This window comes from Scyliorhinus canicula, chromosome 15 (assembly GCF_902713615.1).
Source record: "Scyliorhinus canicula chromosome 15, sScyCan1.1, whole genome shotgun sequence".
Taxonomy (NCBI): Eukaryota; Metazoa; Chordata; class Chondrichthyes; order Carcharhiniformes; family Scyliorhinidae; genus Scyliorhinus; species Scyliorhinus canicula.
Window position 1 is genome coordinate 24,494,596 of NC_052160.1, and position 547,957 is coordinate 25,042,552.

General features: G+C 46.5%; 8 protein-coding genes across 30 annotated transcripts; 3 read left to right on the forward strand and 5 right to left on the reverse strand.

The window, feature by feature from the left end:
- Positions 1 to 4,370: 4,370 nt before the first annotated feature.
- Positions 4,371 to 120,399, reverse strand: rsph10b (radial spoke head 10 homolog B). 4 transcript variants are annotated; one of them, XM_038820178.1, is made up of 20 exons: positions 120,082 to 120,399; positions 116,489 to 116,564; positions 105,930 to 105,998; positions 102,730 to 102,903; positions 94,162 to 94,247; positions 92,061 to 92,181; positions 82,266 to 82,442; positions 63,536 to 63,677; positions 62,568 to 62,692; positions 51,369 to 51,558; positions 48,919 to 49,030; positions 46,674 to 46,753; positions 45,331 to 45,479; positions 37,785 to 37,892; positions 37,282 to 37,449; positions 34,334 to 34,414; positions 29,347 to 29,410; positions 18,910 to 19,041; positions 6,622 to 6,925; positions 4,371 to 5,121 (listed from the first exon to the last, which is right to left on the reverse strand). In XM_038820178.1, exons 1-20 carry the CDS (start codon positions 120,363 to 120,365, stop codon positions 4,935 to 4,937), a joined length of 2,829 nt encoding a protein of 942 aa, XP_038676106.1. In that variant the 5' UTR covers positions 120,366 to 120,399; the 3' UTR covers positions 4,371 to 4,934. The 4 variants fall into 4 exon arrangements, with proteins under 4 accessions (XP_038676106.1, XP_038676108.1, XP_038676107.1 ...); XM_038820180.1 differs by lacking the exon at positions 37,282 to 37,449; XM_038820179.1 differs by lacking the exon at positions 18,910 to 19,041.
- Positions 120,400 to 139,835: 19,436 nt separating this feature from the next.
- Positions 139,836 to 176,958, reverse strand: pms2 (PMS1 homolog 2, mismatch repair system component). Of its 4 annotated transcripts, XM_038819906.1 has the most exons (15): positions 176,828 to 176,958; positions 173,424 to 173,563; positions 172,094 to 172,180; positions 170,591 to 170,693; positions 169,044 to 169,227; positions 168,222 to 168,389; positions 165,140 to 165,237; positions 158,743 to 158,842; positions 158,158 to 158,242; positions 157,781 to 157,933; positions 155,920 to 156,811; positions 148,406 to 148,573; positions 143,068 to 143,168; positions 142,643 to 142,812; positions 139,836 to 140,231 (listed from the first exon to the last, which is right to left on the reverse strand). In XM_038819906.1, the coding sequence occupies exons 1-15, from the start codon at positions 176,836 to 176,838 to the stop codon at positions 140,088 to 140,090; spliced, it is 2,604 nt and encodes an 867-aa protein (XP_038675834.1). In that variant the 5' UTR covers positions 176,839 to 176,958; the 3' UTR covers positions 139,836 to 140,087. The 4 variants fall into 4 exon arrangements, with proteins under 4 accessions (XP_038675834.1, XP_038675835.1, XP_038675836.1 ...); XM_038819907.1 differs by lacking the exon at positions 172,094 to 172,180; XM_038819908.1 differs by lacking the exons at positions 172,094 to 172,180; positions 173,424 to 173,563; positions 176,828 to 176,958 and adding an exon at positions 172,059 to 172,077.
- A 310-nt stretch (positions 176,959 to 177,268) lies between these two features.
- aimp2 (aminoacyl tRNA synthetase complex interacting multifunctional protein 2) lies at positions 177,269 to 188,154 on the forward strand. Of its 2 annotated transcripts, none has more exons than XM_038819801.1 (4): positions 177,269 to 177,495; positions 181,464 to 181,670; positions 186,146 to 186,377; positions 187,654 to 188,154. In XM_038819801.1, the coding sequence occupies exons 1-4, from the start codon at positions 177,394 to 177,396 to the stop codon at positions 188,034 to 188,036; spliced, it is 924 nt and encodes a 307-aa protein (XP_038675729.1). In that variant the 5' UTR covers positions 177,269 to 177,393; the 3' UTR covers positions 188,037 to 188,154. The 2 variants fall into 2 exon arrangements, with proteins under 2 accessions (XP_038675729.1, XP_038675730.1); XM_038819802.1 differs by having other exon boundaries at positions 177,294 to 177,402.
- A 1,525-nt stretch (positions 188,155 to 189,679) lies between these two features.
- eif2ak1 (eukaryotic translation initiation factor 2-alpha kinase 1) lies at positions 189,680 to 256,957 on the reverse strand. 5 transcript variants are annotated; one of them, XM_038819796.1, is made up of 15 exons: positions 256,766 to 256,957; positions 244,071 to 244,235; positions 241,699 to 241,835; positions 225,231 to 225,274; positions 224,145 to 224,244; positions 221,759 to 221,839; positions 219,513 to 219,612; positions 219,339 to 219,402; positions 214,081 to 214,564; positions 209,705 to 209,813; positions 209,155 to 209,261; positions 198,431 to 198,551; positions 194,393 to 194,472; positions 190,841 to 191,074; positions 189,680 to 189,979 (listed from the first exon to the last, which is right to left on the reverse strand). In XM_038819796.1, the coding sequence occupies exons 2-15, from the start codon at positions 244,222 to 244,224 to the stop codon at positions 189,827 to 189,829; spliced, it is 1,968 nt and encodes a 655-aa protein (XP_038675724.1). In that variant the 5' UTR covers positions 244,225 to 244,235; positions 256,766 to 256,957; the 3' UTR covers positions 189,680 to 189,826. The 5 variants fall into 5 exon arrangements, with proteins under 5 accessions (XP_038675724.1, XP_038675723.1, XP_038675725.1 ...); XM_038819795.1 differs by lacking the exon at positions 256,766 to 256,957 and adding an exon at positions 253,675 to 254,149; XM_038819797.1 differs by lacking the exon at positions 256,766 to 256,957 and adding an exon at positions 252,961 to 253,152.
- On the forward strand, positions 198,818 to 208,554 carry LOC119978288 (ankyrin repeat domain-containing protein 61-like). Its single transcript, XM_038819800.1, has 3 exons — positions 198,818 to 199,444; positions 203,141 to 203,235; positions 206,026 to 208,554. The coding sequence occupies exons 1-3, from the start codon at positions 199,280 to 199,282 to the stop codon at positions 207,053 to 207,055; spliced, it is 1,290 nt and encodes a 429-aa protein (XP_038675728.1). The 5' UTR covers positions 198,818 to 199,279; the 3' UTR covers positions 207,056 to 208,554.
- On the forward strand, positions 256,918 to 363,248 carry usp42 (ubiquitin specific peptidase 42). 9 transcript variants are annotated; one of them, XM_038819787.1, is made up of 21 exons: positions 256,944 to 256,971; positions 274,727 to 274,900; positions 278,082 to 278,346; positions 282,051 to 282,260; positions 286,323 to 286,433; positions 301,626 to 301,728; positions 302,330 to 302,397; positions 302,618 to 302,688; positions 303,957 to 304,039; positions 329,482 to 329,593; positions 330,565 to 330,705; positions 332,521 to 332,621; positions 332,713 to 332,854; positions 336,221 to 336,985; positions 339,763 to 339,857; positions 342,042 to 343,478; positions 344,414 to 344,742; positions 349,181 to 349,327; positions 352,804 to 352,907; positions 359,229 to 359,296; positions 361,907 to 363,248. In XM_038819787.1, exons 3-20 carry the CDS (start codon positions 278,088 to 278,090, stop codon positions 359,265 to 359,267), a joined length of 4,317 nt encoding a protein of 1,438 aa, XP_038675715.1. In that variant the 5' UTR covers positions 256,944 to 256,971; positions 274,727 to 274,900; positions 278,082 to 278,087; the 3' UTR covers positions 359,268 to 359,296; positions 361,907 to 363,248. The 9 variants fall into 9 exon arrangements, 8 of the variants coding, with proteins under 8 accessions (XP_038675714.1, XP_038675715.1, XP_038675716.1 ...); XM_038819786.1 differs by lacking the exon at positions 274,727 to 274,900 and having other exon boundaries at positions 256,918 to 256,971; XM_038819788.1 differs by lacking the exons at positions 256,944 to 256,971; positions 274,727 to 274,900 and adding an exon at positions 257,256 to 257,545.
- A 7,694-nt stretch (positions 363,249 to 370,942) lies between these two features.
- Positions 370,943 to 476,234, reverse strand: cyth3a (cytohesin 3a). Of its 4 annotated transcripts, none has more exons than XM_038819951.1 (13): positions 476,033 to 476,234; positions 410,033 to 410,115; positions 406,264 to 406,328; positions 402,411 to 402,477; positions 397,280 to 397,398; positions 393,389 to 393,469; positions 392,344 to 392,456; positions 386,458 to 386,606; positions 385,295 to 385,406; positions 380,650 to 380,726; positions 376,354 to 376,425; positions 375,386 to 375,540; positions 370,943 to 371,780 (listed from the first exon to the last, which is right to left on the reverse strand). In XM_038819951.1, the coding sequence occupies exons 1-13, from the start codon at positions 476,049 to 476,051 to the stop codon at positions 371,708 to 371,710; spliced, it is 1,185 nt and encodes a 394-aa protein (XP_038675879.1). In that variant the 5' UTR covers positions 476,052 to 476,234; the 3' UTR covers positions 370,943 to 371,707. The 4 variants fall into 4 exon arrangements, with proteins under 4 accessions (XP_038675879.1, XP_038675880.1, XP_038675881.1 ...); XM_038819952.1 differs by lacking the exon at positions 476,033 to 476,234 and adding an exon at positions 411,054 to 411,171 and having other exon boundaries at positions 380,650 to 380,728; positions 385,294 to 385,406; XM_038819953.1 differs by lacking the exon at positions 476,033 to 476,234 and adding an exon at positions 410,754 to 410,966 and having other exon boundaries at positions 380,650 to 380,728; positions 385,294 to 385,406.
- Positions 476,235 to 538,820: 62,586 nt separating this feature from the next.
- On the reverse strand, positions 538,821 to 547,193 carry LOC119978347 (small integral membrane protein 10-like protein 2A). Its single transcript, XM_038819920.1, has 3 exons — positions 546,997 to 547,193; positions 546,250 to 546,607; positions 538,821 to 545,304 (listed from the first exon to the last, which is right to left on the reverse strand). Exons 2-3 carry the CDS (start codon positions 546,427 to 546,429, stop codon positions 545,284 to 545,286), a joined length of 201 nt encoding a protein of 66 aa, XP_038675848.1. The 5' UTR covers positions 546,430 to 546,607; positions 546,997 to 547,193; the 3' UTR covers positions 538,821 to 545,283.
- Positions 547,194 to 547,957: the final 764 nt, after the last annotated feature.

Below are 547,957 nucleotides of genomic sequence, written 5' to 3' on the forward strand. Positions count from 1 at the left end.
CAGAGTGGGGATGTCTTAAACTCCTGTGCACCTCCTCATGGCTCACATCGCTTGCTTGATCCCTTACGCCCAGTTATAAGATACTAGTTCATAAAACATGCATTTGTGGGGGACAAATTGAGGCTGACTACTAATGTGAGTATAGCATGTCATGGCTCACAAGGTGGGCGGGGGGCTATGCCGTCAACTTGGATGGCGCGTACATGCAAAATAATGATTTTGGGGGCTGGGAGAAATGACGCCAAGTTAATTTATACATCGCAATTTGTGGTAATTTACAATGCCACACTTCCATCTTCTGCCACCACTGACCCCAGGTACTTGAAACGACTCACTTTCTCCAAGTTTCAGCCTTAATCTTTACACCTGCACTCTGATCTTTTCATTACTTCAAACTGACAGTCTACATAATGGATTTTTGGCAGCTTGATCTTCAGACCCATACCTTCCAGTGCTGTTCTCCAGATAAAATGTAATTTGCAAATATCATTGACCGTGGCACTTCCTCTTTCAGCTGCTGAGTTGGAATATCCATTGACAATCAGGAAGAGGGAGGGGGCTCAGTGCCAATTCTTGGTGAAATACAACATTTTCTAAATTCTCACTCTCCTCCACATGGCTTTTTACTCTTGTCTGATGCTCCTTGTACACGTCCTGTAATTGTTGTACCTACTTCTCAAGAGATTTTGAAATTCCATTCTACCTTCGTAGGCACCCAGTCACAAGCCTCTAGATCAGGGTTTTTCAAATTCAGGGTTGCAATCTGCGGGCGGGTGTCAGGAGGGTCGCTGAGTGATGGGCCGGGGAATTCCTGGTCGCGGGGGAAGTGCCCAAGGGCCATGACTGGCTATTTAGAATGCTGGCTGTTTGAGTGCTTTTAAGTTGAGAATGCTGGTCGTGACCGGCCTTTAAATGTGAATGCTGGAGTTTTCCTGCCAGAAGAAGCGGCAGAGAGCAGGTCACGCGCTCGGCATGTACAGTGACGTCACGTGCCCTGTAGGTCTGTACTTTGGGTGCGAAATCACGGAGGAATGATTCCTCCATTTTGTAGCTGTCAGCATGCAAGTAACAGGACTGTGTGAAGAACGGAAGATAGTTCATTTTGTAAGAAGGAAGAGAGGGCCAGAGACACAAACAGACCAGGACCTCACAACTGAATCTGCTGGAGAGAGCTTCTCAGGAGATTCCAGGGCAGGGCAAAGCAGTGCTGGTGTGAGCTGTTACCAGAGCTATAGGACCTCTGGTGAACAACTCATTAAGAAGAAACTGAAATCGGGAACAAAGCAGGATAAAGTTGATTTCTTGAGGTATGATATTGTTAATTTTGCCAATGCAAAGCCCCTGTGTGTTAAATGCAGGGAAGTACTGGCGAATGAAAGTTTAAAACCCTCAAAGGCGTTTGAAGACTAAGCATAGCAAGTCCAAGGACAAGCCTCTTGATTTGAGATGCTGTGAGAACTTAAATCGTCAGCTGAAGTCCTTAGCAGAAATGTAACAATGAATGACAAAGCAAGCAAGATAGGGAGGACCAAACAGGCTCACCTGTTGCATTAAAGGTAAACAAAATGGTGGGTTGCGAAGGTTAGCCGGCGTGGCATTCATGGATTTCCACTATTTTTATCCGTCGCTGGTCCATGACTCTTCCCACATCTTGAAGGGGTGCAGTTGGAGTTTAATTCAACCATGACTAATCTGTGATCTATTTCCACTGTGACTTTTCTTCAGATCCTTTTAATACCTTTGGTTAACAAAAATCTATAAATTTATTTTCAACTTGATGCAGCATCTGCACTGACAGGCCAAAAGAGCATTCGACCTTGACCCACTCCCCGCCCAACCTGCACTAACCCCAGAACCCAACCTGCATATCCCTGGACATTAAGAGGCAATTTAGCATGGCCAATCCATCTTTGGACTGTGGGAGGAAACCGGAGCACACGGAGGAAACCCACGCAGATGTGGGGAGAATGCACAGACTCCAGACAGTCACTCAAGGCCAGAAACAAACCCGGGTCCCTGGCACTGTGAGGGAGCAGTGCTAACCACTATGCCGCCATTGTGAATTAAGTGGAAGGTGAGTTAATTGTAGCTCAATCCCAAAACAGTATTTATTTTTTGACATCTAAGTACATAAGAACATAAGAACTAGGAGCAGGAGTAGGCCATCTGGCCCCTCAAGCCTGCTCTGCCATTCAATGAGATCATGGCTGATCTTTTGTGGACTCAGCTCCACTTTCCGGCCCGAACACCATAACCCTTAATCCCTTTATTCTTAAAAAAACTATCTACCTTTATCTTAAAAACATTTAATGAAGGAGCCTCTACTGCTTCACTGGGCAAGGAATTCCATAGACTCACAACCCTTTGGGTGAAGAAGTTCCTCTTAATCTCAGTCCTAAATCTACTTCCCCTTATTTTGAGGCTATGCCCCCTAGTTCTGCTTTCACCTGCCAGTGGAAACAACCTGCCCGCATCTATCCTATCTATTCCCTTCATAATTTTATATGTTTCTATAAGATCCCCCCTCCTCCTTTTAAATTCCAACGAGTACAGTCCCAGTCTACTCAACCTCTCCTCGTAATCCAACCCCTTCAGATCTGGGATTAACCTAGTGAATCTCCTCTGCACACCCTCCAGTACCAGTACGTCCTTTCTCAAGTAAGGAGACCAAAACTGAACACAATACTCCAGGTGTGGCCTCACTAACACCGTATACAATTGAAGCATAACCTCCCTAGTCTTAAACTCCATCCCTCTAGCAATGAAGGACAAAATTCCATTTGCCTTCTTAATCACCTGTTGCACCTGTAAACCAACATTTTGCGACTCATGCATTAGCACACCCAGGTCTCTCTGCACAGCAGCATGTTTTAATATTTTATCATTTAAATAATAATCCCGTTTGCTGTTATTCCTACCAAAATGGATAACCTCACATTTGTCAACATTGTATTCCATCTGCCAGACTCTAGCCCATTCACTTAACCTATCCAAATCCCTCTGCAGTCTTCCAGTATCCTCTGCACTTTTCGCTTTACCACTCATCTTAGTGTCGTCTTCAAACTTTGACACATTGCCCTTGGTCCCCAACTCCAAATCATCTATGTAAATTGTGAACAATTGTGGGCCCAACACTGATCCCTGAGGGACACCACTAGCTACTGATTGCCAACCAGAGAAACACCCATTAATCCCCACTCTTTGCTTTCTATTAATTAACCAATCCTCTATCCATGCTACTACTTTACCCTTAATGCCATGCATCTTTATCTTATGCAGCAACCTTTTGTGTGGCACCTTGTCAAAGGCTTTCTGGAAATCCAGATATACCACATCCATTGGCTCCCTGTTATCTACTGCACTGGTAATGTCCTCAAAAAATTCCACTAAATTAGTTAGGCACGACCTGCCCTTTATGAACCCATGCTGTGTCTGCCCAATGGGACAATTTCTATCCCGATGCCTTGCTATTTCTTCCTTGATGATAGATTCCAGCATCTTCCCTACTACCGAAGTTAAGCTCACTGGCCTATAATTACCTGCTCTCTGCCCTATAATTACCTGCTCTCTGCCTACCTCCTTTTTTAAACAGTGGTGTCACGTTTGCTTATTTCCAATCCGTAGTAGAGTGATCTCTTGTGTTCATTTTCTGTATTACAACTGTCTGGGCAGCATGCACGCATTAAATTGAATACCTGACGTAGTATAGAACTTAGTGAAATTAATTAATTGAAAGCAACGAGGAGCATTTTTTTAAAATCCCCACATTTGTTTAAACCTCCACCACATGAATAAATCTGAGCTTTATATGCCATCTTGAATAGATATTTAACATTATAGTATGCATGAGGTTAAAAGGCGGATCAGGGTATGTAGGGGGAAGAGGGTGTGTTTTCTGGTACTGGAAGGCCTAAGGGCTAATTGCGGTATGTGGGGAGTGCACTCCTGTTCTTCATGAACCATATGGATTCTAACAGAAGTAATTTTGAAAGACTAATCTGGGTTTCTGATGAGCAGTGGGCTCCTCCTGCTGTGGTTGTGCTTCTATGCTGCAGGTAGTGCAGTGATGTGAGGTTAGTATTACATTGCACTGCCAATAGCTTCTTCGTATTAAATACGCCCCTGCCTACATTATCAGGAGTCTATTGGACGTTAAGGGTCACTGTTATAAAACTTTCCTGGGTGTAGGAGCCGGGGGAGGGGAGAATTTTCAAATTTTAACACCTCCGAAGCCCAATTTGCTTTGGGAAAGTGGGGGACTGAGGGGAGATAGTGACAATTTCAGTCAATGAACTACTTTTAGTTTGACATTTCTGTCATTCTTGAAACATTTATTTTGCAATAAATGAACATTTCAATAAAGCCATCAATAACAACAAACAACTTTTATTTATATAACGCTTTTAAATATAAACAAAGTGTTATCAAACAAATTCACACAGAGTCAAATAAGGAGATGTTAAGATGGGTAACCAAAAGTTTGGTCAAAGAGGTATGTTTTAAGACGTATCTTACAGGAGACAGCAATAGAGACAGATGGATAGATTTATTGAGGGAGTTTCATAGCTTCCGGCCAAGACAGCTGAAGGCACCGCTTCCAATGGTGGAGAGATTAAAATCGGGGATGCCCAAGAAGATAGACTGTTGGAGCACTGATATCTATGAGGGTTGTAGGGCGGGATGAAGTTGTAGAAATGGAAAAAGATGAGGCCATGAAGAGATTTGAGAACAAATAGTTATTGATCACAACTCACTTTGCATAGAGATAGATTTATACTCAGAACTGCTGCAAAACAAATATAATTGTCATTCTCCTCCGCCCATCTGATTTTACATTTCTGTTAAAGTTAGAAAATTACCTGGTTCCATTTACTTGCTAAAATATAATCTCACTGACAAATAGAATCTGCCCAGTTGATACAAGAGGATCTTGTTTAAAGGGACTTTTTCTTCTTTTTGGTTCCACTGGATTTTTTGTTTGGCCCCAAATGGACATTTTCTGCGGCCACCTTTTGCATAGGATTAACAGATCTATCATCGTCTTCACTTTGTTCTCCAGGGGTAGATACAATCAGAGTCAATTCAGCCTCACGGTCACGTTTGATGATATCCTCCTTCAATCTGTAATCATATTAGAACACGTGATTGGTTTGGGTGTCATTCAGGCACTTTAGATAGCTTTGCAGACATCAAGGGCAGGATTCTCCAATAATGGGGCTGTGTCCCCACGCCCACGAGAAAACGGCCGTGAATCACTCTGGACTTTTTTCTAGAAAGTCTGGGGTGATTCTCGATTTTTAAGGGGGCTAGCAGGGCCCCATGGAGTAGTTCTTGCAGCTCCGGCTGCCGATACAGAGCCCTGCACTTCCGGCTGCGGGTCCGCGCATGCGCGTGGCGGCCGCGCCGGCCCGCGCGACATGGCGGACCACACAGCGGGCCGGTGCCAAAGAGGTAGCCCCCCGATCGTGGGCCTGACCGTCGTGGAGGCCTGCCTCCCCCCGCGACGGATCCCCCCAGCAGGATGGCCACCGCAGCCGTGACTCCGAGCACACGCTGGGTGGAGCCATACGTGAACCACTCCGGCGGGAACTCGGCCGGTCGTCCGTGCAGAATCGGCGTGGGGACCTCTTTCAACGGCCCCCGACCGGTGCCATGTCAACCACACGCGCGCAACTGCCGGCGATTCTCCGGTCGCCAGAGAATCGCAGGAAGGCGTTGCAGGTCCGACGTCCCATTCTCCGTCCCCACGTCGGGCGCGATTGCGGTGCGGAGGCTCTAATCCCGACCCTAATGTCCAAATGTCAATATGCAACATCTTAAACTTATTGACTTAATGAACCATCAGCAATGTTGTATGAGTAGAGGCCTTGAGTACAAAAAACCAGAGATAATGATAATTTGTACAGAGCATTGGTGAGACCATAATTAAAGGATTGTGCTCTGGTTCAGGCAGCCATATTATGAAAAGGACTTTTTTTAACATAAATTTAGAGTACCCCATTATTTTTTTCCAATTTAGGGGCAATTTAGCGTAGCCAATCCACCTAACCTGCACATCTTTGTGTTGTGAGGGTGATATCGACACAGACATGGGGAGAATGAGCAAACTCCACACAGACAGTGACCCGGGGCCGGGATCGAACCCGGGTCCTCAGCGCCGTAGGCAGCAATGCTAATCACTCCGCCACTGTGCTGCCCAAAAAGGACTTTAAAGCCAGAGAAAGCCTACAGTCCTGATCCATCATGATGAAACCAGGCATGAAAATCTATAGTGAAGAGGAGAAACTTGAAATACTGAGGCTATTCCCACCGGTGAGAGTGCATGTATGACACTGGAGTCACCTTGTAGGTCCAGGCCTAGGTAGGGCAGTAGGTTCCCTGAAGGACATCAGTCAACCAGCTGGGTTTTTACAAGAAACACCTTTTTGTGGTTATTTTTCTGGCACCAGCCCATAAGAATACAGATTTATTGAATTGAGTGGAATTCAAATCCCACCAAGGTAAATTGTGAATTTGGTTCACCTGATGAAGTAGCTGCGCTCTGAAAGCTAGTGATTCCAAATAAACCTGTTGGATTTAGGATTAATCAATGAATTTCCTAGTAAACTCAGTGATACAGACCTAGCTCTTGTTGCAGCCTTTATGAGAGCCTGGCGAGCCAGCTCATTCCGCCGCACCATGTCTCTCTTTGCCTCCACATTTAGAACTTGAGCATGTTCATAGGCTGGAAACAGCCTCTTCATGAAGAAATAATAAACTTGATTCAACCAGAATTCCAACGCAGCCTCCGACTTGACTGTAGCCTTTTCTGCTAAAACATTTTCTGACGGCACCTTTTCTGATGGCACCTTTTCTGACACCGCCTTTTCTGAGGGGACCTTTTCTGAGGGGACCTTTCCTGAGGGCACTTTTCCTGCCAATTTATCTTAATAAAAGAAAAAAAGAATAAAATAAAATACTTTTACAGCCAAGATCCAAAATGTATTTCTTTGATAAAAATGGGTGCCTGGGAGAACACTCTGTTAAAAGTTTCAAATGACAGAATCATGATAGAATATTTGATCAACAGGCATCGCTTCACCGTTGAGATTTGCTGATTCCTGGTATTGTTGTCATTTATAATATTTACAGTTTTAAACTTGCATGGAATAATGCTCTGATTCTGGTTGCTTTTGAGCTGGCAGCAGGTGCGTTATGTGTAATGTTGTTAGCAATCAAGAATTGTAAAGTTGCAAAGTCACTGCCGCAGGTTTATCATGAAATAAAAGAATAAAAGATTGGTTGATTCAATACAGTGATTTTGCATAATTTGTTGTTGGATTTTCTCCATTCCATTCACCTGCCGAAGGCACTCCAAACTCATTATTGGAGGTGGGGGAAACATAAAATACTTCCGAAAGACTAGTGAAAGTAGTAGTTCAATAGTCCTCAGAACTTAAGAGTATTGCTAAAAAGAGATGTACTATCAAAGCTTTTTGTCTTGCAGTCATCAGGACAGCATTGCAAGACAAACCAACAGTAAAGGGAACAACAATTTATTCTGCACAAGAAGAGAGTGCTGTTTGGCTGGCAAAGTCCATCTCCAACAAGAGAGAATCTAACCACCGCCTATAACGTTCAATGGCATTACCATTGCTGGATTGCCCGCTCTCAATATCTTTGGGGTTATCATTGACTAGAAATTGATCTGGACTAGCCATATAAATATTGTAGCTACAAGAGCAAGTCAGAGGTTAGGAATCCTGCAGCGAGTAACTCACTTCCTGACTCCTCAAACTTTATCCACCATCTGCAAGGCACACGTCAGAATTGTGACAAATACTCTTCACTTGCCTGGAGTGCAGCTCCAACAACACTCATGAAGCTCAACACCATCCAGAAAAGGCAGCCTGCTTGATTGGCACCCCTTCCACAAACATTCACGACCTCCACCATCGATGCACTGTGGCAGCAGTGTGTACCATCTACAAGATGCACTGCAGGAACTCACCAAGTCTTCTTAGCTAGCACCTTCCAAACCCATAATTGCTACCATCTGGAGAGGGAAGCAGACAAGGGAGCACCACCACCTGCAAGGTCTGCTCCAAGATCCCCTCATCATCCTGATATGGAAATATATCACTGTACCTTCACTGTCACTGGATCAAAATCTGAGAACTCCCTTTTTAAAAAAAAAAGTATTTTATTACAAACATGTATCAAAACAGGTTAAACAAATAAAAACCCCAGGAAACATACTTCCCAGCAATCAACTATACAGTCTGTACAAACCTTTTCCTCTTTTTCACCCCCCCGCGACGAACAGCTCCTCAAACACAGTCACAAACACCCCCCACCTTTTCTCAAACCCCTCTGCAGAACCCCTTAACTCATACTCTATCTTCTCCAACCGCAGGAAGTCGTACAAGTCACCCAACCAAGCCGCTACACTCGGTGGCGATGCTGACCGTCATTCCAGCAAAATTGGCCGCCGTGCAATCAGCGAGGCAAAGGCCACGAGATCGGCCTTCCTCCTCTCCATGAGCTCCGGCTTCTCTGAAACCCCAAACATAGCAACCAAAGGGTCCGGGTCCACCTTCTCCTCCACTTCCTGGCTAAGACCGCGAACACTTCTGCCCAGAATCTTCCCAATTTTCCGCAACCCCAAAACACGTGCGCGTGATTCACTGGCCCCCGCCCACACCTCTCACACTCATCTGCTAACCCCTGGAAGAACCCACTCATTCGTGCCCGAGTCACATGCATCCTGTGCATCACTTTAAACTGTATCGGACTCATCCTTGCACAGGAGGAGGTCCCGTTTACCCAAAGCAGGGCCATCCAATTGATCTCCCCTCCCAACTCCCCTTCCCATTTCTCCTTGATCTTCACCACCTGTTCGCCTCCTTGCTCCCCCAGCCACTTGTATATATCCCCAATTCTTCCCTTCCCTTCCACATCCGGAAGCAGCAGTCACTCCAGCAGGGTGTATCCCAGCAACGTAGAGAACTCTCTCCAGACTTTTCACGCAAAGTCCCTAACTTGCAGATACCTGAACTCACTATATGGAATGCAGCAGTTCAAGAAGGCAGCTCACCACCATCTTCTGAAGGTCAACCGGGGTGGACAATAACTGCTGACCTAGCCAATGATGCCACATCCCATGAATGAATAAAAGAAAGTGGATTCTGATTGGTAGAGGTATTACCATGGAGAATGCAGCAGAAAACTGCTTTTTAAAAATGTTTTTATTAAGTTTTTCACATTTTGTACAAAATTACCAAACATACAAACAAATAACATTAAAAAATAAAACTCAACTCTTCCCCTTTTATCCACGCATACATGCTGGACATACTGCCCTCCACCGATCCCCCACAGAAGAGAATCCTCTCCAATAAGGAAGATGGCTGCATCGCCGGAAAAGCCGAAAAAAACCTTTTGACAAAACTCTGCACCTGGAGGTACCTAAACATGTCCGAGTCCATCAGCCCAATCTTCTCCTTCAGTTCCTCCAGGCTGGCAAATCACCCCTTCAAAAATAGATCACCCGCACTCTCCAGCCCCCTCTCCTTTCATGCATAAAATGAGGCATCAAGCCATGCCGGTTCAAATAGGTGGTTAGCACAAATGGGAGCTAGCCTTAAAGATGCTCACCAAATTAAAATGCTGGCAGAGTTGCCTCCATAGGGCAGCATGGCAGCACAGTGGTTAGCACTGCTGCCTCATAGTGCCGGGACCCAGGTTTAATTCCGGCCGTAAGTGACTATCTGTGTGGAGTTTGCACTTTCTCCCCGTGTCTGCATAGGTTTCCTCCGGCTGCTCCGGTTTCCTCCCACAATCCAAAGATGTGCAGGTTTGGTGGATTGACAGTGCTAAATTGCCCTTAAGTGTCCAAAACGAAATGTAGGTTAGATTAAGGGGTTAATGGTACAGGGCGGGGGAGTGAGCTTGGGTGAAGTTATCTTTCAGAGGATCGGTGTAGACTCAATGGGCCGAATGGCCTCCTTCTGTACGGTAGGGATTCTATGATATTTTTAATCGGGCTACCGTCACTGGAGTTGTTGAGTACTTCGCCGACGCCAATGGAAGTGGAGCCGTTGCCAGTCCCCCCCAAATCTGTGCCCCTACATGCCTCCAACTCCATCTGAACACAGAGTGCCCCCAGGTCCCTGCACCACCCTAACACCTTCTCAGCATTAGCTGGCGAATAATAATACAGCAAATTTGGCAACGCCAAGCCTGCCTGTCTCTCCCTCTAAAGCACCCCCCTTCCGATTTTCAGGGCCTTACCCACCCAAATAAAACCTGAAATAAGCCACTGAAATTACTGAAATTAAAATAGAAATCTCGGCAAGATGTTGATCTTAACCGATTGGATCCAGCCCGCCAATGATTTTTTTTCTTAAATATTTTTATTCTCCTTTTTCACATTTTCTCCCAAATTTAAACCCAACAATCAACAATAATCAGTAACTAATGTAAGGTCAATCCCCATATCAATAACAACAATCCCAACCTCCCACCAAACCCCCAACCATTAGCCCGCATGTTAACATAAACAAATATCAAAAAGGAATCAGGAATCACCGATAGTCACCACTAACACATACAGTCCCCCAACTCTCCCAACACCCTTCCTTAATGTTCGATGTAATCCAATTCTTGAAAGTGCATAATGAATTACGCTTGTGAATTGTAGAACCCCTCCATCCTTCCCCTCAGTTCAAATTTGACCTTCTCAAAAGTCAAGAATTCCAGCAGATCCCCCCACCACACCAGGGCACAGGGTGGTGAGGTTGATCTCCATCCCAACAGGATCCGCCTTTGGACGATCAACAAGGCAAAGGCTACAACATCTGCCTCCGCACCCGTTTCCAATCCTGGCTGGTCCGACACCCCGAATATGGTCTCCTGAGGGCCCGGGTCCAGTTTCACATGCACCACTTTAGAGATTACCCTAAACACCTCTTTCCAGTAATCCTCCAGCTTTGGACAAGACCAAAACATATGAACGTAGTTTGCGCCCCCCCCCCTCGCAACGCTCACACACATCTTCTACCCCCTCAAAGAGCCGGCTCATCCTCGCCCTTGTGAGGTGTGCTCTATATATCACCTTCAGCTGTATCAGCCCCAACCTCGCACACGAGGTGGAGGCATTCACTCTCTGGAGCACCTCACACCAAAACCCCTCCTCCATACCCTCTCCCAACTCTTCTTCCCACTTTACCTTGATCCCTCCCAGCGGTGCCTTCTCCTCTTCCAAAATAGCACCGTAAACCGCCGATGCTACCCCCTTCTCCAGTCCCACTGTCGCCAGCACATCCTCCAATAATGTGCAAGCTCTGTATCTCCTTTCTGGCAAAGTCTCGAACTTGCACGTATCTAAATATTTCCCCCTGCTCCAGCCCATACTTTGCTCCCAGCTCCTTCAATCCTGCAAACCAACCCCCAAGAAACAAATCTTTTAGTGTCCTAATTCCTTTCTCCTCCCATCTCCGAAAATCTCCATCCCACTTCCCTGGCTCAAATCAATGGTTCCCCCTAATCGGCATTTGCGTTGATCCTGCCCCCAACCCGAAGTGCTGGCGAAACTGCCTCAAATTCTCAACTAAGCTATTACTACCGGTCTCTCTGAGTATCTCCCCAGGGCCATCGGGATCGGCGCTGTTGCTCGTGCCTTCAATCCCGACCCCCTACACAAACTCTCCTCCATTCTGACCCACTGGGTGTCAACCCCTCTGACCCAGCTCCATATCTTCGACACATTTGCCGCCCAGTAATAATACATCAGGTTCAGAACACCCAAACCCCCTGCCTGCCTTCCTCTCTGTAGTAGCACCTTTCTAATTCTGGCCACCTTCCCTCCCCATTAGAATGAGGTAATCATCCCTTCAATTTCTCTAAAAAATGCCTTTGGTAGGAAAATCGGCAGGCATTGGAAAATAAATAGAAATCGTGGTTGTACGTTCATTTTAACAGCCTTTAACATTCCTACCAGTGACAGAGGGAGACCATCACGCTCCCCAGTAAACTAGAAATGTACCTACGGAGCCCCCCCCAATCCCGAGCAACCTGGCAGCCCGCCAATGATAGTGGGAGACTAGCCCACCTCTGCAAGTCCGCCTTAACTTTACCTGCCAGGCTAATGTAGTTCAACCTCTGAAATTGACCCCAATTCCCCACCACCTGGACTCCGAGGTATCGTAAACTAGTCCCCACCAACCAGTGGCGTGCAGAGGTCTGGTGATGCCCGGGGCAAATCTTGATTGTATGCCCCAAAGACTCAAGTATAAGGCCTAATATACTGAGAAATAGTATGAGAAAGGAAAACATTTTGAATATAACTTCCCGTACCAGCCTCCTGAACAGGCGCCGGAATGTGGCGACTAGGGGCTTTTCACAGTAACTTCAGTGAAGCCTACTTGTGACAATAAGTGATTTTCATTTCAGTGTAGAAGATGTTCTAAACCTCTGTGTGCAGAGAGCAGTGAATGGTCTCTCCCCAGTGTGAACTCGCTGGTGTCTCAGCAGTTGGGATGAATGACTGAATCCCTTACCACACAGAGGGCAGGTCAATGGCTTCTCACCTGTATGAACTCACTGATGTCTCAGCAGGATGGATGGCTGAGTGAATCCCCTCCCATACACACTGCAGGTGAACGGCCTCTTCCCGGAGTGAACTCTCTGGTGTGTCAGCAGGTTGGTTAATTGAGAGAATCTCTTCCCACACACAGAGCAGGTGAACAGCCTCTCCCCAGAGTGAACTCACTGGTGTGTCAGCAGTTGGGGTGAATGACTGAATCCCTAATCACACTCAGAACTGAGGGAGTGCTGCACTGTCAGAACAGCCTTCTTTCAAATAAGGTGTTAAACTGAGGCTCTGTCTGTCCCTATTAGGTGGATGTTGAAGATCCCACAGCCACTATTTTGAAGAAGAGCAGGGGAGTTACCCCCGTGTCCTGGTCAATACTAGGGGCTTTTCACAGTAACTTCATTTGAAGCCTACTTATGAAATGAAAATCGCTTATTGTCACATTCCGCATTCGCCACATTCCAGCGCTTGTTTGGGGAGGCTGTTACAGGAATTGAATCGTGCTGCTGGCTTGCCTTGGTCTGCTTTCAAAGCCAGCAATGTAGCCCTGTGCTAAACAGCCCCTGACAATAAGCGATTTTCATTTCATTTCATGTGTCAAAACTGAGGGAGCAAAGGATGTCAATATTTTTAAGAGAGAGACCTGGGCCAAGCTTTCCAGAGTCTGAACCCTCCCTGGATTCACTTCCTTTCCCTTCAGTTGCTGCAAGTGACCAATTGATGGTCAGAATGAAAAAAGAAATGGAAAGGGGGAGAAAAGAAAGTGTTTTACTCACAGATGTTGGAGACAGGAGGAAGATTTCGTCGGTGTGAAAGCTCAATTATCACTCACACAAAGCCCGCGCTCTGATTGGCTGGCGAACCACAGTCCCTCCGGTCCTCAATCTTTTTTCATTGGTCAACATCTCAGCACGCAGATCAGGGGGCGGGGCCTTTCCCTGCATGTGAGGAGCTCCCCCTCCCTTGGACATGCGCAGTCCCAAGCCGCCCGCCCGCGGGGCGGATAGAGCGGTTTCCCCACCGCGGGGGAGTCTGGGAGCGCAGTCACCTCACCCTGACACAAGGTACATGTCGGTAGTCACTGGATTTGATTGTGACGCCCCCCCCCCCCCCCCCCCCCCTTAGCAAAACAATTTGTTAAATTCAGGTGGAAAAATTTAGGCATCTGGGTGACATTGGGGAGAGCAATAGCCTCTGATTGCATGCCCCTATCCAATGGATGCCTGGGGCCAACGCACCGTCGGCCCCCCCCTCTGCACGCCACTGCCGCCAACTGAAATGGCAACCCCCTAATCTGGCTCCCACCCTGATGCCTACTACCTTTCTTTTTTTTTCTTTTTCTCTTTTTTCTTTTAAAAAATAAATTTAGAGTACCCAATTCATTTTTACCAATTAAGGGGCAATTTAGTGTGGCCAATCCACCTACTCTGCACATCTTTTGGGTTGTGGGGGCAAACCCATGCAGACACAGGGAGAATGTGCAAACTCCACACGGACAGTGACTCAGAGCCGGGGTTCAGGCTTCCCGTCTTTAAGGGGGTGAAGCTTGGGATATTGTACCTGGCTCGCATCTGGGTGACCTTCCACAACCGAGAACATTATCTTGGAATGCCAGAGGAGGCAATGGAATTTTTGAGGGACAATGGACTGGCAGGAGATGGACACTGAACGATGGAGGAGATGCCAGGAGATGTTTGTTTTTCTTGTCTTCGCTTTTGATAGTTGTTGGAGAACTTTTCTCCTTTGAGTTATTTTGTTGTGTTTGGTGGTGGGCTGCCTGGGGACCGTCAATGGTGAATGCACTTTTTTCTGTTTCTTTGTTGTTTGTTCATGGGGGAATGCGAGTGGGGGTGGAGGGGAATCAATAGGAAGCTGACAGCCTAGCTGGGTGGGCTAGCTAATGGGAACACAGTGGGGAATGGTCAGATGGTTGGTGCAGGGAATGTGGATGGAGTTGTTATTTTATTTGGGGGAGGGAGTAGGGGGGGCTGCTGACAAAGGTATGGTTGCAAGAAAGGAAGTGATGGCGGTGAGCATCTGAGGGCTCGCCTGGAGGATCACGTGACATGGGCCGGGGGTTGGCCTAAAAAGGGATATGGTTGATCGGCAGGGGAGGAGGCCGGGTGCCCCCAACCAGGCTGGTCACGTGGAACATGAGTCGGCTTAATGGGCCGGTCAAATGGCCGTGTGTGTTCGCACACCTGAGGAGCTTGAAGGCAGAAATGGCTTTTTTTACAAGAGACGCATTTAAAGATAGGGGATCAAAGGGCAGCATGGTGGCACAGTGAGTTAGCCCTGCAGCCTCACGGCACCGAGGTCACAGGTTCAATCCCGGCTCTGGGTCACTGTCCATGTGGAGTTTGCACATTCTCCCCGTGTTTGTGTGGGTTTCACCCCCACAACCCAAAGATGTGCCGGCTAGGTGGATTGGCCACGCCAAATTGCCCCTTATTTGGAAAAAATGAATTGGGTACTTTAAATTTATTTTAAAAAAAGATAGGGGATCAGACAACGGCTGAGGAAAAATTTAGTATGACATGTCTTCATTCAGGATTGGACATGAAACATAGAAAAAAAACGACGAGGGGAGTGGCGACGTTGGTAAACAAGCGAGTGGCGATCGAGGTGGAGGTTTGTGGCGGTGAGTGGGAAGTTGGTTTTGGGATGCCGGTGGTTTTGGTAAATGTTTATGCCCCAAACTGGGATGACATGGAGTACATTAGGCGGATGTTGGGGAAGATCCCGTATCTGCACTCGCATCAGTTGATTATGGAAGGGGATTTTAAAACGGTGATTGAGCCAGGCTTGCACCGGTCGAGTCTGAGGGCAGGGACGGTGTCGGCAGGGACGGTGTCGGCAGTGGCGAAGGAGATAAAAGGGTTTATGGAACACATGGGGGGGGGGGGGGGGGGGTAGACCCTGGAGGTTTGGTAAGCTAAGACAGAAGGAGTTTTCGTTCCTTACCCATGTGCACTGGGTGTACTTCCAGATTGATTTCTTTGTGATGGACAAGACGTTGTTGGCGGGGGTGGTTGAATTGGGGTACTCGGCGGTCATGGCTTCAGACCATGCGACGCATTGGGTGGACTTGTGACCGGAAAGGGGGGGGGGGGGGGGTGCACCACCCGCAGTGGAGGCTGTATGTGGGGGTTATTAGTATATGAGGAGGTGTGTGAGCGGGTGAGGGCTGCCATCCGGGAGTATGTGGAACTTAACGATATGGGGGAGGTTATGGCCGCCATGCTCTGGGAGGCGCTCAATGCAGTGGTTAGGGGGGAGTTCATTTCGATCTGGGTGCACAGGGAAAAGAAGGAACAAGCAGAGATGGCAAGACTGGTGGACGTGATTTTGAGGGTGAACAGGAGGTTCTCGGAGGCCCAGGATTGTTGAAGGAGAGGCAGAGACTACCAATGGAGTTTGGGCTGGTGTCCACATGGAAAGCAGTAGGGCAGTTGTAGAGGGCCAGAATGGCAGGGTACGAGTATGGGGAGTAGGATGCTGGCCCACCAACTTAGGAAACAGGAGGCGGTGAGGGAGATTGAAAGAGCGAAGGACGGGGTGGGAAGGGTGGTACTGGACCCGGTGGGGGTGAATGGGATATTTGACGAGTTTCATAGGAAGCCATATGAATTGGAGCCCCCTGCCCCAGGGGGAAAGGGAGGAGGAATGGACAGTTTTTGGACAGTTGGAGTTTCCCAAGGTGGAGGAGGACCCGGTGGAGGGGCTGGAAGCCCCATTTGGTTGGTGGGGAAGTGATGGAGAGTATGGGGGCGATGCAGGCAGGGAAGGCCCCGGGTCCGGAAGGCTTCCTGGTGGATTTTTATATTTATTTTTATAAGAAGTGCAGCACGGTAGCATTGTGGATAGCATAATTGCTTCACAGCTCCAGGGTCCCAGGTTCGATTCCGGCTTGGGTCACTGTCTGTGCGGAGTCTGCACATCCTCCCCGTGTGTGCGTGGGTTTCCTCCGGGTGCTCCGGTTTCCTCCCACAGTCCAAAGATGTGCAGGTTAGGTAGATTGGCCATGATAAATTGCCCTTAGTGTCCAAAATTGCACTTAGTGTTGGGTGGGTTTACTGGGTTATGGGGATAGGGTGGAGGTGTTGACCTTGGGTAGGGTGCTCTTTCCAAGAGCCAGTGCAGACTTGATGGGCCGAATGGCCTCCTTCTGCACTGTAAATTCTATGATAAGTGTGGTGGGGACCTGGGGCCTCTGCTGGTGAGGACGTATAATGAGGCTAGGGAAAGAGGGGGGGAGCTCTCCCACACATCCGCGCTTTTGCCCTGCCCAACCCCGCCTCCTCTAGGGCAACTCCCATTGCCGGTCCCCACCACCAGCTCCCTGCACTCCAAGTTTACCTCCCTGCCCGAACCCGTCCACCAGACCCATACAAAAAGACATAAAGACATCGCCCCACCCACCCTAAAGCCAACACACATCCTGCATGAAACAGAGAACCCCCCCTCCAAAGAAAAAATTAGACACAGTTGCATTTACATACAAAACCCCCATCCCTGACCCTCAGTTTGAGTCCAATTTCTCGGCCTGCACAAAGGCCCACGCCTCCTCCGGGGACTCAAAATAATGGTGACGGTCCTTGTAGGTGACCCACAGACGCGCCGGCTGCAACATGCCAAACTTCACACTCTGTCTGTGGAGCACCGCCTTCGTCCGGTTGTACCCGGCCCTCCGCTTAGCCACCTCCGCACTTCAGTCCTGGAAGATCCGCACCACCGTGTTCTCCCACTTGCTGCTCCGCTCCTTCTTGGCCCACTGAAGCACGTACTCCCGGTCAACGAACCGGTGGAACCGCACCAGCACCGCCCGCGGCGGCTCATTCTGCTTGGGCCTCCTGGCCAGTATTCTGTGGGCCCCCTCCAGCTCCAGGGGCCCCTGGAAGGACTCAGCTCCCATCAGCGAGTTCAGCAAAACGACCACATAGGCCGCCAGGTCCGACCCCTCCAGCCCCTCCATGAGGCCCAGGATCCATAAATGTTTCCGCCTCGACCGGTTGTCCAGCTCCTCAAACCGCTCCTGCCACTTTTTATGGAGCGCCTCGTGCATCTCCACCTTCCCCGCGAGGGCCGCGGCCTCATCCTCCCTTTCGGAGGCCTGCTGCTGCAGCTCCCGGATTGCAGCCCCCTGGGCTGTCTGAGTCTCCAGCAGCTTACCGGTGGTAGCCTTCAGCGACTCCAGCAACTCCACCTTAAGCTCCTGGAAGCAGAGCCGAAGAGTCTCCTGCTGCTCCTGCGCCCACTGCCTCCACTCCTCGAGGGCTCTGCCGGCCGCCATTTTGTTTCCCTTCCCCCGCTTTTCCAGGGGCGCTGCCACCGCTTTTCTGCTCACCCCACTCCTGGTCCGGACCATAGAACCATGGGGATCTACTGCACACCCCTTCCCACGTCGGGAATCGTCGAAAATGCTCCGTTGGGGGCCCTGAAAAGAGCCCCAAAGTCCGTTTCTAGCGGGAGCTGCCGAACGTGCGGCTTAGCTCCGCATAGCCGCAACCGGAAGTGACCACTAACCTCTTATGAGGGACCTTATCAAAAGCCTTCCAGAAGTCAAAATACACCACATCACTTATCTATTCTATTTTCTTAAACCCATGCTGACTTTGTCCAATCCTGTTAATACATTCCAAATGTTCTGTATTCACATCCCTAATAGGCTGTAGCATATTGCCCACTACTGATGTCTGTTCTGTAATTACTGCTCTGTAATTCTCCTGCTCCCTTCTCTTGTGCCACAGAGTTCAATAAGGAATGCTGATGGCCTCAGTCACAACTGCACAAAGCTGATTGTTACACACTACCTTTAAACAAATGTGAACTGGGTGCTATAAGATTCTTGTGCGCTGCTCACTTTATCTTGAAGATTGGATGTAATTAAAAAAGCTTTGTACTATTCCTTATTCAAAGAATGAAAATGTATTACAAGTGGGAATCCATCACAGGACAGTATGATGCCCAACATGCCACAAACACACCACTGACTTAATCCGTGCATCTTGACCTGTTGTCAGGAAATCAACATTTTGGCTCCCACCTAATTCAGTTACCATGTATGTCATGATTCCTGCTCTTGCAGACTCCATAAATTCCCACCCCTTCCCTTGTATAGTCCTATAAGTATTCCTCATAACATTTGTGTCTATGTTTCTCACAGCTTTATCTTCTCACAGTGCACAGAGGCTTATTGAACAGGAGCTTTTGCCCCTTTGGCTTGGAATAGATACTTCAATTGCCAAAATTCTATCCCATTGGGGAATTTCTCTACTTTGAAAAGGTGTGTGTAACAAATAAAAAGAAAATAAAGTCAGTTACACTGAGTTCACCTATTTCATTCAGCGGGGCTTCAGACTGCACTTTACTATTATCCCTGGTATTTCCAGATGGTATAATTTTATGGCTTTGTTCCTCGTCTTTCAGAGTTGTCTTTGTAGAGGTTGTACCAGCTTTACCATGATCTGCGTAATCAATAACAGACAATTGTAAGCGCCTATAAAATTACTGGTGCAATGCCTACAAATCCACCAATATCATGAAAACATACAAGTATACAAAATAGTACGGAGGGACGCAGTAGCGTAGTGCTTTTATCGTAAGACTATAATCCAGAGAATCAGAGTAAAGCTCTGGGGAACCGGGTTAGAACTTGAATTCACCAAAAATCTGGAATTAGATCATCATCTAATGATGCCGATGAAACCATTGTCAATTGTTGCTGTTCTTTATGTTCACTAATGTCCTTTAGATAAATAAACCTACCTGTTCTGGCCTACATGTGATTGCATACCCACAGCAATGTGATTCACTCTTAAATGCCCTCTGAAATGGTTGAGCAAACCACTCAGTTGTATGAAGCTTACAAAAAGGAATGAAACCACCCAGCATCGACCTAGGCACCAGAAATTACAAAAGGCAAACCCAAACCCTGTCTGTCGACCCCACAAAGTCCTCATTACTAGCGCCCGGGTGCTCGTGTACCACAGGCTAGACAAGTAACAGCCTGACGTTGTTACCTTACAGACAATGCCTCAGACTAAACATGTGGAAATTGTGGAATTCTCTACAACAAAAGGCTGTGGTTCTCTACCAGCCTCACAAAACCTCCCACTGACCATCAAGATCCACAGTGAGCCCTTGGACAATGTGATCACTTCCCATACCTCAGGAGTCTCCTCTTGGTGCGAGCAGACATTGACGACGCCAGCATCGACTCCAATATGCCAGCGCAGTCTTTGGGTGCCTGAGGAACAGAGTGTTCAAAGACAGAGACCTCAAACCCAGCACCAAGTTCATGGTCTACAGAGCAGCTGTGGTCCCTGACCTCCTGCATGCATCAGAAACATGGACAGTGTATAACAGACACCTCAAATCCCTGGAGAGATATCACTAATGTTGCCTCCACAAAATCCTGCAAATCCATTGGCAGGATAGGCATACCAGCATGAGCGTCTTCTCTCAGGGCAATATCCCCAGTATCGAAGCACTGGTCATGCTCGACCAGTTGTGATGGGTGGGCCACATTGCCCGCATCCCTGATACAGGACTCCAGAAACAAGGCTTTATTCCAAGCTCTGCAATGGCAAGCGATCACTTGGATGGCAGAGGAAACAAGGACACTCTGAAAGCCTCCCTAAATAAATGCAACATCCCCATCGACATATGGGAATAATTTGCCTTTGAAAGCACAAACTGGAGAAAAAGTATCACAAGGGCGCCAATCACCTCAAGCTTGGTCGGGTGGAGACACGGCGGCCAAGCATAAACAGTGGAAGGACAGTGCAGAACCCATCCACCCATCTCATCGACACCACCTACCAAACCTGTGGCAGAGTCTGTGAATCCAGGATTGGACTATTCAACCACTGCAGAACCCACCTCTCCGTAGTGGAAGTAAGTCATCCTCGATGCCAAGGGACTGCTCAACAAGAAGAAGATGCTGACAAACAATGTTCCAGGCACTATCTCCACCATCCCTGGGTCTGTCCTGCCGCTGGGACAACAGAGGTGGTGTATACAGTCAGGCGGCAGTACTGATACAGTCAGTAGGTAGTACTGTTGCTTCACAGTTCTAGGGCCCCAGGTTCAATTCCTGCTGGGTCACTGCCTGTGCGGAGTCTGCACGTTCTCCCTGTGCCTGCATTAGTTTCCTCCGGGTGCTCCGGTTTCCTCCTACAAGTCCCGAAAGACATGCTGTTAGGTGAATTGGACATTCTGAATTCACTCTCAGTGTACCCGAACAGGCGCCGGAGTGTGGCGACTGGGGGATTTTCACAGTAACTACATTACAAGCCTACTTGCGACACTAATGAAGATTATTATTATTAATTTCATGGTCACACTTATCGATACTAGCTTTTCTTCCAGATTTATTTGTGAATTTAAATTCCCCAACTGGAATCCCATGGTGGAATGTGAAATCATGGGCAGTTTCTTGGTTCGGGAGACTAAATTCTCCAGCTGGAGTAGAATTGCTCCGGGTCTCTGTTGGCACTAGGAGTCGGGCCAGTATACAATTCCCTCTCCTTTGCAAAGCAAATTTATGCATGGTGTGGAGCTAGCAGACAGTCCCTCAGCAGCTACGTGCTTCCTGTTGTGATAAAGAGGAAGTCAAAGAACTTAGCTGCTTTTGATGTGGTGAGGAGCTGTCAATCATAGCAAGAGTGCTTATAAACATTGTGGTTAGCATCAAAGCAGGGTAATGGAGGTGCATTCAAGTGTGAAGGGAAAGATCAGTAAACAATTCACTAAATAGCTGCCTCTGGAGTAATAAAACTGTCAATCACTGACTAATGCAATGTCTTACTATGTGAAATTGAATGGAAGATCTGCATTTCAAAGGCTGTCAAGAGATTTCAAGTCTTCTGAAGTGTATTTGGCTTTCTAGGAACCGTTGACATTTATGAGAGCAGCTGCTTTGAACACTTCTATCTGAGGCAACAGAAATTAGAAAGGGATATGTGAAAATGTGATAATTTTTCAACCTACTGCCTAGACTACTCTTTAGCTTTCAGGCAGGGGCCTCTGAAGGGTAGGTGTGACGGAGGGCTCTCTGTTGTGGGGGTCTCTGTTGGAGGTCTGATTGGGGGGGGGGGGGGGTTTGGGGTCTGATGGCAGAATCTAACGGGGGGTCTGTTATGGATCTCTGTTGGGATGGTCTCTGTTTGGGGATTTGATGGGGGAGTTGGAAGGACAGGATTTGTATTTTGGGGGGGAGGGAGGCCTTCTGATGGACTTTAGGGGCACCTACGTTACACACTTACCCACTTCACAGGGTCCACCGCGCCAGGCCCCACTTATCACTGTGGTAATAGCAATGATGGGCTAGTAGTTCCAAACATTTCTGAACATTTGCTTCACTCATGTGAATGAATGACAAACATTTTGAAGGGAACTTCAAGAAACTGGCAGGGACGGACTACTCTCCTGTCATCAGCCTCAGACCAGAGAAGGTGGCTAGCAAGTTGAGTAGCTGATCATTCGTTCAAGATCCTGACAGGCTTTCAGTTCAGCTGCCTTCTTGCTGCTATCTGACCCCAACACTGCTCTGAGATTTAACTACAGCACACTGGTGTTATGGGCCAGGGTTTATAGAACACCAAAGTATATCATGGAGTTCACCTAACCCACAACATTTAATAGATTTTGGTTATGAGGAGCACAAGGGCTCACTTTCCAGGTGTGATGCAACAGAGATCATAAGTATTTTTTAAACAAAACAATGTTTATTCTTATGAACCCAGTTAACAGTTTATAAACACACAGTAAACATCTTATCAACTACCAACACTGATACCCCCCCAAGGTACAGTACTCTATAGGTAACCCTTAGTAACTTTCCTAACAACATCCATAAGACCAACACCCTTTTCTCCCACAAAAAACAATAGGTTTGCATTCCTTACAGAAACAGGTATTACTTTGAAATTATCAAGTGATCTGGAGACATTCTTTAACATGCAGAGAGAGACCAAAATACACTGTCTTGGCTTCAAAGCAGCTCCCCAACTGAAAACCGAAAGTAAAACTCATAGCCAAAACCAGCTTCCAGCTCAAAACAAAAGTAAAAAGCAGATCCACCCGGTTAGGTGGATTGGCCATGATAAATTTCCCTTAGTAACCAAAAAGGTTAGGAGGGGCTAATGGGTTACGGGGATAGGGTGGAAGTGAGGACTCGATGGGCCGAATGGCCTCCTTTTGCACTATGTTATGTTTTGTTTGTAAAGAGTTCAACTCCACCAACATACTGACATCACTGCAGCCACTTGAGAAGACAAACATTTCTTAAAGTGACATTCCCATGACACCTCTCCCTAAGAAAAAAAAATAAACCATCAACTTAAAGATGGTTTCATTTTTCACCTTTTCACTTTCTTTTGAACAACATTGACAGCAAATATACATTTTGGTTTAACAAAACAAAACATGCAAACATTTATAATAACATAGTACATTTTAGTTCTTCTTCCTACAACTGGAATCCCTCTTGATTGTCTCTTTGGACAAGGAGGTCTCTGCACGATCCATCCATTTCTCTACGCCTCGGCATTTCTCTTTAAGGTCAGATACTTTCATGTGCCGAAGGGCCGGCGTGATCTCGCGCATGCGCAGACCGGCTGGTGTATTTTGGCGCATTCATGGGAGGTTCTCTTCTCCGCGTCGGCCATGGCGGAGCTCTACATGGGGCCAGCACTGAAGGAAGAAGTGCCCCCATGGAACAGGCCCGCCCGCAGATCTGTGGGCCCCGATCGCGGGCGAAGTCCCCCGGGGTCGGATCCCCCACGCCACCTGAGGACCGCCCCTGCTTACTAACTTGCCAGGTCCCGCCGTGTGGGACCATGCGTAATCCACTAATCCACGCCAGCAGGACTGGCCAAAAATGGACGGCCGCTCGGCCCATCGGGGCCCGGAGAATTGCCGGGGGGTGGGCGCTGCCAACGGCCCCTGACCGGTGCGCCGTGAATCCTGCCCCCACCCGGAAAATGGCACAGGAGAATACGGCAGCCTGCGTCGGGGTGGCAGGACGGGAATCGCGCCGCCCCCCGAGGATTCTCTGACCTGGCGGGGGGTCGGAGAATCCTGCCCTTTAGTTCAATCCGATCACAGAGCCCCTTGTAATTCTCCAACACAGGAGCATTGGTTAACACAGCCTCCAGGCAGTCAACTACCTGTTGACACTCCACTGTCCACTGAAATTTGGCAAGTCCGTCAGTGGAGCGACCACACTGCTAAAACTTGGCACAAATTTCTGGTAAAATCCACTAATGCCAAGAAATCGCATTATTTCCCTTTGTTCGAGGGTATTGGAAACCTCCCAATAACTTTTGTTTTCACATCCCGTGGGACCATTCGACCCTGCCGAATTGTATAGCCAAGGAAAGTGACTTGGGCTTTTCCAAATTCACTTTTGGCGAGGTTTACCACTAAAGCCACCTCCTGAAGTCAATAGAATAACTCCATCAGGTGCTTCAAATGTTCTTTCCATGTCTGACTAAAAATTACCAGATCGTCCATGTATACCGCACCACTAGGTAATCCTGAAACAACTTTGTTAGTTAACGGTTGAAATGTGGCTGGGGCGTTTTTCATGCCAAATGGCATAACTCTGGTATATACCATCTGGAGTCACAAAAGCTGAAATCTCCTTCGCCCTTTCGGATAAAGGTACCTTCCAGTAACCTTTAAGTAAATCCAGTTTGGAAATAAAAGCTGATTGTTACACCTTCTCCATGCAATCCTCCAAGCGTGGGATAAGAGTCCGTTCTTGTAACTGCATTAACCTTTCTATAGTCCACACACAACCGTTGGGTACCGTCCGGTTTTGGTACCATCACTATGGGTGAGTTCCATTGGCTGCAACCCACTTCAATTATGCAATTTAAAAAAATATTTCTTTATTCTCCTCCTTTTTCACATCTTCTCCCAAATTTACAGCCAACAACAATAATCAGTAACAAATATGTCAATCCCCGTATCAATAACAACAATCCCATCCTCCCACCAAACCCCAAACATTCGCCCGCATGTTCACATAAACACATGACAAAAAGGAATCAGGATTCACCCATGGCCACTATTAACACACGCCGCCCCTCCCCCCAAGCCTCCCACCCACCCCCTCCCAACTAATGTTCGATGTTATCCAGTTCTTGAAAGTGCAGAATGAATAATGCCCATGAATTGTAGAACCCCTCTATCCTTCCTCTCAATTCAAACTTAACCTTCTCAAGAGTCAAGAATTCCAACAGGTCCCCCCGCCATGCCAGGGCACAGGGTGGAGAGACTGCTCTCCAACCCATCAGGATCCATCTTCGGGCGATCAACGAGGCAAAGGATACAATATCCGCCTCCGCACCCACTTCCAACCCTGGCTGGTCCGACACGTCGAATATGGCCTTCCGGAGGCCCGGGTCAGTTTCACATGCACCACTTCTGCCCACTTTTTATCCGCCTGCATATTTAAAAGGTCTCCATTTTCTCATCAAGATATCATTTTTACGTTAATAACATTCTGGTTTACACTCAGATTCCTCTTCTGTGTATGCTTTCTGATATATCAGTTTTTTTTCTATATCTTTCTGTTGTAACTCCACCAATTTTCCTGAACTAAACATATCCGCCTCATCCTCCACCTGTTCTTGTTCTTTTCCAACCATCTGATTAAAAATCGTTTCTGATAATTGAACTTCAACTTTATCTTCACTTTTTGATTTCTCCTCTTGTCTTAACCTGTGACTTTCCGACCTTGTTACTACACAATCCGGACAAATTCCAGGATATTCGTCCTTCAACACTTCAGTTGTCTGATTGTCTACTGGCTTATCAACCACAGTAGGCATCACTCCCACCTGCGATCCAGCTATATCATTACCCAAGATAAACTGTATTCCTGGACAAGATAGTTTCTCCACTACTTCTACTACCAATTCACCACTCTTCACTGGACTTTCCAACCTTTCCTTATATAATGGAACACTACTCTTCTCACCCTGAATTCCATGTATTACCACCATTTTTGGCAATATTCCTCCCAAACTACATAACTCCTTATCTCTTACCATTAAAGATTGACTAGCTCCCGTATCTCTTAAAATTACGACTTCTTTACCTCCTCCTCCTGGTACACCCAAGTAAACTTTACCCACACAAGTAAATTATTTAAAGAGATCTGGCACTTTCTTTTCAATCACCTCTTAATCAGGCTGTACAATCTTTTGCACTTCCTTCATTTCACTTGGGCTTTCCGTTATCACTTTAATAAACCCCACTGGCTTATCTTGTTTTACTACATCAGCCTTCCCAGTGCTTTTCTTCAACCACCAACACTGTGGCTTTTAATGGCCTAGTTTATTACAGTGAAAACATTTGAAACTTCTTATTTCTCTTCCACTCTCCTGGATTTCTTTTTTAATCTGAGGTACTTATTATCTCCCATCAGATCTCCTTTACCTCTACCACTTGAGCATATCTCTTTTCCTCAGTTTCTATCCCTCACAGGCTGAAACTGATGTCGCAAACCAAACTTTGATTAATGAACTAATTCATAATCATCTGTCATTTCTATTGCTAACCTCGCAGTTTTAACCCTCTGCTTTTCCACATGAGTTCTCACTACATCAGGAATTGAAATTTTTAACTCCTCCAAAAGTTTAATTTCTCTGAGAGCTTCATATGTTTGGTTTATTTTCAAAGCCCTTATCCACCTATCAAAATTACTCTGCTTGATCCTTTCAAACTCCATTTATGTTTGACCAAGTTGTTTCCTTAAATTTCTAAACCTTTGTGTATAAGCTCCAGGCACTAGTTCATACGCACCTAAGATGGATTTTTTCACCTCCTCAAACGTCCCTCCTCTGATAGTGATGCAAACTTCACTAGCTCTACTTACCAGCTTTGTTTGAATCAGTAATACCCACATGTTCTGTGGCCATTTCATTTGTTTAGCTACCTTCTCAAATGAAATGAAAAAGGCTTCTACCTCCTTTTCATCAAACCTTGGAAATGCTTGGATATATTTAATAGATCCCCACCAAGCCTTAGACTATGGCGCTCTTTCTCTTTAACCACATCACTATCCTCAAACTGTACGTTTCCCTTTACAGCTGCCAATTTTAACTGTCTGTCATGTTTCGTGGCCATTTTCTGAAGTTCAAGCTCTCTCTTTTTCCCTTTCCTCTCCCTCTTTTTCTTTTTCCACTGTCTCTTTTTCGTTTTCCCTGATCTGTACCTCCCTTTCTCTTTCTTGTTGTTCTGCTAGGGCTATTCTTTCTTTTCCCCTCATTTCATATTCAAGCTGCTTTAATTCGTTTTCATGTTCAAGTTGCTTAATCTGTAACTGAATTTTTGCCATTTCTAATGAGTTGCACTGTATCTCAGGCAATTTTAAATGCTCAGCTACCGCAGTAATTATCTCTTCTTTTCGTATGCTGTCAGGTAGCGTTAACTGTAATGTTTTGCCAAATCTAAAAGCCCTTTTTTAGTCTCTGTTCATAAGGTACTGCGTGTGACATTCTCCACTCCCAAAAACCTCCGAGCCTCTGAAAGAGCCATTGTCCACAACACACTCCCTATTAAACTGGAATACCACACCTGGAAAGCAAACACAAATATGCTCACCCCTCACTGTCTTTAAGTTTACTAAGCCAACCCAAACACGAGATATAGACTTTTATCCCACGTGCCCCCAATTTGTTATGGGCCAGAAAACACCAAAGTATATCATGGAGTTCACCTGACCCACAACGTTTAATAGATTTTGGTTATGAGGAGCACAAGGGCTCACTTTCCAGGTGTGATGAGATCATAAGTATTTTTAAACAAAACAGTGTTTATTCTACAAACCCAGTTAACAGTTTATAAACACACAGTAAACATCTTATCAACTACAAACACTGATACCCCCCCCCCCCCAAGGTACAGTACTCTATAGGTAACCCTTAGTAACTTTCCTAACAACATCCATAAGACAAGCACCCTTTTTTCCTACAAAAAACAGTAGGTTTGCACTGTTTTAAGAAACAGGTATTACTTTGGAATTATCAAGTGATCTGGAGACATTCTTTAGCATGCAGGGAGAGACCAAAATACATCTTCTTGGCTTGAAAGCAGCTCCCCAACTGAAAACCAAAACCAGCTTCCAGCTCAAAACGAAAGTAAAAAACAGAGCCAGAGCCCAACTCCCCCCACACAATTACACCACTGCAGTCACTTGCCAAGACAAACATTTCTTAAAATTACATTTCCATGACACTGGATAAATATTTAGCTGGGATACATTTTCAGGGTAACTGAAGAAAGAGGCAGGGGACTAATTGAATGGCTTTTTCACATTCTAGTGCAGTTCTGATTGGCTGAATGGCCTCTTTCTGTTTCGGATCATTCTAAAATCCTACCTGAAAACCTAGATGAGCTACAAGCCATATGGTACATGTGAGCATTCGGTGGAAATGTAAAGATTGTACCATAACACTCATGTGCGAAGCCTAAACAGGTCATTGACAGTCTCAGATCTGCAGCAGCACTCCTGCTACTCCATGCTTCCCAATAAAATGGTTCCTAAGCATTCGAACAGGGTTTAATGTATCAGTTCTATTTTTCTTTGTTTGTTTTTAAAAATTCATTTACAACAGCATGGTGGTGCTGCGGTTAGCACTGCTGCCTCAGAGAGCGAGGACCCGGGTTCGATCCCAGCCCCGGGTCAATGTCCATGTGGAATTTGCACATTCTCCACATGTCTGCTTGGGTCTCACCCCCACAACCCAAAGATGCGCAGGGTTGGTGGATTTTTCCCTTAATTGGGAAAAAAAATAATTAGGTACTCCAAATTTATACTAAACAAAATTCAATTCATTTACGGGATGTGGGAGTCGCTAGTTAGGCCAGCATTTATTGCCCATATGTTGTGATGTTCAATTTTTTTTTTATTTTTTTTTTTATAAATTTAGAGTACCCAATTATTTTTTCCAATTAAGGGGCAATTTAGCGTGGCCAATCCACCTACTCTGCACATTTTTGGGTTGTGGGGGCGAAACCCACGCAGACACGGGGAGAATGTGCAAACTCCACACGGACAGTGACCCAGAGCCGGGATCGAACCTGGGACCACAGCGCCGTGAGGCATCTGTGCTAACCACTAGGCCACCGTGCTGCCCTCTTGTGATGTTCAATTGATTATCAACATCTATACTGGAAATCAGCACTGCATTTTGCCAAAATCTGGGCAGACTTAGCTCTTCCAACTTACTGAAATGGCCTGTTCTACACCACAGGTAAATAACATCACTGAACCAGTTGTTTCCTTTTTATTAAATGAAAAGATTGTTTCAATGGGTGAATGTGCCTGTTTTTAAAATTTATTGCTTAATTACCTCTTTCAATTCTCCCCAGCTGTCCACCCCCTTTCCACGCCTTGGCCCCCCAAAACACTGACCCAATCAGACCTTTTTCCTCCTTATCACAGTGACAATCTGTACAATTGGGAGACCCCTTAACTATCAATACAGCTGAGATTAGCACTCTTAATGGTGACTGGCCACTAAACCTTGGACCTTAAGAATCAGTTACTCATTGACTTCACTGATTTAGCAGTGGAGGACTGAAGCCAATGCTGGGCTACTCCCCTGTACCGCAGCTATTCAATAGATTGTCTTGTACTGCGTAATTGAGACAGGCAGACCTACTTTGTTTGATTTTATAAAATGACTGATACCGAGATAAATGCATTTTGTATATTGAAATTGCTGTGTGCATTGATGCACTAAACTTACCATGATGGGCAGACAATTTTGTTGACTTCTCGGCTGATGAGGCAGCAGCCTTCACTTTCTTTCTCTGAAATAAACATAAAAGTTAATTTATGCCCGTGGCAGTCGTTGCAGTCCCCATCAGCTGAAATCAATGTGGGGCATCTTGATTTTGGGAAATAGTATACAACAGACATCACCTTTCCTCAATTTTAATTTACACTAAGATTTCTTCCCTTGCCCCGCCGCCCCCTTTTTTCTCCTCTATATGCTGCTGCCTGACAAGAGGTTAGTTACCAATCCACCCATCCCTCTGGCAACAGTTTGAGATTAAGCCAGTTTGTTTATAATCTTGCTGTCACATTTGACCCTGAGATGCGCTTCCGACCTTACACATGATCACTTAAGACTTCCTATTCCCACTTCTGTAATATCACCAGCCCTGAAACACCCTCTGTCTCATCTCATCTGTCCCTGAAACCCTAATTTATGCCTTTGTTGTCTCTACTTTTGATGATTCCAAAACACTTTTGGTTGGCCTCCCAGATTCTACCCTCTGTAAACTTGAGGTTATCCAAAACTCTGTTGCCCTTTTCTTGACTTGCACCAAGCCCTACTCATCTATCATCCCTGCAGCTGACCGACACTCCCAGTCAAACATCTCAACTTTAAAATTCTCATCCTGGTTCTGAAATTCCTCCCCGGCCTTAGCCCACTCTATCTCTGTAATTTCCTTTAGTTCCACAATCCGAAACAAAAATCTGTGCTCCTGTAATTCTGGTCTCTTGTGCATCCCAGATTAAATTGCTCCATGGTTGGTGACCGCAGCTTCAGTTGTTTAGGTTCCAAGCTCTGGAATGCCCTCCGTTCACCTCTCTACTATACTTCTCTTATTTAAGACACTCTTAAAATCTGTCCCGTTGACCACTAGCTTAATATCTCTTAATGTGGCTCAGTGTCATTTTTAATTTATCATGTTCCTGTAATGTGCCTTGGGACACTTTATTGTATTAAAGGTTTTACATAAATATCAATTGTTGCTGTTGTATCTTCCCCATATATGAGACAATACCTAGCTCTCCCTCGCCATCATCCTGTCCAGATGGGACAGGCAAATGGAGTTGAATCCACAATCAGATCAGCAATGATCTTATCAGATGGCAGAGCAGGTTAGAGAAGCCAAATATCCTACTCCTGTCCCTAATTCTTGTGTCTGTGTGTTCTATTGGCCTCTCCAATATCTTGGTCTGGCACCCAATCTTGGATACGTCATAGGGCATGATCCACCCAAATGGGAATAGAGTCTCATAGCGCAGTTAGCTGAGTGTTTCGCGCATTCGAAGTACCGAGAAACACTATGCTATCGAATGGCCATTTGGGTAGATCGCGGGTCTCAGCGGGGATTGCGCAACCAAGACCGCACTTAGTCTTGTTTTCTGCATTGAGGAGCTCTGCTCACTGGAATTCCTCAGTGCGGGGAGAGATCGGAGCGCCGTTTTTAAATGGTCTCCCGATCTCTTGACCCCCAATGCGACCCCGAACACACCCTCCCCTCAGGCCCAACTGACCTATAAGAGGTTCCACGCACCTGGTCGCCATATTCCGGCGCAAGTTCGGGGAGGCTGGTACGGGAATTGAACCCGCGCTGCTGGTCGTGTTCTGTATTACAAACCAGCTGTCTTAGCCCACTGTGCTAAACCAGCCCCTTTGCCAGGAAGTGATACCGCCCACAATGGACAGGATTCACATCGTGATGTCTTGTGAGATCGTGTTAGATCTTACGAGGCGTGATGAATCAGGTAGATCCCGGAAGAGGGATCTCCCAACATCTACTGCCCACGCTGCTTTTCAGGCGCAAGGTGGTCGGTAGACCTCGCTCAATATTTCTCCAGCTAAGGTGGTACGGCTGAAGCCATAGTGTGCAGATCCTGCCCAGCTCTGCATTCTTGCCACCAATTTAATCCTCACCCCTGCCACTTTTTCAGGTGGGAACCTCTATTTGACTCTTACCTGTTTCCAATTCAATTCCATATCCTTTCCATCATAAAGAGTTCTACCACTAAACCATTTCCATGCCTGCATCAACCATTACTGTTAAAACCCTCATTCATTCTTTTGCCACCTCCAGACTCAACTATTGATTGCAATGTTCTCCTGGCTGGCCTCTAGTCTTCCATTTGCCATAAATATCATCTGCTTATCCAAAGCATAAAGTTGGTTGACCCACCACCCTTGTCCTTGCCAACTTAAGCTAGATCCCAATCAACCCCTAAAATAAGAGCTCCAGTTTAAAATACTTTTATCAAAACCCTTCTTGGTCTTGCCCCTCACCACTGATATAACTTTTGCAACCCTACAACTCACATCTTAATTCCGCACTTCAAACTCACCAATCCTGTGACTGGCCTTTGCTTCACTATTGGCAGCCACACCTTTAGGGTCCACACTCTGGAATTTCCACCATCTGCTCCTCAGTCTCTCCTCCTTGAAGACCCACATCTTTCACTGACTTTATCCTTCTTTGGCTGTGTCCAATCACTCCATTATGCCCCCCTGAATCACCTTGGGATTTTATTTTTGTATTTGACAGGTGCTCTATCAATCCAAGTTGTTGCTATTGTTGTATATTGATATTCAGAAAAATAATTATTATTCAAATTTCATAGAATCCCTACAGTGCAGAAGGAGGCCATTCAGCCCATCCAGTCTGCACCAAGCATCTGAAATAGCACTCATCCCAGTAACCCCACCTAACCTTTCTGAACACTCAGGGACCATTTAGCATGGCCAATCTACTTAAACTGTACAACTTTGGACTATGGGAGGAAACCGGAGCACCTGGAGAAACCCCATGCAGAGACGGACAGAAACTCCAGGGCAACACAACATTTCCAGTTTGGTGGGGAGGGTGAAAGCTGATCTGGCAAGATGGGATGGTCTCCCTCTGTCACTGGCAGGTTGGGTACAGGCGGTTAAAATGAATGTGCTGCCGCGATTCCTATTTATTCTTCAATGTCTGCCCATTTTCGTGCCAAAGGAATTTTTTAGAGAGATTGAAGGGATGATTACCTCGTTCATATGGGGAGGGAAGGTGGCCAGAATTAAAAAGGTTCTACTACAAAGAGGAAGGCAGGCATGGGGGTTTGGGTCTGCCGAACATGATGTATTATTACTGGGCGGCGAATGTAGAGAAGGTATGGAGCTGGGTCAGAGGGGTTGAATCCCAGAATGGAGGAGAGTTTGGGTAGGGGGCCGGGATTGAAGGCGCCAGCAACAGCGCCACTCCTGACTGCCCCGGGGAAATACTCAGGGAGTCCGGTAGTAATAGCTTAGTTGAGAATTTGGAGGCAATTTCAACAGTACTTCTAGTTGGGGGCAGGGTCAAGGGAAATGCCGATTCGGGGGAACTAAAGATTTGAGCCAGGAAAGTGGGATAGAAATTTTCAGAGGTGGAAGGAGAAAGGAATTAGGACACTAAAAGATTTGTTTCTTGGGGGTCACTTTGCGGGATTGAAAGAGCTGGGAGTGAAGTATGGGCTGGAGCAGGGGGAAACATTTAGATACATGCAGGTTTGAGACTGCCAGAAAGGAGATACAGAGCGTCGCAGTAGAGCCGGCTTCCACATTGCTGGAGGAGGTGCTGACGACAGGGGGACTGGAGAAGGGGGTAGTATCGGCGGTTTCCGGGTCTATTTTGGAGGAGGAGAAGGCGCCACTAAAAGGGATCAAGGGAAAGTGGGAGGAAGAATTGGGGAAAGGGTATGGAGGAGGGGTTCTGGTGTGAGGTGCTGCGGAGGGTGAACGCCTTCCTCTTGTGTGTGAGTTTGGGTCTGATACAGCTGAAGGTGGTGTTTAGAGCACACCTTACAAGGGCAAGGATTCGGGGTGTCGGACCAGCCGGGGTTGGAAACGGGCAAGGAGGCAGATGTTGTAGCCTTCGCCTCGTTAATCGCCTGAAGGCGGTTCCTGTTAGGGTGGAGATCAACCTCTCCACCCTGTGCCCTGGCGTGGCGGGGGGACCTGCTGGAACTCTTTGACACTTGAAAAGGTCAATTCTGAACTGAGGGGAAGGATGGAGGGGTTCTACAATTCATGGGCTTTATTCATTATGCACTTTCGAGAATTGGATCACATCGAACATTAGCAAGGTTGGGGGCTGGGAGTTTTGGGGGGAGGGAGACTGTATGTGTTAATGGTGACTATGGGTGATTCCTGATTCCTCTTTGTCATTTGTTTATGTTAACATGTGGGCTAATGTTTGGGGGTTTGGTGGGAGGATGGGATCATTGTTATTGATATGGAAATTGACATTACATTCGTTATTGATTATTGTTTATTGTTGGTTGTAAATTTGGGAGAAAATGTGAAGAAGGAGGAGAATAAAAAAGTATTTTTTAAAAACTCCACGGCAACACGGTGGCGCAGTGGCTCGCAATGCTGCCTTACGGCGCAGAGGACCCGGGATCGATCCTGGCCCCAGGTCACTGTCAGTGTGGAGTTTGCACATTCTCCCAGTGTCTGTATGGGTCTCACTCCTACAACCCAAAGATATGCAGGGTAGGTGGATTGGTTGCGCTAAATTGCCCCTTAATTGGAAAAAAGAATTGCGTACTCTAAATTTATTTTTTTTAAAGTACATACAAACTCCAACTGTCACCCAGGCCGGAATTGAACCCAGGACCCTGGCGTTGTGAGGCAACGGTGCTAACCACTGTGCCACCATGACGTGCCCTGATGATTCCTATCCTGTGATCCTGCAACTGGAAAGCGCAATGAATGGGTGTCAAGTGAGATCAGGATCGACAGGATTAAACTCTGGGCTCATACATGCAATGCCAACTTTGGTTCCACTGCTCCTGTGGAAATGTACCCCGGCAATGAGCTACTACCTCCAGAGGAGAGATTGGCAAAGTGCATTTGAAAAAACACTTAATATTTTGCATATAAAATGGAATCCATTCTGCTTGTAATAAATAGAAATGTAAACTTCCGATTTCCTTCATGTACTTACAGTAGATTCTCCACGTTTCTTTGCAGTGGATTTTGTGCTTTGTTCGTTCACATCTGCAGTAAATGGTTCATGGGCAATGATCTGTTTGATTTTTAAAAATGGTTGTAAAGTTTTAACAAGGTTCTTGAACTAAAATATACAAATAGGTATTGAAAATCTATGATATATGGTATCGCTATTAAAGCATTTTGTCAAAATATTTACATTTGGTGCTGTGGTAAAAATTGGTCATTACTGTACCTAATTGAGATGATAGGGTCATACAGAATAGCTTTGATCTTCAACATTTTGGAATTTGTCATGTATAAAAAAAAACATTAGGGCAGCCAAAGCTTAAAATTTGCCTTTGAATATATTTTAAAGGGCATTTCACAATTTTCTTTTTACAGATGTTAATCTTTCATGGGATTTGAGGGTTGCTTGCAAGGTTGTCCATCCCTAATTGCCCGTGAGAAGATGGTGGTGAGCTTCTTTCTTGAACCACTGTAATCCATCTAGCATAGGTACACCCACAATGCTTTAAGCAGTACTGCCAGAACTGTGGGTTATACCTAAACCAAGTGGATGGCAGCAGTTCAAAAAGGTGGCTCACCGCCATCTTCTCAAGGGCAATTAGGGAGGGGCACCAAATTCTAGTCTTGCCATTCACACTCACATCCTATAAAAGAATAAAATAATTGATATATGTTAGGCAACTTTACTATCAAGCATTCATCCTGTTCCACCCAAGCTGGGCACCAGAAGGTGTTTGGAGCATTCTCAGACTTCCTCTTTACTGATATACTGAACTGGAACTCTTGTGTTACAACATGATAGGACAGCTTTGATTAACATCTCATCCTAAAGGCAATACCTGTAATAGAATCACAGAATCCCAACAGTGCAGACGGAGGCCATTCTGCCCATCAAGTCTGCACCAACCCTTCGAAAGAGCACTCCAGCCAAGCCCTCTCCCCCGCCTTGTTCCAGTAACCCTTGAAATAACCTACACATGTTTGGACACTAAGGAGCAATTTAGCATGGCCAATCCACCTAACCTGCGCATCATTCGACAGTGGGAGGAAACCGGAGCACCTGGAGAAAACCCATGCAGATACAGGGAGAATGATCAAACTCCACACAGTCACCCATGATCGGAATTGAAACAGGGTCACTAGTGCTGTGAGGCAGCAGTGCTAGCCACTGTGCCACAGGGCAGCATTCTCTCAGTACTGCACTGGGAAAGTCACTCTGGATGATGTGCTCGTGTTTCTGGAGTGCTACCTTTTTTTAAATTTAGGGTATCCAATCATTTTGTTTTCAATTAAGGGGCAATTTAGCATGGCCAATTCATCTACCCTGCACATCTTTGGGTTATGGGGGTGAGACTCACACAGACACGGGGAAAACGCGCAAACACCACACAGTCACCCAAGGCCGGGATCGAACCCAGGACCTCAGCGCTATAGGAAGCAGTGCTAACCACTGCACCACCGTGCTGTCCTTCTGGAGTGTTACTTGAGCCCTCTAACTTCTAAGTCTGAGACAAGAAACTATTCATACTGATTGAGAAGTCTAGGACTAGAGGACATAGTCTAAAAATTAGAGTCACCCTTTTCAGCAGTGAGATTTGAAACACTTCTGCGCAGAATTGGAACTCTCTTCTGCAAAGGTCAGTTGTTACTAGATCAGTTTGTAATTTTATCTGAGTGATAGATCTTGTAAACCAAAATGCATTGAGAGAAAGGTGGCAAAAGGTCAGTATATGGAGTTAGGTCACAGATCAACCATTATTTCTGTGAATGGCCGAACAATCTCTAATTGCTAAATGGCCTAATCCTATTCCTGTGTTCTTAAGAGTGCTCAATTGACCCTTGGATGGGTGGCACAGTGGTTAGTACTACTGCCTCTTGGTGCTGAGGATCCGGGTTTGATCCTGGCCCTGAGTCACTGTCCGTGTGGAGTTTGCACATTCTCCCCATGTCCGCATGGGTCTCACCCTCACAACCCAAAGATGTGCCTGAATTGGCCATGATAAAATTACCCCTGAAGTGGAAAAAAAATTGGGTATCTAAATTTATATTTTTATAAAATTGACCCTTGGCTATCACTAGATTAACAGATATTAGGTTGACAAATCATAATGGATGATTAATAAGACTTCAAAATATTTTGATCAATGAAGCACAGAAGCATTGAGAAAAACGGTTGGTAAGTAAAAGTCAGGTATCATAGAGAACATAGAACATAGAACAGTACAGCACAGAACAGGCCCTTCGGCCCTCAATGTTGTGCCGAGCCATGATCACCCTACTCAAACCCATGTATCCACCCTATACCCGTAACCCAACAACCCCCCCCCCTTAACCTTACTTTTATTAGGCCACTACGGGCAATTTAGCATGGCCAATCCACCTAACCCGCACATCTTTGGACTGTGGGAGGAAACCGGAGCACCCGGAGGAAACCCACGCACACAGGGGGAGGACGTGCAGATTCCACACAGACAGTGACCCAGCCGGAATCGAACCTGGGACCCTGGAGCTGTGAAGCATTTATGCTAACCACCATGCTACCCTGCATCGGCAATTAAGGAGAAACTCTTTGTTTACATGAATTATTAGGATCTGGAATTCATTACCTGAAAGAGTGCTGGAAACAGATTCAATCACACTTTCAAAAGGGAAATGGATAAATACTTAAAGGGGAAAGATTTGCAGGGTATGGGATGGGACAGGCAAATGGGACTGATTGAAGATATCGCACAAACACGATGAGCCAATAGCCTCTTTCTGTGTTGGATCATTCGATGATTCTCGGAATAAACTTATACAGATTTTAAAGAGCACTGAGGTGCAATCCATGGAGATTAAATGTATCTTCATGAGGATCTTCTTCTTAGTTAACTTGCTGTTAAACAGAATAGTTTGTATTTCAAAAGGTTGAAGAAATCAAAGCCATTTCATTACCTGCTCTGAAGGTTCTGGCATCACTTGCACGGACATATCACTTGCTAAGTGTATTACATTCACTTCAACCGAAGTTCTGGAGGATGCTTCTGAATTCTCGAACAATTTCTTAGTCACATACACTTCTGCACATGCAAGAAGTGCTTCCAGAAACTCCAAGAAAACCATCTGAATAAAAAGTTTTGCTGCTCACATCATCAAATAATAAACATTTATTAAGTTTGCAAAGAAGTTTCACAAGTTTGATTTAAATTTTTCACAGTGACTTAAAAATAAAGGTGAGAAATTGCAGAAGTTTCCAAAGCGCTTCACAACCAATTAAATTTGCTATGAAGTGGTTACTATTGTAACGTAGTCAAACACAGCTGTCAATTTGTCCACAGTAAAATGTGCTTTATATTGTATTTCAGTACGTTTTCCAAGTGTTAATTGGTTGCACTCTTCCCAGAGTCTGAAGGATATGGGGTAAAACCTCGAACTTTTTAAATGAAGACCCACTATACCTCTATGTTCATGTTATTGTAGGTTCCATCAGACACTGCAGGGTTGTCCTTAGACAAGATCTGTACGACATGGGTTGTTGTTAAGTCCTTGCTCAATAAATTTAGATCCTGCAATTACACAGTGAAATAAAAAACAGGATAAATGCAGAATTATTTTTCTTTCCAATTAAAGAGCGGCCAATTCACCTACCCTGCACATCTTTTTGTGTTGTGGGGATGAGACCCACATAGACACGGGGTGAATGTACAACCTCCACACAGACAGTGACCTGGGGCCGGGATCGAACCCATGTCCTCAGCGTCATGAGGCAGCAGTGCTAACCACTGGGTCACTATGTTGACCTTAAATGCACTTTTATAAACATGCAAAAAGCAAGATCATTCAGAATTTAACAAATTTTAATTGTAAGATATCACATTTTATCTACCATGAAACATCATCCGAGATTCTCCATTACGAGACCACCCCATTACTACTGCTAGCAAGGATAGAGAATTTGGCGCTCAGCTAAATCTCCCATTCATGGCAGTGGGACGGACAGAGAATCCCACTCATCCCCTCCCACAGGGAGGGGTTAAATGACTGGGGACCTGTGTAGTCACCACTGATGTATATATTGTATATAGAGGATGCCGGTGTAGGTGCTTTATGGTAAGGCCCTGTACTACAGGTACGGGGGGTAGTTCCCTGCCTGCTGGCTCCACCCAGTAGGCAGAGTATAAATATGTGCACTCCCCATACAGCAGCCATTTTGCCAGCTGCTGTAGGAGGCCACACATCTTAGTGTAATAAAGCCTCGATTGCATCCAACTCTCGTCTTTGTGTAATTGATCGTGCATCAATTTATTACACTAAGTTTTCAGAAGATGGACCTCCGTATCAAGCCGGATCCGCAAACAGACAACGCCAAAAAGGACTTTGAACATTGGCTAGCCTGTTTCGAAGTGTACATCGGGTCTGTGCCAGACTCAATCCTAGAAGCACAGAAGATCCAGATCTTTTACACGCGGCTGAGCTCCAACGTCTTTCCACTTATCCAGGACGCGCCGACCTACGCAGAAGCCATGGCGCTACTGAAGGAAAACTACACTCAGCGGCCTAACACACTCTACGCCAGGCATCTCCTCTCCACGTGTCCTCAACTTGCTGGTGAGTCAGTGGAAGATTTCTGGCATGCCCTGGTTCCCCTAGTTAGAGATTGTGACTGTCAGGCCGTTTCGGCCACGGAACACTCGAATCTGCTCATGAGAGACGCATTTGTTACGGGCATAGGGTCCGATTACATCTGCCAGAGCCTCTTAGAAGGGGCCACGCTCGACCTTGCGGAAACCAAAAAGCTAGCGCTCTAGCAGCCCACCCCCCCTGTGCATCGTGGACTCCGCAGACAGCCGCCCCATCGTGGACCCCATCAGCGACCACCCTCAGCCAACCCCACGCCTGTGCCGCGTGGCAGCCAACCAACCCCGGGGGACCCAAATGTTACTTCCGTGGGCAGTCCAAACACCCCCGACAGCGCTGCCTGGCCCGGAGCGCCCTCTGCAAGGCCTGTGGCAAGAAGGGACACTTCGCTGCGGTGTGCCAGGCCCGCACAGTCGCCGCTATTTTTCCGGCACCTCCCACGTGCGGCCTGTGTAGGCCGCCATCTTCCCCTCCTCGGACAACGTGCGGTCTGTGGGCGCCCCCATCTTGCTCGACTCGCAACGCGTGCGGCCTGTGGGCGCCGCCATCTTGTTCCCCCCAGAACCAACGGCCGCCGGAATCTTGTTTTCCCCCACGACACGTGCGGCCAGTGGGTGCTGCCATCTTATCCGGCCGCTTGTCGCCTGCAACCGCTGATGACCAGCCGCATCTCGCCTCGGTCACAATTGACCAGTCTCGTCCACACAACCTTGCAACTGCTTCAACCAAAGTGAAGGTTGATGGGCACGAGATCTCCTGCCTGCTGGACTCCGAGAGCTTCATTCACCCCGATATGGTAAGGTGCTGCTCCCTCGCGGTACACACCGCTAACCAGAGAATCTCCCTGGCCTCCGGGTCCCACTCCGTGGCGATCTGGGGGTATTGCATCACCACTCTCACTGTCCAAGGTGTGGAGTTCAGCGGCTTCCGCCTCTATATCCTTCTCAACCTCTGCGTTGCCCTGCTACTTGGTCTGGACTTCAGTGCAACCTCCAGAGCCTAACACTGAAATTCGGTGGGCCCCTACGACCCCTTAATGTGTGCGGCCTCCCGACCCTAAAGGTCGACCCACCTTCCCTATTTTCAAACCTAACCCTGAATTGCAAACCCGTCACCACCAGGAGCAGACAGTACAGCGCCCAGGACAGGACCTTCATCAGGTCCGAAGTCCAGTGACTGCTTTGGAAAGGCATAATCAATGCCAGCAACAGCCCCTGGAGAGCCCAAGTGGTTGCTGTGAAAACTGGGGAGAAATACAGGATGGTCATTGACTACAGTCAGACCATCAATCGGTACACGCAGCTCGACGCGTACCCCCTCCCACACATATCTGATATGGTCAATCAGATTGCACAGTCCCGGGTCTCCTCAACTGTGAACCTGAAATCTGCCTACCACCATCTGCCTACCATCCGCAAGGCGGATCGCCCATACACTGCCTTCGAGGCAGATGGCCGCCTTTACTACTTTCTCAGGGTTCCCTTTGGCGTCACCAACGGGATCTCGGTCTTCCAACGGGAGATGGACCGAATGGTTCACCGGTACGGACTGCGGGCCACTTTCCCGTACCTGGACAATGTCACCATCTGTGGCCATGATCAGCAGGACCATGACGCCAACCGTGCCAAATTTCTCCACACCGCCACTCTCGTCAACCTGACCTACAACAAGGAGAAGTGCATGTTCAGCACAGACCGATTAGCCATCCTCGGCTATGTGGTCCAGAACGGAGTTCTGGGGCCTGACCCCGATCACATGTGCTCCCTCATGGAACTCCCCCTTCCCCACTGTTCCAAGGCTCTTAAACGATGCCTGGGGTTCTTTTCTTATTACACCCAGTGGGTCCCAAACTACCCGGACAAGGCCCGCCCACTCATTCAAACCACTGTTTTTCCCCTGACGGCCGAGGCTCACCAGGCCTTCGACCGTTTGAAGGCCGACGTCGGCAAGGCCGCGATGCACGCGGTCGATGAGACGTTACAATTCCAAGTCGAGAGGGATGCATCAGACGTCGCTCTGGCCACCACCCTCAACCAGGCAGGCAGGCCCCTGGCACTCTTTTCCCGCACCATACATGCCTCTGAAATTCGGCATTCCTCTGTCAAAAAAGAGGCCCAAGCCATCGTTGAAGCTGTGCGGCATTGGAGGCATTACTTGGCTGGCAGGAGATTCACTCTCCTCACTGACCAACGGTCGGTTGCCTTCATGTTTAATAACACACAGCGGGGCAAGATCAAAAACGATAAAATCTTGAGGTGGAGGATCGAGCTCTCCACCTACAACTACAAGATTTTGTATCGCCCCGGTAAGCTCAACAACCCCCCCTGATGCCCTATCCCGAGGTACATGTGCTAGTGCACAGGTAGACCGACTCCAGACTCTGCACGACAACTTCTGTCACCTGGGGGTCACACGTTTTTACCATTTCATCAAGGCCCGCAACCTGCCCTACTCCATCGAGGAAGTTAGGGCAATCACCAGAGACTGCCAGGTCTGCGCGGAGTGTAAGCCATGCGCGCCTGGTGAAGGCCTCCCACCCCTTTGAACGCCTCAGCGTGAACTTCAAAGGGCCCCTCCCCTCCACCGACCGTAACACGTACTTTCTCAGTGTGGTCGATGAATACTCCAGATTCCCCTTCGCCATCTCATGACGTCTGCCACCGTCAGCAAAGCCCTCAACATCACCTTCGCTCTGTTCGGCTTCCCCGCCTACGTCCACAGCGACAGGGGATCCTCATTCATGAGCGATGAGCTGCGCCAGTTCCTGCTCAACAGGGGCATTGCCTCAAGCAGGACGACCAGCTACAACCCCAGAGGAAACGGGCAGGTGGAGCGGGAGAATGGGACGGTCTGGAAGGCCGTCCAACTGGCCCTATGGTCCAGAAATCTCCCGGACGCCTGCTGGTAGGAGGTCCTCCCTGATGCCCTTCACTTCATTCGGTCGCTCCTGTGCACCGCGACTAATGAAACACCCCATGAACGTCTCTTTGCCTTCCCTAGGAAGTCCACCTCCGGGGTTTCGCTCCCGACATGGCTAGCAGCGTCAGGACCCGTTCTTCTCCGTAGACACGTTCGACTCCACAAGGCGAATCCGTTGGTTGAGAGGGTACAGCTACTTCACGCCAACCCGCAGTACGCCTACGTAGCGTACCCCGACGGCCGCCAAGACAGTCTCCCTCAGGGACCTGGCACCAGCTGGTTCCACACACACACACACACACATCCAACCCGGCACCACCCTCCCCTCCCCGGCGCACCCCACCACAGCTCCCGCTCCAGGACAATCCGTCCTCCCGGGGATGAAGAGGATTCCGACATGCTCCCGGCGTCACCGAAAACCAAACCGACGCCAGAGGTGCCGCCAGAACTGCGGCGCTCTCAATGACAGATCAAGGCTCCGGACCGCCAGAATTTGTAATATTATCTGTATTTTGAAAACACATCTTTCTGTATATAGTTCTCCACCACCCCCGCCGGACTCAATTTTTTAACAGGGGATGAATGTGGTAGTCACCACTGATGTATATATTGTATATAGAGGATGTCGATGTAGGTGCTTTATGGTAAGGCCCTGTACTACAGGTACAGGGGTAGTTCCCTGCCTGCTGGCTCCACCCAGTAGGCGGAGTATAAATATGTGTGATCCCCATACAGCAGCTATTTCGCCAGCTGCTGTAGGAGACCACACATCTTAGTGTAATAAAGCTTTGATTGCATCCAACTCTTGTCTTTGTGTAATTGATCGTGCATCAGGACCAGCACTTGTTTGATTATCCAGCAGACCCTGATGTTAAATGCATTGAATTAGGCTAGAATCAGATGCAGTTGTTAAGCTGCATGCCAATGCTCACTGCCTCCGCTCACCAGTTGCTTGGATAAGATCTTAGAAGTCCAGACAAAAGGTAGCACACAAAAGGTATTAACACTTACAAAAAAGATGGGAGAAAATTGCACACCCTAATTTCCAGGTTTTCATTATTCTGACAGCAATTAATGCTGCAGCCCACGGATTTCCAATGACAAATAATATAACTCTGAACCAAATCCTTTTCAAAAGCAACAGCTACTTGTCTCCACCTGCTGGTTTTGATGCCTACACCTGAAACAAGAATGAGACTCCACTTATATTGCTCGCTTAAATAGGTCATTCGGCATGTCATTAATCCCTTTTCATATGTAGCACGTATAGAGAGGTGGTCATAAGCTAAGAATCCAGGCAGGGAATGGGTGACCACCAGGCAGAGTATGAAGACTAGGCAGGCAGTGCAGGAATCTCCTGCAACTATTACCCTGCAAAACGATATACCGCTTTGGATACTGTTGAGGGGAATGACCTCTCAGGGAAAGCAGTAACAGCCAAATTCATTTCACCACAGTTGGCTCTGCTACACAGGGGAGGAGTAAAAAGTGTGGGAATGCAATAGTTAGAGGGGATTAAATTATAAGGGGAATAGATAAGTGTTTATGTGGCCACAAAGAAGACTCCAGGATGATGTGTTGTCTCCCTGATGCCAGGGTCAACAATTGTTTCAGAGCGGCTACAGGATATTCTGAAAGGGAGGGTGAAAGCCAGTGGTTGTTGTACACATTGGTACAAATGACATAGGTAATAAAAAGGGATGAGGTCCTAAGAGCAGAATATAGGAGGTTAAGAAGTAATTTGAAAAGTAGGACTTCAAAAGTAGTGATCTGGGGTTCACCACCAATGCCACGTGCTAGGCAGGGTATAAATAGCAGGATATATCAGGTGAATGCATCGCTGAAGAGATGGGTGAGGGGGACAGTTTCAGATTCCTGGGACATTGGAATCAGTTCTGGGGGAGGTGGGACCAGTACAAACTAGATGGATTATACCTCGGACTGATGCCCTAGGGGGAGTATTTGTTAGAATGGTTGGAGAGGATTTAAACAAAAATGGCAGGGCGGCGAGAAGCAAGGAGTCAGAAGAGGGGGAATGTGCCTTTTTAAACCACTGCAGATCATGTGGTGTAAGTACACCCACAATGTTTACAGGACGGAAGTTCCAGGATTTTGACCCAAAAACATTAAGAAATTTAAGAAGTGCTTTCATAGAGTTAGATGTTACAGAGTACAGGGCACACCCCTAAACATAAAATGTTTGGACCACTTCTGGCAATGACTGGTTCCACCCAAGAAAATTCCCAAGGCAAGAGCCTAAATTTGTGATAATAATTGTCAGTTCCAGCCTTACAGACCCCAGAGTCCCAACATAAGTGAATTAACCAATAATTGTGTATTTTCCTGAGATACTTAACCCTTGATTGCTCCAATAAGTTACAGGCACCAGATTTATAAGTAAAACATTAACAAACTGTTTATTTATAACAAGAATAAAAGATGAACATATAATGGAAATAATAGAATGATGGTCTATTAGTCTACCTATTCCCAAAACCACATCCCACCCTCCACTCAGACACACAAAAGACAGACACATGGTGATGGGGTTGGAAAGGTTAAAAAATAACAGGGTTTAAGAGGTATGAGAGATTTGAGGATCTTCATTACTGGGATTAATGTTCTTGTAGGCGGTAATCCTGTCAGAATGCTAGATGTTTAACCATTGGTTAGTTTGGATCTTCAAGGTGGACCACTCAGGCAGTGGGATCACCTCTGCAGACACACACTAACTTTGTGTTGGGCTGAGCCTTGCCCACGGAAGATTTACTTCAGGTCTGCTCAGTTTCTGATGTGTGGTCAGCTTCAGCAGACTCACCAACAGCTCATCTCAGTTAAACAGAATATCAGAGCAGTAGTTTTCCCAAGGCCATCGAGTGGTCTGGTGCCTTTAATAGGAAAGGAATCCAGAAAGTTCCCCTTCCCCAGCTCTGTCTTCAGGCTTTGCGTATTCACAAATTGTTCTGTATACCTGAAGAGTGTTTCAGCTAAGATTTGCGAGAGAATTCCCCTCTTCTGGGAAAGAGACTCAAAAGGATTCTGTTTAGCTCTACAGGTCCCAAACAAAACTGAAAGCAAAAATAAGAGAGAGAGACCAGCAGGACATTCTGGAGTGATCTGCATTAATCTGCATCAAGTATTTGCCATGTCCCAGGAAATGAAAGTAGCCGAATGGCTGCCAGCCAACTTTGTCAAGACGTGTCACCGCTGATGTCAGCATATCCTACTACTACTTTTTAAAATTAAAGGTGTAAGCCTCAGCAATGCCCAGGTGCAGGAATCATAACAGCCAAAAGAACAGGAATTAAAGTGGAATCAAGAGTCCAACAAGGATTGATAGGAGGGTTCCTTACATAATATAACAATGTCAGTGACTAGTGATAATCCTTAACATAATATTCAATCACAAGATATATCATTGTTGCACAAAACAGACCAAGAATGTACCTTGAGTATCCACATGAAGTGCCTCATTGTCATAATGTTGGTGTTGGGTGGCCTTCGATTTTGTATGCAGTAGAATCTGTATATCTCCCAGCATTTATTTATATAGCCAAGTGCGATTACAACACATTGATTTTCTTGAAACAGATTTCCTGCATCAAAAGGGAATCCAACAGGACAGAGGACAACGGAGAAATAGCATGGTCGGCAACATTTATATTTTTACCTCAATTTCTCCTTTTAAATGTTACTTTCATCATGCCTCCCTTTGGGATACTAAACATAGCAATTTCATCAACTAGTCATAAACCAATAAGGTTTATATATTATTACAAAAATAGAAAAAAATAACAATAAAAAGTCTAACCTCTAAACTTAATTGACTATAAGGATGCTGAAAATTACATACACCAGTATATGTCTCACCATTTCCTCTTAACCAAAACAATTTTCAGCAGCAATTGTATATCCATGTTTTCTTATGGCAGTGAAGATGACTATTTAATAAATTCCTAAGTACCAAATAGTTTCGACCTGAAAACAGATTATGCAAACAAACAATCCAGATAGAATATCTATCTTGCCCAACATAATTGGCTATTTTGTGTAAATTCACAAGAAGTTCAACCTGCAGAAGCGTTGATGAACAATTTCATTCCAAGGTTGTTTTTTTTAATAAACAATTTTAATGAGGTATTTTGGCATCCCAAACGGGCGAACCCTAACAGTGACCCTCTCAAGGCGAACTTAATCTTCTCTACGCCGAGAAAGCTCGCCATGTCAGTTAGCCAGGTCTCCAACTTCGGGGGCTTTGAGTCCCCCCAAGCTAGCAGTATCCGTCTCCGGCAAGGTTGTTTTTTTTTAATACTACATGTGAAACCTTTGTTAGTAAACAATGAAGTTATATTTTCACTAGATGAATACCAGAGTTGTGTATGGAACTACTATCATGTCCAGCATCTGCAATGGGCACATACAAGTGTTGTCTTGTCTTGTGTTGTGTTGTCTTGACAGAAATTAGTTTGTTGATTATATGTGTAGTCTAGCAATTTGCAACAAATAACTACCCTCACCCTCATTGGAGGGTTATAATGCCATGTCTTATTTTAGCATTTAGAGCAGAGGAACAATTGACAAAATGATTCCCAGCAATGATCCTGTAACACTGCCCATAATTTACAAGTGACAAGGTCAGTACACCAATCGGGTCCACATCATTCCTACAAAATTCCAGAATATATCCTCACAATCTCATGTTCTATTCAGATTAAGCAAAGTAGAAGCACAGCAGATCACTGTGAGCTCAGTGGTTGGTTTATTACTTTGCGTATGTAAATTGTACATACCGTTAACATTGCAGGCGTAAGGAATAAGGTTGTTGGTCATTAGCTTAGATAAACAAGCAGCAAGTATTGAACCATGGCCTCTGAAATCAGAATATCATCAGTGAGACAAAGGGTATTGGTTCAGTTTAAGAACCCTTGACACTGCATTGTGTAAAATGTTACAATATATATTCTATCTCACCATACCTTGATCTATAAACAAAAAGAAAAATTGATTTTAACTTTAAACAAATCAAGAATACTCAGTACAGATAGTCTATTTACAGTAGTTACATCCTTGAGTACATTTCCTGGAGCAGTTGAGGCAAATGGTGTAGATGCATTTAGGAGGAAGTTAGATAAACACATGGATGAGAAGGGAATTGAAGGTTATGCTGATAGAGTTAGATGAGGGTGGAGGAAGTACAAATGGATTATAACTGCCATCATGGGTTGTTTGGGCCGAATCACCTGGTTCTGTACAGTATATTCCATATAATTCCAAATATTGTTCTCCTCAAGATATCAAAACAACAAAGATGTTTTTCATGCACCAACACTCAACATTGAATTGCTCATTCAAGCATCGTTTGAAGCTATACATTACTCAAAGCCCTTCATTAGATCCCCATTGTCTCAGACTGTCAGTTTCCTTCTCAGAAACAGAGCTCCAAATTTCTTTTCAAGATCCCAGAAAAACAGGCTTTGAAAGCAGGGCAGCACAGCAGCGCAGTGGTTAGCACTGCTGTCTCACAGCGCCGAGGTCCAGGTTCGATCCTGGCCCTGGGTCACTGTTCGTATGGAGTTTGCACTTTTTCCTGTTTGTGTGGGTTTCACCCCCACAACTCAAAGATGTGCAGGGTAGGTGGATTGGCCATGCTAAATTGTCCCTTAATTGGAAAAAATGAATTGGGTACTCTAAATTTATATATTAAAAAAAGGATTTGAAAGCAGGCATTTCTCATAATTACCTTGTAGTGACCAGACATTGAGAAGATTCAAACAATTTTGCCCCATACATGTAAAACTGCCAAATACGCATGCATTGTAAACATACTCGCCGAATGTTTGTGACTGAATGGAGTAACTTGTCTCATTTCTGGTGTGATGACTGGGAGATGTTAGGAAATTGGATCGAAGATGTAGTGGGCAATTCATTTAGAGGTTAACAGCCTGGGGGTAAAATTGCCACACTGAGAGGTATATGCCCACACCTGGCCTGAGTTACATTGTCCCACTCAGACTTCGTGAATGGCAATAAAAGAAAAATGTTTCATTAACCCATCTTGACCTCAGTTTGCTTAAAGGTTTCACGTAAAACAAGGGCCTCACTGGTTGTAAATGGGGGAATAGTTACATTGAATTAAACTTCAAGGATCGATAATTATCAAAAGCCAACACTGTTACATAATTGACATCAGTAAACAATGTACGTTTTTTATTGCATGTCATGAGATCCTCAAATAGTGTGATTCAAAACCAAAATGTATTATAAGTATTAACTGCAGAATGTATATTCCTGGATCCTGATCCGTTCATGGAGATGAAATGTGGGTTGAGAACCCAGAATACCAGTGGGTCCCTGAGGGGGATTTTGGCAAAGGCAAGCTCTTGCATCAAGGAAGCCACCCAGCAGTGAAAAATTGGCAGCCCACTATCAGAGGTTGGGACTGCTGAAGTGTATAGGGAGGTGCAAAGGTAACTCAATTCATGGTCCCAGCCACAAATGGAGGATGTAGGGAGGCCCAAAAGGGTTAGGGCCATCAGACATAGAGGAAAAGCTTTCCCAGTTAGGGACAATGCTGTGGTTGCAGCTGTCTATTACTGTGGTGCCTCCCCTCACTGAATGGCACCTCCAACTCCAACAGATACTCAGTTTGCAGCTGGGAGGCTGCCAATCTTTCATGGATGGCCTCCTGGTTTGGACAAGAACATCGTGGCTGGAACATCCAAGCCTGATTAGTAGAGTGTCCTTAATTAAGTCCTCAAGGGGCTTAATCGGCTATCTGCCGAGGCCGGTCAGGTAACCAGTCCCACTGTCAACTTGGCTCCTGCAGAATCCTGTAGGATTGTGGCATGGTCCTGGTGGAATTTCCCTGTCATTCATGGATCCCACCTCCAGATCCGCCTCTACAGACTCTTGAAAATGAAACCCTAAAATATAATTAATGCATTGATAATCAATTTAAAATGGATGGAAAGAAAATGGTTGGGTGATTTTCAGATTTTTCCTAAATAAGGCAGCAGCTAAACATTGGTCTCTTACTCGTGCTCCTTGTGGTAAATATGGTATGCCAGAATAATGACATTGTTCAGGAATTTCCCCAGCAGAAATGTATCAAACGGAGAGTGAGTTTCCTCCACTGTAGTAAATTTTCCTGCAACAGTCAGAAGATTTGTGGTTTAATATCTAGCTTTTCTGAAGAATAAATGTATAACATGGTCAAATTTGTTACACCACACAGTTCATGAATTTAGACTTTATGAATATAGCAAACTTGATTCCCAAAGAGTAACATAAAATATTAGAATGGGATATATCCTTAATAAATTAGCGGACTTTCATTTCAGACTTTAAATTTTACATAATTTTTTAATCATTCAAGGGATGTGGGCTTCACTGGTAAGACCAGCATTCATTGCCCATCCTTAATTGTCCTTGAGAAATTGGTAATGCGCTGCCTTTTTGAACCATTGCTGTCCATGTGGTGTACGTACACCCACAGTGCTGTTCAGGAGAGAGTTTCAGGATTTTGACTCAGTGACAGCGAAGGAACGGCAATATATTTCAAAGTCAGGATGGTGAGTGGTTTGGAGGGGAACCTCCAGCAGATGGTATTCCCATGTATCTGCTGCCCTTGTCCTTCTGGGTGGAAGTAGTTATGGGTTTGGAAGGTACTAATACACTAATGCAAGTTTACATTTTAACTGATTTCTTTATTTGAACACACAAAAAAGGAGCAGCAGTTGAGCCCCTTGAGCCTGCTCCGCCATTTAATAACATGGGGTAGGAGTCTCCATTTGGGAGACTATGTTCTCCTGCTGGAGGTGAATTGCAACTGGTTTATGAACCCCTTGGGAGCACAAACCAGCAAGCAATTCAGTATTCCTTGCCATGCAAATTTACATGGAGCTCCCCTGCACAAAACGGGGCTGCGTGTGGCTTCAGCCTCGTGTTTCCCGCTCAGGCTCCTTATTCAACACAACTTGCATAGGGAAACACACCGGCAGGAAACCCCCAGCAAAACCGACCACAACAAACTTAGAAATTTGTCCGTTAAATTCCGCCCAATGTTTCAGCTCATGACCTTTCATCAGAACTCTCATTAGGCATAAATGTCATAAAAGAAACTTGTTGCGTCCTGCTAATCAGCCTGTTACTTATCCATTTCTCAGTGTTTTTATGCAGAGCTATTTAGTGAACAACCTTTCCGTGTATTTAGTTACCTTCATTGTGCATTATTTCAAACTTAGATAACAGTTTTAGAATCGTACAGCACAGTAGGAGTGAGTCAACATTTTAAAATTAATATTTCTCCCCACACTCTGCTGAGAGTCCTAGAAAATTTCCTTTCGCTGAAGATATCCAATTTCCTTACAAAAGTTACCACTGAATCTGCATCCAGGATCTGCTTTCAGGCAGGACATTGCAGATCATAACAGTTTGCATGTAAAAATAATTCTACTCACCCCGCTGTCTATTACTGTGTCTTCCGATTATCAACTCGCCTACCAGTTTCTCCTCATTCACCCGAAGAAAGCCCACTCATAATTTTGAGCACGAAGGAATAATTTTTTTACAATTTTGAGTACCGAATTATTTGTTTTCCAATTAAGGGGCAATTTAGCGTGGCCAATTCAACTAACCTGCATATGTTTGGGTTGTGGGGGTGAAACCCATGCAACACAGGGAGAATCTGCAAACTCCACACGTACAGTGACCCAGGGCCGGGATTTGAACCCGGGTCCTCAGCGCTGCAGTCCCAGTGCTAACCACTGCGCAACGTGCCACTCCGGCTGAGCACAATTATGCGCAAATCGAGAAAAAAGTTTTAACCGTAGTCTTTGCTGTAAAGAAGTTTCATCAGTACGTGTATGGGTGTTATTTCATGGTGTTGACGGATCACAACCCACTGTTGGGACTCTTCAAAGAAGACAAGGCCATTCTGCCCATAGGGTCGGCCTGATTTCAGATGTGGGGCCTCTTAATGGTGACGTATTGGTACATGTTGTAGTATTGTTGGGGCTGCAGATCGTGAACATGGATGTATTCAGCCAACTCCCGCTGCTGACGAGACCACCAACATCCCAAAAGCCAACAAAGCTATAGCTGCGTGGCACTTCATGATACGTTGCCGGTTACGGTGACCCAAATACATGGGTGGTCGCAAGCAAACCGCTATTTGTCCAAGGTTCACCCTATAATACTGTACGGGAGCCAACATTGGAAATTACCCAGTAAGTTGAAAGCTTTCACCACCAAAATAGCCGGGATTCGAACCCGGGTCCTCAGTGCCGCAGTCCCTGTGCTAACCACTGTGCCACATGCCACTCTCCGAATGAAGCTTTTAACTCAAGTCTATCAAACAGTGCAACATTTCTTAAAGAGTAATTGGCTAGCAGAAAGTTATTTTCTGGCTACAGCGCATTATAATTATCATGCCGAAATACTAAATTACAGGATGTAGATTTATGATCCAAAGGAAATTTAATTACCTTGAAGGATCTTATCCATGTCAGCCAGACTCAGGGTGTAATGGTGAAATTTACAATCTTTTAGAAACCGCCAGAACTGGAGTTTGCTCAGTAAGAAAGTATTATCCAGTGTTTGCTGATGTCCCAGGCTACTGTAGAAACTGTACACTTTCTTCAGTTCTGCCAGATATCGGAGAGTAGTGTACTCTAACTGCACAAAAATAATTCAAAATCTAAAGTCACATAACATTGAATTTGTATAAAATAACTGTATAAAATGCATATGAATTGAAATCCTCAACCAAAGGTGAAATGAAGGTGTAGCATTGGGGCGAGGAGCAAGTGCAGAATAAGAAGAACAGAGGAAGGATATAGTTAGCTGCACAGTGGAGATGGGCTAAAAACACAGGAATCTTTCCTTGGTAGCTTAATGAGTGAGAATTAATTAACTGTCACATGATTTGCACAGATCAATCAGGTATGTAGGTCACGATGGAAAAAAATCTGTTTACAAACAAGTAAACTCTAATGCTGTGATTAATCATGAAACATCCAAGTTAATAACTTATACATAAGAACATAAGAAGAACATAAAAATATGGAGCAGGAGTAGGCCATCTGGCCCCTCCAGCCTGCTCCACCATTCAATGAGATCATGGCTGATCTTTTGTGGACTCAGCTCCACTTTCCGGCCCGAACACCATAACCCTTAATCCCTTTATTCTTCAAAAAACTATCTATCTTTATCTTAAAAACATTTAATGAAGGAGCCTCTACTGTTTCACTGGACAAGCAATCCATAGATTCACCACCCTTTGGGTGAAGAAGTTCCTCCTAAACTCAGTCCTAAATCTATTTCCCCTTATTTTGAGGCTATGCCCCCTGGGAAGCTATGCCCCCTAGTTCTACATCTGTCTACATCTACAGTATTTAAATTATCCCAGGGGCAGTACAGTGGCGCAGTGGTTAGCATTGCTGCCTCGCGGCGCTGAAGACTCGGGTTCGATCCCGGCCCTGGGTCACGGTCCGTCTGGAGTTTGCACATTCTCCCCGTGTCTGTGTGGGTCTCACCCCCACAACCCAAAGATGTGCAGGATAGGTGAATTGGCCACGCTAAATTGCCCCTTAATTTAAAAAAAAAGAATTGGGCACTCTAAATTTTTGTTTTACTTTAAATGATCCCAGGAAGTTCTGTATGCAAACACCCAATAAATATGTTAGTTTCTAATTACTTATAGGTTGCCATGATTCCAATATAACACACAGTTGTATAATTGTCCAATGGTAAATAAATCTAATATTTGAAACACAAACTGCCAGTAGGAAGTTTATTGCAACTTGTAAAGTGTGTTAAGTATGCGTCAGATTTATCAGTACTAGAAAGGTTTATCAATAGTTGGAAGGTTGATTAAGTTACGGCCAAATTCAATTAATATGAGTAAACTGAAGTAAAATAAAGTTAACATCAGTGAAGTAAATTTAAGACATGACAGGGCAGCACACCTTGCATGGAATGTGTGTCATCTGGTACATGGGAAGTAGTGGATGCTACTGTTGACCTAGACAACCATATATGCAGGAAGTGTCAGCAGCTGCAGAACTTTGAGCTCCATATTTTGGAGCAGCGGCAAGAGGCTCTGTGGCAAATCCATGAGGCTGGGAGCTATGTGAATAGCACATTCAGAGAAGTGGTCACACTGCAGGCTAGGAGCATGGAGGCAGAAAATGAATGGGTGACAGCCAGGCAGTCCAAGAGAACCAGGCAGGTAATGCAGAAAGTCCCCTGAGATCCCACGCAATAATTGGTTTTTCATATTGGATACTGGTTAGTTCCACAGAGGAATGTGGTCAGAACTACATTTGTGGCACCATGAGCACCTCAACTGTATAGGAGGGGAGGAAGAAGAGGGGAAGAGCAGTAGTGATAGGGGATTCATTGAGGAACAGACATGCGCTTCCGTGGCCGCAGACATGACTCCAGAATGGTATGTTGTCTCATTAGTGCCAGGGACAAGGGTGTCTGCAGGACGTTCTTCTGCAGGAGTGTGAACAACCAGAGGGAATGGTCCATGTCAGTATCGATAACTTAGGTCGGAAGAAGGATGTGGTCCTGAAAGTAGATTTCAGGGAGCTAGGGAGGAGATTAAAAAGCAGGATCTTTAAAACTCAGATTACTTCAAATCCCACATGCTAGTGAGTATAGAAATTGAACTGAGCTATTGAACATGTGTAGGCGAGAGGGCATCAGATTTTTAAAAAATCTTTTTATTCGCCATTTTTTCATCATTTTCACCATACAAACAGAAAAAAAACACAGGAAAACAACAAAACAGCCCCACCTAAAACAACCTAAGATATCGACTCGCTGGTTTAAAAATGAAAAACAAACAACAAATAAACCCCCTTCCCTCCCTCCACCCCCTTAAGCAAACCCCCTTCCCTCCCTCTACCCCCTTAAGCATTCAACGACACCAGGTTAAAGTCCAACAGGTTTGTTTGGAATCACCAGCTTTCGGAGCACAGCTCCTTCATCACCGAATCTTTGGAGCAGACGCATTATATTCCCCACTGATGTTGTCATGTGAGAGTAACTTTAAGAAATGGGTATTTATAAATGGGTGTGCATATAAATATCTGGTGAGAATACCTTTAAGAAATGGGTGTTTATTACTGCAGTGATGTCAGAGTGGGTGGAGCTGGGCTGTCTGTCAGCTTTTTACTATCGCTTTAGGCTTTTTTGCTGCAGGGTGGGTTTGGTTTCATTTTAGTTTTGGAGAAGCTGCAATCACAGCAGGATGTGTGTGAATCTCTGAAAGCTTATGAGTGTCCATTTGCTGATTTCAACATGGTAACTGTTGAAGTTAAGCCTGATGTCTTTCTGTTAAAAGGTGTTTTTAAGTCTTATGGATGTTAAAAGGAAAGCTTAAAGGATTACTTAGTGTTGTAGTCTTTGGGGGTTGTATTTTAATTAATGGTTGCTAAGATGTTCACTGTATGTTTTAAAAAGGTTAACTTGAGTTCATAGAATAAACATTGTTTTGTTTAAAAAAAATACTTTTCCATTTCTGCTGTACCACACCTGTATAGTGGGACGTGTGCTCCCCCATACCACAATCTATTAAAAGTTGTGGGTCAGATGAACTCCATGATACACTTTGGGGTTCTCTAAACGCTGGCAACAACGTGCTCGGCTCTGAGATGTACAGCAGCAAATCGTCAGCATTAAAGGATACCCTATGTTCCACCGCTCCTCACTATCCCCCTCCTCAATCCCAAGCTCCTTAGAGCGATGGCCAGAGGCTCTATAGCCAATGCAAACAGCAAGAGGGGCAGAGGATACTCCTGCCTAGTATCCCGGTGCAGAGCAAAATTCCCCAAATTCATATTATTAGTGCGAACACTCGTCATCGGTTCCCTATGCAGCAATCATACCCACGCCGTAAACCTCAACCCAATTCCAAATTTTCCCAATACGACCATCAAATAACCCCACTATACCCCAACAAAAGCCTTCTCTGCATCCAGTGCCACCACCACCTACGTCTCCTTTCCATCCGTTGGTGACATGATCACATTTAACAACCTTTTCACATTCAAGAACAGCTGCCTTCCCTTCACTAACCCTGCCTGATCCTCTCCTATTACCTTCAGGAGGCACCCCTCCAACCTTGCCGGCAGCACCTTCGCCAATATCGTGGCATCCACATTTAATTGGGATATGGGCCTGTATGATCCACACTCCACCGGGTCCTTATCCTTTTTTAACAGCAGGGAAATCGAAGCCTGACCCAACGTTTGCGGCAAAAACCCCCAACCTATCACATCCTCAATCAGTGGCACCAATTTGTCCTTAAACCTTTTACAATGGTCCACTGAGAACCATTCCAGTCCTGCCGCCTTCCCTGACTGCATCCTTCCGATTGCCTCTTTTACCTCCAGTTCCCCCACTGGCATCTCCATTCCTGCCCTAATTTCTTCCCCCAACCTTGGACGCTCCAACCTGTCCAGGAACTCCTTCATCTCTTGCTCGTCTCTCAGCACCTCCAACCTATACCTATAATCCTCAAAAAACCTCATTACTCTGTTCCGGGGCCACCATTAGCTTCCCTGTCTTATCCCGTCCCTCGCCGCCGCCTCCCTCTGGAGCTGGCTGGCCAACATACTCCCCACCTTCTCATCAAGCTCATCAAGCTCGAAGGATTTCCCCCCTCGACCGTTTCAATTGGCACACTGCCTTCCCTGTGGACAACCGATCAAACTTATCCTGAAGCTTCTTCCTCCTGTCCAGAAAGGCCAGGTCCTGGTCCCCTCCATACCTCCTATCCACCTCCAACATCTCCCCTATCAACTTTTGCCGCTCCTCCCTCTCTTCCTTGTCCACCTTAGCCTTAAACGAGATCACCTCCCCCTTCGCTACTGCCTTCAGAGCCTCCTAAACCACTGCCTGCGAAACTTCCCTGTGCAATTAAATTCCACAAATTCCTCAATCAGCTTCCCAATCTTATCATAAAAACTCCAGTCCCTCAACAATCCCACATCCATTCTCCACCCCGACCTCTGGGCCGCCCCCTTCTCCAAGACCACATCCACCCAATGCAGCGCATGGTCCAAAATCGCTATCGCTGAGTACGCTGACCCTTTGACCCCAGCCTTCCCCATCTCTATTCTCGAATACACTTTATGTACCAGGGAGAAAAATGAGTACTCCCGCTCCCTCGGGTGCAGGAACCTCTACGGGTCCACTCCTCCCAAGTCTCTCATGAGCCCAGTCAACGCCCTCACTCCCCCACACCCCAACCTGGCCAGCGAGTATGGCTGCGACCTGTCCATCCTTAGCTCTTGCACCATTTTCCACTCCCTTCTACTATTAACTCATGAGTGTTCAAGTCCAGGATGGCACCCAACACCTTCTTCACAAACCCTACAACATCCCAGTTGGGGCCATATACACTCGCCAGCGCCACCAACCTCCCGTCCAACACCCCCATCACAATCACATACCTGCCCCTCTAGTCCGCCACCACCTTCTCCATCTGGAACCTCACCCTCTTGCCCACCAATGCCGCTACCCCCGAGCCCTACTATCAAACCCAAAACGGAACACCTGACTCACCCAGCCCATCCTCAGCCTCACCTGATCCTTTACCCTCCGGTGGGCTCCTTCAACATCACTACATCAACCTTTAGGCTCTTTAAATGCGCAAACACCATCGACTTCTTCACCGGTCCACCCATTCCCATTGCGTTCCACGTTATTATTATGACTGGGGGTCTCTCACCACCCCCGCCCCTCCTATCCGTCATCATCGTAACCCTGGGCTCTGCCCACTGGACCTGACCCACTCCGTCCCTTTATTGCCGTCAAATTCCTCCCCCATCCCAGAATCCTTCCATCCACTTCCTCTGGAAAACACCTCTCCCAGAATTGATCCCATCCCCCACCTTTCACACCTCCCACGCCCATCGAAACCTGTTTGACCAGGTTCCAATTACCTCGGCCCCTACTCCCCCACATCCCGTTCACTCGCCAACCTACCCTGGCTAGTGTGGGAAGCACCTGCCCAGGCCCCCCTCCTCCCAATCCTCTCCCCCAAGCCCAGTCCCTAAAAACAAAAGACAAACAAGCGAAAAACCGCACCCCAGAAAACCACCATAACCCCAAAGTTCACTAATCCCCTCCCACTGTACCCCATACTGCAGGGTACATTACCCTTCCCCACCAACTAACCCAGAAATCAAACTCCCAATTGTTCCCCTCCCTCATATAAAACAAATAAGCATCCCCGTGTTTGCATGGGTTTCACCCCCACAACCCAAAGATGTGCAGGGTAGGTGGATTGCCCATGCTAAATTGCTCCTTAATTTTAAAAAAATTAATTGGGCACTTGAAACTTTTTAAAAAATGAAACTATATAAAGATTTTTAACCCCAGTCCCATCTCTAATTTCAACCCCAGTCCTTCAGTCTTCAACAACGCCTTTGTCACCTCCAAATAGAAGTCCTTCAAGTTATAAGTCACCCTCAGCTTCGCCGGATAGACCACGCCGAACCTCATGTCATTACTGCAGAGTGCCGCCTTTACTCGACCAAAGGCCGCCAGTCTTCTCGCCAGCTCCATGGTTATGTCCTGGTACAGACCAATACCAACTCCTTTCCACCTCACCTCACGCCTTTGTTTTGCCCAACTCAGGATTTTCTCCTTAACGTGGTATTTATGAAAACAAGTTATGATCGCTCACCGCCTCAGACAAGCCCACAATTCTTAGATTCTGCCGCCTCGACCTGTTCGCCAGGTCCTCCAACCTTGCCTCTCAGTCTTTCGTTGGCCTCCACAACCCTCCGCAGCTCCTCACCCATCGAGGTGAACTGCTCACTATGTTGCGACAGACCTTCCTCCACCCCCTTCAACTTCTCTCCTTACTCCCGTACCTCAGACGATGTCTTCAAAACCGCTGCCTTCACCGGGGTCATCTCCTCCTCCATCAGCTCCTTCATCTTTGCCATCATCTCTTCACGCATCACCTCCATATGTTTGGCAAACTGCTTTTCAAACGCTCCAGCCATTACCCTGGTCAAAATCTCTACTGTGAAGGACCAGCCCCATCCAGCGACTCAGCCTCTGCCATGTTTCCTGCAGCTGGGCTGACCCGTTCGTTCGACGGCGAACCTTCACGCACCCCCTTCTTCCCAACACTTTTTTCTGATTTTTCGACATTCCCTCCTTCCTTATGTCTTTGTGCACCAGCTCATCCAATAAACTGCCCCTGGAACCAGGCATTAAATTCCAAAAAACTGAGCCTCGAGCAGGACCCACCCAACGTGCTCCTTCTGCCTACATGCCACCACCAGACGTCCAGGGCATATGATTTATTTTTTAAAATATATTTTTTATCATCCTTTTTCAATTTTCTCCCAAATTTACATCCAACAATAAACAATAATCAGTAACGAATGTAATGTCAATCTCCATATGAATAACAACGGTGCCATCCTCCCACCAAACCCCAAACATTGGCCCGCATGTTCGATGTAATCCAATTCTCGGAAGTGCAAATGAATAGCGCCCATGAATTGTAGAACCCCTCCATCCTTCCCTTAAGTTCAGATTTGACCTCTTCAAGCATTACGAATTCCAGCAGGTCCCCCCGCCACGCCAGGGCACAGGGTGGAGAGGTTGATCTCCACTCTAACAGGATCCGTCTTCGGGCGATCAACGAGGTGAAGGCTACATCTACATCTTAGCAGGACCGGAACTAACATCCTTGTAGGGGGAATCATTAGTGCTGTTCTGGAGAGTTTAAACTAGATTGGCAGTGGAATGGGAATCTGAGGAGGTGCTCAGCTTCAATGGAAACAAAACTTTTGAAAGGAAGTAGAAATTGGAAGGCAAAAATAGAAGACAGGTGAAGCATAGGCAAGCATCAAATAGGATCAGGAGAGAATAATGTTTAAAAAACAGAATTGAAGGCACTCAATCTAAATGCATGTAGTATTTGCAAAACGGTTGATTATTTTAATGCACAAATTGAAGTAAATGAGTATGATTTAATTGCCATATGGAGACATGACTGCAGGGTGAGCAATATTGGGAACTTTAAGGATATGTGACATTTAGGAGGGATTTCAAAAAAAAGGAAAAGGAAGTGGGGTGGCACTCTGAATAAAGGAAAAGATCAATAACTAGTAAGATAGGATCTTACTAGTCAAAGGATCAAAATTAGAATCAGTATATGCAGAATTCAGAAACAGCAAGGTACAGCAAACATTGGTGGGAGTTGTTGAAAGGGCATCAACTTGTAGGGCTAATGTTGACCATGTAAAATATGGAAATCAGAGATTGATATAGCAGTAATAATAATAATAATAATAATAATAATCGCTTATTGTCACAAGTAGGCTTCAATGAAGTTACTGTGAAAAGCCCCTAGTCGCCACATTCTGCCGCCTGTTTGGGGAGGCCGGTACGGGAATTGAACCCATGCTGCCGGCATTGTTCTGCATTACAAGCCAGCTGTTTAGCCCACTGTAATAATGGACACCTTCAATTTACACATAGACAGGGTTAACCAAATCAACGCTAATGTTGTGGAGCAGGAATTCCTGAAGCGTGTATTATGTGGTTTTCTGGAGTAGTATGTTGAGGTGTCAACTAGGTAACGGGCTATTTAGATTTAATGTGTAATGAGAAAGGGTTCATTAATAACCCAATGGTAAAGGAAGCTTTGGGAAAAGGACCGTAATATGATAGAGTTTTGCAATAAGTTGCAATGCAATAAAGTTTATTCTGAAACTCGGGTCTGATGTGTCTGATGTGATGGGTTCGATGTGGACTGCACTTGATGCAGGGAAGTTAGAAACAGACGTCTAACACTGGAGAAGATCCAACACTGTTTTATTCAACTATAGAACTGCTATACATATTCAGCTGTGGGTCGACACTATACTGATCTGACTGGTGACCTTGTAGTAGCCTGATCAGACTTACTAGCTACCGCATGGTGTTTGCACTTGCTAGCTCGTGGACTCTGTCTCAGTAGCTGGGTCCCAAGAGAGCGGGAAACCAAGTGCCCTCTGGCTTTATAGTGGTAGTGTCCTGTCTGGTGATTGGCTTTACTGTGTTGTATGCTTACTGGTCATCTTGTGTGTCAATCACTGCCTGTCTGCATCTCATTACATACATGAGTGGATATTATGACAGGGTCTTAAATCTGAAGAAAGGAAATTATGAAGGTACAAGGGCAGGTTGGTTATGGTAGATTGTGAAAATACACACGGTAGACAGGCATTGTCTAGTATTTAAAGAAACACTACATGGTATACACAAATGTACATTCCTCTAAGGCATAAAACAGCCAAAGTGAAAGGTAAACCAACCGTGCTTAACAAAAGAAGTTGAAGATTGCATAAGATCAAAGGAAGTGGCATGTAAGGATGCCAGAAAAAGTGGCACTCATAAGGATTTGGAACAATGTAAATGCAACGAACAAGGAAAATAAAGGCGGACTGTAAAAGCTTCTTCAGGTATGTGAAAAGGAAAAGATCGGCTTGGATAAATGTGGGCCCATTATAGGTGGAGACAGGGAAATGGCAGAGAAACTAATCAATTACTTTGCATCTGTCTTAATGGAAGATACAGAATTCTTTATGGACGAAGTTACAGAAATCTCCCAGAATACTAGACGACCATGGAACTTGTGAAACGGAGGAACTAAAAAAAATTAGTATAAGTAAAGAGATAGCACTTGAAAAGTTAACTGGATTGAACAAAGAACAAATAAAAGTACAGCATAGGAACAGGCCCTTCGGCCCTCCAAGCCCGTGCCGACCATGCTGCCCGAATAAACTACAATCTTCTACAATTCCTGGGTCCGTATCCCTCTATTCCCATCCTATTCATGTATTTGTCAAGATGCCCCTTAAATGTCACTATCGTCCCTGTTTCCACCACCTCCTCCGGCAGCGAGTTCCAGGCACCCACTACCCTCTGTGTAAAAAACCTGGCGTGTACATCTACTCTAAACCTTGCCCCTCGCACCTTAAACCTATGCCCCCTAGTAATTGACCCCTCTACCCTGGGGAAAAGCCTCTGACTATCCACTCTGTCTATGCCCCTCATAGGTTGCTAAATTCCCTGGACCAGATGAGTTTCATCCCAGAGTGTTGATGGAGGTGACTAGAGGGATAGTGGATTCATTTGATATTATCTTTCAAAATTCTGTAGATTCTGGACAGGTCCCTGCACGTTAGAAAGTAGCAAATGTAACCCCACTATTTAAGGAGGAAAAGAGAGGGAGAATGGAGAACAACAGACTTGTTAGTTGGACGACAGTAGTAGGGAAAATGTTACAATCTATTTTGAAGGGTGTGATAACGGGGCATTTAGAAAATAATGGTAGAATTGAGCAGAGTCAACATGGATTTTTGAAAGGGAAATAATGTTTGACAAACGTATTGAGGTTTTTTGAGGGTATTACTTATAGCATTAATAAAGGAGAACCAGTGAATGTGAATTTGGATTTTCAGAAGGCTTTTGATAAGCTCTCATACAGGAGGTTAGTAAATAAAATTAAAGCACATGGTGAATTGAGAATTGCTTAACAGACAGACAGCAGAGAGCAGAAATAAACAAATAATTCTCAAGATGGCAGGTTGTTACTAGGGAGGTATCATAAGGATCAGTGTTGGGTCCATAGCTCACAATTTATATAAATAACTTTGTGGGAATTGTAATATTTCCAAATTTGCTGGGAACATAAGTTGTGAGGAGGGTGCAAGGAGGCTTCAAGAGGATTTGGGCAGGCTAAGTGAATGAGCTAGAACATGGCAGATAGAATACAATGTGAATAAGTGTGAAGTCACCTCCTTTGATCGAAAAAAATGGAAGACAGAATATTTCTTAAATGGAGTAAGGTTAGGAAGTGAGTGTCCAAAGGAACCTGGGTGTCCTTGTTGATGAGTCACTGAAAGTCAACGTGAAGCAATCAATTAGGAAGGCAAATAGTATGTTGGCCTTCATCGTAAAGGGATTTGAGTACAGGAGCAAATATATTTTGGTACAGTTGTATCGAACCTTGATGAGGCCTCACCTGGAGTATTGTATACAGTTTTGGTCCCCTTATTTAAGGAGGGATATATGTACCATAGAGGGAATGCAATGGAGGTTCACCAGATTAATCCCTGCAATGACAGGATTGTCTTATGAGGGGAGATTGAGGAGATTGGATCTTATTCTCTGCAGTTCCGAAGAATGAGGAATGATCTCACTGAAACTTACAAAATTCATACAGGGTGTGACAGAGTGGATGTAAATGTTTCTCTTGGCTGCTGAGTCTAAAACCAGGGGACATAATCTCAGCATAAGAGGTAGGCCATTTAAGACGCAGATGAGGAAGAAGCTCTTCACTCAAGGGTGACTAATCTTTGGAATTCTGTACCCCAGAGGCTGAGGAAGCTCAATCATTGAACTTGTTCAAGACAGAAATCATTAGATTTTTGGAGGTAATGACATCAGGGGATTTGGCAATAACATGGGAAAGTGGCATTGAGGTAGATCAAACATGATCTAATTGAATGGTGGAGAAGGCCAAAAAGGTTGAATGGCCTAATCTTGTACCTTTTTTCATATTGATGCTAATATTTATATGAAATTAATAAATGTTCTTTTAAGGCTAATAGTAGTTTAGGTTCTGTATTCTGCAACTTGCTTGAGTTTCCATTTACCTGTGTAAGCTCATTTTGTCTGTCTTTCTCTGAGATCATCTCCAAAAGTGAAGCAATATCAAGTCTCATGTTACGTTCCAGAACAGATTGAATGACACCCTTTGAATCACTTATTTTGATGTCATCTATCATAGAAAATAAAATGCAACTTTTATTTCCTTCCATTGATTTTCAAACCATTTATTAATGATATATAACTATGTACATATGTTAAAATATTTTATGTATTGTGGGGACTCCCCATGCTTACAATATGGTCACGTTACAGTATTTCCATTAATACCCGTGTTTCACATTAAAGGCTTCACTTGATGATGTAAGGCAGCTACCTTTATAATTAGACTTATATTTCAGCCATCCTGAAGCTAGTTGGAGATTTGGCACTATTCACACATTACACCTAATTTCTGTGCATGTGGGTAGTTTATGAATGGGTTAAAATCATGCCCATGATATTTAGCTCTCATGGATTGATTCTCCTTAGTGATGGGCCCTCAAAACATTTTTCAACCAGCAAGTAAATATTCTTTGGTTTCTTTTTCTTCTTCTGTCACTTGTTCAAATCTGACAGTTTCGCTCTGCTGCTGTCCCAAGCCTATTTGCTTCCTGACACACCCCATCCCAAGGCCCCTCCAGCTGCTGCAGAATTCAGCAACTCTGATGCTGCAAAATTCCCCACCCTGTCCCTCAGAACATGCACTCCCAAGCCAGCAACATCCTTCGCTGGTTTCTCAGCATGAAGTTGGTAAATGGCAAACACAATGCACATAATGGCATAAGTAATTCATGTAACTTAATAATAAGGACATATGCCTCAGATGGCACATGTTTATAAAAAAATTAAAGCCCAGGGTTTCATTTTTGAAGTACTCACCAACAGTATGGTGGGGAGAGAAGAAGGTATAGATGATGCTTATATAGTGGTTTGAAAACAAGTTGCAGGTTGGTCACTCGGCAAAATTTCTTACCAGTTTCAAGTGGCGATCGGGTGCGTATAGAACCAAGGTCCGGTGTGCTAATTCCGTCAATTGAAAAATTAGGAAACTCTACCATACGATCTTCAGAAAACTCTCCTTCAAATGTACGACCATTCTTAAACGTGAATGTTCCCTAATATCATGAAAGATGGAAGATCTGATTTAATTATTCAGACTAAACGAATCTGAAAATACCATATTGGTAAACTATACATCAATTGCCTAGAAGGACAACAATTAGGAGAAACCATGGCGTATTTTACCTGAATTATTGTCTGATTGAAATTTTTTTCCAGATGCAAGAAAGACATGGGGTGCGACTGCTAACCTGGTCAGACTGCTGCTGTGATGTACCATCAGTGACCACAAGGCGAAATGGTGAACTATTGAGGGTTTATTGCGCTAGATGTTAAGCCTCCTGCAGCTGGAACCAGAATGGAGGCACCGCAGGAGAGTGCACACTTTTATACAGCGTCTCCTGGGTGGAGCCAGCAGGCCGAGATCTATTGTATTGACTGTAGTACGATGGCAGTACCGTAATACACGTAGTGTATGACCAGTGGTGTTTACCACATGGTGAAGTCGCGAAAGGGGCTCAGAGGGTCAGCCACAGGTCAGCCAGTGCCACCTGGGAGGCAGTGGCAGCAGCCGTCAGCTCAGGGAGTGTGACAAGGAGGACCGCCACCCAGTGCTGCAAGAAACTCTATGTCCTCCACTGGGCTGCATGTGTGAATTGGCATCGGCGACCTGACACCGGTCTCGCCTGCCATTCCACCCCCCAGCACAAGACCATGCCTGTGCCCTGAGTCCCACCATCCCAACAAGATCCGTCTCCGGGCTACCAAAGAGACAAAGGCCAAAATGTCGGCCTCTCTCACCCCCTGGACTTCCGACACTCCAAAAATTGTCACTTCGGGACTCTGGATCACCTTTACCCTCAGCACCTTAGACATTACGTCAGCGAACCTCCGCCAAAATCCCTCCAGCTTCAGACAGGCCCAAAACATGTGGTCATGATTCGTGGTCCTGCCCTGTGCACTGCCCACACCTATCCTCCACTCCCTCAAAAAACCTGCTCATTCTGGCACCATAATATGCGCCCTGTGGACTACTTTAAATTGAATGAGGCCAAGCCGAGCACACAATGAGGATGCATTGACCCTTCTCAGCGCCTCCTCCCATAATCCAGCACCCTCCCCAGCTCTTCCTCCTGCTTCTGCTTAACTTCTTCATCAGGGCGCCCTACCAGTCCATTAATTCTTTTCAAATCTCCGACACCCTGCCCTCACCAATCCCTGCTTTCGACACCACTTTGTCCTGCAACCCTGGGTCCGGAAAGGACAGCACTTGTTTTCTCACGTAGTCCCGAACCGATTCTCCAGCCCGCGATGAGCCAAAATCCCGCCGCTGGGAGGCCTCTCCCGCCGCCGTGGTTTGAACCACCTCTGGTGGCAGCGGGATCGGCGGCGCGAGCGGGCCCCCGGGGTCCTGGCGGGGGCATGGGACGATCGGATCCCGGGGGGTGCCCCCACAGTGGCCAGGCCCGAGATCGGGGCCCACTGATCGGCCGGCGGGCCATTGCCGTGGGGGCACTCTTTTTCTTCCGCCGCCGCCACGGCCTCCACCATGGCGGAGGCGGAAGAGAATCCCCCAGCGCGCATGCGCCGGTGGTGACGTCAGCGCCAGCTGACGCACCGGCGCATGCGTGAACCGGCGAAGGCCTTTCGGCCAGCCCCGGGCGTCAAAGGCCATTGGAGCCGGTTTTGCCGCCAGTCGGCGTGGTGCCAACCACTCCGGCGCGGGCCTAGCCCCTCAATGTGAGGGCTTGGCCCCTAAAGGTGCGGAGAATGGGAGGCCCGATGTGGGAGTGGTTGGTGCCACTCCGCTACGCCGGGGGCCCCCGCCCCACCGGGTAGGGGAGAATCCCGCCCCTTAGGAGTACTGTCATCTTCACAGACTGCACCCGTCCCGCCAATGACAACAGGAGTACGTTCCACCTCTTAAAATCCCCCTTCATTTGCTCCGCCAACCGGGCCAAATTCAATTGATGCAATTTCTCCCATCCCCGCACCACCTGGATGCCCAGATACGTGAAACTCGCTCCCATTACCTTAAATGGTAGCTTGCCCAACCTCCTCTCCTGCCCCCTCGCCTGGATCAGAAAGACCTCACTCTTCCCCATGTTAACTTATACCCAGAGAACCAGCCGAATTCCACCAAAATGTCCATGATACCTCCAATACTTTCCAATGGGTCTGATATGTAGAATGACAGATCAGCCCCCACTGCACTCCAATTAACTAGCCCGCCCAGCTAGCCTGGCAGCAGCTGCCCAAGGTGCCCAAGCCTCCTACTCCCCTGCTGATTCCCCCCCCCACTCGCACACTTCACAAACAACAATGAAACATGAAAAAAGGTGCTCTCACCGTCAAACCCTCAATCGCAACAAAACAACTAAAAGGAGAAAAGTTCTCCACCAACCAACAAAAACAAAGATACAGGAAAAAACGGACAGAAAAAACACCCAACTCCTCACACCTCTTCCACAGTTCAATGTCCTCCTTCTCCTGCCAGTCGATTGTCTCTTAAAAAACTCCATCACCTCCTCTGGTATTCCAAAATAATGTTCTCGGCTATTAAAAGTCACCCAGAGGCGGGAAGGGCACAACATCCCAAACTTCACCCCAATTTTAAAGAGGGAAGTCTTCACTCAATTAAACCCGGCTCTCCTCTTCGCCAGGTCCGCGCCCAGGTCCTGGTACACCCGAAGCCCGCTCCCCTCCCAGGTGCATCATCCCGTCTGCCTTTCTTATTTCAGTATGTTCTCCTTGTCCAGGAACCGGTGAAGACACACGACCATCGCCCTTGGTGGCTCATTCGTCTGCGGCTTCCTCAATTAGCGCCCTGTGCACTCGGTCGACCTCCAGAGGCCAGTCAAAGGGCCCCTCCTCCATCAACTTCTCCAACATCTTGGCTACATATGAGCCAGCGTCCACTCCCTCAATGCCTTCAAGCATGATTCTTAGGTTCTGTTTCCGGAAGCGGTACTCCAGGTCCTCCACCTTCTCCTTTAACAGCTTCTGAGTCTCCCGCAGACCCAGCTGTGTCCCAGTCCGATGCCGAGCTTCTGGGCAAGGTTTTTCGGGTGTTGTTTCAGATGCTATGGTACAGCCGTGAGATTCAGATGGAGATGTTAGTGACACTCCAGCAGGAGTCCCAAAGGCTACAGGTGCAGGAGATGGTGCCAGCAATGCTCGACAGCATGCCCCAGTCACTGGAAGACGTGTTCCTGACGCAGATGGACCTTGCCGATGTGCTCCAGAGCATGTCCCAGTCGCTATGGACCTTGTCCCAGATGCAGGTGGACCTGGCTGAGGCACTGTGGAGCATGTCCCAGTCTCAGGTGGGCATTGACGAGTCGCTGCAGTGCATGTCCCAGTTGCTGAGGAATATGTCCCAGATGCAGGTGGACATTGGCGAGGCATTACAGAGCATAGCCCGGTCAAAGAGGAGGCTCGCTGAGGGTGCCAACACCATGGTGCAGACATTGGAGAGCCGCCAGGCCTGGTAGAGCCAGATGACGCAGGGGTCTCTGGTGTTCAGTCCAATCTCTCCTCTGTCCCAAGGTGACCCCCAGGACCTTATGGGCACTGACTGGGAGGAGGGAGCGCTGGAGGCCGACCCAGACCCTCCCTACAAGGAGACGACGGCTCTCCTGAGTCCCTCCCCTGACGACAGGAGGAACAGGGTGGCATCCTGGGGACACACAAAGATGTGCACAAAGCAGAGCACAGAGGGCGAAGCAGTTTGAGGATCGCTGAGGGGCCACTGGGGGGACGGCGGCTCCATTGGAAGCTAGGGACAGTTAGGGTCACAATTGTACACCACTATAACACATTACATCCAAAACATTTGAAGCGTCTGTCATGTTTTTCTGCACTGCAGGTCGGCCTGCACCCCCAACTCCCATTACCCTCCACCCTTCCCCGGCCCAGTGGTCAGACTATGGGGTAGATTGAGGAGCACCAGAGCTTAGCTCACAGCGGGCTATCATCACTCTCCTGACATGTATATTGAGGCGCTGACAGCCGGCACGGGTCCATCACCCTGCAGTGATGTAACCAAAGATACTGGGAAGGTGGAAAAGGGAGCCCCCAGAGCTGCAGTGACCTTGAAGGCCATCGGGAGCATGCATCCTCCCCTTCCTCATTGTGCCAAGTCCACAAGGACATGTCCCCTTGTTGAGGCACAGCCTCCTGCAACATATACTGTCCGACATCTCCTCGAAAAACCAGTGATGCTGTGCACCTTGGGCCAGCGCCTGCCTCCCTTCTAGGTCCCTGGCCTGAAGGGTGGCCGGGTTTTCAGGTGTGGGGCGGGGCCCTGCACATGGGGTTCAACCTCGAGTCTCTGGAGACTCTGTTGCCACTGCCTTCTCTGGCGTCTGGCCGCCTGGCCTGCCATCACCTCTGCGAGGGCAGCTGTTGCAGGATCCTCAACAACATCCAAAATATGATATCTGTAAGGAATTGGCGAGGGTGAGAGACCGACAATCAGTTATGGCTTCCACCCTGGGACTCGGGTCCCCCAAGCCTCCTCCCCTCCCCTTACAGTCCCCGCCATCTCTCAGGGTGCCATCCAATGAGGCGGTTGTGCTGGGACACCGCCCTGTGCACGTACCCTTGGCCATAGCAGTAGCCCCTGTGCAACGGACCCCGTACCCCAGCCGGGAACATTACTTGGACCGGGCAAAGGTTTCCTCCCAGATTCCCACACCCACCCTCTGGTCGCGGGGATATCCATAGTGTTGAGGCCCAGTTCTTGGGTGTTTGATTGTTGGCTGCTGCCTCTGTGGTGTTGACGCCTCCAGTATTCAGGCAAAGTGTCCAGGCCTCACAGTCTGATCAGGATGCTAGGTAATAACACTCTCGTGCTGCATGGCAAGTCTACCACGGGAATCCACTTGAGAGCTGTGAAGTGTTCATGTAACTAATAAGCCAAATCCCTATGCGCGATAGCCTTCAGCAGTGCTGCCAGAGGCCGACACGATCAGAGAGAGTTACAGTGACCTGCACCATATTACCACGGTCAGGGTTCTGTCCTTGTGGTGGACTATTAGACAGTCAGGCAGAAGCTGAAGTTGCCCATGATATGGGTATACACTATTGGGGGGGGGGGGGGGGGGGTTGTTGGACCCCTGGGCGCCGGGCCCCGAGCCGCCCCATGAGGACTGGGCCAATCGTCCCAGTGACCCCTGGCTGATTGCCCGATTTCAAAGATGGCTACTCATCTCCTCCGATCACCACAGCAGCCATTGAGATAAGAAATAGACATAATAGCTTATTATCACAAGTAGGCTTCAATGAAGTTACTGTCAAAAGCCCCTAGTTGCCACATTCTGGCGCCTGTTTCGGGGAGGCCAGATTGCGTTAGCTTCCCGTTTTTAAATAGGTGTGCTCAAGGGTGCCCATGCGACCGCTCACTGGGAAGATGGTTAGATCATAGGAGGCCATGAGATACAGGGTCCGTCCTGTTAACGATATGGAGAGTGACCTTAATTGGTGATTATTGATTTCTCATCACATCTAGGCGGGATCCAGATCTCGCCAACAGAAGCAGCCGGTTAGTTCGGAAACCGATTGGCACCCAGCACAAATGTGGATTTAGGTCTCTCCTGTGATGTAACTGGCTCACTCGGATCCGTGCCAGGCGCAACGCAGTCGTTCAGTGCCCATCAATTTGTGTGTCAATTCTATAATAGATGATTTGTATAATTTGTGAGGGAGCAGAATTGTTATCTAGATACAGAATACATTATTGAAATTGTGTCTTTTAAAAATGTCTTTCATGCAATGTGGGCTGTTGCCCATCCTCACTTGTCCTTGAGGTCAACTGCCTTCTTGATTGGCTGCAGTCCAAGTGGTGTAGGTCCATCCACAGTGCTGTTCGGAAAGGAGTTCCAAGATTTGATCCAAAGGGGTTTGAGAAAAGGTGGGGGGATGACCTATATCATGCGTGGCTTGGGGAGACTTGCAGGTGATAGTATTCACATGCATCTGCTGTACTTGCCCTTCAAGGTGGTAGAGGTTGCACATTTGGAAGGTCTGTCAAAGGACCCTTGGTAAGCTGCTACAGTGCACCTTGTATATAGTACCTGCTACTGCACTGTGGGGCGGGGCGGAATGTTCAGGTTGGTCAATGAGGTGCAAAGTAAACGGGCTGCTTTGTTCTGGATGGTGTTGAGATCTTCAAATGTTTATTGGAACTGCACTCATCAGGCAATCATCCAGGTGAGTATTCCATTACGTTGTACAATAGTAAATGCTGGAAAGGTTACTCGTCTCAGAATTCCCAGCTTCTGATTTGCTCTTGTAGCCACAATACTTATTTTGCTGATCTAGCTCAGTTTCTGGTCAATAATAACCCCCAGAATGTTGACAGAGGGAGATTCAGCAATTTTTTTTTTTAAATTTAGACTACCCTATTCATTTTTTCCAATTAAGGGGCAATTTTAGCGTGACTAATCCAATTACCCTGCACGTCTTTGGGTTGTGGGCTGCAACCCACGCAAACACGGGGAGAATGTGCAAACTCCACACGGACAGTGACCCAGGATCGGGGTCGAACCTGGGACCGTGGCGCCGTGAGACAAAAGTGCTAACCACTGCGCAACCGTGCTGCTGGAGATTCAGAAAATGGTAATGTCTTTGAATGACAAGGGAGATTGGTTAGATTCTCTCTAGTCAGAGATGTTCTTTGCTTGGCACTTGTGTGACGCAAATGTCATTCACCATTTATCAGCTCAAGGCTGCATGTTGTCCAGGTATTGCCGCACATAGAAACATAGAAAATAGGCGATGAGTAGGCCATTTGGCCCTTTGAGCCTGCACCACCATTCAATAGGGGCTGGTTTAGCACACTGGGCTAAATAGCTGGCTTTTAAAGCAGACCAAGGCAGGCCAGCAGCACGGTTCAATTCCCGTACCAGCCTCCCCGAACAGGCGCCGGAATGTGGCGACTCGGGGCTTTTCACAGTAACTTCATTTGAAGTCTACTTGTGGCAATAAGCGATTTTCATTTTCATTTCAATATGATCATGACTGATCATACAAATTCAGTATCTCTCCATACCCCTTGATCCCTTTAGCCGCAACGGCCACGTCCAGCTCCTTCTTGATTATATCAACAAACTGGCCCCAACAGCTTTCTGTGGTAGAGAATTCCACAAGTTCACAACTCTCTGAGAGAAGGAGTTCTTCCTCTTCTCAGTCCTGAATGTCTTACCCCTTATTCTTAGACTGTGACCCCTAGTTCTGGACATCCCTGACATTGGGAACATTCTTCCCACATCTAGCCTGTCCAGTCCCATCAGAATTTTATGGACTGCTTCAGTATCTGAGGAGTTGCAAATGGTGCTGAACATTGTGCAATCATCAGCAAACATTCCCCCATCTTAAAAATGTATTTTATTCCAAAAATGTATCAAAATAGGTTACAACAAATAAGCACCCTGGGAAACATACTTCCTAGCATTAACTATACAGTCTGTACAAATGTATTTTCCCCCTTTTCACCCCCCCCCCCCATCCTGCAACGAACAGCTCCTCAAACACGATCACAAACATCCCCCACCTTTTCTCAAACCCCTCTGCAGAGCCCTTTAACTCACATTTTATCTTTTCCAACCGCAGGAAGTCGAACAGGTCACCCAACCAAGCCGCTACCCCCAGTGGCGATGCCAACCACCACTCCAGTAAAATCCGCTGCCATGCAATCAGACAGACGAAGGCCACGACATCGTTTTTTTCTTCTCCATGAGCTCTGGCTTCTCTGAGACCCTAAATATTGCCACCAAAGGTTCCGGGCCCACCTCCTCCTCCACTATCCTGGCTAAGACCAGAATCATCCCAATTTTTCGCAACCCGAAAACACGTGTGCCTGATTTGCTGGCCCCAAACATTCCAATTCCCACTTCTGACCTTATGGTGGAAGAAAGGTCATTGATGAAGTAGCTGCAGATGGTTAGGCCTAGGACTACCTGAGGAACTCCTGCAGCAATGTCCTAAGATTGAGATGATTAGCCTCCAACAATCATAGCCATCTTCCTTTGTGCTAGACTCCAACCCGTTAAGAGTTTCCCCCTGATTCCAAGTACTGTAACTTCAATTTTGCGAGGACGCCTTGATAGCACACAAAATCAAATGTAGCCTTGATGTCAAGGGCAATCACTCTCAACTCACCTCTGGAATTCAGCCCTTTTGTCCATGTTTGGACCCAAGATGTATTGAGGTCAGGAACCAAGTGGCCCTGGTAGAATCCAAACTGAGCACGAGTGAGCAGGTTATGACTATGTAAATACCCCTTGATAGCACCGTCAATTACACCTTCAGCACTTTGTAGATTATTGAGAGGATGCTGAAGGGTTGGTAATTGGTCAGATTGGATCGTCCTGTATTATGTCCCAGAAAACTAATTTTTATATTTTAAAACTGACCACAAAATGCTGCAAAAAGATGGCTGCCCAAAGAACACCAGTCTTCTCGTGGATTGGAACCACTCCCCTGTCTCAAGAGGGAACAAATGAAGCTTTCAGACTGGTGCTGACTCAAAGTCCTTTCCTGAAATTAATTCAAAATTGAATGGGTCTTTCAATCATAAAGATACTAACTGTCTGAAACTCTCAAGGCGTGAAATCTACAACACAGGATGTATAATCAACTTAACCACCCAACTTATTTAGAAATGGTCTTTGAAATTGTGGACGTCATTTGACAAGGAAGCCATTTTGTTATCTACTTTAAAAATTAAAAAGATGCTTGCCGACGGAGTTCCACTGAAATCCTTTGAACCCAGTGCAAGTTATCCAGATAGCCAATGTATTTTTAAAAATAAATTTAGATATCCAATTATTTTTTTCCAATTAAGGGACAATTATTTTAGTATGGCCAATCCACCTAACATGCACATCTTTGGGTTGTGGGGGTGAAACCCACGCAGTCACAGGGAGAATGTGCAAACTCCACACAGACAGTGATCTGGGGCCGAGATCGAACCCGGGTCCTCAGCGTCGTAGGCAACAGTGCTAACCACTGTGCCTGCCCCAGATAGCCAATCTAATAAACAGTAATATCTTGAAAGTGAGAGAAGGATTCCCCCAACTTGTTCCAACTTTGAGTTCATCTGGGAACTAACCTTTTAAAATTCAACTACAAGAAGCTTCACAGCTTACAGAGAATTCTCTGCTGTACAAGACCTTTCACTTCAACTAAAGCATCAACTCACCTACGAAACTACAGATCTGCCACGAAAGTGACTGACATAACTAAATTGTAATATAATCTGTCTCTAATCTTGGAGTGTGTGATAGTGCATGTAAGTGGGGCAAAGTCCACAAAAAGATCAACCATGATCTTATTGAATGGCGGAGCGGAATTGTTTTTATGTTGGAATTATTTAATTGGAACAATCACTCTGAGGGTAAGAAAACACACCCCCCTTACATATAAAAATACTGTTCATGGGTAGTTAAAAAGGGATGCATCAATTTTGTCCTTGAGTCCCGGTGTTTGTGGACAGGACATACGTGCTAAATTTTCCATATTGCTGAGTAGGTGCCAGTGTTGTAGCTGTACTGGAACAGCTTGGCTAGAAGAGTGACTAGTTCTGGAGCAGATATCTTCAGTACTATTGCTGGAATGTTGTCAGGGCCCATTGTCTTTGCAGCATCCAATTCCTTCAGCCATTTCTTGATGTTATTTAGAGTGAGTCGAATTGGTTGAAGATTGGCATCTATGATGCTACACACCTCTGGAGGAGGCCAAAATGGATTATCCATTCAGCACATGATGATGGCTGCAAATGCCTTGGCTCTTGCACTAATGTGTTGGATTGCCCCATCATTGAGGATAGGGATATTTGTGGAACTTCCACCTCATGTTGGTTGTTTAACTGGATGTGGCAGGACTGCAAAGCTTTGGTTTGATCTATTGGTTGTGAAATTGCTCCGTATATGCATGCTGCTCCCGCTGTTTAATACAAGTGTCGTAGCTTCACCAGGCTAGCACTTGATTTTTAAACATGCCTGGTGCTGGACCTGGCATGTTCTCCTGCACTCTTAAGTTAACTAGGGATCATTTCATTAAGTACCTGATGGTTCGGAGTAGCACATTCTCCTGTATGTCAGAATGTCATCAGGGCTGATATTTCAAGGAATTCAGGGTGAAATTCCTTTTTGAATGAAGATCAGAGAAATGTTTTTTGGCCATAATTATCAAACTGATAATGAAAACCCATTCTCAGCAATCAAAAATTTCATACTTTCCCAGAATTTTGTCCCCAGTCTCTACCTTCAGAACAGAAAAAGAGGCATTATCCCATTTTTCGTTGAATTTCGTTTGATTTCCTTAATCTTTTTTAAAAAAATAAGCTGATAAGGCTTTCCACCCAAAGTCCGTTCTCAAAAATGACACCATTAAAATGGGAATACATAGCTTTATTTACAAGGCTTAGGAAGGTCTTTAAAAAAGCTAAATAATGCTTAATAAAAGCAGACTCATGGGCGGCATGGTGGCACAGTGGTTAGCACTGCTGCCTACAGCGCTGAGGACCTGTTCAATCCTGGCTCTGGGTCACTGTCTGTGTGGATTTTGCACATTCACCCATGTCTGCTTGGGTTTCACCCGCACAACCCAAAGATGTGCAGGTTAGGTGGATTGGGAACACTAAATTGCCCCTTTATTGAAAAAAAAATTATTTGATACGCTAAATTTGTAAACAAAATAAATAAAATAAAAGCAGACTCCCTAAGATGCTGGAAATCTGAAATAAAACTGAAAATGTTGGAAAAACTCAGCAGGTCTGGCAGCAGATGTGGAGAAAGAAATAGAGGGCACAATTCTCCCAAAAAATGACTAAGTATCATCTTGGGCAGGTTTGGTGTGGTGTTACCTGCTGGCTTTTTGGGTTAGATCCAGACCTGTATTCACCCACACTTAGTCATTTTTTGGGGGCTTGGGGAGGTTCTCACCGGTCAATCGCCCTAGAATTTTTTCCCGCAGTGGGGAATTAAACTCACCGGACAGATCAGGTCCTTAGAGATCAGGGTGCCATTTTGGAAGGGTTTCCCGATCTTGAAGTAATATCGAAGGTCCCCCCTTCCCCCCACCGAAGACAATGCAGACGTGGACAACACCTCCAAACCTTGACTCCCAAAGGGCAACATCACCCCACCCATCACGAAAAGTTATCGAGAGCCTCCTCCTTCCACCCAGGCATGAGCCTATGAAAGCTGGCAGAGCCACCTGGGCACCTTGGCAGTGCCAGGCTGGCACCCAGATGGCTTTGCCAGGTGGCATTGCTAGGATGCCACCTATGAAGGTGCAGATTTGCTGCTAGGGCAGCACAGTAGCATTGTGGATAGCACAATGGCTTCACAGCTCCAGGGTCCCAGGTTCGATTCCGGCTTGGGTCACTGTCTGTGCGGAGTCTGCACATCCTCCCCGTGTGTGCGTGGGTTTCCTCCGGGTTGTAGCCATGCTGGCCACGCAAAATGGACACTGAGCCAAACTAAAATGGAAGGCTGCTGAGAAACAGACAGTTCAGCCAGAACAGCAGTCTGCAAAGAGCAGTTTGCATTCTGCAGCAGCAGAAACCAGTTTGGGCTCAGGTAAAGAGACCTTAGCTAGGTGCAAATGGCAAAACGCTTTGCATGCTAATGAGGCCATCAGACTTGAACACCCACACAATAGATACATTTGGTTCTGAATGGACACATTCCAATCAAGACCCAGACATCGAGGCACCAGAAACCTCCGAACAAAAGGACATAAGAAACGCCCCCTCCATCACGGAGACCCCCTCGCATTGGGGAATTAATCCAGTATCGATAAGAAATTGATCCAATAGGTAGAGCCCGCCCGAGAAGAGGGAAGGACAACGGAACCCCTATAAAAGATAGGGACCTCGTGTTGTCCGGTCTGTTAAACCTGTGCTCCGGCCCCGACTGACACCTGGTATCCTGACTCCAGCCGTTGAGCACCAGCCGCCGAAACCGTAAGTTCAACGCTCGCTACGCGATCCAAGCCCACTAGACTCCCAAGTGCCAGAACGCTTGCTGAAGGCTGCAGACAAAACCAGGACGAAGGCCTCGTTCTCTGACCTTGCCTGTTCCTGTTAGATAAGTATTCTGTTTGCTTATGTTTAGTTGTAGCTTAGTCTCTTAGTGTGTGCATGAGTATTTATTATTAACTGTATAATAAATATTGATCGTTTGAACTTGACTAATCGGTGTATCGTCTTTATTACTTTGAATTTGACCTTGGAATACTTGTGACGTTGCCTATACGGCAGCTGGCGACTCCAGAGCTTAAATAATTACATAGAACAGAGCCTAGCAGTGTTAAGCACACGTCGAACTCGGAGGCGTGTTAATACACTCCAATAAACGCGTTTTACGCCCATAGTAAAACGTGCAACATTTAGTGGCGACATCCGCCGGGACCCTGTTGCAAGTGGAAACACCACAGTGTCCAGGACCCTGAAATTTGAATTAGAACTCCAAATTGCAGAGAAAGAAAGAGATCACAAGTATTCAAGGTGTTCAAAATAATAAGCGAAATTTGGAAGTGTGTTTTAGTGCATGCGTACTAACAGGGCTGTAAGGTAAAACTGAAAGCTTTTTGTTGCGACAAACTTTCGGTAGTTTTGTGATCGGAAAATAGCGTAAGCCGTACCCTTTTTACGAAACACCACCCCAGCAACCCCCTGTTCCAAATTATAAAAAGAGAGTCAGAGGAAATGGCCATGCAGGCAATGGAACGTCTGATGGATCCAGCAAAGTTTGTGGTCGCAGCGACCAGCAGCAGTAGCAGAGTAGGCCAGTGTCCCACGTGGGAGCTGGAACTCCGCAAATATCTGCAGGGAAAGGGATGGCCCCTTTGGAAAGAGTTTTGTGCAAATGAGGAGACAGGTCCCGGAAGTATAGGTCATACTTGGTGGGAGAACCTCTCTCAGATACACAAAAAGAGTTTAGGTAAAGCACGCAAGCCGATGGCGATTGTGTCCTGCTTGGCACAGTTGCGAGGCGCAGAGGAGGTCATCAGGACGCTCCGGACAGATTTAGAGGAAAGGAACCGAATGAGTAAGGTCGATGTCAGGGACATCGAGAAAGAAAACCTGGATCTTAAAGGGAAGTTGGCAGAGAAGGATAGAGAGGTGGATGATGCCAAGAGGGCTCACCAGTCTTGTCTAGCTCATCTGAACAGTTCCCAGACCCAGTATGAGAAAGCCTATCAGGACGTGCAACGTGCCGTTCTGATAAGACAGGAATCGGAAAAGCAGGTGGAGGCATTGCAGAGGCAATGTTCCGATCTCAAAGCAGCTTTGAGAGCACTCCACGCTGCAACGACCGAACAAAGACAAAGCACAGTTGACCACGCGAAATGCAGGAAACAGATTGCGGAACTGCAATCTCTGCTTTCGGTGCAGAATGGCTTCCAAAGCACCTTTGGAGCTCAGTTAGATGGGGAAAACGCCCCAGATTGGCAGGAATTAAGCGAGACAGCGCAGCGTTATGTTCAGGGAACATGTGCGCCCGCAGCTCAGCAGAAACGACAGGCACCCCAACCCCCCACAGCTCAGATCATAACCGCACCCATGAATCCCGTAACCACACAGAGGAAAGCCGAATCAGAAGGCGCCCCAGACATAACTTACACCACCCCTTTAACAGTAACCCAGCTAAGGGACGCTTGTGAAAAGATCACTCCGTTCCTCCCCACCGCAGACCCCCACCAGTTTTTCGCTAAAGTAAAGCAGCAGGCTACCATGTACGGCCTGGATGAGAGAGAGCAGGTTAAGCTCACCGTGTTGAGCTTAGACCAGAGTGTAGTGGCAGCCCTCCCCGACCCACAAAACGTGGCAGGAGGCAGCCTAGAGGAGATGCACACTGCCATTTTAGATGCCATCGGGTACAATAGAGGTGACCCCGTAGAAGGCTTGAATAAGTGCAGGCAGAAGAGATCCGAACACCCCACAGCATTCGCAGGAAGGCTGTGGATTCACTTCAGCGCAGTTTTCGGACAGCTAGATAGAGCGCATTTAACCCGCGAAAACATGGTTAAGTGGACGCGCACAATTATCTCACACGCAACAGAAGCAGGACAGAGCGCTTGCAATAATTACGACCCCTCAGAAGAGGCCCATAACGAAAAATGGGTCCTGAAAAGATTGTCCCGCGTTTGGCAGCAATCCGTCCACAATAAAACAGCATTTATAAATCCCGAAGAAGAGCAGGCAGATGCAGACATGAATCCAGTTAGAACATATCAAAACCCCGCATGTGTAAATGAGGGAAGGAACAGCCCACAGCAGATCAAGTCAAAGGAATGTTTTAACTGTGGCCAGTTAGGACATTACGCTCGAGAATGTCAAGCCCCCCCGAAACAGCAACAGAATCAGCCCACCAATGCCCCCCGAAGCAGCAATGAAACCAACAGCCCAGACCCCCCCTCTCAGGGAACAGTACACAAGGGAACAATGCACCAGAGTGCCTGCTCCGCCTTATGTGCCTCAGGGGTCATGTTACAACTGTAGGCAGCCAGGACACTTCTCCCGAGATTGCAGGAGACACCCAGCACCAGCTAGACCCGCCCCCAGATATGAAAGAGAACCCCACCCACAGCAGCCACAAGGTCCCAGCTTCCCCATGCAAACTATGAGTGCTTACCCACCACTTCTCATGGCAGGGATACCTCAGCAATGCCAGTTCATTTTTGTTTCTCTCCTTCCCCTCTTCTTCGGTCACACTGCACTGGCTCCATATGCTAGTTACACCCCCAGCCAAATGTAATTTACAGTATCCTTTGTTCTGATGGAACCTGTACGATATTCGTCGCATGTTTGTTTGTATGTGTTTGTTAAATGTTCAGTGTTTAAATTTAAACAGCTTTTCACAGCCCCACGCCACCACTGATGGAACCTGCACGTATGTTTGTCTTCGTTTTATGTTTGTTTGTCTCCGGATTGTACAATGTTTCAGTTGGAGGATGGACATCTTCTTTTCAGCTGAAAAGATTGTGACCACCTCACATACACGTTAGCTTGTCCGCAGATACTTCTGAGAACTTCGGTTTGATTGGAGATCTTTTCCAAAGTTGTAAGGCCACACGCCAAATAGTTTATCTGCAGATATCTCTGAGAACTTCAGTGATGTCCTCAGTTGGAGCATCTTGGCTCCCTTGGTTTTTTTAGGTGCCCCTCTATTCGGCGAAATAGAGGCTGCAAGTCATGGTAAACACATTCGTACCCGTTTCTTTCCAGGTTACTCAGGCAGTGGACAAACGGCACTGAGGACCCGCCCTGTCTGAGAACCAACCCTTGGTCAGCCAAGCTCGGGTATGGCACAGCACGCCCTACCCGGGGATCCCATCCAACTCATACCCGTAGCGGCCCATACGCAACTCATTCGGATGTTTCTTTCCAAATTTGTTTTCATTTTAGGTTAGGTAGCCCTTCGGCCGCCATCCCACATGCTATTTACATCCGGGAACATTCGGATGGTAAATCAGCAAAGCCTGCGAGACGGCTCGCAGAAGGAAGGATTGTTAGGTGTATGCTGGTCTTTAAATTCGCTTTTGAAAAAAAAATGAGGGGAGTCACAGGGTGTGACTTAGCCAGTCATTTTAAAGGGTCAATTGGGTTTTGAAAGACAGATGCACTAACAAGTAAAGGTCTTAAACTGTGTATTGACAGATACTGTGCTTGATCCCAAAGGTTTCAAAGGACGAGACAGAGGTCGAAGCCAGGATTGTCAATACCGGAGGAAGAAGGAAGAGAAAGAAGAAGAACAGCAAAATGATGGAAGCCCACTTATTACTATTTAATGTCATATGTATATGTGTGGAAACAAGACACGTTTCCCCCACAACCCCCACCGTAAATGTTTCTAGTACAGCAAACCCCCAGTGCTCAGCTCTGATCAGCGAGGTTCAGACCTGGTGTACTAAATTCATGACGTGGTACTCCATGTCCTACATAATCGAATCACTGTTGGTGATTGCGATCCTCACCATCCTAGTGCAGACCCTCAGGTTGAGGAAATGGAAGAGGAGAGCCTCTCGTTCCAGCACCTCACCCATCTATAGAGTGCAATCCCCCATCTTCGGATTCCACCAAACCCCTCAACCCCTCACTGATTACAACACTCTGTAAATAAAATTCAGCCATGTATTATATTGTTCCATACTCGACTGCCGAGTTGGGAAGTGTGATGTTGTGGTGTGAATGGTTAAGGTTTAGAGTGATTAAATGTTTAAGTTAAGGTTAAGGTTAATAGTGATAGGTAGAGGTTCCCAATTGTAGTAATGCATGTCCCTTTGACATAGGGCCAAGTAGAAATGTTAGTTAAATTTTTTTTTCTCTTCTTCCCATAGTTTAGAACAGAGTAGAACAGGAACTGGCAAGAGGTCAGAACACAAGGAGGCAAAGTACATAGGTGATCCTTCACAATAGTATGATTGTGAGGATCACAAGGAGGGAATGTAGCCATGCTGGCCACGCAAAATGGACACTGAGCCAAACTAAAATGGAAGGCTGCTGAGAAACAGACAGTTCAGCCAGAACAGCAGTCTGCAAAGAGCAGTTTGCATTCTGCAGCAGCAGAAACCAGTTTGGGCTCAGGTAAAGAGACCTTAGCTAGGTGCAAATGGCAAAACGCTTTGCATGCTAATGAGGCCATCAGACTTGAACACCCACACAATAGATACATTTGGTTCTGAATGGACACATTCCAATCAAGACCCAGACATCGAGGCACCAGAAACCTCCGAACAAAAGGACATAAGAAACGCCCCCTCCATCACGGAGACCCCCTCGCATTGGGGAATTAATCCAGTATCGATAAGAAATTGATCCAATAGGTAGAGCCCGCCCGAGAAGAGGGAAGGACAACGGAACCCCTATAAAAGATAGGGACCTCGTGTTGTCCGGTCTGTTAAACCTGTGCTCCGGCCCCGACTGACACCTGGTATCCTGACTCCAGCCGTTGAGCACCAGCCGCCGAAACCGTAAGTTCAACGCTCGCTACGCGATCCAAGCCCACTAGACTCCCAAGTGCCAGAACGCTTGCTGAAGGCTGCAGACAAAACCAGGACGAAGGCCTCGTTCTCTGACCTTGCCTGTTCCTGTTAGATAAGTATTCTGTTTGCTTATGTTTAGTTGTAGCTTAGTCTCTTAGTGTGTGCATGAGTATTTATTATTAACTGTATAATAAATATTGATCGTTTGAACTTGACTAATCGGTGTATCGTCTTTATTACTTTGAATTTGACCTTGGAATACTTGTGACGTTGCCTATACGGCAGCTGGCGACTCCAGAGCTTAAATAATTACATAGAACAGAGCCTAGCAGTGTTAAGCACACGTCGAACTCGGAGGCGTGTTAATACACTCCAATAAACGCGTTTTACGCCCATAGTAAAACGTGCAACAGGGTGCTCCGGTTTCCTCCCACAGTCCAAAGGTATGCAGGTTAGGTGGATTGGCCATGATAAATTGCCCTTAGTGTCCAAAATTGCCCTTAGTGTTGGGTGGGGTTACTGGGTTATTGGGATAGGGGAAGGTGTTGACCTTGGGTAGGGTGCTCTTTCCAAGAGCCGGTGCAGACTCGATGGGCCGAATGGCCTCCTTCTGCACTGTAAATTCTATGAAAAGATGTCCAGGTGGCATCTGCAGCGCGAGGCACCACCCTGCCCAAAGGTCATGCAGCTGGGTATCTCCGATCCCCAGGGAGACCCCCATGAATGTCATTCCATCTGGTCTCCATTTGTGGGGACCAGTGCTAAACAGCACTCGCCTCAGGTCCCCGAGGTGAATGGTATGAATCGAAAGGCCTCAGCTATTCGAGTATCTGCACATTAAAGTGAGATTAGCTGTCGTGCTCGAAGGTGCAGATTTGCCAAAAAGTGATGCTGCCCACAATGGGCTGGATTTACATCGCAACATCTCACAAAATCACGTTGGACCTCGTGAGGAGTTGCAAGCCGGGTAGATCCCGGGAGTGGGCCTTCCGGATTTTATCGGCCATGCTGCACCACAGCGAGCTGCTTTTTCGGCGCAGCGTAGCTATTAGATTGCGCCCATTAACTTTGTTTCTCTCTCCACAGATGCAGCCAGACCTCCTGAGTTTTACCATCATTTTCTCTTTTTATCGTGAACAATGTTTACCTCGGTACATACATAATAATAATCTTTATTGTCACAAGTAGGCTTACATTAACATTGCAATGAAGTTACTGTGAAAGTTACTGGTCGGCACATTCCGGCTACTGTTCGGGTACACAGAGGGAGAATTCAGAAAGTCAAAATTACCTAACAGCACGTCTTTCGGGACTTGTGGGAAGAAACCGGAGCACCCGGAGGAAACCCACACAGATACGGGGAGAACCTGCAGACTGCACACAGACAGTGACCCAAGCCAGGAATCGAACTTGGGACCCTGGCGCCGTAAAGCAACAGTGCAAACCACTGTGCTACTATGTTGCCCTCTGTGCTATAAAATCTGGAAATACTCAGCAAGTCAGGCTGTGGAGAGAGAAACAATGTTAGATGTTAAAAGGTCTGTGACCTTTTATCAGAGGATTTTGCTGCTGCATCCCAAAGGCTAATGATTACGCATTGAGAGAGATTACAGATAAAGAGCCAGGGATTATTGGAATAAACTTACCAAGCCATGCTTCTTATTAGCCACCCATTCTCCAGAGTACACGGCTCCATTAGCATAGAAGAACTTGCCTTGCCCTTGCCGGACTCCCATCACAAACTCCCCTATATATTGGTTCCTCTGTGGATACTGACTACCTGGCAGACGCTTCAGAAACCAAGTGTGGGTGCCAAATCCATGCTGAAACAAAAAGTAGTTTACTGGAAAAGCTTCAAATCAGCTCAGTTAAGAGAATTTAAAGTGTGCTTTCCAATGTATTAGGTCTAATCACTGAAAAAGTACACCTGTTAATTACTGACAGCATGGTAAATATTTGTTATTGGCTATTTATTACTGCCAGTTCCAAGCAATGTATGCCTGTTGCTTCTGACAACGCATGCCCAATAATTGTGTGCACCACCACATGTACACACCCTCACACTGAGAATAGCAATCATAGAGTCAGAGGTTTACAGCGTGAAAACAGGCCCTTCGGCCCAACTTGTCCATGCCGCCAAGTTATTACCTCTAAGCTAGTCCCATTTGCTCGCATTTGGCCCATTTCCCTCTATACCCAGCTTTCCCATATAATTGTTTAAATGCTTTTTAAATGGCAAAATTGTACCCGCCTCTACTACTGCCTATGGCAGCTCTGGTTCCAGACACTCATGACCGTCTGTGTGAAAGAATTGCCCCTCTGGACCCTTTTGTATCTCTCCTCTCTCACCTTAAACCGATGGCCTTTAGTTTTAGACTCTCCTACATTTGGGACAATATGTTGACTATCTATTTCCCTTATTTCTGCCCCTCAGTATTTTATATAATCTCTGAAACTCTCATCGAGTTCCGACTGAAAAACAAAACTTATAAGCGACATCCCTCCTGTGATTAGATTGGCTAATAGGGAGCTCTGCTAAATTTGAATATCCATTTAAATTACTGGTTAGAAATTGAATTGCGACTGAGGTAATAAGGAGAAATATAAAAAAAGTTTAAATAAAACAATTTTTAAAAAATTAAAAGCAAATGAAATAAAATAGAGATGGAGGGTCAGGTGATGTATTTTTCATGCATGATGTGGGAGCTGGTGGACCCCACTGTGGTTCCCAGTGAGCACGTCTGTAGTAAGTGTTGGTTGCTTGAGGAACTTTGGCTCAGAATTGCTAAGCTGGATGCTAAGATTCAGACGCTGTGACACATCAGGGACGGGGAGAGATACCTGGACACTGTGTTCCAGGAGGCAGTCACACCCCTTAGATTAAATACCTTGAAGTTGACCAGTGGTCAGGGACAGGAGGGTGATGCTTCTGCGAGCGAGGCAGGTAGAGGGATCCAGGAGGTAGGGTTGCAAGCGCCTCAGTCCCTGAACTTTTCCAACAGGTTCGGGATTCTTGCTCCCTGTATGCAGGAAGGATGAGCAAACTGATCACAGCACTGTAGTACCGGAATCCGTTCAAGTGGGGGGAGAGCAAAGAAATGTAGTCATAATTGGGGATAGTATAGTTAGGGGCATTGAAACTCTTCTCCGTGGCCAGGATCGAGACTCCCGAAGGTTGTGTTGCTTGCCTGGTGCTCGGGTTCAGGATATCTCATCTGAGCTGCAGACAAACTTGGAGTAGGAGGGTAAAGATCCAGTTGTCATGGTCCACGTAAGTACCAACGACGTAGGTAGAACAAGGAAAGATGTTCTGCTAAGGGAGTATGAACAGCTAGGAGTTAAATTAAAAAGCAGAACCAAAAAGTAATAATCTCCGCGTCACTACCTGAGCCACGAGGTAATTGGCACAGGGTCAATAGATTAAGGAGATAAATGCATGGCACAGAGATTGGTGTGGGAGGAATGGGTTTGAATTCATGGGACATTGGCACCAGTCATAGAGGGAGAATTAGTGGGAAGCCAGGGATTGGGAAGTCTTTAACAACGAGCAGAGGACAACTACTAAAAAAACAATAAGGGTGAAGATGAAATATAAGTGTAAGCTAGCTAGTAATTGTGATGAATGTGTAACTGGTAATTCACACTGTACCTTACTGTTGTCCCTGTGGGCCCCTTCTGTGAGCCACTCTGCGGCTCTGCCCACAGGGGGAGATGAGGAGCATGTACAGGGCTCCGCCCCCTTTAGGGAGTATAAGTGCTGCAGTCTTGTGAGACAGCCCTCAGTATCGTGCAGTCGCAGGCAGGCTCAGTTGTAAGCCGATTAAAGCCACAGTTTACTCCAACTCGTGTCTCAGAGTGAATTGATGGTCGCATCAGTAATATAAAAGAAGATAGGGAACTTCCGGTTGTGGCTATGCCTAGGTAGGTCGCACGGTCGGCAGCTCCCACCAATAACGGACTTTTGGGCCCTTTTACGGAGCTCCAGCGGCATTTGGACGACGATTCCCGATGTGGGAAGGAAACATTGAGGGTCCCCCAGCGCTGTATGGAGTAGACCAGGAGTGGGGCGATCAAAAAGCGGCTTTGGAGAAGAGAGGAGAACGGGCGTGAAAAAACAAGATGGCGGCCGGCGGAAATCAAGCAGCGTGGGCCCAGTGATCATGGGAGCAGCAGGAGTTTCTCAGAAGCTGCTTTGCCGAGTTAAAGGCGGAGATGTTGGTCCCTATGAAGGCTTCTATTGAAAGGTTGGTGGAGACCCAGAATATGCAGGGGACGGCGATCAAGGAGGTGCAGCAGAAGGCCTCTGATAACGAGGATGAGATGTTGGGCCTGGCGGTTGGAGTGGAGGCGCACGAGGCTCTGCATAAAAGATGGCAGGAGAGGCTGGAAGACCTTGAAAACAGGTCAAGGAGGCAGAACCTGCGGATTCTGGGTCTCCCTGAAGGCGTGGAGTGGTCGGATGATGGTGCGTATGTGACCACGATGCTGGGAACGCTGATGGGCGCGGGGGCTTTCCCGCGGCCCCTGGAGCTGGATGGGGTGCACAGAGTCCTGGCAAGGAGGTCTAGAGCGAACGAGCCACCGAGAGCTATGGTGGTAAGATTCCACCGCTTCACCGATAAGGCGCGTGTCCTGCGATGGGCGAAGAAGGAGCGAAGTAGCAGGTGGGAGAACTGTGGGATCCGTATTTACCAGGACTGGGGTGTAGAGCTGGCCAAGAGGCGTGCGGGATTCAACTGGGCCAAAGCGGTCCTCCACAGCAAAGGGGTGAAGTTCGGGCTGTTACAACCGGCGAGGCTGTAGGTTACATATCAGGACCGGCACCACTATTTCGATACGTCGGATGAGGCGTGGACTTTTATAAAGAACGAGAAGCTGGACTCAAACTAATGGGCTGCAGTATGTTGTTGGGGCAAGCTGGTGGGGGCTGGTGGGGGGGGGGGGGGGGGGGGGGGGGGGAGCGGTACTATGTTGGGTTTTCTCCCCGTGTTCTCTTTTGTTTTTATTGCCTCCCTCTGCCCTGGGCCCTCGGGGTTCTGGGTTGGGTCACAGTTGGGAAGAGCTGCGTCACAGGTGATGGGTTCGGGCCAGACAGTGAGAGCAGTTTATTCGCTCAACGTTGGGGGTAGCACCCGAAATTTGTTTGTTTGAGAGAGTTGTGTTTTATTTTCCTCTGTGCACACGGGATGTTGGGGGAGGACTCTCTTTACCTCACTTAGTTGAGGGGGGGAGAGGTTGGAGACCCGTAGAGGGAGCCAACAGGGGCATTGGAGGTAGAGGCGGGAGCGGCCAGGGTCAGCATGAGTCAGCTGACTTGCGGGAGTGCAATGGGGGGGGGGGGGGGGGAAGAGGGGTTAAGCGAACGCTTGACTAGGGTGGGGGGGTTGAGGGGGGGGGCTGGGATGCTGTTTTGCTGACTGGAGGGGAATCAATTTTGTGAGTAAAGGGGAGAGTTGGGACGGGGAGCCTCCGGCTGGGGGGCTGGAGCGTGCGGGAGGCGCGGGCACGTGGCCGGCCGAAAAAAGGAGATGGCTAGTCGGCAGGGGGAGGTGGGTAATTAACCCCCCGACCAGGCTATTCACGTGGAACGTGAAGGGCCTGAAGGGGCCAGTCAAGAGGGCCCGTGTGTTTTCGCACTTAAGGGGGTTAAAGGCAGACATAGCCATGCTACAAGAAACGCATCTGAAGGTCGCGGATCAAACCAGGCTGAGGAAGGGGTGGGGGGGCAGGTCTTCCACTCAGGGCTGGATGCGAAGACCAGGGGGGTTGCAATCTTGGTGAGCAAGCGGGTGGCATTTGAGGCGGGGGATATTGTGGCGGTTAAAGGGGGTAGATATATTATGGTGAGTGGCAAACTGCAGGGGGCCTGAGTGGTGTTAGTGAATGTGTATGCTCCGAACTGGGACGATGCAGGGTTCATGAAGTGGATGTTGAGTAGGATTCCGGATTTGGAGTCAAGCAGTCTGGTAATGGGGGGGGGGGGGGGGGGGGCACTTCAACACGGTCCTGGACCCGGCACTGGATCGATCTAGGTCTAGATCTGGTAAGAGGCCGGCTGCGGCCAAGGTCCTGAGGGGGTTCATGGACCAAATGGGGTGAGTGGACCCATGGAGTTTCGCTAGGCCAAGGACGAAGGAGGTTTCTTTCTTCTCCCATGTTCACAAGGCGTACTCGCGGATTGACTTTTTCGTGGTGAGTAGGGCGCTAATCCCGAGAATGGAGGGGGTAGAGTACTCAGCCATTGCAATTTCGGACCATGCCCCACACTGGCTGGAGTTGGGGCTGGGGGAGGAGAGAGGCCAACGCCCTCTGTGGAGACTGGATGTAGGACTGTTGGTGGATGAGGAGGTCTGTGGGCGGATTCGGAGGAGTATCCAAAGTTTTGTGGTGACCAACGATACTGGGGAGGTTTCAGTGAGTGTGGTCTGGGAGGCACTGAAGGCAGTTATCAGGGGGAAGCTAATTTCAGTCAGGGCCCACAGGGAGAAGAGGGATAGGATGGAGAGGGAGAAGTTGGTGGGGGAGATACTTAGGGTGGACAGGTGGTATGCGGATTTCCCCAAGGAGGGGATGTTAGAAGAGCGCCGGAGTCTGCAGGCGGAGTTTGACTTGCTTAACACAGGGAAGGCAGAGGCTCAGTGGAGGAAGGTACAGTAGGGGCTGGTTTAGCACACTGGGCTAAATCGCAGACCAAGGCAGGCCAAAATCACAGTTCAATTCCCGTACCAGACTCCCTGAACAGGCGCCAGAATGTGGCGACTAGGGGCTTTTCACAGTAATTTCATTGAAGCCTACTCGTGACAATAAGCGATTTTCATTTCATTTTTCATTTCAGGAGCGGTGTACGAGTATGGGGAAAAGGCAAGCAGGATGCTGGCGCACCAACTACGGAAGAGATAGGCGGCCAGGGAAATTGAGCGAATTAGGGACAGGGGGGTAACACGGTGCTGAGTTCGGCAAGGATCAATGAGGTCTTCAAGGACTTTTATGGTAAACTATATGAGTCAGAGGGGGGGGACATGAAGCGATTCTTGGACAACTGAGGTTCCCTAAGGTGGAGGAGGGGTGGGTAGAGGGATTGGGGGCCCCGATTGAGATGGAGGAATTGGTTAAGGGTTTGGAGGTGTTGCTCGTTTTGGTGAGTGTGCTTTACGCTCAATTGGCTCTGTTTTATTGCGCTAGAGTCGCCAGGTATCTTTATGATACCACCACGAGGTTCAAGTTCAAGTGCTGATCAATAACTCAATACACCAGTTAGTAAGGTTCAAATCAAAACACATTTATTATATACACAGTCAATCGCTACTCATGCATAAATACTACAGAACTAGACTACTTCTACCACTAAAGGCCAATACTTATCTTCTGGAAAAGATACCCACTGGGTCAGAGAACAATGGCCTCTTGTTCGGTCCTGAGACTGCAAGCTTCCAGCTGGTATGGACTAAGGTTTAGGAGCGCCTATCTCGTAGCATGCGTTGACTGGACACTTACTTGTTGGTGCAGCTGCTAGGCAGGTCTCTGTCAAGGGCTGTTTCGAGCTGCTGGGAGTCCCTGCCAAGAGGTCTATCGAGAGAAACTGCCAAGAGACCGAATTGAACTTGGGACCTGTCTTTCATAAGCCCCAGGGGCTTCGCGCCCTTTTGGGCGGACCCCGTGCCTGACCCCAATCGATTGGATCACGTACCAATCGATCGGTTTGAATTCCCCAATACTGGGGCTGTTTCCTGATCGCTGGGCGGTCCTTGGGTGCTCGTTAGCTTCTTTTGTCTTGGACTCCTGCTGGCGCCGAGGAGTCTGGCTTTACCTCGATTATCCTAACTGTTGCTATTGTGCCTGGGAATCGCTCATTAATATTCAGATTGCTGGTTTCAATGCTGTCTGCTTTCTGCAACTCGAATATACAGAAGAGCTCTGCAAACTGCTTGTTTTCTCATACTGTCCAATTTTCTCTGTGTTCATTGCGAAACTCCTATTATAAGTCGGGAAGTGGCCAACCCAGGTGGCTACAGAGGGTATGCAGTTGGGCAAACTCCGGGACCGGACGGATATCCCGTAGAATTTTACAGGAAATTCTCAGAGCTGTTGGGTCCGTTATTGTTGAGAACCTTCAATGAGGCTAAGGAGAAGGGAATCCTTCCCCCGACAATGTCGCACGCTCTGATCTCGCTCATCCTTAAGCAAGATAAGGACGCGTTGCAATGTGGCTCCTACAGGACGATATCGCTCCTTAATGTAGAATCCAAACTGTTGGCCAAGATCCTGGCCACCAGAATTGAGGACTGTGTCCCGGGAGTGATCAATGAGGATCAGACGGGGTTTGTGAAGGGCAGGCAGCTAAACACGAATGTGCGGAGGCGCCTGAATGTGATTATGATGCCCTCGGAAGGAGGGGATGCAGAAGTGGTGGCGGCAATTGACGCAGAAATAGCCTTCAATCGGGTGGAGTGGGAGTACCTGTGGGAAGTGTTCGGCAGATTTGGATTTGGCGAGGAATTTATAGGGTGGGTTAAATTGCTGTTTTCAGGCCCCTGTAGCGAGTGTGTCGACGAACCGGCTGGGGTCGGAATACTTTAGGCTACATCGAGGAACGAGGCAGGGGTGCCCCCTGTCCCTCCTGCTATTTGCCCTGGCAATTGAGCCGCTGGCCATGGCGCTGAGGGAGTCTAGAAACTGGAGGGGGCTGGTTCGCGCGGGGGGGGGGGGGGGGGGGGGGGGGGGGGGGGGCATGAGGTTTCACTGTATGCGGATGACCTGCTCCTGTACATTTCGGACCCGGTGGAGGGGATGGGGTAGGTCATGCAGATCCTTAAAGATTTTGGGGACTTTGCGGGGTATAAGTTGAATGTTGGGAAAAGCGAGCTTAATAGGGATAAGCAGGGATACTAGCCTGGGGGCATTGATAACGGCACCGCTGCCACTCCCGCCGACACGGTAGACCACGAGCCCGATGGTGATGGAGGATCTGGGGTCAGTGGAGACGATACAGGGGGGAGGTAGGGGCCTCAGTTTGGACCCCGATACGGAACAATCACAGGTTCGTTCCAGGTAGAATAGACGGTGGGTTCCTAAGCTGGCACAGAGCGGGTATTAAAAGGATGGGGGACTTGTTTATTGACGGGACTTTTGCTAGCCTGAGGGCGCTGGAAGAGAAATTTGGGTTGCCCCCAGGGAATACCTTTAGGTACCTGCAGGTCCGGGCTTTCGTGAGGAAGCAGGTGGGGGAATTTCCGCTGCTTCCGTCCCGGAGGATACAGGACAGGGTGGTCTCGGGCATGTGGGTAGGGGACGGAAAGGTATTAGACATATACCGGGAGCTGCAGGAGGCGGAGAAGGCCTCGGTGGAAGAGCTGAAGGGCAAGTGGGAGGAGGAGCTGGGGGAGGAGCTGGATGAGGGCCTGTAGGCAGACGCCCTGGGCAGGGTCAATTCCTGCTCATCTTGTGCCAGGCTTAGCCTGGTTCAGTTTAAGGTGGTGCACCGGGCGCATATGACAGGGGCGAGAATGAGCAAGTTCTTTGGGGTGGAGGACAGGTGTGTGAGGTGTTCAGGGAGCCCAGCAAACCATGTCCATATGTTTTGGGCATGCCTTGCATTTACAGAATTTTGGAGAGGATTTGCAAAGGCTATGTCCAAGGTCTTGGACACTCGGGTAAAGCCAAGCTGGGGGATAGCTATATTTAGGGTGTCAGAAGATCTGGGAGTGCAGGAGTCGAAAGCTGCCTCCTTAGTAGCCCTGAGACGGCTTTTGTTAATATGGAGGGATGTGAAACCCCCAAGTGTGGAGACTTGGGTCAGTGGCATGGCTGGGTTTCTAAGTTTGGAAAGGATAAAGTTTGCCTTAAGAGGGTCCATGCAGGGGTTCTCTAGGCAGTGGCAACCGTTCCTTGACTTTCTCGCAGAACGTTAAGTGGAGGTCAGCAGCAGCAGCAAACCGGAGGGAGGCAGTGCGGTATGGGCCATGGATTGATTTTACTTGTAAAGGGCAGATACCCCACCTTGCTTTGTTAAGTTGTTAATTTGTTTTTCTTTATTATTACTATTATGTTTTTTTTGTTGTTTTCTTTCTGTAGTGGTTTGTAAAATTTTGTAAAAATTTTGAATAAAAACAAATATTAAAAAATAAAAAATAAAAGAAGATAGGAAGAGTTTTTTTCAATATATAAAAGGTAAGAGAGAGGCAAAAATAGATAACCTTTTATATATTGAAAAAAACTTCCTATCTTCTTTTATTTTTTTTTTATTTGTTTTTATTAAAAATTTTTACATTGGACCACCAGAAAATGAAGCTGGAGAAGTAATAATGGAAACAGAGAAGTGGCAGAGGAACTGAATAGTTACTTTGCATCAGTCTTCACGGTGAAAGGTACCAGTGGGATGCTAGAGCTCCAGGAGAATCAGGGGGCAGATGTGAGTGCAGTGGCCATCACCAAGGAGAAGATTCTGGGGAAACTGAAAGGTCTGAAGGTGGATAAATCGCCTGGACCAGATGGACTACACCCCAGGGTTCTAAAAGAGATAACTGAGGAGATTGTGGAGGCATTTTTGGTGATCTTTCAGGAATCACTGGAGGCAGGAAGGGTCCCAGAAGACTGGAAAGTGGCTAATGTAATACCTCTGTTTAAGAAGGGAGGGAGGCAGAAGATGTTAAATTATAGGCCTAGTATGTGTTGTGTCTAAATTTGGGGTGTTTAATGGGGTAGTGTAGAGGGAGCTTTACTCTGTATCTAACTTGTGCTGCACCTGCCCCAGCAGTGTTTAATGGAACAATATACAGGGAAATGTACTCTGTCTGTCTGTGTTGTATCTGACTCGGGAGTAAGTTTATGTAGTGTAGCTCTCTGAATCTTATCCATATTCTTAAATAACTTAACTCCCACATAATATTTGCAGCAGATACAGCATCTTTTAATCAGATACAGAGTGGATTTTGATCAACTATTAGCTCTGACAGTCCTAAAGCCCCATAACCTCATATCTCTTTTCTACCACTACAAGAATTACAAAGATTCCACCAGGGTCGTTTCCCTTGGGAACCTGGCAGTGTCCAGCTGCTGATTCAAACACCACTCTTGCTCGGTGACTTCAGGATGGGAGACAGTTCAGATAAATTTAAATGATGGCCTGGAAAGTATAATGGCTCCGGTGCCATGCAGGTGAGCTGCTCCCAACCCACCTACACCTAACTCTCCTGGGTTATCATCAGTGCTGTGTACATTAGTTGCTCACCGCTTCCTGAACTTGCATGCTACAATTTCAGAAGTTGACTCTATTTTTATACAAAGTTGGAACTTGTGAAACCATGGGCCCAAGTTTTATTCTATTGCAAGTGAGTTTTGAGTGAGTTAAAATCTCACCCATGATTATGGAAACTATAGTATATTTATTATGTTGACAAAGTTAATCATCTCCAAAAGAAAGTTTAACAGGTCTGGTATCCTACCTGAATGCCATTTTCCCACTGGCCTGAGTATTCTTCATTAGTAGAAATCCAACTCATGGTGCCCTCCCCATGACGTTGAAAGTTTTTCCATTCCCCTTCATATATATTTCCGCTTTTATACCTACAGAATAATCAAATTACCAACGCATTGTAATACAAAATATTTGGACACTGCCTTTTATAAAATGTTCAGTTACATCCCAAACATGTAGGGAAATAAACTGTCTACTACTATTTACCCAAATAAAATAGTATTGCCTAGCAACAACCTTCCACCCCAACTTGTTCTCTGCTGATTCAATTTGACTGTGTTGGGAGCATTATAGTATCCTCCCTGGCACTGTACAAAGAGGGGTGGGTGGACGGGAGTTAATCAATTGTTGAAACATATTCAAACGGATATCAAGATAGGATAACGTTAGGCTCAGTTGTGACATTTTCCAGAGTCAAATATCTCTCATTCCAAATTCACACATCAATAATGGCACTTGGAGTAATATCTGCATGTGTATGAAAAAGTAGAAAACTTGGGCTTGACAGGAGGAGGGGTGGGGTAAGAGAGAAGGTTGAATTTGCTGCAGTAAGGCTGATGGAAGCTTGAGCTGATAATATTTGATAATTTCATGCAAAAATATTTTCTGGTAACAGAAATACATTAAATATATGAATGATGCAACAGAATAGGATGCACTATGACTCAGACATTCCCAGCACTAGAATTAATTGGATACAAGAACAACTTGCAAGCTGCACTTAAAACAAAAGCATTAAATCGGCTTCTTGAATCCAGAAATCTCCATGTAATAATTTTCAATTAATTCAACAGGAGGTAAAATTAGTTGATTCAGTGGAGTTGGTGTACGCTTCTTTCATCTCTTCACCATTTCTACCCAGTTCATAATAAGAATAACTTGTAGTTATTAAGCATCTTTAACATCCTAAAACATCCCCTGGCATTCTCATTCATTTTCACTCGTAATTAACGTCATTCTCACTATCGCTCATCAGAGTGAATGCTCTGTTCGCTAGTGTAGTGGTTATCATCATTTCACAATCAAAAGATCCTCAGTTCGAAACCAGGCAGAAACATCATCCAGACCTATTCTTTAAGTGTGAGGATAGGTTACAAAGAGTCACAAAAAAAAAGATTTTAATTCTTCAAAATTTTACATATTAATGTTATAGACAGTATAAACCTTCGTAATGTCTGTAGCGGGGAAAAATTGTACAGCTATTCGACTATAGTGTACTTCACCCTCATGCTGATGAGAAACCAGATGAAGACTCTTGGAGTTATAAACTAATCCTTTATTACAAGCTCCAGCTAGGGCTATTGACATTCCAAATTGGGACGCCAGAGAGCGCAGATTCAAGGATATTTCAGACAGTTGTACTTTGAAATTCAATTACAAGAAATTAGCATACACCAATCATTTGTTACTAGTTATCTATGTTCAATCATGACTATTGATTAAGGTTACATCATGCATAGTATATGAGAATAATTGACCAATCACATTAAAAGTCTGCATGCTTAATTAAACTATCCAATTATTACAAAGGCATGTATGATATATTGCAATTAGTGATATCGGTGGTCTGATTTCTGGGGTGTAGCTATTAATCACATTCCTCCCTGCTGTTTAACTGCTCCTCTTGAGGCATGGCTACTATTCATCAGCCCTCCTTGCCTATTGGCAGACATACTGGAGCCACAACAAATGGTACACTGCTACACATTGTAGAATATACTTTGAGGTCTAGTGCCTGCTGTTTCTATGCCTGGTAGCTGGCCCGCAAAGACAAATTTAAAACTGGTTGCAGTGCAGTATCTAATATCCAAGAATGCCCAAATTGCCCTCTTCAATGTATTTTTTTTAATGCACACATTTAGATCCTTTGGAATTGAAGATTGTTTACTTCTTTTAATTCAGTCACTAAATTGAGATTATCAATAATTAATTCAAGTTAAATATTAAGTTATTACTCTGCTGTGTTATTTGCAGTGTCTATTTCAAATTACTGCGTAATGTATGTTTTTTTTTACACAGGAAATAACCGAATTGCCAGCCAAAATAAATATCCTTGGAAATGTACTTGCCGCCTCATAGCCCAGCCTTCCCTGACATTGTTCACCCAGTCGCCTTGATACCATGAAGTCCCTTCTTTGTTGTAGTATATGGTGCCCTAGAAAGCAAGATTGCAACAATATGCAAATGTAAAATGTAAATCACAAATGCAACAAAACCTGACATTGTGTTCTCTTCTACTTAATTATACTCTTAACTGAAGAACACCCAATAGTTCTCTAATATAATTAAGTAAGGCCCTCATTTCAAAGTAAATAATTAGGCAAAACATCATGATGTAGCTTGGTTAGGTTTCTGTCTTTGGCCTGTCTCTGCCTCTGTCAAACATAAAGTGTATAAAAGCTCTTTGGGCAGAATTCTTCCAACAAGCATGGTGGCTGGTGTAGAAAATCTGCTGAGAGCCAAAAAGCCAGAAACCCAGCAGCATAAAATAACTTTGCAAATCTTCCAACTATGTGTCAGCCTTCCCAATAGTAGGTGGTATGGATTTGCATTGATTTGCATCTCAGGCATGCTCATTAAAATAGCTGCCCATCGGAATCCCATCAGCCTTCCAATCTTGTATCACGCCAGCGGGAAATCACATTGGCATCAAAGTCAATTGCAAAAGGGCCGCGTGCACAAGATGGTCCTCAGTTCACCACAGACTTCGAGGTGAATGCCACATGCAAGCCTACCTGCCACAGTGCTTTGGTGCCCCTGATGCGCTGTACACCAGCCTGCCAGGACACACTGGTATCTGCCCTCAATCTCCATGCCACGCTGGTCTTCATGGACAGTACCAAGCTGCTAACCCATAGACCCTCCTGTATCACCATCTCGGGTCAGTACTGTGCTTAGGCTACGGGAGTGCAGGAGTCTCTTTCCCCACTGTGTCACACATCGGTGTCTATCTGGACAGCACTATGCTGCGGACCCATGTAGCCACTGCAGCAGAGGCCCAAAGTTCAATCGGGGGTGGGTTGCGAGGCAAAAGCAGGGGTGGGGGTGGTCAAACAAAGACGGGGGGGGGGGGGGGGGGGCAATGTAGAAGGAGGGCTGTGCAAGGAGTGGGGTGGGGAAAGGGCAAATACAAGGGGGCAATGTGGAAGGAGAGCTGTGCAATGGGAAGGGAAATGCGGGCAGGACAAGGGCTCAAGATGGTAGGCAGAGAGGCAAGGAGGTAGATGAGATGAACTATGGCAGCCAGAGGGAAGACTGAGGAAGGAAAGCTGGACCCCAATAAGACAGCATGACATGCAACAAAAAAAGGGGGTCTAAGATCTAACATATGTATTACTGGAAGTGGATGCAGACAGACTAGATTATGGGGTAGGCACCTATTAGTGTGGCACATTAGGGATGGCTGGCACAAACACTAAACAGGTCAGGCTGCCGTGCTTTGTGAAGGTTACTGTTGTCCATAGTCTTCTTTGGAAATGGAAACTATGTCAAGACTCCTATTTAAGTTCAGGGACTGATAGAAGTCAGAGGCAGACATTCCTGTTGTGAAATGGAAAGGTCATGGATAATAGGCAGTCCAGGAGCTAGATGGACCTCAGTCTGAACTCAGAGAAAGGAAACAGGGTTGAACATCAGTGGTCAGGCAGCAGGAGAAATCATTGAAAGCATGGTTTACCCAGCTGCAGGGAGGGGTAAGGGTTGCCCGCTTCAAAGGAAAAATGTGCAGCTTGGTAGGTAGGATATCTTACAACTGCCGTCCTGGGCTAAGGCAGAGTGTGTAAATGTCCACCATCACAATGACAGGATCAGTATTAGTGGGAGAGGCTGGAGAACAACAGGTGACATCTTGGCAACACTACCTGCACATTGGACATCTGGTGGTGGCCATGAGGTTAACGGTTGCACATAAGGTGGCTCCTGCTTGGTGATTCAGCTTTTGGCCTTTTTTGCCTGTTTAACAGGTGCTGTTTAGGAAGAAAAGTGATGTAGTTTGAGAGTTTTGGTTCCTCCTCTGGCGTTTGATTGGAGGTTATAATATGAGGAACAAGTAAATAAGGCGTCCTCATTTGACTTGGAAGGCACTCGTGACACAGGAGGGGCGAAACTAGTGGAGGCTCCAGTGTCATCTCAGCCCTCTCAGAGGACAACTGAGAGGCAGGTGGAATTCCTAACGGAGGAGTTCAAGAAACAGACAAGTGGTTTCTGATGACCTGGTGAAGGTGATTGAGGTGGCAGTGGCACCCATTCATGCAACATTTTGGACAGGGTGGAATAATGACTTGAAGTGCAGGGTTTGACGATTCAGAAGGTACAGGAGACGGTCATGGATTACATTGATCGGATTGCTTCCTTGGAGACAGACGTGGCAATGTTGGCGGAGGGACAGAAGATATTGAAGGCTGACAACCTGGAGAATCACTCCAAACAACAAAATTTGAGAATCGTCGGGCTGCTGGAGGGCATAGAGGATGCAAGCGCCACAGATTATGTTAGGGAAGCTGGTGGGGAAGTGGGTATTCACGATCCTTCCTGAAATAGACTGGGACAACAGTCATTGCGACGGAAGCCCAGACCTGGTGAGCTGCGATCATAGTCCGGCTCCACAGGTATTTGGATGAGGAAAAAATCCTGAGGTGGGCGAAAGACACTCAAGAATGCTATCCTGTCAGACTATCAGGACGTTCGGGCAGTCCTAAGATGTGCAGGTTAGGTGGATTGCCCATACTTAATTGTCGTTAGTGTCCAAAAAGGTTAGGTGGGGTTACTGGGATAGGGTAGAATTGTGGGTTTAAGTGGGGTGCTCTTTCCAAGGGCCGGTGCAGACTCGATGAGCCGAATGGCCTCCTTCTGCACTGTAAATTCTATGAAAACTATGATAGTCAGTCAGGGAGGTTGGCACTACCTAATTTGTTGTATTGTTACTGTGCGGCAAACGCTAAGAAAGTGCGGGGGTGGTTTATGGATCTTAGAGTCGGTATGGGGACAGATGGAAGAGGCTTCTTGTATTGGTTCAAACTTGAGGGTTACTGCTCCTAAACACAATTTGTCGTTCTCTTTGGCTGGGTTCGCTTCAAGCACAGTGGTAACAGCCTCTCTAAGAATATGGAATCAATTCAGACAGCACTTTAAATTAGGGTCTATGTCTTTACTGGCATCGATCTGTGGGATCTATAGGTTTCTACCGGCTGGGATGGACTCAATGTTGGACTCAATGTACAAGATATGGAAGAGGGAGGAGGTTTGAGAGGTTTAGGATTTGTTCGTGGAGGGTAGGTTTGCTGTGGTGGAGGAGTTAGTGGATAAGTTTCAACTCCCGAGAGGGAATGTGTTTAGGTATTTTCAGGTGCAAAACATTTTTGAAAGGAGCTCACTTCATTTCCTGGGTTTCAAGCGCCTTCACTTATGGATAAGGTGTTGGCTCTTGACGAGATAGGGTAAGGGAAGATATCAGACATATATGGGCAGATGGTGGCGATGGAGAAGGCTTCACCGGAGGAAGCAAAGGGGAAATGGAGGAAGAGTCAGCTTTGGTTTTGGAGGATGAGGTGTGTAGAACGAGACTCCGCATAGGGTTAACTACACCTTCTTGTGTGTGAGGTAAACTTTAGTACAGTTTATAGTGGTGCATATGGCACACTTAACCAGAGCTCATATGAGGGGATTCTTCCCGGTTGTTCAAAGGGACCGGTGAACCACTCGCACTTGTTTTGGTCTTGCCCTAAGTTGGTTAAGTTCTGGGTTTCCTTTTGTGAAATAATGTCCGAGATTTTGGGAATTAGAGTGGAGCCATGCCCAATAGTGGTGATCTTTGGAGTACTGGACTTGCCGGGGCTAGAGGACGGGAGGAAGGCTGATGTCTTGGCTTTCGTCTCTATAATAGCTTGGAGGCGAGTCTTGCTTGGATGGAGGGCACCGGCACCACCGAAGGCATTGGCATGGTTGGGGGATTTGTGGAACTCCAGCATTTGGAAAAAACTAAGTGCGCTATTATGGCATCGGAGGAGGGGCTCTACTAAAGGTTGGATGCCATTCATTACCTTCTTTAAGGAGCTGGTTGCCGTCAGCAAATAAAGGGACGTGTGTAGGTTGGGGGGTGAGGGCGGGTGGTGAGGGGAGGGTTCTGGGTTAATCAAAGTTAGGTGGGGAATATTTTAATAAAAGTGGTATAAATTTGCGAGACTATTCTGTATGTGATAATAGAATATTTTTTCTGAATAAAACTGTATTTTTAAACAACTCTACCTGGGAATTGTGAGGCTCTAGGTAAATCAGAGGCACCGGGAGTGTGAAGATGGGAGGGTTGAACTCTGCCCTGTAATAAAAGGTGTTGGACCATCAGATAAAATGGTGTCTTCCAAAATCGAAAGTAAGATCAGTTCTGGGAAGGGTATGATTAAGTTCCTTCTTGGAATACATACTTACTTGTTGGTGCCATTAAAGTGGACAGGGTCCAGGTCAATTACACAGGACTCAGAGCCCATTGCCCAGGAAGCAAGGGCAGGCCAGGTTTCTAATGTAACTCTGAAAATGGATTGGCACAACTCAATAGGCTCACATCAAATTTGGAAAAGCTACATAGTGGAAGACAGTAATGCAGCCTTGGGAGTGAAGGCTATTGTCAAGGGGGGCACAGCTGCTTCAATTCTGCCATCCCATCAGTACTACTACTATTATCATATGCACTGATGAGCAGCTAGATGTCAAATTTGAACTTCTTCAGCCAGTTGGCAGCCTCTTCATCAGCCTGGTGTCGGGCAGTGAGAGCACCACTGAAGGCACTTGTCGATTATATGTACTTCGCCACAGTTGCACAGGGGTGAGTCATGGAAGTGGTTATTGCGACAGAGCTCCTGTGTAAAACCTGTTCAGTTTGACCCATTCTCCGCACGGGAAGTCGCAGCCTGCGATTTCTAACATGGGATCATCAACCAAGTGCTGATTCTGGGCTGTGTTGTTGCTGTTGTGCCACAGGTCCTTCCACATGTCTGCCTAGCTTGGGCAGGTTGCTCCAGATTGGCCACCTTGAGATGAGGTGTTTGTTGGGTGGGTGAAGTCTTCTACCAATGGCAGACCCAGATTTTTGTGCACTCTTTCTAGCAATCATGCTGTGTGAGCTACATGACAAATTATGGTGGCGCAATGTTGCTGAGCATAGATAGCCAATTTGTGTTTGTTGTCCAGATTAGTCCTGAGAGTCTCATTCATTTGGACATCTGCCAGTTTGCAGTGCGCAGTGTTCTTCCAGACAGAAGCAGAGTACTCAGCCATTGAGTAGCAGAGAGATTCATCAGTGAAAAGAGTCAAGGATTAACAATCAATGCCATTGGGCGGCACAGTGGCGCAGTGGTTGGCACTGCTGCCTCACGGCGCCAAGGACCCGGTGCCAAGGACCCGGTGCGATCCCAACTCTGGGTCACTGTCCATCTGGAGTTTGCACATTTTGCCATTGTCTACATGAGTCTCACCCCCACATCCCAAAAGATGTGCAGCGTTGGTGGATTGGCCATGCTAAATTGCCCCTTTAAAAATTGGGTACTGTAAATTTATTTTTTAAAAAACAATCAGTGACCAAAAGAATTCCATTCATTTACCAGGAGCAAATGAATGTTATGCCATGTTAGTGAGTGGAGTTCAGAGCCACATTGGCTCAATTATGTAATTTACAAGTTCTCACCTCCCCACAAGGCTCCAGATGTAACACCTATGGAATGCTGTTCACCTCTATATGTGTGCTAGAGTCCCAGGGGTAAGGTAGTATGAGGAACAATGCGGTCTATGGTGCCAAAGCTTAGTTGCCCACCTTCTCCCAGCACTCTCATTCACACCTTTGTACTCAGCACCCTTTACCCATTCTGGTTTTCAATTTCTCTTTTCAGAGAGGCGCCAAAAGAGAGAATGTATCCAGTGGTCCAGATGCCTTTCTATGAATCTTCATTCGAGGCAGGAGGCGAAGGAGGGAAAGGCAGCTCCAGCAGGAGGCACTACATGTGGGGCAAGGCCAGGGAGAGTGTGAACATCAAAATGAGGTTGAAAAGCAGAGACCCAGACTGCAGGGACAACTGGCAACACCAAGGATCTATTGTCCTCGAGTCTCCTTTCTACAAATGAGTGAGGGGCAGTGCAGGGCAAGGCTGCAACTGTCCAGAAATCTGATCCACTACATGCTCAGAGAAGACCTGACACCTCATGGGTTTGGAGGCCTCCCCTCGTCAGTGGCCCCGAAGGTGACGGCAGCGCTCAATGCCTTTGTCTCGTGCGGCACAGTATCGCAGTGGTTAGCACTGTTGCTCGCAGCATCAGGGATTCGGTTCGAATCCTCGCTTGGGGTCACTGTCTGTGTGGAGTCTGCACGTTCTCCCCATGTCTGCATGGGTTTCTACCAGGTGCTCCACTTTCCTCCCACAAGTCCCGAAAGGTGTGCTGTTAGATGAATTGGACATTCTGAAATTTCCCTCAGAGTACCCGAACAGGCGCCGGAGTGAGTGTGGCGACTAGGGGATTTTCACAGGAACTTCATTGCAGTGTTAATGTCAGCCTACTTGTGACACTAATAAAGATGATTCTTATTATTATCTATGTCTTTCCAGGGAGAAACTGGGGGCCTGTGCGGCATTTCACAGTCAGCAACACATTGGTGCACTCAGATGATCAATGCTCTTTACAGGATGGACCATCCTTATGTAAACTTTGCCCTGGATGAGGATAGCCAGGTTCAGAGATTTACAGGCATTGTCGTTTTCTCTTAGTTCCCAAGGGTGTAGGGAGCAATAAATTATATCCATGTGGCTATACGGGCTCACTGGCAGCAGCCCCTGAAGTTCATCAACTGTAAGGGCTTCCATTCCACAATTGGTATGTGACCATCAAAAGCACATCCTGCACGTTTGTACACGGTTTCCTGGGAGTAGCCATGACTCCTACATCCTGAGTCATTCCCAGGTGCTTAGGATTTTCAAGGGGCCAGAAGGTCTTCAGAGATGGTTGCTTGGAATAAGGGCTACCTACTTAAATAATGGCTCATGACTCCAATGTGCTACCCTCAGACTCTAGTTGAGGAAAGGTACAGTGCTGCTCATGCCACCACATGCTCCCTCACAGAACAGACCATAGGACTGCTGAAGATGTGATTCAGATGCCTGGATTGCTCGGGTGGCTTTCTGCAATGTGCACCAGAGAGGGTTTGCTGCATCATTGCAGTTTGCTTTGCCCTTCACAATCTGGCTAAGCAGAGAGGTGAAACCCTGCCAGAGGGTGAACTGGTGGAGGAGGAATCCTCCTCAGATTATGATGGTGAGGTGCAGGAGACCCAAGAGGATCATGGTGCCATGTGTCATGGAGGAGGGGAGACGTGGGAAGTGTGCCCGTGATGCCCTCATAGTTGAAAGGTTCCAAGAGGAGTAAAACATTAAGTCCGATCACCAGGAAACATCTCCTCTAGCACTCCAGGCCATTTTGTGAATTCTGAAGGAATAGCCAAACCATCCCTGAGAGGATGAGTCCTGTATTTACACTTGGGCTTTGAGTGCCAATGATTCACTAAGGCCAGATCTTAGCTTTAGTCATCGGTGTCCTTGTACTGTGCTCACTCTGTCAACTTAAAGTCCAGCCAGGAAGAACAGCAATGTGAGTTGAAGCTGTATGTTTCCCATACCATATAAGGGAGAAAACATTTCTGCAAAGGAAGTGCGGACGAACATTGGGCTCTCATCCTAAAGCGCATGTCTTGGTTTGAGACTCTATCAGATAGGAAATCCAGATACGCAAAGAGTCACATGTCTGATGAGCCCTAATCAGCCATTGTTGTCCTTTGAGGACTAATGATTGAGACCTGGCCCATCATACAATCCTGAATAAAGAATTATACACATCTCCCTGAAAACACACAAGGGTCTGGTACCAAGTTGCACTGAGGTTGGCATCATATGAATGATAAGAGAATTGCAAAGATCCAAAAAAGAATGCTTTCATCTGACCATTACATTTATATACCAATGGAATGGTTTTCAAAATGTGCAATTTATCCACAGTGCGAGAGCACCTGTGACCCTGAAGTGATCAATATTTTTTAACTTTCCTTACCCTACCACTACACATTGGTGCAGCCCTGTCATCTGCAGCAGGGGCTGAGGGAGCCTGCTGACTGCCACCTACTGATATCTGGTGACCTGAACCCTGGAGGTACCCAACCTCATTAGGCTCTCCTGCTCAGGGACAGAAGTACCTCAATCCGAAATACGATTGGTCCCATGGATTTCAGGTAATGTTTACTCGACCTGTAAAATGTTACACAATAAAATTATAGCTACGCTAAATGCCACAGCATTCAAAATAAAATACCTATCAGTTACGGCACTAATAATTTTAACCTAAAAACAGTTTACTGATTTTTGTGGACCCAAATGATTAATACATCGGAAAACAAAATAATAATAGAGTTAGAAATGATACGGCAACACATTTGCTTAGAGCTCCTGCACCTCAAAATTTGCCACTGCACCACTGGCTGATAATAGCATCCAGTCCTCTAATCATAATGACTTAAAAGTTCTTGATTACAGTAAGTCTGTAAACAAGTAAAATTAGCGGCAGCGCATCACTTAAAAGAAAAATAAAGATCAAAGAAAATGTGTTTTTACCTTCCCATGTCTCTTGGCTTTATTCCACTCTCCAGTGTAAGAAATGGATTGATCCGCACTTGTGAACATCCCCTGTCCATGGCGTATTCCATTTAGCACCTCGCCAACATATGTGCTGCCATCTTTCCATGTGTAGGTGCCATGGCCTGTCGGAGTATTCAACGAAAAATCTCCCTGTAGAAAAACATTTAAACCATATTTAAGGCATGAAGTCTTAATTATTCAGTACTGAGAGAATCATGGACTTAAAAGGACGCGATCATCTGGCCACGATGCACCAGAAAAGTTACTCGCCACAACACAGCGTGGCCAGTGAAAGCTAGGAGACTCCGCTCCCGGGATCCAGCCGGCTTGCAATGCCTCGCGAGATTCAACGGAATTTTGCGAGACGTTGCAAGGAAAATCTCACCCACAGTGCGCGGGATCAGTATTTGGCAAATCTGCATTTAAAGTGAGGCAGTTAGCCTTACTCTAAACTGCAAATTCCCAAGGTACCTGAAGCTTTGGAATTCAATCCCTTTGCCTAGAGGACATCGAGCGAGTGGCGTTTGGTATTAGTCCCCTCAAACAGGGACCAGACAGAACGGCACTCGGAGGCCCCCAGCTGCATGGCCTTTGGGCAGGGTGGTGCCCTGGCACTGCAGGTGCCACCTGGGCATCATGGCAGTGCAAGCTGGCAGAGGCACTGCCAGTTTGGCATTGCAAAGGTACCAAGCTGGCATTTTCTGCACACACGCGATTGGGCCGGAGTTGCACACTGTGGGTGTTGGGGGATGCAGGGACCCTCCCATGTTGCGTTTGGGCTGGGGGGGGAGATCTGGGATTTTGTTTTGTGGGCCTTGGCGATCAGGACGCGATTGAAAAATGATGTCCCGATCTCTCACTACAATAGGGGTTCCGGCGAGCGGAGAACCCCATTGTAAAATGGGGCTATGTGCAGCCTCAGCTGCGCGTAACACGTTTAGTCCCCTTATTCAATGCTACACTGCGAGTGCCGGGAAACACGCTCACTAAAGGACTTTGTTCCCTTTTGAGAAGATCGCACCCATAGAGTTAGACATATTTAATTATTTGGGATAAAGTGGTCCCAAACAGATTATCGTAAAGAAAGACTTGCATTTAAATAGCGCCTTTTATGACCTCAACTTCTCAAAGTGCTTTACAGCCAATGAAGTACATTTGTAGGGTAGTCAGTGTTGTATTTTTATTAAATACGGCAGCTGATTTACACATAGCACAGTCCCACAGACATCAATATGATTACCAGTATTGGGTTCCTTTGGCATGGAAAGAAACTCACCAATATATATTTTAAAACTTTATCCTTATTGCAATTTTTATTTTCAAACTGGACTTTTTCTGCTGATCAAAGAAAATTAAGATGGCTGCTACAAGTCACCTGATCATAACAGTTGACCTCCTGTCTGGGAGCTATCCCCATGAGTTTCAGGACAAAGTAATTTTTTTCTCAGTTTCTGGAATGTCACACCTCATTAAGTCTAGAGAGCCACTAACAGAATTACATCACATCAGACCAATTGCAATGAGTACTCCTGAAATTCCTTTTGCATTTGATAAGCCAATTTTTCTAGTGGAGTTTGTGGATCTACTGAGACAATGGCTTTCCAAATGCCAAACCCTCAACATAAATGGCATCCCTTTCAACAACTAATGATTGAAACATTATTAATCCTGAAAGCAAAGCCATTTCCAGATGCCGGATAAACATCCCTTTGAAATTATGGTGGAGAAGGAAGTTCACATGACCCAAGCTTCCGGACAGTTCAATATTGCATCCTTTCTTTTTACAGGCAATCTGCTGTTTAATATTCAACTACTAAGACACAAAGAAGCAGGCTCCTCCAGGTAGACAACCTACCCATTTAACCCGATTTTTCTGGAGGATTTTGTAACATTGCCTACAGAACTGACTCAATCTCTTGCCTATGGAACTGACTCAATCTCTGTGTGCCTACCTCATCTTCAGATACCAGCCCCATCTGAAAAGCAATTCTCCAATGCCGGTATTCAGCCAGTCGATCTCAAATGCTTAAGTGAAAGATTTCCTCATTGGACGCTGGAACTCACATGAACCAGTATTCATTTTTCTGTGGTTCTTGAACTGCAAAACACCATTTCTCTATCCCTCTCTTTACGTGTGAGTTTGCGGAGTGTGTCATTGCGGACTTTCCTTTTTACAGGTTTTGAAAGTGTAAATTAAACTAACCTTCTGAATTAATACTAGTTTGCGTTTGCTGTGGATTCACAAAACCAAAGAGGTTGGGAAAACATGCCACTAATTACTCTTTAAAAACAAATTCAAACACCTTCTGCTTAAGCACAGGTGGCAAAAGGAAATCAGTGCAATTTGAACTCTCTCCTGTTTGTAACACAAGATCATCTTTACTACTGATGTTGGTTGACGGATTAGTATTCACCGGAAGGACACGGAGGAGAACTTCCCTGCTCTTCTTTGATATAGCAATTATGGGGCCTTTTACATTCACTTGAGAGGGTTTAATGTCTCAACCGAAGGACAATGCAGGACTTTCTCAGTACTGCACCAGGAGTGTCAGCCTGGAGTGGGACTTGAGTCTCCAGAGACAAATATAATTTATTAGTTGAAACATCTTGGTCATGAAAAAATAAATGTCCATATTTCTTTAACAAAAGTTCAAGACTGGGCGGGATTTACCGATAATCTGCAACCTGCCGCGTGTTTTTCAGTGGCGGAGGTGGTTCGCCAGCGAGATTTTCTGGCCCCACTGTTGTCAACGGGATTTCTCGTTGACTGCACGTCTCATCGCCAGGAAACCTGTGCGCCATCGGTTTGAACGGAATATCCCATCAGCATGAACAGCTGGTAAATTCCGCCCACTGACTCTTGTGTTATTCCAAAAGGTTTGATCATGTCCGGGCAGCACCAACACCCAACACTAAGCTAAGAGCAATGCATGAATACATTAAACAAGATTCTGCAACAATTACAGTGTTGGATTGTATATCTTATCTACCATGCACAAGGCCTTCAGAAAACATGCCCTGTGGGAAAACATTAAAATAACAATCCTTACAACATTACAGAAAATGTTACGTATTCACCAACTTGCTAATCTCATTACATCTCTATTTCAGTAGGCATGTATTCCCAATCAGTCTGAAAAGCCTGAGAACACGGATGTGCCTTGGCATTTACTTACTTCATACTTTATTCCATTCTTCCATGTGTAAGTGCCTCTACCGTGCATAAGGCCTTCAGAAAACATACCCTGTGGGAAAATATTAAAGTAACAACCTTTACAACATTATAGAAAATAAAACAAAGTTTTAAAGCTTGTGGAACATAGGGATGGTGTTCGAGGGATGGCAACAGTGGGGCTCTGGGTGTGCCAGTAGTGGACAGTAATGCTTTTATGGAATGTTCCTCCCAGCTCCAAACGCAGGTCAGTAAAGTTACTTTCTTGATTGTAGACTATTAGGCCTTCTGTAGGCCTGGCAATCCTAAATGGAGCTGGCACCAGCTACATCAGGACAAACCAATATTACAGAGGGGGTTTCAAACAGGCAATAGGCCCTTTGCTTGCATATGATTTATTTGTTAAGGTTCAGTCTCGGGCTGCCAATGACTGTACTCACTCATCGATAACTGTACACTTCATAATTTGACTGATTTTAAGGGAGAACAAATTGTAGCTGCTGAAGTAAATATTTCAATTCTTGTTAATTAAAATAGTATTTTGTTTAATTTAATATGATAAATATTACAGTGATTCAGCCACTATGATGTTTGAATTTTATTACTTATCATTAGTATTTATCTCAATATTATAGCAAGTGAGCAGTAAATTTCAAAATCAGTTTCTCTGGTCTTCTTGACAGTAATATCCAAAGAACAAATGCAAACCACAAATGCAGCTTGTTCAAATGTTGAGCTCACAAGTTAATTACATTTAACAAATATCAATATAAAGTTCCACTGAACTTATCTGATTATTTCCTTTGGTCAACTGAAAAAAGCAGAGAATCTAATTTGGGTAGTTGAAGCAGACAGAAATAGAAAGACCGGCCATCATTCAGTTTGGCTGACAATATCATTAATGGGAGCATTTCCTAACCAGTGACAGAGGACCCGACCTAATGAGGGATGTTCTTTCCTTAAAGGGTGCTTCTGGGAATACCCTTTCTTGTGAGGTCCGATTACGCAGAATGGGCTTAGGGCAGAATTCTCCGTTTCTGAGACCAAATGTTGACGCCGATGTAGAATTTGTGGACTTTCACGACAGAAAAACCAGTGTAGGGGGCCGCACAGTCGAGCAGTGTTTAGCATTGCTGCCTCACGGCGCCGAGATCCCAGGTTCGATCCCGGCTCTAGGTCACTGACCGTGTGGCTTTTGCACATTCTCCCCGTGTTTGCGTGGGTTTCGTCCCCACAACCCAAAGATGTGCAGGGTGGGTGAATTGGCCACACTAAATTGCCCCTTAATTGGAAAAAATGAATTGGGTACTCTAAAACTAAAAAATAGAAAAATCGGTGTCACAACTGGACTGATTACGCCACTGTTAAGGGGCTAGCACTGGCGCCACGTGGAACACAATCGATTCTAATGAGAAATGGTGCCGGATTCGTCGGTTTTGTGATTTGCACTCAAAGGCTGACAAGCTTCAGCCGCATATACACACTTAACTCCCCACACATACCATCACAGCCAACAAGATGGCAGTAAGGAGAGTGGCACCAAGGTTTGCGGACGTAGAGCTCAAGACCCTATTGGGCGTCGTGGAGGAAAAGAGGATGACTCTACCCCGGTCCGGGAAGGAGGCTGCCAGCCGCTGCAGTTCGCTGTGCCTGGGCGAAGGTGTCAGAGGCCGTCAGCGCCATGGGCAACACCGTCCGTACACCAGGCCAGCAGTGCCGGAAAAAACTGCATAATCGCAGGGCGGCCAGGGTGAGTAGGCAGCACTGTGCCCCTGGCACTATTCTGCAACCCACACACCCGTAACCCGATACCCCACCACCAGGATGGTCCAAAGATGTGCAGGTTAGGTGGATTGGCCATGCTAAATTGTCCTTAGTGTGCAAAATTGCCCTTAGTGTTGGGTGGGGTTACTGGGTTATGGCGATAGGGTGGAGGTGTGGACCTTGGGTAGGGTGCTCTTTCCAAGAGCCGGTGCAGACTCGATGGTCCGAATGGCCTCCTTCTGCACTGTAAATTCTATGACAGGAGGATGGTCGAACCCTACCCTGCACCACATGTCAGTACCCATAACGACCGCCATGGCTATGTGCCGGGAGCGGGAGAAGACAAGAGGGTGACCGCCGGACCTGACATAGCGTTAGAGCCCATAAGGCCAAGTTAGACACTACTTAAATTGGCACGGATGCAGGACATAGTTTAGTTATAGGGGCTAGGACACAAATCTGTATATATGAATTCACATTAAACACCGCTACTGTTACAACCTGCCTCGGTGCTCTGTTAGAAGGATGTGAGGGTTGGGCTGGTCTGGGCTTGCCGGATGTGGGGGCAGGAAGAGAGAGAATGGGGGGGGGAGACCTTCCTGAGGGTGGCCAGGGCTCATCTGCCACCACTCCCGCCCAAACTGTTGCTACCACCGGCACCCCACAGATGCGATGGGACCATGTGATGAAATGGCCAGCTCACATGGAGGGATCATCCAGGTGGACGGGAGTCAGACGTTAGCATGCGATGAGGAGCACCAGAGGTCATCACGAAGCTGGTTGTCATCATCCTCCTTCCCATGGACCACACCCAATGTTGCTGCCAAACCAGGGCCCCCTCCCCATGGTGCGACTGGTCTGTACAATGGAGGGCATTGCAGGCATTGGGCAGGGTATAAGGGGTTGGGATGTGGTGTCCGTGCCCCTTCTGGCCAGTCCCCCCTCAGTCGGTGAAACTGGAGATGATCAGAGCACCCCTTGCACATTGGTCCTGGCGATATGTCGTGCAGCCTCCCATGCCTACCTGGGCTCTATGTCCTGCCCACCCTTGCTCTTCCCCACATCCACCTCGTCAGACAAGGCCTGCCTTTCCTTCACCTCCTCCAACACATCAGCCCTCTGCTGTCCAATGTTGTGGAGGACGCGGTAGGCCGCCACGATGCAGGCAACCCTCTCAGCATCATACTGGACGGCACCTCCAGAGCGGTCCAGGCACCTGAACCCCATGGACAGGAGGCCAATGCACTGCTCAATCACTCCCCGGGTCGCTCATTGGGCATCATTGTAGCAGGTCTCCGCGTCGGTCTGTGGCCTCCAGATAGGCATCATCAGCCATGACTGCAGTGGATAACCTATGTCACCCAGGAGCCAAACCCCCAGCTGGGAGGGGGGGACATGTCGCGAACATGTCAGGAATCGTCGAGTGTGTCAGGATGAAGGCGTCGTGCACACTGCCTGGGTACCGGGCACAAACCTGTATGATGCGCATCTGATGGTCACATATCAGCTGCACGTTCATCAAGTGGAACCCCTTTTGGTTTAAGAACAAAGAACAAAGAAAAATTACAGCACAGGAACAGGCCCTTCGGCCTTCCAAGCCTGCGCCGATCCAGATCCTCTATCTAAAACTGTCGCCTATTTTCTAAGGATCTGTATCCCTCTGCTCCCTGCCCATTCATGTATCTGTCCAGAGACATCTTAAATGACGCTATCCTGCCCGCCTCTAACGCCTCCGCCGGCAATGCGTTCCAGGCACCCACCACTCTCTGCGTAATGAACTTTCCACGCATATCTCCCTTAAACATTTCCCCTCTCACCTTGAACTCGTGACCCCTAGTAATTGAGTCCCCCATTCTGGGAAAAAGCTTCTTGCTGTCCACCTTGTCTATACCTCTCATGATTTTGTAGCTCTCAATGAGGTCCCCCCTCATCCTCCGTCTTTCTAATGAAAATAATCCTAATCTACTCCACCTCTCTTCATAGCTAGCGCCCTCCATACCAGGCAACATCCTGGTGAACCTCCTCTGCGCCTTCTCCATATCCTTTTGGTAATGTGGCGACCAGAACTGTATGTAGTATTCCAAATGTGGCCGAACCAAAGTCTTTTACAACTGTAACATGACCTGCCAACTCTTGTACGCAATACCCCTTCCGGTGAAGCATGCCGTATGCTTTCTTGACCACTCTATCGACGTGCGCAGCCACCTTCAGGGTACAATGGACCTGAACACCCAGATCTCTCTGTACATCAATTTTCCCCAGGGCTTTTTCATTTACCGTACAGTTCGCTCTTGAATTGGATCTTCCAAAATGCATCACCTCACATTTTCCCGGATTGAACTCCATCTGCCATTTCTCCGCCCAACTCTCCAACCTATCTATGTTCTGCTGTATTTTCTGACAGTCCCCTTCACTATCTGCTACTCCACCAATCTTAATGTCATCTGCAAACTTGCGAATCAGGCCACCTATACCTTCCTCCAGACCATTTATGTATATCACAAACAACAGTGGTCCCAGCACGGATCCCTTTGGAACAGCACTGGTCACAGTTCTCCATTTTGAGAAACTCCCTTCCACTACTACTCTCTGTCTCCTATTGCCCAGCCAGTTCTTTATCCATCTAGCTAGTACACCCTGGACCCCATGAGACTTCACTTTCTCCATCAGCCTACCATGGGGAACCTTATCAAATGCCTGACTGAAGTCCATGTATATGACATCTACAGCCCTTCCTCATCAATCTACTTTGTCACTTCCTCAAAGAATTCTATTAAATTGATAAGACATGACCTTCCCTGCACAAAACCATGTTGCCTATCACTGATTAGCCCATTTTCTTCCAAATGGGAATAGATCCTATCCCTCAGTATCTTCCCCAGCAGCTTCCCTACCACTGACGTCAGGCTCACCGGTCTTTAATTAACTGTATTATCTCTGTTACCCTTCTTAAACAAGGGGACAACATCAGCAATTCTCCAGTCCTCCGGTACCTCACCCGTGTTCAAGTATGCTGCAAAGATATCTGTTAAGACCCCAGCTATTTCCTCTCACTTCCCTCAGTAACCTGGGATAGATCCCATCCGGACCTGGGGACTTGTCCACCTTAATGCCTTTTAGAATACCCAACACATCCTCCCTCCTTATGCCGACTTGACCTGGAGTAATCAAACATCTATCCCTAACCTCAACATCGTCATGTCCCTCTCCTCGGTGAATACCAATGCAAAGTACTCGTTAAGAATCTCACCCATTTTCTCTGACTCCACGCATAACTTTCCACCTTTGTCCTTGAGTGGGCCAACCCTTTCTCTAGTTACCCTCTTGCTCCTTATATATGAATAAAAGTCTTTGGGATTTTCCTTAACCCTGTTTGCTAAAGATATTTCATGACCCCTTTTAGCCCTCTTGATTCCTCGTTTCAGATTGGTCTGACATTCCCGATATTCTTCCAAAGTTTCATCTGTCTTCAGTCGCCTAGGTCTTATGTATGCTTCCTTTTTCCTCTTAGCTAGCCTCACAATTTCACCTGTCATCCATGGTTCCCTAATCTTGCCATTTCTATCCCTCATTTTCACAGGGACATCTCTTTAAAAGCCTCCCACATATCAAATGTGGATTTACCTTCAAACAGCTGCTCCCAATCCACATTCCCCAGCTCCTGCCGAATTTTGGTATAGTTGGCCTTCCCCCAATTTAGCACTCTTCCTTTAGGACCACTCTCGTCTTTGTCCATGAGTATTCTAAAACCACGGAATTGTGATCACTATTCCCAAAGTAATCCCCAACTGAAACTTCAACCACCTGGCCGGGCTCATTTCCCAACACTAGGTCCAGTATTGCCCCTTCCCGAGTTGGACTATTTACATACTGTTCTTGAAAATACAGAAAAATGTGTCATTTGAAACATGGAAGTCTGGCAATATCTGGTTTGAGAGGGTACAGGGAAAGATCCCACAAAAGGTTAATAGCAGCTGCAAAGAGCAGGGTTATAAAATGCAGATTCTTGCTCACAAGCAGGCTAATCAAACACATAGGTCTCATGTGGTAAGCTAAAACAATGGCTCACACCTTCATGGAATGTAACTATCTCAGGAAGCATCTGAAAAAGCATGGATGAGAGTTTCAATTGCATTAAGTGATGAATGTTTAAAACAGGCAAGTCTTTCAAGTCATAACCAAGTTAAATTTTAGCATACAGCTAAAAGCAAAGTTTCACACCTTAATTGAAATAAACTCTCTTAGTAAACAGCTGGAAAGGATGGAAGATGCCCAGTCGAATTTGGTGTCAATTTTAAAGTGTAAAATTCTATGAACATCAGGACAATTAAAAGAAAATTGGAGACGACCTGTCTACGAGAAACATCATGTAAGTCAAAATCAAAGGCAAAGTTATGAGCTGGGGACAATTGGAAAATTAAACGATTTGAAATCACAGAATTAAAAGTAACACCTATTGAAACCAAAGCATTGTTTAATCAGATCTGAGAGGAGACGATATGCCCAAAATGAATAATTAGTTGTAGTAAGATGTTTACATCAAAGATAATTTTAAACTATCAAAGTGAAACAAGCCCATTTACAATAAAGTCGTTAAAACTTAATAACTCTTCGAAAGAGAATATAAACCACCGGAAGAAAGGGTAGAGCAGAGCCAGCTCTCACAGCTCGGTGCATGGGAAGAACAGGACACAGCAACCGAGTTCACCAGCGAATACAACTCAAGAAGACCAGATTTTAAGAAGATCGATTGCCAAGGTGGGCCTGAAGCAGCCAGAAGCAAGATCTTTTTTCCTTTCTGTAAAGAAAGTGTTTGCAGCTTTTAAAAGAAAAAATATAATAATAAAAATAACTTAACCTGAAAAAGTGGTTATTAGCTTACTTCACTTCCTTAATAACGCAGGACCCAGGAAATCAATGCTATTAAGGGGTAAGTAGGTAAAATTCTTCGGTGAAGGTATGGGTTATACCGGGGGATAACTTGAAAAGATAGTTTGACCTGAATGGCACCCACAGAAGCCTGCACTGGAGTCAGGGAGTGAGAATCCCTGTTCACCATTTAGAATATCAACCTTTTTTTTGGTATAGGGGGAATTCTAAGAATAGTGGTGAGTTTTAACTTCAATACTGCTCTAGAAAATCCTCCTGGATGCTCCTTACAAATTCTGCTCCATCTAGACCTCTGACACTAAGTGTGTCCCAGACAATGTTGGGAAAATTTAAATCTCCTATCACCACCACCCTGTTGCTCCTACATCTTTCCATAATCTGTTTACATATTTGTACCTCTATCTCATGCTCTCTGTTGGGAGGTCTGTGGTAAAGCCCCAATATTGTGACCGCACCCTTCCTATTTCTGAGCTCAGCCCATATTGCCTCACTGCTCGAGTCCTCCATAGTGTCCTCCTTCAGCACAGCTATGATATCCTCTCTGACCAGTAATGCAACTCCTCCACCCCTTTTACCTCCCTCTCTGTCCCGCCTGAAGCATCTATACCCTGGGATATTTAGTTGCCAATCATGCCCTTCCCTCAACCAAGTCTCAGTAATACCAATAACATCATACTCCCAGGTACTAATCCAAGCCCTAAGTTCATCTGCCTTACCTACTACATTTCTTGCATTAAAACAAATGCACCTCAGACCACCAGTCCCTTTGCGTTCATCATCTGCTCCCTGCCTACTCTTCCCCTTAGTCACTCTGACTTCATGATCTAGTTCCTTACAGGCTTTAGTTACTACCTCCTTACTGTCCACTAACCACCCCATTTGGTTCCCATCCCCCTGCCAGATTAGTTTAAACCCTCCCCAACAGCATTAGCAAAAGCACCCCCAAGGACATTGGCTCCAGTCCGGCCCAGGTGTAGACCGTCCAATTTGTAGTAGTCCCACCTCCCCCAGAACCAGTCCCAATGTCCCAAAAATCTGAACCCCTCCCTCCTGCACCATCTCTCAAGCCACGCATTCATCCTGCCTATTCTTTTATTTCTACTCTGACTACCAGGTGGCATTGGTAGCAATCCTGAGATTACTACCTCTGAGGTCCGGCTTTTTAACTTGGTTCCTAACTCCCTAAATTCTGCTTGTAGAATCTTGTCCCGTTTTTTACCTATATCATTGGTGCCTATATGCACTACGACAACTGGCTGTTCACCCTCCCCCTTCAGAATGTTCTGCAGCCGATCTGAGACATCCCTGACCTGTGCACCTGGGAGGCAACATACCATTCGGGAGTCTCGTTTTCGACCACAGAACTGCCTACGTACTCCCCTTACAATTGAATCCCCTATGACTATAGCCCTTCCACTCTTTTTCCCACCCTTCTGTACAGCAGAGCCAGCCACGGTGCCATGAAGCTGGCTACTGCTGCCTTCCCCTGGTGAGCCAACTCCCCCAACAGTATCCAAAATGGTATACCTGTTTTGGAGGGAGATGACAGCAGGGGACACCTGCACTGCCTTCCTGCTTTTTCTCTGCCATTTGGTCATCCATTCCCTTTCTCCCTCAGCAATCCTAATCTGTGGTGTGACCAATTTTCTAAACGTGCTATCCACGACCTCCTCAGCATCACGGATGCTCCAAAGTGAGTCCATCCGCAGCTCCAGAGCCGTCATGCGGTCTAACAAGAGCTGCAGCTGGACACACTTCCCGCGCGTGAAGGAGCTAGGGACATCAGCCACGTCCCTGAGCTCCCACGTTGAGCAAGAGGAGCATAACACGGGTCTGAGATCTCCTGCCATTTTAAATCTTAACTTAGTCCAACTATAATATCAAATAATAGATAAATGAAAAAGAAAAAAAAGAAAAATTGTTACCAATCACACGATAACTGTCACTTGACAACAGCTCCTCCACAAACCACCTTCTGAGTACAGTGACCACAATGCACTGATGCAAATTTTCCACCGCAACAGTCAATCAGCGGCTCCGCTCTACTACCCTCTGCTGGATGCTTTCCTTCACTTGAACACGGAGGGTGCCTTGCTCAGGTGCACCTTCTGGATACAGTGACCACAATGCACTAATGCAAATTTTCCCCGCAACAACCAATCAGTTGTCCGCTCTGCCACCTCTGCTGGATGCTTGCCTTCACTTGAACACGAAGGGTGTCTTGCTCAGGTACACCTTCTGGATACAGTGACCATAATGCACTGATGCAAATTTTCCTCGCAACAGCTAATCAGCGGCTCCGCTCTGCTGCCCTCTGCTGGATGCTTTCCTTCACCTGAACACAGTGTCTTGCTCAGGTACACCTTCTGGATACAGTGACCGCAATGCACTGATGCAAATTTTCCTTGAAACAGCCAATCAGCGGCTCCGCTCTGCTGCCCTCTGCTGAATGCTTGCCGTCACTTAAACACGGAGGGTGTCTTGCTCAGGTACACCTTCTGGATACAGTGACCGCAATGCACTGATTGGCACTACCTGCCCCGCTGCTCTCCGCTCCGCAGGTGTTGCCGTAGGTGGGCCGCCGGTGGGTGACGGCCGGGTTTGCGGTGGGGGGGGTTGCCCAAACGGTCAGTGTCACTCTGAAAAACCAGGGGCACGGGTGAGTGGTTAGTGGGTTTGTAGCAAGATGTCTGCCTTGCAGGCTGCGGTAATGGTGGTCCCTGACTGGACACGGCACCAGTCCATGGGCCACTCGGCCTGTTCCCCCGTCACCCCCACCCTGGTAGGGCCCCCTCTCCGTGTCCTACCTCCTCTCTCTCTTCTTCAGCAGCCACCAGACTGGTTTCATGATTGTTTTTTTTAAAGTCTTTTTATTAAGGTTTTGCAGAATTTTTCATAGCAAAACAGCAGTAACAATAATAACAAAACTACAGTGAACATTAACATAGTGCAAAAAGAGAATATATAATAACAATTAAATAGACATTACCCCACGTGACTCAGTCTTCCCACACCATCCCAATGAAGCACCCCCCCCCCCCTACGGATTGCTGCTGCTGACATTTTAGTTTTCCCCGAGAAAGTCGACGAACGGCTGCCACCTCAGAGAGAACCCTAGCGTAGACCCTCTTCAGGCAAACTTTATTTTCTCGAGGCTGAAAAACCCAGCAATGTGGTTAACCCTAACGCTACACTCAGGGCTTCGAGTCCCTCCACATTAATAAAATCCATCTCTGGGCTACGAGGGAGGCAAAGGCCAAGACGTCGGCCCCTTTTGCCCCCTGAACTCCCGGGTCTTCTGACACTCCAAAGATCGCTATCTCTGGACTCGGCACCACCCGTGTGTTAAGCACCTTGGACATTGCCCTCGCGAACCCTTGCCAGAACTCTCTAAGCCCTTATTCTCTGGAGTTTTGAAGAATCAGTGGTGATCTCATTGAAATACATTAAATTCTTAGAGAGCTTGATAGGTTAGATCCTGCGAGCCTCTTTCTCCCTGGCTGAAAAAACCAGAACTAAGGGTCAAATAATTTTCAACTATCGGTGAGGTCGGGATTAGGAGAACTTTCCTCCCCCAGAGGATTGTAAATCTTTGCAATTCAATATGCCAGAGAGTTTTGGATGCTAAGTAAATGAGTATAGTCAAGATTGAGATCAACAATTTTTGGGGCATGAAGGGAATCAAGGGATATGGGTGAGGAAAGTTTAGGTAGACGTCAGCCAATCTTATTGAATGGAGGAGTAGGCTCCAGGGAATGAAGCTGTATGGCCTACTCCTGCTTCCAATGACCACAGTTGATACAATGTTCTGTAAGAAAGTTCCTCAACAATAATCATCATAGAAATTCAAACTTCTGCTCTGAAGGTGAATGCTGAATGAAAAAGAATCGAAAGCAGAATTCCACTTACTTCATAAATGTGGCCTCCTTCAAAATGGGCAATCCCTACATCATCATAAAGGCCTCGTAAGGTCTCTCCCTCATAGCTTTAAAAGAAATGGTTTATTTTGATAATATAGAAATGTATTTTCTCAATTCACTGTAACATGTAACTTATCAACTCGGTTGTTTCACAACTCGGGGCAGCACGGTAGCACAGTGGATAGCATTGTGGCTTCACAGCACCAGGGTCCCAGGATCGATTCCCTCCTGGGTCACTGTCTGTGCGGAGTCTGCACGTTCTCCACGTGTCTGCGTGGGTTTCCTCCGGGCGCTCCGGTTTCCTCCCACAGTCCAAAGACGTGCAGGTTAGGTGGTTTGGCCGTGCTAAATTGCCCTTAGTGTCAAAAAGTTTAGGAGGGGTTATTGGGTTACGGGGATAGGATGGAACTGAGGGTTTAAGTGGGTCGGTGCAGATTTGATGGGCTGAATGGCCTCCTTCTGCACTGTATGTTCTATGTATCTATGTATGTAACTTCTTTGTGGATATAATTCTGTCATTTCTCACTAAATTACATCAGTTATAAATGGGGTCTTCAGTCCAGGGAATTTTCTAGCTTTGCTGAAGTCACATGACGGCTGGAGAAATGACTTTTCTCCCAAATTGTCTCATGCACTTTCTGAGCAACTGGCTCAAAGCATTGTTGATAGAAGTGTCTGAGTTGGTGTGTCTACTTACAGCTATTACGCAGAGTAGAGAAAGGTAAAAGGACTTAATCCAAAAGAAAATGTTTCAGTTATTTACTTGATTGGCAAAGTTTGGGTATTGTGTGCTCCTACTGTACTTGTTTAAAGTTTGAACACATGTTCATGCAAGTCCACAATACAATGCAGTAAATAAAAGCATAAAACCATTTTGAAGTTATGCAATAAAAGAGAAAATGCTGGAAATATTCAGCAAGTCTGGCAGTATGTGTGGAGATAGAAACAGAGTTAACATTTAGGGTTGATACTTTTCATCTGAATTGAAAGATGTTGGAGATGACGAGCATTTAAGCAAGTACAGAGCGAGGGAAAAGTGAGGGCGGGGCATGGGAAGAACAGAAAGGAAAGGTCTGCAATAGGATAATGATTGGAGTGAATAAATGATAAAAGTGCTCTGTACAATGAAATAATTTAGCGCAGGCAAGAAGATGTAATGTATACACACAACTGTTGATAAATAAGAGAAAAGCCAATAAAAATATATATTTTTTTAAATGATAAAAGTGATGATGGTGCAAAGCAAACAAGGTAATAATGGAACAAGCAGAGAGATTTTATACAGTTCTAAATGTTCCAAGCATTAGTGGTTAGTTTTTAATATTTTGAAGGGCAACCACCATCCCCTACCCTGCAAAATCAGTCTGTCTCATTTAAATTTATGTCAGGGGTGTCTAATAGTGTCATGTCACTAGTGTCAAGCTCTTACATCCTGAAAACACTCAGCAGATTCAGTCAACATTTATAAAGATACTCCCATGATTGTGGATATAGTAGGAACTAAAGGAAATGCTGGATTCTAGATGTAATATCACCATATATGCTCAGGTAAAATTGAATTTTTGAGTCAATATCTTAGGCCAGGTCATGGGGTGACTTTTACATGGCTATTATTTTCGAGAGGTTTTCATGTGGATTTAATTTGATCCCTTTGTTTTGTAGTTTAGTTTTCCATTAGTTCTTCCCTAAAAAGGGTCACTTTTGTTAGGATTATCATTTGATGACACTGGAGGTAACCCAGTGTCTCCTTGCGGGTTTATTTTTAAAAAGCCATCCCGTAGAGAGTACAGTTGAGTCCAAAGTTTTGCACTTGGGACTTTGTGTTTGAATTTCTCTGATAAAAGTTCCACTTATCTGTTCTCTCTGTGGATGCTACCTAATCTGTTGAATGTTCCCTGCATTTTACATCGAATTTACAGCACAGAAACAGACCATTCAGCCTGAATGGTCCAAGCTGGTCTATGTGTACCACAGGACCTTCCTTCCTTCCACCCCATCTCATCTCACAATATCCTTCCTCGTGTGCTTATCTTCAAATGCATCTGTGCTGAGGACTTCAACTACTCCTCAGGGTAGCAAGTTCCACACTGTAACCAGTACTTTCTGTTTTCGCCTCTGATTCCCAGCTTGCTTTTAATGCCTTTTGTTGCCACTCAGTAGGTCGGCAAGTCAAATGTTTAGCAACGTTGCTTTCCTCCAGGTGAACTGTAGAAGTAACAAGGTTATTAAATCCGATAAAAGGATTAATTAGTGAGAATGCAGGTGACCTGTATTACCAATAACAATGTATGTCTTAATAGTTAGGACACAGGTTAAGATTCAATTGGGTTAGCGGTCAAATTTAACAATAGTGATAAGGGACAAAGTTCAGGTTGAAGTTTGTGGTTAGGTTTAGATTTCGGGTTAAGATTTTTGTGGTTGGGGGCAGGCCACGATTTGGGTTAGTAACAGAGGTTAAGATTTGGGTCAGATTTAGAGTTCAGGTTAAGATTTTGAATTAGTGGGTTGGAGTCAAGGGTCAGATTAGTGGTCAGATTTAAAGTTAGGGTTCATTTGGGTTAGTGTCGGGGCTAAGGTCAAGGTTAGTGATGAGATTTAGAATTCAGGTTAAAGTTGGGATTAGCGATAGGTGCTGAGATTAGTCATTAGCATTTAAATTATGGTTAATTATGAGTTAACCGCTGGCTGCATTCTAAGTTTGGGTGAGCAGTAGAGTTAAGGTGAGTGGCAAAACTTAGTGCTCAGGGTTGGAATTCTCCTGCCATTGCGATTCACTTTTCCCACCAGCAGCACATCTCCACCTGTGGGTTTCCCAGCGACGCGCAGTGGCTTCAACAGGAAATCTCATTTACATGGGGAAGAACTTTTTTACACATAAGGTAATGGGTGTCTGGAATTCACTGCCTGAGTTTAAAAAAGTACTTGGACCTGCACCTATGGATTGGATGCAGGAAGGTGGAATTAGAAAGGGTGTCCTCGGGCTGGCATGGACAAGATCGGCCAAATGGCCTCCTTCTGTGCTGTAACTTTTCTATGAAAAGCGGCGGGAGTACAGAATCCCGCCGGAGGCTAACGGCCCGCACCGAGAAACATGCGGCTGGGGGATCAGAGAATCCAGCCCCAGGTTAGCAGGTGTTAGGTTCAGGTTAAGATCAGTAGTGAAGTAGGGCAGCACGGTGGCGCAGTGGTTAGCATTGCTGCCTCACGGCGCCATGGCTCCAGGTTCGATCCCTGCACTGGGTCACTGTCCGTGTGGAGTTTGCACATTCTCCCCATGTTTGCATGGGTTTTGCCCCCACAACCCAAAGATGTGCAGGGTAGGTGTATTGGCTATGCTAATTGGGAAAAAAATGAATTGGGTACTCTAAATTTATTTTTTAAAAAGTTTAGTAGTGAAGTTTACAGTTGGGGTGAAGATCAGAGTGAGTGGTCAGGTGCAGGGTAAAATTCGGATTAGAAGTTGGGGTTATGGTTCGTAGTTAGAGGTCAGCAACTCGTTAACCAGTGTCGAGGCGGGAGCTTGAATCTTATGCAGTGCCGGTCGAGCCCCTGGCTCCTGTCGAATACCGAACGGGGCCACACCTCGCGACAATCAGCTTGGTCAGCACGGGCTCCTCGTAATGCAGGACCAGGGCTGGGGCCTCCTGCGGCTGGCCGTGGCGCTCGGAGCCCTCGGACTGGACCTCCGGGCTGGCTTCGTCCTGATGCTCGTTCACCACCCGACATGTCAGATTCCCCTCCGAATGCACCATTTCGACCTCTGACACGGCCTCCTCCGTCAGCTCGCCAGACTTCCCCTTCGCCACCTTCTCTTTCTCCTTCTCCTCCTTGCCTTTCTTCTTCTTTTTGTCCGACGCTTTCACCATCTTGGCGTCGCTCCTGGTAACGTGGCCCCGCCGTTACCAGGGCAACCCCTCTGCGCGCACGCAGCCACCCCTGAACGGCGGGTCGCCGCAGGGCTCAGAACAAGCGCGCGTTTAGGATTCAAAACCTGTCCACCAGGTGCACTCTCGCCTGTTCCACACCCCCGCCCCCGTGCATCTCCTTATATCTGCAATCTCCCCCCCCCCCCCCCCACAATATCTCTGAGTAAAGGAGATTGAGAAGAGATTTGATAGAGGCACACAAAAATATACACGTGTTTGGATAAGGTAAAGTGGGAGGGGGACTGCTCCCGTTAGCTGATGGTACAAGAACTAGGGGACACATATTGAAGGTTTTTTGGGCAAGAGATGGAAGGGGAATGTGTGGAAGCACTTTATTACACAGCGAGTGCGCGTCTGGAACTCTGCCCCCTTGTGTGGTGTGGTGGAAGCAATCGCTGATTTCAAAAGGAGTTTGGACGGGCACCTGTAGGGCTACAGGGATAGAGCACAGTAAGAAGTCTTACAACGTCAGGTTAAAGTCCAACAGGTTTGTTTTTCGAATCACTAGCTTTCGGAACACAGCTCCTTCCTCAGGTGAATGAAGAGGTAGGTTCCAGAAACATATATATCGACAAAGTCAATGATAATTTGAATGCGGGTCTTTGCAGGTAATTAAGTCTTTACAGATCCAGAGAGGAGTAATCACAGGTTTAAGAGGTGTGAATTGTCTCAAGCCAGGACAGTTGGTAGGATTTCGCAAGCCCAGGCCAGATGGTGGGGGGTGAATGTAATGCGACATGAATCCAAGGTCCCGATTGAGGCCATGCTCATGTGTGCGGCACTTGGCTATAAGTTTCTGCTCGGCGATTCTGCGTTTTCGCGCGTCCTGAAGGCCGCCTTATAGAACACTTACCCTAAGATCAGAGACTGACTACCCTTGACTGCTGAAGTGTTGCCCCACTGGAAGGAAACATTTCTGCCTGGTGATTGTCGCGCAATGTCTGTTCATCCGTTGTCGCAGCGTCTGCATGGTCTCGACAATGTACCATCCTTCAGGACATCCTTTCCTGCAGTGTATGAGGTAGACGACATTGGCCGAGTCGCAGAGTATGTACCTCGTACCTGGTGGGTAGTGTTCTCACATGTAATGGTGGTACCCATGTCGATTATCTGGCACATCTTGCAGAGATTGCAATGGCAGGGTTGTGTCGTGTCGTGGTCGCTGTTGTGAAGGCTGGATAGTTTGCTGCAAACAATGGTTAGTTTGAGGTTGCGCGGTTGTTTGAAGGCAAGTCGTGGGGGTGTGGGGTTAGCCTTGGCAAGATGTTCGTCTTCATCGATGATGTGTTGAAGGCTGTGAAGAAGATGTCGTAGTTTCTCCACTCCAGGGAAGTACGGGACGACGAAGGGTACTCTGTCGGTTGTGTCCCGTGTTTGTCTTCTGAGGAGGTCTGTGCAGCTTTTTGCTGTGGCGTGTTGGAACTATCGAACGATGAATCGAGCGCCATGTCCCATTCGTACGAGCGCATCTTTCAGCGTCTGTTACGCTCCTCCTGAGCAGATCCATGTATATGGAGCGCTTGTCCATAGGGGATGGCTTCTTTAATGTGTTTAGGGTGGAAGCTGGGGAAGTGGAGCATCATGAGGTTATCCGTGGGCTTGCGGTAAAGCGAAGTGCTGAGGTGACCATCCTTGATGGAGATGAGTGTCTCCAAGAATGCAACCGATTCTGGAGAGTAGTCCATGGTGAGTCTGATGGTTGGATGGAACTTATTGATGTCGGTTCAAGGTCCTGTGCGGTGAGGAGGTCTTGTTCAAACTTGTGAATGAAGATGTTGGCATATTGAGGTGCGAATTTGGTGCCCATAGCTGTTCCATGTGTCTGGATGAAGACCTTGTCGAAGGTGAGGACGTTGTGATACAGAATGAAGTGGATGAGTTGCAGAATTGCGTCTGGAGATTGGGTGTTGTCGGTGTTGAGTACTGAGGCTGTTGCAGCAATGCCGTCGTCATGGGGGATGCTGGTGTAGAGTGCCGAGACATCCATTGTGACGAGGAATGTTCCTGGTTCAACTGGTCCATAGCTGCTGAGTTTCTGTAAGAATCGTCGTATCGCGACAGAAGCTGGGCGTTCCTTGTACAATGGGTTTCAAGGTGCCCTCGATGTAGCCAGAGAGGTTCTCACACAGGCTCCCATTGCCTGATACGATAGGACAGCCTGGTCTGTTGGTCTTGTGCATTTTTGGGAGGCATTAGAGATCTCCAACGCGGGGAGTACGTGGGATGAAAGCACGTAGGGTACTCTGAAGGTCTGTGTCCAAGGTCATGATCAGTCTGTTGAGTTGGCGGGTGTGTTCCTTGGTCGGATCTGCGGGTAACTGTCTGTAGTGTTCCTGGTTGTTGAATTGTCGGTACACTTCTTTGCAGTAATGTGTTCTGTTCAGTATGACGGTGGCCCCTCCTTTGTCTGCTGGTTTGATGACGATGTTGTGGTTGGTCGGAAGAGCGCAGATGGCGTTGCGTTGTGCTTGGGTGATGTTCGGGGCTGTCTTGTGAATGCGACTGATGAATCTGGCATTGATGTGGCTCCTGACGGCTTGAGCATACATGTCGAGTCTACGGCAGCTGTCTTCCGGGGGGGTCAAATTCGACTCTTTCCTCTTCGGTTGCCGCACCGCAAATGCTACCAACTGTCCTGGCTTGAGACAATTCACACCTCTTACACCTGCTCCATCTGGACCTGTAAAGACTTAATTACCTGCAAAGACTCACATTCAAAATATTGTCTTGCATTTTTGACTTTGCTTATATATATGTTTCTGGAACCTACCTCTTCATTCACCTGAGGAAGGAAGAGTGCTCCGAAAGCTGCTGATTCGAAACAAACCTTTTGGACTTTGACCTGGTGTTGTACAACTTCTTACTGTGCTCACCCCAGTCCATTCCCGGCATCTCCACATCGTGGTAATCTTGCAGGCATTCTTAGAAAAAAATCTGAGGACTGTTGCCTAAAAAGGTGTTGAGCTCGGAGTTTAACTGAGCAGAAATCTTCTGGGAAATGTGTGTATAACTATTTTTTTTTAAAATAATTTTTATTGAGATTTTCAAAAAATATGAAAAACAGAAAATAACAACAAGAAAATAGTATTATCAACAAAAAAAAAGAAAAACACAATAACCCCCAAAACCAACCCCCCCCTCCCCCCCCCCCAGTAACTACAAAAAGAATAGATAAGTCGGCATATTCAATAAACACATGTACATATTTCTCCCCTCCCCGAAACAAACCCCCCCCCCCCCCCCCCCCCCCGTGTTGTTGCTGCTGCCGGCCTATTTTTCCTACAGTTCTGCCAGGAAGTCAAGGGACGGCTGCCACTGCCTAAAGAACCCCTGTACTGAACCCCTCAGGGCAAATTTCAACCTCTCCAATTTGATGAACCCTGCCATAGCGTTGATCCAGGCCTCCACACTCGGAGGCCTTGCATCCTTCCACTGAAGAAGAATCCTCCGCCGGGCTACTAGGGACGCAAAGGCCAGAACACCGGCCTCTTTTGCCTCCTGCACTCCTGGCTCCATTGCAACCCCAAAAATTGCGAGTCCCCAGCCTGGCTTGAGCCTGGATCCTACCACCCTCGACACCGTCCTTGCTACCCCCTTCCAAAATTCCCCCAGCGCTGGGCATTCCCAGAACATATGGGCATGATTCGCTGGGCTCCCGAGCACCTAGCACACCTGTCTTTGCCCCCGAAATACCTACTCATCCTCGTCCCGGTCATGTGGGCCCTATGTAGCACCTTGAACTGTATGAGGCTAAGCCTCGCACAGGAAGAGGAGGAATTCACCCTTTCCAGGGCATCCACCCACGTCCCCTCCTCAATCTGCTCACCCAGCTCCTCTTACCATTTACCCTTCAGCTCCTCCATCGAGGCCTCATCCACCTCCTGCATGACGTGGTACACGTCTGAAATCCTCCCTCCTCCAACCCACACCCCCGAGAGCACCCTGTCCCGTACCTCACGTGGGGGCAGCAGAGGGAACTCCTCCAACTGCCGCCTGGCAAACGCCCTAACCTGCATGTACCTAAATATGTTCCCCGGGGTGAGCCCAAACTTCCCCTCTAACTCACCCAGGCTCGCAAACCTCCCATCCACAAACAGGTCCCTCAACCTCCTAATATCTACCCTGTGCCAGCCCAGAAACCCGCCATCGATGCTCCCTGGTACAAACCGGTGGTTCCTCCATATCGGGGACTCCATCGGGCCCCCCACCTCCCCCCTGTGCCGTCTCCACTGCCCCCAGATTTTGAGGGTAGCCGCCACCACCGGGCTTGTGGTATACCTCTTTGGAGGGAACGGCAACGGCACCGTCACCAGCGCCTCCAGGCTCGTGTCCACACAGGACGCCATCTCCATCCTCTTCCATGCTGCCCCTGCCCCGTCCATTACCCACTTATGCACCATCGCTGCGTTAGCCGCCCAATAGTACCCACAGAGGTTGGGCTATGCCAGCCCCCCCCCCCCCCCCCCATCCCTGCCCCGCTCCAAAAACACCCTTCTCACCCTCTGAGTCCCACGCGCCCATACAAATCCCGTAATACTCCTGATGACCCTCCTAAAAAAGGCCTTCGGGATAAGGATGGGGAGGCACTGGAACAGGAACAAAAACCTCGGGAGCACCGTCACCTTGACAGACTGCACCCTGCCCGCCAGCGGCAGCGGCAACATGTCCCATCTTTTAAACTCCTCCTCCATTGGCTCCACCAGCCTAGTGAGGTTAAGTTTGTGTAGGGCCCCCCAGCTCCTAGCCACCTGGACTCCCAGGTACCGAAAGCTCCTCCCTGCCCTTTTCAGCGGGAGCCTACCAATCCCCTCCTCTTGATCCCCCGGGTGCACGACGAACAGCTCACTCTTACCCAGGTTGAGCTTGTACCCTGAAAAGCCCCCAAATTCCCTAAGAATCTTCATCACCTCCGGCATTCCCCCCACTGGGTCCGCCACATATAGCAACAAGTCATCTGCGTATAATGACACTCGGTGCTCCTCCCCACCCTGCACCAGACCCCTCCAATTCCTCAACTCCCTCAACGTCATGGCCAGGGGCTCAATTGCCAACGCAAAGGGCAAAGGGGGACAGGGGACACCCCTGTCTCGTCACCCGGTACAACCAAAAGTACTCTGATCTCCTCCTACTCATGGCTAGGCTCGCCATCGGGGCCTCATATAACAGCCTCACCCAACTGACAAACCCCTCCCCGAACCCAAATCTTTCCAGCACCTCCCACAAGTACCCTCACTCAACCCTATCAAAGGCCTTCTCTGCATCTAATGCTACCACTGTCTCCACCTCCCCTTCTACCGCCAGCATCATTATAACATTCAGAAGCCTACGTATATTGGTGTTCAGCTGCCTTCCATTCACAAACCCCGTCTGGTCCTCATGAATGACCCCCGGCACAGAGTCCTCTATCCTTGTGGCCAAGATCTTCGCCAACAGCTTGGCATCCACATTTAACAGTGAGATCGGCCTATATGATCCACACTGCAGGGAATCCTTGTCCCGTTTAAGGATCAAGGAAATCAGCGCCCGTGACATAGTCGGGGGCAAAGCCCCCCCCCTTGCCTCGTTAAAGGTCCTAACCAACAGGGGCCCAGCAGGTCTGCGTACATTTTGTAAAATTCGACCGGGAACCCATCCGGCCCCGGCGCCTTCCACGACTGCATGCTGCCTATCCCTTTGACCAGCTCCTCCAGCTCAATCGGCGCCCCCAGCCCCTCCACCTGCCCCTCCTCCACCTTCGGAAATCTCAGCCTGTCCAAAAAGCGCCCCATCCCCCCTCCCTCTCCACCGGGGGCTCGGACCGGTACAATTCCCCATAAAAGTCCCTGAAGACCCCATTCATGTCCAACCCCCTTCGCACCACATTTCCTCCCCTATCCATTACTCCACCAATCTCCCTGGCCGCGTCCCGCTTACGGAGCTGATGCACCAGCATCCTACTCGCCTTCTTCCCATATTCGTACACCGCTCCCTGTGCCTTCCTCCACTGAGCTTCCGCCTTTCTGGTGGTCAGCAAGTCGAACTTGGCCTGAAGGTTACGCTGCTCCCTCAGCAGTCCCTCCTCCGGAGCCTCCGCGTATCTCCTGTCCACCCTCACCATCTCCCCCACCAACCTCTCACTCTCTCTTTGCTCTCCCCTCTCCCTATTCGCTCGGATGGAAATCAACTCCCCTCTAATCACCGCCTTCAATGCCTCCCAAACCGTCCCCACCTGAACCTCCCCATTATCATTGGCTTCTAAGTACCTCTTGATACACCCCCGAACCCGCCCGCCCACCTTCTCATCCGCCAGCAGTCCCACCTCCAGGCACCAGAGCGGGTGCTGGTCCCTCTCCTCCCCCAGCTCAAGGTCTACCCAGTGCGGGGCATGATCCGAAATGACTATGGCCGAATACTCGGCATCCTCCACCCTCAAAATCAGCACCCTGCTCAGAACAAAAAAATCAATCCGGGAATAGGCTTTATGCACGTGGGAGAAAAATGAATACTCCCTGGCCCTCGGCCTCGTAAACCTCCAAGGATCCACCCCTCCCATCTGATCCATAAACCCCCTCAACACCATAGCCGCCGCGGCTCTCCTGCCCGTCCTGGACATGGATTGATCCAATGGGGGATCCAGCACTTTATTAAAGACCTCCCCACAGTATCAGTCCACCCGTCTCTAGATCCGGAATGCGGCCCAACATGCGCCGCATAAAACCTGCATCGTCCCAGTTTGGGGCATAGACATTCACCAGCACCACCCGCTCCCCCTGCAACTTGTCGCTCACCATCACATACTCCCTCCACTGTCAGCCACCACCTTTGATGCCTCAAACGACACCCTTTTTCCCACCAGAATCGCCACCCCCCCCCCCCCCCCCCCCCCCCGATTTTTTGCATCCAGCCCCGAATGAAACACCTGGCCTACCCAGCCCTTCCTCAGTCTAACCTGGTCCGCCACCTTCAGGTGCGTCTCCTGGTGCATAGCCACATCCGCCTTCAGCCCCTTCAGGTGCGTAAACACCCGGGCCCGTTTGACCGGCCTATTCAGCCCCCTCACATTCCAAGTTATCAGCGGGATCAGAGGGCTCCCTGCCCCCCTCCCCTGCCGACTAGCAATAACCCGTCCCCTGCCCGCCCCAGGCCAGCGCCCCCTGCTCGGCCCGTTCCCCACGGCGGCAAACCCCCACCCCTGCCCCCCCTGCACCTTCCTGGCCATTTCAGCAGCAATCCGGTACCCCCCCCCCCCCCCCGGCTAGGACCCCTCCATAGCACTCCCGTGAGCCAGCTAACTTCTGCTGACCCCGGCGGCTCGCGGCTCGCGCCACACCTCCGACCCCTCCCTGGAGACTACTTCTCCTCCCCCAGACCCACCAGCAGACCCTCCTCCTCCCCCTCCCGCTCTCGCACGGGAAAAAAGCCCGCCGTTCTCAGCTCTGACCCCGCCCCATCCACCCTCAGTGCAGGAAACAGAAGAAAAGCCCGCGCTTTCCCCCGGCCCGGCCCCGCCCACGCAAAAAAGACAGCGCCCCACCCGCCCTAGAAACACACAACCAGCTTAAAACAGCATGAAACAGTATAAAACAGAGACCCTTCCCACCAAAAGTTAACACAGTTATTTACAAACCCCCAACCCTCAGTTAGAGTCCAGCTTCTCGGCCTGCACAAAGGCCCACGCCTCCTCCGGGGACTCAAAATAAAAGTGCCGGTCCTTGTAAGTGACCCACAGATGCGCCGGCTGTAACATGTCAAACTTCACACTCTTTCTGTGGAACACCGCCTTCGTCCGGTTGTACCCGGCCCTCCGCCTAGCCACCTCCGCACTCCAGTCCTGGTAGATCCGCACTACCGTGTTCTCCCACTTGCTACTCCGCTCCGTCTTGGCCCACCTAAGCACGCACTCTCGGTCAATGAACCGGTGGAACCGCGCCAGCACCGCCCGTGGCGGCTCATTTGCCTTGGGCCTCCTGGCCAGTATTCTGTGGGCCCCCTCCAGCTCCAGGGGCCCCTGGAAGGACCCAGCTCCCATCAGCGAGTTCAGCAAAACGACCACATAGGCCCCCAGGTCTGACCCCTCCAGCCCCTCCGTGAGGCCCAGGATCCGCAAATGTTTCCGCCTCGACCGGTTCTCCATCTCCTCGAACCGCTCCTGCCACTTCTTATGGAGCGCCTCATGCATCTCCACCTTTACCGCGAGGGCCGCGGCCTCATCCTCTCTTTCGGAGGCTTGTTGTCGGAGCTCCCGGATCTCCACCCCCTGGGCTGTCTGCGTTACCAGCAGCTTGTCCGTATTAGCCTTCAGCAAATCTAGCAGCTCCATCTTTAGCTCCCGAAAACAGCGCTGGAGAGTCTCCTGCTGCTCCTGCACCCACTGCCTCCATTCCTCGAGGCCTCCGCTGGCCGCCATCTTGATTTTCTTTCCCCGCTTTTTCTTAGGCACTGCCACCGCTATTTTGCTGGCCCCACTCCTGGTCAAGACCATAGACCACTGGGGATCCGCTGCAGACACCTTCCCACGTCGGGAACTGTCGAGCAAGTACCGCTGGGGGCCCTTAAAAGAGCCCAAAAGTCCGTTCCTGGCGGGAGCTGCCAAACGTACGGCTTAGCTCCGCATAGCCGCAACCGGAAGTCCGTGTGTATAACTATTAACTGTTTAAATGTGATGTGTTTTTTAAAAAAGTTTAATATTTAATAATTAAAGTCTCCAAAAGTGTTCTGATTTGTTTTACTTCTGACATCAGTGCAGGTACCTTCTCACAATAAAACTACAAACTGCAAATCATTGTGATAGCTGGTCCAAGTTTCCCTTTGGGGTTTGGGTAGCCTAGCAATTACCACCTGCCATATCATAACAAATGGATCCTGGGTCTCAAGATCACAGAAGGTTTATAGCACAGAAATACTTTGGCCTATATGTCTGCGCTGGCTGAAAACGAGCCACCCAGCCGAACCTCACTTTCCAACATTTGGTTATTTGCCCTGCGGGTTATGGCACTTGAGATGCATATCCATGGAACTGTACCTCAGCGAGGAGTCAAAACATCTTGGCACAAAATTGTGCTTTAATTAGTCAGAGATTAGCTTAAAACAAGTTTTGCAAATAGTTATATTTTAGAGCTTGAAGATATATAAGTGGGACTGTCAAGTTAACAAAACCATGGGCCATAACCTCTGGCGAGCAGCGGGAAGCCAGGAGCCACCAATTTAAAAAAAAAAATCTGCGCACTTAACCTCCACTCCGATGTTGCGACAAACCTTCCTTTCCCTGCGGTGGCCTCGGTTCTCTGGTCTGCTCAAGGCTCCAGCGTGGTGCAGGAGTGGAGCCCTGCCTCCTTGTGATGCAGCCAGCTTGGGAACGTCCATAGAGGCATTTCAACAATAAAATTACAGTGAAAACAACAGGCAGCTTTTTAAGCAAGTATTTTCAGGGTATATGGATGTTTTAAAAAGATTTATTTTGCTCTTTCTTTTAAACAGGAATTACTACTGTTGTTGCTTCGTTTAAAGTAATTTGAATTTTTATTGATGTGGAGATGCCGGCGTTGGACTGGGGTGAGCACAATAAGATGTCTTACAACACCAGGTTAAAGTCCAACATGTTTGTTTCAAACACTAGCTTTCAGAGCACTGCTCCTTCCTCAGGTGAATGCCTGATCACCTGATCATCAGATGATCACCTGAAGGAAGGAGCAGCATGGTAGAATAGTGGTTAGTACAATTGCTTCACAGCTCCAGGGTCTCAGGTTCGATTCCCGGCTGGGTCACTGTCTGTGCGGAGTCTGCACATTCTCCCAGTGTGTGCGTTGGTTTCCTCCGGGTGCTCCGGTTTCCTCCCAGTCCAAAGATGTGCGGGTTAGGTGCAGTGACCATGCTAAATTGCCCTTAGTGTCCAAAATTGCCCTTAGTGTTGGTTGAGTGGATTAACTGGGTTATGGGGACAGGGTGGTGTGGGCTTGGGTAGGGTGCTCTTTCCAAGAGCCGGTGCAGACTCGATGGGCCGAATGGCCTCCCGCTGCACTGTAAATTCTATAAACAAATGACAAAAAGGAATCAGGAATTACCCATAGTCACCATTAACACATACAGTCCCTCTCCCCACAACCCTCCCAGCTCCCCCAATGTTCGATGTTATCCAATTCTCAAAACTGCACAACGAATAACGCCCATGAATTGTAGAACACCTCCATCCTTCCCATCAGTTCAAATTTTCTACCCCCTCAAAGAGCCGGCTCATCCTCGCCCTTGTGAGGTGTGCTCTATACACCACCTTGAGCTGTATCAGCCCCAACCTCGCACACAAGGTGGAGGCGTTCACCCTCCGGAACACCTCACACCAGAACTCCTCCTCCATACACTCTCCCAACTCTTCCTCCCACTTTGCTTTGATCGCTTCTAGTGGCACCTTCTCCTCCTCCAAAATAGCCCCACAAACCACCGATACTACCCCCTTCTCCAGTCCCCCTGTCGTCAGCACCTCCTCCAGCAACATGGAGGCCGGCTCTACTGGGCTTATTTACTTATAAGTTAAAATAGGTTTGGTCGGGCGGCACAGTAGTTAGCACTGCTTCCTTACAGCGCTGAGAACCTGGGTCTCTGGGCAGCACAGCAGCATAGTGGTTAGCAGTATGGCTTCACAGCGCCCGGGTCCCAGGCTCAATTCCTGGCTTGAGTCACTGTGTGGAGTCTGCATGTTTTCCCTGTTTCTGCGTGAGTTTCCTCCCACAAGTCCCAAAAGACATGCTGTTAGGTAAATTGAACAGTCTAAATTCTCCGTCTGTGTACCTGAACAGGCGCCGGAATGTGGCGATTAGCGGCTTTTCACAGTAACTTAATTACATTGTTAATGTAAACCTACTTGTGACAATAAAGATTATTATATTATGATCCCAGCCCCGGGTCCATGTCCATGTGGAGTTTGCACGTTCTCCCCGTGTGTGTGGGTCTCACCCCCACAACCCAAAGAAAATGTGCAGGGCAGGTGAATTGGCCATGCTAAATTGCCCCTTAATTGGAAAAAAATAATTGGATACTCTAAATTTATTTTAAAATTAAAATAGGTTTGGTTATCAGCACTCTATAATTACATAACGTTACGTGTGGCATGGTTAAAATGTTCGTATGTTTTCATTTAGATTATGGTCATAAGATTTTAAAAGCATCCCTGGGCTTATTGCTGTCACTTTCTTTGTAACATGTACTATTTTTAATTAGTGTTTATAGAATCACTGCAGTGCAGAAAAAAGCCATTCAGCCCATCAAATGTGTACCGATTCTGGAAGAGCACCGTACCCAAGCCCAAGCCCTATCCCCACCTAATCTTTGACACTAAGGGAGCAATTTAGCAAGGCTAATCCACCTAACCTGCACATCTTTGGACTGTGGCAGGAAGCCCAAGCACCCAGATGAAACTGTGGCTGCACGGTGGTGAGCACTACTGCCTCACAGAGCCAGGGACGCGGGATCAATTCTGACCTTGGGTGACTATCTGTGTGGACTTTGTACATTCTCCCAGAGTCTGCGTGGGTTTCGTCTGGGTGCTCTGGTTTCCTCCCACAGTCCAAAGATGTGCAGGGTAGGTGGTTTGGCCATGTCAACTTGCCCTTTAATGTCCAGGGGTGTACAGGTTAGGTTCTGGAGATAGGGTGGGGGAGTGGACCCAGGTAGGGTACTCTTTCAGAGGGTCAGGGGTGACTTGATGGGCTGAATTGCCTCCTTCTGCAGTGTAGAAATTCTATGGTTCCAGGAAATCCATGCAGACACGAGGAGAATATACAAACACCACACAGTCACCCAAGGTTTGAATTGAACACAGGTCCCTGGTGTTGTGAGGCAGCAATGCTAACTGGTGTCCCACCGTGTCACTTGTGGTAAATATGTTTCTGCCTGTTTACTTCAATTATCTTTAAAAAATATATTTTTATTGTCATTTTCAATTATCCACAGTAACACTTTATGTTCAATATTTACAGCAAGTGTGGTTCTTATATATATTATTAACTTATTGCCACAAGTAGGCTTCAATGAAGTTACTGTGAAAAGCCCCTAGTCGCCTCATTCCGGTGCCTGTTCGGGGAGGCCGGTACGGGAATTGAACCCGTGCTGCTGCCTTGTACTGCATTACAAGCCAGCTGTTTAGCCCACTGTGCTAAACCAGCATATATTCAATTGTTCTTGGTACCCCCCCCAGTGTTGATTTGGAGATTCTTGGATTCTTCCATCACCCCCCCCCCCCCCCCCCCCCCCACACACACAAAAGCCACGATCATTTTGTCTATGTTGTGGAAGAAGGCCTTGGTGATCAAGATCGATATTAACAGGAAGAGTTCGGATTTTGATCGTCATCACCCTCCCCACCAGGGAAAGCTGGAGTGTGTCCCATCTCTGTAGGTCCTTTTTGACTTCCTCCACCAGGCTAGTCAGATTCCACTTCTGGATGCGTGTCCAGTCCCAGGCTATTTGGATTCCAGAATTTGTTTTGGGCTAATTTGAAAGGGATTCCTTCCAGCTCTGTCCCTCCCCTGTTTGGGTTCACCGGGAAAGCCTCGCTCTTGCCCAGGTTAAGTTTATAACCCAAGAAGGATCCAAACTGTTTCAGGAGCTGCATGATTGCTCTCAAGCCATCCTGCGATTCCGAGACATAGAGGAGCAAGTCATCAGCATAGAGTGAGACTCTGTGCTCTCTGCCTCCCCTTTCGATGCCCTTCCAGCCTTTTGTGCCTAGCAAAGCAATCGCCAGGGGTTCAACTGCTAGGGCAAACAGGAGGGGGAACAGTGGACATCCCTGCCATGTGCCTCTGTGCAGCTGGAAGTATTCAGAGCTGGTTGTGCTGATTCAAACGGTTGCCTTGGGGATGTTGTACAGGATTTTCCCCCAGGAGATGAATCCTGCCCCTAGCCCAAACCGCTACAGTACCTCAGGGAGGTATTTCCACTCGTCTCTGTCGAAGGCCCTTTCTGCACCAGGGAGACGATTCCCGCATCCCCGTCGAGTGGGTCGGAGGCGTACAGCCTCGGTAGAAAGTCTTGAATGCCCTGTTGACCTCTTCTGGTTCCATTGCTAGTCTGCCTCTGCTGTCTTTTATCTGTGCAATTTCCCTTGTGGCTACCTGCTTTCCCAGCTGGTGAGCTAGTAGGCGGCCAGCCTTTTCTCTGTGCTTATAGGTCTCCCATGTCTGGGGAGTTGGTATACTGCTTTCCTAGTGGATAGCAGTTTAAAGTCCATTTGTAGCTTTTTCCTCTCCACCACAGTCGGGGCCTTGGATTACTTTCTGTCGCCTTCCTGGATGGAGTCAATCAGGTGTTGCCTGGCCGCCCTCTCTTCCCTGTCTCTGCAAGCCTTGTAGGCCATAATTTCCCCCCTGATCACAGCCTTTAGTGCCTCTCAGAATGTGGAAGGTGAGACTTCCCCGTTCCGGTTGTTAGTCACATAATCGCCTCGGGCCTGTGATGTTTCCTGGTAGAAGGCCTTGTCGGCTAACAGGTCAGTGTCTAACCTCCATGTGGAGCATTGGGCATGGCCCGTCTCCACCTCACATCCATGTAAGGTGAAGTGTGGTCGGAGATGACTATCGCGGAGTATTCCGCTCCTACTATTCTTGGAAGCACCGATTTCCCCACTACAAAGAAGTCGATCTTGGTGTATACCTTGTAGTGCAGGAGCCTCCATGGATCCACAGCCCCCATCTGTTCCACGAATGTTCCCAGTTCTCTAGCCATGCCTGTCTTTTTCCCCGTTCTGGGGCTTGATCAATGGGACAACGGGTCTGGCACGCAGTTAAAGTCGCCCCCCCCCCCATAATCAGTCAGTGCGTGTTGATGTCGGGGATTTCTGCCATGGTCTTCTTTATAAAGTCTGTGCCGTCCCAGTTGGGCGCATACACATGTAACCGTCCTGGTCTCCATAAACCTCATCCTCTTGCTGATCCGCATGGCTACTCCCCGAGCCCTTGTCCCGTAGCACGAATGGTACGTCTGTCCCACCCAGCCCTTTCTTACCAGCAGTCTGTCCTTTTCCCTTAGGTGTCTCCTGCAGGAAGATTATATCGGCCTTCAGGTTTCTTAAGTGGGCGAAGACTCTGGATCTTTTCATTGGATCGTTAAGTTCCCTTACATTCCAGATGAGTATCCTGATGGGTGGCTTCTGTTCCCCCGTTTCTGCGGGATCAACTATACTTATCTGGTTGGCACGCCCCTGCACTCCAGGGTTTCCCTTTGTTAGGGTGACGTCCAAAATTACTGTGGTCACCATTCTCACCATAAGGTCGGGCCCCTGTGCTCCGGGGTTTCCTTTTGTCCAGCAGGCACCCAGCATGGCCACCAACTGTGTGCACACCACATGGGTGCACCCCTGCACTCTTGGGTTTCCCTTTGCTTAGGGACCCTCCAAAGTGGCTGCATGCAGCGCCATCTTGTTTCTTCGGCCTGCCCAAGCCAATCCATGTTCTGTACCTCACCCCCACCCCCCACCACTGTGTCTACCTCCCCCGGCCAGGCGCTCCCTCTCCGCTGAGAGGTGCGCCGCGGCCCCCTTTCTGCCCTGTTTTCCTGTGCTAGCCCTCCCTGCTAGTACGGTGGCTCCCTTCCCAAGGCTTGTCTAGCCCTTTGTCTGTGCTCTCTGACTGCCTCTCTTCTCTCTCCACCTTCTCAACTGTTTTCCCTATCCTCTTTTTCTCCTGCACCCGGTCTTTCTGTTCAGAACGAGGCAGTACAGCCCCACACAAACACATAGCCAAGACGACAAGTCTCGGGTTCTGTCTCTGTCTTTCAGCAATCTTCCTCTGACACGCCTTATTCACTGCCATGTCTGTCCAGGCCACTATTCCGCACAAAGTCATTTGCTTCTCTCGGGGTATCGAAATAATATCCTTTGCTCTGGTACATGACCCAGAGTCTGGCCGGGATTAACATATCACCCCACTCTTGTAGGATGTCGACTTTGCCTTGTTAAACTTGTCCCTTTTCTTTGCCAGGTCTGCCCCAATGTCTTGGTCGACCTGGATTCTGTGTCCTTCCCACGAGCTCGCCTTCGTTTGCCTGGCCCACCACAGGATCCTCTCCCGATCCTGGTACAATCGCTCTTGGCTGCTCCCCCGCCTTGGACTTCAGTCTGAGCGATCCGTGTGCCCTGTTGAATTCTGAGGGGTTGGGTAAACTGTCCCTCCCGACTAGGTTGCCCAATATTTGGCCGATATATTCTGTCGGGTCTCTACCCTCAATGCCTTCCGTCAGGCTCATAATTCGTATATTCTGCCGCCGGGACCTGTTCTCCCTGTCCTCGACCTTTCCTTTCAAACTCCCCCCCCCCCCCCCCCCCCCCCCCAAGGCCGCCACCAACCTTTTCACCTCTGTCCAGAGCGACAATCCTGTCGCCCTGGTCCATCGAGGCTCTCCTGAGGTCCTGGATAGTCCTATCCTGCGCCTCCACTTTCTTTCCCAGCCCATCGATTGTGTGTTGGAGGGAGACCATCGCTCTGGACAGAGGTGAAAAGGTTGGTGGCAGCCTGGGGGGAGTTTGAAGGGAAAGGCCGAGGACCAGGAGAACAGGTCCACTTTCACTGCCACCTGGTTCTCCTTTTAATCGCCACCTTCATGGCGGCCAGCTCCTTTTTAAGGAAGATCTGGTGGGGAGGAGCAGGCTGGTGCTGATGTCGGTGCTCGGGACGCCGGTCTTCCCCGCTATTGGACAGCCGGGGCTTCCACCTCGTCTCGTGGGTCCACCGACTCGTCCACCCGCTGATCATGGCCCTTTCTGCCATTTCTGCCCCTCGAGGTTCCATTCGCCGGCATCTTCTCCTACGTCGCTATTTCTTCACCATTAGGGTTATTTTCTTTCTTTTTTTAAATATAAATTTAAATTACCAAATTAATTTTGTCCAATGAAGGGGCAATTTAGCGAGGCCAATCCACCGACACAACACATCTTTTGGCTTGTGGGGCGAAATCCACGAAAACACGGAGAGCATGACGTGCAAACTCCACACGGACAGTGACCTGGAACCAGGATTGAACTAGTGATAACCACTGTGCCAGTGTGCTGTCCTTGTTAGGGTTAGTTTTGGTTGGTTTTTCAGGCCAAATTCTTCTAAAATTGACTTTTTTGGTTCTGGTTGGGAGGAGAGCCACCTGATGTGCGTCCCCTCAGCACATCACCGTCACCAGGAGTCTATTTCAATTATCTTATTCATTTTAATTATCTCAATTAAACATTGTGTTCTGATGTTTTAGTCAGACCTTTGTAGAAGCTTGTAAAGTTTAATGTAAAACATTTATTAACAAAAATAATTTTATAAATACAAAAGTTTGACTTAATATTTAACTTTATGAGCTGAATCATACAATGGCATAAAACGACCTCAACCGTTATAAATTTCTTACAAAATATATTTTTTCACTTAAACACAATGCCTCCGTCTATTTGTAAAGGGGAGGAAGGGGAATGAAATGAAATGAAATGAAAATCGCTTATTGTCACGAGTAGGCTTCAATGAAGTTACTGTGAAAAGGAGAGGAGAAGGAGTGAAGAGGAGGGTTTTGACATATCAGTTGTTAATTGACAAGCTCAACATCCAGAAGCAGCAGCAGCTGAAACGCAATGTCCCGGCACACATCTCCTCTGACATCATTTCAGGATGTCCTTTGGCAGTACACTCTTAGGGGTGGGTGATTGATTCGCTGCAATACCTGTCAGAGGGATAGTTCACATTAGCTTAAAGGTGGCTTGCATATATCAACTAATGCACTAAACTTTGTTAAAGCATTTGAAGTAATCACTGAGGCCTCTAAGGATGAACATTACATCAGGGAGACTCTTAAACAACTCAGCTTAAAATACAATGCAAAATCCAAATCTACTTTAGGTCGGAATCAGCTGAGAGGACAGGCGTGCTAACAATAGTGTCCTTGAAGGAGTCAACAGCACCAGTATCATCCAAAACCAACTACGCTAGACCGCCCAGATGCTGAGGATCTCAAGAGTCCCGACTGCCAAAGCAAATCTTCATCCACCTCAAGGAAGGTTTCTGAACAAGAGGAGGACAAAGGAAGATATTCAAAGACACCTTGTAGGCTTACCTCAGGAAATGGAACAGAGACGTCAATGCCTGGGAGACCTTTGCTCAGAAAAGACTTACTTGTAGGAACCTCCTGGTTGAAGGAACCTCCTGATTGAAGGGTCACAATTCTTTCAGGACACCCGATGGCAAGCGGAGGCCTGGAAAAGGAGCCTGAGAAAGGAATACCTGCGACTTAGTGTCCAAGGACCAATCCTACCTTTTGTAAACTCCTGCCAAGTGAGTTATTGAAGATGTGCTCTAGGATCGGACTCATCAGCCACATAATGACCCACCGAACCTGTGACCAATAACACTGAGTATCTTCGGTGAACAATCATACTCGTTAGCAAGTGATCACTGCATTCTATCCATTATAGTTCTTTTAATGGAATTAACGTCTTCATGACAAACCAAAGTTTCAAAAAAAAAAGAAAAATATATCTTCCTTTCATTGTATTTGCAGTCTAAACATATTTATAAACACTAATAATATAAAACATTAAACTATCTAAAAAATGTCTCCCAATGCCTTCTGCCTCTGGTACACCGAAAATTTTCAGTGTAAATAAAAAGGTGTAAAAACTCACCTCAAATCTGGGTAAGGGATCCAAGTTAGCGCTGTAGCTGGATTTTTCATTCAGCAGCTCCAGTGCAGCGCAGGGCTTCAAGAAGTCCAAAAAAAACATCCGGGAATTTGAACGCTGCGCGCTTCCAGTGCGCATGCCTGCGCTTCCGGGTCGTCGCGCCACACATGTGCGGTGTACTAGCCACTTGAGTCGCTGGCCAGACCGGAAGTTACAGGCTGATTTGTTCCTTGTTTGAACTTGGTTAACCATCTTTGAGCGTAGACAGGTATTTCCGAGAAATAATTTTCCTAAATAAGTATCAGGATATTTTGCCCAGGATGGCCACTGATTGTGAATGGAGAACAAATGGAGGTTATTGCCCTCACCCCCATGACAATATAGGAAATGCTCAAAGGATCTGTGAGACATCAAAAGATCATCTAAATAGAACATATATTTATAAAAATATCATTTGTGCTGTGTCTTTCACAACCTCAGGACATTCAAAAACATTTTACAGCCAATGAATCACAGTCATTTAATGTAGGAAACGTAACAGCCAATTTGCACACAGCAAGCTTCCACAGACAGCAATGTGATAGATCAGATAATCTGTTTTAATGATGTCGATAGAGGAATACATATTGGCCAAGACAATGGAAATAACTTCCCTGTACTTTAAAACAGTGCCATGGGATCTTTTGCAAAATATACGTCCATCAGAGAGTAGATGGGGCCTCACTTTAGTGTCTCATCCCAAAGACAGCACTTCTGATAGTGCAGGACTCCCTCTGTACCGTGATTTACCCAAATGGGAACAAAGTCCCTTAGTGAGCACGTTTAGCGACATGTTTCCCGGCGCTCGCAGTGCCGAGAAACACATGGCTTGTCAACGCAACTTGCATGGTATAAGGGGTCTCAACGGGGAATGTACGAGGCAGCACCTAGCCCCGTTTTGTACATTGTAGTGAGATCAGGACGCTATTCTTAAATGGAGTCTCGATTTCCGTGGCCCCTGAAGTGATCCCCGACCTCCCCTCCAGCCCGAACGCACTATGGGAGGGTTCCCGCACCCCCTCCCAAACACCCACACAAGGGCACCCCCGTCCAGTCACTCGTGCACCTTGGCAGTGCCCATGCCAGCTGGCAATGCCACCTGTGCCCCTTGGCAGTGCCAATGCCAGGCTGGCACCACCCTGTCCAAAGGGCATGCAGCTGGGGGGCCTCCGCTCCCCTGGGAGACCCCCCATGAGTAACGTTTCATCTGGTCCCTGTGGAGGCCATTGCTGAACGGCACTTGCCCGAGGTCTCTGAGGCAAAGGGGATGAATCCCAAAGTCTCTGATACCTCAGGAATCTGCACATTAGAGCGACGGTAGCTGTCTCGCTCTAATATGCAGATTTACCAAAAAGTGATTTACATCACAGCGTTGCGAGCCAGGTAGATCCCAGGAGTGGGATCTCCCGGCTTTTATTGGCCACACTGCACCGCGGCGAGCTGCGTTTCTGGCCATTGGATCACATCCATGGTGTTAGCCTAGACTTTTCTGCACAATTCTCTGCAGTGGACTTTGAACCCACAACCTCCACACCCAGATGATGAGGGCCACCAACTGACCCCAGTTAACAATTAATTATTGTAGCATGATGTTAAGCTTAAATTCTAGCATTACGTAGACTAGAACACATCTTAATTAGTTCAGAGTGGGCAATGAGCTTTGCCAGTCTATATTCTTCCAGAATGCAGGTTTTTAAGGAATGTAGGAATTTTTGGTATGCTGTGTTCAAACTCCCAAGCATGAATTTGACAGGCCATTTGTTTTGAAAACAGAGGTAGATAGCAGTAATTTAATAAAAAAATAGAAATGAAAACAAATTCACAGAAGTAATTTCCACAACTAATATTGATTAAAATTGCAGTTAGGCTTATACAGTATTCCAGAAAGAAGGCAATTCACTTCCTGCCCAACATGATGAGCTCTGGTGATTACATTTTAAAATTAAAGCTGTTCAAATATAACATTCAATGATTAACAGTTTAATATACAATGGCTGAACATAACCCATTTATTCCACCAATATCATGTCCAAGTTCGCTAAATGTCTCATGGTTGGACGCCCATGTGGGCAGTTCCAGGGATGCTCGATCTCACTCATGTGTGTAACCAACTTCTTCATCTCACTGATATTAAGCGCAGTCCCAATCATCACCTGGGAAAATAGAGTTACACAATTTATTTGATTTGATTTATTATTGTCACTTGTATTAGTATACAGTGAAAAGTATTGTTTCTTGCATGCTGTACAAACAATGCATGCCGTACATAGGGAAGGAAGGAGAGACTGCAGAATATAATGTTACAGTTATAGCAAGGTGTAACATTGTTAGAGAGTTTAAAAGAGTAAAAGAGTTAGAATGAAGTTTTAGAAGCATAAAACGAGAGTAAAAGGTAGAATTAGATCGTATGCTGGGCACAGCTTGCAAGAAGTCGCCTCGCAATTCGCCCTGAGAGGGTCGGTACAAGGGTTCTTTAGGCGGTGGCAACCTTTTCTCGACTTTCTGGCTCAACGATAGGGTACGGGGACAGTAGCAGCAGCAACCCGGGGTGGGGGGGAGAGGGGGGGCAGGGGGAGGGAAAAGGTGGGGGGGGGGGGGGGGGGGGGGCGGACGATGACTATATTTGTTTATTTAATTTAAATTTATTTTGAAGTTCTTTTGTTGTTCATTGGGGTTGGGGGGGTGGGGGATGGGATACATGTGTCGATACGGTCTGGGGGTGGTACGGTTATTATAGGTTATTTTGTTGCATTTCATTGTTTGTCGTTATGTTTTATATTTTCTGTAAAAAATTCCAATAAAAATATATTAAAAAAAAGAAGTCGCCTCGCTCCGGCGCCATCATTCTTTAAAGCACAATACTATTGCCTTCAACCTCCTTACTTCAGGTGTTGTTTATCTCAGTGGTCCCTTTGACAACTTGGCTTACTGCTTATTCTTCACTGGAAAGCCAAGGCAATGAGTAATTTTGGGACTATTCCGCTGCAGAGAGCATCACAGATTAGTCTGTTCCTATCTTCTTCACCCATAGCTTCCAGCTGGAATCATTAGTTGATTCTTCCCATGTCTAGTTAAAAGGCAATGATGTGGAGATGCCGGCGTTGGCCTGGGGTGGGCACAGTAAGTAGTCTTACCATAAGGCATAGGAGCAAAATTAGGCCACTTGGCCCATCGAATCTGCTCCGCCATTCAATCATGGCTGATATTTCTCTCATCCCCATTCTCCTGCCTTCTACCCATAACTCCTGATCCCCTTATTATTTTTTTTTATTTATAAATTTAGATTACCCAATTATTTTTTCTATTAAGGGGCAATTTAGTGTGGCCAATCCACCTACTCTGCACATTTTTGGGTTGTGGGGGCGAAACCCACGCAGACACGGGGAGAATGTGCAAACTCCACACGGACAGTGACCCAGAGCGGGATCGAACCTGGGACCTCAGCGCCATGAGGAGGTTGTGCTAACCACTAGGCCACCGTACTGCCCTCTGATCCCCTTATTGATCAAAAACCTACCTATCTCTGTTTTAAAGACACTCAGTGATTTGGCCTCCACAACCTTCTGCAGCAAAGAGTTCCACAGATTCACTACCGTTTGGCTGAAGAAATTTCTCATCTCTGTTTTAAAGGATCGTCCCTTTAGTCTGAGATTGTGTCCTCTGCTTCTAGTTTTTCCGACAAGTGTAAACATTCTCTCCACGTCCACTCTATCCAGGCCACGCAGTATCCTGTAAGTTTCAATAAGATCCCCCCTCATCCTTCTAAACTCCAACGAGTACAGACCCAGTGTCCTCAACCGTTCCTCATACAACAAGCTCTTCATTCCAGGGATCATTCTTGTGAACCTCCTCTGGACCCTTTCCAAGGCCAGCACATCCTTCCTTTGATACGGGGCCCAAAACACCAGGTTAAAGTCCAACAGGTTTGTTTGGAATCACTAGCTTTTGGAGCGCAGCTCCAGCATCAGGTGAGTGCTCATGAAGGAGCTACGCCCCGAAAGCTAATGATTCAAAACAAACCTGTTGGACTTTAACCTGGTGTTCTTACTGTAGTTAAAAGGCATTTAAGTCAGTTATAGCACATTAACTGACTCAGTGCAGATCAAAGCAGGGCCGTTTGTATGTCTCAGTGCAACAGCACATGGGACAGGCACGCAATAATCCATGGGGATTTAGGGGCATATATATAAGGGGGAAGCCAACATATCCCAAGCAAAGAAAATACTCAATTTCAGAGTATGGGAGAAAATGTAATGAGATAAACAGCTAATTTAATGATTCAAAACTTGAATCAAAACAGTGTGCCCTTTATAAAAGTGTGAACTCAGAAAACTGTTGGAGTTTGCAGTTGTATTATAGATGATGCCTATTAAGTAAGTTTGCTTTGTGAAAACAGCAGCATTACTCTGAAGGTTCAACGTCATTGCAAGGCAAGATTGTTGTTCAACAAGGGCACAAATATAATGATCTCTCAGATCCTCAGCTTCCAGTGTGATCATGCAATAGTTTAGTGAGCACTGTTAAATATGTATTTACTGGTTGGAACAGTTTGAGGAACACTTACCGATTTTCTACAAGCTCTGGAAGCAAACATCTGCCTGACTCTGGATGGCCGACACATGACCCCAGGGCTATCATTCAGCATGAAAATAAGTTCTTCAATATCCTGTGGACCAAATGTCCAGTTCTTGCTCATTGGCAGGGAAACCAGTTTCACTCTGTCAGTGGGAAGGGCTGCATGGAAAACCACCGAGAACAAAAAAAAGACCTTTGAAAAACACATGTTGAACAAAATGTGCAGCCGACCTCAAAAGGCCTTGGCTCAATGTTTCATCTGTTTCACAAATAACTCCCCTACTATTAGTAAGTAAACAATGTTTGAGAAGTGTTTCTCAAAGATGTTTAATACGTATATAACAAAAGAATAGATCTTTGAACAAGCCAAGCTCTGTCCTGTGTTTTAAATACAGTACAAGGAAACAAACCAACCTTGCTCGTTTATAATAAAATCAAAACCATTCTTTCTGAAAATGTCCATGTTTTCCACCAGTACTGTTTCATTCACTGCAGTTAAATGAAGACTCTGGGGCCTAGAAGTTGAAAACAATATTCAACTATATGAATGGAGAAGAATATATTTAAAAGATGCAAGATTAAATCTAACTTGCATTAGACGATGACAGGAATATTTATAGATTGCATATAACATACAACTACAAGCAATTAATCCCATATACCAAGCTTAAATATATGTATTCAATTATTCTTTTCACTTTTATGAAGTACAGCGGTAACAATTGGAGTACATTAAATCTAACACTGAAAATCATCCTACTACTAGGGACGGGAGGTGTGTGTCAATAAAACTGGTTTCTCACTGAGGATAAGTCAATCAACAAAGATTAGGAAGATAGGAACAGGAGGAGACCATTCAACTTCTCAAGCCTATTCCGCCATTCAATTATGATGTAGAGATGCCGGCATTGGACTGGGATGAGCACAGTAAGAAGTCTTAAAACACCAGGTTAAAGTCCAACAGGTTTGTTTCAAATCACAAGCTTTCGGAGCGCTGCTCCTTCCTCAGGTGAATGAAGAAGTAGGTTCCAGAAACATATATATAGACAAAGTCAAAGATGCAAGACAATGCTTTGAATGCGAGCATTTGCAGGTAATTAAGTCTTTACAGATCCAGAGAGAGGGGTAATCCCAGGTTGAAGAGGTGTGAATTGTCTCAAGCCAGGACAGTTGGTCGGATTTCGCAAGGCCAGGCCAGATGGTGGGGGTTGAATGTAATGCAACATGAAACCAAGGTCCGGGTGGCTGTACTCATGTGTGCGGAACTTGGCTATAAGTTTCTGTTCGGTGATTCTGAATTGTCGCACGTCCTGAAGGCCGCCTTGGAGAATGCTTACCCGGAGATCAGAGGCTGAATGCCCTTGACTGCTGAAGTGTTCCCCAACTGGAAGGGATCATTCCTGCCTGGTGATTGTCACGCAATGTCCGTTCATCCATTGTCACAGCGTCTGTGTCGTCTTGCCATGGGCCACGCTTCGGGACAAAGAACAAAGAAAAGTACAGCACAGGAACAAGCCCTTCGGCCCTCCAAGCCTGCACCGACAATGCTGCCCGTCTAAACTAAAATCTTCTACACTTACGGGGTCCGTATCCCTCTATTCCCATCCTATTCATGTATTTGTCAAGATGCCCCTTAAACGTCACCATCATCCCTGCTTCCACCACCTTCTCCGGCAGCGTGTTCCAGGCGCTCACTACCCTCTGTGTAAAAAACTTGCCTCGTACATCTCCTCTAAACTTTGCCCCTTGCACCTTAAACATATGCCCCTTAGTAATTTACCCCTCTACCCTGGGAAAAAGTCTCTGACTATCCACTCTGTCTATGCCCCTCATAATTTTGTAGACCTCTATCAGGTCGCCCCTCAACCTCCTTCGTTCCAGTGAGAACAAACAGAGTTTATTCAACCTCTCCTCATAGCTAATGCCCTCCATACCAGGCACCATCCTGGTAAATCTCTTCTGCACCCTCTCTAATGCCTCCACATCCTTCTGGTAGTGTGGTGACCAGAATTGAACACTATACTCCAAGTGTGGCCTAACTAAGGTTCTATACAGCTGCAACATGACTTGCCAATTTTTATACTCAATTCCCCGGCCAATGAAGGCAAGCATGCCGTATTCCTTCTTGACTACCTTCTCCACCTGTGTTGCCCCTCAGTGACCTGTGGACCTGTATACCTAGATCTCTCTGACTGTCAGTATTGACTTTCCTGCAGCGTATGAATAATGTTGGCCAAGTCGCACGAGTATGTACCGCGTACCTAGTGGGCGGTGTTCTCATGTGTAATGGTGGCACCCATGTCGATGATCTGGCACGTCTTGCAGAGATTGCCATGGCAGGGTTGTGTGGTATCGTAGTTGCTGTTCTGAAGGCTGGGTAATTTGCTGCAAACAATGGTTTGTTTGAGCGGTTGAGCTGCAAACAATGGTTTGCGCGGTTGTTTGAAGGCAAGTAGTGGGGGTGTGGGGATGACCTTGGCAAGATGTTCGTCTTCATCGATGACATTTTGAAGGTTGCGAGGAAGATGTCAAAGTTTCTCCGCTCCGGGAAAATACTGGACGATGAAGGGTTCTCTGTCGATTGTGTCCCATGTTTGTCTTCCGAGGAGGTCGGTGTGCTGTGGCGCGTTGGAACTGTTGATCGATGAGTCGAGCGCCATATCCCGTTTGTACGAGGTCATCTTTCAGCGCCTGTAAATGTCTGTTACGCTCCTCCTCATCTGAGCAGATTCTGTGCATACGGAGGGGTTATCCATAGGGGATGGCTTCAATGTGTTTAGGGTGGAAGCTGGAGAAGTGGAGCATCATGAGGTTATCTGTGGGCTTGCGGTAAAGCAAAGTGCTTTACTTAATGGAGATGAGTGTGTCCAAGAATGCAACCGATTTTGGAGAGTAGACCATGGTGAGTCTGATGGTGGGATGGAACTTATTGATGTCATCGTGGGGCAGCACGGTGGCGCAGTGGGTTAGCCCTGCTGCCTCACGACACTGAGGTCCCAGGTTCGATCCCGGCTCTGGGTCACTGTCCGTGTGGAGTTTGCACATTCTCCCCGTGTTTGCGAGGGTTTCACCCCCACAACCCAAATTTGTGCAGGGTAGGTGGATTGGCCACGCTAAATTGCCCCTTAATTGGAAAAAATGAATTGGGTACTCTAAAATTAAAAAAATAAAAATGTCATCGTGTAGTTGTTGCAGTGATTCTTCGCAGTGGGTCCAAAGGAGAAAAATGTCATTGATGTATCTGGTGTATAACGTTGGTTCAAGGTCCTGTGCGGTGAGGAGGTCTTGTTCAAACTTGTGCATGAAGATGTTGGCATATTGAGGTGCGAATGTAGTCCCCATGGCTGTTCTGTGTGTCTAGATGAAGAACATGTTGTCGAAGGTCAAGATGTTGTGATCCAGAAAGAAGCGGATGAGTTGCAGAATTGCATCTGGAAATTGGCAGTTGTCGGTGTTGAGTACTGAGGCTGTTGCAGCAATGCCGTCGTCATGGGGGATGCTGGTGTAGAGTGCGAGACGTCCATCGTGATGAGGAATATTGCTGGTTCAACTCGTCCATGGTGCTGAGTTTCTGTAAGAAGTCAGTCATGTTGCGACAGAAGCTGGCATTTCTTGTACGATGGGCTTCAAGATGCCCTCGATGTAGCCGGAGAGGTTCTGACACAGGGTCCCATTGCCTGATACGATAGGCTGGCCTGGTGTGTTGGCCTTTTGTACTTTCGGGAGGCAGTATAGATCTCCAACGCGAGGTGTCCCTGGGATGAGAGCACGTATGATGCTCTGAAGGTCTGGATCCAAAGTTTTGATCAGTCTGTTGAGTTGGCGGATCTGTTCCTTGGTTGGATCTGCGGGTAACTGTCTGTAGTGTTCCTGGTTGTTGAGTTGTTGGTACACTCCTTTGCAGTAGTCCGTTCTGTTCAGTATGACGGCGGCCCCTCCTTTTTCTGCTGGTTTGATGACGATGTTGCGGTTGGTCTCGAGAGCGCGGATGGCATTGCGTTGTGCTTGGCTGACGTTCGGGGCTGTCTTGTGAATGCGACTGATGAATCTGGCATTGACGCGTCTCCTGACAGCTTGAGCATATATGTTGAGTCTAGGGCAGCGGCCTTCCTGAGGGGTCCAATTCGACTCTTTCCTTTTCGGTTGCTGCACCACAGATCTCTCATGTTGTTTCAGTTCATGGGTTGTCTCATTAGGTTCGCTGTTGGCCTCTTGTGGTCTGTGGAAGAACTCCCAGAGCCTCATTCGCCTGATGAATTCCTCAGTGTCTGCTGCGAGACTGATGGGGTCCATTTTGGTGGTGATGCTGAAATTGAGCCCTCTGCCGAGGACTTCGATTTCGTCTGGTTGAAGTCTGACAAGTTGACAATAGATTTCCCTGTATTGTTTTCTACTGTGGTACTGGGGGAAGCTTGGTTGCTGCTGGTGGTGATGCCGAGTTTCTAAAGATTCCAGTTCTTGGTGTGCATGTATATGGCGTAGTATCGTTGTCTCATCTGTTTGGTGGTGTTCTGCAGCTGGTCTGCTGCGCCCTGAGCGCAAGTTGAGAATATGGCCTCTATCTTGGTTTCCAGGTTCTGCTGTAGAGCTGGCGTACGAGGTGATTGAGGAGTGTGAGAGAGGTACGACGGCAGAGTCTCTCAGCGTAGTCTGTGTTGGAAGTCGACTTGAGTGGGTTTGTGATCTGTAGCCCTTTCAGGATCTTGTCTGCTTTCTTGCATCTTTGTAGAAACGTAATGTCAGTGTCTATATGCGCAATCTTTTTGGAGATCCTCTCCAATTTGAGCCGGCAGTTTGCGGTGTCGATGGTAGCCATGATGTGGAGATGCCGGCGTTGGACTGGGGCGAGCACAGTAAGAAGTCTTACAGCACCAGGTTAAAGTCCAACAGCTTTGTTTCAAATCACTAGCTTTCGGAGAATAGCTCCTTCCTTAGGTGAATCCTGCAGGAAAGGATGTCCCGAAGCGTGGTACATTGGCGAGACCATGAAGACGCTTCGACAACGGATGAACGGACATCGCGCGACAATTGCCAGGCGGGAATGTTCCCTTCCAGTCGGGGAACACTTCAGCAGTCATGGGCATTCAGCCTCTGATCTCCGGGTAAGCGTTCTCCAAGGCGGCCTTCAGGACGCGCGACAACGCAGAATCACCAAACAAAAATTTATAGCCCAGTTCCGCACACATGAGTACGGCCTCAACCGGGACCTTGGATTCATGTCGCATTACTTTCAACCCCCACCATCTGGCCTAGCCTTGCGAAATCTGACCAACTGTCCTGGCTTGAGACAATTCATACTTCTTTAACCTAGGATTATCCCTCTCTCTGGATCTGTAAAGACTTAATTACCTGCAAATGCTCACATTCAAAGCATTGTCTTGCATCTTTGACCTTGTCTATATATATGTTTCTGGAACATACCTCTTCATTCATCTGAGGAAGGAGCAGTGCTCCGAAAGCTAGTGATTTGAAACAAACCTGTTGGACTTTAACCTGGTGTTGTAAGACTTCTTACTGTGATCATTCAATTAGATTATGGTTGATCTGTACCTCAACTCCATCTACCTCAGCTCCATATCCTAGGAAAAAATATTGATCTCAATCATGTCCAATTGTCCCAGACCCCTCAGCCCTTTGGGAAGAAAATTCCAACATTTTCTAGACTCTCAGGTTGAACAAAAATGCATTACAGGAAATAATCAAGAATTTATTCCAGATAACAGTGTGACAAGCAACAAAGAGAAAATCTTACACTATCAGCTTTTGGCCTTGAAGAACTGTGTGTTGCTGCAGCATTTCAAAGTTGTACTTCTCATCAGTGGCGTGTTGGTCCACAATGAACAGGTCTGAATCCAGCTTGGCGATGATAAACCCCAAGTTAAACTGGCCAATAATCTCCATGCTGGCAAATCTGTCTTTGCTGCAAACAGTACAAGACAAGTCCATTTAATATATAAATCTAGTGCAAAGTACTTCAGAAAAGTGAAAGGCTCCATTATTCCAATCAATAAATAAGATTTAATTTGAGATGCAGTAGAGCTACACTGTACATCCAACTGCACACGGTCAGAGATAGGTTACAGTGATCTCAAGTTGGGACTTATTTTCCTTCACAATAGATAAGTAATCAGATTTTTACTTAAACTTTGTTTTGAAAATATATTTTGTTAGTTCAGTCTGGCACTGAGTGCTTCCAACTACCATTCTTGAGCTGCATTAAGAGTGTGCTGATTTATTTACAGTGCTGCATTTTGGATGACATGTTAAACTGAGGTGCCATTGGTTGTTCAAGTGGCCTATAAAATAATGACCGGGAGATGGTTAAATGGTATTCAGGAAGAATGATAAATTCTATGAATCTATGACCAAAGTGCACTCTTCACTACTATATGTTTAAAAATAACATTAGCCAAGTAGCAATTATAGTGAATTAAGTGAAACCTAGGAGCTGCTTTGGTGGATCTGTACAACTAACAGCTGGAGCACTCATGGGCAAAACAACTTCTTAAAAAAAAGAGCTGGATAAATATCTGGTTTAGGAATCAGTATAGACTGACAGAAGGGATTATCCAAATCGATGGTTCCTGTGTTGTTGAAGCTGGGGAAGGGGGCAAATATGTTGTCTGTGGAAGCAGTTGATTTGGGTTGAACAGGGAATATAGGAGGGTGGATGACTGGAGCTTTACTGGACTAATTGTAAAGATCAAGGAGTACTGATATAAACTTCACCCCAGCAAAGTACACAAGATGGCACATATAGTCTACAGAAAAAACTAGCTTGAAGGGCCAAATGATCGTATTCTATGCTTTATGACCATGTTTATATATTTTTTAATATATAACTCATTTATGATTAAGTTACTGTTGTCATGGGAGTGTCCCTTTAAGAAATGTTTATACATAGAGTACTGTAGCTGTGTGGGGTATTTATGTTTGTAGTTGATAAAAATGCTTACTCTGTGTGTTTATAAAAATGTTAACTAAATTTATAGAATAAACTTTGTTTTTGATTATAAATGCTTGAGGCCTCAGTTGAATAATACCTGAAAGGTAGGCCCTTGTGCTCCTCATAACCAAAATTAATAAGCAGTTGTAGGTCAGGTGAACTCCATGATATACTTTGTGCACAATTAACAGCCAGTGTATGTTTTTGGTTTGTTTTCAATTCTTCAACTGTTATCAATAGCTGGGATAACTTAACCTTTAGCTTTGATTACTGCAATAGAATAATTTATATTTGTATTTCATAGAACATTCTATTTAAAAAAAAATTTTAATTCAAATTTTCACAAAATATAAATAACAGAAAATACCAAGAACAGAAACAACAACCCCCCCCCCCCCCCCCGTATACAAAAAAGAAGAAATTAACGCTCGACATTAGCAAAAAACAAATATACCGCTCCCTCCGCCTTATTTCTACCGTTATGCCAGGAAATCCAGGAATGGTTGCCACCTCCTGAAGAACCCCTGCACTGATCCCCTTAGGGCAAATTTCACCCTCTCCAATTTAATAAACCCCGCCATATCATTGACCCAGGCCTCCACGCTTGGGGGTCTCGCATCCTTCCACTGAAGAATCCTCCGCCAGGCTACTAGGGACGCAAAGGCCAGAATGCCGGCCTCTTCCGCCTCCTGCACTCCCAGCTCCTCTGCAACCCCAAATATTGCGAGCTCCCAGCCCGGTTTGACCCTGGATTCTACCACCCTCGACACCATCCTTGCTACGCCCTTCCAAAATTCCCCCAGCGCTGGGCACGCCCAGAACATATGGACATGGTTTGCTGGGCTCCCTGAGCACCTAATACACCTGTCCTCGCTCCCAAAGAACCGGCTCATCCTTGTCCCGGTCATGTGAGCCCTATGCAGCACGTTAAACTGTATGAGGCTAAGCCTCGCACAAGAAGAGGAGTTCACCCTTCCTAGGGCGTCCGCCCACATCCCCTCCTCAATCTCCTCATCCCATTTACCCTTCAGCTCCTCCACCGAGGACTCATCTACCTCCTGCATCACTTGGTACGTTACCAAGATCCTCCCCTCTCCAACCCAAACCCCCGAGAGCACCCTGTCCTGGACCCCACGCGGCGGCAACAGAGGGAACTCCGCCACCTGCCGCCTGACAAACGCCCTTACCTGCATGTACCTAAAGGTGTTCCCCGGGGGGAGCCCGAACTTCCCTTCCAGCTCACCCAGGCTCGCAAACTTCCCGTCTACAAACAGGTCCTTCAACCTCCTAACACCTGCCCTGTGCCAACTCAGGAACCCGTCATCAATTCTCCCCGGGACAAACCGGTGGTTCCCCCATATCGGGGACTCCATCAAGGCCCCCACCTCCCCCGTGCCGTCTCCATTGCCCCCAAATTTTGAGGGTAGCCGCCACCACCGGGCTCGTGGTATACCTCGTTGGAGGGGGCGGCAGCAGCGCCGTTACCAGCGCCTCCAGGCTCGTGCCCACACAGGACGCCATCTCCATCCTCTTCCATGCTGCCCCTTCCCCGTCCATTACCCACTTACGCACCTACGCTGCGTTGGCAGCCCAATAATACCCACAGAGGTTGGGCAGCGCCAGCCCCCCCCAACCCTGCCCCGCTCCAAGATCACCCTTCTCACCCTCGGGGTCCCGTGCGCCCACACAAACCCCGTAATGCTCCTGTTAACCCGCCTGAAAAAGGCCTTCGGGATAAGGATCGGGAGGCACTGGAACAGGAACAGAAATCTCGGGAGCACCGTCATCTTGACTGATTGCACCCTACCCGCCAGAGACAGCGGCAACATGTCCCATCTCTTGAACTCATCCTCCATCTGCTCCACCAGCCTTGTGAGGTTAAGCTTATGCAAGGCCCCCCAGCTCCTGGCCACCTGGACCCCCAAGTACCTGAAGCTACTCCCTGCCCTTTTTAGTGGGAGCCTACCAATCCCCCCCTCCTGGTCCCCCGGGTGTACAACGAACAGCTCGCTCTTCCCCAAGTTGAGCTTGTACCCAGAGAAATCTCCAAATTCCCGGAGAACCCTCATCACTTCCGGCATTCCCCCCACCGGTTCCGCCACATACAGCAATAGGTCATCCGCATAGAGCGACACTCGGTGCTCCTCCCCACCCCGCACCAGCCCCCTCCAGTTCCTCGACTCCCTCAGTGCCATGGCCAGGGGTTCAATTCCCAGCGCAAAAAGCAGGGGGGACAAGGGACACCCCTGCCTCGTCCCTCGGTATAACCAAAAATACTCCGACCTCCTCCTATTCGTGGCCACACTCGCCATCGGGGCCTCATATAACAGCCTCACCCACCTGACACACCACTCCCCAAACCTGAACCTTTCCAGCACCTCCCACAAGTACCCCCACTCAACCCTATCAAAGGCCTTCTCCGCATCCAACGCCACCACTATCTCTGCCTCCCCTTCTACCGCCGGCAACATTATAACATTCAAGAGCCTCTGTATGTTAGTGTTCAGCTGCCTCCCCTTCACAAACCCTGTTTGATCCTCGTGGATAACCTGCGGCACAGTCCTCTATCCTCATGGCTAAAATCTTCGCCAACAGCTTGGCGTCTACATTTAAGAGTGAGATCGGCCTGTATGACCCACACTGCAGGGGATCCTTGTCCCACTTAAGTATCAAGGAAATCAGTGCCCGAGACATCGTCGGAGGCAGAGCCCCCCCCCGTGCCTCGTTGAAGGTCCTAACCAACAGGGGGCCCAACAGGTCTGCATACATCTTATAGAATTCGACCAGGAACCCATCCGGCCCCGGCGCCTTCCCCGACTGCATGCTCCCTATCCCTTTGACCAGCTTCTCCAGCTCAACCGGCGCCCCCAGTCCCTCCACCTGTCCCTCCTCCACCCTCGGGAATCTCAGCCGGTCCAAAAAGCGCCCCATCCCGCCCTCCTCCGCTGGGGGTTCGGACCGATACAGTTCCTCATGAAAGTCCCTGAAGAACCCATTAATGTCTACCCCTCTGCGCACCACATTTCCTCCCCTATCCTTAACTCCACCAATCTCCCTGGCCGCATCCCGCTTACGGAGCTGGTGCGCCAGCATCCTGCTCGCCTTCTCCCCATATTCATACACCGCACCTTGTGCCTTCCTCCACCGAGCTTCCGCCTTTCTGGTGGTTAGCAAGTCAAACTCAGCCTGGAGACTACGCCGCTCCCTCAGCAATCCCTCCTCCGGAGCCTCCACGTATCTCCTGTCCACCCTCACCATCTCCCCCACCAGTCTCTTCCTCTCTCTCTGCTCTCTCCTCTCCCTGTGGGCTCGAATGGAGATCAGCTCCCCCCTAACCACCGCCTTCAGCGCCTCCCAGACCTTCCCCACTCGGACCTCCCCATTGTCATTGGCCTCCAGGTACCTCTTGATACATCCTCAAATCCACCCGCCCACCAGCAGCCCCACCTCCAAGCACCAAAGCGGGTGCTGGTCTCTCTCCTCCCCCAGCTCGAGATCCACCCAGTGCGGGGCGTGGTCAGAAATGACTATCGCCGAATACTCAGCATCCTCCACCCTCGCAATCAGCGCCCTATGCATAATGAAAAAATCAATCCGCGAATAGGCCTTATGCACATGGGAGAAGTATGAAAGTTCCTTGGCCCTCGGCCTCGCAAACCTCCATGGATCCACCCCTCCCATCAGGTCCATAAACCCCCCCTCAACACCTTAGCCGCCGCTGGCCTCCTACCCGTCCTGGACCTGGATCGATCCATTGGCGGATCCAGCACCGTGTTGAAATCCCCCCCCCCCATTATCAGGCCCCCCACCTCCAAATCTGGAATCCGGCCCAACATGTGCCGCATGAAACCCGCATCGTCCCAATTCGGGGCGTATACATTGACCAGCACCACCCGCTCCCCCTGCAGCTTGCCGCTTACCATCACATATCTCCCGCCGCTGTCTGCCACCACATTCGACGCCTCAAACGACACCCTCTTCCCCACCAGGATCGCCACCCCCCGATTTTTTGCATCCAGCCCCGAATGAACCACTTAGCCTACCCATCCCTTCCTCAATCTAACCTGATCCGCCACCTTCAGGTGCATCTCCTGAAGCATGGCCACATCCGCCTTCAGCCCCTTCAGGTGCACAAACACGTGGGCCCATTTGACCGGCCCATTCAGTCCCCTCACATTCCAGGTTATCAGCCGGATCAGGGGGCTACCTGCCCCCTCCCCCGTCGACTAGCCATTACCATTCTTCAGTCCGCCATGTGCTCGCGCCCCCCGCTGAGCCCGTTCCCCACGACGACAGACCCCCATCCCGACCCCCTCTACATGCTCCAGCTCCTTCTCGGCCATTCCAGCAGCAACCCGGTACCCCTCCCTCAAGCTAGCTGCGTAACCCCTTCCATTGTACTTCCGTAAGTCAGCCGATTCCTGCTGACCCCGGCTGCTCCCGCCACTCCAATGACCCTCCCCAGTGCAACACAACCTCGCGTCCCATCCCCCCCCCCCAGTGCCGGCCCCGCCCACTGCTCCTCCAGCACGGGAGAGAAGCCCGTGATTCCATCCCGAGCCCCCCCCCCCCCCCCCCCCCCCCCCCCCCCCGACCCAATACGTGGGAAAAGACGGGCACATGACCCAACAGGACCGCGAACCACTCCCAAACTCTCAACCAGTGAAAAAAAAAACAGACGTGACAAAACGCCCAAGTAAACAGATAACAGTCCCAAAAAAGCGAAAAAGCAGAACAGCAAAAAAAATCATCAAATAGAACTGATAAAAGCGGAAGGATACCAAGGTCCGGGCTGTGTACACCGTTCCCCAGCCCCCAGTTCAAGTCCAGCTTCTCTGCCCGGACGAAAGCCCAGGCCTCCTCCAGAGAGTCAAAGTAGAGCTGGCGGTCTTTATAAGTGACCCAGAGGCGTGCCGGCTGTAACAGGCCAAACTTGACCCCCTTCTTGTGGAGCACTGCCTTCGTCCGATTAAAACCAGCCCTTCCCTTTGGCACTCCAGTCCTGGTAGATCCTGACCTCCGCATTCTCCCACTTACTACTCCTCTCCTTCTTCGCCCATCCCAGCACACACTCACGGTCGACGAAGCGGTGAAAACGGACCAGCACCGCCCGTGGCGGCTCGTTTGGCTTGGGTTTCCTCAGCAGCACCCAGTGGGCACCCTCCAGCTCCAAGGGTCCCTGGAACGACCCCGCACCCATTAGCGGGTTCAGCATCATAGTCACATAGGCCCCCAAATCCAAACCTTCCAGCCTCTCTGGGAGGCCAAGAATCCGCAGGTTCTTTCGGCGGGAGTGATTCTCCATCTCCTCCATCCTCGCTGACCACTTCTTCTGGAGCGCCTCGTGCGACTCCACCTTCACTGCCAGGAGTTCGTCCTCGCTCTCCAAGGCCTTTTGCCGGAGCTCTCGGATCTCCGCACCCTGAGCCGTCTGGGTCGCCATGAGCTTGTCCAGGGAGGCCTTCAGCTCCCTGAAGGAGCGCTGAAGCAGCTCCTGTTGCTCCCGCACCCACTGCTGCCACGCTGCTGATTCCCCGCCCGCCGCCATCTTGCCTTTCCTGCCTCGCACCTTTCTCTGCTCCAAAGCCAATTTTTTGACCGCTCCGCTCCTGGTCCAGGCCATCCACCGACGGAGAATCTTAGAGGAAGTGTTCCCACACGGGGAAAAGTCCAACCAGTACCGCTGCGGGCCCTTAAAAGAGCCCAAAAGACCGAAAATAGCGGGAGCTACCGAACGTGCGGCTTCGGTCCGCATCACCGCAACCGGAAGTCTTCATAGAACATTCTAGATCATGCATTATTACATCATCTTTGCAATCAGGTAAACCTGTGGTGGTTTATAATGTATAAACCTATATTCAAAGCAACTATAAATGCATAATACTAAAGTATGAATTTAGAGATACAACAACAAGGTGATTATATTACTGGACTCGTAATTCCGACGGCTGTCTAAATCCGGTGGCACAAGTTCAAATCTCACCACGGCAATTTAAATTCAATTAATTAAATAAATGTGGAATGAAAAGCATCAGTAATTGGTGCGCATGAAACTACCAGACTGTATAAATGCCAGCTGGTTCATTGATGTACTTTAGAGAAGGAAATCTGCTGTTTTTACCTGTTCTTGCATACGTGTGATTCACGACCTAAAGTGATCTGCTTGACCTTTACTTTGAAATGCCCTGGTAAGCCAATCAGTTGTAATCAATGTGGTGGCGAGTTCTCAAGGGCAAAAACGAATGGGCAATAAATGCTGGCTTTAACAACAGTTGTAGCATTCTGTGAATGAATTTTAATAACGCTGACCATTTAATTACCTAATCTCTTTTCGGAGCTCAACTTCTGCTGCTTGATTATCTCCGGGAGTAATCTGGGCTCGAAATCGCCTGCATCTCTGCACCTCTTTTTGTTCTGCTTGCTGTTTACTGACCAACTTCATCCTTTCAGCAAGTCGGCCCATAGAAAAAGGGAGCTTCACAACCTTTTTATTCATTTCTACTGGCATATCGACTTCTGACGTTTGAAACATCCCAGGACCTGAAGACAGGCCATCGTCCAAACACAAGCTACCGGTCTTCATGCGTTTTACACCCTGGGTGACATAACCGTGCGAGCAAGAACCTGCCAATGGTTGGCTGCTACTTCCTGTTGAATCAACCTTCTCGGTTAGCACAGCAATGCTAGGTACCAAAACCTCACAGTCAGTCATTTCAGTTCTCAGTTCTTCATCTCCTTTCCCAGCTTCTGAAACATTCTGGAGTACATTGGGCAAGCTAGTCGCACCACCAGAGGCATCAGTAGATCTGGACAAAGTGTTAGCCTCTGGTGTGTTGCAGCCAAGTTCTGAGCTTTCTCTTGTGCTGCCTTTCCCAGAATCTGTATCACTTTCAGAGTTCATGGAGTCTTGTTCCGTTTGTCTGGGATTTTCAGATGCTGGGCAGTGGTCTGTCCTACATTCAGGCTGAGGGTTACTCAGCTTACAACTGGTGAAAAACTTGTGTAGTTTTCTTTGCACCGGAAAATCCTGTTGTTTGTTAGACCTGGGCCCACATAATGATGATTGGTGTAGGGAGAATTCCTCACGTAACCTGGCAATGCTTAGACTCTTCTCTTTCTCTGAATTTGATTGCACAGCTGCTGATTCCTGCCTGGTTGGAACAGAGGACTCTTGACTGATTGTCTGGGTAGCTTTTCCAGAAATTCCTAAAACTGGGAACAAAGCTTAACATTTAGAATCACAAAATGGTCTTATGCAATATTACAGTATATGCTACTTAGACCTTTATTGTTCAGTCAGTAGAATGGCACACCTGTCTGGGCAATTTCCAATCCGCTGGTTGCACAAGTTTTAAAATTTGTTCCTGCTTCATGGGTGTCACTGATTCAGCTGGGAGGGGGGGGGGGGGGGGGGGGGGTTGAATTAAAAATGCACTTATAATGGCATGTGAACAGTCAACAACAGATTTTGTTAGTATATGTATAAGAGATGCACGATAGTACAGTCTCTGAAATGACCAAATTTATCCATAATTAGTTGCAATTTAAAACACTCAGAAATTCAAAGCCCTTCACAAAGCGTAATGTCCTTTCAAGTACTACAGAAGTATATGTTACTTGCATAATTCCATTTCTAATTCACAGGATACCAGTTACACACTGAATTTGAAATATTTTAAACCATTCAATGTAGAACACGCAAGTCCATGTTAATGCTGGCTTTACCAGCGACATCCACGTACCATGTACAAATAAAAATAAAATAATTTAATAGAAACACATTAAGTGTCTGTTTTTAACTGTAGAAACAGGATTTCTACAGAATTGCGCTATAAAGTGTTTATATCAGAATGACTTGTTTGAAATACAGCTCACATATAGCAATATAATAATCTACAATGCAATTATAACTCACCGACCTACATTAACATCCAGTACTTGCAATTCACTGACAATCATACAATAACTAATAGCTACACTATAGGTTTTTATTTTCAATAGACTTTGATAGAATATTTGTCCTTCTATAGTTTGTTAAACCTATAATATGCCGCATGCTTGAACTAATAATAATAATCTTTATTGTCACAAGAAGTTAGTGTGAAAAGCAAGGTCAGCTATTTTATGCTCAGTTTCCTCAAGGCTTTTATTGTTGAGAATAACGGCTGCTATGTTCTTTACCTGGCATCTGAAGAAACCTCTGATTAATGTTGAGCTTGTTAACATTCGAATCGTACATTTGAATAAGGGATGTCTTTAGGGTTGCAAGAAGCAACTTTTCCTCCTGAAGAAGAATTTGTCTTTTGTCTGGTGTAACATTGAGGTCAACACATTCTAAAAATGGCAAAGCACATCTCGTAAATGAAGATAGCTGAATTTATCAGGAGAGTACATAATACCTAGGTTGAATAAATCATCAGAATAGACTACAATCAATACACAATTTATTTGCTTTTCCCACTTAAAAGAAACTGTTTAGTGCATTAGTTCATAATGTTTCTCGTTTAAATTATTTGCAAATACAAAAATTCCAAAACATATGTCTGACTGTGACTTACCAGAATCAACACAGATGTTAAGGGCAACAAATGGATATTGGTGTCTGTTGTACATGTGATATACTTCATTTACAAGTTTGGAAACCTAAAAATAATGTTAGACCACTTTAGTCATCATCAAATAAACAAACACAATGATAGATGGTCACTAGATACATCTAGTGAGACTACATATTTGACTTCTCCATTCATGTCAAATATTTAAATTTTTTACCATCACTCAAAACGAGTAGCCAGTATGCTGTCTGCCAGGACAAGCACAATAGTGATGTAAACTGATTCAACCATGGGTTTTTCCATTTATTCCTATGAGAAGGTTCATCGGTTCTCAACGGTCCAGCCGAGATCACAAACAAAACACAAGGAAGCATCAACAGTGATCAGGAACTGCTAGCAAAGAACCACTGGCACAGACCAGAAAATAAGCTGACCACAAAGAATCAAGGGCACAAACTATAATCAGAGACTGGACGCATTTAGTGATAACTGCATAACATACGGTCATCTGTAACCATAGCAATGACATGCATTGTCAAGTTACTCTAATTTAATAATTCACAAATTTTCATAGTTATTGTTCCCTACCTTTGTTGGATCACATGGTCGCTGATTGATAAAGAAAAACTGTCGATCGGTTGAACTCCTGCCAACGCCGTGATCGCTACGAGACACAAACCCTGTGATTCTTCAGTGTACCACAGAAAGGAAAGTTATTGTTGTTGCACACAAAATATTATTCATTAGTATGAGTTGCCAGATCAGCAGAATAGCTGTGCTGTTGTTGCATCTAAAACTGGTCCCAGAGGAGGAAGAGCTCCCCATCACTGATATTTAGATGCCTAGTAGTAATCCAGATCTGGCCAAAGACTCTCAAATGACAATTATGTGAACCCATTTACAGATTAGGAGGATGTGTGCGTGAATAAGCAGTTTAATGTTTTATTCAAAAGATGGCACCTCTCACAATACAGCACTTAATGTCAGCCTGGATTATGGGCTCCAGTCTCTGGAATGGTGATTTGAACCCACAACCTTCTGACTCAAGTGACCAAAACTACTACTCATTGAATCACAAATACACTTGCTAAGCCAGTTTAGACATCATAAGTGGCAACCATATTGTTGGAACTATAATTGTCTTGTATAGGACAGAAAGGGTATGGATAGCATGTTCACTTCCCTGAAGTGCATGAGTGAACAAGTTGGGTTAATTTTTCTAGTGACAGGCATCAAATTCCCATGTTAATTGAAATCAATTTCACAACATTTAATTTTACAGTGTAGCCAATCTAAATAACGCACTGGAGCTACTCGTCAAGTCGTCTTTGGCAAGACCTCCTGAACTCATGGCTTCCACAACATAGAAGGATAAAGGGCAGTAGGCACATGAGAACATGAGCACTGTAAGATTTGGAAAAATATTGTCGTTCCTTCATCGACGATAGGTCAAATTTCTGGAACTCCCACCCAAACAGCACCGTATGTGAATCTACACCACATGGAGTGCAGCAGTTTAAGGCAACAGCTAACCACCACATTTTCAAAGGGAACAAAGGATCAGCAATAAAGGCCTACCGTACATTGGTGTCCACATTTCATAAATGAATGAAAAGATCTTACTTTACAACTGTTCAAAATGTTAAAATCAGATACATTATGTAGCAGTAGAGCAATATTTAACCCTTCGAGTCTGTTCCGCTATTCAATGAAATCATGGCTGAGGACTTTCGGTTGCGGCTATGCAGAGCTAAGTCGTACGTTTGGCAGCTCCCGCTAGGAACGGACTTTTGGGCTCTTTTCAGGGCCCACAACGGCATTTTTACGACATTTCCCAGTGTGGGAAGGAGACTGCAACATTCCCCCGACATTGTATGGCTTGGATCAGGAGCGGGGGGACTAAAAAAGTGGTGGTGAAGCCAAAGAAAGTGCGAGGGAAGAAAAGCAAGATGGCCAGGCAGCGTGGATGCAGTGGGCGGAGGAGCAACAGGAGGGCCTCCAGCGCTGCTTTAGGGAGCTTAAAGCGGACCTGCTGGAGCTGATGAAGGCTTCTATTGACAAGCTGTTGGAGACCCAGGCGGCCCAGGGGATGGCGATCCGTGAGGTCCGGTAAAAGATCTCAGATAACGAGGATGAGATCTTGGGCCCAGCGGTAAAGGTGGAGGCGCGCACGAGGCACTCCACAAGAAATGGCAGGAACGGTTCGAGGAGATGGAGAATCGATCGAGGAGGAAGAATTTGCAGATCCTGGGCTTCCCGGAGGGACTGGAGGGGTCGGACGTGGGGGCCTATGTGGTCACCATGTTAAACTCTCTGATGGGAGCGGGGTCCTTCCAAGGCCCCTGAAGCTGGAAGGGGCCCATAGAGTGCTGGCGAGGAGGCCCAAGGTTAACGAGCCGCCGCGGGCGGTGCTGGTGCGGTTTCATTGATTCGTCAACCGGGAGTGTGTGCTCAGATGGGCCAAGAAAGAGAGGAGCAGCAGGTGGGAGAACGCGGAGGTTCGCATTTATCAGGACTGGAGCGCGGAGGTGGCGAAGAAGCTGTGCTGCACAGGAAGGGGGTGAAGTTTGGCATGCTGCAGCCGGCGCGTCTGTGGGTCACCTACAAGGACCGGCACCATTACTTTGAGTCCCCGGAGGAGGCGTGGGCCTTTGTTCAGGCCGAGAAGCTGGACACAAACTGAGAGTTGGGTCGAGGGGTCGTGGGTGGGGATGATTGGGATTGCCGTGGTTGTGTTACATTTTGAGGGGGGGGTTCTCTGTTCTTGTTTATTTTTGATTCGGGGTGGGCGGTTAAGGAGGGTTGGGCACTGATTTGGTTGGGTCTGTCGGGTGGGCTCTTGGAGGGGGGCAAGTAAGCAGAATGGGGGGTGGATGGCCGGAAGGGGGGATGGGGCCCCGCGGGGGTGAGTGAGGCCCGAGCCGGGGGTGAGGGGACTAGGCCTGTAAAAGGAGCTGCGCCAGAGGAGGCGGGGTCGGCCAGGTGGAAAGCGCAGGCTTTTTCCCGCGCTGAAGGCTGAAGTGGGTGGGGCCGGGGCCGGGAAGCACGGGCTTTTTCCCGCGCTCGGGATGGATGGGGGAGGAGGAGAGCCTGCTGGTGGGTAATGGAGGGTGGGGGGGTCCCACAATGGGAGGAGTCGAAGGAGAGGCGGGAGTGGCCGCGGTCAGGAGTCAGCTGACTTACGGGAGTGCAATGGGGGGGAGCAACGCAGCTAGGAGGGGTCCTAGCCGGGGGGGGGGGGGGGGGGGGGGGGGGGGGGGGGGCTGCTGCTGGTATGGTCAAGGGGGAGCTGGAGTGAGTAGAGGGGGTCGGGACGGGGGTGGGCGCATGGCTGGCCGAGGAGGGGTTATGGCTAGTCGGTGGGGGAGGGGGGCGGGCAGCCCCCTGATCCGGCTGATAACCTGGAACGCAAGTGGACTGAATGGGCCGATTAAATGGGCCCGGGTGTTCGCGCACCTGAAGGCGGATGTGGTAATGCTCCAGGAGACACACCTGAAGGTGGCGGACCAGGTAAGATTGAGGAAGGGGTGGGTAGGCCAGGTGTTCCATTCAGGGCTGGATGCCAAAAGTCGGGGGGTGGCGATCTTGGTGGGAAAGAGGGTGTCGTTCGAGGCGTCGAGCATTGTGACAGACAATGGCGGTAGGTACGTAATGGTGAGTGGTAAGCTGCTGGTCAACGTGTACGCCCCGAACTGGGACGATGCGGGCTTTATGCGGCGTATGTTGGGTCGGATCCCGGACTTGGAAGTGGAGGGCCTAATAATGGGGGGGATTTTAACACGGTGTTGGATCCGGCACTGGATCGCTCCAGGTCTAGGACGGGTAGGAGACCGGCGGCAGCTAAAGTGCTGAGGGGATTCATGGACCAGATGGGAGGGGTGGACCCTTGGAGATTTGCAAGGCCGGGGCTAGGGAATTTTCATTCTTCTCGCACGTTCATAAGGCCTATTCCCGGATCAACTTTTTTGTCATGAGTAGGACGCTGATTGCGAGAGTAGAGGATACAGAGTACTCAGCGATAGCCATTTCGGATCACGCCCCGCATTGGGTAGACTTAGAGCTGGGGGAGGAGAGGGACCAGCGCCTGTTGTGGCGCTTGGAGGTGGGGCTGTTGGCGGATGAGGAGGTGAGCGAGCGGGTCCAAGGAAGCATAGAATGATACCTGGAGGCCAACGATAACGGGGAGGTTCGAGTGGGGACGGTCTGGGAGGCGGTGGTTAGGGGAGAGCTGATCTCCATTAGGGCCCACAAGGAGAAGAGAGAACAGAGGGAGAGGGAGAGGCTGGTGGGGGAGATGGTGAGGGTAGACAGGAGATACGCGGAGGTGCTGGAGGAGGGATTGTTGAGGGAGAGGCGCAGCCTCCAGGACTAGTTCGACCTGTTGACCACCAGGAAGGTGGAGGCGCAGTGGAGGAAGGCCCAGGGGGCGATTTATGAATACGGGGAAAAGGCAAGCCGGATGCTGGTGCATCAGCTTTGGAAGCGGGACACAGCTAGGGAGGTCGGGGGAGTTAAGGATAGGGGACGGAATGTGGTGCAGAGTGGGGTTGGCATCAATGGGTCTTCAGAGACTTTTATGAGGAACTGTATCGGTCCGAGCCCCCGGTGGAGGAGGGAGGGATGGGCCGCTTTCTGGACCAACTGAGGTTCCGAGGGTGGAGGAGGGACTGGTGGTGGGATTAGGGGCCCCTATTGCGCTGGAGAAGCTGGTCAAAGGGATAGGGAGCATGCAGGCGGGGAAGGCGCCAGGGCCGGACGGTTTCCCAGTCGAGTTTTACAAAGAATATGTGGACCTGTTGGGCCCGTTGCTGGTTAGGACCTTCAATGAGGCAAGGGAGGGTGGGGTTTGCCCCCGACGATGTCCCGGGCACTGATCTCCTTGATCTTGAAGCGGGACAAAGATCCCCTGCAGTGTGGGTCATACAGGCCAATCTCGCTGTTAAATGTAGATGCCAAGGTGCGGGCGAAAGTCTTAGTCATGAGAATTGAGGATTGTGCGCTGCAGGTCATCCATGAGGACCAGACGGGGTTCGTGAAGGGGAGGCAGTTGAACGCGAATGTGCAGAGGCTCCTGAACGTTATTATGATGCCGGCGAGGGAGGGGGAGGCTGAAATAGTGGCGGCGATGGACGCTGAGAAGGCCTTCGATAGGGTAGAGTGGGGTACTTGTGGGAGGTGCTGAAGAGGTTCGGGTTTGGGGAGGGGTTCGTCAGGTGGGTTAGGCTGTTGTACGAGACCCCGATGGCGAGTGTGGCCACAAACAAGAGGAGGTCTGAGTACTTCCGGCTGCATCGAGGGACGAGGCAGGGGTGTCCCTTGTCCCCCCTGCTCTTTGCATTGGCGATTGAACCCCTGGCTATGGCACTGACGGAGTCGAGGAAATGGAGTGGGCTGGTGCGGGGTGGGGAGGAACATAAGGTGTAGCACTATGCAGACGACTTGCTGCTATAAGTGGCGGTTCCGGTGGAGGGGATGCCGGAGGTAATGAGGATCCTCAGGGAGTTTGGGGATTTCTCACGGTACAAGCTCAACATGGGGAAGAGCGAGCTGTTCGTGGTTCACCCAGGGACCAGGAGAGGGGGATTGGCGAGCTCCCACTAAAAAGGGTGGAGAGGAGCTTCAGATACTTGGGGGTCCAGATGGCCAGGAGCTGGAGGACCCTGCATAGACTTAATTTCACGAGGTTGGTGGAGCAGATGGAGGAGGAGTTTAAGAGGTGGGATGCGTTGCCGCTGTCCCTGGCGGGTAGGGTGCAGTCAGTCAAGATGACGTGCTCCCAAGGTTTTTGTTCCTGTTCCAGTGCCTCCCCATTCTTATCCCAAAGGCCTTCTTTGGGCGGGTCAACAGGAGCATTATGGGGTTTGTGTGGGCGCGAGGGACCCAGAGAGTGAGAAGGGTGTTCCTGGAGCGGAGCAGGGATTGGGGCCGGGGGGGGGCTGGCGCTGCCCAACCTCTGTGGGTACTACTGGGCCGCTAATGCGGCGATGGTGCGCAAGTGGGTGATGGAGGGGGCGGCATGGAAGAGGCTGGAGATGGCGTCTTGTGGGAGTACAAGTCTGGAGGCGCTGGCAACGGCGCCGCTGCCTCCAACGAGGTATACCACGAGCCCGGTGTGGCGGCTACCCTCAAAATTTGGGGGCAATGGAGGCGGCACGGGGTTGGGGGCCTCGGTTTGGAACCACTGGTTTGTCCCGGGGTGAATGGATGGAGGGTTTGCGGGGTGGCACAGGACAGGGATAAGAAGGCTGGGGGACCTGTTTGTAGATGAGAAGTTCGCGAGCCTGGGCGAGCTGGAGGAGAAGTACGGGCTCCCCCCAGGAAACACCTTTAGGTATCTACAGGTAAGGGCGTTTGCAGGTGGCAAGTGTTGGAATTCCCACTGCTGCCGCCATGCACGGTACAGGACAGGGTGCTCTCGGGGATATGGGTTGGAGAGGGGAAGATTTCGGCAACATACCAGGTGATGCAGGAGGAGGAGGAGGCCTCAGTGGAGGAGCTGAAAGGTAAGCGGGAGGAGAAGTTGGGGGAGGGGATCGAGGAGGGGACATGGGCAGAGGCCCTCAGGAGGGTGAACTCTTCCTCTTCGTGCGTGAGGCTCAGCCTCCTACAGTTTAAGGTGCTGCGTAGGGCACACATGACTGGGACCAGGATGAGTCGGTTTTTTGGGGGTGAGGATAGGCGTGTTAGGTGCTCAGGGAGCCCAGCAAATCATACCCATATGTTCTGGGCATGCCCAGCGCTGGGGGATCTGAGGGGGTGTACATATTTGCTATGTTTGCTGTGTGTTTTGACGGGTGTTAATTTATTATGTATGTGCAGCTGGGAGGGGGGGGGTACTGGGGTGTTTTGTTTTGTATTTAATTCTATGGGGTTCTTTTTCAATTCTGTTGTTGATATTTTGTGAAAACTTTAATATAAATTTTTTTTTTTTTAATGAAATCATGGCTGATTTAACTCCATATGTTAACTATTGATCATCACTCACCTGTAGAGCTTTACAGGAATTTCAGTGGGATGAATTCCATAATCTTCACAAATAGTCTCACTAGGGCTCAGTTGAACAAAAGAGACAAGATTCTGTAACTGGAAATCACAAAATTAATATACTACATAGAATATCATGCTGCTCTGAAAGCACAATGGAATTACCCATTTTTCTGGATTTTCTCCGCAGCCCTGAAAATTGTTTTCTCTTCAATTATTAATTCAATGTGCTTTTGAAAGTTGTTACTAAATATGCCTTCACTACCCTTTTAAGTAGAGCATCCCTCGTTTCTCTATTTCAATACGAGTTATACTGCAATGTTTAACATGTACATACAATCACATGGGCAGCAACATTAAACTTTCGCGGTAACGGTTGTGTTTTTGCAAGCTCCGCTCTGCTCATCATTTAATTCTAGTGCACATTTCATATTTGCATTTTCTTGATGTACATGGTCGCGAGAGGTGTTTGGCCGGTGTTTTCTACCTGAAAAGAGTAAAGATAAAATGCTTAATCCTGGTTTGTTTGTGGTGGCTGGAGTGGGTTGAGATGGGTACAGCTTTCAGTGGTGCAGTTGCTAATGAGGCGGCTCCCGGGTCCACAGCCTCAGACTGAAGGGACGATCCTTTAAAACGGAGATGAGGAGGAATTCCTTCAGCCAGAAGGTGGTGAATTTGTGGAACTCTTTGCTGCAGAGGTCTGTGGAGGCCAAATCACTGAGTGTCTTCAAGACAGAGATAGATAGGTTATTGATTAATAAGGGGATCAGGGATTATGGGAGAACACAGGAGAATGGGGATGAGAACCATATCAGCCATGATGGAATGGTGGAGTAGACACGATGGGCCAAATGGCATAATTCTCTCCTATGTCATATGGTTTCCCACCTTGGCACTAGGATTAAATGATGAGCAGAGCGGAGCTTGCAAAAACACAACCGTTACCGCGAAAGTTTAATGTTGCTGCCCATGTGATTGTATGTACATGTTAAACATTGCAGTACAACTCGTATTGAAATAGAGAAACGAGGGATGCTCTACTTAAAAGGGTAGTGAAGGTATATTTAGTGCTGTGTGCATCAACGGATGATGGCTGCTGGCGAAGATGTTGCTCTGGCTGAAAATCTTGGCTCTGCGGTACAGGGTTCAATTCTAAGAGTTGTGGGGTGCTTTTGTGGAAGCAATGGAGGCGCACAAGGAGGTTCTTGCAGTGGTGAGAGCCCTGGTGAGGGGCCGTGTCCATAGGGTCGGTTTCCTGCTTATTGTCCATCATGACGGATTCGGGAGTAAGAAGAGGTGCGGGAAGAATGCACCACTAGGCCCGGTCCTCAATGCGAGGTGGTGGAAAGCTCCCCAAGCAAGTTCGAGATTTGGCAACCATGTGTTGCCGATCTTGATTTGGATGAGGGGTTTATCGTATCAGATTTGATGGAGCACAATAAGGCTCAGGGCCAGTTTGGCCTGCCGACCACTGGTCATGTTTTGTTTTGTCCTGTTCCCGATGCTAGTCCTGAGGGTTTGAAGATGGTCGAGTTATCGCCCCCCCGCCCCCGAAAGAACCCCCTAAGAGGTAGGTTGGGACAGGTTTAAGATAATTGGCAAAAGAAGCAAGGGCGACGTGAGAAGAAGAAATCTTTTCACACAGCGAGTGGTTCGGATCCAGAATGTATTTCCTGAGTGTGATGAAGACAGAGTCAATTGAGGTTTACAAAAGGGATTTGGATCCTTATCTGAAAAAAGAAACATTTGCAAGCCTATAGGGAAAAGGCAGAGGATCGGCACTAGGTGAACTGCCCCTTCAGAGAACCAGCACTGACGCAATATGGCCTTGTTCTGTGCTATATCCATTCTATGATGAATGGCCAGTTACTCTGTTCCTTAGGGCTCTGGTTGAGAAACAGATGTTGGTCAGTACACTAGGAGAACTCCCTACTCTCTGAATAATGCCTTGGGATCCTTAAATTTCCACCTGAGCAGACACACATGACCTTGGCTTAAATGCCTCATATGTAGCTAGCACCAAGTGTCAGCCTAGATAGTGCTCACGTTGGTCAGTCTTTTAATAAGTAAGTTGTAAATTAATGCTATCCAGCAGGCAATTTGTTCAGTGTGTGCGAAGTGTACAATATATTCGGTGGGTATGAAAGCGCTTGGTGTTCAATTAATTTTTGTACTGCTTGTGGCTGCAGAACATGGCATTTCCCAGTTTCAGCACCAAGCTCTCCCAGCAAAGCTTCCCCAACATCCACATCCCTTTGTTGCACCTTTGTGGTATCTCTATTTTTTACACCATTGACACATAGATACAGCATGCATATGGCAAGGTAATACTACCTGCCCTGCCACATAGAAAATCCTTTCCTCCCAATCGTCCATCACATTATACAAATACATCAACCACAGAGAAGCTGACAACTTGGCCTGCTTTACACTGGAGCTAAAATTAGACTGCCTGCATATGGCAACAATGAGTGTGTGAAAGAAGCTAGAAGAGTGACAATCTCAGCTTGCAAACATGCTGAATATTTGCTGACTATGTTAACTCAGCTGTAATGAGAGGTCTGATAGGCCTAGGACAAGGAATCCTCCCAGCTTGCAGCTGATAATCAAGTAGCTGTTACAGTGGAATCTGCAATACCCCAAGTTCTCCCTCATGGAGGAGGCAGCATCAACATTATTGAAGTGGATACACAAGGTTCGAGCAGCTAAAGTTCTTTTGTACTGGGCAGCACGGTAGCATTGTGGATAGCACAATCGCTTCACAGCTCCAGGGTCCCAGGTTCGATTCCGGCTTGGGTCACTGTCTGTGCGGAGTCTGCACATCCTCCCCGTGTGTGCGTGGGTTTCCTCCGGGTGCTCCGGTTTCCTCCCACAGTCCAAAGATGTGCAGGTTAGGTGGATTGGACATGATAAATTGCCCTTAAGTGTCCAAAATTGCCCTTAGTGTTGGGTGGGGTTACTGGGTTATGGGGATAGGGTGGAGGTGTTAACCTTGGGTAGGGTGCTCTTTGCAGGAGCCAGTGCAGACTTGATGGGCCGAATGGCCTCCTTCTGCACTGTAAATTCTATGAAAAATATTTTACCTGCTTTGATCCGAATACTGTGCCGATGTTTTCCTTCAATGTGGTGGAACCATTAGTGCAAAACACAGGATTCCTCTTTCCTTGTCCAAGCTGATTTGTGCAATTTATCCGTGTACCTGTAGAAATTATGCAATATGCCTGCAGCACCTGTGCCATTTTACTGTATTCCTGTTTTAAACAAAATTAAAAGCAAGAGTGCAGCCTGAACATTAAACATTTTTTTTTCAAATGCAGGATGAATATTGCAATCAGGCTTGTTGGGAGAACTATGGGCCCAAATTTATATTATGAAAATGCACTGAAGATGAAGTTAGATAAACACACAAGGGGAAAAAGGATTAGAAGATTATTCTGAGATGAAGTTAAATGGGTGGAGGCTTGTGTGCAGCATAAACACCAGCTGAATGGTTTGTTTTGGTCTCATACATTCTATGTTAAAAACTGAAAGTGCTTGAAACTGAAATAAAAGTAAAAAGTGCAGGGAGATGCACAGTAAGTTTTCAGTATTTGTAAAAGAAAAGATGGGTTCTAGCAAAGAGTACACACCAAAATATTATTCCTTTTTAGGTGCTATATGTTTCCAGCTTTTATTGTTTTTGTGCCAATGTAGAAAACATTGTGCCAATGTAGAAATTCCAGCTACTACTGTTACTGGCAGTGAGTCAATGCAGAGCAGCATAGATAATAGAACTCCAGTTCCTGAGCCATCTCACCATCCTTATTGTATTCGAGACAGGTACCTACATTATTAGACCCAGAGAGCGATTGATTGAATTAAACGTACATGGTTTTTATGAAAAACTTAAAAAGACACAAACTCACCTTTTTAATATTGCGCTGAAACTCTTTGTGCCTGACTGGTAATGTACAAAACAACTGCTGAACACTAACTGTCATCCCTTGCTGTCGAGGATGTGGCACCTTTTCACGGATTCGCCCGTTATGGTCAAAAACCAGGCGGGTTCCAACCTTGGCGGTTTTGTGACATGTCACAACACTAAGGTTGCTGGTAAGAATGAAAGGACAACATTAAGAGCACATTCCCAGCACCTCCTGGTCCCATCCCTGCAGATTAAAATTAAAACAATGCAAGAGCAGTAGATTCAAATATGTATTTGTCAACAGCAGACTAGTTTACACACTGCTATTGTCTTATCACCGCATCATGCATTCTGAAAATACCCATTCTGCTCACTACCCAAACAAGATGTTTGTTAGCCTCCCATTAAAAAATAAAAAAGACTTGCAATTCTATAGTCTTTCGCATTTTAAACAAAATACTTTACAGCTAATGAAGTGATTTTGAAATGCTGTTATTGTTGTAACGTAGGAAATAAATTGAAGTCAGAGCCCTTGTCCTCATCTATAAATAGCCCCATGGACTTTCCCCTGTCCAAATCAACAACCCTCTACATTTCTTCTTGACTGTCCCACTTTTAACATTCTCTTTCAAATATTGTACGCGTATGATTCTGGCCTTCTGTGCTCTGAGGCAAAGCTTTCAGCTGCACTGGATCAGCTCTTTAAACTCTGCATCACCCTGTCCTTCTTTAAAATCCAGTTCATAACGCATTTCTTTGACACAGCTCACTCCTATTAACCCATCACTTCCTGTCTTGGTAACAATTATTCTTACCCTAGTTACAAAGACTGTTGGTACAATTCTTCTGTTAAAAGCAGTATGTACACACAGCTATTTACAAATAATCTTCGAAAGTGCAATGCCTACTGCACACTTGTGTCCAGTGCACGAGTGTGTTCCTCCCCATTATAATGGCGTGGCAGCACGGTAGCATTGTGGATAGCACAATTACTTCACAGCTCCAGAGTCCCAGGTTCGATTCCCGGCTTGGGTCACTGTCTGTGTGGAGTTTGTACATTCTCCCCATGTGTGCGTGGGTTTCCTCCGGGTGCTCCGGTTTTCTCCCACAGTCCAAAGATGTGCAGGTTAGGTGGATTGGCCATGCTAAATTTCCCTTAGTGTCCAAAATTTCCCTTAGTGTTTGGTGGGGTTACTGGGTTATGGGGATAGGGTGGGGGTGTGGACTTCCAAGAGCCGGTGCAGACTCGAGGGGCCGAATGGCCTCCTTCTGCACTGTAAATTCTATGATCCTGATTATATGGATTGGAGGAGCTCATAAAACTCCTCCTCCAAACAGGACTAACCTGTCCAATGGTTGGTATAAAGATGGTTGGAAGCAAAGAAGAAGTATTTACTTCAGAGCCTATCAATGTTAATCATTCAGCCTTCAACTACTTCACACAATTCTCCAAGGAAAGAATGTGAAAATACAAAAACAGTACTGCCAACTGCAGATTACATGTACATTGCAAATTAACTGTTGATATTGAAGGTGTTGTCATAATACCTCAGCGCACATAAGGAACTCAAAGCTTCCCCTCTAAATCCAAACGTCTCCACATGTAAGAGGTCGGAGAAATCTTGCAACTTGGAAGTGTAATGCTTCAGAGCTTTCAAATGAATAAACATAAATTTGTGACATGCAAAAACACTTATTTGTTAACACAAATGTGACTAAAGTAACTTCTAATTCAGGTTCACAATTAAATTCTGAACAAATTTCACACTTTACCAACAAATCTGTAGCAACTATTAAAGCTCTCAATTTTACATAAATCATCCCAGCCTTGGACTTATATTTAAGATTTTAAGCAAGTAGGTTGTTGTTAGCTTTTTCATTCAGGGTCAGTATGAAGTTCTCTCAGTTCATGAACAATATTAGACACAAACTAAAGCTTCACAAACCAAAGAAAAGCACACCAGTCGACTTTTAAACCTAATATTCAAATTATTCAGTGTCAAACTTTGGGCAATTTGCTTACTTAGACCAGCCTTCAGATTGCCCATACTCTCATTATTGAGGTTCCTTCCAGCCAGCAGTTGCAAGACTTTCAAAACAAGTCTAGGCTGACTTCAAACCCAAGTCAAAGTGTGGAAAGGTCAGTTTGATATCCTACAGTAACAAACATGTGCTTTATTATTTAGTACAGGATTGCATCACTAATTCCTACACGTGTATGCCTGCAGAATTCACTACGTTTTTTAAGACGTTACCACAAATGAAAGGGCAGCACGGTAGCATGGTGGTTAGCATAAATGCTTCACAGCTCCAGGGTCCCAGGTTCGATTACCGGCTGGGTCACTGTCTGTGCGGAGTCTGCACATCCTCCCCGTGTGTGCGTGGGTTTCCTCCGGGTGCTCCGGTTTCCTCCCACAGTCCAAAGATGTGCGGGTTAGGTGGATTGGCCATGTTAAATTGCCCGTAGTGTCCTAAAAAAAAGTAAGGTTAAGGGGGGGTTGTTGGGGTTACGGGTATAGGGTGGATACGTGGGTTTGAGTAGGGTGATCATTGCTCGGCACAACATCGTGGGCCGAAGGGCCTGTTCTGTGCTGTACTGTTCTAAAGGTACTAATCTATACACACATATACATTGAAATACTTGTGTTGAATGTACACTTCTTGTCCTCAAAACTGGCTTCCTGTTGTCACTGTAATATCCAGCACAGGGCCTATGTATCTTAATTCCATCCAGCGGTTTCGGGGGCAGGGGCAGAGAGGAGGAGGAGGAGAGCTTTTGCTGCAACCAACTAACTGAAACACTAATTGGGCTGGAATTTGAACTCCAGTGTCAATTCAATTTCATGGAGGCCAGGGGTTTATCAGATTTGCCCGAGACATCTGACCAAACAGTCAAACTGCCATTGGAGGGATTCTTTCTGACACATTTTAATCACCATCACCAAATTAAATTATGGAAGTGAATAGGAAATAACATTTAAAACATAAAAGACTGGATTGTTTTTCCATTTCTCACCCAGAAATTATAGCCATTTTAAAATTAAAACGTACTCAGTCCTTCAAAGTTTTTTTCTTCCACTCCATTCCCATTGTCCGATACTTCAATCAAATCTGCTCCAAATTCTTTCAACCTAATATCTGAAAAACATGCAGCCCAAGAGATAGGAATAAAAATTAAAATACTAGATATTTAATCGGGAGGAAATTTGTTGTTCTGGAAAGTTTAAGTACAATAGCTAAACTGGTTTGCATGTGACACCTACTGCAAGCTGCATTGGAAAACAGCCGTCTTTTATAGAAGGCAAATACAGTCTCCACCATTTAAATCACGCTTGTTTATATTGGACAAATACTGCAAAAACTTTTGCCATTACTATAATCAAGGTGCCCTTTATGTTGTGTGAAGGAAGCTACTTGGGCAGAACCAGGTATTCAGCGAACAAGCCACAGCTCTGATGAAATTACCATGAATACTTAATCAACGTGAAGTGCTGTTCATTACCAACCCAAGATTTTAAGGAGTTGGGTGGCATGGTAGCACAGTGGTTAGCACTATTGCATCACAGCTCCATGGTCCCGGGTTCGATTTCCCACTTCTCCCTGTGACTGCGTGGGTTTTCTCTGGGTGCTCCGGTTTCCTCCTACGGTCCAAAGATGTGCAGGTTCAGTGGATTGGCCCTGCTAAATTGCCCTTGGTATCCAAAAAAGGGTAGGTGGGGTCAATTGGGTTATGGGGATAGCGTGGAGGTGTTGGCTTAAGTGGGTGCCATTTCCAAAGGCCGGTGCAGACTCGATGGGCCGAATAGCCTCCTTTTGCACTGTAAATTCTATGATTCTAAACATCAACGATTGACGTTTATCAAGCCTCATTTGATTTTTAAAATATCAGGTGCTTAAGAGAATTTCAAATGCTAAGGTGGTAAGACGTGTTCACTTTCAGCTATCAGCATTTTACATTTCCCTTCCTAAAATTATTTGCCTTTTTACGTCTCCTATCACTTTCAATGGCCTCCACAAAACTTACCTGGGCTGCATCTTGATGACTTCTCATTTCTCTCCTGCCAAGCTCCTGCTCCATTCTGTAAAGTGCCTTGAGGAATTTCATTACAGTAAAGCTGCCTAGTGCAAGTTGACATTGGTATTTGCTACCAGCTGTTAATTGTTATGTAACTAATGCCCCAGGAGAATCTCTTCACAACAGCTGTCTGAAATACATGAAAGCACAACAACTTCCTTTATCATAGAATGATACAGCACTGAAGGAGGCCTTGCAGCCCCTTGTGGCCACCCTGTCTCTTGGAAAGAGCTACTTCCTGCTCAGTATATAAATGTAAACTGCTGGAAAGTAAAATTGATTTGGTTTAGTCATTTTTGTCCTCACCAATGTTAGTAGCTCCAGCATCAAGACTGTTTTCCACCAACTCTTTTACAGCAGTGCTGAGGCTTAACACAACTTGTCCTGAACAAATCTGGTGTACTGACTGCTGGTCAATTGGCTTGATACCTCTTGCAGGTGCTGAACTAAATCAACAGAAAATAGAACAAGACTGAAACAAAACCACACTATGCACACAAAAGTATGTTACTTCAATCCTGGTACAGTTAAGCAATGAAACTCACATACACACTATGCCAATCCACCTGGTTTAGATTGGAGAAATTGAATTTTTATAGATTGCTTAAATGTCCATTGCGTACAATCCTTATTGAGTAGGATCCTATCACTTGCATGGTTTGGTGGGGGGAGCATTTACAGCATCTATGGGAAAATCTTGTCAACTGAGATGGCCCCGCTAGACGATGTATGGGCAAAATGGGAGGGAGAACTGGGACCTATTTTAGATGGAGAAGTGTGGGGAGGCCCTTTGCAGGGTGAACTCCACATCCTCCTGCGCACGACTTAAGTCTAATTCAGCTCAAGGTAGTAAATAGGTCTCACCCAACTAAAGCTAGGATGAGCAGTTTCTTTTTGGGAATGGAGGATAGGTATGAGCGATGTTCTTCTCATAGAATTTACAGTGCAGAAGGAGGCCACTGGGCCCATCGAGTCTGCACCGGCTCTTGGAAAGAGCACCCGACATGAGGTCAACACCTCCACCCTATCCCCATAACTAAGGGCAATTTTGGACACTAAGGGCAATTTATCATGGCAAATCCACCTAACCTGCACATCTTTGGACTGTGGGAGGAAACCGGAGCACCCGGAGGAAACCCACGCACACACGGGGTGGATGTGAAATGAAAAAATGAAAATCGCTTATTGTCACGAGTAGGCTTCAATGAAGTTACTGTGAAAAGCCCCTAGTCGCCACATTCCGGCGCCTGTCCGGGGAGGCTGGTATGGGAATCGAACCGTGCTGCTGGCCTGCTTTAAAAGCCAGCGATTTAGTTGAGTGAGCTAAACCAGCCCCACTGCAGACTCCGCACAGACAGTGACCCAAGCCAGAATCGAACCTGGGACCCTGGAGCTGTTAAGCATTTGTGCTATCCACAATGCTACCATGCTGCCCTTCTTTGGGACCTACTAATCGCACCAACATGTTCTGGTCGTGTCCCAAGATGGCAAGCTTTTGGGTCTCCTTCTTTAACACCATGTCAGCGGTTCTTAACATTGATCTGGAGCCTTGTCCTTTGGTGACTATTTTTGGGGTATCGGACAGGGGTGAAGGCGAATGTTCTTGCCTTTATCTCACTAATAGTCCTGAAGCGAGTTCTGCTGGGATGGAGGTCTTCTGCTCCGCCTAGTGTCTTGTACTGGTTGGGTGACCTTATGGAATTTTTACATCTGGAAAAGATCAAGTACATCGTCAGGTGCGGTCGAGGGGATCTACCCGAGGTGGTGGCCATTCATTTCCTACTTAATTACCATTAGCTGTTGGGCAAGGGGGGGGAATTCTTATTGCTGAGGAAAGGGCATTTCTTTACTGGGTGGGCTTTGCATGGTCATGGTTGGTTCCGTTTTTTTCTAATACTGCATTTTGTAATATCATTTTTCCATGTTGTCATTGTGTATTTTGCTTGTTATAAATGAAAATTCTTTAATAAAAATATTGTACGTTGCATGTTATTATCAATAATCTGGCAGTTTACTTTTGTCCTTTGTTACAATGTCTCAGATCCAATAAATTGTTACAGGGACTTCACACCACAAGACAATTCAATACTGCAAGAGGGGACTTGTTTTTCTTTTACTTGGAGGGGCTTCATTTTCCATACTGACCGCATCCAACTCCTGACCTAACTCAGCCCTATAAAGTTTTCAGCAAAATATACAGGTAACATAAACAAAAACAAACTTGCATTAAATAGCACCTTTTGCATCAGCAAGCATCCCAGAGCACTTCAAAACCTTCACTGTATGGTCTGGAGGCAAATACAGAAGCAAGATAACATAAACTGTTCTTAGTAGTGTTGGTAGAGCATTAAATGGTAGCCAGGATGCTTTGAGAGACCTCATGCCCTTTTTTCCAAATATCACCAAAGGATCTTTGACAGCTACCTGAGAGCAGGCAAGGTATTGTTTTAACATCTTTTCAGAAAGCTGGTAGCTTTGACAATACAGCACTCCCTTTGACTGTGCGCTCAAGACTCTACAACAACAACTTCCATTTATATGGTGCCTTTAACATAGCAAAATTTAAAAAAATATAAATTTAGAGTGCCCAATTCATTTTTTCCAATTAAGGCACAATTTAGCGTGGCCAATCCACCTACCCTGCACATCTTTTTGGGTTGTGGGGTGAAACCCACGCAAACACGGGGAGAATGTGCAAACTCCACACAGTAGTGAGCCAGAGCCAGGATCGAACCTGGGATCTCGGCGCCGTGAGGCAGCAGTGCTAACCACGGCACCACCATGCTGCCCTATCCCAAGACCATTTATAAGCCAAAGAAAAATATTGATGTCAAAAAGCCTGACCAAGAGGTAAGCTTCAAGGAAGATCTTATACAGCCAACAATGGCAGAGCATAGGAAGTATGGTTGCATGGGGCCAGAATTGGAAGAATACATATCTCAGGGGATTAATAAGGGATCAAAGGTTATGGGAAGAAGGCAGGAGAATGGGGGTGAGAAAAATATCAGCCATGATTGAATGATGGAGTAGACTTGATGGGCTGAGTGGCCTAATTCTGCTCCTATGTCTTATGGGTTGCAGGGCTGCAAAGATTACAGAGATGGGTGAGGACATGGGGGATTTAAAAAGAAGAATGCAAATTTTTTAAAATGTTATCAGACCGAGAGCCAGTGTAGGGACAGGGACCACAGAGTGATGGGAGAATAGGACATGGTGCTAATCTGGATGAAGGGGAACACGAGTTTTGGATACTCAAGTTTATGGTGGGGAGAAGTATTGCATTTATGTAGCACCTTTCACGACCACTGGACATGTCATAGCACTTAATAACCAATGAGGTACTTTTGAAGTTCGCCAACTGTTGCAATGCAAAAAGTGCAGCATGTTCCCATAAGCCAGCAGGGATAATGAGCAGATAATATATTTTAGTGATGTTGATCCAAGAATAAATGTCGACACCTGAGGCAACTTTCTTTCTCTTCTTGTATGATCTGAAAGTTGGCAGCTCTGGCAGTGCAGCACTCCCTCAGTATTGCACTGCAGTGTCAGCCTGAATCTTGCCCCTGGAGTGAACCCAGAACTCTGACTCCGAAACCCACTGCACCATGGCTGACACTACCCCCCCGGGTCCCCTCTGCCAGGGGAGTTCTGAAGGGAACTGGGGCCACTCCAATCCCTCGGTCGACATGCATCGATTCTCTAGGACTCACCAGGCTTCCATCACTCCCCACACAACGCCAATGTGCTCGCTCGCGCCCAGCTCGTCACTTAACGGACACTGGGTAAACAGCGCACCGCCGCCGGTTGCGCCTGACGCGACCAGTCAGCGTCTGCGCTGATCCCTGTGGCGCGGCGGTCCCCCGAACGCGGATCCACTCTCTGGGAAATGTAGTTCATTCGCCAGCGTTCCCCTCGTGAACCCCGCGCCATTAAACTACAACACCCATAACACTGCGCGCCACCCAGAACCAGTTGTTCTCCCTTGTTTTCTTTTTACGGTAAAAGTTTTCGATACGGACGGACGAACTTAATTATAACAAGGAGTCGAATTTATCTTTTAATGTTCGATCATTTGAACCAAACCATGGGGGGGGGGTACTTGATTTGATTGACGTTCACGCTATCCAATCAGACACCGGAGGTGGACGTAAAGGGACCAATGGAATGAAGGCGGTTAGCTGGCCGACACGGCCTGCTGGGAGGTGTCCGGTCTCTATGGTGCTTTGGTCCGGGCGGTTGGTAAGGTGCGGCTGAGCAGGGCTTGACAGCTGTGAGGATGTACAAGGTAAATACGTATCACCAGGACGAGGGTGCCGTCGACCTGCCCACTTGCATGTACAAGTTGGCGAATGTTCATCGAAGCGCTGCGGACGTCCAGGTACGAGATGTCAAGGGGGTCGGTGGTGGGTTGTGGGTTGGACAGGCCTGCGCCTCCCACAGGCCGCAGAATCCCCACCGGCTTCTCACCATTTTTTTTTTTTGCAACTCCAGCAAACCGTTTGAAAATGTTAAAAACGTAGGTGAAGAAAATGGAAATACTCAGCGGGTCTGACAGCATCTGTGGAGAGGGAAACCGAATTGAGTCGAACATGGACCTTTCCCATCTTCGGGACATCCGCAGTGTTTTATGGCCAATCAATTACTTTAGAAATGTCACTTTTAGGGGCAGCCAGATTGCACACATCAAGCTCCTACAAATTTAATTTTTAAATTGTTGATTGAGGGATACCAGGGACAACTTATCTTCAAAGTGGAATGATGGAATCTTTTACATCCACCTGAGATGATAGGTGGAGCCCTGTTTACCTTCTCACCTCCGAGGAAGTGTATCTTGATGAGCTGCTGCTCTTGTTTGTTAATAGCCTTGAAATCGTATTCTTGGGAAGTCTGTATTTCAGAACAGCATTTGTGAAGATTTACAGCCCACTAGCATGAGGAATCAAACACTTTTACTGTTCTTCATTAAAAGGGGAACTTGGCCCTAAACCCTTCGTTTTTAAAGTTCTATCCCTCCAGAAATTAATTGGCTTATGTCACCACTTTTAGTGTGTTGTGTATTTTTATCCCTATATCTCTTGTTCCACTAACATTTAGTTTTCAAGGTGCATATGGCCTCTGTTTTCTTCCTACCAAATGCATTCAATCAATGTTTTATTTGTGAATTCCTCACCATTTTGTTTATTAATATCTTGTATTTTGTTAAAGTCTTTGCTAATATTGTCTATATTTTGCATGGTTCAGGTCTCTATTATAAAAAGGAGATAGAGGGACGGCATGGTGGTGCAGTGGTTTGTACTGCTGCCTCGGTGCCGAGGACCCAGTCCGATCCCAGCCCTGGGTCACTGTCTGTGAGGTTTGCACATTCTCTCTGTGTCTTTGTGGGTCTCGCCCCCACAGCCCCAAAGGATGTGTGGGGTAGGTGGATTGACCATGCTAAATTGCCCTTAATTGGAAAAAAAAAAATTGGGTACTCTAAATTTAAAAAAATAAAAAGGAGATAGAGACACTGGAAAAAAAGTCTGAAAGAATGATGCCAGAATTGGCAGATTATACCTATCAGTAAAGACTGAACATGTTTTTCTCTAGAAAAGGGAGGGTTGAGCAGTGATTTGATAAAGACCTTTAAAATTATGAAAGTGTTTAATAGAGGTAGGCACAGACTTGAAGGAGACCAGTGCTAAGAACCATAAATTATAAGAGTTGGTGATAAATCCAATTCAGAGTTCAGGAAAAACATCTTTACCAGAGAGCTGTGAAGGTGTGGAACAGGGTGTGGTTGGAATAAATGCCTCGGTGTACTTAAGGGAAAGCTGTATAAACATATGAAAGAGGATGCACCCTGCTAGAGCGACTGCTGTTTCTGGATGTGGAAGGGGAGGGAAGAATTGGGGATATATACAAGTGGCTAGGGCCGGGGTGGGCAGGGGGGTAGGGAGCAGGGAGGTGAGTGGATGGTGAAGATCAATGAAAAGTCAGAAGGGGAGTTGGGATGGGAGATCAATTGAGGAGTGAGGCATTGCGTAGGGTAAATAATACCTCCTCCTGTGCAAGGGTGAGCCTGTTGCAGTTTAAGGTGGTGCACAGGGTGTATATGATGGGTGAGAATGAGTGGGTTCTTTCAGAGGTTAGCAGATGAATGAAATGTGGGCGGGGGCCAGCGAAAATTGGGACGATTCTGGTCGGGAGGGTTCACGGTCTTAGCCAGGATAGTGGAGGAGGAGGTGGACCTTTGGTGGTGATATTTGGGGTTTCCGAAGCTCATGGAAGGAAGAAGGCTGATGTCGTGGCCTTCATCTCTCTGATTGCAGGGTGGTGAATTTTACTGGAGTGGTGGTCGGCATCGCCACCAGGGGTAGCGACTTGGTTGGGTGATCTGTACTACTACTTGCGGTTGGAGAAGATAAAATATGAGTTAAGGGGCTCTGCAGAGGGGTTTGAGAAAAGGTGGGGGATGTTTGTGACCGTGTTTGAGGGACTGTTCATTTTGGGGGGTGGGGTGGAAAGGGGAAAACATTTGTGCAGACTGTATAATTGATTGCTGGGAAGTATGTTTCCTGGGGTATTGATGTGTTGTAACCTGTTTTGATACATATTGGTAATAAGTTACATTAAAAAAAATATATGAAAGAGGAAGTAGGGATATGTTGATGGGGTTCGATTTAAGAGGGATCGGATGAAGGTTACTTGGAGCATAAACACCAACATCAGTTGAATGTTTCTGTGCTGTGAACATGACATAATTTGTAGTTACTGCCCTTATATTTATTTTGATGGTGACAGGACAATTTAAAGGTTTTTCTCTTTTATAAATGCATATGGGATCCTGCACTGTATAAATAGAGACCATAATCAAGGGCAGTGATACTAAATAAACCTTCATAGATCACAGTTAATAAGTTGTAAGTGTTTGGATATTTAAAATAATTCTTTCATGGGATGTGAATATTACTGGCTAGGCCAGTATCTGTTGCCCATCCCTAATTGCCCTTGAGATGGTGGTTGTGAGCCTCTTTCTCAAACCACTGTGGTGTATGTGATACAGAAACGGCCACAGCGCTTTTAGGGAGTTCCAGAATTTTGACCCAGTGACAGGTTAGGAACAACGATATTGTTCCAAGTCAAGATGTGTGATTTGGAGGTGATGCTGTCCCCATGCATCTGCCTGTGCCCTTCTAGGTGTTAGAGGTCAGAGGTTTAGAATATACACTCAAAGGCAGTTTTAAGAGTTTCTGGTGTACATCTTGTTTACCTCTGCATTGATGGCAGGGAGTGTACGTTTTTGAGGTGTCAATCAAGTGGACGGTATTGAGCTTCTTGAATGTTATTGGAGCTGCACTCATACTAGCAGGTGAAGAGTATTGCATCACACTCCTGGTCTGTGGCTTAAAGATTGTGGGCAGGCTTTGGAGAGTCAGGAGGTGAGTTACCCGCTGCTCAATTCCCAGCCTTTGACCTGCCCTTGCAGCTACAGTATTTATATGGCTGCCTCCGTTTCTGGTCAATGGTAACCCCTAGGATGTTGTTTAGTGGGTGATTCAGCAATGGTAATGCCAGGGGTGATGGCAAGTATTGCTTGTTGGAGATGTTCATTACCTGGCACGAAGGATAAATTGTTTCCATTGATGTGGGGTCAGAAACCAGAGGACACTGATTTAAGGTAACTGGCAAATTATTGAGTAAGGGAAAAATGGATACTTTATTTCTACTTGAGTGAGTAGTTGTGATTTGGAATGCAGTGTCTGAAAGGGTGGAAACATAATAGGGTAGCTCTTTTCAAAGAGCAGACACAGGCCCAATGGGCCAGATGATGCTGCACTTTTTTCTTTTCTAACTCTAACCTTCAATGATTCCTGTGATTATTTATTGTGTAAACTGGGTGTAGAAAGCCAAAGTACATTACAATTAGTAATTTTGTGTCTGTGTGAGATTCCTCTGGGTGCTACCGTTTCCTCCTCAGTCGAAAGATGTGCAAGTTGGGTAGATTGGCCATGTGAAGTTGCTTCTTTATGTCCCGATGCTTAGATGGGGTTGGGGAGGGGGTGGGCCTAGGTTAGGTGCTCTTGCGACAGGTCGTTGCCAACTCGATGGGCTGAATAGCCTCCTCTGCACCATAGGGATTCGATTCTATGATCCCTGACAGGCATTTCATCTCCCTGATTCTCATTCATAATACAAATAGAGAAAAGAATTTGCATTTGTTTAGCTTGTGTAGCTTTAAGAGTTGCAATATACTTCTATCGACTTTTGAATCCCAGTAACTGTTGAAATACAGCAGCCAATTTGCACACAGCAAGGTCTGACAAACAACGATGAGAAAAATGACTACTTATTTCATTGGTTTTTCAGGGTGCAGGCGAGTGTCCAGCACTCCAAAACTTGGAATCAAGGCAAACAGAAATTCTGAAACGTCTGTATGAGTTGAAGTCAGTTGTTGATGGGCTCTCGAAGACTGTCCTTACACCAGATGCTGACCTTGATGTTGCAGAAATCAACCACGCCTGTCTTCTGCCAACAATCCATACTGCAGCTAATTTAGAGTCCGTACTGGGAAAGGTAAGTTTGAATCTCAACTCTTTTCTTGTTGAACAAGCAAGTGCTTTAGGGATGAACTTAATGGAGAAAAAGAAATGTGGAATTTCTTCAGCATCCTTCATGGCCACTGGATGTCCCAAAGCTCAGAGATGGCTGAGGCACTGAACCAATATTTGCCTCTGTCTTCACGATAGAAAATAACAATTTCCCAAAAACTATAGTTAATGCAGAAGAACTTGGTGCAATAACTATCATGGAGGAGACAGTACTGAATTAACTGATGGGATTAAAGGCAGATAAGTCTCCAGGGCCTGATGACCTGCACCCTAGGGTATTAAGGGAGATGGCAACAGAGATAGTGGATACATTGGTTATGATATTTTAGAATTCCCTGGGTTCTGGAAGGATCCCGGTTAATTGGGAACATGCTAATGTGATGCCTCTATTCAAAAAGACTGAGGCAAAAAGTAGGAAACTATAGACCAGTTAACTTGACCTCCTGTGGTGGGGAATTAATCAGTCATTAAGGAGGATACCTTTGGAAAGACAAAACTGTCACCATTGTCAGCATGGTTTTATGAGGGGTAAGTCATGCTTGACAAACTTGCTTGAGTTCTTTGAGGACATAACTAGCAAGGTGGATAATGGGGAACCTGTGGATATGATATGTCAAAACCTCCAGCAGCATTTGATAAGGTGCCTCATAAAAGACTGATCCCAGAAGGTGAGATCTCGGGGGATTGGGGGTGGATTACCAGATTGGATTGAGGATTGACTGACCGAAAACAGAGGGTCGGGATGAATGGGTCTTTCTCTGGCAATTTTACAATTTATATAAATGATCTGCAAGCAGAGATAGAGTATAATGCAGCAAAATTTGCGGATGATACTAAAATAGGTGGGAAAGCAGGCAATGAAGAGGGGATAAAGATTTTACAAACGGATATGGATAAACTAGGAGATTGGGACAAAATTTGGTAGATTGAGTTTAATGTAGATCAGCATGAGGTTATCCATTTTGGCTGGAAAAATAAAGGCAAATTATTATCTAAATAGAAAGCAGATTCATATCTGGTGTCTTTGTTTATGAATCGCAGAAAGTTGGTATGCAGGTACAGCATGTAATATAAAAGACCAAAGGAATGTTAGTGTTTCTTGCAAAAGGACTGGAGTATAAAAATAGAGAAGTGTTAATTGCAATTGTATAGGATGTTGGTGAGACCACGTCCGGAATACTGTGCCAAGTTTTGGTCTCCTTATTTGAGGAACAATGTGGTAGCATTGGAAGCGGTTCAGAGGAGGTTCACCAGATTGATTCTGGGATGAAAGGAGATTAAACAGTTTGGGCTGGAGTTTGCCCAACTCCTACCAGCAATACTACTTGATGAACTTCTGCCCACTTTTCATTCGCCTGCATATGTAAAGGTCTCCATTTTCTCATCAAGACATCACTTTTACGGTAATAATACTCTGGTATACACTCAGATTCCTCTTCCGTATATGCTTTCTGATACATCTGTTTTATTTCTATATCTTTCTGTTTTAACTCCACCAATTTTCCTGAACTAAAAATATCTGCCTCATCCTCCACCTGTTCTTGTTCTTTTTCAACCATCTGATCAAAAAGTGTTTCTGATAATTGCACTTCAACGTCATCTTCACTCTTTTTGATTTCTCCTCGTCTTAACCTGTGACTTTGCAACCTTGTTACTACACCATCCGGAAAAACCCCAGGATATTCGTCCTTCAACACTTCAGTTATCTGATTTTCCACTGGCTTATCAACCAGAGTAGGCATCACTCCCACCTGCGATCCAGCTGTATCATGACCCAAGATAAACTGTATTCCTGGACAAGAGTTTCTCTATTACTCCTACTACCACATCACCACTCTTCACTGAACTTTCCAACTTTACCTTGTATAATGGAACACTACTCCTCTCACCCTGAATTCCACATATTACCACCTTTTCTGGCAATATTCTTCCCAGACTACATAACTCCTCATCTTTTACCATTAAAGATTGACTAGCTCCCGTATCTCTTAAAATTGTGACATCTTTACCTACTCCTCCTGATACACGAGTAAACTTTACCCACACAAGTAAATTCTTTAAAGAGATCTGGCACCTTCTTATCAATCACCTCTTGCTAAGGTTGTACAATCTTTTGCACCTCCTTCGCTTCACTTGGGCTTTCCTTTACTACTTTAACAAACCCCACTGTCTTATCCTGTTTTACCACATCAGCCTTCCCAGTGCTTCAACCACCAACACTGTGACTTTACATCGCCTAGTTTATTACAGTGAAAACATTTGAAACTTTGTCTTTTCCACCCTCCTGGATTTCTTTTTTAATCTGAGGTACACTCCTTATTATCTCCCATCAGCTCACCTTTACCTTTACCACTTGTATTTCTCACATCCCCAGTTTCTATCCCTCACAGGCTGAAACTGATGTCGGAAACCAAGCTTTGATTTATGAACTAATTCATAATCATCTGCCATTACTGCTAATCTCGCAGTTTTAACCCTCTGTTCTTCCACATGAGCTCTCACTACATCAGGAATTCAACTTTTAAACTCCTTCCAAAAGTATAGTTTCTCTGAGAGCTTCATACGTTTGATCTATTTTCAAAGCCCTTGTCCACCTATCAAAATTACTCTGATCCTTTCAAACTCCATGTATGTTTGACCAAATTCTTTCCTTAAATTTCTAAACCTTCATCTGTAAGCTTCAGGCACTAGTTCATATGCACCTAAGATGGATTTTTTTCACCTCCTCATATATGTCTCGGATACCTCCTCCGGTAGTGATGCAAACACTTCACTAGCCCTACCTGCCAGCTTTGTTTGAATCTGTAATACCCACATGTCTTGTGACCATTTCATTTGTTTAACCACCTTCTCAGATGAAATGAAAAAGGCTTCTACCTCCTTCTCGTCAAACCTTGGCAATGCTTGGACATATTTAAATAGATTCCCACCAAGCCTTCAACTTTGACGCTCTTTCTCACTATCCTCATCACCATCATCCAACTGTACGTCTCCCTTTACATCTGCCCATTTTAATTGACTGTCATGTTTCATGGCCATTTTCTGAAGTTCAAACTCTCTCTCTATCTTTTTCCTTGATCTGTGAGTCCCTTTCTCTTTCTTTTTGTTCTGCTCGGGCTAGTCTTTCTGTTTTCCTTTCTTCTCTCTTTTTCCTCTCTCGCTCTTTCATATTCAAGCTGCTTTAATTCTTATGTTCCATTTGTTTAATTTGTAACTGAATTTTTACCATTTCCAATGAGTCAAACTGTATCTCAGGTAACTTTAAATGCTTGGCTACCGCCATAATTACCTCATCTTTTCACATTTTGTCAGGTAAATTTGCCAAATCTAACAGTCTGCTTTTAGTCTCTGTCCGTAAGGTACTGTGTGTGACCGTCTCCACCCCCAAAAACTACAGAACCTTTTAAGAGCCATTGTCTACAACACACTCCCTACTTAAACTGAAACTGCACACTTGATAAGCACCCACAATATGCTCACCCCTCACGGTCTTTAAGTTCACAAAACCAATCCAACAGATAGACCTTTATCCCCCTCGAGTCCCCAATTGTTATGGGCAAGGGTTCAGAGAACCACAAAGTGTATCATGGAGTTCATCTGACCCACAACTTTTACTAGATTGTGGTACGGGGAGCACACAGCCCACTCGACAGGTGTGATATAGCAGAAATGGAAAAGTATTTTTTAAAAGCAAAACAATATTTATTCTATGAACTCAAGTTAACCTTTGTAAGACCATTTTTGCTGAACTGTTCATTCTAGAAAAGCATTTGGAGGGTTTGGATAGAGATTTGAAATTGGCAGGAGGGTAATCTTCCAAGTTGAGGCAGTGTAAGAAGTGCAGGCAATTGTGCTGATTCTTGCACAAGTTTTGATACCTTCACCCTCACCAACAGGATCATCGTGGCGATGGTGGTCTGTTAAGGAATTCTTCCTTCAAGTATTCACAGTTGCCTGGGTGAGAGGACATGCTGCAAATCCAGACATAACCATTTTTATTTTTGCAGAGTAGACTTGAAAGGTTGAATAATTCACTCCTGCTCCTAAGTCGTATGTTCCAGTACTTGGCATGTGACAAACTACCTGTTTGTTCCAGTGGCATGGCTATTGCTTTTCAATATGATTGATATTGTTTCTTAAAGGTACTCTCACTACAGATATTTATATAAACACCCATTTCTTAAAGGTACTCGCATGACACTATTCATGCCTGTGTCATTCGATATAATGGTAATCTTGGGTCCAGTTGAAATCTAATAAAGTAACTTTACTGGGTCAATTTTTGTTGTTATGTAAAGGTATCAAAGGGAATGGAGTTGGAATACAGACCAATCATAATATGTAATTAGGCTGGGAGTGAGGCGGGGGGAAGGTTGAATGGTCTCCTTCTGTTTGTCCATCTCTGCATTCACAATTGTCTTTAATTATATTTCATTTTAGAGTTCGGGTGTTCTCCGAGACATTGTCATCAATGCCAGCCCTTCTGAGGTGCCACTGTCTCTGTTAGTCCTGCATGGTTTGCTGTGTGAACAATACAAGGTGCTATCCACCGTGCACGTACACTCCTCAGCGCAAAATGTTCCCTCCAAACTCTGGAACTGTCTAGGTGAAGGAAACCATTGCCATTCACGAAGGGAATCTCAACTTGGCTTTACTCTTGTCTGGAAGGATGGTAAGTAAAAAATATTAGGGCGTATTTAAAACTTTCCTGAAAACAAACTTTATTGTTGGAGTTTGCAGGTGAGTAATTTTGTAAACCAAGTCAAGCTCTGCATTATGTACAGTAGAATTGAGACATTGCTGTAAAGATAATTAAACTGGGGACAATTTTGTTAGTTTTAGTAATGTAATCAGGAAGCATTCGTTAAAATAAGATTGTGCTTAGCTATTTAAAAGTAAATCTATAAATCTGTATTTGCAATTTTATACTGAAGCAAGCAGGCTGTTTTATAAATAGTTCAAAGGACAGAATATTGGCCTGGTATATTACACACAAGTGGGTGCAATAGCTAGTGACACTAACAAATGTGGAATAATCCAGTGAGCAGAGTCCAGAGTAAAATCTTGACATTTGGCAGATGTGCCATTTTTGCTGAATTGTTCATTCTAGAAAAGCATCTGGAGGGTTTGGATAGAGATTTGAAATTGGCAGGAGGGTAATCTTCCAAGTTGAGGCAGTGTATGAAGTGCAGGCAATTGTGCTGATTCTGGCACAAGCTTTGATAATACCCTCACCCTCATCATCGTGGCGATGGTGGTTAGTTAAGGAATTTTCCCTTCCAAGTATTCTCAAATCTGAGCCCCAGATGTCTGGGTGAGAGAGGACATGCTGCTAATTCAGACATAACCATTTTTATTTTTGCAGAGTAGACTTGAAGGGCTGAATAATTCACTCAAGTCTTATGTTCCAGTACTTGACATGTGATGCACTACCAGTTTGTTCCAGTGGCATGGCTATTGCTTCTCAATATATGATTGATATTATAATGGGCCTTCATGATGACACTTATCAGAGCAGCTGTTTGTTCACTAGTTGTTCATTGATCTGGGTCTGAGGACTGCCAAGCACTGATCCTGTCTGTCATGTGCTGGGAGGGTTAGCTGTCAGAACAGCCATTAGTGAACTGTAGAAATTCTACGGTGGCTCAGTGGGTTAGCCCTGTTGCCTCACGGCGCTGAGGTCCCAGGTTCGATCCCGGCTCTGGGTCACTGTCCGTGTGGAGTTTGCACATTCTCCCCGTGTTTGCGTGGGTTTCGCCCCCACAACCCAAAGATGTGCAGGGTAGGTGAATTGGCCACTCTAAATTGCCCCTTAATTGGAAAAAATGAATTGAGTACACTAAATTTATATTTAAAAAAAAAACTATAGAAATTCTGAATGTGCAAGTTTTGAAGTTTGCCTGTGTGTTTGTTAGACCTTTCATGTACAAACTCTTTTTTTTTGGCAGTGCACAAACCTCAGATGAAGTTCAGCATCCAAAGCATGTGTTCCATCGAAGGTGAGGGAAATGTTGCCCGCTTCCTTTTTGCCCTACTTGGCCGTAGATATGATGCAGTGACCTCAACACGGATCGACAACTGGGTGGATGTTGCCATCTTCCAGCTAAAAAAGGGCAGCAGCAAGGAGAAGGCAGCTGTGCTGCGTTCCTTGAACTCCGCACTCTGCAAGAACCCCTGGGTTGTGGGAGTTGATCTGACACTGGCTGATGTTGTGCTATACTGTGCCTTGAGGCAGGCGGAGATTGATGGTTTTCCAGCCAATGTCCAGAGATGGGTTAAATCCTGTGAGAATCTAGCATGCTTTAATCTAGCACTAAAGCTGCTGAAGTAAATCATTTATCATTGAAATTGTATTTTTAGCCCATTGCAGCTAATACATGTGCATTTAAATCTCAACTGCATATGAGAGTACCTATTTAAAGCATTTAATAAATATCTTTTTAAAGGTATTTTTTTTTTTTTTTACTGAAAAGCATCTTTTTTGATTGAAGTTGCACATTTTATTTCATCCGAATTTAACAGTTATTTCTGCCTCTGCAATAACAGCCAGACGTGCCACATTTCAGGCACATAGATGGGCCAGTTTACTGAACTGACTTCATGTGTAGGTTCAGTGATCTGAAATGCTGAGTGGTTTTGTCATTCTGTCAAACAGAAATTGTTGGGGAAACTAGCTACTTCGAGACGCTTCATAAAATCACATTAAAAAATTGATTTTCTCCTCTCTGAAAATTCCACTTTTTCTTTCACACCCAACCCTCAGAAACTGTTACATCTCAAATGCAACCACATTTAAATAAAACTGACTGCCCTGTCAAACAGTACAAGGATTAAAATAAAACCAACTTGCACTTTGGAGGAAATCGAGGTTATTACTGAACTTGAGGACAATCGTTTCTCGACACCGTAGGTGATTCTTGTAGTATGGACTGTAATCAAGGAGTAGTGTTTCCTGCAATACAATTCTATGGTAAAATAACCAAACACTGAATTGGTAACTGAAACAGCTTGATCCCATCTGTGCAGTCAAAGGGCAACAGTTAAAGGTTTATATGAATTGCTAAGCTGTCTGGAAGTATTTTAATATATTTTGCATCGGGTAAGATAGCATTTAGTGAAACCAGTAGTCACAGTACATGTAATGCAAACTTGAGCTACAGCTTTAGTTACAGAGGAGTAAATTAGTGATCAGATTAGTGAAAATGGCATTTACACCTTTTGTCTACTTTTAAAAAAAAATTTAGATTACCCAATTATTTTTTCCAATTAAGGGGCAATTTAGTGTGGCCAATCCACCTACTCTGCACATTTTTGTGTTGTGGGGGCGAAACCCATGCAGACACGGGGAGAATGTGCAAACTCCACACGGACAGTGACCCAGAGCCGGGATCGAACCTGGGACCTCGGCGCCGTGAGGCGGTTGTGCTAACCACTAGGCCACCATGCTGCCCACCTTTTGTCTACTTTAACATTATTCATCCTCAGAAGATGGGCATCAGATTTATTGTTCATCTTCACTTGCCCTTGAAGGTAAACATGAGCTAACCTCTTGAACCATTAGTAAGTTTGGTGAAGCTATGTACTTCCTTGCTGCCCTACAGATTCTTAAAATGGACTTGCAAAGTGCAGTTATGTGGAAAACACAGCTACTCTAGTCTTTGGTGTGGTCAAGAAGAAATATCCAAGACACAACTACCTGCTATTTATAAAATGAGAAAGGCTTTCATTTATATGGTGCATTAGGATGTCAAGCACTTGTTTGAATAAGCTGTTTTTTGTTACTGACGTTGTCTGAGGGATAGATCTTGTTCAGGACACCAAGGAAAACTCCCTTACGTGATTAGGGTCAAGTAATCTTTTATGCCCATCTGAGAACCAAAAAGTCTATTTAACAACACACCCTGAGTGGGGCTTGCACCTACAATCTTCTGACCTGAAGTGAGTCCCACCCACTGAGCCACAGCTAACAAAGCCTTGATAACCACTCCATAATTTAATGTTTGATCTTTCTCACCTTATAACTCATTAAATTAAACTTAACACACACATACATACATGAAACATTCAAAATGAGTGGGTGGAAAAGATGGAGAAAATTTCTTCCGGATATCATTAAGATCTCTAACTAGGTTCCCCCTCTCCAGACAGTAACTTGATCTTTTCTTTGAGGTTTTTGATTTCATCTTCTTGTTTGATCACTTTCCATTGTAGGATCTTAATTTCTTGCTCCTGGGTCACTAGTCTCTGCTCGAGATTGTCTTGAGGTGTAGTCACCTACATGTGAAATACCAGCCATTATCGGGGAAGAGATAAAGAAAATCAGTGAAGCATTAGATAAGACAGCACAAGGAGGTTATCAAACCCATCAGCTCTTTGCATAAACGATCCAAAACTAATCTATATTTCCCCTCGATTCTCATTGAAGGCCAAAGTTTGATCTAAATAAATCATGTGAAACTACATAGCCCTGTCGCCAAAGATGTACATTTTTATAGTGTCTTTGTGACCTCCGGACATCCCATAGTGCGTTACAGCTACTTCGTTACTTTAAGTTTAGTCACTGTTATAATGTAGGAAATGCAATAATTAATTTGCACACAGCAAGATCCCACAAGTAAATGAATGATCATTAATATGTTTTTAAGATGTTGGTTGTGGGATAAATGTTGACCAGAACACCAAGGAAAATTTTCCTATTCTTCCAATAGTGGCTGAAAAATCTATTACATCTACTTAAGGGCAGTTTAAAATTTCATTCAAAAAAAGGCATATCTGACAATGTAGTACTCTCCCAGCGCTGCACTGGGAGTGTTGTGCTGGAGTAGAGCTTGACCCCACAACCTTATTACAAAGAGATGGAGCTATCCACTAAACCCAAGCTGATTAAATGCAATATGTGAAATTGAATTGCTCCGATGAGAAACTGGATAATGCTCACTTCTCCAGATCAACTCATGGGCGTGCTAATAAAACTGCATTCTTAGAAATCACCTTTTTGTAAATCTCTTTCCCTCATTTGTCAATGGTTCTTACGGAGAAAAGCAAGAATGCTGACATGAAGTTTATTTGTGTTGGATAAGTTTCTAATCTTGCTGTCTAAAACCAACTTCAAAGAACTAAGCTTTTCACCCCTACCTCAGGTGAATTATGGAAGAGTTCACTGGCCAACATCTCATCTGCACTCGGTCTGCAGGCAGCAATTCCACTGGTTAGTCTCTTAACATATTTAGCATGTACAGGCCACCGTTGTGTAAAGTCTCCTGGAATGTGGCATTCTCGAAGCGCAGTGAGCGTCTTTATCTTTTCCATCACTGTTCTAAATGGCTGGAAGAGCTCCAGTAAGATGATACCGACACTGTACATATCTGACTAAAAGTGAAGATTGAAGCAAAGACATTACAGCATGAAGCATCCACACTAAACAGTCCTTTCTGGAGTTCACCCTCCACATGAGCAAATTACATCACTCACTTCCAGTATCCTTAATCTTTTTTCCTATGAATGCCTATTGAATCGCATCAAGAATGTTTCAACCACAGAGCTTAGTGTCCAGGCAACTGAAGGCACGGCTGAGAAACCTCTGATGCTGTCATGGGGAATCCCTTGTGCCAAGTGCATCAGGAAAACAGGGCTATCATTGCAGAAAATCAATAAAACATTTTTTTAAATCACTGCAGAAAACATTCTTATACACCAAGGGGACAATCTTCAGATACAGGTCTAAAGCTCATCAAAACACTGTTGTCTGTGTCCTAAGTCATATCAAGTCCTGTTCACCCACTGATTTAGACTAATTTATGGTCCGGCCATGCCTGGATTTAAAAATTATTACTATTGTTTTTAAATCCCTTGATAATCTCCAGCCCTACAACGCTTGAGATATTTGCATCGCTCTAATTCTGGCCTCTTGAGCATCCCCAATTATCGTTGCTCCAGCATTGGTGGCCTTATCTTCAGTTGCCTGGATCATAAGTTCTGGAATTCCCTTTCTAAACCTTGTGTTTACCCTTTCCCAGCTCCTTTAAAATGCTTCTTAAAACCTACTCTTTTGACCAAGCTTTTGGTGACCTGTCACTATTTTGTTTGATAATGCTCTTGTGATACACCTTGGGGATGCCTCACTACATTTAGGTGCTACATAAGTACTCATTGCTGTTGCAGGTTTGATGACCGTGAACACCACAGACTAATACAAAGTATTAGAAGCTCCAGGATGGATAGTTGTAAAGTATGGGGTGAAGATGTAACACACACATTCTCTCAATTTTACAAGAGCCTTATATTAATAGAGTCATTTCTACAGGTATAAGAAATGATTAAACCATTTTATGCCTCTATTTCCTGTGTATCATAGGCTGTACAGAAGGGGGCAATTCGGCCAATCGAGTCTTGGAAAGAGCACCCTACTTAAGTCCATCCCAGTAACCCCACCTAACTGTTGGACACTAAGGGGTAATTTAGCATAGCCAATACGCCTAACCTGCACATCTTTGGACTGTGGAAGGAAACTTGAGCACCCGGAGGAAACGCATGCCTGACACGCGGAGAAAGTGCAAACTCCACACAGACAGTCACCCGAATTGAACCTGGGATGCTGGAGGCAGCAGTGCTAACCACTGTCCCGCCCTATAAATAAAATCTTATTTCCAGTTGTCCAAATTTGTTACACTTTTCAGATATTAAATTATAAATTAATATTTCCATGTGTATAATCGTACCGGCTTCTGTCACACTGAAATTATCCTTTTCAACCAAAGGTGGTGCTGTTATTTTACATCTCACAAGCTCCTCCGCCTCCACTGCAGATACTCCCCTACAATCCCCCACATTTTGTTTTTTACATATAATGTAAAAATCAATATTTTATATAGAGATTAGGATAGGTTGTATATATACTATATTATGTCTGATCGCCCTACTTCAATTATCCTGCGGCCTCGAACACTTTCACAGAAGATGGCACTTGATATCCTGCGCGCAACACCACAGGAAATCAAATAATACAATGAAAAAACAAACGACCCAATATAATAAATCAGACTTGATAATCTAACAAAGGAAAATTTGTGGCTTCTTCTATTCAACTGATGAATGATCCATCTACTTGCCTTGATTCTGTAATCTTTAATACCTCACATAATCCCAACTGACCCCAGTCTCAAGAGGTTTTTTTTTAGGGAGGCAGAGGAAGAGTTCCAGACTCCCAATAATTTAATAAGTGATTAGATATTTTTACTTGTAACCCTTTTTTTTTTAAATAAACAATTTAATTGAGGTAGTTTTTGGCTTTATAAACAGTTACAGACATCATCAGAAAGAAAGCAAAAAAGGCAAAAGTGTGCAAACATCCACGTACTATCAATACTTCCATCGTAACATATTGCACAAGCCCGCTCCCCTCCCACCGGTACTACCCGCCATATTTTCCCTCCTACTCTACTCTACCCCCCCACCCCCCTGCTGACGCTCACTCTCCCGCAAAGAAGTCAATAAATGGTTGCCACCTCCGGGTGAACCCCTGCACAGATCCCCTCAAGGCGAACTTAATTTTTTCCATCCCCAGGAAACTCGACATGTCCGCAAGCCACCACTCAGTCTTCGGGGGCTTTGAGTCCCTCCTCGCCAATAATATTCGTCGCCGGGCTATCAGGGAAGCAAAGGCCAACACATCGGCCTCTTTCTCCCCCTGGACGCCCGGGTCTTCCGAAACCCCAAGAATTGCCACCCTGGACTCATCACCACTCTTGTTTTTAGCACCTGGGACATGACCCCCGCAAATCCCTCCCAGTACCCCCTCAGCTTAGGGCATGCCCAAAACATGTGAACATGGTTCGCTGGTCCTCCCGCGCACCTAGCGCATTTGTTCTCTATCCCGAAAAATTTGCTCATCCGAGCCACCGTCATGTGGGCCCGGTGAACGACCTTAAATTGGATCAGCCCGAGCCTAGCACATGTCGTTGTCGAATTTACCCTACTCAGGGCCTCTGCCCACAGCCCATCCTCCATTTCCCCGCCTAGCTCCTCCTCCCATTTAAGTTTCAGTTCCTCTGTCTGGGACCCTTCCTCCCTCATGAACACCTTATATATACCCGAGACTCTGCCCTCCCCTTCTTCCCTCCTAGAGACTATTCTGTCGAGGATCCCCATTGGCGGGAGGCACGGGAAAGACGGGACCTGTCTACGAACAAAGTCCCGCAACTGTAGGTATCTAAAATCATTTCCCCTTACCAACCCAAAGTTCTCCTCCAAGCTCCTCAAACTCGCGAAGCTCCCTTCCAGGAACATATCACCCACCCTTCCCGCCCCTGCTCGCCGCCATACTCGGAACCCCCCATCCATACTGCCGGGGGCAAACCGATGGTTGTCGCAGATTGCCGCCCAGACAGACGCCCCCATCTCCCCCACATGCCTCCTCCACTGGCCCCATATCCGCAGGGTCGCCACCACTACCGGGCTGGTGGTGTACTTGGCCGGCGGCAGCGGTAGAGGAGCCGTGACCAGGGCTTCCAAGCTGGAGCCCCTGCACGAAGCCGCCTCCACCCGCTCCCAAATAGACCCCGTACTTGTAACCCTTTTAATTACATCCTGAATTGTTTTTAATCAGCTGTAAATATCAATTAATTAACAAGGTCTGGAGAATACACATTTAGAAAATGGAAATTTAACATTTTTAAGAGATACCGGTACCTTGAAATCATAGGTAGAGCCTCTCAGTTGTTCAGGGGAAGCATATAGACAAGTTCCCACTCCTGTGGTATGCTTTGAATCTGGGAGTAAACAGAAAATAAGAAAAGTCAATAATGCCCTCGTGTACAAGAAAACTCAACAGAAATGAAGGTCAGTTTATCACTCATCACATAGCTTCACAAACTAGATAATTACTATCGCCATCCATCTTATTTTTGTATTTCCTCAATTTTTCTGATGGTTCCATTGTCAAAAGTGTGCTTGGCTTAGAAATGTAAGAAAGTGCACAGTGGCAGCCCAGATTAACACTCAGGGCTATTTCATTCGCACACATCTGAACGGCAGTGATGAAACAGGTTAAAATTATAATTCAAAATGCAAGATGCTTTTCCTCAATCAGCTAACCCATTTTCCTTCATCTATAATTAAGTTGGTAGCACTCTTGCTGCAGTTACAGGTTCAAGCCACACTCCAGCGATTTGAGCACAAACTTTCGGCTAATATTTCACTGAAGTGCTAACAGAATGCCAGTTTAGCTCAGCTGGTTCGTGATGCAGAGCGAGGCCAGCAGCCCGGGTTCAATTAACATACCAGGTGAGGTTATTCACGAAGGCCCTGCCTTTTCAACCTTTCCCCTCACCCGAGATGTGGTGACCCTCAGGTTAAATCACTACCAGTCACCTCTGCCTCTCAACGTGGAAAGCAGCCTATGGTCATCTGGGACAATGGCGACTTTACCTTTTACCTAATAAAATGCTGCACTGTTGGTGTGCTACACTGTCAGTAGTGCCATCTTTCAGATGTGATGCTAAATTGAGCTACGGAGGGGCGGCACATGGCACAGTGGTTAGCACTGGGACTATGGCACTGAGGACTCGGGTTCGAATTCCAGCCCTGGGTCACTGTCTGTGTGGAGTTTGCATATTTTTCCAGTGCCTGCGTGAGTTTCACACCCACAACCCAAAGATGTGCATGTTAGGTGGATTGGCTACGCTAAATTGCCCCTTAATTGGAAAAAAAAATAATTGGGTACTCTAAATTTAAAAACAAAAAATTGAGGTACGTACTGCCTAGACCCCAACAACTATTTGAAGAGTAAAAAGTTCTGGAGTGCACTGCCTAAAAAGGTGGTGGAAGTAGATCGAATAGTAACTTTCAAAGGGGAATTGGATATATACTTAAAAATGAATAAGGGGAAAGATTGGGTCTAGTTGGATAACTCTCAACGAGCTGGTCCAGGAAGCCAAATGTTGTAAGATTTTGTAAGATTCTATGATTCTCCTAGTATCCTGGTCAGCATTCTTTCCTCAATCGTTTCTACCAAAAACAGTTGTCTAGTTATTTATTCACTTGCTGTTTGTTGGGGCATTGCTTCCTACACATTATCTGCCCGGTGGGCTTACATAACAACAATAACAACACTTTGAAAATGTATTCATCAACTTGTGTGTGCGATAAGGCCCTCTATAAATATAAATTCTCTCAGTTTAAAAAAAAAAGAATATGATTCTTTCAGCGAAGATGTTTCATCTAGCCCAGAGACTGGAATCCCCTATAGTAATGAGGGAGTTCTTCACTGACAGAACTTCTGTATTTGGATAAGTAAATCAAGGCTCCTTCTGTCCTTTGAGATGGATTGAATAGATCCCATGTATGCCCCTATTCAAATAAGAACTGGGAGTTCGCCCCGATGTCCTGGCCAATATCTTTTCCACAATTACAGATTATCTGATCTTATCACACTGGCGTTTATGGGAATCTGTTGTGTGCAAATTTGGTGCCGCGTTTCCCACATTACAACTGTGAGTACACTTCAAAAGTACTTCAACGGCCAGGGTAGCACGGTTGCCTCACAGCGCCAAGGTCCCAGGTTCGATCCCAGCTCTGGGTCACTGTCCGTGTGGAGTTTGCACATTTTCCCCGTGTTTGCGTGGGTTTCGCCCCCCCCATAACCCAAAGATGTGCAGACTAGGTGGATTGGCCACACTAAATTGCCTCTTAATTGGAAATAAAAATTGGGTATTCTAAATTTTTTTTTTTTTTTAAAGTACTTCAATGGCCGAAAGGCACTTTGGGATGTCCTGAGGTTGGTTATCAGAAGTCAGATTTAAAGTCACTGCGCATAGATTGCAAGTGAGACCCTTGCTTGAGCTGGGGAGTCTGCAATCATGAGGTGTTGAAGGAGAATTGGCGAGTTGCCTAGCTGAGACTAGTGGAAGGATCCCAAGAAATCTCAAACCTCAGAAAATACCAGGAACACTGAGGAGAGTCAAAGTGAATCTCTGAGAGCTGTAGGCACACCTTGGTTTGGTCCAAAGAAAAGTGAAGGAATCTTCAGGATCCTGTAAGGTATATGGAAACTCTTGGGTGGAAATAAAAGTAGAAAAAAAGTGTTCTGTTGAGATTTTTGAGTGTAAAAGTACATATAGGTGCTTACAAAATAATGTTAACTTAGTAGTTCCGAAGATATTAGCGGTTTCCGAAGAACAGTCCTAATGGACTTGAAACGTTAACTCGGTTTCTCTCTCCAAAATGCTGCTAGACTTGCAAAGTTTTTACTATTAGTAGTAATGACTTTGTTTAACTCTTGTACAGCTAAAGGGTTTTATTCAAACTGTGAAATCTTGTGGCCTAATTCTTTCAATGAATAACCGAGAGCTCCAATTTCCCTTTAAAAGTTACCGGTCTCTTTCTAGATTGTAACAAAATGCATGTCTGTTTGTGAATTGGGATAAATTACCTGAAACATCAAAAAAAAATTGAAATCCACAGTTTACAAACTTGATATAGAGATCTCACGGTGGTGCAGTGGTTAGCACTGCTGCCTGAGGCGTTGAGGACCTGGGTTCAATCCCCACCCTGGGTCACTGTTCGTGTGGAGTTTGCACTTTCTCCCGTGTCTGCGTGGGTCTCACCCCCACAACCCAAAAAGATGTGCAAAGTAGGTGGATTTTTATTAAAACAGTAACCGTCAGATTTGTACAAGGCCAAATGGTACAAACACTAATTTTGCGTTGGAGAAATAGGGTACCCTCCCCTCTGTACCAACATATGGGAGGGGGGGGGGTAGGATACTCCGATTATTAAAACAGTTCACAACATAGTTGTGCAAAAAACAAACAGTACACGCACTACACTTTGTGCTGGAGAGACCAGATACCCTTGCCTTTGTACCAACAGAAAGGAAGGGGAAGGTGGTGGGGAGGGAGGGAGTTAGGGTGTTGGTGGAGGGGGTCCAATAGGGCACTGCCTGAACTATATGGAGGCAGAAAAACAAAAGAACCTTCAATTATGATGTGCAAGATTCCGGGAGTCCCCCAGAGGGGGTATGGGGCGACACAGTGTCATGCACGAGTTAGCCCTGCACCCCACTGCAGAGAGCCTCATGAGCACCTTCCCCCCCTGACACTGGGAGCTGACAGTCGAACAGTCGCGCTCTGGGCCCGGATCCTCCACCACACTGAGTGTGGCGGGCGACACGGGCCCACCAACAAACCCAGGGGCTGCCTTGATCCCCCCACCGGGATCATCGACAGGCGAGATCTCCTCAGGCTCCTCCTGGGGTCCCGGGCCAGCGGGAGGTGGTGGTGCAGATCCCTACTCCGTCCCCGCCGCCTGGCCACCGGTAGACCCTGAGGACAACTCCGGAAACAGCTGCGGGATGGTGGCAGAGGTGGCAGAAGACAGCAGTTGGGACAGAGGGTCTTCCAAACCATAACCCGCGAAGAACCCAAGAAGCAGGGGCTAATCGCTGTCCCCTTCTCTTCAGAAATTGTAGGTGGATTGGCGACGCTAAATTGCCCCTTAATTGGGAAAAATAGAACTGGGTACTTTAAATTTATTTTAAAAATAAAAATAACAACTTGATACAATTAAATTGCAACAGCAGTCACACATCAGAGAGTTGTAAAAGTGCTGTAAATGTTCAGTTGCAGGGAGAAAAACTTTGCTAAGAGCTTTAGGAGTTTACTCTCCACATGGAGGGGAAATGAAGAGTTTTTCACTCACCGAGATGTAGCTATGATCTGCAATACTCACCAGTTACTTTGGTTGGTGCTGGCCATTGATCAGAAGTCTCAGCGATTATGTCATTGCAGGCCAGTCCAAAATCCCCAATCCGAACATGGTAGTCAGAGCCATGGAGAAAAATGTTCCTTGGCTTTAAGAGAGAGCATTGTGAGTTAAGCTTACTTTGGCATGTCTTTATCATAAACTAAGTAGCTTTAATGGCTTGAATTGTAGAATGTTACAGCACCAGCGGAGAGCATCTGATCCAGCTTGTCTGTAGTAATTATTTTTCAGAGCTATTGGAATGTGCTCCCCTATGCTGTAAAATTCTATTGTATAACTACTACAACAAAATATTTCAATCATCAGAAGGTGATCAAATATACAGTAGCTCCCTTGTACTGCTTTCTTACCTGAAAAAATAATTTGTGGTATGCACTTGGTTGTACGGAGGGGCAGGGGACGAGCATATTTGGTATTTAAATGGGTATTTGCCATGACAAATTCAGTTGGCACGGTGTTACTTGATGAGATCAGTTAAATGGCATCAGGTCACTCTGTTAATTCCGAAAACCACCTTCGGAGTGTAACATTGCAATCTGAATTCCAAACGGAACACGAAGATTGTGATGTTACAATCTGTTACCATTGCGATGCTAAACAAATCAAAATTGTGCGGTTCCAACCGCTGCCTCCTAACAGGAAACCTTTCCCACACATCAAAGCAAGGAGGGAGTCTGCAAGACTCTCAATCTGATCACATCTAAGCGACAACAATCAGTTTTCCCACAGATCAGTTCCACGAAGAATGCATAAGGAGGGAATATTCTGATCCTGAAGTCATTTTGTACAAAATCCCTGCTTAAGAACCTTCCAAAAATGTGCGAATGCCAGGCTGAGTTTAACGATCTCCATGCCAAGCTTCACGATGCTATTATGCAAGGAGACAAAGAGAATATCAAAAGGTTGCTGAAGGTCCATCCAATCAATGATCCCATTACTATCTGGAAAAACTGTGCCTTATTCCCCATACTTCCAGCTCAGGTAACTCCAGCAATTAATTCAGATAATCATTCACTTTCTCTTAAGTGTATCAGAGATTTTACATAAAATCTATAACGGACGACTTTAAAATGATCTAATGATAGCATTTAGCCTTCCTCATTTTTTGAACTTGCATCCCAACTATCCATCCATCCAATTCACTTCCCCCACCTAGTGGTGCACTAAGGCAGACTTTTGTCTGTTTCCATAGCTAGTAATTCCAGGAATAGGCCACCAGTCTGTTGCCAGGGGCTTATTCACATGGCGGGGGGCTACTACACAGCATCCCAGCTATACCTGGGGATAATACTCCATGGAGTGTTGCAAGAATCATGGGATTCTTTCCAAATCCCTTGCCACATAAAAAACTTGTCAGTAGAAATCAGTAGAAACAAGCCTCCAGCTTCTATCAATAGAAGCAGAGCAATCCCTAAATCGTAGACTGATGCAGACAGAAGGGGGACAGGTCCACTGAGTTAGAGCTGGCCCTTTCGAAGAGCAAATGAATTAGTTCACTCCTCTGCTCTTTCCTCAAATTCCTGCACTTATTTTCTCCTTTCAGTACCTATTCAGTTCCATTTTGAAAGTTACTATTGAACGCTTCCACCATCCCATCAGGCAGTGCATTCCAAATTCTAACTACTCATTGCATAAAATTATTTTTGTTCATGTTGCCTCTGGTTCTTTTGACATTCACTTAAATCTGTGTCCTCTAGTTATCAACCTTTCTAGCATTTCTAAACAGTTTTACTTTATTTACTCAATCTAAATTCATCATTTTAAACACCTCTGTCAAACCTATACCTTTTTGATCAATTTGTCAAAATAAAAGAAGATTGTCCTCTGATCTCAAATAGATCCATATTTGCCAGGTCCCAAGTGTAAAGATGATCATTCCACTTTCCTCAAGTGAACACCAGCATAAATTTGATGGGCTGAATGGCCTCTGGTCCTGTTACCATTCTATGAGGTATTCGTCTGGATGGACTTCAAAAAGACATTTGATAGAGTTAGGGTAAAGGGCTGATACTCAGAATGTGACTAGGGGCATCTGTGTTGGGACCTCAGCTATTAATGATTTAAATGACGGGATAAAGATCCACATATCGAAATTTGCCAATGACACAAAGATAGGAGGTAACATTTAAATCAATCAAATGAATGGGCAAAACCGTGGCAAATTAATTTCAAAGTAAGTAAATATGAGGTCACTGACTGTAACTAACAGGGATGAAACAGGGTACTTTCTTTATAATGAAAAACTAGAAACAATGAGACTTGGGGGTCTGGGTACAGGCATTATAAAAAAGTCATGAGCACGTACAGAAAACAATCAAAATGGCTAAAGGAATTAGAGTCATAGAATTATACAGCACAGAAAAGGCCCTTTGGCCCATTGCATCTGCGCCAGTCAAAAATAACCACCTAACCATTCTAATCCCATTTTCCAGAACTAGGTCCATAGCCTTGTATGCCCTGGCATCACATCTAAATACTTCTTAAATGTTATGAGGGTCTCTGCCTCCACCACCTTTTCAGGCAACAAACTCCAACCACCCTTTGGGTAAAAATGCTTTTCCTCACGTCCCCTCTCAACCTCCTGCCCCTTACTGTAAATCTATGCCCCCTGGTCATTGACCCTTCCACCAAGGGGTAAAGTTTGTTCCTGTCTACTCTATCTATGCCCCTCATAATTTTATATATCTCAGTCTCCTCTGCTTCAAGGAAAACAATCCAAGTCTATCCAATCTCTCTCCATAACGAACACTCTCCAGCCCAGGCAACATCCGAGTAAATCTCCTCTGCTCCTTTTCCAGGGCTATCACGTCCCTCCTGTAATGTGGATTCCAGAACTGCACACAATACTCTAGCTGTGGCCTAACCAACATTTTATACAGTTTATAATACTGTATTTACTGTTAGCACGGTAGCACAGTGGGTAGCACTGTTGCTTCACAGCTCCAGGGTTCCAGGTTCGATTCCCGGCTTGGGTCACTGTCTGTGTGCAGTCTGCATGTTCTCCCCGTGTCTGCGTGGGTTTCCTCTGGGTGCTCCAGTTTCCTCCCACAAGCCCCGAAAGACGTGCTGTTAGGTGAATTGGACATTCTGAATTCTCCCTCAGTAGATCCAAACAGGTGCTGGAATGTGGCTTCTCGGGACTGTTCACAGTAACTTCATTGCAGTGTTAATGTAAGCCTACTTGTGACAATAAAGATTATTATTCTTATTACATACAATACTGGCCCTTATATCCAGAGCACCAGAATACACAGGGTAGAAGTTACGCTTCGACTGTATCAGATCCAGGTAAGACCACCCCAGCAACATTGTGGACAGTTCTGGGCACCACACCATAGGAAGGATATATTGGTCTTGGAGGGAGTGCAGCGTAGATTTCCCAGAATTACACCTAACCTCTAAGGACCAAATTATAAGGAGCGATTAAACAAACTAGGATTGTATTCTCGAGAATTTAAGAGTTTAAGGGGTGAATTGATTAATGTTTCAAGATATTAAGGAGAACAGATAGGGTAGATAGATACTGTTTCTGGTGGTTGGTGTGGACTAGGGAGCATAATCTAAAAATTAAAGGCAGAAGTTTCAGAAACTAAATTAGAAAACACTTCTACTCACAATGGGTGGTAGAAGTGTTTAACTCTTCTTCAAACAACAATTCGTGTTACATCAATTGTAAATTTAAAATGGAGATAGATTTTTGTTATCCGAAGGTATTAAGGGGCATGGCGCAAAAACCATATGGAGTTCAGTCACATCAGCCATAATCTCAATGAATGGTGGCACGGTAGCACAGTGGTTAGCACTGTGGCTTCACAGCTCCAGGGTCCCAGGTTCGATTCCCGGCTTGGGTCACCGTCTTTGTGGAGTTTGCACATCCTCCACGTGTCTGCGTGAGTTTCCTCTGGGTGCTCCGGTTTCCTCCCACAGTCCAAAAATGTGCAGGTTAGGTGGATTGGCCATGCTAAATTGCCCAGTGTCCAAAAATGTTAGGAGGGGTTACTGGGATAGGGTGGAAGTGTGGGCTTAAGTGATGTGGTCTTTCCAAGGGTCAGTGCAGACTCAATGGACCAAATGGCCTCCTTCTGCACTGTAAATTCTATGAATGGCAGAGCAGGCTCAAGGGGCTAAATAGCCTCCTCACATAAGCTATCTAATAAGGAAGTCTGCTGATTGGGCTCAAAGAGAAAAAGTTCCTTTAAATGGAGAATACTCCCAGATTAATTTTCTTAATCCCAAGAGTGAAGTTATGAGGTGTTCCATTTTAAATATGATAAAGGGGAAAGAAAACGCATTAAATAGTCAGCCAGAGTTCCTACTCCCAATCGTGACCCCTCCTGGTAAATTCAGGTATGCAGACAGCTAATGAGGGTGGAATCAGACTAAGTCCTGGTTCTCCCCCACCACAGTTGTACAGCGAGCTGTGACTGCTACTGTCTCAATTTCACTACAGGATTGACGAGACACACAGATCTGTAATCCATCACACGTCAAAGACAACAAGGAAAAAGCGGTTGCAATAATAAATGAGCGGTGATATTAAGGCGTAACATTCTCTATCTAACCTAAGCTGATAAATTTTAAGCAAATTCAATTATTTAAGACAATCTCCAAGAAGCAAATACTTTTCAAAACAGTGTTATGAGTCTAATATTTGTAATACATTTCTATCATCCTAAGGGATTAGCCATCCTTCCAATCCACTTGGCTGCAACATACAGAAAGGCAAAGAGTTTACAATGCTTACTTCAACTAAAGGCTGATATAGAGGCGAGGTAAGTGATCCAGTTAAGCATTCTGATCTGTTCTGGTAGTTCTTGAGAGGTGTGCGTGAGGCCTTTCTAGATGGGATGGGAGATGGGATGGGACAAGGGTCCTCGGTGGACCAGAACTAATATTCAATATTTAATCAAAATGATGATGGTGCCATGGTAGTAAAAGAAAGAACTTTGCACTTACAACCCCAGGACAGCCCAAAACACTTAACTTTACAGCCATTGATTATTTTGTTTAAAGTAACAATGCAGTTATGTTGGTTGAAGGATAAATATTGATCCCAGGACTTGGGGGGGAGAACTCTCCTGCTCTTCAAATTTCCACCTTAAGGGATCTCTGGTATCCATCTGAAGGGCATATGGCACCTCGGCAAGTCTGACAATGCAGCACTCCATACTGCAGTAGAGCATCACCCAGATGGCAGCACGGTAGCATGGTGGTTAGCATAAATGCTTCACAGCTCCAGGGTCCCAGGTTCGATTCCCGGCTGGGTCACTGTCTGTGCGGAGTCTGCACGTCCTCCCCGTGTGTGCGTGGGTTTCCTCCGGGTGCTCCGGTTTCCTCCCACAGTCCAAAGATGTGCGGGTTAGGTGGATTGGCCATGCTAAATTGCCCGTAGTGTCCTAAAATGTAAGGTTAAGGGGGGGTTGTTGGGTTACGGGTATAGGGTGGATACGTGGGTTTGAGTAGGGTGATTATTGCTCGGCACAACATCGAGGGCCGAAGGGCCTGTTCTGTGCTGTACTGTTCTATGTGGCTCACAAATATTTGGAGTGGAACTTGAACCCATGACCGTCCATAAAAATGCTGAAAAGATGCAGCTGAGAAAGAACCATCCTGTCTAATCACACTTTCCAGTAGTCTGTACGTAGGTTACTGCACTTTAAGTACACATCCAAGTACTTTTTTAATCTGATGAGGGATTCTGCCTCTCCTACTCTTTCAGACCCCCCAGCATCCCAATTCAAAACAAAAGGGTGCTTTGCACTGAGCCACGACTGACACCAAGTTATTGTTGCAAGTTATTGCCCAGAAACTGACATTTTCACAGAACTGTTACCGTGTAGATGGAGGCCATTTGGCCCATCTTATCAGCACCAGCTCTGCAAAAAAGCATCATGACTTAGTGACATTCCCCTGCCTTTTCCCTGTACCCGTGCACATTGTTCATCTCATGACCTCTTGAATGTCTCAATTGAATCTGCCTCCACCACACTTCCAGGCAGTGCATTCCAAACCCAAACCACTTGTGTGAGAAAGCCTTTTCTGACATCACATTTGCTTCTTTTGCAAATCACTTAAGATCTGTGCCCTCAACCCTTTTAAGATTAGGAACAGTTTCTCCCTATCTACTCTGTCCACCCCCCCTCATGATTTTGAACATCTCTATCAAATCTCCTCTTGGCTTTCTCTCCAAGGAGAACAGTCCCAACCTCTCCAGTGCATCCTCACAGCTGAAGTTTCTCATCCCTGGAACAATACTTGTAAACCTCTTCTGCACTCTCTCCAATGCATTCACACCCTTCCTATAGTTATGGAATCCAGAACTGTGCACTATATTCCAAACGGTGTCCAACATGTGTCTTGTATAGGTTCAGCATAACCTCCTTGCTCTTGCACTCTAAGTCCCTATTAATAAAGCCAAGAATATTATAGGCTTTATTAACTGCTCTCCCCACCTGTCCTGCCACCTTCATGATCTATGCACATAAACACCCAGGTCCCTCTGCTCCTCACCCCCTTAAGAATTTTACCTCTTATTTTGTATTGCCTCTCCATGTCCTTCTTATCAAACTGCATCACCTCACACATCTTTGCATTGAACTTCCTTCACCACGCTATCTGTCCACTCCTCCAACTTGTTTATTTCCTTTTGAATTTCTACACTGTCCTCTTCACAGTTTACAATATTTCCATGTTTTGTGTCATCTGCAAACTTTGAAATTGTCCCCTGCACATCATTAATATATATTAGGAACAGCATGGGTCCCAAAAAGGACTTTTGGGGAACATTTCTACAAACCGTCCTTCAGCCCGAGAAATATCCATTACTCTCTGCTTCCTTTTATTCAGACAATTTTGTATCCACATTGTTACTATCCCTATCATTCTATGAGCTGTAACTTTTCTCACAAGTCTGTTGTGTGGCACTGTATTGAATGCATTCTGCAAGTCCAAGTACACCACATCAACAGCATTACCCTCATCAGCCCTTTGTTACCTCCTTAAAACACTATTAGTTAAACACTATTTCCTGTTTAGAAATCCATGCTGTGTTATAGAAATTCACTTCCTGGGCTTCTTAAAAGCTACATAATGACTGTACTTAAGCTACAAATCACATTGCAGGCACAAAATGCATGTGATTTATTGAGATATGTGATATCTAATCATTTGCCTCTTCCGAGATAAAAGCACTCCAGAGCAGCACTGTCAAAGGTGCCATCTTTTAAATGAGACATTAAACTCAGGCAGGCCCTGTCTCCCCTCAGGTGGATCCTAAAACCTCTATTTCCAAGAGCAGAGGAGTTGTCCCTGGTGTCCTAGGTCAAATATTTATTCCTCAATCAACATGACAAAAAAAGTATCTGGTCATTATCACATTGCTATTGGTGGAAACTTGCTGTGTGCAAACTGGCTGCCTCGTGTCCTACATTCCAATTGACTACAATTTAAAAGTGCTTAAGTGGCTCTAAAATGCATTTGTCGTGAGGTTGTGAAAGGCACTATATAAATGTAAATCCCCACTATCAAAAATTCTCATGGGTTTTCTTTTCTCTTTGCCTTAGAGATGCCTTAGGCCGAACAGCACTGCACTTGATCATTGTGCACTGGCCCAACATCATCCAGGACTGGATCGTACCAAAGACCAAGTTCGAGAAAGCCATGGCGGGCATGCAGAGTCGGGCTGAATGCTGCCTGCGGCTACTATGTCAGCATGGGGCGCAGGTCAATGTGGCCACCCAGAGCAGGAGCCAGGACACAGCAATGCACCTGGCTGTGCGTCATGGGGCTTGGCCGGCAGTGGCTATCCTGGCGCGGTATTGTGGCAACCTAGAAACAGCAAATCAGCACGGTATGACCCCACTGCACATGGCCAGTGGGCTGCTGGACCGGCGAATGGTGGAGGAGCTGCTTGGCCGGGGGGCACGGCTGGACAGCAAGGTGGCGGGCAGCGGCAGCACACCGCTCCAGCTGGCTGTCTGTGCCGCCTCGGGCAAGGGCGCACAGCAGCTGGGGGCTGGCCTGGACTGTGTGCGGGTGCTCCTGGCAGCAGGCGCCAGTGTTGTTGCCCAAGACCAGCATGGGAGGGCAGCAGTTCACGAAGCCTGTTTCGGGGGCCGGGAGGAGCTCATTGACCTGTTGCTGGAGCATGATGCTGACCTGAGCCTGTGCACAGAGCTGGGCGAGTCACCCCTCTCCCTCTTCCTGGAACGTAAACCTAACCTCCGGTGCAGCCGCCTGCTGGCCAAACTGCTCAGCCTCTCCTGTCCTTTGCGGCTCGCCAGCAAGGAGGGGGGCCAGTTGCCTGGTGGACTGCTCGGCCCAGAATTCCGTCAGTACCGGGAGTTTCTGCTGGCCCTGAGCCAAGAACCACCAGCCCTTCAGGATCTCTGCCGGGTGGTAGTCAGGAAGGTCTACGGCCACCGGCAGAGGCAACGTCTCAAAGAGATCCTACCCACTTCAGTGTGGCAGTTTGTGTATGGTTACCAGGACTATGCAAAGAGACTGGCAGAGATCGCAGTCAAGCCAATAGAATGGCCAGACCGTGAGGGTCAAGGCGATCTTGACAACAGCCTGCTCCACATGCACCTCTGAGTGGGCGCAGACTTTTACCAGCAGGTATTTATTTATTTTTTGAAGCACTGATGGGAATTGGTGTTGGGTCCGAGTGGCTTTTAACATAACTCGGTGGTAATGGATAATTCTAACAATGGAGCAGTCAGAAAATAAAACAATTTTGAAAAGATTCCTCCATTTACACGGTGTTTACAGCACAAAAACAAGTTATTCAGCCCGTCTGGTTCTAAACCAGTCTTTATGCTCCACACGAGAACCCCCCCCCCCCCCCCCCCCCATCCCTTTCCATCACACTCTATCAGCATATCCTTCTATTCCTTTCTCCTCCACGTGTTTATCCAGCTTCCCCTCCAATGCATCTATGCTATTCGCCTCAACTACTCTTTTTGCAGTAGCAAGTTCCACATTCTCCCCACTCCCTGGGTCAAAGCCTTTCTCTGGAGTTCTCAAATGGATTTATTAATGACCAATTTATAATTATGGCTCCTAGTTCTGGTGTCCCCCACAAGTACAAACATCTTCTCAATGTCTCCTCTGTCAAACTCTTTCACAATATTAAAGCTCTCTATTCAGTCACCTTCCAGAGAATAGAGCCCCAGCCAGTTCAATCTTTCCTGATAGGCAAGACCTATCTTGGCATCATTCTCGTAAATCCTAAATTCTCCAGTGCCTCTATATTCTTTTTCTACTAGAACAGAATTATTGACTACTGAAAAATGAGGTCTAACCAAAATTCTGCAGAAGAAGCACAACTTTCCTGCTTTTCAATTCTCTACCCCTTGCTTTAAGTCTTATTAATCTGCGTTACTATTTTGACAATTTACCTCTATCCTCAGATCCCTCTGTCTCCCCTACACCATTTAAACACAAATTTCAAAGGAGTACCTTTTTACCAAAATGTACTATCTCATACTGATCTACATTGAAGGTTATTTGCTGATTACATCCACCCTGCAAGTTTATTCATGTATTCCTGCATTTTGTTTAATCCTCTGTAATAACCTCACCCATTAATTTGGTGTCATCCGCAAATTTTGAAATTTCACTTTTGATTCCAGAGTTCAAGTCGTTTCAGTAACTGGTGAATGGCAGTGTTCCCAGCAGGATTCTTTACGAAACATCACTTTCCAGCTTTTACCAGTCCAAGTAACTTACCTTTTCCCCCTACACTTAGTTTCCTACTTTGTAACCAACTTGCTATTCATTCTGCTACTTGTGCCATTATCACATGCTCTGATCTTGGTCACAAATCTACCCTGCAGTGCTTTATCAAAGGTAGCCTGTGAATCGTTTGATCGATTTGTTTCCTTATTGAAATGTTACGTGTGGAATTTTTGAGGTTTGGCTCTTGTGATACAAACGCAGGTCTACCAAAGAATGGTACTGTTGTGTCATTTGTTCCCACCTTGCATTTGACTAGATTTCAAGAATTTGTGAACCAAATCCAAATATTTTCCCGAAGTTTAAATGAAACACTGGGTTCATCTTTTAAAAAATAAAATATTGTTGTTATCTAACCGTGGTTCTTAATTTCACCATAAGTATCAGCAGGAAGGGGTTGTGGGTTATTCTAGAAAGAGTAACTAAGAAATCAAAGGTTCATGAGATTGCTCAGTGCAGACACAGTATTTATGAGAAATTTCATATCGGGTCACCTCCATCCTCTTATTAGATTACAGGCACTAGAACGTTCTCCTTCGAGCACAGAAAGACAAGGGGAGGTACGATTGGAGATGTTAAAAATTATGACGGGGTTTAATAGAATAAGTAAGAAGAAACTATTTGTGCTACCAGGAGGGTCAGTATCCAGAGATCACAGATTTAGGATGGCAAAGGAACCAGGGGGAGATGAGATGGCGAGTTCTTTCTTTACTCAGTGAGCTGCTGTGATCGGGATTGCGCTGCCTGAAAGAGTGGTGCAAGTAGATTCGACAATAACTTTCAAAAGTGAATTGGATAAATCCTTGAAACGAAAATATCTGCACAGCTATGGAGAGGAGTGGGAGTGGGACTAATCAGTAGAGTAGCTCTTTGAAATAGTAGGCATGAGCATGATAGGCTAAATAGCCCCTTTCGATACATCAAAGTCTTGCATGAACACAGTGATACGTACTCACCTTCAAGTCTCTATGCATAACACCCTTGGAGTGGATAAAACACACTCCCTCAAGCAGCTGGCGAAATATATGAATGGTGCAGTCAGGCTCCACTAAACTAAATGCACCTGAATAATATCAAAAAGGTACAAATTAAATTTTACAACTTGCTTTTTTTTAAACCAAAGAATTATTTTTTCGAAATGAGAGGGAACAAGGCAACTGAAATATTTAACAAAATAGAGAACATAGAACATAGAACAGTACAGCACAGAACAGGCCCTTCGGCCCTCGATGTTGTGCCGAGCAATGATCACCCTACTTAAACCCACGTAACCCGTATACCCGTAACCCAACAATCCCCCCATTAACCTTACACTACGGGCAATTTAGCATGGCCAATCCACCTAACCCGTGCCAACATTTATACATGATGGCCACCAGGGTGAATTACAGGATGGTAACTGACAGCCATGAAACTGCTTTCAGGAGAAAGGAGCAGCAAAAAACTGGCATAAACATTTGAGAAGAAATAAAGGATGAAAGGATGATAAAGAATTAAACAACTCACAAATAAGGGATGGGCCCTCTCCTGGTCTGGTATTCCGGTCCAATATCCAATCTTGAAGGGACCTCTCACACAACTGCATTTGTATATGCAGCATGAGGTGGAAATGGATCTAAGAAATAAGACGGTCAGCCTTTACATTTCTCCAATGCCTTTCACAACCTCTAGACATCTCAACCCATTCTACAGACAATTAAGTAATTTTTGATGTGTGATGGAAGTGCAGCAAACAAGGCAGCCAATTTGCACACAAGCGCCCTAACAGCAACATGGTAAGACAATCTGCTTCAGCATTTCTGAATAAATATTGGGTAGGACACTGGGGAGACGTCTCCTGTTCTTCTGTGAAATAGTGCCCTAGGATCATTCATTAATTTTTTTTTTAAAATGTTTTTTATTGGATTTTTGCACAAAGTATATTTTGCCATTATTTACACAGGATATGATATATCTATATATATGTAAGTAGGCATCCATTCATGCCGGCGAGGCACTTCTGGAGGGCAATCCTCGAGTGGGTTTGGTGCTGGTGTTGCCCCTCGCTTCCCCCGGTCGGATTTTGCCGCCGTTGTCTTCTCGTGCACGCTGCCACTTCATCCGGCCCTCCCGTCCTCCGCCTGTGTTCTCCTTTTTCTCTGTTCCTGTGGATGTCAGGCTGGTTAACCTTTCCCTGCCACCCCCCCCCCCCCCCCCCCCCCCCAATGGCTCTCCACTATTGTTCCCTTATCTCTTCCCTCCCTCCCCCGGGTTTCGCCTTTCCTTCCTCTTAGAATGAGTTGTCCCCCCCCCACTTCTATCTCCTCCTCTCATGCTTTGGCTGCTTTCCCCTGGTTCCTGGCTATTCTTCTTGTTTGTTGGCCACAAACAAGTCCCGGAACAATCAGGTGAATGGCTCCCACGTTCTTTGGAAGCCGTCGTCTGACCCTCGGAGGGTGAATTTGATTTTCTCCATTTGGAGAGATTCCGAGAGGTCGAACAGCCAGTCTGCAGCTCTGGGTGGTGCTGCTGACCGCCAGCCAAACAGGATTCTACGTCGGGCGATCAGGGAGGCAAAGGCAAGGGCGTCTGCCCTCCCCAGAAATAGATCTGGCTGGTCTGAAACCCCGAAGACTGCCACTTTCGGGCATGGCTCCACTCTCACCACCACCACTTTGGACATTGCCTCAAAGAAGGCTGTCCAGTACTCCACAAGTCTGGGGCAGGACCAGAACATGTGGGCGTGGTTGGCCGGGCCTCCTTGGCACCGTTCACATCGGTCCTCCACCTCCGGGGAGCACCTACTCATACGAGTTCTTGTTAAGTGGGCTCTATGTGCCACTTTTAGCTGCGTCAGGCTGAGCCTTGCGCACGTGGTGGTGGAGTTGACCCTATGCAGTGCTTCGCTCCAGAGTCCCCACCCTATCTCAATCCCCAGGTCCTCCTCCCATTTCATTCTTGTTGCATCCAGTATGGTGTCGGCCCCTTCTACCAGTCGGTTGTACATGTTACTACAGTTTCCTCTCTCTAATATGCTTGCTTCCAGTAACTCGTCCAGTAATGTCTGTTGTGGCGGTTGTGATAAGTCCTTGTCTCCTTTCGTAGAAAGTTTCTGAGCTGCAGGTACCTTAGCTCGTTCCCACTGGCCAGCTGGAATTTCTCCGTCAGTTCGTCCAGTGTTGCGACCCTGCCGTCGGTGTGTAGGTCCCTGACTGTCAGTGTCCCCTCGTCCTGTCTCCACCTTTTGAAGGTGGCGTCAGTCAGTGCTGGTGGGAACCTATGGTTGTTACAGATTGGAGCTTTGTCCGACATTTTGGTCAGGCCAAATTGCTGCCTTGGCTGGTTCCAGGACTGGAGCGTGGCTATCACCACTGGGCTGCTGGAGTGTTATTTGGATGGGGATGGGAGTGCTGCTGTGGCGAGGGCCCGGAGGGAGGTCCCCATGCAGGAGGCCTCCTCCGCGCGCACCCACTCGGCTTCTGGCTCCTTGATCCATCCCCTTACTGGCTCGGCCGTAGCCGCCCAGTGGTAGAATTGTAGGTTTGGGAGGGCTAGCCCCCCCATTGATTTTGTTTTTTGTAAGACCTTCTATGTGACCTTAGCATTCTTCCCCGCCCATACGAACGCCATGATTAGTTTGTCTAATGCTTTGAAAAAGGCCTTGGGGATGTAGATCAGGATGGATCTGAATAGGAAGAGGTACCTGGGCAGAATGTTCATTTTGATCGTCTGGACTCTCCCTGCGAGGGAGAGTGGGAGTGTGCTCCATCTTTGCAGGTCCTTTTTTACTTCCTCTGTCAGACTGGTGAGGTTCCATTTGTGGATCCCTTTCCAGTCGTGGGCCATTTGGATCCCCAGGTAGCGGAATTTGATTCGGGCTTGTTTAAACGGCAGCCCCTTTAGTGCTGCCCCCCCCCCCCCCCCCCCCCTTGCGGGTGTACCGGGAAGATCTCGCTTTTGCTCATGTTGAGTTTGTAGCCCGAGAAGGGCCAAACTCTTTCAGGAGCACGTTGATTCCGTCCATGCTGCTTTGTGGGTCCGAGATATAGAGGAGCAGGTCATCTGCATAGAGTGAGACTCTGTGCTCTCTGCCACCCCTTCGGATCCCCCTCCAGCTTTTTGCCGCTCTGAGCGCAATTGCTAGTGGCTCGATCGCTAGGGCGAACAGCAGCGGGGACAGTGGGCACACTTGTCTGGTGCCCCTGTGCAGCTGGAAGTATCGGGAGTTGGTATCGTTTGTCCGTACGCTCGCCATGGGAGCGTTGTCTACGAGTTTTACCAGGAGGTGAATCCTGTTCCAAGTCCGAAACGCTCCAGTACCTTTCCATTCGACTCTGTCGAAGGCCTTCACTGCATCTAGGGAGACGATCACCTCTGGTGTTCTCTCCCCGGAGGGGGTCATTATCACATTCAGCAGGCGCCTGATGTTGGAGGTAAGCTGTCTACCTTTGACAAAGCCCGTCTGGTCTTCTGCGACCACCTTTGGCACGGAGTCTTCTAGCCTTTTGGCTAGAACCTTGGCCAGTATTTTGGCATCTATGTTCAGCAGTGAGATGGGTCTGTATGACCCACATTCCGTTGGGTCTTTGTCTTTCTTGGGTATCAGCGAGATTGAGGCCTGTACTAGCGTGGGTGGCAGTGTGCCCTTGGCCAGCGAGTCTGTGGACATCTCCCGCAGGTGCGGGGCCAGTGCTGTCGCAAATTCTTTGTAGAAGTCTGCCGGGAATCCGTCCGGTCCCGGTGCCTTCCCCACCTACATGGAGCTTATTCTGTTCATTTTTTCATTTTCAGTGCTAGTGGTGCTTCCAGGTGTTTTCTGCCCTCCCCCACGACTGGTATGTCCAGTCCATCAAGGAACTGTTTCATCTCGGCCTCCGCCATTGGGGGCTCTGAGGTGTCCAGCCCTTGGTAGAAGGCCCTGAATGCCTTGTTGATCTTTTCTGGCTCTGTTTGTCATGCGCCTCCAGTATCCCTGATTTGCGCAATTTCTCTGGTGGCTGCCTGCTTTCTCAGCTGGTGTGCCAGCAGGCGGCTGGCTTTGTCTCCGTGTTCGTATAGGGTCCCACGTGCTTGGCAGAGTTGAAGCACTGCTTTCCTGGTGGAGAACAAATCAAAGTTCCTTTGTAACTCTTTCCTCTCCGCCAGGAGCTCTACGGTCGGGGCCTCGGAGTATTTAAGGTCTACTTCCAGTATGGAGTCAACCAGCTGCTGCTTAGCCGTCTTTTCTTCCCTATCTTTTCGCGCTTTGAAAGCGATGATTTCCCCTCTTAGTACGGCCTTTAGTGCTTCCCAGAACGTGGAGGGCTAGCCCTCCCAAACCTACAATTCTACCACTGGGCGGCGACGGATGAGCGAGTAAGGGGATGGATCAAGGAGCAAGAAGCCAAGTGGGTGCGCACGGAGGAGGCCTCCTGTAAGGGGACCTCCCTCCGGGCCCTCGCCAGCCCCACCCAAAAAAACACTCCAGCAGCCCAGTGGTGACAGCCACGCTCCAGTCCTGGGGACAGTGTAGAGGGAACTTTACTCTGTATCTAACCAGTGCTGTACCTGCCCTGGGAATGTTTAATGGGGACAGTGTAGAGGGAGCTTTAGTCTGTATCTAACCCCGTGCTGTACCTGCGCTGGGAGTGTTTGATCGGGACAGTGTAGAGGGAGCTTTACTCTGTATCTAACCAGTGCTGTGCCTGTGCTGGGAATGTTTAATGGGGACAGTGTAGATAGAGCTTTACTGTATCTAACACGTGCTGTACCTGCCTGGGAATGTTGAATGCTGATTCTGATTCTTATTGCATGAGGAAAGCTTTCTTATCTTCAGCAGTAACATCCCTTACATTGAATTTCAAACATAAATCTTAATGGATAAACTTGATGAAAATCATTCCCAAGGTGTACGGCTTCCTCACCTTGGACTCAGGGTGTACATCTGTGAATGATGAGCCATCCTCTGGACTTGAGTCATTGGTAGAGTAGGCAGATGAACCTGAAATCTCCTCTATGGTGTTGGTTACTCTTCCCTCATCCCTCTCGAGGTCTTCTGCCTCAGTCTCCATTACTTCAATCAGTGGGCCCAATTTGTTCCTTACTACTTGGGGCATTTGTGACTCGTAGCTTGGATTTTTTGAAAAAGAGAATGGAGAGTACACCTGGAGACTTTTCGTTCCTGGGAGTAAGGCTGGTGATTGACATCTGCCATTATTTAGATGGCTTGTTCCATGGTCTCCATCATGGAAGAAAATGTTGTTGTAATTTCCATTTGATATGTTCTTGCCCATCTCTTCCTCAACCAGGTTGCTGCTTGACAAAGTCTCTGCCACTCTTGAAACAGAACCAGTGTCCGCAAAAACAATACTTGAGCCACTAGTTTGCGTGTTCTGGACAAAAGAATCTCTGCAAGGGTACAATTTTGATAGCTTTAAAACTTGGAGATGGAAGTATCAAATTAATAAAAGTAACCTTAACTACATGCCTCCTCCTGTTCCTGATTCATATCTACATAAAAAATTTATTTAAATGCTTCCTAAGTGTACTTGGGCCATAAATCATCTCGGCTGAAGTTCTGAATTGTCACCTCCTGCTCCAATAACTTTTCCCTACCTATCACATTTTCTACATTACAACAGTGACTACACTTCAAAATTATGTCATTGGCTGGAAAGCACTTTGGAATATTCTGGGATATCATTAGCCCTGATTCCGTGGGTGACACTCTCCCCAAGACAGGAGTGTGCGGGATCAAGTACCACTTCAGAGACGAGCTCAAAGTCTAAGCTGATAGTCCAGTGAAGTACTGGAGGGAGGACTTCACTGTTGGATGTGCTGTCTTTTGGATGACACATTTATCGAGCCCCTATCTGCTCTCTTAGGGGGCCATGAAAGGTCCTCTGGCAGTCGTCAAAGAATTAAAAAAAAAAAATTTAGAGTACCCAATTCTTTTTCCCCCCCAATTAAGGGCAATTTAGCGTGGCCAATTCACCCACCCTGCAGATTTTTGGTTGTGGGGGTGAGACCAAGCAGACACAGGGAGAATGTGAAAACTCCACATGCAGTGACCCAGGTCCGGGATCGAACCCGGGTCCTCAGCGCCGTGAGGCAGCACTGCTAGTCACTGTGCCTCCGGCAGTATTAAAAGAAGAGCAGGGGGAGGTTCTCCCTGGTGTCCTGCCCAGTATTTATCCCTCATTCAACATCACAAAATCAGATCTGGTCATCATCACATTACTGTTTGTGGGAGTTTGTTGTGTATAAATTGTCTATTGTGTTTCCTACATTACAACAGTGGGGTCAGTCAGAAAGGGGCTTGGGTAATGGGTAATAAGGAGCAAGTTACTTTGTCAGTCTCATTACATTATTGTTGGACTTTTGTTGCGATATGTAGGTGGTAGGTCGCGCTTCTGGTCGCTTCAGCCAGGACCTCCACTTTATCGGCATTTTCGGCCATTTTGTCCGGGTGTTTTTCTCCAGGCAACGGTACAAATTGATTTGATAAGTTTCCCCGGCATTAAATCCTTGCTCCCCCCCCCTCAAAAGGAAAAGATCCCAGGAATCCATAAACAGACTCTCTCGGGTGCCTCATGGAACACTTCGGCAGTTAAGATGGCGTTTGGCAGAGCTGCAGTCATCGGCTGTCCCGACTACATTAGACATACTTTTAGACACCTTAGCAAAATAATTCAATAAACAATTCAGCTTACACTTCGAGTAGCAGTGGAGCTCATTTCCGACAAAATATGTAAGTCAATTGACAACATGTTAGACCCGGTCCGGGTGGAACTAGGTGTGGTGAATGTGATTCACACTATATATAGTTGCCAATATCACTCCATGTACATATGTTCGTTATCTACCCGTTGTAAGATCAATGCTGTATATAGTTGCCAACATAACTCCGTGTATATGTTCACTATCCACCATTGTAAGTGCAGTTGCACTATCCGACCACCAGGGGGAGTCACTCTGGGAGTACGCGAGAGTTTGTACTGGGCTCCTCCCTTGGCTCCGCCCAGGACTCCTCCCCCTGGGACCGATGTATAAAGATTAGTGCCTTAGAGCCACCCTGCAGTACATCTGAAGTTCAACGACGAATAGGCTGGCTCTGTTGTAAGTGTATTAAAGCCTCTGTTCAGATCCAACTACACGTGTTCGCTGAATTGATGGTTCCATCACTAGGTAAAGCGGTGGGGATGGCGAGAGAGCTTGGCGAGATCCTGAAAGGGGATGAGGAGGTGCTCACGAGACACAAGGACCAGGTTGCGTCGCTAGAGGCCGAGATGGCAATGATGGCCGATGAAAAGAAAAGATTGAAGGCTATGGTCGACGACATGGAAAATTGGTTGAGGAGACAAAACCTTCAGGCTGTGGGTTTGCCGGAGGGGGGTTGGAGGGCCTGAAACCCACATTGATCTGGAGCCTTGTCTATTGGTTGCCATTTTCAGGTGTTGGACGGGGCTGCAGACGGGGGCGAAGGCAGGTCCACTCACCTTTGCGCCAATAGCCCGAAGGCAGGTTCTGCTGGGATGGAGAGCGTCTGCTCCACCTAGTGTCTCGGTCTGGTTGGATAACCTTATGGACATTTTTTGTATTTTCTCAAGTACACCATTAGGGGATGGGTAGAGGGATTCTAACAGCCATTTATCTCATACTTCAAAGAGTTAATTACCATCAGCTGTTGGGGGTGGGGTGTGGTGGGGGGGTGGAGGTAGGGCTTATTTTGTTGGATTGGAGGGGATACGTGGGGGGGGGGACTTGGATGTAGCTTTTGTTGTGTGTTTTTCTATATCTCGGATTCCTTGTGTTAGTGTGACAACTGTACCATGTTTGAACAATTCTCAGAGTTGTTTTGTAGTTTAGATTGTGTTTGTTAATTATGAAACCTTTAACAAATTATTATTTTTAAAAAATATATTTTACTGTTAAATAATAAAAGGTTATTTGTCTTAAATCTACAAACATGGTGACTGCAGTTTATTGAGCTCAACCAAGGTCCTCAGGTATATTAAAACATCTAATTTCACTTTTATTGTGACTCCTGGTCAAATGGAGCTGGAATTGACCGTGCACTAGCCCTGAGGGTCATGATGTAATTTGGGGGATCTTTGGAATGGTAGACAGCAACGTTTGGGGTACAGAGAAAGAAGTCAAGACACAAATTACGAATTAAACATACTGCAAACCACGGCTCTGTTTACGCACGGACCTGCCTCAATATCCCCCTACTCTACTCTAGCCCCTCCCCCGCTGACGCTTACTCCTCTACGAAGAAGTCAATAAAGGGCTGGTTTAGCTCACTGGGCGAAATCGCTGGCTTTTAAAGCAGACCAAGCAGGCCAGCAGCACGGTTCGATTCCCGTACCAGCCTCCCCGGACAGGCGCCGGAATGTGGCGACCTAGGGGCTTTTCACAGTAACTTCATTGAAGCCTACTTGTGACAATAAGCGATTTAATTTCATTTAATTTTCAAATGGCTGCCACCTTCGGGCGAACCTCTCAAGGCAAACTTGACTTTCTCTAGACCAAGAAAGCTCGCCATGTCCGATAGCCATACCTCAGCCCCTGGGGGCTTTGAGTCCCTCCACGCTAACAGTATTCGTCGCCGGGACACCAGGGAAACAAAGGCCAGAACATCGGCCTCTCTCTCTTCCTGGACTCTCGGGTCCTCCGAAACTCCAAAGATTGCCACCGGCGGGCTCATTACCACCACAGTTTTCAATACCCGGGACATGACATCTGCGAATCCCTGCCAATACCCCCTGAGTTTAGGGCACGACCAGAACATGTGTTCATGGTTAGCCGGCCCTCCGGCGCATCTGGCACACTTGTCCTCCAGCCCGAAGAATCTGCTCATCTGGGCCACCGTCATGTGGGCCCAGTGCACGACCTTAAACTGGATCAGGCTGAGCCTGGCGCATGTTGCGGTCATGTTTACTCTGCTCAGGGATTCTGCCCAAATACCGTCCTCTAGCTCCCCCCCCCCCCCCCCCCCCCCCCCCCCACAAGCTCCTCCTCCCACTTAAGCTTCAGGTCCTCGGTCTGTGAATCCTCAGCTCCCATTAGTTCCTTGTAGACATCTGAAACTCTACCCTCTCCCACCTCTCCCCTAGAAACTACGCTGTCCTGCCTCCCCTTCGGCGGGAGACGTGGGAAGGACGGTACCAGTCTGCGTACAAAATCCCTCACCTGCAAGTATCTAAAGTCGTTCCCTCTCGTCAGCCCAAACTTCTCCTCCAGCGCCCTCATCCTCAGAAAGCTTGCTTCCAGGAACTGATCCCCCATCCTCACAATCCCCTCCCTCCTCCACAGTCGATGCCCTCCATCCATGTTCTCCGGGGCAAATCGGTGGTTGCCGCAGATTGGGGTCCACGCCGATGCTCTTACCTCCCCTACATGCCTCCTCCACTGGCCCCAGATCCGAAGAGCCGCCACCACTATCGGGCTGGTGGACTACCGTGCCTGCGGAAGCGGCAGAGGCGCTGTGACCAGGGCTGCACGAAGCAGCCTCCATCCGCTCCCAAACCGACCCCGCACCCACTAACCATTTCCTTATCATCGCTATGTTGGCCGCCCAGTAATATTTGCTGAAGTTCGGCAACGCCACCCCCCCTTCTCCTCTGCTCCTTTCGAGCATCACCCTCTTCACCCGCGGGGACTTCCCTGCCCATACAAATCCCAGAATAATTTTATTCAGCCTCTTAAAGAAGGACTGCGGGATAAAGATGGGGAGACACTGAAAAACAAACAAGAACCCCGGGAGAATCGTCATCTTAACAGTCTGCACCCTCCCCGCCAATGACAGCAGGAGCGCATCCCACCTCTGGACCTCCTCCCTCATTCGTTCCACCAGTTGGGACAGGCTGAGCTTATGGAACCTGCCCCAGTCCCGTGCCACCTGAATCCCCGAATATCGGAAACTCTCCCCCACTAGCCTGAACGGCAACCCCTTTAGCCTACTCTCCTGCCCCCCTCGCCTGAATTACAAGATTACCGACCCTCTTGAGAGTGAAACCCACTCGTCAAAACCCCTCATAATTTTTGAACATATCTATTCAATCTTCCTTCAATCTACTCTGCCTTAAGAAGAACAGTCCTAGCTAATCCTAAATTTACAGATGATGTTACGTTCCTTCTTCAGTATCTTCACAACGAATTTAAGAAAATAAATTCTTACCGACACTCTTCCTGACCAGAGGGACCCATTAACGCACATAAATTGCTGAGAGGCATTTGGTTATCTAAATGACAGAACCAGAGGAAAAATATATTGGTCAACGGTGCGTTAATGAAAGAAGACGCAGATGCCTATTTGTCTCGGTTTTTGTAAAGATTTGAGGTTTAACTATACTTTTCGGAGGTTGTTGCTGTACATGCTCCATCCAAGCAGTGTGATAGCCAACAATGTGGGTGTGCTGCAGGCCAGCTAAAACCTTAACCTCTCTCAGAACCTGAAACAAAAAAAAAACAGAAAGGGCTCCAGTCACACTTCAAAACCCAGAATTCTCACAAATAATCACCAAGAGCTAACTTAACTGAATATCACGCTTAAGTATGTCTTGAGGGGGTGAATAGATTGTATTCCTCTGAGCAAAGTGCTGATCCTCACGGAGTTAATGCTCCATGGGCCCCATAAGTCAGTCCTCTACCGAGTGCAGGTTCACAATGGGTAAACAACAGCTACATCCTGTCCTCACCCAAGGTTGGACACCTTTAGTTTTCAGTGTCACTGCAAATAGACCATGAAAAAGGTGATTTTCATAAAACGTAGGAGCAAAAGAAGGCCAGTCAGTCCATCGAATCTGCTCTGCCATTCAATGAGATCATGACTGATGTGATAATCCTCAACTCCACTTTCCCGCCTTAACCCCATAACCCTTGATTCTATTACTGATTAAAAATCTTCCTATCTCAGCCTTGAACATACTTAATGACCCACTCTTTGCAGCTCTATATGGTCAAGAATTCGACAGATTCACTACCCTCAGTGAAGAAACTCCTGCTCATCTCTGTCTTAAATGGACGACCTTGATTATGGCCTCTGGTCCTAGACTCTCCTACAAGAGGAAACATTCTCTCAGTATCTACCGTCAAGCCCCTGAAAATCCTATATATATCAATAAAGTAGCCTTAGCACTGCGGCTTCACGGCGCCAAGGTCCCAGGTTCGATCCCGGCTCTGGGTCACTGTCCGTGTGGAGTTTGCACATTCTCCCCGTGTTTGCGTGGGTTTCGCCCCCACAACCCAAAAAAATATGTGCAGGTTAGGTGGATTGGCCAGGCTAAATTGCCCCTTAATTGAAAAAAAAAAAACTGAATTGGGTACTCTTATTAAAAAAAAATAAGGTAGCCTCTCATCCTTCTAAACTCCGGTGTGCACAGGCCCAGCCTACTCAACCTCTCATCACAAGAAATACCTTCCGTCCCCGGGATCAATCTAGTGAACCTTCTCTAGATTGTCTCCAATACCAGTATATCTTTCCTTAGATAAGGAGACCAAAACTGTTCATAGTATTCCAGGTGTAGTGTAACTAGTGCCTTGTATAGTTTTAGCAGGACTTCCCTATTTTTATATTCCATTCCCTTTAAAATAAAGGCCAACATTCCATTTACCTTCCCAATTACCTGCTGAACTTGCATGCTAGCTTTTTGTGATTTATGCACCACGACCCCCAAATCCCTCTGTACTACAGCTTTCTGCATCCTTTCTCCATTTAAATATTATTCAGGTTCTTTATTCTTCTAAGCAAAGGGCATAACTTCACATTTTCCTACATTATATTCCACCTGCCAAGTTTTTGCTCACTCACCTAACCCTTCTGTTACCCTCTGTAGACTTTGTGTCATCCTCACCATTTGCCTTCCCACCAATTTTTGCGTCATCTGCAAACTTAGCAATAGTGTATTTACTTCCCTTATCTAAGTCATTAAGATATTTTGTAAATAATTGTGGCCACAGCATGGACACCTCCACTGGTTGTAGGTTGTAAACCTGAAAGTGCCCCTCTTACTCCAACTGTCTGTCTTCTATCTGTTATCCAATCCTCTATCTATGCTATTATATTACCCCCAACACCATGGGCTCTTATCTTATTAAGTAGCCTATTGTGTGGTAACTTATCAAACGCTTTTTGGAAATCCAAGTATATTACATTGACTGGTTCTCCTTCATCTACCCTGCTTGTTACCACCTAAAAGAATTCTAATAAAGGACCAGGTTCGAACCCGGCCCCGGGTCACTTTCTGCGTGGAGTTTGCACATTCTCCCCATGTCTGCGTGGGTTTCACCCCCACAACCCAAAGATGTGCAGGTTAGGTAGATTGGCCACACTAAACTGCCCCTTAATTGGGAAAAAATAATTGAGTACTGGGACCCAGGCATCTGAAAGCATGGCTGCCAAGGGTGCAGGAATAGAAATTGTGGTTGTGCCAGAGGCCCGAATTGGAGGAGCACAGGTACCTGGACAGAGAGTTGTAGGGCGTGAGGAGGTGACAGGGATAGTGAGTCCTACTTTCATCAACAAATAGGCAGCCATCTCAAACATACAACTGGCAACTTGCTACGCAAATATCAGCGCCACCACCATTAACTGGATACCTTCATGCAGTCATATCTTGTAATCTTCTTCATGAGAATCTTCTTTATAGCATATAGCTGGCGATCCAATTTATTTCTGACCTGGAATAAATAGAAATACAAGGGTACAATTACTGATGGATGAATTTTAATGCACGCGATTCATGTTCACGCTATCATTATGCCATCAAAGTACAAATAGAACTGTAATAATCCTCACGAGACCCACGGGGATGACCCTCTGATCTCTCCATGGCGCTCGTGGAATACGAGCTCCCGCCCCGCAAATAAATTGCATGCGTCGCCAAAAGTAGCCTCAATTAAGATAACCCTCCAAGTGAATGGCCATCCCTTGGATATGGAAATAGATACAGAGGTTGCCACTTTGATCATTGGACAACAGACATTCAGGAAAATTCCTTTAGGGATCCAGTACCTGGGCCTAAAGGACACTAAGGCAGGGCTGGCAACGAATGCCAGAGAACCATTAACAATTACTGGGACAACAATGACCCCGGTTTCCCAGGGACAACAATCAGTTCGATTGCCACTGACAGTGGTCAACAAGGCTTCCCGTTAGGACAGGTACCCCATGCCATGTGTGGAAGAGCTTTACGCATAGTTGGCTGGGGGCCATTCCTTCTTGGAAACTGGACATGTGCCATGCATATCTCCAGCTGGAGTTGGACAAGGCGGGAATGTGGAAAAGAAACAAGACCTCCAGAAGAGGTCTCATGACCACTGGAAGCAGGATTCAATCCAAAGGACAGTATATGTCCAGAATTTGGGGGATGGAGCCGGGTGGGACCATAGCGGAAAGACGTGACCAGTCTCCTATATAGTCAAAACCAGCGAATGGACGGTACGCAAGCATGTGGACCACCTCAAAGGTAGGGAGCCACCAGAGGTAGCCCCACTGAACAAATCAGTCCCCTGTCCCCCATATCTATCATCCGTTGACCAGGGAGCAGAACCCCCTCCCAGGGTCCAGGTCTGCATGAGACTCTGCATCAGACATTGATATGGAATCTTCAATGCCTTTGGAGGACAGTAGGATCAGAGACGGACTTCCGACAGGACTCCTCCGATGGTCAGCATGAAAATGAAGTTCCCCAACGCGTGATACTTCTTCTCCCTGCCCCAGCCATACAGCTATTGGAGGCAAAGCGGTGAAGGAAACCTCCACTGCATCCAGCAACAGAGAGACCTACAGATTCGGGTGGGGAGGTGCAACCCGCACGATTGATCTCCCCATGGGACTCCTGGAATACATGCTCCCCCGCTGATGGCGGAGGCCCGTCAGCTGTGGCTCTTCGAATCAACCCTTAAAAGCCAGCCTGGATTGGGACCGGCGTGATCAATTGTGCTGGTTGGAACCTATGTGCATTGCAGCCTTTTCTTTTGGTTGGAAATATCCCCCCCCCCCCAAAAAAACAAAATGTTGAGGCTGGAGTCATTCGAAAATTCGAACTTCGATTCATAGCGTTTTTTTTTTATTTTTAAATAATTTTTATTGAGAAATTTTGATTTTACACAACATTGACGCACCTTAGTAAAATACCGAAAATAACAATAATATTAACAATCATATACATTTGCCCCATCCCCATGAACAACCCAGCATTTTAACAACAACACAAATTAACACACTATAAAGTTACAGAATAAACACTACAATAATGCAGCTGCTATTGACCCAGTTACCTATCTCTGAGCCAGGAAGTCCAGAAAAGGCTGCCATCGTTTATAGAACCCTTGTATTGATCCTCTCAGGGCAAATTTGACCTTTTCCAATTTTATAAATCCCGCCATGTCACTGATCCAGGTCTCCACGCTTGGGGGCCTTGCATCCTTCCATTGTAACAGAATCCTTCGACGGGCTACTAGGGACGCAAAGGCCAGGACACCGGCCTCTTTCGCCTCCTGCACTCCCGGCTCTACCGCAACTCCAAAAATCGCGAGTCCCCACCCTGGTTTGACCCTGGATCCAACCACCCTCGACACTGTCCCCGCCACCCCCTTCCAGAATTCTTGATTCATAGCGTTTTGTTAGGCAACGGGCGTTAAGGGTTACGGAACCAAGATGGGTAAACGGAGTTAAGATACAGATCAGTCATGATCTAAAATGGATAGTGGAACAGGCTTGAGGGACCGAATGGCCTTACTTCTGTTCCAATTAATGAAGTTTTAATTTTTCCTCCTCTAGCCTTCTATCACTGAATGACAGTGCCATTCAGATACTCTGCACCTTCAGGTTCATGTCAGCTTCCATATGCTTCTAGGTAAGGGGAAGGATAACACGTTAGAAGAGGTTCCATATCTCTTACTGTTTCTCTAGCTCATACAGCTTTTATTTAGAGCAAAATCAGAATCCAGAATCAAAAATGAAAGATTTTTTGCCACAAACCTTGTAGACTTTCCCGTAACTACCTCTTCCCAGTCTTCCGATCTCTTCAAATTCACTGAGATAGCGCGATGTCTGTTCATGGAACAGGGTTTCCTTGGTTCTGAGCACAGATCAAAAAGTAACGCTTCAGTTTACAAACTTCTAGTTGATACATTCTGAATAATTAAGACTTTGGTAATGATGCTGCCTCACGGCGCCAAGGACCCGGGTTCAATCCCGGCTCTGGGTCACTGTCCGTGTGGAGTTTGCACATTTTCCCCGTGTCTGCGTGGGTTTCACCCCCACAACCCAAAGATGTGCAGGGTAGGTGGATTGGCCACACTAAATTGCCCCTTAATTGGAAAAAATAGAATAGGGTACTCTAAATTTATTTTTTAAAAAGACTTTGGTAATGTTGCTCACCCACAATTTTTTTTAAAATCAAGCTTGTGTGGGCACCACTGGCAAGGGCAGCATTTATAGTCCATTCCTGAGTTAGCTTCAATACAACTGAGAGATTGCTCGGCCTCATCAAAGGGCAGATAAGACTCCAGTTGGCGTTAAGTTGGTATGGGAGTAGAGTCACAAATACAGGCCCACCGGGTAAGACTGGGGGGTTTCCTTCCCAATAGAATTTTAGTGAACCAGTTGGGCTTTTAAACAATACTCCGAAAGCTTCATAGTCAGTTTACTGACAACAGAACATTATTCCCAGAATTTAAAGCATAACTGAATTCAGACATGGTGGCATGGTGGCGCAGTGGTTAGCACTGCTGCCTCACGGCACCGAGGTCCCAGGTTCAATCCTGGCCTCGGGTCACTGTCCGTGTGGGGTTTGCACATTCTCCCCATGTCTGCGTGGGTTTCATCCCCACAACCCAAATTTGTGCAGGTTAGGTGGACTGGCCACGCTAAATTGCCCCTTAATTGGAAACAAATAATTGGATACTCTAAATTCATTAAAAAAAACATTTTTTTAATGAAAATAAAAAGAATAACTGAATTCAAATTCTCAAATTACCTGCGGTGGGATTTGAACTCTCACCTCTGGATTATTAGTCCAGTAAAATACCCACTGCACCCACACTCAGTTCATTCACCACATACCTGCAGGAGACAGGGGCAGCTGCATCTCCATTTGTAGCAGGTCTCTAAAAAAACAGAAAGGCAATGTGAATGAGAAGCCAACCTCATTCACTGCAATCCAAACTGCCCAACGCTCAACACCTATGGCAACGTTACCCTCAGCTGGAGGCTTCCCAGTCTAGAGGCGGATTTACAATGAAACACACCATGCCTACGCACAGGGCCCTGACCAATTGGGGGGGGGGGGGGGGGGGGGGGGGGGGGAGCTGGGGTCTGTGGGTAGGAGAAATTGTTATATATTGCATATTTGTAAAAATAAGGACATGGGGAGTCCACACCAAGTAAAATAAGAAACAAAGTTCTATCTACTTGAACGATATGTACTCTACCCGGCAGATCCCTACCAGGTTCCTCTTGAGGTTGGTGCCTTACTGGCTGACCTTGTAAACATGAGTTAACTGAGATCCCTGCCCCGAGCAGAGAAGCTCGTACTCCATAAGGAGCACAGGGATGGCAAGCATTCAGACCCCGTACTCTGTGCGGGATATGACAATTTTATATTCTGCTGAAGTAATGTCATTAAAAACCCTGTGTTCAAATACATACAGGCAGTATGTCTGCTAAAGCTGTGATTAAGAAGTTGTACCGGTGAGGAATAATCACTGATTTTAACCATTTACTTGTTTTCGTAGAATTGGCTAATGGAACTGCTTTTATTGTTGGAGGTTCCCTTAGGTGTAGATAATGTATGAGGGGTTGTGTTGAGTCCTCGCTAAGCAGGTCATGGGACATCTTAGTGGGAGGAGGCAGGAGATTTTGGCCACAGATGGTGTAATTAATGGGAGGAGCCAGGCTTTGCTATAGTTTTGCAGTCTGTTAAAAGATTTTAAGTTGAACAGCAGTTTGTCAGAAGATTTGTGTCTGACAAGACAGAAGGATTTTCAGTTTGTTCCTGAGAGGGTCTCTCTCTCTCTCTCCAAAGATCTGCACAGATAAGCAAGTAACCCTGAGTGTTAATTCTTTTGAAATGGCATTTGAACTGTATTGGGTTGCTTAATCGGAATATACAGTGGCAGGTATAGATCGTAAGTTAGTTTTTTTTCTTTTAATTTTAACTGTCAATTGGAAAGCTATTACTGTGTTGCTAATGTGATTGATTCTTTGTTTAAAGTTGTTTTATCATAAAGATACCTATTAGTCAGTGTTATCACTCCTGTGGTTGGGCAGCACCGTGGCGCAGTGGTTAGCACTGCAGCCTACAGCACCGAGGACTCGGGTTCGATCCGATCCCCCCCCCCCCCCCCCCCCCCCCCCCCCCACCCCCCACCAAGCCACCCCCAGATGCATCCACGCTGAGGTCCCGCCGGGTAAGATCAGGTGTGAACGGTGCCGGCGGGATTCGGCTTTTATTGCGTGGCCGCTCGGCCCATCCCGGGCGCAGAATCGTCAGGGGGCCCCCGTAGAGCGGCCGCTGACCGGCACCGCGCCGGCGCCAATTCTCCACTCTCCGGAGAATCAGCAGACTGGCGTCGGGGTGGCGTGGCACGATTCGCGCCCGTCCCGGGATTCTCCAACCCGGCCCCGAGGTGAGAGAATCCCGCCTCCTTTGTTTTACTTTCGCGAAAAACTGAGGGCACACCAGCAAGGCACCAGTCAGGCACCGGGCAAAAGTCCCGACCAAGGTGAGCTAGCTGGTCAGCAGCTGTTGAGCAGCAAAAGGAGCAGGTAAGGGGCGAATCGACCCCCCGGGGCGGGGGGGTGGGGGGTTTGGCTGAGGAGGATAGGCAGGCCAGCCAGCAACAGCAAGGTGAGGGGCCAGGAAAAACCCACAATGTGGTGAGCCAGCCGGTCAAATCAGCAGGGTACGAGCAGAGAGTGGGGCAGGTAACCCACAGGCCACAATCGGTAAGGATAGGCAACAACACCACTTCCACGATCATCCTCAACACCAGTGTGCCCCACAAGGCTGTGTCCTCAGCCCCCTACTATACTCCTTATGCACCTATGACTGTGTGGCCAAATTCCCCTCCAACTCGATTTTCAAATTTGCTGATGACACCACCATAGTGGGTCGGATGTCAAACAATGACGAGGCAGAGTACAGGAATGAGATAAAGAATCTGGTGAACTGATGCAAAGACGATAATCTCTCCCTCAATGTCAACAAAACAAAGGAGATTGTCATCGACTTCAGGAAACGTAGTGGAGAGCATGCCCCTGTCTACATCAATGGGAACGAAGTAGAAAGTGTCGAGAGCTTCAAGTTTTTAGGTGTCCAGATCACCAACAACCTGTCCTGGTCCCCCCATGCCGACACTATAGTTAAGAAAGCCCACCAATCCGGTTGGCAATGAGTGAGTGAGCCGCACATTCGGGGGCTCTCACTCCGGTGGGACTTAAGGACCTGGTTCCCCGGTTTTGCAGGACTGTGGAGCGGTGAAAGGACGGCCACGGAGGTGCGGAGGAGCGGGCAGAACTGCATGGAACCGCGGGAGAGCAGGAAGCAGCGAAAACGGGAGAGGAAGGGACAAAGACAAGGTGCAGGGGAAGCTGACCCGGAACCCAAGATGGCGGACCTGCGGACCTCGGACCCAGCAATCCAGCAAGTGCTGGAAAATATGCTGCACGTTATTAAAAGCAGCTTTGAGTCATTGAAGCGGGATAACTTGGACCCACTTCAGAAGGCAGTGGATCAGCTGAACCAGAGGCTGGATGCCCAGGACAAAAAGGTTAAGGAGCTGGGAGAGGCGGTGGAGGAGCAGGCGGATGCGCAGACAATTGCGGCGTTAGAAGTCGACGGGTTGAAGGAGAGGCAGAGAAGACTGCTGGACAGAGTAGAGGAGTTGGAAAATAGAGCCCGAAGACAAAATCTGAGGATCATCGGCCTCCCGGAGGGGGCTGAGGGAGCTGATGCGGCAGCGTTTGTGGCAGACCTGTTGATGCAGCTGATGGGGGCTGAAGCCTTCCCGCTACCGCCGGAGCTGGAGGAGGCACACAGAATACAGGCGAGACAGGTGCGTCCGGGGGGTCCCCCCTGTCCGATGGTGATTAGGTTCCACAGGTTTGTGGAAAAGGAGCGGGTGCTGCGGTGGGCAAAGAGCGCCAAGAGCAGAACGTGGAACAACAGTGTTCTTCGCATTTACCAGGACCTAAGCCAGGAGGTGGCTCGGCGGCGAGCAGCCTTTAAATAAGTTAAGGAGGTGCTGTTCAAGAAGCACGTGAAGTTTGGTCTGCTCTTCCCGGCCTGTCTTTGGGTTACGCATCAGGGTCAACACCACTACTTCTCCGAGCCCGAAGAAGCGATGGACTTTGCGAGGGATCAGGGGCTGGTCCCGAAAAAAGAGGTCCCACGGACGCAAGCTAAGGTCCGAGAACTACCGTTTGAAGGGATGCTGACTGTGCCTGGACTGTTGGTCGACTGTTTATTGTGTTAAAGGTGCCATGTGGGGTATTTGTTTTGTGGGCAGTCTTTGCCTGTTTTTGTTGCTTTTATTTTCTTTTTCTGGGTCTTTCTGCTGTGGTGGGTACCTTTTGTTGGGCTCTCTGAGTACACCGGAGCCGGTATTGCAACAAAGGGGTGGCCGGTCTGCAATGGGGATTAAAGACGTGGGTTGGGGGCTTTAGTTTTATTTATGTTTATGGTTTGTTATGTCTGTTTCGGGTGGGTGTTGTATGGGTACTGGGGTATTGCGGGGTTATTTTATTAATGCTCGGAAAGGGATGTGGGTTAACTCTTTTCTGTGTACACGGCGGGAACTGTATTGCACCTGGAGCAGCCTCGCGGGGCTGTTTGAGGTTTACATCTTGTTTGTCCTTCCCGGGCTAGTGAGATTGCTCGTGGGTTGGAGAGGGGCAGGGTGCGCTGGGGAGTAGGGATGAGGTCGGGGAAACAATAGGAGTGGGACAAGTGGGCGCCGGAGTGATGAGTCACCGGGCCAGCAGATTGGCTAGTCAAGGGAGTCAGGTGGGGGGGGGGGGGGGTGGAGAGAGAATACAGCCAATGGATGGCAGGGGTGGGGTTACCAGGGGATGTTGCTGGGGGGGGGGGGGTTTCCGCTGACGTGGGGGGGGGATCTGAAGTAGGTAATAGAAAGGAGGTCAGGGGTGGAGGCGGCCATAAATGGCACGGCCGCACGGGCCGGGGGCGGGCCCGAGAAAGGTTATGGCTGACCGGCGTGGTGGGGGGGGGGGGGGGGGGGGGTTGTGCCCCCCAACCAGGCTGATCACCTGGAATGTCATGGGACTAAATGGGCCAGTTAAAAGGGCACGTGTCTTCGCGCATTTGCGGGCTCTAAAGGCGGACGTATTTATGTTGCAGGAGACACATCTGAAAGTGTCTGACCAGACTAGGCTAAGGAAGGGCTGGATTAGCCAGGTCTTCCACTCGGACTTGGATTCTAAGTCCAGGGGGGTAGCAATTATGATCAATAAGCGGGTTCAATTTGAGGCGGAAGGCATAGTCGCAGACAGGGGAGGGGGCAGATTCCTGATGGTAAGGGGAAAACTGGAGGGGAGAAGAGTGGTGCTGGTGAACATATACGCTCCGAACTGGGACGATGTGGACTTTATCAAAAGAGTGCTGGGGAAGATCCCGGACCTAGACTCACGTAGGTTGATAATGGGGGTGGGGGGGGGACTTTAATACGGTCCTTGACCCGGAGCTGGACCGGTCGTGTCCCAGAACAGGTAGGCTCCCAGCAATGGCAAGAGAGCTGAAAGGGTTCATGGAGCAAATGGGGCAGTGGACCCCTGGAGAGTCAGACAGCCGACGGGAAGGGGCTACTCGTTTTGCTCACATGTTCATGAAGTATATTCTAGGATTGATTTCTTTATCTTGAGCAGGGACTGTGTAGGGGAAGTAAAGAATACGGAATATTCGGCAATCACTATCTCGGACCATGCCACTGGGTGGACCTGCAGGTCGGGGGGGCGAATTACCAACGCCCGCAATGGAGGTTAGACGTAGGATTGTTGTCGGAGGAGGGGATACGTGAGAGACTTCAGAAGTGTATGCAAAACTACTTGCAGGTGAACGATACGGGGGAGGTTTCAGCAGCGACCCTGTGGGAGTCGTTAAAGGCAGTAGTGAGGGGGGAGCTGATCTCAAGTCGGGCTCACAGGGTCAGGGCGGACAGAGCAGAAATGGACAGATTGGTTAGGGAAATTTATTGGAAACACGAGGAGCATGCGGGGTCCCCTGGGGAGGACCTACTCAGGGAGAGACGGAGATTACAGGCGGAACTGGGGGTGCTATCCACGAGTAGGGCCGTGGAACAACTTAGGAAGGCGAGGGGAGTGGTGTATGAGCATGGGGAGAAGGCCAGCAGATTGCTAGCGCAGCAAATCAGGAAGAGGGAGGCGGCCAGGGAAATAAGTAGAGTGATCGATGGGGAAGGGAGCAGAGTGGAGGACCCGGCAGGACTGAATAAGGTATTCTGGGACTTCTATAGTAGGCTGTATACTTCAGAACCCCCGGAGGAGATGAAAAGGTTCCTGGATGGGTTAACATTCCCAAAAGTAGGTGGGGGACTAGTGGACGGGCTGGGGGCCCGGATTAGAGTGGAGGGGGTATTGGGGGGCCTAAAGACCATGCAGTCGGGGAAAGCCCCGGGGCAGGATGGATACCCAGTAGAGTTTTACAAGAAGTTCTCGGAGTTAGTGGGACCGGTCTTGATGAGGGTTTTTAATGAGGTAAGGGACAGAGGGACCCTGCCGCCGCCGATGTCGCAAGCCACCATCTCGCTTATACTGAAGCGGGACAAGGACCCGGAATCCTGCGGGTCATACAGGCCAATCTTCCTGATCAATGTGGATGCCAAGCTCCTGGCAAAGGTCCTGGCGATTAGAATTGAGGACTGCGTACCGGAAGTGATTTATCAGACAGGGTTTGTGAAAGGCAAGCAGCTGACAGCTAACTTGAGAAGATTGCTTAATGAGATCATGATGCCCCCGGCGGGCAAGGAGGCGGAGGTAGTGGTGGCAATGGACGCTGAGAAGGCCTTCGACCGGGTGGAGTGGGGCTATCTGTGGGAGGTGCTCAGACGGTTTGGGTTCGGGGAGGGACTGGTGAATTGGGTCAGACTACTGTACCAGGCCCCAAAAGCCAGCGTCAGGATGAACAGAGTAGTATCAGATTATTTCAGACTGCATCGCGGGACCAGACGGGATGCCCATTCTCCCTGTTGCTGTTCGCGCTAGCCATAGAGCCGTTGGCGATTGCGTTGAGAGCTGCGAAGGGATGGATGGGAATGACCAGGGGTGGGGTGGAACATAGGGTCTCTCTCTATACGGACGACCTGCTCCTGTACGTGTCGGACCCTCTACCCTTCTCTACTCACACACCTTCTTTACTCCTCTCTGTCACACACACACACTCCATATCCCCTGTCAAACACACTCTATCCCTCCCTCCTCTGTCACACACACAAACGTCTACCCCAACTAAGTACTTTTTTATAATAAACATTTTATTGAGGTATTTTTGGTATTGTAACAACAAAATAAACAATGTACATGAAACTATAAACATAGTGCAAAAGGCGTCTTACTTCCTTACAGGTCCCACCTTTATTAACCCCCTACTCTAAGCTAAGCCCCCCACGTTCTGCTGACGATTAATTTTCCGCGTAGAAGTCGACGAACGGTTGCCACCTCCGGGTGAATCCTAACAGTGACCCTCTCAAGGCGAACTTGATTTTCTCCAAACAGAGAAAGCTAGCCATGTCCGATAGCCAGGTCTCCGACTTCGGGAGCTTTGAGTCCCTCCAAGCTAATAGTATCCGTCTCCGGGCTACCAGGGAAGCAAAGGCCAGAACGTCTGCCTCTTTCTCCTCCTGGATTCCCAGGTCTTCTGACACCCCGAAAATTGCCACCTCTGGACTCAGCGCCACCCTTGTTTTTAACACCGTGGACATGACATCTGTAAACCCCTGCCAAAATCCCCTAAGCTTCGGACATGTCCAGAACATGTGGACATGGTTCATGGTCCTCCTGCACATTTTGCACACCTGTCTTCCACCCCAAAGAATCTGCTCATCCGGGCCACTGTCATGTGAGCCCAGTGAACGACCTTAAATTGTATCAGGCTGAGCCTGGCACATGTTGCGGACGCGTTGACTCTACTCAACGTGTCCGCCCATAGACCATCCTCTATCTCACCCTCAGCTCTTCCTCCCACTTGCGCCTCAGCTCCTCGGTCTGCGTCTTCTCTGACCCCATAGGTTCCTTGTAAATGTCAGAGATGCTCCCTTCTCCTACCCACCCTCTGGAAACTACCCTGTCCTGAATTCCCCTTAGCGGTAGGAGCAGGAAGGTTGATACATGTTTACGTAGGAAGTCCCGTACCTGCGATACCTGAATTTGTTTCCCCTCGCCAACCCAAACTTCTCCTCCAGCACCCTCATCCTCGGAAAGCTCCCTCTATAAACATAGCCCTCATCCTGTCAATCCCTGCTCTCCGCCATATCCCCGGAACCCCCCATCCATACTTCCCGTGGCAGACCGGTGATTACAGATTGGGGACCAGACGGATGCTCCCTCTGCTCCCACATCTCCTCCATTGCCCCCAGACTCTCAGAGCCGCCACCACCATGGGGCTGGTGGAGTACCGTGCCGGCGGGAATGGCAGAGGCACAGTTATAAATGCCCCCCGACTGGTGCCCTTGCATGAAGCCGCCTCCATACTCTCCCATGCCGACCCCTCCGCCACCACCCACTTCCTGATCATGGCTATATTCGCCGCCCAGTAATAGTTACTAAAATTTGGCAGCGCCAGCCCGCCCTCTCCCTGACTCTGTTCAAGCATTACCTTCCTTACCCGCGGGGGTCTTGCCCGCCCAAACGAAGCCAGTGATCACTTTGTTGACCCGTTTAAAAAAGGACCGCAGAATAAAGATGGGGAGACAGTGAAATACGAACAGGAATCTCGGGAGGACCGTCATCTTCACCGTCTGCAGCCTCCCAACCAGTGGCAGCGGAAACGCGACCCACCTCCAAAAATCGTCCTTCATTTGGTCGACTAGCCGGGCCAGATTTAATTTATGTAGCCGGTCCCATTCCCGTGCCACTTGAATGCTTAGGTACCTAAAGCTTCCCCCTACTAATCTTTTTTTTTCTTTTTTTAATTTGTATTAGGATTTATTGGAACATTTGACAGAGTTAGGAAATATACATTTCCAAGATAACAACGCAAATATTTGTGGGGGCCATGGTGAAATATTACATTTGTACTTGATTAGGCTATTCATCAACAAATTTTACATAGCAAACAAAATCAGGAAAGCGACCATTAAACAGAAGAGTCCCATAGCTTCAGACAAGGCAAATCCAAGTATAGCATACGAGATTAACTGCTGCTTCAGGGATGGATTTCTGGCGAAGCCAATAATAAGACTACCAAAAACGGTTCCAATTCCAGCCCCAGAAACTGCCACTCCGACTGTGGCAGCTCCAGCACCAATAAACTTTGCAGCAGTGTCAATATCCGCCCTTGTGACTTCTCTGGCTATAAGCTCAATGTGGGGAAGAGTGAGCTGTGTGTGGTGCATATGGGGGACCAGGAGAAAGAGATAGGGGAGCTCCTGCTGAAAAGGGCAGAGAGGAGCTTCAGATACCTGGGAGTCCAGATAACCAGGAGCTGGGGGGCCCTGCATAGGTTAAACTTCACGAGGCTGGTGGAGCAGATGGAGGAGGAGTTCAGGAGGTGGGATGTGTTGCCACTCTCCCTAGCCGGCAGGGTCCAGTCGGTTAAGATGACGGTGCTCCCAAGGTTTTTGTTTCTCTTCCAGTATTTACCCATTATGATTCCAAAGGCTTTCTTTAGGAGGGTTAACAGGAGCATTACGGGGTTTGTGTGGGCGCAGAAGGAGGGTATTCTTGGAGCGAGACAGGGAGGTGGGTGGATTGGCGCTGCCCAACCTGTGTGGGTATTACTGGGCTGCGAACGTGGCAATGATTCATAGGTGGGTGATGGAGGGGGAGGGAGCCGCATGGAAGAGGACAGAGGCGGCGTCCTTTGTGGGCACGAGTTTAGAGGCGCTGGTGACGGCCCCGTTGCCGCTCCCCCCGGCAAGGTACTCTTCGAGTCCGGTAGTGGTGGCTGCCCTCAAAATGTGGTGGAGGAGGCATAGGGGGGGAAGGCCTCGGTTTGGTCCTCGATACGGGGGAACCACCGGTTTGTACCAGGGAGGATAGATGAAGGGTTTTTGAGTTGGCACAGGGCAGGTATCAGGTGGATGGGGGACCTCTTCCTAGACGGGTAGTTTGCGACCTTAGAGGAGTTGGAGGGGAAGTGGGGTCTCCCCCCTGGGAATGCTTTCAGGTATATGCAGATTAGGGCGTTTGTTAGGCGGCAGGTAGCGGAATTTCCGCTATTGCCGCCAAGGGGGGTTCAGGACAGGGTGCTCTCGGGGACGTGGGTCAGCAAGGGTAGGATCTCTGCAATTTATCAGGTGATGCAGGAGGCCTCGGTGGAGGAGCTGAAAGCGAAGTGGGGGGAGGAGATTGTGAGGGGACGTGGGTGGACACCCTGGGGAGGGTGATTTCCTCCTCTTCTTGCGCACAGCTTAGTCTAATCCAGCTAAAGGTGCTGCAGAGGGCACATATGACTGGAATCAGGCTGAGCCGGTTCTTTGGGGGTGAGGACAGGTGTGGCAGGTGTTCGGGGAGCCCAGCGAATCACACCCACATGTTCTGGGCGTGTCCGGCGTTGGAGGGTTTCTGGATTGGGGTGGCGGGGACCTTGTCCAGGGTGGTTGGCTCCAGGGTGGAACCGGGCTGACGGCTCGTTATTTTTGGGGTAGCATCGGAGCCGGGAGTGCAGGAGGCAAGAGAGGCCGGTATTCTGGCCTTTGCGTCCCTAGTAGCCCGGCAAAGGATCCTTTTGCAGTGGAGAGACGCGAAGCCCCCGAGCCTGGAATCCTGGATCAGCGACATGGCTGGGTTCATTAAACCGGAGAGGGTCAAGTTTGCCCTTAGGGGGTCGGTACAAGGGTTCTTCCGGCGGTGGCAGCCTTTTCTTGATTTCCTGGCGGAGCATTAGAGGGTGGTCAACTTCAGCAGCAACCCGGGGCGGTGGGGGGGGGGGGGGGCGACTATGAGTTCATTATGGGGGTTTGTACTTATGGTTCTATGTTTATTACTCTTTCCTGTTGTTAATTTATTGTTTTTGTATTGGGGGGGGGGGGGTTATTGTTTTTCCCTTTTCGTTGTTGGGATAAAATTTGTTGTTGGAAAATTTGAATAAAAATTATTTTTTTTAAAAATATCCGCCCTTGTAGCACTTGTCTGAAGCTCTCTGAACACTTCTTGAATAAATGAATTCTTGCTCTGCGTCCTTCTCAAAAGTGTTGTGTTTCCTTTTTCAAACCGAGCCTCTGGTGTGAACATGACTGACATGGAAAGTGGTCTGTACAGAGCTCCAGATCCATAGCGTACCGCTGCTGCGGCCGGGGCCAGCTTGGTGGCGGTGAAACACTGCTGGGGCCGGGGCCAGCTTGGTGGCTGTGAAACGCTGCTGCGGCCGGGGCCAGCTTGGTGGCGGTGCTGCGGCCGGGGCCAGCTTGGGGGCGGTGCTGCGGCCGGGACCAGCTTGGGGGCGGTGCTGCGGCCGGGACCAGCTTGGTGGCGGTGCTGGGGCCGGAGCCAGCTTGGTGGCGGTGCTGCGGCCGGGACCAGCTTGGTGGCGGTGCTGCGGCCGGGACCAGCTTGGTGGCGGTGCTGGGGCCGGGACCAGCTTGGTGGCGGTGAAACGCTGCTGCGGCCGGGGCCAGCTTGGGGGCGGTGCTGGGGCCGGAGCCAGCTTGGTGGCGGTGCTGGGGCCGGGGCCAGCTTGGTGGCGGTGCTGGGGCCGGGGCCAGCTTGGTGGCGGTGCTGCGGCCGGGGCCAGCTTGGTGGCGGTGAAACGCTCCTGCGGCCGGGGCCAGCTTGGTGGCGGTGAAACGCTGCTGCGGCTGGGGCCAGCTTGGTGGCGGTGCTGGGGCCGGAGCCAGCTTGGTGGCGGTGCTGGGGCCGGGGCCAGCTTGGTGGCGGTGCTGGGGCCGGGGCCAGCTTGGTGGCGGTGCTGGGGCCGGGGCCAGCTTGGTGGCGGTGAAACGCTGCTGCGGCCGGGGCCAACTTGGGGGCGGTGCTGCGGCCGGGACCAGCTTGGTGGCGGTGAAACGCTGCTGCGGCCGGGGCCAGCTTGGGGGCGGTGCTGCGGCCGGGGCCAGCTTGGTGGCGGTGCTGCGGCCGGGACCAGCTTGGTGGCGGTGAAACGCTGCTGCGGCCGGGGCCAGCTTGGTGGCGGTGAAACGCTGCTGCGGCTGGAGCCAGCTTGGTGGCGGCGAAACGCTGCTGCGGCCGGGGCCAGCTTGGTGGCGGTGCTGGGGCCGGGGCCAGCTTGGTGGCGGTGCTGGGGCCAGCTTGGGGGCGGTGCTGCGGCCGGGACCAGCTTGGTGGCGGCAAAACGCTGCTGCGGCCGGGGCCAGCTTGGTGGCGGTGCTGTGGCCGGGGCCAGCTTGGTGGCGGTGCTGGGGCCGGGGCCAGCTTGGTGGCGGTGCTGGGGCCGGGGCCAGCTTGGGGGCGGTGCTGCGGCCGGGACCAGCTTGGTGGCGGTGAAACGCTGCTGCGGCCGGAGCCAGCTTGGTGGCGGTGCTGGGGCCGGGGCCAGCTTGGTGGGGGTGAAACGCTGCTGCGGCCGGGGCCAGCTTGGTGGCGGTGAACCACTGCTGCGGCCGGGGCCAGCTTGGTGGCGGTGCTGGGGCCGGGGCCAGCTTGGTGGCGGGTGAAACGCTGCTGCGGCCGGGGCCAGCTTGGGGGCGGTGCTGCGGCCGGGGCCAGCTTGGGGGCGGTGCTGCGGCCGGGACCAGCTTGGTGGCGGCAAAACGCTGCTGCGGCCGGGGCCAGCTTGGTGGCGGTGCTGCGGCTGGGGCCAGCTCGGTGGCGGTGAAACGCTGCTGCGGCCGGGGCCAGCTTGGTGGCGGTGCTGTGGCCGGGGCCAGCTTGGTGGCGGTGAAACGCTGCTGCGGCCGGGGCCAGCTTGGTGGCGGCGAAACGCTGCTGCGGCCGGGGCCAGCTTGGTGGCGGTGAAACGCTGCTGCGGCTGGAGCCAGCTTGGTGGCGGTGAAACGCTGCTGCGGCCGGGGCCAGCTTGGTGGCGGTGAACGTGGCAGCGGTGGAAAGGCTCAAATCCGGACGGTGCCCCCCCAGCAGAGACCAACAAAAAAAAAGCCCCCTACTAATCTAAACGGCAGCTCCTCCAATCGCCTCTCCTGTCCCCTCGCCTGGACCGCAAACATCTCACTTTTCCCCATATTTAGCTTATACCCCGAAAAACGGCCAAATTCCCCTAGAATCCTCATGATTTCTTCCATCCCCTCTATTGGGTCCGATACATACAGAAGCAGGTCGTCTGCATAGAGCAAGACTCTGTGCTCCAACGCCCCCGGACGAGCCCCTTCCAGCCCCTTGTGGCTCACAGAACAATTGCCAACGGCTCTATAGCTAGCGCGAACTACAGTGGGTAGAGGGGGCATCCCTGTCTCGTCCCCAGGTGCAGTCTAAAATAGTCCGATATTGTCCTATTCGTCTGTACGCTTGCCGCAGGAGCCTGATACAGCAACCTGACCCAGTCAATAAAGCCCCGCCCAAATCCGAACCGTCCCAGTACCTCCCACAGATAATCCCATTCTACCCGATCAAAAGCCTTTTCTGCATCCATTGTGATCACTACCTCCACCTCCCTACCTTCCGGGGGCATCATGATCACGTTTGACAAGCTTCTAACATTGGCCAATAACTGCCTACCCTTAACAAACCCCGTCTGGTCCTCCTCAATAACGTCTGGAACACAATCCTCAATTCTGGAGGAAAAAATTTTGACCAGCAATTTAGCATCCACATTCAAGAGGGACATCGGCCTGTAGGACCTACACAGCTCCGGGTTCTTGTGATGCTTCAGAATCAGCGAAATCATGGCCTGTGACATCATTGGGGGCAGCATCTCTCTTTCCCTTGCCTCATTGAACATCCTCATCGACACCGGCCCCAATATCCCAGAGAACTTTTTATAAAACTCCACTGGGTTCCCGTCCGACCCCAAGGCTTTACCCGACTGCATGGCCTTCAGACCCTCCACTATCTCTTCCAACTTGATCGGGGGCCCCAGCCCTTCTACCAGCTCCCCGTCCACCTTTGGGAAATTCAGCCCCTCCAAGAAGTGCCTCATCCCCTCCGGCCCCGTAGGGGGTTCCGACCTGTACAGCCTGCTGCAGAAATCCCTAAACGCCTTATTCACCCCTGCTGAATCCCCAACCAGGTTACCATCTCCGTCATTTACTTTCCCTCTCTCCCTGGCTGCCTCCCTCTTTCTAAGTTGCTGTGCAAGCAGTCTGCTGGCCTTCTCTCCATGCTCAGAGATCGCCCCCATCGCCTTTCTCAGCTGCACCAGCGACCTCCTTGTGGTTAACAAGCCGAACTCCGCCTGTAGCCTCCGCCGTTCCCTTAAAAGCCCTGCCTCTGGGGTCTCCGCATACCTCCTATCAATCTGTAGGATCTCCTTTACCAGTCGGTCCGTCTCTGCCCTGTCCACCTTTTCCCTATGGGCCCGTATCGAGATCAGCTCCCTTCTGACCACTGCCTTCAGTGCTTCCCACACCACCACTGCTGAAATTTCCCCCGTGTCGTTGACCTGCGGGTAGTTCTGAATACATTTCCTCAACCGCTCGCACACCCCTTTGTCAGCCAAAAGTCCCACAACTAACCTCCAGTGCGGGCACTGGTTACTGTCTTTACTAACCTGCAGGTCAACCCAGTGCGGAGCATGGTCTGAGATTGTGATTGACGAGTACTCCGTGTCCACCACCCCTGTCAGTAAGGCGCTGCTCAAAATAAAGAAATCAATCCGGGCGTACACTTTATGCACACGTGAGTAGAAGAAGAATTCCTTCACCCTCGGCTGCCCAAATCTCCATGGATCCACACCCCCCACCACCCCCGCATCTGCTCCATGAATCCTTTTAGCTCCTTTGCCATTGCTGGCACTCTGCCCGTTTTCGAGCTTGACCGATCCAAGCCAGGGTCCATAACTGTATTGAAGTCCCCTCCCATGACCAATCTGTGCGAGTCCAGGTCCTTCCCCAGCGTCCTCTTTATAAATTCCACATCATCCCAATTTGGCGCATACACATTTACTAATACCACCTGCACCCCCTCCAGTTTCCCACTGACCAGAATGTACCGACCTCCCACATCCGAGACTATTCTACCCGCCTCAAACACCACCCGCTTATTGATCAGGATCGCGACCCCTCTAGTCTTTGAGTCTCGTCCCGAGTGAAAGACCTGACTGACCCAGCCTTTCCTCAATCTAATCTGGTCAGTTACTCTAAGGTGCGTCTCCTGCGACATTATCACGTCCGCCTTCAGTCTCCGAAGATGCGCGAACACATGTACCTTCTTGACCGGCCCATTTAACCCTCGAACATTCCAGGTGATCAGCCTGGTTGGGAGCTCACTGCTTGCCCCCCCTCGCCGATCAGCCATCCCCTTTTTTGGGCCAGCCTCCAGCCCGTGCTCCGCGCCTCCACCGGCCCGTCCCCAGGCAGCCACGCCCCCAACCTCCTCTCTGTCCCTCAAACCAAGTCCCTCCCTCGTCAGCAGAACATTTACCCCCCTCTAGTAACAACACAATAAAACTCAAACCCTTTAATAAACTGAACATATGCATACCCCCACTACACCTCCGTGAGCTAGCCTGCCCAGCTAGCTTGGTGGCCCCCATCCCTGGCACCGGATAGTCTCCCACCTATTGTTCCCCCCCTCCCCGCTCATACAAACAAACTCCAACATCAAACAATCCCCACACAATTGCCCGACAGAAAAACACCAAAATCTAAACAAGCGCACCTCCATCCCCCAACAGTGCAAACGAAAACCTTAACTCACTCAGCTCTACCGCTGGTCCTAAATCAATGCAAAAGGCATTAGAAACAGCTTCCATCAAACAAAAATGAGAAACTTTTTTAAAAAGAAGAGAAAAACAGAAAAGAAACATGAACGTTGCAGCAAAGTTCAAAAGTTCTCAGTCCACCACCAGTCCTTTCCTCGAATTCCAGCATGTCCTCAGGCGACTCAAAATAAAAGTGCTGTTCCTCGTGCGTGACCCAGAGACAGGCCAGATACAATAGTCTGCTCTTCACCTTTTTCTTAAAAAGGATCGATCTAATTTGGTTGAAGCCTGCTCTTCTCCTGGCCACCTCCACACTCAGGTCTTGGTAAACCCACAGGATACGGTCCCACTGCAGGGGCTGTTTAGCACAGGGCTAAATCGCTGGCTTTGAAAGCAGACCGAGGCAGGCCAGCAGCACGGTTCAATTCCCGTATCAGCCTCCCCGAACAGGCGCCAGAATGTGGTGACTAGGGGCTTTTCACAGTAACTTCATTTGGAGCCTACTTGTGACAATAAGCGATTTTCATTTTCATTTCACTTGTCTGCTTGGCCCACTGTAGAATGCGCTCCTTATCCAAGTACCTGTGGAATCTCACCACCATTGCACTCAGGGGGGTCTCCCATTCGCGGCTTCCTCGCGAGCGCTCTGTGAGCCCTGTCCACCTCCAAGGGTCGGGAGACTGCCCCATCCCCCAGCAGCTTCTCAAACATGTCCGCCATGTATGCCCCAGCGTCCGCTCCTTCGGACCCCTCCGGGAGCCCAACGATTCTCAAGTTCTGCCGGCGGGACCTATTCTCTAGGTCCTCCACCTTCTTCAGGAGCTTCTTCTGCTGGTCCCTAAGCATCCCCACCTCCAACTCCACCGTAGTTTGATGTTCCTCCTGCTCAGCCAGCGCCTTCTCTACCTTCTGGATCGCCCGATCTTGGGCGTCCAACCCGAGCTCCAGCCGCTCAATTGACTCTTTTATCGGGTCCAAACAGTCCCGTTTCTGCTTAGCAAAGCCTTCCTGCATAACTTGCATCAGCTGCTCTGTTGACCGCTGGGTTGACAATCTAGTGGTCCAGTCCTCCGCTATGCTGTCTCCTGCTGCAGCTTCAGCCCAAGCCTTCTGTCTTTCTGTTTCTGCCTTTACGAGCACTTCTAGTCCTTCTCTCCATGCACCGATGTGGGAATCCAGTACATAATTGCCTCTGTCATCAGTTTTACAATTTAAGTCTGGTAGAAAATCGGGGGGGGAAAGGTCCAAAAGTCCAACGAGAGCAGGAGCCACCAAATGTGCGACTTACTCCTTCATAGCCGTCACCGGAACAACTAAGTACTTTTAAGTGCATCACCATATTTCAATTTTTTGTGATCCTTCAAACAATATTGCTAAACACATAATCTGGTCATTATCACACTGCTGTGTGTAGGGGGCTTGCCATGCACAAATTGGCCGCTGCATTACTTGCAATAAAAGTGACAAGAATTCAAAAATTACTTAGTTGGATATAAAGCACTTTGTGAGGTTCTGGGGTTTTGAAAAGTAGAGCTCGCCAACATCAGCTTGCATTGGACTCACCTGTCGATACAAGCCATTGCTTGCTGCCTGTAGCAGATTTGTGAAGGCCTGGTTGTGCTGCAGCCTCACGGTGCTGAACTCATCGCTGAAGGTGATTGGTGAAATCAAGTGCATTCCCGCTAGTTTTTGACACAGCACTGTGAAAGACAAGGTAGAGTTGTGTTTATAGAACTCCTATCATGATCTCTGCACATCCAGAAATACTTATAAATGTACGTGTTAGGAACAGCAGGAGGCCACTCAGCCCCTCGAACCTGATCCTCCATTCAATAAGATCATGGCTGATCTGACCGTAACCTCAACCCCACATTCCTGCCTACCCCTGATAACCTCTCTCCCCCTTGCTTACAAGAATCTATCGAGCAGCCTTTACAGCCAGTGGCATACCTTTTAAAAAAAATAAATTTAGAGTACCCAATTTTTTCCCCCCCAATTAAGAGCCAATTTAGCCTGGCCAATCTACCTACTCTGCAGATCTTTGGGTTGTGAGGGTGAGACCCATGCAGACACGGGGAGAACGTGCAAATTCCACACAGACAGAGACCCGGGGCCGGGATTGAACCTCGGCGCCGTGAGCCCGCAGTGCTAACCACTGCCCCACCGTGCCACCCAAGCCAGTGGCGTACCTGTGGAGTGTAGTCACTGTTCTGATGTAGGGAAAGTGGCAGCCAATTTATGCACCGCAAATTCCTGCAAACAGATGTAAAAATTACCAGATAATCATGTTTAATTTAGCGTTGGTAATTGAGGAATAAATATTGGCCAGGATTCTGGGGATAACCACCTAACCCTTCTTCGAATAGTGCCATGGAATCTTTCATACCTAGCTGACAGGACCGACATCTCATCCAAAACTCAGTGCCTCCAGCAGTGTAGCGCTCCCTCAGTGCAGCACCAGCAATTATCGGCCGAGATGACTGTACTCAACTCCCTGGTGTGGGACTGACCACATGACTCAGGGGTGAGAGTGCTACCGATTGAGCCAAACTGACTAAAAGGAAGAACGGTTTTGATGGCAGTATTGACTGATCTTGTTCAACACACGGTCAGATACACCTCCTAACTTCCTGTATAATGCCAACAGAAATCGACAACAACAATTTGTGCTTTTCATGAAGTCAGATAGCCCAAGATGTTAGACTGGAGTGTTATCAGACAAATATGACACATCTCCATATCGGGGATTGTAAGGCAAATAACCAAAAGCTTGGTCAAAAAGGTAGGTTTTAAGGAGTATCTTCACGGAGGAGAGAGAGGCAGTGAGCTTTGGGAAGGAAATTACAGAGCTAACGACCCAGGCAGCTGAAGGTACAGCCGCCAATGGAAGACAATCAGAACTGGGGATGCAGATGACCCCAGAATTAGAGGAGCATGCTGATCTTAGAAGAAAGATACCTGGGTAGTGCACACTTCACAACCACTGGATGGATGTCTCCATGTGCTTCACAAACAATGAGGTACTTTTTGAAGTGTTGTAATGTAGGAAACACAGCAGCCAATATGTGGTCTGCAAACTCAGAGCAATGTGATCATGGTCAAGCTGCTTTATGTGATATTGTTATATAACGTTTATAATGTCTCATTCTAAAGGTGGCAACAGTGCAACAATCCCTCGGTACTGTATCAAAGTGATTTTTGTATGCTCAAGCCCTGGAGTGGGGCTTGAACCCAGTATTGTGAGATTCAGAAGCGGGGGTGTTATCACCTGGGCCATGGCTGACAAACAAGGCTATAGGAGGTTACAGAGATAGGGCGGGGAAAGGCTGGAGAAGAATCTACACACACGAGTCAGAATTTCAAAATAAAGGCATTCCCAGACTGAAATCAAATGTAGATCAGCAAGCACAGGGGTGATGGACGAATGGGACTTAGGAGATAGGATACAAACAGTAGGGTTTTGGATGATCAAGATAAATATCAATTCTGGGTGTAAAAGCTTTTCTAAAATAAAATACTTCAGTTCTCTGAAATTACATAGAACCTCACTATGTAGAAACAGGCCATTTGGCTGGAATGTGTGGAAGAGCTGAAGGAGCACAGTGACACTACAGGATGGTGCGGCTAGAGGAGGTCTCCAAGATTTAAATGACAATGCCTGTGGTTTCATTTAACAACCCCCAGTACAAAATAGTTTTCAGAACTGCTTTACATTCATTAACGTTGATTCTTCTTCCCTGTAACTTGACTACATTTATTACATCACCCTGTGATTCTACCCCTTCATTGGCAGTGCTGTGGGAGCTCAGCTTCTTCAGTCTTCTCTTTCTACCGCACCCTACAGGCTCTTTAAAACGTCGTCTTGCGCACCGCTTTCTTTTCAGCCCTGTCCTCCAACTAAATTATGCGATGGTCCAATGCGCTTTGTGTCTTACACTTGAACAGGCTCATGGAGCGCTGAGGATTTTGCTCATAGACGAGGCAGAGATGTTCCAGGAGTGAGACTAACAATAGCTGGTTAGGAATGGCAACTGTGAAATCCATCAACGTTGGGACTGTTCGGTTACAATCCAAACCACACTCCTGCATCAAATCGGATTCTGCAATTGTAGGAAAAGAGGAAAAATATGATGAAAATAGAATTTTTTAAAAATGTTTTGAAAATTATATACCAGATTATACAAGAGCTGTATGCAAATTGGCTACCATGGTTACAACAGTAACTACGCTTCAAGAAAAAAGGTACTTCATTGGTGGTATTACAATCCTAGAACAAACCTCAGCATTTGCCAAGATACCGGGCAGAAACCCCAATATTTTATTTAATTTGTAAGTCTGTGATAAAAGGATACTTAGTTCCAAGAGTGATTCCACGCACAAAAAGGGACTGTGGTATATCGAAACAAACTTTACTACTCACACAGTATTACTAACTTTAACATCACAAAGAAAATAGGTTACAATTATCAATTAAACAGTGCTTAACAATCAAACACTAAATCCTAACTGCTGTATTTTATCCCCACTCAAGCAAAACCAAATCTTTGCGCAAGTGAAGGAGACACAGCCGGAGTGAGACACATCCAGAGTGGGAATTTGGAACTTGGTACAGTGAGGTAATTTGGTGCAGAGTGGGAGAAGGTACTTTTTCCCTACTGTTTTGTCCTCTCTCTTCTGGCCTGTAACTTTTAATCTGCAGGGAGAGAACCAGAGAGCATCTGAGAACCTGGGAAGGCAAGTAATTTTTATTCATTTTTATTTTTATTACCTTTTCAAATTGTGTGTGTGTGGTGGGGGGGGGGGGGTGAAGTGACATCACAGTAAAGCTCTGACCTGATTGGCTGGTTGGGAATCTACACTAAATTTAAAAATTAAGTATTGTTAAACTAATTAAACATAATTACTTAATTATAATTTAGAGGGGTATCTAAGCCAGAGATCGGAGAGTACTGTATTTAGCTTTCACATTTATAGTAGAAATCTAGTGCTAGAAAACATATAGTTAACAGTAACTATTAAAAAAAAATGTTTTTAAGTTAATTTACTAATTAATTGACACAATGTCAATTAGAGGGGTGCAGTACTCTGACTGTGAGGTATGGCAGGTCTGGGAGGCTTCCAGCGTCCCGGATGGCTTCATCTGCAGAAAGTACACCCAACTAGAGCTCCTCACAGACCGCATGGTTCGGTTGGAGCAGCAGTTGGATGCACCTAGGAGCATGCAGGTGGCGGAAAGCATCATAGATAGCAGTTATATAAATGTGGTCACACCTAAGGTGCAGGCAGAGAAATGGGTGACCACCAGAAGGGGCAGGCAGTCAGTGCAGGAATCCCCTGTGGTTGTCCCCCTCTCGAACAGGTATACCCCTTTGGATACTGTCGGGGGGATAGCCTATCAGGGGAAAACAGCAGCAGCCAGAGCAGTGGCACCACGGCTGGCTCTGATGTTCAGCAGGAAGGGTCAAACTGCAGAAGAGCAATAGTCATGGACTCTATAGTCAGGGGCACAGTTAGGCGCTTCGGTGGACGTGAAAGAAACTCCAGGATGGTATGTTGCCTCCCTGATGCCAGGGTCCAGGATGTCTCCGAATGGTTAGCGGGCATCCTGAAGGGGGAGGGCAAACAGGCAGAGGTTGTTGTACATATTGGTACTAATGACATAGGCAGGAAGGGACATGAAGTCCTGCATCAGGAGTTCAGGGAGCTAGGCAGAAAGTTAAAAGACAGGACCTCTAGGGTTGTAATCTTGGGATTACTCCCTGTGCCACGTGCCAGTGAGGCTAGAAATAGGAAGATAGAGCAAACACGTGGCTAAACGGCTGGTGTAGGAGGGAGGGTTTCCGTTATCTGGACCACTGGGAGCTCTTCCGGGGTAGGTGTGACCTGTATAAGGAGGACGGGTTGCAACTAACCTGGAGAGGCAGAAATATCCTGGCCGCGAGGTTTGCTAGTGTCACACGGGAGGGTTTAAACTAGTATGGCAGGGGGGGTGGATACCGGAGCAATAGGTCAGAAGGTGAAAGCATTGAGGGAGAACTAGGGAATAGGGCCAGTATGGCTCTGAGGAAGAGCAGACAGGGAGATGCTGCTGAAAACAGCAGGTCTGGTGGCCTGAAGTGCATATGTTTTAATGCAAGAAGTATTACGGGTAAGGCAGATGAACTTAGAGCTTGGATTAGTACTTGGAACTATGATGTTGTTGCCATTACGGAGACCTGGTTGAGGGAAGGACAGGATTGGCAGCTAAACGTTCCAGGATTTAGATGTTTCAGGCGAGATAGAGGGGGATGGCAGAGTTGCGCTACTGGTTAGGGAGAATATCACCGCTGTACTATGGGAGGACACCTCAGAGGGCAGCGAGGCTATATGGGTAGAGATCAGGAATGAGAAGGATGCAGTCACAATGTTGGGGGTTTAGTACTTGGAACTATGATGTTGTTTCCATTACAGAGTCCTGGTTGAGGGAAGGACAGGATTGGCAGCTAAACGTTCCAGGATTTAGATGTTTCAGGCGGGATGAGGGGGATGTAAAAGGGGTGGCGGAGTTGTGCTCCTGGTTAGGGAGACTATCACAGCTGTACTATGGGAGGACACCTCAGAGGGCAGCGAGGCTATATGGGTAGAGATCTGGAATAAGAAGGGTGCGGTCACAATGTTGGGGGTTTACTACAGCCCTCCCAATAGCCAGCGGGAGATAGAGGAGCAGATAGGTAGACAGATTTTGGAAACGAGTAAAAACAACAGGGTTGCTGTGATGGGAGACTTCTACTTCCCCAATATTGACTGGGACTCACTTAGTGCTAGGGGGGTGGGCAGGGCAGAGTTTGTAAGGAGCATCTGGGAGGGCTTCTTAAAACAATATGTAGACCGTCCAACTAGGGAAGGGGCTGTACTGGACCTGGTATTGGGGAATGAGGCCGGCCAGGTGGTAGAAATTTCAGTAGGGGAGCATTTCAGGAACAGTGACCACAATTCAGTAAGTTTTAAAGTGCTGGTGGACAAGGATGAGTGGTCCGAGGGTGAATGTGCTAAATTGGGGAAGGTTAATTATAACAATATTAGGCGGGAACTGAAGAACCTAGATTGGGGGAGGATGTTTGAGGGTAAATCAACATCTGACATGTGGGACTTTCAAATGTCAGTTGAAAGGAATTCAGGACCGGCATGTTTCTGTGCGGAAGAAGAATATATACGGCAAATTTCTGGAACCTTGGATAACGAGAGATATTGTAGGCCTCGTCAAAAAGAAAAAGGAGGCATTTGTCAGGGCTAGAAGGATAGGAACAGAGGAAGCCTGTGTGGAATATAAGGAAAGTAGGAAGGATCTTAAGCAAGGAGTCAGGAGGGCTAGAAGAGGTCACGAAAAGTCATTGGCAAATAGGGTTAAGGAAAATCCCAAGGCTTTTTACACATACATAAAAAGCAAGAGAGTAGCCAGGGAAAGGGTTGGCCCACTGAAGGATAGGCAAGGGAATCTATGTGTGGAGCCAGAAGAAATGGGCGAGGTACTAAATGAATACTTTGCATCAGTATTCACCAAAAGAGAAGGAATTGGTGGATGTTGAGTCTGGAGAAGGGTGTGTAGATACCCTGGGTCACATTGAGATCCATAAAGACGAGGTGTTGGGCGTCTTGAAAAATATTACGGTAGATAAGTCCCCAGGGCCGGATGGGATCTATCTTTGGATCCTCAATGTCTTCAGGTGATGTCCCGGAGAACTGGAGAATAGCCAATGTTGTTCCTTTGTTTAAGAAGGGTAGCAAAGATAATCCAGGGAACTACAGGCCGGTGAGCCTTACGTCAGTGGTAGGGAAATTACTGGAGAGAATTCTTTGAGACAGGATCTACTCCCATTTGGAAGCAAATGGACGTATTAGTGAGAGGCAGCATGGTTTTGTGAAGGGGAGGTCATGTCTCACTAACTTGATAGAGTTTTCGAAGAGATCACAAAGATGATTGATGCAGTAGGGCAGTGGATATTGTCTATCTGGACTTCAGTAAGGCCTTAGACAAGGTCCCTCATGGTAGACTGATACAAAAGGTGAAGTCAAACGGGATCGGGGGTGAGCTGGCAAGGTGGATACAGAACCGGCTAGGTCATAGAAGGCAGAGAGTAGCAATGGAAGGGTGCTTTTCTAATTGGAGAGCTGTGACTAGTGGTGTTCCACAGGAATCAGTGCTGGGACCGTTGCTGTTCGTAGTATATATAAATGATTTGGAGGAAAATGTAACTGGTCTGATGACTAAGTTTGCAGACGACACAAAGGTAGATGGAATTGCGGATAGCGATGAGGACTGTCAGAGGATACAGCAGGATTTAAATCGTTTGGAGACTTGGGTGGAGAGTTGGCAGATGTTGGAGTTTAATCCGGACAAATGTGAGGTAATGCATTTTGGAAGGTCTAATGCAGGTAGGGAATATACAGTGAATGGTAGAACCCTCAAGAGTATGGAAAGTCAGAGAGATCTAGGTGTACAGGTCCACACGTAACTGAAAGGGGCAACACAGGTGGAGAAGGTAGTCAAGAAGGCATACGGCATGCTTGCCTTCATTGGCCGGGGCATTGAGTATAAGAATTGGCAAGTCATCTTGCAGCTGTATAGAACCTTAGTTAGGCCACACTTGGAGTATAGTGTTCAATTCTGGTCGCCACACTACCAGAAGGATGTGGAAGCTTTAGAGAGGGTGCAGAAGAGATTTACCAGGATGTTGCCTGGTATGGAGGGCATTAGCTATGAGGAGCGGTTGAATAAACTCGGTTTGTGCTCACTGGAACGACGGAGGTTGAGGGGCGACCTGATAGAGGTCTACAAAATTATGAGGGGCATAGACAGAGTGGATAGTCAAGAGGTTTTTTCCCAGGGTAGAGGAGTCAATTACTAGGGGGCATAGGTTTAAGGTGCGAGGGGCAAGGTTTAGAGGAGATGTCCGAGGCAAGTTTTTTTGCACAGAGGGTAGTGGGTGCCTGGAACTTGCTTGCGGAGGAGGTGGTGGAAGCAGGGACGATAGTGACGTTTAAGGGGCATCTTGACAAATGCTTGAATAGGATGGGAATAGAGGGATACGGACCCAGGAAGTGTAGAAGATTTTAGTTTAGACGGGCAGCATGGTTGGCACAGGCTTGGAGGACCGAAGGGCCTGTTCCTGTGCTGTGCTTTTCTTTGTTCTTTGTATCTCAGGTCAAAATCCACTTTTAAACAGTTAGCCAACCCAGTTAAAGAGATGGTTTGGAGAATCCGCTTTGAGAAGAGATCCTTCAGGAACCAGCTTACAGATTCTTGCCTGAGTCAACTACGGTTTAACCTGCCAGCCCTTTCAGAAACTATCCACAGGCAAAATTATTTTAACTATTCTGCTTTCAGACAACTGCTGGTCAAACGTTCAACTGAACTGAAACTCAACACCTGACTCTTCAGCCCCTGACTCTAATTATTGACCCCCCAGGGAACCTTCTTTATATAAACAAAATCTGCCCAACTTCTGGTAAACAATATCCATGGCTGGAAAGAATTATGATCTGACTTTTACTTTTACGATGCTTCAATTATCCATATTGCAGCCACAAAGTCTAGCTGCTTTCCAACCAGGATTTTTAAAAACGATCACTGTAGCAGTCAGATACACACTGTAACCCAGGCTTTTAACCCTTACTGCACCAAATAATTTGTCTAAATCTCCTACATTCATCACAGTGGTAAAGCAGTTTAGGATATCCTGAAGTCATGATACGTATTACAGAAATGCAAGCTCTTTTTTCTAAGCAGCTCTTTAATCTTCAATAATCTTTATTGTCACAAGTAGGCTTACATTAACACTGCAATGAAGTTACTGTGAAAAGCCCGTAGTCACCACATTCCAGCGCCTGTTCGAGTACACAGAGGGAGAATTCAGAATGTCCAAATTACCGAACAGCACATCTTTCGGGACTTGTGGGAGGAAACCGGAGCACCCGGAGGAAACACACGTAGACACGGGGAGAACGTGCAGACTCCGCACAGACAGTGACCCCAAGCGGGAATCGAACCTAGTGGCAGAAGTAGCCAGCATTCAAAGGGCATGATGAGATGCGACTTTGCCAGTACCAAGATTAGTAGTCATTAAGACAGAATCAGGTATAAATTGTCCTATTAGTAGAAATAACTTACGTAGACAACTTAGAGATCAGTAGGTATTTGAGAGAGGCAGACAGCTAATTAGGTGGATTGGCCATGCTAAATTGCCCATAGTGTCCTAATAAAAAAGTAAGGTTAAGGGGGGGGGTTGTTGGGCTACGGGTATAGGGTGGATACGTGGGTTTGAGTAGGGTGATCATGGCTCGGCACAACATTGAGGGCCGAAGGGCCTGTTCTGTGCTGTACTGTTCTATGTTCTATAAATACACAGAATGTAGAATAAAAGAGGAAACATGGTATAATCACCAGCATCCTCACGCCAGTTTATATCTAACAGGCTAAAAGACCAATTTGCATGGCAGACTGGTACAAAAGGTGAGTCACACAGGATCAGAGGTAAGGTGGTAAGATGGATACAGAACTGGCTCGGTCACAGAAGGCAAAGGGTAGCAGTAGAAGAGTCTTTTTCTGAATGGAAGGTTGTGACTAGTGGTGTTCCACAGGGATCTGTGCTGGGGCCTTTGTTGTTTGTAGTAGACATAAACGATTTGGAGGAAATTGTAGCTGGTCTGATTAGTAAGTTCGCGGATGACACCAAGGTTGGCAGATAGTGCTAAGGCTTGTCAGAGGATACAACAGGAAATAGATAGGTTGGAGATTTGGGCAGAGAAATGGCAAATGAAGTTTAATCCAGACAAACGTGAGGTAATGCTTTTGGTCTAACATAGAGGAGAAATATACCGAAAATGGTAAAGCTCTTAGGAATATAGAAAGTCAGAGAAATCTGGGCGTGCAGGTCCACAGAGCTTTGAAAGTGTCAACAAGGTAGTCAAGAAAGCATATGGAATGTTTGCCTTCATTGGGTGGGGCATCGAGTATAAAAACTGACAAGTCATGCTACAGTTGTACAGAACCTTGGTAAGGCTGCACTTGGAATATTGCGCACAATTTTGGTTGCCTCACTACCAGAAGGATGTGGAGGTTTGGAGAGGGTGCAGAGGAGGTTTACCAGGATGTTGCTTGGTCTGGAGGGTGTTAGCTATGTGGAGAGGCTGAATAGACTCGGACTGTTTTCATTAGAAAGACGGAGGTTGAGGGGCGACCTGATAGAGGTCTACAAGATTATGAGGGGCATGGATAGAGTGGATGGGTAGGCACTCTTTCCCAGGGTGGAGGGGTCAGTCACCAGGGGGCACAGGGTTAAGATCCGTGTGGCAGGATATAGAGGAGAGGAGCGAGGCAGGTTTTTTACACAGTCTGGAACGCATTGCCTGGGGAGATTGTGGCAGCAGATACATTAACGACGTTCAAAAGGCATCTCGACAAAAACATGGATAGGATGGGTATAGAGCAGGGGTGGGCAAACTTTTCCGTGCAAGGGCCACATTCAGAAATTCACAATTTTAAAGGGCCGCATAGTATATTAATTAATAGTCCTGGTTGTAACCAATTAGCGTGCGGCATATACCTCAGCGCTTCCCCCGGCGGCATCCTGCCTTTAGCCCTCTTTTTCTCTACTTTTCAAAAATGGCGCTTCACCCGGCTATGATTCTGGGCGCCTCATATAGAACATAGAACAGTACAGCACAGAACAGGCCCTTCAGCCCTCGATGTTGTGCCGAGCAATGATCACCCTACTCAAGTCAACGTATCCACCCTATACCAGTAACCCAACAGCCCCCCCTTATAAAAAAAAAATTTTAAAAAAAAATAAAATTCTTTTTAAAAAAAAATTTTTTTTTTTATGACTTGATCTTGGTGGGCCGCATAAAGACCTTTGGCAGGCCGCATGCGGCCCGCGGGCCGTAGTTTGCCCATCCCTGGTATAGAGGGATACGACGCAAGGATGTGTTGAGGATTTTGGCCACGGGTGATATCATGACCGGTACAGGCTTGGAGGACCGAAGGGCCTGTTCCTATGCTGTATTGCCTGAGGTCAGTTTTACATCTAAGTCTTCGAGCCAAGGTCATGCAGAACCTTTGTAAAGGCAGTTTAAATATTTTTGCTGGACCAGGAAAAGACGTTTCCCAGACTTGATTATCAGCCTTGTATTGTGTGCTAACTATAAGCTGGATTTGATTAATAGATTTATTTAATTTGGATGCTGTTTGAGGAAAGGGAAGTCTTCAGTTCAGAGATCTTAGCTCTTTTTGGAACTAGGGTACGTTCTACATAAGCTGTGTGTGTGTTTTTAGTGGTTCATATACTTAATTGTCCTAGAGTATTGTAATCCTGTTTGTGTGCACTTGACTTTAATTTAATAAATAGTCTTTAATAATTGTTACACAATGACCGAGCTGGTTATTCTCACTGGGTTTCACCTGACTCCGCACACCATTCAGAATCAAAATTATGCACCCCCTCAAATCTGTGTTTCAAGTTGTGATACCCTCATAGATACCATCAGCGTGGTTTGTGACAGGAAAGTGTTGGGGGGTATGGAGAGAAGTGAGACACTTTGGGTAATTCAGAATCACAGAATGGTTGCTGCATAGATGCAGGCCATTCAGCCAATCCAGTCCATGCCTGTTTTTTGCAAGAGCACTTTAGTTAATACCATTCCCCCACCCTTTACTCATAACCCTGCACATCTTTCCCTTTAACTTCTTATCCAATTCCCTTTTCAAAGTCATAATTGCATCTGCCTCAGCTGTGAATTCTAGATCCTAATCAAAGTTCTCATGTTGACATTGGTTCTTTTGCCAATCACCTTATATCCTTGCGCTCTTGATTCTCGACCCTTCCACCAATGGGAATTGTTTCTCCTTATGTACTCTGTCCACACCCCCTCACGTTTTTGAATACTTCCATCAAATTTCCTCTCGATCCTCTCTTCTCGAAGGAGCACAGCCCCAGTTTCTCCAACCTATCCACGTAACTGAAGTCCCTCATCCTGGAACCATTGCTGTGAATCTTCTCTGCATCTTCTCTAATGCTTTCACATCCTTCCTAAAGTGTAATGAACAGAATTGGACACAATGGCTGGAATTTGCCCGCCTTTCACGCCAGCGAGATCTTCAGGTCCCAGCGAAGGCCTCACCCTTGCTACGGGTTCCCCAGTGGCGAGGGGCGCATTCAACGGGGAACCCCGTTGACAACAGCGGGACCAGAAGATCCCACTGTCGTCCAATGGCGGGATACCTCCTCGTCCTCCGCTGCCACCACCCCGTGAGGCATGGAGTAATCCAAACCAATATTCCAGACAAAGCTTAACCAGTGTGCTAGAATAGTTTACCATAGCTTTCTAAGAGGTGGCACAGTAATGTGGGCCGAATGGCCTCCTGTTACACTCTATCGTTCTGGGAATGCACTGCGTTATTCTACTACATGGATGGTCTCCGGGGGGGGGGGGGGGGGGGGTGAGGCTGAATTAGAGCCCGGATCCGGCACTTGGCTACAGGTTGCATCAGAAGCCGGCACTTACCATCGAAAGTCGCTGGAGCTTCCTGCGGGAAGCTGAAGGTCAGCTTGGCCCGGGGTTGCTGCAAATCATCGCTGGAGCTCGGCGGGGTGAAGACGCCGGAGCCCAAGTCGTGGGAGCGGCGGGTTATGTTCCCTCCGCTCTGCATCAGGGCGGCAGAGGCCCGGCCAGCACATCCACGGTGCAGCGAGGCCACTGGAGGATGGTTCCAGAACCGGAACTACAGCTCACAAGATAGAGTTACAGCTCACAGAGTAGAGAGAGAATTACTAGCAAGAGACAGAAGAGCTGTGCTCAGGGAATTATGCCATTCCAAACAGCAACTTTAACATCTGCAGGGTGCCCCAAAGCACTTTATAGCCCATCGAATACTTTTGAAGTGTAGTCACTGTTGCAATGTAGGAAATGCAGCAGGTAATTTCTGCACAAGCTCCCACAAACAACACAGTGATAATGGCCTTCGCTGTGGGCAGATCAAAATCTCTGATTCCTTCCCTAACAGCACTGTGGCCGTCCCTACACCACATGGGCTGCAGTGGTTGAAGAAGGCAGCTCACCACCACCTCAAGGGCAATTAGGGATGGGCAATAAATGCTGGCCTAGCCAGCAGCTCTCATCTTGTGAAATAATAATTAAAAGATCTGCCCTTGTGATTTTGGTTGACTAACAAATATTGACCAGGACACCAGGGAGAATCCCCCCCCCCCCCCTTCAAAATAGTACAATGAGATCTTTATTCACTCAAGAGGACTGATGGATTTAACGCTTATAGATTTCTTAATAGCCACAAGCCAATGCTAGGTTGTGGATTACCAAATGTAATGTTGCGAGCCCATGTCACGGCCTGGTCCTCAGATTAGGAACCCACCGTAAGTAAAGCCTTGCACTCCCAGTTGTGTTAAACCTCCAATTTCTGTTTTACAGTTCTGCAAACATTCCAGGCTTCCGCCTCACACAGATGACAAATTAACATTACACTGTTAAATTCCAGTAGCCCTATACATTTCAGGCCTATGTGTCATCAAAACCCACAATTATTGCCACGGCTACTAAAACAAAGAATATATAGAGTCCTTTTGTGTCACAACACCGTTTCTCGCCACTGTCCACATTGGCTCAAGAGTTAAAGACTTCAGGTCTTCAGGAATGTATGGCTCTGGTAGTAGAATGAATTCCTGGAGATGTTTCATTGATCGGGATGACTGTATAATCATGTCTGAGAGAATTTGTTTGACTGTATTCCCAATTCTGCATGAAGACCTTGCAGTGGTTGTCAGCAGTTCCAAAACAATTAAACACAGACAAGTAGGCCAAGTTTCACTGTCTCCTGGAAGGGATTCCTCTGGACAACTCGTGTGCCTTCATCTATAGATATCTTAACCAATCAGCAAGGCAGCAATCTGGGCACTGGACATTATGTAAGAAGCTACCCCTGAGCCTCTTTTTTACCCCATAAGGGAAAAAAACAGCGCAGTATTCTTATTTTTTCCATATTGGTGTTTGCAGGATTGAGGATAGGAAGCCACAGAGCTACTTCAGGTCCCACCGAAGGCACAAGAATGACGACTGGAAGATTTTTGGAATATTGGATTCTAAATATTGGGGCAATTTAAGAATTAAAAGCCTGGGGTTAGAGCAGGGGTGGGCAAACTACGGCCCGCGGCCCGCCAAAGGTCTTTATGCGGCCCACCAAGTCATTAAAAAAAAAACGTTTTGATTTTTTTTTTAAGGTTAATGGGGGGGGCTTATGGGGGGGTTACTTACTGGTATAGGGTGGGTACGTTGACTTGAGTAGGGTGATCATTGCTCGGCACAACATCGAGGGCCAAAGGGCCTGTTCTGTGCTGTACTGTTCTATGTTCTGTGTTCTATATGAGGCGCCCAGAATCATAACCGGGTGACGTAATTATTTTACTTAATATACTATGCGGCCCTTTAAAATTGTGAATTTCTGAATGTGGCCCTTGCACGGAAAAGTTTGCCCACCCCTGGGTTAGAGTGTGTTTGACTGCAATGGTCATTTTTTTTAAAATTCTGTTTTACAGGGCATCGGTGCTTTTAGGAGCCAGAAGGTGAAATTGACAGAGGAATATGTTTTTCAGTCTGGGCTAATGCACTGTAGTTTGACCGGGACAGTCCCTGGGGAGTAAAATGTGCTTTCAGTCCCTGGAGAGTTAATTTGTTTTTCAGCTTGAGGAGATGATGCCATTGTTGGGTTGCGCGAAGAGATTTGGAGAGAGATTTTTGAAACAAGCTTTTGGAGAGAAGAGTTGAAATCTGATCTGGCAACTCTTGTTTTTTTTCAGACCACAACTAAAGGCAGTTTTCTTTTCCAGTAGGATAGTTTTTAAAAAGAGTAATAATATTTTAAAGCAGAGCAGTCTCATTTGAAGACAAGGAAGAGATTGAAACAACCCAGTTGAAGCAGCTAATAATAATAATCTTTATTAGTGTCACAAATAGGCTTACATTAACACTGCAATTACGTTACTGTGAAAATCCCCTAGTCACCACATTCTGGCTCCTGTTTGGGTACACGGAAGAGGAATTCAGAACGTCCAAATTACCTAACAGCACGTCTTTCGGGACTTGTCGGAGGAAACCGGAGCACCTGCAGAAAACCCAGATATGGGGAGAAGTGCAGACTCCGCACAGATAACGACCCAAGGAGTGAATCGAACCTGGACCCTGGTTCATGTGAAGCAACTGCGCTAACCACTGTGCTACCATGCCACCTATGGGCTATATCATAGTTGGATGATGTGCGACCTCCAACCAGCAGGTGGTGGTACAGACGCACCATGTGGTGATATAAAGGGAGACACATCCAGCCATCTGGAGAAGATTGAGAGGGTAATAAGGTGTGCATGTGAATGGTCAGTCCGAGGTGCAAGTTCCAGAGGAGTAGTTTGCAAACTCCATGATAACATGTTATCTATCATATTGCTATCTTACCACACAGAACTCAATAAAAGATTCTGGGTTGGACAAGTCAAAGTGTTTGGTGAGTTCCTTCCTGAAGTACAAAGGACCAAACACAACAAGCACTACCTACTTAAGACCCAATATAGGGTTTCCTGCTGTGTCCTCCTACCTCTGTGAATTGCAGTATTCTCCTCCGAATAGTGGCGGCGCTGCCGCCGGCGGACCCCGCCCTCTACCACCTCCCCGCGGTGCGTTGTGGGGCGGGTCGTGGTGCCCGGATGTGCTGATTGTGAGCTCGCTCCGTGTCGTAATCGTTAGGGGGGGAGGGGTGGGTGTATCGCCGCGCGTGCCGTCGTCGTGATGGAAACACTCGGGGTATGTACCGGGGATGGGGGGGGTTTAGCTACGGCTCCCGCTCGGGCCTCGCATGTAACTTGCGGCGCCTCCACAGGGACTCCCAGAGCGCTTCCCCCCTCAGCCCGGCGATGCTCCCTCCCATGGTTACCGCTCCCCTTCCTTCCCCCCCAATTTACTCCCTCGTCCTGTTCCTCTTCCCTTTAAATGGCGGTGGCCAGCGGGCCTAGGCAGCCCCTGTGGTAATTCTCCCTCTCACTCCCATGAGTGATATATATCTATATAAGACACTACCAGCCGACGGTGCATTGTGCAGCCGCGGGGTTGTAGGCCCCGGAGCCGGCTTCCCCCCTCCTCGCTAAGGGGGGAGGGGAGGCGCGCACGTGTATATGTGCGCATGCGCGTGTCACCCTCCTGAGCAGTGCCTCCGCTTTGTTTCCTTTTTTGCAGAGAGGGTGTGGGGGGTCTTTTGCGATCAAAGGCACACCGAATCTGGGTAAGAGGGGCAATGGATACCCCTAGTCTTCTCCACTCCCATAAGAGGGGGAGCTTTCTGCTTCTACGAGCCGGAGGTGGAAAGTGAGCAAGTTTTAAGGTGCAACTCCATTCACGCACTTTCGCTGCTTGGGTTGGGTTTTTTTTTTGAATGAATTGTTTCACGAGTCACTGACAACCCAGTCACACATTTTACTAACCAATAGTACCTTAAAAGTCGTGATTTTAATCCGATAAGAAGTGTGGATTTTTCCTACAGACGTATGGAAAAAATAAAGTTTCAATTTCTATATGGAAACGTTTTTATTTAAGTTTATTTTTTATCAAAATAGTTTAAATTGTAAACTGCATATTCGCGAGATGCAATGATAAATTAATTTATTGGGTTGTCTGTCACCTTTTTGTTAATATATCTATCTTAGTTGGAAAATACAACAGCTTTTCTAGTTGTCAGATGTAACACTGCTGATTTCTCATCACTTGGCTTAATGGCATTTTTTGTATTTAAACACTAAAATCAAGAAATGCTTTGGAAAATAGATCATTACTGTTCATAAATGTCTCCATTCTAAATTGCTTATTCCAAATTTAGATCATTTGTCAACTATACATTTCCACTTGGGCTGTTATTTGCATCGTTAAATTAAATAACTATATTTAAGCTTTAATGTAAAAACATTAATTAATATTCCTATCCAGTGTGTATGGATCAGCAAACAATAATTTGTTCTTTTAGTGCCAAATGTGAGTACAAATTTTCATTGCATTATCTTTTAATGATGGAACACCCAGCATACAAATGTTCCCAAAGAGAGGAATTGATAAATCCCATTGGTAGAAGTGACCTAGAAGTTATTGGATTGACTTAAAAACATTTTTTTAGTAAAGGAAACCTACATTCCTTATTCCTATGATATATATGAGCGAGTCGTACCCCAATGTGGTTGACTCTTAACTGCCCCTGAAGTGGTCCAGCAAGCCACCACCCGTTATACCAAACTTTTACAAGGGTTTAGATCAACTCAGAATAGCAATACATTTCTGCTTTGCCAGTGTTGCCCACATCCCAAGCATGCTTTTTTAAAATGACTGGGTTTTACATATTTCCATAGACCATAGAACAGTACAGCACAGAACAGGCCCTTCGGCCCTCAATGTTGTGCCGAGCCATGATCACCCTACTCAAACCCACGTATCTACCCTATACCCGTAACCCAACAACGCCCCCCTTAGCCTTACTTTTATTAGGACACTACGGGCAATTTAGCATGGCCAATCCACCTAACCCGCACATCTTTGGACTGTGGGAGGAAACCGGAGCACCCGGAGGAAACCCACGCACACGGGGGGAGGACGTGCAGACTCCACACAGACAGTGACCCAGCCGGGAATCGAACCTGGAGCTGTGAAGCATGTATGCTAACCACCATGCTACCCTGCTGCCCCCTATATAGTTTATAGTTAACTATGTACCCTATCATTGCTGGAAAACAAAAGAATTTGCCTAGTTAAAAACAAGGAATTCACCAATTTTGAAAAAGTGTTTCTGTTTTACTTCCTGCTTGGTTTTTGTGTTGTATTCTACCTGCCTGTTTCGAAAGGATTTTTAAAATTTACTTTCCTTGGTTATGGTTCAGGTAAGTTTTTCATGGTTGATCGTCCATCAAACACCGTGAAGCTTTAAAGACTATTGTAGTGCTGGAGCCAAAGCAGTAAATAGTGTAATGTTCACTGGCCACAGTAGTGGTGGTCCCCGATGGACTGATCTCCTAGTTCCTCAGCTTGCAAAAGGTGGAAAGTAATTGACATCTTGTTAATACATGGAAATTTACAGCTCCGGTCGGTCATTTTAAGTTTGTAAACATGTACAAGAATAGGGCAAACATTAGAATGATATATTTTTATCCGTACCAATCATTTTGAATACCAGTAATATAAAAATTGCTTGTTAATATCAAGGGTGTATGGTAATTCCTAACTTGTGCATGTACTGCAGAGGGAAGCCAATGCAATTTAATACTTTTGTTCTTCCCTTTCAAGTGACTTCTTTGAGCTTTGGAGGTAAAGGATTTCACTTTTAAAATTCTAACCTATCAAAAGAACGATAAGCCACCTTGAGTTTGCTGCGGATGTGCTGTTAGTTTAACAAAGCCATTCCAAGTTTGACCATTCAATGTGAGAACTTTTTAGAATGTATCATGGCTTTTACATGGCCATTGAGGTTTAGAGTGATGTTGATTAATATGTTGGTGATAAGCCAGTTGTGACAAATTGGGAAGAAGGATGTGAGTAATTACATTTCTGATGAGTAAATAAAAATGAGTTATCTATTCTTGTATTCGGTCACACAGGATTGAACTTTAAACCTTTTTATGAGTTTGGTGAAATGATGTGATGAAAAGCAGAGTATGCAAGTGTTGTTTGATCATTGTAACTAGTTTACTTCCTTTGTTACTGAATTGTGGTGAGGCCAGTAAATGCACACCTGAAGTGAATTTTCCTATATTGTGTGAGGGTGTATAATATGTCCTCTACTAATGTAGCTAAAGCTGTCACTCTGGCATGTCAGCAATTTCTATTGGACAACCATGGTTTTGGAGACAAATTGTAACAGTGTAACCAATCAGTTTAATTTCATGTTTGGGCTCTTCAGTCTGAACAAGCATAACATTGCCATGAATTAAATATTTTAAATTACCGAAAGTGTAAATTGCTTGGATAGCAGTGGATTACGTGTTCAGTTGTAGTAGCAATTTTAGTACAGTGAGTGAAAATTCTGCAGAATACTGTTGGTGTTCGGTGGGGGAGCTTTGCAGCAAATATTTGAACCATTTAATTAAATATTGTATTTGTATTGCATTTGTATCAACATCTCAGAATTTTACATGACTTCTGGAATATTACTACTTTTGCTACGGTACACGTTTGCATCTACACAGCCACTTAATTTATCCATCCCTTGGTGATGGACTGAAGAATATATAATGTCAAGATGACAATCCCAGAAATGTATGCATTGTGGGGCAGGGAAGATGACTTTATAATCAAGGCTAATATCTGTTGACAAATGTCATGAGTGATACTCAGTTTATCCATACAATTTCTACAGTGCAGAAGAGGGCCATTCGGCCCATCGAGTCTGTACTGACTCTCTGAAAGGGCTCCCTACCAAGGCCCACTCCCTTGTCCTATCCCCATAACCCCACCTGACCAGTACATCCCTGGACATTGAGGAAATTTTATCATTGCCAATCCACCTAACCTCCAATTCTTTCGACTATGGGAGGAATTTGGAGGAAATACACGCAGGCACGGTGAGAGTGCAAGCTCCACACAGTCAGACACCCCAGGCCAGGATTGAACCTGGGTCTCTGGTGCTGTGAGGCAGCAGTGCCACCCAGTGAATTGGGAAACAGTTAGGGAATGTCAGGTTTAAGTTTGTTTTCCAGTCAGCATCAGCATTTGTAATTCGATAGTTATCTTAACTAAGTGTCAAACAACAAAGCACACTATGGGGCATAGATAGAACTCTATTGGATTGGATTTGTTTATTCTCACGTGTACTGAGGTACAGTGAAAAGTATTTTTCTGCAAGCAGCTCAACAGATCATTCAGTACATGGAAGAAAAGGGAATTAAACAAAATTCAAGAGAATACATAATAGGGCAACACAAGATATACAATGTAACTACATAAGCATTGGCATAATTGGTTTGGCATATCATTAATTGAATCATATATTTGACTGTTTCCGTGACCCATTAATAGCATTTTTTACGTTTTGATATCTTGTATAATGTTGTCTTCACAGTGATTTTCCCAATTTGAGCTGCAACTACCCCATGACTAACAAACTGGTTGATCATTAATCTTAATTGTCATTAGCATTCTTGTCTGTTGGGACTGGTTTTGGCAGCTTGGTGCTACAAAGCACTGTGCAGTGGAATTGGGGCATGTGTCTGCATTTGAGATTCCCCATGCAGCACAAGTCCCTGATGTTGAAGAGGTGCTGACATGTTCAAACAGTGTGTTAATTAGTATGCACTGTTGGCTACAGTAATTGCTAAGTTTACCCACTTTACTCAGAATTTCTTGCTTAAGAATTCAAGGAAGTAATCATGGAATGTCAAAGTTAATTGCAATTTACTTTTTTCTGAAACCACTGCTTTTTATTTAACAGCCAATGTTTTACTCCATTAAGGTGAGGTGATATCAGTGCTAAGAAATTGGTGCATTTCTACCTTAAGTATCAACATTCATCAGTCAAGAATAAGTCCATTGCAGAGAAGAACTTCCTCTGATGTACCCCAATAATGAGCCTGGATTGCCACCGTCAGTTGAGGATTTCGGTTTTGTGCATAGAGTCCTTACAGCACCGAAATAGGGCCTTTGGACCATTGTGTCCTTGCTGGCTGTCAATTACCTAATCATTCTAATCCCATTTTCCAGCTCTTGGTCCGTAGCCTTACATGCTATGGCATTTCAGGTGCTCATCTAAATACTTATGGTTGTGAGTGTTCCCGCCTCTACCCTTTCAGGCAGTGAGTTCTAGATTCCCACCACCCTCTTGGGTGAATTTTTTTCCCCTCACATCTATAAACGTCCTGTCCATTACCTTAAATCTATGCCCCCTGGTTATTGCTCCTCCGCTAAGGGGAAACGTTTCTTCCTATCTACCATATCTATGCCCCTCATAATTTTATACACCTCAATCTCAGCCTTTCCCAAGAAAAACAATCCCAGCCTAACCTGTCTCTTGATAGCTGAAACACTCCAGCCCAGGCAACATCCTGGTGAATCTCCTCTGCACCCTCTCCAGTGCAATCACATCCCTCCTCTAGTGTGACGACCAGTAACCAGCATTTCATATAGCTTCATCAATACCTCCCTGCTCTTATATTCTATGCCTCAGTTAATAAAGGCAAGTATCCTATGTGCCATCTTAACTGCCTTGTCTACCTGCATTGCTGTCTTCAGAGATCGATGGATACGCACACCAGGTCCCTCTGATTCTCTATTTCCTAGCGTCCTACCATTCATTGTATATTCCCTTGTCTTGTTAGTCCCAAAATGCATTACCTCACACTATTGAGGGTTAAATCCATCTGACCAGCCCTTCTATATGGTCCTGTTTGCAACTGTTGACCATTTAGGTTGTTAAACTGACTGCCAGTTTCGGGTTACAGGGAGTTTCGTAGTGCAGGTTTCTATCCATTAGGTGAATTGACATTGTTCAAGCATATTACCTCTGTTGCCTACAGAGAAAATATTCTTGCATTTTCGGCTGGATTTAAATCCAGCTATCAAATCGATGGGTAATGTGCCATTCCAGACTCATTATAGCTACAGGATCATTGGAATACAGTTATATGCAATATGTACTTAGGGCGGCACAATGGTTAGCACTGCTGCCTACAGCGCTGAGGGCCCGGGTTCGATCCCGGCCCTGGGTCAATGTCTGTGAGGAGTTTGCACATTCACCCCCACAACCCAAAGATATGCAGGTTAGTTGGATTGGCCATGCTAAATTGCCCCTCAATTGGAAAAAGATAATTGGATACTCTAAATTTATTTTTAAAAATATGCAGTAGGTACTTAACAGACAAATTGAGATGCAGTGTGACTTGCTTAAGACGCATGTAGCAGCTATATCATTATGGAATTTGAGGTAAAATAACATTTATTGGAGATGAAATAAGAAATGGTTGGCAATTTTCTATTACCAATGGTGAAACACAGTCTTGACTTCAGTTCACAATACACTTTTCATGAAAAATATCTGTCTACTGGGTATAGTAAAATGATCACCTTTTTATCAATTCAAAAAACATTGTAACTGTATATTTTGGTAATTATATATTTTTGGCAATTAACTGAAAATTTTGAAAAATCTGAAGTAGGGTTGGATCGCTTGCCTTTTACTGAATTGGTTGAGCTGTTATGTGGCAGATCTGGTCTGGTGCTGTCACCGTTCCATTTTTTTTAAAAGTAACTCCTGTATCTTCAACACTTAGGAAATCTGTGTGGAACAATATTTACTGCGCTGGAAATCTGTAAATTAAGAAACTTTGCAATCTGCAAACGAAAGGACTATTAATTCTGCACAAAGTAAACATCGTAATATTGAACAGAATAAATGACTAGCCTTTGGATATCCTAATATAGACTCTAATCTTTTATCCTTTCACTCCCACTCCAGCAAACTTTATTTCCTATTTTCTCCCTGTTTCTCTCAAAATAGCTGGGTTGACTTCAGTGCAATCTTTGGTGAGTGTTATTACGATCCCAGACTACATCAGACCCAACAATTGTTAAGATACCAGACAGAAACCCCAATGTTTTATTTAATTTGTAACACTGAGGAAAGGATACTTTGCTCCACGAGTGTTTTCACGCACAAGTAGGAATATGATATATTTAATCAAACTTTATTACAAATACAGTATTACTAACTTTAGCATCAAAAAGGCAATAGCTTTCAATTACCAATTAAACAATGCTAACATTGCTTAACAATCAATGAAACAATAACCATTAAGTGCTATCTTTATCGCCACTCAAACAAAACCCATCTCAGGCCACTCAAACAAAACCCATCTCGGGTCACCAGTCCACTTTCAAATACCGTTAGCAGACTCGGGAATACTTGCTGTAGAGAGATGTCTTGGATAAACCACTTTGAGAAAGAGAGATCCTTCAGGAACCAGCTGCAAAATCTTGCCGGTCTCCACTTATGCTTAAACTGTCAGCCTTTGAAATTGTTCCTCTCCTGTTCATAGGCAAATCTTTAACTCACTGTCTTGAGATCAGCTGCTTCTGCTCTGTCCCAGTCAAATCTTTAACTGAACTGTTTTGAAAGAAACTGCTAGTCTGTCCATACAGATCTAACCTCACTGTATTGAGAGCAGCTGCTTGTCTGGTCACATCCCAACCTAAAACTAAACTAAGAACCTCAACACCTGACTGCTTAGGTCCCTGGCTCCTCCCATTAACTACATCATCGTACCAAACTAAACACAATATCTCTAATTATCTACTCCCCAGGAAACCCTCTTAATCCATAGAAGCAGAAGGAGGCCATTCGGCCCTTTGAACCTGCTCCGCCATTCATTATGTTCATGGCTAATTATCAAGTTCAATACCCTGATCCCCTCCCCCCACCCTAATATCCCTTGATCCCTTTCCCAAGAGCTATATCTAATTCCTTCTACAAATTACACAATGATTTGGCCGCCTCTACCTTCTGTGATAGTGAATTCTACATGAGTGAAGAAATTTCTCCACACCTCAGTCCTAAAAGGTTTGCCCCTTATCCTCAATCTATGACCCCTAGTTCTGGACTCCCACCATCGGGAACATTCTTTCTGAATCTACCCTGTCTGATCCTGTTAGAATTTTGTAAGTTTCTATGCGATCCCCTTTCACTCTTCTAAACTCTAATGAATATAATCCTAACTGATTTAGTCTCTCCTCATATGTCAGTCCCGCCATCCCAGGAATCGAGTCCAGTAAACCTTTGTTGCACTCCTTCCATAGCGCACTCCTTCCATAGCAAGCACATCCTTTGATAAGGATATCTGGCTATGTGAAGCCTTGTTGAAAACCTTCTGAAAGTCCTAATAAACCACATCCACCGGTTCCCCCGGCAACTCTACTGTTACACCTTCAAAGAATTCTAGCAGATTTGTCCAGCATTGTTTCCCTTTTGTCAATCCATGCTGACTGTCTGATTAAACCACTGCTGCTTTCCAAATTATATGCAATGAAATCCTTGATATAGGACTCTAGCAACTTCCTTACTACCGATGTTAAACTCACTGGCCTGTATTCCCTGTTTTCTCTCTTTTTTTGAAAGTGGGGTTATATTAGCTAACCTCTAATCTGTAGGAACCATTCCAGAGTCCAAAGAATTTTGGAAAACGACTACCAATGGATCTACTGTTTCTAGGGCCACTTCCTTAAGTACTCTGGGATGAAGATTATCAGCCCCGGTGATTTGTCCACCTTCAATCCCATTAATTTCCCCAAAACCATTTATTTATTAATCTCCTCAGCTCCTCACTAAAAATTGTGTTTCTGGGCAGCACGGTGGCCTAGTGGTTAGCACAATCGCCTCACGGCGCTGAGGTCCCAGGTTCGATCCGGGCTCTGGGTCACTGTCCGTGTGGAGTTTGCACATTCTCCCCGTGTCTGCGTGGGTTTCGCCCCCACAACCCAAAAAGGTGCAGAGTAGGTGGATTGGCCACGCTAAATTGCCCCTTAATTGGAAAAAATAATTGGGTAATCTAAATTTAAACATTTTTTTAAAAAATTGTGTTTCTCAGAACTTCTGGTACGTTATTCATGTCTTTGTGAATTCAGAAGCAAAGTACCAATTTGGTTCTTCCGCCATTTGTTCTCTGTTATGAATTTATTCTGCTTCTGTCTATAAGGGGCCTATGATAGTTTCTATCAATCTTTTTCTTTTATAGTCAGTTTCCTATAGAAACTTTTATAGTCAGTTTATGTTCCCCGCTAGCTTACTTTCAAATTGTATTTTCCCTTAATCCCTTGGTCCACCTTTGCTGAATGTTAAACTGTTCCCAATCCTCCGATCTATTGCTTTTCTTGCTAATTTGTATGTCTCTTCTTTGAATCTAATACTATCTCTAATTTCCCTTGAATTTGGTTTATTGTCACGTGTACCGAGGTACAGTGAAAAGTATTTTTCTGCGAGCAGCTTAACAGATCATTAAGTACATGAAAATACATAATGGGGCAACACAACGTACATAATGTAACTACATTACACCAGCATCGGGTGAAGCATACAGGAGTGTAGTGATAATCAGGCCAGTCCATAAGCGGGTCGTTTAGGAGTCTGGTAACAGCAGGGAAGAAGCTGTTTTTGAGTCTGTTCGTACGTGTTCTAAGACTTTTGTAACTCCTGCCTGATGGAAGAAGTTGGAACAGTGAATAAGCTGGGTGAGAGGAGTCTTTGATTATGTTGCCTGCTTTCCCCAGGCAGCGGGAGGTGTAGATGGAGTCAGTGGATGGGAGGCAGGTTTGTGTGATGGACTGGGTTGTGTTCACGACTCTCTGTAGTTTCTTGCGGTCATGGGCCGAGCAGTTGCCATACCAGACTGTGATGCAGCCAGATAGGATGCTTTCTATGGTGCATCTGTAAAAGTTGGGAAAAGTTAATGTGGACATACCGAATTTCCTGAGGAAGTAGAGGTGCTGTTGTGCTTTTTTGGTGGAAGTGTTGACGTGGGTGGACCAGGACAGATTTTTGGAGATGTGTACCCCTAGGAATTTGAAGCTGCTAACCATCTCCTCCTCGGCCCGTTGATGCTGACATGGGTGTGTACAGTACTTTGCTTTCTGAAATCAATGACCAGCTCTTTAGTTTTGCTGGCATTGAGGGATAGATTGTTGTTGCTACACCACTCCACTAGGTTCTCTATCTCCCTCCTGTATTCTGATTCGGCGTTATTCGAGATCCGGCCCACTATGGTCGTATCGTCAGCAAACTTGGAGATGAAGTTGGAACCAAATTTTGCCAAGCGGTCGTCTGTGTACAGAGAGTATAGTAGGGGACTAAGTACGCAGCCTTGCGGGGCCCCAGTATTGAGAACTATTTTGGAGGAGGCGTTATTGTTTATCCTTTCTGATTGTGATCTTTGGGTCGGAAAGTCGAGGATCCAGTTGCAGAGTGAGGAGCCAAGTCCTAGGTTTTGGGGCTTTGATATGAGCTTGGCTGGGATTATGGCGTTGAAGGCGGAGCAGTAGTCAATAAATAGGAGTCTGTTGTAGGAGTCCTTATTGTCAAGATGCTCTAGGGATGAGTGTAGGGCCAGGGAGATGGCGTCTGCTGTGGACCAGTTGCGGCGGTATGCGAATTGCAGTGGATCAAGGCGTTCTGGGAGTATGGAGATGATGTGCTTCATGACCAACCTCTCGAAGCACTTCATTACGACTGAAGTCAGGGCTTCTGGACGGTAGTCATTGAGGTACATTGCCTGGTTCTTCTTTGGCAATGGTATGATGGTGGTCTTGAAGCAGGTGGGCACCTCTGAGCGGAGTAGGGACAGATTAAAGATGTTCGCAAACACATCTGCCAGCTGGTCCATGTATGCACGACCAGGGATCCCTTCTGGACCCGTCGCCTTACCGAGGGTTCACATTCAGGAAGGCCAATCTGACTTTGGAAGCTGTGATGGTAGGTATGGGTGAGTTATGGGCTGCTGAGGCACTCAACAGTGGATCGTTGGTTTCCTGCTCGAACCGAGCATAGAACACGTTGAGTTCATTGGGGAGGGGTGCGCTGCTGCTGGAGATACTGCTCGGCTTCGCTTTGTAGCCCATTATGTTGCTTAGGCCTTGCCACAACCGCTGAAAGTTTGGAACGCTAGTCTGTGACTTTAGCTTGGTCTGATATTCTCTCTTGGCATCTTGGATGGCTTTGCGGACGTCGTTGCTGGATTTCTTGTATAGGTCAAGGTCGCCTGACCTGAACGCCTCAGACCTGTCCTTCAGTAGGGTGTCAATCTTGCGAATGAGCCATGGTTTCTGGTTGGGGAACGTGTGTACTGCTTTCTTTGGCACACAAGTCGTCCACACATTTGCTGATGAAGTCTGTGACGGTGGTGGCATACTCATTTAAGTTGGTGACTTGAGTTCTTAAATATGGACCAGTCCACTGTCTCTAAGCAGTCTCGTAGGGGCTCTTCTGTTTCCTTGGACCAGCGCTGCACAACCTTCTTAGCTGGATTCTCCCGCTTGAGTTTCTGCTCGTATATCAGGAGAAGGAGCCCCATCTTATGGTCTGATTTTCCAAAGTGCGGTCGGGGGATGGAATAGTAGGCGCCCTTGACTTTATAAAAAGAAGAAAAACATATTTTATTGGCATTTTCAAAATTATATACATTGCCGTTTGTTTTTCTTGGGGTTTCTCTATTTCCTGTCTGTCGCCGTCTGGCTCAGCGTACAATCCTCCCTCTCTCTCTCTCTTTCCCCCCCCCCCCCCCAAACTCACCTCTCCCTGACCGCCCCCCCCCTTCACTGCTGCTCCCTATTTTTTTAATTGCTGGGCTCTGCTACCTGGCATTCTTCTCCCCTCCCTCGCTTTCCTCTTTCTATCTTGTTCTGGCTATTTCTCCCTCGCTACTGGCTATTTATTTATTTATTTACGTGTTGACCATAAACAGGTCTCGGAACAGTCGGGTGAATGGCTGCCATGTTTTGTGGAAACCCTCTTCCGATCCATGGATGGTAAATATGATTTTCTCCATTTGGAGAAATTCTGATAGGTCGGACAGCCAGTCTGCAGCTTTAGGTAGTGCTGCAGATCGCCAACTGAGCAGGATTCTACGGTGGGCAATCAGGGAGGCAAGGGCATCCGCCCTCCTCCCCATGAAGAGATCTGGCTGGTCTGATACCCCGAAGACCGCTACATTCGGGCATGGCTCCACCCTCATCCCCACCACTTTGGACATTGCCTCGAAGAAGGCTGTCCAGTACTCAGCAAGGCTGAGGCAAGACCAGAACACGTGGGCGTGGTTGGCCGGGCCTCCTTGGCACCGTTCACATCTATCCTCCACCTCCGGGAAGAACCTGCTCATTTGGGTTCTGGTCAAGTGGGCTCTATGTACCACTTTTAACTGCGTTAGGTTAAGCCTCGCGCATGTGGAGGTAGAGTTGGCCCTGTGCAGTGCTTCATTCCAGAATCCCTACCCTATTTCGAACCCCAAGTCTTACACTCATTTCCACCTTGACGTGTCCAGTTCGGTGTCTGCCCTCTCTGGCAGTCGTTCGTACATGTCACTACAGTTCACTCTGCCTAGGACGTCTGGATCCAGTAGCTCTTCTAATAGTGTCTGTCGTGGTAGTCGCGGATATGTCCTTGTCTCCTTCCGTAGGAATTTTTAAACTGCAGGTTTCTGAGTTTGTTGCCTTTAGTTAGTTGGCATCTCTGCGTCAGTTCTTCCAGTATTGTGACCCTACCGTCAGTGTATTGGTTGCGTCCTGTCTCCACCTTTTGAAGTGGCGTCGGTGAGTGCAGGTGTGTATCTGTGGTTATTGCAGATGGGGGCTCTGTCTGACATTTCGGTCAGTCCAAATTGCTGCCGTAGTTGGTTCCACGTCTGGAGGGTGGCTATTGCTGCTGGGGTGTTTGTTGGGTGGGGAAGGGAGTGCCATCGTGGCGAGGGCCCGGAGAGAGGTCCCCTTGCAGGAGGCCTCCTCTGCGCGCACCCACTCGGCCTCTGGCTCCTTTATCCATCCCATCACTCTTTCCGCTGTCGTTAGGTTTGGGCGGACTAGCCCTCCCCTGGATTTTGTTTTCTGTAGGACCGTCTTTGTGATCCCAGCATTCTTTCCTCCCCATGCAAACGCCATGATTAATTTGTCTAGTGAGTTGAAAAGGCCTTGGGGATATAGATCGGGATGGATCTTAGTCGAAAGAGGTATCTGAGCAGTTTTGATTGTCTGCACTCTCCCTGCCAGGAGAGTGGGAGTGTGTTCCATCTCTGCAGGTCCCTTTTGACTTCCTCTGACAGACTGGCCAGGTTCCATTTGTGGATCCCCGTCCAGTCATGAGCGATTTGGATCCCCACGTAGTGAAATTTGTGTTGGTCTTGTTTAAACGGCAGTCCCACCAGTGCTGCCCCTCCCCCTTGCAGGTTCACCGGGAAAATCTCACTTTTGCTCATGTTGAGTTTGTAGCCCGAGTAGGCACCAAACTGAGGAGCATGATGATTCCTTCCATGCTGCTCTTTCAGGAGTGTGATGATTCTTTCCATGCTGCTTTGTGGGTCCGAGATGTAGAGGGACTGGTCATCCACGTAGAGCGCGACTCTATTCTCTCTGCCTGCTCTTTGGATCCCCCTCCAGTTCTTTCTGTTCTGAGAGCTAATGGTTCAATCGCTAGGGCGAACAGCAGAGGTGACAGTGAGCATTCCTGCCTGGTGCCCCTGTGCAGCTGGAAGAACTGGGAGCTGGTGTTTGTCCGTACACTTGCCATGGTAGCATTGTACAAGTGTTTCACCCATGAGGTGAATCCTTTTCTGGGCCCGAACCACTCCAGCACACTTCTGTTAGGTACTTCCACTCTTCTCCGTCCAGGGAAACAATCACCTCAGGTGCTCTGTCCCCGGATGGGGTCATGATCATTTTTCAGCAGGCGCCTGTTGTTCGATGTTAGCTGTCTACCTTTGGCAAAACCAGTTTGATCCTCTCCAACCATCTCTGGTATGCAGTCTTCTAGGATCTTGGCCAATATTTTGGCGTCTACATTGAGTGGTGGGATGGGTCTGCATGTAACGCATTCAGTCGGGTCTTTGTCTTTCTTGGGTATTAGCAAGATTGAGGCTTGTCATAGCATAGGTGGCAGTGTGTCCCTTGCCAGCAAGTCTGTGAACATCTCCCGCAGGTGCGGGGCCAGTGCTGTCACAAATGTTTTGTAGAACTCTGCCGGGAACCCGTCTGGTCCCGGCCCCTTCTCCGCCTGCATGGAGTTTATACTTTCCATGATCTCTGAGTTCTAGCGGTGCTCCCAGGGTCTGTTTTCTGTCCTCCACCCCCCCCCCCCCCCCCCAAAACGACTGGCATGTCCAGTCCATCGAGGAACTGTTTCCCCAAATAACCTCATGGGGGCTCTTGAGGTGTACAGTCCCTGGTAAAACCCCTCGAAGTGGGTCCATTTATAGTGTGCCTCCGTTGTCCCTAATTTGCGCAATCCCTTTAGTGGCTGCCTGCTTTCTCAGCTGGTGCACCAACAGGCGGTTGGCTTTGTCCCCGTGTTCGCATAGAGTCTCCCGTGCCTTGCGGAGTTGGTGCTCTACTTTCCTCATGGAGAGCAGGTCAAAGTTCATTTGAAGATTTTCCTCTCCGCCAAGAGCTCTACGGTCCGGGTCTCAGGAGTATTTACGGTCTGCCTCCAGTATGGAGTTGACCAGCTGCTGCCTAGCCACGCTCTCTTCTCTATCCCTTTGCGCTTTGAAGGCAATAATTTCCCCTCTAATCACGGTCTTTAGCGCCTCCCAGAATGTGGGTGAGACCTCCCCATTTTTGGTTGTTTGTCATGTACTCCTCTATGGCCTCTGATACCCTCTCGCTAAAGCCCTTGTCTGGCAGTATCCAACCTCCATGTGGGGCATTGGACATGACCTGTCTCCAACCTCACACCCATATAATGTGGAGCATGGTCAGAGATTACGATTGCGGAGTGCTCTGCCTTGACCAGCACTGGGAGCACCGATTTTCCAACCAGCAAGAAGTCAATCCTCGAGTATACGTTGTGGACTGGGGAAAAGAAGGAGAACTTCTTCTCCCCTGGGTGGGTGGACCTCAATGGGCCCACTGCCCCCATCTGCCCCATGAAGCGACCAAGTTCCTTCATCATGTTCGAGGTCTTCACCGTTCTGGGATTCAACCTATCTGCCTGTGGGTCCTGTACACAGTTAAAGTCACCCCCCCCCCCCCCCCCATGAATTGTCGGTGCGTTGCTAAGTCGGGGATTTCCGCCATGCTCTTTTTAATGAATTTTGCGACGTCTCAGTTAGGAGCGTGCACGTTGACGAGCACTACCGGTGCTCCATCCAGTGCCCCGCTGACCAGGATGTACCGTCCTACTGGGTCCGTTACCATCTTCGTCGCCTTAAACATCGTCATCTTATTTAACAGAATCACTACCCCCCTGGCCCTCATCCCATAGCAGGAATGGTAAGTCTGTCCCACCCAGCCCTTCCTTACCCGCTGCCCTTGATTTTTGAGTAGCTGTAGTCAAGAGTGCTGTTACCCCTGGTGGGACAGGAGATGTGCTGATGGAATTTTGCAAGTACACTCTTGAGGTTGGCCTTGTTGGAAGTCCCCATCCACTATGAACAAGGCCTCCGGGTGTTCTGTTTTGCAGTTGTTTATAACTGTGTACAGTTCTTGTATAAACAAAATTCCATTAGCCCAACTTCAAACAATTACCCTGGCTGAAATGAATTCTGATGTTGCTTTTATGATGCTTTAATTGCACTTCTGACTCCAAAAAGTGGTTGCTTCTTTTCAAATAGGATTTTTAAAAACATAACTGTAACAATCACATACTATCCCAGGCTTTTAACCCTTACTGTACCAAATACATATAATACAATATGCCTACATTTGTTGCAGTGTAGCAGGCCATTATATAGGCCTCCCTCCTCTTCACATGCACAATTTTAACTGTGGTTTCTTGAAAGTGATCAGGATACAGACTCAATCCATTTTTTGTTCCCCTCGTTCTAGCCCAAGGCTATGTGGCTGGTTGCAGTCAGCTGAGATCAGCACAGACTGAGCACTGGCGCTGACACTTCCTTGGTTTGCACAGCTCAGCTACCTGGTGAATATTTGCCTTAAGTAATTAATTTTATGAAGAGATTTGATACTTTTTAACATGATAAACTCTTTTGGGGGAAAAAAAACAAGCCACCTAAGATCGAGGATTTGCTTGAGTGAAGCTAGACCAGAGATGAAGAAGTGACTCCATTCACAGCTAAGTCTTTGTGCCCTTTAGTGTATCACATTAATACAGTGTGGAGGTATCTGTAATTATGTTCTTTGAGCATAAACACTGCTTTTTTTTATACAACCCCTGTCCCTTACCTCCCATTCCTTCATGTACACCTTATTGCTGTCAGAATTGGCCTTTTTCCCGTACCGGCCTCCCAAACAGGCGGCGGAATGTGGTGACTAGGTGCTTTTCACAGTAACTTCATTGAATCCTACTTGTGACAATAAACGATTATTATTATTTTCTTTTTCCTCTTTTCATAATATAAGAAATAGGAGTAAGACATAGTCTGTAAAACCTGCTCTGCCATTCAATAGGATCATGTCTGATCCTCGGCCTCAACTCCACGTTTCTGCCAAATCCCCATATTCCTTGATTCTTTTCAAGAGACCAAAAGCAATCGATCTTAGCCTTGAATATGCTTTGAGAGTGTTCACAGCCCTTTGGGCAAGAGAATTCCAAAGAATCACCTCCTCTGTGCGTATTTGATGATTGATGAAAATGATGTTTATTAATGTCACAAGTGGACTTACATTAGCACTGCAATGAAGTAACTATGAAAATCCTCTAGTCGCCACACTACGGCACCTGCACTGAGGGAGAATTCAGAATGCCCAATTCACTTAACAAGCACGTCTTTCGGGATTTGTGGGAGGAAACCGGAGCACCCGGAGGAAACCCACGCAGACACGGAGAACGTGCAGAGTCCGCACAGACAGTGAGCCAACCCGGGTCCCTGGCGCTGTGAAGCAACAGTGCTAACCACTCTGCTACCATGCCGCCATGATTGGGGGGGCGGGGGGGGGGGAGAAGGCCGATTGAGAAAGGGAAGTGATATTGATTAGATAGCTGTTTCAAGAGCTGGCAGAGCCAAGACGGGCCAAATGATTCCCCTTTTATTACATCATTGTATGATTTTTTTCGAATCATAGAATTTACAGTGCAGAAGGAGGCCATTCGGCCCATCGGGTTTGCACCAGCCCTTGGAAAGAGCACTATACGTCTCCACCCTATCCAGTAACCCCACCTAACCTTTTTGGACACTAAGGGGCAATTTAGCATGACCAATCAACCTAACCTGCACATCTTTGGACTGTGGGAGGAAACCGGAGCACCCAGAGGAAACCCACGCAGACACTGCGAGAAAGTGGAAACTCCACAGACAGATTCTTACTGTAAAGTTGTGTCCCTTAACAATGACGTTACATGGAATTACGTCAGTATGCTATGGCCAATCCTAAATATTCTACATCATACATTTGTATGCTTTACTCTGAGAAACCTTTATCCCCATTGCATCTTTCCATTCTGCCTTGCATAGCAACTGTTGAGCATTAATTGCCAGCTGCTTCAAATAGAATAAATGGTGTGCTATTTTAAATTTTCGAAGCATTTCTACTCTTGTGTTTCATGAATACATATTGTAAGTTTCACCTATAAACTTTGTGCAAATTCAGCTTTTAAAGATCTGAATTCGGTTTGGGAGGGTCCTCTAGCAACTTTGATGTATAGTAGCTGGTGCTGCACTTGTGTCCTAAAGCCCTGTGCTGCATTCCAGGGAAGATTCAAGGTGATTTGAATTTGGAGTTGATCATCAGGCATAAATGGCATAGGTGATGAGAAATGATGTTTTCCACAAAAGGCCTTCAAGTGAGCCCAATTGTCTCTCTCTCTCTTCGCTTGTACTTTTTTGCCACATGTAGTGAAGATGGCTGCCCTGAATTGATACCTCGGTCTTCATTTTCATTCACGAACAAGGTCCCCAAGGAGTAAGACCATGGACATTAAGAAATACTGTTGGAGAGAGTGCCAATGTTTAAAGGTCCATGTCATCAGCCAAGTTGATTTCCTGTGGATATTCCAGATGTTTCATTACTTCCCGCATTCTCCAGCCTAGCTTTCATTCAATACTTCATTTGGTGTCCATTTAAGGTACTAGATTATTCTGCATGTACTTTGAGATTCTTGCTAGGTTTTGAATCTTACAATTGGAATATAGAAATTTACCCATGGGTATTAATAAAATAACAATCTTTATTGTCACAAGTAGGCATACAGTAACACTGCAATGACATTACTGTGAAAAGCCCCTAGTCGCCACATACGGCACCTGTTCGGGTACAGAGGGAGAGTTCAGATTGTCCAAATTGCCTAACAGCACGTCTTTCGGGACTTGTGGGTGGGAACTTGAGCACCCGGAGGAAACACACGCAGACACAAGGAAAACGTGCGGACTCCACACAGACAGTGGCCCAAGCCGGATTGGAACCTGTGGCCCTGGCGCTGTGAAGCAACAGTGCTACCACTGTGCTACCATGCCATCCTAATAATTCCAAAATTATTTGGAAAATGAGTTTCAGATCTTGCCCGTTGTGCCTCTGGACTTTTCTTCAGATTGATTGTAGGATGAATAATGACCAGGAATGGGGTAAAACATCTCTGGTCTGACAACATTTAAAAAATATATAAATTTAGAGTACCTAATTCTTTTTATCCAATTGAGGGCAGTTTAGCGTGGCTAACCACCTACCCTGCACATCTTTGGATTGTGGGGGTGAGACCCATGCAGACACTGGGAGAACGTGCAAACTCCACACGGACAGTGACTCGGGCCTGGGATCAAACCCGGGTCCTCGGTATCGTGAGGCTGCAGTGCTAACCACTGCCCCACCATGCTACCCTGTGGTCTGACAACATTGACTAGAAGATTATTTTGACTCATTTTGTGTACCCTACAATGCTCCTCATTATCTGTACGTGACCATGACAGGTGTGTGGACACAAAACACTGCTAGGTTCATATGTTTTAAAATAAATGGTTTATATCATCCTGTGAATTGTACTCCCAAGAATAAATCTAGTTATGGGAGGAATACTAAGTGTATTGATCAAATTAGAAGTACAAAGACATTCAATATTGCTATGGTGTTGTGATTTCAACTCCTATGACATAAAATTCTGTTTATGAAATGAAAATCTCTTAGTGTCACAAGTAGGCTTCAAATGAAGTTACTGTGAAAAGCCCCTAGTCGCCACATTCTGGCGCCTTTTCAGGGAAGCTGGTACGGGAATTGAACCGTGCTGCTGGCCTGCCTTGGTCTGCTTTAAAAGCCAGCTCTTTAGCCCTGTGCTAAACCAGCTCTGTTAGGTTGAAATTGTCAACCATTTCTGCCGGCAGAATAGCAAATCCTATAGACCAGTGCATCAGATGAGCTGAAATTTAACTCTGGATTTGCTGAATTTGTCTAAGATTATCATATGACCACGCGGACCAGAGTTGAGTCAGACCACATGAGTGCAAAGTCATGGCGCACTGGGCAAGTCATCGTTTGAGATTTAAATCTCCCTGTGAAAGAAGGTACAAAGCCTATGATTAATGCTAAACCTGTGAGAAAGTCAAGTGCTGTTGCTAGGGATAAAAGCAAAATTGACACAGCAAGTGGAAAACAATGGCATGAATGAATGGGAGATTCCACCAATTAGTTTGTCCACATTATGAAATACAAGGCAAACATCTTGGGACAGTTCGATAAGCAGGATCTCCAGTCCAATCCTACAGGAAAGTGGGGATGCCCTGGAAAAACTGGGCTATGTGGAATTCATCTGCAGTGACAGATGACTAGACTAGTAGCGGTAGCACATTGGTTAACACTGTTGCTTCTCCGCGCCAGGGTCCCGGGTTCGATTTCCGTTTGTGTCACTGTCTGTGAGGAGTCTGCACGTACTCCCCTGTGTCTGTGTGGGTTTCCTCTGTGTGCTCCGGTTTCCTCCCATAAGTCCCAAAAGACAACTTTAGATGATTGGGATATTCTGAATTCTCTCTTTGTATACCCGAACTGGCGCCGGAGTGTGGCGACTAGGGGATTTTCACAGTACTTCATTGCAGTGTTAATGTAAGCCTACTTGTGACACTAATAAAGATTATTATTATTATTGATTCAAGATCAGGCATGGCATCGTCTTCTGCACAGTAAATGGCGAGTGTATGGCAGTTACTCCAGTAAAAGCAGATGGTTGTTTTTAAAACGGTCTTGTTCACTTTCAGTGGTGTAATGTAGGGGGACATTTTTAGCAGGGATGAAACTAGACCTTGTTTTACCAGTCTCCTCTTTGACCACTCCTTGAAGTTTAAAGGTGGAACATCTAATGGTAAAAAGTGGAACAATGAATGCGTCACTGCTCTGGGCTTCGCCAACATGGATAGCCCCGAGAATCTGCTGCTTCTGTTCTTGGGTTAGGAAAGTCCAAGAAGTCATGTTGCTTTGTGAATGCCAAGACACTGCCTACGCCGTACTAACAAAACAGCCCGATTGAGCAGTGTGAGGGTGGGATGGCCCTCGGGGAGGGAGAGAAGGGGGGACGGTTCCCCACCCTGGGATTGACACATCTGGATTTGACTGTAGTTTTAAAGCATGCAGTAACCTCATCCACGAAAATGCATTATTATTTTTTGTAAATAAATTTAGAGTACCCAATTTGTTTTTTTCCAATTAAGGGGCAATTTAGCATGGCCAATCCACCTATCCTGCACATCTTTGGGTTGTGGGGGCGAAACCCACGCAAACATGGGGAGAATGTGCAAACTCCACATGGACAGTGACCCAGAACCGGGATTGAACCTGGGACCTCGGCGCCGTGAGGCAATAGGGCTAACCCACTGCGCCACCGTGCTGCACCATGAAACTGCATTCTGAGTAATTGTGACTTTCCTTGTGCTTGAGACAGCAAAATGTGTGAGAAAGCAGGAATAAACTGAGACCATTGTGTCCAGAGCATTGACATTTTTGCAGGCTCGTTTAAAAAAAAAAGTTAAATTCTGAACTTGGGCACAAATTTATCATTTGTATCTCTGCAGTGAACTGAATGATAAGAAAGTCATGATCATGCAGTGCTCTCATGGACAAAGCAAATGAGTCAAATTTTCCCCTTATAATTTGGTAGTTTGAAGCAATGTTTATATTATGGAGAGGAGAGCTTATTTTGAAGAATAGATGAATGCAAATCCAGTATAGAGTTTGGGATGGGTATAGAGCACATCAGTGAAGTTTTTTCATAGTTAATGGCTTTCCAGTGCTGTATCTAACTGGCTTTTATTTAATCCATGTTCTTACAGAAATGAATGATGACCATAGTTGACAAAGTAATAGAGGCCTCGAACACTGCAGCTTGCAAGAACCAACCCTGCAGCTCCGTGGCATCTTTCTCTGGAATTGTGAAAGAGAAGAACATGGAGTCAGGGGCAGCAAGTTGGGGTGCAACATCCCCAATTACGGAGGTACCAAAGAACAAACTCTTAGGACCTATGCCTGGAACTGCTTTGTACACCAATGCAGTGACTCTACAAGAGAAACCGAAGCAACCAGTGCAAAAAGATCAAAGTAAGTTCAGCATATAGTTTTTTTTTGTTGAATGAGTTAGCTCTACATTTGCTTGGTATCTGTTCCACTTGTTCTCCTCTGATCTTACTTGAGGCTGTTTAATTTAATCTATGTATCCAGACTATGTAGGTTCTGCACTCCCGGTTCAAATTAAACAGTTTTCATTGTCGTTCGATCCATGCTTCATTTTAAAGGACATTGGCATTCGCTCCAACCTTTGTGATGAATATCACTAATTTAGAGCCCAAGTTTGCAGAATAACCATTGTGGTCTCTGAATGAGCTTTCCGCAGTGCTTTCAGTGTCCAAAACTGTGCACACTACTCCAAATTGTCTTATTGATTTATAACAATGCTCTCAATAAATTATAGTATCAGTGGTACTACTTGATGAACAGTCTATTCCACAAGGTAGCGTCCATTCCTGACTCCAATATTATGCCACTCCACTCCTTTCTGATTGATTTACCCTCATTTATTTTAACAGGCAGAATCATGCCAAACAGAAGGGGCATGAAAAAGAGAGCAAAGAGATATAATTATTGAGTTTCCAACAAAATAATTCGAATTCAGGTTGATGCTTCACCTTTTAGTTGTAAATTTTCTGCACTGAATTTGTTGCAGTGTTTTATCATCTTGTTTCTGTACTCGCACTGTGGAAATTTGCTCCAGATGGATATCTTGATCAAAAAGTCCTTTAACCAAGAATCACGTTTACTAAACAAGTTTTCTATTGAGCAATTGTATTGAATTATTGTTGGTTCAAGATTGCAAAGAGTTGGCAACACTAATAGTTTATGCTGTGGGTGATGTAGTTATATTGTTCTGAACGGGCAGCACCGTGGTGCAGTGGTTAGCACTGCTACCTCACTGCACTGAGGTCCCAGGTTCGATCCCAGCTCTGGGTCACTGTCCCTGTGGAGTTTGCACATTCTGCCCTTGTTTGCGTGGGTTGCGCCCCCACAACCCAAAGATGTGCAGGGTAGGTGGATTAGCCACGCTAAATTGCCCCTCAATTGGAAAAAATTAATTGGGTACTCTAAATTTATTTATTTTTTAATTTTAATATTGGTCTGAGAGTGGAGAGATCAGAGGGAGGGTAACAACAGGCCGGCTGGTACTAAGTGTCTGTTGCTAGTTGTCTTCACCATTCTCATTCTTATTGTCAGCTTCCCAATGAATGAAACATTTCAATAAACATCCAATACCCAGCCCCAAACCTTTTCTTATGACTGTTCCCTGTATTGTGCGCAGGTGTTTCATGTCCTTCTACAATATTACCAAATTACCAAAGTGGGATTTTGCTTGCTTAATTGAATTCCACAAACAATTGGTCTTTCGCTCTCCTCCTCAAATAGTTATCTGTATTCAGCTTTATGAATCCAGATCAATTGGAACACTCTGAATCTACCTTACATTCATGGACAAATTTAATAATACAACAAATGATTTCTTCTTATTTATAAATATCTTTTAAGGTTCCAGAATTACGTGTCTGTGATACGCTATAAGTCACTCTTTCCATTTATCACTGGAACAATGTCCAGGCTTGGGCTGATAAGTGAAGAGTAGCATTTGTACCAAGCAATAACCATATCTAACGTGAGAATCTAACCACGCCCCCATGTCATTCAATAGGATTACCGTTGTCCGATTCCCCACCATTGACAACTTATTGGAATCTTACCTGGACCAGCCACGTAAATAATGTGGCAAGAGCAGATCCGAGGCTGGAAATTCTGCAGCATTGAGGTGTTATTACATGGAATGTACAGAACAAAAACAGTCCATTCATTGCAGTTGGTCTTTGTCTGTGTTTATGCTCCACAAAAGTCTTCTCCCAACCTATCTCATCTCATTCTATCAGCATCTGTTCTTTTCTCCCTTGTGTAGATTGTGCATTAACATGTTTGCAGGATGCCTTGAGCTACTTCACAATCACATCTAACATGTAATGAAACAAATGGAAGTGTTCAGGTATGCACAATGAGGCCCCACAATCTGCAGATGAGTAGTTGGTCTGTGTGTGGTGCATGGTTACTTATATATCTGTTCTTTAAAAAATGTATTGTGTGATTGCATGAATCCATTTGAACAGACACAGACCTTCAGTTTAGCATTGCTCTTGAAAGATACCATCTCCCAACAGTGCAGCACTCCCTTTAATGCACTGAGGAGTCAACTTGAATTATGATCAAGTTTTATAGTGGTGCGTTTTAACATGTCCCTAGTTCAAGAATGGCACTGGCTAAGCCAAGGTGATACTTGAATTAATTAAAATATTGCTGCTATCTGCAATCTACCCCTCCACTGTTCTCTTTGATCTTCCAATTATCCTAAACTGGCTTTTGTAGATCTATTATTCCCTTTGGGTGATTCCTTATGTTAAATCTTTGACTTGTATTTTTATACAATTCTGCCATAATATTTCATATAATTTTGACTTCTCCATGATATTCATTGCTAGGTTACCAATCTCCCCAGGTCCAAAAGAGCTATTCCAATTTTGTACTATTATTCTATTTTATTGATGCACTGCTCAGTATTTTCACTTACATTAGTGTGAATTCAATAATATATTCTCAAGCTGTTAGATCGATGTTTTTCACGGTAAATCATTGCAATTCATAAAGGTAAGATCAAGGTCTTGCACAGGCAAGTATTATCCATTCAAAACATTTCACAGAAATGGAACAAATTCCTGGTCTGTTCTGAAATGGATGCTTGGATTTTAGAGTAGAGGCCAGGGTAAGGGATCTGACCTGTGTTGCACCTGACTCTGGGGTGCTGGATGTTGACACTGAGTTATTTGGTATAGACTGTGCCTCATTCAAAGCAGTTAATATTGCTGTTAGCCTTGTACTAGTGCTGCACTTCAGACATACAACCTGGTGCAACTTTCAGATCAAGTGTAATTTTGGCTTATTTCCATTGTGGAGATGTATTGACCTTTAGTGAGCGCCCGACCCCTTGTGTGGCACAATCTTGAGTCCTAAGTAGGCTGCACACACAAACAATTTGAATAATCGAATTCCTGCAGCACAGAAGGAAGCCATTCAGCCCGTCAAGTTTGCACTGATCCGTTGAAAGACCACCCCACCTAGCCCCGATTGGATTGGATTTGTTTATTGTCACGTGTACCGAGGTGCAGTGAAAAGTATTTTTATGCGAGCAGCTCAATCCCCTGCTCTATCCCATAATCCCACCCAAATATTGGACACTAAGAGGCAATTTAGCATGGCTAATCCACCTAACCTGCACCTCTTTGGACTGTCGGAGGAAATCCACACAGACACGGGGAGAATGTGCAAACTTCACACAGTCACCTGAGGTCAGAATTGAACCTGGGTCCCTGGAGCTGTGAAGCAGCAGTGCTAACCACCATGCCACCCAAATTTGGATAGCCAAATTGTGTACTCAATATTCAAGCAATGTAAGAACTGAATGATCAAATTTATTTCAAGTGACTTGTTTTAGTTGCCGTGCAATTTAACACCCTAAAGTACACCATATAGACGGCTCAAAAATTGTTTCATCTTGATTCCCGAATAATTTTATACAGTTGTGCAAATGGTGTATACGATAACACTAATGATGTGGAGTCCATCTGTTTCAGTGTAAACAATTGGCCCTGACGAGTTTAGTTCAATGTTATGCTTTTTATAATAGTTGTTTTCGTCCATTAATTTTCCTTTTTTAATTTCAGATATACTTGGCAGTGGTGATGGAATAGCACCTCCACAGAAAATACTTTTTCCAGCAGAGAAAATCTCCTTGAAATGGCAACAGATGCACAAAATAGGAGCTGGCCTCCAAAACCTGGGCAACACCTGCTTTCTAAACTCTGCACTGCAGTGTTTGACCTATACGCCACCCCTTGCAAACTATATGCTTTCCCGGGAACATTCTAGAACATGTATGTACTTGCAATCATTTGTCCATAACTTAAGAGCTGCTCATTTTTTTTCACCCCACATCACATGGTATGCTCACTTCCAAGTCACTCAGAGGCGAGTTACCAATTCCCAGGGTTGCTGGGTAATGATGTGGTGACTCGGCCTTTGAATCTTTTATTGTCAGCTCCTTCATTTTCACCTCCTTAATGTCTCTCTCCTAGGTCTGCTAGCAAGAGACATCAAGATACCATTGAATGGGGTTCGTGCATATAAATCCACATGACATGGTTAGATGGATAGACAGATTCGTGTTAGACAGGGGAGTTGAGGGTTATGGGGTCAAGACAGGAAAGTGGAGCTGAGACCACAATCATATTAACCATGTTCTTAAATAGCGGGACAGGCTTTAAGGGCCGGTTGGTCTACTCCTATGCAAGGAAGCATTGAGGCAGATACATTTACAGTTACACCAAGTCAAATTTGTCCTGAAGAGCATTGTTCCCATAAAATTATTCATTGGAATAACTGATGGGCCTCAACATTTGGGGCAGCATATTCTGCCTGTCGTTTGGAGGAATGACTGGAACAGGTGACAGTGGATATCTTATATAGTGAAGGATGGGAATATGGGTATCATCATGGTCAAACAGCCCTAAATTATTGCCAAAAGCATTTTAAACATGACCGTATAACATTTGCTATCAATACCGTAGGTAATTTACACTGTTGACTCTTGTTAAGAATAGCTTAAATTAAATTTCCAAAATGCTGGAAGAGTTATTTTTGTTCTTATGGTGGATTTCTTGCAATCTAGCATGAGATATATCCAAATATATAGTAAGTATAAGATTATTTTTATATCTGCAGCTATTTTTTGGTTGGGTGTTCTTTGCACTGCAATCTCTTGTTCCCACTAACACTAAATTAGTGTAGATTGTATTTTGTATAATACAAGAGCTGGTTTTCAGTGCAACCACCGCTTGATTCATGGCAGTGGAGGCGGCCCGCCATTGGCTGGCGGCGGGATCGTCTGCTCCCGTCGTTGTCAACAGGGTTTCCCATTGAACGCGTCCTTCGCCGTCATGAAACCCACGGCGGGCTGCACCGCCGGGAGGACAAGATGATCCCATCGACATGACAGCCAGAAATTTCCAGCCAAGGTTTTTGAATAACTGTCTGAATAGATTGTTGCACATTATGGTTTAAAATTCTGTTTTTTGTGTAACCATTTGAAAATCTGTTTGCGGTGGGTATTTTAAATATGCATGTTAAAAGTAATGTGCTCATCCTGTGGAATGCAACAGCTTGCATTGATCTGATGTCTTTAACACAAAGTCGCACGGCACTTTTCAGGCAACATTTATAGAAAAAGACAGATGCTTACATGGGAGTGAGAGATTAGGAGGAGTACTAAAAGCTTGGTCCAAGAGATGGATTTAGCAAATTTTCTGAAAGGAAAATGAGAGTGGGAAGGGTGGCAAAGTTCATAAGAGACCAGAATAAAGAAATGAAGCATGTAGTATGGAATGCACTGGGGGAGATTGCGATAAAAGAGCTGTGTGAGGTTTTAAAAGGGAAAAAAAAAAAAAAATTATATTCTGCTTTTCGTGACCATCGGAAATCTGAAAGTGCTCGACAGCCAACCAAGTATTTTTGAAGTGCTGCGATTGTTGTAATGTAGGAAACGCAGCAACTAATGTGCATACATGAAACTCCCACAAATAACAATGAGACAGGTTAATCTATTTTTGAGGTGTTGATAGATTAATATAGATTAATATTGGCCAAGGAGAACTCCCCTGCTCCTCTTAAATAATGCAGTGAGGTTTTTTAGGAAGTTGATTCCTATGTCTGAAAATGATGGTACCGTGGGGCAACACACAGATGAGAGAACCAAAGTTAGATTCTTGGGGGACTGAAGGTGACTGCAAAAGAGGGAAAAGCAATTGCTAGCGATACAGTTTGGGCAGATGGGAGTTGAATCATGAAAGTGCAGTTCTATAGAGCTGGACAAGGAGAGCAGTTAAAGGAGGATGACATGATCAACAGTGCCAAATAAAACAAAAACATTTTTGTTGAAGTTTTCAAGTTTTTTTTTTTTACATTGGTCGTTTCAAAACAGAGGAGGGAAAAATGCCATGGGTATCAATGCAAAACAAGTACAGCACATAACAGAAGTCATTGTGTGCAAGGGAGTCCCCAACGTGTTCCTTAGCCCGATCACGGACCTACCATCCCATACTCAGGGCCACCCTTCTCCTCAGTAAAGTTCCGATAGCAACGAAAACAGTCACACTGCAATGAAGTTACTGTGAAAAGCCCCTAGTTGTCACATTCCAGCACCTGTTCGGGTACACGAGGAGAATTCAGAATGTCCAAATTACCTAACAGCATGTCTTTTGGGACTTGTGGGAGGAAACCGGAGCACCTGGAGAAAACGCACGCAGACTCCACACTGACAGTGTCCAAACTTGGGGGGGCCTTCCTCAATCATAGCGTGGACTAACTAACCCTACCAACCCCTGTCCCCCACCCCACTTCGGCTCTGCTCACCTTCCTTCTAGGCAAGACACCACAAGGAGTATCAGACCATGGAAGACTCAAATACATTTGGGATAAAGACTGTGCACAAATCCCGTATTCAACATTCGGCTAACCATGCTATGAACTTGTTAAATCAGGATGATCAGCGGTAGAGGCCATCACATCCAAGCCATTCTCTTCCTTGTAAATTGACGCCATCAAGGGTAACAGTGGAGATGCAGAAATGCAAGGTCATCCGCATGATAAAGTCGTCTACATGGCACACGAAAGCCAAAATCCAGGATGCAGGAGGATCAAAATCAACGAGCTCCCATCAGGGTCTCGCGAGGATTTTGACAACCGAAACACGAAGCACCATCGCTTCCATCATGTTGTCTCACCAGAATCCAGGCGGTCAACAACCTATGCTCTGGCTGGGGGTGTGGGTTGACTCGAGCAACTTAGCCGCCTCCAACCTCTCACTATTGACAATCCGGAACAGGACAGCACAAGACCAGCACCAACCCCAAGCCTAGAAGATGGGATTAAATGTGCCCCATCAAATATAATTTGCCCAGCTTCCAGATAGAGATTCCCAAAACATGGCAGCCAATTCTTGAACTCACCTTGGAACTTCTCCAACGCCTTGCCTTAACCAGACTGAAGCACTCCCTTCCTTTTCCCCTTCTCTCTCCCGACTCTCATCAGGCGAGACAATAGGCCATGAAACAGGAACTCAATCTTATGGCGGCAGGCTTCCACCAAGGGCAGTGCTCTCTCTATTGCAAGAACTCTCTTGTGCACCGCTATTATCCCCATAAAAACACCCTGGAATTTTCTGAATTGAGCTTTAACAACCTGTACCTCAGGGCGGGGATTTCCAGCTAGAAGAGCATCTTCGTTGGCTTACCTCATTTGTTGATTCACACGGCAGTCAGGGTGGGAGCCTGCTGAAAAGCCACTGCCTGCAAAAGCAGGGCCCCACCTCCTATTCCTTCCTGCCGCCACAAACAAGCGAGAATTTAAACATTCTAACTCTGCTCTGTGATGTGGAAACAACGACCAATAATTCTCTGAGCATATTTTATAATATGTAAACCAAAAAAAGACGACATGAAATGTGCACGAGGATGAAAAAACTGATTAAAAGGTGAGCAGGGCCGGAGATAATGAAAACGCAGCCACTCTTGCATCACGTGACCCCCAACAGTGCCACATTTAATGGAGTTAAATAGAGATAATGTGCCAAGATCACAGAGGGTATTGGAAATAATTTTGGTTTGGGCCTTTGCATTTTTGACGTTGAGAAGGTCAGAAGTTGGACTGGAGTTATTTCGACAGTGAGTTGTAGGAGAGGTTGGCACACCTGAAAGGGCAACACTTTCAAGTATCTTAGAGTGCAAAGCTAAGTAAATGAAGGAGGGTAATTGATAACGGTGGAAGGGACATTTGTATAACACTTTCACAACGTTGTTTTGCTAACTTCCCTATTCTGTAAAGCAATGTATTGCCTGATTTAGTTTGAGTAAAGAATAATTATCATTGCTTTTTCTTTGTAGGTAATGAACAAGGATTCTGTATGATGTGTATGATGCAGAATCATATCACCCAGGTCTTTTCCAGTTCTGGAAATGTTATCAAGCCTATGTCCGTCATTAACGACCTCAGACGTAAGAATTGTTTTTTTCCTTGCAGTAACTAACCTCAAACTGTCAAAATAAGAATACATTGGAACCTCTGTTATCTGTCCGAGTGTAGCACTCCATAATGTTGAAAATTGGTAGATGATGTTGTGCCCAAATTTTGGTTTCACATTTATGATTCAAGAAAACACTTCTTGAATACATGATACAAGAATGCACAGGATTGAAAACTAATTAATACAAGTAATATTAATTAAGTTCCTTTTTTCTCGTTCCAGAAGGTTAATTTGGACCAGGAAGAGATTGGTATTGGCTAGCTGTGCATTAAACGTTTTGCACAACAATTTTGTCTGTTAATTGGATAATGGATGTTCCACTGTATATGAGAATTTGAATACCTTAATGCTTTTCATGACATGAAACCACTGGTTTGTAATTTTTGTGGAAAAATGGGCGGACTTGCATAATACAATTTCTCCCAAAAATCATCTTCAAAAACTCCCAGTATCCCATGAAGCAATAATGCAATTTGATTTAACAGTCCCTCAAACAGTAGACCTGCTGATAAGGGAGGGTTTCTTAAAAATGCTGTGCCAGATGCAAGCTAAGTTTAAGGGCTAATATAAGGAGGTTTTGATGTACAGTTTTGGATTTTTTTACTAAAAGGAGCTTCATTGATATTGCATCTAAATAACCCGAGAACTCATGAGGACTTTCACAGAACTCGTGACTTCCTATCTTATCATCTCAAGGGTTCGTTTTGAAAATGGGCATGCTTGGTGTGCTGGTCTGTGCTTCTGTAGACCTTTATACATGAACACTAACTTATCACCTCAGTAACTTATCATTTTATCTGATTTTCACCAAACTTGATCAGTGATTTTTCTCTTCAGACTCGTGGTACCTTTTGATAAATCAGTAGGTGAACTGGATACAGCACCTAAGCACTGACTCGTGACCTCAGTAAGTTAGACTTTATTAGATTTTTACCAAACTTATAAGGAACTTCCTCTACACTTAATGCGTTCATTAAAAATGGGAGAAACTTTGCATTTGTGATTACTGATTTGATACCCTGATCGATGCACAAATTTGCAACATGCCAAAACAAACCCAAAATGCAAAATGACAGGCATATACAAAAGAAAGTGCCAAAGCACATTTTTCGCGAGCGCTGAATTGTTGAAAATCAGGCCCTTTTTAAATTTTAAGATAACCTTCTAATGACTATGTCCTTATTCTCTTGATACTCACCTATAAAAATGTTCTGCTCTCCTGACTCTTCCAATGTATAAAATATAATTCTGTGCTACAGAAGGATTGAAACTTTCTGAATCACTAATATAATTTTCTGCAGGCAAGCAAGAGTAGAATTTGTTTGTTTCTCTGCACCTTTAAAGGATTTTGGGATTGAAATAAATCATTCGTAATGATTTGCTTAAAGAAGAGATCCACTCCTTGTCATTAAAGCTCCTTGCATTATTGCAAATAGCTTCTTTATTTGGGATGATTTGGTGGAATGCAGCAAAAGCAGAGTATAGTTTCCAGGGCTCTGATTGGCACCTTTCCATAATGGTCTGGCTAGAGTTGGTGGTAAAGGGGGGGTTACACCACTGCCTCTATTCTGTGGTCCAATGTGTTACATTGATGCTTTCCGTGCATTCTTATAAATCATCTCTTTTCAGAAACCTTTTCCATAATTAATACTGTGCAGACCATGCAAAATGCAAACTCCTAGTAAGGAATTTTGAAATTGACTAGAAATACATTGAGGGCACGCAAACAAAAGTTTAAATGAAATAAAAAATGTATGCATACTTTCTCTTGATGGGTATAATCAATTCATTTGCTGATTGGTGCAATGATGGGGCAATTCATAAGCCAGAATTTGTGCGCTGAGATTGGACCTGCAGCCGACCCAAATTAGCACAAAATTGCACAAGAAAACGTTGGCCGGGTATCCCAATGTCATAGCGACATCACACCATATCATGGTCAGCAGCAGCCACCGCCAATTAAGTGCCAATTAAAGCCCCATTCGACTGGGATTTTTAGTGGCCTGTGCCCATCAGCAAGGCGGCCTTCATGTTTTTGCATCATTCTCTATCTCGAGCAGTATAAAATGCCCAGAAGATGTTTGAAGATTGAGGAGTTAGAAATATTGCTGTGAGTTTGTAGTTGCATTCAAGATAGTTTGTGGCATTTATTGTGTGTAAATATCCATTGAACAATACCATAGCTCCCTGAGGCAGCTCTGCAACAGTTGTCAGACTTCAGGGAGCTTGTTTCTAACTGTAGGACATCGCTGTAGGAGTTCCTCAGGATAGTGTCCTAGGCCTACTATCATCTACTTCATTAGTGTCCTTCCCTCCATCATAAGGTCAGATGTTGGGGATGTTCACTCATGATTGCACAATGCTCAGTGCCGTTTGCAACTCCTTAGAAACAAACTGAAGCAGCTCGTGTCCATCTGCAATAATACCTAGACAACATGCAGGCTTTGCCAGATAAGTGGCAAGTGGCATTAATGCCAGGCAATGACCATCTCTCAACAAAAGCGAATTCAACCATCTCCCTGTGACATTCGATGGCATCACCATCACTAAATTCCCCACTATCATTATCCTGGAGGGTTGCCATTGACCAGAAACTGAACTGGACCAGCTATATAAATACTGTGGCTACAGGAGCAGGCCAGAGGCTGGGAATTCTTCAACGAATAGCTCACTGACTGACTCCCCAAAGCCTGTCCACCAAGTACGAGGCCTAAGTCAGGAAGGGGATGGACTACTCTCTACTTCACTGGATGAGTGCAGCTCTAACGAGACTTAATATGCTTAAAACTATCTAGGACAAAGCAGTCTGCTTGATTGGCACCCCATCCACAAACCTAACATTCATTCCCTCAACCAACAGTGCACAGTGGCTGTAGTGTGTACTATATATAAGATGCAGCAATGCACCTAGGCTCCTTCAACAGCACCTTCCCATCCTACAACCTCCACCATCTAGAAGGATAAGGACCGCAGACAAGGGCTCGGAAAATATTTCTTGAGATTTCTGGGCAAATCTACATTTTTTTTTTTCAGGTGCTCCTTTTTTCAGTCTCACTAACTCCTTTATCATATGATGCAGTCACATGATAACATTAACTTCTGTTTTTGTGTTGATTATTTTTAGGGTTTCCTCTTTAGATAGATGAGGTGTCACGCACCAAAGACAGGGTAAAATGTTCATATATTTATAATTGTTTTTCTCCGTCAACCTTGGGGGTGATGGCCTGCGCCCAAGGTGTACACCAATTCTGTATTTAACATTGTCTGTTGAGGCTTCAGAGGCGGATTCATGAATGGGTCCCTTCCACAGCGGGCACAGATTAATAACTGGCCTGTGGTCGACTATTTTTTCATCCACAGGCGCTCTCTTCTGCCATCGGGTAATTTCTTTTGCCCTCTGCTTTTTCCATGCCTATCCTAACTGCTTGTCCCCAGGCACTCCAGCAGCAAGGACTTGCCATGTATCCATTCCGATCCTGATCAACTTGAAGTCTTGCTTGCAAGCTTCCTTGTATCGTGTATGTGGGCGACCTGTTGATCTTGTTTCAAGAGCAAGATTTCTGTAGTACACTGGGGATCCCTGCATGCTGCTATACTTCCATATTCGGCTTTGTCTTTCCAGGGGATGCTCAATATTCGCCTGACGCAGCGGAGGTTGAAGCTGTTAGCTGCTTTTGGCTTGCAGAAGTTGTCCATGCTTCACTACTGTAAAGGAGGGTGCTGAGAAAACAAGCCTAGTGTACACAACTTTGTTTTTGGTTAGTTTGCTGATGGTCCACGCTCAACATCTAATCTTTGACACGACAGCTGCAACCTTGGCAATCCTGGTGCTGATTTCTGCATCAAGGACAGGTTGCTGGTAATTGTTAATCCAAGGTACGTGAAATTGTCAGCGACATCCAGAATAAGATTGTCAGTAATAATAGAAGGTGGACTCTCTACAACCTGACACATGGCCCTGGTCTTTGAGACTTTTGAAAGCCTGCAAGAACCAATCCACAAAGCTGTTGCAAGTGAACTTCAGTATAGAATGCCAATGTCCTATCAGCAAACAGCAACTCTCAAACTAAGACATTACCCACATTGGTCTTGCTATACAGCCTTGCCAAGTTGAACAGCTTGCTGTTGGCTTCAGCATGCAGGTAGATGCCCTAATGTGAGCCCCCAAAAGCATACAGTAGCAAAATGGAGAAAAATATGCCAAAAGGAGTTGGTAATCCCTGTTCTACCCCGCAGCTGATCTTCAAAGTCTTCAATGATGCCCCATTGTAATTAACAAAGCTGAGTGTGTTCCTGTGAAAAGAAGAAATGGAGACCAGGCAGGCAGTGTACTTTCTATAACAGTTTAAAGAGTCCACTTCTGCTGACCAGGGCGAAGGCTTTGGTAATGTTTATATGAAGGCAACGTGGAATGGCCTGCACTGTTTGTGGCATTTCTCCTGAAACTGCCAAAGTGATAAAATCATAACTGCCAATGTGGCAGCTCAATACCACACTGAAACGTGATGCCAGAGTCTCCAATCTGGTCAGAGAAACGCAAGCCAAGACCTTCCTCACAATCGAGGAGATGCTTTGGTAATTTTTGTTGTGTTAAGAATCCTGTTGATATTACCTGAGAATGTCTCAACCTCCATGGACAACTTAAAACACATTCTTACTGATGTAAATTTGTTTGGAATAATGAGGAACAAACCAGTAAGGTACCAGTCCAGTCATTGTGTAAACAATTAATAAAGAATGTTTATTAAAGTGAAAGTAAAAAATACAACTAAAAATTAGTATACACTAGGTCAGGGATTTTCAAACTTTTTTTTCCTGGGACACACTTTTGCCACTGGCCGACCTTCGCAACCTACGCCATGTTTGCTTACCCAGATTGCTTATGGAATGTAGCATGGAATTGAGCCCCAGGTGCTTGATCCAACATCATTTGTGAAACATCAATATATTCCCAAATCAGGATTATATCTGGTGTTGAGGCAAATCAGCTGGATGTGGATTCCGCACCATACCCTCTTCTCTACCCCCCAGCAACACACTCACTCATACCGGAGTCTTCTATCCTTGATTTTAAAAACGGTTGATTTACCAGTTTGAAAGTTTTTGTTCCACTTTTGATGCCATATTTGTAGATGCCAGAATTTCATAGAATCCCATCAGTGCAAAAGGAGGCCATTCGGCTTACCGAGCCTGCACCGAACCTCTAAAAGAGCACCCTAGGCCCATTCCCCCGTCACCCCCACATCTTTGGACTGTGGGAGGAAACCGGAGCACCGGGAGAAAACTTCATGCAGACAGGAGAGAACATGCAAACTCTATACAGACAGTCACCCAAGACTTGAATTGAACCCTTGTCCCGAGTGCTGTGCTAACCACCGTGCCACCTGAAGTTAAATTCTATTAGCTGCTATAGTGGGGTTTGAATATGTTCCTCCAGACCATTTGCCTAGGCCTCCAGTTAGCTAGTCCAGTAACATTACAACTGCGCTGCAATCTTCGGATTTCCTTTCACTTTTCCCAAGAAATTGCATTGCACACTCATAACCTTGCCATTTCCGTGCATAAAAATGACGATTTACCCTTCAATATTTTATAAAAGCAAATAACTGCGGATGCTGGAATCTGAAACGAAAGAGAAAATGCTGGAAAATCTCAGCAGGTCTGGCAGCATCTGTAGGGAGAGAAAAGAGCTAACGTTTCGAGTCCAATGACTCTTTGTCAAAGCTAACAGACAGAGAAAGTGGGAAATATTTATACTGTAGAGTGAGAATGAAAGATGAGTCACAGCCACAGAAACCCAGGGAAACTGGGTGCTGATGGCCACAGAAACCAAGGGGAAAGAGTGCTAATGGCAGTCCCCAGAGAGAACAAAAGATGTGAAAGGTCAAACAGCAGGGAAACTAACATCAGAGAATGAACTGTAGATGGGGGAGGGGAAGGGGTAAGGAAAGGTGGATAAGATGGGGGGGGGGGTTAAAATATACATCAAGAAAGAAAGAAATGGTAAAAGACAGTTAAAATGAAATTGGGTGAAAACAAATGGGTCAAGGTGGGGTAGAGCTAATCATCTGAAGTTGTTGAATTAGACGTTGAGACCAGAAGGCTGTAGCGTGCCTAACCGGAGGATGAGATGATGTTCCTCCAGTTTGCCTTGAGCTTTACTGGAACATTGCAGCAGGCCAAGGACAGACATGTGGGCGTGGAAGCAAGGTCTTTTGTTAAAATGGCAAGCAACGGAAAGGTCAGGGTTCTGAATGCACACAGACTAAAGATGCTCAGCAAAGCGATCGCCCAATCTGTGTTTAGTCTCTCCGATATAGAGGAGGCCACATTGGGAGCAGCGAATGCAATAGACCAAATTGGAAGAGATGCAAGTGAAACGCTGCTTAACTTGGAATGAGTGTTTTGGGCCTGGGATGTTAAGCATGGAAGAGGTAAAGGGGCAGGCATGACACATTCTGCGATTCCATAGGAAGGTGCCATGGGTGATGGGAGAGGTACTGGGTATGGTGGAGGAGTGGACTAGATTATAGGGAACGGTCTCTGCGGAATGCTGACAGAGGGAGTGAAGGGAAGATGTGTTTGGTGGTGGCATCTCGCTGGAGTTAGTGAAAATGGCGGAGGATTATGCTTTGCATACGGAGGCTGGTGGGATGAAATGTGAGAACGAGGGGGACTCTATCCTTGTTCTGGGAGGGATGGGAGGGGCGAGGGTAGTGGCGTGAGAGATGGACGGCACACTGTTGAGGGCCGTCAACAACTGTAGCTGGGAAATCACAGTTGAGGAAGAAGAAACACATTTTCGAAGCACCAGTTTGGAAAGTGGCATCATCGGAACAAATGCAACTGAGGCGAAGGAATTGAGAGAAAGGGATGGAGTCCTTTACAGGGTGTAGGGTGCAAAGAGCTGTAGTCCAGATAGCTGTGGGGGTCAGTGGGCTTGTAGTGGATATTAGTAGATAGTCAATTGCTGGAAATGGAGACCGAAAGATCAAGGCAGGGAAGGGAAGTGTCTGAGATGGAGCAGGTGAAAGTGATGGAGGGGTGGAAAATGGAAGCGAAGTTGATCAATTTTGCCAGGTCCGGATGAGAGCATGAAGCGGCACCAAAATAGCCATCGATGTTTCGGTAAAGGAGTTGTGGGAGAGGACCCGGGTAGGCCTGGAACAAGGAATGTTCTACATACCCCATAAAAAGGCAAGCATAGCTAGGACCCATGCGGGTACCCATTGCTGCACCTTTAATTTGGAGAAAGTGGGATGAGTTAAAGGAGAAGTTTTTGAGAGATAGAACAAGTTCAGCCAGGCAGAGGGGAGTGGTGGTGGATGGGAATTGTCCGGGCCTCTTTTTGAGAAAGAAGTGAAGAGCTCTCCGGCTCTTCAATATTTTACTTGTATCCTGCTCAGTCTATCGAATTTCCAGACAACAAATCGAGAGGTTATTCAGTTTTCACAAGTAAATGCAGCAATTCATTTCAAATACTTAGCATGTCAATTATTGTAACTCCTGAATTGGTATGTAGACTCCTATTGAATGTCAAATATAATCGTTGATTAGCTCCTTCCAAGAAATGTGACCCATTGTGAGACTTGGAAAATAGTCCACCTGCCTCTCATCATATTTTTTTTTGAATAACTGCAGCACTTGACATGAGCAGACAACTTAACCTTGTAATAGACATGAAATGGTCACTTACTCTGATATTTCCGCCTACTGGAGAATTCTGGAGTTAATTGATGGCTATTTATTTATTTTTGCTGCTAAAATTGCCCTCAAAATTCCCTCCCGTGACTTGGAAGCCCGCTCTACATGTGCAAAACTGAGACACACCACTAAAATATAGAATGATTACACTGCCTTTGTGTACAAACTTGAAACTTTTAATCACTAAGATCCTCCATCTCTGAGGAAAGGTTTATCAAGGACCATACAGTTTGTGCAGCCATTGATAATTGTTACCTGGCTGGCTGCTGCAGATGAGAGTGCATTTTCATAAAATATAACACTTTTAAATAAGATTTTCAATGAAGCTATTTTGCTGATATAATTTCCTGATACATGGTTCTGCATTCAGTGCCAACTATGACTGGGAAGTGAATTGTTTTCTTTTGTCTTGACTGTAGCACATCAGTTGTGCTCCTTCACAGTGGTGTATTCAAACACTGATGCAGGAACATTAGTTACATCAAAGCAATAAATAGTTTGATTGTCACCATGACGATGCTGGGGGGCTGCTGCGCTGTTCCATGCACCATATTTTTGTGAAGACAAGGAACCAATGTTTCTGTCAGCCTTGCCAGGACACAGATGATAGCACGTTAATGCTTCCAAGTGCACAAAGACACTTGAATTCTACCCTCCACCCCCAGCCAATCATTCGCGACCCGTAGCTCCGCGATCCTTCTCGCGGCCTGCATTTTGAAACGCCCTGCACTAGGACACTTGAGTATATTGATAATTAAACCGTGTCTATGTTCTATTATCTGAAATTATCTCTTGTTTCCAAAATATCCCTGCATTCACAGAGTCACCCCTTTTCCCAAGCACCATCCAATTTTAGTAACTAGCGGACACTGGTTAAATCCAGATAATAGTTAAAATACCACTTAAGTGACAAAATCTGGGAAACGGTCTCTTCCTGGTTCAGCAAAGACACAAAACTGCATATTTTGGAGGAGAATATCTGTAATCCGCTGTGGCTCTAAATGTTGAATGCAACAGGACTCTGTGGTTCAGATCGTCGATGGAATGGCCTGTCTGACGGTTGGATCTTGTCTCCTCCCCTATGAGGTTGCTAGCAGTTATACTGATCAGTCTCTTTGATATCCCACCTTGTGGATTCGGCTGTCCACAACTCAAATTTGTTGCCTTTTGAAGTTATCATTTGTATATCCCCACTGATTTCTGGTAAACAAGATTGATGATAAAGCCATTCGCATCTCAGCATCTCTAGATGCCTGCTAACCTTGTTACATAGGGGAAAATACATCTCATTATTCCTCTAGACACCTGCTAGTCTTGTTTGTTATTTGATTTTCATCTCAAGTTCACTGTTAACCTCGTTAATTTCTTGAATTCCTAATCATCATCACTGCAATCTCCTTTGTGTCTGTGCACAGTGACTATTTTTCCATCATACATGTCTTAAGCCATAAATCTTTCATTGTACCCAAGACAAGTTCGTAGAGACGCTGCAGCGGTGCTGGTTTTCCAGATTTAATCATTTTCAGTGGCAAGCCATTATTTTCTGATGCTTTACCGCTGGCAAAGATGGTTGAGGCCTTGTTCAGCTCCATTATGGTGGGCTTACTGTCCAGCTGCCCCACAACCAAAAGGCCTGGAAAGGCGCTGAGAACTTCAATGGCAACATTCTCCTTTGCATAGCGTTTATGTTGGTGCTCCACCCATCTTTCCACCTGCTTGCTCGGTTCAGTGATGATTATTTCTGTATTTGTCTTCAAAGGGGCTGATTTGGTTGCTGCTGGGCCTGCTGCTTTCCTCATCTATTCTGGCATCCCTGGATTAGCAGCAGGTTATGTTCTGTTGCAGTTTCAGCCAGTATTGATTTGTGTAGTTATGAGCTGCCTGCTGAGACTTGATTTTGGCAGCTCAGAGATCATCTGGATTTTGTTTGCTGCGGGCTTGCTTATAAAATAGAATCTCAACAATGCAGGAAGCAGCCATTCGGCCCATACGAGTCTGCACCAACCCCCTGAAAGAGCACCGCACCCAGGTTCAGTCCCCCACCCACCCCACACCACTTGTTCCCTGTAACCTAACCTGCACATCCCTGGGCACTAAGGGACAGTCCACCTAACCTGCACATCTTTGAATTGTGGGGGATAAAATGGAGCACCAGGAGAAAACTCACGCAGACATGGAGAGAGCATGCAAACTCTACACAGACAGTCAGCCAAGGCTGGAATCAAACTTGGGAGTATTTTAACTCCCTCATGCTGTGAGGCAGCAGTGCTAATCACTGTGCCACCATGCTGCTCACAAAGGCTTGTCGAAGTAACTGGCTTTGTTGCAGTAACTGGCTGGCTCAATTTCAGTCCAGTAAGCCCCTGATCTCGGTCTCCGTATGCAGTGAGTGCAGAGTTATAGATGGTTTTGCGCAGATTATCTCACTTTGGCACCGCACCCTGGCCTTGGGTGTTGCCCAAAAGAGCCTGGTTGAGGAACCCCATGGTTTTTTTCTGGGTCAGTGGTATGGCAAGTATTGATTTGAGGATAATCTTCTTGGAGTGGTATAGTTTCCGTGGCTGCAGCCTGATCTAGCTACACACCAGGCAGTGGTCAGTGTTAGTCACTGCTGTGATAGCTAGGTGTGATGAGGACGCTGTTACGGGTGGTACATCTGGTGATGATGAGATCTAGTGGGTTTGGCAGTAAGATAGACTCTACTCTCAATGATGGAACACCACCATTCCACCCTCTGCCCAATCACAGAAGGCTCAGATGAACATCTTACACTTGGGTCATCAAAAGCAAGAGCCCAGTTAACCTCAGGTGTACCTATGCCCTAATACTCGCCCCCACCTCAGATGAGAGTCGCTGTTGAGGATGTTCATCACCACAGACATAATGCTTTAGAGGAGAGCCACAGAAAGCTTAGAAACCATAGAAAGGGAATCATTCACACACAACCGGAAACCGGCCCCTTGCACTGGCATTCTCAATTTAAAAGCCAGTCAAGGCCGTTGGGTGCTTCTCCCACGATCGGGAACACCCTGACCGATCGCTCTGACATCTGCCTGCGACCCATTCGTAGGTCGCGGTCCACAGTTTGAAAAACCTTGACCCATGGGACCCAACTCCATATTTTCTATTTTGGTGTATTCCCTTAGCCTTATTTTCTCCCAAGACACCCACAAATGCAGGGCATTTTACCCATAGTTGGTGGCCTGATTCATGGGCACCAGGGCGTAACTGCCTGCAGGTGGGCCTGTGTGCCAAGCATCCGGGAGCCAGACCGTTTCTACATCCCCTGTAGTTTAGCCTGGATCCGTAAAGTGTACCCAGTTTACACATACATAGGACTTGCTAGTGAAGAAACTGTGTATTGGTGAGAGAGGCTTATGTACTTGGCTCTCTTTTTGGCTTACTCATACTGCTAGCCAGTGGTGAAAGCTGAAATAAGAGATGACAAGCAGGCTGACCATGACACACCACCCAAATGACTTTACACTTGATGGATCGTATCAACCCGGGTTGTTTTCCTGAGCTGATCCCCACTCTGGGACTCTTATCTTGGGACCACTTCCCTGCCCTCTCTTTCTTTGGGACCTCACTATCCCCTGTACCCTGACCCTTGCCTGGGGCACTTGCCTTTTATGGCACTTTTTCTTACTTTTATTCTTCTGTGTTGGGCCCAAAGAATGTAAAGATGTTGATCTGTGCATGTGCAGCCCACTGCCAGTCCATCAGGAGCTGAAGTTCCTGCCCTCCACTCAACCTTAAGGTGAGTTTAACTTTCATATCTACACACACACGCGTATAACATATATATATTAAATCTTTTAACTTAGAATATATAAATAAGTTTAATTCTTCATTTATTAGAAATAAATCTCCCATACTCCATTTCCAAAATGAAAATTCTAGCTACTTGGCACAAGGCAACTTATTGGGAATGAGTCAAACATCAGCAAACCCTTTTTGAAAAAAACCCAATTGCAAACAGTTAGTACTCTTGCGCATACTTTGGTTTTGTTCTGCCCCTCCATATTTCTGTTTAATAGTGAGTGCTGACAAAAACATCAGGATACCAACTTCTGAAGATCAAACCATGCAACAAGGGAAATATACAAAAATTAATTCAGCAGCAAGCACCATCAGATAATGAATGGTTTAATTCCTATTCTTCACATTTCAGTGTTATTTTTCTAAGCTAATGCACCTCCTCGCATAATCATCCATGCTTTGATGAGACATTGATTGGAACTCCTTAGCTCAGAAGCACCCCGATTACATTAAAGACACATACCACTTTATAAATGTGGTTAACCTATTAACCGTACTCCCCAATGCCATATATTTTAAAATGGACATTGAAAGCCTGTACATAAATATAGAAAGAGACAGGTATGCTGGCTGTCCAAATTATGGAATGTTATGGCATACGAGGAGGCTATCCAGTGCCTGGTGCCTGTGCTGGCTCTTTTGAGTGTGAGGCTAAGTTTTACAATCTATTCAAGTAAAATACAAAACTGAAGCAAGAAAAATAAATTTGGGCGCAAAATTACTAGCAGCATTGTAGCCAACAGTCCCACCATTGATTCACCATAACTTCCTTGAGATTGTCTATAATTTGAACGACTCACCGCTACCATCCATTTGATGCAGAAAACCTTCCAAACGCCTCTGTTTCAAAATGGGCCTGTACTCCTGCACCATGCTGCAGACAGGGTCAAAATCAATTGCTCTCGAGTGTCTCTGGAGACCAAGATGTCTGTGTCTTAAAAGTATTTGAGAGCCAGACTATAGAATTCATACAGGTGGAGCCCCACCGTTTCTACATCTCCTTAGCTTGTGTCTGTCCCTTTCTGCTGCTTCTCTTCTCCCAGTGGCATTCCAAAACCTGAGCCAGGTCCAAGACCTAACGAGCATCACAGCCCATGATCTGGGGTGAGTGAATTGAATGAGGCCTCTGTACTTGTTGCTACCCTGCTGTCCCTTGTTTGGGTTCAGTGTAATGGCAGCAATAGGATCAGCCATAATAAATGCTCCAGCTCCTCCAATCACAGATTCCTTCTCTCCTGCCCTTCCTCCTCCAATCAATTTCCTCTTTTGAGGAGGAAAGCCTGTGATTGGAGGAGCTAGGGCAGTGGATATGGGAGGGGTAAAATTTGTGATTGGAGGAGCAGCTCCACATGGATTCTGTCTCTCCCTGATATGGGGGGTGACTTATCTTTAATTTGTCACCCATGTCATTGATTTGTTTTGGGGGGGGGGGGGGGGCTTTTAAGGGTGAATCCTCCCTTCCATTATTTTGAACCCCGCAGCAGAAGAATGGGAAGACTAACACTTCCCCTCCAAACTAGACACTGCCCTGACTTGGCACTCTCTCACTGTCATTTGACCAAAATGTGTGTAGGTACACACCGTGCTGGTAGCGGGAACTCCCTAACAACTGTATGTACCTACACAAGTGGGCTTCAGTTCAAGAAGGTGGCTTACGACTACCTTCCCGAGGGTTATTAGGTGTGGGCAACAAATACTGGATGCCCATATCCCATGAAAATATTTGTTTTAAAAATCCAATGACGCTTTTACATATTTGCGGAATTCTGTAGCTGGTGTGCAATTCAATTTTGTTTCCTGCTAGATGAATTAATATATATATTAAGCTATATTTATGGTATTGTAATTAGTGTAATTGTCCAGATGTTTAGTCATTTTGCATTGGACATTAATTGTGTATGATGCCAGTGGTCTGCAAATTTCTGGTTGACATAGATTGGTGTGTAAAGCAACAGAAGGATGTTATACAAATTGGTGAAAGGACCTGGAGAATGAGCTGCTGGAAAAGAAGACAAAAGGTTAACTTTCTTTAGCCACTAAGTAAAAATGTTGAATGAACCACCCAGGCAATTCTATAATAGCACTCACCTATAAATTAAGTAGACCAGCTTATCTGTGTTCGATCTAGTTAGACAGAAAGCTCTTGTTGGCATTTACACAGAGAAGTGTTTTTAATTGGTATTAAAAGGAGAGAGAAAATTGTTCTGTAACTATATCCTCAAGAGTATGTAGAGTGTTCTGAAATTGGTACATCGTATTTTGTACTTGCTGAAGTACTCGTGCCTCCAGCTTGTTTCCAATGAAGTTTAACAGATGGATTGTGCATCTGAAAACTCTCTTGAAAATTGTTTCTATTTGGTTATTGCATGAGAAAACCAATTATCTAAGTAATAAATCGGCAAAAACATTCATCTAATTTTGTACAGACAGTTTATTTCAAGAATTCAACTTCATAACTAGCTGATGCTGTATTTAATGCTGGTGCATCAGTGACACCCAAATTGCAATTTCCATTATTTGTCATTGTGCAGTGCAGTTCATGGATATTTATGCTTAATGAGTTTGTGTTAACTCAAGTTGGGTATTAAGCTGTTACCCATCAGAGTAGTTATTGTGATAATCTATGTAAAATGTGGTATTGAATATTTGATTTTTCTATTGCACTCTCCACACCTATAATAGTTATAATAGTCCATTGTTGACCCATATGGTGTGCTGTTGGCATGGCAGGTTTTGGGTTGGTTTAATTTGTGGATTGGACTCTTCTGCCCTTGTTTACTGATTTCTTTTTTTTATTGAGGAAATCCTTAAGTTTGCTGTTTTTATTATGCTGAAATGTAGAAACTGGAGTTGTCTAAAATCTTAATACTCATTGGGATCAGAGTATTGATATGTTGTGAGGCAATCTATATAATTCTGTGCAAGTGATATTTCTTCATGAATATGTTCATTTGTAAGCTTGAGCAAGATTGTTTGATTGTGGCATACTTTGCAGTTAATCCCAATCCTGAAGTCAAACATTTCTAAATTTTTCAGCAAGTGCCATTGGATAGCAATGAAGAGTGGGCTTTTGGCTGATTCCCATTCCCCGGACCCAGTATAATGTGCCTTCACTAACTCTGCACAGGGAAATGAAACCTATGACTTATATGGTAGCTGCATTCTTTCTTATGCCAACTGAGCAACTGGAAACACACTATCTCTCAATGAGGAATAAGCTCCATGAACTGGTTAAACCACCCCGCTGTATTTCAGATTTGTGATCAATGTGCTTGTGTCAACAAACTGTTAGAGCACACCGTACCAAAGCTTTATCCTGTCCTCAGTCACTTTTCAGCAGGAGTCATTTGTATAATGATCAGGAGTGGAAATCCTTGTTGATTTCTTTTTCCCACTCCCTTGCTCGTCCAGTGCACTGAGGATAATTGTGCCCATGGCTGCCCTGACTATGGTCAACCAATTCAGCACAAGTCATAGTTTCTCTTCCTTGTATGTTTTTCCCCTTCTAAACCTGTGGGAGAAACATTTGAAGTGACAAAAATCTCAATCTAATTTGGACTAAAAGTTTAATTTTTCAATAGCATTTTGATTCATACACCGTATCTGTATCCATTATTTTTAAATTTCATTATTTTAGGAATAGCAAAACATTTCCGATTTGGAAACCAGGAAGATGCACACGAATTCTTGCGTTACACTGTTGATGCTCTCCAGAAAGCATGCCTAAATGGAAGCAACAAGTGAGTACAAGTCTGAATGAATATTAAATTATTTAGAATGACTATTCTTTTCCTTCCAATGGCTATTAACATCTATGCAAAGACTAAGTTTATACGTACTGAGAAAAAGCCTACACAGCAAAATGTAAAGACTAAGTGTATATGCATTACGAGAAATATGCCTACACCGCAAAATACATCAAATAAATGATCATACTTTGATTTAGGCGAGCTTTAAAATACAAACAAGCTTCAAAAAATGAAGATCACTTACACATTTAGCAGAACAATATGCAAGATTGTTTATACAGATTTATATTTGGCAGAATTTTATTTCACATGAACATCATTGTGCAATACATTTGAATCAGATTTGTTGATGTTGCCAGAGTGGGTTTTCAAAGCACAAGAAACACATTAAAGTTACACCTTTTCAAATCGCTTTCTTCCACTCTTGCTTTCTCTTGCTGAAGATTGGGAGCTTGTGATTTGCCAAATCACGAGTAGCAGCATGCCATGCCACCACACTGCCTTGAAGTAAAGTGGTATTTAACTTTACGTTAACTGAAGATTGATTTGAGCATGAAAACAATACTAAATGTTCTTTCCAATGCTTCTGTAGATTGGATAGACAAACACAGGCAACCACAATGATATGTCAAATATTTGGAGGGTACCTGAGGTCAAGAGGTATGTTCTATTTACTTAAAGAAGTAGATTTTTTATGTATTTAATGATTTTAATAAAATAGATGCATACAGAAAGTAAAAACCATGCATTTTGCTTACTGGTCAATAGCCGATCATTAGATATCCATTGCATTAAATTGTTGAATGTTTTATAATGCTTCTATATGAATTTATATACTGTCTTACAGAACATTTTTCTAATGACTTTTTTTCTATTTTAGTAAAATGTTTAAACTGCAAAGGAGTGTCTGACACATATGATCCATACTTGGATATTGCTTTGGAAATAAAGGTATTACTATGCATTATTCTCTTGTAGCTGCTACAATTTACACTTTAAGATGCCATTTTGCCTCTCTAAATTTGTCCTGTATTTCCTCTGAGTGAATTTTATTCTGTACCATCCAGAAGAGCAAGTTCTTCAAGATCTCTTCCCTTGCAGAAGTGACACTTCTCAGCTGCTCCTAACTATGCCCTAGACTTTATGCTTGCATTTCCTGTTGTCTTCAAATAGTTGCATAGATAGGTCACAGTATTTGTATGGCTGTGGTCAGAATTGCTTTATGAAGAAGCCATTTAAAAAAATATACTTGGGGGATCCTTGGCTTTGTAAATAGAGACCGAGTACAAAGAAGTTGTGTTAAACCTTTATAGATCAGGCCTCAACCGCAGTATTGTGTCCAATTCTCAGCACCTCATTTAGGAAGGATGCCAAGACCTTGGCGAGGGCGTAGAAGAGATTTACAGGGATGAGGAGAAAAAATTTGCAGGGCTGTGGGGAAAGAGCAATGAAGTGGGACTAATTGGATAACTGTTTCAGAGAGCTGGCACAAGCACAATGGGCCAACTGACCTTTTTCTTTTATGCTGCATGATCCTATTTTGACACGCAACAAAATATTATATTATGTTACAGATAAGTAGCAAAGAATTTAGACACATTGACCAGAATTAAATATCATACCCAGCACATTCTATACACTGTGGCCTGCGAATGTCTGTAAATCTTCCATCAGGTGCCATAAGTCATCTTTGATTTCAGTCCAAACTAGAAAAGTTCATAATTGATGATGCAAGTTGAATTTACTTAGATTATATGTTACCAAAATGCTTGGAAACTAAAATCTTGTACAGGAATTGCAAATTGTACAGTATGTGTAAATCTGATCTGAAGTGGATGGGAAGGAGATACATCTTGCATTGAATATCCTTCACTGTCAAAACCCTGTGACCTGTATAACTAAAGGATGCGTGTTTGTGTTGCAAGGTAGAATCCAACGCATGATCTGATTTTATTTATGCTTCTTTAATTATAACTTGTTATATAAATGTGTGGATTGCTGGCCAGTTAAGTTACCAGTAACTTGCGAACTCTAATTCAGTGGTAGTTTGCACACGGTGGAATCCACGTTTTCTTGAAAGATTGGCCATAAATCCAAAATGATTAATATGTTTATTTTAAATTTAGGCGTAATTTAAAACAAACGTCCAAAAAAATAAAACTTGTTTGAAAACCTTTTTACTTTTGAATTATCTGTGAAAAATATGAAATATTTTATAGACTGCACCAAACATCACAAAAGCTCTGGAACAGTTTGTAAAGCCTGAGCAGCTGGATGGTGAAAATGCTTACAAATGCACCAAGTGAGTAAACATTCTCATTGCAAAAATAAAGATTTGTTAGTAAGTTGTTGAATACCTCTTCTGTATGTAACTACTAATTTCTTCATGACCATGGCAATGACCTTCTGTTTCTACTGAATCATTCTGTTCTTGATGCCATTGTACTGTTTGACCAATTGGTAACACAGCTTGCTATCTCAGCATTACCAAGTTCGTTAGTTTGCAACCTTATTTGTAGGTTGGTATCCTATTTTTTTCTGTAGAATAGACATGTTTAAAAAGTTATGTATCAAGTACAGGAAAAAAATTACTAACAAAACAATATTTAGCTAAACTAGGAAGTAAAGCAATGCATAATAATGAATTTCTTTGTGATCTATAAAGTCAATGCTTTTGTCTGCAGTTTTCAATTAGTATGTAAGCATGTTGATAAAGTACAAACTGCATACTGAATCACTCATTTTCAATACTAGCTCACTAGCTACCCTTTTGCCGAAATGAGACAATCCACAAGTGTACCATCTACGTCTTTAGCAATTTTAGCAGCACGAATGACCAGGCTCACCAATTCTAAAACACATGAGCAGAAAACCAATTATGTAATTTGCAGGGGAGACTGTGCTCGTTGGATCTTATTCATATTCTGAATACTGAAACTGGGTGAATAGCTTCAGGATCCAAATAAGATCCACCCAGAAGAATCCCCGTAGTTCCAACGGTGGGATGTGAATGTTGCAATCCAGAATTCCCACAACTCGGAGAAGTTGAGTTTTTTAAAATCACTGTCTTTAATAACTGTTTGATAAGCAGCTTGCTCCCGGCTGCTGCCTACTCTTTCACTCTCAGTGGCATCACAAGGATAGTACCGTACAACTGCAGATGCATGGTGTTGGCAGAAAACACAGCCTTGCTAAAACTAATAACTGCGGTCTACATATGCGTGTGTGAAGGTATATTCATATGTGTGTCTTGTAAAGTAAAAATAAATTATAATGTGCTATATGCTAGGTATAAATTTGTGCGCAATATCATGAATGCGTTATCAGTTTGAACATCTTTGTGCGCTATCATTTGCCACCGTGCTTCATAAGAGTATAAAAATGTAATAGACTTAGAGCTGGTTGTCAGTCACCACCCAAATGAAAGGTATATTTGTCCACCAAGCTTGACAGCACATTAAAAACCAGACTTAAAAACAGTTTCATTGATGTATGTAGTGTAATGATGCAGTGGTTTAACATGCTTTTGGGAAGAATCAGAATTCCTACAGTGCAAATGGAGACCATTTGGCCCATGTCTGCACTGAACCTCCAAAAGAACACCCTACCTAGGCCCGCTTCCCAACTCTATCCCTGTAACCCCATCTAACCTTTTGGACACTGAAGGAGCAATTTAGCATGGCCAATCTACCTACCCTGCACATCTTTGGATTATGGGAGGAAATGGAGCATGTGGAGGAAACTCACACAGACATGGAGAATGTGCAAACTCCACACCCAAGGTTGGAATCTAACCCAGATCCCTGACACTGAGGCAGCAGTGCTAATCGCTCTGCCACCGTGCAACCCCCAAGATTAAAATTTAAACTTAAAACCAGGAAAATTCAATGGAGCAGGAGAGCACCTCCAGGTAGAAAATTACTTACTGGCATTCGTAGCAAAATGGAGACCTGTTTGATAAGTACTATTATGTGGTAAAGAAAGAGGGAAGTAGATTTTCTTTTATTCACTTGCGGGATGTGAGCATCACCGGTTAAGCCAGCATTGATTGCCCATCCTTAGTTGCCGTTCAGAAGGTGGTGGTGAGTTGCTGCCTTGAACCGCTGCAGGCCCTGAGGTGTAGGTATACCCACAGTGTTGTTGGGGAGGGAGTTCCAGGATTTTGCCCCAGCAACAGTGAACGAACGGCAATATATTTCCAAGTCAGGATGGTGAGTAACTTGGAGGGAAACTTGCAGGTGGTGGGGTTCCCAGGTATCTACTGCTCTTGTCCTTCTAGATGGTAGCCGTCATGATTTGGAAGGTGCCGTCTTAAGAAACCTTGGTGAGTTAATGCAGTGCATCTTATAGATGGTACACAGGGCTGTCATTGTTCGTCGGTGGTAGATGGTTTGAATGTTTGTGGAAGGGGAGCAATTAAGCAGACTGCTTTGTCCTGGGTGGTGTCGAGCTTCTTGAGTGTTGTTGGAACTGCACACATCCAGGCAAATGGGGAGTATTTCATTGCACTCATGACTTATGCCTTGTAGATGGTGGACAGTCTTTGTATTGGGGAGGGGGGTCAGGAGATGAGCTACCCGCTGTATAGGATTCCTATCCTTTGACCTGCCTGGTAACCACAGTATTAATTTGGCAAGTCCAGTTCAGTTTCTGATAATGGTAACCCCCAGGATGTTCATTGTGTGGGATATAGCAATGGTAACAGCATTGAATGTCAAGGGATGCTAGTCAAATCCTCTCTTGTAGGAGATGGCCATTGCCTGGCACTTGTGTGATGTGGATGTAACTTGCCACTTGTCAGCCCAGGCCTGGATATTGTCCAGATCTTGCTTCATTATAAGGAGTCACAAATGGTGCTGAACATTGTGCCGTCATCTGCAAACATCCTCACTTCTGACCTTATCATAGAAGGGAGGTCATTGATGAAGCAGCTGAAGATGGTTGAGCCTAGGACACTACCCTGAGGAGCTCCTGCAGTGATGTCCTAGAGCTGAGATGATTGACCTCCAACCACCACAACCATCTTCCTTTTGTGCCAGGTATGACTCCAATCAGCAGAGGTTTTTCCCCTTCAAGTGAAAGGGAAATAAGCTTGTCTCATTTTACTGCATACAATTATTATTATGTTCCCAAGGCAGGAGAGGCAGTATTGTCTTCTCTTGGTTTTATACAATTTAAGATCTGGAAATGTACGGGAACAACCCAGCTCTGCCTGAGATGCCTGATTTGTGTTCTGTGGCTTCTAAGGAAGCTAGGCCTGGGATCGGTAATCTACTATAGGGGATTAGTAGCTGCAAAGCAATCTCTAACCACCGTGTAATACAACGTGATGGTGATTCTATTTTCAAGTTGTAGGAAGTGGTCAATTAAGGAATCAGGTTGTGAAGTTTAGATGTTAATAAATTACTCTCGCTGTTTGTCACAGCCCTTCAGTTAGATTACATACTTGTAACCATTCTTGACTATCCAGCATATATAATTGTCTGATTCCACAGATATCTATTAGTTGCTGAGAGATGTGCAATTTTACAATTACTCAACAGTACCCATTAACCTATGTGTAGTTATGAGCTTTCAAGCAGTTGAAATAAATTATAGTTAGTACTTCAATTTCTATTAATATGTATTGCAATTTCCCTTTTAAAATGTACACCAGTTTCTAGGGTTGAGAATAACACCAAAGCATCAAGCCATCCATTTATTCTGTACATGGTTGAAGCCTAGACTGTTTTAGCTGCTTTATTTTTAAAAAACTGCCAAAGAATAAAATGCATTCGTACTGTTTAAGAAAAAATGCTTACAAATGTCAGCTATTAACTGCAAATATAATGTTCCAACTAATGGAGTTCAGCCTACACGTGCACATAATGCATTTGTCTCAGCATATGGATCTTTAGTTCTAAAGAAAAAATTGCATTTATGTAGCAAATTCTGACGTCTGAAAGCACTTTAGAATCATTGAGTACTTGTGAAATGTAGTCACTGTTGTCATGTAGGAGTTGCGGCAACTAATAATAGCACAACAATTTGATGATCCAATAATCTCTTTTTGTGATGTTGATTGAGGGATAGATCTTTGGCCAGGGTACCTGGGATAATTCCCCTGCTCTTTTTCAAAATGGTGCCAAGAGGTATTTTAATTTCACTCCCTAGCAAGAGGATGGGGCCTCCCAAAGATGCCACCTGCAGCAGCATGGCACTCCTCCAGTACTGTACTGGAGTGGGGCTTGAACCCAAACCTTGTAACTCAAGAGGCAAAAGTGCTACCACGAATTGAGCCACAACTGACTCATGCTAAACAATTGTGATTTAAAGAGCACTCATCTGTGTTGCAATCCTGTAGATTAAATCCCCACCACCACCACATTGATAGTTCTCTCATTTTAATTTTTTTTCACAGTTTAAATAAGGATCAAACTGCTTTCTAAATTGTAAACCAAAATTTATTATTATAATATAGTGTTCTTGGCTGTGTGCCTTGCCATCTAATTGTCCTTTTCCTTGTGGATGATCCGAAGACTAGCATACGCTTAAATATTGCCTCCTACACAGGCCACAATGTAAGTTCATAAAATCAAAGGGTCAATCATTCAATTTAAGCAGCGTCCGCTACTGGGTTGATTCATTCATGTTGGTTGCTGTACTTTGTCCTTTACTAGTGTGTAGCCTCTCGGCAAGCAATGAGGCAATGGCAAGCAGCCCACAAGTCATTATTTTAAATCGCTCCCTGAAAAATGAAGGAGTTAGTTGACATTGGATTAAATAAATCATTCACAGGGTTCAATGTTAGGTCAAATCTGATGCAGTTTGCAACTATATTGATGTAGAAGATTAATGGATGAATCTTTGTTTTTGAACCCTTTAAAACAGCTGTTAATAAGATTCATCCACATTGCTACTTTTTATTTAATTACTGCTGCTGAGTTTATAAACAGTATAGCCAACCATGTAATCTTTGTTAAGTGCCATTCATAAGTGATCTTCAGATGTACATTGATCAAGACTAACAAAGTTTGCCCTTTATTGCCACTGCAAATTACTTGATGCTGAAGGCATAATTAACTAACATATACATTTCAAATGCAGTGTAACAAGAGCTGCACATTCACTGTGCCAGCAGTTTCTCAACTGTGCCCTCTGGGATCTGTAGCCTACATATGAGGGTCAGATGAGTGACTTATTACAACTCCTAGAGTACTTGCTATTAAATTTAGTGTGGTTTCACTGAAGCAGTGCATATTTTCAGGCTGTTCAACTCTCGAGAACCCAGCCAAACAAGCTGACTCACGAGGTGTAAATAAGATGATAGATACAAACATAGACCATTCAGTCCCTCGAGCCTGATTACATCATAGCTAATTTGTATTTTAACTCCCATCCACCCACTACAGGTTTATATCTGGTCACTTGTGCCTTATCCACGTGACTTCATACAAAGGCTGCATGACGATGATGTCCAGTTTATTCAAAGAAAAAAAGGCCAATGACATACTTGGCAGCACCTTTCACCCACTTCCAGATCGTGGCTATATTCGCCGCCCGGTAATAGTTACTAAAATTTGGCAGCGCCAGCCAGCCCTCTCCCCGACTCCGCTCAAGCATTACCTTCCTTACTAGCGGGGTCTTGCCCGCCCAAACGAAGCCAGTGATCACTTTGTTGACCGTTTTAAAAAAGACCACGGAATAAAGATGGGGAGACACTGAAATACAAACCGAAATCTCGGGGGGACCATTACCTTCATCGTCTGCAGCCTCCCAGCCAGTGACAACGGAAGCGCGTCCCACCTCCGAAAATCGTCCTTCATTTGGTCGACTAGCCGGGCCAGATTTAATTTATGCAGCCGGTCCCATTCCTGTGCCACTTGAATGCCGAGGTACCTGAAGCTTCCCCCTGCTAATCTAAACGGCAGCTCCCCCAATCGCCTCGCCTTTTACCGCGAACATCTCAATTTTCCCCATATTTAGCTTATACCCCGAAAACTGGCCAAATTCCCCTAGAATTCTCATGATTTCTTCCCCTCTATTGGGTCCGAAAAATACAGAAGCAGGTCGTCTGCATAGAGCGAGTGCTCCACCCCCCCGGACCAGCCCCTTGAGGCTCTCAGAGCTATTGCCAACGGCTCTATAGCTAGCGCGAACAACGGTGGGGAGAGGGGCCATCCCTGTGTCGTCCCCCAGTGCAGTCTAAAATAGTCCGATGTTCTCCTATTCGTCCGTATACTTGCCACAGGAGCCTGATACAGCAACCTGACCCAGTCAATAAAGCCCCACCCAAATCTGAACGGTCCCGGTACCTCCCACAGATAATCCCATTCTACCCAATCAAAAGCCTTTTCTGCATCCATCGCGATCACTACCTCCACCTCCCTACCTTTTTGGGGGCATCACGTTTAACAACCTTCTTACATTGGCCACCAACTGCCTGCCCTTAACAAACCCCATCTGGTCCTCCCCAATAATGTCCTCAATCCTGGAAGACAAAATTTTGGCCAGCAATTTAGCATCCACATTCAACAGGGATATCGGCCTGTAGGACCCACGCAGCTCCGGGTCCTTGTCCTGCTTCAGAATCAGCGAAATCGTGGCCTGTGACATCATTGGGGGCAGCACCTCTCTTTCCCTTGCCTCATTGAACATCCTCATCGACACCGGCCCCAATATCCCAGAGAACTTTTTATAAAACTCCACTGGGTACCCGTCCGGCCCCAGGGCTTTACCCGACTGCTTGGCCTTCAGACCCTCCACTATCTCTTCCAACCGGATCGGGGCCCCCAAGCCCTTCTACCAGCTCCCAGTACACCTTCGGGGGCTAGTTTAGAACAGGGCTAAAAGAGCTGGCTTTTAAAGCAGACCAAGGCAGGCCAGCAGCAAGTTTCAATTCCCGTACCAGCCTCCCCGAACAGGCGGCGGAATGTGGCGACTAGGGGTTTTTCACAGTAACTTCATTTGAAGCCTACTTGTGACAATAAGCAATTTTCATTTCATTTCATTTTTCATTTTCAGTGCCTCATCTCTCCGGCCCCGTAGGGGGTTCCGACCTGTACAGCCTACTGTAGAAATGCCGAAACACATTATTCACCCCTGCTGAATCTCCAACCATGTTCCCATCTCCGTCACTTCCCGGCTGCCTCCCTCTTTCTAAGCAACTGTGCAAGCATTCTGCTGGCCTTCTCTCCATTCTCATAGATCACCCCCCCTAGCCTTTCTCAGCTGCTCCATCGCCCTCCCTGCGTTTAACAAGCCGAACTCCGCCTGTATCCTCCACCGTTCCCTTAAAAGCCCTGTCTCTGGGGTCTCAGCACACCTCCTATCGATCTGTAGTATCTCCTTTACCAATCTGCCAGTCTCTGCCCTGTCCACCTTCTCCTTATGGGCCCGTATTGAGATCAGCTCCCCTCTGACCACCGCCTTCAGTGCTTCCCAGACCACCGCTGCTGAAATTTCTCCTGTGTCTTTGACCTGCAGGTAGTTCTGAATACATTTCCTCAGCCGCTCACACACCCCTTTGTCAGCTAAAAGTCCCACATCTAGGGCAGCACGGTGGCACAGTGAGTAGCACTGCTGCCTCATGGCGCCGAGGTCCCAGGTTCGATCCCGGCTCTGGGTCACTGTCCGTGTGGAGTTTGCACATTCTCCCCGTGTTTGCGTGGGTTTCGCCCCCACAACCCAAAGATGTGCAGGCTAGGTGGATTGACCACGCTAAATTGCCCATTAATTGGAAAAAATTAATTGGGTACTCTAAATTAAAAAAAAAAAAAAAAAAGTCCCACATCTAACCTCCATTGCTGGCGCTGGTCTTTAGCCATCCCCTTTTTTGGGCCCTCCTCCAGCCCATGCTCCACACCTCCACCGGTCCTCCCCCAGGCAGCCTACGCCCCCAACCTCCTCTCTGTCCCTTAGCCCAAGTCCCTTCCTCGTCAGCCCCCCCCCCCGTAACAACACTCTGTAACCCAACCCCTTTAATAAACCGAACATATGCACCCCCCCCCCCCCCCCCCCCCCCCCACTGCGCCTCCATGAGCTAGCCCGCCCAGCTAGCTTGATGGCCCTCATGCCTGGCGGCGGATAGTCTCCCACCTATTGGTCCCCACCCCCTTCCCATACAAACCTACTCCAACATCAAACAATCCCCACACAATTGCCTGACAGAAAAACACCAAGATCTACACACCTCCATCCCCCAACAGTGCAAATGAAAACCTCAACTTACTCAGCTCAACCGCTGGTCCCAAATTAATGCAAAAGGCATTCCAAACAGCTACCACAAAACAAAAAATGAGAAACTTTTTAAAAGAACAGAAAAACAATACAAGAAAGTTGCAGCAAAGTTTAAAAGTTCTCAGTCCACCACCAGTCTTTTCCTTTTCGCTAAGTCCAGTGCGACTTCGGGCGACTTGAAATAAAAGTGCTGTTCCTCGTGTGTGACCCAGAGACGGGGCGGATACAACAGTCCGAACTTCACCTTTTTCTTAAAAAGGATCGACCTAATTGGTTGAAGCCTGCTCTTCTCCTGGCCACCTCCACACTCAGGTCTTGGTAAACCCGCAGGATACTGTTGTCCCATTTACAGCTCCGTGTCTGCTTGGCCCACAGTAGAATGCCTTATCCAAGTACCTGTGGAATCTCACCACCATTGCCCTCTGGGTGGGGTGGGTGGGGGGGGGGGGGTGGTCTCCCATTCGCGGCTTCCTCGCGAGTGATCTGTGAGCCCTGTCCACCTCCAAGGGGCGGGAGAATGCCCCATCCCCCAGCAGCTTCTCAAACATATCTGCGATGTATGCCGCAGCGTCTGCTCCTTCGGACCCCTCCGGGAGCCCAACGATTCTCAAGTTCTGCCGCCGGGACCTACTCTCCAGGTCCTCCACCTTCTCCAGGAGCTTCTTCTGCTACTCTCAGCATCCCCACCTCCAATTCCACCGTAGTTTGATGTTCCTCCTGCTCAGTCAGCATCTTCTCTACCTTCTGGATCTTCCGATCTTGGGCGTCCAATCGAAGCTCTAGCCGCTCAATTGACTCTTTTATCATTGACTCTGGTCCAAGCAGTCCCGTTTCTGCTTAGCAAAGCCTTCCTGAATAACTTGCATCAGCTGCTCCATTGACCGCTGTTTCGACAAACCAGAGGTCCGGTCCTCTGCTATGCTGTCTCCCGCTGCAGCTTCAGCCCAAGCCTTCACTGTCTTTCTGTTTCTGCCTTTATGAGCACTTCTAGTCCTTCTCTCCATGCACCGATGTGGGAATTCAGTACACATTTGCCTCGGTCATCAGTTTTACAATTCAAGTCCGGTAGAAAATCGGGGGGGAAAGGTCCGACCAGAGCAGGAGCCACCAAATGTGCGACTTACTCCTTCATAGCTGCCACCAGAACTCCTAGCCTCTTCTAATTAGGTGATTTTTTAAAAAAAAACAAACAATTCATACAAAGAATGTGGGTGTAATCGAGCATTTGTTACCCATTGTTGAATCTCCACTATCAACATCCTGGATTGGTGGGGAGGGGGGGGCTGTGCCACAGAATTCCCAGCCTCTCACCTGCTCTTATAACCACTGTACCTGGATGGCTTTTGGTCAATGGTAACTCTTTTTTTCTCTCTCTCTCTCTTCCTCCCTCTCTCTCTCTCTCTTTTCTCTCTCTCTCTTCTCCCCCCCCAAATACGGGATGCTGATGGTGGGGGATTCAACGATGATATAGCTACTGAATATCACAGATGTTTAGATTCTCTTTTGTTGGAGGTGGTCATTGCCTGGCACTTGTGTGGCACAAATGTTATTTGCCACTTGTCAGCCCAAGCCTGAATGTTGTCCAGATCTTGCTACATATGCACGCACAGTGCTTTGGTTTCTGAGGAGTCGCAAATGATACTGAACATTATGCAATCATCAGCGAACGTCCCCCACTTCTGACATTATGGAGGGATGGTCATTGTTGCGCCAACTGAACACGGTTGGGCCTGGAACACTCCCCTGAGGAATTCCTGCAGCGATATCAAAGAACTAAGATTATTGATCTCCAACAACCTTAACCATCTTCCTTTGTGCTCCGTATTACTTATCAGTTGTGGCCCACTAGTCCGAATCGTTTGTTGGTGTTGCATATTGTATCATTTTCTTCAAAATACCTTAATTCATAAAAGATTTGCATTTTAACAAAGTAACAACAAAATAGCAAACCCAATACAAACTACACTCACCCAAATCCCAGTCCATCTTGCCCCTCAACTGCCCATAAAGAAAGCAAAGTCTTAACAAAAAGTCAACCGCCCCCCGTCCCAAACAGCTGACGTTAACCAATTCCCTGCCACCTCGAGTAAAACCCTTCCACCGACCCACTGATAGTATACTTGATCTCAAAATTCCATCAAGTCCCCCATCCATGCCGAGGCCTGAGGCGGCACGGGTCCTGCACCCAAGCAGAACTCACTTATGGGCTATTAACGAGGCGAAGGCTGACTTCCGGTGGTGGCCATGAAGTGAGTGGTCGCACATAAGTGGCTCCTGCCTGAGGACTGGTTTTTCTGATCCTTTCTGCCCGTTTTGCAGGTGCTGTGCAGGTGGAAAAGTGGTACAGTGGAAGAACTAGGATTCCTCCTCCAGTGTGGGATGTCGAAAAGTTATCAAAAGAGGAGTGTGTCGAGTAAAGGGCACTCTGGAGTTGGATCACGCATGCAATACAGGAGACGAAAAAATGGTGGAGGGACCTGTGGCGCCATTGTCCGCTTGATGGACGACAGAGACGTTGGTGGAGTTCCTGCCAACAGAATTTAAGAAGCAAAGGCAGGCGGTCATGGAGGACTTGACGAAGGTGACTGAACCAATTTGGGCAACCCAGGAACGAGTGGAACAGCGATTGAAGGTGCAGAATGTGTTGATCGAGAAGGTGGAAGAGACCATGAGGATCGGATTGCCTCCTTGGAGGCAGAGATGATGAAGGCCAAGATTGACGACATGGAGAACCACTCCAGGCGACAAAACCTGAAGATCATTGGGCTGCCCGGGGGCATAGAAGGAGCAAAGATGTTCGAGCAGCTGGTGGGGGATAAGGATCCAGAGAACTGTGGATTTTGAGGAAGAAGCCCAGAGCCAGAGAGCCACCACGGGCGATCATAGTCCGCTACACAGGTACTTGGACAAACAAAAGATCCTGAGGTGGGCGAAGGAAACTTGAGAGTGCAGTTGGGAAGGCCATACCATTAGAATCTACCAGGACTTGGGAGTAGAACTGTCAAAAAGAGGGCTGGATTTGATAAGGCCGAGCCTGCTCCTTTTAATAATAATAATAAAAATAATAATCTTGATTATTGTCACAAATATGCTTACATTAACGCTGCATAGAGGTTAATGTGGAAAATCCGCTAGTCGCCACATTCCGGCGCCTGTTCGGGTACACAGAGGGCAAATTCAGAATGTCTAATTAACCTGACAGCACGTCTTTCGGGACTTGTGGGAGGAAACCGGTGCACCCTGAGGAAACCCATGCAGACACGGGGAGAATGTGCAGATTCCACACAGACAGTGACCCAATCCGGGAATCAAACCTGGGACCCTGGCGCTGTGAAGCAACAGTGCTAACCACTGTGCTACTGTGCCACACCCACTGCTCTACTGTGGGCAAGATGAGGCTTGGAATGATGTACCCAACTCGCATATCTGTCATGCACGGGGTAGGGACCATTTTTTCGACATGTAGGAGAATGCGGCAACTTTATCAACATGGTGGACAAGGGGATATTTGAATGATTTACATGGCTAAGATTTGGTAGTTTCCTGTTATATTTTTTGTATTGTTCTGGAATATCTGTTAGCCTGATTTCGGGTATGAGATTTTGGATGTGTTCAAGCAATTGTTGAGAACGGTAGGGAGTGGGTGTGGGGAATGACTGGTTTGGGGCACAAAATTAATATGTTCGGGTAGGGGAGCTGGGTGTGAAATTTTGTAAATACAATTAGCATTTCTCCCTGGGTGGGGGTCACCCTACTAGCAGAGATGCTGGTTAACAAAGCGGAGTGGGGGAGAATGTCACTGCTGGTTATTTGGGGCGGGAAGGGGGTTTTCTTTGTGGGTTGGGATTACAAGCCGAGGGCGGTTAGAGTTTCTTTGTTCGGTGAGGATGGGTGGTTGCTGACGGTGATGGTTTCTTTGTTGAACTATTGGGTAGAGGAAGGTGGCAGCGGCCATCCTAGGTGGGCCTAGAGTCTGGGTGAGGTAGGCCCTCGACCAGACTGGCCACATGGACTGAGGGGATTGAACAAACTGATTAAAAGATCTTGGGTGTTTAAAGAGCTTGAAGGCGGATGTGATTTTCTTGCAGGCGACTCACTGAGGATAAGGGATCAAACTTGGTTGAGGAAAGGGTTGGTGGGGCAAGCGTTCCGTTCTGGATTCAAGGCGAGGGGAATTGCGGTGTTTATTAATCAGAAGGTGGCCTTTTCAGTGGATAATATAGTGGGAGATCGGAGGGGGGGGAAGATTCGTGATGGTGAGTGGAAGGCAGGAAGTTCCCCCTGCGGTGTTAGGTAATGTGTACGCATCCAATTGGGAGGAGACAGAGTTTATCAAGAGGGTGCTGGCGGTGGTCCCAGATTTGGATTTGCATAGGCTGATTATGGGGCGGAGTTTAATTGTGTGCTTGACCCCAGATTAGACTAATTGTGCCCTAAGTCCCTTAAGATATCAGGGGTGGCGAAGGAGTTGCTTGGATTCCTGGATCAGATGGGGGTTAATGGGTGGATCCGTGGAAGTTTATGCATCTGCGGGGGAAGGATCTCTCCTTTTTCTCACGTGCACTGGGTTTACTCTCGCATAGACTTTTTTAATAGTGGATAAGGCATTGCTCCCTGGGGTAGTAGGGGAAGAATATTCAGCAATTGTCATATCTGACCACTCCTAATTATGTGGATTTGTGTTTGGCGAGGGGGTGTGCCCAGCAACTTCTGTGGAGGTTGGATGTGGCATTGTTGGGGACTGAGAGGATAGTTGTGTCTATTGGAACGTACGTGGTATTTAATAAGAGCGAGGAGCTCTCGCCTTCCACATTCTGGGAGGCATTAAAAGCAGCGATTGAGGGGGGAGCTGATCTCGATTAAGGCACACAGAAGGCGGAAGGGTGGAGAGACAGAGGTTGGTGGTGGCTATCTTGGCGGTAAACCGGCAGTACTCGGTTACCCCAAAGGAGGAGTTATTGAAGGAGAGGAAGACGCTCCAGGTGGCCTTCAAATTGATATCGACGGGGAAAATGGTTGGCCCATTGCATCGTGTACAAGGGACATTCTATGAACATCGGGAGCAGGCTAGTAGGTTACTGGTGCACCAGTTGAGACGGCAAGCGGCCTCGAGGGAGCGTAAATAAAGTACCCTGGGGTGGAGTAGTTTCTGATGCAGGAAAGGGAAATGGGGTGTTTGAAATCTTTTACCGGGGGTTGTACAGGTTGGAGCCGCCGAACGGCAACTCGGACATAAAATGGTGCTTGGATGGGTTAGACTTCCTTCTCAGTGGTGGAGGAGGAGAAAGTGCAAGCGCTGGAGGAAATTCTGAAGTGCAATTATGAGGTGCATCTGCTCTATGCAGTCTGGGAAGGCTCTCGGCCCGGATGGATTTCCAGTGGAATTTTATTTTTAATAATGGAGCTGGTGCCTCATCTAATGGAGATTTTTCATGACTCGGGGAAAGTTGCCGACTACATTGACACAGGCTTCCCTCTCTCGAATCCTGAAAAAGGATAAGGATGCAGAGGACTGTGGGTCTAATAGGCCCATATCTCTATGAATGCTGGCGCAATGTTGTTGACCAAGGTGCTGGCAGCACACTTGGAGGGACGTCTGCCGGGGGTAGTGGTTGAGGATGAGGCGGGGTTTGTGAAGGGCCGACATTTATCGGCCAATGTAAGGCGATCATTGAATGTGGTGATATCGTCCCCATCAGGTTCGATACCAGAAGTAATAATCTCCATGGATGCAAAGAAAGTGTTCAACTAGGTAGAATGGGCTCATCCCTTTGAGATACTTGGTTAGTTCGGGTTTGGACCCAGGTTCATTTCTTGGGTTAAACTGTTGTTATAAGGCCCCCCACTGCGAGCGTTCATACTAACGCAGTAAGCTCGGGGTACTTTTGATTGTCATGGGGAACAAGGCAGAGGTGTCCACTTTCCCTGTTACTTTTTGCATTGCAGATTGCAGGCTGTCGCACTGAGGTCATCGACAGAGTGGAGGGGTATAGAGAGGGGAGGTATGGAGCACAGAGTGTCTTTGTACATGAACGATTTGGGGTATAGACTTAATGTGGGGAAGAGTAAGGTGTTTCTGGTAAGCCCTCCGGGACAGGGAGGAGGCCTGGAGAAATTGCCATTCCGGCTGGCTAGGTGAAGTTCCAGGTATTTGGGAGTACAGGTGGCTCACGACTGGGCATTGTTGTATAAGTTGAATTTAGCCAGTCTGGTGGAAGGGGTGAAGGGAGATTTGAAGAGGTGGGATGCTTTGCCGCTATCGTTGACAGACGGGTTCAAATGGTGAAAATTACAGTCCTTCCAAAATTTTATTTATATTCCAGAGTCTCCCGATCTTTTTACCTAAATCCTTCTTTGGAAAGATTAGTAAGCTGATTTTGGCCTTTGGGCAGGCAAGACACCTGTTCGGAGAGCGTTTTTGCAGAGGGATAGGCGGTCAGGCGATTGGCGTTGCCATATTTAATTAACTACTATTGGTCGGTGAATATCAAGCAGGTTCAGAAATGGATCGTGGAAGAAGGGTCAGTGTGGGGACGGATGGTAGCAGCTTTTCCGTCAAGGTTGGGTTTAAGGGTATTGGTGCCGGCTCCTCTTCTGTTCTCACCGGCCAGATACTCTTCAAGCCCCGTGTTATTAGCCTTGTTAAGAATCTGGAACCAGTTTAGCAACATTTTAAGCTAGAAGCGATGTTCTGGGTGCCAATATGTGGGAACCACAGATTTATCCCGACAGGGTTCGGCTTGACGTGCAGGGTCTTGGAACTAGAGAGGGTAGAGACATTTTGGGATTTGTTTGTGGAGGGTAGATTTACGGGTTGGAAGAACTGGTGGAAATGTTTCAGCTCCCAGGAGGAAATGGGTTCCGGTATTTACAGGTAAAGAACTTTGTGCGGAAGAAGCTGGCTACGTTTCCTCGGTTGCCACCCTCCTCATTGAGGGACAAGGTAGTACCTGAGGATGAGATAGGAGAGGGGAAGATTTTTGGATATCTGGGCATTTGAGGGAGAGGGCCGCGCTGAAGGAGATAGAGAAAGTGGGCGTAAGTGTTGGGTGGTGCGGGGGGGGGGGGGGGTGACTTTTTATAGGATAACCTCGTTCTGTGCAAGACCGAGCGGATTTAGTTTAAAATAGTGCATAGAGCGTATATGACCAAAACACGCATGAGTGGGATTTTTCTGGCGGTGGAGGACAGATTTGAGTGGTGTTCAAGGGGGCTGGCAAACCACACACCAATCTTCTGGTCCTGTCTGAAACTGGGGAATTTCTGGGAGTCATTTTTTTGAAATGATGTCAGAGATTTTAGGAGTGAGGGTGGTGCCAGACCCGTGGGTGGTGATATTTGGGGTATCGGATGAGCCGGGAGTGCAGGAGGGGAGGAAGATTGATGGTATTTGCTTTCGCCTCCCTGAGAGCCCAATGGAGGATTTTGCTAAGATGGCAGGCTCCGGAGCCGCCAAAGGACGACAGCATGGGTGGGCGACCTGACCTGAGTTTCTCAATCTGGAGAAAATTAAGTATGCCATTAGAGGGTTGGAGGAGGGGTTCTATTCGAGGCGAAGGCTGTTTGTCTACAAGAATTGGTAGTTGTCAACAAATGGGGGGGGGATTTGCAAAAAATAAAACGAAACACGGGGTGGGATGGTGGGTTGTTTGTTTATTATGAAAATTATATCAAGTTGAATGAGTGTTCTGTATATTGGAAAATGTCTGAACTAAAAATGTTTTTAAAAATGAAGTGAAGGCTTGGATATCTGCCTTTGTCCCTGTCTGCAGCACCGGCGAGTCCACAAATGGCCACCAACGGGCACAGCTCCAGCTGAATACCCAATCCCTGACCAGTCAAAAAAGGAAACCTAGAAACTTACAAGCTTGGGGCAAGACCAAAACGTGTGCTTGTGATTCATCAGCCCCCGAGAGCACCGTTCACACCCATCCTCCACCCCCGAGAAGAGCCCACTTGTACGTGTCCTGTGCACCACTTTGAACTGGATCAGGCTTAACACTTGCGTTCTTTCCCCCCCCCCCCCTCTCCCATTTCCTTTTTACTTCTCCCAACAAAGCCCGCTCCATCAATAACATCTGCTCACACATATCCAAAATCCCACCCTCCCCTAACTCTGCCAAGGACAGGACCCTTGTCAAAGAGAGTGGGCAACGGTGCCAGGGGAATGAAGGAAACTCCTTACGTAAAAAGTCGTGAGCTGCAGTACCTGAATATGTTCGCTCTTGGATAGATTCTTGGTAAGCAACGGGATGATAGATTATCAGGGGTAGGCAGGTTGCAGATTTTAGGTTACTATCCAATCAGCCATGATCTTATTAAATGGCGGAGCAGACTCAAGGGGCCAAAAGGCCTATTCCTGCTCCTTATCCGTATGTTCAAGGGTAAAGGAAGAGATATTGTTATAAGAACAAAGAAAAGTACAGCACAGGAACAGGCCCTTCGGCCCTCATGTGCTCATCATGATGTCCTAACTAAAAGAAAAAACCTTCTGCCCTTACTCTGTCCATATCCCTCTGTTTCCTCCCTATTCATATATCCATCCAGATGCCTTTAAATGTTGCTCACGTGCCTGCATGCACCACATCCTCTGGCAGTGCGTTCCAGGCACTCGCTACTCTCTGCGTGAAAAACCTACCCCGCATATCTCCCTTAAACTTTCCCATTCTCACCTTGAACCTGTGCCCCCTTGTACTTGACACTTCCACCCTTGGAAAAAGCCTCTGTCTATCCACCCTGTCTATGCCCCTCATAATGTTGTAGACCTCTATCAGGTCTCCCCTCAGCCTCTGCATTTCCAGTGAAAATAATCCTAGTTTATTCAACCTCTCCTCATAGACAATACCCTAGGGACCAGGCAACCTTCTTTGCACTCTCTCCAAAGCTGTCCTTCTGATGATGTGGTGACCAGAACTGCACGCAATACTCCAAATGGAGCCTAACCAAGGTTTTATGTAGCTGCAACATGATTTCCTAACTCCTGTACCCAATGCCTCGGCTGATGAAGGCAAGCATGCCATATGCCTTCTTAATCACCTTGACCACCTGTGTTACACTTTTAGGGAACTGTGGACCTGCACGCTCAGATCGCACTATGTTAATGTATCTCAGGGTTCTGTCATTTCCAGTATAATTCATACCTAGATTTGATCCTTCAAAATGCATCACCTCTCATTTGTCCGGATTAAACTTCATATGCTATTTCTGTGCCCAAGTCTCCAATCTAGCTATTGGATCCTCTGGCAATCCTCGGCACTATCAGCAACTCCGCCAATCTTCGTGTCATCTGCAAACGTGCTAATCAGATGACCCACATTTTCTCCAGATGATTTATATATACTGCAAGCAACAGATTCCAGCACTGATCCCTGCGGGACACCAGTAGCTACAGTTCTCCATTCTGAAAAACACCCTTCTGCCGCTACTCTCGGTTTCTATAACCAAGTCAGTTCTGCATTCATCTAGCCAGCCCAGCCCAAATCTCATGTGATTTTAGTTTGTGTACCAGTCTGCAATGTGGGACCTTGTCAAACGCCTTACTAAAGTCCATATAAACAACATTCACAGCCCCTTCCCTCATCAGTTTTCTTTGTCACCTCTTCAAACTCAATCAAGTTGGTGAGACATGACCTTCCCCATACGAAACCATGCTGCCTGTCACGAACCAGCCCATTTTCCTCCAAGTGTGCATATATCCTGTCGCTCAGTATTTTTTCCAGAAGCTTCCCCACCACTGTCAGGCTCACCGGCCTATAATTTGCTGGATTGTCCCTGCTTCCTTTCTTAAACAAGGGAACAACATTGGCTATTCTCCAGTCCTCTGGAACCTCATTGTGGTCTGTTAAGGCCCCAGCTATTTCTCTCCCTGCTTCCCGCAGTAACCTGGGATAGATCTCATCTGGCCCCGGGGACTTGTCCATCTTAATGCAATTCAGAATACTCAATACTTTCTCCTTTGATATATTGACGTTCTCGAAAGCATTCACACACCTATCCCTGACCTCAAAATCCGCATGTCCTGCTCCCTGGTGAATATGAAATGAAAAATGAAAATCGCTTATTGTCACGAGTAGGCTTCAATGAAGTTACTGTGAAAAGCCCCTAGTCGCCACATTCCGGCGCCTGTCCGGGAAGGCTGGTACAGGAATCGAACCGTGCTGCTGGCCTGCTTGGTCTGCTTTAAAAGCCAGTGATTTAGCCCAGTGAGCTAAACCAGCTCACTGGGCTAAATACCGATGCAAAGCACTCATTGGGGATTTCACCCACTTCCTGTGGTTCCAGACATAACGTCCCTCCAATGTCCTTGTGTGGGCCTACTCTTTCTCTTGCTCCTACTCTTTCTCTTGCTCCTAATATATGCATAAAAAGCTTTGGGATTATCCTTGGCCATGTTTGCTAAAGACATTTCATGGCCCCTTTTTAGTCCTCCTAATTCCACGTTTAAGTTCCTTCCTACTTTCACTGTACTCCTCAAGGGCTTTGCCAGTTTTTAGATGCCTAGACCTATCATATGCTTTATTCCTTTTGATAAGCTTACAATTTCCCTTGTCATCCATGGTTCCCGAATCCTGCCATTTCTATCCGTCATTTTTGCAGGGACATGCCTGTCCTCCACTTCAATCAACTGGCCTTTCCCACATGTCAGATGTGGATTTGCCCTCAAATAGCCGCTCCCAAACCACATTCCCCAATTCCTGTCTAACTTGGATTTAATTGTCCCTTGTCCAATTAAGCACCCTCAACCTCGGGCCACTCTTGTCCTTATCCATGACTACTTGAGATCTTATGGAATTATGGTCATTAAGCCCAAAATGCTCCCCCACTGAAATATCAATCACCTGGCCAGACTCATTCCCCAATACCAAGTCTAGTACAGCCCCTCCCTGGTTGGATTGTCAGTATACTGTATCAAAAAACCCTACTGGACACATCTAACAAATTGTTCTCCATCTGAGCCCCTGGCTGTAAGGGATTCCCAGTCAATATGGGGGAAAGTTAAAGTCACCCATCACAACTACCCTGCTTTTTTCACACCTGTTCAGTATCTGACAACACAACTGCTCCTGTGGGCAGGTCTATAGTACACTCCCAACATTGTGATTTCACCCTTATTCCTGAACTCCACCCATAATGCCTCGCTACAAGATCCTTCCAATGTGTCCTCCCTCAATACAGTTGTGACCGGCTCCCTAATCAGCAATGCAACTTTTTTTTGCCCTTCTGTCCCGTCTGAAACAACAATATCCTGGAATGTTAAGCTGCCAGTCCTGTTCCTCTTTTAACCATGTATCCATAATTGCAATTACATCATAGTTCAGGCTCTCATATTCCATATTCATATTCATTGCAAAAGCTGCCTGTAAGCTTCATGTGATGCCACTAGTAAAATTTTGATTCTGGTTGACCACCTTGTTTGCCTGTATTATTTCATTTATCGTATCTTAAACCCTTCCAAGATTTTTAATGTTGAGTGAACAAATAGTATTCTCTTGCATCCTCAAGTTGTCAGCCACTTGATTCATTTTTACTAACTTTTTAATTGTCTCTTCATTACTTTGTTGTGCTTTCTATACTTATTCTATTTAATACTGTTGACCCTGCCATTTCTCCTATTCCTGGCCATTCTGTTTAAGCTCATTTCCTTTCCCATTTAGACTCTTCAGTCTCATCTTTCATAACCCTTGGCTTCTGTTTCCAATTTTGCATTGACTTATTTTTCAATTCTGGCCAGGGACTCGCGTTAAATACCTGGGGGTGCAGGTTGCCTGAGATTGGGAGGGGGGGGCACTGTAGGTACAACATTTCTAGTTTGATGGGGAGAGTGAAAGCTGATCTGGCAAGGTGGGATGGTCTCCCTCTGTCATTGGTGGGTCGGGTACAGGCGGTTAAAATGAATGTGCTGCCGCGATTCCTGTTTATTTTTCAATGCCTACCGATTTTCCTGCCAAAGGCATTTTTTAGAGAAATTGAAGGGGTGGTTACCTCGTTCATATGGGGAGGGAAGGTGGCCAAAATTAAAAAGGTGCTACTTCAGAGAGAAAGGCAGGCAGGGGGTTTGGGTCTGCTGAACATGATGTATTATTACTGGGCGGCGAATGTGGAGAAGGTACAGAGCTGGGTCAGAGGAGCTGACTCCTAATAGGTCAGAATGGAGGAAAGTTTGTGTAGGGGGTCAGGATTGAAGGCACTAGCGACAGCGCTGCTCCCAATGTCCTCGGGGAGATACTCGGGGAGTCCGGTAGTAATAGCTTCGTTGAGAATTTGGAGGCAGTTTCGACAGCACTTCGGGTTGGGGGCAGGGTCAAGGGAAATGCCAATTCGGGGGAACCATAGATTTGAGCCAGGGAAGTGGGATGGAAATTTTCAGAGATGGGAGGAGAAAGGAATTAGGACACTGAAAGATTTATTTCTTGGGGGTCGTTTTGCGGGATTGAAGGTGCTGGGAGCAAAGTATGGACTGGAGCAGGGGGAAGTATTTAGATACATGCAGGTTCGAGACTTTGCCAGAAAGGAGATACAGAGCTTCCTAGTAGAGCCGGCTTCCACATTGCTGGACGAGGTGCTGACCACAGGGGGCCTGGAGAAAGGGGTTTACGGGGCTATTTTGGAGGAGGAGAAGGCGCCACTAGAAGGGATCAAGGCAGAGTCGGAGGAAGAGTTGGGAGAGGGTATGGAGGAGGAGTTCTGGTGTGGGGTGTTGGAGGGTGAACGTCTCCACCTCGTGTGCGAGGTTGGGGCTGATACAGCTGAAGGTGGTGTATAGAGCGCACCGTACAAAGGCGAGGATGGGCCAGCTCTTTGAGGGGGTAGAAGATGTGTGTGAACGTTGAGGGGGAGGCCCCGCCAACCACGTTCATATGTTTTGGGACTGTCCAAAGCTAGAGGATTACTGGAAGGAGGTGTTTAGGGTAATCTCTAAAGTGGTGCACGTGAAACTGGACCTGGGCCCCCGGGAGGCCATATTTGGGGTGTCGGACCAAACGGGCACGGAGGCAGATGTTGTAGCCTTTGCCTTGTTGATCGCCAATGGTGGCGATCAACCTCTGTGTCCTGGCGTGGCGGGGGGACCTGCTGGAATTCTTAATGCTTGAAAAGGTCAAATTTGAACTGAGGGGGAAGGATGGAGGGGTTCTACAATTCATGGGCGTTATTCATTATGCACTTTCGAGAATTGGATAACATCGAACATTAGGGGGGTTGGGGGCTGGGAGGGTTGGGGGGAGGGGGGCTGTATGTGTTAATGGTGACTATGGGTGATTCCTGATTCCTTTTTGTCATTTGTTTGTGTGAAGATGCAGGCCAATGTCTGGGGTTTGGTGGGAGGATGGGATTGTTGTTATTGATATGGGGATTGACATTACATTCGTTACTGATTATTGTTTATTGTTGGGTGTAAATTTGGCAGAAAATGCGAAAAAGGAATTTATTTTTTTTAAATGTTTTACATTTTCAATTCTAATATTTTGTCTATACTAGTGCATAACCTTCTCCACATAATTCTGTAAACATATTCAAGCTCATATTTAAGACAACTTGTACAATCTCAATGTTACTTACCATTATTATATAGTACAGTTCTTGATTCTGTTAGTTCCAGTCTGTTTTATATTAGTTATTTAGTTAGACTAGGCGGATGGGTTTCTTCTTTTCTAGTCGCTTGCTGGAAAAGGGCAGGGAGTGGGACCAGTTGAGTTGCTCTTGCAGAGAGAGAGCAGGCACAGACAGAAAGGGCCCAATGGCTTCCTCATGTAACCATTGATTTTGTTGAATATTATTCTAATTTTTAGCAAAAATCCTTCATCATCATTTCCCTTTTCTCCTTCCAAGTGTAATTTACGCTTTTGAGGCCATCGTTTACCTGTGACAAAGACCATTTGTGACATCCATTCATTATTCAGCATCTGCCTGCTTTTTCTAGGGATTACGAAAACAGAAAATACAGGACAATGTCAGCAGGTCTGACAGCATCTGTGGAGAGAAAAGCTTTGACAAAGACCAGTATTTTCTGTTTTTGTTTCAGATTCCAGCATCTGCAGTACTTTACACTGATCCCCCTGACATTGTGTATTGGATTTTCTTTTCCCGTTTTGAATGGTCAATTTCGGATTGGTTTTCCCAATTTTATACAGACCTTTCAGTTGTCAGCTCGCCTAATGAAAGGAGGTATCACTCCTTTGCTTTTATAACTAACAGCAAATCATCTATTGCAACAGGCTTTCTAGTTTAACCTGCCTTTCCACTCAAAAGCAGGTTGAAGTCCCTGAAGTTCTGAATGCGTAAGACTAAAACTAGGACAGCAAGCAACTTGGCAATAGAAGTTAATTAACCTCTTGCTTATGAAGCTATCGAGAGTGGAGGTGGAGTTAATGGCATGCTAGCTGTTTTGTGAAATTATTTTTTACTTTTTAAATTAATCCATGCCATGCATTTTTAATATAATGTATGAAACTAATTTCCCATATTTTTCCATAACTTTTGCATTCCTGGGTCACGATCTTAAGTTGAAAAGAACATTCAACAACTATTTGCATACTCATACAGGGTTATAAACTCTGCAAATGCCGCAATTGCAAACCCAGGAACTATACACAACGTGCATAACTGAAATGCAAACCCATTACTCCAAATCAGTTCAAAACAGAAAACAGTAGTTTCTGCTAAACAATTGGCAATATTACTTTAACTCTCAGAATCGTGTAACTCACAGCAAACATTCACACTTTCAGCATTTGAACATGGAATCAAACAAGTTCTTCCATTAAACTTAAAGATATGAAATCCTGGGAGCACAGTTTCTGTCCCATAGAAATTTTAACTTTACAGTGGACTTTTATCATTTTTTCCCCTAACATTTTGTGTTCAACTCTGAGAAATTTTTTTGTTATTTACCATGCAACTTTTATCCAGCATCTTTGACACTTACAGGATCATTTTCATTATAACATACAGCTCCCTGTAACAAGGTTCTGCATCTAGGTTTCTACATTACATTTTGGTCTGAATTTTTTTTTACTCATCAGGGAAGGTCACTCAGCTCTGGAAAATTTCCATTTGATCAACCAGTGTCACCATCAATAAGTTCCAAGAGTAAAGCTTCTGCTGCATTGTCCCGCCAGTCACTGCCAGGGCAGGTACAGCACAGGGTTAGATACAGAGTAAAGTTCCCTCTAAACTGTCCCCATTAAACATTCCCAGATCAAATACTGCGCAAGGTTAAATACAGAATTAATCTCGAGCTACATTGTCCCCATCAAACAGTCCCAGGGCAGAAACTAGCATGAGGTTAGGTACAGAGTAAAGCTCCCTCTTCACTGTCCCATCAAACACTCCCAGGACAGGTACGGCACGGGTGTGTTAGACAGAGAGTAAAGCTCCCTCTACACTGTCCCATCAAACACTCCCAGGACAAATACAGCACGGGGTTAGATACAGAGTAAAGCTCCCTCTACACTGTCCCATCAAACACTCCCAGGACCGATTCAGCACGGGGTTAGATAGAGAGTAAATTCCTCGCTACACTGTCCCCATCAAACACTCCTATGGCAGGTACGGTCTATTTTCTACAAAAGTACTTATTCACTCCTGACATCTCGTGGAGAAGGGATTAATCGCCCATGTCTGAATCGAGCCAAGCTGCTGGTACCCAATGTGGCTCAGCCTGAGCTTGCTTTACAACACAGAGTAGCTGCATTTGGGTGTCCTGAAGCTCATCAATCACACAGTCAAACAAGTGTCCAAAGTAGTCCAGCATCTTCTCAGATATATCCTCCACCTCTTGTAATTCTTCTTCCTTGAAAGACCTGTTTACATAATATTCGGTGATGATGTGGCTTTTGCTCGTGTTTGCTGCAGGTGCCTGATGCTTGGAGGTTTGATAAATATGATGAAGGGTTTTAATTCCTTTGTTCGTGCTTCTGGAATTCTCTGTGCTTCCAGGTCAATGACACAAATTAACCCCAAGTCCAGAATGAAGCGCACAGCCTCCCTGCTGGTGCCATATAGATGACCTCTGTACTCCCCATACTCCAGAAACCTTTATGCCACTCTCAGCACTTCTTTAATCCGTAATGCTGCCATTCATTAATACTCCCTTTGTCTTGTGTCAACTCTGAGAACTCTCTTAATAACATTTGTGCTGTAGCAGGCCTGTTATAATTTTGCACCTTGCACAATCATTTAAAATTCTCAGGGTCAACGCAGCCGTTGGCTCCATCTGATCTGCCGTGTTCCACAGATTTTGTGTTCCAGACTGCCTCATCTAACTGTTTGAGTGAAGCTTGAAGGCCTCCCTGTTTTTCTTTTAAGGACAGATCAGATCGATCACCCAGATGTTCTCCATTTTTTTTCAGCAAAACTTACTTCATGTTGATCATGTAGACCGTCTCCATTTCTTTGGCATGCAAGTCCTCATGTTATCTATTCCTCTAGGGTCTGGCTCCCTCGTGGAGATGATCGGTCTCCCTATTCTGCGTCTTACCCCTTGCAACCACTCTCCCTCCCCTATGTGGCTTATAAAAATTGAGAACTGGGCAGCTTGTCCAGCAGTTTCCCCTGCCACTAGCAATTCCTAATGCTGAACTTTCTACTTGTCTATCCTTTTTAAACAATTTAATTGCTGTTACTCATGTTTGTTACCCCTTGCTGCATTGTTGTTGACTGTGGAAGAAGTTTTATCACTTTTCCCAGTTGGTTCGACAGCCATCCCCAACTTTCAAAAGACCTCAAGTTCAGGGCAGGGCTCACTTACCAATGCTGATACGTGGAGGGTAGGAGGAGGGTTCAAGAGAGCTAACCTAATTGTGTACACAGGAAATTGTTCCTGTTGAAAGACGCGTACAACCGTCAAGAAAAACTACTGAAGAGAAGCACCATATGTAGTCACGTGGCAGAAGGGAGCCAGTAGGGGAGAACAAGGGTCTTGGCTGGAACTCCGTAACGTGCAACTAGACTGATGTTTAGTTCACGGTAGTGCAATATCCAAAAGAATGCATGGTGTAATAGCTGAAAAGTATCCAAATCTGAGCATTGGGTAATTACAGTAGACTGTATTCTGAGTTTTTAAAAATTAATTTACGGAATGTGGGCGTCACTAGTTAGGCCAGCAATTATTGCCTATCCCTAGTTGCCCTTCAGTGAGTGGTGAGTTGCGTTCTTGAATCTCTTCCTACCAAGCTTAATAAAGACAAAATGAGAAAACACTGGCATCTAGGGCGTGTGCTTGATTCAACTTCATAATTGGCAAATATTCAACATTTAGAGAGCCAGGTACGTGGTTTGAAATGACATGCTGCAGAATACCCACAAAGTAACTAGACATCAACATCCCCTTCATGAACAAGTTATCCTGCAAAACATCAGCAAAACGAGCAATGAAGCTTTCGCTGTTTAAATTAACTTATTTGTGGTCTTATTATATAAATATCAATAAAAAGGACCAGTCATTTACATAACTTCTGACTTTATTGCATGGTCATGAAACAGATTGTTAGTTGATTTCTGACTGAGTTTCTTTCACATTGAAACCAGGTGCAAGAAAATGGTGCCTGCCTCAAAGAGATTCACCATCCATCGAGCTTCAAATGTACTGACACTCTCTCTGAAGCGTTTTGCAAACTTTACAGGTGGAAAGATTACAAAGGTATTTTGAAGTTCTATCTGACCTAAATAAGGCAGGAAATTCTAACGGATTTGGGGGTAAGGGATTGTCTACCTCATAAGAGTGTTGAAACATTTCATCAAGTGACCTTTCAACAACCTGTAGCTTTTTTATATAGTTTGACTATTTCCCCCTTAATTATCCTAACTTTTGCCTTGCATATTGTCCAGTCAGCTTTTCAGGCACGAGCTGGGTTGCAAATTTTAGGTTTGTGATGTGGCTGCTTCTGGAAAGTACAACTTTCCCATTCAGTTTCCTCCATTTGAAATTATCATATCCATTCTTTACCACGGCTAAGGTCTATTTCTAATATCTACCCATTCACACGTCCTCTGCCTGGAATCAGATCTTGGTTCATTGCCTGCTGATGCGTCACCCTGAGCTGTTTTCTTGGCAGTTTTTTTGTCAGTGATGGCTTGCCATTGCCTCCCAGTCTCTGGAGCGGGCAAGGAGGCAGGTCCCGAGTCTACCTCAGCCGCAATGGGAATCAATCCCACACTGAAGCTATGTTGAACAATATGCTAGCCGTCTAGCCAACTGAGCTAGCCAGCTCCGAAAACAATATCCTGGGTTAAAATCCTATTGCCATTCATTCTTTGATCTGATATGGTGTGAGGTTGGTTAAATGTCGGGTGTTCATGGAGTTGGTCTGAGACTGTGTTAAATAAAGACTTGCATTTCCTTTGTGCCATTTGCATCCTCACGACTTCTTTAAATTGCTTAACAACCATTGAACTACTTTTGAAGTGTGATTATTGCTATAATGTAGAAGTACCCTTTTAAGTATGGAAAAATGCCATTCTACTCACTAAGATTGCTTCTTTTAATGCACGACATGTAATTTGTTGACTTAGACCTTCCATAATTTATTTAATCTTCGGGGCAGAGAAGAATCCAAGGAAAGAAATATGACATTTAATAAATGATTGGTAATTTAAGTCTTTTTTTTTTAGGAAGTGAGGTACTCTGAGTATCTGGATGTTCGGCCCTATATGTCGCAGTCAAATGGAGAGCCAGTTGTGTATGTGCTTTATGCAGTATTGGTACACTCCGGATTCAGCTGCCATGCTGGACATTACTACTGTTATATCAAGGTAATTGTTCTCAAATGATACATAGAAACATACATTTCAGCCCTTCAAGTCCATTATGATCACATTTGATAATTAAATTCGATATCCTGACCACCGCACCCCCAAAATCCCTTGATTCCTTTTAGTCCCAAAAGCTATATCTATTTCCTCCTTGAAATTGCAGTGTTTTAGCCTCAACTACTTTCTGTGGTGGTGAATTCCACAGATTCATCACTCTCAGGGTGGATAAATTTCTCCTCACTCAAGTCCAAAAAGGTTTATCCCTTTTCCTCAAACTATGACCCCCTAGTTCTGGACTCCCCCACCATCGGGAACATTCTTTCTGAATACCCTGTCGAGACGTGTTAGAATTGTATAAGTTTCTATGAGACCCCTTCTTAACTCCAATTAATAAATCCAATAAAATCATAACCAACTTAGTCTCTCCTCAGATGACAGTCCCGCCATCCCAAGTAAAGTCCCTCTCGCTAGTAAATCTTTGCTGCACTCCGCCCATAATAAGAACATCCCTCCTCAAACTACACAGTACTCCAGGTATAACCTCACCAACACCTATACAATTGTAGTAAAACATTTCTATTCCTATACTCAAATCCTCTCACTGCAAAGGCCAACTATTTGCCACCTCCACTGCCTGCTGTACTTGCGCATTTACTTTCAGTGACTGATGCACGAGAACACCAAGGTCTCGCTGAGTAGCCACCTCTCAATTTACACCCTGTCAAATAATAATCTGCCGTCCTATTTTTGCTCCCAAAGCGGATAACCTCACAGTCATCCATATTATACTACATCTGCCACACATATGCTCATTCATTCAGCCTGTCCAAATCCTGCTGAAGCTTCTCTGCATCCTCCTCACACCTCACCCTCTCACCCAACTTTGTATAATCTGCAAATTTGGTAAGAATACATTTAGTTCCCTCGTCCAAATCATTAATATATAATGTGAACAGTTGGGGTCCTGGCACATATATCCCTGTGGTTACCCCACTAGTTACTGCCTGCCAATCGGAAAAAGAGCCATTTATTTCAACTCTTTGCTTCCTATTTGCTAACCGGCTTCCTGTCCATCTCAAGAAACTACCCACAATCCCATGCGCTTTAATTCATCTAGAAATGTATTTGCATATAGTGTCCAATCCAGTGTTTTTCAAACTTTTTTTCCGGGGACCCATTTTTACTAACTGCCCAACCTTTGGGACCCAACCCAGCTGACCCACGCCGGCCGACCTTGGCGACCCGTTCCAGCCAGCCTGCGCAACCCACCATTTTCTCTTGCCTTGTTTATTGCTGACAAAAATGGAGGAAATGGTTTTGGGTCCCTCTGGCTCCAATGGCCCTTTGGCCCCCCCCCACCCTTGGGGGGTAAAAAAAGGCTGCAACCATATAAAAAAAATGCAGTTTCACTGCGCATGCGTGTCCGATCATTGGTGCGCATGCGCGTAGTTTTGCACATGCACACCGATGATCGGGCACGCATGAGCAGTGCAGCCGAATTTGTTTTATCTGTTCCTGGCCGTTTTGAAAGCCACTCACAGCCGACATTATTAAAAGCCGGCTGCTGCGAATTTGCGCCATCGGGAGAGCCGCGGAAGACGGCTCCGCGACCCTCCCGACATCCGCCTGTGGGTCGCGCCCCCGTGTTTGACAATGCCTGGTCCAGTCTATCGCTTGTATATTTTGGATTCAAGCAGTAATTAACTTGTATATCTTGAGAATATAGTTTTGTATTGGAAAGTTACCAGCCTTCACAAGTCTTCATGTGCTACCTACCATATTTGAAATAAAAAATGTAAATAAATTTATTCCCAGGCCAGTAATGGACAGTGGTACCAGATGAATGATTCTATTGTATCTTCAAGTGACATCAGATCAGTGCTAAACCAACAGGCCTATGTGCTCTTTTACATCAGGTATTTAAGCAAACTATTTCTTTAAAATTATTTCACTATTCTCAGAACTTTACCTATTCTTTTACTAAAATAACGATTCATAATTTTTCAGATCCTATGACTCAAAAAATAGCTCAGAACATTCTAATCACCCTGGCCAGTCATCTCCAAGGCCACCCGTCAATCAACGATTGACTACCAATCAAACCATGTCTGGTTTTATTGGACCACAGCTCCCTCCACACAGGACCAAGGTAGGAACAATAAAAAGACCATTTGACTTTGATTAATCAGTTAACCATTTATTTCTGACCTGGTTGAATAAACTGTGCCATAAATAACCTAAAGGCATTTCTGTCTTGAATCCCAATAACTTTTTTTTGATATAATATTGATATTTGCATGGCAATTTCCGAAAAAGGATCCAGATAGTAGAAATGTAATTCCAGCATCATGGGGAGATGGTGGGATCGTGGTAATGTTGCTGGACTAGTAATCCCACCATGGCAACTGGTGGAATTTGAATTTGGTAAATAACTGGAATTGAAAGCTAGTCTCAGCAATGGTGACCATTGTTGTAAAATCCCATCTGGTTCACGAATGTCCTTTTAGGGAAGAAAATCTGCCATCCTTACCTGGTGTGGCCAACACATGATTCCAGACACTCAGCAAACCACTCAGTTCAATGGCAATTAGGGATGGGCAACACATGCTACCGTTGCCAGCGCCGCCCACAGCACGGTAGCATTGTGGTTAGCACAATCGCTTCACAGCTCCAGGGTCCCAGGTTCGATTCCAGCTTGGGTCACTGTCTGTGCGGAGTCTGTACATCCTCCCCGTGTGTGCGTGGGTTTCCTCCGGGTGCTCCGGTTTCCTCCCACAGTCCAAAGATGTGCAGGTTAGGTGGATTGGACATGATAAATTGCCCTTAGTGTCCAAAATTGCCTGTAGTTTTTGGGTGGAGTAACTGGGTTATGGGGATATGGTGGAGGTGTTGACCTTGGATAGGGTGCTCTTTCCAAGAGCCGGTGCAGACTCGATGGGTTGAATGGCCTCCTTCTGCACTGTAAATTCCATGATCTATGAAAGAATTTTTTAAAATCATGATTGAATTGATCATTTTTATTGTAGCTTGAATTAACATAAGAAAAATATTTTGGTGTCCAAGGTGAACCTCACTTTTTTTGTAAATCAAATTGATAGTTAGAACGGGAGGGCTAGAGTACTGGAAGAATGAACTTCATTGAGCCAAATTGCCTTTTCTCTTTCTTTGCTTGTTTACAGCTCACCAGAAACTCAAAAGTTTTTTAAAAATCTGACCTCTTGCATGTGAGGCAGAATCCTATGTAGGCTTTTGCGTATGTATGATGCCTATATTTGATTGTGCGTGTGTGTATAGAATATTTCAGCATTCCTTATTGGAATGTAAATTTGAGATTTCTTTGATTCTAGTTTACTTTTTACTTTCCAAGGTATTAGGTTACAAATGTGGGAGTTGAGGAGAACTCTTTTTGCAGCAAATAGTTTTAATCTGGAACACAGCATGAATGAGTGGTGGAAGTGGATTTAGCAGTACTTTCTAAAGGGTATTGAAGGAGAGAAATTTTTTAAAGTATATTTTTATTGAATATTTTTCCATTTATAACAAACCGAATAGTAACCTCAAACAGTCCAGAAAACTAATATCAAATAGTACAATATCGTCAAAAGGAAAGAAAAAAGCACCCAACTGAATTTAAATCCCATCCCAGAAAGACCAAAATAACCCATCCCCAATAAAGCTACCCCATCCCACCCTTAACAGCTGATGGTGATTAACTCTTTAACGTAGGAATTGATTGGCTGCCACCTCAGGTAGAACCCCTCCACTGACTCCCTAACGGCGTACTTGACCGTTTCCAGATATAAAAATTTCATGAGTTCACCAAACCAGGCTGAGCCACGAGGTGGAGTGGAAGATCTCCATCCTAGCAGAACTTGCCTCTGGGCTATCAATGAGGCAAAGGCAAGAACATCCGCCTTCACCCAGGTGTGTAGCACTGCGAGTCCGACACCCAGAAATGGCCATCATTGTTCTAGATCAGTGTTAAGAATCGTTGACATGGTGCTAAAGAAGTTGACCCAAAAGCTTACCATCCTTGGACATGACCAGAAAATGTGGGTGTAGTTAATGGGTTCATGAGAGCACTGCTCATACTTGCAATGTGTTAGGAAAGCAGGTCAGAGTTTTAGTGATATTGCAACAATAAATGATGAGGTCAGTTTTGCTCAACCTAAATGAAAAACATAATAATGCATAGGAAAGGGTTCAGGGAATAGTGATGATTCCAGGCCTTGGGGATTTAAGTTTTGAAGATCCAACCACTTTGTTGCTGTTTTTGAAGGGCGGCATTAGTGATCTCTAACGGTACAGAGAAGAGTGAAATAAGCAAGCTGTTTAACTTGGACATTGAGTGGAGGACATAATTACAAAGTTCATAATACAAAATACATGGATTTAAAGATTTATAAGAAGCAAAGTTTATTCCACGGGGTAATGGGCATTAGATGCCTGCAGAAGTGAGTTAATTCAGGGTAATTAAGGTCCTTGGGGGGGGGGGGGAGAAGCTGACGAAACTGAATCTTTTCATAATCTGATAATAGCATAAATAACAAAGTTAGAAATGTAATGCTAGGAATTTGAATGACAGGTCATTTGCATTGTGACTTCAGTTATAAGGATTGGATTTGCCATAGCATTGTGGATAGCACAATTGCTTCACAGCTCCAGGGTCCCAGGTTCGATTCCGGCTTGGGTCACTGTCTGTGCGGAGTCTGCACATCCTCCCCGTGTGTGCGTGGGTTTCCTCCGGGTGCTTCGGTTTCCTCCCACAGTCCAAAGATGTGCAGGTTAGGTGGATTGGCCATAGTGTTGGGTGGGATTACTGTGTTATGGGGATAGGGTGGAGGTGTTGACCTTGGGTAGGGTGCTCTTTCCAAGAGCCAGTGCAGACTCGATGGGCCGAATGGCCTCCTTCTACACTGTAAATCCTATGAATATCTATGAATGTGGGCTCTGAATGGAGGGGGCAAATTAGCCAAAATGCTGCCTCTTTCGTGGGACTTTGTAAATTGTAATGGCAAGGTCAGTTTTTGTTTGTGGCTTTGAGCCAAAATACTTCTGCCTATCTACATTGGGGCAGGCAGAGCATAGTCCTTGTTCTGTGAAATGCCTCAGTTAAGGACCTTGCTCCCATCCTCTGTTGATCTCGCACTTTGTGGATATTAGATAAATTAAAATAGCCCAAGTCTCGATCTTCTGTTTGTATATAATCAAATATTGTAGATTTGAAATCATCTAGTTTGATGAAATGGACACCTTTTTTATTTACAATCAGAAGTTTGGTTTTAAATGACTTGCATGTAAAATTAGGGTCTATTTTCCTTTTTGGTTTTGCTGTACACAGAATGGAAGATTCAAAGAAAAGTTGACCCTTTTGCTCATGAGTAGCCTCTGCCGTTTTAATTTGTTCATGGAATGACGATTAATACTGAATTTCCAAGTAGTTCTGTTGATATTAACTTTCTTTTCAAACATTCTGACCATTTTGTATTTAATAAATTGTTTTCCTGCTCCGCAGAACTCAAATCACTTAATAAATGGAAACTGCTCACAAAAAGAAGTCGCCAGCAGCGCAGCACCCAGTACAAGTGGAATCAGGACCATTTCTACTCCGCCTGGACCCTCTCCGAGCAGGTCATTGCCCAGACCAAGTGTGATACCTGAATCTTCCAAAAGGCAAAAACTTTCCTTCAGTATACAACCTTCCAAGCAAGGGGCAAGGCAAGCTCAGACCCAGACCAACCTCCATTGTAGTCCGTTGGAGAACTTGTATAAAACTCCATCCAGTGTTTCCCATACTAACATGTCTCCATCTACCTCAGGAACCTCAGCCACAGGATCCCCACCCTCTGCTCCAACTGCTACAGCCGTCACAGCTGCTCAGCCAGTAGCATCCAACACTGCCTCATCTCACTTAATGGTTAATGGTCAGTGCAAAGGATCTTCCAGTTCTTTGGTTCCTTATAATGAGGAGTCTTCAGAGGACTCTGATGAAGAGCCTAAAGGCTTGATTAAGGAAAATGGTTATGTGAAGACTGTGAATGGAGTGATTAATGGAACTAGACCCAGTACACATCTCAAATTAAACTCTGTGTCTGTAGCCACCAGTGACAGTTCCCACTCTGAGAATCTGCCTGAGGGAGTTGCAACAAAAACTGATGTGCTTAGGGAAGCGGGCGACTGTGGCAAGAATCATCAGCCCTGTGAATCCACTGGTACTCGGGTGCAGCCTGTGAATTGTTCTGCAAATGGTTTATCAACTACAAAGGGATCACCAGATGAAGTAAGTAGTCTATGGAAGAGTTAAGCTGATTTATGTCTGTTCGCTATTGTCCTTTGAAACAAGCCAGGATTTTCTGATCCTGCCTGTGCCAATTCCCACCATGGGCAGGACTGGAAAATTTGGAGTACAGCCAGAAGTCCACTGGGCTGGAAAATCCCACCCCAGAGCTGCTTTTTATCTATCTTCAGCTTCCTGATTGAGCAGTTTTATGGTAATGCCCGGAACGAGCAGATTCCCAATGATTCTACTACATTTAGCAACTGGATGATGCTCATCTTTCCTTTCCTGAGCTGTCCGGTTTGCAGTTTTATTTTTTAAAAGTCTAGAGTTAAAATCCTTTTGGATGCCAGGATCTAGTGAGTGATGGTGCATTTATTTGATTCCCCACTCGATAGTTTACCATTCAAAAAGGATTATGTTCCATTATCGCAGTGCTTGTAGTTGCATGTCACCATCTTAGATTTAGCAAGGACATGAACAATTGAAACCTGCACAATGGTTTAATCACATTACGTTTTGGCCAGTAGATGGCAGCAGACATGGAGATGTAAAGGAGGAATCCTATTTAGCTTGTTGAACATGTAGCTTTCATACCCACTGAGCACATGCAAAGTAGACCAAAGCAGAGGCTTTAAATGGTAAAGTTTTAAGCTGTGGCTAGGTGTATGTTGCAGTCGGGAAAATATAAGGAATTCCAAGAGATGAGTCAAGCTTAACTACTTTGACTAACAGTCCTACCAACCCACAGAGTGTTACGTTCTTCAGTGTACCTTTGATCTTCCATTTTTATCATCTCTTTTGATGTATTTTTACACATGGTGGGTAAGGAGGATTGGAAAAAAAAATTAGAGTACCCAAATCTTTTTTTTTCCAATTAAGGGGCAATTTAGCATGGACAATCCACCTGTCTGCATACCGTTGGGTTGTGGGAGTGAGACCCGTGCAGACACGGGAGGAATGTGCAAACTCCACACGGACAGTGACCCAGGATCGAACCTGGGACCTCAGCTTCGTGAGGCAGCAGCGCTAACCACTGCACCACCGTGCCGCCCTTCGGTAAGGAGGATTTTTGAACAATTTTTGCACCCGGTGTCCATGGGTTTCACCCCCACAACCCAAAGGTGTGCAGGTAGGCGGATTGGACATGCTAAATTGCTCCTTAATTGGTGCTGTAAGACTTCTTACTAAGATATCACAAGCCTTAGAACCGCTTCAGATATCTTTCTGACTTCTCACTAGCCAACTCCTTGACTTGAAACAAAAGGTACCCTGTTCTGCTCCCAGTTCCTGTTTGTTCCTTTAACTTCAGGCTCCCTGAAAATTCCTCTTCATTTCTCTAGTTTTCTTCAGCAGCTGTCCTTTAGATTTCTGGCAATGGCTTTCTTGACCATCAGTCAATTGTATGGATTTTCTTCTAGAAAAGCTGAGATATTCTCTCTCTAGCCTCCTGTCACCAACTGCTGTAGCTTACAGCTAAAAGTAAAGAACAAATATACTTTTTTTCCTTACAAGGGCCTCTGGTTGCTTAGCAACTATGTTTATTCTTCATGCCATTCTCTCCATCACAGTTGGAACTTAACCAACCCCCACCCACAATGCCTTTGTCCAGCATGAATCAAAGTATAGGTCCCTTGTAGACACAAACATTAAATTAAATCCACCTTAACCTATACCCTCTACTGTTTATCAATATAAATCCCTTGTATTTATATTAAGGAATTTATATATTTATATCCCTTAAAACTACCTTTGTTTTCCTAACATCAGAATGTTATCTGCATAACATCGTTTATATAAACAAACTCTTAATCATTTGCAATGTTTTCTAAGCTCTTGTCAATTTTATTTGAAGTGGCCATTACATTTTGAATTACTGTTTGGTTATTACTACTGTGACTAACACTAAATTAACTGTAGCACTTGTGTCGTAACCAATTTTTAAACCACAATATGAATGCATTGGATTTGGGAACAAGAGTAGGTAATTCGGCCCTTCAAGCCTGTCCTGCCATTCATTAAGATCATGGCTGATCTGGTTGTGCTCTCAACTCTACTTTGCCATCTGCCCCATAACCCTTGACTCCCTTGTCTTTCAAAAATCTGTCTTCCTCGGCCTTGAATAAATTCAATGACCCAGTCTCCACTGCTTTCTGAGGAAGAGAATTCCAAACGCACACTAACCACGCTTTGAGAGAAACCATTTCTCCTCATCTCCATCTTAAACAGTAAACCTCTTATTCATGATTCGCGACACTCCTACAAGGAGAAACATCCTCCTGGTATCCATCCAATCAAATTGCCTAAAGGTCTTATACGTTTCAAATAAGATCACCGTTTATTCTTCTAAACTCCAATGGGTATAGGCCCAACCCATTCAACCTTTTCTCATCAGATGCACCCCCTCCTCTTTGGAATGAGACGACTGTCTGTGTGTTCGTGTTTCTGTGTGTTCGTGTTTCTGTGTGTTCGTGTTTCTGTGTGTTCGTGTTTCTGTGTGTTCGTGTTTCTGTGTGTTCGTGTTTCTGTGTGTTCGTGTTTCTGTGTGTTCGTGTTTCTGTGTGTTCGTGTTTCTGTGTGTTCGTGTTTCTGTGTGTTCGTGTTTCTGTGTGTTTGTTTGTGTTTCTGTGTGTGTGCGCTTTGCTGTGTGTTTCTAGATGTGCGCGGGCATGTTAGTGTGTGTTTATTATTCCATCACTCTAGTAATCTTTTACAAATTCCAAGATTCTTCAAAGCTGTTATGATAATTAGTAATTGTTTCAAATATTTTATCACCTCAGGCTAGTACTGTTCCTCTGAATCCAAACACTGAAAACATAACGCCAATCTCTACAAGCAGTATAAAGAAAGAAGAGCAAGATTTAGAAGAAGCCAGGTAAGATTAATAGTCCTGAATTGCAGTATTTAGAAAAGAACAACTCCAGTCACATTGAAAAGTGGATTTCTAATCCAATCTCAAAGATTAGTTTTGACGCACTAGCACCACAGTACGTGTCTTCATATTCAGTGTATATTTCAAAAGGAAAAGGTTCATTTTTGTGTCTATCTGGATGAGCAGAACCAGCAGCAATTCATTGAGGAAGAAATGTTAGCCTCGCAGCGCCAGGGACCCAGATTCAACTCAGGCCTTGGCTGACTGTCTCTGTGGAGTTTGCACTTTCTCCCCATGTCTGCGTGGGTTTCTTCCGGGTGCTCCAATTTCCTCCGACAAACCAAAGATGTGACGGTAAAGTGGATGGTCCATGCAAAAATTGCCCCTTGGTATCCAAAGATGTGCAGGTTGGATGGGGTTGAAAGCGTAGTCATCAAATCTAGAGCTGAGAATGCTACCCAATTAAGCAAGCTGGCGCCTGAGTAGTTTACACAGCTAACCATGCTTGTCAAACTCTAATGTGTTGGTCAAGCTGTCCTTCCCTTGTTATACCAATAGAATTTTCAAACTTTTAGATGACCATAAGACATAGGAGCAGAATTAGACCACTCGGCCCATTGAGTCTGCTCCGCCATTCAATGATGGCTGATGTTTTTCTCATCCCCATTCTCCTGCCTTTTTCCCCATAACCCCAATCCCATTATTAATCAAGAACATATCTATCTCTGTCTTAAAGACACTCTGATTTGGCCTCCACGACCTTCTGCGGCAGAAGAGTTCCACAGATTAACCACCCTCTGGCTGAAGGAATTTCTCCTCATCCCTGTTTTAAAGGATCGTCCCTTTCGACTGAGATTGTGTCCTCTGGTTCTAGTTTTTGCTACAAATGGAAACATCCTCTCCAAGTCCACTCTATCCAGGCCTTCCAGTATCCTGTAAGTTTCAATAAGATCCCCTTTATCCTTCAAAACTCCCAACAAGTACGGACCCAGAGTCCTCAACCGCTCCTCATACGACAAGCTGTTCATTCCAGTGATCATTCTTGTGAACCTCCTCTGGACCTTTTCTAAGGCCAGCCCATCCTTTCGTAGATACGAGGCCGAAAACTGCTGGCAATACTCCAAATGGGGTCTGATCAGAGCCCTGTACAGACTCAGAAGTACATCCCTGGTCTTGCATTCTAGCCCTCTCAAAGTGAATACTAACATTGCGTTTGCCTTCCTAACTGCCAACTGAACCTGCACGTTAACCTTAAGAGAATCGTGAACAAGGACTCCCAAGTCCCTTTGTGCTTCCAATTTCCTAAGCATTTCCCCATTTAGAAAATAGCCTATGCCTAAATTCCTTCTTCCAAAGTGTATAACCTCTCACTTTTCAACATTGTATTTCATCTGCCACTTCATTGCCCTCTCTCCTAGCCTGCCCAAATTCTTCTGCTGCCCCCTTGCTTCCTCAATACTACCTGTCCCTCTACAGATCTTTGTATCATCTGTAAACTTAGCAACAGTGCCTTCAGTTCCTTCTTCCAGATCAGTAATGTATATTGTGAAAAGTTGTGGTCCCAGCACAGACCCCTGAGGCACACCACAGTCACTGGCTGCAATCCTGAAAAAGAACCCTTTATCCCCACTCTGCCTTCTATCAGTCAGTGCAATCCTCTATCCATGCCAGGGTCTTTCCCTTAGCACCATGGGCTCTTAAGAAGAAAATAAAGAAATTATCTACATTTAACCATGGGCCTAAAGGCTAGTTTAGAGATTGTTCACCTGCCTGGGTTATTAATCTGGGTGCAAAACTGCAAAGGAATTATAAATGATGATCTGCATTTCTCAGCTATTTGCCACTCAAAACAGCTGAGCAGAGCTTGGCTAAAAAGTGCCAGTTTATGATTTGACACTTCCACTATTGGATATGTTGATACTCTCAGCATTTTTAGTAGAATTGTCACCCAAACCGATCAGAGTGCCTGATGGAGACAGTGCAAGTTTAATGTACATAGATTTTATGAGCAGGATTTCATTAATACAAGTAGATTTCACTATTAATTGGAGAGAGGGTCTGAGGCATACGAGTCTGAGGTCTAACAAAATGAGCATTGATAACCTACCCACTTTTCTTCAACCCTTTTGCGTGTTACTATGTTTTAGATGATTATTAAGTTATCAGTAATATTTGTTTCTGTTACAGGGGAAATCAGCACCACTTTCTAATGTTTTCAGAGGCCAGTTCTGCAATAAATCACAGTGGTGGGGGTGGTGATGCAGACACCGTCCATGCATACATGGCTGACAAACGAGCAAGCTTACCGATCTCGCCACTAAGAGAAGCCACAGATGGGCCATCCACATCATCCACAGTTAATCCTTTTAAAAGCAACGGTGATCTTCAGAGAAATATTGCCGAATGCCATCTTGCTAACAGCAGTTCCAATAACCAGTGTACCCTCCAGAAAGTACAAGCAATCCCAGAAATTACTGACATTGAGAACCAGACTCATGAAAAATTAAGACCCAGTCAGATCAAAGAAGCGGTACAGACAGATGACCACAAAACCAATGGTCATGTTTTTGAAAATAAACAATCTGGTCAAGATCTAGCCAATAAGATTGAAGAAATTGAAAATCACAGTAATAAATCTCAATCTAATAGCAACCAGGAAAGTATCTTGGAAAATGAAAGTCGGCCTAGTAAGGAATACTCTTACAAGGGAATATCTAATCAAGATGAAAACTGTTCAGCAGGAAACGATGATCATTACACCAAAAAAAATCTGTCTGACGGGGGAACAAATAATCAAGACAAGAATTGGGTAGTTGAAGAAAGTAGTCAACTTGTCAATAAAGATCAGCCTCCAGAAGAGAAGGAACCAAATCAAGCTGTACAGCAAATATCAGAGCAGCAACCAACAAATGGAGCGGAATCTCCTGTTAAGGAAAGTTCAAATTGTAATAAGAACAGCATTTCAGAACAGGACATCACTTACAAAGAAGTGATCCTGTCTCCAAGCACGGTTATGGCTGGTCCAGAAGAAAACCAGGTTCAGAAGAAGGAGAACTCCGTTACAGTTCATGCAAAATCTCGAAGTAGGGAAAGGACTAGTGCAGAAAAGTATCACATTTTGCAAAAGGATAATTATAAAGGTGAATCCAATTATAGGCATAGATCGAGGGAGCACAAAGATAGAAAATTGTATCAAAATGAAAAGGAGTTTGAAAAATCAGCGAGTTGTAGTTACAAGAACTGTTCCCACAAGCAGGACTATTATCAAGATGGGAGAATTGATAAATATAGAAGAGAAAATGAGTGTTCAACTGACAGACAAAACTACAGTAATTCCAAGGCAGGATCATTGCTGGCTCACCATACTTCTCAGGATAGGTTTTACAGAGAGAAACACAATTCGAATGGAAGGACTTGGAGCTATCAGTTTGAACATAATGGACTGGAACACAAATCTGAGCGCAAAAGAAAACGCAGTGACAGCGAGAATGGCGAAAGTGATGTTGAAAGGAAATGCAATAAACTGTTGCGGGATCGATCGTCTGAGGAGAGGAGAATGAAAAAGCATAAGAAATCAAAGAAGAAAAAGACATCAAAAGACAAATACAGAAATAGAGACCATAGGTATAATTCATTGCTTCACTGTGATTATTGTAGCCTTGACTTTAGTGTTCGCCAGCTTCCCGTATCAGTATTAAATTGTTTAAATGTTTCAAAAGCCTCTACTGATACATTTCTTCATTTTTCCAAGATTATTTTGCAGCCATTTTAACTTTTATTTCCACTTTTAACCCAGTTTGCCTACGCAGTGCTGAGGCTGGTGGCCAGGCAGGACCTCCAGGAGCCTCTTTGATGGGATACCAAGAGACTGAGCTGAATCTTTGCAGTTCATACTTGGTTCAGCCCATTTGTAGTTTAGCTGAGAATGAGGCGATCTGCATAAATTCTTGCTCCCAAAGTCATGCATTTTGACCAAAACAACAAGTAGAGAGTTAATTTTAGAAATAACTAAAATTGTGAACTGGAACCTTTCTCTAATTTTGCACCCACCAAGCTGCCTTGACAATGGTTGGCTTTCGGGTGAAGCTCCTTTGGCTTTCACTGAAAAATGTGTGTAAACGCCAAGGTGGACAAAGGAATCCTGACTCTACCAATGTGATTTTCATTTGCCAGATCGGATGAGACTCCTGTGCTCCAAGTGAGTACCAGTTAGCATGAGACATCTGTTTGGATTTGATTTGATCAGCACTGGAGATATGTGACCGATCATTCTTTCTCCTTGAGAGACTCCTCTTTTGGAAGTTGTATAATACAGTACTTAGGAAAGTTAAATCGGTTCTGAGAAATTTATGATGTTCTGACCAGCATTCTGTCAAATGACTCCTGTAGATCAGAGAAAGATTTTGACTTTTACATATACAGTATCAATACCAACAGCCACATGGACAGAAATTTGAATAATGGCCCTTTCTAGCTCAGTAAGCGAGACCATGTGAAAGGCTTTTTATTTGTATTTACAGTTTTGCTGGAAACTGATGAATATAGTCTGCATTTTCTAGGCAACAACCGTTGGATATGTCACAGGTGAGCTCTGATATCGATGAAAGAAAACACAGGAAAAAGAAGAAGAAAAAGAAGAAGAAACGGCATCACAGTGACAAAGAGAGCCATTACCAAAAAGAGCATCATCATTCCAGGAAACACCAGAGCACGAGGTCAGCTAACGGCAGTAACAAATGGGAACAGTTGTCTGAGCCAATTCGAATTGTCTGCTCTGAAGATAAGATGATGCATGGATGTAAACCATCATGTGATGATCAAATGTCACAGAAAGCAGGGCTTGCACATTTGGACAGTAAGCTCAATGGTCCCCATATCCATATCAAAGGTAGGAGCTGTAATTGGTTAAATGAACATCTTTGGTAAAAATGTAAAGCCAACCTTAATTTGGTCACATATCCTTAAGTTTGATTACTTATTTATTGTTAGAATGAGGGTTAATAATTCTATACATCTACTTCTGATGGCGGCCATGAGCTGATTGGTCGCGCACAAGGTGACTCCTGCTTGGAGGCTTTGGTTTTGGCACTTTCTACCCGGTTAATGGCCGCTTTGTCTGGAAAAAGTGTAAAATAATTGGAGGAAGTTGTTTCCCCTCGAGTGTAATGTCTGCAGGTTACAACACCTGGCAGAAGTCAGGTAAAGCCTTGACTCAAGAGGTGAAGGATCCACATGGCGGAGTAGCTGTGAGCATGGCAGAATTGGAAACATCATCGTCGTCTACCCCACTGTCTGTGGAGCAATTAATGGAGTTCATCAAGGAGGCATTTCGGCACCATCGGCAAGAGACCCAAGGGTACTGGTCCAAGGCAATTGAGGGAGCAGTAGCCCCTCTTTGCGGGGCTTTGGAACGGGTGGAGAAATGTTTGGAGTCGCAAGGTGCGACGATCTGTCAGCGACCGGATCGTGTCATTGGAGGCAGAGGGGACAATTGTGAGAGAGACCTGTAAAGGTGGTGAAGGTGGGCGACCAGGAGAATCAGTCCAGGTGGCAGAACTTCAGAAACGTGAAACTGGAACTGCCAGAGGGGTGGAGGGAATGAGTGTGAAGGACTAAATGTCAAGGATATTCACTAAGCTAGTCAAGGAGAGAGTTTTGGAGACGCTCCCGGAGGTGGATCAGGCCCACCAGCCGAGAGCTGGGAGCCACCGCGATGGTGATCGTCCAGATGCTGTTTCAAGAAAAGGAGAAGATTCTGAGATGGGCGAAGTTGACGGGAGGGTCAACGGATTCTGATTTACCAGGATATTGGGGCCGACCTGGCCAAGTGCGGGCAGGTTTTAACGGGGCCAAGGCGGCACTCTTTTAGAGCAAAGTTTGATTCGGGATGTTGGCCATTTGGAAGGTAGGAAGAGGTTCTTATTGGGATGGTGGACCTTATTTATTGTTAGAATGAGGGTTAATAATTCTATACATCTACTTCCGATGGCGGCCATGAGCTGATTGGTCGCGCACAAGGTGACTCCTGCTTGGAGGCTTTGGTTTTGGCTCTTTCTAATAATAATAATGATCTTTATTGTCACAAGTAGGCTTATATTAGCACTGCAATGAATTTACTGTGAAAAGCCACTAGTCACCACACTCCGGTGCCTGTTCAGGTACATGGAGGGCGAATTCAGAATGTCCAATTCACCTAACAAACACGTCTTTCGGGACTTGTGGGAGGAAACTGGAGCACCCGGAGAAAACCCATGCAGACACGAGGAGAACATGCAGACTCCGCACAGGCAACGACCCAAGCCGGCAATCAAACCTGGGATCCCGGAGCTGTGATGCCATAGTGCTAACCACTATGCTACCGTGCTGCCCAGGGTAGAGAGGAGGTTCAGAAACCCCTATTGAGGATAGTGATGTGGAACATGTGGGAGCTGAATGGCCCGATAAACAGTTTCGGGCGTGCGCACATTTGAAAAGCTTTTAGATGGATGCGATTTACCTGCAGGAGAGGCATCTGTGGGTGAAGGATCAGATGATGTTTAGAAAGGGATGGGTGGGGCAGTTGTTCCATTCTGGGTTGTGTTCCAAGTCGAAAGGGCACAGGATTAAGTTTAGTAAAAGTTTGGTATTTGTGGAACTTGGCCAATTTGATAACGGGGGTAAAAGGAGATCTGAAGAGGTGGGATGCCCCACTGCTGTCCTTGGTGAGAACGGTGCAGACCATAAAGATGAACATTCTCTGTTTGCGTTTTTCCATCCCTCCCGACATTCCTTCCAACGGCATTTTTTTGGAGGGTAGGTGAGTTAATTTTGGCCTTTGTATGGGCAGATAAGACGCTCTCGATTCGGACGGCTTTATTACAGAGGGTTCGGCAGGTGGGGGACTGGAGCTCCCAAATCTGCTGTATTATTATTGGGCACAAATGTGGAAAAGGTGTGACGGTCAGGGGGGGTCAGAATGGGTGGCTGGAGGTGGAGGAAGCTCGTGTGAGGGTGGGGGACCCTGGCAATGGCCCCCCGTCCAATCTCTCCGGTTAGCTCCACCCTTAGCCTGGTCGTGGTGTGTCCCTCAAGGTATGGAACCAGCTGAGGCAGCATTTTGAGTGGGAGATTTGTCCGTACTGGCCCTAATATGTGGGAATCATCGGTTCGTACCAGCAAGGATAGATGTGACGTACAGGAATTCGATGGGGAAGGGGTGGGGTGGGTCAGGGATCTGTTTGTGGAAGGGAGGCTCACAAGGCTGGAAGAGTTTCAGGAGAAGTGCCAACTGCCAAGACTGAATTTGGGTGCATACAGGTGTGGGACTTTGAATGCAAGGACCTCTCCTCGTTCCTTCAGCTGCCAAGGCATACCCTCCTGGATAGATGGGCGAAGGGAAAATTATGGATATTTTGCCTGATTGTTGGAAACTGAGAAGACGCCAGTGAAGGAGATGAGATGGAAATGGAGGAGGAGCTGGGGATTGAGCTTTGGGGGTTGGTGGGGATGGGGGCCTAGAGTGAATTTATGCACTGGGTGAATTCAACATCATCCTGTGTCAGGATGAGCCTGTTACAGTTTTAGATGGTGCACAGAGCCCATATGAGTGGGCTCAAGTGAGGTGGGTTCTTCCCTAAGGTGGAAGATAAATATGAAAGGAGCGCATGGGGGCCTGCGAATCATGTCCTTATGTTTTGGTCTTGCCCGAAGTAAGAGTGATTTCTGGACCTCGAGACACAGTCGGAGATGGTGGGGTGAAGGTGGCACCATGTGCATTGGTGACAATCTTTGGTGTTTCTGTGATGCTGGAGGGGAGGAAGGCCGATGTCATGGCCTTCGCCACTCTGATCGCCTGGAGGCGAATCCTTTTGGGGTGGAGGTTGGCGGCGCCACCAAAGGTGTCAGCGTGGTTGGGGGATATGGCAGAGTTCCTACAATTGGAGAAAATTAAGTTTGCTCTTAGCGGGTCAATGGAGGGATTTTATGTAAGATGGAAGCTGGTTTTGTCTCTGTTCAAGGATTGGGGGGGGGGGGGGGGGTGGTTAGTTAAGGGGGATGACTGATTTGTTCATAGTTTTTGGAATAAAATATATATTTTTTTTAAATAATAATTCTATATATTTAGAATTCCTCCTGGTTTTCTTCAGTATTATCTCGATATGGAACATGCAATTGTTAATATTAAATCTCAAAAAATGGATGAAACTTCAGTTAATATATTAGCTTGCTGCTATTTTAAATATAGTACTTTATAGTGCTAGTATTCATAATGTAATCTTTAAAAGATTGTTGCACAGGGTTAATCTTCAAATATTTGGGCCCGAGTGCTTAGTGTTCTAAAGACACTAAAGCTGAATTGCTAAAACAGTCCTTTAGATTAACCAAACCTCCTCAGAAAAGTGATCTTTGACGTGTTCCATCTGATCATGCAAGGGTTTGAACAGGACAGCTTACTGTTTGCTTTGCAGTGAACCCTGTTATTGGCAGTGATTGACTACTGAAAATTCCACAACCAGCAGGGTGTACCTGTAGCAAACCAGTGCCTACTATTCTCTCCCTGTTAGTCCATATGTTGGAATAATTCTAGTGCAGAATATGTAAGCTATAAGCTCTGCAGAATGTTGCAGGCAGTAGTACGAATTTTTATGCAGGAGGTGAATCAGGTGAGGGCAGGATGTCAATTTTTAAAAAATACGCAAAGATGCTAATACTGCTGCATTAAATACCACAAATGTATGTCAGAAACAAGCATTTTTACACTCATTGACCAGATTTCCTGGACATATCAGCAGTAATGACTGATTGAAACTGAATGAAATAATGTTGAAAGCAATTACAGAAGGTAACCCATATTTTCAGAATAACGACATGAATATATATATATTAAAGACATTTTCTTTGTAAAGTTTTTGAGTGGAGATGAAAATACCCAGCCAACCTGTCTGCGATGGACAAAATTAGGGTGGCCTAATTGGATTTGCTTCCTGGGCATGAGCAGTAGATCTTTAGTAATCAACTTAAGATTGTATTTCAATGCACATTAATAGTAAAGTTAGTCTCTGTTGAAGCTTAAAGTAAAGCTATACATATAAATTAATTCTATGTCTGTCTTATATTCTGTGCATTTGCGATGGGTGGAATCTCGTACCTAAGCCAGAACAGGAAATATAATTTCAAAGTCATTTCTAATCATTGTTTTGTTGAAGGTTCAGCTTATTACAATATGCTGTTTGTAAGGCTGATGTGATTGTTGTTTATGGGCATAGTCCTAAATTGCTGTATTTATTATAATTTTGAATCCTAGATGCCATTTTCTCTAATGATTTCTCATTACTATTTATTTTCAGAGGAAACAGTAAATGAGCACAATGGCAATTTAAACAGACATCTTTCAGACTGTGTTGGATCAGGATCTCTTTCTGACTGGTCTAGGCAGAAGTTGGAAAATGGCAGTGATTCACACAAACCTTATTCAAAATTTAATAAAGAACACTGTAAGTCTACTGTTTCACATGGGATTTTAATGCCTGCTTTTCCTCAGTTTTCTGCTGCATAACAGACAAAACCAAAGAATTATAGAACCCCTCCTTCGCTTAAACTTCATCTTCTCCAGGGTCAAAAACCCCAGCAGGTCCCCCCCCGCCATGCCGAGGCAAAGGGTTGAAAGACTGACTTCCACCCCAGCAGGACCCACCTATGAGTGATCAGCGAGGTGAAGGCTAAAACGTCTGCACCCGCCCACAACTCGGGCCGGTCCAACACTCCACATTCTAGGAGACCGAGCTCCATCTACATGTGCAAGACTCCCAAGATTGTGCTAAATACCGTCCCCCAAAACCTTTCCAGCTTCAGACAGGACCAAAACATGAGAACATGGTTTGCGGGGCCCCTCCCACATCGCTCCCAGACATCCTCCACCCCCTCAAACAGCAAGCTCATCTTTGATTTTGAGGTGCGCTATATACACGACTTTCAATTGTATCAGCCCCAGCCTCGCACATGAGGTTGAGGCATTTGCCCTCTGCAGCACCACAATCCCTCTTTCATCATCACCCCCCCCCCAATCCCAGCTCCTTCTCCCACTTTGCCTTAATCCCTTCTATAGACACCCTGTCGTCGAATAATGGCAGAGTTGGTAGGGAAAACCATCCGTCTCTTTTGATTTAAAATTATAGTTTATTTCTATTATTCAGCCTAACTTCAGATTGCACACCCTTTTTATCATCTGCTAACTTCTACTTGTGTCTGCCTCAACTGCCTGTATCCTCCCAGTTGCCTCCTTCACTTCCTGCTCCCCCACCAGCCCCTCCAAACCTGCTCTATCCTCCTCACCCAGCCTCAGATTCTCCAACCCGTCCAGGAACTCCCTCAAACTCCTTGAATACTTTATTGATTTGCTCCAGGGCCAACACCAGCTTCTCTATCTTATGTTGTACCCAAACTATCTCCATTGCTGCCACCTCCCTCCGGAGCTGGCCGGCCAGCATATGCCTTCTCCCCGTGCTCGCAGACCGCCTCCCCCTCAGCTTCACAACTGGTGCACCGCTTTCCCTGTGGACAACTGTTCGAACCTCGCCTACAACTCTTTCCCCTTGGTCCCCCGCATACCTCCCATCCACCTCCAGAATCTCCTCCCATCAGTTTTTGTTGCTCCTCCCTCTTCTCCTGGTCTATCTTAGCTTTGAACACAATCACTTCCCCCCCCTTCAGAGCTTCCCAAGCCACCGACTGTGAAACCTCCCCCGTGCCGTTAAACCCCATCTATTCCTCGATCACCTTCCCAATCTTATCACAAAAGCTCTGGTCCGCTAACAACCCCACGTCCATTCTCCACCGGCCTCTGGGCCATCCCCTTCTCCAAAACTATATCCAACCAACCAACCTTGTGCACTGGGGAGAAAAACAAATATTCCCATTCCCTCGGGCGTAAGAACCTCCACAGGTCCACTCTTCCCATCTCCCTCATGAGCCCAGCCAGCGCCTTTGCCCACCCTCCCCCCTCCCCTGACTGGGCCAGTGAGTGCGACTGAGATCTGTCTGCCTTTGGTTCATGATCCATATTCCAATCTCCCCCGCTGTCAACTCGTGGGTATCTAGATCCGGGATGGCTCCCAACATTCTCTTCACAAACCCCACATCATCCCAGTTGGGGCCATATACGCTCGCCAATGCCACCAACCTCCCCTCTAGCAACTCAGTCACTATCACGTATCTGTCTCCCGGTCCACCACCACCACCACCACCTGCAACCAAAACCTCACCCTCTTCCCCACCAATAGCGCTATGCCCCCCGAGTGGAAAACCTGACTCACCCAACGTTTCCGCAGCCTCACCTGTTCCCTGCCCCTCCAATGTGTTTCCTGCAGCATCGCCAAGTTCTTCAGTGTGTAAAAACCCTCTATCTTCACTGCCCCCCAACCCCATCACGTTCGACGTCACTATTCTGACCGGGGATCTGTCACTCCGCCCCTCCTAACCGCCGTCATTATGACCCAGGGCTCTGCCCTTCTGGCCTGACCCACCCCATCCCTTTGTTATTGTTGAACCCCCCCCTCTCCAGTTTCCCAGAATCCCCCCAACCACTTCCTATTGCAAACACCTCTCCCAGTATCGACCCCATCCCCCCACCTTTAATCAAGACTGAGATGCACAAATTTTTGTTGTCTCGGGAAATCAAAGGATATGGGGAGGGGACAGAAAAGTGGTTGAGGTAGAAGACTGACCATAATCGTATTGAACGTGGGAGCAGGCTTCCATGGCCACATGGTCTACTCCTATTCATTTTTCTTCTAAATCATTGAACCTTATAAGGTGGAAGGAAGCCATTTGGCCCATCGGCCCCTAAAATTAAAATTACCCATCGCTTTCAAAGATTGCACAGTGAGAAATTTTCAATGCATCATCCATTAACTAGCTTTAAATTTCACATGCACAGCCTGTTTTGTTGATTGTTACATGGACAACGCTACCAGGTGGTATATGTGGCAACAGATGGCTACATTTTAGATTGCCCTCCTGTGGTTTCCTTCCAACACTACGCTTCCTATTCCAGATTGGTGGTTGATCATTGGCGTGGTTCTGAGGCACTGAACTGGTCTGGCCAGTTTGCCCTCCCCACAAGGTTGGAATTTAAAGCTCTGCAATCCATTGGAGAACTGATGCAACTCACCTGCTGAGGAGAGCCATGGGTGAAGGATAGACCAGGAAGTTTTAATGTATTTTTAAAAATGCAAGTAAAATGTTTAGCTATACTTGTTCCAAAATTCTTTTTGAAAAGCTACTGTGATATTGTTTTCCTTAATTCCCAAACTGTTTAAATTAGTATATTCCCATTCCACCAATTAAAAACAATAAGAAGTCTTACAACACCGGGTTAAAATCCAACAGGTTTGTTTCAAACACGAGCTTTCGGAGCACTGCTCATTCACCTGAGGAAGGAGCAGTGCTCCGAAAGCTCATGTTTGAAACAAACCTGTTGGACTTTAACCTGGTGTTGTAAGACTTCTTACTGTGCTCACCCCAGTCCAACGCCGACATCTCCACATCATGACCAATTAAAAAGCTCAAGATTTTAAAGATATTTTGAAATAGTACAGCAATGTCTTTTTGTCAACTAGTCACTGCTGGCATTTAGCCTGAGCAGATTGAAGAAAAAGCCACCTGCAGCCTGACCTTGTTCTTCTCACACTGAGCATGGTGCCAGCAAATGAAGAGCTTACCATCTTGTTTGCCACTGATTCAGGACAGGTCATTTTTTCTGGTTTGGGAGGATTTAACAAATCTGATTTATAACTTCCATTTATAAGCCTGAGGGCAGTTCCTGAGGGGTGCTGCATTTTAACCACATGTTCCAGTGTTTTGCTGTTTTTATTATCCAGGTTCACCTGCTGAGGTAATTAATATATAGCATTTGAACATTGACGATATTTTTAACTAGCTGATGTGAATTTAATTTTGATTTCTTTTCTAGTACAAGAAAAGCACTTTTCGCATGATTACAAAGAATATGGTCCAATGGACAACAGGAATGACTTGACCAGTGTTGGTTCTTTTAGGGCTACTACAAGGTGGAAGGTATGTGCACATTAATTTATTGAATGATTTTTAATGGATTTCTTCTGATGGTCTGATATTGAGTATTTTGTTCACGTTAGCCATAACACTGCAACATTGCAAATTACTCTTGGGTGAATGCGATTAGGTGCAGCATTGGTTTAAACAAAAATGTTACTTTCAGCAGAAGGAGGGACCACTTGTACCCGCACCGCCATTCAGTTAGATCATTGGTAATCTGTACCTAAACTTTATTTACTGGCTGTTGCTCGATATCAATTTAGTACCTTCTTTTTATCACTGTTATGGTAACTTAAGACCACAAATAAGGTAGTTGAATGCGTTGTTTAAATAAACAAGGAATTTCTTCAAATAAATAACAAAGTTTGACAATAGTAACTCAGCAGAACAGTAGTAAAAGTAGTAACGATGAAAACAGGAACACAAGTAAAACAGGTCTTGCTTGTAGGTCACCCTCGTGCTAACGGAAAAGCCTGCACATTCTCAGAACCCTCCGCAGATGCCAGTAAAACAATTGCATAGGAGAAAGGCTTACAAGAACACTCTGTACTCAATAACACTGTGTAACAACTCTCAATCATGAAAGTTCGAATTGTCCCAGCACCCAGAGATCTACAAATTATAGATTTCTAATAACTCCTTTGAAAAGCTTCCTGATTTTCCTCAAATATCCAAACTCTAATTTTAAACGTTCTGTCCCTCACTCTGACCAAGGACGTTGTTCGCCATTATCGGCCCTATAGAATACTTTAAATATTTTAAATACCTCTGATCAAGTCTCCCCTCAATCTATTCTCTGGGAATATAAATATTTTATGCAACCAAATTGGGTTTGAATCCAGATCAAACTGGTGAAATGTTCCTTTTGGATCAGTACGGGGAATTTAACACCAAGTTGAGTTATACCTATTTCCCTTGTATGTTAACACTGTTACCTAATTGCTGCTTAAAAACAGGCCGATTGAAGACTTCTAGAATCATCATACAGCACAAGGGAGGCCATTTGGCCCATTGTGTTTATATTTGCACTTTGAAAGATCTGTCCAATTAGGCCGGCTTTTAACCCAAAGCCCTAAAAATGTTTCCTTTAAATTCTGAGATTATACAACCTTTGTGTTTAAAGCTGATGAGAAGGGAGTGCAAGTGTCTCATTTGCCAATTCAGATGCTCCTCCTGACTTATGAGAAGCGATTGAGTCAGTTCGGATTATATTAGCTGGAGCTCAGAAGAATGAGGGGGAAATCTCGTTAAAACCTATAAAATTCTAACAGGACTAGACAGGGCAGATGCAGGAAGAATGTTCCCGATGGTGAGGGATTCCAGAACCAGGGACCACAGTCTGAGGATATGGGGTAAACAATTTAGGACTGAGGAGAGGAGAAATTTCCCAGAGAATGGTGAGCGTTACCACTGGAAACAATTGATGCCAAAACATGGTATGTTTTCAGGAAGGAGTTACATATCGTTTTTGGAGTTAAAGGGACAAAAGGATATGGGGGGTAAGTGTGAACAGATTACTGAGTTGAATGATCAACAATTATCGTAATGAATGGCGATGCAGGCTTCGAGAGCCAAATGGTCAACTCCTGCTATTTTCTAAGTTTCTATGTAACACTTTTTAAAACAAACTCCCAAATTTTCCCTGAGAAATAATAATTTGGTAAAGAACAAGTTAGTTCAAAAAGTTAAAAGAAATGTTCATCTGTGTAAGCTCCCTGTTGATTCCCTTATTTCTCATTTCTCTATTTTTGCTGTTATCATGTTGATCCATGGATACTAAATGGACATATACCTTTAAGCCTAGCAGGGGAGTGAGGAATTCAAAAGTTACTGTAAGGGTCCTTCCTGTTTGTTCCCTTATTTCCCCTTTCTTTTATTTTGCTGTAACATTTTTAATCTATGGATGTTTAATGGGCCTGTGACTTTAAGGCAAAGCAGCCTTTAATTCAAACAAGCAGATTTCAAAAAGCTGTGCTGTTGTAGACTAGTGATTGGAGATTGGCTGACCCCAGTGATGACTCGGACTGATTGATGTAGCTGGTAGCCAATGAATTGGCCCAGAAGGCTGTGATCCGCCTGGTAACAGGTGGTGATAGGATATGATCCTCCCTAGGATGTTTTTCCTAGGAAGCTTCCATTTTAGTTCCACTTTTGGTTCTTCAGTCTGGTTTGAGGATTTCAACTAATTCTCTCCCAAAAGATCAAGCTAAACTCTCTCTAAGCCCACTGAGTGCTGATTCTGTCTCCAGCAAGACTGGGTGTCATTGTCTCGAGACTGCAACGCTTGAAGTCACACCACCAGCTGGAAGCAAGGTTTGATGTGAGATTAAGTGTCTTAGCAAAGAAATAGGCCTGAATGTGAACCTTCGGGCTGAAGTCCCAGCTTAATAAAAACTAAGGTGACTGGAGAAGAAGACCTACTGCTTGTGAGTACTGAGTGAATGACTCTGAGGAAGACCATTACCAGCGGCAGGCTTTGATCAACCAATATGCTTTGAAGGAAGAATGTGCTAAGGGACCATCGTTCAAAGCAGACTTTTAAAAAAATCTTTTGAACTTCATCCTTATTATTTTTATCCGTGTGTGTGTGTGTGTGTGTGTGTGTGTGTGTGTGTGTGTGTGTGTGTGTGTATAGAAGGTGGGACAGTTAAAGTAGGTTAGCTGGTTATTCAGTTGACTTCACTGCATATTTCACTATTAATCTTGTTGTAAATAAACAGTAATTGTGTTTCAACTTACAAACCTGGTGACTAATTATTGGACAGCCAAGGGCCAAAGATTTTGGGTATTTTTTATAAGAATTATTGGTTAATTCACTTGTGTTGTGACTCTGGGGCACGTGGGCCTGGAATTGACCGTGCATGAGTCCGGGGTGTTGTAACATTACAAAAGAGAACACTGCTAGCCTTTAGACAACAGAGCTCAGACCTTTCGGCACCAGAGAGATCGGTGGGACTCTGTTCGATTGGTTGGCTGGTGGCCAATGAACTGGTCAAAAGGTCGGTAACATGCGGTGATTGGATCCTACCCAAGTGGGACAATTATTCCGAGAACCAAGGAGGGATAGTTGGTTCCTGGATGCTCAGAGGAAAGGACCTGCTCTGTTGGGCAGAGACCTGAATGAATCTACAGTGAAAATCTTTACCAATTGAAAGCAGAACCCTTGTCCTGAAAGCCTAAATTGAATGAAAGAGTATTTATTAGAAGACAACCATCTGAAATAAAGACCCTTATCCTTTTTATTTTTATCATTATTTTCCAACCTCTTTTCCCCCTCTGTGTTCGTCTGTCTTGGTGTGTGTAGAGTGGGGTGAGTTAGTGTGGAGAGGTTATGAATTAGATAATAGTTGTTAATAAAATGAATTGTTTACATTTACAAACCTGGTGACTGTAGTTGCTGGGCAGCCAAGGGACAAAGGCTTTGGGTGTTTTACTAAGCATTATTTAATTTCAATTGTGTTATGACTCCGGGTCACATGACACTGGAATTAACCACTCACTAACCCAGCGGGGCGGAGCGTATTTGTTGCTCAGGTCCTGGATATTTGGAATGGTAGCCAACAACGTTTTGGTTACAGTAGAAATTAAAAAGAGACACCAGGTTTGTAGCAATATAACAGGATGGCTCTGGAAGCTGATAAGATTTTTCTTCAGATGGATGACTTGTCTTTGGTTTGTTTAAAAGGGCTTCAAAAAGGCAAGCTGATCAAATTGGTCTGCTAAAGCTCGGACGGTACAGATAACTGAAGCAATTGCTTAGCATTTAAATTTTAAAGAAATGCCAGGAACACAGCCTGGGTCGTGGCAATACTCAGTAGAATTAGCTAAAAATACAGTTACAAATTAAACAATTGAAGAGGCAGTAAAAAGAAAAAGCAAAATTAGAGGAAAAAGCATTAGACAGTTCCAGCTTAAAGCACTGGAAATTAGAAGGGAGCTGCAGGAGCTAGAGGGGAGCTTAACCCTCGAGCGGAATCCAGTGGCAATAGGTTTAAATTTATACAAAATTTGAAGAAAAAGTAGAAACCTTTTTTAGGGCATTAGAGAAAATAGCAACCCAAAAGGGGCTAGTTTAGCACAGGGATAAAGAGCTGGCTTTTAAAGCAGACCAAGGTAGGCCAGTAACACGGTTCAATTCCCGCACCAGCCTCCCCAAACAGGTGCCTGAATGTGGCGACTAGGGGCATTTCACTGTAACTTCATTTGAAGCCTACTTGTGACAATAAGCGATTTTCATTTCATTTCATTTTCATTTCAAATGGAGTGGCCAAAAGAAGAGTGGATATTACCCATGCAAAGTAAATTTGACAGGAGGGCACAGGACATTTATGCTTCCCTGTCAGCGGGGGTATCTAAGAATTATGACGAGGTAAAAGGTGCTATTCTGGGGTGCATATGAATTGGTTCCCAAGGAACGTAGACAAAACGTTCGGAATTTAAGGAGACTGCCGGGACAGACGTATGCCGAGGTATAAGCAGAACAATTTTAATAGACGGATACAAGGATTGGTGTTGAATTTACCTATGAGGCTCAGAACTACCTATGAAGCTCTCTTAGAAAATGTAACAATTGCTTCCCCTCTGTGATATGAGCCCATGCTTCCCTTCTGTGATATGACAACCATGTTGAAGACCAACGAGTGACAACTGCGAGACTAGCGGCCATAATGACTGACGAAAGGGCAGTGCAGTGGTTAGCACTGCTGCTTCACGGCACCGAGGACTCTGGTTCAATCCCAACCCGGTCACTGTCCGTGTGGAGTTTGCGTATTTTCCCTGTGTCTGCGTGGGTCTCACCCCACAACCCAAAATATGTGCAGGGCAGGTGAATTGGTCATGCTAAATTGCCTCTTAATTGGGGGGAAAAAAAGAATTGGGTACTCAAAATTTATATTTTTTAAAAATGACTGACGATTATGAGCTGATCCATAAATTTAAACCTTTTCCATCTCCCCCCATGATTTTGAAAAGGACAGGAAGTGGGAGAATAAAAGGAAGGCAGATAGCCACGTTAAGGAATGGATAGCTGGGAATGCTCGGAGATCCCCATCTCAGACCAGGAAGGGAAGGTACTGAGGATGAAGATGATGCTCAAGGCCAAGGTGTTACATTGTAATAGAATGGGGCTCATTCATTCAGCATTTGGAAGTTGCAAGGAAGCCCATGGAACTTGTTGCTGTTCATAAGAAGGATTTTCCAAAGGGAACAAAAGCGGGGAGTACTACAGGGCAGACTATAGTTGAAATGAAATGAAAATGAAAATCGCTTATTGTCACAAGTAGACTTCAATGAAGCTACTGTGAAAAGCCCCTAGTCGCCACATTCCGGCGCCTGTTCGGGGAAGCTGTTACGGGAATCGAACCGTGCTGCTGGCCTGCTTGGTCTGCTTTCAAAGCCAGCGATTCAGCCCAGTGTGTTAAACAGCCCCTGTTCTAACTGGATTTAGGAGATCTGAAGTGAACATTGCTGTGATAGCACGTATGATGAATGAGGTAGATGAGAAATGTACAAGATTTTTGTCTAAGGAGAAGATCACCCCATCTTCATCAACTGATGTAGCCAAACCCATAACCCAGGTTCAGTCCTGGCCCCGGGTCACTGTCCATGTGGAGTTTGCACATTCTCCCCATGTCTATGTGGGTCTCGCCCTCACAAACCCAAAATATGTGCAGGGTAGGTGGATTGACTACACTAAATTGGCTCTTAATTGGAAAAAAGTTTTTTTTAAGAAAGTGAGGAGGAAGGTGGATAAAAAAAACGTGCAGTGATTCTGCAACTACATCTATTAACAAAAAAACAAAGTTCATGGAACCAACAATATGCTATCCTCTGCTTTAATAATGATATGAAAAGTAGTTGCAGGCCTAAGGAACTATGTAACTTCAATTCAACACACCCACATGGACACTCCGAGTCACAGGCTTCACCTTGGTGTATCTGAAAGTAAAGAAGAAAAGTTAAAAGTCATGATTGGGGAGAATTAAGCATATGCTGGTAGCACAGTGGTTAGCACTGTTGCTTCACAGCGTCAGGGTCCCAGGTTCGATTCCCAGCTTGGGTCACTGACTGCGGAGTCTGCACATTCTCCCTGTGTCTGTGTGGGTTTCCTCCAAGTGCTCTAGTTTCCTCCCATCAGTCCCGAAAGACGTGCTGAATTGGACCTTCTGAATTCCTCCTCCCTCCCCCCACCAACAGGCGCTGGAATGTGGCGATGAGGGAGATGTTCACAGTAACTTCATTGCAGTGTTAATGTAAGCATACTTGTAACAATAAAGATTATTATTATTATGTGCAATTGATGGTTACGCTTTTTTTTAACAGACTGGAGAAAAGAGATGTGAAGAGCAGAAAGCCCACTAAGCCTGCATGTAAGAGAAACTTTAATACAGGTTAGTGATCAAAAACTATTAGGAAAAACTCATGGATTTATACTTTATCTAATTAGAACATGTTTAAGATTAATTAAAAATGGAACAGAAGTCAGAGCTATTTAAGGCTATAAACCAGCCTAAGGACATGAAATTCTGTTCTTATTAAAAGGTTAAACACAGCAGGACTTGGACTGTAATATTTTAATAAAATGTTAGAAGAACCTAAAAAACAAGCAGAAATGTTTTTAAAATACAAATGCAGAGGAGTTAGATTTGTACAAATGGAATCAATCTAAGGTTTATTTGACGACAGTGTTTGAAAAAGTAAGAGAAAATGGATCAACAGCAAAGGGATTATAAAGATAGCAGATCAATGGATAGATTACCGGGTTAACTGGGAAAATCTGCTACATGAGATTCTGGACAGTGTAACAAACAAAATCTTCAATCCTCCCACAGGAGGACAGATTGTAGACAGATTCTAGCTGTTGTTCATGGGACCGGGCAATCCATAACACATAGGTTCAAAATCTATTCAGTGCAGAAGGACTAAATATCCTGAAGATTCCTGGGAAACAGATTGGTAAATGTAATCTGTGTTCCTTAAAAGGTGGATGATACAAAGCTGGCAATTACTCACCCTCGTTATTGAAATACCTAAGTGATTAAAATACTTGAGGGTGTTGTGGGCAAAACCGTACCCAAAAATCTAAAGTATGCAGGTATCCGAGGGCGTAGTCAGGCAGGTTTTGTAAGTGAGAAATTTGAGCAAATAACTCTGGATGTGTGGGGCTGGGACAGTGGATGTGGTTTAATAGGATTTTCCTTCTGTCATCTCTATGATACAACTGTTCACTTCATCCTATTCATGACCTTTGAAATGTTTATTTTTCAAATATTTATCCATTTTCCTTTTATAAGGCAGTGGTGGAAGCAAAATCCCTAATCACTTTTAATAGAAATGTGCTAATAACCTATTTGAACACCTCTTCCCCATCTCTGCTCTGATGGAATGTGCTGCAGTTTTTCCAGACTCTCCTTATAGGCTGCATGATAGCACAGTGGTTAGCACTGTTGCTTCACAACGCTAGGGTCCCAGGTGCGATTCCTGGTTTGGGTCACTGTCTGTGCGGAGTCTGCAGGTTCTCCCCATTCTGCATGGGTTTCTTCCGGATGCGCTGGTTTCAAAGAATTTACAGTGCAGAAGGAGGCGATTAGCCCATCGAGTCCGCCCTGGCCCTTGGAAAGAGCACCCTACTCAGACGCATGCCTCCACCGCAACCCAGTAACCCCACTCAACCCTTTTGGACACTAAGGGCAATTTAGCACGACCAATCCACCTAACCGGCACATTTTGGACTGTGGGGGGGGGGGGGGGGGGGGGGGGGGAGAACCACCGGAGCACCCGGAGGGAACCCATGCAGACACGGGGAGAACGTGCAGACTCCGCACAGTGAAGTCACCCAAGCCGGGAATCGAACCTAGAACCCTGGAGCTGTGAAGTGACAGTGTTAACGACTGTGCTACCGTGCTGCCCTTTCCTCCCACAAGTTCCGAAAGACGTGCTATTAGGTAATTTGGACATTCTGAATTCCCCCTCTGTGTACCTGAACAGGCGCCGGAATGTGGCGCTTCTAGCGGATTTTCACAGTCTATCTCTTAGATTATTACTCAAGGTATTTCTCATGAATTTTATATCTTAGACCACTCCCGTAGCCTCCTTTTCATTTGACTCCCTTAGCTAATCCATCATTGCTGTATTAAAAATTTCTATTTTAGTACTTCCTGCAACCTGACATCCCACCCTTGGAACATTTTACTTTCTGTCTACGATCTCTGTGAACACTAAAGAAGAATTAATTTTATACTCAAACTTATTGTCATCTTTGTCACTGTTTACTGCTTTTAATCCTATTTACACGGTAGCACAGTGGTTAGCGCTGTTGCTTCGCAGCTCCTGGGTTCTATTCCCGGCTTGGGTCACTGTGCGGAGTCTGCACGTTCGCCCCGTGTCTGCGTGGGCTTCCTTCCATAAGTCCCGAAAGACATGCTTGTTAGGTGAATTGGACATTCTGAATTCTTCCTGTGTACCCGAACAGATGCTCGAGTGTGGCGACTCGGGGATTTTCACAGTAACTTCATTGCAGTGTTAATGTAAACCTACTTGTGACAATAATAAAGATTATTATTACCTGTTTTTTTGTACTTTGTTCATGAATTTATTGGGGGAGGGGGTTTATTGCAAGAAGTTTCTATGAATGAATTTGAATTGCAGGAAGTTAGACATGTGGTTTTGTAAATGCTACTTAATGGTGCAGACTGCCTGGTTAACACATCTTTAATTGATGTTGCAATGGGCAAGTCATTTGGCTCCTGCACTTGTATCAGGTCATTAGATTCAAACCTTGATAGCTGGATTTATTTCGCAGGCCGAGCCACAGGCCTTGGGTAACTGGCATACAATCGTCTGGAAATATTCAGAACCAGAAGGAGCAAGGACGTCAGAAAGATTCCACACTCTACTTGCAGCAAAAGCTGCTGTACTGACAATGGGGGGGGAGGAGAACCACTTTTGCCAATTTAGTTAATGCGGAGTCTAATTATGTCATCTTTTCTGTTTTTGTTCAGATGCGTGACTGGGTTAAACGATCTCTGCAAAGTGTGAAACCTTCGAAGAATTCACACTCGGCGATCCAGATTGTGGTGCTTTATTCCTTAAAATACTGTACAGATTTTACCAACCGGGTGGGAAAACTTTAGTTTTCTTCTTGGGGAATTTTTCTTTTATTTACACATTTAGTGAAAAATCCGAAATGGATTGTTAGTTTCTGTTCCTTGATGAACACTGTACAAATACTGTATAAATAACTGTAATTTATAAATGGTCACCCTGGAATTTTTTTTAAAAGATTCGAATGCTGCTCAGCCACAGACTCAGGTTTGATTACTACTCGTGTGTTATGTGTAATTTTTAGTGGTTAAATATCGGGTGCAAACTGGTGCAAAAAACAAGGACCAGGAAATGGCTATTTGAAAAGCAGGAATAGTGCAACAGACTGTGAAATCATTGGTTTGTTTGAATAAACCGAGCACTAAATTTTATTTGACGAACCCAAAGCTTTTTCAAGAACAAAATGGTCATAAGAGGGGAAGCAGAATAGTTTAGACTTTTGAGAGAAATCTTAACAGTTACTTATCTGTACTGGGTTACTGTCTGAAACTAGAAACTTTTTTTATAACAACTTTCAAAATGACATGAACCTAGAATGTCAGCTTTTGAACATTTTTTTCCCATTCATTTTTAAGTAAGTAATTCAGTTATGGATACTTTTAAGTTCTCACGTTATTTGTGCAACAAAAGGGCTTTAGATTGTAAATTATTTTAGTACTACACTTCTAAATTAGTGTACGCTTCATACAACTGAAATTCTTTTAAAACATTTCCCAAGGTAAAACTATACATATATACTACATATGTTTTCTTTTTAAAGTGTCATTTAATCTTGACCATTAAAGAATTGAATTTGCTGCCCTGGTGTGATGGCAAAGGATTTGGGTATATATTTATGCTGGGCTTTATCTGCAATGCAGCATTTGCCTTTTCTTGCACATTAGTGCCTCCTATCCTTTTATTGGCCATAAACAGTCACTTTAAATGTTTCTAGTTACAGACAGAAATGGATCCTGCGAATTTGGTTAAGACTGAGACACACTCAAACTGTGATACCAGCGATTTCAACTTTGCTCCTGTATCAGGAAAACAAGTCCAAAACAAAAATGTAATCCTTGTGATTCTTACAAAAAGTGTGTGTGGCTCAGAGCTGTACTGAAGTATGTTTAAGTTTAATTAATTGGATTGGTCGAGACTTTTTGGATTGATAATCCACGATCTGCCCATATTGTACTGTAGCATGTGAAATTTGTAGAATGTACAAACATGAAGTAAAGCTGAAAAGAAATGTGTATACAATGCAACGTGTTGATGCTTTTGCTTTCACATTATGCAAGTCAACGTCCATATGCAGGCAAAGTAGCTGAAAGAGCAGCATCTCCTTGTACACTGGTTCAAAGTTATATGTTTTGTTTAGGGTGAGGAGCACTATATTCAGAACCTTTATCTTCATGCATCAGGAGTACCACCTCAGATGATTTCCATTTCTGTTGTCCTATTTTGTTCTAAGATTCAATTTTCCCAAAATTTCCACTCCTGTCTCAGTTGCTTTTACTCTGTTAAAATTGCAGCGAGTAAAAATTGTTTTCTAATAGCTTTACTAGCTTTCTCTGACTTGGTGTAAATTTTACTGCCAACATTTTTGAACTATTTGAATTGTGGATGACAGGCGATCTCCCAGGGCTTTCCCCTAATATCACTAGCTCATTCTGGGCTATATTTCCGCAAATGCTGGCTAAATTCCATCCTTTGTGCTTAAACCTCAATAATGTATGTGGCCAGGCTGTTTAATCATGGGGGACCATAACGGGCTGTGTCCCTACTTTGGGGCACTAACGGTAATGGTAGCACCCACACTGCTGTCCTGGCTGAGATTTCTTTTTTTGTTTCACTAACTTCACTAAAGATTACACATGGAACTCCTTGGCTCAGTATCTACCCAAGTGGCAGAATTAACCAATGCAGCTAGTGGTCAAAGCCTCAGCTGTTTTTTTTTTTGTGGAAGAACACAAAAGACACATGTGTAATAACAGGATTTATTTTTATGACATGCTTCCCCCTTCCCCAACATTGAGGTTTGCCTCCATTAATTTTTTTAACTCTGCATATCTGTAGTGTTTACAACTGAAAAAAATACAATATAAAGGACAACCAAAAACGTTTTAAAGGCTTATTTTTATCCAGAAATAATGACTATCAAGCTTGAAGTCTTTTTATCTCTCCACTTTGGGGAAGTGACAACCAGAATAGATCCCTATGATTTTTGATATTGTTGTTAAAACACAAAAGAAAATCCAGTGAATTGTCTAAGTTAACCTCGTGCACCAGTGCTGGGTCAGACTCCAACAACCTTTGGAACTCCTTTCTGGTGAAGTCACTTCTTTGACATAGCCTGCAAGTCTTATACTTGCACCTGTAATCAGGATTTGCATTAATGGCCATGAATCCTTCCCTGCCACAAATATTCCTATAGTTTGCACCTTGCGGAGGTTTCAAAGGCACAAAACTTTTTCTGAGCTTAGCAGGAGAGCTTTTGCACTATGTCAGAAAAATCATGGACAAAAACAAAATGTAGGTCTGACAGCATCTGTGGAGAGAGAACTTAGAGTGAATGACCAAGAAGGGTGCTGATAGTGGGACATTGTTGAGATCCATTTTCCCCTCACCATTGTTTCACCATCTGTTCCACGTTGTCCTTTGCTCACCCCAGTTCTGTCAGTAACATACGCTGATCTCTTAATAGGCTGCTTTCAGCCCCCTTCTTAGTCATTATCACCACCATTTTCACTCATCTTTTTATCCATGACATCTTTCGCTGGCCCTTATCCTGCCCCTACTCTACACCCCCAACAGTATAAATCACTTCCTATTTCCAGTGTTCTCTTGCTCTGACAGTCATCCAGACTCAAAACATAAGCCCCGTTCTCTCTACAGATGCTGTCCAACCTGCTGAGATTGTCCAGCCTCTGCAGTAATTTGCTTTATCTTAGAAAGATCATGAGTTTCAGTTGTCACACTATTAAGGAAGCAGTCTCATGGCACCACATGTGACCTGATATTAACTGGAGGTCAATTAACACTCCTGGGAAGAACTATCCAGAGATGTATTGGACATATGAAGGAAGAGACATCATGATCCTTGAAGGATAGAATTATAATTCACAAAGCTCCTGATTAATTTATTTTGGCATTAGGTATGGCATAAGGTGGTTAAGTTAATGTTGCACCAAGATTATCTTTATAAATACTATTATTTGAATACTAGTACTCTACAACTAGTTTTCAAACAAGCACAGGGGTGGACCTGGAGCCTCAATACGCTTCTAAGCATTGTCAATTTAGTCTATATTTTAAAACAATAGCTCAAGGGGGCATCGCCTCAAAATAAGGGGAAGTAGATTTAGGACTGAGTTTAGGAGAAACTTCTTCATCCAAAGGGCTGTGAATCTATGGAATTCCTTGCCCAGTGAAGCAGAAGAGGCGCCTTCATTGAATGTTTTTAAGATAAAGATAGTTTTTTGAAGAATAAAGGGATTACGGGTTATGGTGTTCGGGCCGGAACGTGGAGCTGAGTCCACATTTAATCAGCCATGATCTCATTAAATGGTGGAGCAGGCTTGAGGGGCCAGATGGCCTACTCCTGCTCCTAGTTCTTATGTTCAACAATCCAGGATGGGGGCAGCACGGTGGCACAGTGGGTTAACCCTGCTGCCTCACGCGCTGAGGTCCAAGGTTTGATCCCGGCTCTGGGTCACTGTCCGTGTGGAGTTTGCACATTCTCTCCTTGTGTTTGCATGGGTTTCACCCCCACAACCTAAAAAGATGTGCACGGTAGGTGGATTGAACACACTAATTTGCCCCTTAATTGGAAAAAAAAAAATGAATTGGGTACGCTAGATTTAAGAAAAAAAACAATCCAGGATGGAAAGAAGGATTTTGTCATCGATTTAGAGCTTATTGCTTTGTTGTTGTCTGTCCCACTGTATTTGCACTTAGAAGCTGCAGTACGTTCAAGAACAAAGATGAGGCCGCCAAACGTTTGGTAATATAGGCTTGATTACCAGCAAACTGAAAAAGCATGGCAATATAGGACAGTTGTCTAGAAATCAACATTCTTGGTTGTCCTTGAGTTTTGTGAATTTGATTGCTTTTTTTAAAAAAACTACTAACATGAATTCAGTTTTTAAGACCTAGGATCGCACTAAATTTGTTTAACCATTTCAGTGAATTGTAGTATTGGAAACTTTTTTTAAATTATTTTTAGATGACAGCTTTGTGTGAAGGCCGCTGACTAGATTTATATATGGGTATGAATAGACTATAAATTTTGTCCATTACCTGGGCAGTACGGTGGTGCAGTGGTGACGACCCAGGATCGAATCCTGGCCTTGGGTCACTGTCCGTGTGGAGTTTGCACATTCTCCCAGTGTCTGCATGGGTTTCACCCCCACAACCCAAAGATGTGTAGGTTAAGTGGATTGGCCATGCTGAATTGCCCCTTAATTGGAATTTTTATATATATATTTTTTTTAATTGTCCATTATCATTGGGCAGCACGGTGCCGGGTCACTTTTCATGTAGAGTTTGCACTTTCTCCCTGTGTTGTGAGAGTCTCGCCTCCCACAACCCAAAAAGATGTGCAGGATAGGTGAATTGGCCACACTAAATTGCCCCTTAATTGGGGGGGGGGGGGGGGGGGGGGGATATTGGGTACTATTTTTTAAATTAAAAAATTTTTCAATTGTCCATACTCTGCACCTTTTGAAAGGGGTGAAGTTAAGAGTATCAACTCCCTCACCAACAGACTGCAACATGTCAGGATAGGCAACAGCACCTCCTCCACATTAGTCCTCAACACCTTAGCTCTGCAAGGATGTGTGCTCAGTCCTCTACTGTACTCCCTGTACCATTTGTCAATGTTCTCTGTTGATTATTCTTGTCTATTATGTACGTACTGTGTACGTTCCCTCGGCCGCAGAAAAATACTTTTCACTGTACTTTTGGTACATGTGACAATAAATGAAATCAAATCATTGAATACATATCCTGATATTTTACTTGCATGGCCAAAGTAGACCTTTTTACTTTGATTCAATTATTATTTTTAAAATCTTTTTTAAAAAGATGAGAAATGGGACTGGCTCGAACATATGATTTCCCCCTAATCGGCATCCCCCCTGCCCCCAGCTTAAAGTGCTGTCTCCAGAATTTCAAAGTTGCCATCACCACCACCCAGCTCACCGATTACATGCCCAGGACCATCGGGAGCAGTGCCATTGCCAGCGCCCCCAACCCCTACAATCGCCCTCCTCAGTCTTAACCCACCGGGACTCTTTACATTAACACTGCAATGAAGTTACTGTGAAAAACCCCAAGTTGCCACATTCCGGCACCTGTTCGGGTAGATGGAGGGAGAATTCAGAATGTCCAATTCATCTAACAGCACATCTTTCTGGACTTGTGGGAGGAAACTGGAGCATCCGGAGGAACCCAATGCAGACACTGGGAGAATGTGTAGACTCCGCACAGACAGTGACCGGGAATCTAACCTGGGACCCTCACGCTGTGAAGCATCAGTGCTACCGTGCTGCCCAATCTCATCACAAAAACTCCGGTCCCCTTGCAACCCCATATCCATTCTCCACTCTGGCATTGGGGCCGCCTCCTACAGAACCACATCCAGCGAATGCTGCGCACGGTCCAAGATTACTATCATAGAATACTCTGACCCCTTGACGCCAGCTAATAACGCCTTCTCCATCACATGAAAGTTTATTCTCGAATACACTATGTACCGGGGGGAAAAATGAATACTCCCGCTCCTTTGGGTGCAGGGTCCTCCTCCCATCTCTTTCATGAGCCCAGTCAGTGCTTTCACCCACCCCCCCCCCCCCCCCCCAACCCCGACTGAGCCACAAGTGCAGCTGCAACCTGTCCATCCTCTGCTCTTGCGCCATTTTCCAGTCCCCTTCCCACTAATACATGGGTTCAAAATCCAGGATGGCACCAGCACCATATTCGTAAACCTTACATCATCCCATTTGGGGTTGTATACGCTCATCAGCACCACCAATCTCCCCTCCAATGCCATGTCACAATCACGTACCTGCCCCATCACCATCACATACCTTGCTCTGGTCCACCACCACCTTCTCAATCTGGAACCTTGCCCACCAATACTACCCCCCCCCCCCCCCCCCCCCAAAAGCCCTACTATCAAACCCAGAATGGAACACCTGACTCAACTAGTCCTTCCGGAGCCTCACCTGATCTTTCACCCTTGGGTGGGTCTACTGTAGTATCTGCGCAAACACCTCAACTTCTTCACTGATTTCACCCCCCACTCCCTTCACCAATTCTCCTCCCCCCCCCCCCCCCCCCCCCCCAGTCCCCTCGCGTTCCACGTTACTATTCTGACCAGGGGTGTCTCACCCCTCTCCGCCTCTCCTATATGCCATCATAACCCTGGGCCCTGCCCATTGGGCCTGACCCGCCCCATCCCTTTGTTGCCATCGAACCTCTCCCATCCCCCCCATCTTTCCCACCTCCCAGACCTATCAAAACCTGTTCGGCAAGGTTCCAATGACAGAGGCTCCATCCCTCTCCACGTTCACTAGAAAACCTATTCTTTTTCATGTGGAGCTCTCTGCCAAGGCCCCCCTCCTCCCAAGCCCGGACCTTAACGCAAAACTCAAAACAAAACCAGTGCAAAAACCGCACCCCAGAAAACCATCACCCCAAAGCTCACTAGCCTCCTACCCGCTGAACTCCTACCACCGACCAACCCAAAAAAACATTCCCATCCCTCATACAAAACAAATTAACATCCTTAAACAGCAGACAAGAAATTAAAGTATATACAGCATTTCACCCCCTTTCCCTTAGTCCAAAGCCAACCCCCAGTCCCATTTCTCATTTAGCCCTAGTCCCTCAGCCTTTGCGAACGCCTCCGCCTTCTCAAAGGAGAAGTCCTTTGAGTTGTAGGTCACATTCAGCTTCACTGGGTAGACCATGCCGAACCTCACACCATTGGTGTAAAGTGCTGCCTTGACCTGACCGAAGGTCACCTGCCTTCTCACCAGCTCCACGGATACGTCCTGATATACAAAGCTCCTTCCCACTGCACTTCACGCGCCTTTGTTTCGCCCAACTCAAGACCTTCTCCTTAAAAATGGTACTTATGGAAAAAATCCATATGCTTGGCAACTGCTTTTCAAACTCTTCAGCCATCACTTTGGTCAAAATGTCTACTGAGAAGAGCACGCACCTTCCCAACGACCCAGCTTCCGCCATCTTTCCTCCAATCTGACTAACCCATTCACTCGGCGATGTACCTTTGCTCACCCCCTTCTTCCCAACAGCTTTTTTCTGGCTTCAATATTTCCCTCCTCCTTTGTCTTCCTGCACCAGCTCATCCAAAAACTGCCCCTGGAACCGGGCATTAAATTCCAAAAAAACGAGCATCAAGCAGGAGCAATTTCCACCTACATGCCACCACCAGAAGTCATGACTGTCACTTTGATTCAATTATAACCATGTGTTGGGTTAACACAAAAATAGTCTTTCTTCAAAATAGGTGCTTTAAATGTTTTGCAGTGAAAGGCCTTATATATAAATTCAAATAGAGCAGTGACTATTGTGCAGATAATTACAGCAATCTTTCATCAGTAACCAAATGCTACCTGCATTTTCACGACACAGATAATCAGCTTAAGAAAAAAGTCATCCTCCAAGCATCTCCCATACCCCCAATGTTAAACTATTGCTTTTGTCAGTTGAGAGTTCTGATTCCATTGTAAAGATTCACCATCTATCATTGGGTAATATATGTTAAGTCAATGAACTACTTTCCTCAAATTAGTGATTCACCTGAGGAAGGAGCAGTGCTCCGAAAGCTAGTGTTTGAAACAAACATGTTGGACTTTAACCTGGTGTTGTAAGACTTCTTACTTTCCTCAAAGGTTGATGTTTCTGGATTTATTTAATTCTCCTGGAGTTCTAAAGGTAATGTGGCTTGTCTGTGAAACTCCTGATCAGAAATATCATACCGATAGAAATCTGGTTTTATATAGCATTTTCATGAATTTAAGGTTTCCACTACATATCATCTCTTCCACATCAGTGTTAGACGTGGGCTTATTTATCTCAAAGGGCAGAAAGCAAGAGATTGTATGGCATGTAGTTGAGCGTGGCATGTAGTCTGAGTGAATCACTAGAGATGAGTGGTGCGATTCTCTGCTCCCCACGCCGGCAACCGCGCATGTGCGGGTTGGAGCCGTCAGCCATCGTGACATCGGCCGCGCATGCGCGGGTTGGAGCCGGCCAACTTGCGCACGCACGGCTGACGTCACTTAGGCGCCGCCGTCGCGTCTCCTAGGATCGCCACTCCTAGCCCCCTGGGGGGGTGAATAGGGTGTGAGGAGCGGTCTCCGAGGCCGTCGTGAAACTCAGCCGAGTTCACGACGGCCTTCCCGATTCCACGCGAGCTTTGTGTTTACTTCCTCTTATGAAATAATTGTGAGCTGCAGTATTGACATTTGTTAAGAAAATTGCATCTCTTGCTGTTTGACAAGTGTAATAATGTTCATTTCTGCCTTGACTAGCAGCCAATATAAACATTGTTGTCACAGTCTTTGCGCTTTTACTTTCCGTTACACTTGGATTTGTTCTAAATTGTTCTTTGCCTCTATACAAAAACTATATATATTTTTTAATACATCAAAAAGTGACCAAAAGCTTGGTCAAAGAGGTGGATTTAAGAAGTGGCACAGACTTAGGGAGGGAATTCTAGTGCCTAGGGCCTAGACAACATAGCCAGCCATGGTGGAATGTGGATTGGTCAGAATGGGAGCAGTTTGAATAAAACCCTCTGAGGGTTCTATTCACGGAAAAGGTTAGAGAACACCTAAATGGATCCTCTCCTCCTCCTCTCTTTCTCTCTTCCCCCCCCCCCCCCCTCCCCCATTGTAATAAAAGGTTTATTCTGCAAGCCATTGACAATAAGTATTGTAATATTTTAGTATCAACAAAACATGAAATCTGTACAATATTTACACATAACTTAAAAGGTTTAGAACAATTACAATACAAACATTTTGCAACTGGACTAAGAAAATAAATATACAATTACCATGTTATACTGCAGATTATATATTAAATTAGGATTATTCTTGGTGAGACTTGGTTCCACTTGTGCCAAAAACTGCACTAATCCATGGTTCTCTGGTTGGAACAAGAATGATTAATGCTCTTTTTACTATATAGTTTTACCCATTCTAGCAATATTCAAAGTATTTTACAGCTGTTACCTTTGTGGCCTTTCAAATTAATACAATTAGTTTTTTTTAATATAAATTGATAAACATAAAAATATGTTAATAGAAACAGTCTTTTCCTTCTGTAGATGCAGCTCATTGTTTTTGTGAACGTTATCCATCCTCCTGCACTCCGTCCTCAGGCCAGCTGGGTCAGAGATGCTATGTCATATTTACCCCTAGATAGAAACTAGTTTGTGCAAAAATGTTTGTTTGGGGGGGGGGGGGAACAATTTAATACAGCTGCACATTGCTTCAGTTGAAGGTTTTGGTTCTGTCTTAACACTTTTTAAAAGGCTTATGTAAAACTAGGCCGAGGAATGCCTGATAATCTCCAAAAAGGAGGACACAGTTTATGTAGCTTCCTTCATTTTTCTTTTTAAAAAGCTTCCAAAGACTGGTCTGTGGTTCAGCACTGACGGGAGCCGGCATGTTATGGCATGGTTACTTCTTATTGGCGATTCTCCTTTTCCTGGTGGCCAGCATGTCATAGAAAGGGTCTTTGCTGATACTGGCTCTAAAAAAAAATAAAGCAATATCTGTTAGTCCAGCTAGGTTCTCAAATACACTGAGGCTAAGCATCAAGACATAGGCAAGGCTTTCTCACCATTGGCCAAGCTGTCTGGTTCTTCCTGAATATGTGGCGTTTACCTAAGCACATTTTCAGAGGGGGCTGTGATGGGGAAGAAATTGTCCTCCTGCAATGTGCCTTTGCAAAGGAGGTCTGGAAAGAGATGCAGTCATTTTTGTCAAGGTTCATCCCCAACAGCTCCATGATGCAGGAATCTATTCTACAGAATCTTCTCAGGGACGCACACTGGGGTGTCTGCACACAACCACAATGTCTTTCAGTATAGTGTTGTCCGTGGCAGAGTGTTGCAGATTGACACAATCAATCCGTAGCTGTTGGGGCAAATTATTTATGACAGCAATGAATTGTGGGTGGCACGGTAGCACAGTGGTCAACATGGTTGCTTCACAGCACCAGGGACCCGGTTTGATTCCTGGATGTGCAGAGTCTGCGCATTCTGTGTCTGCGTGGGTTTCCTACCGCAAGTCCTGAAAGACGTGCTTGTTAGGTGATTTGGACATTCTGAATTCTGTGTACCCAAACAGGCGCGGAATGTGGCAACTAGAGGATTTTCACAGTAACTTCATTGCAGTGCTAATGGAAGCCTAAGATTATTATTGTTAGAGTGGAGTTGAGGTACAGCAGCATGACGATGGAGCAGTCTCCAAGGGCTGTATATCCTTCTCTGCTATTTTGAGTAGACTGGGGAATGATGAGCTTGTGTGAAGCAACCAACATAAATTCTCCTTTATATCACTCGTATACAAGCAGGATCATGCACACCCCCAAAAGATTTACAGTGTCTGAAGAGGCCAGTTTTTGATGTTGGCTATTTTCTAGAGCGACCCAAAATTCAGCTCCCTCCATATAACCCTGTAACCCTTACTCTGCTCCAATTTATCCACTTTCACTCAAAGTTGCAATGGTCTCTGCCTCAACTGCACACTGCAGCAAAATAATCCCTTTACAGTAATCTTTTACCCGGTCCTAATCTTAAACTGTTAATCCCAAAGAGGAAACGGTCTTTCCAAGATCTTCATAAATCCTTCAGCTGCCTTTGCTTCAATGGAAATAATTCTAAAATCTCAAGACATTCATGCCCAAGTTTGATTCCGTCATCCAGTTTAATCACATGTCTTTGTTACAGGGTGCCTAAACCCTATACACTGTAGAGCAGCAGGAATTCACCAGACCAGAGGAGGGTAAGAATAAGACTAGTTCTCGTAATTAATACTCAGTGAGGTTGCCGTACTGAGGTACTGGTTTCTGTGGCAGCTCTACTTGTTTTTTTTAAATGTTTTTATTCTCCATTTTCACATTTTCCCTCAAAATTTACACCCCACCAACAAGCAGTAAGCGGTAACAGATACAAACATCAACAACGATCCCATCCTCCCAACAGCCCACCTGTCAATATATGCATCAAATAAAACAAACCCTCCCACTGTGGAAAAAAAACAATGGCGAAAAAGAGAAAGGAGTCCAGAATCGCCCATGGTCACCATTAACCTATAGCGTTGTTTTCTCCCCCCCCCTCCCCCTGACAACACTCAATGTCTTCCAACCTCCAAAAGTTGTAAACCACCCCACCCCCCCCAAAACCTCTGTTCCTTCCTCAACTTTACACCCCGGCTAGACCCCTCGGACCCTGTTCTGCCAGGCTCCGATGGCCGCACATCCCCACCCCACCCCCGTTCACTGACCGGCTTAAACCGGCCAGCGTGGAGGCCCTTGCCCGGCCCCAGGCAAAACTCAGAAGTGCCCTTTAGCACACAAACCCCGCATACATGCCCACACCCCAAAGAACCCTCATTACGACTGAAAGTCCCATTTCTTCCCTTCTCCAAATATATACAACGTTGGCTCCTTTAGCCCATACACCAGCACGCAGTGAAACAAAAAAAAAAGAAAAAATACAGTCATGAGGCTACATCGGTACATGACCATTTCTCAATTCTGCCACAGTCCTTCTGCCTTCGCAAACTCCTCCGCTGCTTCCGCTGTCCCCAAAATAAAAGTCCTTGAACTTGTAAGTCACCCTCAGCTTTGCTGGATATACAATGCCGCACTGCACCATTCTAATGTACAGTGCCCTCTTCACCCGGTTGAAGGCAGCCCGCCTTCTCGCCAGCTCCACCATAAAGTCCTGGTATACACATATACCAGCTCCAGCCCACTGCACGACCCGCTTCTGCTTGGCCCAGCACAGGATCTTCTCCTTCACACTGTACCTACGGAAGCACAGAGTCACTACTCTTGGCGGCTCACTCGCCTTTGGTACAGGCCTCCACGACTGATGAGCCCGATCCAGCTCATATCGGGAGGGATCCTCCCCCTCCCCCAATAGTTTCACCAACATCGCAGCAAAATACTCAGTTGGCCTCGGCCCTTCAACTCCTTCAGGCAGCCCCACAATCCTCAAATTCTGTCGCCTGGATCTGTTTTCCAGGTCTTCCATTTTGCCTCGCAGATCTTTGTTGATCTCTATCACCGTCTGCATCTCCTTCCCCATCGAGGTAAGTTGATCACTGTGCTGCAGTAATGTCTCTTCCACTTCCTTCAGCGCCTCACCTTGCTCCCGCACCTCCGCCACTGCGCTTGCCACTGCCATCCTCACCGGGGCAATCACCTCCTCCACCAGCACTTTCAAAACCGCCCCCATCTCCTTCTTCATTGCCTCCAAGTGTTTTGTAAACGGCCTTTCAACTTCCACGGCCATCACCTTAGTTATTTCTTCAGCCGTAAGCAATGCGGCCTCCCCTGGTGCTCCAGCCTCCATTTTCTTTACTGACCCCGCGGTGACCTTTCCACTCCCCAACGGACTTTCGGCCGTTTTTTTTCTGATCTTTGACATTTCCCCTCTCTGTTTAGGGGCTGTTTAGCACAGGGCTAAATCGCTGGCTTTGAAAGCAGAGCAAGTCAGACGAGCAGCACGGTTCGATTCCCGTATCAGCCTCCCCGAACAGGCATGGAATGTGGCGACTAGGGGCTTTTCACAGTAACTTAATTTGAAGCCTAGTTATGACAATAAGCGATTTTCATTTCATTTCTGTGCTGTCTCCCGACTTTTGCTGCCTCCGCTGCTCTTAGGACCTGGCGTTACCCCCCAACAATGCCGTTCCCGAATGGGAGCCCTCCAACGCGTGGCTGCCTCCCGCCCGCCGTCATCGGAAGTCGGCAGCTCTACTTGTTAATGGTAAAGACAGATCACTGAACTGCCACCCAAGATGAACGTCCTTACAAGCAGTGTACCGCCAAATCATCATTTGCAGATTTATGCAACAAAACCATGAGACACTAAGGAAAGATGTGCTTGACCAGTCATGCATGGTTTCATGGCATGGGGTACTCCAATGTGCTTCTTGCACAAAGCCCTGCAAGCTTTTCCCTTTCATACAGATATACAAGGTTAAAATATTATTCCAGACTGTTTGACATTTGATTGTCAAGTATTCTCATGAACTTTTGTTCTAGACTACAAGCAAAGATTCATGTGCCAAGGAGAAAAGAACATCATACCCGAAGCAGACAGCTGTGTCATTTTTACATACTTGATTGATTTTATCCATTCTTCTTTTTCCTCTGGTGTTGGTGCAGATATTCTGTAAACCACGTGATTGCCTTCAACTACCCGGCCATCAGCTTCGGTCTTGCAAGCTTTGATTACCTGGCCTTTATGGCTAGGATTGAAAAGCTCGAAGCAGTTCTGAAGAGCAGAAAAATCTGATGTCAAAACAATGAGGAGTCATCAATAGCAAGCTGTGTCAACCATTGCACAGTTGTTGGCACTCTCGTCCCAGAGTCAGAAGATTGTGAGTTCAAGTCCTATTTCAGAACTTCAGCACAAAAATCTAGGATTGACATTCCCAGTGTAGAACTGAGAAATGCTTCATCCATGAACCGAGGCAGCAAGGGTCAACTAGGGCATGGCACTCTGGTCACACATGCACTATCCTTCAATTAATTTCTCCTCTCTTTGCCCATTGGAATTTGCTGGAACACTGCTTGCTCAGTGGTTCTGTCTCTTTTGGCTAATATCAAGCACGAGATCAGGTGCAACGCCTGTTCTTGTCAGTTTTGATTTAGTATATATCTCTTTTGTGGGAGAAATGAATTGGATTCAATTTGAATTGTTTTTTTGGAGGAAGCGAGGAGATGGATTTAAGGGCTTGCCCTGTCCACTCTGCGTATTGGCTTTGTGACTCTGAGAAAGGAATTTTGTAAAAGTCTTCTTCCCAGTGTCCTACTGATTTGGGTACAGCAATGTGCTTAAAGCATGAATTCATTTCCCACATAGCTAAGGACTGGGGCTAACTGAGCTTGAGGATTTAAATATTTCAGATTAAAACACAGTCTAGTGACAAAGTGAAGATTGATATTAATTCGGCAATTAGGGAAAATATCCTTCAACATGGTATTTTTAATTTTGTGGTTTGATTGTCAAATTCTTGATGATTCACGCATGCAGATACATCACACATGATCCAATATCATGAAGTTAAACAAGAGAATTACTCACAGGTTTTCTTGGATCTTCAACTTCCCGGATGCTGAGATTTTCTAAAGGAATTATTCCTCTAGGTTCTTTGTCCTGAGAAAAAGACGATAAATTATTTTAAGACCTGAAAGAACATCACCAGCACCTTGGATTCCACGACACACAACCCACTAATTTCTTTCCAGTACTGGATCAGAGTGCCATCTGTTATTTGTAATTACCGTCTCTTTATGGCAGCTCAACTTCCACATGCAATGGACCCAATACCACTTAACACATTGATGGAGGCACGGGAGGGTACCAGAGCAATAGGTCAGAAGGTGAAAGCATTGAGGGAGAACTAGGGAATAGGGCCAGTATGGCTCTGAGGAAGAGCAGACAGGGAGATGCTGCTGAAAACAGCAGGTCTGGTGGCCTGAAGTGCATATGTTTTAATGCAAGAAGTATTACGGGTAAGGCAGATGAACTTAGAGCTTGGATTAGTACTTGGAACTATGATGTTGTTGCCATTACGGAGACCTGGTTGAGGGAAGGACAGGATTGGCAGCTAAACGTTCCAGGATTTAGATGTTTCAGGCGAGATAGAGGGGGATGGCAGAGTTGCGCTACTGGTTAGGGAGAATATCACCGCTGTACTACGGGAGGGCAGCGAGGCTATATGGGTAGAGATCAGGAATGAGAAGGATGCAGTCACAATGTTGGGGTTTACTACAGGCCTCCCAACAGCCAGCAGGAGATAGAGGAGCAGATAGGTAGACAGATTTTGGAAACAAGTAAAAACAACAGGGTTATTGTGATGGGAGACTTCAACTTCCCCAATATTGACTGGGACTCACTTAGTGCCAGGGGCTTAGACAGGGCAGAGTTTGTAAGGAGCATCCAGGAGGGCTTCTTAAAACAATATGTAGATAGTCCAACGAGGGAAGGGGCTGTACTGGACCTGGTATTGGGGAATGAGCTCAGCCAGGTGGTAGAAGTTTCAGTACGGGAGCATTTCGTGAACAGTGACCACAATTCAGTAAGTTTTAAAGTCTTGGTGGACAAGGATAAGAGTGGCCCTAGGGTGAATGTGCTAAATTGGGGGAAGGATAATTATAACAATATTAGGTGGGAACTGAAGAACCTAGATTGGGGGCGGATGTTTGAGGCTAAATCAACATCTGACATGTGGGAGGCTTTCAAATGTCAGCTGAAAGGAATTCAGGACCGGCATGTTCCTGTGAGGAAGAAGGATAAATACGGAAAATTTCAGGAACCTTGGAAAGCGAGAAATATTGTTGGCCTCGTCAAAAAGAAAAAGGAGGCATTTGTCAGGGCTAGAAGGCTAGGAACAGACGAAGCCTGTGTGGAATATAAGGAACGTAGGAAGGAACTTAAGCAAGGGGTCAGGAGGGCTAGAAGGTGTCACGAAAAGTCATTGGCAAATAGGGTTAAGGAAAATCCCAAGGCTTTCTACATGTACATAAAAAGCAAGAGGGTAGCCAGGGAAAGGGTTGGCCTACTGAAGGATAGGCAAGGGAATCTATGTGTGGAGCCAGAGGAAATGGGCGAGGTACTAAATGAATACTTAAAGAGAAGGAATTGGTGGATGATGAGTTTGGAGAAGGGGGTGTAGATAGCCTGGGTCACATTGAGATCCAAAAAGACGAGGTGTTGGGCGTCTCGAAAAATATTAAGGTAGATAAGTCCCCAGGGCATTATGGGATCTACCCCAGAATACTGAAGGAGGCTAGAGAGGAAATTGCTGAGGCCTTGACGAAAATCTTTGGATCCTCACTGTCTTCAGGTGATGTCCCGGAGGACTGGAGAATAGCCAATGTTGTTCCTTTGTTTAAGAAGGGTAGCAAGGATAATCCAGGGAACTACAGGCCGGTGAGCCTTACGTCAGTGGTAGGGAAATTACTGGAGAGAATTTTTCGAGACAGGATCTACTCCTATTTGGAAGCAAATGGACATATTAGCGAGAGGCAGCATGGTTTTGTGAAGGGGGGGTCGTGTCTCACTAACTTGATAGAGTTTTTCGAAGAGGTCACAAAGATGATTGGTGCAGGTAGGGCAGTGGATGCTGTCTATATGGACTTCAGTAGGGCCTTAGACAAGGTCCCTCATGGTAGACTGGTACAAAAGGTGAAGTCACACGGGGTGAGCTGGCAAGATAGATACAGAACTGGCTCGGTCATGGAAGGCAGAGAGTAGCAATGGAAGGGTGCTTTTCTAATTGGAGGGCTGTGACCATTGGTGTTCCGCAGGAATCAGTGCTGGGACCTTTGCTGTTCTTGGTATATATAAATGATTTGGAGGAAAACGTAACTGGTCTGATTAGTACGTTTGCAGACGACACAAAGGTTGGTGGAATTACGGATAGCGATGAGGACTGTCAGAGGATTTAGATCGTTTGGAGACTTGGGCAGAGAGATGGCAGATGGAGTTTAAACCGGACAAATGTGAGGTAATGCATTTTGGAAGGTCTAATGCAGGTAGGGAATATACAGTGAATGGTAGAACCCACTTGGAGTATAGTGTTCAATTCTGGTCGTCACACTACCAGAGGATGTGGAGGCTTTAGAGAGGGTGCAGAAGAGATTTACCAGGATGTTGCCTGGTATGGAGGGCATTAGCTATGAGGAGCGGTTGAATAAACTCAGTTTGTTCTCACTGGAACGACGGAGGTTGAGGGGCGACCTGATAGAGGTCTACAAAATTATGAGGGGCATAGACAGAGTGGATAGTCAAGAGGTTTTTTCCAGGGTAGTGGGGTCAATTACTAGGGGGCATAGGTTTAAGGTGCGAGGGGCAAGGTTTAGAGGAGATGTACGAGGCAAGCTTTTTTACACAGAGGGTAGTGGGTGCTTGGAACTCACTGCCGGAGGAGGTGGTGGAAGTAGGGACGATAGTGACATTTAAGGGGCATCTTGACAAATACATGAATAGGATGGGAATAGAGGGATACGGACCCAGGAAGCGTACAAGATTTTAGTTTAGAGGCAGCATGATCGGCACAGGCTTAGAGGGCCGAAGGGCCTGTTCCTGTGCTGTACTTTTCATTGTTCTTTGTTAGTGGCATCACTGCCAGGAGCATTTAATTACAGTGACATGTTTACATAGCCATTTCCACTATAAATGTAGATCTGGCAAATGATTAAATATAAAATACAGGGCAGCACGGTGGCCTAGTGGTTAGCACAACTGCCTCACGGCGCTGAGGTCCCAGGTTCAATCCCGGCTCTGGGTCACTGTCCGTGTGGAGTTTGCACATTCTCCCCGTGTCTGCGTGGGTTTCGCCCCCACAACCCAAAAATGTGCAGAGTAGGTGGATTGGCCACGCAAAATTGCCCCTTAATAGAAAAAATAATTGGGTAATCTAAATTTATTTAAAAAAAAAATATATATATAAAATACAGAAACAAAGTAGAACTAAATTACCCCTTACTTCAATCGAGCTAGGCGTGTGGGGTTTTCATAGAATATACAGTGCAGAAGGGGGCCATTCGGCCCATCGAGTCTGCACCGGCTCTTGGAAAGAGCACCCCACCCAAGCCCACACCTCCACCCTATGCCCATAAACCCCATACCCCCTACCCAACACTAAGGGCAATTTTGGACACTAAGGGGCAATTTATCATGGCCAATCTACCTAACTTGTACATCTTTGGACTGTGGGAGGAAACCGGAGCACCCGGAGGAAACCCGCGCACATACACGGGGAGAACGTGCAGACTCTGCACAGACAGTGACCCAAGCCGGGAATCGAACCTGGGACCCTGGAGCTGTGAAGCAATTGTGCTAACCACTATGCTACCATGCTGCCTAGTTGTTTTGAGACAACAACTAGCAATCCTCATAACAAAAGCTCAAATAACAGGTGGAAAATTGAAAGGTGAATCTGCCGATGCAGTCTTTGCAACTAATAATACTCTTTTATTGTCACAAGTAGGCTTCAATTAAATTACTGTGAAAAGCCCCTAGCCACCACGTTCTGGCGCCTGTTCAGGTACAGAGAGGGAGAATTCAGAATTCTCAGTTGGTACAGGAATTGAACCCACGCTGCTGGCCTTGTTCTGCATCAAACCAGCTGTCTAGCCCACTGAGCTAAACCAGCCCCATGAGACAGTGCCTATGATAATCCTTCAGTCGGAATGCCATGGTGCCAGTTTGAGCGATAACCTCTGTATTACATTTGATAATGCAGATTTATACCAAATTTCCTGCACTCATTTTCATCAGCCTTAAAGGTAGAATTACTGTCAAGAAAATCGTTTGCTTAGACAAAGATGATACTTAAAATTAATGTTCCATAATCTCAGACAACTAACTTACTGTTGTATATTCAAAGTAATAGAGACAATTGTCTGTCAGAATGAACCATCGACGTTTCCATGTTTTTACTCTTCCTCCTAAAGTAAAATAAGTTTTGAAAACAAATGGAAAAAAGTTTTAGAAACATATTAAGTTTAAAACACATGTCATTTTAACAACTTTCTTTTTATACATTTAAAAAACACATGACTAATGCAAAACACCCACACTTTTTTCCTACCACACAATGACATTTCATTATTTAGCTAATCCAAGTATTCTTGCTATAAAAGTCCCATCTGTTTTAAGTCCACAAGTGATCCTGTGGCATTATACATATTTTTCCTCTTCGTTTCTCACAAGACAGACACATAAATGCTACCTTTGAAAAGCACAATGCACTGGCAGGAAAAGGGCCACATTTCCCGAGGAGAAAGCTCTATTTCTGATTCATGTGCTGCAAAGAATATTTATAATAGCTAAAACAAATTCAATCTGTAGGATGTTTTGGCACATCCAACTAATAGATCTTCACTCAACCCTTTTTAAAATCCCTTTCAGGAATAAAGGGGAGGGGACGGGGTGGAAAATCAATCCTTTTCGGTTTTGCAGCTGGCTTCCTTTACCAACATCTGCAGTCATTTTGTAACAGGGCAAATGGTTCTGATCGGAGCCTGGGTGTGTTGAAGAAACAAAAACAAACTTGTGAACAATGAGCTGCGGCACAGAAAAATGTTACCACATTAAAACCCAACACATATACCATCCAGTAAGATCAGTCAATAGCAATCCAAATTCCTAGCCCTGCCGTACATTCCAACCACTATTCTTTGCTTTGGACAGAACACATTTGTAACTCAATCTGCGTCCCAGCTGAGCTTGTAACTTAGGACTTAGTGGGGGGGGGGGGGGTGGTCAACCACCTCCGGGAATGGCTACATTAAAGAACATAGCAATTTACAAAAATAGCATCAGAAATGAAGCACAGAGGGAGGCCAATCAGCCCATTGTTACTGTGCCAGCTCTCAAAGAACTGTCCAATTAGCCCTACGACCCTGTTCTTGCCCTGTAGCCCTGCGAATTTCTCTTTTCAAATATTTATAGCCATGTCCTTTGGAAAGTTATTTCTGCTGCCAATATGCTTTTAGGCAGCACATTCCAGATGATAACTTGCAGCATAAAATACATCTTTTTTTTTTGCAAACTATTATAAATCTTTGTCTGCTAGTTACTGACCTTCACTAGCAAAGCCGCTCAAGATTTTGAACACCATTAAATCTCCTCATTTTAACATTCTCTCCAAGGAGAATATTCCCATCTTCTCTAGTCCCCCCAGATAACTCAAACCCAAATTCCTGATACATGCTTTCTAAATTGTGATCCCCATAACTGGACAAAATGCTCAGAGGTTGGACCAGTTATTTAGAATTTAGCATAATTTCCTTGATTTTGTACTTTGACCACTTATAAAGCCATGGATCCCATGTGTGTTTGTTAAGATAGGAAGTGCTCAGCAACACGTTATTCAGACAAGTTTTAACTTCTCAACAAGAGAAGCCAGCCTAAGAGACAGAAAGCACAGCTGCTGGGAGGTGATATGGAAAGTTAGGAGAGCCATTTGTAATTTGTGCAGAATGAAATGGTAAACTCCTGGCAGATACACAATATTACTGTGGACCATGAGCAGAACCCGGTACCAATGTGTAATGTCACAGAATAACAGGAAAATTAGATAAATTTGTTTGATTCAATTGCACTACTTGTAAGTTTTAGGTAGGAAGAAAGGCAGTTCCTTAAAGCTACCCAAGGCATTGTTTAGAATATTCATCATCGCAAGCAAGATCTGTGAGGGAACATCCTTTGATTAAAGTTAACAGGAGCAAGGCTTGAATTAGTTCCAGTCATATAGAAAACAGCAAGTTAAAATGTTAAATGATTAATTCAGAACATTACCAGCCTGTGGCTACAAGTTAACTTTGACTGCCAACAGCATACATGCCGAAAGGTCTATCCAAGAGCAAATAATGGAGTAAAGTGCCTGTTGCGAGTTACTGCAATCTTAAAATGAATGCAAGTCTTTTCAATCAGGGCTTTTCAATACCACATTCGGTATGAATCAGATACAAATTCATGTCATCTAGTATTTCAGTGCTGGTTCTGGCATAGTGTTTGAAAAGTCAACGCAAGAGCACAGCAAGACGGCAATTGGAAAACACACAAGTATTTCACTAATTTGGTCTGGTGGTTACAGAGAAGCAAACACACCAGGATCCCAAAAGTCAAAGATTATGCGTTTCACTAACAAATATGCCAGCAATCCTGGTAAGATACTGTAGGGGTGCAGCAGAAAGAAGGGAATCAGATCTCATAGTGAAATTGAAGCTACACAGCGAAGCGTTATCGCAGGAGGCACTTCACAACGTTTTCTTTTAAAAAGGGAAAATACAAAAAAAAAGAGGAGGGAAAACAGAAGTTAAGTAATGCAACTGAGTCAAGAGGATCGGGAACCTCCCCGGTTACGTACCTCCTAATGCAGAATAAGCAGAGACAGCCAGTCATAGAACAGAAAGGTGACAGGTCATAGGCCATAAGGAAAACAAGAAGGCACATTTAAGCCAATTTTATAAAAAAAAACTACAGCAAACAAACACAAAACCAATAGGAAAATCACAAATAATGCAAGAAAAAGAGAGACACATACAAATTATAACTCTTGACGATGCAACCTGCTTCATATGGGGAAAGTTGAAGCAGTTCAACAAATGTAACAACCATGCAACTCACTTCAGTACTGTGGCAAGATAAAAGCACCAAGTCAAATGGTTTAGTTTTGTAAACAATGTTTCCAGCCCCACTATCCAATATGTTGGCTGAATAATGGAACTGTAAATCAGCATCATTGTACAAACCCCACATACTGAGGAGTAAAGCATGTAGAAAGAAACCAGTGTTAAAGTGCAACACACAATAGCTCCTTTTATTAAACAGAAAATACAAACAACCACAGTGGATTTCCAGGCAGAATTACAGTTGCAGTGATTGTTTATCTTGTACACACTGCTGATTAAGCCAACCTTCTGGGGCAAATTATGGGCAATGCCCCAAATGATTCCCTTTTTTGGGGCATTATGTTGTTGGGTGCTGTCCACACATGTCATTCTCATGGCTGACCAGTATACCAGCCCATCGCACAAACAGGTAGCCACTCCTAGTGTCACCTGTTTGTTTTAAACACAAGGCAACAGAGTGGGGGTAATACAAGAGACATAAGGGGCAAAACCAGGCAGACATTGCTAGTAGCAGTCATTGTACAACACACTGTTAATACCGCAGCACCCCTGTAAGGCCAAGAACAGCAGCCAAATGGGAACTCTTGCAAGTTTCCTCCCCTAAACCACAGTCCATCCCAATTTGGAAATTTATTACTGTTCCTGCACTGTCACTTGATCAAAAATCTGGGACACCCCCCCCCCCCCCCCCCAAACAGCAATGTGGGCATAATTGACACCACACGGACTGTGGTTCAAGGTTGTAGCTCACTGTCACCAATTTCTCCAGGGCAATTAGGAATGGGCAACAAATCCAAAGCCAGTGATGCCCCATCCCATGAATTAATTTGAAATGAAAGATTGGAGCAGTGTAAAACGGGCAGACAATTCAACACTGTCACTTTCATGCTATGGCAAACGCATCACTTCATCCCCATTCTGATGTCAAGGCTATTGCAATGATACAACACCCGCTGCAGTGCTGTTAGGTAGGAACGTCCAGGATTTTGATCCAGAGACAAAGGCGGCACGGTGTTACATTTCCAATAGAATGAAAGGTGCAACAAAAAAAAATGATGAAATCCCTTCAATTTGAAATGTTCGTTCATCAGTTCCCATCCAAGGTTAACCCAATCCCATCCTACCAGCATTGCTGCATCTGAGGAAGAGCTCAACTTCTTTCTCTTCCATTCTATACAGAAGCGTAGAGACCACAAGCGTGCCTAAACCCAACAGCACAGGTAACATAGACTTGTCAGGTGGGATCACTCAGAGGTGAACCTGAATGCCATAGCAGGTCATTTTCCACTTGTCCATATGTCAGCTCATCACACTCTGCCCATTGAAACCAATGGACAGAAAACCGCAATGCAAGCAGACAATTGGAGAGACAAAAGGCCTGCCCTTTTAGTAAAATATGTACTTTACCTCTATTATAGTGGAATGTATGGCTTAGATCTACTCAGTGCCTGTGCAGTCAATGAAGTGCTATGTTCAATGTTGTAATGTGGGAAATGCAGCAACCAATTTGTGCCCAGCAGTTGCAACGGCAAAAGTAACCAGGTAATCTGTTTTCCTGATTTTGGTCAAGGGATGAATGGTGGCCCAGAGCACTGGGAAGAACCTCACTGTTCCTTTTGGAAAGTCTTTTAAGTTTACCCAAGAGGGTAGGCCCAAAGAATGACACCCGACAGTGCAGCACTCCCTTAGTACTGCACTGGCGTGTCTACCTGTTTACATGCTCAAGTATTTGGATTGGGACTTCAAACTTCTGACTCAAAGGTGAGAATGGCCATGGTTTACAAGTGTATCTAATCTGATAAGACACCCTAAATGAAACAAGACTTTGATAACACAACATTTCTGCAGCACCATTAGACTATGATTAGCGAACTAACCTAATTTTAACAGCCAGCCTTCTCGATCAGGGTTGAAAAACGTGTGGGTCAAATCATTCCCATCATCTTCTGGAATTTTGAACGGTTCATTCTTAATACTATCATATAAATTCTGTAGAGGGATGGGGAGGGAAAAAAGGGTTAACATGAATCTAATGCACAATACACACCAGTTACAGAGAATTACAAAATATTTATAGCACAGAAACAGGTCTATGCCGGTGTTCATGTTCCACACACATCTTTCCAGCTATCATCAGCATAACATTTCATTCCGTTCTCCTCATGTACTTCTCTACCTTTTCCTGAAATGTTTTTTGTTTCAACTACTCCTTGTGGTAGCAAGGTCCACCTTCTAACCACTCTCTGGATAAAAATTCCTCCTGAATTCTCTATTGGATTTATTAGTGGCGGCACGGTAGCATAGTGGTTAGCACTGTTGCTTCACAGCACCAGAGCCCTGGGTTCAATTCCCGGCTTGAGTCACTGTCTGTGTCTGCATGTTCTCCCCGTGTCTTTGTGGGTTTCCTCCGGGTGCTCCGGTTTCCTCCCACAAGTCCCGAAAGACGTGCTGTTAGGTAATTTGGACATTCTGAATTCTCCCTCTGTGTACCCAAACAGATGCCGGAGTGTGGCGGCTAGGGGATTTTCACAGTGACTTCATTGCAATGTTAATGTAAGCCTACTTGTGACAATAATAAAGATTATTATTATTATAGTGACCACCTTATGGTTGAGGTCCCTAGATTTTCCCCAGTAGCTAGAAATATCTGTTTGCTCTATTAAATTTCTTCAGAATTTTAAAGACCTCTGTTGGGTCACGAGTGTTTTTTCCTAGTGTTAAGAACCGCCCCACCAAGCCGGGTCAATCGACATCTCCCTCCTTTCCTGCCGCCGCCCCCTCCCCCCCCCCCCCCCCTCCTCCCTTGGGAATCCCTATAAATCTTCTTTGCACTTTTTGTTGCTTCATTTACTAGCAGAATTATTTCGACTGGAGCTCACTTTTTTCATATGCGCAACATTATTTTTGCAGTACAAATACAGGAGCAAAACTGTCCCACAAACAGGTCATTCACTCCTTCTCTCCTCCACACCCCCATCCCAATCTCTATTTTGGGGGAGCATGTGGGGATGGGGAGAAAGAGTTTTGCTTCAGCACTCACCCGGAGCAACTCTTCTGGGAGGTCTCCTCCTTCATTGATCCCCCGATTCATGGATATAAATCTTTCCACTGCGGGTTTGTCCCTCACATTGGGGTTGTGCAAACTCGTGTTCAGCATGATTATAGCAAACGATAGCACATAGCAAGTGTCTGTCGATGAGAAAGTCAAGTCAGTTAAGTGCACTCCTCACAATTTCCTTCACCCTAATTAATGTTGGTCAAGCCTTCAGTTGCCAAGGCCCTAAAAGCCACTCCACCGTAAGTAACTTACGCTTCTGACCAAACATTTGGACGCCTGCCCCAACATATCCTATGAAGTGCCGTGGGGCATTTTAATAATGATGCCATATAAATGCAAATCATTGTTTTAAAATCTCCAATGGTCCAATTATGGAAAGGTTCAATGGTTCTTGTTATTAATTGATCTTTCATGTCTTCTGAACTTTGGCATGTACTTCAAAGCTAAGCAACCATTCTTTTCAGACCACAGACGGACAAAATAAAATAAGGTCCTGGGAAAATATCCACAACAATTTGCTGTAACCCATTAAAGAGTGACACTTCCCTTTCACTAAAGAATGAACTTGTTCAGGTTGTGAAATGCATATTAATGCATGACCCAAAGCCCTTTAAACCTAAATTTGAAGTGCTGTTACCAAAGGTGAATTTACAAAGAAACAGTGTCTAGGCACAAGTCCCACACCAAGGTGGGGGTCCCACATCAGCCAATGCACTGGGCATCCAATAAGCCCGTTTGGATGAGATGGGATCAGCCGCCGGGCCAGGCAAGGCAAGCAGCCCCGAATGAAATGAAAATCGCTTATTGTCACGAGTAGGCTTCAATGAAGTTACTGTGAAAAGCCCCTAGTCACCACATTCCGGCGCCTGTCCGGGGAGGCTGGTACGGGAATCGAACCGTGCTGCTGGCCTGCTTGGTCAGCTTTAAAGGCCAGCGATTTAGCCCAGTGAGCTAAACCAGCCACAAGTTAAAAAGCCATGATCAATTTGTGTATTTTTGTGGCTTCGCCTTTGCGTTCTGTGGGGTGAGGATGGGTGGGGTCAGGAAGGGGCATGAAGTTGGAGATGGGGGCAGATATTAAGGCAAGTGCAGGGCCCCATGAACTGTAAATCCACCTCTGGCAGTTGCTGTCGTAATGTAGGGAACAGATCGGCCAATTTGCTTACAAATAGCAACGTGATCTACATTGTCCAATCTGTTTATTAGTGGCATTAGAGGGACAGATATTAATCACAGGACATGGTGGAGGACACTCTGCTCTGCCATTGTGTTTGGGATCTTTTACATCCCATAAATGCAAACGTGGCCACAGTTTAATGACTCAGTTGGCCAATGATGCCATACTGAGGGAGCCTCATGATGGAACCATTGAATTCCTACAGTGTAGGAGGAAGCCATTCGGCCCACTGAGTCTGCACCGACCACTGAAAGAACACCCTACCTAGGCGTGCTCCCCCACCCTATCCCTGTATTTCCATAACCCTCACCGAACCTGCACATCTTTGGATATTAAGGGGTAATTTAGCATGACCAAGCCACCTAACTGCACATCTTTGGGCTGTGGGAGGAAACTGGAGCAACCGGAGGAAACCTACGCAGACGCGGTGAGAGCGTGCAAAGTCCAAACAGTCACTCAAGGCCGGAATTGAACCCGGGTCCCTGGCACTGTGAGGCAGCAGTGCTAACCACTGTGCTAACCCTGCAGTGCGTGCCTAAATTTTTACGTTTAAATTTAGAGATTGGAATTTGAACCAACAATCTTCCGATCTAGAGGGGAGTGTGCGCTACCCACTGTTCCCCATGTTGACAATCATGATACTAACTTCAGGGAAAAAGAAACAAAAGACTTGGAAAGATGTGAGGTACCTTGACAGGGTGCAGAAGAGTTCCAGAGTTAAGCGATTTTAGCTATGAGGTTAGGTGAGAGAAGCTGGGGCTGTGTGCCTTGGATGGAGATGAGATTTGATAGATGCATACAGGATTATTACAGGTTTACACAAGATAGACAAATAAAAAAACTGTTCCCATTCACTGGTTATACGATGACCAGGAGACATAAACCTTTGGACAAGAGAGTCAGGGAGTGGTGAGAAAGATTTTTCTTTTAAAAACACAGCTAGTAGTAATGACTTGGAACTTTCTCCCTGCAGGAGTGGTAGAATTGGATGGGCACTTGAGGGAAATAAACTTGCAGGACTATGGGGAGAGTGTGGGGGAAATGGGATTACTGGATTGCTCTACCGGTGTTAGCATGGACTCCTCGGGATGAAAGGTCTTAGAGGATCGTAATGATTCTATGATATCAGAACCATTCTGAACAAAACCTGCTGATCTGTTGCCTCACGGTGAGGAGAATTGGAAGGTGCTTGCACACAGAAGCAACTGTTTTCTATTCTATTCCATTTCTAGGGGCGGCACGGTGGCACTATGGTTAGCACTGCTGCCCTCACAGCTCCAGGGACCCAGGTTCAATTCCGGCCTTGGCTGACCGACTGTGTGGAGTTTGTGTGGAGGGGGATGGTGATCACTCTAAATAAATTTAGAGTACCCTATTCAGTTTTTCCAATTAAGGGGCAATTTAGCGTGTTCAATCCACCTATTCTGCACATCTTTGGGTTGTGGGGGCAAAACCCACGCAAACACGGGGAGAATGTGCAAACTCCACACAGACAGTGACCCAGAGCCCGGATCGAACCTGGGACCTCGGTGCCGTGAGACTGCAGTGCTAACCCACTGCGCCACCGTGCTGCCCAAAGTGTTAGTGTTCACACCTCAGACAAAAAAAAGCAGACAGCTGACCTTTTTGGACACAGACTCTTAGGCAAAAAGTCCTAAACAAGGAGGAAAACCACTGCTGCTGTGTCAAGCAGACGGAATGACTTTTTGTGTGTTAACCACCAAGCAGAATGCTGGTGAGATTTTATGTTGAAAGAGACGAAGCTAGGGCAGCATGTGGCACAGCAGTTAGCATTGGGACTGCCACGCTGAGGACCCGGTTCGAATCCCGGCTCTGGGTCACTGTCCGTGTGGAATTTGCACATTCTCCCCATGTCTGCGTGGGTTTCACTCCCACAACCCAAATATATGCAGGTTAGGTGGATTGGCCACGCTAAATTGCCCCTTAATTGGAAAAAATAAATTGGGTACTCTAAATTTTTTTTTTTAAAGAGACTAAGCTTGCAGAAATTTAAAGACCAACGAATCACCAGAGAGTGCCTTGTTCCTGGAAGTCAGTTTGATGATGCTCAGGAGATTGAGTGAAGCCATTTTCAAAGGGGACACTGGTCGTGCCCTGGTGTAGCAGGGAGAAGAGACCTGTTGAATAATCGCGTGTAGGGGATTTTATTTACAAGGCTACATATTTGTTGGGAGTGTGGCGTAATGTATAAATGTAACTTGGAATCTTCATTTGTGTTAATTAATTAATTGCAAAAAATATCTTTCCTGTAGTTTTGCACATTAGTTGCCCAAGTGGTGTTAGATTATTTATTGATTTTAGTTTGTTTGCTACAATAAAAGTCTTATATTTGAACTCTGATGTAATTCTTTTCATTGGATGCTGGGAAATTCATGGCCGGGATTTTCCGTCCCTGCGCCGGGTCGGAGAATCCCCAGGGGAGGCGCGAATCCCGCCCCGCCGCCGCCTGCTCTATTCTCCGGCGGCCGGCGGGATTCCCGCCACGCCGGTCGGGGGTTGTTGACAGCGGTCCCTCCCGGCGATTCTCCGGGCCCCGATAGGCCGAGTGGCAATCCATTTTTGGCCAGTTCTGCCGGCGTGAATTACTCACCTCACACACGGGCGGAACCTGGCAGGTAAGTGTGTGGGGGCGGTCCTGGGGGGGGGGCGACCACGCGGGGGGCCCCCACAGTGGCCTGGCCCATGATCAGGTACTACCGATCTGCAGGCGGGCTAGTTCCGTGGGGGGTGGCCTTCTTTCCTCCGCGCCGGGCCCGTGTAGGGCTCCTCCATATTGCCTGGGGGCCGGCGTGGAGAAGGGAATCCCCGGGCATGCGTGGAAATACGCTGGCCGTTCCGCGCATCCGCGAACTCGCGCCGGCCCTTCTGCGCCAGCTGGAGAGGCTGGGTGACTCCGGCGGCAACCTAGTCCCCTAGAAAGATAAAAATTCCTCACCTTGGGGGGCCATTGACGCCAGAGTCGTTGGCGTGGGGACATAGCCCCATTTTCAGAGAATCCCGCCCCATATCTCTTTAAAAGTTATTAGTCTCTTTGGGGATCATAGCAACACAATAGGTGATATTAGGTGACCAAAAGCTTGATCAGAGAGGTATATTTTAAGCAGCTTCTTTAAGGAGGAGGAGAGGCAGAGAGGTTTAGGGAGGGAATTGCAAAGTTTATGGACTGTGGTACAAAAATAAAGACTTGAATTTATATAGCACCTTCGCAATCACCAGTGTCTCAATGAAGCGTTCTAATGTAGAAATATGGCACGTTCCTACAAACCACAAATCACTAAGACCAGGGAACAATTCCTTTTGTTTGCCGAGTAAGTTGATATGCATGACTGACAAAAATGGCCCATCAAATGTAAGATGCCCCATCAATGAAGCCCACTTCAGACAAGTTAGTAGGATAGATAAGGCGCAGATCAATTCATGGAAAGATAAGGTAAAACCACTGAAAGGAAAGTGCACCAGGACTCTCAACAGATGGGAAAAGATCTAGGGTGTGAACATGGGCAGCAGAATTTCAGGCGTGCTCATTATTACAGTAGGTGGAAGGCCAGTCACAGGAGTACTGGAATAGCTGTGTCGGCTGGATTGAAAGTAATACCAATGAACTCTAGCTCTTTGTCTATCCGTCAACCAACTTTCCAACAATGCTGTCACAGTTGAATTAACACTTAATTAGGATGCGTGGAACTGATCAATATCTTTATGTCCAAGCTCCTCGGGTTGAACAAACATCAAGCACGAGTTAAGTATCGAACCAATATCCTGGAGTTTCTGTAATCACCCTTTTTTTATACTGGTTAAATCTACCTCCGGGAGGGAAGCACGGTGGTGCAGTGGTTAGCACTGCTGCCTGACGGTGCCGAGGTCCCAGGTTCGACCCCGGCTCTGGGTCACTGTTCGTGTGGCGTTTGCACATTCTCGCCGAGTTTGCGTGGGTTTCGCCCCACAACCCAAAAGATGTGCAGGCTAGGTGGATTGGCCACACTAAATTGCCCCTTAGTTGGAAAAATTGAATTGGATACTCGAAATAAAAATCTACCTCAGGGCAAGATTATTGTTGTCATTCCAGTCCTGTTTCCACCCGGTGAGACCTTTGGCGGTCACATCTTGTTTTACCATCCAACTCAAGAATAGAATCTTCAGAGACTTTTCCAGAAGAGAAACAGCTTTTGACACAATGACTGGATTCCAATCGAGCTGCTGGAATGATCAGAGGTGAGTCTACCCACACCACTGCTGAAGCAGTATAGCCAAAATAAATCTCTTCTCTGAAGAGGTTCAGGGACAATACGAATGAAATTAGTTTGCCAAACAGAAGCTCAGGTCATTCATTATTAATCAGGCTCGTGAAGTGGGATGAATATTCAACAGCACATTGTTGACGCGCCTACTATCTGAACAAGACGTAATCAGAAGTTTACGATTAGGAGGCCATTCAGCCCCTTGAGCCTGTTGCATCTTTCAATAAAGGTTGGTCTGTATCTCAACTCCATTTACCAGTTTTGGTGCCATAACCCTTCTACATCCCTTTCTAACAAAAATCAGCTTCATAGAAGGAAGTGCAGCAAAACCTAGAAAGTGCAGCAAAACCTAGACCTAGAAAGGTGTAAAGAAAATTGATACCAAGAAACAAACACATCATATTTACTATTTACAGATATAATTCAACCAACCTGTCGACTGGAAGACCCCAGGATTGCACTGACAGTATCGTGAGGCAAATGCTTCCATCATTCGATCTATTTTCTGTGCCTCACCTGGCAACCTAAAGCTCCATAGAAACTGCCTGCCACACAAAAAACAAAATGGACAACTGTGAGAGCTGGCAGCAGTCATTTAAGATCAGAATGAAGAGGTGCCGAGGGCTTATTGATTGCAACGAGCTCTAAAATCATTCCCTCGCTCAGTACTTCTGCAGCTACCATTTTAACTAGAACATTATCTCATCTTTTAAAATTCAAAGTTGAAAAAAATCTACACACACACAAAATGCCGTAATCACATAATGGAAGCACCAAAACCCTTTACAGCCAATGAAGTACTTTCTGAAGTGCAGTTATTTATGTAATGTAGGAAAAACAGCAGCCAACTTGTGCACCAGATAATCTGTTTGACTCATGTTGGTTACCATGGAGAGCTCTCCTTTGGTATTGGCCTGACATTTTATACATTTGAACATTCACCTGAGGGGGCAGCCAGAGCCCTTCAATTTAACATCTCATCCGATAATGCAGCACTGCCTCACCTGAGTGTCAGTCTGGATTATGCACTCAAATCTCTGGAGTGGGGCTGGAATCCACAAACCTCTGACTTGGGGAGGGGTCACTAACCGCAGATGTCCACTCTGCTCCCATATTCCCTCATGCCCCTTGCTAAATAGGCTCAGGACAAACCAAGGCACCTGTGCAACCACTGCTAAGGCTTCAGTACTTATGCACTTGTGGAGAGGTACAAAAAAATGCTGCACATTACCGAGGAATGTGGCTGGGTAATCACCTTAAACTCAGCAAACTGAGAGGTTATCTCTTGGCTTCAAAGATTTACATTCGCTAATTAAAACAAATCCCCTTTCCAGTACTCATCAACAAAGAAAAGATTATTATGCAGGAAGCTGTAAAATAAAAGGGCACTGTGTTTGGGACTATATAAACCCAACAAGAATGCTCATGCACTGGATTTAAAATAATTCTAAACATTTTTGAAGGAAAAAAAACAAACCTCAGGGCTTGTACTAAGTGAAGGTCAGCAAACTCATGAAGCTCAACAAATGCTTGCAGAACCTTGAGGTTAAATTCATCTCTGCAACAAGAAAAAACATACAATGCATTTAATACCCTTGCAATGAATTTGAACCAATTTGGCCAACTGTGCCTGTGCCAGCTTCAACAAGTCATCCTATTCCTTCCTGCTCTTTCCCCAGGTGGTGTGAAAAATTCCCCTTCTTAAATGTTTACCCAATACGTTTTAGAAAGATTGAATCAGCTCCCAGTGCATTCCAGATCACAGATCACAACTAGTTGTGTTTTATTTATTCTCCTCTCTCCATTAGCTCTTTAGAGTCCTCTGGATACTGACCCTCCCATCAGTGGAAGCAGCTTCTCCTCATTTCATCATATCAACGCCACTCAAAATGATAACACCTCGAAAATTTACTTTAAAAAGTTTTAAACAAACAGAATAATGTTGCTTCAACATCAAATGTTCCTTTTTAAAACATAAATTGTTAATGGGGAGCGAGCGTCACTGGCTAGGCCAGCATTTATTGTCCATCCCTAACTGCCCTTGAGGAGGGGGCGGTAAGTGGCCTTCTTGAACCGCTGCAGTCCATGTGGTGTAGGCAAGGTTAGGATCTTGATCCCCATTAACATATTTGTCTCCAATAGCCATAGGGTGCATCAGATAAAAGATTTTTTAAAATGAAAATCCATCATGAAGCTTGCTTTCTGAAAGGAGTTGACAAGAAACCTGATTTTGAGATTTTATTGACTGCCCTGTAAGGTTTGAATCAGTAGATTTTGTATAACTGTTGAGTGGGGGGGAAACAGAGATTGAGTGCACGAGAGCACGCGGCAGAGAGCGAGCGCGGCCAGGGAGCGCGCGCGCACTAGAAAATGAGAGCGCGAGAGAATAAGTGCGAGAAACAGACGAGAGCACATGAGAGAGAGCGAGAGCGCGCGGGCGGGAGGGCGAGAGCGCGCGGGCGGGAGGGCGAGAGCGCGCGGGCGGGAGGGCGAGAGCGCGCGGGCGGGAGGGCGAGAGCGCGCGGGCGGGAGGGCGAGAGCGCGCGGGCGGGAGGGCGAGAGCGCGCGGGCGGGAGGGCGAGAGCGCGCGGGCGGGAGGGCGAGAGCGCGCGGGCGGGAGGGCGAGAGCGCGCGGGCGGGAGGGCGAGAGCGCGCGGGCGGGAGGGCGAGAGCGCGCGGGCGGGAGGGCGAGAGCGCGCGGGGCGGGAGGGCGAGGGCGCGCGGGCGGGAGGGCGAGGGCGCGCGGGCGGGAGGGCGCGGGCGGGAGGGCGAGAGCGCGCGGGCGGGAGGGCGCGGGCGGGAGAGCGAGAGCGCGCGGGCGGGAGGGCGAGAGCGCGCGGGCGGGAGGGCGCGGGCGGGAGGGCGAGAGCGCGCGGGCGGGAGGGCGAGAGCGCGCGGGCGGGAGGGCGAGAGCGCGCGGGCGGGAGGGCGAGAGCGCGCGGGCGGGAGGGCGAGAGCGCGCGGGCGGGAGGGCGAGAGCGCGCGGGCGGGAGGGCGAGAGCGCGCGGGCGGGGAGGGCGAGAGCGCGCGGGCGGGAGGGGCGAGAGCGCGCGGGCGGAGGGCGAGAGCGCGCGGGCGGGAGGGGCAGAGAGCGCGCGGGCGGGAGAGCGAGAGCGCGCGGGCGGGAGAGTGTGCGCGCGGGCGTGAGAGCGAGAGCGCGCGGGCGGAGAGCGGAGCGCACGGGCGGGAGAGCGAGAGCGGCGGGCGGGAGAGCGAGAGCGGCGGGCGGGAGAGCGAGAGCGGCGGGCGGGAGAGCGAGAGCGGCGGGCGGGGGAGCGAGAGCGGCGGGCGGGAGAGCGAGAGCGGCGGGCGGGAGAGCGAGAGCGCGCGGGCGGAGAGGGCGAGAGCGCGCGGGCGGGAGAGCGAGAGCGCGCGGCGGGAGAGCGAGAGCGCGCGGCGGGAGAGCGAGAGCGGCGGGCGGGAGAGCGAGAGCGCGCGGGCGGGAGAGCGAGCGCGCGCGGGCGGGAGAGCGAGAGCGCGCGGGCGGGAGAGCGAGAGCGCGCGGGCGGGAGAGCGAGAGCGCGCGGGCGGGAGAGCGAGAGCGCGCGGGCGGGAGAGCGAGAGCGCGCGGGCGGGAGAGCGAGAGCGTGCGGGCGGGAGAGCGAGAGCGCGCGGGCGGGAGAGCGAGAGCGCGCGGGCGGGAGAGCGAGAGCGCGCGGGGCGGGAGAGCGAGAGCGCGCGGGCGGGAGAGCGAGAACGCGCGGGCGGGAGAGCGAGAGCGCGCGGGCGGGAGAGCGAGAGCGCGCGGGCGGGAGAGCGAGAGCGCGCGGGCGGGAGAGCGGGAGAGCGAGAGCGCGCGGGCGGGAGAGCGAGAGCGCGCGGGCGGGAGAACCAGAGCGCGCGGGCGGGAGAGCGAGAGCGCGCGGGCGGGAGAGCGAGAGCGCGCGGGCGGGAGAACCAGAGCGCGCGGGCGGGAGAACCAGAGCGCGCGCGAGAGAGAGAGAACCAGAGCGCGCGCGAGAGAGAGAGAACCAGAGCGCGCGCGAGAGAGAGAGAACCAGAGCGCGCGCGAGAGAGAGAGAACCAGAGCGCGCGCGAGAGAGAGAGAACCAGAGCGCGCGCGAGAGAGAGAACCAGAGCGCGCGCGAGAGAGAGAACCAGAGCGCGCGCGAGAGAGAGAGAACCAGAGCGCGCGGGAGAGAGAGAGAACGAGGGCGCGCGAGAGAGAGAGAACGAGCGCGCGCGAGAGAGAGAGAACGAGCGCGCGCGAGAGAGAGAGAACGAGCGCGCGCGAGAGAGAGAGAACGAGGGCGGGCGAGAGAGAGAGAACGAGGGCGGGCGAGAGAGAGAGAACGAGCGCGCGCGAGAGAGAGAGAACCAGAGCGCGCGCGAGAGAGAGAGAACCAGAGCGCGCGCGAGAGAGAGAAAACGAGCGCGCGCGAGAGAGAGAGAACCAGAGCGCGCGCGAGAGAGAGAACCAGAGCGCGCGCGAGAGAACCAGAGCGCGCGCGAGAGAGAGAACCAGAGCGCGCGCGAGAGAACCAGAGCGCGCACGAGAGAGAGAACCAGAGCGCACGAGACAGAGAGAACCAGAGCGTGCGCGAGAACAAGAGCATGTGCAAGAAAGAGAGAGAACGAGAACTCTTCCGCAGGAATTCAAATTGATTGTAGTAGGAAATAATTGCAGGTTGTCTTACACCTACTTCATAGAATCATACAATGGTTACTGCACTAAAAGGAGGCCATTTGGTTAGTCATGTCCATGGTAACGCTCTGTAAAAGCAACTCACTGTATCTCACTCATCTACCCTTTCCCCATAGTCCTGCAAAAGTTTCTCTTCAGATTATTATCCAATTCACTTTTGAAAGCCTTGGTTGAATCTACTTCCACCACACACAGGAAGTACCTTCCAGATCCTACCCTGTCACACGATAAGATCTTTGCCCAACAATGTAGCACTGTGCACACAAATATCACCACTGGTTCGCTAATGTCTTTCATGGGAGGAAGCCAGAGAATGCCAATACCAACAGTAGTGCCATCCCACGGGTTCAGCCACCTTGACAGAGAAGGGGACCATGACTAGTCTGATTTGTGATGCTCAGCACCACTTAATGTGGTGAGTACCCCATGGAGCCATGGCTACCTGGGTCATGCAGTTGCTAAAATCAGAGGTTTGCTTATATAAATACAAATGTGAAAAGATTCCCAAAATGCTCTTGGGTGTTCAAAACACAGACCAAATTACACACAAAAATGGACACCACCCCCACCCCTTAAACAGTCGATGTGTATCTACTGTGAGAAACATACTTTCTCCAGCTCTGGGCACAGTCTATGTAACTAGTCTATAATATCAGTTACTACAATTAGCTAACTCTTCGCATTTAATTTCTACTGAGGTTGGTTAAATGAGAAGATACTTACCTTTCACCCAAATAGTCACCAATGACTGTTTTATTTAACCCTTCTCCCTTGTATAGAAACTGGGAAATATCTTCAGGGGTGTTCTGGAGAAGATCATTTTCAATTAGAAACTGGATCCCCTGCAATCAGACAGAACAACAAGGCTCAGAACAATCTTGGATATTCAAAGACAGCTTCTGACTAAGAATCTGAGACTTCCTCTTTCTTCTCTTCCCCTCCCCACCATCCCAAAAATCACAATCCACCTTTTCTGAAGGTGCTGGGACACCACTGCACAGGCAACTTATCCAAGTGACCATTCATGGAAAGCTTTTTAAAAATACATTTAAAGTGCCCAATTCTTTTTTCCCAATTCAGGGGAAATTTAACATGGTCAATCCACCTTCCCTGCACATCTTTGGGTTGTGGGGGTGAGACCTACACACACTTGGGAGAATGTGCAAACTCCACACGGACGGTGACCCGGGGCCGGGATCAAACCCGGGTCCTCAGCGCCGTGAGGCAGCAGTGGTGCCATCCCATGAGCTCAGCCATCTCGGCAGAGATGGGGACCATGACCAGCCTAATCTGTGAGGCTCAGCACCACTTAATATGGTGCGTACCCCATGGAGCCATGGTTACCTCTGTCATGGTGGCATGGTTTAGCCCTCTTCTCACCCAACTTGCAAACGGGAGCAGAAATTGTGGGAGTGACTGGAAGGCTGGGGCACAGGGGGAATGAGGGAGTTACCTTCCCATTAAAGTGGAAGTATGGAGGACAACTGAAACGTTCCAAGATTGTCTCAGCAGTTACCAGATTAGGAGAAACTGATGCCAGGATAACATGCCCCAATAAACACTATTCAGAGCTTGGTCTATGGAAACCAAACTGAATGGTTTTGGTGTCACAGCTCATCATAAATGTTTCCAGTTGAAAAGATCTACAAATCAGCCTTCTACACCACTTCTCAGATAAAAGGCAAGATTGGCTCCCATGGGGTGGGGGAGTAGGGTGGCACAGCAATTAGCATTGCTGCCTCACAACACCAAAGACCCGGTTCGATCCTGGCCCTGGGTCACAGTGTGCACATTTCCCCAGTGTCTACATGGGTCTCACCCTCACAGCCCAAAGAGGTGGATTGGCCACGCTAAATTGCCCCTTAATTGGAAAAAGAATTTTATATTTTTTATTAAAGAAAGGATTGGCTCCCACAGTTGAATAGCATGCCAGCATTCATTACTTACATACTTAGGCACAGTTAAGAATAATACTTGGTCAAGGGATGGCAATACCCATGGAAACCCCAGGCACAAGTGGCTGCTTTCAGAAGGTACTGATGGGTTTGCCACTGCACTGAGCTTACCAATGACAACTGCTGAAAGTGTATTTAAATTCCACATTTCAAACTTCTTTAAAAATCTTACTGTAGTAGCAGTCAGGCAATCTGTTAACGTTGACAGTCTAAGCAGTGGAACCTTAGAATTTCTACAATACAGGAGGCTATTCAGCCCATCGAGTCTGTACCGACGCTCCGAAGGAGCACCCTACCAGGGTCGACTCCCCTGCCCTATCCCCGTAATCTTTTGCACACCAAGGGGAAATTTAGCATGGCCAATCCACCTAACCTACACATCTTTGGGCTGTGGGAGGAAACCAGAGCACGCAGACATGTGGAGAACATGCAAATTCCACACAGTCATCCAATGCTGGATTTGAACCCAGGTCCCGAGCGTTGTGAGGTAGCAGTGCTAACCACTGTGCCACCGGGCACTGGCGTTCTCTCATATCAATGGAAAGTTCCAATCTTTGTGTTGGATTCGGAGGAGAATCTTTAAACTCTTTTCCCTAAGGGCAGAATGAAATCAATCGAAAATTTCAAAACGGAGATTGATAAATTGTTGAGCAAAGGCATTCAGTAATTTAAGTAGGTAGATGGAGTCAAGATACAGATCAACTATTATCTAACTAAATGTCAGCTCAATGGGCTGAATGGCCTCCTCCTGTTTTTATGTTATTAAAATAATTAAATCTTGAGCGGGCTTGTGCAATATGTTACGATGGAAGTATTGAAAGTACGTGGATGTTTGCACATTTTTGCCTTTTTTGCTTTCTTTCTGATGATGTCTGTAACTGTTTATAAAGCCAAAAACTACCTCAATAAAATTGTTTATTAAAAAAAATAATTAAATCTTGACCCATTGCTGTCTTCCAGAACCAAAATACAAAAGATATTAAACTCTGTACTGCTCAATTCTACAATCTTGCAGGTTTCCTGTTCGTCTGCTGCAAAGCACCTCATCAAGGGCTATCCAATGGCAAATATATACCAAGGCATCCCACCCTCTAATCTGATTAGGTGCTTCATTAAAGTGGGAGCAAAATATGACTTCAGACACAAACTTCACAGGTTTGTGAAAAGGTATTGCACATAATATAGGGAGAAAGTGGTCCCATTGGAGAACCAGAGATTACAGAGTTACGGTCAGTGGAAAAAGAAGCAATTTGCACGCAGCAAGTGGTTATAGGATCTAGGATGCGGTGAGAGCGTGGTGCAGGCAGGGCCAATTACGACTTTCAGAAAAAGAACTGGTTGACAAACTTGCAAATCTACAAGGAAAAGGCAGGGGTACCAGGTGAATTGCTCTGTTAGAGGGTTAGCACAGGCAGGATGGGCCAAATCCTTGTGTGCTGTAATCATTCTAGGATTCTATATATGTTAACCTGCATTGACTCCTAGCTCTGCATTACCTCCATTTTAAAAATCTTGTTCTTCAGATCCCTTAAGGGCCCACACCTTCCTATCTCTGTAATCGCCACTAACCCCACAATCCTCCAAGCTATCTGCTCTGCGCCCCTCTATTTCTGATCTCTTGGTGGGCAGCACGGTGGCCTAGTGGTTAGCACAACCACCTCACGGCGCTGAGGTCCCAGGTTCGATCCCGGCTCTGGGTCACTGTCCGTGTGGAGTTTGCACATTCTCCCCGTGTCTGCGTGGGTTTCACCCCCACAACCCAAAAATGTGCAAAGTAGGTGGATTGGCCACGCTAAAATTGCCCCTTAATTGGGAAACATAATTGGGTAATCTAAATTTAAAAAAAAAAAAATTCTGATCTCTTGGGATCATTACACATTTCCTCCATAAGTCTCTGTGGCTTTCTAACCCCTCCTTTAAGAATCTCCTTAAAATCTACTCCTTTAACCAAACATTTGTTTCCCCCATCCTAATATCTCCCGATGTGGCTCAAAGTCAAATATATACAAAAGAAACTCCTGTCAAGCACCTTGGGACATTTCACTATGTAATTGGCACTGCTAAACACTAGTTGTTGTCCATCATGTTCATTTCCACAAGTCAATGTGTATGTAACATTTTACAGGAAGTGGTAGCAAGGAATAGAAAGATTGTTAAACTGGTTACCAGGGAAAATAGCGTAATGCTATAAGACTGGACTCATTTAACAGCTAGGCGTTGCAAATACAATATGGTACGGTTTGTGCTCTGTAAGAATTATGTCAAACAGACATGGGGTCCCACAACATCCATGGTCTATCTTAATCACCTTAGATGCGCAGGGGAATCTAGCCCCCTCTTTAGGTTGGATGGTCTGCAGTGCCCTGTGCCAGGCCCAGTACTGCAATCACATCAAGAGGCCAGGGTTCCTTGGACTTCAATCAAAGCATTCTTTCAACATTTAATTATATTGCTGCCAGAGCATTCGCTACATTTAAAATTGCCTTGGCTTGCTATATAACTATCTGTTTGTGAAGTTACACATCTGTAAAGTATTCTCTTGAAATCCTAGATGCAGTTTGATTACCAGATTAGGGCATGGTGCACTCCTTACACTCCTGTGGAAGTTATTATTCTCATCTGCTTCCATTTTTTTCATCCTCAGCAGGCACCAGCAATCCTCAAAGATTTGTCTGCCGCCATCCCTGCAGTATCTCCATTTGACGTCCCGCAAAATCACCTGTGCTCAATGTTCTTCCATCTCTCTCTTTACAAGAACTCTGCAAATTCCCAAAATATATACATGCACTAAATTCCAAAATTCCCCTCCCCAAATTTGTCCATCCTTTTAATCATCCCAACCAAGGCTGATCTTTTGTGCTCTCTCTCCAACCCTGGGGCGCTTGAACATCAAGCTTCCCTTGTTGGCACTAAAAGTCTTGGGAGCTGAAGTGAAAGCACAAATATTAGAATAGCGAAGTTCATTTAGCTCCTTGAGCCTGTTCTGTCATGCAAAGAAACTATGATCAGTGCCTCAACTCCACTACCTTAACATCTCTTAAACCTGGGGTCTAAGAACAATCCACACACTTATGCCTCATTGCAATACCAAATTTGAGCAGACAATATAAATCAATGAATAGAAATAAAATAGTGTACCGCTAATGTTTTTTTAATTCACTCAAGGGATATGGGTTACCTATTTATTGCCCATCCCCAATAGCCATTGAACAGAATAGCTTGAGGGCATTTAAGAGTCCAGCACATAGCTATGGATCTGGAGTCACATGTCGGCCATGTAAAGATGGTAGATTTCCTTCCGTGGGCTAGTCAACCAGATGTAATTTTTAAAATTTCCAATTAAGGGGCAATTTAGTGTGGCCAATCCACCTACCCTGCACATCTTTGGGTTGTGTGTGTGTGTGTGTGTGTGTGTGTGTGTGGGGTGTGGGGGTGTGGGGGTGTGGGGGTGTGGGGGTGTGGGGGTGTGGGGGTGTGGGGGTGTGGGGGTGTGGGGGTGTGGGGGTGTGGGGTGTGGGGGTGTGGGGGTGTGGGGGTGTGGGGGTGTGGGGGTGTGGGGTGTGGGGGTGTGGGGGTGTGGGGGTGTGGGGGTGTGGGGGGGGGGAGGAGAATGTGCAAAATCCAAGCGGACAGTGACCTGGGGCCAGGATCAAACCCAGGTCGTCGGCGCTGTGCAGCAGCAGTGCTAACCACTGCACCACCATGCCGCCTAACCAGATGGGATTTTAACGCCAATCGGTTTCATGCTTATCGTTAGGCCATATTTTTATTAAATTCAAATTTCACCATCTTCCATGGTGGGATTCAACCTGGTGTCCCTATGGGTCTTTAGATGACTAGTCCTGTGACAATACCATTATGCCATTACCTGATAGTTGATAAATTAAAATATCCATTACCTTTTTGGGGTCCATGTTGAATTTCTTTCTCCCCATTGCCATTTGTTTGTTCCTTTGAGTTGTTTTACTGCAAATGTCAAAATAAGGAAAAGTGAGGAAAGCCTCTTGTTATCCCTCTATTTCGGAGCTCACATCTATTTAAAAGTTCACATCATGGATTGACCATCAGTGCAACCAATTATTAACCTCCTCAACTCATTAATGCAGGGACTCAAATCCTACCGTTAAGAAACATGAGAAATAGGAGAAGTAGATCATTCAGCCGTTCCAAGCCCACTGCGCTACCTCATGCTCACCTTTATGTACTATTCTCATATCCCTTTATTCAGTTAGAGATCAATAGATGCTTAGATGCTATCTTGAACATACTCAATTGTTTATGTTTGGGACTGTCCACCGTCATTCTGTCAGTATGGAGGCCACATCACTTGAAGATTGGGAAGGTTCCCTTGTGACAGTTTCCTGTATCGGGGGTGTTCCTGCTCCACTGCCCAAAAGTCACTGGTTTTTCCAGAGAGATGCCCAGTTACTTAACCTCTGCCAATGTTTAAGTCACAGATCACACCTTCTATTGTCATGACTGTAATGCCACTTGACCTTGGCATTATTTAACAACACAATAAGCTTCATTCAAATAACATGACCTTGAAGTTCCAAGAGAGGACAGATTTTGGATACAAAAAGGTTGGATTGGATTTGTTTATTGTCACATGTACCCAGGTACAGTGAAAAGTATTTTTCTGCGAGCAGCTCAACAGATCATTTAGTACATGGGAAGAAAAGGGTATAAAAGAAAATACATAATAGGGCAACACAACGTATACAATGTAACTACATAAGCACTGGCATCAGATGAAGCATACAGGGTGTAGTGTTAATGAGGTCAGTCAATAAGAGGGTCATTTAGGAGTCTGGTGACAGTGGGGAAGAAGCTGTTTTTGAGTTTGTTCGTGCGTGTTCTCAGACTTTTGTATCTCCTGCCCGATGGAAGAAGTTGGAACAGTAAGGTTAGGTTGGAGTTAAGTAAAATAGAGGAGAAATTTGACAGAGGTATGCAAGGTTATGACAGGTTTACACAACACCTCTTCCCCCCCACCCCCCAAAAAAAATTCTGGAGGTGTGAGATCTTTGCTTGCATCTCGATTAACCAGACAGAGTCACCCTCTTGTACCATACCCATGTTATCGTGAGTGACAACCCTACCACACAAGTCAGTCTCTAGAGGGGACATGAGTGACAGCCCCACCACGCAAGTCAGTCTCGAGAGGGGAGCAGAAACCCCAAGCTGTTCATCCCTCCCCTTAATCTAGATGCACAAAGCTATCTGAAGCAACCCTGCAGTTTTAGTCCTTACGGGCGGAGAAGGGTACAGAGGCTCTGGAGAAGGCTCTGACTGCAGGCAGCGGGCTCAAGGGTTCCTAAATTGGGACAATAGGTTCAGAGAGTCAGCGCAGTTTCCTTTAGAGAAACAGAGGCTTAGATTGAATAGGAGCTTTTTTTTAAAAAAAAAAGAAAGAGTGGACTCAGATGAGTAAGGTTATCACTGGAGATGAAAAGAGATATTAGGACTGGTAGTCAAGCGTGTAAAGATTGATAGGCAAATAGTTTTTTTTTTCCATCAGATCATCATCTAGAACAGACTACTACATGCAGGGAGTTGGTTATTTAATAAATGGTAATGTCACATGTTCTTCTGCAAAGAGATATTTCCTTACTCATGTAGAACTCCCTAGCACATGGGAGTGGTGGGGGGAAAGATGCATTTAAAGGGAAGCTCAATAAGTATGTGAAGGAAAAGGGGATAGACGGTCATGTAGATAGTTTTAGATGTAGTTAGCTGGGGTTGAGGGCATATGGCCACTGGAGATCCCTGGAGTGCGACTCGAAAGCCTTTGGAAATTTCTTTCCATCTCCGCAAGTTTTCCCGAACTGGCAACATTCCTTGCTCTGCCAGGAAACTGCACGGTTTGTGGAATGAGTCATTGGTGTGTCTGGCTGCGGTTTTGATGACACTCCCCTCAACCTCCATCCAAAAAAGGACCAGCCAAAAACCAGATACACTAAAATCGCCCGAACTGAAAGAGGGGTTTTCCTAAACTGTGCAGTTTGAGATACTAACAGAAGGAGGGACTCGAATCAGCTGAGGCAGGGGGCTGTGAAGCAACTTCTTTTTGGTAATATAAACTGGAGGGGTCCAAAATTAAAAGCACACTTCACTTAGCACTCAATTTTGATCCTTTGGCAGAACTTCTGAAGCAATGAGCACAGAAGACCATTCTTTCCTTCTAATTCCTGACTTTCCTATCACCTCCTCTCCCACACAGTTTGTTCCTCCTCTGATGGGAACTCATGATGAAGTCTGTTCCATAGTTAATGAAACTCTTGCAACCCAACAATGCTGCCCATTTTTCAGGCACAAACCAAAAGCAGTTTTAATGTCGATGATCTCAATCTGCACAAATACTTTTTCAAGCATCCACTTTGAAAAGGGGTTTTCTGTATGGCGAGAGATATTCATCATGGTCTTGTGGGAAAACCTGGCTAGCACTTCACTGGGAAGAGTAAAGATAATGGGATGTTCTTGCACTGTTCAAGTATAACTAACTAATTCAGCAGAGAATAAGTATTAACCTATTGACCTATATGATATCTTGGTCCGCCAATACCTTGCTTTACAAACTCTCATCAACCTCTATTTTGCTTTTCTCTTTTAATGCACTCCTTGAAGCCTACCTCTTGGCCACCTGCCCCATCTCCTGATGTAGCCCAGTGATACATTTTGTTTTGCAATGCCCCTGTGAATGGTGTTGAGATGTTTTATGTTAAAAACATTATATAAATATAAAATAGTAATTGGCATCCTCCTGTTCAAATACTTCCATGGCTTTTCACCCTCCCCATCTTTATAACCTCTTCCAGCACCAAACTCCTTCAGAACTCAACGCCCCTCCAACTTGGCCCTTTGCACCCCAGATTTTCATCATTCCGCCATTGATAGTCATGCCTTAAATTGTTTCAGCGGTGAAATTTGTTCCCTAAACCTCTCTGCCTCACTCTCCTCCTTTAGGATGATCCTTCAAACCTGCCCACAAATCTCATTATGTAGCTCAGTGCCAAATTTTATCCGATAACCCTCCTCCAAAGTGCTTTGGGATGTATTACTTCATTAAAAAGCTGCTTCATAAATGGAGGTTGTTGATAAGCAAAGAGCCTTGCTGACAATGCCGCTCTGGTGTTCTACAGATGCAAGACTCAGCTGCTGCAGAACCTTAAAAATTCCACTCTCACCGCCTCCCAAACCACCACCACCATACCTGCCCCCTCCCCACAAGTTCAAAGATGGGGGACACAATTAAATTACAGGTCCAGCATGACACATCGGTCAAGTGTTACACCCAGTTCAACTCCATACTCAACACAAGAAAAATAAAAATGCTGTTTGCCCTAATCCACACATGCAGGCCTCCCTCATTTAGAATAACACAGGTTAGCTTCAAAAACGTAACCATTGTTAATGATAACAGTTGGTTATTCCCTCAAAGCAGAGCAAAACACAGATCTCTGTAATGCGACTTAAATCAATACATATTTCAGGACACATTTGGAGGGGTAAACTGGTGTGCATTCGCGTTATAACGATTAACGTAAATCAAGTCTTTTGTTAAACTAGCAATTTTACAGTCTCAAGTAAAACATTAACAAAAGCAACAGCACTTTTCTTCACAGATTCAAAAAGCAGTCATGCTTATAATCTTACTGCACACACAGACATCACCACATGTCAACCTTAATAAAAGATAATTAAAAAACATCTGGGCTGCGGCAATTGTTAGAGTATGAACAGCCAACTTACCTTTCATCAGTGCAAGTCAGAGTCTCAATCTCAGTCATTACTTCAGCTATCTCATCTTTCAGCCTCTGTAAAACAGATATTAAAATGTTAAACCTAGAAGACACTGAATTACAGTTTTTACAAGATAGCATTAAAAAAGAAACCCAACCGCAAGCCCCCACCCCCCAGAGAAGATTATTCCAAATCCTGATGCTTCAAAAAAGATGGAGTAATTGATGAAATACAAGAGTCCCACAAAGCCAGCCTATTCATGTGGCAAGCAGCTGTAGACAGACAATACCACAAAACTAAATCACTCCCCTTTTTTCCCCTCCCCTGGGAATTCAAACCTACTCCCAGGATAAAAATGAAGAGCAAGAATTGCAAAGCAATAGGATAATGCTACGGGAAAATCTGAGGCAGACTCCTGAAGAATTTACTCAGGACAAATGTTCTCTGTTATGTACTCTGCTCAAACATTGATGCAGTCGCAGTGAGGGTGGGCAATGTAGAACTGCACAGTTAGATTTCTATACTTATCACATTGAACACAATTGTTCCCAAAGTAGCATTATTTTGCACAAAGGAGGCAGTGAAAATGACAGCTTACAACTGACAAACCACTTGCCATGGTTATAGTGTATGCCAGAGGACAATGGGGTGCCCAAAACACAATAGCGTGGGATGCAGAAGAGGTCCGATTGTCTTATATTGGTTCCAGTTTTAGAATGAGGATGCGGTGTACTGTATTCAACATAGCTTAAGATAAAATCCAACAACGTAATAAATTTATTTGAAGGCCAGGAAGCAACTGTAATTCCCCCCCCCCCCCCCCCCCCCCCCGGAGGGGTTGATGCAATTAAGAAAAAAAAGACAACTGCAATGACTTCAGGAGGAGACAGACAAGTTAATCAATTGAGCGTCCAGATAGCAGATTAAATGGAAAAAATATGGAGTGCTATTTTTAAAACCAGGGAGAATAAGGAAAGGGTGTATACACCAGTAAAAGGCACAGTGATACATTTTTATCAAATGGCGATTTATAAAGCTGTTTTAAAAAATGCATTCATAAATGGAGATCCAGAGTGATGCCAACATGGACCCACAAGGACTACAGAAATTCAAGGGGTGGCTCCCCAACAGCTTCTCAGGTCAACCAGGCCTCACCAGCAACACCCACGTAGAGAACAATTTTTTTTTTTAAAAAACCCACCTAATTGGGTACAGAATTCTCAGTTATGATTTGTAAGGTTACATTTGCCATTCCATATTTTGCAGAAAGCATAGAAAAATACGGGATTTGCAAAAATGCTAATGCTTTGCACAGCAAACATAAGAATGTTGCCACTGTCACATCAAATAAAATGTAATCTTCTGCAAATTTGCTTCTAAAGGGGTTGCTACAGAGACAGAGCGTGCAAGTACATTTTGAAGTATGCAGTGTTTTGGACGTGGAATTGTTCAGAGCTTGGGTCAATTTCAATGCAGATGCACATAAATTCAGACCGACCAAAGTGAAGATTAGAATATGTGTCACCAAGGCTTCCTGAAATTCCCAGTGGTCTCTCCTTCTTGATGATTTGGCTTTGGCACACGTACAAGCACGCTCTGGACAAGTTCATTAATTTTAAACCATTTTCCTAGCTCTCATCAGAGGTTATGCATTAATGCCAAGGCGATTGAATCAAGTTTAAAATCAATACACCCAAATTCAAGTTGACCTTCATGGGTAAACGGAGTTCATGATAATAGATGCGAAGCCACACAACGTGTATTCAACATAAAAAAATATGGGTACACAATATATTAGGCCTCATTACAGCAACAACTGGTATTTATATATCCCCTTTGCTAGCAAAACATTCCAAGGCACCTAACAGGACCATTACAAGATAATGTGTCTTGGTGTCGAATTTTAAGGAGATATTAGAGTGGATGGCCAAAAGTGTGGCCAGAGGTAGTTTTTAAAGGAGAGCCTTCAAGTAAAAGTAGGGAAGCTTGGGTAAGAATTTCCAGAGCACAGCCACCAATGGTAGAACAATTAAAACTGCCGATGCTTAAAGAGGCCAAAACTAGGAATAGCTCAGGTTTCTCTAAAGTGTTGTCAGACTGCAGGAGATTAGAGAGATGGGGAGTGGGGAGGCCTTGGGAGGGATTTGAAAACAGGGATGAGAATTTTAAAATCAAGATGCTGTCAGACCAGGAGCCAATATAGTTCAGCGCGCACAGGGGTGGCCAACATTCGAACATACAAATTAGGAGTAGGCTACTCGGTCCCTCCAGCCTTCACCGCCATTCAAGAAGATCATGGCGAACCGGATTGTAACCACAATCCCACATGCCTGCCTATCCCAGATAACCTTTCGTCCCCTTGTTAATTGTGAGTGGTTGCACATTCTCCCCATGTCTGCGTGGGTTTAACCTCCACAATCCAAAGATGTGCAGGTTAGGTGGATTGGCCACACTAAATTGCCCCTTAATAGGAGAAAAAAATAATTGGGTACACAAAATTTATATATTTTTTTACATGAGTGGCACAGTGGTTAGCACTGCTACTTCAAAGCACCAGGGACCCGGGTTCAATTCCAACCTTCGGCGACAGTCCATGTGGAGTTTGCACATTCTCACCATGTCTGCATGGGTTTCCTCCCACAGTCCAACGATGTACAGGTTAGGTGGATTGACCATGCTAAATTGCCCCTCAAGTGTCCAAAGGGTTAGCTGGGGTTACTGGGATAGGGTGGGGGAGTGGACCTAGTTAGGGTGCTCTTTTGGAAAGTCGGTGCAGACTTGATGGGCTGAATGGCCTATTGTGCACTGTAGGGATTCGATGATTATATGATTCTATAAAAATCTATCTAGCTTTGCCTTAAAAACATTTAAAGATTATGTTTCCACTATCTTTTGAGGAAAAGAGTTCCAGACTCATGACCCTCAGAAAAAAAACTCTTCATCCTGATCTTAAGCGAATGACCCTTTATTTTTAAATAGTGACCTCTAGTTCTAGATATTCCAGTTTCCTCCCACAGTCCAAAGATGTGCAAGTTAGGTGAGGTTACGGGGATAGGGCGGGGACTTAGTCGAGGTAGGATGCTCTTTCAGAGGGCCGGTGCAGACTCTATGGGCCAAATGGCCTCCTTCTGCACAGAGGAATGCTATAACAGGATTTGGTGCAAGTTAGAGGAACACAAACATTGGATGACATTAAAATTACACGGGGAAGGGCAACACGGTGGCACATTGGTTGGCACTGCTGTCTCACGGCACTGAGGACCCGGCTCTGGGTCACTGTCCATGTGGAGTTTGTACATTCTCCACGTGTTTGCGTGGGTTTCGCCCCCACAACCCAAAGATGTGCAGGCTAAGTAGATTGGCCAGGCTAAATTGCCCCTTAATTGGAAAAAATAATTTGGGTACTCAAAATTTATTTTTTTAAATTAAGTTTACAGAGGGTAAAATGTCGGGGTTGGGGGAAAGAGATCAGCTAGGTGTCTGCTGGAATATTCTTCAAGTCTAGAGGCAACAAAACTCGAAGTGCTTCAACAGGAGCATTCAGACAAGAAAAATATTGACACCAAGCCAAAAAGTGATGACATCAAAACAGTTGAGTAAATGCTTGGTCAAAGGTAGAATTCAAGCAGCATCTTAAAAGGGTATGGCATGAGGTGTTCAGGGAGGGAATTCTACCACTTGGGATCCTCAAAGCAAGTGGAGGATGAACAAGAGGCCAGAGCTGGAGGAGCAGCAGCTGTGAAACCACGTACCAGGTTCAAAAGCCAGGCAGACCCACCTCAATGTCAGCCATCAGTTCCTTTTTCCTTCGCCTAATGTTGTCCAGTTCTTCTCTCTCTTCAAGTGATAGCTCGGGCGGTACTGCAAAAAGGAGTCAATTCAGAAGATTAAGAACTGTATGTAAATTAAAGAACGCGAGTGGCAGGTTACAATCCTAAAAGCAAACACCGATATATTGCAAATAAATATACCGGTGTGAAAAATACACACTGCAATTATCTGTGTTTGATACCTGATCCGAGTGGAAATACCCGACAGCTCCAAGAAGTCAAAAATTTATATGTATGAAATTTTAAAATTATACAGTTCCTGGACAATTTTAAGCTCTTGCTGCAAGTATGAAACAAGATGAAAACCAAGTCTGAAGAAAATGAAATCTCATTATACAGTCATTATCTCTATAAGGCTTATTTCTCGAAGTCTTTTGCTGAATGGCAGAACACCAGCTTCTAAACAAAAGACTGACAACCAGAAGCTACAGCTTTAGATTTTGAAACAAAGAGTATGCTGTAGCACTCAAAATAGAGCCAGATGCCCACAATGCAAACATCTTCCAGCAGTTTTTAAAACCAATTTCTTTCAGTGTGGGTTTTGTCGACTATGAACAGCCATGCTCAAACACCCACGAAATTGTGCACTGAGCAGCACAGAAAACTGCTGCTGCAACTCTCAGTGCAGCTTTGTTCAGTGCTCATCATTAGCACATCTTTGCACTGTACCTGAGCAACAGAGATGCAGTCAATATTCCAGACGCCGCAGCTGCTGAAAAGACCGATCCAATAATCACCATCACACACACACACAGCCACGAGAGGTGGGAGAGAAAGGCCACACGCTGTAATTTTTTGAAAAACCAGACTGGTTCTGCCAATCTTCCCAGACACCTGTTAAGCCTGCAGATCTTGCTAATGCTGCCCTGATTTTACAGCAAAATGATGCTGCAGTGTTTAGCATCAGCCCCAGCACACCGCAGGCTGTACAAATCAATGTTTCTGTAATAAGACACTCCCTTGCATTACCAGAGCAAGTGCTGCTAACATTCACTCTTCCAGGCAATCTTTACTTATCAGTGGTGTCTGCACCAGTGCAAGACCATTTTTTTCAAAAAAGGATTAAAATCAGGCTGCTACATTGGGAAAGCCCACAACTAGGTCACAAGAATAGATGGATGACGGATCAGCAGTGCTCTCGTTAGGTTAGTCCCGTCTCATTTCAAAGTACATGGCGATGTCCCTTTTAATTGGACTAGTCTCAATTTTACAATAAACAGAACCAGGCATTGTATGCAGACAGGACACTAAGTTGGCACGTCAGGGCAACCTCACACAGGAAACTGCATTCTCCCAACCATCAGCTTACAGTTTCTCAGTGTTAGCTATAGACAGATTTTAAAACATTGCGTATGGTCTTTCAGGAATTAAACTTTGCTGCGGATGACTACATTGTGAAGGCAAGCTGCTTCAATAAATGCAGACCGAATATCAAACATTCAAGGCTGGAGTCATGAATGAATTAGACCCTTATCGTCATAGATTCAGTGTTAAGAGCCACTGAAAGTTGACTTAGTGGCAGGTTTACTACAACAATGATGTCCTCAGTGGCTGCCGGTGCAAGTGCTCCTGTTCCTCTACAGCCAATGCAGTTACACTTAAGAACCTTTGGATAAATGGTTCAAGATACACCCACGTTAATTCCATTGATCGAAACATGTCTTATATACCAAATAATCCTCATCAGACAGATAGAGTCTGGAGACAAAAGCAGGCATGTGTTCCAGCACACAGTCAACCGGGACACTGGTCTGATGTTTTAATCAAAAGTCCAAATCAGCCAAGATCTTGTTCACAGGGTTTGATAGACATCCAACAGTTTCAAATGAAGAACTTAGAAGCCCAAAATGCTTTTCTTTTAAGGAGCAGCACAAGCTAAGGGACGAGAGAACAACACACTACATCACACCTCAACATCAATACAAGGTCACAAGCAACAAGCAGCCAGCTGGGTAGCAATCATCAACTTAAAAGCACACCCCAGAGGGACTATCAAGCTAACGGTCCTGCCCACACTGTCAATCAGGACAAATTATCTGGTCCATATTCTATTGGGAGAGAAAACAGAACACAGATCATTCTTGTGAAAAAAAATACAAAATTACTTCCAGCCCAAGTAGATGGAACACAGTTGCAGTAAATCACAGCAACGGTCACATAACATCAATATAAGCAGAAGTGTACTTCGGATATTGCTAATTGCATTGATTTCCTTGGGGATGGAAGGAGGAAGAGGTCACAACTGACCTGCACCATCCAGTTACCAGGAGATACAAAACAGGGTTCACTATTTTATTAAAGCACCACACTCAGAAGCTATGTTTGCAGGACCAGGCTTAGATGGGGCATTCAAGTCTGAAAGCCAAAATAAGTGGAATGTTAAATGCTTGAAGCATTTCTCCCACTGGGATGTAGGCATATTTACTTGAAGCTTACCAGGTATCATCTGCATGGTAGCACAAGTGGCTAACACTGTGGCTTCACAGCACCAGGGTCCCAGGTTAGATTCCCCACTGGGTCACTGTCTGTGCGGAGTCTGCACGTTCTCCCCGTGTCTGCGTGAGTTTCCTCCGGGTGCTCCGGTTACCTCCCAAGGACCAAAGACTTGCAGTTTAGGTGGATTACCATGCTAAATTGCTCCTTGTGTCCAAAAAGGTTAAGAGGGGTTATTGGGTTACGGGGATGGGGTGGAAGTGAGGGCTTAAGTGGGTCGGTGCAGAATCGATGGGCCGAATGGCCTCCTTCTGCAATGTATAGAACATAGAACAGTACAGCACAGAACAGGCCCTTCGGCCCTCGATGTTGTGCCGAGCAATGATCACCCTACTCAAACCCATGTATCCACCCTATACCCATAACCCAACAACTCCCCCCCTTAACCTTACTATTAGGACACTACGGGCAATTTAGCATGGCCAATCCACCTAACCCGCACATCATTGGACTGTGGGAGGAAACCGGAGCACCCGGAGGAAACCCACGCACACCCGGGGAGGACGTGCAGACTTCACACAGACAGTGACCCAGCCGGGAATCGAACCTGGGACCCTGGAGCTGTGAAGCATTTATGCTAACCACCATGCTACCGTGCTGCCGTGTATGTTCTATGGATACACAAATACATGCACAGTGATCTCAATAGCCTGTGTTACATGGTGTGCTCTTCCCCGTCAATTCTCCCCAACAAGTTGCTCATCCCTCCTTCCCCCACCTTCCCAAGCCACAACCCCCTCCCCCACCATCCCAACCCGCTTACCCCTGCCTACCAAACCATTCACCCCATCCCTCCCAGCACTCGTCCCCAACAACACAAGACAAAACAAACGGACATGCAATGCTTACATGGGATGTCAGTACAGCATCAATTGTTCAACTTTGTACAACGCCCAACTGAGGGGCCACCAGACCTACCATCTGTTTATAACTCTGAACTCAACTTGACCCAGTAATCAAGGAAAAAAGGCACTTCAAATTGCTCTGCAACAGTAAACTGAACCCAACCTTCACACCCACTTGTTACACTGACCATTCTAAAGAATTGCAATTTTCCTATAAAATTAATTTTGTTCATTAATACATTGAGTACTTGCAAAATAATGATGAAAAAGCCACAAAGGCAGATGGCGACTTGCATTTCCACAGCGCCTTTCCCAATCGCAGGGTGTCCCAAAGCATTTTACAATCCGTGTACTTACAATCCAGTACTTTAACATAGGATAGATCTAGACTAACATATCCCTGATTCTCTGAGAAAAATAAACCCACAATGCATGCAGTGGTGAGGAAAGTTTTGCCATTATTCATACTTCCAATTATCCTCAATCAGATTCCTGGATATGGCACCAACATTCCCAGATGTCTGCACTTAGTCATAAAAATATAGTGGTAATCATCGTACTGTTAAACCCGAGCTCAGCCAAGCCCCAAGGCAACATATTTATTGTGAAACAAACCTAAATAATGACTCGCTAAATATATATTTAGCATCTTTAACATAATAAAATATCCCAAGGCATTTCACAGGAGTGTTATCAGACAACGGTTTGACATTGAGACACTGAAGAAGATATTAGAACAGGTGAACAAAAATTGGACAAAAGGGAGGTTGAGTGTGTTAAGTAGGAAAGGAGAGTCAGAGTTAGGGAGGGTACTCCAGAGCTTAGGACCCCAGACAGATGAAGGCACAGCAACCAGGAGAAGAAAAAGAAAATCAAGGATATGCAAGGTGCCAGAATTGGGGGAATGTAGAGATCTAAGAGGAGATTAAAGATAGGTAGGGGTGAGGCCATGGAGGAATTTGATCCCAATGATGAGAATAACATTTTTTTTTTCAAAATTTAGAGTACCCAATTCATTTTTTCCCAATTAAGGGGCAATTTTAGCGTGGCCAATCCACCTAGCCTGCACATCTTTGGGTTGTCGGGGTAAGACCCACGCAGTCACGGAGAGAATGTGCAAACTCCACACGGACAGTGACCCAGGTCCGGGATCGAACCTGGCACCTCGGCGCTGTAAGGCAGTAAAGCTAGCCACTACGCCACCATGCTGCCTGAGACTTTTAAATTTGAGGTGCAGCTGGGTCAGGAGTCAATGTGGGCCAGTGAGCGTAAAGGACAAGAAGCAATAGTCAAAATGTTTGTCTGTTCACTGATCTTATGGTGTACATTGCTGAATTAGGCAAGAAAAGTCTCTCCTGTCTGAAGACACCAACCCATCGCTGGATTCCACTGACATAGGCACATTGGACTTTAGAGGAGTTGGTCGTTCGGCCCTTCATTCCTGCTCTGCCTTTCAATAAGATCATGGCTAATCTGGTTGTGGTCTCAATTCCACTTTCCTGTCTGTCCACCATAAGCCTAGACTCCCCTGTCTGTCAAAAATCTGTAATTCTGAATTCAGTGACCCAGCCTCCACTGCCTTCTGGGGTAGGAAATCCCACAGACTAACGACCCAGAGAAAATAATTCTCATCTTATTCATAAAAGAGAGACCCTTATTTTTAAACTGTGTCCCCTAGTTCTAGCTGTCCCCAAGTGAGGAAATAGCCACCCTTTAAAGTCCCCTCGTGATCTTACATGTTTCAATAAGATCACATCTCATTCTCCTAAACTCAAAGTGTATTTGCCCAACCTGTGCAACATTTCCTCATAGGATAAGCCATTAATTCCAAGAGTAAGCCAAATGCACCTTCTCTGAACTGCTTCGAATGCAATTATGTCCTTTTTCAAATAAGGAGACCAAAACTATACACAGTAATCCAAATGTGGCCTAACCAAGCTGTACTAAAATTTCCCTCCTTTTATATTCCATTCCCATTGCAATAAACGATAACATCCATTTGCCTAATCACTTGCTGCAGCTGCATTCTAACTTTTTGCGATTCATGTACCAAGACATCCGGGTCCCTCTGCCTCACCAAGCCCTGCAATCTCCATTTAACTAGTAGACGGTTTTGCTATTCGTCCTGCCAAAGTGGACAAGTTCATATTTTCCCATATTATACACCATCTGTTAAATTCTTGCCCATTCACTTAACCTTTCTCTATCCCCTTTGTCTCTCTTCGCATCCTCCTCATGACAACTTACTTCTTTACCTATCTTGATGTCATCAGCAGATTTTGTTGACAGACAGAAACCACTCCAGTGCCCATCCCTCCAGAGTAAGCAGGTTGTTGGTCATGGCAGCACACCAACCAACCTAGATTCTGATCTCATATGCATACAGCCAATATAGCCCACAGATTGATCAAAAGGGTTCCCTATATCCCAAGTGTCAGAATGGCTGAGTGTAAAGCACCATTACCTCTCAGTCAGGTTGTGAAGAGGCTCTGTATAAATTCAAGTTTTTCTTCTTTCCTGCGAGACCAGCCCCAATTCAATTAGCTTCCATTAAGGCAGACTATGCTACTCACCTAGCACACAAATGACAAGATTAATTAGTAATTTTGCATTACGCCACTGTCAAAACGTTTGTTCAACAGCATTACTGGATTAGGTCTTGGCTTTCCATTATTTTGAACATATTTCAAAAAATAAGGGAAATGCATGAAATTAGAGAATTAGGAAGTGTATTTAATGGAGTGGTCCAGAGAATTACATTGGCCGATTACTGCGCACTGCGCTGTACATTCAGCTCAAACTGTCCTGATGAGCTGCCTCCCAACTCTATTCATCTCTCCTTCGTGTCTTTATCTAGCCTTCCCATAAACGCATACAAACTATTCACCTCAACTATATAAAATAAATGCCACCTCTTCACCACTCTGGATAAAAAGATTTCTCTTGAATTCCTACATTTATTTAATGGCCAGAGGCAGCACGGCGGCACAGTGGTTAGCACTGCTGCCTCACAGCGCTGAGGTCCTGGGTTCGATCCCGGCCTCAGTCACTGCCCATGTGGAGTTTTCACATTCTCCCCAAGTCTGCGTGGGTCACACCCCCACAACCCAGAAAGCTGTGCAGGTAGGTGAATTGGCCGCGCTGAATTGCCCCTTAATTGGGAAAAACAAAAGTGCAGCCATGATCCTAAGCAGGTTCAAGAAGCCAGATGGCCTACTCCTGCACCCTTATCCCATGTACAAATCTTTTCCCAGGCATTTTCATAGATCATTATCTGCTGTGAACAAGTGACCGATTCGGATTGTTTTCCAGTTAGCAATGCATCTCAGAGCCCAACTCATCGAAATCCAAAAGAACAGCCAGTAGCTTGTCTATAACTAAACAAAATATACTTACATAGCACCTTGAAAAAAGCTTGTCACTTCAGAAAATTATTCCAAATTTTCAATGCTCAAGTCAAACTACCTTTATTAAAATGAAAGACCATGCAGCTCATCAAAACATCAAGAAAAGGGTTTTTTCAGAAAGTTAATGATCTGTATTTTCAGTCAATATGATGATGATAGCCTTGCAAGGATGGGGAGGAGATTTATTTCATACAATTTACAGTGCACAAGGAGGCCATTCAGCCTATCGAGTCTGCACCGGCACTTGGAAAGAGCACCCCACTTAAGCCCACACTTCTAACCTATCCCTGTAACCCAGCAACCCCACTCAACCTTTTTGGACACTAAGGGCAATTTAGCATAGCCAATCCACCTAACCTCCACATCTCTGGACTGTGGGAGTAAACCGGAGCACCCGGAGGAAACCCATGCACACACGGGGAGAATGTGCAGACTCCGCACAGACAGTGACTCAAGCCGGGAATCGAACCTGGGACCCTGGAAGTGTGAAGCAACTGTGTTAACCATTGTGCTACCGTGCTGCCCATTTACAACAATGGTACCAGGAATGAGTGAGTTCAGTAATGTGGAGACTGGAGAAGCTGGATCATTTTCCTTAAGAGCACAGATTAGAGATATTCAAAATCATGACGGTTTTCGTAGAGTGAAAAAAGGAGAAACTTGAAGAAACTTGTAAGAGGATAAAAATTTCAGGCAATTGACACAAGAGCCAGGTGGGGATAGAAGGGGTGATTTTTTTTAAAAATGCAACAAGTTATGACCTGGTTGCTTTGCCTGAACGGACAGTGGAAACTGGTTTAACAGTCACCTTCAAAAGGGAACTGGATAAATACTTAAAGCGAAAGAACATGGCTATGGGACAAAAACGCATCAGACATATTTTCCTTTTTCCTGAACCAAGGATATACCTGGTTATTAGAATCTACTCTGGGCTGAAAGCGCGGGCTTTCCTCTGGTTTCCCACGCTGCGGGGCTGGGGGGGCGGAGACTGTGACGGGAGGAGGCGGGTTCTTCCCCGCGCTGGAGCGGTGCCTGGAGGAGGGATAGATTGGGGGATGATCCCACTTTGGGAGGGGTCCGGTTATTGGTGGGAGTTTTCGGATTCAGCAGAAGTTAGCTGACCCACGGAAGTACAATGGAGGACGATTCGCAGCTAGGAGGGTTCCTAGCCTGGGGGGGGGGAAGGGAGGGGGGGAAAGGGGAATACCCGGTTGCTGCTAGTAGGGTCAGGAAGGAGCTGGTGGGGGCTGGGGGGACAGAGATGAGGTGTTGTCGCCGTGGGAACTGGGTCGGGCAGGGGGTGCCGGCCTGGGGCGGGCAGTTGACGGGCTATGGCTATTCGACATGGGAGGGGGGCGGGACGCCCTCTGATCCGGTTGGTCACCTGGAATGAGAGAGGGTTGAATGGGCCAGTGAAGCGGTCGAGGGTACTGGTTCATCTGAGGGGGCTAAAGGCAGATGTGGCAATGCTTCAGGAGACCCACCTGAAGGTGACAGACCAGGTCCGCCTGAGGAAGGGATGGGTGGGGCAGGTTTTCCACTCTGGGTTGGATGTGAAGAACTGGGGAGTGGCGATTCTGGTGGGGAAAAATGTGTTGTTTGAGGCATTGGAGGTGGTGGCGGATAAGGGGGGTAGGTATGTTATGGTTAGGGGCAGGCTACAAGGAGAGAAGGTGGTACTGGCTAGTGTGTATGCCCCAAATTGGGACGATGCGGGCTTTATGACGCGTATGTTGGGACGGGTCCCGGATCTGGAGGCAGGAGGTCTGATCATGGGGGGGGACTTTAATACAGTGTTGGATCCTTCACTGGATCGGTCCAGCTCTAGGACGGGTAGGAGGCCGGCGGCGGCCAAGGTACTGAGAGGGTTTATGGACCAGATGGGTGGGGTGGATCCATGGAGGTTTGTGAGGCCGAGGGCATGCGAGTACTCTTTCTTCTCCCACGTACATAGGGTCTACTCTCGGATAGACATCTTCGTGGTGAGCAGGGGACTGATTCCGAGAGTGGAGGAGGCCGATTATTCGGCCATTGCAATCTCCGACCACGCTCCGCATTGGATAGAGTTGGAGATGGGGGAGGTGCGGGACCAGCGCCCGTTGTGGCGGTTGGATGTGGGGTTGTTGGCGGAGGAGGTGGTGTGTAGGAGGGTCCGGGCAAGTATTGAGGGGTACCTCGAGGTGAATGATACGGGGGAGGTTCAGGTGGGGATGGTCTGGGAAGCCCTGAAGGCAGTGATTCGTGGGGAGCTGATATCCATCCGGGCACACAGGGAGAGGAGTGAGAGGGATAGACTGGTGGGAAAGATGCTGGAGGTGGACAGGAGGTATGCAGAGGCACCAGAGGAGGGGCTGTTGGGGGAGAGGTGCAGCCTGCAGGCTAAATTTGATTTGCTGACCACTAGAAAGGCGGAGGCACAGTGGAGGAAGGCACAAGGGGCAGTGTACGAACATGGTGAAAAGGCGAGTAGGATGCTGGCTCATCAGCTCCCCAAGCGGGATGCGGCTAAGGAAATTGCTGGAGTGAGAGACAAGAGTGGGAATGTGGTGCGGAAGGGGGTAGAGGTGAATGAGGTCTTCAAGGATTTTTACGGGGAACTGTACCGGTCGGAGCCAACGGGGGAGAGGAGTAGAATGGAGAGGTTCCTCGACGGGCTTTCTTTCCCGAAGGTGCAGGAGGAGAAGGTGGAGGGGTTGGGTGCGCCGATTGAGCTGGAGGAGCTAGTTAAGGGGATCGGGCAGATGCAGTCAGGGAAGGCACCGGGGCCGGATGGGTTCCCGGTGGAATTTTATAAAACGTTTGTGGACCTAGTGGGCCCCTTGCTGGTGCGGACACTCAACGAAGCGTGGGAAGGGGGGACTTTGCCCCCGACGATGTCGCAGGCACTGATCTCGTTAATTTTAAAGAGGGACAAGGACCCCCAGCAGTGTGGTTCATACAGGCCCATATCTCTCCTCAACGTGGATGCTAAGGTGCTGGCAAAAATCCTGGCCACCAGGATAGAGGACTGTGTGCCAGGGGTTGTGCACGAGGACCAGACAGGTTTTGTGAAGGGAAGGCAGCTGAATACGAATGTGCGGAGATTGTTGAATGTCATCATGATGCCGACGATTGAGGGGGAGGCAGAGATAGTGGTGGCGCTGGATGCAGAGAAGGCCTTCGATAGAGTGGAGTGGGGGTACTTATGGGAGGTGTTGGGGAGGTTTGGATTTGGTGAAGGGTTCATTAGATGGGTACGGCTGCTATACGAGGCCCCGGTGGCGTGCGTGGCCACGAATAGGAGGAGGTCGGAGTACTTCCGGCTTTACCGAGGGACCAGGCAGGGCTGCCCCCTGTCCCCCTTGTTGTTTGCACTGGCAATCGAGCCGCTGGCGATGGCGTTGAGGGATTTAGAGAGGTGGATAGGCTTGGTGCGAGGTGGAGAGGAACATACGGTGTCGTTGTATGCCGATGACCTGTTACTGTATGTGGCGGACCCGGTGGGAGGGATGCCGGGGGTGATGGAGTTTCTAGCTGAGTTTGGGACCTTTTCAGGTTATAAATTAAATTTAGGCAAGAGTGAGGGGTTTGTGGTGCACCCTGGAGACCAGGAGGAAGGAATTGGTAGGCTCCCGCTTAGGCAGGCAGGGGAGAGCTTTAGGTACCCGGGGGTGCAGGTGGCCAGGGACTGGGGGACTCTTCACAAGCATAATTTCACCAGACTTGTAGATCAGATGGAGGAGGAGTTCAAGAGGTGAGACATGCTGCCATTATCGTTGGCGGGAAGGGTACAGTCTGTCAAAATGACGGTGCTTCCGAGGTTCTTGTTCCTCTTTCAGTGCCTGCCCATCTTTATCCCCAGGGCCTTCTTTAGGAGAGTGACTAGCAGTATTTTGAGCTTTGTGTGGGCACATGGGACTCCGAGAGTGAAGAGGGTGTTCCTGGAGCGAGGGAGGGATAGAGGCGGGCTGGCGCTGCCCAACCTTCTGGGGTACTATTGGGCGGCCAATGTGTCAATGGTGCGTAAATGGGTGATGGAGGGGGGAGGGGCGGTGTGGAAAAGAATGGAGATGGCGTCATGTAGAGGTACGAGCCTGGGTGCCATGGTAACGACGCCGTTGCCGCTCTCCCCTAAGAGGTTTACCACGAGCCCGGTGGTGGCGGCGACCCTAAGAATCTGGGGACAGTGGAGGCAGCATCGGGGGGAAACAGGGGGCTCGATGGAGGCTCCACTGGGTGGCAACCATCGGTTCATCCCGGGGAACAAGGATGGGGGATTTAGGGGGTGGCAAAGGGCGGGCATCAGCAGACTAAGGGACCTGTTTATTGGCGAGAGGTTTGCGGGCCTGGGGGAACTGGAAGATAAATTTGGCCTTCCCCAAGGGAACATGTGCAGATACTTGCAGGTAAAGGCGTTTGCTAGGCGACAGGTAGAGGGATTCCCTTTGCTGCCCTCGCAGGGGACGATGGACAGAGTGCTTTCGGGGGTGTGGGTCGGAGAGGGGAAGGTGTCTGACATCTATTAGGTAACGCAGGAGTCGTCAGTGGAGGAGTTGAAGGCTAAATGGGAGGAGGAACTCGGGAAGCAGATAGAGGACGGGACTTGGGCGGATGCCTTGGAGAGAGTCAACTCTTCCTCCTCATGTGCGAGGCTTAGTCTCATCCAATTTAAGGTGCTGCACCGGGCCCACATGTCCGGGACTAGGATGAGTAGGTTCTTTGGGGGTGAAGATAGGTGCACCAGATGTTCGGGGAGTCCAGCGAACCACACCCATATGTTCTGGGCATGCCCAGCACTGGAAGAATTCTGGAAGGGGGTGGCGGGGACGGTGTCGAGGGTGGTTGGATCCAGGGTCAAACCAGGGTGGGGACTCGCGATTTTTGGAGTTGCGGTAGAGCCGGGAGTGCAGGAGGCGAAGAGGCCGGTGTCCTGGCCTTTGCGTCCCTAGTAGCCGTCGAAGGAAGGATGCAAGGCCCCCAAGTGTGGAGACCTGGATCAGTGACATGGCGGGATTTATAAAACTGGAAAGGGTCAAATTTGCCCTGAGAGGATCGATACAAGGGTTCTATAAACGATGGCAGCCTTTTCTGGACTTCCTGGCGCAAAGATAGGTATCTTGGTCAATAGCAGCAGCAACCCGGGGGGGGGTGTTCCTTACTGTAGTTTCTATTCTGTAACTTTATATTGTGTTAATTTGCGTTGTTGTTAAAATGCTGTGTTGTGCATGGGGGTGGGGCGAATGTTTATGATTGTTAATATTATTGTTATTTTTGGTATTTTACTATAGTGTGCTATTGTAGTATAAATTCAAAATTTTTCAATAAAAATTTAAAAAAAGAATCTACTCTGGGCAAATATTTTGTTTCTTCTTTATGGGACTAATTGACTAATTCTTCTAAGCATATTGGGTCGAATGGCCTCCTTTTGTGCTGCAATATTTTATGTTCCAAGGAATACTAAATTTAAATGAGCCATGGAAAATTATACATGGATCAGAATCATAAATAGACATTATTATTTTTATTTTATTCAAAGTCTCCCTGATTTGCATACAGCTTCTTTATATCCCATTAAACACAGGCAACAGTGCAGGGCATTTATGCTGAGCAGTTATCTTGCTGCTGCAGAATAGATGCAAAATTACAATTCATAACCAAACCTTGTTATGCAAAATTTAGATCCATACAATATTTGATGAAGACGACAAGAAGAAATTGTTGCATCTGGTTACCATTCTACACAGTGTAATTGTGATGCATGCAGTTCAATCTTGTGAATGTTGAAGCTTGAAGAAAACCTCTTGCTCAGTAGGCACCAAGGGGTGGGAGAGCAATTTCAACCAGAATGCCAACCATGGGGAAACTGAGGGGCTTGGATGGAGCTCTGGCTTTTTCACACTGTCCAATTGAACTCTCCACCAAGTGGGCTTCCAATCCCAGCAAATTGGTTTAAAATGTATCCCCATGAAGACTTGCTGACCAACGTGACTTTGCCTTTATGTAGCACCTTTAATACAGAATACATCAAGACACTTCGAGGAACTGAAGTTGAGCATCAGCAGAGGCGTTAGATATAGATATAGAACAGTACAGCACGGAACAGGCCCTTCGGCCCTCAATGTTGTGCCGAGCAATGATCACCCTACTCAAACCCACTTATCCACCCTATACCCGTAACCCAACAACCCCCCCCCCCCCCAAACCTTACTTTTTAAGGACACTACGGGCAATTTAGCATGGCCAATCCACCTAACTCGCACATCTTTGGACTGTGGGAGGAAACCGGAGCACCCGGAGGAAACCCACGCACACACGGGGAGGTCGTGCAGACTCCGCACAGACAGTGACCCAGCCGGGAACCGAACCTGGGACTCTGGAGCTGTGAAGCATTTATGCTAACCACCATGCTACCGTGCAGCCCCACGATTTTGAGAAAGTAGGAAGCCGGAGGTTCAAGGCAGGACCATAAAGAAGCATTTATGAAATGAGGGAGAAGCCGTTGAGCTCTGGAGTGGGTAGGGGGCCAGTGCAGGTTGATGAGCATATTGGGTAAGTGATTGATAAGCAGGTTTTAGAACCAGAAGTTCAATTCTAGACAGTTTGGAGTTTATAGCGACTAAAGTTGGTTAGCAAAATGGAGAAGTGAAAACGGGAGGTTAAAAGAAATGACATCCCCGAAGATATGGTGAACGCAAGAAATAGCAGCGGAGTAAGTCACTGGGAAACGCCTTTTGAAACTGTGCCCCTTAGTTCCAGGCTCCCCAACAAGTAGAATCACCCAGCATCTATCCTGTCAAGCCCCCTCGGAATCTTACATGATTCAATAAGATTAAACTCCAACAAGTACAGGCCCAACCTTTCTTCACAAGACAAACCCTTCATCCCAGGAATCATCCAAATCTATCGCAGTTTGCTCGGGGCGGGCTGTACAGTTGCAGCAGGACATGCCAAAGAATGAAAGACTAAAAGGTTCTAAGACACCTGTCAGGCTATTTGAATGACATTGGAGGCACAAGAAATAAATGCTTGCATTTCTATAGTGCCTTTTACATTGGCCAACTAAGCATTTTTGAAGTGTAGTCACTGTTGTAATGTGCAGGCAATTTGCACACAGCAAGATTCCACAAACAGCAATATGATAATGGCCAGATAATCTGTTTTAGTGATGGTTAGTTGGTTTGTGGATGTATATATTGGTCAGGAGACAAGGAGGAACTCCTCACATCATATGAAATGATATCCAATTTTGGTTCCCAATTAAAAGGCAATTTAGCGTGGCCAATCCACCTAACCTTTGGGTTGTGGGGATGAAACCCACGCAGACACAGGGAGAATGTGATCATATGAAATAATGACATGGGATCTTTTATATCCACCCAAGGGGCCTGACAGTGCGTTGATTCACCCTTTCATCCAAAAGACAGCATCTTTCTTTTAAAATATTTTATTCAAGGCGTTTTCGCATAAACAAAAAATAAAAATCATACAGCATTATAAATTTTTTAATATTTTTATTCGGCATATTTTCACCATACAAAGAAAGAAAACAAAAACAGAGGGCAGCACGGTGGCGCAGTGGGTTAGCCCTGCTGCCTCATGGCGCCGAGTTCCCAGGTTCGATCCCGGCTCTGGGTCACTGTCCATGTGGAGTTTGCACATTCTCCCCGTGTTTGGGTGGGTTTCACCCCCACAACCCAAAGATGTGCAGGATAGGTGGATTAAACACACTAAGTTGCCCTTAATTGGAAAAAAATTAATTGGGTACACTAAATTTATTAAAAAAGAAAAGAAGAAAACAAAAACAGAACACCCCCAACAATATAAAACCTAAAACATAGACTTGTAGAATAAAAATGTAAAAAAAAACACCCCCCTTAGCATTCAACGACAACTCCCAAAAGTGCATAGTGAACAAACCTCCTTCGCACCTCCCTAGCTCTTCCTCCCACTTCACTTCAACCCCTTCCATGGCCACCCTATCCTCCTACAGGATCCTCCCATAAATCTCCGACACGATCACCTTCTACAAACCCCCGCCTACAGTACCGCCTCCAACAACGAGAGAGAGAGAGAAGGAACATAGACACCCCTACCTCATTCCCCGAATTCATATTATTAGTGCAAACAGTCGCCATTGGCTCCGTATACAGCAGCCATACCCAGGCCGCAAACCTTGGGCCAATTCCAAATGTTTCCAACACTGCCATCAAATAACCCACTCTACCCGATCAAACACCTTCTCTGCATCCAGTGCCACCACCACCTCCGTCTCCTTTCCCTCCACTGGCGACATGATCACATTGAACAACTTTCTCACATTCAAGACCAGCTGCCTTCCTTTCACAAACCCCGTCTGATCCTCTCCCATCACCTTCAGGAGACACCCCTCCAACCTTGCCGCCAGAACCTTTGCCAATGTCTTGGATCTACCTTCAATAAGGATATGGGCCTATACGTCCCACACTCCACTGGGTCCTTATCCTTCTTTAACAACAGGGAAATTGAAGCCTGCCCCCAACATCTGTGGCAAGACCCCCGACCTATTGCATCCTCAAACTTCCCACCATCAGCGGTACGAACGTCCACCTTAGCCTTAAACAAAATCACCTCCCCCCTTAGAGCCTCCCAAACCCACCGACAGCGAGACTTCCCTGTGCAAATATTCGGCGATCACCATCCCAATCTTTTTTTAAATATAAATTTAGAGTACGCAATTATGTTTTTTTTCTAATTAAGGGGCAATTTAGCGTGGGCAATCCACCTAACCTGCACATCTTTGGGATGTTTGGGGGGGGGGGGGTGAAACCCCAGTTATTAAATCCACAATGGAACACCTGGCTAACCAAACCTTCCCTAAGCCTCACCTGAACTTTCATCCTAAGATGCATCTCCTGCAGTATCACCACGTCGGCCATTAGACTGTAAATTCGTACACTCTCACCCGGTCCCCCTACCCCCTCACGTACACACACGTACACGCACATAACCCCGAAGTCCTGCCCACTAGGCCTGACCCGTCCCGTCCTTTTTTTCCCCCATCGAAACCCTCCAGTCCCAGAATCCCAAAAACACCTCTCCCAGTATCGATCCCATTGCCCCTCCTTTCACATCTCCCAGGCCCATCGAAATCTTTTCGACATGTAGCATTATAAATAACCAACAACCACTTCCCCCCCCCTCCCCACACCCCAATATCGCCCCCTTCTCCCATCCTGCCTTCCCCATTTTAACCCCCTTATTCCCGCCCCTTTGCTGACCCCACAATCCTCCTTAAAGAAGTCGATAAACATCTTCCACCTCCGAGTGAACCCATCGACCGACCCCCCTCAGGATGAACCTTCTCCAGCCTCAGGAATTCCATCAGGTCACTTAAAGGACAGCGGGCAGGTCTCTGTCCCGCCACACCAGATTTCTGGTGCGGCAAGCCATCGGTATTCTCCGTTTCGCCGGCCCGGATGGTGGTCAATGGGGTTTCCCATTGTGGGGCAGCCCCATGCCATCGGGGAAACCCCCAGGCTACTGGCAAAACGGAGAATCCCGACGGCAGAGAATTCACCCCGGCATCTCTGATATTATAACACTCCGAGTGTTACACTGGGTGTGTCACTCTGGATTATGGGCTCAAGACACTGGAGTAACTGGCCTCTAATGGCATTGTTGTGGTGGTTGGGGAAAGAGAGAGAGAAGGTGTGGTGGTTGGTGTTGGGGGCTGAGGGGAGGAAAAGGAGAAGGCTGACAATAAATTTCCAGCTTATTCACAATCCATAGAATCCCTACACTGCAGGAGGCCATTCAGCCCATTGAGCCTGCACCAACCCTCTGAAAGAGCACCCTACTTAAACCCACATCAGGCTTATAATAATAATCTTTATTATTGTTACAAGTAGGCTTACATTAACACTGCAATGAAGTTACTGTGAAAATCCCCTAGTCGCCACACTCCGGCGCATGTTGGGGTACACTGAGGGAGAATTCAGAATGTCCAATTCACCTAACAGCACGTCTTTCGGGACTTGTGGGAGGAAACTAAAGAACCCAGAGGAAACCCATGCAGTCACGGGGAGAACATGAAGACACTGCCCAGTTTATTCATGTAACCTCACCTAACCTGCACATCCCTGGACACTAAGGGCCAATTTTAGCATGGCCAATCCACCTAACCTCCACATCTTTGGACTGTGGAAGGAAACCGGAGCACCCGGAGGAAACCTATGAAACCACAGGGAGAATGTACAAACTTCCCACAGACAGTCCCTGATGCTGTGAGGCATCAGTGCGAACCACTGAGCTATCGTAATGCAATTTGTAACGCACAAATACTCACATCTATGTTTACAGTGAATATATTGCAACATTTACCAGTGATCAAGTAGAAACATTGAAATATTCTTCATATACATCTGGCTAGTCCTGGCTGTCTGTTACTGTCCAATGATTCCTTCTGGAAATTGCAAATGCAAGAGTGAAAGAATCAGATTGAGACAAGTAGGGGTTCCTACAGCCTGCCACCGTCAAATACCCCTTCATCACTCTGGTGAGGCACACACACAAGTAAACCCACTCAGATCAAGTCACTGAAGGCCACCAGCATGTGTGGAATTGAAACCTGGCAGGAAGCAGGACCTTTGAGGGAGGGGTGGAAGAAAGAAAGGTGTGGGAATGAAATAAAAGTTAATGCTGTTGTAAAATGCCTGCCACAACATCTTGCATTTTTAGAGCAAATGTACCAAGGCACTGCAGATGATGTTGTCAAATAAATTTGGCATCAAGCCTACACAGCGCAGATGACCAAAATATTGGTCAAAGAGGTAAGTTTTGAGAGGAAAGTTCTAGACCGAGGCAGCTGAAAAGGCTCTACAAAAGGTGTTACAGTTAACATCAAGAATTAAAGAATTTATCATAGAATTTACAGTGCAGAAGGAGGCCATTCAGCCCATCGAGTCTGCACCGGCTCTTGGAAAGAGCACCCTACCCAAGGTCAACACCTCCACCCTATCCCCATAACCCAGTAACCCCACCCAACACTAAGGGCAATTTTGGGCACTAAGGGCAATTTATCATGGCCAATCCACCTAACCTTCAATCTTTGGGAGGAAACCCACGCACACACGGGGAGGATGTGCAGACTCGAATCAAGCCGGAATCGAACCTGGGACCCTGGAGCTGTGAAGCAATGGTGTTATCCACAATGCTACCGTGCTGCCCTAAAACTGCCAGAGTTGAAGTAGCACAGAGATCTTGGCAGGTTGCAGGGTCAGAGGAGATGCCAAAGATTCAACACAGTCAAATTCCGATTGAAGGAAAAGGAAAAAAAAAAAAGATTTCAAACCCTTCACATCCATGAACCTCAAATGTTTGGAAATAGAAATGCCTTCCTTTTAAGGATTGGTTTCAACACAAAATGTTTTGGTTGCACACAGCCATTTAAAGGCCCATTTTAAAAATGGAAACAGAAAATTGTTTGATTTCCAAACCTATGACTCGGACTAGGTATTAAAAAGACTAATGCATGATGTATCCGAATCCACACAACTCAGGTTCTACACGAGCTGGGGGAAGTTCATACATAAATACCATAAGCAACAAAAAAGCTGATTGATTGGCTTCATTCTCAATGAGTATTCGGGGTCACAAGTACTTTTTTTCTTTGAGAACTTGGCTCAGCTGATATAGTGGAAGGATGCTGTAAGTAAACAGGAAATAACCAAATGTTCGCCTTGGCCTGAGGCCACATCTCCTCTCCTTCCCCCCCTCCCCCCGCACCTCATTCCAAAGCTCAACATCAAATCATTATAGCTTATTTCCACTTAGTCTGGTCTTATGTTAAGTCTGCTATGGGCTTTAATACACGTCTCACATGCATGCTCTCACACACCCCATTGCACAGATGTAGAACAGTACAGCACAGAACAGGCCCTCCGGCCCTCGATGTTGTGCCGAGCAATGATCACCCTACTCAAACCCACCCTATACCCGTAACCCAACAAACCCCCCCCCCCGAACCTTACTTTTTAGGACACTACGGGCAATTTAGCATGGCCAATCCACCTAATCCGCACATCTTTGGACTGTGGGAGGAAACCGGAGCACCCGGAGGAAACCCATGCACACACGGGGAGGACGTGCAGACTCCGCACAGACAGTGACCCAGCCGGGAATCGAACCTGGGACCCTGGAGCTGTGAAGCATTTATGCTAACCACCATGCTACCGTGTTCATTTTTCCCCAGTTGATCTGAAAAAAATATTCCAATTTACCAAGATAATTAATCACACGATCATGTTGGAGGACAATTATGTTGGAGGATTTTTTTTAAGACTTAAATTTCAAACAAAAGCCCCAGCTGCCCTCTCACATCAGTGCAAAAGGTCTCACAGCACTATCCTAAAATGACCACCAGTTTTCTCAAGTGTCCAAAGTCAATATATCAGCCGTTCCTTCACTGCTTGTGGGTCAAAATTCTGCAACAACTTCCCTAACAGTGGGTGTGCCTACACTATATGTACATGTAGCGGCTCAAGAAGGCAGTGCACCAACACCTTCTCAAGGGCAATTATGGATGTGCAATAAATGCTGGCCTATCCAGTGACGCCCACATCCTGTAAATGAATATAAAAATATTGATTAATTAACCAGCATAGGGTCATTATCACGCTATTGAGTGGGAGCGTGCTGTGTGAAAATTGACTGTTGCCATTAAATCTGTGACAACATTTCAAAAGATACTGCATTGACTAGACAGTCCTTTGATGCAGTGTTTTCCAAACTTTTTTTGCCCGGGACCCATTTTTACCAACCGGCCATCCTTCAGGACCCATGCCAGCCGACCTTCGGGATCCACCATTTTCTCTTACCTTTAATGCGAGAGGTGAGCCTGGGTTTATATTCTATAGTCTAATGTAGTGAAGAATGAGAAATGACCTAATTGATAAAAGGCTTTATTTTCTCAGGACTCTACAGGGCAGATGCAGAATGTAAGTTTTCCTCACTGGATAAAAGCAAATTATTGCAGATGCTGGAATCTGAAACCAAAGAGAAAATGCTGGAAAATCTCAGCAGGTCTGGCAGCATCTGTAGGGAGAGAAAGGAGCTAACTTTTCAAGTCCAGATGACCCTTTGTCAAAGCAGCTTTGACAAAGGGTCATCTGGACTCAAAACATTAGCTCTTTTCTCTCCCTACAGATGCTGCCAGACCTGCTGAGGCTTTCCAGCATTTTCTCTTTGGTAAATTTTCCTCAGATGGGTGGTTGCAGGTTGGGGTTATATTCTGCAAACTACAATGCGACGATTTTAGACATAGATGAGGAGGAATTACTGAACTCAAAGTATTGTGAATGTTTTTAATTTGTAAAATTCACTATCAAAAAGAGTTCTGTAGGCTCAACCATTGAGCATATTCAAGACAGATGCAGAAAGATTAAATTGTATTTTTTAGAAAATCTGCTCCTGGATCAGCACGCTGCGTCAGGAGGAGATGGTATTTCTCCCTGGGCTCCGGGCGTGCGCAGTGTGCCGGCATTTTTAAAGCCAGTCGCGGCCAGCATTTTTAAAAGCCGGCTGCTGGGGACGTTGCACCTGAATTCACGTGATCGGGAACGCCGCGACGGATGGCTCCACGACCCTCCTGACACGACCCTCGCGACCCCCCACTTTGAAAAGGCCTCCCCCGCCTTCACATCTCCTTCTGATTTTCATCATCCACCATGCTTTCTTCCGTATCCTAGCCTTTAAATAAATAAATAATCTTTATTATTGTCACAAGTAGGCTTACATTAACACTGCACTGCAATGAAGTTACTGTGAAAATCCCCGAGTCGCCACACTCCGGCGCCTGTTCGGGTACACGGAGGGAGAATTCAGAACGTCCAATTCATCTAACAGCACGTTTTTCAGGACTTGTGGGAGCAAACCCACAACCGCACGGAGGAAACCCACGCAGAGACAGGGAGAATGTGCAGACTCCATACACACAGTGACCTATGCGGGAATTGAACCTGGGAACCTGGTGCTGTGAAGCAACAGTGCTAACCACTGTGCTACTGTTACATTTCCCTCATCTTACTCAATTTTTAAAAAATATAAATTTAGAGTATACAATTATTTTTTTCCCAATTAAGGGGTGATTTAGCGTGGCCAATCCACCTAATCTACACATCTTTGGGTTGTGGGGGTGAAACCCATGCAAACACGGGGAGAATGCGCAAACTCCACACGGACAGTGACCCAGGGCCGGGATTCGAACCCGGGTCCACAGCGCCCTAGGCAGCAGTGCTAACCACTGTGCCACCATGCTGCCCCATCTTACTCAATATTAACTATTACCCACTCCCTAATTATTGAAAAGCAGCTTTATTATATAGATGATATTTGTGACCATAATCTACAGCACTGTAGCTTAATATTTCCAAGTGAATTAATTCCGAATGCTCCTGTAAACTGCATCTTTTATGTTGTTTCCAAAAAAATGATCACAACAAATAATTAAGACTTTGAAGTTTAAATTTCTATCTGATTGACATGAACAACACAAGGCAACTTAATGGACACAAACACCCTTGGGTTCATTAGATAGCCGTGTAAGAATCTGTTTCTATTTGGTGAAGGATATAGAGATTACTGCTGCATCGCGTGGATTGTGACAAGATTTACAGAAAACCTGGAATTAAAGAAAATCCTTTGAAAGCATTCCACACAAAAGGAGAGTGTCAATGTGCAGGAAGATAAAGCTAGTTGGGGGCCGGGGGGGGAGGTTGTTGGTAAAGAGCCCGGTTTCAAAAAGTAACCTGGAGAAGCAATTTAAAAAACAGTAAGCTAATGTATACTATAAATTCTCCCCATCTCACGCACAAATACCAGCGTGAACCAAGCTAGATTAAAGTAGAAGCCATATGACCGTTTATTTCTATTGGAAAATTCTCAAACAAAACCCACAACGCCCCACTGTTCATACTTAAATGAAACAATGCTGTTGCATAAGTACATCTGATCCTTTTTCTCTCCCAGTCCCACAACTAACTACACCAGTGCAACGTTCAACATTCTGTCCAGTCTGTCTGACGTAGACCAGAGGCCTGATGCGGGTAATCACAAAAAAAAGTTGCTCAGGCAGGAAATAATGGGGAATGCTCCAACTTCTCATGGTCACAGGAAACCATTGCACAGCACATGTTGAAACGGTTCCAACTGAAAACGGCAACACCATTTCTAACAAGCAACACTCTAAAGATCAGGCAAAATAATTTACTGCTCATAACATGTATCAGGCAATTAGATAGAGATAGATAGAGAAATACAGCACAGAACAGGCCCTTCGGCCCATGATGTTGCACCGAAATTTTGTCCTAGGTTAATCATAGAATTTTGGACAATTTTTCATGGCCAATCCACCCAACCTGCACATCGTTGGACTGTGGGAGGAAACCGGAGTACCCGGAGGAAACCCACGCACAGGCGGGGAGGATGTGCAGACTCCGCACAGACAGTGACCCAAGTCGAAATCGAACTTGGGACCCTGGTGCTGTGAAGCAATTGTGCTATCCACAATGCTACTGTGCTGCCCTTAAGAAGTTAACCTACACTCCATTATTCTACCCTAATCCATGTACCTATCCAATAGCCACTTGAAGGTCCCTAACGTTTCCGACTCAACTACTTCCACAGGCAGTGCATTCCATGCCCCCACTACACTCTGGGTAAAGAACCTACCTCTGTATCCCCTCTATATCATCCACCATTTATCTTAAATTTATATCCCCTTGTAATGGTGTGTTCCACCCGGGGAAAAAGTCTCTGACTGTCTACTCTAGCTATTCCCCTAATCATCTTAAAAACCTCTATCAAGTCGCCCCTCATCCTTCTCCGTTCTGATGAGAAAAGGCCTAGCACCCTCAACCTTTCCTCGTATGACCTACTCTCCATTCCAGGCAACATCCTGGTAAATCTCCTTTGCACCTTTTTCAAAGCTTCCACATCCTTCCTAAAATGAGGCGACCAGAACTGCACACAATACTCCAAATGTGGCCTGACCAAGGTTTTGTACAGCTGCATCATCACCTCACGGCTCTTAAATTCAATCCCTCTGCTAATGAACGCTAGCACACCATAGGCCTTCTTCACAGCTCTATCCACTTGAGTGGCAACTTTCAAAGATCTATGAACATAGACCCCAAGATCTCTCTGCTCCTCCACATTGCCAAAAACCCTACCGTTAAGCCTGTATTTCGCATTCATATTTGTCCTTCCAAAATGGACAACCTCACACTTGTCAGGGTTAAACTCCATCTGCCACTTCTCAGCCCAGCTCTGCATTCTATCTATGTCTCTTTGAAGCCAACAACAGCCCTCCTCACTATCCACAACTCCACCAATCTTCGTATCATCTGCAAATTTACTGACCCACCCTTCAACTCCCTCATCCAAGTCGTTAATGAAAATCACAAACAGCAGAGGACCCAGAACTGATCCCTACGGTACGCCACTGATAACTGGGCTCCAGGCTGAATATTTGCCATCCACCACCACTCTCTGTCTTCTATCGGTTAGCCAGTTTGTTATCCAACTGGCCAAATTTCCCACTATCCCATGCCTCCTTACTTTCTGCACAAGCCTACAATGGGGAACCTTATCAAATGCCTTACTAAAATCCATGTACACTACATCCATTGCTTTACCTTCATCCACATGCTTGGTCACCTCCTCAAAGAAGTCAATAAGACTTGTAAGGCAAGACCTACTCCTCACAAATCCGTGCTGACTATCCCTAATCAAGCAGTGCCTTTCCAAGATGCTCAGAAATCCTATCCCTCAGTACCCTTTCCATTACTTTGCCTACCACCGAAGTAAGACTAACTGGCCTGTAATTCCCAGGGTTACCCCTACTCCCTTTTTTGAACAGGGGCACGACATTCGCCACTCTCCAATCCTCTGGTACCACCCCTGTTGACAGCGAGGACGAAAAGATCATTGCCAACGGCTCTGCAATTTCATTTCTTGCTTCCCATAGAATCCTTGGATATATCCCGTCAGGCCCGGGGGACTTGTCTATCCTCAAGTTTTTCAAAACGTGCAACACATCTTCCTTTCTGACAAGTATCTCCTCGAGCTTATCAGTCTGTTTCACACTGTCCTCTCCAACAATATGGCCCCTCTCGTTTGTAAATACTGAAGAAAAATACTTGTTCAAGACCTCTCCTATCTCTTCAGACTCAATACACAATCTGCCGCTACTGTCCTTGATCGGACCTACCCTCGCTCTAGTCATTCTCATATTTCTCACATGTGTAAAAGGCCTTGGGGTTTTCCTTGATCCTACCTGCCAAAGATTTTTCATGCTCTCTCTTAGCTCTCCTAATCCCTTTCTCCTGGCTATCTTGTATCCCTCCAGCGCCCTGTCTGAACCTGGTTTCTTCAGCCTTACAGAAGTCTCCTTTTTCCTCTTAACAAGACATTCAACCTCTCTTGTCAACCATAGTTCCCTCACTTGACCATCTCATCCCTGCCAGACAGGGACATACATATCAAAGACACGCAGTACCTGTTCCTTGAACAAGTTCCACATTTCACTTGTGTCCTTCCCTGACAGCCTATGTTCCCAACTTCTGCACTTCAATTCTTGTCTGACAGCATTGTATTTACCCTTCCCCCAATTATAAATCTTGCCCTGTTGCATGCACCTATCCCTCTCCATAACTAAAGTGAAAGTCACAGAATTGTGGTCACTACCTCCAAAATGCTTCCCCACTAACAAATCTATCACCTGCCCTGGTTCATTACCAAGTACTAAATCCAATATGGCCTCCCCTCTGGTCGGACAATCTACATATTGTGTTAGAAAAGCTTCCTGGACACACTGCACAAACACTACCCCATCCAAACTATTTGATCTAAAGAGTTTCCACTCAATGTTTGGGAAGTTGAAGTCACCCATGACTACTACCCTGTGACTTCTGCACCTTTCCAAAATCTGTTTCCCAATCTGTTCCTCCACATCTCTGCTGCTATTGGGGGGCCGATAGAAAACTCCCAACAAGGTGACTGCTCCTTTCCTATTTCTGACTTCAACCCATATTACCTCAGTAGGCAGATCCCCCTCGAACTGCCTTTCTGCAGCTGTTATACTATCTCTAATTAACAATCCCCCCCCCCCCCCCCCCAACCTCTTTTACCATCCTCCCTAATCTTGTTGAAACATCTATAACCAGGGACCTCCAACAACCATTTCTGCCCCTCTTCTATCCAAGTTTCCGTGATGGCCACCACATCGTAGTCCCAAGTACCGATCCATGCCTTAAGTTCACCCACCTTATTCCTGATGCTTCTTGCATTAAAGTATACACACTTCAACCCATCTCCTTGCCTGCAAGTACTCTCCTTTGTCAGTGTTACCTTCCCCACTGCATCACTACGTGCTTTGGCGTCCTGAATATCGGCTTCCTTGGTTGCTGGACTACAGATCCGGTTCCCATTCCCCAGCCAAATTAGTTTAAACCCTCCCGAAGAGTACTAGAAAACCTCCCCCCCAGGATATTGGTGCCCCTCTGGTACAGATGCAACCCGTCCTGCCTGTACAGGTCCCACCTTCCCCAGAATGCGCTCCAATTATCCAAATACCTGAAGCCCACCCTCCTACACCATTCCTGCAGCCACGTGTTCAACTGCACTCTCTCCCTATTCCTAGCCTCGCTATCACGTGGCACCAGCAACAAACCAGAGATGACAACTCTGTCTGTCCTGGCCTTTAACTTCCAGCCTAACTCCCTAAACTTGTTTATTATCTCCACACCTTTTTTCCTACCTACGTCATTGGTACCAATGTGCACCACGACTTCTGGCTGCTCACCCTCCCCCTTCAGGATCCTGAAGACACGATCCAAGACATCCCTGGCCCTGGCACCCGGGAGGCAACATACCTTTCGGGAGTCTCGCTCGCGATCACAGAATCTACTATCTATTCCCCTAACCATTGAATCCCCTATTATTATTGCTTTTCTATGCTCCCGCCTTCCCTTCTGAGCCCCAGAGCCAGACTCAGTGCCAGAGACCCGGCCGCTGGGGCCTTCCCCCGGTAGGTCATCCCCCCAACAGCATCCAAAACGGTATACTTGTTTTGAAGGGGAACGGCAAAGAGGGATCCCTGCACTGTCTGAGTGTTAGTTTTCTTTCCCCTGACTGTAACCCAGCTACTCTTGTCCAGTACCTTTGGTGCGGCTACCTCCCTGTAACTCTTCTCGATAACGGGGCAGCACGGTAACATGGTGGTTAGCATAAATGCTTCACAGCTCCAGGGTTCCAGGTTCGGTTCCCAGCTGGGTCACTGTCTGTGCGGAGTCTGCACGTCCTCCCCGTGTGCGCGTGGGTTTCCTCCGGGTGCTCCGGTTTCCTCCCACAGTCCAAAGATGTGCGAGTTAGGTGGATTGGCCATGCTAAATTGCCCGTAGCGTCCTAAAAAGTAAGGTGGGGGGGGTTGTTGGGTTACGGGTATAGGGTGGATACGTGGGTTTGAGTAGGGTGATCATTGCTCGGCACAACATCAAGGGCCGAAGGGCCTGTTGTGTGCTGTACTGTTCTATGTTCTATGTTCTATAACCCCCTCTGCCTCCCGGATGATCCGAAGTTCATCCAGCTCCAGTTCCTTAACACGGTCTCTGAGGAGCTGGAGTTGGGTGCACTTCCCGCAGGTATAGTCAGCGGGGACACCAGTGGTATCCCTCACCACCCACATCCTACAGGAGGAGCATGCAACTGCCCTAGCCTCCATCCCCTCTTACTTTATAGAATTAGCTGCCCCGTGGACCAACTGGACCTCCGCCCTCCGACTCTGCTTCCAGTCAGCTGTACTCTAAACCCCTGGCTCCCTTCACACTCTTTGAGAAAGTGCAGGAAACTAAATGAAAGGAACACCTTACTCCCTCCTCACCTAACTCCCTCAGTCACCAAACTCTCACTGTAGCACTCAAATGAAACGAGTTCAGCACTCCCTCAGTCACCAAACTCTCACTGTAGCACTCAAATGCCACAAGCTCAGCACTCCAGTGCAAACAAATTCTTTAATGACAGCTATTTCGAACTGAATCCCCCTTCCCCAACCCCCTAAATTTAAAAGAAAAGAGCAAATGCCAGACTGCAGCGCAAGGCTGGACCGGTTTAAAAAACAGAGCAGAGTCCTATCACTTTGTGGTTTTGCTACACACCTTGGCAACTTGGGCAAGCAGCAGGTAAAAACTAAAATGTCACCATTTCAAAATGCAAAACAAAAAGTCTTGCATCCCTTTAGTAGCATAGCCCTTTTAAGTGCAGCATTGAGCCCTGCCAGTGACCACAGGGCACATCCCTAGCTGGACCCAAAGAGACCCAGGGCTGGATTCTCTGTTTGAGAGACTAAGTGAAATGAAATGAAAATTGCTTATTGTCACAAGTAGGCTTCAAATGAAGTTACTGTGAAAAGCCCCTAGTCGCCACATTCCGGCACCTGTTCGGAGAGGCTGTTATGGGAATTGAACCGTGCTGCTGGCCTGCCTTGGTCTGCTTTCAAAGCCAGCGATTTAGCCCTGTGCTGACACCAGCGGAGCACAAGTGGACTTTCAGTACTGAAAAATCAGCTCAAAACCGTCACTAACTCACAGTGAGGGGCTAGCACCGGGGCCGAGTGAAACACCCGCGGACTGTGCCGAAGACGGCCGGGTCCCGGGCCGTGCATGCGCACGGCTGGTGACCTGCACTGGCTGCGCCATAAAAATGGCGCAAGCCGTGCGTGAACCCAATCCGCCAACTGCTACTTCACAACCCACTCCCTGGCCACCCCCCAGTCCTAGCAGAAGTCTCCCCAGCCCCAGCAGGTCTCCCCAGCCAGCAGCACAAATCCTGGCTGAGTGTGGCGGCACTGGATACAGTCCGCAGCCAGTACGTCGGGTTCCCGCACGCTCGGGTCCACACATGGCCCGGCCGTTGGGAACTCAGCCCATCGGGGCGGAGCTTCGGGGTCGGCTGGCCAATGATGCACCAACACCATCGAAATGGCATGCAGCGCACGTTACGATAATGCCAGTTTGGAGGTTGTAGAGCATGGCGGAACGGCGTCAAACTGGCGCCGGCCCTGATTCCGACGTGGAATCCATTCTCCGTCCGATCGCAGATCACGATTTCGGCTTTGGGTTCTGAACAGCTGTGGCTCTACTTCAAGATGAGTTGACATGTGATGGTGGTGTGATTCTGTAAGGATCAAGATGGTCGTCCGCCTCAGGCCATGCAGCCTCTTCAAGAGTTACACAGCACTCAAAGGTGAAGGTGCACAGTTACATCTGGTGGCCAGGCATGAACAATTATTTATTTATTTTTAATAAATTTAGAGTGCCCATTTTTTTCCCCCTAATTAAGGGCATTTTAGCATGGCCAATCCATCTTCCCTGCACATCTTTAGGTTGTGGGGTGAGACCAGACACTGGGAGAATGTGCAAACTCCATACGGACAGTGACCGGGGGGCCAGGATCGAACCCGGGCCATCGGCACCGTGAGGCAGCAGTTGCTAACCACTGCGCCACCATGCTGCTCTCTCCACTGAACAATTAGTACAACAGGACCGCCCTTGCCAAATGCAGAAATCTTTGCCACCTCCTGCCACCCTTTACCCCTGGAAATGGCCAGGTCACCTGTGGACCAGGGTCCAACGTTGATTATGTGGGCCTGTTCCTGGGCAAGATGTTTTTGTTGCTGGTAGATACCCACTCGTTCTCAGTTCAAGGGATGGGGCCACTTCCTCGGCAGATGACTTACATCAAATGTATGCCATTCACGGGCTTCCCGAGTCGATTGTTTCGGACCATGGTACCCCCTTCACTGACGATGATTTCCAGTGTTTTTTGAAAGCAAATAGCATACAGCACACAAGAACAGGCCCCTACCACCCAGCATCAATCGGTCTGGCTGAGAGGGCTGTTCAATCTTTCAAAAATGCCCTGAAAAAACAATGTAATAAACCATTCACCGAATCTTGCCTAATTTTTTGTTGTTGTACAACTCAACCCCTCAGGAAGATTCCTGAAGTGGCATCGACTGTGGACCACCCGATTTCCCCAAGAGTGTCGAGCCTCTGGCTAGGCTACAGAGGTCTGGGAGGACCTAGATAACTCTGGGCCGATTGATATTTTGACGGACCTTCTTTCCTTGGTTGTCCCCGTTAACCACTAACTTTTGTACATAATGGGCAGCACGGTAGCACAGTGGTTAGCATTGCCGCCTACGGTGCTGAGGACCCGGGTTCGAATCCCGGCTCTGGGTCACTGTCCGTGTGGAGTTTGCACATTCTCCTCGTGTCTGCGTGTGTTTCAACCCCACAACCCAAAAGATGTGCAGGGTAGGTGGATTGGCCATGCTAAATTGCCCCTTAATTGGAAAAAATAATTGGGTACTCTAAATTTTAAAAAAAACTTTTGTACATAATTTTGGAGTAGTGTGTTAAGGGACTTGGACCCTGGGCAGCGTGGGCCAGGAAGCTGGTGTGAAGAGCTGTGGTATAGTGTGCTGTGCCTGTTATCTAACTGCCTTTGCCTTTCATCAATAAACCCTTTTGTTTATTACTGGAAGCCTCCAGTGAATGTCTCGAGCAACCACAATTCCCATAGCATCTTTCACAATATCAGGAAATCCCAAAGCACTTTACAGACAATGAAAGACTTTTGAGGTGTAGTCACCATTGCAATGTAGGACATGCAGCAGTCAATTTGTGCACAGCAAGCCCCAACAAAGAGCAGTGAGATCACTATTTTCTGTAATGTTGACTAAGTGGTAAATATTGGCCAAGACACCAAGGAGAACACCCGTGCGGATGTAAATTATCCACACAATTTCTTCACCTATGTTTCTGGAAACATGAAACTTTTAAATGCTAGTTACAATTTCACTCCAAAGAAAGAAGTAGATGAGGAAGTAATTTCATGCAGTGGATTGAGATTGGGAATGCATTACCCAAAAGTGTGATAGAAGGTTCCACATGAATTTTCAGATGGTAACTGAACATGTTTAAGTGAGCTAATTCGCAGCGTTATTAAGGAGAAAGGTGGTATCACGGTGGTGGTGTTTAGCACTGTTGCCTCATGGCGCCAAGGACCCGGGTTCAATCCCGGCCCTGGGTCACTGTCCGTGTGATGTTTGCACATCCCCCCCCATGTCTGCGTGGTCCCCAAAACCCAAAGATGTGCAGGGTAGGTGGATTGGCCACGCAGAATTAATTGAAAAAAAAGATAAGAATTGGATACTTTTAATACACAAGACAAAAAAAGGAGAAAGCTGGGATGTGGGACTAAACTGAACAACTCTTTCAAAGAGACAGTACAAGCATAATGAGCCAAATGGCCCCCTACTGTACTGCAAGATTCTATTGCACTGACCGACCTTAACTATGGTGCAATTTCCAAGCCATGGTCAGGAGTTGTAGTTGGGAAACAAGTCTGGGCTGGAAACTGAACAGCATGCATCTTTCCTTTCAACAGAATTCCCACCTGGTAGCCAACCTGATTGGCAGTTGGGTAGGGAACACTCAAGAGTTCTGCACCTAGAACGTAACATAAGAACTAGTAGCAGGAATAAGCTATTCAGCCCCTTGAATGCACTCCACAATTCAACACGATCATGGCTTAAACACATTTCGGCCTCAACTCCACTTTCTTGCCAGTTGTCCATAACTCTTCAACCCATTGCTAATTAAAAATCTGTATTTCCTCCTTAAATTTACTCAATGCCCCAGCATCCACTGCAATCTGGGGTAGTGAATTCCACAGATTTACAACCCTTTGAGCAAAGCACTTTCTCCTCATCTCAGTTTTAAATCTGCTACCCCTTATCCGAAAACTATGGTCTCTCATTCTAGACTGTCCCACAAGAGGAAGCATCTGCTCTGCCTACTTTGTCAATACCTTTTATCATCATCTTATGTACCTCAATTAGGGCGGCGCAGTAGTTAGCACTGCTGCCTCATGACGCCGCAGACCTCGATTTGATCTTGGCCCCGGGTCACTGTCCGTGTGGAGTTTGCACATTCTCCCAGTGTTTGCATGGGTCTCACCCCCTCAGCCCAAAGATATATAGGGTTGGTGAACTGACCACACTAAATTGCCCCTTAATTGGGAAAAAAAAAGAATTGGGCACTTTACATTTAAAAAAAATCTTATATACCTCAATTAAATCTCTTATTCTTCGAAGCTAGAGGGAGTATAGGCCTAAACTGCTTAATCTCTCTTCATAAGCCAACCCCATCATCTCTGGAATCAATCTAGTGAACCTCCTCTGAACTGCCTCTAGTGCAACTGCATACCTCCTGAAATATGGGGACCAGAATTGTACACAATGCTCCAGGTGTGATCTCACCAATGCTTATTACAGTTGCAGCAACATTTCCCTACTTTTATACACTATTTATTTAACTACAAGTGGCTAGATGTAGGTAGGGAGCCTGCAGCAGGACTCGAGTGCAGGTCTGCGCCTCCCTTTAGCAGTTGGACCCCCTGAAGTCCAGGAAACCTGGGTCAGCCCAGGGAGATATAAAATAGACAGGCTCAATTGTCGAATGTTTTCCAAGAGCAGCTGGTTGCCCTCACCATCCTGCTGCTGCTAAAATTGAGGTCTGGTTTGAGGTTTAAATTTCACATCCCATCTGACCCCTTTTTTGGGGGTTAGAATTCCCCATGATTGTAAGGAAATCTCCTTCCAATGCAAAGTTTACCAAATCTTATTACTAGTTATTGGTCACCAAATGGTCACCACTATTTATTCATGAAGGCCCTGAGGTGTGGTGATCCTCAGGCTATATCATCACCAGTCAGCTCTCTCCCTCAGCCTATGGTCATCTGGGACTATAGCAACTTTGCCTTATTGGTCACCAACACCTGCTTGTTTAAACTAGCTGCAAAACTTCACAGAATCTTTACCACACTATGAAAAAACATTAATCCAGGGGTGGGCAAACTTTTCCATGCAATAGCCACATTCAGAAATTCACAATTTTAAAGGGCCACATAGTATATTAAGTAAAATAATTACTTCACCCGGTTATGATTCTGGGCACCTCATATAGAACATAGAACAGTACAGCACAGAACAGGCCCTTCGGCCCTCGACGTTGTGCCGAGCAATGATCACCCTACTCAAGTCAACGTATCCACCCTATACCAGTAAGTAACCCAACAGCCCCCCCCCCCCCCATTAACCTTTAAAAAAAATTTTTAAAAATTTAAAAACATTTTTAAAAAACTTTTTCTTTTTTTTTTAATGACTTGGTGGTCCGCATAAAGACCTTTGGCGGGCCGTAGTTTGCCCACCCCTGCATTAATCTGTCCATATTCACAATCAACTCCGACCACATTAATCTGTTGCTCAGCAAATCGCCGACAGACCTATACCACACAGGAGCTAGGAACAGGTGCCTGCCATTCAATGAGCTAATGTGGCTCTTTTTTTAAAATAAAAATTTAGAGTATCCAATTCGTGAGGGCCGCACGGTGGCGCAGTGGTTAGAACTGCTGCCTCATGGTGCAGAGGTCCCAAGTTCGATCCCGGCTCTGGGTCAGTGTGGAATTTTCACATTCTCCCCGTGTTTGCGAGGGTTTCGCCCCCACACCCAAAGATGTGCAGGGTAGATGGCTTGGCTACGCTAAATTGCCCCTTAATTGGAAAAAAACAATTGGGTACTCCAAATTTATTTTTATTTTTTTTAAAGTACCCAATTATTTTTTTCCAATTAAGGGGGAATATAGCGTGGTGAATCAACCTACCCTGCACATCTTTGGGTTGTGGGGGGTGATACCCACGCAGACACTGGGAGAATCTGCAAACTCCACACAGACAGTGACCCAGGGCCGGGATCGAATCCGGGTCCTCAACGTCGTGAGGCAGCAGGGCTAACCACTGCACCACCTTGCTGCCCAATGATGCGCCTCTTAATTCCATCTACCCGCCAATGGATGTCAGTCAATACGATTACTTCACAAAGTCTATCAGCCTCAGTTTTTAAATTTTCAACTGACTCACACCCTCAGATTGAGAGGAAACTTTAAGATTTCCTGACATCACCCCTGAACAGCCTGACTCAAATTTTAAGATCATGTTCCCTTCTTACCAACTTTCCCAACCAGGGAAAATAGTTTCTTGCTCTGATAAATCAATATGTTCATCTTAAAACTCTCGAACTAGTGCTGTATTTTGAGATTGGGATGCTCAGAATACTGTTGTTTTGGTCAAATTAACCGATTGTGACTTTTGTTTTAAGTTGTCAAACATGGGACGGTTAAAACAATTTGCAAAATAGTTTGGGAGTTGGGCACTGCTCCTAATCAACCCAAGTGAACTCCACATTTCCTTTAGAAATTTCTGTACTTAACATGTTTGACCTTAAATACAGGGAAAATGTTAACCATTGCAGCAGAGCAGATTAGTTTACCAGTCCCTGTGCTTCCAGCCTCATCGAGGCCCCAAAATGAATCAGTTTCCCATTTACTAGCAGGATCATTCTCGGCGTTACTTGCGCCGGGAAACACCCGGCTAAACATGCTCAACACAGGAGCTCCATTAAATCACGTCCAACATTTGTAGTGCTTTTCACCTCATTGGCATGTTTTACAGGAAATGCAGCACTGTGTAAATTGCAGTCACTGTTGTATTGCATTCAGTTTACTGACTGCGACTTTTAGAGCAATGTGAAATCAGTCTATTCCCCAAGGAGAGAATAAACATTAATGCTGCAAAGTAGCTCATGCAGTGGAATTTCCTGAATTCACCAAAAGAGCAACATTATGTAAACCAAATTCTCAATGGTCTTTACAGGCACAAGAGAAAGCAAGAGGTTAAAGAATAGAATATTGCCAGAGGCTGGGAGGGGCATTGATGGAAAGTTGGGAAGTAGAAACAAGTTAAAATAGGGAAAAGTGAGTACTTTATGATCGCCCCTCTGGGAGTGGCAGGGGTGGTGATGGTGGTGGTTTTGGGGGGGGGGGGGGGGGGGGGGGGGGCTGCCATTCCGTCTGGCAATGTCTCACTTTAGGTATTTGGGGGTGCAGGTGGGCAAGGATTGCGCAGGACTCCGGAAGTTCAATTTCACTAGCTTCACAGGCAGTAAAAATGAATGTCTTGCCTTGATTCTTGTTCTTGTTTCAGTGCCTGCCGATCTTTTTGCCCACGGTTTTCTTTGGTGGGTGGGGTTGATATTGCAGAGAGGACAGCAGGTAGGGGTATGTATTACTATTGGGCGGTAAATGCAGAGCAGATTCTGGGATGGAATAGGGAGATGGGGACTATGTGGGTGAGGATGGAAGCGGACTCTTGCAGGGGGTCAGGTTTGCAGGCGCTGGCATTAGCGCGGTTCCAATGGCCCTAGGGAAGTATTCGGTGAGTCCAATAGTGGTGGCCGCGCTGAAGATCTGGAGGCTGTTTAGGCAGCATTTTAGATTGGGCCTGGGTCAGGGGGATGCCGATTGGGGAGAATCATGGGTTTGAGCCGGGGAGGATAGATGCAAGGTTCCGGGGATGGGAAGAGAGGGGGATCAAGGAAATTCAAGATCTGTCTCTGGGAGGACGATTTGAGAGTCTGAAGGAGCTGGCGTGGGGCGAAAGCTTCAGGAAGCACTTGCCTCCTCGTTGCAGGAAGTGGTGCTGTGCTGTCAGCGGGAGAGGGGGGGGCATCTCAGCGATTTTGGAGGAGGATGGGATGTTCATGGAGGGGGTTAAGGCAAAGTGAGATGAAGAGTTGGGGGTGGTGCTGAAAGAGGGATTGTGGTGTGAGGTGCTGTGGAAGGTAAATGCCTCAACTTTGTGTGCGAGGTTGGGGCTGATACCGCTGAAGGTGGTGACTGTACAGGACACACCGTACAAAGTCCAGGATGAGGCAACTGTTCAAAGGGGTGAAGGATGCTTGCAAGTGATGTACGAGGGGCCCTGCGAACCATGCGCTAATGTTTTGGTCCTGCCCAAAGCTGGAAAGGTTTTGGAGGACGGTGTTCAGCACCATTCCCAAGGTTCATCACATGGATGTGCAGCCCAGTCCCCTAGAAGCCATATTCAGGGTGTTGGACCGAGCAGAGCCTTCGCCTCGCTGATTGGTCACAGGCAGGTCTTCTTGGGGTGGAGGCCAGCTTTTCCACCCTGTGCCTCAGCGTGGCAGGGGGACCTGCTGGAGTTTTTGATTCTGGAAAAAGGGAGTGATGAGTGCTAAAATTGTTGGGGTTTGTTTATTTTGCATATTGGAAAGTTGGTCACTAGATCATGCCCACCTTCTGGGGGGTCTCCTCAGGCAGCCAACACATTTGAGAAGCAGAACTAACAGCATTTGTTAGCTTTTGATAATAAGTCAGCAAAGTATCACTCATTAAATGACAGTCTGCCTTTCGCAAATCAATAGTTCCTGGCAGACATTGGTCTGTCTGTGATGATTTCAAATGGACTTAAGCCTGTAGTTCTGTTTGGTGTTGCTCTAATACTGCACAATACTATTGGCAAGGCTTGAACCCTTACTGAGGGGGGTTGGGCTTTGCAAATTGTAAACCCCGTTTACCCTTCAGACGGTGGTGAGCTGCTGCACACCTGTTAGGGAGGGTGATGGAACCATCAATTCACCAGACACGTGTTTCCGATATGAATCTAGGCTTTAATCGACTTACTTCAGAGCCAGCCTGTTACCCGTTGATGAACTCGTAGTGAACTCAGGCTGACTCTGGACAAGGGTATTTATACAGCAGCACTAGGGGGAGGAGTCGTGGGCGGAGCCAAGGGTGGAGCCCAGTACAAGTTCCTGAGTACTCCCAGAGCTAATCCCCCTAGTGGTAGGATAGTGCCACAACGCTTTACAAAGACAGTGTGAATTATCATATGTACACATATATTACATTCACCACATTCACCCCCTGCAAAAATATCAAGTCCGGCGGGGGTGGTGGCCTACAACGTCAGTCTGTCCGGTGGTCAAATTGTCCGCTGTGACCTGCGGAGCACCGGGGTTGCAGCCTCTTGCGGTGGTTGGATGGGTGTTGTGTGCTGAGGTACGATGGCGGACTCCAGGGAGGGTTGTATCCGAGCTTCATACTCTCCTGGTTCGACCGGGGACTGGGGTCGCTGGGGGCTGGCCGGCGTGGGTGCGCGGAACTGGTAGAGCAAGCTCGTGGGCTCAGGAGCGCAAGGGGGCAGCAGCATGGGGTGTAGGGTGAGAGGTCCTTCTGTGGGGGTAGAGGGTCACTGGATCTGGCGGGTGCCAGATCCCGGAGGGAAACAGTGTCCTGACGGCCATCAGGGAACTCGACGAATGTGTACTGGGGGTTGGAGTGGAGCAGGCGCACCTTTTCAACAAGGGGGTCGGTTTTGTGCGCTCTGACGTGTTTCCTCAGAAGTACGGGGCCCGGTGTCCATGCCGGAAGTGAGAACCCCGTGGTAGTGCCCCTGGAAAAAATGAAGAGCCTCTCGTGAGGGGTCTGGTTGGTCGCTGTGCACAAAAGGGACCTAATAACGTGGAGCGCGTCTGGGAGGACTTCCTGCCACTGGGAGACTTGGAGCTTTCTAGACCGGAGGGTCAGTAGGACGGTCTTCCAGACCGTCGCGTTCTCCCTCTCCACCTGCCCGTTCCCCCTGGGGTTGTAGCTGGTAGTCCTGCTCGAGGCAATGCCCTTGTCGAGCAGGTACAGACGCAGCTCGTCGCTCATGAAGGACGAACCCCGGTCGCTGTGTACGTAGCTGGGGAAACCAAACAGGGTGAAGATGCTATGCAGGGCCTTAATGACTGTGTGGGAGGTCATGTCGGGGCATGGGATAGCGAATGGGAAATTGGAGAACTCGTCTACGACGTTTAAAAAGTAAACGTTCTTGTTAGTTGAGGGGAGTGGCCCTTTGAAATCAATCGCGAGGCGTTCAAAGAGCCTAGAAGCCTTGACCAGGTGGGCCCTGTCTGGTCTATAGAAATGCGGTTTGCACTCCGCACAGATCGGGCAGTCCCTGGTGACCACTTTTACCTCCTCGTTGGAGAAAGGGATGTTTCGGGCCCTGATGTAGTGGGTGAGCCGGGTGACCCCCGGGTGGCAGAGGTCATTTAATCGGTCGATCTGCGCGCTGGCGCATGTCCCGCGGGATAGGGTATCCAGAGGCTCGTTGAGCTTCCCGGGTCGATATTTGATATCATAATTGTAGGTGGAGAGTTCGATCCTCCACCTCAGAATTTTGTCGTTTTTAATTTTGCCCCTTTGCGAGTTGTCGAACATGAAGACAACCGATCTTTGGTCGGTGATGAGGATGAACCTCCTACCTGCGCGGTAGTGCCTCCAGTGATGGATAGCCTCCATAATGGCTTGTGCTTCTTTCTCGACTGAAGAGTGTCGGAGTTCTGAAGCGGAGAGGGTACGGGAGAAAAATGCAACTGGTCTCCCTGCCTGATTTAACGTGGCTGCAAGAGCTACCTCCGAGGCGTCGCTCTCTACCTGAAATGGGGTGGGTTCATCCACCGCCGGCATGGCCTCTTTGGCGATGTCCTCCTTGATGCCGTCGAAGGCCTGGCGTGCCTCGGCTGACAGGGGAAATCGTGTGGTCCTAAAGAGTGGGCGGGCATATTGAGGGACCCACTGGGCGTAGTAGGAGAAAAATCCCAAGCATCGTTTGAGGGCCTTGGGACAATGAGGGGGAGGGAGTTCTAAGAGGGGGCGCATACGGTCCGGGTCGGGGCCCAGGACTCCGTTTTCCACGACATAGCCGAGGATGGCTAGTCTGGTTGTGCGGAAAAAGCATTTCTCCATGTTGTACGTGAGATTCAGTTTCTGTACCGTCTGGAGAAAACGGTGGAGGTTGGCGTCATGGTCCTGCTGGTCATAGCCGCAGATGGTGACTGTCCAAGTACGGAAACGTGGCCCGCAGCCCGTACTGGTCCACCATTCGGTCCATTGCTCGTTGGAACACCGAGACCCCATTAGTGACGCCGAAAGGGACCCGGAGGAAATGGAAGAGGCGGCCATCGGCCTCGAATGCCGTGTAGTGCCGGTCCTCCGGGCGGATTGGGAGCTGGTGGTATGCAGACTTCAGATCCACCGTGGAAAAGAGCCGGTACTGGGCGATCTGGTTTACCATGTCTGCAATCCTGGGGAGGGGATACGCGTCGAGGAGCGGAAGTCTATTTATGGTCTGACTGTAGTCGACCACCAGACGGAATTTTTCCCCGGTCTTAACGACCACCACCTGAGCTCTCCAGGGACTATTGCTGGCCTCTATAACCCTTTCACTGAGTAGCCTTCGGACCTCTGCTCTGATAAATACCCTATCCTGCAGGCTATACCGCCTGCTACGAGTGGCTACGGGTTTACAGTCCTTTTTGAGATTGGCGAAGAGAGGGGGGGGGGGGGGGGGGGGGGATTTGCAGCATAGCGAGGCTGCAGATCGTGACTGGGGGCAGGGGTCCTCCGAAGCTGAGGGTGAGGCTCGTGAGGTTGCATTGGAAGTCTAGGCCTAATAAGAGTGGCACGCAGAGTTCGGGCAAAACGTAGAGTTTGAATTTCGAGTAGCTAGCGCCTCAGATTGTGAGTGTCATGGCGTTCCCCCCTTGGATCTGGATCGAGTGGGAGCCTGAAGCGAGCGAGATAGTTTACTGCACGGGGAAAACGGGGAGCGAACAGCATCTTACCAGGTCTGGATGTATGAAGCTCTCAGTTTCGTAGATTCTTTGGTCGTGATTGGTCCAGGGTGACTGCGCTGAGTAGCGGGTAGTCGGCGGCTCGATCAGCTGTGCTGGAGTGGCCCCGTGATGGCTGCCCTCTGAGTTCATAGTCGAATTCGAATTCTTCCGGAGAGTTGTCCGAGCGCGGAGATGCCGATCGGGCCCGTGGATCGCAAGTGGCGGGCGGCGAGGAAGATGGCATCCAAGATGGCGACCCCCATGAGTCACACGTGGCCGGCCGCGTGGTGGAGGTTTTCCAAGATGGCAGCCCCCATGGATCGCACGTGGCTGGAGAGGGCGGAGTCGGGGCATAGGCCGCAGCGTTTCAGGCCCCGCAGGCCTGCGAGTGAGGGGAGCGAATACTTTGAGTCGCTGGGGAGTTGGAAGTTGGGGCCCTTTTAGCGAGGCACGCTCTTGCGTAAAGGCCTTTTCGCCCGCAGCTGCTGCAGGTCACGTTGCGGGCCGGGCAGTGCTGCCGCGGGTGCTGGTTCAGGCCGCAGAAATGGCAGGCTGGAGCAGCATAGTGGCTGGCTAGGGCAGCATGGTGGCTGGGCGGCCGCGTAGCACAGGCCTGGGGTAGTCGCTGGTCGGGGGCCCATGATTGGGTCGCGGGGTCTGTGGGGAACGAGTTATGGCTGCGGAAGGAGACCTCCATCGTGGTAGCAGCTCCCACGGTCGTTTCTAAGTCCTGGGCCCCCTTTTCCAGCAGTCGTTGGCGCACATAGTTAGACCTGAGGCCCGCTACAAAAACATCTCGTACCGCCAGCTCCGTGTTCAGCCGCGGTAACCGCTTGGTAATTACAGTCATTGGAGTCTGTAATTACAGTCACCCAAGGAAGGAGCAGTGCTCCGAAAGCTAGTGATTCGAAACAAACCTGTTGGACTTTAACCTGATGTTGTAAGACGTCTTGATATATTTTTAAGTGAGGATGGTGAATGACTTGGAGTTTAACTTACATGTGATAGTATTCCCATGTGTCAGCTCCCCTTGTCCTTCTAAATGGTAGAGGTCGTGGGTTTGGAAGGCGTTTTCCAGGGAGCCTTGCTGAGTTCTTGCAGAGCATCTTGTAGATGGTACACACAGCTACTACTGTGCTTCGTATGAATGGAATGCCAATCAAATGGACTGCTTTATCCTTGATGGTGTCAAGCTTCTTGAGTGTTGGAGTTGCACTCATCCAGGCAAGTGGAAAGTATTCCATCACACTTCTGACTTGGGCCTTGTAGATGGTGAGGAGGCTTTGGGGAGTCAGGTGGTGAGTTACTCGCTGCAGGATTCCTAGCCTCAGACCTACTTCTACAGCCACGGTATTTATACGGCTAATCCGCTTCAGTTTCTAGTCAGAGGTAACCCCCCCCAAGATGTTGATAGTGGGGGGTTCAGTAACGGAGGAGCTGCAAATGGTGCTAAACATTGTGCAATCATCAGCAGCTATCAGCAAACATCCCCATTTCTGACCTTGATGAAAGGAAGGTCATTGATTAAGCTGAAGATAGTGGGGCCTAGGACAGGTGACTACTGGCTCCTCCTGTGTTCTAGGAGATTGATACCAGTGACTGGCTCCCATATTGATCCTAAGCCCAGTGGCAAATCTACGAGAAGCCCACCAGACACTTCTGTTGTTAGGATAAGTTTTCTTTTATAAATTTAGAGTACCCAATTAATTTTTTCCAATTAAGGGGCAATTTAGAGTGGCCAATCCACCTAATCTGCACATCTTTAGGTTGTGGGGGCGAAACCCACACAGACACGGAGAAAATGTGCAAACTCCACACGGACAGTGACCCAGAGCCGGGATCGAACCTGGGACCTCAGCGCCATGAGGCAGCAAGGCTATGTTGCTAGGATAAGTTATTGATGCAGCTCTCACCCCGAATTCAAATAAAAATGAAACCAGCTTTAAGTCATCTCAAATGTGCACCCAGGACTATTTGCCTTCATTTGTCATACAACCCACATCGGTTACACTCTAGTTAGAGTTGATAAGTGACCTTCAACCCCACAATTGAAACAAATTAGTATTTGATAGTGCGAACCATGGAACTGGAGTATTGCTGACAAAAATGTACTTTTCATCTTGCATTCAGAGACAAACTTATCGCAAGGATACTGGTGTCATGGGAAACAATAACTTCAAGCTGTATGAGAAAAGAATGCTTTTTTAAAAAATTAATTTAGAGTACTCAATTCATAAGGCAGCATGGTGGCGCAGTGATTAGCACTGCTGCCTCACAGCACCGAGGTCCCAGGTTCAATCTCGGCTCTGGGTCACTGTTCGTGTGGAGATTGCACATTCTTCCAGTGTTTGCTTGGGTTTCGCCCCCCACAACCCAAAAGATGTGCAGGGTAGGTAGATTCGCCATGCTAAATTTTTTTTAATTTATTTTTTATATAAAAAGAGTACTCAATTCATTTTTTTCCAATTAAGGGGCAATTTAGCGTGTCCAATCCAACCACCCTGCACATCTTTGGGTTGTGGGGGCGAAACCCACACAGACCCAGGGAGAATGTGCAAACGCTACAGGGATAGTGACCCAGAGCCGGGATTGAACCCGGGTCCTTGGTGCCGTGAAGCAGCAGTACTAACCACTGCGCCACCCTTGAGAAGAGAATGCTGATTGGTAGGCAATGGACTCTGATTGGTAGAGACATTGCTGTGGAGAATGCTCCAGTTAATGATGACTAACAGTCAATACTTGGAAAGCTTATTTATGGAGTGCATTCCAAAGTTTAGGGCCTTGGTAGCGGAAGGCTTGGCCACCAATGATGGGGTGATTAAAATCAAAGGTGAAAGCTGTCAGAATTGGAGGAGTCCAGATATCTCTACAGGTCTGTAGGTGGTTACAGAGATAGGGAGGCAATGAGGTCATGGACAGATCTGAAAATAAGGAAGAGAATTTTTAAATTAAGGCATCGACTGTGAGCACAGGGGTTAACTTCCTAAAAAAAATATAGAATGTTGCCCTCTGATCCTCTTCCAGCTGTCCAATTTGGAGGTGACGCAAAAAATCAGAAAGGGATGAGTGTATGAAGACCAATCTTTTGGGCAGCAGGGTAGCATGGTGGTTAGCATAAATGCTTCACAGCTCCAGGGTCCCAGGTTCGATTCCCGGCTGGGTCACTGTCTGTGTGGAGTCTGCACGTCCTCCCCCTGTGTGCGTGGGTTTCCTCCGGGTGCTCCGGTTTCCTCCCACAGTCCAAAGATGTGCGGGTTAGGTGGATTGGCCATGCTAAATTGCCCATAGTGTCCTAATAAAAGTAAGGTTAAGGGGGGGGGTTGTTGGGTTATGGGTATAGGGTGGATACGTGGGTTTGAGTGGGGTGATCATGGCTCGGCACAACATTGAGGGCCGAAGGGCCTGTTCTGTGCTGTACTGTTCTATGTTCTATGTTCAATCAAAGAAAAAGAAAGGAGGAAGGTGGCAATTGGTAGAAATTCTACAGGGCCATCATGTAGCAACTAAAAGAAGAATCTACAAATGGTGGAGCAAAAAGACAGAAAAAAAATACTTTACCTCATCCTCACCAATTTGCCCACTGCAGATACAGCTGTCCATGACAGTATTGGTAGAAGTGGCCACCGCACAGTCCTTGTGGAGACAAAGTCATGTCTTCACATTGAGGATACCCTCAATCAAGTTGTGTGGCACAACCACCATGCTAAATGGGATATATTTTGGACAGATCTAGCAACTCCAAGATTGGGCATCAGTGAGGCGCTATGGGCCAGCAGCAGAATTGTACTCAACCACAATCTGCATCATGGCCCGGCACATACCCTACTCTACCATTACCGCCAAGCCAGGGGATCAACCCTGGTTCAATGAAGAATGCAGGAGCGTATGCCAGGAACAACACTAGGCATACCAAAAAATGAGCCGTCAACCTGGTGAAGCTACATCACAGGACAACTTGTGTGCCAAACAGCATAAGCAGCAAGTAATAGATAGAACTAAGCACTTCTTCAACGAACACATTAGATCCAAGCTCTGCAATCCTGCCATATCAAGCTGTGAATGGTGGTGGACAATTAAACAAATCACTGGAGGAGGTGGCTCCACAAATATCCCTATCCTCAATGATGGAGGAGCCCAGCACATCTGTGCAAAAGACAAGGCTGAAGCATTCACAATAATCTTCAGCCAGAAGTGCAGAGTCAATGATCCATCTGTTTCCTCCAGGAGATCCCCAGCATCACAGATGTCAGTCTACCACCAATTCGATTCACTCTACGTGATATCAAAAACACTGAAGACACTGCAAAGGCTATGGGCCCTGACAATATTCTGGCAATAGTACTGAAGATTTGTGCTCCAGAACTTTGTGCACCCCTAGCCAAGCTGTCCAGTACAACTACAACACTGGCATCTACCCAGCAATGTGGAAAATTGTCCTGGTGTGGCCTGTACACAAGAGAACAGGACAAATCCAACCCAGCCAATTACCACCCAATCAGTCTACTCTCCATCATCAGCAAAGTGATGAAAGGAGTGCTATCAAGCAGTACTTACGCAGCAATAACCTGCTCATGGACACTCCGCTCCTGACCTCATTACAGCCTTGGTTCAAACATAGCCAGAAGAGTTGAATGTCAGAGCTGAGATGAGTGACTGCCCTTGACATCAAGGCAACATTCGACTGAATATGGCATCGAGGAGTCCTAGAAAACTGGGGTCAATAGGAATCAGGAGGGAAACTCCCCGCTGGTTGGTCATACCTGAACAAAGGACAATGTTTGTGATGGTTGGAGTTCAATCATCTCAGCTCCAGGACATCACTGCAGGAGTTCCTCAGGGTAGTGTCCTAGGCCCAATCATCTTCAGCTGCTTCATCAATTTTTTAAAAATTTTAGTGCCCAATTAATTTTTTCCAATTAAGGGGCAATTTAGTGTGGCCAATCCACCTAGCCTGCACATCTTTGGGTGGAGAATGTGCAAACTCCACACGAACAGTGAGTCAGAGCCAGGATCGAACCTGGGACCTCGGCGCTGTGAGGCACGAGTGCTAACCACTATGCCACCGTGCTGCCCCAGCTGCTTCATCAATGACCTCCCTGCCAATCAGAAGATCAGAAGTGCCGATATTCACAATGACTACGCAATGTTCAGCACCATTCGTAACTCTCAGATAATGAAGCAGTTAATGTTCAAATGCAGCAAGACCTGGACAATATCCAGGTTTGGGTTAACAAGTAACATTCACGCCACACAAGTGCCAGGCAATGAGCATCTCCTACAAGAGAGAGAGGGTCTAACCATCGCCCTTTGACATTCAATGGCATTACCATTGCTGAATCTCCCCCACTATCAACATTATGGGGGTTCTCATTGATCAGAAACTAAACTGGACTAGCCATATTAATACTGTGGCTACCAGAGCAGGTCAAAGGCTAAGATATCTACAACAAGTAACTCACCTCCTGACCCCCCAAAGTCTGTCCACCATCTACAAGGCACAAGTCAGGAGTGCGATGGAATATTCCCCACTTGCCTGGAGGAGTACAGCTACAACAACGTTCAAGAAGCTCAACACCATCCAGGACAAAACAGCCCGCTTGATTGCAATCCTTTTCACAAACATTCAATCCCTCCACCTCCAAACAGTGGCAGCCTTCTGTACCATCTACAAGATGCACTGCAGTAAATCACCAACATTCCTTAGGCAGCACCTTCCAAAATCACGACTACTGCCATCTAAAAGGGCAAGGGCATCAAATATCTGGGAACCTCTCCAAGTCACTCACCACCTCAACTTGGAAATATATGGCCGTTCCATCACTGTCGCTGGTTCAAAATCCTGGAACACCCCTCCCCAACTGTGAGTGTACCTACACCTCTGGGACTGCAGTGGTTTAAGACGGCAGATTTGCACACAGATTCCATGAACGGTAAAGTGACACCATCGAGATTTCATGTTTTAGGCAACTCCTGCGCTCTTCCAAATAATGCCACAGGTTTTTTATGTTGACCCAAGACAGCAGATGGAGCGCTGCTTTAATGGACCATCCAAACGACAGCATAGAATCATACAGTGCAGAATCATACAGTGCAGAAGGAGGCGACCCAGCCCATCGAGTCTGCACTAGTCCCTGGAAAGAGTACCCCCACATCCAACACTGCAGCTCTCCCTCAGTACTGGGCTGTAGTGTCAGCCTTGGTTTATGGACCCAAGGCAATGCCATGGTTAGTCGAACTTAGGCAGGAGTGGGAGACACAGTCTATAGCAGTGAACTGATGGGGTGGGGAAGGAAGAGGATGCTTATGAAGATGGATCATTAATAATAATAATAATTTTTATTATTGTCACATTAACACTGCAATGAAGTTACTGTGAAAATCCCCTAGTCGCCACATTCCAGCACCTGTTCGGGTACACCAAGGGAGAATTCAGAATGTCCAATTCACCTCACAGCACGTCTTTCGGGACTTGTGGGATGAAACCGGAGTACCCGGATAAAACCCACGCAGACACGGGGAGAACTTGCAGACTCCGCACAGACAATGACTCAAGCCAGGAATCAAATCTGGGACCCTGGCACTGTGAAGCAACACTGCTAACCACTGTGCTACTGTCCCAATGAGATTGAGGAGGCATTTGAAAACTAGGAGCTTTACAAGAGTGGGGGTTGCAGGTAATAGATGCACAAGGATCTTTGTACAGAAGTAGATTAAGTTGAGAGTTTTGATGGCGGGAAAATCATTGAGAGAAACATTGCAGACGTCAGTCTGCGAAAGTATGAATGAAGCTTGCCACAGTGGCAAGGGGAGAGATCCAGACCTCAGCCTGTGCAATGTTCCAAATGTGGGGAAAACAAATCCTCAGTAATAGACCTACAGCATAAGAAACTAAAACAAGCCAGATTGAAGCTGAATGTTAAAAGGAGTGGAAGCTAGTGACACATAAATGGCAGGGTGGAAATAGATGGATTCCTTTGTTGTTTAATTGTTATTAACTAGAGTTCAGATTAGATCAGAGATCAGTGGAAAGTTCAATATATAATCGGAGAGGTACCATGCTGGCGAAGGCCTCCAGTTGATGGATGTCGGAATTTCTATTCTGATTTCAATTTCCCCACCCGCAACATTGAAAGCCAAAAGGAAATTTGCAAATGTTCACAGCATGGTCAGAGTCAGTGCAATGGAGTACAATGTGTAATTAGCACCACCTAGTTCCTGCTTATTTAGTTAGATTAACATCCTGTGACCCGTTATGCAATTTATTCCCACCCTACCCTTTCCTTCAGCACAAAATCAAATTCTCAGTGACCTGAACTGTAGACATTATTCCAAATTTTGATTTTTCCCTTCACCCCTTCCTCCTCTCACTTCCATGCAGGGGGGTGGGCAGAGGGGCAGCGAGAGAGAGAGTGTGAGAAAAACGACAAAAGAGAGACAACAAAAAGGAGAAGAGGGGGAAAGAAATAGTTGGGAAAGGAAAATGATTAGCTGTGGAGTCACAAAATATAACTTTTCTCTCAGGAGAACAGACATAATCTGGATCTACTGTTACACCTTTACTTTTATTCAACCGTGTAGTCGAAACTACATAAAACATTTTGCTATTCTGCATTATTCATTATGTCCAAACTTTGACTCGGGTGATGGAAATTTGTAAATACTATTCTACAGCGCAGTCTACCCTTCTAAACTAAGGGACGCAGCAAGAGATTAACTGGAAGTATGAGTTCTTGCCCTTCTCCATAACCCATTTCTAGAATGAGCAACAATTTGGAGCAGGTACAGACCACGTTAGAGGAGGCCTTGTGGCACAGTAGGTAGCTTCCCTGTCACTGAGCCAGAAGCTCCAGATTAAAGACCCACCCAGGACTTGATGGCCAAGGAAGGTGCATTCATAACGCGGTCAAACAGGGTGAATATCAACCTGCACAATCCTTCCAAACCCATCAATGGCAGGCGGTAAGAGCGGGGGAGATTCCTGGTCAGCCATGCTAGATGTGGAGTAGCGCCCCTCAGGCTGAAAACCCCTGGCAACCTGTTCCAGGAATTACTTGCTGTGGAAAGAGAGAAAGGACTACCTTGGAAGAGAATTGGAACAGAAACATTTACCAATCCTCCAGGATTGTCCTGGAGTCTCCAAGAATGGCCACTAGCAACTCAGAAAAGACCAATTAGAGGAACGTTATACTGGGGCTAGGGAAAAGAAAGATATTTTACTGGGGACGGGTTGGTTGGAAGATTGAGATCATGTGATGGAACCTTCAAAAACACGTCCAACTAAAGCTGGCAATCCAAGAGCTCAGGTTCTAGTCACAGTCAGGCAACACAATGAGGCTTTTCAACAGCAGGACAATGCCGAGGTCTGTCTCGCTGCAAGTAACAGAGACTTACTTAAACATTACAGACTGAATCATGGTGTATTAAACCTTAAGAACATTCAAGAAATGAAAGTTACCACCCCAAATTAAAAATAGCAAGCATTTGTTAAACTTAAAATGAGCGGATTAAGTCAGATCATTGTGGGCAAAATTGCAAACCTGCCAACTTGTGCACTAGTGTCAGCCAGAGCACACTCTGATGCATACATATAATACTCACAGACACTAATAATCACTCCGACAATTTAAAAACTGCGTCATAAGCATGATCAGCATTACAAGACATCCAGTTTTGACGGTGAATTTGTAACTTGATTGGTACAAAAACCTATGTTGTGTCATTCTTTAAATTGTAACACTGCCACCATCACTGCACTTCTTCCTCCTCCCCCATCACCGCCCACCTCGAATTTTACAACGCTGATTATCCATCATAAGAAACTGACATTTCCTTCTGGAATTAAATCTAACATTTTTTGTGTGCCTGTTAACATACAAGTTCCTGCAATTTTTAATACTGCTAAGTGGATTTTTTAAAAAGCCTCCTTTAAGTACAATCCAGATCACCATGTTTGTATCCTCACAAAGTATGGGAAGGTTTCAACCTAGGTAGACTCCTTGGCTACAAATATAACAAACATTTCATCCATCAACTAAATATCACTAAAATACATTATGTGGTCCATCATCAAACTGTTGTTTGTGGTATCTTAGCTTCTGTGTTTCCTATATTACAATGATGGCCATATTTCAAAAAGTAATTAATTGGCTGCAAAGTCTTGGAGGATGAAAAAGGCCTTATATAAATGCAAGGGTTTCTTAACTGTGGAAATGGGCTTTATTCTATTTCTATTCACTCTTGGAACATGGGTGTCACTAACAAGGTATTTATTGCTCACCTCATGCCACACAGATGGTGCTAGGCATTTTTCTTGATATAGTATAGCAGTTTAACAATACTGGGAACAGGCAGAGGGGCAATGGAAAACAGAGTTGGATTTTACCATAATCCAACAACTTCATGGTTACTTTTACTGATACAAGCTTTCTTTATAAGCTAAAGTTAGATTGCGAAACTTCCATGGCAAAATTTGAACTCCTATTCTCTTAATTATTAGTCTATGTCTCTGGATTACTTCCACAGTAACATAACCACTACACGTCATCCCTACTCCAACTAAAACTGCTATAGAATAATACAACATTTTTTCCTGAAGGGAAAACAAACAGTGCAAGATAAACTTCCCTTTGTAGTTTGATCTGCATATCGTCATTCTCTTTCCATTATGAAAATATATATTTGGAAGCACAATGGGAACTATATTTCTCAGCGTCGCAAAAGATTTCATTTTTGGACTTGCACTCGGCACCTGTCAGGCTGTTTGGCCCATTTGTTTTGTGTCAACAATCTTTGGCTCATCTCTGGAAAGCTTTTCCATAAAATATTAATCTGTTGTTCTCAAACTGGTCTCCTCAATACATCATGTATACATCAATACATTTAGAGCCAATTTTCACAATTTAATTTTCTTTTAAGGAAGCCATAACCAGAAGTGATTGTCATTGGACGCAGAGAAAGCATTCAACAGGGTAGAGTGGGAATACCTCTTTGAGGCCTTGGGCAGTAGTTCATTTTGTGGGTCCAACTGCTTTACATTGTCCCTATAGCCAGTATACACATCAACGCTTCGAGCTTGGGATATTTCCCATAAAGTAGGGGTGCTAGACAGGCATGCCTTTCGTGCTCTTGATTAAGCCTTTAATAATAATATTTCATTGTCACAAGTAGACTTACATTAACATTGTAATGAAGTCACTGAAAAGGCCCTAGTCGCCACATTCCGGCCGGTACGGGAATTGAACCCACGCTGCTGGCCTTGTTCTGCATTTCAAACCAGCTGTCTAGCCTACTGAGCTAAACTAGTCCTGCTATTGGTGATAGCGCTGAGATCCTCGGATAAGTGGAAGGGGATAGACTGCCCTTATATGCCAACAACCTGTTTCTATATATTATTACAACCCAGTCTTCTCGTTGGATGAAATAACGACACCCCCCACCCCCCCCTTCTCAGGGAGGGGAACTGATCTGGAGGCATTACATTTTCTTCTTGCCAGAGGTAGCTTTTGTTATCTGGGTGCCTGCGACTGGCCATTGCTCCATAGATTGAATTACATTAGTCTGGTGAGCAGGGCGAGGTCCGACATGCAAAAGTGAGATAACCTCCCTCTGTCCTTGGTGGGCAGAAACCAGATTATAAAAATGAAAATTCTCCTGAGGTTTTTATTTATTTTTCAGTGCCTCCCGAACTTTTGCCAAAAATCCTTTTTTGCTAACGTTAAAAAGTCTGTGGCCTCTTTTATTTGGCCAAGAATCTGTTTTGGGGGGGGGGGGGGGGGGGGGGGGGGGGGGGGGGGGGGGGGGGGGGGGGGGGGGGGGTTATTGGATGGCCAACATAGAGACGGTATTGTGATGGTTTGGGGAGCCGGCCCCCATGTGGGGACAGATGGAGACAAGTTCCTGTACAGGCTCTCATCTAAGGGCTTTGGCAACAGCCCCAGTTCCCTTCTCTCTGACGAGGTTCTCTCGAAGCCGGTGGTGGTGTCTACTGGCGGCAATTTAGACAGCATTACAAATTAGGACCCGTGTCATTGCTGGCCCCTATCTGTGGCTTCAATTTCCAGGGACAAACTTGTTCCATTACCTTCAGGTGTGAGATTTTGTTTGAAAGGCTTTTTCCGCATTCCCCTCGGCTCCCTCCTTGTTGAGTAGGATCCTATCGCTTACAGGGTCTGGTAGGGGGAGAATTTCCAATATCAATGGGCAAATCTGATCAATGGAGGTGGCCCCACTGAACGAGGTATGGTCAAAATGGAAGGAGAATGGGCGGCACGGTGGCACAGTGCTTAGCATTGCTGCTTCACGGCACCGAGAACCTGGGTTAGTTCCCAGCCCCTTGTGGAGTTTGCACATTCTCCCAGTGTCTGCTTGGGTCTCACCCCCACAACCCAAAGATGTGCAGGGTAAGTGGATTGGCCACGTTAAATTGCCCCTTAATTGGAAAAAAGAATTGGTCACTTTAAATTTTTTAAAAATGGGAGAACAGGGACCTGTTTTAGGCAAAGGCATGGGCGTGTTGCGTCTTTTCGTCCGACGTCACTTCGTCCAACGACACTTTGTCCACGTCTTTTGGTCCAACGTCTTTTTGTCCGCCCGTCTTTTGGTCCAACGTCACTTCGTCCAATTATCCAATTACAAATTAACTCCGTTAATTTACTTGCTAAAATGCAAGTAATTGATAAAATGCAAGTAAAATGCAAGTTGAAAAATGCAGTTAAAAAGTTAAAAAATCTAAAAATGCAGGTAAAAAATCTAAAAGTTTACTAATTACTTAAAATTCCCGAAATTACTTAAAATTGATGTAAATTGTAAATTCCCGAAATTCCCTAAAAGTTAGATTTCCAGAACTGTACCCGAGAGAGAATAATGGGGAGAGGACAAGATGATGTGATATTCTACAATTCCGACAGACACAGATATAAGTGGGAGTCTAATTGGATTTAGACAATGAGTGCAGTTCTGAAAGAAGCAGATTTAAACTCGATTTTCGTCGAGTGATTAAAACCTCTGGTTGGCAGTGGGTTCTGACATTACAGGTCTGAAATTATCAAATATTCCATCAGATACAATGGCTCTCATCACGCTGGAGCATACATGGGTGAATATCCTGCAGCTTATCTTAATAATGTCTGGAGATCAAGCAGCACAAATGCAGAACTCAACCTCAAGAGGCGAAATAGGTGGAGAGGATCCTTGCGCAGTAACATTGAAAAACTAAATTAAACTATTTGTAATTGGATAATTGGACGAAGTGACGTTGGACCAAAAGACGGGCGGACAAAAAGACGTTGGACCAAAAGACGTGGACGAAGTGTCGTTGGACAAAATGACGTTGGACGAAAAGACATAGCACCAGGCATGGGCTGAATTCTCCGCTGTCGGGATTCTCCATTTTGCCGGTAGCCTGGGGGTTTCCCAATGGCGTGGGGCAGCCCCACAATGGGAAACCCCATTGGCGAGCCAGCGAAATGGAGAATCCCGATGGCGTGCCGCACCAGCTGGACAGGGAATCCAGCCCATGTAGCATGAGGCCCATCGCAGGGCGAACTTCATGTCACCCTGCGGACAACTTAGTCTATTCAGCTCAGCTAGTACATGGGACTCACCTAACTAAAGCTAGGATGAGCAGTTTCCTTTCAGCAGTGGAAGTCAGCTGCGAGCGATGTTCTTTGGGACCTAATAACACCCATATGTTCTGGTCATGTCCCAGGATGGAAAGCCTTTGGGTATCCTTCTTAACATCATGTCAGCAATTCTTAACACTGATCTGGAACCTTGTCTTTGGGTTGCCATTTTTGGGGTAACAGACTCGCCGGTGTTGTGGCGATGTTCTTAGCCCAGGGAGCCGGAGGAGATGTCTGCTGGGATGAAGATCGGTTGCTCCACCCACTGCCTTGGTCTGGAGTTTTTACATCTAGAGAAAGAAGGTCAAGCATACCTTCAGGGGACCGGTCGAAGAGTTCTACCTGAGGTGATGGCCATTCATTTCCTACTCAGCTGTTAGGAGAAGGATGGGGGTTAGTTCTTTCTGCTTATTGTCAGAGGAAGGGTGTTTATTTCCTGGGTGGGTTTTGTAATTTTTTTTTCGAATATGGGCAGCACAGTGGGTTAGCCCTGCTGCCTCACGGTGCCGGGGTCCCAGGTTCAATCCCGTCTCTGGGTCACTGTTCATGTGGAGTTTGCACATTCTCCCTGTGTTTGCGTGGGTTTCTCCCCCACAACCCAAAGATGTACAGGCTAGATGGATTGGCCACGCTAAAATTGCCCTTTAATTGGAAAAAATGAATTGGGTACTCTAAATGTATTTATATTTGTAATATCCCCAATGTTACGGTGCATTTTGTGTATTTGTTATAAATGAAAACTCTTAAATTCAGTGCTAACAGTGTGACCTCTTCCAACAGTGCATCATTTCCTCAGTACTACCCACCCGAGATTTCAGTGCTGCCACCCAACCTCTAACCTTGACAGTGCAACATAGTGTTGCTCAGCAAGTGCTAGTTCAGGTTAAAGACAGATAGATTTGTACTTGTATAGCACCGTTCACAACATTATAATGTGTTACATCCAATGAAGTATAGTCACGGTTGTAATGTAGGAAACACTGTACACAAGCTCCCTCAAACAGCCATATGATGATGATCAGCTAAATCTGTTTTTCTGATGTTAGTTGCAGGATAAATATTGGCCAGGAAGAATTCCCCTGCTCTTCTTCGAGTAATAACATGGGAACTTGTGCGCCCAGCCGAGAGCGCAGGCCGTGGTGTACGGTTTCATCTGAAATACAGCACCTCCTTAGTACTGAACATCAGCCTGGATTTTAATGCCACAAGTGGGGCTTGTGCCCACAATGACGAGAGCACTCCCACCCGGCCATGAATGACACTGTCTGATGGGGAGAATCACGTACTGGAAACAGAACTCATCCAATTTTCCTCCACTGAGACTAAAATTGAAGGAAAATCAGACAGACTCTGGCAGTGAACACACTCCACCCAATTTTTCATTACACATTCATTCCACTGAACAACTTGTGTTAAAAGTTGACGATCAATCTTTATTCTGAAGATTTGAAAACGACAAGCTTTCTGAACAACTCATACAATTATACAGGATATACAGCACAGAAACAGGCCAACCAGTTCATGCCTCCATATATGCTCCACTGAAGCCCCTCTCATAATTCCTCATTCATCTAAATCCATGCTCATAATGCTCCATTGCCTTCTCCTTCATTAGCTTCACCTTAAATGCATTTAGTCTATTCAGCTCAACCACTCCTTGGTTACTCGCGGTAGCGAGTTTCACATTCTCACCATACTTTGGGTAAAGAAGTTTCTTCCGAATTCCCAATTGGATTTCTTGATGACTCTTTTGTTACAATTCCAGTCGATGTTACACCTGAATCAGAAAACCCCAGAAAGGAACCCTGGCTCAAAAGACTTTTACTTTAAAAAAAAATAAAATGTGGAGGAACAGTCACAAGACTGCTAATTAGTTTTAACAAAAAAATAATTACACATGAAAAAAATTGGATTATAATACTCCTTTACTCCCCTTTATCTTAACAATTACACACAGGTTTTAAGATTAACACTAATTACAGGGCAGCACGGCAGTACAGAGGATAGCACTGCTGCCTCATGGCTCTGAGGTCCCAGGTTTGATCCCGCCTCTGGGTCACTGTCCGTGTGAAGTTTATACATTCTCCCCGTGTTTCCGTGGGTTTCACCCCCACAACCCAAAGGTGTGCAGGTTAGGTGGATTGACCACCCTAAATTGCCCTTTAATTGGAAAAAATGAATTGGGCACTCAAATTTATTTTAAAAAAACACTAATTACAAAGTACATCTTTTTTAAAAATAAATTTAGAGCACCCAATTCATTTTTTCCAATTAAGGGGCAATTTAGCATGGCCAATCAACCTATCTTGCACATCTTTGCGTTGTGGGGGGCGAAACCCACGCAAATACGGGGAGAATGTGCAAAATCCACACGGACAGTGACCCAGAGCCGGGGTCGAACCTGGGACCTCAGCGCTGTGAGGCAGCAGGGCTAACCCACTGCGCCATCGTGCTGCCCTACAAAGTACATCTTAAACTTCAATGGCTCCATTAACACACAATATCAATGGCTCCATTAACACACAAAGTCCTCTTTAAGCACACGATATAACTGTGGTCAAACACACACTTTTTTAAACCCAAGCGAATATCTGGATTTCGCCTCAAAATCCCCCGAGATGATTTTTATACCACGAGTCACCTTGTCTCACTGAACTCCAGCTTCCACACGAGTGAGTTCAAATTCCGCTTTTAAAGTCACGCTTTCAAATCGGATTTTAAATTACGCTTTCCCTCCGCTGCTTGCATCAATAATAACAACTTATTGTCGCAAGTAGGCTTCAATTAAGTTACTGTGAAAAGGCCCTAGTCAAAGGTTTCGTTTTCAGATTTTAGACCTCTTCCTTCAGGTTTCCTTTGTCTTAAAGGTTTTTGCACAAACTCTTGAGGTCCAGCCACAAATTTCCACAATTACTTCAAATAATGTCTCCCAAACTGTAGTAATTTCTCACAAACCTCAGCACTACTGTAGATATCTTTCGGACCTCTCACAATCTAATGCCTTTTCAACTCTGACTTACTGAACAGTAATCGGTTCCATTAACTCCAGACTTCTTGGAGACTTCTCTTCATTTCTCTGGTTTCCTTAACTAGTTGGACTGATTTCCAGCATCCGTTCTCTTAACTCTATAGTATGGCTTTTCTTCCAGCAAAGCCGAGAGAGATGTTCTCTCATTAGCCTTCCAAAACCAACTGCTTCTGCAGAAATGAAAGGGAAAATGCTGGAAAATCTCAGCAAGTCTGGCAGCATCTGTAGGGAGAGAAATGAGCTAACGTTTCGAGTCCGATGACTCTGTCAAAGATTCCAGCATCCGCAGTAATTTGCTTTTATGCCTCTAGCAGAGATGTGAGAACTGCCTTTTCTCTCACTATCTCCAACTGCAATTAAATTAGCTAAACTAAAACTTAAAAGCTTCATTTCCTTACAAGGCTCAGTTACTAAGCAACCACTGCTGGTGTATTTACTTTAGCCCTCTTGAGGACAATAGAAACAGTTGGAATTGGGCTGCACGGTGGTACAGTGGTTAGCACTGCTACCTCATGGCGCCAAAGACCCAGATTCGATCCTGCCCGTGTGGAATTTGCACATTCTCCACATGTGTGCGTGGGTCTCACCCCCACAACCCAAAAGATGTGCAGGGTAGGTGAATGTCCCACACTAAATATCCCCTTAATTGGAAAAAAAAAGAATTGGTACTCTAAATTTTAAAAAAACAATTGAAACTACCACACAGACAAACATCTTTGTCCAGCATGAATTCAACTATACATTTTACTATATGTGTATTCCATCACACTCCTGATTTGTGCCTGATAGATGGTGGGCAGACTTTGTAGAGACAGGAGATTAGGCATTGCCACTAAATTGTCAGCCTCTAACCTGTTCTTGTAGTCACAGTGTTTATATGATAAAGTGATCTCAAGGATATTGATGACGGAGAAATTCAGTGATAGCAATGTCGTTGAATGTCAAGAGGAGATGGTTACATTCTATCTTGTTGAAAATGGGCAATGAAACAAGAGTCTGTCTTCACTGTGTAACAACTAGATAGGGAGACTGAAAAAAAGAAAGGTGACAATCGAATGGAACATAATTCCAACAGGGTCAGAAAAATGCAGCAACTTGGTCTATACACAAATTGAACTTTATGTCCCCATAGCAAGTCTTTTGTTTACAGAAATAATTATTTAGTTTTACTATACAACAACGATGTTGTGAGGATACCCATGCATCAATGCAGGTATCTTCGCGCAGTGACACAAGGACCAACACCACATCAATTATAATATTGCACTGTTCGGCTCCAAGGAAAAAGAAAATCAGCTGCCTCACTCACTATCTTTAAAAAAAATATGGGGAGAGAAAAGAAAAAAAGGAGGCTAGGAATGAAAGATTCTAAAACCTTGTGTTCTGATGGAATGCACTAGAGCAGGGGTGGGCAAACTTTTCCATGCAAGGGCCACATTCAGAAATTCACAATTTTAAAGGGCCCTATAGTATATTAATTAATAGTCCCGGTTGTAACCAATTAGCGTGCGGCATATACCTCAGCGCTTCCCCCAGCGGCATCTTGCCTTTAGCCCTCTTTTTCTCTACTTTTCAAAAATGGCGCTTCACCCGATTATAGAACATAGAACATAGAACAGTACAGCACAGAACAGGCCCTTCGGCCCTCAATGTTGTGCCGAGCCATGATCACCCTACTCAACCCACGTATCCACCCTATACCCGTAACCCAACAACCCTCCCCTTAACCTTACTTTTATTAGGACACTACGGGCAATTTAGCATGGCCAATCCACCTAACCCGCACATCTTTGGACTGTGGGAAGAAACCGGAGCACCCGGAGGAAACCCACGCACACAGGGGGAGGACGTGCAGACTCCACACAGACAGTGACCCAGCCGGGAATCGAACCTGGGACCCTGGAGCTGTGAAGCATTTATGCTAACCACCATGCTACCCTGCTGCCCCTGGGCACCTCATATAGAATATGATTCTGGGCACCTCATATAGAACATAGAACAGTACAGCACAGAACAGGCCCTTCGGCCCTCGATGTTGTGCCGAGCAACGATCACCCTACTGAAGTCAACGTATCCACCCTATACCAGTAACCCAACAGCCCCCCCCCCCCCCCCCCATTAACCTTATAAAAAAAAAAATTTTTAAACATTTTTTTTTTGATGACTTGATCTTGGTGGGCCGCATAAAGACCTTTGGCGGGCCGCATGCGGCCCGCGGGCCGTAGTTTGCCCACCCCTGCACTAGAGCCTGCGAGCAGGCTGTTCTCCCACCCTACTGGTTTAGAGATGCCATAACACTGCAACAAAAAAAACTTTCAATGTTCAAGGTCAAACCATAGCAAATTTAGAGATTCATTTTATACTATCCTTATGGAGATCATTAGTGAATATAATGAAAACCAAGCATAGAATCCTGTGGGGATTCACTAGTCATCACAAACCAACTCGCTTTCCATAACCACCGTGATTCCCTCCCACGCACGTAAACAGTTTAATCTTCTCCCCAATGACCACTGTAATTACAGTTTTCCAATTGTTCCTTTTTATCCCCCAAGTGTTTTCTTTATAAAGTTACCCTGAATGAGCTATTGTGTACCATCAGATGTCATGCCTGGATGCATTCCCTTGAGCAGCTAAGACACTTTCCTATCTTATCAATGACTTGGAATCCTCTCTGGAAAGCTTTGAAATGCATCAGATTTGCATGTCCTACTTTTTAAAAAAAACCTCTAGATATTTACAAACTTTAACAGATATTTCTGGACAGCACTCAATGTAATGGTTAGTTTTATTTTTTTTTAATTTAGAGTACTCAATTCATTTTTTCCAATTAAGGGGCAATTTAGCGTGTTCAATCCACCTAACCCGCACATCTTTGGGTTGTGGGAGCAAAACCCACGCAAACACGGGGAGAATGTGCAAACTCCACACGGACAGTGACCCAGGGCGGGATCGAACCTGGGACCTCAGCGCCATGAGACTGCAGTGCTACCACTGCGCCACCGTGCTGCCCATGGTTCGTTTTATTAATAATCTTTTTCCTCAGCACTTACATTATTTTATAATCACTCTTTCCTTTCCTATCCTGATGGCAACCTCTCGCACCCAAGAGTTTATATGTCCCATTGGTTCAATTATATAACGTCAGACTAAAGTGCTGATCCTGGTCCCTTATTTAACAGCAACAGCACAGTTCGCTATGACTAAGACATTCCCCATTTCAGAAACACATGCTACTTTGCTCTTCAATTCCAGAATGATTTGATCATTGTCCTAGAGGAATATTGCTGTTGCAAAGCTTTCCACCCAAATTAAGTCAGGCACCTAGCCAGCTGAGCCATCAGAGTTTCAGGAGCTCCCACACAGATTACCTCTCCTCAGAGATAGATAGTCTGGAGGGCATTCAATTTGAGCCTAATCAATTTTGCACCATTCTCTCTGATAGTAGCACGGTAGCATTGTGGATAGCACAATTGCTTCACAGCTCCAGGGTCCCAGGTTCGATTCCGGCTTGGGTCACTGTCTGTACGGAGTCTGTACATTCTCCCCGTGTGTGCGTGGGTTTCCTCCGGGTGCTCCGGTTTCCTCCCACAGTCCAAAGATGTGCAGGTTAGGTGGATTGGCCATGATAAATTGCCCTTAGTGTCCAAAATTGCCCTTAATGTTGGGTGGGGTTACTGGGTTTTGGGGATAGGATGGAGGTGTTGACCTCGGGTAGGGTGCTCTTTCCAAGAGCCGGTGCAGACTCGATGGGCCGAGTGGCCTCCTTCTGCATTGTAAATTCTATGATGATAAAGAGCTCTCATTCCAATGGGGGCATTTCAAGCTCAGCTCCTCAAATTCCTAACATGCTCATGGATGGGTGCATAAATTGCTGCCAGGTTCTCGGGGGTTTTAAAAAAAATATTGGTACAGTAGCATAGTGGTTATGTTCATCCAGAGCCGTGGACTGATAATCCAGAGAAGTGAATTCACATGACAAAATGACATTGGAAACTTTAAATTCAATTAATTAATTTAATAAATCCAGAATAAAACACTAGCACCAATAAGTCAATAACCCCACCCAACACTAAGGGCAATTTTGGACACTAAGGGCAATTTATCATGGCCAATCCACCTAACCTGCACATCTTTGGACTGTGGGAGGAAACCGGAGCACCCGGAGGAAACCCACGCACACACGGGGAGCGTGTGCAGACTCCGCACAGACAGTGACCCAAGCCGGACTCGAACCTGGGACCCTGAAGCTGTGAAGCCATTGTGCAATCCACAATGGTACCGTGCTGCCCACGGTATGATGACCATGAAGCTACCAAACAGTTGAGAAAACTCATTGGGTTCACTAACATTGTTCAGGAAAGAAAGCCTGCCTTCTTTAGCTGGTCCTGCTGTATGTGACTCTCGACTTTCTTTCAACGTGATTGATTCTTAACTTCCCTCTGAAGCGGCCTAAGCAAGCCACTCAGTTGTAACCACCACCTTCTCCGGTTATCAGGGGTATGCAATAAATGCTGCCTTTGCAGTCAACACAACAGCTCTTGAAGAACATGTCTTTGATCAGTCTGCAAATGCTGTCGCTCATTTTAAAAAAATTTATTTTGCAACTCTAGATCAAAATAACACGGTTTCAAAAAGATTATAAAAGCACAAAATTTATGAAACACTGGGTGATATTTTCAGGACCCATTCGGTGTGGATGCAAATCTCAGTTTGAGATCTCACCACCGTGCCCACTCTCCTCCCGCACCCCACCCCAAATTGGTGACATTACCAGGTCCATGCCAATTACCATGAATTTAAATGTCATTAAATGGTTAAACGCCATTGCTTCTGGGATTATTACATCTTCCTCCACCCCCCAACCCCGTTAACGTGACGGAATGCTGGCAGGAATCACTACTGTGTGTGGTGTGTGTGTGTGTGTGTTGGGAGAAACAAGCCGGTATTCAGACAGAATCTGACATTTTGGCCTTTAGGGGGGAAATTTCTGCCCACTAAATGACAATTTATAATCGTTTTGTAATAAGGTGACTGCATGAACTTAAATGGATGTCAAGTCACTCAACCTCAATAATACAACTAGGTGTGTGCAACATATCATAGTATCATTGCACAATACTTGCAAAATAGTTCCCAGAAATAAGCTAGGTTTCATTTCATATAGCTATTCTAAAACATTTATTTCCACAGATTAAAAATGGTATTTATCGACTTTGAATATTCAACCATCAAAATACCAGATATATATTCAAGGTATATGGACCCCATAAAGAATTAAAAATTCCTTCAGCCCCTTCTGCTCCTTGACACACATGTTCAGCCAGGGGGCTTTACTTCAACAGGCAATTCCTCAAGCACAAATCTAGATAGTGGATATGACTACACAATTTAACTGTGGGGCCATCACTATGAAGTTGGATCACTTGCACAGCCACAACAGTCACTAGTGATGATTTTGTTCCTTTCCCCCACCACCACTCCCAACGCCCCCCTCCAAAAACCAGGAACTATATCCCCACGCTCATTCCCAGTGAGAATCATAAAGTGAGTAAAACCTGGGGTGTTGCTTATTTATTTGAAATTAAAGAAAACAGCTCTATGGTATCTAAGCCCAGTGTATTTCTTTGCACCTGCGTGATCCATTTTGTAAAAATGTCCTCTAACTCCAGCTCCCACGGAAAGGACCAAGACTGATTGATGCATTGCCCATCAGACTAGGATAAGCCTGTCATATCTCCTACAGTTTCAGGGCACCCTAAAGAGAGCTCCCTCTCTTTTTCCTTTTCACTCAAAGAAAAGACAACATTTATGGTACAAAAGCAGAAAACGACAGCCAGTAGGAAAGGCAAACCAACCTGAAAGTAAACATTGAAATGTTTTACAGAAGAGCAACTGCGAGAGACTTGCACTAGTGGGGGGAAACAACAAATCATGGGGACTACTTTTCACATGTGCTCAGGAAAGAGAAAAGAAATACACGATCCATAGGAAATGGCTCATCAGGATGCAATACATTTCACAAATCGAATGTCAGTTGGTAATTGCAAGTTGGCTGACAAGTTTATACATTTGGCTAGCTGTATTCTCAATACAGTAGGATGCACCAAGTTAAGGCACACACTGTCCTTGGCAGTAAGCATTCTTGACAAGATTATTTTGGAGGAAGATGTAGATTGTGTGTAAAACAGATGAATGGGGCCAGTGCAGTCAGCTGGTCATCAGACAAAGGCACAGAAACATGCTAAGTGCTACTGAAAAGATTTATAAGACTAGACTTTTGGGTATCACCTTGAGTAAAGGTGCATAAAGTAATAAAAGTAATAAGAAGTTATTTAGAAGCTCATTGTGACAGCATAGGCCCCTGTGTTCGTGGTAAAAGGTAATGTTACCACTGTCCCAGATGACCATAAGGCTGCTTTGTGGGGAAGAGCTGACCAGTGATGATTTAACCTGAGGATCTCCACACCTCAGGCGAGGAGTAGGATTGAGGATGCAGGGCCTTCATGAATAATCTCAGCCAATACGGGAATTGAACCCTGCATCACAAATGCAGCTCTGCATCACAAAACCAGCTGTCGAGCCAACTGGGGTAAACTGACCACTGTATCAACTATGTTACAGCAAGATTTCACCTCCAAAACAACCATCAAATGAGTAATCAGTCAATTAACATTCCGGGGATACTGTCATTGGGTCCAAAGAATGTTATAGTGAATGATCACAATAAATAACATGTGCACCAACATGCCAAACGATTAATGCTCTTGGAAAGTGCAGGTTTTCTGGGAATAGACTATGAAACTGCCAAAAATGAGAAAGAGAGATTGTGTATGGACAAACTTGGAATGGGAGAGCACCAATTGCAGAAAAGTGCATAATGGTGAATGCAATTCTGTGACATCTATGGTCAGCCAGGAATATTAACTAAACCCCAACAAGTTAGCATTAGAAAATGTGGAAGTAAATGAACTACTGCATTAACAAATACTTTAGCCTCTGTAAAGTTTGCCATGAGATAATTTCAAAGAATCCTAAAAAAAAGTTACATTGTCAGTGCGAAGACAATGAATATTTGAAGGTCAGAGGAACACATTAAATAGCACAATATTCAATTAGGTAACTCTGAATAGTTCCCTACTTCAAAGACAGCTCATTGTTGTTCAAGTGTAGCCTGAAAGTTTATATGTTTAATCCTGAATGGTGTAAAGGATAATGTACAACATATCTTTGCAACTTGGTTATTACCTTGTGGGTGAGGGTGCATAAAGTTTTTAAAAGTAGAAGGTTGACAGGCCTCAATCAGTTCTGCATCATTCTGATTCTCACACACTGAAGCTATTTAATAGTCTCTCTAATTCCCGACCAACTATTTCAACCAGTTAGATTCATAGGGATTTTGCCAAGCTAACTGTAGAGTATGGGGGGCGGGATGGGAAGGAAAGACCATAATTGGTATCAATACCTCCAGGCTTATACAGGGAGTGGGAGTAGTGCGAGAGAGAGAAAAACATAATTATCAAAAAATCCTATACACCTCTGCTGGAAAGTGGGAGTCAACAGGATTTGGTTCTAATGCTCCTCACAGCCTGTTAACATGCATGATCAAGGTTCGTGCTACTGAAGGGCGATTTGGTCAAGTTACCAGGGAGATAAGCCATCTCAGAAAAAAACCAATCTATTCAAAATAAATGGTGCCTCGTTACAATGATCAAATTGCAATACGAACATGGTTTACCAGTCTCCATAGACTGCAAGTCTCCTGCTTAATTTGGATAATAACGGCTTACAATAAAACAAACCACAATAGTCACTGTTGATAACGAACCGTGTTGACTTGCATCAGGTTTGGTTCAAGTTCAGTGCAACAAATAGCGAACAACTGAATCTCATTGTCTCAAAACCAGGAACATTTAAAACAAGAACATTAATCATTTAAAAAAGGGTAACGCCAAAGGTCAAAAAGTGTGGAAAGAGAAAAAAAAATTCTGAAGAAAGATACAAAAACCACCCCCCCCACCCCCCCCCACCTCACCCACCCCCGCAAAACAGACGGGGTTCGGTGACAATAACAGTTCGAGGTTAAAAGCCGTGTCAAATGCACATTTAACACATCATAGTGCAGCGATACATCTGATTAGCCACAAGTTTGTTACAAAATAAATATAAAATAAACAGGAGGAGGGAAGGGGATAAGATAGATACCCGTTATTAACTTGGACACAAACACATTCCGAGAGACACCGCCCCCATTGTAAGGCCATGTCCCTCAGCAAAACATTCAGGAGAGTAGAGGCGAAGCTGCGGAGGCGACAACAGGATCACCACTGGGACTGAATAGGAAAGGCAACAAATAAAGAGCAAGCTTGAAAAATAACCAGAATTTAGTAACAGAGATTTAATACGATTGGAGTGACCACAGTTAGGGCGACTGGGACAAGGCGGCGCTGTAGTTTCAATCCCTACTCAAAATCACAATTCCCCACACTCACCCCTCCATCTCCCCAGATACCTTCCTCTCACACATTCCCCCCAGATCCTCACCCACTCAACACTCCTTCCCCCCAGACCCCCCACTCACTCATTCCCCCCCTACCCCCCCACTCACATCCCTTCCCCCACTCACTCATTCCCCCCTTCCCCCACTCACATCCCTTCCCCCCACTACACCCCTACCCCCCAACCACACCCCTTCCCCTTCCCCATCTCACACCCCTACCCCCCAACCACACACCTTCCCCTTCCCCCCCATCTCACACCCCTTCCCCCCCTCCACACCCCTTCCCCCCCCTCCACACCCCTTCCCCCCCCTCCACACCCCTTCCCCCCCTCCACACCCCTTCCCCCCTCCACACCCCTTCCCCCCCTCCACACCCCTTCCCCCCCTCCACACCCCTTCCCCCCCTCCACACCCCTTCCCCCCCTCCACACCCCTTCCCCCCCACTCACGCACCTACCCCCCCCACTCACGCACCTACCCCCCCCCCCACTCACGCACCTACCCCCCCCCACTCACGCACCTACCCCCCCCTCACGCACCTACCCCCACCCCCCCCACTCACGCACCTACCCCCCCACTCACGCACCTACCCCCCTCACGCACCTACCCCCCCCACTCACGCACCTACCCCCCCCACTCACGCACCTACCCCCCCCACTCACGCACCTACCCCCCCCACTCACGCACCTACCCCCCCCACTCACGCACCTACCCCCCCCACTCACGCACCTACCCCCCCCACTCACGCACCTACCCCCCCCACTCACGCACCTACCCCCCCCACTCACGCACCTACCCCCCCCACTCACGCACCTACCCCCCCCACTCATGCACCTACCCCCCCCACTCACGCACCTACCCCCCCCCCACTCACGCACCTACCCCCCCCCACTCACGCACCTACCCCCCCCCCACTCACGCACCTACCCCCCCCCACTCACGCACCTACCCCCCCCACTCACGCACCTCCCCCCCCACTCACGCACCTCCCCCCCCCACTCACGCACCTCCCCCCCCCACTCACGCACCTACCCCCCCCACTCACGCACCTACCCCCCCCACTCACGCACCTACCCCCCCCACTCACGCACCTACCCCCCCCACTCACGCACCTACCCCCCCCACTCACGCACCTACCCCCCCCCCTCACGCACCTACCCCCCCCCCACACACACCTACCTCCCCCTCACACACCTACCCCCCTCACACACCTACCCCCCCACTCGCACACCTTCTCCCCCCCCATTCGCACTCTTTCCCCCCCAGATTCCCCCCACTCGCACACCTTCTCCCCCCCCATTCGCACTCTTTCCCCCCCAGATTCCCCCCACTCACACCCTTTCCCTCAGATCCCCCCCCAGATCCCTCCCACTCTTCCCCCCCAGATCCCTCCCACTCTTCCCCCCCCCCCAGATCCCTCCCACTCTTCCCCCCCAGTTCCCTCCCACTCTTCCCCCCCAGATCCCTCCCACTCTTCCCCCCCCAGATCCCTCCCACTCTTCCCCCCCCCAGATCCCTCCCACTCTTCCCCCCCCAGATCCCTCCCACTCTTCCCCCCCCAGATCCCTCCCACTCTCCCCCCCCCAGATCCCTCCCACTCTCCCCCCCCCAGATCCCTCCCACTCTTCCCCCCCCAGATCCCTCCCACTCTTCCCCCCCCAGATCCCTCCCACTCTTCCCCCCCCAGATCCCTCCCACTCTTCCCCCCCAGATCCCTCCCACTCTTCCCCCCCAGATCCCTCCCACTCTTCCCCCCCCAGATCCCTCCCACTCTTCCCCCCCAGATCCCTCCCACTCTTCCACCCCCTAGATCCCTCCCACTCTTCCCCCCCAGATCCCTCCCACTCTTCCCCCCCCAGATCCCTCCACTCTTCCCCCCCCAGATCCCTCCCACTCTTCCCCCCCCGATCCCTCCCACTCTTCCCCCCCCAGATCCCTCCCACTCTTCCCCCCCAGATCCCTCCCACTCTTCCCCCCGATCCCTCCCACTCTTTCCCCCCCAGATCCCTCCCACTCTTCCCCCCCCAGATCCCTCCCACTCTTCCCCCCCCAGATCCCTCCCACTCTTCCCCCCCCAGATCCCTCCCACTCTTCCCCCCCCCAGATCCCTCCCACTCTTCCCCCCCGCCAGATCCCTCCCACTCTCCCCCCCCGATCCCTCCCACTCTTCCCCCCCGATCCCTCCCACTCTTCCCCCCCCAGATCCCTCCCACTCTTCCCCCCCCAGATCCCTCCCACTCTTCCCCCCGCCAGATCCCTCCCACTCTTCCCCCCCGATCCCTCCCACTCTTCCCCCCCGATCCCTCCCACTCTTCCCCCCGATCCCTCCCACTCTTCCCCCCAGCCCCCTCCCACTCTTCCCCCCAGCCAGATCCCTCCCACTCTTCCCCCCCCAGATCCCTCCCACTCTTCCCCCCCCCAGATCCCTCCCACTCTTCCCCCCCCAGATCCCTCCCACTCTTCCCCCCCAGATCCCTCCCACTCTTCCCCCCCCCCGCCAGATCCCTCCCACTCTTCCCCCCAGATCCCTCCCACTCTTCCCCCGATCCCTCCCACTCTCCCCCCCCAGATCCCTCCCACTCTTCCCCCCCAGATCCCCCCCACTCACTCTTTCCCCCAGATCCCCCCCACTCACTCTTTCCCCCAGATCTCCCCCACTTTCCCCCAGATCCCCCCTCTTTCCCCCAGATCCCCCCCACTCACACTCTTTCCCCCAGATCCCTCCCATTCACACTTTCCCCCACCTTCCACTCCTTAGTCAGATTCTTTCCTCCTGCTCACTCCCTCACACTCCTTCACCCCCTCCCCCAAGAGCTCCCCTCACACCCCCCCCCCCCCAGAGCTCCCCCTCCCTCCCCGCCCCCCCCCTCCCCATCCCCAAGAGCTCCCCTCACACTCCCCCCCCCAGAGCTCCCCCTCCCTCCCCGCCCCCCCTCCCCATCCCCAAGAGCTCCCCTCACACTCCCCCCCCCCCCAGAGCTCCCCCTCCCCATCCTCCCTCCCCCCCAGAGCTCCCCCTCCCCATCCTCCCTCCCCCCCAGAGCTCCCCCTCCCCATCCTCCCTCCCCCCCCCACTCCCTCCCCATCCTCCCTCCCCCCCCCACTCCCTCCCTCCCCCGTCCCTCTCTCCCCCCCTGTCCCTCTCTCCCCCCCTGTCCCTCTCTCCCCCCCTGTCCCTCTCTCCCCCCCTGTCCCTCTCTCCCCCCCTGTCCCTCTCTCCCCCCCTGTCCCTCTCTCCCCCCCCTGTCCCTCTCTCCTCCCTCTCTCCCGGTCCCTCTCTCCTCCCTCTCTCCCGGTCCCTCTCTCCTCCCTCTCTCCCGGTCTCCCTCCCTCTCTCCCGGTCTCCCTCTCTCCCGGTCTCCCTCTCTCCCGGTCCCCCTCTCTCCCGGTCCCCCTCTCTCCCTCCCTCTCCGGGAAGCAGTTGTTAAATGTATCTGGGACTGTTCACAGTTCTTACCCTGCGGATCCGCTTCCATCCTGGATCCAGTCACAGAGCTGCAGGATTTTAGGGGGGGTGTATAATCGAGGGGCGGCGGTTTAACTCACTCACTAACTGCCGCACTGAGCAGTTCAGCCGCTCGCGGACGGTTTGTTTATTAATCGACTCGAGATAGAAAAAGTGATCCGGCAGCTCGGTACGTCACCCGGTCACGTGGCACCGCTGACAGACCCGCCCTGGTCACGTGACACCGCTGACAGACCCGCCCTGGCCACGCTGACGCGACCAGGCGTGTTCACAACAACTTGCATTTATATAGCGCCTTGAAGGACCTGTGTAATGTCCCAGTCTTGTTTTACAAGAAAATTCAACACTGAGACCCATAACGAAAGGTGGGAGCTCAGTCCCAGCTCATAGAACTGTGTCTACAGCTGGTGCTGCACAGGAATAGCATGAATAATTCTATTATGATTTAAATTATGCATTTCCTTTGCTTGAGGATATAGTTTTATATTAGTTATGCACCTCTTAAAAAAAGAGCTGCTTCTGTTTGGATCACTGTCTTACAGTTTTAATTTGTAAAGTTATCTATCGATCAGTAGAGAATGTGTGCCAAGCAGAATATGTCTGCATTTTTCTTCACAAATCTAAATCCCGTTTCCCTACTGTTACCCATAATGTTGCTCTTTTACAAACCATCCAACTTCTCCTTTTGAAATAATGTATTGAATATCATACGGCACAGTGGCAGTTCAGCCCCTTTATTCCTGCACTAGACATTTGAAAGAATCTCACTCTCCTCCTCACAGAGCACAGAAGAGAGGCCCTTTTTTTCCTTTTCAAGTATTTATCAAATTCCCTCTTGGAAGTGACTACTGGGCCCTGTGGAGTTTCTCACCACTTTAGCCCACGCTTAGAATTTCTTTTAGCACAGGGGAGCTGAACTCGGAGATCGGGCTGCCATTTTGAAAGGTTACCCCGATCTCCATGTGAGCTACACCCCGACCCATGGGCAATGCAACCCCCCACACTGATGGGCACTACCCCTCACCCCCAAGTGAGGACCACCCCACTTTGGGCCCCTCTCTTCAATTGAGGCCCCCTCACAGTCCCTTACAGAACCCATTCCCTTCCAGGACTCCACCCGTCACCCCCGCAACCTCCCAGAAGCCCCTACATACCTGCCCTGCATATCCCACCTTTTAAACCCACCCTCCATCCTCATTTTATGGGCATGGCTCCCTTGGTAGTGCCACCCTTGCACTGACACTGGTAATGCTCCAGTCAGCTTGGCAGTGTCACCTGGGCACCTTGGCAGTGTCAGGGTAGCAGTGCCAATGTGCCAGCTGGGCAGTGCCAAGGTGCCCACGTTCCAGGGGGAGGGCCAGGGGGCCATCCTGCATTGACCCTGGCCACCCAGGGGCTTCCAAAGGTCTGGGAGAGCCCCTGAGTGCCGTTCCGCCTGGTCCATGTTCTTGTGGACGAGCACTAATCGCCACCCAGCTGCAGTCTCCCTGGGGATGCCGGAGAATCGAGGGAGGCCAGTGTATCCCTGGTAAGTAGGCTGAAGACCTACATCTGCGAGTGCCATTTAATCCCGCCACTTTTGGGCGGAGTTCCGAATCCAACGCCTTGGGTGAATCCCGTGAGGTGCGGAGACTGCCTGGAAGCCCGTGGGAGGGCTCTCCTGGGATTCTCCGGCCACGCTGTGCACTCGCTCAAGTGCAATGCAGCCAGAGAATCGCACCCAATGAGTCAAATAGCCCCCTTCTGCATTGTAACAATTCTGTGATTCTGTTACCCCCCATTTCAATATCCAAGGGTTTACCATTGGCCAAAAACCTAACTGGACCAGCCATATAAGTAATACAGCAGGTCAGAGGATGGGAACCTTGCAGAAAAAAATCACCTCCTTACTCCCCAAAGTCTGTCCACGTCTACAAGGCATAAGTCAGGATGGAATACTCTCCACTTTGCATTGGATGGGTGCAGCTTCAACAATACTCAAGAAGCTCAACATCGTCAAGGACAAAGCAGCTGCTTCATTGGCACCATATTCACCAACTTAAACAGTCACAGTAGCAGCTGTGTGTACCATATACAGCAACGTTTCAAGCATCCTTCAACAGCACCTTCTAAACCCATGACCTCCACCACATTGAAGGGCAAGGGCAACAGATGCAAGGGAACACCTCCACCTCCAATTTCCTCTCCAAGTAACACCATCCTGGCTTGGAACTGTATCGCCGTTCCTTCACTGTCATTGGATCAAAATATTGAGTCTCTCTTCCTAACAGCACTGCTGGGGTACCAATATCACATGGACTCAACACAACCTTTTCAAGGGCAAATAAGTAGGGGTGAGCAACATAGATGCCCGCATTCCATAATAAAGTAATTCCATTCACAACACAATGAATTTCCATGCATTCATTTTTTTAAAAACCCTATCCCACACGACATTAATAGTTGTCATTCATCCATTAGTACCACAGCCCCTTCTAATGCACACAGTGGTGCAGCCACCATTCATTCATCAATACCCCATTCGTATCACACACTCTGGAAAGATCAGTTCAGTCCATAAGATCAGTTCAGTCCACAAGAGGGCCATTCAGGAGTCTGGTAACAACGGGAAAGAACCTGTTTTTGAATCTATTGGTGCATGTTCTCAAACCTTTGTATCTTCTGCCTGATGAAAGAGGTTAAAAGAGAGAATAGCCTTGTGGGAGAGTTCTTTGATTATGCTGCCCGCATTCCCAAGGCAGCGAGAGGTGTAGACAGAGTCAATGGATGGGAGGCAGGCTTGCTTGATGAACTGCGCTGTGTTCTCGACTCTGTAGTTTCTTACGGTCTTGAGCCAAGCAGTTGTCATACCAAGCCTTGATGCAGCCAGATAGGTTGCGTTCTATTTTTAGATTATTTACATTATTTTTAAAATTATTTCTCTTTTAAATTACTCCTAGAGGGTTAGTTAACCATTTTTATAGAATGAAAATAAACGGAAATGAAAAATAATTAAATCAACACTAGATTCTATGTTACCAGTATAAATAATCACCATCTGTCTTTTGAGCCACAAGAGTTGGACTTAGGGGTTAACTAGGGCGGCACGGTGGCACAGTAGTTAGCACTGCTGCCTCACAGCGCCGAGGACCTGGGTTCAATCCTGGCCCCGGGTCACTGTCCATGCGGAGTTTGCACATTCTCCCCATACCTGCGTGGGCCTCAACCAAAGTTGTGCAGGGTGGGTGGTTTGGCCACACTAAATTGCCCCTTAATGGGAAAGTTTTTAAAAAAAACTTTGTTCATGCAGCAGGAAACCATATTTACCAATTCAAATAGAGCCCTTTATTCATTGGTACAAAAGGGAGCTCTGCTTCTTTTGATTTCGTGTTATGCCCATGCAGCTTTCAAAATATTTTTAAACTTTAGCAAATGGTTCTCTTTAGCCTTGGCTCCCTCAGTCTCTCACTTGCCAAGTGAACAGGCCTTGGAATTAAGCAGATACGTTTGAAGATAATGTTGGAAGTATTGTTTGTTTACAATGTGGTGGGACCGAAAGGACTGTGGTTTATGTACAGTCAGTCCTGATCCACTTTGACTGAAAGCATTGGGTGGGGCTTTCCACTTCTGCGTTCACCAGAGCTCCGTGTTTTCACCCTCTACCAAGCTGTAGTATCATCTACTTATTCATCTGCAATTTATTCCTACCCCTCCCCAGTAAAAGTGGATGCGAAAGCCCTTTCCATTGTGATGTTGCTTGCTGTTTTGAAAGAAAGAAACAATTTGCTTATCTGCAGCATTTTCCATCGCCTCAGGATGTCCCAAAACATATTTCAGTCAATGAAATAATTTTGAAGTGTAATCACTGTTGGAAAGCAGGAAACGCAGCAGCAAATGTGTGCACAACAAGATCCCAAAAATCACAACGAGAGAAATAATCAGACAATCTGTTTTAGTCATGTTGGTTCATAGTTTTAAAAAATAAATTTAGAGTACCCAATTCATTTTTTCCAATTAAGGGGCAATTTAGCATGGCCAATCCACCCACCCTGCACACCTTTGGGTTGTGGGGGCGAAACCCACACGAATACGGGGAGAATGTACAAACTCCACAAGGACAGTGGCCCAGAGCTGGGATCAAACCTGGGACCTCAGCGCCGTGAGACTGCAGTGCTACCACTGCGCCACTGTGCTGCCTGTTGGTTCATAGTTAAATATTGACCAGGAAGAACGTCGCGGCCCTTCTTCAGAATAGTGCCATGAGATCTTTTGTATCAATCTGAGATAGCCAATGAGTCCCCAGTTTAGCATCTCACCAAGTTTCTGGGGTGGAAGCTGAATCCTTGACATTCTGACTTAGGGGCAAAGGTGCTACCAACCGAACCATGCCTGACATCGTAGATTGCTTGGTTCTGATTCCTTGTTTCCCTCATCCCTCCCCCACCTTAAAAGAGAGTAATAGATTCCCTGATCCAGTTTATTCCATTACACAACAAATAGCTGAAGTGACACGCCATTGTCTCTGTCACTGTGATACATGCTGGCTGATAAACTAAACTGAATTCCAGATGCATCAGAGCACAAGCCTGCTCTTATTTCAATCTGCTCACCCTGTAAGATGGATCCCTGGGAAGGTGATTCTCCTTTGGAGTAAAAATGTTTATTTGCAATAAAATTACAATACGAGGAAGTTCTTTGAGGAAGGAACAAGCAATGTGGTTAAAGGGGAATCTATTGATGTACTGTACTGAGATTTCTAGAAAGCATCTGACAAGGTGCCGCATCAAAAGTTACTGCACAAAATAAGAGGTTGTGGTGTAGGGGGTAACATATTAGCATGGATAGAGGATTGGCTAGCTAACAGGAAATGGAAAGTAGGCACAAATGGGTCATTTTCAGGTTGGCAAGATATGACAAATGGAATGTCACAGGGATTAGTGCTGGGGCCTCAACTATTTACAATCTATGTAAATTAGTTGGATGAACGGACCAAAATTATGGTCCCTAAATTTCCTGATGACACAAAGACAGGTAGGAAAGTAAGTTGCGAAGAGGACATAAGGAGTCTGAAAAGAGACATAGATAGGTTAAGTGAGTGGGCAAAAATTTGGCAGATGGAGTATAATGGAAGATGTGAAATTGCCCATTTTGGCAGGAAGAATAGAAAAGCAGCATATTATTGAACTTGAGAGGGATTGCAGAACTGTGAGCTACAGAGGGATCTGGGTGTCTTAGTGCATGAATTGGTTAGTCTGCAGGTATTCAATTAGGAGCAGTAGTAGGCAATTCAGCCTCGTGAACCTGCTCCAACATTCAATTCGATCTTGACTGATTTCGGCCTCCATTCCATGTTCCTCCCCATTCTCCATAACCCTTCAACCCGTTACTAATTAAAAATCTGTCTATCTCCTCTTTTAATTTACTCAATGTACCAGCAACCACCGCATTCTGGGGTAGTGGATTCCACAGATTTACGACCCTTTGAGAGAAGTAATTTCTTCTCATCTCTGTTTTAAGGCTGCTACCCCTTATCCTAAAATTATGACCTCTGGTTCTAGATTGTCCCACAACAGGAAGCATCCACTCTGCGTCTACTTTGTCAATATCTTTTCTCATCTTACATGCCTCGATTAGATATCCTCTCATTCTTCTAAACTCGAGAGATTATCGGCCTAAACTGCTCAATCGCTCTTCATAAGACAAACTATTCATCTCTGGAATCAATCTACTGAACCTCCTCTGAACTGCCTCTAATGCAACTACATTCCTCCTCAAATAAGGAAACCAAAGTTGTACACAGTACTCTAGGAGCGATCTCATCAATGCCTTGTACAGTTGCAGCAACACTTCCCTACTTTTATACTCCATTCTTTTTTTTAATAAATTTAGATTACCCAATTATTTTTTCCAATTAAGGGGCAATTTAGCGTGGCCAATCCACCTACTCTGCACATTTTAGGGTTGTGGGGGCGAAACCCACGCAGACACGGGGAGAATGTGCAAACTCCACACGGACAGTGACCCAGAGCCAGGATCGAACCTGGGACCTCAGCACCGTGAGGCAGTTGTGCTAACCACTAGGCCACCGTGCTGCCCTATACTCCATTCTTTTAACTATGAAGGCCAAAATTCCATTTGCTTTCGTTATAACCTGCTGTACCTGCATACTAGCTTTCAGTGATTCATGCATGAGGACACCCAGATCCCTCTGCACCAAAGTATTCGATGACGTTTCTCTCCATTTAGATAATACGTTACCTTTCCTTTTTTCCGACCAAAGTGGATAGCCTCACAATTATCCATGTCAAACTCCATCTGCCAAATTTTGGCCCACTCACCTAACCTATCTATGTCCATTTGTACATTTCTTATTTCCTCATTGCAACTTACTATCCCATCTATTTTAGTGTCATCTGCAAATTTGGCTATAGTACCTTTCATCCCGACATCCAAGTCATGAATATACCTTGGGTTCGATTTAACCAAATGGGAACCAAGTCCCTTAGCAAGTGCATTTAACTGCGTGTTTCCCGGCACTCACAATGCCAAGAAACACATGACTATACAATGTGACTCGCATTGTTTAAGGGGCCTCAACAGGGAACGTGCGACTGAGGCCGCACATAGCCCCATTTTGTATTCTTTTATAGCGAGAGAGCGGAATGCCATTTTAAAATGGTATCCCGATCTCTGAGGCCCCCAATTTGATCACCGACCTCCCCCACAGCCCAAAGAGTTCCCCCTCCGCGCGTCCCCAATACCAATAGAGGGCACCCCTGGCCGATCATTAGCACCTTAGCAGTGCCAACCTGGCAGTTCCCATGTCAGCTGTAAAAGCAACCTGGGCATCTTGGCAGTGCCAGGCTGGCATCCAGATGGAACTGCCAGGGTGCCACGCTGGCACTGCCAAGATGAGAGGCTGGCAATGCCAAGGGCCCAATGGCACTGCCAAGGTGCCAGGGCACCAGCCTACCCAAAGGGCATGGAACTGGGGTCCTCCTATCCCCTGGGAGACCCCCACAAGTGCTGTTCTGTCTAGTCCCCGTTTGTGGGGACGGACCAGTGCTGAATGGTGCTCGCCCACGGTCTCCGAGGCGAAAGGGTTGAATCCCTAACCCTCAGGTACCACGGGAATTTGCACATTAGAGTGATACTGTCTTGCTCTAAGATGCAGATTTTCCAAAAGGTGATCCCGCCCACAATGGGTAGGATTTACATCGCAACATCTCGCGAGATCGTGTTGGATCACGCAAGGCGTTGCGAGCCGGGTATATCCTGGGTGTGGGGTCTCCTGGGTTTTATTGACCACGCTGCGGCCTGGCGAGCTGCTTTTCAGGAGCAGCGTGGCCATTGGATCGTGCCCACTGTAAACAGTTGGGGCTTCGTGGACAAACCCTCTGGCACCCCACTAGTTAAATCTTGCCAACAGGCAAAAGACCCATTTATCCTGACTCCTTGCCTTTTTTTTTTAAATTTAGAGTACCCAATACTTTTTTTTCCAATTAAGGGACAATTTTGTGTGGCCAATCCACCTTGCCTGTCCATCTTTTTAAAAATAAATTTAGATTACCCAATTATTTTTTCCAATTAAGGGGCAATTTAGTGTGGTCAATCCACCTACTCTGCACATTTTGGGTTGTGGGGGCGAAACCCACGCAGACATGGGGAGAATGTGCAAACTCCACACGGACAGTGACCCAGAGCCGGGTTCGAACCTGGGACCTCAGCGCCGTGAGGCAGCTGTGCTAACCACTAGGCCACCGTGCCGCCTGACTCCTTGTCTTATTAGTCATTAGGAAGGCAAATGGAGGTGGAGCAGATGGAGGAGGAGTTTAAGAGATGGGATATGTTACCGCTGTCACTGGCGGGGAGGGTGCAGTCCGTCAAGGTGACGGTGCTCCCGAGGTTTTTGTTCCTGTTCCAGTGCCCCCCCATCCTTATCCCAAAGGCCTTTTTCAGGAGGGTCAACAGCAGTATCATGGGATTTGTGTGGGCGCATGGGACTCCAAGGGTTCGAAGAGTGTTCCTGGAACGAGGCAGGGATGGGGGGCTGGCGTTGCCTAACCTCTGTGGGTACTACTGGGCGGCCAACGCAGCGATGGTGCGTAAGTGGGTAATGGACGAGGAGGGGGCATCGTGGAAGAGGATGGAGGCGCCGTCTTGTGTGGGCACGAGCCTGGAAGCGCTAGTAACGGCGCCGTTGCCGCTCCCTCCAACGAGGTATACCACGAGCCCGGTGGTGGCGGCTACCCTCAAAATTTGGGGGCAATGGAGACGGCACAGGGGAGAAATGGGGGGCTCGATGGAGGCCCCAATACGGGGGAACCATCGGTTCCTCCCCTGGGAGCATTGATGGCGGATTTCTGGGCTGGCACAGGGCAGGGGTTAGGAGGTTGAGGGACCTGTTTGTGGAGGGGAGGTTCGCGAGCTTGGGGGAGTTAGAGGGGAAGTTTGGGCTCCTCCCGGGGAACATGTTTAGGTACATCCAGGTGAGGGCGTTTGCCAGGCAGCAGGTGGAGGGGTTCCCCTTGCTGGCCCCACGAGGGGTGCGGGAAAGGGTGCTCTCGGGGGTGTGGGTCGGAGGAGGGAGGATCTCGGACATATACCGGGTAATGCAGGAGGTAGACGAGGCCTCAGTGGAGGAACTGAAGGGGAAATGGGAAGAGGAGCTGGGGGAGGAGATTGAGGAGGGGTCATGGGCGGATGCCCTGGAGAGAGTGAATTCCTCCTCTTCCTGTGCGAGGCTTAGCCTCATACAGTTCAAGGTGCTGCATAGGGCCCACATGACTGGGACAAGGATGAGTAGGTTTTTCGGGGGCGAGGACAGGTGTGCTAGGTGCTCGGGGAGCCCAGCGAACCACGTCCATATGTTTTGGGCGTGCCCAGCGTTGGGGGAGTTCTGGAAGGGGGCAGCAAAGACGGTGTCGAGGGTGGTGGGATCCAGGGTCGAGCCAGGCTGGGGACTCGCAATTTTTGGGGTTGCAGTGGAGCCGGGAGTGCAGGAGGTGATAGAGGCCGGGGTTCTGGCCTTTGCGTCCCTAGTAGCCCGGCGGAGGATCTTGCTCCAATGGAAGGATGCGAGGCCCCCAAGCGTGGAGGCCTGGATCTCGGATATGGCGGGGTTCATTAAATTGGAGAGGGTGAAATTTGCCCTGAGGGGATCAGTACAAGGATTTTTCAGGCAGTGGCAGCCTTTTCTGGACTTCCTGGCGGAACGGTAGGGAAATAGGCCGGCAGCAGCAGCAACCTGGGGGGGGGGGGGGGGGGGGGGGAGGATTGGGGGGAGGGAGAACTGTGCACATGGGTTTGTGGAGGGTGCTATCTCTCTCCTTTGTTTTTTTTCTTTTCTCTTTTTCTTTGTTTTTGTTCTTTCCTTTTGTTTGAAGTTGCTCTTGAAGCTGGGGGGCATTGTTTATGGGGTGTTACCGCGGTTGTATGTTAATAGAGCTAAGATGTTTATGTTTTGTATTTTGTAAAAATTTCAATAAAAATTATTTATTAAAAAAAAGGAAGGCAAATGGAATGTTATCACTTATTGCAAGGGGAATGGGATATAAAAATAGGGATGGTTTGCTACAGTTGTACAGGGTATATCTGGAGTACTGAGTATAGTTTTGGTCTCTTTATTTCGGAAAGGATATAAATGCAATGTAAGCCATTTAGAGAGGGTTCACTTGTCTGATACCGAGGATGGGGATGATTTTCTTATGAGGGAAGGTTGGACAGGTTGGGCCTGTATCCAGTGAAGTTTCAAAGATTGAGAGGTGATCTTATTGAATCGTACAAGAACCTGAGGTGAATTGACAGGGTTGATGCTGAAAGGATGTTTCTCTTTGTGGGAGAGACTAGAACTAGCGGACACAGCTTAAAAATAAGAGGCCTCCCATTTAAGACAAAACAAGAAGAAATTTATTTCTCTTGTATTCACAAATCTTTGGAACTCTCTTCCCGAGAGAACAATGGAGGCAGAGTCATTGGATAATTGTAGGGTACAGAAGATAGATTCTTGACTAACAAGGGAATCAAAGGTTATCGGGGAGAGGTGGAATCTGGAGATGAGGACACAACAATGATCTTACTGAATGGTGGATCAGGCCCAAGAGGCTAAATGACCCACTTCTGCTCCTAATGCATATATTTGCGTGTTAAATTTTGCCACGACCAACAATGTAGCTCCCAAGCTGCAGAAAGGGAAATAAATAATTAATGTAACACTACTGACAATATTAACCAATGCTGATACATATTACACACAATGCACAGCACTAACAGGTCATTTAGCCTAACTGGTCCATGCCATTGTTTATGCTCTGTCTGAACCTCCTCTTATCCCTCTTCCTCTCATCCTATCAGCATATCCTTATATTCCTTTCGCCATTATGTTTCTGTAGCATCCCCATAAATATATCTACACTAATCACCTCAACCACTCCCTGTGGTTCCACAATTCTTATCACTATGATATATATTATATAAACACAAATGTGTGTTTAACAAAAAAGGTCACAGGCTTTCTTGATAGAACTGCCTGATGCAATACTAAATCCTCCTGCCCAGACCAGTCCCAGGCTAGACCCTGGTTGTTGCTGAGTTGCCTGATCCAAGACATTGAGAACTAGAATTTTCCTGAGCACCTTTGGGCTGAGAAGGCCAGTCATCAAAACAGAAAGACTGCAGGAAAAGCCTAACTTCAACTCCCTGGGACTGATTTAAATTGACCAACCCAAGCTGGAGTCTCTGTCGGGGTGTTCAGGTTGACCTGAGTACCCTGAGACGAAGGTCAGAATCACACACAGTGACTAATTGCAATCCAAGGGCCCCTGCATGGGCATTATCAGCAGACCAGCTGAGGCTGATCTGCAATACGTCCATGGTGGAATGGCTCCTGAGCTATGGGCTCACATTAGGGAAAATGGCATCTTGTTTGACATAGAGATAGCGGAGCACAGTTGGTCTTTATATACGCAACAATGCCAAAAAGTGAGCACACATGATTGATGACTTTCAATGGATACATCACAACTAAGAAATGCAAAATAAAGGAAATCAATGTTTCTTTTGGCATCCTTTACTTCTCATAATCTAGAGTTGACAAAGGCCCCCAGAAATGTTGCTTATGTTACAGCTCACAGTCTATAGCAGGAATGTGCTCGTGTCAGAACGACATGCTGAGATGAACGATCTGAGAGGTGAACCAAAGGACTTTGGGACATTTCCTTGGTCGGCACAGCTCAAACCACGCTGCACCTGCTGGCAGGAGTATGTCGGAAAGTAAGTCAAATGAACAAATACAAACTTGGCCACGCTGATGTAAAGGGTGCCAAAACAAGCACAGATACTGTAAACTTGGCTCAGGAGAATGCAATATGTTGAAAAGTTTTCATAATAACAGTTCCAGAAAAGTGCATATTTTAAGTCTCTCACATACAATCACATTATGCCTATGGTATAGAGGCAGTGTGAGGAAGTGGCTGGACACTGCTCATTACTTACTAAACCAGAGCACTTGTGGGGCTCCAAGTTACATCTTCCCACTCCCATCCATTGCCTTCCTGGATTTATCCTGTAATAAATCTTGTAGCACATAGGGTCCTCCCAAAAAGAACAAAAATGCAATAATTGGTTTTATCATAAAGCTACCTTCCTGTTATAAGGGCTGGAGAAAGTCCAAGCAAGCATCGAGTTGGCCATTCAAGAATTTCTGGAGGCCCAAAAGAACTGTTAAATGTTGCTTACTGCTTTGAATGCTGTGTCAATTTAATAAGAAAATGTATTGATGTCTTCCGGTGGCGGCCATGGAGTGAGTGGTCGCACATTTGGCAGCTCCCGTTCAAGGCAGTTTTTTCGTACTTTTTCCCTGGTTGCCGGGCGGATGTTTTGGAGGAAAAGGGTGCAGGGGTGGTGGAGGAAGACGAGATGTGGGTTTAGAAGAAAGGAACTGCGAGAGCAAGAAACTCCTTGTGTGACACAGGGAAAGATGGCAGAGAGCAAGGGGTCGGCCCTACCAGCCCGGTGGTCAACGGAGCAGTTGGTGGACTTTCCGAACGAAAAGTTCAGCCAGCAGAGGAGGGAGGCTCTGGAGGACCGGTCGAAGGTGATAGGCCCGCTGAGAGCGGGGATCGACTGTGTGGAGCTGAGCTGGAGACCCAGGGCCAATGATCCAGAAGGTGGAGGAAGCGGTGGGGGAGCAGGAGGAGCAGCTTACCTCATGGCGGCCAAGGTTGGAATGATGCGGGAGACCCAGAATTGGCTTAAGGAGAAGGTGGAGGGGGCAGCATGGTGGCGCAGTGGTTAGCACTGCTGCCTCACAACGCCGAGGTCCCAGGTTCCATCTCAGCTCTGTGTAGTTTTTCTCCCCATGTATGCGTGGGTTTCGCCCCCACAACCTAAAGATGTGCAGGGTAGGTGGATTGGCCATGCTAAATTGCCCCTTAATTGGAAAAAAAATGAATTGGGTACTTGAAATTTTTTTTAAAAGGAGAAGGTGGAGGATCTGGTGAACCTTTCCCAAAGTCAAAATTTGAAAATTGTGGGGATGCCAGAGGGCATCGAGGGAGCAGACGCAGGCTCTTGTGTAGCCAAAATGCTGGAGATGTTGTTGGGGGAGAGGGCCTTTGACTGGCCCCAGTGGTTAACACTGCTGCCTCACGACGCCGAGGTCGTAGGTTCGATCCCAGCTCATGGTCACTGTCCCTGTGGAGTTTGCACATCCTCCCTATGCCTGTGTGGGTTTTGCCCCCACAACCTAAAGATGTACAGGTTAGGTGGATTGGCCATACTAAATTGCCCCTTAATTGGAAAAATGAATTGGGTACTTTAAAATTAAAAAAAAAGGAGAAGGTGGAGGATTTGGTGAACCGTTCCCAAAGGTAAAATTTGAAAATTGAGGGGATGCCAGAGGGCATCAAGGGAGCAGACGCAGGCTCTTGTGCCGCCAAAATGCTGGAGATGTTGTTGGAGGAGGGGGACTTTGACTGGCCCCTGGAGGTTGATCGGGTGCACAGGGTGCTGATGAGGAAGCCACAGGCGAACGAGCTGCCGAGGGTGATGGTGGTGAGGTTACACCTTGATAAGGAGAAGATCTTGAGGTGGGCCAGGCAGACAAGGAGATGTACCTGAGAGGGTAATGAGCTCCGGATATACCAGGACCTGGGTACGGAACTGGCCAAGAGGAGAGCAGGATTCAACCGAGTCAAGACTGCCCCCTTGAAGAAGGGGGTGAAGTTCGGGATGCTGTACCTGGCCCAACTCTGGGTGACCCACAATGGTCGCGTATTACTTTAGAGCACCGGAGGAGGCAATGGAGTTTGTGAGAGACAATGAACTGGCAGGAGGAGGACATTGAACTTTGGAGGGGTTGTGAGGGGATGTTGGTTCTCTCTGCCCCCCTTTTAGTTTTTTTTTTGTTTTTGTTTATATTGCTTTGTTTCTTTTGGGGGAACGTAAGGGGAGAACCTCTTTCCACTCAGGAGTTGTTTTTCTTCCTTGTGGGGTTCTTTGGTGGGATGCTGGTGGATCGTGCTGGGTGAGCGAGCGCACCTTTTTTCTAATTGTTATTGTTGTTTGCACCAAGGAAGTGTGCAAGTGGGGGGAAATCAGTGAGGGTAGGATGTTTGGCACCATGGGCGGGGGCTGCCAGGCTAGCTGGGTGAGCTAGTTCATGGGAGTGCAGTGGGAGGTGAGCAGGTGGTTAGAGTGCTAGAGTGGGTTTAGGATTGTTGTTCTGCTTAGGGAATGGGGGGGATACTGCTGATGGGGTGGGGCTGTTGAAGTGCGATAAGGAAGGGGTCGATGACGGGGGCATCCAAGGTCGGGCTGGCCCAAGAGAGGCTATGTCTGATCAGCCGGGCGCGGTGGTTAGCATTGCTGCCTCACGGCGCCGAGGTCCCGGGTTCGATCCCGGCCCTGGGTCACTGTCCGTGTGGAGTTTGCACATTCTTCCCGTGTTTGCATGGGCTTCGCCGATGTTATAACCTGCCTGCTTACCACTGTCTGGGGACTAATGGCAATCCCACAATCCTTAGGGTGTATGAGCTTCCCCAATGAGGGCGGCGAAGAAATCATTAGCAGAGTCCCTGCATAAATAAAGCTGGCCAGTTTGGAACCGGCCAGAGGGAGGAGTGAGCAGCAAGGGTGTTACTGCTGCTGTTGTATATATATATATATATACATATGAAAGTTTACAGTTATATTAACCTCTAGGTAGCCCTCTCTGGAGTAACACATTCACTTCTGGGTACCAAATATCAGGAAGGATATGTGACCTACGCATCAGCTATGAAAATTAAATTATGAGGACAAGTTGCGTAGGCTTGTGTTCCCTTGGCATAAAAACTAATTCCTCTGGTGAGTCCAGAACAAGCTTAATATTAGAGTTAGGCCAATTAGAGGAGATCACAAGGAGCATTTGAAATCTGGAACTCGCTTCCCCAGAAAGCTGTTGAGTCTGGGGCCGGCTGAAATACCTCAAAACTGAGATTGTTAGATTTTGTTTGAGTTATGGAACCAAGGTGGGCACATGGAGTTGAGATACAGATCAGCTTTGATCAAATTTAATATTGAAGCAGGATTGAGGGGCTGAATGGCCTTCTCCTGTGACTGGGATCCTAAACCTTATTGTAGGTTAATCACAAAAAAGTTAAAGTATTCACATTGGGTCAGCTAAAACAAAAATCTGAAAGCCTTTTCCCCCAAACAATTACTGCCAATAATGCAAACAATCCAGATTATTTAGTTATTCTCGAGATTTGGACAGCACTGAACGGTCAACATTTAGAATCATAGGGCAGCACGGTGGCCTAGTGGTTAGCACAGCTGCCTCACGGCGCTGAGGTCCCAGGTTCGAATCCCGGCTCTGGGTCACTGTCCGTGTGGAGTTTGCACGTTCTCCCCGTGTCTGCCTGGGTTTCGCCCCCACAACCCAAAAAATGTGCAGAGTAGGTGGATTGGCCACGCTAAATTGCCCCTTAATTGGAAAAAATAATTGGGTAATCTAAATTTAAAAAAAAAAACATTTAGAATCATTCAGCACAGAGGGAGACCATTCAGCCCATCCTTCCTTGTGCTAGTGCTTTGAAAGAGCTATCTAATTATTTTCATTTCTCTGCTCATTCTCCAGAGCCCAAGTATTTTCCCATCAGGTATTTATCCAATTCTTTCTCAAAAGTTATTGTTGAATATGCGTCCACCATCGCCATATAAAATAATTAATTTCATTTGCTCCCTGCTGCTTTTGTCAATTATTTTAAATCTGCGTTGGCTGGCTACCAACCCTCCTGTGGTGGAAACGATACCTGCCTCCTCTCCGTAGCTCCCAGCTGTCTGTTGCAGTCCAAGGGAAAGAGGATGTGATTTGGAGTTCAAATCTCTGCTCCTCAATCTCTCCCCTCTACATGGGATCAGACTCCCTTCTGGTTATGGGGATAGGGTAGATATGTGGGCTTGAGTAGGGTGCTCTTTGTAAGGGCCGATGCAGATTTGATGGGCCAAATGGCCTCCTTCTACACTGTAAATTCTATGATTCACCCCATGTTAACAGACGACTCCTGTGACCTGTGCTGGCATTTTCCCAATCGGTCCACATTGCATCTGCACTCCTTTCTTTCTCTTTCGGCTTTTCCCATGTTACGTGGGGTCGCCACAATGCTAGTTGATCACCCTTCATACCAGCCATAATTTTCGGTATTGGATCTGGCTGGCAGTTTTACAGCCAGCTGGCCTAACCCTCCCCCATTTACCTGGGCTGGAGATCGGTGCTGATACACGCTGGCTTGCCTGAACCAGTGGCTGGATTCTTCCATGGCAAACAAATTCTGGAGGTGAGACTTCAACCTTTAGACTGAGGGATAGGAGAGCTATTCATTGAACCACTCTGGCTCCCTACGTTGCGACTACAGTCATTAAAACAAAATCGTCAGTGCTCAAAACAAATTTGAAATTACTTTAATCAAATACAACTTCAACTTGAGGTTGAGGAGGTTAGGTTTATGGTGCATACAAAATGTTTCTGGATCACAGATTAGACCTCAATCCAATGACATTACCAACTATGGTTATGGAAGCACAAAACACTGATGCTAACACTGCATGTTCTTTCTCAAGCCAGTACAAAAGGGGATCCAGTTCAGAAGACTAAACAAGTCCTCTCTGGGAAAATAAAGAGGGGGGGGAAAGGAAATTAACTTTGATACAAAGGGCCAGCAGTAGGATCTCAATCACATCCTTTAGTATTTAAGAGCCTGGGACTATTACATTGGTCAGTTAACCGTTCCTGTTCCAAAAGGTTTTCAAAATACTGTCAACAGAGCCTCTGCAAAATCAGTTAATCTTTGCCACTTTGTTCATCAATGACTATGAAGTAAAACTAATCAATGTTAAGAACGACAACTGGTAAATCTGTAGAAATCTTTTTAAAAGTTAAATCTTTCGTTTGGGATGCTAAGTCTTATTGAACTCTAAAGGGTTAAACATTTGTTTGGAAAGGTTGAGAGGAACATCTGATACTAATGGATCCAGGCTGTGGTTTCTTCCGACACATTCTCTCTGGCTTCCTGTTGGATTTCATTCTTTGGCCTTTCCCATTTGTTTAATGTATTTATTTTTGGCTTCTATTTCCCTTCTTTGCCTTTTAATCTTTAGTTTTCAGATTTGTCTTCAACAATCTTTCTTCTTTCATCCAAAGAGAAAAGCAAAGTCTTGATGAATGAATTTGAGAATAAAACAGATTGGAAAACTGTGTCACTGCTGTTTCACATCATGTTCTTTTTTAGGAACTTTCTTGGTTTACTCAAACCTGTAAGCACTCAGAGCCGAAATATGTGTAGCAATCTGGATAGAATGTAGACAGTCGTACCTTGATTGGGGTTCATACTCTTGGTTCCTGATTACATTGTGGAGCACCGCGCGGCCCTGATAGGAGGGTCACCCCAGCCTCCTTGCATTTAAGGCAACATTTGAACTTTGGAGTTGGTTTCCTTCATGCCTTTTGGGGCCATCACTTTTGCAGTGAAAGGAAAAGGCATGAAAATACTCTGAAACTAAAAACTGCACCTGCCTTTTAGCTTTGGATTGGGGGAGGGCAGCACGGTGGCACAGTGGTTAGCATTGCTGCCGACAGCGCTGAGGACCTGGGTTCGAATCCCGGCCCTGGGTCACTGTCCGTGTGGAGTTTGCACATTCTCCCTGTGTCTGCGTGGGTTTCGCCCCCACAACCCAAAGATGTGCAGGTTAGGTGAATTGACCACGCTAAATTGCCCATTAATTGGAAAAAATAATTGAGTACTCTAAATTTAAAAAAAAAAGCTTTGGATTGGGGGAGACTGACTGGAGGTTTGTGGCCGACCAGACAGATGATCCCCAAAACAGGAGGGAGTGTAACAGGGCAATATTTGGAGTCCTAATGACAGATTGCATGAAGATGTTATGCAGGGCTCAAGAAGGCAGCTCCCCACCACCTTCCCAAGGGCAGCAAGGATGGGCAATAAATGCTGGCCTAGCCAGCGATGCTCTCATCCCGTAAATTAATTTTTAAAAAGATAAGCAGCAAAGACTGGCACAGGAAAATTAGTCATAGAAATACATTTCGGCAAGCCTTACCCAAAGTTCACTCATGAAATGTTCACTGGATCATGATCACGACTCATTGTCCACCTCTTTCAGTGACCTGTTTAGCAGGTCACACTCTGCCCTCTGAGTGAAATCCAATCCAGAGACCTGAGCACACATTTCAAGCTGACATTCCCAGTGCTAATACAAAGGGAGCGCTACACAGTCAGAGTTGCCGTCTTTCAGATTAAACATCAAAGCAAAGCACTGTTTGCTGCCTCGGGTGCATGCAAGATCCCATGATATTATTTTGAAAGAAAGAGTAGGGGGTGGCTTCTTCCCAGTGTCCTAGACAATGTCTATTCCTCGACCATCGCGACTAAAAAATAAATCGGAACAGAAAATGCTGGAATTACTCAGTAGGTCAGGCAGTGTTTATAGAGAAAGAAACAGATAGTTTCAAGTCAATGACTTTTCTGATCACAATTTTCCAACATTTTCTGTTTTTATTTCAAATTTCTAGCATCTGCATTATTTTCTTTTGTATCACGAATGAAAAGATGATCTAGTCGTTATTGCGGAGTAGATTGTGGGCCTTTACACTGTGCAAATTTGTTCTCATGTTTCCTACATAACAACAGCGGTTATACTTAAAAATTAAAGTACTTGGGCAGCAAGGTGGCGCTGTGGTTAGTGCTGCTGCCTCACGGCGCTGAGGTCGCAGGTTCGATCCCAGCTCTGGGTCACTGTCCGTGTGGAGTTTGCACATTCATTTAAAAAAAAAATGTTTTTTTTAAATTTAGAGTACCCAATTTATTTTTTCAATTAAGGGGCAATTTAGCGTGGCCAATCCTCCCAACCTGCACATTTTTGGGTTGTGGGGGTGAAATCCACGCAAACACGGGGAGAATGTGCAAACTCCACACGGACAGTGACCCAGAGCCGGGATCGAACCTGGGACCTCGGCGCCGTGAGAGTTTGCACATTCATAAGAACATAAGAACTAAGAGCAGGAGTAGGCCATCAGGCCCCTCGAGCCTGCTCCACCATTCAATGAGATCATGGCTGATCTTTTGTGGACTCAGCTCCACTTTCTGGCCCAAACACCACAACCCTGAATCCCCATATTCTTCAAAAAACTATCTATCTTTATCTTAAAAACATTTAATGAAGGAGCCTCAACTGCTTCACTGGGCAAGGGAGTCGATAGATTCACAACCCTTTGGGTGAAGAAGTTCCTCCTCAGCTCAGTCCTAAATCTACTTCCCCTTATTTTGAAGCTATGCCCCGTAGTTCTGCTTTCGCCCGCTAGTGGGAACAACCTGCCCGCATCTATCCTATCTATTCCCTTCATAATTTTATATGATTCCATAAGATCCCCCGCATCCTTCTAAATTCCAACGAGTACAGTTCCAGTCTACTCAACCTCTCCTCGTAATCCAACCCCCTCAACTCTGGAATTAACCTAGTGAATCTCCTCTGCACACCCTCCAGCACCAGTACATCCTTTCTCAGGTAAGTAGACCAAAACTGAACACAATACTCCAGATGTGGCCCCACTAACACCTTATACAATTGCAGCATAACCTCCCTCGTCTTAAACTCCATCCCTCTAGCAATGAAGGACAAAACTCCATTTACCTTCTTAATCACCTGTTGCACCTGTAAACCAACTTTTTGCGACTCATGCACTAGCACACCCAGGTTTCTCTGCACTGCAGCATGTTTTAATATTTTACCATTTAAATAATAATCCCTTTTGCTGTTATTCCTACCAAAATGGATAACCTCACATTTGTCAACATTGTATTCCATCTGCCAGACCCTAGCCCATTCACTTAACTTATCCAAATCCCTCGGCAGACTTCCGGTAGCCTCTGCACTTTTTGCTGTACCACTCATCTTAGTGTAGTCTGCAAACTTGGACACATTGTACTTGTTCCCCAACTCCAAATCATCTATGTAAATTGAGGGCAGCACGGTGGCACAGTGGTTAGCATTGCCGCCTACGGCGCTGAGGACCCGGGTTCAAATCCCGGCCCTGGGTCACTGTCCATGAGGAGTTTGCACATTCTCCCCGTGTCTGCGTGGGTTTCACCCCCACAACCCAAAGATGTGCAGATTAGGTGGATTGGCCACACTAAATTGTCCCTTAATTGGAAAAAGTAATTGGATACTCTAAATTTATTTATTTTTAAAAAATCTATGTAAATTGTGAACAATTGTGAACACTGATCCCTGAGGGACACCACTAGCTACTGATTGCCAACCAGAAAAACACCCATTAATCCCCACTCTTTGCTTTCTATTAATTAACCCGTGTTTCCCCGTGTTTGTGTGGGTTTCGCTCCCACAACCCAAAGATGTGCAGGGTGGGTGGATTGGCAACGCTAAATTGCCCCTTAATTGGAAAAATGAATTCGGTACTCTAAATTTATATATTAAAAAAAAATAAAAGTACTTTGACTGTGAGGCACATTGAGATGTTCTGATGCCATGTACGTCGTAAATTCAAGTCATTCTTTTTTGGAGGTCCTGTGTCTGCATCATGTACAGACTGCAAATCCACATGGAGTGACCCAGAGCCGGGATCAAACCTGGGACCTTGGCGCCGTGAGGCAGCAGTGCTAACTACTGCACCGCCATGCTGCCCTCTACCAGCACAGGGGTCTTGAGGTTAATTGTTGCTCTCTCTGGCTGCTTCTGCCCACATAACATGGATTGAGGTAGAAGCTGGACGCCTTCTGGGTCTGCACGGCCCAGTATTGGACTGCATGGAATGTTTATCCACAGAAACACTAGAAGTGATTTAAGACATCGGGCGCTATTCTCCGCTCCCCATGGCTGGGTGGGAGAATCGCGGGAGGGCCCCCCGACTAATTTCACAACCCCCAGGCACCCCCCGCGATTCTCCCACCCCCCGCTCGGAAGAATCGCCGCTCGCCATTTTTCACGCAGCCGCCGATTCTCCGACCCGGATGGGCCGAGCGGCCTGCTGTTCGCGACCGTATCACGACGGCGGCAACTACACCTGCTCGCTGCCGTTGTGATATCGCCGTGAGATGCCTGTTTTGGCACTTGTAGGGGGCCTGGTGGGGAATGAGCACCACGACTGTGCTCAGGAGGGGACAGGCCCGCGATCGGTGCCCACCGTTCGTCAGGCCGGCGTCTCAATCGGACGCACTATTTCCCCTCCGCCGCCCCGCAAAATCAAGCCACCACGTCTTGCAGGGCGGCTGAGGGGAAAGACGGCCACCGCGCATGCGCGGGTTCGAGCTATCCGCCGTCGTTACGTCAGCCGCGCATGCGCGGGTTGGAGCCGGCCAACCTGCGCATGCGCGGCTGACGTCACATAGGCGCCGCCGTCGTTTCACTCTCGGCGCGCCGCCTGGCGGCCGAGAGTCACGGAGCGCCGCTCCTAGCCCCGCCGGGAGGAGAATAGAGAGTGAGGAGCGGCCTCCGAGGCCGTCGTGAAACCCGGCCGAGTTCACGATGGCCCTTCGATTTTTCCCGGGAGCGGAGAATTCCGCCCAAGGTTTTCAACTCATAACGAACCAGGGAAGAGGGACTTATTGATAATTACTGACATCTAGATTTTATTCAAAAAACAAAGTCACCAGGGTTGCTTATTTTCAGAAATGCCGCATGATTTATTTTCTATTTAGAAATGCACATTGGAAGAAGATCAGAGCAAAATTCTACAGCTCTTACAAAACTTTGAAGACTGATCATTACTGCTTCAGGTATCATATCCTGGGGGGAAATGGCAACCATGAATTCCCTTTCGGGTGTCGGTATGCTTAACAAAGTACTGCAGTTGTCTGCCATTGCCTTCTGCACTATAGCTGACCAGGAATCTCTCTCACTTTTACAGCCTGCCATAAGACTGACTGGAGAGAGGTACAGGCTGATAATCAGCCTGTTTGACCACGTTACAAGTACCATTATGTCTTTGAAGTGAGACTTGAACCCAGAGCTCGTGGGCCAGACAAGGACGCTACCCAGTGCCTCGACTGACCATTACTATAAGTTTGATTTCTATGACGAGAGGAAATTCTTAATTCATGCAACTTTTCACAGTCAGAATACATGCAACTTTCCACAGTCCCAGAGGGAAAAAAACAATCATGACGTTTTAAGATTGTGAGAGATTTCATGTCTTCTGCTCTCGGTACCACACCTGATTTCTAATCATCATTCCAACACCCACAGTGAATGTATTCTCTAGCTTCTGCTTTTGGTCTATAACCACTCTAATGTTATTGTATTACATTATCCAGTAGATGAGACATAAACAAGTCTCCCCATACATGAATCGCCACTTTGACATGACGATACTGTGAGAAATTAATTATTGCAGACCGTAAGTCTGTAGCAGGTCCTACTCGATTAGCTACTAAAGCAGCTGTCAGCTGTGGTTACACCCAGTGGAAATGTGTGCAGGCTACAGCCTGCCATGAGGGATGTGTCATTACTTTTTTGTGATGATCGATTCAGGGAATGGGAAAAACCCCACTTGCTTAAGAGGTGGGGAAAGAGGCGGCTGATCAGCAGACTTACCTTATGAGCCGAACTGGTCTGTGTCAGTGTTTCATGCTCCACATATGCCTCCACCCACCCTACTTCATCTCACCACAATAACCTCTCCCTCCTAGTTTCCTCTTAAATGCATCTATGTTCTTCAACTCAGCCGTTCCCTCTGGTTGCGAGTTTCATGTTGTCACTACTCTGGGGGCTGGTTTCGCTCAATTGGCTGGACAGTTGGTTCGTGATGTAGAATGAGCCAACAGCGTGGGTTCAATTCCCAAACCGGCTGAGGTTATTCATGGAAGTCCTGCCTTCTCAACCTTGCCCCTCGCCTGAGGTGAGGCGATCCTCAGGTTAAATCACCACTAGTCAGCTCTCCCCCTCAAAGGGGAATGTCGCCTATGGTCCTCTGGGACTATGGCTACGTTTCTCCTGAATCCGCTATTGGATTTGTCCGCGACTACCTTACATTTGTTGACCTTAGTTTTGATCTCTCCCCACGGTCTTCTCTATGGCCATCCCTTCCATGATCTTATAATAATAATCTTTATTGTCTCAAGTAGGCTTACATTAAGACTGCAATGAAGTTACAGTGAAAAGCCCTTAGTTGCCACCTTCCAGCGCCTGTTCGGGTACATGGAGGGAGAATTCAGAATGTCCAAATGACCTAACAGCACATCTGTCGGGACTTGTGGGAGGAAACCAGAGCACCCGGAGGAAACCCATGCAGACATGGGGAGAATGTACAGACTCCACACAGACAGTGACCCCCAAGCTGGGAATCATACCTGGGACCCTGGAGTTGTGAAGCAACAGTGCTAACCACTGTGCTACCGACCTCAATTAGATCACCCTGTGCAGAGAAACGTTCAGCCATATGGAACAGTAATGTACCATATAAGAAGCTGCTAATTATATAATGTTGGAGAATAAATGGTCATTTGGAGAGTCCAAGTGGTCAAGGGTGAGTTTTTTGAGGAATGGGATGATGATGGTGGTTTTGAAAGGGAGGGAGACAAACTTGTGGAGAAAGAACCATTCACAAAGACAGCCAGCAATGGGAGGTTGGGTGGCTGGTAGTTTAGGGGGATTTAGGGGGTGGTTCAAGGGAACAGCTTTCATCCCTGAGGCCAGCAATAAGTCTCCAAAGATGTGTAGGTTAGATTAAGGGGTAATGGGATAGGGCAGGGGAGTGAGCTTGGGTGAAGTACTCTTTTGGAAGGTCAGTGCAGACCCGATGGGCTGAATGGCTTATTTCTGCACTGTCGGGATTCTATGATTCTTTTTTTTCATAAATTTAGAGTACCCAATTATAATTTTTTCCAATGAAGGGACAATTTAGCGTGGCCAATCCACCTAACCTGCACATCTTTTGGTTGTGGGGACGAAACCCACGCAGACATGGAGAGAATGTGCAAACTCCTCACGGACAGTGACCCAGGGCCAGGACGGGATTCTATCATTCTCACCCTACAATTAGCCTCAATATCCCTTGGTCAAAGAAGGGAATATATCAGCCAGGGTCCACCAACCCCACCCACCAACACTCCCTACTCACTCCGGCATGCTGGGGAACATTCAACAGCTGGAACACCAAATTGCATAGACTCTGGACCCTGAGACTGGTAAATCTACTTTTTAAAAATGGGGTTTAAAATTGCCTCTATTTATGTGCGAAGCATTAAAGATACTTTGCGGTGTGTAGCCACACTCTGCTACTTAGCAAACGTGAAAGCTGATCTACTGTTCCTGCAGGAGTGCGAAATTCCGCACCTCAGCAACTACAGGCGCTGGTCGAGCTGTTGGACCCACGGGCCATCCATTTGGTCAGGAGGAAACGACTGTCGTTCCTCCGGCCTGGGTATTCTGCTACGGGGAGGCAACATCACCATCTCCGACGTTAAGGAGGTGGTGGGCGGATGCCTCCTTGTAGCAGACGTCAAATACAAAAACGCTCCTCTCAGACTTATTAATGTGTACGTCCCGACCGAAAAGAGTGAGCGGCTGGCAGTCCTTCAGCAACTCCCACTGCTGTTGGCCACCTCCAAGCCGGTCATTCGGGGCGGTGACTTCAACTGCATCATCGATGTGGCTGGATGATCCGGCAGAGCCGACAGCAAACTAGATGCTACGTCCAGACTCCTGATGGAAACGGTAAAGGACGCCAAGCTGCTCGACGTCTTCAGCAACCCTGCAGACGGAGCGCAGCGTAGATACACATGGTCACGGCCAGACGGGTCCGTCCGCTCCAGGATAGACTTCTTCTTTGTGTCCCGTGCATTCACGGTCAGGTCCACCGACGATGAGCCGGTGTTCTTCTCTGACCACTGCCTCCTACTGGCCGATTGCCACCTGCAGGAAAACCAGGGGGCGGGCAGGGGGACATGGAAGCTGAATGTAAAACTGTTGACTACAGGGAAGCTCGAGGAACTTACAAGGGATTACATAGGTTGGAGAACCGTGAACCCCTCTTTGAGTCTCCACATCTCTGGTGGGAAGCAATCAAGGGGAACATCAAAAGGTTTTTCATCCTCAAAGGCGTTCAAAAGGTGAGAGAGAGACAAGGAGCCAGAAAAGTATGCAGAATTTTCTCCAGCTGCAGTCGATGGGGGTTGATGTCAAGAAGGATCTCCAAGAGGTGAAGAGCCAGCAAGCCTTGCTCTATACCTCGGAGGCCTCCAAGGTTATCTTCCATTCCAGAGTCCGCTCCGTGGAGCAGGATGAAAAGTGCTCACGCTTCTTCTTCCAAAAGGTGCACAGAGAGACCCCTGTGATCAGCAGCCTGAAGGAAGAAGATGGCTCTGTAAAATCATCGCAGTCTGACATCCTGAGGATCAGTAAATCCTTTTATCCCGGACTGTATGATCTGAAGCCAACAGATAGCACTGTTTCCCAGACCCTCCTGTCGTCTATCATGGAGGTCTTGGACGACAGTGAGTGGGAAAACCTGGACAAACCACTAACTCTGGACGAGCTGACAAAGGCCGTCAAGTCCTTTGAGACGAGTAAAACTCGCGGAAGCGACGGCTTGGCGGCTGAGTTGGATTCGGCTCTGTGGGACTGGATGGGCCCAGACCTGCTGGAAGTGTACGAGAGTATGCTTCGGGACGGCAGCATGTCAGAATCCATGAGGAAAGGCATCATCACCCTCATCTACAAGCAGAAGGGGGAAAGGGAAGAAATTCAAAATTGGCGACCCATTTCACTGTTGAATGTGGATTACAAAATTCTAGCCAAGGTCATCGCCAATCGGGTCAGGTCTGCTCTGGAGTTGGTGATCCACCCTGACCAGACCTGTGCTGTACCCGGCAGGAAGATCTCCGATAGCCTCGCGCTGCTCAGGGATACGATCGCCTACGTGCAGAGGGTGGACACCTGCCTCATCAGCCTTGAGCAGGAGAAGGCTTTTGACAGAATACTGCACACCTACATGATGGATGTACTCTCCAAAATGGGGTTTGGGGAGGGAATCCGCAATTGGATCAAACTGCTCTACACAAACATCTATACTGCAGTTTCAATCAATGGGTGGGAATCAGAAAAGTTCCAGATCAAATCTGGAGTCAGGCAGGGCTGCCCACTCTCCTCGGCCCTGTTTGTGTGCTGCATAGAACCTTTTGCCGAGTCCATCAGGAAGGATCCAGGTAGAAAAGGAGTGACGGTCCCAGGCAGCGGAGGCGTGCAAGTCAAGGCCACCCTGTACATGGACGACGTCGCCGTTTTCTGCTCGGATCCCACGTCTGTTCGCAGGCTCTTGAATGCCTGCGACCATTTTGAACTGGCTTCGGGAGCCAAGGTAAACCTTGGCAAGAGCGAGGTCATGTTCTTTGGGAACTGGGCCAACCGGTCCTCTGCCCCCTTCACTGTCAGGTCAGATTACCTGAAGGTGCTGGGTATATGGTTCGGAGCGGCTGGGGCGTGCACCAAAAACTGGGAGGAGCGCATTGCCAAGGTAAAACAGAAACTGGGCTGGTGGGAGCAACGCTCCCTCTCCATTGCGGGCAAAACTCTGGTCATCAGGTGTGAGGTACTCTCGGTGTTACTGCACGTAGCGCAGGTCTGGCCCATTACCCGACCCTACACCGCAGCAGTCACCCGGGCCATCTTCAAATTCATCTGGAGATCCAAGATAGACAGTGTCCGAAGGGACACCATGTACAAATCTCATGTAAAGGAGGAAGGAATGTGCTCAACGTCGCCCTCATCCTGATGGCCACCTTTGTGTGCAGCTGCATCAAGCTGTGCGTGGACCCCCGGTATGCAAACACCAAGTGTCACTACATACTGAGGTTCTACCTGTCCCCGGTGTTACGAAGGATGGCCTGGCCTCATTGCCGCGGAACGCTCCAAGTAGTTGGACCGTGCCGTGCCACCTGTCCCTCGTGGAAATTTTATGAAGGAAAGCACCTTTGACCACAAGGCAATGAAGCAGTGGTCAGCACGTAATGCCCTCGAGGCCCTCAGGGAAAAGGAGACTGTGGAGGACGTTGGATGGTTCCCTGAGCAGACTGTCAGAGACATCTGGCAGAACGCCTCATCACCAGAACTTACAAACAAGCACCAAGACCTAGCTTGGCTGGTGGTGAGAAGGGCCCTCCCCGTCAGAGTTTTCATGTACACCTGAAGGCTCAGCACTGTTGCACGCTGCCCTCGGAGTGGCTGTGGGGGAAATGAGACGGTCACCCACCTCCTTGTGGAATGTGCCTTTTCAAAGAAGATCTGGAGAGAAATGCAGTGGTATTTGTCAAGGTTCATCCCGAGCAGCTCTGTGACACAGGACTCTGTGCTCTATGGACTGTTTCCAGGTACACACACCGAGACAAATATCAACTGCTGCTGGAAGGTCATCAACTCGGTGAAAGACGCTCTTTGGTCTGCCCGAAACTTGCTGATCTTCCAGTGCAAAGAATTGTCCTCGGCCGAGTGTTGCAGACTGGCACATTCCAAGGTCCAGGACTACGTGCTGAGGGACGCACTCAAGCTTGGGGCAGCTGCCGCCAAGGCGCAATGGGGAAAGACCACTGTGAAGGTCTCACCAGCAAATGTACACAGAGGGTTGGGTAACAGTGTAAAACTCCTCGGTCTGGGTCTTCAATACTCCAATGTATAAAAGAAACATGACAATGTAAATATTTAAGAAAGAACTGTAACATAAAGAAGGATTTGTATGTAATGTCATCCCAACTGAATGGAAGAAAGACAAGTGAATGTGTAACTTTGATGGAAATGTACAGTCAAGACAATTTGAAATGTGCTGTAATGTTTATTACAGATTTTATGAATAAAGTATATTTTTTGAAAAAAAAACTGGTGTCCATAAATGTGGACCAGGCATAATGCACTCATGGAGATCTCCCAGGGGATCAGAGGCCCCTTGGTGCATGCTCTTTGGGAAAGGTGGCACCCTGGCACCGCTGGTGCCACATGGAAACCCTGGCACTGCCAACCTGGCACCCTGGCAGTGCCAGCTTGGCAGTGTCACTTGGATACTAGCCTGGCACTGCCAACTAGCAGGGGCACTGCCAGGGTACCAAGCTGGCATTTTTGTGTGGGTCTGATTGGGGTGGGGTTGCCCTCGTTGGTGTTGGGGGTTGGTGGTGCATTGGAGCTTGGGAAGGAGTTGCTTTGGGGGCCTCGGAGATCGGGACATAAGTTTTTTAAAAATGGCAAGCAGAGATCCTCAGGGTACAAAATGGGGCTATGTGCAGCCTTGGTCACGCATTCCCTGTTGAGGTCTCTTCTCAAACACGTCATGTTTTACAGCTTTGTGTTTCTTGGCACTGCGAGTGCCAGGTAACACGCGGCTAAATGCACTCCCAATGGGACTTTGTTCCCATTTAGTTAAATCGTGCCCACAATGTTTTGGCCTCAACTGCTTCCTGTGGCAACAATTCCAAAGGCTCATCTATACTGTCTAGTCCTGTCAGAATGTTATAGACTTCTATGAGATGCCCCTCATTCTTCTAAACACCAGCGAATACAACACTAACTGACTCAATCTCGCCCTATATGCCAGTTCTGCCATCCCAGGAATTAGCCTGGTAAACCTTTGCTGCACCCCCTCTACAGCAAGAACATCTTTCCTCAGATAAGAAGTCCAAAACTGTGCACAATATTCCAGGTGTGGTCTTACTAAGGCCCTGTATAATTGCAGCAAGACATCCTTCCCATTCCTGTACTCGAATCCTCTCGCTCTGAAGGCCAACATACCATTTGCCTTCTTTACCACTTGCTGCACCTGCATGCTTATCTTCAGCCACTGGTGTACAAGGGCACCCAGGTCTCGTTGCACTATCCCCTCTCTCAATCTATAGCCATTCAGATAATAATCTACTTTCCTGTATTTGCTACCAAAGTGGATAATCTCACATTTATCCACATTATACTGCATCTGTCATGCATTTGCCCACTCACTCAACTTGTCCAAATCACACTGAAGCATCTCTGCATCCTCCTCACAGCTCACCCACCCACCCACATTTGGGTCATCTGCAAACTTGGAGATATTGGGTATGATTTAACTGAATAGGAACAAAGTCCCATAGCAAGCACATTTAGTAGCGTGCTTTCCAGCGCTCACAGTGACCAGAAACACAAGGCTATAAAACGCCACTCGCGTTTGATAAGAGGCCTCAACGGGGAATACGTGGCCAAGGCTGCAAAGGCCCTTTTATACATTGAGGAGCACCACTTGCTGGAGGCCCCTGAAGCAACCCCTGACTACACCAAGCCCCAAAGCACTATGGGAGGGTCCCCGGTCCCCCCCCCCAATGCCATTTATACACCTGGCAGTGCCAGCCTGGCACCCAAGTGGACCGGCCAGGGTGCCAGATTAGCTGTCTCATTTTAACATGCAGTGAATCCACTCACAATAAGCAAGATTCACATTGCAACATTTTGCGAGATCATGGCAAACCGGATAGATCCTGGGAGTGAAGTCTCCTGGCTTTCATTGGCCACGTTGTGCCGTGGCGAGCTGCTTTTTGGGTGCAGTGTGGCCATTAAAACATGCCCATTATATTTAGTTTCCTCATCTAAATCACTAATATATGTTGTGGCTAGCTGAGATCCCAGCACCAATCTTTGCCCACTCGTCACTGCCTGCCATTTGCAAAATGACTCATCTATTCCTACTCTTTATTTCCTGTTTGCCAGCCAGTGTTCTATCCACCTCAATACACTGCCTCAATCCCTTGAGATTTAATTTTACCTGCTAATCTTTTATGTGGGACTTTGTCAAAAGCCACCTGAGAGTCCAAATAAACCACATCCACTCGCTCTCCCTCATCAACTCTACCGGTAACATCCTCAAAGGATTCCAGTAAATGATTTTGCTTTCCTAAATCCATGCTGACTCTGTCCGACCTGCCATTATTTTCCAAGTGCTCTGCTATTAAATCTTTTATAATGGACTTACTGCTCCACTACCAACATCAGGCTGACTGCTCTTTAATTACCTGTTTTATCTCTATCTCCATTTTTCAATAGTGGGGTTGCATTAGCCAATCTCCAATCTGAAGGAACTATTCCAGAGTCAATGCCATCTTGGAAGATGACCACTAATGCATCCACTATTTCAAAGGCTACTTCTTCATGATATGGATTATCATGCTCTAGGGATTTATTGGCATTTAATCCCATCAATTTCCCTACTCATACTGATTTCATTCAGTTTCTCCCTCTCACTAAACCCCGTGTTCCCCAACATTTGTGGTACATTATTTGTGGCATCCTTTGTGAAGACAGAACCAAAGCCTGTATTTAGATGGACAACCATTCCTTTTTTTCCCTACTTCTGTCTGCAAGAGACCAACATTTGTCTTCACCACTCTATCTCTTCACATACCTCCTGGCTCAACTCGGAATCTTGTTCTTTCTCTCACTATTTTTATCCTCCCAGCTCCACTCTCAGTATTGTTCTTTCTTGCGCTTTTTCATTTCCCCCACTCTGCTGTTAGTCTTGCTCTATCTCACACTCCTTTATCCACCTGGCTCCAGTCTCAGTGTTGCCCTTTCTTGCGTTCTTTTATCCTCCTGTCTTCGCTCTGAGTTTTGCTCTTTGTCGCACTCTTTTATCCACCCACCTCTGCTCTCAAAGCTTTGTGATTAAGGAGTCGTAAAAATGAGGTAAACATCGATTTTAATCATTGTTTACAGAGAGATGGCTAATGGAATATTGTTTATAGAATGGAGATTCCCTGGGGTGTAGATAATTTATGAGGAAGTGATGTTTAGTCCTAGCTAAGCAGGTCATGGGTCACCTTAGTGGTATATAGATGATGTGACTAATGGGAGAGCCAGGTCTGTCTGTAGTTTTGGCTTGAGTAGACGAGACAAGAATTTTCAGGTTGTTCCTGAAAGGGTCTGCACAGAGAACAGCAAACCTGATTGCTAGCTTTATTTATAAAATGAATGGATTTTGAACTGTATTTGGGTCGCTCAGTTGGAATATATCTAGTGGCAGGTGTAGCTAGTTAGTTAAAGCGTTACCTTTTATTTAAGAACCATTTAACTGTTAATTGTAAAGCTATTTCTTTGATGTTAATGTGCCATGGTTTATATGCCTCTAGTGTTTCAAAATAAAAACATTACAGTCAGGATGTGCAAACAATTTGTTCCAGCTAAACAAATGGGCGGGCCAGGGATCACTACCAGGACTAACTGAGACCTCAGAAAGTGCTTCTTTTCCCAGAGAAGAGCCAACCTCTGGAACAGGCCACAGGCTTATACGGTGGCCTCAAATTCGCTAAATTCCCTCAGGCTCGAGCTGGATTTAGCCCTGCCTGGGGCAGAGGCCCCTTATATGAAAGGTAGGTAGTACAGGGAATTTAAGGACAGAAGTGATCTCCAGGACATGTTTTGATCAACTCCACACGTCCAGTGACCCCAGAGCCGGGATCGAACCTGGGACCTCGGCGCTGTGAAACTGCAGTGCCCCCCCCCCCCCCACCCCCCCCCCCCTCCGTGTATACATAGAGAAATAAATAAATCAACGCCTGTCATTAGCATAGAACAACTATGCCCGTCCCTACGGTTCAAAACAAAGAAACTACCCCCACCCCCCTCCCCCCCGGGCTGCTGCTGCTGTTGGCCTTTTCCTATCGTTCTGCCAGGAAATCCAGGAATGGTTGCCACCTCCTGAAAAATCCCTGCACTGATCCCCTTAGGGCAAATTTCACCTTCTCTAATTTAATAAACCCCGCCATATCGTTGACCCAGGCCTCCACGCTTGGGGGCCTCGCATCCTTCCACTGAAGAAGAATCCTCCGCCGGGCTACTAGGGACGCAAAGGCCAGAATGCCGGCCTCTTTCCCCTCCTGCACTCCCGGCTCCACTGCAACCCCAAACATTGCGAGCCCCCAGCCCGGACTGACCCTGGATCCTACCACCCTTGACACCGTCCTTGCTACGCCCTTCCAAAATTCCCCCAGCGCTGGGCATGCCCAGAACATATGGGCATGATTTGCTGGGCTCCCTGAGCACCTAATACACCTGTCCTCGCTCCCGAAGAACCGGCTCATCCTTGTCCCAGTCATGTGCTGGTACGCTGCCGAAATCCTCCCCTCACCAACCCACACCCCCGAGAGCACCCTGTCCTGGGTCCCACACGGCGGCAGCAGAGGAAACTCCGCCACCTGCCGCCTGACAAACGCCCTTACCTGCATGTACCTAAAGGCGCTCCCCGGGGGAAGCCCGAACTTCCCCTCTAGCTCACCCAGGCTTGCAAACAGGTCCCTCAACCTCCTGATACCTGCCCTGCGCCAACTCAGGAACCTGCCATCAATTCACCCCGGGACAAACCGTATCGGGGACCCCATCGAGGCCCCACCTCCCCCCTGTGCCTTCTCCATTGCCCCCAAATTTTGAGGGTAGCCGCCACCACCGGGCTCGTGGTATACCTCGTTGGAGGAAGCGGCAGCAGCGCCGTTACCAGCGCCTCCAGGCTCATGCCCACACAGGATGCCATCTCCATCCTCTTCCATGCTGCCCCTCCCCCTCCATCGCCCATTTACGCACCATTGCTGCATTGGCAGCCCAATAGTACCCATAGAGGTTGGGCAGCGCCAGCCCCCCCCATCCCTGCCCCACTCCAAGAACACCCTTCTCACCCTCGGGGTCCCGTGTGCCCACACAAACCCCGTAATGCTCCTGTTAACCCGCCTGAAAAAAACCTTCGGTCATTTTGACTGACTGCACCCTACCCGCCAGAGACAGCGGCAGCATGTCCCACCTCTTAAACTCCTCCTCCATTTGCTCCACCAGCCTTGTGAGGTTAAGCTTATGCAAGGCCCCCCAACTCCTGGCCACCTGAACCCCCAAGTACCTGAAACTCCTCTCCGCCCTTTTCAGTGGGAGCCTGCCAATCCCCCCCTCCTGATCCCCTGGATGAACTACAAACAGCTCGCTCTTCCCCAAGTTGAGCTTGTATCCTGAGAAATCCCCAAATTCCGGGAGAATCCCCATCACCTCCGGCATTCCCCCCACCGAGTCCGCCACATACAGCAATAGGTCATCCGCATAGAGCTACACTCGGTGTTCCTCCCCACCCCGCACCAACCCCCTCCAGTTCCTCGATTCCCTCAGCGCCATAGCCAGGGGTTCAATTGCCAGCACAAAAAGTAGGGGGGACAGGGGACACCCCTGCCTCGTCCCTCGATATAATCAAAAATACTCCGACCTCCTCTTATTCGTGGCCACACTCGCCATCAGGGCCTGATACAACAGCCTCACCCAACTGACAAACCCATCCCCAAACCCAAACCTTTCCAACACCTCCCACAAGTACCCCCACTCAACCCTATCAAAGGCCTTCTCCGCGTCCAGCGCCACCACTACCTCCGCCTCCCCTTCTACCGTCGGCATCATTATAACGTTCAAGAGCCTCCTTATGTTGGTGTTCAGCTGCCCGCCCTTCACGAACCCCGTTTGATCCTCGTGGATAACCTGCGGCACACAGTCCTCTATCCTCGTGGCTAAGATCTTTGCCAGCAACTTGGCGTCCACATTCAAGAGTGAGATCGGCCTGTATGACCCACATTGCAGGGGATCCTTGTCCCGCTTAAGAATCAAGGAGATCAGCGCCCGAGACATCGTCGGGGGCAAAGCCTCCCCTCCCTTGCCTCGTTAAAGGTCCTAACCAACAGGGGACCCAACAGGTCTGCATACGTCTTATAAAATTCAACCGGGAACCCATCCAGCCCCGGCGCCTTCCCCGACTGCATGCTCCCTATCCCTTTGACCAGCTCCTCCAGCTCAACCGGCGCCCCCAGTCCCACCACCTGTCCCTCATCTACCCTCGGGAATCTCAGCCTGCCCAAAAAGCGCCCCATCCCCCCCTCCTCCGCCGGGGGTTCGGACCGATACAGTTTCTCATAAAAGTCCCTGAAGAACCCATTTATGTCAACCCCTCTTCGCACCACATTTCCTCCCCGATCCCTAACTCCACCAATCTCCCTGGCCGCATCTGCTTACGGAGCTGGTGTGCCAGCATCCTGCTCGCCTTCTCCCCATATTCATACACCGCACCCTGAGCCTTTCTCCATTGAGCCTCCGCCTTTCTGGTGGACAACAAGTCGAACTCAGCCCGAAGGCTGCGCCGCTCCCTCAGCAATCCCTCCTCCGGGGCCTCCGCGTACCTCCTGTCCACCCTCACCATCTCCCCCACCAATCTCTCCCTTTCTCTCTGCTCCCCTCTCTCCCTGTGGGCCCGAATGGAGATCAACTCTCCCCAAACCACCGCCTTCAGAGCCTCCCAGACCGTCCCCACTTGGACCTTCCCATTATCGTTGGCCTCCAGGTACCTCTCGATACATCCTCGAACCCGCCCCCCACCTCCTCGTCTGCCAGCAGCCCCACCTCCAAGCGCCAAAGCGGGCGCTGGTCTCTCTCCTCCCTCAGCTCGAGATCCACCCAGTGCGGGGCATGGTCAGAAATGTCTATCGCCGAATACGCAGCATCTTCCACCCTCGCAATCAGCGCCCTACTCATAACAAAGAAGTTGATCCGGGAATAGGCCTTATGCACATAGGAGAAGTATGACAATTCCCTGGCCCTCGGCATCGCAAACCTCCAAGGATCCACTCCTCCCATCTGGTCTATAAACCCCCTCAACACCTTAGCCGCCGCAGGCCTCCTACCCGTCCTGAAACTGGATCGATCCAGTGGCGGATCCAGCACCGTGTTGAACCCCCCCCCCCCCCATTATCAGGCCCCCCACCTCCAAGTCTGGAATCCGGCCCAACATGCGCCGCATGAAACCCGCATCATCCCAATTCGGGGCGTATACATTGACCAGCACCACCCGCTCCCCTTGCAGCTTGCCGCTCACCATCACATACCTCCCGCCACTGTCTTCCACCACATTCGACACCTCAAACGGCACCCTCTTCCCCACCAGGATTGCCACCCCCCGATTCTTTGCATTCAGCCCCGAATGAAACACCTGGCCCACCCATCCCTTCCTCAATCTAACCTGATCCGCCACCTTCAGGTGCATCTCCTGAAGCATGGACACATCAGCCTTCAGCCCCTTCAGGTGCGCGAACACGAGGGCCCGTTTGACCGGCCCATTCAGTCCCTTCACATTCCAGGTGATCAGCCGGATCAGGGAACCGCCTACCCCCCTCCCCCGTCAACTAGCCATCACCCTTCCGCAATCCGCCACGTGCCCACGCCCCCCGCTCAACCCATTCCCCACAGAGACAGACCCCCATCCCGACCTCCTCTACATGCTCCAGCTCTGTCTTGGCCATTCCAGCAGCAACCCGGAACCCCCCCCCCCCTCTTCCCCCCCCCCCCCTCCCCCGCAAACCCACCCACCCCCCACCCAAGCTAGGGCCCCCCCTAGCTGCGTAACCCCCTCCATTGTACTTCCGTAAGTCAGCCGACTCCTGCTGACCCCGGCTGCTCCCGCCACCCCAATGACCCCCCCCCCAGTGCAACACAGCCACCTCCCCAGTGCCGGCCCGCCCACCGCTCCTCTAGCGCGGGAGAGAAGCCCGCGCTTCCATCCCAAGCCCCGCCCCGACCCAAAACGCAGGAAATGACAGGCACATGACCCCATAGGACCGCAAACCCCACCCAAACTCTCAACCAGTGAACAAAATACAGACCCCAAACATGACAAAGCACCCAAATAAACAGATAACAGTCCCAAACAAGCAAGAAAAAAAGCAGAACAGCAAAAAACATCTTCCAATAAAGCCGATAAAGCGAAAGGATACCACGGAGGACAAAGCCTCCGGGCTGTATACAACATTCCCCAGCCCTCAGTCCTCAGTTCAAGTCCAGCTTCTCTGCCTGGACGAAAGTCCAGGCCTCCTCCGGGGAGTCAAAATATAGCTGCCGGTCTTTATACGTGACCCACAGGCGTGCCGGCTGCAACAAGCCAAACTTGACCCCCTTCTTGTGAAGCACTGCCTTCGCCCGGTTAAAGCCAGCCCTTCTCTTTGCCACCTCCGCACTCCAGTCCTGGTAGATCCTGACCTCCGCATTCTCCCACTTGCTACTCCTCTCCTTCTTCGCCCATCGCAGCACATACTCACGGTTGACAAAGCGGTGGAAACGGACCAACACCGCCCGAGGCGGCTCGTTTGGCCTGGGCTTCCTCAACAGCACCCAGTGGGCACCCTCCAGCTCCAAAGGTCCCTGGAACGTCCTCGCACCCATTAACGTGTTCAGCATCATGGCCACATAGGCCCCCAAGTCCGAACCTTCCAGCCCCTCTGGGAGGCCCAGAATCCGCAAGTTCTTCTGACGGGCCCGGTTCTCCATCTCCTCCATCCACGCTGACCACTTCTTATGCGCCTCGTGCGACTCCACCTTCACTGCCAGGCCCAGGAGTTCGTCTTTGCTCTCCGAGGCCTTTTGCCAAAGCTCTCGAATCTCCGCCGTCTGGGTCGCCATGAGCCTGCCCAGGGTGGCCTTAAACGGCTCCAGAATCTCTGCCTTCAGCTCCTTAAAGGAGGTGCTGAAGCAGCTCCTGCTGCTCTTGCGCCCACTGCTGCCACGCTGCTGCTGCTTCCCCGCCCTCCGCCATCTTGCTTCTTCTGCCTCGCACCTTTCTCTGCTCCAAAGCCGATTTTTTGACCGCTCCGCTCCTAGTCCAAGCCATCCACCGGCGGAGAATCTTAGAAAGAGTGTTCCCACACGGGGGAAAAGTCCAACCAGTACCGCTACGGGCCCTTAAAAGAGCCCAAAAGACCGAAAAAAGCGGGAGCTACCGAACGTGCGGCTTAGCTCCGCATCACCGCAACCGGAAGTCTTTTGATCACTTAATTAAGCGAGTCTGGGAGGAACATTCCAGATTTTCTCCCTTAATTGATCAGGGTCTTTCCCTGGTCTTTCACCTCTCCCAGATGATTTCTGCGTCTTTGGGTAGGATGGAAGTGTATATTGTGATGCAGAAGTCATTGTGGGGGACAGGCTGGGTGGACAGTTTCAGTTTTCACACATTCATATGTAGCAAAGTCAGTTTTGTTCCTGGCTTTTGGCATTCAAATAATAATAATCTTTATTATTGTCAGAAGTAGGCTTACATTAACACTGAAAATGATGTTCCGTGCTTGGTTTTCCCTCTCACTCTTTACGTATATTCCACCCTGTTCCGTGTCCTCCTTCCCCAACAGCTGCAGCAGAGAAAACACAAGTTGCTGAAAACCGCTCCCGTTTTCTCTGTTGGATGTTTATATTCCTCTTCAGCCCACTTTGACTATATCTCTTAGAATCATAGAATTTCTACTGCACAGAAGGAGGCCATTCAGCCCATTGAATCTCCACCGACTCTCTGAAAGAGCACCTTACCTAGGCCCATTTCACCGCCCTATCTCCGAAACCCCATCTAACTTTGGACACTAAGGGACAACTCAGATTGGCCAATCCACCTAACCTGCACATCTTTGGACTGTGGGAGGAAACTGGAGCACCCGGAGGAAACCCACGCAGAAACGGGAGAACGGTCACCCAAAGCCAAAATTGAATCTGGCGCTGTGAGGCAACAGTGCCAGCCACTGTGCCACTCTTGTCCAAGACTTGTTCTGATGATCTCCATTCAGTTGCTTCTTCCCCTTACCCTCACCATTCATGTCCTTACTCTCCCTTCCCCCTGTTTTCTTCCAGTCAACATTTATTTCCAACCTCTCACTGTCCATCTGGAAGACCTGCTCTTCGTTTGACTGCATCAGTGTGGTGAATGTGATTGACACTATATATAGTTGCCAATATCACTCCATGTATATATGTTCGTTATCTACCCATTGTAAATGCAGTTGCACTATCCGACCACCAGGGGGAGTCGCTCTGGGAGTACGCGAGAGTTTGTACTGGGCTCCTCCCTTGGCTCCGCCCAGGACTCCTTCCCCTGGGACCGATGTATAAAGATCAGTGCCTTAGAGCCAGCCTGCCAGTTCACCTGAAGTTCAACGACGAATAGGCTGGCTCTATTGTAAGTGTATTAAAGCCTCTGTTCAGATCCAACTACACGTGTTCGCTGAATTGATGGTTCCATCAATCAGTATTTAAATTCTCCCAAATAGTTAAAAAAACATAGGGATTTGTTTCTTTTTTTACGATGGGGACAAGTACATAAACGCAGAACAAAGGCAGCTGGAGCAACAGACACCAGCAGTGTTAGCACTGCTGTATCAATGCGCGTTGAAGCATCAGATCTTAATCCCTTCATTAACAGTGGGACAGGATTTCCGAGAACCACCAACGCAAATCCCGGCAGAATCTCACGAGCACAGAGCAGCGGCGGATGCCAGAAGAATGCAGAAATATTGTTGCTGGCATCACTCCATCAATTCAAGGAATTTTGAAGGACAAAAGCCTTAATTTTCTTCTGTTAAGGCAGAAGGTTCTGATTGGCTTCATTTTACATATTTTTCGTGCCAACAAAGTGCTGGAAAAATCATCCTTGGCTCAGTGTTTGTTTGCAGCTATTCCTCGGTGAGTTGCTATCTTGTTGAACTAAAACCCACTTCCCTTTCCACACTTCCCACACTGTGTACTGAGAGAGGCTCATAACCCAGAGCACGTAACCAGTGAGTGTGCGACACAAAACTCAGCCTGGGCTACTATGTTCAGTTCTGGATGCCACACCTTAGCAAGGTTCGGAACGGGACTTTTCAAGATATTAAGGGGCAGTGATAGGCTAGGTAGAGCGAAACTATTTCTGCTCGTTGGCGAGATAGAGGTGAAGTATTTGCACTAGTTGGGCAGTCTAGGGATTATCCTGAATAATAGTCAGAACTTGCAGGAGTGAAGTCATTTATGGGATGTGGATGTTGCTGGCTAGGCCAGCATTTATTGTTCTTCTCTCATTACTCCTGAGAACGTCATGGTGAGCTGCCTTCTTGAGCCACTGCAGTCCCTATGGTGTAGGTATACCCACAGCGCTGTTAGCCAGGAGTTCCAGTATTCCTTTTTTTAATAAACATTTCATTGAGGTACTTATGGTTTTATAACAACAACAGAAGAAATAATGTACATACAAATATAAACAACCCGAACACCCCCCCCCCCCCACCCACCACCTTCTGCTGATGGTTAATTTTCCCCAAAGAAGTTGACGAACGGCTGCCACCTTCAGACGAACCCTAACATTTTTTTTATTTTTATTTTTTATAAATTTAGAGTACCCAATTAGTTTTTTCCAATTAAGGGGCAATTTAGCATGGCCAATCCACCTACCTTGCACATCTTTGGGTTGTGGGGGCGAAACCCATGCAAACACGGGGAGAATGTGCAAACTCCACACGGACAGTGACCCAGAGCCGGGATCGAACCTGGGACCTCGGCGCCGTGAGGCAGCAGGGCTAACCCACTGTGCCACCGTGCTGCCCTACGAACCCTAACATTGACCCTCTCAAGGCAAACTTGATTTTCTCCAGACAGAGAAAGCTAACCATGTCAGTTAGCCAGGTCTCTGACTTCGGAGGCTTTGAGTCCCTCCAAGCTAATAATATCCGTCTCCGAGCTATCAGGGAGTCAAAGGCCAGAACGTCTGCCTCTTTCTCCTCCTGGATTCCCGGGTCTTCCCACACTCCGAAAATCGCCACCTCTGGACTCGGTGCCACCCTTGTTTTCAACACCTTGGACATGACTTCCACAAACCCCTGCCAGAATCCCCTAAGCTTCGGGCATGCCCAGAAAGAGTTCCAGTATTCTGACCCAGCAATGGTGAAGGAACGGCAATATATTTCCAAATCAGGATGGTGAGTGGCTTGGAGGGGAACTTCCAGTAGACACTGCTATATGCAAAGGATGAGCGAAGATAGGAACTCTCTTCTGCAGACAGCAATTTAATTTGTAAATAATAAATTGTAAATTTGAAAACTGCAATTTATAGATTTTTGTTAATCAAAGGTTTTAAGGGACATGGGGCTCGGTCACAGGTCAGCCATGGTCTCGCTGAATGGTGGGATAGGCTCAAGGGACTGAATGGCCAAATTGTTCTTTCAGTCATTGGCGAGATGTGAATTTTTTTATTAGACAAGACCCAATGCCAATCCTTAATTGTCCTTGAGAAGGTGGTGAGCTGTCTTCTTGAATACAACGGAGTGTCGTGCTGGACCATTGCAGAGAACAGTTAATGTTGTCCACTTGCAATGTCACATTCAGGTCAGACCAAGTAAGGACGACAAATTTCCTTCCCTAAAGGACATTCATGAACAAATGGGTTTCAGACAACAATCTGATAGTTCCATGGTCATCATTGCTGTTGCCAGATTTTAGTCAATTACTTAACTGAACTTAACTTCCCCAGTGGGAGTTGAACTCATATTACACGCCCACATTTCTGGATTACTTACCAGCAACATAACCACGTTGCTACCATACTCCAACTCTTGTTCCTTTGTTATTCCTGATATTACTGATTGCCAATAAAAAGCACGCTATTCCTTATGGAGTCAACCAGACGAAGAGCAAAACATTTGGAAGGTCAGCAAATGGTCTTTGATGACCCCCCCCCCCCCTCCCCCGCATCAGGACCAAAAGGATTATTACTGGGTATGACCATCTAATGGTTAATTGACTGGATCAGAAATCCAGAGATTAAGAGTTCAAGTCTCACTAAGGAAAGTATGAATCGAATAAATCTGACAATTTGTGTACTGCATCCAGGAAAAATGTGTGTTTTGGAAAGCATTGTCCTTCTGGGAAAGGAGTCTGCCACTCCTACTCATTCTGGCTTACACATGACTTCAGTCCCACAGTATAGAAAAAAATTCCTGCACATTTCTAAAGGTAATTGAATAAATATTTAATGGCAAAAGAGATTGTTGGGATATGTGGAAAACGTGGGAGTAATGAGATTAAGAACTAACTAGATTTCCCTTTGAAAGAGCTAGTGCTGATTTGATGGACAGAATGGTCTCCTTCTGGGCTGAATAATTCTGTGATGTGATTCTGTATATGTTTGACTTTTAATGTAATTGGGGCAACAATGGATGGCATTGGTCACATCTCAAGGTCAAATATATTACATTAAAAAAAAATCACAAATATCATTTGGAATTCCAGTTACGTCAGCCAAGGCAGATGGATCAATAATGAGGAGAGCCAGCAATGAGGGCAGCACGGTGACACAGCGGTTAGCACATCTGCCTCAGGGCGCCACGGTCCCAGGTTCGATCCCGGCTCTGGGTCACTGTCCATGTGGAGTTGGCACATTCTCCTCGTGTTTGCGTGGGTTTCGCCCCCACAACCCAAAAGATGTGTAAGGTAGGTGGATTGGCCACACTAAATTGCCCCTTAATTGAAAAAAATGAATTGGGTACTCTAAAAACATTTTTTAATTAAAAAGAATTTTTCAAAAAGGATAGCCAGCAATGAACATTGAATTAGGGCACCTACTGAGAATATCCCATTATCAACAAAACTGAAACCCAAGTTTATATTGTTACAGATGCCTGGTCGGCTCTGAGCAGTGACTAAGATACTGGACCAGAACCATAACGTTTTTAAGTTTTAATGCGATGCAGAAAGATCGATTCATTTAAGGAGTGATAACATAAGAAACAGGGCTTGGTTATTTTGTAAATAAACTTTATTAAAACAATGTTTAAACATCAACCCTAACAATAACAGATTACATGTAGTTTCTTAATCCTAACACATAAATTCCCATTAAACAGTACTTGAAAGGAACATGCAGCTCTCATACCACTTCACACAGACAGGCAAAAGTGATACTTGCATTTACAAAGTAATTTTCCTTCTGTTAATGAAGTTACTTCACACCCCTTTTTGTCTGGAACAGCCTTCTATTACCTCTCTCTGTGGCTTTTCATACCCTTCTCCCTCTATCTGTTCAAACAGGACTCTTCCTCTCTCTGAGCTCTGCCCAGCCCCACAAACAAAGGTGTCAGACTCGCTGATTTCCCACTCCCATTTAGACAAAAGAACAGAGCCATGCTGTTGTGTTTCAACTGATCTCCCATTTACAGACAAAAGAGGCAATCAGTCTCTGTAATGAACTAATGGCTGGTCAAACAAGAGTGGCCTGAAGGACAAAGGATCTTGAGTGGATCATCTTGGCTGAACAGGGCAAACTGTGTATTCCTGCAAACGAGTTTAAGTCTGAATCTCTGAGCCCGCGCCAGGTCGGAGAACCACCGGGGGCACGGGAAATTCCCGCCATGCCGCTCCGACGCCGGACCGCCGATTCTCCGGCGACCTGCCAAACTCCCGCCAAGTCCTGTCGGCGAGGTTCCAACCTGGTACCACCCGGCGGCAGATCGGACCCGTGGCCATGGTGGACTTACTGGTGGGGGTGGGGTTGGGGGTATCTGACTCTGGGGGGGCCTCCACAGGTCCAGGCCCACGATCGGGGGCTTCTGATCAGCGGACGGCCGCGATCTGGAAGGGGCCTACCTCCTTCCTCGCTGGATTTCAGAGAATCCCGACCTATAACTCAGGCCAGGTGTGGTGTAGCCATCTGGGATGGCCACTTCCAACTAGGTACAGAGAAACTCGCAAAGCCTGGCGGGTAAAATGGACAAGCCAAGAATCAGGCAGGCTCAGAGCCGGAAATGCATATTTGTCAGCACAAAGTCCAGAGGGTATTGAAACTCCATCCAATTAACATTTTAATGGGGCCGATTAACATTTGATGGCCCATCTTCACCAAAACAAAGGACTGGTACTCAAGCAACCGGGACAGTCCCAGACATTTTGGCGCCACTCAACTGTCCAAGGGAAACGCAAACAACAGGGTCAATGACTGCTTTGGACACGTCCAGCCATCCAGATCCCTGCCCACTTATTGGCTAAGGAATCGAACGCAGTGATCAGGGATCACCCAATTAGTAAGGCCCAAATCAAAGGACCGCCCAAAAGAGCGCGACCCCCCCCCCCCCGTATAGGAAGAAGAGTTCGCCATATGTTCGCTCTGCTCTCTCTTGGCCCTGGTACCCCGGTCACGGCCATCGGCAATTGCAGCAACACCAGAAGCGAGTCCAAGTTTAACGCCCGCTAGCAGGCGGATGAGTCCAGCTGAGCAGCAATTACTCCTTCGAACCCGAGAGATCCAGAATTGAACAGCGACCACTGTTTTCTGACCTCAGCCGGGTGCCCGAAGTTAAGTACAGTTCCGGACAATCCGGATCGCGCGACAATCACCAGGCATGAATGCTCCCTTCCAGTCGGGGAACACTTCAGCAGTCAAGGGCATTCAGCCTCTGATCTCCGGGTAAGCGTTCTCCAAGGCGGCCTTCAGGACGCGCGGCAACGCAGAATCGCCGAGCAGAAACTTATAGCCAAGTTCTGCACACATGAATACGGCCTCAACCGGGACCTGGGATTCATGTCGCATTACATTCATCCCCCACCATCTGGCCTGGGCTTGCGAAATCCTACCAACTGTCCTAGCTTGAGACGATTCACACCTCTTTAACCTGGGGTTACCCCTATTTCTGGATCTATAAAGATTCAATTACCTGCAAATGCTCGCATTCTAAGCATTGGCTGGCATCTTTGAATTTGTCTATATATATGTTTCTGGAACATACCTCTTCATTCACCTGAGGAAGGAGCAGTGCTCCGAAAGCTAGTGTTTGAAACAAACATGTTGGACTTTAACCTGGTGTTGTAAGACTTCTTATTATAAAGGATATAATAGCTGAGCATTTAGAAATACATAATAGAATCAAGCAGAGTCAGCATGGCTTCATTAAGAGGATATCATGCCTGACAGATTTACTAGAATTCTTTGAGGTGGTAACGATATACTTGGATTTCCAAAAAGTGTTTGATAAGGTACCACACAAAAGGCTACTTAATAAGATAAGAGCCCAATGCGTTGGGGTAGTAAATTACCATGGATAGAGGTTTGGTTAACTGGTGGAAGGCAGAGAGTTAGGAGAGGAGGGCATTTTTAGGATGGCAACCTATAACTAGTGGATTGCGATTTGCCACAGGAATCAGTGCAGGAGCCACAATTATTTACAATATATATTACTGATCTCGACAAGGGAAGTGAATGTACCATTGCCAATTTTACGGATGACACAAAAATAGGTGGAAAAACAAATGGCAAGGACGATACAGAGCCTACAGAGGGAAACAGACAGGTTGAGTGAGTGGGCAAAAACCTGGGAGATGGAATATAATATTGGAAAATGTGAAGTTAATGCACTTTGGTAGGAAGAATAAAGGAGCAGAATATTATTTAAATGAAGAAAGACTAGAACACTGCAACACAGAGGGATTTGAAGGTCCTTTACAACACCAGGTTAAAGTTCAAATCTGTCCCATCAATCACAAGAAAGCTAGCCTGCAAGTTCAGCAGGTAATTGGGAAGGCAAATGAATGTTTTTTTTGTATAAATTTAGAATACCCAATTATTTTTTTCCAATTAAGGGATAATTTAGCATGGCCAATCCACCTAGCCTGCACATCTTTGGCTTGAAGGGGCGAGACCCACGCAGACACTGGGAGAATGTGCAAACTCCACACGGACAGTGACCTGGGGCTGGGATCGAACCCGGGTCCTCAGCGCCGTGAGACAGCAGTGCTAACCACTGTGCCACCGTGCTGCCCCAGGCAAATGGAATGCTGACCTTTATTTCAAAGGGAATGTAATGACAGGGTAGCTGCTGAGAGATTGCTTCCCTTGTGGGATAGTCCAGGACCAGAGCGCATAATCTCGGAATACGGGAGTCACTCATTTAAGACAGAGGAGGAGGAATTTTGTCTCTCCGAGGGTAGTGAAACGGCGGAATTCATTATCGCAGAGAGTTGTAGAGGCTGGGTCATGAAGTATGTTCAAGGCCGAGATTTTTTAATCAGTAAGGGAATCAAGGATTATGGGGATAAAGCAGGAAATTGGAATTGTGGATTATCACATCAGATCAGTGATGGTCTCATTGAATGGTGAAGCAGATTCGCCATCCAGCCCATGTCTTAAGGTCTTAATTTTGGGATGTCCCAATTTTACAGCCAATTAAATACTTTAACAGCCGTACTGTCATAATGCAGGAAACACAGCAGCCAATTTGTTCCTAGATAGCCCCCATAAATAATGAGATAATGGTCAGATAATCTATGTTTTTCTGATATTTATTGATAGAGAAATATTGGTCAGGACACTGGGGAGAAATCCTTGCCTGGATTTGACATCTTGCTGGAAAGACAAAGGGTGAGATACTCTGGCCTCCCCGTGGCGTGTTTCATGGCGGGGGGGAGGGAGTCCGCTGTTGGCCGGGATTTCCCATTGAATCCACCCCACGCCGCCGGAACCAGAGGATCGCGCCGGTGTGAACAGCTGGAAGACCTCATCTGACCCCTGACAGTGCAGCACTCCCTCGGTACTGACCCTCTGACAGCGCAGCACTCCCTCAGTACTGACCTTCTGACAGTGCAGCGCTCCCTCAGTACTGACCCTCTGACAGTGCAGCGCTCCCTCAGTACTGACCCTCTGACAGCGCAGCACTCCCTCAGTACTGACTCTCTGACAGCGCAGCACTCCCTCAGTACTGACCTGTTGGCAGTGCAGCACACCCTCAGTACTGACCCTCTGACAGTGCAGCACTCCCTCAGTACTAACCTGTTGGCAGTGCAGCACACCCTCAGTACTGACCCTCTGACAGTGCAGCACTCCCTCAGTACTAACCTGTTGGCAGTGCAGCACTCCCTCAGTACTGACTCTCTGACAGTGCAGCACTCCCTCAGTACTGACCCTCTGACAGTGCAGCACTCCCTCAGTACTGACCCTCTGACAGTGCAGCACTCCCTCAGTACTAACCTGTTGGCAGTGCAGCACACCCTCAGTACTGACCCTCTTGACAGTGCAGCACTCCCTCAGTACTGACTCTCTTGACAGTGCAGCACTCCCTCAGTACTGACCCTCTGACAGTGCGGCACTCCCTCAGTACTGACCCTCCGACAGTGCAGCACTCCCTCAGTACTGACTCTCTGACAGTGCAGCACTCCCTCAGTGCTGACCCTCTGACAGTGCAGCACTCCCTCAGTACTGACTGTCTGACAGTGCAGCGCTCCCTCAGTACCGACCCTCTGACAGTGCAGCACTCCCTCAGTACCGACCCTCTGACAGTGCAGCACTCCCTCAGTGCTGACCCTCTGACAGTGCGGCACTCCCTCAGTACTGACCCTCCGACAGTGCAGCACTCCCTCAGTACTGACCCTCCGACAGTGCAGCGCTCCCTCAGTACTGACCCTCCGACAGTGCAGCACTCCCTCAGTACAGACCCTCTGACAGTGCAGCACTCCCTCAGTACTGACCCTCTGACAGTGCAGCGCTCCCTCAGTACTGACCCTCTGACAGTGCAGCGCTCCCTCAGTACTGACTCTCTGACAGTGCAGCACTCCCTCAGTGCTGACCCTCTGACAGCGCAGCACTCCCTCAGTACTGACTGTCTGACAGTGCAGCGCTCCCTCAGTACCGACCCTCTGACAGTGCAGCACTCCCTCAGTACCGACCCTCTGACAGTGCAGCACTCCGTCAGTGCTGACCCTCTGACAGTGCGGCACTCCCTCAGTACTGACCCTCCGACAGTGCAGCACTCCCTCAGTACTGACCCTCCGACAGTGCAGCGCTCCCTCAGTACTGACCCTCCGACAGTGCAGCACTCCCTCAGTACAGACCCTCTGACAGTGCTGCACTCCCTCAGTACAGACCCTCTGACAGTGCTGCACTCCCTCAGTACTGACCCTCTGACAGTGCAGCACTCCCTCAGTACTGACCCTCTGACAGTGCAGCGCTCCCTCAGTACTGACCCTCTGTCAGTGCAGCGCTCCCTCAGTGCCGACTCTCTGACAGTGCAGCACTCCCTCAGTGCTGACCCTCTGACAGCGCAGCACTCCCTCAGTACTGACCCTCCGACAGTGCGGCGCTCCCTCAGTACTGACCCTCTGACAGTGCAGCACTCCCTCAGTACAGACCCTCTGACAGTGCAGCACTCCCTCAGTGCTGACCCTCTGACAGTGCAGCACTCCCTCAGTGCTGACCCTCTGACAGCGCAGCACTCCCTCAGTACTGACCCTCCGACAGTGCGGCACTCCCTCAGTACTGACCCTCTGACAGTGCAGCACTCCCTCAGTACAGACCCTCTGACAGTGCAGCACTCCCTCAGTGCTGACCCTCTGACAGTGCAGCACTCCCTCAGTACTGACCCTCTGACAGTGCGGCACTCCCTCAGTACTGACCCGCTGACAGTGCAGCACTCCCTCAGTACTGACCCTCTGACAGTGCAGCGCTCCCTCAGTACTGACCCTCTGACAGCGCAGCACTCCCTCAGTACTGACCTGTTGGCAGTGCAGCACACCCTCAGTACTGACCCTCTGACAGTGCAGCACTCCCTCAGTACTAACCTGTTGGCAGTGCAGCACACCCTCAGTACTGACCCTCTGACAGTGCAGCACTCCCTCAGTACTAACCTGTTGGCAGTGCAGCACTCCCTCAGTACTGACTCTCTGGCAGTGCAGCACTCCCTCAGTACTGACCCTCTGACAGTGCAGCACTCCCTCAGTACTGACCCTCTGACAGTGCAGCACTCCCTCAGTACTAACCTGTTGGCAGTGCAGCACACCCTCAGTACTGACCCTCTTGACAGTGCAGCACTCCCTCAGTACTGACTCTCTTGACAGTGCAGCACTCCCTCAGTACTGACCCTCTGACAGTGCGGCACTCCCTCAGTACTGACCCTCCGACAGTGCAGCACTCCCTCAGTACTGACTCTCTGACAGTGCAGCACTCCCTCAGTGCTGACCCTCTGACAGTGCAGCACTCCCTCAGTACTGACTGTCTGACAGTGCAGCGCTCCCTCAGTACCGACCCTCTGACAGTGCAGCACTCCCTCAGTACCGACCCTCTGACAGTGCTGCACTCCCTCAGTGCTGACCCTCTGACAGTGCGGCACTCCCTCAGTACTGACCCTCCGACAGTGCAGCACTCCCTCAGTACTGACCCTCCGACAGTGCAGCGCTCCCTCAGTACTGACCCTCCGACAGTGCAGCACTCCCTCAGTACAGACCCTCTGACAGTGCTGCACTCCCTCAGTACAGACCCTCTGACAGTGCTGCACTCCCTCAGTACTGACCCTCTGACAGTGCAGCGCTCCCTCAGTACTGACCCTCTGACAGTGCAGCGCTCCCTCAGTGCTGACTCTCTGACAGTGCAGCACTCCCTCAGTGCTGACCCTCTGACAGCGCAGCACTCCCTCAGTACTGACCCTCCGACAGTGCGGCGCTCCCTCAGTACTGACCCTCCGACAGTGCAGCACTCCCTCAGTACTGACCCTCTGACAGTGCGGCACTCCCTCAGTACTGACCCGATGACAGTGCAGCGCTCCCTCAGTACTGACCCTCTGACAGTGCAGCGCTCCCTCAGTACTGACTCTCTGACAGTGCAGCACTCCCTCAGTGCTGACCCTCTGACAGCGCAGCGCTCCCTCAGTACTGACCCTCTGACAGTGCAGCGCTCCCTCAGTACTGACCCTCTGACAGTGCAGCACTCCCTCAGTACTGACTCTCTGACAGTGCAGCACTCCCTCAGTACTGACTCTCTGACAGTGCAGCACTCCCTCAGTGCTGACCCTCTGACAGCGCGGCACTCCCTCAGTACTGACCCTCCGACAGTGCGGCGCTCCCTCAGTACTGACCCTCTGACAGTGCAGCACTCCCTCAGTACAGACCCTCTGACAGTGCAGCACTCCCTCAGTGCTGACCCTCTGACAGCGCAGCACTCCCTCAGTGCTGACCCTCTGACAGCGCAGCACTCCCTCAGTACTGACCCTCCGACAGTGCGGCGCTCCCTCAGTACTGACCCGCTGACAGTGCAGCGCTCCCTCAGTACTGACCCTCTGACAGTGCAGCACTCCCTCAGTGCTGACCCTCTGACAGTGCAGCACTCCCTCAGTACTGACCCTCTGACAGTGCGGCACTCCCTCAGTACTGACCCGCTGACAGTGCAGCGCTCCCTCAGTACTGACCCTCTGACAGTGCAGCGCTCCCTCAGTACTGACTCTCTGACAGTGCAGCACTCCCTCAGTGCTGACCCTCTGACAGCGCAGTACTCCCTCAGTACTGACCCTCTGACAGTGCAGCGCTCCCTCAGTACTGACCCTCTGACAGTGCAGCGCTCCCTCAGTACTGACTCTCTGACAGTGCAGCACTCCCTCAGTGCTGACCCTCTGACAGCGCAGCACTCCCTCAGTGCTGACCCTCTGACAGCACAGCACTCCCTCAGTACTGACCCTCCGACAGTGCGGCGCTCCCTCAGTACTGACCCTCTGACAGTGCAGCACTCCCTCAGTACAGACCCTCTGACAGTGCAGCACTCCCTCAGTGCTGACCCTCTGACAGTGCAGCACTCCCTCAGTACTGACCCTCTGACAGTGCAACACTCCCTCAGTACTGACCCTCTGACAGTGCAGCGCTCCCTCAGTACTGACCCTCTGACAGTGCAGCGCTCCCTCAGTACTGACTCTCTGACAGTGCAGCACTCCCTCAGTACTGACCCTCTGACAGTGCAACACTCCCTCAGTACTGACCCTCTGACAGTGCAGCACTCCCTCAGTGCTGACCCTCTGACAGTGCAGCACTCCCTCAGTACTGACTCTCTGACAGTGCAGCACTCCCTCAGTACTGCACCAGGAGCATCAGCATAGTTTTTCTGTTCAAGCTTTTTAAAGTAAAGCATTGTATTTCTTTGGCTTTTTCAGACAATTAAACAAAGTTTTTCTTTGCTATCAGTGTACACAGCTGAACTCAATACAAAGTTGGATTAGTCTAATTCTTCACAGCTGTGATTCCAAAATAACAAACTCAGGAATGTTTTGAAGAAATTAATTCTGGAAGAATAGATTTTACAAGGGGACTATTGTAATTAAAAAAGAAAGAAAATTAGCACTGTTGTCACAGGAAGGATCAGAATGTCTAGACAGAAGGCTGCAATGAGTTTATTTAAATTGTATTATTCCTTTGAGACAAGTACTTTATAACACTTTGTCACTTAAGCAAATAATCTTTTCTCTCAATTGGAAATCTAACTGATCGCTTAATGAGTCAGTGAGTTTTTTCAGGGAATTGTTGAGTGGTGCAAACCAGCAGGGTCCCAGGTTCAATCTTCCATCTGATTCACCTCAGTTGGAACAGCAAATGGTGTGTTGCAGTGTGCCTCACTAACACAAGATGCCTGTTCTGCCGTTTCAGCATTGACGTTGTTGTCCTGCAAGAGACCCAAAGAGCAAGCAAAGGGTAGCTGAGGGAGGAAGGTGGTAGTTACGCCTTTTCTGAAGAGGAAAACCTGAGGATCATCTCAGGACGCATGGAATTGGTTTCACCACCATGAACGAACTCGCTAACCGACTCTCGGAGCTCTCCGTCAGCATCCACGAGAACCTCATGACCCTCCCTCTACAATTTGCCAAGAACCAGCAGGCAATGGTCGTGAGTGCCTACACCCCAACCCTTGATGCCAATGATGAGCCCAAAGAAAGCTTCACACTGGACACCATGGCCGGGATTCTCCCCTACCCGGCAGGGCGAGGGGTCCCGGTGTTGTGGAGTGGCGAGAACCACTCCGGCGTTAGGCCTCCCCAAAGGTGCGGGTGGCGGAGAATTCGGGCCACGGCGGGGGCGGGAGAATTCCGCCCAATGCTCTCCAACATTCCTAAGGAAAATAAGATCATCCTCCTTGGGGACTTCAATGCGATGGTTGGAAAGGACTCCCAAATCTGGAAAGGAACCATCGGAAAAAAAATGAGTTGGAAATTGCAACTCCAATGGATTTCTCCTGCTCACCAACTACGTGGAACATCAGTTTGTCATCATTAACACCCTGTTCCACCAAAAAGACAAGTTCAAGAGTTCCTGGAGATATCCATGATCAAAGCACTAGCACATGATCAACTTCCATAGGATCATAGAACCATAGAATTCCTACAGTGGGAGCCCATTTGGCCAAGGAGGCAAAGGGTGACTTCATCATAGTCATCATAGTTCCAAAGACCAAAAGGATTCCCTCATCACCAAAACAATGACCAGTGCAGTGGACTGCTGGACAGATTGTGGGCGGCACAGTAGCACAGTGGTTAGCACTGTCGCTTCACAGCTCCAGAGTCCCAGGTTTGATTCCCAGCTTGGGTCATTGTCTGTGTGGAGTCTGCACATTCTCCCTGTGTCTGTGTGGGTTTCCTCCGGGTGCTCCGGTTTCCTCCCACAGTGCAAAGATGCGCAGGTTAGGTGGATTGGCCATGATAAATTGCCCTTAGTGTCCAGAAAAGGTTAGATAGGGTTACTGGGTTATGGGGATAGGTGGGGGTAGTGGGCTCAAGTGGGATGTTCTTTCCGAGGGCTGGTGCAGACTTGATAGGCTGAATGGCCTCCTTCTGCACTGTAAAATCGATGATCACTGGTTCATCAGCTCCTCTATGTTCATTAAACTCCACCAGAAGCAGTGGAACATGAAAAAACAGCTCAGAAAAAAGATCAATGTTGAGTGGCTTCAATAGCCAAGCATGCTAGTGAACTTCCGACAATGTATTCTCCAAAGTATCCATTCTAATGGAGTGAAGGAAAACAGGAAAGAGCTGAAGACAGCCATCATCTCAATCTGTGAAGAAACCATTGGCTACAAGACCAGGAAAGACCAAGTCTGGTTCGATAAGAACGACCACACCATCCAAGACCTCATCGACAAGAAGAGAAAAGCTCTCCATCTCTAGCAAAGTGATATAACCAGGAAGGCAAAGAGGAGAGCTTATCAGTTACCGCGGTGGTTGTGCAAAGAAGAACAAAGGAAATCAAGAACAAAAGGTGGACTGAGAAAGCTATGGAGCTGCAACACCTCGCTGACAAGCATGCCACCAAGGCAATATATGGACCCAATACGCTTAAGACCTCAAAACCGGTGCGGGGCAAGGTCACAACCCTCTTGAGAGACAGAGAAAACATTGGTCTTCGATGGAGAGAACACTGTTTGATGTGTTTGAGGAAATCCCCCAACTCCCCATCAAAGATGATCTTGGGCTCCCACCAAGCGTGGATGAAGTCGAAGCAGCCAGTAAACACATGAAAATGGAAATGTTACAGCAGTGGATGGAGATTTTCAAACTTGGAACAGAAGAGGACTTACGTCATCTCCATCAGGTGTTGCCAAAAATCTGGGACAGAGAAAACATTCCTGCCGTCATCGCCACCATATTAAAGAAAGGAGACAAAGCGGACTATGGGAACTTCTGTGGAATCTCCTTACTTTCCATCACTGGGACGATCATCGACCGAATCCTCGCTAGCTGCCTTGCCCCAGTCTCTGAAGAAATCCTTCCGGAAAGCCAGTGTGCCTTCCAACCAAATCATGGAACAATGGACATGATTTTCACTGCTTGTCAACTTCAAGGGAACTGCCAGGAGCAACATCAACCACTCTACATGGCTTTCATCAATCTGACCAAGACTTTTGAATCAGTCAATCGGGAAGTACTATGGGAGACTGTCAAAGGCAAGCTGTCCAGAGAAATTCAGCAACATTCTCCGACTCCTCCATGACAAGATGTCACTAACGGAAATAAGACAGAAACCTTTGTGGTCAAGGCTGGAGTCAAGCGGGGATGTGTCATCGCCTTATTGTCATGTGAGAGTACCTTTAAGAAATGGGTGTTTATCAGATAGCTGTAGTGGGTGTACCTTTAAGAAACGATGTTTATCAAATAGCTTCAGTGATGTCAGTTGTTGCCGCCAATGGCAACAATTGATAAAGATCAGGGATAAGCAAGAGGCCGGAATTGGAGAAGCACAGAGATCATAACGATCATAATAATACTTAACTAGTTTCCACCATCATTTGAATCCTAAGATTAGATTACGGCCATGAACCCACTGTGTGCTATGCACCATGGCCAGCACATATGGTTTCAGTTATATAGAGAAGATTTGTTATATTGGGGGGGGGGGGGGTCAGTTTTCCCACATTTTGTTTTCAGAAATCCATTTCTTTCCTCGTACATTTCAGACTTCTACATATAGGAAATGCCTGTTTACCCTGCAAGAATAGCAAAGGCTGGGAAAATAGAAGATTTTAAAGATACACCAGGTCACTTACAGAATGCACAAATACCAACAGATATGATCAGTCAGTGCAGTTATTGTGAACGTGTGTTTGTGCACGTGTGTGTGTGTGTGTGTGTGTGAGAGAGAGAGAGAGAGAGAGATCCAGGCAAGCGGCCACAGGGAAGTGATATTGGAACAAAAAAAGTTTAATACACAGTGACTAGTTATGTTCACCATTCCCCCGAAGGGTCTCCTGTGCCGACCCACACTTGGGTTTTTTATATCCACATGGTTTCCTGGTTAAGGGTTTAGCCCCGCCCCCTCATCGGGGAAGAACATATTCAGACGAGGCCACGGGGAACCTAATGGTCCTGACCCCGTGACCTCCGTTCATGTTATAACAGTGTGTGTGTGTGTATAACGGAGGACTATTAATCGTCAGATACATGTCTGCATGAGTATATCCCACAGCTGTGCATGTCTATGCGACACTGGCACATGGCTGGCAGGATTGGCTTCATAAATGCAGTTACAATTTTGTGCTTTTCACTGGACAAAATTTGTCCTCAGTCAAAGTCACTAAAACAGATTATCTGGTCATTTATCTCATTGCTGATTGTGGGGCCTTGCAATGGGCAGGTTAGTTGCCGTATTCCCTACATTACAACAGCGATCACACGTCAAAAAGTATTTTATTTTGGGACATCCTGAGGTTTTTGGTGAGTGCTACAGAAATGCAAATCTTTCTTTTACCTTTAGTTAAATTTTAAAAAGCAGGTTAGCCTGGCCCACTGTGGTATGAGTGTTACAACCCGCTGCCAGATTGATCAGGTCAGCCTTGGTGTCCAGTTCATCAGAGGCCCTTTGAGCCTGCTCTGCCATTCAACATGATAATGGCTGATCTGTATCTTAACTCTATCTACCCGCCTTTGTTTTGTAAACCTTCAGTACTTCAAGTTCACAATTTACGTAGATGATTTGGAGTTGGGGACCAAGTGCAACGTGTCTAGGTTTGCAGGCGACACTAAGGTGAGTGGTAAAGCAAAAAGTGCAGAGAATACTAGAAGGCTGCAGAGGGATTTGGATAGTCTCAGTGAATGAGCTTGGGTCTGGCAGATGGAATACAATGTTGACAAATGTGAGGTGATCCATTTTTGTAGGAATAACAGCAAAAGGGATTATTATTTAAATGATGAAATATTAAAACATGCTGCTGTGCAGAGGGACCTGGGTGTCCTAGTGCATGAGTCACAAAACGTTGGTTTATAGGTGCAACAGGTGATTAAGAAGGCGAGCATTGTGTTCAGTTTTGGTCTCCTTACCTGAGAAAGGACGTACTGGCGCTGGAGGGTGTGCAGAGGATTTTCACTAGGTTAATCCCAGAGCTGAGGGGGTTGGATTATGAGGAGAGGGTGAGTAGACTGGGACTGTACTCGTTGGCATTTACAAGGATGCGGGGGAATCTTATATAAACATATAAAATTATGAAGGGAATAGATAGGATAGATGTGGGCAGGTTGTTTCCACTGGCGGGTGAAAGCAGAACGAGGGGGCATAGCCTCAAAATAAGGGAAGTAGATTTAGGACTGAGTTTAGGAGGAACTTCTTTGCCCAAAGGGTTGTGAATCTATGGAATTTCTTGCCCAGTGAAGCAGTTGAGGCTCCTTCACTAAATGTTTTCGAGATAAAGATAGATAGTTTTTTGAAGAATAAAGGAATAAAGGGTTAAGGTGTTCGGGCCGGAAAGTGGAGCTGAGCCACAAAAGATCAGCCATTGAATGGCGGAGCAGGCTCGAAGGGCCAGATGGCCTACTCCTGCTTCTAGTTCTTATGTTCTTACTCTACTTAACAAAAAATGGGTACACCACAGTTTTGAGATTTTCAATTGACCCCTAGACTTAATTGCATTTTAAGTTTGGAGGGATCCACACTTCCACTCACCTTTGTGCGAGAACTGCATCCTGACGTCACCCCTGAATGGCCCAGTCCAAATTTTAAGACACATGGGAACACCACCACCTAGAGGTTCCCCGTCAAGCCACTCATCATCCTGACTTGGAAACATATCGCCATTCCTTCAGTGTCGCTGGGTCAACAACCTGGAAATCCCTCCCTAACAGCACTGTGGATGCACCTGCATCACATGGACTGCAGCGGTTGAAGAAGTCAGTACACTATCACCTTCTTAAGGGCAATTAGGGATGGCGAATAAACACCAGTAAAGCCCATATCCCTTGAATGAATTGAAACAAAAAAATTCCCTCCTGTTCTAACCTCCCGCCACTAGAATAAATAGCTTTTCTCTTTCAATTCCTTTAATCATCTCAATCAACTTATTTAGATCACCCCTTAATCTTCTATACTGCAACGAATACAGGCCAAGTCAAGGTAACCTGCCTCATAATTTGACCCCTTTAGCTCTGCTAGCATTCTCATGAATGTGCCTGTCTGATGAAAAATGTCAACAGCTGAAATGTGAACAGCTTTGGAAGTCTGGAACAGTTTTCCCAAATTTAGTGCCATGTAATAGCACCCTGGCAACGTAACACAAATTGATCCAAATTAGATGAGAGTTAATCAAAACAGCAGGGGGAAAAAAAGCTTCCTTTGTAACAGGGGAGCCTTTGTTTAGTCTTTGAAGGGTCTTAAAATAGTGCACCTCAAACATGTTTTATTTGGGCACTATTTATGGTATCAGAGGAACAAGAAAACCTGAATCACCAGCCACCACAGCTACAATGAATGGAGGATTGCACAGCCAAGCTTCTTTTAACTGCTGATGTTTCAATCCCGTGAACATTACTAACACAAAGTGTTGACAAACGCAGAAATTCTGTTACTTTGCACAGTCCTCAGCAAAATATCTATTTCAGTAATTACTGGTTGGCTCAAGTGTATTCCAGACCGAAGGGGATTTAGGGTGGTTTCTGTTTATTGTCTACCTTAAAGTGAAATGTGTTTGGAGCAGTTCTCGCTCCGGTTAGCTGTGTTTCTACTTGTGCAACATTATCTCTTCCTGCTCCAACCTCAGTTTTGCTCTCACTGAGAGCGTCAATGGGACTGGTGCCACAGATGGGAAACGCCAATGATTTAGCACTGATTGGTAATCTCACTCCGAGATAGCTACTCAGGTGGATGGAAAGTTATTAATCTGGTGTGATAGGGACTTCGCTTGGAGGTTGGGGCCTAGGTTAATTTTTCGATGAAGAATTGAGTAAAATTGTAAACCCCCCCCAATATTGACCTAGGAGCACTTTTGAACACCCCATTCCCAAATTCTAATACCCTTCACTTGGATGATGCTCAAATTCTCCCCAAAATATCTCTGAAAAACATTATTTTTTAAAAGAACTAATGGATCTCCCAGGTCTTCATTGTAGATTTAAACTGTTTTAGGCTTCTGGTGTTCAGCAGACCATAGTCAGAAATGAGGTTGAGGGGCTGCACTGTGGCGCAGTGGTTAGCACAGCTGCCTCATTGCGCCAAGGACCTGGGTTTGATTCCGGCCCCAGGTCACTGTCACATTCTGCCCGTGTCAGCGTGGGTCCCCCACCCAAATATGTACAGGGTAGGTGAATTTGTCACACTAAATTTACAGAATTTACAGTGCAGAAGGAGGCCATTCGGCCCATCGAGTCTGCACCGGCCCTTGGCAAGAGCACCTTACCCAAACCCCACACCATCACTCTACCCCCCGTAACCCCACCCAACGTTTTTGGACACAAAGGGGAATTTAGCATGGCCAATCCACCTAACCTGCACATCTTTGGACTGTGGGAGGAAACCGGAGCACCCGGAGGAAACCCACGCAGACACGGGGAGCACGTGCAGACTCCACAGTCAGTGACCCAATCTGGGAATCGATTCTGGGACCCTGGAGCTGTGAAGCAACTGTGCTAACCACTGTGCTAGATTGGTCTTTAATTGGAAAAAACTAAAAAGAAATGAGGTTGAGGCTTCAGTCAAGATGGAGGTTTCTTTGTATTTCTTTACCAGTAATGTACAGTGCAATATTAACATAAAAAATATATAAAATAAGAGCAGGAGGAGGCCTTCGAACCTGTTCCATCATTCATTATGATCAGCCAGCTCAATAACCTGCCCACATATACTTTGATCCCTTTTATTGCAAGTGTTATATCGAACTGCTTCCTGAAAACGTACAGTGCTTTGGCCTGAACCACTTCCTGTGGTAGCGAGTTCCACAGGCTGGCCACTCTCTGGTGAAGAAATTTCACTTTATGTCTGATCTAAATGGTCTATCTTGTATTCTCAGACTGTGGCCCCTGGTTCTGGACACACCCAACATCGGGAACCCACCTTCCTGCATCTACCCTGTCTACTTTGGTTCGAATTTTATAGGTTTCCAGGAGATCCCCTCACCTTTCTGAACTCCAGCGAATACAATTCTCTCATGTGTCAATCCAGCCATCCCAGGAATCAGTCTGGTAAACTTTCACTTCACTCCCTCTGGAGCAAGGATAATTCCTCAGATAAGGAGACCAAAACTGCACACAACATTCTAGATGTGACTTCACCAAAGCCTTGCATCATTGCAGGTAGACATCTCTGCTCCTGTACTTGAATCCTCTCGCAATGAAGGCCAGCATACCATTTGCCTTCTTTGCTGCCTGCTGTACCTGCATGATTATCTTCAGTGACTGGTGTACGAGGGGCGGAGAAACTACGACATCTTCTTCGCAGCCTCCAACACATCATCAGCGAGGATGGACATCTTGCCAAGGTCATCCCCACACCCCCACTACTGGCCTTCAAACAACCGCGCAACCTCAAACAAACCATTGTTTGCAGCAAATTACCCAGCCTTCAGAACAGCAACCACAACACCACAAAACCCTGCCAGGGTAATCTCTGCAAGACATGCCAGATCATCGACATGGACACCACCATTACACGTGGAAACACCACCCACCAGGTACGCGGCGCATACTCGTGCGACTCGACCAATGTAGTCTACCTCATACGCTGCAGGAAAGGATGTCCCGAAGCGTGGTACATTGGCGAGACCATGCAGACACTGCGACAACGAATAAATGGGCATCGTGCGACTATCAACAGGCAGGACTGTTCCCTTCCAGTTGGGGAACACTTCAGCAGTCAAGGACATTCAGCCTCTGATCTCCGGGTCAGCATTCTACAAGGAGGCCTTCAGGAGACGCGACAACGCAAAATTGCTGAGCAAAAACTTATAGCTAAGTTCCGCACGCATGAATGCGGACTCAACCGGGATCTGGGATTCATGTCGCATTACATTCGGCCCCCACCAACAAGCCTGGACTTGCAGAGGCCTACCGACTGAACTGGCTTGGGACAATTCACACCTCTTTAACCTGGAGTTACCTCTCTCTCTGCATCTTTGATGATTTGATTGCCTGCAGGTGCTCGCATTCCGGGGCATCTCTGACTGTGTCTATATAAACATTTCTGGAACAAGCCTTTCCATTCACCTGAAGAAGGAGCCGTGCTCCGAAAGCTCGTGTTTGAAACAAACCTGTTGGACTTTAACCTGGTGTTGTAAGACTTCTTACTGTGCTCACCCCAGTCCAACGCCGGCATCTCCACATCATGGTGTACGAGGACACCCAGGTCTCGTTGCACATTCCCCTCTCCTAATTTAGGCCATTCAGATAATAGGAATAGTCTGCCTTCCCATTTTTGCTACTAAAGTGGATAACCTTGCATTTCTCCAAATTATACTGCATCTGCCATTCATTTGCCCACTCACTCAACTTGTCCAAATCACACTGAAGCATCCCTGCATCCTCCTCACAGCTCACCCTCCCACCCAACTTGATGTCATCTGCAAATTTAGAGATATTACATTTTATTCCCTCATCTGAATCTTTAATATATATTGTGAATAGCTGGGTTCCTGGCACCGATCCCTGTGGTACCCCACAAGTCATTGCCTGCCAATTTGAAAAAGACCTGTTAATTTCTACTCTTTAGTTCCGGTCTGCCAGCCAGTTTTCTATCCATCTACCCCTAACCCCATGTGCTTCAATTTTACACGCTAATCTTTTATGTGGAACGTTGTCAAACATTTTTCCTCATGCTTTTCCTATTTAACAATAGGATGTGTGAATTGGAGTTCCCAGTGCTGGGAGCACGTATTGAGAACTGTGGTCAAGTTTTGTTGCTGGAATCACAAAATCATAAATAATAAAACATTTAAGGCTAAATGTGATGATTGGCTTTCTAGAAAACAACTTACAATTATTAAATACATGCTAAGAAAGCATCAATGATGGCTCAATGCTCACTGGCAAATTAATCTGACAGGTTATGTGATACCTTGAAGCACAATACCTCACTGATATTTGTGACTGCACTATGAAAGGATTTGTTGACACAATGTTGACTATTTGGATGTACAGTAATTGAGCTTCGTGTTAATTGTGAGGAGAGTTAACCAGGGAGTGGGTTTCAAAACAAAAGCTTCTGAGCAATTTATGCAACTAATTTAATTGTTAAAGAGTTCAAGTCGGAAGCCTGTGAAGGAAGTTGGATGACAACTCTGCACTGTGGGAACTTCCATCCACAGGGGAGAAATAGCCCAGTGTTCGGATAAAGCGGACAAAAGCAAAACATCAGCATCAAAACTGGATTAACACGTGATCTGCAAGATTTGCAAGGAAGCGCTGAGAGCTGGGTATCATTCATTGTATTCAGCACATTTATCAGTAGGAAACTGGACCGACCGAGCTCAATATATAAAGCAGGCCAGAACAGGTAGGTCTGCTATGTATTTGTTGAGATTATTGGAGCTTCTGTGAAAAACAATTGGTGACGATAAAGCAAAACTCCCGTCTTTTCCTTTGCAGGAATAACTGGACTTTCCAAGTGTGAAATATGGAGAGTAAATCAACAATAAAAGTGAAATTCAACCGGATTGTGACCTCGAGAAAACAGCACATTGCTGTAAACAAATGTGTTTGGGACAATAAGAAATCATAGAACTTCTCAAAAGGAAATAGAGCCAAATCCGTAGGGCATTCAGAGCAGGAAGCAACCACATAGCCCGTGGTTTCAGATGTACACACACAACCAGACACATTGAAGAACTGAAGTTACTATTATAGAGGTGAATCAAGGGCTGATTAACTTTTCCCTACTGGCTCATGAAAACATACTCAATTACTTTTAGAGAAAGTACAGAAAAAAACAAAACATATTTGGTGAGAATAGAGTTAAAAGTTTGAGGAGTTTTATTTTTTAATTTAAAGCGTCCCATCCTAGGGCAGCACAGTGGCGTAGTGGTTAGCACTGCTGCCTCACGGCAGCGAGGACCCGGGTTCAGTCCCCTCAGATCCCAGCTCCGGGTCACTGTCCGTGTGGAGTTTGCACGTTGTCCCCGTGTTTGCTTGGGTCTCATCCCCACAACCCAAAGATGTGCAGGGTAGGTGAACTGGCTACACGAAATTGCCCCTTAATTGGAGAAAAAAAAAAAGAATTGGGCATTTTAAAACAAAATTTTAAAAAATAAAATAAAAATAAAGCTCCCTTCATTAAAAAATTTTTTTTTAAGAGTACCCAATTCATTTTTTCCAATTAAGGGGCAATTTAGCATGGCCAATCCACCTAGCCTGCACATCTTTGGGTTGTGGGGGCGAAACCCACGCAAATTCAAGGAGAATGTGCAAACTCCACATGAACAGCACGGGGCAGCAGGGTAGCATGGTGGTTAGCATAAATGCTTCACAGCTCCAGGGTCCCAGGTTCGATTCCCGGCTGGGTCACTGTCTGTGTGGAGTCTGCACGTCCTCCCCCTGTGTGCGTGGGTTTCCTCCGGGTGCTCCGGTTTCCTCCCACAGTCCAAAGATGTGCGGGTTAGGTGGATTGGCCATGCTAAATTGCCCGTAGTGTCCTAATAAAAGTAAGGTTTAAGGGGGGGGGGGGTTGTTGGGTTACGGGTATGGGGTGGATACGTGGGTTTGAGTAGGGTGATCATGGCTCGGCACAACATTGAGGGCCGAAGGGCCTGTTCTGTGCTGTACTGTTCTATGTTCTATGTTCTATAACAGTGACCCAGAGCCGGGATTGAACCTGGGACCTCGGCGCTGTGAGGCAGCCGGGCTAACCCACTGCGCCACCGTGCTGCCCGCCTCCCTTCATGAAAAGAGAAGCGGATACACATGTACAACCAAGATCAACAGGAGTGGTTTGATATCCTGCTTTCGTAACCAAATGTTTCAGATACCCAGCAGGATTGTCAGATAGGTACATGAGAGAGAAAGGAATACACGGTCACTTTGATTGTGCGAGGTAATTTAGGGGTGGCTGGAGGCTCACGTGGATTACAAAACCGACCATAGATCCGTCGGGCCGAATGGCCTGTTTCTGTGCTGTAAAACCCCATTTTAAAAATAAGCGACTCATGGAGAAAAATAAATAAAGCTGAGGTGTGTGGAAATGCCTGCAGAGTTGGCAAGAATCGTCAGCATTGAAAAAAAAAAGCTTGGCTGTTTTCCCCCACAAAATACCTTCCCACATTTGGTGAAATAATAAACAATGGCTGGCTTTGCAGGGAAACTAAAATGGAACTGGTGAACTGGCAAGGTTTACTCAGAGTGCACACTTTGAATTCCTGAGCGTGTGAATTACAGTAAAATGCCAATTTACAAACCTGAGCACTTGTGAAATACAGTCAGGGACATACATACCTTTCAATGACAGCATCTGTTCAACTTGAATATAGTTAAGTAAGGCAAGACAAAGTTGACATTTATTACCCAATGCTGATTAAAGGTAGTGGTGAGCGGTCTCCTTCTTATAACGTGCAGTTTATGTGGCAAAGGTGCTCCCACCTGTTGTTGTCGTCGAGAGTTCTAGCACTTTGATCGTAACGGAATGATGATGTACTTCCAAGTCAGGATAGTGTCTCTCTCTCTTGGAAGTGGTGACACGCTGATGCACCTGCTACTCTGGTTCTTCTAGATGGCGGAGGTCATGGGTTTGGGAAGCACTGGTATGCAGCAGTACTGTACTAATGTTATCTTGCAGATTTCTTACCCAGGCTTGAGGTTCTGCTCTCTTCACTGAAAGTGGCAGTGACAGTGATGGACAACATTGAACATTTAAGCTGACCACTCAATGAAAATAATAAATCATCTTGTGCTCAGGTTTGGGGCAGCACGGTGGCACAGTGGTTAGCATTGTTGCCTCGGGCGCTGAGGACCCGGGTTCGAATCCCGGCCCTGGGTCACTCTCCGTGTGGAGTTTGCACATTCTCCCTGTGTCTGCGTGGGTTTCGCCCCCACAACCCAAAAGATGTGCAGGATAGGTGGATTGGCCACACTAAATTGCCCCTTAATTGGAAAAAATAATTGGGTACGCTAAATTTATTTATTTTTTAAAATCATCTTGCTGGTTTCAAATGGAAGCGAACACATTAAAGGCTGCAATTGCTGAATATTTGGAAATTACAAGTGAATCTGGGTTCTAGGTTAGTCACTGAGATGTGGTTGATGCTGCAACCACTGATCTAACCACATTTCTACATGGTCCTGACCTGTGAAACATTTGTGCTGTAAACATGCCTCGCACAATGCCTATCTTGAAAACTATGCTTGTGTGGAGTAAAACATGATAAAATGAAGTGTGTATACTTTTGTACATTTAGTAAAACATTCTTGCATACATCAGACTCAGAGGCAGCCCAGCTGCACACATTGAAGAACCATGTATTCTTCCAAGAGTTTACAGCTTTTCAAAGTGTGGCTCCCTCCTCACTTCTCCCCCACCCTTCATCGCATCTCTTTGTTTTTCCCTAGTTCCCCATTTTCCTACTCCCTTTCTCTTTCACACCTGCCTCTTCTCACTCCAAGCTGTCTTCCTCCTTTTCCTCGTCGCTTGCCCTCACCCCTCTTGCCCTTGCTAGCTTCCCCTTCCCCTCACCCCTAGACCTCTTCCCCCATTCTTTCCTTTGCCCCTTGCCCTCTTCTCTCAACGTTGCCAGGGTTATTTTACAATGGACATTTGTTAGAATGCGGTTGGATGAACAAAAAAAAAAACAGAAAATATTTAACTAACAAGGAAAGTGGATATTCAACAGTCATGATTTAGGACAACAATCACAAATAATTTTATTATATAGATTATTGAGCAGAGGGAAAATGCTCTCTACAAAACAATCAATGTACTGTTAAAAATGCATATGCCCATTCAATATGAATAAAATGATACATAAATCAACAGATTTCTAAACTAAAGCATTTTAATTTGTCATTCAACAACCCTATTAAAGGATGACAATAAAATTATACAATGTTTCACAATTACAAAACACAGCAAGTTAATATAGCAATATTGAGACAGACTGAGGATTGGCCTTAGAATCATAGAATCTCTACAGTGCAGAAGGAGGCCACTCGGCCCATCACGTCTGCACTGACCCTCCTTCTCATGCCCTATCCATCCCCATAGTCCCACCTAACCTGCATATTTTTGGACACCAAGGGACAATTTAGCAATGGCCAATCCACCTAACCTGTACATCCTTGTCTCTGGGAGGAAACCGGAGCACCCGGAGGAAGCCCACGTCGACACGGAGAACGTGCAAACTCCACACAGTCGCCCAAGGCTGGAATTGAACGTGGGTCCCTGGTGCTGTGAGGCAACAGTGCTAACCACTTTGTCTAGACCCTGGCTTGTATTGGTGCCCTCAGTATTCCTGGGTTAAAGTGAGGGTGGGTGTGGAGGAAACTAAACCAGAGTTACCCATCCTGATTCCTGCACATCGTTCCCGGCCTCAACACACTCGGGTTTAAGCCCCGTTGCAGTTGCAAAGTCCCACTTTCCAGGTGAAAGGATGGGGTTGCTCGAGCAATGCTGGTGCCACAGGAATTGTACTCGCAGTGACAAAAAGGAGAGGATAAAAGTATCAAGAAAAAATGAAATAGTTTGCGGTCTGTAATATTTTTAAAAATCTTACATTTGCACGCACCTCCTGTCAACCTTTTCCAATTTAAATTCCTAGGGCTACATAGAAATAATTCATGGGAATCTGGTCATTCTGCAACTATGCCTTCTCACCAGCGCAAGTATGCATCACTGGCAGAGGGGTTTATAATGATGTGACATTTTATATCCACAAGATGTATGAGGCAAGTTTTTTTACACAGAGAGTAGTGGGTTCCTGGAACTCGCTGCCAGAGGAGGTGGTGGAAGCAGGGACGATAGTGATATTTAAGGGGTATCGACAAATACATGAATAGGATGGGAAGAGAGGGATATGGCCCAGGAAGTGTCGAAGATTTTAGATTAGACGGGCAGCATGGTCGGCACAGGCTCGGAGGGCCTATTCCTGTGCTGTACTTTTCTTTGTTCTTTGTGATCCCCATCATTAATACAGACACAGCAATGTATGACTGCAAAATAACGGAATTACATCCTTCACGTCCTCTTCTGATCAACTGCTCTCTCAGGCCAATTCACTTGAAAATTAAATTATGATCAACACTGTGTTCACTATTTCACTGTGTTGCTTCATTTTCCAACGTTAGTAAAACATCCTTCATCTGAAGACAGTGAAGGGTGGCACATGGCACAGTGGTTAGCACTGCTTCCTACGGCGTTGAGGACCCTGGTTCAAATCCCTGCCCTGGGTCACTGTCCGTGTGGAGTTTGCACATTCTCCCAGTGTCTGTGTGGGTTTCACCCCCACAACCCAAAGATGGGCAGGTTAGGTGGGTTGACCACGCTAAATTGCTCTTGTATGGAAAAGAAAAGCTTGGGGACTCTAAATTTATTTTAAAAAATGATCAAGAAGGTGATTCGTGCAAAAGAAAGTCGAAAAGAAAATAAATTTGTGGTAGGATTGAGTGTTACCATCTTCCTCCAACGAGTGTTTTATTTCAAAATGAAAAAGATCACAAAAGCCAGTATTTCGCGATTAATATCTATCCCCGTAGAAATACCAATACTTTGCGTAAAATGTGCTCATCAATATTAATAATATGCACGTGAGTGTGCACCTAAAACAGGAAGGAATCAGATTTGGTCATTGTATATGGGCTGCTCGCTTAATCAGGGCCAAGGTGAGTCAGTTGCATAACTGGGATCAGTGTCAGGGATTAGTGATGACAAGCATCCCCACACTGAATTGCTAACTGGGAGTAACAGAGGCAAGGGTTCCTCCATATACCAATACATTAACCCAAGCTGGAAGTGAGAGCAAGTGAAGGTTGTCACGTTGGGCTTTGCTGAGTACTGTGCACAGCTTTGGTCTGCTTACTGAAGGGAGGATACACTTGCCTTGGAGGTGGTGCATCAAAGGTATGCCAGATTGATTCCTGGAATGAGCTTCAAAGAGACTTCGAGTAGAAAAAAGAAGAAATTTCTTCACTCAAGGGTTGCGAATCTTGGGAATTCTCTCTATGGGTGTTCAGTCATTGAGTGTTCCCATGACCGATATCAGTAGGAGAGAAAGTGTAGCCAAGGAAGAAGGTCAAACTCTTCTTGAATAGTGGAGCAGCTTTAAGGACTGGTATGGTCCAGTCCTGCTCCTATTGTTCACGTTCTTATAGTCAGCTGGCACGGTCAAATGGGCTGATCTGCTGAGCAATGAAAACAGATGCCCTGGTCATGGTATCAAAAGGATTTCATGCAGAAGTGGAATTGTGGCCCCGCACAGGAGTCGCCACTTCAGAGGACGAGATGTAAAGGGAGGAATTAAAAACAAAAATGTGTTCATGTGTGAAAATTAATCGAGCAACATCATCCAACAAGTACTTTCTTAAACTATGTAGGGTCAGTACTTAGTCCTGGAAGGAATAGTTTGTGACGGCGGCAGAATAACTGGAAGGTTTCGTGTGACAGGGTGGCAAGACGCTTTTATCAATCGAGGCAATTTATCAAAATGAAAACTTGCGTGTATGAAAGGCCAGATAGAAATTTAAACCGTGAACTTTTAAAGTATTTCTCTCTCTACATTTTATATACTTAGCACTCTGAATCTTTACAGCATCTCTCAACAACCTGTGGGCAGGTTGGAGGGGCAGCTGCAGTGGAGAAAAGGAGACAAACATCACATCCCTCCCTCCCACACACATCCCACAACCCTTCCACGCAGTAGCTCTGCTGAGAATTGAAGAAAGGTAATGACAGCCGCCTCCAACAACTTCCGGATTGTGTGCTGGGGGTGGATGGGATGAAGAGGGATTTTGTTATGACAGGATTCGGCACTTTGATGATTTTAGATAGACAGATAATATTTACAGTGTAGGAGGAGGCCATTCGGCCCATCGAGTCTGCACCGGCTCTTGGAAAGAACACCCTACCAAGGTCCACACCTCCACCCTATTCCCATAACCCAGTAACCCCACCCAACACTAAGGGCAATTTTGGACACTAAAGGCAATTTATCACGGCCAATTCACCTAACTTGCACATCTTTGGATTGGATTTGGATTTGAAACCAGTTTGTTTCTATTTCAAACTTCTAGCATTTGGAACTATTTTTTTGATCTCCTCTCTTCTGCATCAGATTCGTAAAGAAAAACAGTCTAAATGTAGTATCGAGCAGCTTTGTACCAAACCCTTTAAAACACATTTAAGTGTTATTTGTTGTGTTAACCGGACATAATTAATTTGTGCAGCAAGGCGACATGCACACTGATGCAATTTCAAAATGTCTCGAGCAGTAAAACTCAAGTGAATGCACTGGACTGCAAATTGAAAAATAATTCAAATTGCATATTTATATGCTCATACCACAAGAGATTGTGGAAACGCACTAATTTATCCAAAACCATTATGTGAATTCTGCACTCTGCTGCAATATTAGGGAACAGGAAATGACTCTTTATTCTGGTACTTTCAGGGCTGAGGCAATGAAGTGTGCTCACAGATGTTTCCATTGGCACGATTTTTACACGACCGTTGCAAGCAATCATGTTGCAAATTAGGCAGCCAATGTCGGTGAAGTGAGAAACGAAAAAAAAACCCCACAGGGGACTAGATTTTTATGATCAGCAGGAAAGCGACAGCACTGGTTGTTGACCTTGAGGAAAGCTGAGCAGAATATCTCGAAATCTCCCGTGTCGTGAATTTTCCTTCCCAGGGCTAATTTAAATCAGTCAAGGGGACTTCCAGGCAAAAAGGCGACGTCATCAAACAGGGAAAGAAGCCAATCATGTTGAAGAATTCCCAGATGGAAAACCAGGAAGCTAAAAGCTTGGATTATCCTTCCCTTTTCAAACATCATTTTACAAAGAATGAAATAGATTGGGATATATACATGTGATTAAGTTAGAAATTTAAATATCAAACTCAAGGTTTTAAAAAGATGTTTATATGCGGATATTTATCATATTGGAGAAATATGACATTCCCTTAATATTAAATTACGTTTTCAGGGCCAGAGAGGCCCTTTCGCAATAATTATGAACTTAGTACACCATTAAAATTCCAGCTGTGCCTCATTCCACAAGGTGTAACTTTATTTTTTACAGCAAAACCAGAAAGAGTAAAATGGCAAATTCTTATCAGTTCAGTGATTTCGAAAGGATTCCCGGCTGTGGAGACTAAGAGTGTGCCATAGAGATGCTTAGAATTAGCAACTTTTCGATTTTCATGTTAAACTGCAAACATGCACACTCCAGAAATTGCTGTCAGTTTCAGGAGAATAAATGGTGGCTTCACAGCCATTGCTACGATAAAATCCAGGTGAACATTAATGCTTCATGTCAACTACAGACAAAAAAAAACTTTAACCCAGTTTATATCTCCAAAAAAAAAGTTCTCTTGACTTGCTGAGTATTTTCCAGAAATTTCCACCAGTAGCATTTCAGATTTCCAGTATTTTGTATGGCTGCAAATTAATCATGGCTGCAAATTAATCAACGTGACTGAGTTCAAATTTGCCATGCGTGTCCAGCAGCACGCTGATTAACTGAACAAAAATAAAATTCTAATCGGAATGGGTGGGGGGGGGTCGTCGTCAAAACATTAAAACACACAAACCTCAATTTCTTTACCCTGGTGCTGTGGCTATCCCTTTGCAAGCTTGACTCCCACAACAAAATAATCAAACCGGCAACGGATTCCAGCAAATTATTTGCAGACTGCCACAACGCGAGGGTAGAACTGAAGCAAAATTCATCAATGGCTTCTCACTTCACATTGAATGCTGAGATTAACAATGGAACTTGCTTTATACTGTCATGCTCTGTCCTTGCTAAAGTAGCGGAACAGTTGCACGGTTAATTAACAGTCTGGCAGGCCATCATGTCAATGCTCCCTTCCACGACTGTAATCAGTTGAGAGGAGAGTTAGTCTTACACAGTGGAAACGTTTACGGGCTCCCACATCTTGTCCAATTCAGAGGCAAAGCTCTGGTCTCCACTCCGGGGACTCCTGATACCCTGGGATCTGCTGGGAGCGGGATACAAACTCGGCATCTTGTGACTCCAAGTGAGAACGTATCCAGAGAATGAGCCAGGGGTCTCTCCAGCAATGGAGGATATAGTCATAGGAAGGAGTGTCTGTCAGACAGTCCTGTTAAAAGCAGAACTTTGTTTTAAATATTTATTTCACATTTTGTTGAGGGAGTTAAATTTTAAAATATTGCACAAATCTAAAAAAATAGAACTATCACACGACACTGAAGCTTATGATATCAAAGGTGAAAAATAGCCATTTAAAACATTTTTGCACCAAATGATTTATATAAAAACTGCACACAAACAGAACAATGTTTTGAAAAGCTGGCTATATCATAATTGCAGTATTTTTGCTGCATAACTTTAATTTACCTTTAAGTACAGCATGCCACACAACAGCAAGCACAAAAGCCCTTATCACGAATGTCCACTGCGTTGCAAAGTGAACATTTTAGATCAGATGACAGCGCTTTCTAATCAAGAATGTGCTCCAAAGTCACAAGATCAAGAAACACCAAGGGTCAGCTAGTTTGCAGATGTGTTGGATAGTTGCAAAATCTGAAAGAAAAGATGCCAGTCAGACCCTGAGGCCCCCTCTTCTTTGCATTCAATCCACATGCAATCGCAAAACTTAATTTGCCTTTTGGATTCTCGCTTTGCAGCCATTTTGCTTTGCAGTTAGAGCCTCTCTCAAACAAACAGAAATGTGTAAAGTGCATGAACATTTTCTCCGTGTAACACCACATTCTGGAGATCATTTGTAGATAGTCAGTCACTACTGCCCTATCGAAGAGGGTGGACATATCTTCCAAATTTTGTTTTCCAGCCTCAGAACATGCAGAGCAATGGACCGTTTGAAAAACTCCTGGCTCAAAGCAGCCGTGGAAAATGTACTGTTCTCTGAAAGGGGGTAGCTCATTTCTGTCGATGGGCAACTGAATTTGCTCGATTATAATACCAGGCCAGACTCTTAAAAGGAAAGTAGCTCCAAGCTGTGAGATGAAACCTTGTGGCCGGGTGCAGACTATGTGGCCATCATTAACGGTGTCAGGATTGCAAGTATTATTCCCATGATTGTAACCTTTGACTTCGTTTGATGAAGAGCATATACCGGCATCATGTTGAATTGCAAAACATGAAGCACAGCTGATATCCATCAACTCTTTCACACTCCACATATTCAGAAATGCTGGTATCAGTTGGCAGTGTTTACTAATCTTGCATGAAATTTCCAGTCCAGAATTCGGTCATCTCCACCAAAAGTACCTCACAGCTGATCTAGTGAATCTCAATATGGACCTACAAGAGAAATAACACATGTTAAAATGATTCCAGTCATCAGTTTCACCCTCCATTATTCCAGTCATCTCCCCCCAGCTTGTCCTGCTGATCACCCCTGCCCCATTCGTTCCAACCTCCCCAAGCCCCTCCCCCATCCCCCTCCTTCCCCGTGTACCCAGTCCCCATCTCCCCAGACTTCACTGTGACCCCAGTCCCCTCCCTCCAGTGACTCATCTCCTCCCCCCTCCCCAGTCCCCTCCAGTGACCCATCCCCTCCCATCCAGTGACCCCCCCCAGTCCCCACTCCAGTGACCCCATGTCCCAACCCACCCAAGTGACCCCAGTTTCCCATGTCCACTCCCATCCAGTGACCCCTCCCAGTCCCCTCTCCAGTTCCCCCACTCGTGACCCATCCCTTCCAGTGACCCCATGCCCCAACCCACCCAAGTGACCCCAGTCCCCCACATCCCCTCCCATCCAGTGACACCCCCAGTCCTCTCCAGTTCCCCCACTCGTGACCCCAGTGCCCTCCCCCAGTGACTCCTGTCTCCTCCCCCAATCCCCTCCAGTTCCCCCACTCGTGACCTCAGTGACTCCTGTCTCCTCCCCAGTCCCCTCCAGTGACCCTCTAGTCCCCTCCCATCCAGTACCCCCACTCTAGTGACCCCAGTCCCCTCCCCCCCAGTGACTCCCGTCTCCTCCCCCAGTCCTCTCCAGTGACCCCCTAGTCCCCTCCCATCCAGTTCCCCCACTCCAGTGACCCCAGTCCCCCCCCCCCCAGTGACTCCTGTCTCCTCCCCAGTCCCCTCCAGTGACCCCCTAGTCCCCTCCCATCCAGTTCCCCCACTCCAGTGACCCCAGTCCCCTCCCCCCCAGTGACTCCTGTCTCCTTCCCGAGTCCCCTCCAGTTCCCCCACTCCAGTGACCCCAATCCCCCCCCCCCCCCCCCCGGGTGTCACCCACCTGCAGGCGGACATTCAGCATCAGGGAGGCGATCAGGTAGAGGTAGGGGAACCTGAGGCGGAGCCTCCAGGCCAGGTTGAAGAAGGTGATGAGAGTCCGGCTCAGGCCTTTCGAGAACACGGCGTAGGAGCGGGCGACCGGCCCGATGACGCTGAGCGGCAGGTAGGGCACACCCGCCATAAACACCCGGGGCCGCTGGCATCAATGGCCGGAAACCGGAACCCGCATAGTCACTTCCGGCCCCAACACTTCCGGGCCGAAGGTCAAATGGAAAAAGTTGGTCCAAAGTTTGTTTCTTTCACTCAGTTTCCCATTGGGAAAAGAAGAAACTCTCTGGTCTCTGCTTCAAGATCAGCATCTGCAAATATAAAACAATGGCAAATTAAAACCCTGTGCGTATATTATCGTCATAATCCTGCAAAAAACACACTTTAAAAAATAACATTTTATTGGTATCTTAATCGTCTCAGAGCAAACGCTCTCCTTTTCTATTGCCTTGGTATGATTTTATTTCTCTTGCTTAACATTCTTGGATGCATAAACGTAATTGATATGGAGAGCAGCAATGCCCTGAAAGATTTAATTAATGCAGCGTTTTGCCGATATAGCTTTAACACCTCTTTCAATTCTTGAGTCTTCTATTCTTTAGGAGAAAAATTGATTCGCCTAAGGAAGGAGCAGTGCTCCGAAAGCTAGTGTTTGAAACAAACATGTTGGACTTTAACCTGGTGTTGTAAGACTTCTTACTTAGAAGAAAAAGCCTCAGCTCCTTCATTCTCCGACTCTAGGCGCCAGCAATGCAGTGCAGTGCAGTGATAGATCGCCAGGATGCTGATATTCCTGTGGCTCTGGATACCCTTAAGTGAGATGCAGTGGAGTGGCTGACACTGCAGTGGTTTAGGCTCTTTGATGCTTTACCTCTAGATGCCACAGGGTGGCGGTGTTGTAACTCAGCAGGTGGCAGTGGGTGCTATTGACTAGGAAAGCTGCCAGATGGCGCTGCAACGGAGCCTGGACTCTGGGAGCCGCGGGAGGGGGAGCAGTGACTCTGGGAGCCGCGGGGGGCAGTGACTGGGAGCCGCGGGGGGGGGGGGCAGTGACTCTGGGAGCCGCGGGGGGCAGTGACTCTGGGAGCCGCGGGGGGGCAGTGACTCTGGGAGCCGCGGGGGGGCAGTGACTCTGGGAGCCGCGGGGGGGCAGTGACTCTGGGAGCCGCGGGGGGGGCAGTGACTCTGGGAGCCGCGGGGGGGCAGTGACTCTGGGAGCCGCGGAGGGGGCAGTGACTCTGGGAGCCGCGGGGGGGGGGGGGCGGCAGTGACTCTGGGAGCCGCGGGGGGGCAGTGACTCTGGGAGCCGCGGGGGGGGGGGGCGGCAGTGACTCTGGGAGCCGCGGGGGGGGGGCAGTGACTCTGGGAGCCGCGGGGGGGCAGTGACTCTGGGAGCCGCGGGGGGGCAGTGACTCTGGGAGCCGCGGGGGGGCAGTGACTCTGGGAGCCGCGGGGGGGCAGTGACTCTGGGAGCCGCGGGGGGGCAGTGACTCTGGGAGCCGCGGGGGGGCAGTGACTCTGGGAACCGCGGGGGGAGGGGGCAATGACTCTGGGAACCGCGGGGGGGCAGTGACTCTGGGAGCCGCGGGGGGGCAGTGACTTTGGGAGCCGCGGGGGGGCAGTGACTCTGGGAGTCGCGGGGGAGCAGTGACTCTGGGAGC

What these genes read in the sequence shown, in the direction of transcription:
- rsph10b (XM_038820178.1), bottom strand. Translation starts at nt 120,365, where the DNA reads ATGGTGAAAGCGTCGGACAAAAAGAAGAAGAAAGGCAAGGAGGAGAAG. An exon ending in CTAATAAGAAGCATGGCTTG is followed by an intron (nt 63,678 to 82,265) that starts GTAAGTTTATTC and finishes TCATGATATTAG; the next exon opens with GGAACATTCACGTTTAAGAA. An exon ending in AGCCCCGCTGAATGAAATAG is followed by an intron (nt 6,926 to 18,909) that starts GTGAACTCAGTG and finishes TCTTTTATTAAG; the next exon opens with ATAAATTGGCAGGAAAAGTG.
- pms2 (XM_038819906.1), bottom strand. An exon ending in TGCTGGAGCTACTAACATTG is followed by an intron (nt 172,181 to 173,423) that starts GTGAGGACAAAA and finishes CATGTTTTTCAG; the next exon opens with ATATTAGGTTGAAAGAATTT. An exon ending in ATTCCTGTAAAGCTCTACAG is followed by an intron (nt 158,843 to 165,139) that starts GTGAGTGATGAT and finishes GGTACACTGAAG; the next exon opens with AATCACAGGGTTTGTGTCTC.
- aimp2 (XM_038819801.1), top strand. Translation starts at nt 177,394, where the DNA reads ATGTACAAGGTAAATACGTATCACCAGGACGAGGGTGCCGTCGACCTG. An exon ending in GAAGCGCTGCGGACGTCCAG is followed by an intron (nt 177,496 to 181,463) that starts GTACGAGATGTC and finishes TTGGTTTTTCAG; the next exon opens with GGTGCAGGCGAGTGTCCAGC. An exon ending in TACTCTTGTCTGGAAGGATG is followed by an intron (nt 186,378 to 187,653) that starts GTAAGTAAAAAA and finishes TTTTTTTGGCAG; the next exon opens with TGCACAAACCTCAGATGAAG.
- LOC119978288 (XM_038819800.1), top strand. Translation starts at nt 199,280, where the DNA reads ATGTGCGAATGCCAGGCTGAGTTTAACGATCTCCATGCCAAGCTTCAC. An exon ending in TCCCCATACTTCCAGCTCAG is followed by an intron (nt 199,445 to 203,140) that starts GTAACTCCAGCA and finishes TATCATCCTAAG; the next exon opens with GGATTAGCCATCCTTCCAAT. An exon ending in AAGGCTGATATAGAGGCGAG is followed by an intron (nt 203,236 to 206,025) that starts GTAAGTGATCCA and finishes TCTTTGCCTTAG; the next exon opens with AGATGCCTTAGGCCGAACAG.
- eif2ak1 (XM_038819795.1), bottom strand. Translation starts at nt 253,819, where the DNA reads ATGCAGAGCGGAGGGAACATAACCCGCCGCTCCCACGACTTGGGCTCC. An exon ending in AGCTCCAGCGACTTTCGATG is followed by an intron (nt 244,236 to 253,674) that starts GTAAGTGCCGGC and finishes CTACAATTGCAG; the next exon opens with AATCCGATTTGATGCAGGAG. An exon ending in CTCCATGAGCCTGTTCAAGT is followed by an intron (nt 241,836 to 244,070) that starts GTAAGACACAAA and finishes TGTCTTTCACAG; the next exon opens with TGCTGTGTCAAAAACTAGCG.
- usp42 (XM_038819786.1), top strand. Translation starts at nt 278,088, where the DNA reads ATGATGACCATAGTTGACAAAGTAATAGAGGCCTCGAACACTGCAGCT. An exon ending in CAAAGGGATCACCAGATGAA is followed by an intron (nt 336,986 to 339,762) that starts GTAAGTAGTCTA and finishes TTATCACCTCAG; the next exon opens with GCTAGTACTGTTCCTCTGAA. An exon ending in AAAATTTAATAAAGAACACT is followed by an intron (nt 349,328 to 352,803) that starts GTAAGTCTACTG and finishes TTTCTTTTCTAG; the next exon opens with TACAAGAAAAGCACTTTTCG.
- cyth3a (XM_038819951.1), bottom strand. An exon ending in TCAACATGGACCCCAAAAAG is followed by an intron (nt 397,399 to 402,410) that starts GTAATGGATATT and finishes GTCTGATTGCAG; the next exon opens with GGGATCCAGTTTCTAATTGA. An exon ending in TGGGGTCTTCCAGTCGACAG is followed by an intron (nt 386,607 to 392,343) that starts GTTGGTTGAATT and finishes TCTCATCGACAG; the next exon opens with ACACTTGCTATGTGCTATCG.
- LOC119978347 (XM_038819920.1), bottom strand. Translation starts at nt 546,429, where the DNA reads ATGGCGGGTGTGCCCTACCTGCCGCTCAGCGTCATCGGGCCGGTCGCC. An exon ending in TGCTGAATGTCCGCCTGCAG is followed by an intron (nt 545,305 to 546,249) that starts GTGGGTGACACC and finishes TTTCTCTTGTAG; the next exon opens with GTCCATATTGAGATTCACTA.